Source organism: Mixophyes fleayi, chromosome 5 (genome assembly GCF_038048845.1).
Source record: "Mixophyes fleayi isolate aMixFle1 chromosome 5, aMixFle1.hap1, whole genome shotgun sequence".
Taxonomy (NCBI): domain Eukaryota; kingdom Metazoa; phylum Chordata; class Amphibia; order Anura; family Limnodynastidae; genus Mixophyes; species Mixophyes fleayi.
This window is the reverse complement of record NC_134406.1, coordinates 65,185,862-65,726,782: the sequence shown is the minus strand read 5'-3', so window position 1 is coordinate 65,726,782 and position 540,921 is coordinate 65,185,862. Positions and strand designations below refer to the sequence as shown.

The window sequence follows — 540,921 nt, the reverse complement described above, 5'->3', positions numbered from 1 at the left end:
AAAATAAAAGTTAACAGAATCTAATGCCAACCTTTATAGAAAGAGCAATAAACTGTATGGGTGAAGCAAAGTTAATGTATGCAACTTGTTTGTACTGCTTGCACTCACAGAAGAAGACCTGTGAATGCCTTATACTCTCTCCCTCCCTCCCTATCCCTCTCCCTCTCTCCACTAACAGATTAAGGGCCACATGGGTCTGGGACTGAAAATTATAAAGGACCTGTTGTGAGAAGTGCCCTTCCACCGGAGGTGTGGTCAGTGATGTGTGGGTGTGGCCAGCTGTGTGTGGGCATGACCATCACCATGGAGGGCATAGCTTGTACTTCCCTCCAACCACCTACATCTCCCTTCCATCTTCCCTTATATAAACAGTGCACCACTAACTAGCTCACACAACATGTATGTAAAGTGAAGAATGGAAACATGTCCCAGCTGTCCCTCATGTTGGGACAAGCTCCTGACTGATCAGGATAGACCCCTAAAATCAGGACTATCCTGATGTAATCGGAACAGTTGAGAGGTAAAGGTATGTTATTTTATTGATCATTAAAGACAAAAATACAAACAATGGTTGATTATTTTTTATTTCTAAAGTGCTTTAAAAATAAATATACATAAAAAGTACTCATTTTCAGGTTTTTAACATTGAACAAAGTACAAGGTGCTGAGAACTTAAGAAAAATAAATACAATAATAAAACTTGAATCTATGTATGAATATATATATATATATATATATATATATATATATATATATATATATATATATATAAATAAACTATTAAATGTATCTATATTGATCTCCTAATAAATAAATATATATATATATATATATATATATATATATATATATAAATATATATATGGATATAGTGATCACCACACAATACACAGCACCCTTGTGACCGCAACACAATACATAGCACCTTTGTGACCATCATACAATACATAGCACCCTTGTTACAGCCACACAATACAGAGGGCAGCCATGAGGACGCCACCCAATACAGGGAGCAAAATATGATTTTTATACATACTGTACAGTTAATGTGTGAGAATGTGTGTCACGGGCACTAGGAGTCTTTACCCAGGGATCACCAGGTGATAGGCTTACCAGAGCAGTATAGGTGGTAATATGGTACTCTGGTAGCAGGGTGATCACGGAACAGGAAATAGCAGATGATGAGATGCTCAGGAAAGTCTATGACTAGCCGCACTGGCAATATGGAAGTAGTAATACACGAGGAACTGTATGGACAAAGGACACGTGAAGGTAGTCAGTGGTCTGCGGTAGCAAGTTGTACCACTGCTATAGTGAGGAGGAATGTCCAACAGAAACGAGGGGGTGATGAGAGTCAGCGGTCTGCGGATAGCAAGTTGTACCGCTGTCTGAGTGAAGGAATGGAATCCAAGTGGAGGTATCCGGGGAGTCAGTGGTCTGCGTTAGCAAGTTGTACCACTGCTATGTGAGAGGATACTGGAACGGGTGAAACTGTAAACAGGAGTCAGTGGTCTGCCACTAGCAAGTTGTACCACTGAATATATATGTGAGGAGGTGCACGGGGAGAGACTGCAACACAATATATACACGGGCACCTTGACTTTGATCCACAGTAATATGCACAATATAAATGTATAAATGACTGAACAACACTGCCAATATAGAAAGTCTCTTGAAGTAATCCAGCATGAGATAACACAGTCAATGATGGCAATAGAGTCAGCAGATAGTACACTCCAGAGGAGAACCAACACAGTCCAGCAAGGTATGCAATACACAGCACAGTCAATGGGAAGTATGCATACCGTGGTTCAGGAGAAGCAGTCAGACAGGAGTGCAGAGATACCTGAAGGGCAGGAGGCCGGCAGGATCCAAAGTCCCTGGATGGGTGAAGCGGTGGTCTAGCAGGTGCAGAGCACAGGTAGGTAGACCAGCAGGGAACACAGGAAGGCGTGGAGAGCGGATCAGCAGTAGATGGATGAGTAGCGCTGAGATGTAACAGCAGCGGGTCTCTGCGGGAACACGGAGGTAGCCAATAGCAACCAGCAGGTGCAGTAACGATGGGACACCGGAGCAGAGTTGAACTGGAACAGTTGGTCACGGAGAGTAGCGGGTAGCAATAGTGGCAGCAGACTCAAGGAAACACGGGAGAGTTGACAAGGGCTGAAGACTGAAGCGCACAGGGGCAGCGGATAGGAATCAGCCAAACAGTCACGAAGAAACACAGACGGGTTGCAGGTTGAAGACTGTAGTGCACGGAGGCAGCGGATAGGAATCAGCTAGCAGTCACGATGATGAAACACAGACGAGTTGCAGGTTGCAGACTGTAGTGCACGGAGGCAGCGGATAGGAATCAGCCAAACAGTCACGATGATGAAACACAGACGAGTTGCAGGTTGAAGCCTGTAGTGCACGGAGGCAGCGGATAGGAATCAGCTGGCAGTCACAATCATGAACAGGTGAGTGGATGTGAATGAAAGACTGTAGTGCACGGAGGCAGCGGATAGGCATCAGCTAACAGTCCCAATGATGCATGGTAGAGTTGAAGTGATTAGAAGACTGTAGTGCACGGAGGCAGCGGATAGGGATCAGCTCACAGTCACGATGAAACAGTAGATGGTAGAAGTGGTATGGGAACCACAGTAGTAGAAGTGGTTTGGAAACCACAGAGGTAGAAGTGGTTTGGAAACCACAGGAATCAGCTGGGCTGAATAAACGAGGAAACACAGGAACACCTTCAGAGACTCATGGGGAATGAGACTCCAAGATCAGGCAACGTGGTGTTGACCACAGGTGCTTAATATAGGGAGGTTGCCTGATCTGCCAATTTAGTTAAAGGAACATACACTGGAGGTATGGAAAGGGCTGCGCATGCGCAGTCCCTCAGGATGGAGGACGGCCACGGTTCCTAAATGTCCGGGAAGAAGCACTCACAGTCCGGTGAGTGACAGTACCCCCCCTTTTAAAGGTGGGCACAGAACGCCTGGAACCGGGCTTGTCCGGATTTTTGGCATAAAACTTCTTCAGAAGGGCAGGAGCATTAAGATCTTCAGCTTTGATCCATGAACGCTCTTCAGGACCAAAGCCCTTCCAATGAACGAGGAAACGGAGGACTCCTCGCGAAATTTTTGCATCCAATACCTCAGTAATCTCGAAATCCTCCTCCTGATGAACTTGAACTGGCTGCGGTGCTGAGGGAGGAGTCGAGAAACGGTTGATGATGAGAGGTTTGAGCAAGGACACATGGAAGGCATTGGAGATCCGAAGATTCTTAGGAAGAAGAAGTTTAACACATACTGGATTGATAACTTGAATGATCCTATATGGACCAATAAAACGAGGGGCGAATTTCATAGATGGAACCTTCAAACGAATATTTTTGGTAGATAACCAGACACGATCTCCAATTTTTAGTGGTGGAATAGCCCGCCTCTTCTTATCTGCGAAAGACTTATATTTGTTAGATGTCTTCTTTAAACAGGTTTTGACCTGAGACCAGATATTTTTGAAGGTCTGACAAGCAGTCTCCACAGCAGGAACTTGGGTGGGCGGGAGGGCAGGAAATTCCGGAAAAGACGGATGGTGACCGTAGACCACAAAGAATGGAGTTTTGGATGATGACTCATGGTACATGTTGTTATGGGCGAATTCAGCCCAAGGGAGCAATTCTACCCAGTTGTCTTGGTTGGCTGAAGAGAACATCCTAATAAAGGTCTCAAGATCTTGATTGACTCGTTCCGTTTGTCCGTTAGATTGCGGATGGTAAGAAGATGAGAGTGCTAATCGTATGCCCAAGGTTTTACAAAGGGCCCGCCAGAATCTGGAAACGAATTGTACTCCTCTATCCGACACAATCTCAGACGGACATCCATGGATGCGGAAGATTTCTTTAATGAAATGTTCAGCCAGAGTAGACGAGGAAGGTAAACCGGACAGAGGGACGAAATGGGCCATCTTCGAAAATCTGTCTACCACTACCCAAATAGTATTGTGATTCTTACTTGGTGGCAAATCAGTAACGAAATCCATACTAATATGGGTCCAAGGCTTGGACGGAATGGGTAGTGGTCGCAGCAACCCTGCTGGAGTTCTGCGGGAGGATTTGAACTGAGAACATAAATCACAGGAAGCAACAAACTCTTTGACGTCTCTCCTCATTGAAGGCCACCAGTAACTACGAGAGAGAATCTCAAAGGTCTTGTGTTCACCGGCGTGTCCAGAAAAACGAGAGGCATGGAACCACGAAAGGATTTTCCTCCTCAGAGTAGGAGGCACAAGGGTCTTCCCAAATGGTAGCATTTTGGTGGATGAAGCAGCCAGAGAAATACATTTGGGGTCTAGAATAGCATGGTTGGGAACCTCTTCTACATCAGAGGACGTCACAAAAGCTCGAGATAGAGCGTCAGCTTTCTTGTTCTTAGCGGCTGGTTTGAAGGTTATAATTAATTCAAAACGGGAAAAGAAAAGAGACCATCTTGCTTGACGAGGGTTCAAGCATTGAGCAGATTGCAAATATGACAAGTTCTTATGATCCGTGAAGATCGTCACCGGATGGCGAGCTCCTTCCAACAAGTATCTCCATTCCTCTAATGCAGCTTTGATGGCCAGCAACTCCTTGTCCCCGATAGTATAATTTTTCTCTGCGGGCAGAAGACCCCGAGAGTAGAAGGCACAAGGATGTAATTTTTGTTGCTCCGAGCGTTGGGAGAGAATAGCTCCTAAGCCCACATTAGAGGCATCTACTTCTAGGAAGAAGGGGAGTGTCACATCAGGCTGTCGCAGAATGGGAGCAGACGAGAAGGACTCTTTGAGGATTTGAAAGGCTTGGAGAGCCTCAGATGACCATTGCTTAGTATTAGCCCCTTTCCGAGTTAGGGCCACAATGGGAGATGCAATGGATGAAAAGTCTTGAATGAAGCGTCTATAGTAATTGGCAAAACCTAAAAAACGCTGGATGGCACGAAGAGTAGTTGGCTGAGGCCAATGTAGTACAGCATTTACTTTGTCTGGATCCATCTTCAGGCCAACTCCGGAAACTATATACCCCAAGAATGGAATCTGGGGTAACTCGAATGAACATTTCTCCAATTTACAGAACAACGAGTTTTTCCGTAGTCTGGAGAGGACCTCTGCCACATGTTGGTGATGAGAAGGCAGGTCCTGTGAGAAGATCAATATGTCGTCCAAGTAGACAACGACACATACATATAATAAGTCCCGAAAGATCTCATTGATGAAACCCTGGAAAACCGCGGGGGCATTACACAGCCCGAAGGGCATTACTAAATATTCGTAATGCCCATCTCTGGTGTTAAACGCGGTCTTCCATTCGTCACCGGAACGGATTCTAATTAAATTGTAGGCACCACGAAGATCCAACTTAGTAAATATCCGAGCTCCCTTGATGCGATCAAATAGCTCAGTGATCAGCGGAATGGGATACCGATTCTTGATAGTAATGGCATTGAGTCCACGAAAATCTATACAAGGGCGTAATGATCCATCCTTCTTTTTGACGAAGAAGAACCCAGCTCCAGCGGGAGAGGTGGAAGGTCGAATGAACCCACGCTGGAGATTCTCCTGTATGTACTCAGATGTGGCTTGAGTTTCAGGTAACGAGAGAGGATAGACCCGACCCCTGGGAGGAGTCTTGCCAGGTAGAAGGTCGATCGGACAATCCCAAGAACGATGAGGAGGGAGACGTTCAGACTGAGCTTTATCAAACACATCGGCATATGAAGCATACTGAGGAGGGAGTCCCGGGGAGGAAGATGAGATGGAAGATTGCTGTACTTTAAGAGGAACAACTTGAGAGAGGCAACGATGGTGACATTCAGACCCCCAAGACGTAACTTGAGGGGTGCGCCAGTCAATCTGGGGAGAGTGACACTGAAGCCATGGAAGGCCTAACACAATCGGACTTGTCGTAACTGGAAGAATTAAAAACGAAATTTCTTCATGGTGTAGTACACCAATCTGAAGGGTTACTGGAGACGTACTCTGGGTGATGAGACCATTGATGAGGCGTGATCCATCTATAGCCGTCACAGTAATGGGTGTTTTTAAAGTGATCACTGGTAGGGACCATTGATTCACTAGTGATTTAGAAATGAAATTTCCTGCTGCTCCGGAATCAATCAATGCCTGTGACTCAAAGGATTTGGTAGCAAAGGAAATCGTAACATCGAAAGCGCAGACTTTAGATTTCATAGACAATGGAGAGGACTCCAGGGACCCTAACTTCACCTCTCCAGAACTAGTTAGGGCCTGGCATTTCCCGATCTCTTAGGGCAAGAGCTGAGCATATGCGTGGAATCAGCACAATAGATACAGAGTCTATTCTTTACTCTTCGTTTCCTCTCCTCTGAAGATAATTTGGAACGTCCTATCTCCATGGGAATCGCAGAGGATGGAGCTGGACGAAATTGAGGGTTAGAACGAAGAGGTGCTTTGACAGCCGTTGTTTTCTCAGACTCTCTTTCACGAAATCTCATATCTACACGATGGCAAAGAGAGATCAAATCTTCTAGTGACGAAGGAAGTTCTTGGGTAGTCAGTACATCCTTAATTTTATCGGAAAGCCCCTGCCAGAAGGCGGCAACTAATGCTTCAGAGTTCCACTGAAGTTCAGAGGCTAAGATCCTAAATTGAATGACATACTGTCCTACTGTATGGGAGCCTTGTCGCAAACGAAGAATGCTGGAAGCAGCGGAGGTCACACGACCTGGTTCATCGAACACACTTCGGAACGTGGAAATGAATTTGGCACTATCTTGTAGAATTGGATCGTTTCTCTCCCACAGAGGGGAGGCCCAAGCCAGGGCTTGTCCAGAAAACAATGAGATAAGATAGGCCACTCTGGAACGATGGGTAGAAAAATTTTGAGGTTGAAGTTCAAAATGGACTGAACATTGGTTAAGGAAACCTCTACAAGTTTTGGGGTCCCCGTCATATTTTGACGGAGTAGGCAGGTGTAGCGTAGGAACTGTAGACACCTGGGATGGCACTGGGGAAACGGAGGAAAGCACAGGAGCTTCAACATTAGCTGTAACAGTCTGTCCAGATGTTCCTTGGGAGGTTAAAGATTGGTAACATTGAAGTAACAGCTGTTGGCGAGCATCCTGTTGCTCCACACGGTTGACCAGATGCTGCAGCATCTCTTTAGCGGTAGGTTCCGTATCTGGGTCTGTCATGGCCTGATCTTACTGTCACGGGCACTAGGAGTCTTTACCCAGGGATCACCAGGTGATAGGCTTACCAGAGCAGTATAGGTGGTAATATGGTACTCTGGTAGCAGGGTGATCACGGAACAGGAAATAGCAGATGATGAGATGCTCAGGAAAGTCTATGACTAGCCGCACTGGCAATATGGAAGTAGTAATACACGAGGAACTGTATGGACAAAGGACACGTGAAGGTAGTCAGTGGTCTGCGGTAGCAAGTTGTACCACTGCTATAGTGAGGAGGAATGTCCAACAGAAACGAGGGGGTGATGAGAGTCAGCGGTCTGCGGATAGCAAGTTGTACCGCTGTCTGAGTGAAGGAATGGAATCCAAGTGGAGGTATCCGGGGAGTCAGTGGTCTGCGTTAGCAAGTTGTACCACTGCTATGTGAGAGGATACTGGAACGGGTGAAACTGTAAACAGGAGTCAGTGGTCTGCCACTAGCAAGTTGTACCACTGAATATATATGTGAGGAGGTGCACGGGGAGAGACTGCAACACAATATATACACGGGCACCTTGACTTTGATCCACAGTAATATGCACAATATAAATGTATAAATGACTGAACAACACTGCCAATATAGAAAGTCTCTTGAAGTAATCCAGCATGAGATAACACAGTCAATGATGGCAATAGAGTCAGCAGATAGTACACTCCAGAGGAGAACCAACACAGTCCAGCAAGGTATGCAATACACAGCACAGTCAATGGGAAGTATGCATACCGTGGTTCAGGAGAAGCAGTCAGACAGGAGTGCAGAGATACCTGAAGGGCAGGAGGCCGGCAGGATGCAAAGTCCCTGGATGGGTGAAGCGGTGGTCTAGCAGGTGCAGAGCACAGGTAGGTAGACCAGCAGGGAACACAGGAAGGCGTGGAGAGCGGATCAGCAGTAGATGGATGAGTAGCGCTGAGATGTAACAGCAGCGGGTCTCTGCGGGAACACGGAGGTAGCCAATAGCAACCAGCAGGTGCAGTAACGATGGGACACCGGAGCAGAGTTGAACTGGAACAGTTGGTCACGGAGAGTAGCGGGTAGCAATAGTGGCAGCAGACTCAAGGAAACACGGGAGAGTTGACAAGGGCTGAAGACTGAAGCGCACAGGGGCAGCGGATAGGAATCAGCCAAACAGTCACGAAGAAACACAGACGGGTTGCAGGTTGAAGACTGTAGTGCACGGAGGCAGCGGATAGGAATCAGCTAGCAGTCACGATGATGAAACACAGACGAGTTGCAGGTTGCAGACTGTAGTGCACGGAGGCAGCGGATAGGAATCAGCCAAACAGTCACGATGATGAAACACAGACGAGTTGCAGGTTGAAGCCTGTAGTGCACGGAGGCAGCGGATAGGAATCAGCTGGCAGTCACAATCATGAACAGGTGAGTGGATGTGAATGAAAGACTGTAGTGCACGGAGGCAGCGGATAGGCATCAGCTAACAGTCCCAATGATGCATGGTAGAGTTGAAGTGATTAGAAGACTGTAGTGCACGGAGGCAGCGGATAGGGATCAGCTCACAGTCACGATGAAACAGTAGATGGTAGAAGTGGTATGGGAACCACAGTAGTAGAAGTGGTTTGGAAACCACAGAGGTAGAAGTGGTTTGGAAACCACAGGAATCAGCTGGGCTGAATAAACGAGGAAACACAGGAACACCTTCAGAGACTCATGGGGAATGAGACTCCAAGATCAGGCAACGTGGTGTTGACCACAGGTGCTTAATATAGGGAGGTTGCCTGATCTGCCAATTTAGTTAAAGGAACATACACTGGAGGTATGGAAAGGGCTGCGCATGCGCAGTCCCTCAAGATGGAGGACGGCCACGGTTCCTAAATGTCCGGGAAGAAGCACTCACAGTCCGGTGAGTGACAATGTGATTATCAGCTGTTGGTTATTTTCATACCTCCTGACACCTCAAATGGCCAAAGGGGAATGTATAAAATTTGTTATATATAAATATTCTTTCTTCAAGTATTCATACATCTGAGCAGACTTCAAATTGTCAAACACAGTTACCTGTAACTGGCACCAGTGTATAATCTCCATTGAAAAAGTTGTAAGAAAAGGAACTGATCTCTATGATAATACACACGGGCCATTCACACATGCATATTATATTTTTAAATATTTACACATTCCCTTGTTGGGCCTGTCTTCACACATTCCCTGTTGGGCCTGTTGTCACATATCCTCTATTGCCACATATCTCCTGTTGTCACATATCCCCTGTTGGGCTTGTATTCACATATCCCCTGTTGACACATATGCCCTGTTGGGCCTGTTGTCACATATCCCCCATAAAATGAAATTGTTCCTACCTGTTTTGTTGAAAGCCACTGACCTCTGACTGATACTGGGTGAAAGTTGGTACAGCACGAATCGCACAGCACAAATCACACACAGCCTCTGTAGGCGCAGCCCCCACCCCACTCAACAACAGGCAACCTTGTGATTGGCTGTTGCTCTCTAACGACAGGACCACCCCCTGGCAACCAGGTCCGCATCATCACCCCGCTCATTGCCCCAAACCCCCCTCCCTGTGCCAGGTGCCCTCCCAAAAAAAAATAAAAATGTTTTTACCTCTTGGCTGGCCTGGGCCTATTTCTGTGGAGAGGCCGGGGGCTGCAGCCCTATCAGGCCCATTGTTAATCCAGCCCTGCCTCTTTCTCTACTTCTCTCTCTCCCTCCCTCTTCCATGTTTGCATTCCATGTTCTATATGTATGTATATTTTATAATATTAACATTTATAAACTAAACAAAGACTATGATTGTAGTATGTATAAATATTGGCCCTGCAAAAGTCTTCAGATTATATTACTTTGCAGAGGCGCCATTGGAAGGGTTAGAAATGCTTGTGTGACAAATTTTCCTCTTATTCTTTAAATGGTCCATTCAGTATTTACGGTCTGGAGAAGGGACTCCAGACACACAGCTCCCCTGCATGCAGGCCCGGCGCTCCCATTAGGCAAGGTTAGGCACTTGCCTAGGGCGCCGGGCTCTGAAGGGCGCCTGGAGGGCGCTACAGAATAATAAAATACTTTAAAACTGTGCGGTGACCGCTGACCATACCTGTCACGGCCGCCGCACAGCATCAGATGCACGGGGAGGGGGGGAAGAGGCTATTTTGTCACCACCGCCGCCTCTCTGCTCTGTCTCCTCCTCTCCACTTACTAGTGTCAGTGAGTGGAGGGGAGGAGATGGAGCAGAGAGGCGGCGGTTTTAAAAATGCCTAGGGCGCCGTGGACCCTAGCACCGGCCCTGCCTGCATGGGGCTATAACTACTGCAATAGCAGTCCATCCTCCCTGGAGCACTCCTCTGTGGGGGTTTCTGAAGCTGTAAGTAGATATATATTATCGACAACCATCCCCAGGATATTGCTATGAGGCTCAATGATTGGTTTTTATGCCTCTGCCCCCTGTACTTGCTTTCAAAAAGAAAATTATACTTCCTTTACCTAGTTCTTTTGGGTTTTTTAGGTTTTTACTATTTTATATTTTATTTTTATTATTTTTCAAGGTACCCTTCAATTTATGCTGGCCAGCTATACAGTTTTACAATTGATGTAATACTTATGATTTATTTATTAGATCATACTGTTTGTGATTAAACATATATTCATGTGATACTAATCAATTGTTTCCTTATTGCTATGGGAGGATCCTCTAGGTCTTTTTATTGAGCTATACCAACATACATTCTCCGCAGCGCAATCTGTCTTGTCTGTTCTGGTGAATATACTAGCAAGAACCAGTATTTTACTCTCAGGTCAAGTACCAACAAAATTATTTTGTATTTCCCCATAATATCTGCCTTTGAAGTGTGCAGAATTTATAGAGTTTGCTATTTTTGTTACATCTGTGTCTTATAAGAGTGAAATCTGTTTGTTTGCTGTTTGGCATTTCTTTGAGAATAATACACCACTCAGTCACTGACAGCTGTTACATTAACGCTTCCCATAATCTTCATGGAGAGCAAACCTAGGGTGTAAACCATGCAAGATAAATTGGTATTGGTTTTTTTCAAAATGTTTATACATCAAGAGGAAAACAAATATGAGCAACACTTTTCTATTTTGTCGTTTTGATTTTGTATACTGCTGTTTATAATTGTGTGAAGCTTATTCCTCAGTACGCATATTGGCACATTCATTTATTTTCCTTCAGCCAAAATTTTCTACCCAATTCCACTGCTGGGAAAAATAACATTGTTCAGACAGCTTTGTCTGCAAAATCAAAATGAGGACTAAATAAAAAAAAGCTTCATTCCTATTGCCAGTTTGTTATTGCTGAGTGAATAGAAGTTCCCCGTTGAAGTCAGATTTGAAGTGAACTTGAATCAATGCTTCTCCAGCCTTTTCATCTTTCAAAAAACCCATTATTGGGAAGTCTCAGAACAGGCTATTGAATTCTGTCTTGCGTTGACTCACAATGTGCACTAAACAGTTCTGTAAAATGCAATCACTCAGACACACAGATAAGAGAGCATTGTTGAAATTTAACAGACTTTCTGAAATGGAAGCACTGTAAGAATAACGGAATAAATGATAAATGCATAAAAATTAGAGCTCTGAACTAATTTGCTATAAGCCGTATGCCCTCTGTTTTCAAAACTAGGCAAATTGTCTGTCATCAGGAAACTCAGAAGACTGGATTGGTGCTTTTCAAATTCTGGAGCAAAGTTGTTAAATTCAGCAATATTTCAATATTATAACTAACCTTAAAAACAAATAGAAAAAATTGGTATATAAAAAAAAATCTTAAATTATTTATATGCTGTATCAATTGTTGATCAACTATGCCCTGCCTTTTTTCCTTTTTCTTTCTTAGTCTTTGAGTAACATTGTAGCTGTCAGATTTATTTAAAGGTATACCTAAATAAAAACATGGGTACTCTTATGTCTGAGATGTTCTTTACTAACAAGAAAAAATTCTTGATAATGAATTCTGCCATGATACTTCCACCATTTTGAACATTAAAGTCTGTGGGTGATGTTTCTTTGTACTCTAGCAGATCTACATTAATAAAAGTTAGATTATGAACTGTGTAGCCCCTGGTACCTGCACGTAACAGGGTTGGGTTATGTTCCAGTTTTGTATAGATGTCATCCCTTCTGTGATGCAGGGCCTTCATTCAAGTCAGAATCTTGCTCACTGGGATTGTAGTTATTGGCAATGTCTACCAGGGATTGATATGAAACCCCTACCCAACTCGCTAAAAAAATCGGTGGTAATTACATACCAGGTGAAAGAGACACGAGGCCAGTTGGAGGGCCACATGGGCCTGAGGCTGAAAAATATAAAGAGCCGATTGCGAGAAGTGCCGTCCCACTGGAGGTGTGGCCAGTGAAGTGTGGGTTGTGCTAGATATGTGTGGGTGTGGCCAGCACCATAGAGGGCATAGCTTGCACTTCCCTCAAGCCACCTACTTTTCCCTCCCATCCTCCCTTATATAAAGAGTGCAGCACCAACTGGTTCACACAGCATGTATGTAAAGTAAAGAGTGGAAATACATCCCAACTGCTCCTCATGCTGAGACAAGCTCTAAAATCAGGACTATCCTGTTGGAATCAGGACAGTTGAGAGGTAAAGGTATGTTATTTTTTTGACCATTTTAGACAAAACTACAATGGTTGATTATTTTATTTTTTTATTTATGAAGTGCTTTTTTTGTTTCATCAATAATTTTTATTAACGTTTTGGCAAAATATTTGGGGTACAGAAAAAAAGGGGGGGAAACAACAAGGGGGGAATATAGGGTGGAACCCCTCACAGAGGGGGGTCTGGTTGCTTAATGAGTATTACATCAAATATAAATCCACACATTCTAAGTATAGAAAAGACACAACAAAACAAAAAAACATTGCAATGCGCATTACAGTAACATAGAACGTCCAAAAGATGCAGTGGGGGGAACCACTAATCCTCCTGGGGGAATCAGGTAAAGCCAGGAGCGAGTGGGTGTGAGAGGAGGAAGATGTCCCTCTATTTGTACCTGCTCCCTCTGTAAAATGTACATGCCACTTGAACCACTTAATGATAGGGGCCAAAGCAGAAGTGGAGTTTGGCATGTCTATCATCTCCATTTCAAAGCTGTACTGTATTTTAGAAATAATTCAAGCCAGCGTAGGGTATTTATAAAGTTCTTAAACAGAAAAATACACAAAAAATGCTCATTTTTTAACATTGAACAAAGTACAGGGTGCTGAAGAAAACGTAAGAAAATTAATAAAACAACTCAACTTGAATCTAAGTATAAATATATATATAAAAACCCTGTATGTACCTATATTGATCACATGCTTTCTTTCTGCAAACAACCTGTTGGATCCTCTTCAGTCAGGCTTTTGCTTTCAACATTCCACAGAGACTGCCAAGGTTGCCAATGATTTGATCACAGCTAAAATTAAAGACCATTACTATCTTATAATTCTCCTGGATCTCTCTGCTGCATGTGACCACTATCTCCTCATACAAACGCTACAATCACTGGGTCTTCAAGACACTGATAATTTCTCTGGATCCACCACCGTTCCGCTTCCTTTATCAGTTGGACTACCACAAGGCTCAGATCTAGGTCTTCTGCTATTCTCTATCTACACAGCTTCTCTTGGAAAACTAATACGCACCTTTGGATTTCAGTATCATCTCTTTGCAGATGATAAACAAATTTTTCTATCCTCACCTGACCTCTCACCATCTGTGTCTTGCGTTACTGACTTGCCTTTTTGCCATTTCATCTTGGATGTCCTCTCGCCAACCCAAACTAAGTTTTTTAAAAACAGAATTAATAATATTCCCACCCACCAACAAAAGTGTCTTGCCTGACATTTATATTTTTGTTGATAACACAACCCTAAATGCCACCCTGCAAGCTCGCTGCCTAGGTGTAATCCTTGACTCGCAACTATCCTTTGTTCCCCATATCAACTCTATTTTTACATCATGCAGCATACATCTAAAAAACATTTCCAAAAAACATACATATCTCACACGGGACACTGCAAAAACTTTAATTCATGCACTTATTATCTCTTGCATCGACTATTGCAATTCCCTTCTTACTGATCTTCCCAAAATCAGACTCAAATCACTACAATCTATTTTGGACGCAGCGGCTAGATTGATTTTCCTTGCAAATCGTCCTTTCTCTGCTGAACCACTCTGTCAGTCTCTACATGAGTTGCCTGTATGCCAACGAATCCAGTATAAAATTCTTCTACTAACATACAAGACCATCAGCAAAATTGCACCAACATACATCTCCTCACTTGTCTCAAAATGTCTCCAAACTCGACACCTCCATTCTGCACAATATCTGCATCTCTCTTCCACTCTCATCACATCCTCCCATTCAATAGTTGTGAAGAAGGCTTCAGGGCGCCCAAGTACATCCAGCAAGCGCCAGGACTGTCTCCTAAAGTTGATTCCGCTGTGAGATCGGGGCACCAACAGTGCAGAGCTTGCTCAGGAATGGCAGCAGGCAGATATGAGTGCATCTGCACCCACAGTGGGGCAAAAATTTTTTGAGGATGGCTTGGTGTCAAGAAGGCCAGCAAAGAAGCCACTTATCTCCAGGAAAAACATCAGGGACAGACTAATATTCTGCAAAAGGTACAGGGATTGGACTGCTGAGGACTGGGGTAAAGTCATTTTCTCTGATGAAGCTCCTTTCAGATTGTTTGGGGCATCTGGAAAACGCTTGTAAGGAGAAGGAAAGGTGAGTGCTTTCATCAGTCCTGTATCATGCCAATAGTAACACATTGACACATGCATATTATATTTTCACATATCCCTTGTTGGGTCTGTTTTCACATATCTCCTCTTGTCACATATCGCCTGTTGGGCCTGATGTCACATATCCTCTGTTGTCATATATCCCCTGTTAAAAATAAATTGTTCCTACCTGTTGTGTTGAATGCCGCTGACCTCTGTCTGGGATTGGGTGGAAGTTGGTACAGCATGAGTCACACAGCACGAGTCACACAAAGCCTCTGTAGATGTAGCCCCCACCCTACTCAGCAACAGGCAGCCTCGCGATTCACTGCCTGTTGCTTTCCAATGACAGGACTGTCCCCTGCTACCCTCCCAATGCCAGGTGTCATTACTAGAATTTTTTTTTTTTCCTCCTGGCTGGTTTTGGGCTATTTCTGTGGAGAGGCCTGGGGCTGTAGCCCCATCAGGCCCATTGTTAATCCAGCCCTGAACAGATTAGACACTTGGTGTCAGGTGCCGTCTCCACATCTCCGCTGGGTGCCGGAGACGGACACCCTCTGCCCGGAAGAGATCACGTGATTGCGGCGCTCGCGCATGCGCGATGCGCCACTTCGGTTGCTAGACAACCCAGACGCTTCCCGGCGATCAGCTGAGAACTTCCTCCCTAGGGCTTCCTGTCTGCCCCTATTTAAACTTCACTCTGGCACCATTAGGGGGTATTGGTTCCATCCAGCTCCAGCATTTATATTACTATTACTGTTCCTGATCTCCTGTGTATAGATTCCTTGGCTTGTTTGACCTCTCTCCCGGATCTCCTTTGTACTTCGCTGCCCGCACTGGAATTGACCTTTGGACCATCCCTGACTACTCTTGTCTTCTCTCCGTGGTACCTCGCTTCCTTGGTTTCGACTCGGCCTGTCTGACTACCCTCCATTCGCTGCACTGGTGACTTCCTGGGAGAACCGCGACCTGCACATCACACGCAGCAAAGCCAAACCTCCTTGCGGGGGTCCCTGGTGAACACCGGTGGTGTGTTAGACTCCGCGCCTCTCAGGTTAGTAGCACAAATACCAGTCAGTGATATTCCTAGTGAAAAGTGTGACACTTGGTACATTTATTAAATCTATGGATAATAGTTAAAAAAAAAAAAAGAGTTAACCCTCATGTTTTAAAGTGGTTTAGGTTACTGTTTCAGACTAATATAAGGACTAGACTGGACTTATATGAAGATGAAAACATTTGCATGATGATCAAGTGACATGGTACATATATGAGCATAAATCTTGAAGGTGAAAAGACCACAACTCACAGAAACAATGATAACTAGATGTTAGCATATGATATCATAACAGGCATCAATAAAAAAAGACCCCACTTTTAGCATGCAATCACTGAGATTTAGGGGTGGCTCTAACACTGGCAGTATTCACATTATGACCTACAAACATACCCTAAAGTGACTAATATAATGTGAATACAAACAATAACTGAAATATGAAACTGAGGACAATGTTGAAATTATACAATGACTATGAGCTTGTGGTCTGACAAATGGAGATGAGGTAGCAGCGGGTAGTATTTAATACCACTAGAACAGTTGTTGTATAAAGTTGATTGGTTACACTAAATATCTCCCTTAATGTGGTTATTATTATTATTATCGTTTATTTGTAGGGCGCCACAAGGTTTCCGCAGCGCCGCACACAGTACAAACAGTAGACTATACAGTAGACTATACAGGGTAGAACAGTACAGAACAATAAACACACAGTACCAGTACTTCAGAAACTCCGGGAGGGCAGATACGGTAGAGACGGAGCAGAAGAACAGGTATGGAGACTGGAGGGAAGAGGGCCCTGCTCATTCGAGCTTACATCCTAAGGGAGGGTAAACAAAGTCAGGCACAAAAGGGAGCCAGTGAATCAAAGGGGAGAGAGAAGAGGGGCCAAGGGAGGATGAGCAGAATGGTTGGTTGAGCAGGACGGTTAAGAAGAATAATCTGATATAAAAGATGACGATGATTGGAGTAGTTCCAACAATGATAAATTTATTCCAGCTTTATTAAAGCACTCCAAGGCCAGACCTCTAGTTCAGATGGGTTGTGCAAGATATTAAGGGTTACTCACACATGTAGTGGACATGGACCAGTTCTTGACACCTGGTGGGTACTTGAAGTAGGACTCAAAGACTTTGGTAGGTCCCTAATGGCTCTTCTGACTGGGTCTAAGAGTAGATGTAGTAACAAAGGCAAATACCTGGGCACCCTAAAACAGGTCTGTGTTCCCTGAGGACATCTGAAACGGATTTGGACACCTAGGGCCTGATTCATCTTCGAATGCAATGTGAATGCAACTTACACCCAAAAAATTCACCTAAGAGATGCCCAGCGCTTGAAACGAACAAATGTGCGCATCCTTACTGTACATTGCCTACAAGTGTCTTCCCCTCTCCACCCCATTCTGCCCTTCAAGTCATAAGCAGTCGAATGAGTCATTTGCTTTTGGACATGAATTGGCTGCAATTGCGTTCACTGGCTTAAAGTCTGTATCTGAGCATGCGCAGAGCATTTTCACGCAAGACAAAGCACACAATGGGACTTACATCCAAAGATGAATCAGGTCCCTGGACTGCATCTGGACTCCCTCTGGGCACCTGGATCACATCTAGGGCTAGATTTACTAAACTGCGGGTTTGAAAAAGTGGAGACGTTGCCTTTAGCAACCAATCAGATTCTAGCTGTCATTTATTTAGTATTGTTTATTGATGTTTATATGTTGTTTATTTATTAATGTATTGTTAAAATCTGGGCCTTGCAACATTGATGAACAAGTATGTGCAGATTTGAGCTTTGCAGATGCCTTTGTATAACTTTCTGTTTGTCAGATCTGGCCTGTCAGGTTTTATAGTTCTATAATATGGAATATATTTTGTTTATTACCCAGCAGATCCTAAACATGACATAATCCGGCAGACGGTATGTATTACATGAGGATGCCCAGGGGCTGCTAAATGTTATTATTTCTTGGGTCACATTGTAAAGTTACTTGCCTGAAGGGTGGCTGGTCCCAGTGTCCACAGGATATATGGGTAAAGTGTTTTTTACTGGCTTTGCTGTAAAACTACCTTAGTTAGGGAAAGAACATCATATAATTGAGTTGTCTGCTTCGGGGACAGTTGGTCATTATTTGGATATCTGCCAATTATTCCTGGCATTACCTACCAAGTCCAGCAGTCTGGTCCCTTCTCTGGTAAGCTACATAACATCAGTATAGAGGATTATAGGGTGTGATAAGCTTTTAACATATTAATGTAATATGTTTTCTGCAATTTACCAGCTACATGTTGAGCTACCACTTAAGCAAAGGTTTCCCAAACACAGTCCTCAGGGCTCCCCAACAGTGCAGGTTTTCCATATCTCCTTGCTGGAGCACAGGTGTATTCATTACTGACCGACACATTGTAACAGATCCACAGGTGGTCCTAATTATGTCACATGTGATCCGGAAAACCTGCACTGTTGGGGAGCCCTGAGGACTGGGTTTGGGAAACCCTGACTTAAGCTATTCTATCTAGAGCAGTGTTTCTCAACTCCAGTCCTCACGACCCCTATCAGTACATGTTTTCCATAGCTCCTTGCTGGAGCACAGGTGTATTCATTACTAATACTAATAATTATTTCACTGGTCACCTGGCAATCCTGCACTGTTAGTGGGTCCTGAGGACTGGAGTTGAGAAACACTGATCTAGAGGCTTGAGAAAGCAGAAGGGAAGTACCCAAAAGGACTGCAGGTTATTCTGCAAAATGTAAAAATGAAAACCTTTTGTGTCACATCATTACCACAGTCCCTGACATACTAATACTTCTGTTTAGCCTGGTGTTTACCAAACCCAGTCCTCAAGGCCCCCTAACAGTGCAGGTTTTACATACTTCTCTACTGGAGCATAGTTGTATTCATTACTGATTGACACATTGTGACAGAACCACAGATGGGACTAATCATTTAACATGTGACCTGGAAAACCAGCACTGTTAGGAGACCCTGAGGACTGGGTTTTGGAAACTCTGGACTAGAGCCTGATCTACCTTCATCTTATCATTTTTCAGCCCCATCACTGTAATTTTCATGGTTAATCAATGCCCCCTGGTGCAAAATATCAGTTTTGACATTTACATACAGGATGTAAATTATATGTTTACAAGACAGAAATAAATTGGGGTTAAAACAAAATAACCCTACGAAAACATGCTAATTGGCCTTCTGGAAGTCCTGACAATTAAATCTGGAGTTTTAAAACAAGGAATGTTGCCTTATTACCTCCAAACAGAAATATTTATTTAAAACAGAAATATTTCTATATAATAATATGTATGTCCCAGTTAAAAACCTCTCTTTATTGCAGGGCATTGGGACGGAGCTGAAGTATTTTTTATTTATTTGCTATTTTTTTTTAAAAATTACACATTAAACCACCAGTCATCATCATGAAGTTGATGAAGCACTTAAAGTGCATTTCTTGATGTTTTTTTTAGACATATGTAGATGCATTTGACACACTATGCTATGAACTATGCATTTAATATACTATATATTTTAAGTGCAAATCAGTATATACACCTAATTGTGTCTTTTTTGCAACACACATTGTTACGTGTATATTTTCAATGCTAATACATCCAACTATAGACTGATTATTAGTTAACTATAACTCCTTCATGTAATTTGAGTTTATTACTACAATTTGCAAATACAGCAGTGTTATAAGCTTCTTGCAACTACAAAGTAATATTTGAAAATAGATTTGACAGAAACACCCACAAAAGTACAAAAATGAATCACAACATTTTACAGAAACTAAAAGAGGAAGAAAATGGTAAAGATGTTCCTTGCTTTCTTACTTCCTTGTTTTGAACTGTGTCCTTACGTTAAACAGAGTATTTCCTATGGGAATTCCTCTGGAGTCGGCCCAGCCCTCCAATAGCAAGCTTCCCATTTCTGTACCAAGACCACAAAGTAGAGAATGGTCCACAGTCTCCAGATCTACTAATCACCAGGGTCCTCTTGACAGCCCTCTTTATTACAATATCCACTGTAACTTTCTATATTTGGTCCTCTAACTACTGTGACTGAGACCCACAGTGGGGCCACTCCTCCTCTAAAGTGTGCTTAATTGCTGTTTCTTATGTTGTTACTCATAGATCTCAATGGATCATGTCAGACTTGGAACTGATGACATGAGAGATCCTCTCTTACAGCCAAACCTGAGATTCTACCGAATTTTAATTTGAATGTATCGTTGTGTTAATATTTTGCTGTTGTCCCTTTTTTTATTTTAAAAAACTAGGCAACTTTCTGTTGTAGGTTAGGCAGAAAATGTTTATTATGAGAGGTGATGTCAATGTCATCCTTACCCCTAGCTTAGACAGAGTTACCCACCCCTAGGCACATTGCCCGACTGGAGAGATACCGTAAATGATAAGGCCTTCAGCATTTTTTTTAAAACATCAGAAACTGCATGATGCATGGAGGATCTCTAATCACCTTGCCAGAGACTACTACTTCTATTCTCCCATCCAGAATATCTACCTTAGAATAAACATGCTCAGTCAACTCCCAAATTTATTTCATCACATGGTCAGATTATGCCCCGATTTCACCTGACCTTTCTTCTTTAGCACTTTGACATTGTAAAATAACCTGTAGACTATATAAATCCCTACTCCACGACCGTAACACAGTTGCTCAACTTAAATCCCTCCTGCCTGAATTTTTCAAATCAAATGATACCTCTGATATCTCTCCAATGACCCTCTGGGACACTCATAATGCAGTCATCAGAAGATACCTAATAGCAGTAGCTTCCAAATCCAAAAAGGAGAGAATTGTCAAAACACTTTGAATAACAGATTCCCTACAGAAGCTAGAATTGCAACACAAATTAAAACCAGACCCTAACATTCTCCAGAAATAATCTCAGTTAGGGGTGAGCTTTACCTCCTTCTATCACTCCAAGAGGCCCAAAAGTTGAAATGGCTGAATCAGTGTTATCATGAAAAGGGCAATAAGGCCAAAAAGTTAAAGTTGTCACTAAACTCCAGGCTAAAATCTTAGCTGTAATCTTCTGGCTAGTAGGTCCTCAACTGTAGTGCTTGTTAACGACACTTAAACAATTTGCTCTAAATTTCTTAAGTATTATCTAAAACTCTACAACCTCCCTCAACCGTTAGGTGAGAGAAATAGAGGAGTATCTGGCAGCTGATCGTCTTCACAAATTAAGCTCAAAAGGATTATTGACACAGTACTGACTCCAGATGAGGTCGAGCAGGTGGTGAAAAATCAGTAAGCTGGCAAGGTCCAGGCCCAAATGGCTTCTCAGGTGCTTATTGTAAAACATTTATGGTTATTCTTGTCCCTCATCTCTGCACCTTTTTTAATTCTATTCTTAAAGGACACCCATGGTCTAGAGATTCCCTGAAGGCTAGGATTACCCTTATTCACAAAGAAAGGAAAGACATTCACAGCTGCGCAAGCTACCGAACAGTTTCCCTACTCAACAACTACATTAAAACTATGGTAAAATCCTTGCAAACAGACTCAACTCATTTCTCCGTTCCCTGACCCACTATGACCAGGTGGGCTTTATCTCTGGTAGACAAGCAATATAGCACAAGGAAAACTATTGACCTTATTCATATCGTAAATACAAGGAAAACCTACCCAATTATTTTATCTCTACACTATCTAGGATATTTCTAGGATATCATGCCAATTTATCTCTCACACCTTAATGAATTATTATCTCTCTGGAAACTTTTTAACAGTCATAGATGTACTATAGTCTCACTCCTCAGCAAGGATTATGGTCAATGGTTCTCTTGCTTATTCCATATCAATCAGAAACAGCACTCACCAAGGTTGACGCAGTACGATCATGGCCACCCCAAATATACAAAGTGTATAAGAGTTAAGTGGAAAGCAAACTATTCATTTTTGCAGATGACATTTTGCTAACTCACTTCTTAAAACTTTAGTATCATGGAATGCTATAGCACCCTCTCAGGCTACAAAATGAATATTGCAAAACCAGAAGGAGCTCTACTCCCCCCCCCCCCCCCCCGATGAAAGTCAAAACATTAAGTCTCCATTAAATTTTACATAGCAAAAAAGAGGATAAATTATCTAGGGGTTTTATATCCACAGCTCATATGAGTCCCTATACCAGGAGAAACACCCTGGCCTTTTTGCTAAAATCAAATAAGATCTATTCTGGACATGCACAGAGAGATTTTATGCAAAACACAGCACGTATCGGAATTTACGTTCCTTTATGAATCAGGCCCTATATGTGATGATCGCCCACCCTTCATCCCCTCCATCCTTCACCCTTGTGACATATTAAATCTGTATTATATTTGGTTCTGTTTACTCGTTACCTTTCATCTGCTTTTTATTGTGATTATGACTGATAGTTTTTGTTATTCTATTTTCAATTCCTGTTTGTAAACCACTATTGCTAAGTAAAAATAGAAAGTAAAAAAAAAATAAAGAACAAAAACAACAAATGAATACTAATGATATAAAAGTAATTGTCTACATAATTTGCATGCTTTTTATCGACTTTATAAAATGTGCAATTCACTTTATATTATTAATACTCATTTTAACCGTTTATTTAAAAAGAAAATGAAATGAGAGGGGTAGGGTTGAGGCACTGCTTGTTTAGATATTTTACTATGTCCACTGTCCTTCACAGTTGTAGATGTCCTCTCTTTGTGATACTGTGCTGCAACCTCTCATAATTTCCTGCTTTTGTATCTTAGACTTCATTGTATCCCATTTTTCCCTCATTTGTGCCCATTTTCCCTAAATGTACCTGTGTTATACCCATGTGTTCTTTTGTCCATCCTCATTGAGCCTATTATTTTCCCCTTGAGGTTGTTTTGTTTTACCAATTATCATAGAAATATCACACAGAACATAATTTGGGTTCTGGGTTTTCAAATTTTTTTTGTTTTTTGTTTTTAACACAACTGATGCATCAGTAAGAGAAACATATACTGACATGGAGATTTGACAGTAAGGAAATGCTCTCTGACATTATCACATAGTCTTATTATAATATAATTTGGCAGAAGTGATACATCCATATAAACACATATGTAAGCAAAGTCACAATTTATATAATCTAGTTTGTTATTTTTTTAAAAAAATTTACTAATCCATAAACTAAAAGCTAAGCAAAATTGTAAATCATATGACTGTCAATCATCAATCTTAAAATCATAATTAGATCACAGGCCTATAAAATGATTTCTACAATCCCCTAGTCTTGTACAATTTGAAGGACATTTTCTTTTAGTAATTATTTTTTCTATACATCATCTGCTACACTTTAGTTTTCTATCCTCTTTTTCATTTAGAGGGCAACATAAATGCATGCAATCATATTCTCTATTCTCTAACTGGTTACATATCTTAGCATTATAGCATTTCATGAACATTACATTTAAGCTCATTTGGTTAGGGCCATCATTACCTTCTGTTTCATGCCATTGTATGTAATTTGTTTTTATCTTGATTCTCTCAATATAAAATACTGCATATTGTGTTGGCTTTCATAGTCACAACATAATCAAGGATCAAAATAAAAAAGATGCATTGCTGTAACGCACTGTGGCCAAGTGCAGAAGGGGTTAATATAGTGTTAATCATCTTCAAAACCTGGGGACTGTTTAGTGACAGTACCCTGCCATAGCAGAGGGTGTCATAATCAGCCGGATGAGTTGTCTCTGGTATAATATTAACTCAGCATGGAAGATAATGTATGGTACAGCAAATGTGTCCCTGAAGTCTTTATGTTTCATATAGGAAAGGAAAATACATAAAAAAGTAATGTTCATAATTCATACTGGCATCAATGTCTGCGTGTGTGTATAATCAGTGGAATTAGTCCTAAGACGTATGTCAAACTTAAATACTACAGTCATAAGGAAACTATAGTAATCACACATCTTCCTGAATATTGGACCTAATAATGTCATATTTCATATGCAATTGCGTGGGAAGCTATGACTTGTGGAGAGAGGAGATATGGCAGTTCTAAGAAAGTTTGGTTATTTCTGAATATGCTGCGATTCACACCAAGGTGGGAATTCCCTCCCCATATTGGCTCCATAATGACACTCAAGCAAGAATCAACCAGGATGTTAGGCATTGCCTGGCCATGTCTGAGGTATGCCAATGTTTTGGGGGTCCGCCTCGCCGCGTACCCCTTCAGGCTATACCTATTATCGGTGAGCCATTCCATATATACATGGATATCATTGACTCATTGAAGAAACCCAGCAGGACTGGGAAGCGGTGTGTACTTACTGTTGTGGACTTTGTAACTATGTATTTGTAGGCTGTGGCATTGTCATCCATAGATGCCGAGCATGTTGCTCAAGCACTCATGGATAACTTTAGTCATGTAGGCTTCCCATGGCAGGTGGTAACAGATCAAGGGACTTAGTTTCGGGGGAGGTACTCCAAATTATGTTGGAAAAGAGTTGGGGTAAATCCCATCCGAACTACTCCATCCCATCCTCAGACTAATGGGCTTTGTGAGCTACAGGCAAGAAAAAAATTTCTTGCGCAAAAAAAAAATGACACTCTGCAAGTCCTACACTAACACCTATGCTCTAGCACTGAAAATGATCAAATGCACTCATCTCTCAAGTATGGAGGCATACATGAAACAAAGGACTGGTTTATAATCCACACTCAAATAGCCTTAAATAGGCTGGATGGACAGCAGCTAAAACAGCATTAGGCAATATTTGGAAGCAAAATGGAAAAGAAATAAGCCTGCGCTCTGTTAATCCCATACTGCTCAGGGTACCATCTGCATGGCAACATAAATGCCTTACATGATACAAAAGAACACAGTTGTTGTCAGGGCTTATCCTTAGTATTGCAAATCTGTCTAGCAAAATGAAAGTATGAGAAATTAAAGGCCAACTATAGAGTGGCTGTACAACTTTAGAACACATTTATATTTGTCGCTGAGTCACGACATAGTGAAGCTTACGTGTATATATATTTATATTTCTTATAGGAAATTATGTGCTACCTAATCACATCTGGCAAGTTTTTTTAGAAACAGCTTGAAACTGCAGTAAGCCTTGACGATTTATTACTCAACTGTGCAGCCGGTTAGCTTTCTCTTGTTTCAAAGCAATATCTCAGGCCAATTTAAGTTAATGAATGGAAGTTGTTAAATGGTTCAGTGAATATATATAACTATGTGTCCTACGCTTGCATAAATGCAGTGTGTCATGGTTTCCGATTGATGCATTATGTTCATATAATCTTCAATAAAGTAACTGTCTGTAAATTGGATATTATTCCAAGATAGTTTTATACTCATTCTCAAATTCCCTCCTCATTCTTCCTCATACTTCAACTCTATCATCTTGATTCCCATTATTTTATCCTTATTACTTATGTCACATCTTAGGGATATTAGAAGGTGGAGAGTGTTTTATATTTTAGACATAGCTCTGAACCTTTTTTTCATGCTATTAAAACATCATCAGAATATACTCAGCTACTTCTTATAGCCATAACAAATATGCTTACTCAAGGCTTGATCCAATTGTAGGGTCCAAGAACATATATTCATCATCATTATCGTCATCAACATTTATTTATATAGTGCAAGCAGATTCTGTAGTGCTTTACAATTGAGAACAAACAGTAATAAAATAATACTGGGTAATACATACAGAAAGGTAAGAGGGCACTGTTTGCAAGCTTACAATCTATTCAAGTTTTCACTTTTCCACCTCATATGTAGACACATTTTGAGTGGCTAAAGAGCTTTCAGGGTGTACTTGAATGTCCTACATTTGTTTGTGAGTGCATGACTCTCGTTATCCGACCAAACTTTTCGAGGCTACAATTAAGCTACCTAATTGTACGACAAAATATCATTAAATGAATCATAAAAACACTTTGAAAACTTCATAAACCATATCCCGGGGTGCCAAGAGGGGGGGAGCAGGTACAAATTACCGGGGCCCGGACTGCTTGGGGGGCCCGGGCCCGGCAGTCTCGTAATTTTTATAAAAAGAAAAAAATCACCAGCAGGTGGCGCTAGCTCGCATTTGCGGATTGGATGTGTGGGTAATGTTAAGGGGGAGGGAGGGAGCAAGCTGACAGGAGTCAACAGCTTTCAGTCCCTGAACAGCGCGTGACATCACACACTGTCCCAGCAGCAGGGAGGACAAGGAGGGGGAGTTCTGGCTCAAGTTAGGTAAGTGAGCTGGGCTGGGGTTGTAGGGGTTTTATGATGTGTCTGCTGTGGGGGCTTATGATGTGTCTACTGGGGGGGCTTATTATGTGTCTGGGGGGACTTATGTGTCTGGGGGACTTATGGTGTGCCTGTGGGGGTAGGATGTGTCTGGGGGGGTTGTAATGTGGCTGTGGTGGTGGTTGTATTGACATTATTAGTGAACACTTTATAAGATCTTCCCCACTAATTAGATCTCATTACATTGCAAGTAAAAGAGATGACTTGCATTTGAATAGAGGCATCAATCTACGTTATGAAAATAGATGATTGGTTGTTAAAACATTGTTACCTATATATTAAATAAAATCTATAACAACCAACACAATATTCACTGACTTTTAAGATTGTAACCCTAAAAATGGCACAGTCTAGCATTTTGTTGCTAGTTTTAACAGTATGTGTACATTACTTCCAGTACATTCATAATTTCATTTTGTGTTTTTGTTTTAATATTTCGCTAATTGTCTTGATATCTAATAAAGATTGAAAGTTTTATGAATAGTTGTTCCCTTTGCTCTCTGAGTGCCCCAGTTCACATATTCTCTCTCTTCCCAACTGTATTGTTTAAGTTATTTATGTGAGGGTGCACCTATCCCAATGCAAGAGAATGTATTTCTACCATTTTGTCCGTTGGTTTAGTTATTAGACTAATTGTGACTATAAAAAATGTAATACTTACACTAGGATACTGGGCTTACCCAGTGCGGTTTACTTTCATTTGAATTTACTGCCGTCACACCACTAACTCAATTGGCTATTCAAAATTTGCACTCAGTAAATGACTATTCCCTGAAAAATAAGACTGCTGGGGGTTTTGCATGAAAAGCAGCTAGCATTCCATAAGCACCTGCAATCATTACAAAAAAACCATAAAGTAGTCCTGTTAAAATTATTGTAATATATGAGACAATGCACTTAGCTCTCTATGTTGATAAATGTTTCCTGTGTAAATGTGTTTAACCTGGGAATGTGAAACTCTACAAATTCCCCAGAAGGGGGCACCAGAGGATCATCATGATTAAGTATAAAAATATAAAACATACATAAATGTACTATGGTAAAACTGAAACAGTTTACTAATGAATTACAAAATCAAACACTAACATTGTACCAACTGTATTAAATTGAGAAACTGTTCTTTCCTGAAATGTTGATTAATGTATTCTTTTTTGCTTTCTAGAAAGAGCTAAATTTAAGGAAAACATTGAACCATATTTATTTGTTCAGAAAATGTTCCAAAAAGAATCAATAGAAAACCCTTGTTACACTAACTTTGATTTAGATTTAAACTTTGAACTACATTTTCTTTTTTCCTCTTGTCAATGCTAAACAAATATACACAGTTATTGAACCTTATCTGTAAAAAACCCCATAATATATTTATTCATGGCTTGTTCATTTATACTTTATAAAAAGGCAGGTGCTTCTGTCCTGCCAGCTGTCTCATCTTGGTCAGTTAGTCATCATTAACATGTAACTTATCCAGTTAAGTGTTGCTAGTTAGCTGTAAAAAGAGAATAGCGTTTTTGTTTTAAAATAAAACATAGGAATATAAAAAAAGAATAAAAAGCAGTATACAAGGTTAGTGAAGTTTAATTTCCAACTTGATACAAATAATAGGATTTGCTGTTAAAAAAATACACTTCCTGACTTTGCTTAGTTTCGTATTTTATTTAAAAAGCAGCAAAGTCACATAACCTTTAAGGTAATGTATAATACATTGGATAGAAATAAATTATTTAATTAATTCTTAAAAGCAAGTTAGTAGAAATAAGTTTGCAAATATGTATCACACCTGAGTGGATGGATTAACCGTGTTTTACTGTTTCTTAATGCTTTGTGTGAAGCTTTAATGCACATTTCCGCGGTACGGGTTAACACATAAATATGCAGTACAGCACATGGGATTTATGCGACCTATATATGAGGATAATTTGTGGCTCAGTGCATTGGGCTGAATATATTGCATGAGATATAGCCATTAGATTATTTCTTTTGTTTTCATTTTATTTAGCTTCCAGAATATTTTACTTATTTTAGTTTAAACATTTCATTAGAAAATACTTATAACTGTTTTTCACAATAAAGATAACTTTCTTATAGAAAAAGATACTGTATATCTGTATCTCTGTACACAAAAAAATTGGAGGTTCAAAATACCAAGATTCTATCTATCTATCTATCTATCTATCTATCTATCTATCTATCTATCTATTTATCAATTATTAAAGTATTTCGATCGTTTTCCAATAAGCATTGTCTAAGCGATTTGTGTTTTCAAAGCACAAAATGATTTATTTTAGCAGATGCAAAATTTAGCAGTTCAATACATAATTATAATACAGTACAGCCAATACCAAAAGATACATACATACCGCGCTCGCTAAGCTGCACTCCACTGGTACCATCTTACAGTACTTCACTCCAGAATACTGTGGTCAGAGAATGACTGACTTGGTACCAGCTAGAACTGTATTATCTACACTCAGAGTTACAGAGAAAACAATGCAGATGATGTGGCTTGCTTCTATTGGTCCAGGTTTCAGGAAGGTCCAGTGTACTGCAGGTCATAGGCCAGTTCAAACCAAAATATCCAAAGGTGGGGGGTCATCTCTCCAGGGGATGTGCTCCGACTTTCCTGCCAAGAATCCAGTTTCAACTAGTCTATTAGCATATTACAGTTGGTTTCATTTTAAACATTTATTCCCTAACATCAATAACTAGAGTATGCAATGAGCGATCTCTTCGACGAATGAACCGCACAGCTGCTGATGAATAGGGGATTAAAATGATACTAAACATGACACAGTTCCTGCAACCTGAACCTCAAATAACACTAAAGTGTATATATAATCATAATATATAAACTAAATAAAGTAAATACTATGTGCTCATAAATTACAGTAGAATGGAACCAATATAAATATGAAATATATAAATAACTAAATGTTCGAGTGCGAGTGTGTACGTGCGTATTTTACAGCGTGATCGTGGCATGCACAGTGTTACGTGGCATACTGATCGCAATCGCACGGTAAATCAATACTAAGAAATATACTTTTGTTCATCCAATTATACGACTTCGACACTATCTATCTATCATACACAGAATTGCACATAGTGGGTCTGAGTCATTAAGGAGAGTAAAGCATAAAAAAGGAGTAACTTTGCAAATGGGCAAAACCATGTGGCATTGGATGGGGAGGTAAATTTAAAATGTGGGGAGAGATTTATAGTTGGACTAGGGCAAATCCTTGATCAACTTTAAAGTTCAGTGTAAAAATAACGCTATCAAGTATTTGTGTGCTACATGAAAAAACATCCAGTATTTAACTTATTTAACTTATGTGCAAAATAATAAACTAATTTGCACCCCGTGCATTGTAGCATGGTTTGTCCAGGAGCAAACCTACTTCTTTTTTTTGCTTCGTTCTCCTTAATGATTCAGGGCCATTAAACATGGCCATGTTGCTGGGAATCTACTGAAGGTTGATTTTCACACCTTTTATAAATTGATCAAAATCACTGGGAATAACCCAAAAAAAGCAATTCATTATCCCAAATTTTTAAACAATAATTTTCTTTCAAATTTGTTTGTTAAAAAACAAAACAAAACATAAATTCACTCGTGTTTTTTTTTAAAAAACCCCACAGTCTTGGAGCTTTTCCCATTTATTTCAATAGCCAATTCAATAATAATAATAGAGTTTCCAGCATATGCCCTACATGTAGAAATATCCCCTCCAAATCCTCAACCAGCGCTAGCTGTTTCTGGTAAAATAGGAAGACCCCAAGCTATAGTAATAACCACCCCTGGCTGATCAGCACAGGTTTGGTGAATCTATGTGGAGGGAAGAGCTGCAGAAAACAGTATGCCCTCTTCACAGACATTACCAGCCCTGCACTGAAATACTGGGATTCTTCCTGAACCACTGTGCTGTGGGGCCTGGGTATTCAACAAGGTTGGGACCAGTGGTGGGATTCAAATAAATAAATAACCGGTTCTCTGCCCTAATGACCGTTTTAAGTATAAACACTGTGCCCTGCTGCCTTTGCTGCCTCTCAAAACCCTGTGACATGCTGCCTTTGCTGCCCCTCAAAACACTGTGATATGCTGCCATTACACCCACTCAAAACACTGTGCCATGCTGCCTTTGCTGCCCCTCAAAACACTGTGATATGCTGCCATTACACCAACTCAAAACACTGTGACATGCTGCCATTACACCCACTCAAAACACTGTGCCATGCTGCCTTTGCTGCCCCTCAAAACACTGTGATATGCTGCCATTACACCCACTCAAAACACTGTGCCATGCTGCCTTTGCTGCCCCTCAAAACACTGTGATATGCTGCCATTACACCCACTCAAAACACTGTGACATGCTGCCATTACACCACCTCAAAACACTGTGCCATGCTGCCTTTGCTGCCCCTTCACATTCTACCATGCTGCCATTGCTTCCGTTCCTTCACTTACCTTTTCTATTGGCTTCTTTCTTCTCTTTTCTTCTCTTCTTGTCTTCTAGCTTGCTGCCGACTACTCTCTGCGCCGCTTCACACTGAATGTCGGGTGTGACGTAAATTGTGAAAAATGGTAAAATATTGCCATTTTGAGCTGTTTTTTCTCCTACAGTATATTACTATTTATAGCATTAACATTAATTTCCAGTCATTTTCAGTCTATTTTCTAATGATCCCTTCACAATGGTCCCAATTTTCACCAAATTTGGCCAAAGTCTGCAGCAAGCTCTCTTAATGAAGGATTTTGAAACTTTGCCATCATTGCATTTGCTTTCTCTGATTTAATAAAAAAATAAATAAACTGCATAGTGTTGATATCTCCCTTTCATTGCACCCAAACCTTCTTTGTATGTTCAGAAATACTATTAATGTAATTGAATAAAAAGTAACCACTCGGACACCAATCTAAATTTGGCAAAAATTGTGGCGGAGAGAGCAGTGTGAGTCAGTAAACAACTAATAGCAAAACCAAACAGTGGAAGGTCAGATTGCTATTACACCACTAGTCCCAGGACATAATCCTTTACTATATTACAGCTTCCTAGTAACTGTCATAAGCTTTTAGAACCAGCAGCACCTTTCCCGTAGCATTGGACACACTCACAGGTACTCTGTGCCCCCTGGGGGTATATTTACTAAATTGCGGGGTTTGAAAATGTGTAGATGTTATTTATATAAACCAATCAATTTCTAGCTGTCATTTTGTAGAATGCACTCAATAAATGAAAGCTAGATTGGTTGCTTTAGGCAACATTTCCACCTTTTCAAACCTGCAGTTTAGTAAATATACCCCCTGGTCTTAATTCAAGTTAATAAAAGTTTATGAGCGTGAACTGGTAGCATGGAGATAGGAGAAATGAGGCCAAGAGCACACTCCCCACATCCGCTCAGGAGGCAGCAATAATTTAATTACAGCCGCGCATCCCAGCTGCATGTCACTAGCCGGGACGCAGTGGCAGTGTGAGGCATCTGCTGCAAGTATCAGGTATTCCCAGTTACCCCGTGATTGGCCAAATCTTACCATGGGGCAAAGATTTTTCCATTCTCCCTCCCAAATAAATATTTATGAGTCCTCTGGTTTGATGCAGAAGGGCAGTATGACGGCACAGAGCATGTAATGAATACAAGGTATTAAAAGCCATGCTCTTGGCTACCAATGAAAATATTGTGTGCCTAATCTTTGAATTTTTGTAGTATGGGTGCAGGCCACCTTTGCCTATTTACTTTCCAAAATGTGTAACTCGTTTCATTCATACCACTGTCCATCCAATAACCTCTGCCTGTCACTATCCGGGACGCAGTGGCAGTGTGAGGTGTCCCCGTTGCCCTGGCACCAGAGTGAGTACACCCCTTCTTGGGGCCTGCCTCTGCTGCAAGTCTCAGGCAGTCACATTTATCCCAGGATTGGGCGAATCTTACCTTGGGGCAGTAATTTTTCCGCCCTCCCTCCCGCATAAATATTTACAAGTCTCCTGTCTTGATTAAGAAGGACAGCATTATGACACAGATCTACCTCACTCCAAGGACAATGCCATCTTGAATTCCAACATTTAGTATTCTGCCCTCTCATCATTGTTTAAATGTTTACTAATGCCGTTGTCTGTAGTTTTCCACTGCTGTCTTAAGGATATTGTAAATCTGCCACTGGTGCATGCTTTACAGTTCTCTTACTTCATCACATAGCAGAAATCATCATCCATCATATCTCCATCTATACAAGTGTTCTTTGCTAAAATTTGTCCTGTTAATTTCTCAGATTGTGGACTTTCATTTGCAGTGTCAAAATATGTTTTGGGCAACCAAATTTGCATCATTGTAAGTATTATACATACTTACATGTGTGGGAAGGGCAACTATGGGCCTATCTGAACTGTCTCTTTTACAGATTTCTTGCATGTCACTAAAAGAACATATAAATATTATTTATATACATTCCATATTTATATACATGAGTCTCGGACAGTCCCCTTTACCTCAGGGTTGGATGAAATTTCCACTGGGGGGAATGATTTTCTAGCCCTCCCTCCCCATAATTATATACTAGTCTTGGTTTGATTCAGAAGGGCAGCATTATGGCACAGAGCATATAAGAAAAAACAAGGAAATGAAAGCCGATGAATACTCTGGTAATGTATAGTGACAGTAAGTCTGGGTCAAGCACAGGGAGACAGGTAACCAAGGGAAGAAGCGAGCAGGTAGGTCAATAAACCTAGCCGTGTCATACACATGGAGCACAGAAAGGCAGACAGGTAGGTCAGTAAATGTAGCCGGGTCATACACGTGGAGCACAGAAAGGCAGGCAACAAGGAATGCTGGAGCAGGGGGGACCCAATAATCTGGCACCTGTTTGGTGCCAGAGTCCGATATAAATAGGAGAAAGGCCGTCCTAATTATCGTCAGTGGTGACGCAGAACACCACCACCGGGACCTGACAGTAGCACCCCATTGCTAGGCAACAGGACGCGCAGGTGCTGAACTAGTCGGGGCAACTGGTCTGGTTGCTTGGCAACCAGATGCCCGAGACCCTGAAGTAGGCATCTGTCCCTGTGCAGGGAACGTGGCATGGGGACGGCGCCTGACAGACATCCAAGACGTTATGGCAGAAAGACCGTCAGTAATGCGAGACAACACAGATGGTGAAAAATCCGGAGAGGATAGATAAATGTGTTTATCATCTGCATAGAAATGATACTGAAATTCAAAGAAGCTTATTAGTTTTCTAAGAGAAGTGGTGTAGTTAGAGAATAGAAGAGGACCTAGGACTGAGCCTAGTTGTACTCCAACTGATAAAGGAAGCAGGTTGAAAGTTGCACCAGAGAAATTAACACTGAAAGAGTGAATAGATAGGTAGATGAGAACCAGGATAGGACAGTGTCTTGAAGCCCTAGGGATTGTTGCATTTGTATGGGGAAAGAGCTGTCAACAGTGTTGAATGAAGCAGAGAGACAGGAGAATTAGAAGAGAGTAATGGCCTTTAGTTTTAGCTATGAGGAAATCATTGACAACCTTGGTCAGCACAGTCTCTGTGGAATGTTGAGAGCGAAAGCCTGACTGAAGAGGATCCAATAGGTTGTTTGCAGAAAGAAAGCGTGTGAGGCAAGTGTAGGCAATTCTCTCAAGAAGTTTGGAGGAGCATTGGAGCTGAGAGATGAGGGGTAATTTTAGAGAGAGTTTGGGTCAAAATTTTGTATTTTCAGAATAGGAGTAATCACTGTGTGCTTGAATAGTGATGGAAAGATACCAGTAGAGAGAGAAAGAGAGAGAGATTACAGATTTTAGTTAAAGGTGGAATGAGCACAGGACACATGGACCTACCAATTCATGAGGGTATGGGAGAAGACAATATGTAGAGTAGGAAGATAAGAAGAGAGTAGAAATTTCCTCATCATTTGTGGGATCAAATGAAGAGAGGTGTCAGAGGATGCAGGGAAACAATTGAGCTGATTGCTAGCCGAGGGAGATTATACCATTTCAAGTTGAATCTTATCAATCTTGTCCTTGAAATAGTAAGCAAGTTCCTGGGCACAGATGGTAATTGGAGGGTTTGGGTTGGGAGGCTTTAGAAGTGATTTAAATGAGTTAAAAAGGCATTTGGGGTTAGAATCCTGAGCATAGATGAGAGATTGGAAGTATGTTTTTTTTAGCAGTGTCCACTTGATCCTTCTCTTGTTCTTTGATATGTTCTACTAGATGTTCCAGAAGATCTTGCGGCGATGGATTGTCTGATCCCTCCATAGTAGGTCAAAGCAAACTGCTACGCTTGAGGATATGTTCTCTCAGTCAGTGTTGACACTGGCTTCGTCAGGCGCAGAGTCTAACGGACTCCCAGGTTTTCACCAAGAACCGCCACAAGGTGGGATGAACTTAGCTGCTGGGAGCCCGCAGGTAATGGCCCTTGGTTCAGCCCACTAACGTGAAAGACCATGAAGAAGGGAGCAACTGTTAGTGACCTGTGATTAGTAGGGGTTGTACCTGTAAGAAGTATAGGAAAAATTAGACAAAATGCAATGGTAGCCAAGGTCTGGTACACGTATCTGTTAGGTGCAGTGCACAGGGAGAATCCAGAGACAAGGTCAGGATGTAAGCCTTGGTCCGGTACACGTATCAGAGGGAGAATTCGGGAGCAAGGTCAGAGGATAAGTTGAGGTCTGGTACACGTATTAGGTAGAGTTGTACTCAAGGATAATCCAGAGTCAAGGTCAAAACTGGCTGGGTCAGAACACAGGAGAAATACAAGCAGGCAAGGAATCATCCACAGTGAGAGAAGACATTAAAGGGTAGGGACACAGAAGTCAGAAGCTGGGAAAACTTGCTGCTCTGACACTATGAAAGTGTCAGAGTGAGTCTTATATAGAAAAGGGGCAGGAGCGTGGATCAGGTAAGTTTCTTTCACGTAGGAACTTTAAAACACTTGTTAATGTGCTTATCAGTGGGGTTGAGCTAGAACTTCAAGATGTTGCAGTGTGACTGAATCGCAGTCTTGGTGCTATTGCTTTCAGAACTCATTAATATCCAATTGCTGTTGCCTCTGGTCCTACTCAATGGCTAACTGCTGCATCCCGGTGGCTGCCTGCTAAGCCGTGGTAGCTTCCTGCTGAGTCCTAATAGCCTCCTACTGAGTTGTAATAGCCGTCTGCTGAGTCGTAGCAGCTTGTCCAATGCCTTAATTTTCATTGCCGGCAATCACATTGTCTGCATTTTCTTGTGTCGGCATTTCTTAGTAATAAGTATTTCGGATGTCAGGACTTTTCAAAGTTTTAGGTACTTCCTACATGTTAGTATTTCATGTATATTGGATAATCCTCTGTATTTGTACATAGCAGAAATGCAAGGATGGAGGAAGGCCTGCTTTCTCACTCAGGACCAAGAATGTTTGTGGAGCGAATTTTCCTGCTATTTGGGTAAACTGGGTGATGCCTGCCCTTTGCCAAGGTGTTGCAAATGAGGTATAGTTCCCTACTGGAAATGCCAGATGGTGCCAGAGTGGCATGAGATGGGAGGGTAATATAATAAATTCCTTTGATTTTAGTAGACTATCCCATATGTCCAGTATAAACTGAAAGGCTGGGGGACAGTAGACTGAAGCTGGTCTTTGGTTGCAAGGCAGCCTGAGGAGATATTTCAGAATGTGAGCAGGTGTCAGATCTACCAATCGTTTGATCCAATGTGCTGTTTGCCAGAAGATGATGTGACTAAGATTAACCACCTGATATTAATGTTCAAATAGTGGGAGTCCATAGCTCCCAGACATAGTGGATTTAGCAAGACAAGAACATATATCTCTACTCCTCATCCACTGTCTCAATCTGTAAGTCACTTCTATGACTCCCCATAGCTTCCAGAATTCATTTCAAACTGCTCACCTACAAGGGCCTAAGTAACGCTTTCCCTCTATACATCTCTGACCACCTTGCCTCACAGTACCAGGCTCTCTCCAAACTTACAATACTTCAAATGCTCCCATGAAACTCACCTCTTCATGCTTCCCTACAATACCCCCTCCTAGACGCTCATGTCCAATCCCTCCACTTGTGTCCTATTTGCACCTTCTGTCTCTCTTTACCCCCTTCCTCTAGAAGTTTCCCTTTACAAGGCATCGCCGCTTTAAATTTAAGCTGCGAAGACACCGATCTCCCGTGAGTTGCAAAAACCGGGGTATGATACATTTACCCCCAGGTGTTCTTTTCCATTCCAGATCCACAGCAGGATTCTAGCACTCATCGGTTGAAGCCAGGGGACTGGGTGGCCATAAAAAAAGCATGCAAGAAATGCTCTTGAAACCAAGTTCGAAGGTCCATATCAGATCCTACTGACAACTCCCACAGCTGTGAAAATACAGTGAAGAGATTCCTGGATACACGCCTCTCACTGCAAGATCTTCAGATAAGGGGAGTCTGAGTAAAATGCATAAACACAAATTAAATGCTCAATAATTATGTTTAATTGCATTTGAAGTGAGCCTTGCAATTGTTGGATACTTGCTTTTGCTTTGGACTATTGGTGCCTACAGTTTCTCCGACAATAGAAAAGAGGAGAACAATTTTACATACCCTTACACTCACACAAACTACAGCACTGCTAGGATAGTAAACAAGGATAGAAAAAGAAGGGAATTACACAAAGTTTTTCATGAATCTTGGGATAATAGGCTAATTCCCAAGCACTATGCATATGCTAAAGCATTGGGAAGTGTTAACATCTCGTCACAAACCATGCCTATAGTAGCAGTCCCTGTATCATGGAAGGTGATGGCCCACTGGGACGATATCATGCAAAAGAAATCTTATAAGTTGACCAGTGCTTGGTTTCGGGATAAACCTTATAGTTTGATGGTTATGGGGTGGGTCACCACCTCTTGGTGGACAGCACATAGAAATAAGACCACAATCCCTTGCCGAAATAAGGTGGAACAAATATGTCATAATAATATATGTTTAAATGTCAAACCCTACAAAGGAGATGTGGGGTATTTGACTGAAAGGGCTAATCTTACCTTTTATGGGACAGCAAGTTATAGACAATTACTAGAAAGTTTTGTATACCCACCACGAGAATTAGACTCCAAGGAAAGTGGAGTAAATAGCTACATTTCTCTGCTGAAGGTATTGAGATGGGGAAATCAGGGAGAAATGTATCTGCTCTTATATGGTATGCCAAACAAATTGTAAAAGGAGGTAAAAATCTGCAGCCAGAGGGCCTATACTATGACAGCCCACTGGGTTGGTGATTTGCCTTCACCAGCAGGAACAGCAGCAGCATGTACCCAAGTACATCACATGTGTCAGAGGCAGGCTACTCTGTATATCACCGGCTTCACTAAGAGGCATGCAGCTGACAATCTGTTACAAAAAATTGATGTCATTGCAACATGGCTTATCCCACTTGGACTCTCCTCAGGATATGTCATTTCTGATAACGCCACCAATATTGTGAGAGCATTACAGCTAAGTGAATTCTATGACATTCCCTGTTTTGCTCACACAACGAACTTGGTGGTGCAGTGCTTTTTAAAAAAAATGTCAGGAGCGTGCAGGAGATGCTGTCTGTGGCCCGTAAAAAATATCTGGACATTTATGACATTCGGCAACAGCGTGTAGGGAATTGCAGCAGCTGCAAGAGCAACTTAATTTGCCCTGCCACCAATTGAAGCAAGAGGTGGTGACAAGGTGGAATTCCACCCTGTATATGCTTCTGAGGATGGAGAAACAGCAAAAAGCCATCCACGCTTACTCCACAAGCCATGACATTGGGAAAGGAGGGGGGATATATTTTAGCTAAGCGCAGTGGAGAATACTTTCCGTGTTGTGCAAGGTGCTGAAACCGTTTGAAGTAGTCACCTGTGAATTGAGTTCAGACACTGCGAGCTTGAGTCAAGTGATTCCCTTAATTAGACTTGGAAAAGCAGCTAGAGAAATTGAAGGAGGAGATTAAACAAAGCAATTACACTAAGTATGTCAGACTTGTAGATCAAGTACTTTGTTCGCTTCACCAGGATCCAAGAGTTAGCAAAATCTTGAAATCGGATCACTACTTGGCGACTGTGCTTGATCCTCAGTTTAAGAGCTATGTATTCTCTTTGTTTCCAACTGACCCAGATCTGAAGAGATGCAAGGAGCTCCTGGTGAGGAAGTTGACAGCTCAAGTATTACATGACAGGACGGCGTCTCCTCCTTCAGTTTCTCACTCAACTGCTGCTAGAAAAAACTTAGCTACTAGAAACCTCTGCTGTAACTTCACCTAATCCTACTATCAACATCCAAAGGATGGTGGAGGATTTTTTTCATGACAGCATAGAAATAGACACATCAGACAGTGCCTTTACATACTGTGAGGAAAAAAAGGGAATTTGGAGACCCATGTACCAACTCGCTTTGCACTGCCTAAGCTGCCCACCCTCCAGTGTGTACTCGGAGAGAGTTTTTAGCACAGTTGGGAACCTTGTCAGCGATCGGCGTAGGAGGCTAATGTTTTGTGTTTGATAAAAGCACGCATCCCGGGGGGGATCAGCGGTTCTTGCCATGTATTAGCTGTAGAATTACCTCACTTATCCAAGAAACAGGTGGAGCGATCAAATGAACCATAACTGGTTTCATGATCCAAGGACAATTCCATCTTGCCCCTAATTTTACTTTTCTGCCACTGCTGTGTGCCAATGTGTCCTAGATGTGGTAGGAACTGCCGTGTGTTTGAGTCATTGCTCTGTCGCTTACCATTCAGCCAGACTGCTGCAGTATTTGTCCAAAAGTGTATGAAAGTAATATTGTGACCTGTGAGGTGGTCAAAATTGACTGCAAATGACTTGAAATTAGTGTTATTGAAGTTAATACTAATGTAGGATCGAAAAAAGAGCAAAATTATGTGATTTTAGCATATTTTAGTAATGATTAAAAAACAAACAAACAAAAAAACCAGATCCAAAACCAAAACCAAAACCACTTCACGGGGGTCAGTGAGCATCTCTAGTTACAACGTCCTTGTCCTGGTACGGTAAATGCTGCAGCGTTACAAGATGATATTTACTTCTGCCCACTAGCCACCAATGTTAAATTGATCACTTTGTTCTAAACCACATGTGGTTTAGGATTTTGCATACTGTTACACATCAGATGCAATTTCATACAGGTAATTATATACTGCAGTTTGTGTTTAAAAATGCATCAAATATATGACAACTTTCAAACGCATACAAAGCTGCTGCTTTGTAAATCTACCCCATAGTCTGGTCCTAACACATTTGTTTCCCCCAAAGTACAAAGAACTTGTCCTGCAAGATTTTGACATTTGAAATAATTAATACTACTTCTCTAGAGATATTGTTTGTTAAAATAAACATAAAAAGCTTGTGTATAGATCTGTTACAAGAGGTCCATGGTACCATACAGTGTCTGTCACTTGTCTCTTTATCAAGTTGTTAGTTCACTATGTGCAGATGGATTTTTTCTTAAATTCAATTGCACCCTAAGAATCTGACATTTAGCGAGTTTTAATATTTTCCTTTCAGACATAATAAAATAGAACTTGAAGAAGAAATAAAATCAGACAAAGAAGTATTTTGTATCCTCAGTTAGCTTTTAGCTATACAATAGTGTCAACAATTTAATGCTTCTTTTGGCTTTATAAATAATTGTATCTATATATATATATAAAAGAAGAAGTTTGTTTGTTTATTTCTTTGTTTGCTTGTTTGAGGGTTAAAATCTTCGACACCCCTGCACTATTTCGGATGAAACAAACGCAAAGTGGTCCAGTTAGATCCCAGCCAGATTTTAATGGCTTTAGGGACCCAGTTGGACCTCCCATTGGTGTACATTGGCCAGAACTTTGACCCATGGAGCCTGTTCTGACCTTCCAATGGATGAATTTTGACGAAAATTTCAAAAGACTTTTAAATTGGATACCAGAAGACATACTAGTGGGTGTAAGTCTCAGTCGGAACTACCGTTGTTGTACACTGGCCAGAACTTTGGGAAGCCTGTTCTGGACCCTCCACTGGATGGATTTGGTTTGTTTGCATTCGGACACCGCTGTACAGATTGGGATGCAACCAAAGCAAGGTGGTCCAGTGGGATTCTGACCAAGTTTTAAGGGGGTTAAGGATCATGTCAGATCTCCCGTTGGTGTACGCTGGGAACAACTTTGACCCGGGGAACCTGTTCTGAGTCTTTCACTGGATGGATTTGGAGTAAAACTTCACAGAATGGTAACACTGGATCCCAGTAGACATACTAGGGGTTTGAAGTTCTATTTGGACCTCCTGTTGGTGTACGCTGGCCAGAGCTTTGACCTGGGGAGCCTGTTCTGGGCCTTCCATTGGTTTGTCGAAGTCGTATAATTGGATGAACGAAAGTATATTGGTTGATATTGTCTTATTGGGCGATTGCCCTCAGTATGCCACGCTACGTGGCATATTGCGATCGCTCGGTAAAATACGCACGCACACACTCGCATGACAACATTTAGTTATTTATGTAATTCATATTCATTTGGTTCCGTCACACTGTAATTTATGAGCAGATAGTATGTGGTTTATTATTAGTCTATATATATATATATTATGATTATATGTACATTTTAGTGTTATTAAAGGTTTAGGTTATAGGAAAGGTGTCATGCCTGATATCATATTGATCCCCTAATCATCAGCAGCTGTCCGGTGCAGTCGGCGAAGAGATCGCACATTGCATACTTTAGTTATTGATATTAGAGAATAAACCTTTGTATGATGCTGGCTATGAAAGGAGCAGACCCCTTGGAGAGACGACCCCCACCTTTGGATTCCTTAGATTGAATCAGCCTATGACCTGTTTACCCTGGAGCCACCCAATGTCTGGACCTATAGAAACAAACTACGTCATCTCTATTGTTCTCTGTAACACTGAATGTGTATATATGATCATAGCTGCACACCCAGCCTCAGTCAACTCTGACACAGTATTCTAAGCAGATATACTGTCCATTGGGTCCCGTGGTTAGCGCAGCGAGCGCATGCGATAGTAGTGGTATGTAGGTATCTTTTGGTATTGGCTGTGCTGTACTGTACTGTATTATATTACAATCTTGTATTGAACTGTTAACTTTTTACATCTGCTAAAATAAATCACTTTGTGCGTTAGAAACACAATACAATCGCTTGGGCAATGCTTATTTGAAAACGATAAAATTACTTTAATAGGTTGGATTTGGAAAACAATGGCGGCTTAGTGGTTAGCACTTCTGCCTTACAGCACTGGGGTCATGATATGGCGGTTGTGTAAGTATGATGATCCTTTTATTCCTGGGCTCAGGTCTTTTGCCCAATCAAGTTACAGGAGGGGAGGGGAGTTGAAAGGGGCGGGAGTTGGGATTGGACTGGCACTTATGTATGGATTTTGGGAATGCTGTATACGGATAATAGAGGATTTATGTAGTGCTGTGTGTGGTAGATTATGATTCAGGGATGTTCAGTGAATCATAGAGTTGTGAGCTTAATGATAATCGCTTTGAATGTGTGGGGAGTGCGTGGGGGGTGGATATTCTGTCACCACCACATACAAACTTAGAATACTAATTCTTTTTATTTTACTATCTTCACTATTATTTTATTTTCTCCATCTCATTTTTTTCATTTTGTTCATTTTTAATTTTTACTCCTGCATTTATATTTCCAGGTTTTTATTTTGTCATTTTCTTCATATTTTTTCCTTTTTGTTTTCCCCTATTTCTTCCACTGCCCTCTGACCTTAATTATACTGTTAATGGCTGGTTTAGAATTATCAGCACTGATTAATAGTAGACTACATGGAGAGATACCACCATTCATTGTTTAGCTACTACTTGAGCTTATTCTAGTTTTATGGCAATTTTTACCTTTTTAGACTTTGCACTGTATTTATACACAGTAGTGCCTATGGAATGCCATTATTTTATATTTTACATGGCAAAACTGGAACGTGATTCCGATTAATGTTTAACAGTTTTATTCAGACAGTGACATTGTTATATTGACCAGCATGCTTCCACTACTTTAACTTAATGTTTTATGAGAATATTTGTCTTCAACAAGACTTACCCTTATTCCTAGTCATATATATATTATTTCTGCTTCATGTCTATGTTGTGTAAGAGCTATGACGGTATTTGGTTTTGGCTCTGTTACGCATGACAGCAATATGAGTTAGCCATACAGCCCGTGGTTGCTATGGCAAACATAACAACGCATTTTCCTAGGTGGCTTACTACACGCTGCACATGACATGTTGTTTAAGTCATATGTTTTCACTGCATTTTGTCTTAAAAATGGACCTGGAATGGTTCCAAAATATTGAAGTAATAAGTTTCACCTTTTTTCACTATTTTCCAATTCCTTCTGGTGATGCACACACAACCAACTTCTTGTTTTGTATTTTGCTTTTTATTGTCAGGATAGCAAAGTAATTTATAACATAAAGCTCAACATACTTTCTTGTGACCCTAATGCTAAATTAACAGAGACCAGCTTCCTAGACGCTGGACAACTTGTTTTGGCATCGGTCATACTAGCAATGAAAAGAGCCAGGTTTAAATTCTTTACACTCCTCCCACAGCCCAAGCTTGATGGACAGATTACACTACCATCTTGCTTTTTGAAATTAGTTCTATGCTGGTGTTCTGCTTGATTACTTTCACTGCAGACACACACTATCAGTTTGCTGTGGAAAACGATGCTTCAAAATATATAAGCAAAATCACACTCTATACTATTATATTATCACACATTTGACTTCTACTGGTTATCTTTGAACTAGGTGCACCGCTGTTTCTAATTCCTTTCTTAAAGGCCTTTGTCACACGTTTGCATTTATTTATTTATTCCTATAATTAGCATAACTAAGCACAAGGGCGTGTTCTATTTGATTTTTAAAGTGCCAAAATTCTACTCTAGCAAGTTTGAATGTTAAAATGAAAAAAACTGTGTGCAATTAAGTGTATGGAAATAGCAAGAAATGGTATCAACAGTTACTGTAATAATTTACAGCATGCAATTACACTCCTGCCTCTGAGACTTTTCATGTGCTGCTCCACAACTGTGGAACTTGCTCCCTCACCCAATTAGACTATCCACCAGCCTCCAATAAAAACCCATCTTTTCATCAAACTCTACCAACCCTACTCCTAACTCATTCCCGAAAGCCTCCTCCTCCTCACTCCTACACCCATAGTCCATGTCACCCTCTCTTGTGTCAGACCCTCTTTTGATTGTAAGCTCTCATGAGCAGGGTCATCCATTTTCTTCTGTTCCTGCCTACCCTCATCCTGTCCATATACAGACACCATTATCTTCTGCCTGGAATCTATGTCAGCTATAGTGCACAAATTTGTGTCACACCAGTTTGCTTCTAGCATGCGCTTTGTCCCCTATTCTGTATATTGTATTTTGTTGTTGTTTTGTTCTACTCCCTGTATGCAATCGTTGTAGTTTTTTTCTACTCCTCATTATAGGGAGCTATGGACCTTAGTGGCACAATAAAAATAAATAAATAATAATAATTAAAGAAATAGATATCACAAATTAGGCATATTACAAAAATACAACCAAAATATTAAAAGTTACATTAAAACCAATGTCTTCTTTACATATTTAAAAAAAAAAATAAACACGATTATGCATATATTCATAAATCATCAACATAAACTCACATAAACATACATTTGAAATATACAGCAAGTAAACTAGGTCATGGAGGTTAAGTAACTTGTATGAGGACAAATTTATAAGGATATTGCAGGCAAAACACCAGCTGAATCAGAAATCATAATAGAATATTAATGTTAGATATTCCAAGTTAAATCTCTACACAAAAATTAAACTTCACATAAGCAATCACAAAAATGATCTAATTAACATATCACCATTACAAATATCCTAAGTGACACATAGGAGTTCCTATATGTTTAAAATGATAAGACTTACATATTTATATAGCATTGTTATGCAGCAACTATATGTAGAGGCTTAGATAGATGTGGGCTACTTGTTATGTTTGCCTTTCATGCCAAAATATCTTAAACCCTCATGCCAACTTTAATTTTTTGCATTTAAAAAAATGCTACTTAAAAAATGCATTTCAAATGTAAACATGTTTAAACATGAGTTTGAAACTAACATTTTTGCCAGCATTTGCACCCCCTAATGTAGGTGTGTATCTGTAGTAAAAAAAAATAGAACAAAATGTATTCCAAAACCAGAACACAAATGGGAATACATTGCAACTCTAGTGAAAATGGCAGTGTGTGTCACGGTCAAGGGATTTCTGTAGGACCCATAGAGCCTGCTAGGTTTTGTGCCACTTACAGGGAGGTGCAGAGTCTAATGGGACATAAGGTATTCACCAGTGGCCCTCGCAAGGAAGTTTGGGCTTTACGACTTCTGCCTCAAAGGTCACGGTTCTCCAGGTAGGCACCTAGCGAGAGTCAGTGGAGAATGCTAGATGGAAGTGAATACAGAGGAGCAGATTTTCTGTAAGCAAGACTACACTGAGGTCCAGGTAAGCTTGGAAGCAGAGGTCTGAATCCACAAGGGTGTAGTAGTCTGTGAGAGGTATACACAGAGGTCCACAAAGCCTGGAAACAGGAGACTGGATCAGCAAGGGTGTAGTAGTCTGCGGCAGGTATATGCAAAAGTCCAGGTAGCTAGAAACAGGAGACTGGAACAGCAAATGTAATAGTCTGTGGCAAGTATACACGAAAGTCTAGTTAGCTTTGAAGCTGGTAACTGGATCAGCCGAGATGAAAGACACTGCAGCAGATATACACAGAGGTCCAGGAAGTTCCTTGGAAGTAGGAAAACGGAAACAGGAGCCAGGAAAAGTCATGTCCAAACATGGTGAAAAAGACACAAGATCTGGCAAAGAATGGAGACATGTGTTTTATATATCTTGCCCTTTAGAGAGTACTGTCTGATGAGAAGCAATGGGATTTTATAAAAGATGATTCGGCACATCCCTAGTCCCAAATAAAAGGTGGCGGTTACGAGCAGTCGCGGAGTTCGAACGGAAAGCAGGAAGAAGTCGGGTCCGGTCCATAATAGTGGGCATGGTTTCTAGTGTCAGACCTGTTTAGGTTCATTCCCTGACCTTGTTACATCAGTTACTAAACCAAATCCTGAATTTTTAAATATATGAAATTATTATGATAATAATTTTTAACACTATAAAGGGACTATTATTTCATACTGAACACAAGGTTACAATTATTTGAAGTTCAGAAAAAAATTCATGTGACATAATTTGGAAAAAGAATAGTGATATTTTTTGTTGCATCAGTTACAGTTCTTTATAATTTTTCTCATTTAAATGTCAACTTTTTCTAATTTCATATTTGCTAAGCTTTCCTTTTGATCACCCATAGTTAAATTAAATGTAGTAAGACCTATATCACATTATAATTCTACAAATGTGGCACCAGTTACATCCCTTTACATGTGTTTTACAAGCCTAAAAAAAACTAATACAATGCATGTACAAACATAAGTAGATTTGAGTTCTAAGTCTCATTTACAGTTCTCTTTTATGTTATAACATGCTGACCTTTGTACAAATGTGCATGATTTTATGGAAATCTTGTGGTACAAAACTCTGCACACTATTTGGAGGAATTGAGTGGATTGGGGAATGGAAGTAGGTTGGACTTTTAATGAGACATTCTTACCATTTTCACCATGAGCTGTTTTCAGTGTAAATGAATAGAAATAACCTTATTAAAATAAATATAATAACATACTGTAAAATAAACAAAAATTAAATGTGCATATCTTCTTCGACAGATGGGTCGCAATGTTGTTCTTCGAGAATGTATATTACTGTTTCCAGTATATTGCACAATAAAGTCAGCAATTAAATCAAATTAATGCTGTAGATGTATTACTTTCAAAACAATGACCCCTCCAAAAAAATGTGGCAAATGAACTCTCCATCAGTTAAGTGGCTATTCCCCAGAATTAGAAGACCAAATTACTTGGGTGAACTCGATGTGAAAAGTCCACTCAATAGTCACATTTATAACGATCTGTAAACTCTGCACATCAAAATAATTGGTGTCTAAGTTGTGACTAATGAAAGACTACTCTATAATCTCGCTATTAAGGTGAAAGTCAGTAGGCGGCTTGATAGTAACAAATAAAGTCTATTCTTTATTCATGCTATTAGTGTGAAAGTCAATGGAAGCCTCACACAACAATGAATAACTTTGTTTCATTGATGGTTCTTTTCATCCATGATATGAAATAGAGAGTCACATAAATGGTTACCAAAGCATTATTATATATATATACTCTTTAGTGTCATAAATGATTTACTTCTTAAAAATTTAACAATATAAAAGATGTTATAAAAATACAAGTTAACCCGTGCATGATACTCATGCATTCTAGTCAAATCAAGCTACTTAAGGTGTTAAAAATGTTCTTGTCATGCATTTGGGGCTAGGCCAGGCCTCCTCAGGGGAAGAGCGTTACTTCCCGACATAAGCGCCCTTTTTTAACGTGGTTTTGTCCACATGTCACCACCTCATCATTTTTCTCCATCACCTCATCGTTCATCTTTATCGCCACATCTATCCAGATGTCTATCCAGACAGAGGGATCTCTCTCAGCGGTCCTGAGTATCACACTCCTCTCACTCTGTCACCCCCGGCAACCACTCCCCACTGTCACCCCCGGCAACCACCAACCACTCCCAACTGTCACCCCCGGCAACCACCAACCACTCCCAACTGTCACTTCTCCTTCAAGAAATATATATATATATTTTTAAAATCTTTTTAAACACTTTTAACAATTAACAAATTAAATTAACAAATTAAAAACATCTTAGTATACCAAATTTCAGCCCTTTCTGAGTTTTTTTCCCACACACACTAAGAATTTAGTAGGTCAGTGTATAACTTCGCCCAGCAGGTGGCGCTGCAGCTTGGTTTTTTTTTTCCCACATACAGACACACGCCACTAGGCTTTTATATAGTAGATAATATAAATAGTAGAGATAAGTGGTTTTGGATTATGGGAAATCCGATGAAATCCGACATTGGGGATCTGAATTAAACCGAATTGTGACTAGGTTTCTCATGCCAAAGTTGGATCGAAAAACGAGGTGAAACATCATTTCCGGGAATATTTTTTTTGCATAACAAGTTTTGGATCGCAATCTTTTGTATATAAAGTGCACCATCATTTTCTCAAATGCCATTTTAGAACAGACAGCCAGATACTGGCTGTTTTTTCATGTAGCACACAAATAATTGATAGCTTATTTGTGTACTGAAATTAACAGTTGATATTTGTGTTCTACATGAAAAAAACAGACAGTATTTAACTTATGTGCAAAATAGAAAACTAATTTTCACCCCTTGCATTGTAACATGGTTGTGTCCAGGAGACTTAAGTAAGAAATTTCTTGCCTAGGTTCCTTAATGAATCAGGCCCATGGTGAGCAATCCTGCTGGAAGTAGCCAACAGAAGATGGGTTGATTGAAAATCTTCATCCTCATCAAAAGAATTCCCCTTTTCTCTCAGAATAATGCTCTGGAGATTAAAGTTTTAGATTTCACATTATTTTATATTTATTTATTACTTTACAACATCACTTTTTCAATTTTCCAGAACATAATATTTGAGTGTTTTTAGCAGTGGACCATCACTTAAAACATAGATTATGGGGTACATTTACTAAACTGTGGTTTTGAAAAAAATGGAGATGTTGCCTATAGTACCCAATGAGATTCCAGCTGTCAGTTTGTAGAATGTACTAAATAACTGATAACTAGAATTTGATTGGCTGCTATAGGCAGCATCTCCACTTTTTCAAACCCGCAGTTTAGTATATATACCCCTATATGTCCTTTCCAATCCTTTGGGTCACATATTCTTGTGATACTTCAAAGCAACGAATAACCCAGAAGATGGTGCTGATGCATATAAATAAGTCATACAGCTGCAAACATTTTGCATGAACTAAATGATTTCCTTGATAAAAAAATGTGGCTTCATATTAAGTAACAATGGATTCAACATCTTGAAAGTAGTACAAAATGGTGGATTTATGCATGCTTCTTGCTTTACCCATCGATTTAATGGTCACAGGATTTCTTAACAATGAGCACAAGTGGATATTTGCAGATAAATTGTGACTTACCTTTGACATAAACCAAGTATATACGGAAGTCGTCTGAGATGCAAACATATATAAGCCGCCCCGGCTAAAGTTGTTTCAATATGTTTTTGCTCATTTTAACTCAACGATTTATATGAGGCAGAGCCTCAATTTGTAGGTTCCTCTTGATGAAGGAATAGAAAACTTGAAATGTATCCATAACTGTTACTTCTTCAACTCCCCCACCCCTCCAAAAAGCACACTTGGGGCTAGATTCACTAAGCTGCGGGTTTGAAAAAGTGGGGATGTTGCCTATAGCAACCAATCAGATTCTAGCTGTCATTTTGTAGAAAGTACTAAATAAATGAAAGCTAGAATCTGATTGGTTGCTATAGGCAACATCCCCACTTTTTCAAACCCGCAGCTTAGTAAATCTAGCTCTTGGTATTATATCACATCTTCTCTATATTTGCAGTGGTTGCCCCTAGCAGCACATGAACATCTGCATGAAAAAATGTCATACCCTGTTTCGTAAATATACTGATGATCAGTAAATAATATATTAATCTTCAACTCGTGTTTTGAATGTGTGTATACAAATATCGTTAGACGCTAAATATATAAATAAGAAAGAAGGTTAGGATTTACATTCGGATCTCAGACATGAAATCATTTTCCATTATCTGTAGAACACATTTTCGCTCTGCATAGTGTATTTTAACACTATTTTCTATAAATAGCTTCCTAATTTAATACACAGTTTGAAGTCTTCCTTGCCTCCTAAAATCTTCCCATTAGTGATTGCACAAGGTAGAAAACTGGTAGGTTGTTGAATTCAGAAAATATATTCTAATGCATTCACTCTTTATTTATTCCTAAAAATATCATGAGACAGTAGTCCACTGCAGCAAAACTGACAAATTATAATAATGTCCTAACAAGTAGAAACACACTTTTCCTAAACTTAATAATGGATTTCTTATACATTTATGCATAGGCATTCAGTTTGGCATTATACACAGTATGTTTTTTTTTTTTTAATAATTAAAGATACACCAGTTAGTGAGTAAGAATATGTTACATTATTTTCTGGCACATTTCCTTCCATATCGAAGAAATTTTTAAAGAAAGAATAGTTTATTTGTGATACAAATAGCTTATTTGTATCAATGCATTGAGAAGACTTAAAGGGAGTATATAATTATTTTTTGCCTCATATATTTTAGGGCTATTTTATCAATATTATGAAAGATGGACTAATATCCCTATAGAAAATTCCTCTGACCCAGCTGCCCCCAAATTTGTCTTACTCTCCTCTTCCCACAGTCTCTCTCAGTTTTGGGTATGAATTTTCAACTGTAGAAATACTGATGGAGATGATACCGACATTAAATGCAGATAGGCAAAATCCCATTATGCAAATTTCACAGATAAAATACCGACATTGTGATTGCAGACAGCGAAAATGCTGACAGTCACAAAGCTGGCATTAAAACGCCAATGTGCCGGACCCACTGGCAGTAAACAGTGATGATAATAAATAATTGTTTTTTTTAAAAAAAGCTTGACCCCCTCCCCAGTCATATTAACCCCTGTGGTGCCAGCAAATAGTTATCACTGTTTATTGCCGGCGGGTCCGTATGCCGTTTTACTGCCAGCATTGTGACTGTTGTCATTTTTACTGTTGGCAATCACAATGTCCTCATTTTATGCCTGTCAGTGAAATTTAAATCACCGGATTTTGCCTGTTGACACATTATGTGTCAGTTATATTTCCGTTTAAATTTCTACCATCGGAAATATCCACTCTCTCAATGGATTTCCTCTACCTACCTGTTCTCACTCCTCTCCCCCATCAACGTCCTTTCATATACTGATCAGGCTGTTTATTTCTGTAATCACACCCTTTAAACTGCAGTTCACGCTGTCCCAGGTGTCACTTTCAATCTTCATCGGTCCCTGTCCCAGCCTTGAAATGCCAAACATACCTGCTATCTTCAAATATGCACCCACAGTACGGAATGGATCTGGAGGAAGACATGCACTCATGCTGACTACCTTCTCTTCAATTGTTAATTTTTTTTCTCTTACAGTTGTGCACTGTCACTCTCTAAACAGTGCTACTTCAAGGCTCTTATTTCCAACCCAATCTTCCAACCCCTGATTTGTCATCTTCAACTCCCTCCTCTTTCCTCTCCAGCCCCCTCCCATTCCCCTCCTCGCTCTCTGCTCTCCAGTTTGCTACTCTCTTCAGCTCCAAACTTGAGTCCATATATCACGACATGTTCTTCAATCAACTTCTTTTTCCCATCCTCTATCCCTTCCCTACCCACCTTGACCCCCTCCCACCTTCCTTTGTGGATGCTACCTCTAACACTGTCCCCAACTGTCACCTCATCTCGGTAGTCCAGCCACCTTTTCTTCCTTCAGTCCGGTACCTGTAGATGAAGTCAACACCCTTCTATCCTTGTCACCCCGCTCCACATGCCCTTGTACCCATTACCTCGATCCTCCTCCTCTCCCTCTCTTTCTCTCAAGGTCTGTATCCACCTTGCCCCTTCATCAATCTCTCCCTCTCCTCCAGTATATTATTCCCCTCCTTGAAACATGCTCTTGTCTCCCCTAAACTCAACAAACTGGCCATTGACCCTGCCTCTCTCTCTAATTATTGTCCTTCCTTTTGACTCCAAACTTCTCAGATGGGTTGTTTACAACTGTCTCAATGCCTGCCTCCTCCACCTCTATAATATATCCAAGTTCCATCCATTTCTCACCAAGAAAGCCACTAAAACTGTTATTCACTCCCTTGTAATCTTAATTACTGTAATTTTCTTCTATCTGGCCTACACAACCCCCCTTGCCCTCTTAAATCTATCCTCAATGTTGCTGCCGCTCTCATTTTTCTCTCCCACCAATCTATCTCTGTTGTCCCTCTTTGCCAATCACTACATTCACTTCCTTTGGCCTACAAAATTAAATTTAAGAAGAACAAAAAGTACAGTGCTGAGGGTTGTTCCAATTCCTATCACAAATATCACTGACACAGATATCTACAAAATGTATACATTTATTTAATGAAAAAAATAGCACCAAAATAATAGAAATAACCACAATTATACTATTATAGTAAAATAAGATGGAATCGTGCTCTCGTCCTAATGGTTGCAAGAGCTACACTAACTAAGGGTTTCCCTTCCTTATAGTGAAAGTCAACAATATAGTTGTTAGGCGCTCATTGACTTCTGATAATATAATATATTTATACGTGTTGGTTAGTGTACATAAACGTAGGTGCCTGTTAGGGTTCTGTACAAAACCAATTCCTTAATTACAGCCATGGAGCCAGACACGTGATGTAAACGTTTTAAACTGTTTATTGCAGAAAAGTATAGTCCAGGATAGGCAAAATAAACAGTAAACAGTTCAGGCTGAATGGAACAATGGATTTCCAGATCTTGGCAAACAATCAGGTAAATAATAATGAAATGCAGCAAAACTTAACTGAAACCAGGGACAGAGACACATGCAGGTAATCCAGGAACAGACACATGAGCAGGCTAGAAACTTCAATGACCAGCAAAGGGTTTCAAGAAAAGACAGGCATATATAGGCCATAGACAGGTGTGGGTAATTAACTAGCAGTACTAGTTAACACCTGATATAGGAACGGCCAGACAGCAGCTCCTCTGGAGAATCAGAGATACTGCAGGGTAATGTGCACACAGGGTAACAAGGCAAATCATAACACAAGGTAAAATGCACACAAAGAAACAAGGCAGATCATAACAGTGCCTTTCACAATTATACTGTCTAATTTATTGTTATCATGGCTATCTGTGTCAGTGGTATTTGTGATAGGAATTGGAACAAACCTGAGTGTCATAATTTTTGTTCTCTTTCTACTGTGTGTTGTTGGGGAGTCTATTTCATTTTTGGTGAGACATACTGTGCACCAGGAGGAGAGTTGTGAATTGTTAGAATTAAATGTAAACTCTTCACCCTCACCTACAAAGCTCTCAACCAGTCCTCCCCCTACATCTCAAACCTTATCTCTCCCCACACTCCTTGTCACCCTCATCTACTCTGCTGAATGCCGCCTCAATACCACACTGATTAATTCTCCCCACTCCCTCCTCTAGTTCTTTGTTCCGGCTGCTCCCCACCTGTGGAACGATCTCCCATGCCCTATCAGGTAAGCCTCTACTCTCCAAGGCTTCAAGCATTCCCTTTAGTCTAATTTATTTACTCAAGACTATAAGCCCTCCTCCTAACTCCTTTGATATATTTAATGAAGGCAGCCATGTAACTCCTTACCCATGTTAGTAATTGTTTCTGCAGCTACTCTGGGGCAAATTATTACTAGTATTATTGCTGGATATTGACCTTTGATGGTTTGCTACCAGCAAGACCTCTGCTTAGAAACTGGGCCATGTGACTACCTGCACTTCTTTGCTTCTTTTAATCCTCTGTATGGTTTTGAGTACTGTCTCCAATAGATAGATAAATCACTAATACAGCACTCTATGATACTAGATGCAGCCAAAATCCTGAAATAGGGGTATACACCTGAGAGTCTGAGATAACAATATAATATCAGGACATTTAGCGCTCACTAGTTCTCACGGAAAACAAGCCAAGATTACATTCACGAAAATATATATACACTTGATGTTGAAATCAGTTCATATGTCAATCTTCATCTTGAAATGGTGAAAGATAATTATTGTTCCGTAGTGCAGATGGTTTACTTCAACATTTAGTGCAACTCCCCATCACCTTCGTGATATTAATACAAGATGGACTCCTACCAGATCACTTGATAATATAGGCTTGAAGAATATTTCAGGAATTTCTTCCAACTGCTAGACTTTCAAGGCAAAAGATACACTTTTCTCTTCCTCTCCGGCATCAATGTCTACATGTATCAGTATTTAAAAAAGAAATAAACAGAATCTAGCGTGATATAGTTTCAAATTCCAAACATTTATTAAAATATTGCATATAATATTCAAAAAGTAGTGTGTAAATACTCCTATTAGAGCTCAAGTACTCAGCGCATTAAGTGTAAGGGTCAGATGATAAAAATCCCGGGATGACTCTTTCCACTTCTATGTCCTGGACTGATATCTAGCAAGGCTCTCCACACACTCTCAGGGATCAGTCTTATCGCTCTAAAGCGTTTCAACCATCTGGCGGTCTTTGTCAAGGAGATAAGACTGATCCTGAAGACCGTGGCTATTTAAATCAGATGTAGCCAATCCAAAACTATTACCTATAAAATACATCATATCGTATGTACATAGATCGCAAAAATAATACATAAGAACAAAAGCACATATAATACTTACAGAAGGATAAAATAGATACATATTCGCTAGTTGTCTTTACTTCACGTAACATACAGTTTAGAAACCATACTAACCATACCGGATGTATCCACATAGTAGATGAGTTTTAGGTATCACCCACATTGAACTGTAGAATCGTGGGCAGACCGGAAATGTCGTATCGGCAAAAGCACTAATATATTGAATGTGTGAAATCACACATCATACCGTATACACATCCATCGCAAAACATATAAATAAAAATGAATACATAAAAACAAAAACACATATAATACTTGCAGGTGAATAAAATGAGTAAGTATTCGCTGGTTGCCTTTACTTCACGTGACATATGGCTTAAAACCCTTAGTAACCACACCGAATGTATCGTATCTTCATACAAGAAGTAACATAGTAAATGCGTTTTAGGTATCACCCCCATTGGATCGCAAAATCGTGGGCGAACCGGAAATGACGTATCAGCAAGAGCGCTCCTATATTAAATGTGTAATATCTTGGAATATATAAAAACATGTCTGCTTTATCATAAAATAATTATTTATACTGAGACACAGTGTGTCAGTATAAAATCAAACATATACTAAATGAGACTATTCTGCCATACATCGCTATTCTACCAGAATACAATGTATCGATATAGAATCTTAAAGAAAACATTTTATTTCAAAGTCCTTATTGAGTCCATAAGGCATTAAACTGTTTACCTGAAAAATCCACTTCATCTCCATCTGGGACAATTTTGTGTCTATAGACCTATATCTCCAAGTGGGTTTGATAGTATCAATACCTAAAAAGTAAATTATATCCTTTTCACTACAAGAATGGTGTGTTTTAAAGTGAGCAGACAGTGAGTGGGTTTCCAAACCTTTTTTGATATTATAGAGATGTTCATTCATCCTTGTTTTTAACATTCTGAAAGTCTTGCCTACATAGGTTAAGCCACATTTACATGCAATTAAATATATGACATTGGTTGAATTACATGTAATAAATTCCCGTATGGCATAAGTCTGATCGTTAGCTATAAATTCTGTGGTTTTACTTTTGGGGTTATTACCAAATGTAGAGCTACACATCTGGCAACTCCCACATCTATAAAATCCTTTATTTTTAATAGTACCAACTTGTGATGTCTCATTAGGAAGAACACCTCTAACTAAATGGTCCTTCAGATTGGAGGATCTTTTATATACAAATTTAGGCTTTGTTGGAAGAATGTCTGTCAGAATATTGTCCTTTAACAAGACATTCCAATGCTTACAGAATATATGTTCTATTTGTTTATAGTCCTTTTTACTGTGCTAGCACCAATCTCTGAATAAACTTTTACTACTGAATGCACAAGACCTGAAGGCAATAGAGTACTGTAAAGATTGTTCAGCACTAACAAAGAGGTGGCTATTTAATGTGAATACCATGGCTAGCTGGTTTCAAAGACTTATTCTGGGAATTCAGTGTCTGGCATCACAATATCATTGCTTCCATTTTATAACTTCATAAAATATTTAGACCATCATTTCATATTCTTGCTAACATTTAGGTTGATTTCTTATTGTTGGAAAATGTAACAATTATGAGTGAAGAATAGAAGGTGGAGTACAAGAGTGATGATATCCCCTTAGTATTCAGATGGAAGAAACAAATATAAAACTCTACAGGGTGGGGTAGTCTGTAATCACTGATTTATCAATATGTATTATCTGTAGGATAATAAGACTCTGAGGCTGGGTTTGTGTATGTTTGTTAGTGTACCTCTATAGAATAGAGTTTATTGGCCATAGTATCACCCATAATATGCCTGCACATATTCACAAATTTGAGAAATTATGTTCCACGGGAAATAATGAATTTAAGAAAATTTGAGATAATTCATGAATAAGAAAATACTAATTTTTATTTGTAATGAATCACTTGCCATAGACTACAGTGATACAGAACACATTTTATTTATTACTAGGTGAAGTACCTGGCATTGCCCATGTTTAAATCTTCAAGTTATTAAGTTAACAATAAGTTGGATGTAACCCTCAACATTTTAATAATAATTAGCAGCTTAGAATCTCTTCCAGCACACCCATTAGGTGGCTTCTCATTGTCATTTTTGTTTTTATAAAATGTTATCCAAATCTATCCAGTAGAAAGCTCAGAACAGGCATTCCAAGTCAAAGCTCTGCCCTGCATACATCAACATGAGGTCCAATCAAGACCCTTACCCCCTTAACACCTGGACCACCTCGCGTTGGTTTCATCGGTGCAGGGGAGTCTGAATGTATAACTGGACAGACAAACAAACCAAATGCATCCAGTAGAAGACTTAGAATAGGCTTCCCAGGTCAAAGTTCTGACCAGTGTACACCAACAGCGGGAGGTCCGACTAAAACCTCAACCCCCTGGTATGTTTTCTGGGACACAATGTTGCCAGTCTGTGAAATTTTCATTCAAATCCATTCAGTGGAAGGCTCAGCGCAGGCTCCGTGGGTCAAAGTTCTGGCTAATGTACACCATCGGGAGGTCCAACCAGGTCCATAAACCCCTTAAAATTTGTCCAGGATCCAACTGGACCACCTTGCATTTGTTTCATCCTAATCAGTGCAGGGGTGTCGAAGATATCCATCTACAAACAAACAAGCAAACAAACAAACTTCTTCTTTTATATATATATAGATTTAAGCAACATTTTCAAAGATTAATCCTACAATCCTTAATCTATGTTTCTCAAGCACAGATACAAAATGGAGTGTGTTAGCTATTTTTTAAAGTACCTTGGACTTTTAAATAATATTTATATTGTGGATAAACATTATGGGCCTGATGCTGAGCTGTACGCAAAATTAACAGAATTTACACACAAAAAATGCATTAACAAAAATAATGAATTTATACCTATATGCTGAGTCGGACTCATCTCAAGATGCACATTACTGTGCATCTTTAAAAAATATTAATTAAATTAAAAATGTATTATAAATTCTTAATTAATTAATAAAACCAAAACATTATAAAGCATGTCCAAAGATGGCGATAATTGCCTTGGCCCCAGCTGGCTGCCCACAAAAAAGCGCTAGTACAACTTCATGTGCGGATGTGGTGGAGAAGCTATAACACACCCCCAGGCAGCTGGGACCATGCTTCACATATGTAAGGAGATGGCCGCAGGTCAACATGAGGGGCCTTATGTCTCAAGTTAGTTACCCATCATTTTGAAAACATTTTAATTCTAATGTTATTTCTCCTAAATCAGTTATCATGCTATTCTTGCTGTTCTTTAAGAAGGCCAGATTGGCTTTAATGTAGATGTACTCTTTATCCATTGCAAGTATGTTGAGCGTGTGAGTGGTAATCAGTCTTTGATTCTAGAGTATCTGTTATGTTGCTTAGAGCTGTAGTTTCACATTTAAAGTTGTCTACAGCTGTTTTTTTTTAAGAATGATACACATAGAATTATGTGAGGTAGAGCATTTCACTTAATTGTTGGTCTCATTAGTGTTAGGCCCTTATAATGTCCTCCTAATCTTAGATATGCTAAATTTGCAGGAGAAATTTCAGGGTACTTTGCTTTAAATGTGAAGATCAATCTCAGTTAGCAGGTTATTAGTCTCATGAAGATACCATTCTCTAGTGTTGTGAATAAGTGATCTTACTTAGCGCAGCCTTAGTAGGGTAGGGTAACAGCACACTGGTGGTTTCAATGCTTAGCATTTACAATGCAATTTACAATACAGTCTTTCATGCAGTCCCTGTGAAGTATCAGGATTTATGATACCCAGCGTAATGATTAATAATTATTTTTGAGTGGCAATATCATTTAAGGACATAGGGCCTGATTTATTAAGGAAAGTTAAGTAAAAAAAATGAGTAAGTAGTCTCCTGGACAAAACCATGTTACAATGCCAGGGGTGCAAATTAGTTTTCTGTTTAGCACATAAGTTAAATACTGTCTGTTTTTCATGTAGCACACAAATATCAACTTTAAATTTCAGTGTACAAATAAGCTATCAAGTATTTGTGTGCTACATAAAAAAACAGACAGTATTTAACTTATGTGCAAAATTGAAAACTAATTTGCACCCTTTGCATTGTAACATGGTTTTATCCAGGAGACTACTTACTCAATTTTTTTTACTTAACTTTCCTTAATGAATCAGGCCCATAGACATGAGATCTAAAATTCCTTTGAGGAAACAATTCTTCTTTAGTTCAGCTTCTGTATCCAACAATGCTGTACCTCATTTTAGGAAGCAACCTTTTTATACAAATGAGGTGAAGGTCTATTTGAAGCACTGTCAGTAACTTAAACCATGTTGGAGGAAGTATCATTCATTTTTTTAGGCTTGAAGGGGAAATCAATTAAATGAGGAAGTAAGTTGCAATTTATCAAGCAGTTGCATGTCAGACATTTTAGAGTTTTTAAAAGTGATGATTATGCAAATAATAGGATTTCAGATTGCCTCAAGTTCTTCACAGGAGGTATGAAGAAAAATAAAATGTCTAGGTAAACTATTCGGGCAGTATGATGACAGTTTGAGTAGAATGAAAGCTAAAATGGTCAGTAACACACAAAATGACTATTGGAACAGAACACAGGATGCGTTTCTTATCTGTTTAGCTTCTGCTTATACCAGCACATTCCAGTGAAGTTTCTATGATGTTTACTTAGAAATCTGTGCTTAGTGAAAAAGGTCAAGCCGACATAGTGTTCCAAGAGGGCTTGTCTCACATTCCCATCTTTTCCAATCGGAGGGGCTAATCAATTGTATGATATGCTTATAACCAATTATAATTGTTGACTAATGTCTTGTAATGTAAAATAAGCAGGGGCGGGCTGCCCCGGGAGGCAGGGGGGCAGCGGCCCCCCGTTCCGCTCAGTCTGACCGCTATTAGGGCCGGCCGGCCACCCCCCTGATGTAATATACAACATTTTCCCATGACAGGGGATGACGCGGCGCATCCCTTTTCATGAGATGCGGCCGTCTGTGTGCCCCCTGGGCTTCCTTCTTCCAGCCCGCGCCTGAAAACAAGGCATAGAGAAGTGTGCCTTTGTAGTTTTGTGTGTGCCTGCTCATGGTTTTTACATCCTTGCATGCATGTTTGTGAACAAAAGACCTTTGATTTAATTTCATCTCAGTCCATTTTCTGTGATACTTAATAGACTGTGGTCATTTTAGAACTGGTACAAATATTTGGTCTCCAAACAAGCCCATTGTACCATGCCTATTGTCACTATGATGGTCTCCAATCACTTAAAAATAATCAGATCACACTTGAACATTCTTGAATCTCCTATATATCAGACAGGACCAACTCATGTCATAAATTCGACCAGTAGTATGCCATGGGTGAGCTACACCCAGCGTTAGGCCAAGTAGGAATTAAGCAAATTAGCAGGCTTTGAAGTTTGGCTCACATGTGCTATAAAAACAATAATAGAAATAGTAGTGGCTGAGCAAACTTAATTCACATGGGTGTCACAGTTTTTCATTAAAAAACCGAAGCTGTAATCCCATATCTACCCATTTGTTTGTTGCAGATTATAATCATTATCTATTTGGTGCTACAACATGATTTGCTAGAGAGTAATCAAAAATATCTGCAGGTCTTAAGATCTGCCGACAAATGTTATATTCATCTACAACCTAGTTATGGAGAAGGCAAGCAAGAATACTTATCCAGGCTTTTTTTTCTGCAGTTTCAGCATACTTTTCACATCATAATTTCAACAATTATAAGGAAAGTCAAGTTTTATGGGTTTTTTTAAGTCATTTATTTTAACTGATTACTAGGTTTAATAAAATGACTGTTTTCCTTCCTAGTTTTCAAGTCAGAGATTTATTTATAGATAAACTGCTGGGATATCCAGGGAAAAAAATGGTCATTAAATCCTTCGTGATGAAAATCAGCACTGCAGATTTTAATGGTCATATTGCCTTTGAAAGTACTGATCTACAGTATTTGATCTTGTGAGGGGAATAGCTCAGAGAGATCATTACTACTGCCCTATTAAGGAAAGGAATGAAGCTGTAACATTTTCTTTGCAGGTTTCATGGCATTTATTTAGAGAACATTGTTGTAGCAATAGAAAGGTGTTTTTACATAGGATAAAGGAAACAACACAAGAAAATAAATATCTGTATGTCCTTGCTTTAAACTCTCTCTGGTACTTTCTGGACTATGGCCAGTTCCCTACTAGAATCTCAATCCACAAAACACACAAGATCATTAATAATCACAAAGACAAATCTCCAAGTTGCTGTATGACCATCAGAGCATTCACTGTTGAGAAATGTGATTTTGCTAAGCTGACGCCATCTTGTTGCCTTATAGCCATTTTATTCTCTTATAGCTCAAAGACAGCTTAGATACAGCTAGTTTGTAGGAGTTATTCATTATTATCTCACTGTTTGCAAGAAACAGACCATGACCATGACCTTGGATATGGCAGACAGGAGATAAACCAACCCCCCACTGGGGGGAATTCCTGTGTGAGAATGTAGCAAGATCTATGTAAAGGAAGCATGAGTCTTTAAAACCTTCTGGGGCGTAGTTTTCTGAAATAAGGGATTTTGTGCTATATAACTATGAACTTGTAACTAATAAATCAGAGCTAATTGCACATGCACACGCAGAACTTGCAGTGTCTTTTATTCTCTCCGGCTGATGAGCTCATAAACTGATAAACTGACACTTACAGGTGAACAGACTGTTTAGATCCAACACTGTCTATCATCAATGTTGATTATCCCCAGACTGATTCTGAGTCCTTATAGAGAGTTGAAGATTGCACTAATCATTTGCTATCAGAAACAGGTTTTCAGATGTTTAGAATCAGCATTAGATGATTGGAGACACAAATGAAAAGGTTAATGATCCTTGGTATTGGAACAACACTCCCACCCAATGCTTTTCAAATTTAAGCATAACTCTAGTAGTATTTCTCCTTTAAAATCCAATACATAGAAGTTGTCCCCCTAAACAAGTATTGGTGTGTACCTTCATATTATGCCCTTTACAACCATAACACATTGGTCTGTTCTTGTTTTTATTTTGGAAGAAAAACAAATGGAAAAAGTAATGGGTTTACACAGCACTCCTATCCCATTCAAAAAGTTATATTAAAATATATTGGTTAATACCTTTATTGATTATATTGCATTTATTAAGTATTATACCCCAAGCACATGAATACCCTTGGTCTGTAGTAGTAAAATATTAAAATGTAAAGATAATGTGAACAGAGAGAAACTAGTGTTTAAAAAAATCAACCACAGAATATGGGGCCAATGGATAGAATCTATGGATCAAATAATCGCCAGAGTATTAACACTCATCAGTCCATATTTCTATTGTCCCTCCTTCATAATTCTATAAGTTCCCAAAATGTCAGTGGGATTTAATGATGGTGAAAAATATTAAGTCATATAGTTATTATGGTAGAGACATATAGGTACCATCAGTTACAGTAACAAGGGGGACTCCCACATCATCTGCTCCCCAGTATATTTTATATAAACCTAGGATCTAAGGGATACAGATTGCTTAGTTCCCTAATAAAGACCACTAGAAAATACCTAACGGTATAATTTTCAAAGAGAACTCCATTTGTACTACCATATTCCATATATCATATAATAATTATGGATTTACCAAGAAAAGTCTCTGAGATAATATTACACAGCGCTGCAGGAAATACGTGACCTATTATAATGGATAAATTGTGGCTCTATGGATACCAGTCCCCCCATCGCTGGCTTCATCATAGAGAATATTTTATGCAACCATTCACTCTATACTAGCAATACATCCGATGTCTACCATGCATCCGTAGCATATGTAATGGGAATATGAATGTTATAAACCTATAAACAATCTAAAGCGCTTTTGTAACAAGCTGTTACATGAAATATTCCCTGGGGAGCATTAAGGGCGCTGCCGCTTACTGGCTCCACTTCCGAATTGTGACATCATACGTGATGTCGTTACCCAAAGTACGTTTCACTTCATTTAGCTTTGTCATTTGAACCGATTTTAAACATAGGCAGTATCTTTATACTGAGAACAACCAATTAGGTGGCTTCATTTAGATTGACATGTCCCTGAACAATCCAATTTACTGAAATAGTCTTATTGTTTATACGAATAAACAAAGCACCAAATATATATATAATTTGATGGATTATTCTAACAGGAAACTTTTCCTAATGTGGCATATGTTACACCTTATTTAGAATCATCAAATGCAAATAAGTATCAACTAAGACAATATCCATATACTAATAATAGCAATCTGATGGTTAGATCTTGATGGACATATACTTGAACCAACCAAATTTGCTAAAAGAAGTTTTGTTGATTATTTATTCATATGAGTGCAATTTAATGAAATATCTTAGAGGAAGTCTTCCTGGTGTTTATCCTCATAATCATATAAAAATAATTTTGCATCTGAATGGGGAATCATGTAGATCTAATATAAATATGTCTATAAATATGTCATTCACATAAATTGTTATATATGATATGTGATTGAATTAAAGATAGTAAAAATAAGATAAAGAATTGTTATTAGCTAAAGTGAATACTGAATGTTAGAATCAACCCAGAAAACATGCATAACTAGTATTTTCATTAAGACCAGTGGGTATGAGGGAGTCAAATAAAAATATCCACCTGATTTCTCTCTGAAGCAGTTCTCTATTTCCATCACCCCCTCTAATTCCCAAATTAATTTTTTCTATAGCGAAAACTTCCAATCCACTGGCTGTACCTCCATGTTCTGTAAGAAAATGTCTTATAGAACATGTAAGTGGTCTCAATTTTTCTTTATAAGGTTTCTTTATCAGTTCTCGCATTCCGTATTGTTTCTACATGTTAAAGAATTTGCAGTTTCATAGCTCTACTGGTCATGCCCACATAGTATTTATTGCATGGGCATCTGAGAACGTAGATGATTCCCTTAAAGTTGCAATTGAGAAATTGGTCAATTTTATGATTGTCCCCAAATTTATCATGTAACTCCATTGTATTGGTCATATAGTCACAGGCTTTACAGCCTCCACATTTATATGACCCTTTAGTTTCGAAGTCTGTCTTTCAAGTTTTTGGCTCTTCGCCATGTTAAATTCACCCTTTTATCTAAAATGCATCCTAGATTATTGTCATTAAGCAAGATGGGCCAATGTTTCCGTAAAATCTTATGAATCTCTTTCCACTCATAACCAAAGTCACCAATAAAGTGAATTTTATTGGAAACTGTCTTCTGTTTTGTTGGATATAAAAGATGGTCTTGATCATTCATTTTAGCTTTATTGAAAGCTTTCTTTATCGTCTGCTTGCTATACCACCTTTCCAATAAACTATCTTTAAGTTCTTCAGACCTAGTTAGAAAATCTTGCATATTTGTGCAATTCCGTCTAATTCTTAAAAATTGACCACTGGAGGAAAATGAAAGCTCTCATTATGCATAATACTATTTGTAGCTGTTTCTTTACAAAATAGGTCTGTCTCAATAACACCTCCAATTCCTTTCTTTATTATAATATCCAGAAAATTAACCTTCTTCAGACTCATCTCGTAGGTCAATTTCAAATTGTTCTCATTGGTATTCAAGATCTCAATATATTCTTCAAATTCCAGTGCACTCATCCTTCACAATATAAAGATGTCATCTATATAGTGGGCCCAAGTTATTATATAGTCTCTTTCTCCCATTGACCCAGATAAAGATTGGCGTAGGTTGGCGCACATGCCGCCCCATCACGTCCCTCGAACTTGGAAGTAAAATTGATCATCAAATACAAAGAAATTCCTTGTTAAAATGAATTTCAACAGTTCGACAAGGAAATTGCCAAATGAGACCTCTTGACTAGTCTGTAAAAAATATTTCACAGCCTCAATTCCTATGCTATGGCTAATACTCGTGTATAAACCTTCCACATAACATGTAATAAGCCATACATCTGGGTCTATTGTAACTCCATCAAGCATTTTCAAAATCTCCATTGTTTCCTTCACATATGAGGGTAATGAAATAGCATATTTCCTCAAATGTACATCAAGGAATATGCTTGCCTGTTCAGTCAGGCTACCTATCCCGGACACAATTGGTCTGCCTGGTGGAATTTTACCATTTTTATGGATTTTCGGCAAAAGATATATAGTCGGGATTTTAGGGTCAGTCACTTGTAGGAATTGGTATTCAGCTTTATTAATGATCTGCAATTCAAAAGCATTTTTGATGATAATATTATATGATATTTTGAATTCTTCCAGAGGATTGGAAAAGAAACGATAACATTTTGTATCCTTTAATTGACAATACATTTCTTATTTATACATGATTGTAGGCCAGAGGACTACATTCCCACCTTTATCAGATGGTTTAAAGACCACATCATTCCAAGTCTCCATTTCTCTCAAACACATTTGTTCCTCTCTAGTTAGATTGTTATTGTTAATCTTAAAACGCTTGATTTTCAAATTATCAAGATCCCTTGATATCAATCTCTCGAAAACCATGATTTCTGGGCAATTAACATCCTTAGGAAAATTGAGGACACCAATTAACGTTGGAATAAGAATATAAATTTATTAAATTGAATGTATTAACTTAACCTCCTAAGGACTGGATGGCGGACGAGAGCATGGCAGTTAGCAACAGCAAAACCAATATCTATGGAAAGGTTATCTATTGGCCGATGCTAAAAACTGTCTAAACTGCAAAACTACACCCCCCTTATTAACTTCCGGTATTAACCTGTAGATACCGGACAAGGGTCCTCCTCACAGGTGGACTAACCATCTGTTGACACCAACACCATATGCAAACCTACTGACTACAATGCTCTCCTACCGCATAAAAAACTAAATTCAAAGTTCTATTATAAGCACCCATAAACTACCATTTGCCGGGTGGGAGGATGGAATCCGGATGCAGAAACAGGAAGAGAAGTGCATAAGCAAGCATTTATAAAGATCAACAAAACCCTCCTTTCTGTCCCTATTGGCTGATATTCTTTCTTCTGCAAGCAACATTGAATGGTGAGTTCTCATGTCACTCACTTGCATGATTTTAACTGCGTTCTGGCTAAATGCCTCACTTCAACTAGAGATGTTCACTGACCCCCATGTTTTGGTTTTGGTTTTAGATCTGTATTAAGTTCATGTTTTGGTTTTGGTTTTGTCAAAACCGCCCTCGCGTTTTGATTTTGGTTTTAGTTTTGGATCTGTATTTTTTTTTAGAAAAATTAATAAAATTTTCTAAAATCACATAATTTTGCTCTTTTTTTCCCTACATTATTATTAACCTTAATAACACTAATTTCCAATCATTTCCAGTAAATTTTTACCACCTCACAGGTCACAATATTATTTTCATACACTTTCGGACAAAGACTGCAGCAAGAAGGCTGGATGCTAAGTGACAGAGCAACGACACAAATGCATGGTAGTTCATAGCACATCTAGGAATCATTGCCCCACAGCAGTGGCAGAAAAGAAAAGTGGTGCAAATGGAATTGTCCTTGGGCTCTCCCACTCACTCTTATGTAAGTTATTGAATAGGACCAGTACAGTTTAACAAGCCAAGCATTCCAGCAAAAAACAGTGCCACCTTTGTAGCTGAAGTGCTTGGTTTGTTTGGGCCCCCACAAAACAAGCTACCAATAGCTTAGCTGCCTTAAGCCCAACAGTGCGGTCAATGAACTCTACCTTATTAAACCATGTCTGCTCATGCTCCATCTTTAATCTCCTTCTCCTCTGTGGATACCTCCCTCTCATCCCTAAATAACTGCCAAACTTATGTAGACACTGGAGTGGCATTAGATCTTCTTCAGACAGACTGTGACGCGGAACATGTGGGCAGCGTGAAATCCGTCTTGTTGGAATATGCTGCATTGACCAGAGATTTAAGCCAATATATAAATGCGGTTGAGAAGATCGTACTTAAGTTCAAATGTGAGCCACCAGATGAGATTCCGGATTAAAGAGAGCTTGTACATGAAAGATACACTGTGCTTCAGAAGAATAATACAGAGGAGGCCCTGAGGCAGGACCATAAATATGTCCAGTTTAAAGAACAGGTAAGAGCCCTGAGAAAACAAATTGGTGTGTCACCGGCCCCTGCAGATGAAGCTTTGGCAGATGAAGAAGAGGAGATCGCTGTCACCCAGAGCACTGCAAATTTCACTTGTCCTATAACAAAGTTGGAGACGGTGTACCCAGTGAAAAACAAAGTATGTGGTCCCACCTACGAGAGAGAAGCAGTTGAAAGGATGTCTGAAAACAAACTTCAGCAGGGTAATTCCGCCAGGTGTCGAGTAATTGGCTGTGATTACTCCGACATGAGTATATCGGATCTTGTTCCAGACAATGCCGTAAAAAGAGCCATTGATATTCACAGCAAAAGTAAGGTCATCACTGAGCTTCAAATCGGCCCCAATCGCAAAATAATTAAAATATAGCTAGGTACCTTGATGTAAAGTGCAGATTACAAACACTTTGTGCAATACTGATGAAACAGCAGCAAAGTGGAAGGTTTAAATATTACATATACACGTAAATTTAGACATCTATGCTTACATTGCTTCTGCAAGCAATGTTGTTCTGTGTTAATACAACCCTCCACCATCCTTTGGATGTTGATAGTAGGATCAGGTGTCATCAGTGTGTACATCCTCCTCACACAATATTAAATCATTCCCGCGTGAATACACCGTTACAGAAATCTCTCTACTTTGATGTTATTGCCAGCAAAGGCCTTCCTCGTGGAATTTGTAGTTTACTTTGATGAATATAATCTTTACCACATTTTTAGGAAGTAGCTGCCTACACCGATCGCTTTTAAGGTTTCCTTCTGTTGTGAAAACTCTTTCTGAGAACACACTGGAGGGTGGACAGCTTAGGTATTGCAAAGCGAGTTTGTACATGGGTCTCCAAATTGCATTTTGTCCTCTCAGTATGTAAAGGAACTGTCTGATGTGTCTATTTCAATGCTGTCATTAAAATAATCCTCCACCATCCTTTGGATGTTAATAGTAGGATCGGGTGGAGTAATGGCAGAGGTGTCATGATTTTTGGTCGCTTCTTTTAGACCAGACCTGTGTCAAAATGTTGTGCTGAGTCATCTGCATCATCCCTGCATCTTTTGGGAAAGCTAAGTTTTACCTAGCAGCAGTTTCCTGAGAAACTAAAGGAGGAGATGCCGTCGTTCCACATATCACTTGCGATGTCAATTTTCTCACCAGGAGCTCCTTTCAATTCTTGAGATTTAGGTCAGTTGGAAACAAAGAGAAGATATAGCTCTTAAACCTAGGATCAAGCACAGTTGCCAAAATGTAGTGATCCGATTTCAAGATTCTGATAACTCTTGGATCCTGGCGAAGCAACTAATGTACTTGATCTACAAGTACAACATACTTTGCGTAATTGATTTGTTTCATCTCCTTCTTCAGTTTCTCAAGCTGCTTTTCCAAAAGTCTAATTAAGGGAATCACTTGGCTCAAGCTAACAGTATCTGAACTCACTTCATATGTGACTACTTCGAAAGGTTCTAGCACCTTGCACAACACGGAAAGTATTCTCCACTGCTCTGGACTAAAATACATTCCCACTCCTTTCCCAATGTCATGGCTTGTAAAGTAAGCTTGGATGACTTTTCGCTGTTCCTCCATCCTCAGAAGCATATAAAGGGTGGAATTCCACCTTGTCACCACCTCTTGCTTCAGTTGGTGGCAAGGCAAATTAAATTGTTCTTGTAGCTGCTGCAATCTCCTACATGCTGTTGCAGAATGTCAGAAATGTCCTGACATTTTATGGGCAACAGAAAGCATCTCCTGCACGCCCCTGTCATTTTTCAAAAAGCTCTGCACCACTAAGTTCATTGTGTGAGCAAAACAAGGAATGTGATGGAATTCAACCAGCTGTAATGCTCTCAAAATATTGGTGGAGAGTTCAAGTGGGATAAGCCATGTATCAATGACATCCCTTAGTTGTTATAACAGATTGTCAGCTGTATGCCTCTTAGTGAATCCGATGATACACAGAGTAGACTGCCTCTGAAAAATTGGGTACATGCTGCTGCTGTTCCAGCTTGTGAAGGTGAATCATCAACCCAATGGGCTCTCGCAGTCATATAGTCTTTAGTTTGCCCAGTTCCGCTTGTCCACATATCTGTGGTTAAATGTACAGTGCTGTAGACTGGCAAGAACACTGCCACCTTTCCTGTTTCTGTGTGAGCCATGGCACAGTACAATGTCACTGGAGACTTTTAAGAACACTTATTATTTCTGTTTCAGCGCTGAACACTGCCACCTCTCCTTTTTCTGTGTGAGCTATGGCACAGTACAATGTCACTGGAGACTTTTAAGAACATTGCCAGCACTCCTCTTTCTCTTTCTTTAATTACTGCAGTGGAGACTGACAAGAATCATGCTACCCCTTTTGTGTGCCTCTGTGAATTGGCGCCAGATCTCCGTGAACGGCGATGCTTATAGATTCCAAAACTCGCGAGATCTGATGATGCAACAATGACGTCTTGCCTTATTTTCAGTTTTGAGAGCGCGCAAAAGTACAGAGCCAGCTGGGATCTTCAATGCTCAGGTGGGCTTGGTTTGCATCTCTGTTTATTGTTAAGAAAGTCATAGTATTCAGACTACTACTGTTACTGTTAGTGTTTTTCTAGCACCAACTGTCATTTTACAAATGTATCGACAACTACTTAGTTCTGTTAGCAAAAATAAAGACTAAATAAGTAGTTTTAATCTCAACATTAAATCATTTTTATTTTTTCTAAGATGTCCCATCAGTAAGGTGACATTAAAATATTCATGGGTAAACAAATAGCAATGTTATCTTCTTTTCTATAATGTAGATATGCTAGTTATTTGACTGATGAACTGTCCATGTACAGTATTTAAATCTTGATAAAGTAATTTGAATTGCCAGTCAAAAACATTGGACAAAATACCACAGAATTCCTCACTTTACCAATTTATTTCAATAAATTGATATTTAGAAGAAGAGATAGTAGCTTCTACTTTGTCAAAATTATCTTATTGAGTTGATGACTATTAAAAGAAGTGTCCCCTTCATGAAAAACAGCACCGGTATGGGTATTAGTAGAAAAAAAAATAATTGAGCTCATCGTTTAGCTAAAATTACAGCTACACATTGGTGTTCTAGAACAACTGTTACAACAATTACAGCAAAATTAGGGTTTTCATTGAAGTTATGATTCTGTGGACACAATAGAATTCAATTCTTTAAAACATATCCTCCCTTAATTGCCATTGGCACCTGTTGTATCTTTTCTTATTTTTTATCCAGCTTAGAGCAATTGAAAAACGTCTGATATGTGGACATTTTCTATTCACTTTTCCTCTGGAGGAAATTTAAGTGTACAAGAGGATTGTTTCCACTTAACATAATTGAGACTTTCATGCAAAAAAGATGTTAATCTATGGGTTGTGGTCAGGGCCGGATTAACCATAGGGCTAACTGGGCTACAGCCCAGGGGCCTATGGCATCCAGGGGGCCCTTGAAAGAGCTCAGCAGCAGTATTGATCGGTCGGGGGCAGGGGCGCCCCAGCCCGATCAGTGCTGCTGAGCACTTTCCCTGCAGTACTTCCCCGGCGCACTGTATTCTCCTTACTGAGGAAATCTCATGAGTCTCACTTTCACGAGATCTCCTCAGTAAAGAGTGTACAGTGAGCCGGGGAAGGAGGAGAAGGAGGTAAGTGCCGGGGGGGGGGGGGGGGGGGGGCGGGGGAGGCCTCCATTCCCTTAATCCGTCCCTGGTTGTGGTACATGTTAGAAGGTGCTGCGTTTATTCAGCAATGCATTGTATTTTAATGTGAAGTTTGTGTTGACTGTTTGCATGTTTTTATATTACTAAACCACATTATAACAGTTACACGGTGTTTACATCTGTTGTGGCCTAGGTACACTATTGTATATACATTTTTTTCCAGATTAATGGTTCATATGTCTACTTAAATGCACTCCATAATTAGAAAATAGATTAAAATATACAAAGTTGATCCTTTCTTAACCCAAGGGTTGTAGCAGGTATGTCACTATGGGTGACACCAAAAAGTTGCTCCTCCTTTCCCCTTTCAGGTGTGGATTAAAATATTTCAGTATTTTCTTTAAAAATGTTACAATATGTTATAATATTCCAAATAATGGGGCAATGCAGAGTTGGTCGGAGATACACCCCAAATAGCAGGTGTTAACAATGCAAAGTTGCAACTATCTTAAGATGCATGCAGGTCAGCAAGAGTAGTACACCTTGTATATGCCTGACACATGACACAGACACTTATGTCCCATTTACACCCATGTTTTAAACCATTTATTTTATGTGTACCAAATGCATTTGTTGCTAGCCATCAATAAAACTTAAAATTCCTCTCTAATACATCAAAAACAACTCCTCATCGCTTACACATGCACATATAAGAATATTATACGTTCAAATGACAAAGAAAGCACCAGTCCGTGCCAACAGAGCATTTGCAAACAACCAATCACAAGCAGTTCGCAAGTGTTGAAGACTGTCATCATCATAATCTTCTTAAATCTTCTTAATCGGATTTGCACATGCCCCTGACCCAGGGCCGAAATGAGGGTTGTGTGACCCCCAGAGCCCAGCAGCCGCTCACTATTTGCCCATGCTGCATGTCCCAGATATATATGAAAGCAGTGCTAGAACAGGGCAGCACCGCATTTCAACACCTTCCCGGTGATAGATGAAAAGGCGCCAGCTTCATACAACGTTGTGACGTCACAATGCTGTCAGTGGAGTTTATTAAATGGGAATGTTATTCATTTAATGTTGGGCTAGTTGGGAGGAAGGAGGCTTATTTCTTAAACATAATCACTATTAATTTAATGTCGACCTGCTTAGGGTGAAGGAAGTATAATTATTAAACATTTGAGCTATTCATTTAATGTCAGGGCTGTCTTGGGGGAAACTGGGAATGATATCAATATAAATTCTGTGGCAGAAGGAGGCCTGTTTATTAAGAAAAAAAGCTATGGATTAGGGCCTGATTCATAAGGCATACACCCTGAATATACGTCTCTTGCCATATTGAGACTGACACAACACAGTGCAGGGTACATAAAATACATATGTGTTGTCCCAGCAGAATGCTGGGAAAAAAGACAAGAAAAGTCTTCACTTGTTGTCACCTATTAACAATATACTTATAAATGAAAAAATATTAAAAAGTGTTTTTCATCGCCCCCTCCCCCCCATAAAATACATTTATCAGGATGTTATTAATGTCTATTGTATAAAATGCATTTTGACAGTTGCTCTTGATCGCAAATAACATGTTCTTGTATGCATATGTAACCGTCATCACTATCACTCAGCACTTAGACCTGACCTGTAGCTGGTGCAAGTGATACGACTGAAAAACACAAACCTTGCTGAAAGGTCTCTGCTGCCTGCACTTGAGCTTTGCGTGTCATTATTGTACATTGGCTACAGACATACGCCGCTTCCCCTCCCCATTCCACACATGAAATCTAGATTTGTCACTCTAACTCACTGCTCAACATTTTAGGAGGTGAATGATAACTGTCTCTTTTCCAAACAGGACTCCAACATTCCAGGATTCGGCCATGCATCAATCAGCAGCACCAGGTAGACAAAACTACAAGAACAGGTAGGAGTGCATAGCACAGTGTTGGAGAATAGTAGAAGGCTACCACTGAATCTACTGAGGCGAGGGGGGGGGGTGGAGGTGCCAGTTTTCTCTTTTGCCTAAATATTTAGCTATGACTGTGCTCTGACCACCTGAAGGTAATAGGCTTTCACTGCTGTAAATGTGTCTTTTTCCCAGTCTGCATCTTTTCACAACTGCGTGAACAAGCCTTTACTGTACCTGGCCTATGTAATAAGCCCCCCCGTCCCAGCTATCCAGGTGCAGGATGGTGTAAGTGTCAGAAACATGCAAATCTGCATGGGCATATGTGTGTACAGTACACCCATTATTCTGGGCATGGGCTTTGTGAGGTCATGTAAGATTTGCTTGCAGATATGCCAACTGGCATAGTACACACTCTGCATCAGCACCAGTGTAAATAGTAAGCTTATTTTGTATTCTGAATTAATGATTTATAAGAGAAGAAATACACGAATCACAGCAGTGACTAAAGTAACTTACATGCCAGATTTATTAAAAAAAGCTTTTGTTCATGTTGGAAATTGGTCTGTTCAGTACATTGCCTTCTGGCACAGTAAGTTACATATTGAATCTTGCTTGTCATATAAGATTGATTGAACAGTCTCTTAGGTTGGAAAATTAGTAGTCCAAAGTACATCAGTATATATTCTCCTCTACCATGTTTCCACTTGAATGGGCTAAATTTAGAAACAGAAACTACAAAACCAAGGAAGCAGCCATAAATCATGCTCAGTCACATATCTCTCCTTCAGTACTTATCTAATGTTCAATGATTTTATATAAACAATTAGGGACACCTGTACATCGGCTCCATTTTACTGCAGATATCTACTCAGCCAATCATGTGGCAGCAACTTAATGCATAAAAACATGCCGATTTGATAAAAAAGTTCACTTGTTCTGACAAAACAACAGACTGGGGAAGAATTTGGATCTATGAAGTGACTTTGACCATGGAATGGTTGTAGGGGCCAGATAGGGTGACTTTTATTATCTCAAAAACTGCCCATCTTCTAGGATTATCACATACAACAAGCTCTACAGTTTACAGAGAATGGTGCACAAAATAAAAAATATCCAGTGGGCGGTAAATCTGTGGGTGAAAACACCTTGAAAACATCTTATTAATGAACAGCACGTCAAACATTGACATTCATTGGCTATAACTGTATGCTGTGCTAAACTGAATCCATTTGTCTGAATAAAATATGGTTTTGGTGAATTAGTCTCAAGTCTTTTGATTTAGATACAAGTGTGAATCTCTCTATAATATTGCAACTTCTTAGCTTGTGTGTACTTGTGCATGTACCAAATTTCTGTTAACTTTACAGTACAGTTATTAAGACATAGTTTTGGTTAATTACATGGCTACATGGGTCTCTGATAGGACCATTAGGTGACAGCAAAGGAAACTCATTAGTATGAAATTTTTATTCTAAAAAAGAATTAATTTGACTTAAATTGTCTCTCAGATTGTCGTCCCATGTCTCAACTACTATGCCCCTCCAGGCCTCTTGCTTACACTTACCTCACACCATTCTTTTTCTCACACAGACTATTGCATTCTCTGCAGTCAGGTTTTTGTTCCCAACACCTCTCAGAGCCTGCACTAACTAAGATAGTTATTGATTTGATCGATATTAAGTTTACTAATTGCTTCTAATTCTCCTAGTTCTTCTAAAGTGGAATTTAGTTATATGTAACTTGCACTTGTGGCCTCCAACGCCTGGAATAGGATCAGGCACACATAATTGTAGCATGCCTCAGGAGATGTGGCCTACTGAGAGATAACCACATCTTCAGATACACCCTTTATGTATAAGTACAATGAAAAGCGCTGTCTCCTTGTTTCCTTTGCAGTTTTTTGTCATTAAGGAGCATTCAGTCAGATCCTAGGGTCCTTCTTATGCTATGTATTTTGGATTTCTCCTTCTACAGGCATCTTGGAGGCACTTTAGACCATTTTAGGATATCTAAGTGATTTCCCAAAACGTTGACTACAGTTTCACTTTTGTTCACAGACGTGTACAGTTTTTGGTGTTTTTCGCTATTTTTAATGGTAAGTGTGCCCAGGCAGCAGTCACAGTTGACTTTGGAGTGCCCTATATACATTAATTTATTATATAATATATTAAATATAACACTTCACTTAACAAAATATTGAGTGCTGTGTGACATGCATGAAATGGAGATTTTCGACTATATATTGAGTTAGTGTGTATGTGTATATATGAACAAAATAGCTAATTGACTATTTTACTGAAAATGAGTACGCTTTTGGTATATTTTTAATATACGCACTATTTTAAGTGTAAGTATCACTTTGCACGGATAGGTCATGTCTCTAAAAGGGACGCCCATGCCCTCTTCAGCAGCACATCACCTATTAGTGGCAGGGCAAGATGTTATCTGGGCCCTTCATGCCCCAGTCAGACACTGATTAACAGATTCTGTGGCTGGCTGATTGGGACAAAGGGAGATGATAAAATGTAGCTTTGAGGAGATCAAAACACCTGGTTGCATGCAGTCTGATTGATTCTCTTCTAGTGTACGCCAGCAGCCATTCAGATTTCACTGAGCTTAATAACCAGAGTACGTGCAATGCCAGTGCTCTTCTTGCGCAGTGTGAGTAAAGGTGAATATTGTAGAGAATGTCCAACCAAAACTAATGTAACAACATGGTGTGAGCATTCCTGGGACCATTCAGATATTAGTAACGACCTGAGAAATTGCAACCTTTAAGATAACTATAGGGGAAATTCACAGGGGCATATTCAATTAGGTTTCTGGTCCGCGATAATGCGCGTTACTGCGGAACCTGCGCAGTATTGACGGTAATATGGTACCGATTTTCCTACGTAACCCTATGGGGTGCGCATGGAAATCTACGTTATTGCAGTACCGTGGATTCATTTTGCGGCACGTTCCGGTGCGTTCCGGTACGTTCCGGCGGACCGGAAACCTAATTGAATATGCCCCACAGAGTGGTACAGGTTAGTAGAATTTATTTTCATGTTAAATATAGTTATGTTACAATGTTAATCCATAATGAAATCCAGCCACTTTTCTTTTTCAAGCTAATTATTACATAATACAATGCAGCCAATAAAAAAACATAAAAATAAAAAGCATATAGTTTATATTGCATTGTAAGTAGAATTTTATAAAAGCCAGACCGATACAGTTACAGATAAAACATTTTTTATTGGATGCGTTCTAGGCAAAGCACATTGCCAATTATGTGATATAAATGTATTCTCAGTAACAAATACCAGTGCAGAATATACTTGAATTTTGTAACATACATATTTATACTTGACCTAGAACAACAAGTAAATAAATTATATATATAAATCTCCCAATGCAAAGGGATAGTATTATATATACACATACATGTATAGTAGCTTTTGCTTCCAGTTAATGAGAAAAATGATGGGAAATTAAAATTTAAATTGCCTTTAGGTCTTGGCAGGTCTGAAACGCCTTTAGTGTAACCCCCAGCGAAACTTCAGCAAGGCAGTGACAGCTGTACATTTTCAAGGTATAATGAATATATATTTTCTCCCCAGAGCATTTAGCCAAGTTGGCTTTTGGCTATCTAGAAAAAACAGATATTATTCTAGACTATATATGTCCATTATTTTGTTAATAAAATAAAATGTTATAGCTAAGGATTTTAATTTCCTAAAATGATTATACCCATTATTCCTGTATGTCATATATCAATAATCAATTTCCTTATGGAATATTCCTGGATTTTTATCTAGATAGGTAAATTACAATTTTGCAATCAATCTTTCCATTTTTCAGCCAGTACCATAAGGGATTAGGATATCTGATTTATTTTTTATTTTTTACTGTTTTAAGACGTATAAAAATGCCTAGTATTTATTGATCTGCCACTTTAGGGAACTATTTTTATCTGGACTTTCAAAATACTATCGTTCTAATATTTTCAGATTTAATCACATGGCTAAGAAAGTTATATTTAACTTTCTAATAAATAATTTATATGTGATGGTTTCTATTAAAATAACCATGTTTTCTTCAGAAATATTCTTGTCATCTGGCAAAATAAATATAAATAAAACAATAGTGAGATAGCAAAGCAGAGGTCAGAAGTTTCAGCTAGATTTACCAACATGACTATTTTACATATGTAACAAGAAAAATAGACAACTTTTTTCTCTGATAATAATACAGAATTTAACCTCTGCTCTGGAGAACAATACAATTTTTTTATGGTAGTTGAATTATAGGAGTGTACCACAATAAATACAAATGTGCACTCTTCATATATGGGTCTTAGTGTTCTAATGTCTATATGGCTGCAGTGGAGCAGAGCAGCACAATATGTAATATCTGGTTATTACATTCAAAAAGTAGAGCAGAGCTGATTTCCATCACCTCTTAGGCGGTGGAAGATTTCAGGGCATGGAGGAGGTGAGGGAGTGCCACACAATGATTAATCTCATTTCCATGTACATGCACCTTAGCTCCCCGCCTCTTGGACAGTGACAGAGAAGTGGTAATTATGAAACAAAGAGTGCACCACTTATTCCTCCTAGTACATAGACCCTATGAATGCAGCTAATCCCCAAAAGGGATTATTCAGATACTAGAGTTTGCTCCTACAATTTTACAAGTGAAACATAACAGGGAGAGCTCTGAATATACTAGCATTGATCCTGGTACTTGCACGCCTCTGCTGCTCTCATTAGCTAGTTTATACTACAGGTCAGACCCGAGGGATGCACTGCTGCTTGTTTGAAAAGACGTGTGCAGATGCCAGGATCAAGATCCCAGTACCACATTGCTGTAAACATGTCATCTATGCTTGTAAATGAAAGCAAGTCATTAAATACAATAGCTATTTCATAATGAGCTCAGCAGATTTACCAAGGATACCTGTTCAGTAAGGTCTTATCCACTAGTCTTATAAGCAGACATTCTTATGAATCACTCTTCATAATGAACTGAAGGGACACTAAACACAAAAAATAAATACTTGTTTAATTTTGCAGAGCACTTTCTGTGCAAAGGGAATTGCTCTGCAAAGGGGGATCTCTGTGCCATTGGCAAAGGTTGTATACGTAATATATATGGAAAGAATCCAAAGTGCAAGCAGTCCTAGAAAAATTCTGTCCATGTTTTTTTTAATATGTATAACAAATAGGTTACTCTCAATTTAAGAGACAGTTCTCATGACCAGCATATTGTCTTGCATCAGAGAATGTGTAGAAAAATGGTAGAAAATGTTGGAAGCGTGGCCATAGTCTGGTCTGCAGCCATACCCAGTGAAGCCATCTGCAACAAGGGAGAGCATGTTATCTAGCCTCATACCTGCATTAGGGAGAGAAACACATAGCTAGATAACATGCAGCCTAATAAAATGCCCTGAAAGCAGCCAGAGAAGCAGAGAGTCTGCACAGCATGTTGTCACTGAAGTCTCTGAGAACAGACTACACAGACTGTGTGGGTATTGTGAATGTGAGAGTCTTGCTACCAGTCAGCGTAGTAGTGAGACTTTACCACTCATAGGGACAGAGAACAACGAAAAGAGCATCACACAATGCAGACAGAGAAACCAGTCACACAGTGTAAGCTGCAATAGCAACAGACAGAGCTTCTACACTGACAGACAAGGCTACAAGACTAGTGAAAAGGCTGTCAGTCTGTTAGAGAAGACTGCAAGATTGTTAGGGCTAATTGCAAGACAATGAGAAGGGAGTGACAGTTTCATAGAGGAGTCTAATATAACCAAAGATTAGCCTGCTGAGAATGCTATAGAAGCTGCAAAGGAAACTGAGGATCCAGGTTCTGCTCAAGGGGAAAGAAAGAGCTCAGCACAGAGAGAACACGGGTTCAAAACACAACCCAGAGATCCTGGGAGAGTCCAGGGGGTAAATGTATGAAACTGCGATTTGAGTTTTTCAGTGATTTTCTTGGGCGATTTTAAACTCTCTGATGTATGAAAGTTTGAGTTGATAGTAAATCGCCAGTAAAGTGATTTTTCCAAAATCGTCGAGCGAGTTTCTGTTTCTGTTGAATCTCTGGCGAGTTTGACTAAACTGCTGTCGGGATAGGAGTTTTAAAATTGACACACATCGCCGTAGACTGAATTTTGGAATGTCAATATCACAGGTTAATACATATGGTAACTTTCAACATAAAATCGCAGGTGATCTCGAGAGATTTTAAATCGCTGGAAAAATCGAAGCTTGATACATTTACCCCCAGGAGTATTGCAGTTGTCTCCTCCTTTTTCTATTTCTTTGTTGTTAGATCATGTGCCTGCTGTTGATGTTGCTTTTGCCAGTTTCACATGGCGATATGGTGAGGCAATGCCACTGGAGATCACTCCAGATCTTTGATTCATCTTTTCAGAGTTGGTCAGTGACTGTTGCATATGTAAGTAACTTGCCTAACACTGCACTGCACCACACCCAGAGCTATTTGCCTGTAAAATAGTCTGTTTGTAACAGAGGTACAGCCTTCAATTGCCCTACCCTGCTGGGCTGACTCCACCCCTTTTAGCTACATGTAACTACATTTAACATACCTGCAGAGGAACAGGGTATCAGAAAATCTAGAGACTATCATGCTTGCTATAATTCTGCATATTCTAAAGTATAATCTAAGCAGAGACATTCTCAAACATTGCATTGTTTGTGTTAGCCTAATACAGATTGTGAGTTACTATCATTACATTGCAATCATACCAGATTATTATTCTGTGCTAATGTCCATTTTAATAATCAATTGTATTCAATTGTAATTCTATTTTTAATACAATATTCCAGTACAATAGGAATGTTCTTACACTCTTTACTTTTTCAATACTACAAAGGATGTTGAAAGAATAAAATACAGCTCAGTGTTGAAACATTTTTAGTTGTGACTTTTTCCTTTTTTGCACTAAAAACCTTGTATTCACTGTTATGTTTTATCTTAACAACAGTATAAAGTAGGGATGTGCACCGGCGACTTTTGAGGTCTCGTGTTTTGTGTTTTGGATCCGGATTTTCGTTATTTTTGAGGTTCGGATTTGTCTCGCAAAACACTTGACGAAAGGTCTCGGTTCGGATTTAAGGTATTGGATTCGGATTTTTTTTGAAAAAAACATAAAAAGTTTAAAAATCAAGTTTTTGGGCTTATTTTCACTCCTAGGCTATTATTAACCTCAATAACATTCAATAACAAGCATTTCCACTAATTTACAGTGTATTCTGAACACCTCACAATATAGTTATTAGTCCAAAACGTTGCAACAAGGTATCTTTCTGGACTGCGTAGAGGAGTGGGTCACCACAATATCTATTAAAAACCCTGAACTTTTATGATTCGCACCAATAAATGTACCTGGACTGCGTAGAGGAGTGGGTCACCACAATATATATTAAAAACCCTGAACTTTTATGATTCGCACCAATAAATGTACCTGGACTGCGTAGAGGAGTGGGTCACCACAATATCTATTAAAAACCCTGAACTTTTATGATTCGCACCAATAAATGTACCTGGACTGCGTAGAGGAGTGGGTCACCACAATATATATTAAAAACCCTGAACTTTTATGATTCGCACCAATAAATGTATCTGGACTGCGTAGAGGAGTGGGTCACCACAATATCTATTAAAAACCCTGAACTTTTATGATTCGCACCAATAAATGTATCTGGACTGCGTAGAGGAGTGGGTCACCACAATATCTATTAAAAACCCTGAACTTTTATGATTCGCACCAATAAATGTACCTGGACTGCGTAGAGGAGTGGGTCACCACAATATATATTAAAAACCCTGAACTTTTATGATTCGCACCAATAAATGTATCTGGACTGCGTAGAGGAGTGGGCACTGGGCACCACAATAAAATATATAAAAAACCTTCAACAGATCTGCATTACACTACACATACGGCTGCTCCTCCATCCTCTCCATCATATACATGTTGGAGTTTTAGCGTGTGACAACCTCTTGTTTTTGATAATGTCAGTGCATTTGGAATATTTTTCAATTTACCCCACACCACTGAATGTACTTTATCTATGATACGCAATACGCATCTATCTATCTTGACTGCGTAGTGTGGTGGCCCCGGTACACAATTTGGTACCGGGGCCACAATACCTCCTCCAAACATGCTCCAGACAATTCGTCATTGACAGACCCCAGACAGACAGGGTCGTAGTGTTATTGTTTGACTTTGTAAACCCAAAAAAATGTCCCTGTTGCACATAGTCGTGCAATGAAGACTGACTTTTTCATTTAAAGGCACGATCTTTAAAGTGTAGTGTTTGTAAGTCTAAGTCATATTATACTTTTGGTAAAATTGGTTTTTTTTGTTCCTCTTTATGGTAATTAATTAGTAATAGAATTAAAGTAGGAAATAGAATTAAATAGAATTAAAGTAGGAAATAGAGTGGTATAGAGTTGTAGTGTGGTATAGATAGAGTGGTCCACACAATATAATAATAAAACCCTCAACTGGTCTGAATTCCACCAAACAAGTATCTTGACTGCGTAGTGTGGTGGCCCCGGTACACAATTTGGTACCGAGGCCACAATATAATTTAAAAACCCTCCACGTGTCGGAATTCCACCAAACAAGTATCTGGACTGCATAGTGGGGTGGCCCCGGTACCCAATTTGATACCGGGGCCACAATACCTCCTCCAAACATGCTCCAGACAATTCATCATTGACAGACCCCAGACAGACAGGGTCGTAGTGTTATTGTTTGACTTTGTAAACCCAAAAAAATGTCCCTGTTGCACATAGTCGTGCAATGAAGACTGACTTTTTCATTTAAAGGCACGATCTTTAAAGTGTAGTGTTTGTAAGTCTAAGTCATATTATACTTTTGGTAAAATTGGTTTTTTTTGTTCCTCTTTATGGTAATTAATTAGTAATAGAATTAAAGTAGGAAATAGAATTAAATAGAATTAAAGTAGGAAATAGAGTGGTATAGAGTTGTAGTGTGGTATAGATAGAGTGGTCCACACAATATAATAATAAAACCCTCAACTGGTCTGAATTCCACCAAACAAGTATCTTGACTGCGTAGTGTGGTGGCCCCGGTACACAATTTGGTACCGAGGCCACAATATAATTTAAAAACCCTCCACGTGTCGGAATTCCACCAAACAAGTATCTGGACTGCATAGTGGGGTGGCCCCGGTACCCAATTTGATACCGGGGCCACAATACCTCCTCCAAACATGCTCCAGACAATTCGTCATTGACAGACCCCAGACAGACAGGGTCGTAGTGTTATTGTTTGACTTTGTAAACCCAAAAAAATGTCCCTGTTGCACTTGCACATAGTCGTGCAATGAAGACTGACTTTTTCATTTAAAGGCACGATCTTTAAAGTGTCAGAAAGAGAGAGAAGACACAGGAGAGGAGAGTTGTAGCTGGGGACCTGGGGTGGAAGCTCCCAGGCTCCCCCAGCATTGCCTGGAAGTCTGAGCGTGGTGACTGAGCCAGGGCAAGGAATGTGTGCCCTGGATGAGGGGGAGAACTCCATGCCACTATAGTGAACCCAAGAGAGAGGGGGACACTGCACATGGAAGAGGCCCTGGAGTGAGGGCTGCTACAAGAGGCATGGTAGCTGTAGTGTCAGATCCTGAGGCTGAGAGTACACAGAGTGACGTGTCAGAGCACAGGAGACATTATCCCCGCAGAGGAGGGATGAGCTGCAGTTGAGAGGTCTGTTGTTGAAATAGGACATGCACACTTTAACAAACCAATCATTTCAGCGACAGGGCCTACCAAACAACTTTGACTGAAATGATTGGTTTGTTTGGGCCCCCACACCAAAAAAGCTATTCATCTCTCCCTGTACAGACTAAACAGGCTCTACTGAGGCAAGATGTCGTCCTCATCCTCAACCTCTGATTCCTCTCCCCCTACAGTGTGTACTTCCTCCTCATCACACATTATCAATTCGTCCCCGCTGGACTCCACAACCACAGGTCCCTCTGTAGTATCTGGAGGGCAGTGCTGTACTTCATTGAGGAATTGATTATTCATTTTTATAAACATCATTTTTTCAACGTTGTGAGGAAGCAACCTCCTTCGCCGCTCACTGACCAGGTTCCCCGCTGCACTAAAAACTCTTTCCGAGTACACACTGGAGGGGGGACAACTCAGGTAAAATAGAGCCAGTTTGTACAGGGGCTTCCAAACTGCCTTTTTTTCCTGCCAGTAACAATATGGACTGTCTGACATGTCTACTTGGATGGTGTCAGCAAAGTAATCATCCACAATTTTTTCTATTGTCACAGCATCCAATGCAGCGAGAGTAGACATGTCTGCAATGGTTGGCAGGTCCTTCAGTCCGGACCAGATGTTATCAGCATCCCCGCCAGTGCCTCTTTTGGGAAAACTGAGCTTTTTCCTCGCAGCCATAGATGTGGAAGAAAATGAGGGTGGAGCTGTTGGCATGTCACGGTCCTCTTCAGAGGACAATCTCCTGACCAGCAGGTCTTTGCACCGCTGTAGATTTGTGTCCGCCGGAAACAGAGACACAACATACGCTTTAAACCGAGGATCGAGCACGGTGGCCAGAATGTATTCCTCTGACTTTAAAAGAGTGACCACCCTCGGATCCTGGCAAAGCGTACGAAGGGCTACATCCACAAGAGCTACATGCTTGCTGTAATCGCAATGGCTTACCAGCTCCTCCCTCACTTTCTCCAGCTGCTTCTGCAACAGCCTGATCAGGGGAATGACCTGACTCAAGCTGGCAGTGTCGGAACTGACTTCTCGTGTGGCAAGTTCAAATGGCTGCAGAACCTTGCACAACACGGAAATCAGTCTCCACTGCGCTTGACTCAGGCGCATCCCCACTCCTTTGCCTATGTCGTAGGTGGCTGTGTAGGCCTGAATGGCCTTTTGCTGCTCCTCCATCCTCTGCAGCATATAGAGGGTGGAGTTCCAGCGCGTCACAACCTCTTGTTTGAGGTGATGGCAGGGCAGGTTCAAGCTTTTTTGATGTGCCTCTAGTCTGCGGTAGGCACTGGCTGAATGCCGAAAGTGTCCAGCAATTTTGCGGGCCACCGCAAGCATCTCCTGCACACCCCTGTCACTCTTGAGGTAATGCTGCACCACCAAATTAATGGTGTGGGCAAAACATGGGACGTGCTGGAAATTGCCCATATTTAATGCCCGCACAATGTTACTGGCATTGTCTGACACCACAAATCCCCATGAGAGTCTAAGTGGGGTAAGCCACTGGGAGATAATTTCCCTCATTTTCTCTAATATGTTGTCAGCGTTGTGCCTCTTATTAAAGCCTGTAATGCACAATGTTGCCTGCCTTTGCATGAGCAGCCATTTTGTAGATGCTGCTACTGATGCAGCTGTTGCTGTTGCTGCGGAAGGGGATGCATCTACCCAGTGGGCTGTCACAGTCATATAGTCCTTCGTTTGCCCAGAACCACTTGTCCACATGTCCGTGGTTAAGTGGACAGTGGGTACAACCGCATTTTTAAGAGCACTGAGGACACTTGATCGTACTTCTCTGTACATTTTTGGTATCGCCTGCCTAGTGAAGTGGAATCTCGAGGGGATTTGGTACCGGGGACACAATACCTCCATCAACCCTCTAAATCCCACTCCACTGATGGCGGACACCGGGCGCACGTCTAACACCAACATTGCAGTTACAGCCGCAGTTATACGCTTTGCAATAGGGTGACTACTATCGTATTTGGTGGTCATGGCAAACGACTGTTGGACGGTCAATTGTTTGGTGAAAGACTTAGCGGTCTTACGACTTCCCCTCTGGGAAGATGACCGACTAACAGCAGCAACAGCAGCAGTGGCAGTAGTAGGCGTACCGCTGCAGGATTCCTCGGATGAATCCCGTATTGAGGAGGACTCAGTCTGGCTGCTGACTTGGGCTGCAGGACTGAATCTGATGGAGATTGTGGAGGAAGTTGACGAGGAGGGTGTTGCTGGTGTGTATCCAACTGGACCACGGGATTTAGGTGTCCCTGTACCGATGAGGGTCCTAGCCCCAGTTCCTGAACTAACCACTGAACTATGAAGGTTATTCAGGTGACGTATAAGGGAGGATGTTCCTAGGTGGGCAAGATCCTTACCCCTGCTTATTTGAGCTTTACATAAGCTACATATTGCCATACATTGGTTGTCTGGATTTGGATAAAAATAACTCCAGACCGAAGAGGTGCATTTTTTGGTCTTCTGACCAGGCATGACGATGGGCTTTTTCATCCCATGGACATCAGCTGTTTCCCCCCCTGGTGCCTCATTTACAATAACCACATCACCATCCTCATCATCAAGTTCCTCCACAGCACCAGCTACATCATCAATAGCCTCCTCCCGAGCCACCTCTTCCCGTACAGTGATGGGAAGGTCAGGCTTGACAACCACCAACACCCTTGGACTCGCCTTGGGGATTTGTGATAATTTCTCTTTAGAAGGCAGAGTTGTTTGCTGTTTTGTTGCTGACAGCATAACTCTCTTCAATTTTTTGTAGGGGGGGGGAGGAGGAGGAGGGCTAAGATCCGTGGGTGAAGCTGAACCACTAGTCATGAACACGGGCCAGGGCCTAAGCCGTTCCTTGCCACTCCGTGTCGTAAATGGCATATTGGCAACTTTACGTTTCTCCTCAGATGATTTTAAGTTTCTCTTTTTGCTACTTTTTCTTAACTTGGGCTTTTTGGATTTTACATGCCCGGTACTAGGAGATTGGGCATCGGGCTTGGAAGACGACGTTGATGGCATTTCATCGTCTATGTCATGACTAGTGGCAGCAGCTTCAGCATTAGGAGGAAGTGGGTCTTGATCTTTCCCTACTTTATCCTCCAAATTTTTGGTCTCCATTATATGTAGCACAAGATACTGCAGAATGTGTGAACTTGGTAATATTGCAGTACCAATGGACTTATACTGCTGGATTGGTTTTGCAAATTTGGTTATAATTATTATATATTTTTTTTTTTTTTAATTTTTTTTTTTTTTTTACTTTTTTTTTATTTTTAAAAAACTTGGGAATAGTGGGGAAATAACTATGCCCTTAGAAGCACAGAGCACAGGACACAGCACCACTGGACTGAACAGGACACGGCACAGGACCCAGCAGCACTACGGAACTCAGCAGGACAGAGCACAGGACACAGCACCACTGGACTGATACTGCAGAATGTGTGAACTTGGTAATATTGCAGTACCAATGGACTTATAATGCTGGATTGGTTTTGCAAATTTGGTTATAATTATTATATATTTTTTTTTTTTTTTAATTTTTTATTTTTTTTTACTTTTTTTTTATTTTTAAAAAACTTGGGAATAGTGGGGAAATAACTATGCCCTTAGAAGCACAGAGCACAGGACACAGCACCACTGGACTGAACAGGACACGGCACAGGACCCAGCAGCACTACGGAACTCAGCAGGACAGAGCACAGGACACAGCACCACTGGACTTTTACTGCTGAATGTGTGAACTTGGTAATATTGCAGTACCAATGGGCTTATACTGCAGGATTGGTTGTGAAAATTTTGTGGTAATTAAAAAATATTAAAGTAGTTTTTGGTATTTTTTAAAAAAACTTTTTTTTATTTTTTTAAACACAGGGGAATATTGGGGAAATAACTATGCCCTTAGAAGCACAGAGCACAGGACACAGCACCACTGGACTGAACAGGACACAGCACAGGACCCAGCAGCACCACTGACCTCAGAAGGACAGAGCACAGCACACAGCACCACTGGACTGATACTGCAGAACACAGCACAGCACAGCACAGCACAGCACAGCACAGCACAGCACTAAACAGCACAGCACAGCACAGCACTAAACAGCACAGCACAGCACAGCACAGAACTAAACAGCACAGAACTAAACAGCACAGAGGACCACCTAACACACCCTCCCTCTACCCTGATCAATGCCCGAGTGAAGATGGCGGCGACTAGCGGGGAATTTATAGGATCCGAGTATCGCGAGATCCGACAACGGGATTATGAGTCAGAGCCTCAGTTTCACTTTTGAATTTGGCGCCAATACCCGGATCTGTCTCGGATCCGACTCGGATCCGCAACGTTCGGGTGGGCTCGGATTTCAGAAATCCGAGTGCGCTCATCCCTAGTATAAAGGGGAAAGATCATTCATATTTGGTTTTCTCACAAACTCTTTTATGAGAATTTGTAAATGCTCTAAATAATTAGATGTTTTGTGTATTTATTTGCTTATTTTGATGCTGTCTGTAATGAAGCAAATGTAACTAGGATAGCATAAACACTGCCAAATATGTATGCTGTATTTTTTTTATTTTGAAAGTCAACATTAATAAATACATATTTCTGGTATGCGCAAAGCTGTCCCCCAGACACTGTTTATAAATATCTCTTATGTACAACTATTTTTGTTGTATGTGAGTTGCGCTTTTGTGTCATGTATTGTTGAGCATTGCTTAATACCCTTTTCCTTCCCTGAAATAATGCCTGGTTAACACACTACATCCACCCTCATGACTGGCGCTTGTGTAGACTCCTCCTGCCCACATAGGTGTCGATTTAGTGTGATGTATCACAAAGGAGACAGACATAGACAACTGCTTTTGTAATTATGAATTAGACAAGCCATTGTCCAAACACACGGATGAGGGACTATTAGAGACGATAAAGTGCTGGTGTATATCAACCATAGATAAATGTAGTTATTAGATGGAGCATCTCTGTCAATTGCGTAAGTGAACAGTCAAAGCAATGTTTTGCATTGCAAATACACTGCTACAACTGCAACACCTCCAAAGATGCACTTGAACGAGCATGTACATATATTTTTATTTCCAAGGAATTTGAGACATATAAACATCACGAAAACAATTCAGTTGTGCATAATTTTGAGTTAAGCGTTAGCAATATTTTGAATTTCAACAGTTCTTCTAATCTCTAGTTAACTTTTTTGCTTCAGTGTAACTAAATTTGATTTTCACAACTTTTTTGTATGCGTTGTCTCTTTTTTTGCACATCAATGTGGAATATGGGATTTGACACTTAATGCATAATTGATAACAGCAGACACATATTTTAAAAAAGACTATATTTCAATATTTGCATTTCATGTGAAAATGTCTGTAAGGAACAAAAACAGTTATAAAAATATAGATATCATTTTATTGCATTTCCATTTTTGTTCTCCCTATCATTGTGTTATTCTGTACTTCAATCACTGCTGATGGGAAATATCCTGCACCTTTTTCCCATGGCAACGGTAGTTTATGGTTGCACATTGTGGCATTTTCAGGGAATAAATTACATCTGCATGGAATCTGCTTAATTTATGCATCTGCAATGCATATATACAATGTGGCATTGTTATCACAATTAAGATTCTGCTATACATTTTGCAGTTTCTTCTAAAACATGTTTTATGAGTAATGAGAACTTATAAAAAAAAATAATAAAGTGAACATTATTGCATTTAAATCACAGCCATATAACAACTTGTTAACAATTAAAGAAGAGAGAAAGCACAGTATAAACTAGGAGGGAAAACATAAAGCCATGACCTTAGGAATAGTACAAATATCATGTATAGTATATGTCGATCACATAAATCTAATACAGAAGATGCGTCCAATGACAGCGGTTAGTCTTTTAATTTCAATGTCAACTAGTGGTAGAAATGGAAATTTAAAAGTGGTATGTTGATAGTTCAATAGTTTTATAATCAAATCAATATAAGTAGTAACAGTATGATATACCACTCACTTCGACCACTGCTGGCAACTAATATACCTGCAGGTGCGCAAGCTTTCTAATTATCAACCCATGGACCCCATACCTTAGAAAATTTGTTTGAGCAGCCTTCAGTGCCTTAATTTTAAACTTTTGTAGGGAGTTATTAATTACATTTATCTCTAGTAGATATCCTAAGCTGCATCCCAATATGTAGTATCATCTTTCTAGCATAAAAATTTGGAAGATTGGGAATTGAGTAACCACAGTGATTAAATCACCAGTGACAGCGAACACATTTTAGGTTTGAGAATTGTAGGCAGTCTCAAATCTTTTTCCATAGGTTCCAACAACTCTCTAGTGAAATGACCAGAGCATATATACATAATATGGACAAAAGTATTTGGACACTTGACCATTACACCATCGGACTGTAATGACATTGTATTCAAATACATACACTTTAATATGAAATTGGTTCCCTTTTGCAGTGATAACAGCTTCCACTTTTCTTGGAAGGCTTTCCACCAGATGTTGGATTGTTTCTGTGGGAATTTCTGTAGAGCATTTATGAGGTCAGGTACTGATGTTGGACGAGAAGGCCTGGCTCGCAATCTCCGTTCCAGTTGATCCCAAAGGTGTCCGATGGGGTTGAGGTCAGGGCTCTGTGTGGGCCAGTCATGTTCTTCCACACCTAACTCATCAGACCATGTCTTTGTAGTCCTTGCTTTGTGCAAGTGTGTTGAAATAGAAAAGGGCCTTCCCCAAACTGTTGCCACAAATTTGGGAGCATAGCATTGTCCAAAATGACTTGGTATGCTGAAGCCCTTCACTGGAGATAAGGAGCCTAGCCCAAACCCTGAAAAGAGCCCCATACCATTATCCCTCCTCCAACAAATTTCACAGTTGGCATAATGCAGTCAGACTGGTAAGTTTCTTGCGGCATCTGCCAAACCCAAACTCGCCCATCTAACCGCCAAACACAGATTAGAGTGATTCGTCACTCCACAGAACATTTCCACTGCTCCACAGTCCAGTGTCGGTGTGCCTAACACCACTCCATCTGAAGCTTGGCATTGGTTTTGGTGCTGTGGAGCTTGCATACAGCTGCTCGGCCATGGAAACTCATTCCATTAAGCACAGTTTTTGTGCTTACATTAATGCCAGTGGAGGTCCAGAACTCTTCAGCTATGGAATCAGCAGAGCATTGGCGACTTTATCGCATCATAGCAGTTGTTGACCCTGCTCTGTGAGTTTACGTGATGTTCAGCTTCGTGGCTGAGTAGCTATTGTTCCTAAACGCTTCCACTTTCTAAGAATATCACTTACAGTTGACCGTGGAATGTCCAGCAGGGATGAAATTTCATGAACTGTATTATTACAAATGTGTCATCCTATCACAAACAGTACCACGCTTGAAGTCACTCAGCTCTTCAGAATGCCCCATTTTGTATCACAAATGTTTGCAAATGGAGACTGTGGCTAGGTGCTTGATTTTATACACATCTGGCAACGAGTCTGATTGAAACACCTCAATTCAATAATTAACAGGTTTGGCTAAATACTTTTGTCCATGTCGTGTATATAAAGTGGAGAGTTTATGATCCGAAAATTGAAGAGGTGATTGTGTCGAAAAATGTGTCTCTTGAATAGCAACAACATGCACTTTGTGAGAGACAAAATAATGTAAGGACAGTCTAGACTTGAGGGGAGTTTTAGTCTTTGGCATTATTTGAGAAAAAAATAAACCATCAGGTAAATACACTGTAGGATGCAAAAATGTCACTGTGTCTCAAGGTTAAATAAACACATATAGGATCCTGTGTATCAAGATACATATATTGGGGGGAAACTGTAATAGAGGAAAGAAAGGGAAAGAGAAGAACAAGGGGGAGAATAGATATAGTTCCAATGACAAGATTTTTCTACAAATAGAGTGTAGTAAAAAAGTGTGTAACAAGAGGGAGCATGGGCCTGGTCAAGGGCAACCCAACAACTATGGCCTAAAATAAGGATATATGTGGATAGATAAATGTAGTGAAAACCAATAGTATCAGATAAACATATGCAGCGCAAGGTAATATAACAAGTAATGGCAGATAAAAACTTTATCTAAGCAGCTAACAAAACATACTGTATAACAAGTATAAACATACATTACTAAGGATACAACTTGAGCAACTACATAACAATATTGCAACGTTGTGATGCAGGAAAGAAACTGGATAAAATGTATATAGAAATGATATGTGTTAGTCTGGGTATACCACAAAAAACAGCACAAGAAAAGTCCATCACTAAGGCATGCCAACCAGTGAACTCACATATTCAATCAACGGAGGAGCAGAGGATACTGTAGAACATGGCTATCATTGAAAATATCCCTGAAAAAAAGAAATTTGAGGAGAAACAAGAATGACTAGAACATCTTCCTGGAGTGAGTTATGAGCAGAGATGAGATCACTATAGGAAGAGACAAGTACTTCCATCTTAGTTTCCTGAGGATCCGCGCTGAAGCTCAGTTCCATAACCTCAGATCATATTTCCTTCACCGTGGCCCGAAATTCAGATGTGATATCGGCCTTCAGAGATGTTAAAACTAGCTGGATGAGCAACAGGGCCACTTACTAATAGGGGGAGATTTCAACACTTAGGTTAGGTTCAAGGCACACCTTGCCCCTTATAGTGAACTCTAGAGCGCTTCTTAAACACATGAGTGGGTCTGCTTTGTCTGAATATTACGTCTTTAATCACTTACATATTAAATTAGTCATGTTTACCCTTCATCAATTAAAATAAAAATGGTGGTAACAGAGTATAAGAATAAACCATTAGGTTGTAAAAATTACTAAAAAGAGTATTCATTTTGACAGTATTACTATGTGAAAAAAACACACAAACGTCCCTCTCTTAGTTGCTAAGGGTAACAGCATATTATTTAAGATCACCATCACTAATACCAATTTAATGGTACCATATTCATGCTCATTGAGATATTCCTTATATTTTAACATCATTTCAATCAGCAAAACAACCACCTTAGGGAACAAATATCCAAAAAGTACTTTTCAAATAGATATAAATGTGTATACATATATGCACATAAAGATATATACATATATATATATATACATATATATATATATATATATATATATATATATATATATATATATATAGACATATCTACACAATTCTGTAGAAACACAAATTTCTTAAAGAGTATATATTTTGCAAATGTATACTCATAAACCATGTATAAAATTTACAATATTTACAAGTCCCTATTTCAACAGAAATAATGATAATAATAATAATAATAATAGGAACATGGGTAAGCTATTTAGACTGTAAGCTCCAATGGGGCAGGGACTGATGTGAATGAGTTCTCTGTACAGCGCTGCGGAATCAGTAGCGCTATATAAGTAAATGGTGATGATGATGATGATGAAGCTCTCTCCAAACTAAGTACATAATCCAAAGAATGTCTCAAAAATACCAGTCATTAAATTCAATAGACTCATTTAGGCTCTCTGGATGCAAAGTTTGGAGATTAAACATCCAATACACTTCTCCCCTTTTGTTATCTATCACCCTTTCTAACAACTAGACCCTGAGGGTCACGGTTATGCTTCTCAAAAAGTGTCTAGAAACACTGTGGGTTTGTAGGCTCTTTTTTAGCCTATGCTCTCTGAACTGTATTTTAAGAGAGCCTGTGCGTCTACCTACATACTGGAGACCACAAGGGCACTCCAGCATGTAGATTACATTTGTGGTCTCACGATTTATGAACTGGGTAACGGGAAATTCTGACCCATTTGTAGTAGATTTAATTGTAGATGTTTCATCTGCAATGAAGTTACATGTCAAACACACCTTTTTATTGCATTTCTAGCATCCCAGTGGCTTAGATGGTAACCATGACCCATTATCAATCAAGCCCTTCTTTGGGGCAAGTAAATTCTTTAGATTCTATTATTCTTGTTTACTATTGTAGGGTGTGTATCCAAAATACAACTAAGTATCAGATTTTGCTGGAGAACTCTATAGTTGTTCAAAACAATCTTTAATAGTATGGGAATCATTATTAAACTTGGAAAACAAAAGAGGACACCCCTTTGATCTTAGAGCTTGTCACAGTTCTGTAGGTTTTGATCTGGGTTCTGCCTAAATCAGCACTACTTCCTGCAAGGCGCAGAGTCTAATGGGCAGAAGGTATTCACCAGGGACCGCCACAAGGTGGGTTGGTCTTAGCTGCGTCTGCACCGCAGTTCGCGGCCCTTACAAGAGGTATCAGGCAAGACCTATAGGGAAATGTAGAGAGGTGAATCCGTTAAGCTCGACAAGCTTACTATTAGATAGATGGTGATATAACATGATGGAGTGTCAGCTCTGCTGACAACAGGTTACAGCAGGAGTGAAGAAGTGTCAGCTCAGCAGACAACTGATTATCACTGGGATAGTGGCGAAGTACACAATGAAGTGTCAGCTCTGCGGACAGCAGGTTACAGCAGGAGTGAAGAAGTTTCAGCTCAGCGGACAACTGATTACCACTGGGATAGTGGTGAAGTTCACGATGAAGTGTTAGCTCTGCGGACAACAGGTTACAGCAGGAGTGAAGAAGTGTCAGCTTTGCGGACAGCTGGTATAGCAGGATATAATCCACAGGAGGGAGAACAACAAGCAGGAGCAATGGAGCCACGTCTAGTACCTAGCAAGTAACTTGAACAATAGGCACTGAGCTGCAGGGGGAAGTGCATTTTAAATTTGGAGTTGAGTAACCAATGGGTGAGGAGCAGAAGATATAAAAGGATCGAGTCTGCGCATGCGCAGACCCAAAAGATGGCAGACGGGGCAGAGCACGGCGGTCATCGTGGAGCAGGTAAATGTGCCGGGCTTCGGTTATAGAAACCGAATTCCCGACGCGTGACACAGCTTCTGCATCTCTCTTCTTGGGAACTAGCATATTACCCCTCTCTGGTTTCATTGCAAAATATGTAGCTCCTTCTACTAAATCATTAGGACAACCTCTCTCGCGAAAATTCTCTTGCATGATTATAGCCTGCAAGATAAAATCTTTTTCCAAGGTACAGTTGCGCCCAATTCTGCACAACTTTTATCATGCTCCATGACTTCATCAAAGGCATATAGCGATACGATTGCCACCGAGCTTTTAAACACTATTTCAATCATGTACATCATTAATTAAGTTGCAGCTGGTCAGAAGCACATTTATTTAACAAGAAGACAATTCTTATAAAACAAATAAATAAAATAGAATTAAAACGTTTTCACAAAACTATATTATATTATATATTATATTGGAGACAGTAATACATATTCGATACTCTTCAACTGTCTATTTATAGCAAAGCTGCATATCTATTTATGACAAAATTATATATCTGTTAGACATTTCACTTTGGTGAAAATTGAAAACAATAAAAATAGTAATAACAATAAAACAAAGAAGGTAGAGATTCTTATAAAACTATTTTAACATCCCAGAGATCTAAATTGCAATTTACATTATATATATATATATATATACAGTGCTTTTTTTCCCATTGAACGCTGGGAACGGCGTTCCGGCACCTTTTTTTTGAAACTTTTTTTTTACTTTTTTTTTCTCTGCGGTGCTGCTACAGTGCAGCACCGCATCTGTGTGTGTGTGTGTGTGTGTTTGTGTCCTGCTTCCGTCGGCCGGGAGCAGGGCAGCGGGAGGAGCAGCGATCAAACTAAGGAGAGTGAAAAGAAGGTAAGTAATACTGACTACAGAAAGGGGGAAGGGGCGAAAGTAGAAGAGGGCTACAGAAAAACAAAGGGCGAGCAGAAAGAAGGCTACAGAATAGAGGGGGAGCAGAAAGAAGGCTACAGAATAAAAGGGGAGCAGAAAGAAGGCTACAGAATAGAGGGGGAGCAGAAAGAAGGCTACAGAATAGAGGGGGAGCAGAAAGAAGGCTACAGAATAGAGGGGGAGCAGAAAGAAGGCTACAGAATAAAGGGGGAGCAGAAAGAGGGCTACAGAATAAAGGGGGAGCAGAAAGAGGGCTACAGAATAAAGGGGGAGCAGAAAGAGGGCTACAGAATAAAGAAAGGGAGCAGAAAGAGGGCTACAGAAAAAGGAGGGAGGTGGAAAGAGAGGGCCACAAAAAAACCAGGTTCCAGAATAGGGGTGAGAATAGCTAGCGGCCATATGTGAGAAAAGTTGGTAGGCAGCCGCAGCAGGGGACATGTCAGTGTGTAACAGGTGAGTGATGTCCAGTTGTTATGTTTGTTTTATTAAATTAACATATGGGGCCTCCCCTCTAGATATCCTGCGTTTACTCCATCAGTCATCTGGACTGCAGCCTTGCCAGCCAACCAGGAGGAGGTAGGAGTTATTATTTTTATTTTACAATTGTCAAGTGTGTGAGGGGCAAGGAAGGGAGTAAATGTATGTGTGTATATATATATATATATAATTTTTTATTTTTTTTCATAAAAGATTATTAAGACGTGAGTTCCGGCACCTTTTTTTTTTACAAAAAAAGCACTGTATATATATATATATATATATATATATATATATATATACAAGTTAACCCGTGCATGATACTCATGCATTCTAGTCAAATCAAGCTACTTAAGGTGTTAAAAAGGTTCTTGTCATGCATTTGGGCCTAGCCCAGGCCTCCTCAGGGGAAGAGAGTTACTTCCCGACGTAAGCGCCCTTTTTTAACGTGGTTTTGTCCACATGTCACCACCTCATCATTCTTCTCCATCACCTCATCCTTCATTTTCATCGCCACATCTATCCAGATGTCTATCCAGACACAGGGATCTCTCTCAGCGGTCCTGAGTATCACACTCCTCTCACTCTGTCACCCCCGGCAACCACCAACCACTCCCCACTGTCACCCCCGGCAACCACCAACCACTCCCAACTGTCACTTCTCCTTCAAGAAATATATATATATTTTTTTAAAATCTTTATAAACACTTTTAACAATTAACAAATTAAATTAACAAATTAAAAACATCTTAGTATACCAAATTTCAGCCCTTTCTGAATTTTTTCCCCACACACACTAAGAATTTAGTAGGTCAGTGTATAACTCCGCCCAGCAGGTGGCGCTGCAGCTTGGTTTTATTTTTTCCACACACACACACACACACAGACAGACTAACACACGCCACTAAGCATTTATATTAAAGATATATATATATATATATATGTATCTATATATATATATATATATATATATATATATATATATATATTATCACATTTTCAATGCTATATGTATGTAGAAGCAATTTGAGTATGATATGAAATTGCTTTCAATCTTGTATAAATCAAGCACTTGCATATCACGTGGTTGAAACTTATGTTCTGAAAGTTACATACAGCTAAATATAAATAAAGTAGAATTAATAGCTGCAGTATAAAAGAATACTGCAGAACAGTAGGTATTCAATATCTTAAAAACACAATCTATTCTCATAAGAGTTGGACTGACATTCAGGAATAGCATATAGTAAAATCAAAGCTGGCTAACCTAGTGTGACTAGGCATCAACACTAAATGCCCTAACTATGCCTGAACTCAAAGGGCTGCATATACTTAACTAAATTCCCAAAGTCTGTGTAGCTCCCTGACCACATATACAAATATCAAATATTGATAAATTAAGCAACATTAGGATATATTATACACCTAATGTGTAAATAAAACTTCCATTATTGTTTATTTGTACTTTTGTGTGCTATTTTTTTCTTTTTCTAAAAATGTTCAAGTTGCTCTTCACTATACCTATTTAAATCTCACCAAGAGATTTAGAGAAAACAACTAATTGGCTGAACTAATAAGCACTACAACATTTTGGTCCCTGACATATCATCCGGTTGGCTTGTTATGGTGACAGTGATGTGGTACATGCAAGACTTTAGGTATGTGTATTTTTCACAAGATGATATAATTTATTGCTCAGTATGTTGCTCCAAAACCAACATCTATTTTTAGCCTACACTATTGTCAAGAGAGGGGGAATGACTTACAATTATTTTTTTCAACTCAACAGTTATAAGAAACAAACTTTTAAGATGTGGCATTTGAGCAATGAACATGCCTGTCATTGACTTTAGGAATAAATCTTTAAACAGGATGAAATGTTTGTCTTGTCAAGCAAAGTCATTGTGGCATCTTAGAGATGGAGTCATGCCTTTACTTTAATGGGTAGACGTTTTTATGATCATTGCTCAATGCACAGGACTGTAGTTCAAAGAGATTGCAATGCAGTTGTTGCAGCAATAAAAAAATTCAAAAACATTGGTGGATAGATAGATAGGTAGATAGATACATTGCTATATAACTCTCTATTTTAGAGATAAACAACATTTTCAAAACGGTCCTTTATAATAGTCACCTTATTCTGTATTTAGCAATAAAATTTAGCATGTTGCATCAACAGAATTTGACCATGTTACAGACTTACTCGTCCTCGTTCCAGCGCTGTCCTCCGCTCGTGCTGAAGCTGGTGCTTCCGGGTGGCGGGGTCACAAGACTCGCCTTTGTATGTTAACGCCAATCAAAATGAACGCATGCTCTCTTCTTCCTGGTACAGTTGTAATAGACCGTTAGGGGCATATTCAATTCTTCCGTTCACGCAACGCATAAAAACTTTTACCGATATTACGGTAATAGTTAGCTGGATTTCAGCTCGCGGCTCAGGGAGCTGCGAGCTGAAATCCAACGAGAAAATTACCGTATTAATGGTTTTTACGCACAGTATTACTGTAGTAACGGTAATAGTGCGACAAGCGCAAGATTTTCGGCATTTCCGCCGACAATTGAATACGCCCCTTAGTGTTCCCAGTCATATCCCAACAGCACCACACCAATATCATCTCAGCTCTGTTAATAGACCAAAAATTGAGCCAAATGCTAATTTACAAATACAGTGTGGAATAGCCATTTAAGAAAAGTGAAATTAGAACTGAAAAACTGTATTGCCAGTTACTATTGTTGATGTGGCTATTGTTGATTGTAAGCATTTAAAAGTTGGTCATCTGTCAGTGCCTCTTGGGTCTCATTTTTTATTTCTCTGTGATGTCTGTTTATATATTTGAAGTGGACTCACTGTGGCATTTTCTCTGTTACTCCTGCTCTTCTCTGTTGATGCCTTAGTTTCATTGTTCTGTTCTCTGTATTTTTGACTGACCACTTAAAATAAAGAACTATAAAAAAAGAAAAAAACCTGTATTGCCAAATCTTTGCACCTCTTTAAAATGGCTTGTACCACCACAAATTTCTATTTGCATGACTTTTTGCAGAATATTTGCTCATCTGTATTCTAAGTAATTTTTCATATTTATTGGTGTTTTTAATATCCTAGTTTTGGGATTGTTTATCAATCTATTTATTGATACTGTGTTTCTTTTATGAAATGTAGATGCTTATACCAGTTTTGTGATGTTGAATTAATGGGCTGGATATTGGTTGTGGCAGCCACAACTGTATGAGGGTGATTTGTACACTTTTAAATTTCAGAGAGCATTTTAGTTGGTGGTAAGTAGAATATATAGGCTACAAACTAGCAGGTAATTCACACATATATATTTTTTGTAGGTCTCTTAGCTCCAGGTACAGTCTATAAGGGATGTATAGCCCTCATAAAAAACCCTCTCCAGGACCGGGCTTGTTTACAGTAGCACAAACAGTTCATGACTAGTAAACAAATCAAATCAAATATCAATTTTGTCATTGAGCGCTTTGCTTTTAACACCTTTTGGGTGTCTAGTCTGACTTTTCTGCATCTCTCAGACACCAGAGGCCAAAATATGGTTAGACATCATTAAATAGTTATACCCAGTGCAGCCCAACCTAAAATTAGCTCATTCTAACACCTGCTTTGTATAGTATGCTGTAGCCTAACACCTTGTCTATGTTATGTTTCACACACACACATTCTATCTCTACTACAAAGGCAATCAATCACATGGTCCTTAGAAAATATTAGCTTGCTTTTGTTTGTTTTTGGAGCATTCCCTTGTGAAATGGTGAGATGTTTCTCGCATTCCTAAACCACTTCATATTTCATATTCATAATGTGTTTCTAACTGATTATATTACCTGTAGTCTTGTTATAAGAAGTATTCAGATGTGCATAATTTCTCTCTGTGGTGGGTTGCACATCTTTATAGGAATACAGTTTTAAATTCAGGGTTGTAGTTTTCAGTATCAGAAGAGACTGATGCTCAGAAGAGACTGTTGCTAAACGTTTAGAAGGAAACAGGGATGCTTCCGCTGCAGAAAATGCTCCACTACAGCAGAAATTCACAGGGTTTACCAGGATGTTGCCCCTGTACAAAGGCAGTCTCTGATGACATGTGGGGAGGTCTAAGGTGCTTGTAAGGGGCATGTGGGGAGGTCTGGGGGAAATAATGTTGCTTCTATTGGACCCAGGGGGTCAAGAAGAAGGGGGTGGAGTACTGGGCCCCACAATTTCTGATGGCAGCCTTGCTTGAAGTGTTTTTACTTATGACCTTGTATTGAAAGTTTCTAAACCCATATGAAGCCGGACAGAGAAAATAAAACATAAAAGGAAGGTACCTTTTTGGGTTATGCATATATTTTACCATGAACAATTTTCAAAAATTGCCAAATTAAATATTATTTTAAAAGTAGGCATGCAAAATCGTTACAGATAATTATGTATGTGTGTATGTTAGACATATTCAAAATTAATATCTGTATCGCTGCTATGTTTTTAATCCAGTGGTTCCATTTGTTAATAAACCAAAATGTGTGTAGCCTAATTGTTGATAATGTTGGCAAAATACAAAATATCTATTTCGTATGACCCTTTCTGATTCCCATATTCTTCTACAGTGAAGTCCAAACCATCCACTTGCCTTTTTCTGGCAGAGATAAAAACCAAGACTAGCCATGGCAATACTTCATCTCTCTAAAGAATTTGCTAGAACCTCTGACTCACACCAAGAGAGCTACCACAAGGTTTGCATATTAGATCAATTTCAACATTGAGCAGAAAAGTTCATAGCGCTGGAAAATACACCATCACTATCATAATGTTCGATATGAAAAAGAGCTTGTGGATTGTTGCAAAAATGAACACACTTATTGATTGTGGACACTAAAAACATTAAAAACAAAGTAAAAACGAACAATAACATACATAAAAAAGAACTGATCAGTGCACTGATCTAGAATTATATAAACTGTATACAAATTGTACATATGTAAATAAATCTCAAATTATTATGATCATGTAGTTGTATAGGAGTCATACAACTGCAAATTATTCAATCAGCCTAAGGGGGCGGATAGAGGTTTAAAAAGGCGCCCAGCATTGCACATAGATTTTCTGATCGCTCCTCTGAAGTAATAACCTAATGTGATGAAGCGCATCAGAAAGAATAGGAGTACTCCGGGTTCTTGATATCCTGCTATTTACCTGCACAATTGTCAACTACACGAGTTGTTTACTTACGGGTTCAATCTTCTGGCTATTAGTGTGATTGAATTTTACCTAGCAGGAGGAGAGAGTGAGACAGTGGACACATGAAGAAAAATTACACGAAAAGGAGTCGGGTCACAGACTAATGCATTGTGTGCATTCTTTCCATACCAGTGAATTTATCACTATCTCTACTCGTTTGCATTTGATTTTCATCTGCTATTATACTGGATGCTGTCATTCGCTGCAGAATTATTCTAACTCTCCATGTCCGCTATTCATAAAAGCTAAATCCAAAGAGCCACGCCGACACCGTTACTCAGTCTTCCTTTTCCACTCAGAGTTATTTGTTTACTAAGTCTGCTGGCGGACTGAATTAAACCTCCATTTCTGAGTAGTTAAGGTGTCAGGATCATTTAAGGATCTTTAAGGATCATTTAAAGAGACTCCTATACAACTACCCGATTATAATAATTTGAGATTTATTTACATATGTACAATTTGTATACAGTTTATATAATTATAGGTCAGTGCAGATTTTTATGTATGTTATTGTTAGTTTTTACTTTGTTTTTAATGTTTTTAGTGTCCACAATCAATAAATGTGTTCATTTTTGCAACAATCCACAAGCTCTTTTTCATATCCAACATTATGATAGTGATGGTGTATTTTCCAACGCTGTGAACTTTTCTGCTTAGTATTTTCTTTCAGAATGCACATGTTCTTCTCAGCTGCAGGAATTTTTACTTTAATTTCATTCATTATTCCTACTTCTTGGTCAATCCAGCGCTAGGGATTTTATGGTTTGTGTTTTTCAATTTCAGCATTGGATGGAAAATGATTCAGATAAAGTATGGGTCCATATGGAGAAAGGGAACCTTGAGGGTAAATTATTAAAACAAACACTTTGGTTCAATATCACTCTCTTAGTTCGGAGCATCACATACTCATTAACTGTTTGTAACTCACTTAACAAACAAGTAGACCTTTGTCGTTTTCCATCCATGTCAGTCTCAATACCAATCATACAAAATTGCGTCCCTGGCATATCCCAATTGAACTGACCTATATTAGCTGTTCCCCATATTAAGAAACTGAGTAAACCTTACAATTAAAATGTCAATCTGTTCTTGATGTAAATTACTAGCCAGCCCGAATTCCTTTCACAAACCCCACTTTATTAAAAGTTGGAAAGTAAAACTTCAGTGTAGCTTTAGCTCAGAATTTTTTTCCAGCCTATTTTCTCATATGTGGTTCTTCTCCAACTATACTACACATGTTGAGTTACTCTACGGATTGTCAACTATGACATACTGTACTCCAGCTAGGCTCCATAGAATTTCCTCCGAATTTCTCCCTTGTGCTGGAGAAGTTGCAGATCTATAGAAAACCACCTTATATTTTTTAGATATGCCCTAAGTCTCTCACAATTTGGTCAGCAGTTTTCCAATTATGTTCCAAACCAGTAAAATTCCAAGTGTCCCCCAGACCTCACTATAACCATATTACTTAAGTACCCATTTAGTTGAGATGGTCACGTGAAGCACTTAGCAGGCCATTTACTGCTTTCAACAAAGCACTGAGAGCACAAGCTTGGAAATTGAGCAACCTGTCCCCTTTAAAGAAAATTATATCAAGCATACAATACTGCCATGGAAAAATATTGACTGTCTGCTGGTCCGACACACATAAATATATATTAGAAGACTTTGGCAAACATGATGTTCTATGATAATGTTTAATCTAATGTCAGTTCTTATAACTTTTACTTTGTGAACTTCGTATTGCAATGTCTTCACTTTGTAAATTGTCTGCACCCCCTTTTCACCTCCTCCACTCTCTCTTTTTTTCTGCACCCATTCCTTTATATTAAAATTCAATAAAAACTAATGATTAAAAATATCCATAAAGTAGTACTGTTTTTAGTGTACTGCCGGTGCGATACAGTGTGTGTATAAGATAAAATCTGTTATTGAGAATTATATCTCCTAATTAGTTAAACTAATTATCTAAGGCTGGCTACACATGGGTTGATGTTGCTGTTTGGCATGAGTATTGGGTGATAGGACCATGGTCCAATTTGCTTACCTACACAGTGGCCATAATGACCGCGATCCAGCCATAATTGCCTCTAATCCAAATAAACACAAATTAGTTGTTTGACCATGTTTGAGTGGGTTTGCACATGAGCGAGCCAGTTTCCACATGTTTGAACAGGTTCAAACACGTTCAAGCTAACATTGATATACGTTAAAGATTTTTGCAAATGGCGAACCTCGAACGTGAACGGCGAACTTTGAACAATGTAGTGTTCACGGTTCGCATTCAAAAAATGTTAACATACTTTTTTACTATTTAACAATGTATTTTAAAAATATATAAAACAGTAATTTATATTCCCGTCTTCCCTGTCCGCTTCTGACTTTGCCACCTTTTTCTCTTCCAAAATTGAGGCCATCAGACTGAACATATCCTCCTCCCCTTCTCCCGCCTCCCTCTTCGCTTCACCTCCCACCAACACCCAACTCCTTCGGCCCTACAACAGGTGAAGAAGTTCGCTCTCTCATTCTTTCCTCTCCACCCTCTACCTGCCCTCTCGATCCCATCCCCTCTCACCTCCTTCGCTCTCTTTCTCCCACTGCCTGCTCTTACCTCGCACACCTTTTCAACCTATCACTCTCCTCTGGTGTAGTACCCCTCTCATTTAAACATGCTCTCATCTCTCCTATCCTCAAGAAACCCAATCTCGACCCCACATCTCTTGCCAACTATCGCCCTATCTCTCTTCTCCCCTATGCCTCTAAATTACTTGAGCGAATTGTCTGCAGCCGCCTAACCAGGCACCTCTCGGACAATTCCCTCTTTGACCCTCTCCAATCCAGCTACCGCCTCCTCCACTCTACCGAAACTGCCCTGGCCAAGGTTACTAATGATCTCCTATCGGCCAAATCCAAGGGTCATTTCTCCCTACTCATCCTCCTTAACCTTTCCGCAGCCTTTGACACCGTGGATCACCCCCTCCTGCTGCAAACTCTTCTCTCTCTTGGCCTCTCTGGTTCTGTCCACGCCTGGTTCACCTCATACCTCGCTTACCGCTCCTTCTCTGTATCCATGTCTGGTTCTTCCTCCTCCCCCTGCCCTCTCGCTGTAGGAGTCCCACAGGGCTCCGTTCTCGGCCCTCTACTCTTTTCGCTCTATACTTCCTCTCTTGGTGCTCTCATCTCCTCCTTTGGCCTTCAGTATCACCTTTATGCTGATACCTCTCTATTGTCGTTAACAACACCACCATCTCCTCTGTCACCCAACTCCGCTGCTTGGGTGTCACCCTTGACTCCTCTCTCTATTTTGCCCCCCACATTTATTCTCTTGCCAAAGCCTGTCGCTTCCAACTAGGCAACATCGCCCGCATCCGTCCCTTTCTCTCTCAGGAGGCCACCAAAACCATAATACATGCACTCATCATCTCCCGCCTGGATTACTGCAACCTCCTCCTCACCAGCCTCCCCCACTCCCGTCTCTCCCCCCTCCGCTCTATACTCAATGTGGCCGCAAAACTCATCTACATCCCACGCCGCTCCTCCTCTGCCTCCCCTCTCTGCCTTGCCCTACACTGGCTCCCCTTCCCCTACAGAATTATTTTCAAACTCCTCACCACCACTTACAAGGCTCTCTCCCACTCTACTGCCCCTTATATCTCTAACCTCCTCTCCATTCACACTCCCATCCGCTCCCTGCGCTCGGCCAATGACCGCCGCCTCTCCTCCACTCTGATCACCTCTTCCCATTCCAGAATCCAGGACTTTTCCCGTGCAGCCCCCCTTCACTGGAATGACCTCCCTCGCTCCATCCGCCTCTCTCCTACTCTGTGCTCCTTCAAACGTGCACTCAAAACTCACCTCTTTCTCAAAGCCTACCAACCATCCACTTAACCCCCATCTCCTCCACTCATTCTCCCCTCTCTCCCATTCCCTCAATTGGCTCCTCTTGTGCCTGGTGTGTTTAACCCTCCCTTAGGATGTAAGCTCGCTTGAGCAGGGCCCTCTTCCCTCCTGTCTCCTTACCCATTCTTCTGCTCCGTGTCTATTGCATCTGCCTGCCTGGAGTTTCTGAAGTATTGGTACTTTTGTTTATTGTTCTGTACTGTTATACCCTGTATAGTCTACTGTTTGTACTATGTGCGGCGCTGCGGAAACCTTGTGGCGCCTAACAAATAAATGATAATAATAATAATAATAATTTTAACAAGAATGACAAAAACTTGAAAGCAAACGGTGAACAGCGATCTGTGAAAACAAACAAGTGAACTGTAAATGGCAAATACAAGCTACAAATTTCGAACAAAAAATTCCAATCTGGGTTAATTGGAGAGTGTACCACAAGCATGTTTGTGGCCATCAAAGCAATTTGATTAAATTGTCAACTGGTTCAAAATTTTCGACCATCTCCAAGAGGCGAAATCAGAATGAGTGGATATGGTATTTGTGCACTCTTCAATTCTAGTTCGGTAATTCAGTAAATAACAATACATTACTGCAAATACACAAAGTTATTTTTACAAATTATGCCAAGAGAACAGCATATGATTTAGAGGTAAACTATTTTAACAATGAACTAATACAGTATATATTTTTTTTACTAAAAATAGCATTTTATTCAAGAAAACAAACAATTTAAAGTACATTCATTTATATTGTGAGAAACTACATTTTAGACACATTAATGGAGCAGTCAGCTAGTAAATTGAAATCCATGCTTATTAACCCCAATAATAAGAAACAATATTTGCCATGGAACATTAAGTGGATTAACAAGTACTGTAATAAGATTTGATATTATATATCGATGTTTACATACATATTCCTTTACCAGAATGATACTTCAATTAATGCAAATATTTTGTTAATAAAATAGATAATTTAGTGTGGGTGGAACAAGCACTTTATTTCATAATTGCACAAAGAATATCAAAGACAAAACAAATTGCTATTATTTAAACATGATTTTGGTATTATGCTAAAACATTTTTTGAAATCTGTATATGGTCCAAAATGCAAGTTACATATTCAAGGCCAGGCCCAGATTTAGATTTTTTGCCTAATAAGCCTTATTTGTGTTTTCCTCTTCCCTAACAGCCTGCAAGCTTTTTCATCTGTACAATGAAAAAAGAAGGGGAAAGAAAAATGTGTATCACTGAGGCACTCGTTGGTTAACTAAATTATGAATTAAAAAATATCAATCTTTATTGGTATGCATTAAATATTTTTGAATATAAACTCTTTATTAATTTTCAGACTTATAGCGAAGTATTTAAAAATTGTTGAGTGGAAATAAACTGGAATTAAATTATACTAACAGTTAAAATGGCAGAAAAAAAACTGCCAACTACGCCACTGTCGCAGATTATTGCTATATCTCATTTGATTCATGAACCAGATAATCATCTGCTAATTTGTGATAATGCTATAGCTTAATTGACAACCACCACTGAAATATATATTTGTATGTCTTAAATTAGTATATATAAATTTATAGTATTTATTTTATTGTATGTTGTAAAAGGTTAACTAAACAGATTCAAGTAGTAGGTCAGACAGAGTAATATCTATATAGGTAAATCATTGATAACATTCCATTTGTACTTCTACTCTTATCACAGTAGCCCTATGAAATATCAAAAACACTCCTATATTAGAAAGATATATTTTCTCTATAAACTCAGTGGCCCTTTATTCCACTACTCCTGTTTAATAGAAAACATAGGGTCACCCCCATTAAATGTGTCTTGCACTGGCAAAATCTTAAACTTAGAAAGAAATCGGTTTCTCTATATATATATATGTTTCCCTTAAAGAGAGGCGCACTGGTCCAGGAGCATATGACCCTGCCGTTGACTTAAAGCACATTATTATTATTGTTTTGATGCTATAGTATACATTAGAAATGCAGAGCGGCAGCGTGCGTGACTAAATGCTGACGCGTGTTCCGCTATAGGCTTAATCTTGGCAAGCCGAGGGCAGACTCTGACAGGACTTTAAAGTGGATACCCCGCCTTCTTCTCCGATGTCATTCGTAGCAACGTGTATTGGAAACCAGTCACGTGATAATTTGTTTAGAACATTCGTGGTCATGTGATAATTCAGTTAAGGCATCTATAACGCCTCTAGTCCCTATTACTGGGACGAATAGGAATACTAATGTGTAATGAATTAGATACTATTCAAAAATTCAAAACGTTACAAGCATTATCTATGTGCCTTCAATTTACTATTTAGAAAAATCCCAAGGATAGAAACACTACATAATTGATAACAAAGTTAAGTAATCCATTAAATTGACAATATTGGAATTGAATATAAATAAGATTATAATTATTATAGGGGAAATTACTAAGTAATTACTTAACTAAGAAATTAATTAACTAAGTACTAAGTGATGGTGAAAATAAATTATTATATTATTAAAGCAAATAAAAAAGATTAAGTGGAATGATAAGACAGAATATAAAAAAGAGGACCTGATATTATTAGTGAAAACAAGGAAAATAGAGGTGATGTAAATTGAGGGATGATAACATCCATAGAATAACAACTGTTAATAAACTAGAAAAAAAAATAATGAAATATATATATATATATATATATATATATATATATATATATAAGTGAAATTAAATAAATAAAATAAAAATAATTAACTTAACATATTATGTCTATTATGATTAGCTTATTATATATAAAGAAATATGTGAAACATTTTCATATGAATGAAAATTATACCCAACTAATTGTACAGTGATTCTTAAGGTGATTGAACATATCTTAATAATTACTATAATATAATTCCCACTGAGAAAATATAAGGATAATAATTATAGAAAACCCATATCATTATTATTGTCATTCAGACCATGTGGTGTTACACTACTTATTTGAAATATTGCTTTAGCTTCTTTCTTGAGGAGCTCTTTTTTGAGATGTTCTCACCTAAGGCCCATATTCACTTGCTCTATGGCAAATGCCTTGAGCATTTGGGAGTTGCTGTTGTGGAACTTCATAAAATGCCTCGCTACTGATGTCAATTGTTCAAAGTTCAATTTGTCCTTAGCTTGTCCCAAAGCTTCTGTTTCCTTGGTAATGGTCCTCCATGTTTCCAATTCTCAAACTTTCCTGTTTATACGTACATTTGTCAACAAGGAGGTGTCTTAGTCCGTATTAATTTGACCTTTAGCAGAAGCAATAAACATAATAGAATGAAGAGATGATAAACAACAGCGCAAGTCTGGACCTCAAGCTGCCCCTATGTAAACACTCTGATCCACAACAGAGTACAGCTAAAATACAAAAAATGCATAAAACATAGGTATGGCGCTGGTGGTCTGAATCAATCAATCATATATTACTTTTCGGTATATGTTTGCTAGTCCTTTGATTGGATACCATACACAAGAAGCAAGAGGTGGACTCCGTGGATATCATATGCCTATTGAAACTGGAAGTCCTGTAAGTGTGTTTCTTGAGGGGCCGTCTATAAAGGCAATCATTTGCTGCTAATATACAATGTGTGCACTTCTTTGCGTGTTCTATACATGTGGTTGTGCCAATGTTTGTTATGTGAACCTGCAACATGATCAGTTTCCATTTGTTTCATATCACACCGGTTCATTACGGAGGAAAAGGATCTTCCTCTTTAGCAGAAGTGCTGATGATGCAGATGAGGTCTCAGTCCTCATTGTCTTGATCATTAGTAGAAGTGCTGAGTATTAGAGTTAGCAATGTTGTTAGTGCACTGCCACCAAATGTCTGTAGCAGCTATTGTGGTGATGCCTTGCACAATAAACCAGCCCCACTGGCACTGACAACAGTCTAGATCACTCTAATGCCAGAGAACCACCTATAGGAACAGATCATCTTGCTATTGGGGTCCTAGATTGTAACGTGACACTTTGTATTCAAGGCTTAATGTTTTCCCACAGAGTGCCGGTAAAAAATCATAACAGTTTGTGCAGTTAATTTGTATATGACTTGGACTCACAGGGCCTGATTCATCAAGGCACACATTCTGCATGCTCCAGAATTCAACAAGGAATGGGTCTGCAGATACATGCTCTGATAGATTCAGGTGTAGGGCTGCTCTGCTATTTTACACAAGACTGCAGAATACGTCCAATGCCTATGTGGATTATAAATTCAGAAAAAGGCGCACAGAAAAAAAAAAGTTAAAAAAGGAATGTCACGTGTTAATAATATAGGCATTAGTGATAACACAGTTAAAAAACATAGGGCCTAAGTCTTTAAGGAAAGTAAGGCAAAAAAAAAGGAGTAAATGTTCTCCAGGACAAACCATGTTACAATGAAAGGGGTGCAAATTAGTTTTTTATTTTGCACATGAAGAAAATACTGGCTATCTTTTTCATGTAGCACACAAATAATTGATAGCTTTTTTTACACTGAAATTTAAAGTTAATCTAGCACATGTCCTACCCAAACTATAAATCTGTCCTCACATTATAAATGTACCTTCCCTCCAATGCAACATGGTTTTGCCCAGATACAAAGTTACTCCTTTTTTATGCTTTGCTCTCCTTAATGACTCAGACCCATATCGTTTATTTAATATTTTTTCTCCCCTTTAAATAAATTTATTAGTATGTTCTTAATTTCCACTGAATATAAAATACATTTTTACAGTTGCTCCTGATTGCAAACATATGTTCTAGCATGAATACGAGACTGTCATCATTACTGATCCGGATTTAGACTAGTCCTGTAGCTGGAGCAAGAGGAACAACAGAAAAGCAAGTACCGTTGAGATGTCCACAGGTTGATTTGGATGTGGCTGCGTGCCCTTGAGTGTGGTATGCCCTTACGTTACATCAACTATGACAAAATGCTCTTTCCCCGCCCCGTTCACTCCACAAAATCGTAGGCAGGACTGCATTTACTGGCGTATGACCCAGTTCTGGGCATGCGCAGTGTGATTGTGCATATGATATGCTCATAATCGGCAGATACGTGCCTTGATGAATCAGGCCCACAGAGTGAACAGTAATTGTCCAGTAGTAAGGGGGTATTGGCAGTCAACTTATGGGTAGCACCAGTCAACATTTGAGAAGCACTTGCAGTATAATGAAAATAAAATGAAGGACACATTGAATGGTATGCTCAGGATGCCCAAAACCACTCAATCATAACAAAGAAATTTCACTTTGTTTTTGTTTTTAAATTTTATACAATATGTATACCAATGATTAAAGAATGGTGAGTGGCAGTAGCTCTACCTGTGTGTAACCCGGTCTGCAACCTTTTCATGCAGCCTGTCAGCTGAATAGCTTGACAGACACAGTCAATGGGAGTACGACTTCTGAAGAAAGCAAAAAAAAAAATCATGTATGTTATGATCAATGGGGTATAAGAACGAGTGTAATCGGGGAAGAGGGGAGGGGTCAGAATCGGTATGGCTAGAACCGCTAATGATGAAAGCAAGAAAAGGACTTGAAGTTAAGTATAAGGAGAGTGAGTTTGGCAGAAGGACATCCAAGATCTCCAAACATTGTCAAAGGACTTAGAGGAGTTCTTTAGGATACTAGTCATAAATTCCATACATTAGATGTGCCAGACACTGCTAATGAGGGATTGGAGGGTAGGAGGGGTATATTGTTTCCAGTCAGCAGCAAGTTGACAGGTGGCAGCTGAAACAATGTGCCGTACAAGTTTATGGAGATGTGTGACAGGGTACAGCAAGAGGTAGGTGGATACCTTTAGGCTCTAGGGTAATGATGAGTTGGAGGACTGCAAAGATCATATTTATAATATCTAGTAAGAAACGGGTGAGTTTTGGATTTCCCCTGCTGTGACTTGTAGTGCCAAAACAATGGGGTCTACTAAAGCTGTAGAGTTAAGGCTTGAGTAAGGTGTACTGCATCCCCTGCTGCCGGTTGTGAGAGTTATGTTTTGGAAGTATGTCCCAGCATTTAGATGTAATAAAACTCACAAACATGGTAGATTAAGATAACAGAGGGCAGTTATTGGTCCAAGGGAATATAAGCACCCAGGTTGTAATCAGTGGTAGTCATATTTCCTATACTGAAAACATCGACATAGATATGAGTGACACAAAAATGCCAACAATGATAATCCTGACAAGGAGGAAATTCCTAACGTTATAAATACTGACAGTGAAGAAATCCTGACAGCCTAAATACCTATATGGAAGAAATCCTGACACATAAAATAACGTCAGTGTGATTTCCAACAGTGAAATGAATGGATGAGGCTCGGCTAAATATTCACTAGCATAAATTTTTGACTTAAAGCATATATTTTCTCACAGTTAATTTTTACTGTGCTATATTTATGTTTAAGTTTTTAAAGTAAATGTATTTTCATAAGAAATTTAAGGGCAGACAGTTAAATTAACCTGCAAGCAGTTTTGATTAACCATAGCTTCATGTTTAATAACTGCACCTATTTATCATGTTTTCTTAAATAATGTCACAGTTTCTCAGGATTTTCACAGTATGCCATAATCACATTATAATATACCTACCATTTAATCATTTTTGAAAGCATTATTAATCACATATCATAATTATGGATGTTGATGCTCAGAGAAAAAAATACAAGTATAAATCAGAAACTTAAAAAAAGAAAGCCAGTCTTTTTTATGCATAATACAATTATAAAATATGACATAAATACCATTTAATATGCTTTTTGTTACATACAAAAGGACCTTTATAACATTAGAATGTTAATGTGACATTTTAAACCACATGATCCAAATTTGACACATTTTATACAATGTTTAATCTCTAATGTCATCATTATTTATGTGTACATATGCAGTTATCTTGTATTTGTGCTCTTCAAGTAAGTAAAAAAAAACTGTGCTGGGTTCCATTTCCTTTTCAATAATGCAGAATGTGGTCTACTTTAAACCAAGGTTTAATACATCACATTTATTATTAAGCAATTACGTTCAATACATATGTGATATTTTGAGTGACAAAAGAACGCACAGAAAAAAAAGAAATATTCAATATTCAATTGTAATACCCTACAAACCACATGTATATTACTGCATGAACTCATTCAGTAAACTACAGTTCCCCAGAATGCCTCTGGAAAGTTAAATGCAAATTGCGTCTGACATTTTGGTGTGGACAAACTGCATACTAAAGCCTTAGGCTGCTCACTAGAGATCCATACTGCACTAGCGGCATGCAGTGGCAGTTAGGCACTGCAACAAGTTGCAAAAGACCAAGACAAATTGGCATTTTGGTGCCAAAATATACTAGAAGGCTTCAGGAGATTCTTGGTGAAAAGGGGAAGAGCCAAAAACATACTGGGTAAAGTGAGTTGTGTTGTGTAACTGCTGTCTTGGATAATAGGGGATCTTCCCACAAAGAGCCACTAAATGTTATTGCTGAACTGCTGTCCTTTGGGATGTTTGCAAGTATGTATTAGTGTATTAGTAAGGTGTAAAATCCAACCCAGAAGGAAGTATCTTTGCAGTACAGGAAAAGACCTAACTTGCCATTGCACATGAGATGTCAGCAGGACTCATATGAAGACAGATAAATTTATATTTTATTTTGTTTTGCTATGTTCAAGTTATTAAAACAATTGAGACAACAAACTGTGTTATTAAAATCTCTGACTGGGTTTGTAATATTGCTATTGAGAGGTTATGCTGTTGTCTAACGGAAGAGTTTATTTCAGCCAAATCTGCTATATTTAAAGTTATCTGCAAGCTGATGCAGTGTGCAAGGGACGTAGAGAGAAATCATAACTTCAAAGTGAGATATATTTATTTACTGACCTATGTGTTAAGGTAATTTATGTTTGCATATTGCCGATATTGTTGAACCCAAATTCCAATAATGTTATTTATTTTGTGTCATGTTGAATAACATTGCAGATTTGTGGTATCAACAAGAAAAGTACAAAAGTTTTTCAGCGCATTGGAACACTAACATAAAGATTATGACAATAGACATGTAATGAATGTGTTTTTGCTCTTCTATTGAAAATAGAAAGGTATTGAGCATTTCAATATAAAGATTATTACCCTGCTCTTTCCCTGGTTATAATAGCATATAGTCCTCCACGATATTTTCTGGTAAGTGTGCTTGTAATAAATTCCTCTTCAGGAGAGATCTCTTAGAGAGGTAGAGGGTAGTTCCAAACGGTATCTCCGCTTCTGCAGCGCCCTCGTCCTTCCGAAGTGGAACGGACATGGAACGCAAACCGCTGAGTACTTCCTGTTTTGACGGAAACCTCAAAAGCTCAAAATACCTAAGGGTAGTGCTAACCGACCCGTTAAGTCCTCAATAGGACTTTTTCAAGGATAGATGTTGTATTGTATGATGTCCTTATATAGTTAAAATTTCAATAAACTTTATTGTTCATGTAAAAATAGTACAAAATACATTTTTTGTTAAAAACATTGCAAGTTAAAAGATTTTGCAAGTTAAAAGAAGTCTTTAATAAAGAAAGTAAAAATTAGTGCAGCAATCCCAAAAGATATCAATATTTTTAGCCTAAAAGAACATAAGTCAAATTCCAGATTTAGTCCTAATGGTGTAAGAGTTTTCAATTTGTAAATATATTCGGTTTCTATCTTAGACATAGTGGAAATGTAATTGCCTCCTCTCCAATTTTTTGGGACATGTTTAATACCCATAAATTTCAATCCTGTAGGATCTTTATTATGTTCTGTTAGAAAGTGTTGATACACTATGCGTTGTGACGCCTTTTTTAATATTACGGATATGGTCCATAATCCGAATTTTTAACTTTCTTTTCGTCCAACCCACGTATTGAAGGCCACATGGGCACTCCAATAAATAGATGATCCCTTCAGAATTGCAGCTAATTTTTTTCTCTAGTAGAGTATTTCTCCTTAGAAACCATTGACATATATGATAATATTGGAGTAGTCGAGATCATTTTAGAATTTTTACAGCATAAGCAATTAGTGCAATAGTAGAATCCCAAGAGGCTATTGGATTGTGTCTGCTCTTGTATCGGTAAACAACTCCAAGTGAGCATATTTTTTAAATTATCAGCCTTTCTATATTCTATCTTAGGTTTCGGTTAAATTATCTGTTTCAAATCTTCATCATGCAGAAGAATATGCCAATTTTTCTCTATAATGTTTTTAATTATATAAAAATGGCTTCTAAATTTAGCAATGAACACAGTATCAAATCCTTTCTGGTTTTCTTTTTCTTTATCTTTATAGACCATAAGTGTGTCCCTATTTATCTTTTCCACATTTTGAAATGCCTCTTTCACAAGGTTTTCATCATAGATTTTTTCTGTGAATCTTTCCATCAGATTTTTCCCCTGTCGGACCTCCAGGTTCGAACAGTTCCTACGATTTCTTCTAAATTGTCCTTTGGGTATGTTTCTAATCCAAAACGGATGAGGATTGCTATTGGCTGGTAAAAAATTGTTGCAATCTACAGGCTTAATAAAGGTGCGTGACATAATATTGCCTTCTTTTATTTAGATTTACAAATCTAAAAATTGGACTTCATGTGTGCTAGTGTTAACTGTGAACTCTAAATTGACCTCACTTTGATTTTGAGGTAGAGGGTGTTTAAGGATTAGGGCCACCCTTTGGGGACCAAAATGTCTCTGGCCAGGTATCAAACAATGCCCTAGGCCGGCGGTTCCCAAAGTGTGCGCCACGGCTCCCAGGGGTGCCGCGGCGCTGTCACTGGGGTGCCGCGGGCCAGCCATAAAAAAAAAGAAGTAACACAGAAACTTACCAATCCGTGCAGCGCCGTGACCCAGCAGCCTCCTCGCTCTCGCAGCTGTCACTGAATATCGACGTCAGTGACAGCTGCGGGAGAGAGGATGCTGCTGGGTCCCGGCGCCGCGCGGATTGGTAAGTTTCTGTGTTCCTTCTTTTTTCTATGGCTGGCGCCTGGCGCGGGGCAGAGTGAGAGCGATCGTGGCAGAGGAGGGGGACAGAGGGCAGAGGGGGACAGAGGGCAGAGGAGGGGGACAGATGGTAGAGGAGGGGGACAGATGGCAGAGGAGGTGGACAGATGGCAGAGGAGGCGGACAGATGGCAGAGGAGGGGGACAGAGGGCACAGGAGGGGGACAGAGGGCACAGGAGGGGGACAGAGGGAACAGGAGGGGACAGCGTGACAGAGGGCAGAGGAGGGGGCAAAATGAGAGGGCAGTGTGCCTGGTTGCAGAGGGGGCAGTGTGCCTGGTTGCAGAGGGGGCAGAGGGGCATTTTTGCACACAACTAAATAAGTATTTCTGTCGTGACCTAAATACTTATTACAATTTTTTGACCCAACTACTTCTAAAACAGGACTGCTCAGTAATTATTTTGGAGGGGTGCCTTGAAAAAATTTGGAGACTCAAAGGGTGCCGCGAACTGCAAAAGTTTCGGAACCACTGCCCTAGGCATTTAACCTTGTTAGTGCATAACTGATTTTTCTCCCTGGATTCTTCATAGCCTGATTCTGCAAGGAAACACAATAGTTGTTTAGTATCTTCAAGAGAAGTCTAGAATGATTTGAAACACAGCAGAAGATCATCCCCATATTAAATCAGGACAGAATCACCTGTGGGTACAAAAGATTGCAAATTATTCCACAAACATTGTGAAAAATATTTTGGACTATCTATAAAATCTTGTGTAAGACGAGTCCAAGTATATTGAACCCCCCTGTAGGTAGAAGCAAAAAGATATTGTAAGTCAGGATGTATTGGCATTGAAAAGAAAGCACTGCACACACAAATCTATAACAGTAAAGTATTTTGTATCTGCAGGGATCTGCATGAAAATGGTTGCTGGATTAGGCACTACAAGAAAATGTGACTTTACCACTTTAATTAGGGCCCTTAGATCTTGTGCCACCCTCCAGGAAATTCGGGTTCTTTCGGGGTTCCCTTTTTTGGGTACAGTAAAAATGGGTGAATTTGCTAAACTCATACATTTCTTTAACATCCCTTGTTTTATTAGGGCTTGTACAGTATATCAGGATATATTCCTTGCTCAGCTTCTAATTTAAATTGGTATTGGGGTATGCGAGGTGGAGACATTCCTTGCTGTATTTCAGTATGAATGGGTGCTACATCACTCATTAAACCTATATCCTGTGACTCTTTAGTCCATATGTGATCAGGGACATCATTTACATGTCCTTAATGTTTGGTGAAATGAACACTGGATATTCAGACATTGGAATGTGAACTGTATCTAAGTGAGCCTGCACTTCCGCATTGTTAGGTTCTGGAACATGTAAAAATACTCCGGCGGGAGTACAGAAAATTTTACAATTTAACTTGCATAGTAGATCTTTTCTTGTACATGGGCAAAGGTGCCTATTTGGGAACAGATAACTGAGCAGGCAATGCTGTATCTTCCATAGTATGAAAAAAAAGTCAATTAAAATGTTTTTAAAAAATATGCTCATAATAATGGAGAAAATGGCCATCTTCCTTTAAATGTTAGCTAATGTATGTGATTTTTTAATATTGTCATAGGTTTTCTTCCGAAATAATAATCACAAAACAAAAATGACCTTATTGCGTGACTTTTAACCTATAAATAATGATATATAGCTATATGTATGTATGTATGTCTGCACCACTATTTTGAATATATTTGTCACTATTCATAGCAACTATCATGTTAGAGGCAAGACTTTTCTGATTCTTTGCAATCTGCATGGTTTAGTACTGCCTACCACAGAAAGCGGAACCTAACTGAGTGACAGTATTGACCATGGATCCCCGCAAGGAAGTTTGGTCTTGCTGCTACAGCCCTGCAGGTAACGATTGTCCGGGTGGGTTCCAGGCGAGACCGGTTGGAGATGGTGTAGGATTATTGCTGGTAGGGGTATCCGGATCGATGTAAATGTAAGTATGCGGCTAACAATGTACTTTGCTTAGCGTTGTACATTGTCTATGGCTGCATACTTGCATTTTCACCTTAACAGCAAGGAGAAGAGCGTTGCGGTCGGCAGTGACGTCATGCAGAGTGGCCGGATTCTTCATTAGTCGTCCTAGAGCCAGGTTGTGAAGTAGCCATTCAGGGTCGCTGTGTAAGTATTGTCGTGTTAGTCACAATCGATATGCTGACTACCACCGGTCTGGATTGCCAGATAAATCCGAGAAGCTGAAGAAGACTCTGGATTTGCAGGTTGACAGGTAACTGTAGGGAGCCAAGTAATCCTCAACTGAGCATGTTGAGGACAAGTAGATCTAGCAATTTGGGAGAGGCACAGGTGCCTTAAATATCTGAAAGAGGTGAGTGGGAGGAACAGCTAATCAGCCTATAGCTGAATGCCAGAGAAGAAAAGACAGGTCTGTGCATGTCGCAGACCTGAATCCAAGATGGCACATGTCCCTGTTTGAAGGGTCGCTCCATAGGCTATATTGCAATATTTAGTCAGTATATCTTGCCCCGCTAACTGGTGGGTACGGGCAACCAATACCAGAGGACCCCCCCGAATACACGGGTGATTGACACAGTCACATGTGGACAGACTTCAGTGCAGTGGTGTGGTGCAGCGCAATGAAATATTGGACACCAGACCATTTCAGTTCAAAACAGGAAAACACTTTATTGAACTCCTCTTCTCCTCCAGCACAAAAGAGCATAATGGTTGCAGGTAAAGGTTATATGACCAGTTTAACTCCTCCAGCACACACTTTGCAGCAGTAAAATATTTCTGAGAGTTAATGCTTCCAATATTGTAGGAACAGTAATTACACAGTATCAGCAGATCCAATCATATACACAGACAGACTGTAGGCATGGTCCAGAGGTTCTCGCACTACGCTTGTGTGTACCGTCCCCTACATCGGGGACCCCCCTTTTCAACTTGTTGCCACACTGCCTTCATGCAGTGACCTCCCCTCAAGTATGGGGACTCTTTCCAATACAAAAGGAATGTAATGGCCTGAAACATACACGATTTTAATGTTGCTCTGTGTGTAGATGTAAAATCGGAGTGAGGAGCACAGGGCAGCAAGGGTAAGCATTGCCTCCTTTGATGACAATTAGAAAAAAATAATATAATATTGAATGGAAATTGCAATAAATATATTCATTCCACCCGATGAGATAAGGTTATATGTATACTATCTACTGCCCCCATAATGTGTGGAAAGACAGCTAGGTAATATACAGCTAGTAAAATAAAAATAAAAAAACTATGCAAATGCTTAATAATGATCATAAAACATTTTTTAAAAACCCTAATGCTAATTTATGCAAGTGCATATTTTTTTTTTAAAAAAGCCTTCTTTTTGTTTGATGCTACTAAGACACATGTATTAAAGTTTCACCTACCTCTTTAAGAAGCACCGCAAGTGTCTCTGTTATGAAGCAAAATGACACAATAGGCGTCTCACTGCAATGGTCTTATATAGTGTTGTGTGATGAGATGAGTGATGTCAGGTATGCACAGGGGCGGATTGGGAACATAAAGTGGCCCTGGAAAAAATTCTGAAAATGGTCTCATGTAGCCGAGACCAAATAAATGGTAGGCAGAGCCAATACAACAGTAGGTGGAGATAACACAGCTTTAGCCCTAGCCACATCAGTATTAAACGAGGCAAATGCAAAACATAGTGGTAGCCAGAATCCGCCTGTCACAGCTGGCAAAGCTAATGCATACAGTCAAGTCCATAAATAATGGGACATCAACACAATTCTCATATTTTGGGCTCTATACACCGCCACAATGGATTTGAAGTGAAACTAATCCAAATCAGGTGAACGGTGTAGGAATTACAATGGTTTCTATATGTGCCTCCCACTTTTTAAGTGACCAAAAGTAATGGGACAATTGACTCAAAAGCTATTTTATAGACATGTGTGGGCTATTCCCTCGTTATTTCATCATCAATTAAGCAGGTTAAAGGTCTGGAGTTGAATCTAGGTGTGACATTTGCATTTGGAATCTGTTGCTGTCGACTCTCAATATGAGATCTGAAGAGCTGTCACTATCAGGGAAGCAAGCCATCATTAGTCTGAAAAGCGCAAACAAACCCATCAGAGAGATAGCAAAAACATTAGGTGTGGCCAAATCAACTGTTTGGGACATTCTTAAAAAGAAAAAATGCACCGGAGAGCTCAGAAACACCATAAAACCCGGAAGACCACAGAAAACAACTGTGGTGGATGACAGAAGAATTTCTTCCCTGGTGAAGACCCCTTCACAACAGTTGGCCAAATCAAGAACACTCTCCAGTAGGTAGGTGTATATGTGTCAAAGTCAACAATCAAGAGAAGACTTCAGAAGAGTGAATATAGTGGGTTCACCACAAGATGTAAATCATTTGTGAGCCACAAAAACAGGAAGACCAGATTAGAGTTTGGCAAACAACATCTAAAAAAGCCATTACAGTTCTGAAACAACATCCTATGGACAGATGAGACAAAGATCAACGTGTACCAGAGTGATTGGAAGGGAAGAGTATGGAGAAGGAAAAGAACTGCGCATGATCCAAAACATACCACCTCATCAGTGAAGCATGGTGGTGATAGTGTCATGGTGTGGGCATGTATGGCTGCCAATGGAACTGGTTCCCTTGTATTTATTGATGATGTGACTGCTGACAAAAGCAGCAGGATGAATTCTGAAGTGTTTCAGGCAATATTATCTGCTCATATTCAGTCAAATGCTTCAGAACTCATTGGACGGCGCTTCACAGTGCAGATGGACAATGACCCGAAGCATACTGCAAAAGCTACCAAAGAGTTTTTTAAGACTAACAAGTAGAATGTTAAGCAATGGCAGGGTCAATCACCTGACCGATTGAGCATGCATTTTTCTTGATGAAGACAAAACTGAAGGGAAAATACTCCAGGACAAACAGTAACTGAAGACATTTGCAGTAGAGGCCTGGCAGAGCATCAGCAGGGATGAAACCCAGTGTCTGGTGATGTCTATGCGTTCCAGACTTCAGGCTGTAATTGACTGCAAAGGATTTGCAACAAAGTGTTAAAGAGTGAAAGTTTGATGTAGGATTGTTTAGCTTGTCCCATTACTTTTGGTCCCTTAAAAAGTGGGATGCACATATAGAAACTGTTGTACTTCCTACACTGTTCACCTGATTTGGATGTAAATTCCCTCAAATTAAAGCTGAAAGTTTGCAGTTAAAGCATATCTTGTTTGTTTCATTTCAAATCCATCGTGGTGGTGTATAGAGCCCAAAATATGAGAATTGTGTCGATGTCCCAATATTTATGGACTTGACTGTAAGTAGGCAAAGCATTTCACTGGTTGGCGCAGCAAACACAAGTAGGCAGAGTCAGCACACCAGTGGTTATGTGAGAGGAGCAGCTTAATCCAACAAAAGGGAGATACCATGATTAGCATTAATTTAATAGTAGTTGGATCTCCCACCATTTCAAAAGTCTCCCTACATTGCCTCTGCCTACCTATATGCAAACCTTTAGGGTGTCCTAACCATGGTGGCAGTGTCGGACTGGGGCATGAAGGGCCCACCGGGGGACTGCAACACTAGTGGCCCACCAGAGGGGGTGTGGTCAGCCATCATAGAGGCGGGACCTGACACTAGAGGGGGAATGGTCAGTCCACGAAGGACAGCTAGCACCTTAGTGTAGTATATAAAGCATACAGTGTGTGTATAAAGAATATAGTCTTGACCTGCCCCTTAGATTAGGCAGAACAGTCACCAAAAAGCAGGATTGTCCTACTAGACCAGGCTTGGCTAACCTGTGGTACTCCAGGTGTTGTGAAACTACAAGCCCCAGCATTTTTTTTTTCCCAATATATAGCAGCTAATTGCTGTAAGGGTATGCTGGGACTTGTAGTTTCACAACACCTGGAGTACCACAGGTTAGCCAAGCCTGCACTAGACTCAGAACATTTGACAGACTGTCCTACCTGTTGTCACTTTTGTCACCTGTGGCTGCTGGTTTCTTTAGTTGCGGCTTGTCTGGATCCAGGAATGTTGAGGGCCCTATTTGGAAAAAATAATGGGTACATTTAGAAACGCCAACCAACCCTGCCATTAAATCAAGAGCACCCACATTCAATTATAGACCCAAACCACCTCAGCATTAAAGGTCGCATAACCCCCTCCCTATAGTGTTCTCTGTGCAGCCCCCCCTCACTATAGTTTAGTATAGTCAGCCCCCCTATAGTTTAGTATAGATAGGCAGCCCCCCTATACCACATAGTAGTGCCACCAAAACAATGTTATGCCACACAGTAATGCCCCAAATGTTATGCCACGCAAGTGACCACAATACACACACACACACACACTATAGTATGAATAAATGGTTAAAAAATATACTGAACTTACCTATATGTTGATATTGCTGCAGGGCAGGCTCTGCTCCTTCTCCCTTCTTCATACAGCGGGAAGATCAGCTGACAGGGGGAGGGGGAGGGGGCGGGTCACATGATCTCAGCTGTGATCGCAGTTGAGCAGCGGGGACGCCGGGTCCGTCCACTGGTAAAAGGGGGTGTGGCCGTACGGTATTTGGTGGTTTAACCGGTAGTCCGCTGGGCCAGTCCGACACTGCTAATAAGGATGCATGGAAACAATAACAGTTCCAAAATCAGGGGAGGGCCTCCTCCTGTTGCTGCAGCAAACCTTTTTTTCCATCAGATATTTTCCTTTCAGTCACCTGTTTATATCAGAATAATGTTTATTGCACTGTGCTTTAATGGGCCTACTGCATTACAGCATTGCGGACACCATTCCACTACTGGTGTTTGTGACTCAGCGGTGTCTGCTGCGTCACTACCAAAAATCTGTGTATAACAGGCTACTATACTATTTATGAGAGCACAAGTCTCATCATGGGAGAAATGAATATCGCAGCCAGACTTTATTATAACATGGCCATTGTTATCACCCTGCTTCCTCCAGCACCTTCTCTACGACATCCTCTTCTACTTTGCTTTCTTTGGTTCTCCACACTCTCATCGGGAGCACTCTGACTCCCCCAACTTGTCCTAGCCCCCACACTCCTTCCTCTCTCTATAGCCTCATTCCAACACAAAAAAAGATAAAACTAACTATAACACCAGTCACATAAAACACACAAATAACACAGACAGGACTTAAAGTTTTTTTTGTTTTTTTTTTTAAAAAGAAAACCCCAGTAAGGATAGCAAACAATCATGGGCTGGCAACATAAAACTTACATAATGGCGATGCTCCTCTGTGCGGCCGCGGGTACTGACAGCTCCTCCTCCCCTGCTGAAGTTCACAACACACTACCGCGCAGGCGCAGAGAGCCGTGTCTGGGCAGAGATCCGTGTCTCTGCGCCTGCGCGGTAGTGTGTTTCTTACACTGCCGCCGCAGACGATCGTCTACGAGGTGCTCCCTCTGGGCTGCCTCGTTAGGGTACCGGCCTGCCGGGAAACTTCCCGGTAAGGCCTATTACCCATCCGCCGCTGGGTATGCAAGTGAATTGGCAATCATCCCATTGTTAGAAGCAATGCCGTGTTTGGTCATCACTATCAGTTACACCTGCCCTCAAGCTGGTGCAACCCATACATCTTAAAATAAGAATACGGCAAAGCCATTATTTGAATCAGCCGCATCTGCATTAGAACGTCCTTACTGTATCTGGGCCATTTCTTTCCAAACATGTCCCACCTCTCAAGTCGTAGGGCATAGTAAGTCTTATTTGCATGAATTCATGAATTGCATGGAATTGCGTTCATTGCCATAACCTCCCTTTCTGGGCAAGCGCAGTGTGGAATCACACAGGATACGCTAGGCAAATGGATGAACATCTGATCATGAATAAGACCCCTCGTTATCCACCTTCATTCACTAGCAAGATTTCATTTTGAGCGACAATATTATTTAAATGCAATTCAAGGGGAGTAAAAGGTCCATTTAATGGGGACGTTCCCTGTGTAGCAGGAGGTCGGGGGCACCTGAAGTTTATGAGTAAATGGAAATGCTGGTAAACAGTAGTCATTCTATACATTCAATGGGTTGAATGTTGCCCCTTCCAAGTACACATTTTTTATGGCAATGAGGAGTAGTATTTTAGGAGAAAATCAGGAAAATGTAAATGTATGAATGGGGTGCTTATGAACCGGTAGTAGGCATGACTTTGCAATTATGTTTTCACACTTTTTACTATGCACATTTCCAGTCAGACCTATGATCTTGGAAATGAAGATTGATTTACTGGGGGCAGACCTGAAAACCAGGATGTGGGTGGACATCTACAAATGTACTCAGACAAATAGCACATTAGCTGAAATAGTAAAGTTTTCATAGAGGTCTTGCACTTTCAATAATGGCTGTTACTATGTTTACTTTTGTCATACCAGCCGAAACTAGTGTGATGGTATTAAGCAGAGAGAGTTAGTTCAGTTAACAAGGCAACTTCCAATACCTGGTGTAGCTGGATCACTGGTGACAGAAATAACTTATTATATGAACTTATTTCACTTAGTGGTTTATCATTGAAAATATACTGAGTTTTTTATTGGAAATGTACTGATGCCTTGTTAGTGGATATTTGTTATTGCAACTGTCTGAAGAAGGAATTCCCATGATAATTAAGCCTTTTTCATCTGTGAGTGACCAACAATTTTTTAGCCTGCATACACAGCAGAGGGTCATTACCTTTTATCATGTTTTGTTAAAAAGATAGAAGATTACATGAAGCCGGAATGGGTGGGCCCACCACCTGGATTACATTATACAGGCGGTGGGTCCACCCATTGCTGCTTTAAAAGAGCCGTTTTTATTCCGCCCATTAGAAGTGACGTGATATGTGACTGTAGATATTTGGGAAAGACGATTTTACATGTGGAGGTCATTGAAAGTGCCGGAAATACTGCCTGTCTCTTATATGGTAAGTATATATTTGGACCTTGTTGCTGTTGTAGTAATCGTTATTTTTTTCTTTGGCGTAAAGTGTGTTGTCAATGTAAGTGCCGATGAAATCATTACCGCCGGCCTGTAGACGCGGCAAAGGAGCCTAGTGGTGGCAGCGAGATTCTCCAACAGCTATTGCGCTGTTGGCATTCGCATTCAGAGAATGTTTGGTGGCAAGGTGACACCAGTAGGATTGGACAGTAATAGTCGGTTACTGATGGTGAGAAGGAGACCGAGATAAACTGTGCCGGAAGATCATCCTTTCATCTTCCTTCCCCCAACAGGCCGGGTGGTAAAGTAAGACCATCCAGTCACACCTAGCCAATAGTTATTTTTAAGAGTGCTAAGATCATATATACTATATTTAATAAAAGTTTTAAAAAAATAGATAAATTGAAACACTGGAATTCGTAGAAATGTACATTTTTTTGGGCATCATGATCATTTATTTATATAGCACCAGCATATTCTGTGACTGTTTACACTTGGGAATAAATGTAGTACTAAAGCAATACTGGCTACTGCACACGGACAGAGAGGTAAGAGGACAGTGCTCACAAACTTATAATCTATAGCACAGTGGGAGTTAAGTGCTGCATATTGCATATTGGTCCAGCAAGATTGCAAAGATAAAAGTGCTTAGTGTACTATATAATCCAGTAACACAGCATTGTTGGTCAGGGGGTCAGAGAGTAGTTGCGTTGTGTGAACTGTGTAAATGGTGGAAATAGGGTACCCTAGGAAGGTTAAGAGGGTGGTTAAGGAATTTTATAAGCTTATCTGAAGAGGTGGGCTTTCAGAAAACGCTTGAAGGTTTGAAGACTAGAGGAATGTCTTATTGTGCGAGGAAGGGCATGCCACAAAGTGGGTGCAGCCCAAAAACGAAATGGGATCAGGTAATGAATTTGGATGGGAGATGCAGATCTTGTGCAGAATGGAGTTGTCGAGATTGGAGAAATTTTGAAAGAAGTGAAGAGATGTATGTTGGCGCAGTTCTGTTGACAACCTTGTAAGTTACTTGAAGTATGTCATATTAGATTCGGTAGTAAACAGGCAATCAATGTTGAGACTGACAGAGCAGCTCAGCCGTGGAAGAATGGTTTGCAAGATAAATCAATCTAGTCTCCACATGCAAAATAGATTGTAGGTGTGAGAGTTTGATTTGAGTAAGAGCAGTAATGATGGTATTGCAATAGTTAATGAATGAGATGTATGAACTAAAGCTTTTGCAGTGTACTGTGTGATATGTGCGTATTCTCTAAATATTTTTAGATAGTGTGTAACAGGATGTATATATATTAGATTATATGTGGGGAACAAAGGATAGTTCTGAGTCAAGGATCACACCAATGCAGCAAGCTTGTTGGGTAGGATTTATTGACATGTTGTCAACAGAAACAGAAATGTCAAGTATATAAATAGTTTTGACTGATGGGAAAATAATTAGCTTTGCTTTTTAAAACATTAAGTTTGAGTTGGCGAGAGGACATCCAAGAAATGGCAGAACGACAGTCAGTAACATGGTCTAACATGGATGGTTAGAGGATAGATACATTTTATCTGCATAGATATAATAATGAAATGCAAAGTTTCTTTCATGGCTGTACAGCTTGATACAGCAGTGACTGCGAGCGCTCAAATTTGTCACACCCCTTTGGTACATTGAGTATGCCGAAATTCCCCTTCCCCGTCCACTTCACTCCCCGAAGTCGGACGCTGTAGTAAGTGCTCCTTACACTTGCTATTGCACGAACATTGCTGGGTACACGTCAGTGTCTCTCTTGCTCTTAGCCAGATTTGTCTGTTCTGGACATGCGCAGAGTACTATACGCTCAAAATCAGTAGATATATGCCCTAATGAATCAAGCCCATTGTGTTGATTTTAGAAATAGACTGGAGCTGGCAAGTAGCTTAGCTGAATAGGGACTAACATTTTATAATGCGATCCAGTAATGTCTAGCTTTTCCCTTGTGATCAAGCATGTAAATTGGTTATAAGAGGAGACCTAGTAATTATTTGAGCAAGGCAGTTTGATTATATTTTAATATACAGTATGTGAAGATATATGAAAAGGAGAGGTGATAAAGAGGACTTTATTTGTGAGACCTTTAAATTAAATTAGAAGTTAGAAATATTATTATGAATGACAAGTACAGAAGTGCCCCAGAAAGGATTAATTAGACTTAGGGGTATATTTACTAAGCTGCGGGTTTGAAAAAGTTGGGATGTTGCCTATAGCAACCAATCAGATTCTAGCTTTCATCTATTAAGTACTTTCTACAAAATGACAGCTAGAATCTGATTGGTTGCTATAGGCAACATCCCCACTTTTTCAAACCCGCAGCTTAGTAAATCTAGCCCTTAATGTCCAACCAATCAAAATGATGCACCAAAAACATCCGTATTATGATTTTTGCCTATCTCTGACTTGCGTCTCCTAAAGCCTGGTGAGGCAAAACATTGTTGGGAAGGACTTGCATGCATAGGCTCCATTTTTACGGCAACCATTTTACTTGTATTTTTTAGAACTCATATACATCCAATCCTAATTGACCCCCCAAATGTTCAATTATAGAAACAGAAAATAATTTGTTAATTTGTATATAAAGTATAAGCACATATAATAGTATATCTAGTGCTTCTGGCTGTTGGGGATGAAACATTTTGTGCTATTTGAAGTTACAAATTATGTTCAGTTACATTTACAATAGGGATGGAACAAATGTGAACATTTTAGTCTTATCTCACTGAATTCAGAAAATTGTCCATGAAATAAATAGGTTTTCTTTTGCAATGCTACCTCTAGTTTATAGCAATTAAGATCTACATTTTCCTTTCATTGCTTATTCTGTTAACTACTTTGCCCACCTTAAATGTGATTTGAAGGTCATCCAAACTGAGTCAGTCTGAAAATTGACTTTTTACATTAATGATGTGAGACACCATCTGTGCAGATTTGGAAAATAACTTTTTCATGCTGTTCCCATTTCATTTTAGTATATGATTGACAATTTATTTTGAACTCGGTCTAGTTGTCTCTCTTCTTTACAGTAGACTGGTACAGAGACACATACCTTGCTAAATAGTAAACATGTTATTGTCTTCATTTATCAAACTTGTGGTCAATTAATTATCCAGAAAGCTCGAGAGAACAGCTGGTATTTTACGATGATAATATCAATCGCAACTTACGGTCACACCTTGATCAGTCAATTTTTACAAGGGAAACATTAACCTGAATTCTGTATGAAGACATTGTTATTGAACTTTTTGAAACATCATTAGTTCCCTCTGGCAGCGGAATAGTAAATGTTTTATTTATCTAAGACAAACTTATTTATAATGGTATTTACTAATGATCTTCTGGCAGCAAATGTAAACTTTGTTCATCAAGTATAAATAATTATATGTTCAAGACAAAAGTTTACTAAAGACAATGTTACTATAACCATTTTATAGTAAGAAACCGATCAAACGCCAAACTTCTTCCTCCAGATGTGCTAAATATTTTCTATTCATAAAAGAGAGGATATTTTTAAGATGAATGGGACCAGAAATTGGAAGAATCTGACCATCTATAATTATTATTATCAATTAATTATGTAATAAAATTCTGGTGACACTTTACAAACCTCAGGTCTCAGGTGATATGGGCAAATCACTATGACTGTAGATAAAGGTCTGGTGCTTGGATGGTATTGTGTTGCATATGGGAGTTAATATTTAGATAAGAAAAGAGCGCAAATCACTTTGTTGCAGTTTTAAATACTTTCTTGAAATTTTATTAGTAAGAGTGCATTAAGTGCAGGGTCTTCAGGGTATAACAATTTAGATATTTAGAGAACCGCAGCTACTTAGGATCTTTGGAAAGGTAGATGCTTTAACCCCTTTGTCACTGAGGAATTTCTCAGCACTGTGCTGAGCCTTATTGGGCTGGTCACATTCCAACATCAATATCAGTTATTTGTTTATGCAGTACCTCCACGCTGGCTTGTGGCCGAGCAGCCGGGACCATTAAGGGCAAAAGGCAGGATTCCCAGTTCCATCGGGAAAGTCGTATCTATAGCTTGGTGAGAAAAATCATATCTTACAGTGCTGCAGAGAGAAGCGTATGCACAAGGAAAGCTTATTTAAAACTTAGCCAGTATAAAAGCGCGTTTATAGTTTGGCAGGGAGAAATGCATTCACAGCCTGGCCAGGAGCAGAGATGCTCGGGCTCTGTTCTCCAAAAATCAAGCCCACCCGAACTCCGCTGATGCGAGTACCGAGCCGAGCCGGCTCAGTACTTTCGCAAGCCCTTGGAAGTGAAAATGAGGCAAAAGTCATCATTGCGTCATCGGATCTCGTGAGTTCTATAAGTGACACCCTCCATGGAGATCCAACACAATCTCACAGAGAGACACAGAAGGGGTAGTAGGGTTGTTGGCAGTCTCCAGTGCAGTTGGGCAGCATCATTAATAAAAGAGAAAGAGGAGGGGTGGCAGTGCTCTTGGCAGTCTCCAGTGACATTGTACTGTGGCATAGCTCACACAGAAACAGAAGAGGTGGCAGTGTTCAGTGCTGAAAGACCCATTATAGGGCTGACAGTGTAATTAAAAGTCTCCATTGACATTGTACTGTGCCATAGCTCACTCAGAAACAGGAGAGGTGGCAGTGTTTAGTGCTGAAAGCAAAATTGTAACAATAGGGTTGGCAAAGTTAATAAAAGTCTCCAGTGACATTCTACTGTGCCATAATTCACCCAGAAACAGGAGAGGTGGCAGTGTTTAGTGCTGAAAGCAAAATTGTAATAATAGGGCTGGCAGTGTAATTAAAAGTCTCCAGTTACATTCTACTGTGTCATAGCTCACCCAGAAAAAGTAGAGGTGGCATTTTTCAGCGCTGAAACCAAAATTCTAATTATTGGGCTGGCAGTGTTTTTAAAAGTCTCCAGTGACATTCTACTCTACCATAGCTCATACAGAAACAGGTTGGATGGCAGCATCCTTGTCACTCTCCAGTCACATTGCTCTGTGCCATTGCTCATACAGAATTAGGGGGGGGAATGTTCTTGTCACGCTACAGTTTTCAGTCACATATTTCTTGGCACTCTCTAGGCTCAGTGCCGTTGGTCACACAGAAACAGGGGTAGCAGTGGTCTTGTCACTCTCCAGTCTCAGTCTTGATGATACTAATCCCTCTACGTCATGTGCTAAAGCCTATGTTCAAGTGTACAGTGGTTTTAAGTCAGGGAAACAAAAATGTAAAAAAAAGCTTGTACCTTTTTAAAGAAAAAAAACACTTCTCTAATACAGGTAAAAGTTTACTGTTGAAAAACATAAAATTGCCAACATGCCATTCTACCCAAAATATTAACACGTATACTAGCATCAGCTAGCTCCCTTCTCTCAGCTAGATCCCAGCACCTGTAATCTACACTGTCTTCATCCTCACCCTCATCAGTGTGTACATCATCCTCACACAATACTAATTCATCCCCGCTGGAATCCACCATTACAGAAGTCTCTGTACTTTGATGTCATTGCCAGTAATGGCCCTCCCCGTGTAAATTGTAGTTAATTTTACGACAGAAATGTCACGATTTTTGGGCAATTCTTTTAGACCAGACCAAATGTCAAAATGTTGTGCTGACTCATCTGCATCACCACTGGGTGTCTTGGGAAAGCTAGGTATTTTCCTAGCAGCAGTTGCCAAAGAAACTGAGGGAGGATGAGTCGTCGTGTCATGTACCACTTGAGCTGTCAGCTTGCTTACCAGGATCTCATTGCATCTCTTGAGATCTGGTTCGACTGGAAAGATGGAGAACCTAGGATCATGCACAGTTGCCAAAATGTAGTGATCTGATTTCAAGATGTTGATAATTCTCGGATCCTGGCGAAGCGTTTAAAGTACTTGATCTACTAGTCCTACATAGTTAGCGGAATTGCTTAGTTTCATCTCCTCCTTCAATTTCTCTAGCTGCTTTTCCAAAAGTCTAATTAGGGGAATCACTTGACTCAAGCTAACAATGTCTGAACTCACTTCACAGATGACTGCTTAGAGTAGTTTCAGCACCTTGCACAACACGGAAAGTATTCTCCAGTGTGCTGGACTAAAGTACATTCTCCCTCAAATTTGATTCTTCATGCAGCAGCTGCAATCTCCTACATGCTGTTGCAGAATACCGAAAATGACCCAAATTATTTTTGGACACAGACAGCATCTCCTGCATGTCACTGTTAATTTTTAAAAAACTCTATGCCACCAAGTTGATTGTGTGAGCAAAACAGCAAAACAGGGAATGTGAGGGAATTCTCCCGGCTGTAATGCATTAAATGCATTCTCCCTCCTTTCCCAATGTCATGGTTTGTGGAGTAAGCGTGGATGGCTATTCTCTGTTTCATCCATCCTCACAAGCATATAAAGTGTGGAATTCCACCTTGTTACCACTCTTGCAAAATAAATTGCTGTTGCAGATTGCTGAAAATGTCCGAAATTTTTCGGGCCACAGACAGCATCTTCTGTACGTCTCTGTCATTTTTTAAAAAGCTCTGTACCACCAAGTAGATTGTGTGAACAAAACAGGGAATGTGATGGATTTCACCCAGCTCTAATGCTTTCACAATATTGGTGGTGCTATCATAAATGACATATCCTCAGGAGAGTCTAAACGGGATAAGCCATGTTGCAATGATATTCCTTAGTTTTTCAAACAGGTTGTCATCGGTATACCTCTTAGTGAAGCCGCTGATATACAGAGTAGATAGCCTTTAAATAATATGGCGTTGTTGTGTACATGCTGCTGCTGTTCCTGCTGCTGAAGGCAATTCACCAACCCAGTGGGCTGTCAGAGCCATATAATCTTTAGTTTGCCCAGTTCCGCTTGTCCACATAACTGGACATATTTATCATCCTGCCTCTGTTGGGCTTAAGGCAGCTAAGCTATTGGTAGCTCATTTTGTGGGTTCCAGAACAAACCAAGCACTTCAGCCACAAAAGTGGCACTCCTTGTCGCTGGAGTGCTTGGGTTGTTAAAATGTACATGTCCTTTTCAATATCTTACAACATCATCATCATCATCATTTATTTATATAGCGCCACTATATTTCGTAGCGCTTTACATGAGGGTGGGTAGGAGGGCCTAAGGACAATTCCATCTTGCATCACTTTTCTTTTTTTTTCTGCCTATCACGCGCCGGGGGATCGGGCCATATACCTGATCCCCTGCTTACTTACCTTCTCCTGCCGTCCGCTCGGTCCGGGCTGGGCGCCGCCATCTGTCAATTCCTCTGTCCCTCTCCCTATTGGTTGGAGTTTTGGCTCCAAAGTTTAAAAAGCACCTCCTCCCTGTTCTCAGTGCCTGATCTTCATGTACCTTCCATGGTTTCCTGGCTCCTGTTCTTTTCCTCGTCCAAAGAGCTCACTATCTACTTGCTGCATTGCTTCTCCTCAATTCCAGTGAACCTGCTGACTGCTGAATTGTATTTCTGCCGCCATCCTAAGGGTGAACAGTCGTCTGCAGAGCTGACACTCTACAGCGCTTCTTCCCTGTTCCTGCATAACCTGCTGGCTATACTTTGCAACTTATCATCACTAGTCGTGAGTAACCTGCTGACTGCTGAATTGCATTCCTGCCGCCATCCTAGTGGTAACAGTCGTCCGCAGAGCTGACACTCTACAGCTCTTCTTCCCTGTTCCTGCATAACCTGCTGGCTATACCCTGCAACTTATCATCACTATTCGTGAGTAACCTGCTGACTGCTGAATTGTATTCATGCCACCATCCTAGTGGTAAACAGTCGTCCGCAGAGCTGACACTCTACAGTGCTTCTTCCCTGTTCCTGCATAACCTGCTGGCTATACCCTGCAACTTATCATAACCATTCGTGAGTAACCTGCTGACTACTGAACTGTATTTCTGCTGCCATCCTAGTGGTAACCAGTTGTCCGCAGAACTGACACTCTACAGCCTTCTCTGTTCCTGCATAACCTGCTGGCTAAATGCTGCAACATATCGCTGCTATTCGTGAGTAACCTACATACTCTTGTGGCTTGTCTCCTTATTATCTCGACTGGTCACTTCCAGTAAGGGCCGCGACCTGCAAGGAGGTGCAGCTAAGTCCAAACCGCCTTGCGGCTGATCCCTGGTGAATACTTCCTCCTTGTTAGACTCTGCGCCTTACTGGGAGTTGTATTAGTTTCAGGCTGGTTCCCATTTCTTACCACTCCTGTGCAGAATTGTGACGCGGACCCGTGACACTGCCACTGTTGTGTGGCAATGTTTCCAAGATGTCCTGTGAAGTGCCATGTGTTTGTGGTCGCTGCAGTCTTTGTCCAAAAGTGTATGAAAATAATATTGTGACCTATGAGGTGTTCAAAATTGACTGGAAATGACTGTAAATTAGTGTTATTGAGGTTAATAATAATGTAGGAACAAAAAAAGAACAAAATTATGTGATTTTAGCATATTTTATAATTAAAAAAAAAAAATACAGATCCAAAACCAAAACCAAAACAGGCAAGGGCGGTTTTGCCAAAACCAAAACCAAAACAGGAAGTTAATCCAGATCCAAAACCAAAACCAAACCCAAAACATTGGGGTCAGTGAGCAGCTCTAGCCAGGAGTCATTTTGCTGTAGGTCACCAGCAACCCCATTTAAAATATAGGAACTAGGACTTGGCTTGGGAACTGTATAACAAGATTGGGTTAGGTAATTTCTATTGAACTTTATAGCAGGTGCTATATTATGAAATCTGGGATGCTGTGGGGACTTTTGTGAGATCTGGTGATATTCTGGGTGCTGTTTTAAACATATTTTATTTGTGTTCTAGCTAATGGTTTTACAATATGTGTGATCTAAAAACTCCTAGAAACCAGGGTCACTTAGTGGGCTTAAGTCCTAATACCACGGTATCATAACACCTCCTGACACAGCAGAAAATATACCCATAAGAGTGAAAAAGGTGATTTTTTATTGAAATTGCATATATTTATTTTTTTGCTACTTTACATGGACTCAAATGACAAGCATAAAATGTTATAATAATAATAATAATAATAATAATAATAATAATAATGATTAATATGGGTAGAACAATTAAAAAAAATACAACCTACCACATCAAATGAGGGTACCACTGAGTTTACTGAAGTCAGAATAAGAGATATCTGGGCATTATAAACCCTTCCCCCATCACTGAACTATTTAAAACTTTCTCTAGTCTAGGGCAGTAGTTCCCAAACTGTGTGCCTAGGCTCCCTGGGGTGCCTCGGTGATCTCACAGGGGTGCCTCGGCCAGGGCCAATGATAAGCAAGGTGGGGGGCTACTTGGTAATTATTTTGGCTTAGGGGTGCCTTGAAAAAATTATGGAGGCCCTTAAGGGTGCCTTGAACTGAAAAAGTTTGGAATCCACTGGTCTAGGGTGTGATTGTCTGGTGATCAACAGACAATAACTACTAAGGAGTGCAGATTATTTAAAAGGGGAAGATAGTCTTTCAAATGAGGGGTCCTCATAGAATGGGGTAGATCTGGGTTTTTCAAAATCCTCCCTCATTATGAGCTCTTTAATGTTTTCTGTAGTATAGGGTATTTTTGACTGGTGGTCACATGATCACCTAACAGTAAGTATTAAGGGGCCATATCAATTGAAAGGGGGTGTTCCTCTCTTTCAAATGAGGGTGCCCTCGAGTTTATTGAGGGGAAACAATAAAAGTGCTGTTTTCAGCAAAAAGTTGTCTGTGACTGATGTCTGCTGCTGTCAATGCCACAAGGGGTGTCAGAAGCCGGAACACAGCTGTCCAGCCAACCAACCAGATGCAATGTTGGTGAGTGAAATGTTTTGAATGCCTCTCTCACACTCCAAACTATTAAAGCTGTCAGTTGCAGTGGGGAGGTTGCTATGTTGCAGAGAAAGCAAAACATGTTGTCTGTGGAGAGACAGGAAAATGGAGCAATATTACTGTGAACTGTTCAGCACCTTGTTTTGTTTTGCAAAGAAAGCAAAAGGTTTAAATATTGTTGTTCATTGCAGCACCACAACTTGGTTATTCCCTGAGCTGTGAGTTGGGTTTGGTCCACAGAATAAACCCTGTGCACAGAATGTGGTGTTTGCCTTTAGAAAGCACTTGTTTGTTTTGCTAATTGTCTGTGGAAATTGCTGGATATATGTAAAGATCAAGCTTTTTATTTAAATGTTGCAATAGAACAAAAAGTAATTGCTTCATTCTTACTCTTTCCAAGATGGGCAAGAAAAAAAATTGTATATGTCAAAAAGAAAGGTTATAAACAGGTGGGCCTGAAATTCAGTCCCAGCAGGAAAATTTGGAAAAACTGCACATAAGTTTGCAGAGTGGAGATGTAGTTGGAAAATCTCATGCTCTCTGCACAAACTTGATGTTATCTGGGTCAGATTATGTGGCCAGGGAAGAGTATGATTGCTTGGAGTATGGAATTTAAAGCAACAGTGTGATAATAAAAAAAATTTCATCACACAGTTTCTAAATTCATGAAAAATGACTTGTGGCATGTGTGGAAAAGTAAAACAGTGGAGGCTCTAAAAGAAACTACAGAAAGAATTCAGCAGAGAGCGCATGTGTTGTAAGAATTGTATGAAGAAAGGGGAAAAGCAGTGGGAGCTCTAAAAGAGATAACAGTAGACAAAGACCAAGAAAGTTTTATTTTAAAACAAAAGCTTATCATGGTACAGCAAGAGGTGCACACATCAAGAAAGTCTGTAAAAGAACAGAATGCAAGAATGCAATGTGGAATGCAAGTTAGAGATGCTTTGTCTGGCTGTAAAGCATGAAGAGCTTGAATGATTGCTGCCTGAAGAAAAGTCTCATTCTTCTAGATGCGCTGAGGAACGTGAGCAAGTTGTGGCCTCTACATCATCTCAGAGGGGTTTGGTGAACACCAAAGATGAAAGTGCACAAGTGTGTAAACCAAAGTTAAGAGTCTAAAAGGGAACACTGCTGCTAATCGAGGTACAACTGTAAAGGTGTCTGACCGGAGGTATTTTATATACAGAGAGTTTGGACACTTTAAAACCAAGTGTGCTAGACTCTGGTAACCAATGGGCTGTTCACTTGCCCAAGATGGGTTTCTCTTCCTAAGTTTCTGTTCTGGGAGTTTCACAACCAGGGATTCACCTATAATCAAAGTGACTGTGCGGGAGAACAAGAAGGTTGTTCAGGCAGTCGTGGGAGTGATCATAAGCTGGTTTCCAGCTCTTTCCTGGCTGGAGCCAAGGTCTCACGGTTGCCCATATTTAAAGAGCACTACACACACATTGGGTAACCAGGATATTAAAAAGGATTCTTTTGGCAGTTAGTCTGATCAAAACTGTGAAGGTAGTTGTTGCCACAGCCCCTAAACTGCAGCATCCGATTGTTCTGTGGTGAGACTTCCCACTATTTAAAGAGATCCTCGGTGAATAAATCTGTCCGGACGTGCTGACAACTCCTACACTAGTCAGAAGCCCGGTCTTAAAGGATCTGCCAAAAAAAACACAAGATCTGGACCTCAATCTTTGGGAGCGGCCAAACCAGAAAGCTTTCCTGGGAGTCACGGTAGGACTTTCATTGAAGCCTAGAGAGAGGTGCCAATCCCGTCTGTTGGTGAGGGTGTGGACAGGTCTGACTATCCCAAACTGTGTTGTGCTACCCTGTATTGTGCTACCATTGCTTTGCAGCCAATGTCAAACAGTGCCTGTGTCTAGACAGCAGGTTTATGTCTAGCCAGTGGTAGGTTGCCTGGTGTCATCCTGACGGAAATGTATACTGTCTTACAGTGATGGAACGATAAAAGCCCTGTTTTCAGCAAGAAGTTGTATGTGACTGATGTCTGACAAGTGTCAGTGCCACAAGGGGTGTCAGTATATATACCCTCTGCAGGCAGTACCTTCGCCTTACCAGAGGTACTGCTGTTGTGGAGTTTGGAAACTTTGCACCTCACCTGCAGGAGTTAACGTTTCCTGATCATCATTTGTACCTGACCCTCTGCCTTTTACACCAATCCCCCAAACATGGAATGTTGCTGGTCAATAATTGTTTTTATCTTGATCCTGTGTGTTGACTGTCTGTTTTCAGTCTCTGTTCCTGTGCATCCCTGGCTCTACCGACTATCACCATCCCTGCATTTTCCCAGAATCAGTCATTGTGAGTGTCTTTGGTTCCTACATAACCAGTATTAGTTTAGAGACTATTTCCTGTCTCCCAGCCACATCAAGATTGTGTTTTTTGTTACTTGGACTGAGTGTTGTTTATTTCCTGCATCCTTAGATTCTATTTTGTTTTGCTACTAGTGTTTGTCCTCTAATAAGTGAGTCAGCTACTGACTCATTTTGCTATCTTTGCAAACACTGAGATAATCATCACAGTATGGGTGCTTCCTCCTATCCCCATCACTGACACACGACACATGGAATGCACACTACATGATAGGCGACGTCCCATGTGTGCAGTACAGGCTGCAAGAAAAGCAGACAGAAGGAGGGGGCATTAATGTAATGTAAGCTATTCATTTTATGGTGGGGTTCTTAGTATTATATAGGTGGGAGGGGAGTTATTCATTTAATGGTGGAGTGTGGGTGGGGGCTAATTATCTAGTGGGGTGATAGTGGGGATAATTTTATGTAATAGTGGGGACCATTAATTTAAGATGGGATTATGGGACCTTTAATTTAATGTTGGAGTGGTTATGAATGTGGGGCTGAGTTTCGGGAGAATGAGGTCTATTTATTAAATGTGAATGTGAATTATTTAATGTTGGAGATGGTTGTGGAAAATAGGTACATTTATTAAATGTAAATACTATTAATTTATTGCCTGTTGGGGTGGTGTGTTCATATAATGTTGGTCTGAGACGAGTTATGAATTTAATGCTGGAGTGTGGGTGAGAGCTAATAATTTAATGGTGGGTGCTATGATATTGTTTTTTGGGTGATTGTAAAGTGATTGCGGGTATTTAATTTAGTAGTGGGCCTATTAATTTAAGATGAGTTGATTAAATATGTTAATTAAATGTAAATGCTATTAATTTATTGCTGTTTGGAGGTGGGATATGTTTAAATGGGAAAACTATTAATTTAATGTCGAGGCTGGTTGGAGGGAAATAGGTCTGTTTATCAAATGTGAATATCATTCATTTAATGTTTAGGCTGGTTGCAGAGAGGGAGATAGGCCTTCTTATTTAATGTGGGTGCTATTGATTTAACGTCGAGGCTGGTTGGAGCTTTCTAAATTTCACATACCTGTCTTTTTTGCAAATAGGGCCCCCAACATTTCAGGACCCAGACAAGCAGCAACTGATCTAAATATGCCAGTAGCCACAGGTAGTGAATGCTGCAAGAACAGGTATGAGAGATCAGGACAGTCTGCCAACTATTCTGAATCTGGTGGGGCAGTCACGAAATTTGGGTGACTGTCATGCTTGGTTTGCTTGGAGGTATGCCACGCTTCAAACTGCTCTGCTCATTAAGGGAGAGCTGTGTGCAGGCCCGGCGCTCCCATTAGGCAAGGTTAGGCAGTTGCCTAGGGCGCCGGGCTCTGGAGGGCACCACAGAATGAAAATTACTTTAAAACTGTGCGGCGACCATACCTTTCACGGCCGCCGCACCGCTTCAGATAAATCCACGGGGAGGGGGAAGGGGCTATTGATCACCACCGCCACCTCTCTGCACCGTCTCCTCCCCTCCACTCACTGACTGTCGGGCGTGACATCATCATCACGGCCCGACAGTGTCAGTGAGTGGAGGGGAGGAGACGGAACAGAGAGGAGCAGCTTTATGAAGGTAAGTTAAGGTAAGAAAAGACATGGGGAGGGGGGGGGTCACTGATTTTGACAGTGTGCCGGGTGGGGGCACCGATTTTGTAAGTGTGCTGGGTAGGGGGGAGGGTGCCGATTTTTTACAGTGTGCCGGGTGGGGGCGCCGATTTTGTAAGTGTGCCGGGTGGGGGCGCTGATCTTGAAAACGTGCCGGGGGAAGCGCCGATTTTGAAAGTGTGCCTAGGGCGCCAAGGACCCTAGCACCGACCCTGGCTGTGTGCACATAATAATAGTGCACACAGTATTGCCCATGTATTTGTCTAAAATGAGAGCCATATTAGACCATAGGGATTCCCCTGTTTTAAGTTCACTGGGCCTTCCAGAGCCATCAACTAACTCTGATCAACTCGCACTGGTGCATTGTCATCATCATTCTTCCGCCTCCTCGCCAGGCCTTCACCTTCAAGAAATGTCAGTGGGGGAATTGTAAAAATTATTTTCACTTATTTTAACTGGTATTTGTGCAGGGCGAGGGGTAAAGGCACAGCTATCTATAGTTTATTTCTTATTTCATGACAATAAAAGCCATAAGCACAAACACACTTAAATGAATGTGTTTGTGCAAGTGTCATTGTGCTTATAGGGGGTTAAGTTCCACTATATCTTCCAGCCAATGATATCCATGGGAAGGAGCTTTTGGCTTCTTTATATATACACTTCCCAGTGGTTGCTGGGTCTCTTTTTTGCTGCAGGCAATCTTTCCCTCCCTCCCTTCATCTGTATCTGTGGTATTTACATGTGTATGTTTGTTTTTAACAATTTTCTCTCCCTCCATACAGAACAGGCACAGTTGGGTGAGAAGACATTTGCAATCAGTGACTAAATCATATGGTGCTAACACTGATTGGCCGCAGGTAACTGCCCCCTTCAAAGCAACCTGGCCCTTGACCTGCTTTGTGTGGGCACATCATTGTGAGTCTAGAAGGTGTGAATACACTATGACATCAGATTTAACACTGACAATTGTAAAGGATTATATCCTGGGACCAGTGGTTAGTGCCTGTTGGCCAGACAACTGACTCACAATTTGCCTTCTCTGTCACCATGTCTTGTTTTAATAAACTGTTACTTTATTGCCAAAAATGACTGGTGTCCGTGTTTTTATTTATTTACTTTCGGTAATAAGTCTTAACATGTAAATAGAGGTTTAGAGCAATTAAAAAGAGGCATCAACACTATGCAGTTTCATAATCAAAAGGCACTTTTCATACAAGTAGCCATTATTTCTAAGTGAAGGAAATTGTTCACACTACAGTTACAATAATGATATTTCTGATATTTCTTACATTTACTCTTACATATTGATATTGTTCACATATTAAATAGATATAAATTGCTTGATTAAATAAAATAATATCTTCTGAACGTCATAATTTATTAAATTATCTATCTCCTCCATCTGTGCTGCTGTCTCAAGCTGTCCTCCCATTCTATTTCAGTGGGTTCCAGTCTCATAATTCATTGTAGACATGGCAAAGTGCTGCATTTGTCAGTGTCTGTTTAAAGCCTAATTTGCATGGGAGCTTGCCTTTGGTCTGCATTTTCTCACCTTAACTTGTCAGTGCTTCATTTCTATTTCCATGAATCCCAGTCCTCCTTTTCTGCCACATTTCTAAATTCCTTTCTTTCAGATTCTGAAATTAATTTAAATTGGATGTGTTTTTTTCCATTAAATAATTATATTAATTGGCAAATAGAAACTAATCTAAAAACCAAATGGTTTTTAATTTAGTGATTTTATTTTAAAGTAAAATATCTTCATATTTTTTGTAAAATTAAATCCCCATATTTAAGCTTGCAGGAACCTAAAACCAAATTTAGAAATTAGTGAAGTTCTATTCTGTAAATTAATTAAATAACATTTTCAGCTAATAAAATCTGTTGATTCATTAGAGATATCTATAAAGTTTGTATCAGAACTTCAACTATTTAACATCAACTTATTTTCCTTGCTGTATTAGACTTGCAGAGATGACTAAGATATGCACAGGGGCGGGCTGGCGGCGGGGGGGCAGGGGGGCAACGCCCCCCCCAAGGCCGCTGGGTCAGACGGCTATTAGGGCCGGGGGGTAGGCCGGCCGCCCCCGATGCAAAATACATAATTTTCCCCCGCGGCCGCATCTGATGATATCAGATGCGACCGCGTCAGCGCACAGACGGCCTCTTCACATGACGCGGCCGCATCCCCTGTCATGTGATGCGGCCACCTGTCTGCCCCCTCGGACTTCCATCTCCCAGCCCGTGCCTGGATATGCAGGTACTTATATCAGAGTTGGTAAGCAAAAAACATAGGTCTAAAATTGCATAGTTACATGTTTTTGGAATTTAAAGTAAAATAGAAATCCATCAAACTCAACATTTTATAAATTCTAGCTTCTTTAGTTAATAACAAAAATAGATTCAACATTTGGGAAACATCCCAGGAGTCTGGAATACCCTTACCTAGATTACCATGCCCCAGAAGACCAGTAATTTGTTCATCATTGATAGCTCTCTTCAATTCCTTTTGAATTACCTTTACCAGTTTTGTCAAGGTAAAGTTCCAGATTGCTAACTATTGCTGCTCACTTTGAGATTACATAACATTGACAAAAAGAAGTAGAAATTTGATACAATGGAATCTCAGCAGAAGGTTCCACTGTCCTCACTTCTACACATTGGCACTCTTCTGCAGCACCATTTTTTCTCAAGGATCCCCTCTGACTCAGAAAGTTATCATAGGGTATAAAGTTTCAATTTAAAGGAAGAAGAATTTTAAAAAGATAAAAGTATCTTTACTTACATCTGCATGGCTTTAGTTTTTCTCATTTTTTCATGCTAAAATCTTGTCTAGGTCAGGATAAAAATATGTTCCAAAAAATACAAATGTACATAGTTTTCAGAGCAGAAAACTAGAACAGCACATGAAAACATTTGTTTATTTGTTTGCTTTGATATATCTACCCTCCTCCCCCAAGGCACTCATCAATTTTCCTTGCTATCAGAGAAGCATGATTTAATTGAAAGTAATGGTATTTTTCTCTTTGATAAATATAATCCAATATCTTGCAATTGGAGATTTAGAAAACAGTGATAAATAACCCTTTAAGTTGTATAAAATATTAATCATTTTGAGTTTAAAGTTCTTGTTTTACATGTAAAAGGAAATAGTGTACAGTATTTTTATTCTGCCATTCAATGAGCTTTAAGTCTTACATACACTATTAGTGTTATAAGAACATACAGTTAGCGGCCTGCTAGAGCTATAAGTTAAGTTGCTTTACGTGACAATAATATTTACCAGTATATATGGCAAAGTAGGAGGAACTTGTTAGAACAAGGAATGTTTAAGATACAATTCTCATCTTGTGAGGACCAAGAATCCTACTATGAGCCAATTAAAATACAATAAATAAAATAGCAATGTGCAAAAGGCAATAAAGAACAGGCAACTGTGAAGAAAATGTGTTGTAATTTATATCATCCAAACAGTTTATAGCTGTAATTTTTCTTCCTTTATTTTAAACAATCTTTTTATTTGTAACAGCTGAGATAAAACATAACAAACATAAAATATGCAATATTAAAGTCATATACAAGGCATAAAATCAAAGGGAACAAGAGAAATACTGTAGGGTCTGCTCTACAGTTGAATGCATTTTCTCTATTTAATCTAAAATGCAGATGGAAATTGTAAAAAAAAGTTTACACTGGTATGTTGAGCCAGATGCACCTTAGATGATCGTCATCACTATCAGCTCGTAACTTACACTAGTGATCGAGCAACGCAATTTCCCCATCTCCTGGCAGATGCATATGTGTCTGAGATAAAACAAAAAGTAATTTGCTGACAGGCGCCAATCAAGCCACACTAAACTATCAAAAATGTACTGAACACAAGGACAGTATTCTATCCAAAAAGTAAATAATACAAAGACAGAGAGACAATAATAATAACGTATTCAAAGGAAAAAATATAAATAAATACAAAGTTCATGAAGTTCATCAGTGTCCCTCAATTCTGAAATGTGGACAAATCTTCAGTAAAATTCCAAATCCTTCATAATCTTCTCATATGCATGTAGAGGAAAAAGCAGAAAGACAAAAAAAAACATAGTGCAACCTGCAGATAGGATAAGATGCTATAGAATATCCTTTAGTGCCCGTGCACTGATAATGATAACATAGACACCACCTGATGTGCAGAGTATAATTAACCCCTCAAGGGTATGCACTCACCAGATGGCATATGAAATCAAGCATCTATATCAAACAAACTGGTCCCGTAGATTCGATCCTCCAAAACGAGATTCCACTCAAGCAAGGTTAATCCCAAAAAAGAAAAGGTGCTCGATAGTGTAAAAACATAAAACACTTTATTAAAAAGGTATCAAAAACTTCCTAACATAAAACCAAAAAGACACCGCCAGATTAAACCCGACAACAGGGAAAGATGGACTCTTATCGTTCAGCAACTTGCGACAAGCGTGACAAATGATGGTATTCAGCGTGCTATATCCCGGGCAGACACTTGTATATGCTCCACTCTGCAAAACAGAAGCAGGTCGGCTAGAGGACATCGGTAAATCTTTCTCTCTTGTGTTCTTGTCTCACTCTTATCTGTATAAATGAGTTATTTCTAGGGGTTCCCCCCCCCAACTTCTTTAGCTATGAAGTTCTGTGCCTTAATAATTTTTAACTAATTGGCTTCTATATTAACTATTTCTTTGCAATCTATACATTCCTTAAATAAAAAGATCATAACTTCTTTTACAATACACAAAGTATATTAATTAGCGGGCAAAATGACACCGTATGCAGGGCAAACCTGGCAGTGTGCCGGATAGATGCAGTCATACACCTCATATTGCACCCACTTGCAGAAATTATTTTCAAGTGTGAAAAGGAGGCATTTAGGTAGCATTCCTGGTTCAGCTGGTAGCCACAGATTCTTTTCCCGTGCAAAAGGATTTTGTGGTGTTTTGGAGATGATGGTATCCAAGATTCATCCTATACTTTCAATGGCCTATCAATTGCAAAATGTAGCTGCTTTTTCTGCTGGAAAGCACATTTATAGGGACAAATGATAGAAAAATAAAAAAATTGTAAAAATAGTTAGGTGTAGATTGAAGGGACTATTAGTAAAATGGAAGTAATTACAATAAAATAGTTGAAATGATAACTAGAATTAATAGATGCATGTGCAAATAAGTAGTTCTAGTAATGATCTGGCTGGAGTGGAGCTAGCATTGCTAATGTTCTCACTGTATTGTAGGCAATATACTGTGCAATAAAAATAGTTTTGTGAAGTTTTGTGTCCTATGTGCCATAACCCAACCCTGCATCTGCAGTGACACAATCTGGTCATCATATTATCCTAAAACATCATACACTTTCTTGGCAATACCAACTAACACTTTCTGAGCTAGATAATTTGCACCTTTGTTCTCCTCTCAGATGAGAAGAGAACAAATATATATATCGGAAATATATGAAGTATTATTTTGCGCAATGCACCTATTGTCAGTGTAATTGTCTATTGTCAGTGTAATAGAATATGGTGGATGTGGTTTGCAGATCCAAGCAGCAGGATTTACTATCCCGTGGTTTGATGGCTGCAAAACTAAAACTGCAGCATGTATTGAGGTTTGCAAAACCCTAAACTGTATGGTAGAACTGGATATAAAACCTTTCCATTTTCTACAAGCCATTTTTACACTGCTACTCATTATCAGGCTGGGTCCTCTAAATGGTGGGCAGACAAAATATTTGGGCCCCAGCACCTAGAAAGTACTAGCCCCCCTTGGCCTGTGGGTACCAAGATAATGCTTTCAAAATATAATGCACACTTTTGTGGACCTACAAGTGCCAGCATGCATATGTGCACCAGTGTCTACTTGCACTTGTACAAGAGCATGCACTACAAGTGTTCCATCTGTCCTAAAGTAAATAGCTAGTAGTGCCCCCAAAAGTAGTTAAATAACTAGTAGTACCTCAATAAGTATTTCAAATAAATAGTATTGCACCCATAAGTAGTTAAAATAAATAGTAGTACTCACCTAAGTTGGTAAAATAAATAGTAGTGTCCACCATAATTTGGTAAAGTAATTATTATTGCCCCCATCGTAGGAAGTATTTTATTAATATTGCGCCTTTAATCAATAAAATATTTTCATCCCCACAATTTATAAATAAATATTGTCTCCCTTCTAGATACTTACCTAAAAGCGTCTTCTTTTCTAGTTCCGACGTAACACAAAGTGAAGATATATAATCCATATGGAATATAAAACCTCCATGGATCAAATGGACCACTCATCAGGAGCATTGAATGGATAATCTCTGATGAGACTGACTACTTAATACCTGGCTAGCAAATTAGGAGCAGTCTCTTACACCACTCAGAAAATCACAGATAAAAGTCGTTTCCTGATTGGCTGACCGAAATGGTTTGTATACCTTCCATGTATTAAAATCAGGGTTGCTATTTGTTTCTTCTTTAACTGCAACATGAAGGTAAAAAATCTGCTGCTAACAAAATGGCAACCTTGACCTTTATTGTAATTCTGTTGATGCACACACATTGCCTCCCATTATGTGTGCCTCCCCAAAACTGACTAACCTAATTCAGAAGGCTAATATTAGTGACAGAGCAGTGGCACAAATACATGTCAAGATAATAAAAGATGCAATCCCTAAGAAACATAGTGGCATAACAATGTGCATAAAGTGTGGAATTTTACCTTGTTACTATTTCTTGCTTTAGTTGGTGGCATGACAGGCCTTTACTTTGAAGTTGCTTCAATGATCTACATTCGGTCACTAAATGCTGAAGATACCCAGAAATTTTATGGACTACAGGCAGCATCTCTTGCACCGACAGTTTTGTGTGTAAAGCATTTTACAATCCATATGAAACATAGTGGCAGAGTACTTGCTGATAGGATGGTAAATTTAGACAAGTAGATAGAAGAAGGTGGGCTGCACCCAGAAGAAAAATTGTGAGAGAGTGACCACACACACTATATTTTTAATATTAGACAGCATGCACCATGAAAAGTGAAGAGACAGTATGAATCAGAGGTCATTAGACGGACAATAGACATTTAGGGCTAGATTTACTAATCTGCGGGTTTGAAAAAGTGGGGATGTTGCCTATAGCAACCAATCAGATTCTAGCTGTCATTTTGTAGAGGGTACTAAATAAATGAAAGCTAGAATCTGATTGGTTGCTATAGGCAACATCCCCTCTTTTTCAAACCCGCAGCTTAGTAAATATAGCCCTTAGACTTGAGTCCTGGCAAAGTGAATAAAGAACTTGATCTACAAGGCCTACAAGGCAGGATCACTAATTTTCATCTACTCCTTTAGCTTCTCCAGCTGCTTGTACAGTATTTTGATTAGGTATGTGATGTGACTCAGGCTGCAGCTTATGAACTCACTTAATTTGTTACAATTTCAAATGGCTTCAGTAGCTTGCATAAAACAGTAAGGATTCTCCAGCGTGCTGGAGTAAGGTAACATATCTCCCCTCTCCCTATCTCATGGTTTCATGTGTAGGTCTTGGTGGCTTGTTGCTGTTCCTCGAATCGCTGAAGCATATAAAGTGTGGAATTCACCTTGTTACTACTTCTTGCTTCAATTGGTGGTATGACAGATGATATTTTCTTTTGCAGCTGCTGCGATGATCCATATGAAGTCACTAAATGTCGAAAATGCCCAGAAAGATTATTTGGTTCAACTTTCAAATGCTTGCTTAACAGACAATTGTGTCAAACTATGAATGATCTTTTGGTCCCTTCTGTATAGATGTATCACTCCCATCAGCAGCAGCTGTAGCATGCAACAATGTTTTTGGGGAATCATGGATTAGGAGAGTCAGCTTGAATTGGAAAATTGGATCCTTTACTACGTAATAAGGAGATTGAGGATGAAGGTGTTGACTGTGAAGATTGCATGAGGTGTTAATCCAATCGGCTGCTAGTTGATGCTGGGCTGCTTGATACTGTACACAATTTTCTACCTTTTGAAAAACAACTTGAATGAACTTGCAGCAAATGATGTAACAGGAGGTGGTGCCACATAGGCTACAACTGCCTTGACAATGCGTTTATTATTTATACTGGTGACTGTCTTACTTTAACACAATCATCATTTTCCTCCTCATTATCTTGTTCAAGTATAACACATTCATTTTCAGATCCACAATTATCCCCCTCATCCTATTGCACATTTGCAAGTTCCAAAGTAGCATCCTCAATTTCTATGTCTAAATCATCATCATTACTACTTATCCTCACATTTCCAAATGGTTGAGAAATTTGTCAAACAGGCTGCTCTGAGTCTGAAACTTCAGACTCACTCTCCTCAGGATTCTGTGACTTGTTTTTCAGCTTCAGTGTTCTTTCCATGCACTGATGGGGCTGTTTTGAAGGTGACAGACCTGCACTCTGAGCGAGAAGGTGGTGCATGGGAAGTTAAGGAAGATTCATGACACTCTTTTTTGCAATGGGCATTCTAGTACGTGTACCAAAAGTATTGCGACCCCCTACTAGCAGAAAGTGAGCATGGTCTGAGCATTTTCTGGCAACTGCAAGTGGTGTAGTGGATTTTTTTTTTTTTTAAAACATATTTTATTAGGGAAATTTTTTTAATTTTTAAAAAACAGTGTAAAGGTTAAGTTACATTGGTCAAACTACAAGTACATTGCGAATTAGAAAAACAATGTGAACTTTGTCAATAAAAATAAAAAACCAAGAAAGGGAAAGAAAAGAAAGAGAGCAGGGGACAGGGGGAGGGAGGGAAAAAGGTAAAAGGAAAGGGCAGGAAAAAAAAGTTAGTATGGTAAGAGGGGGAGGGAGAAGGAACACCTGACTTGGCATCTAAATGTGTTACAGGTACATACCGTAAGTTGAGCGTCTACTGACGCTGTGGTCATTAGTCTCCATTCTGAACCGGTCTTGGCTGTTCTGCCCCATAGGAGGCGAGCCACGGATCCCAAATCACACTGAATTTATAGGGACGGTCATTGAGAATGCTTGTAATGTGTTCACAACTATAGGTCTGCCAAATTCTGTTGATAATTTCAGGCGGTGTAATGGATTTTAGCTATTTTCATTTTTTTGGCCAAAGAGCTTTTATTTTCTTTGAGATTGACTATCAGTGTTTGGATTTTGAGCATGCCTTCTTACACTTTGTTCCTGCATGACCTTTCTTACTAGCAGAGGTCAAAAAAGTACCAGTACAGTACTACCAGTACTAGTACTGTGATACTCCTGATCTGTAGACTGATCCATGGTTGACAAGAGGAGTGATGCTAGTTGAAGCTGGAGCTACTTGTAGCTGTCATCCCATCAGATGATAGAGATATAAAAAAGAAGGGAATGTTACCTCACAATTCTTCTGACACTGCTCCACAATATAACTCAAACTTAGACAATTGTTTCTTTCAGCTTGAAACACTAGAGATTTTAATAGCAAGAAATATATTTGTCTTTTTTAGTGGTGTGCTGTTCATAGTCAAAGAACACTTATTAAAGATGTCATTGATACTGCCCCTCATATAATTGCATTCAGCTTGAAACACTTGGGATTTAAAAAGCAATAAATCTGTTTTTTTGGAGTGTGCTGCTCAGAGACAAACAGCACCCTTCTTTTTCATTATATACTATTACAACAACCATTAGCCACTGCTTGTCTACTTTTCACTCGTCGTTGATACCCAATTGATTTAAATAAACTGCAATAAAATCACTAATATTGTAATATAAATTGCCTCTTTCACCCTGTCCAGCAATCTGCAAGCGATTTTCTTAGCACAGAATTGCCATCAACATCCTGCCCACCTGATATCACTTCTAAAATGGCAGATTAGAACAGGGTGGAGGGCTACATATAGAAGATGTTGATCTAAAACTCACAAGATCCAACATTTTAGTGTAAATTAAATTCGTTTTCAGGTCCGAATTTGGTGCGGGAAGCATGTAATGACTCCAAATTTCGTGTCAAATTTCTTTAACTCTGCTCATCTCTAGGTTAAAGCCCTGGCAATCATGTTTTTGTAACATATAATACTGCATTTACCAAGGAAGAGAATGTTAAAAATACTTTTAGGCCCCTAACTTTGATTGTTATATCCTGGCACATTTTTTTTGCCTTATACTCTCTGGTATAACTACATGCTAATTTGTTTCAAAGAACATGTTCCATTTCTTCCAACCCCCTAATTGTCTCTTTTTAAGCCGTATTCAATTAAACATGCTTTATAATAGTAAAATAACATTTCAAGATATTAATTTCATCACTGAATTAAGATCTGTTTTTGAAGGATACAAATTTACTTTCTTAAGTTAATGGTGTCTGTCACAGTATTCTTTTCCTCCAAATCTGAAAGCTTGTTGCTCATCACTGATTCGATGTCATCTTGTGAGCTTCTGATACTGTATCTGTTCTGTTTAATCTAGGATTACCTCATGTTGACAGCCTGTTCCTTTGTGACAAGTCATTATTATCTTGCTGTTCTTTTAGCTATGGGTATGTCTCTGAATGTGAGTCTAATAAGATACTATTGTATGTATCCTGGAGCCTCCTTAAAAGAGACTACTGTAGATCAAAAGTGTTGTCATGTGATGTGTGCTTCTGTCACAACATACTTTTCTGTTAATTGTACATTAAATATTGATCTTTGTGTTTATGGGTAATTTATAAAAGAGCAAAAATGCTGCTTTGTTATTTCATGTACACATGTAGCAGTTTACACAGATTAGAAATTGTTTAAACATGGAATCTTCACTAAAAATCACATTATTATTGCACTACTACGTCTAATCTGGACCATCCAATGCACTTTAAGGATATATCTCCTAAAGACAGAGGAATACCTAGTTTTGCAGGCAGGCTGAAAAATTTGAAGACGCGCTGGGCGTTTGTTTTAAAACACATGTAAATCGTCTATACGTACGCCATAATTTAACAATGAGCGGAACTGAATATAGGTATAGGTCTGCTCTACTTTACTAGACAAGACACTGCAGGATACATTCAATACATATGTGAAATATAAACTCACAAAAGAACGTACAGAAAAAAATTCACTTAATGTCAACTGTTAATAATATAGGCATTAATGATAAAACATCAAAAATTAAAAAGTTTTTTTTTTTTAAAAAAAGATTCCAATGAAATACATTTATTAGTATGTTAAGAATGTCTACTGTACATACAATAAATGTTTACGATTGCTCCTGATTGCAAAAAAAATATAATAGCATGTATACAAAACTGTTATCACTAGCAATCAGCACTTAGGGTTATATTTACTAAAGTGCGGGTTTCAAAAAGTGGAGATGTTGCCTATAGCAACCAATCAGATTCTAGCTTTCATTTATTTGTTGCATTCTACAAAATGACAGCTAAAATCAGATTGGTTGCTATAGGCAACATCACCACTTTTTCAAACCTTCAGTTTAGTAAATCTAGCCCTCAGACTAGACCTGTAGCTGGAGCAAGATTCTGAGAAACAAGAACCTGACAGATGCCCCGAGCTTGAATCGGATCCTCAGTTCGAGATTGACTTGCCCTTACTGTACATTGACTACAGTGAAATGCTTCTTCCCCACCCTGTTAACTCCCTGAAATTGTTGGCTGTAGTTAGTGTCCTGTGCGCTTGAAGAAGAATTGAACGTTGCTGCGTTCTAACGTATGGTCCAGTTCTCGGCATGCACAGAATAATTGTGATGATTACATGCACAAAATTGCCTTAATGAATCTGGGCCTCTCTCTGTAAAGTGTAAACGTCCAACATTTTATCACTTTAGAAATACTGCTCGGATTAGCCTTAAATTTTTCATGAGAGGGGGAGACATTGGCACTATCTGTATTACATATGGCATTTTGTGTGCTTCAAGCTTTTTATTACATTGGGCACTCTAAAAATTAAGCCAGGCAGTGGGAGATTTGAAAACAGCAGTTTAAGCAGAAGAAGCGGTGTGACACTTGTGAGCTACAGTGGTCCTTATAACTTTCTATTATATAAATAATATAACATTTTTTATACAGAACTTCATTAAAAATAGGACTTATTCCAAGAATAAAGCATTTGTCTAATGTTTCTGATGGAATTCTTCTCCCCACTAAAGCCAGTTTTGGCCAGAGTGGACAACCCTGATGATCTGGGCACATTTATTCAACTATAGATTCGATTTAGACAAGTGGATTCCAAGGAGTCCAGTCACTTAAATACCATCTTACAACTACTAAATCTCCTGGCTCAATAAAAGATAAACCTCAGCCTCAACAATCCCAGTTTGTTCTCACAATAACATTTTCTTCTGGGTTTCTCCTAATTGCCAGTTTGGCCAAGCTCGATTCTGGTTCTGGTGGAAATTTCATGGCTATCACCTTTGCACAGGAAAACCCTATTGAATCAAGGAGTAAACAATCTCCTGTAAACTTGGAGACTGTAGATGAATCTCCTTTGACTTCTGTGCAATTAACCATCCAGCTCCAAATGGCTATAAAGCCAGGATATTATGAAACTAAGTTTTTATTTGATTGCTTTACCTAAATTTCCCATAATTTTGGGAATCCCCTGTCTACTCATAATCATTCTGTCAACTGGGAAACTCACACGTTATCCTTATCCTCTGAGAATTGAAAATTATACTGTCTTTCTGGAACTTATCAGATATCTGAAGTCAAGCAGGTCACCAAACTTTTTTCTAAAGACTTGAAAACATTGTCACCACAATACAGAAAATTTTGGGATGACTATGATATAAAGAATACAGATTTATTGCCTCCACATGGCCTCTCTGACTGTCACATTGAGCTGTTAGGGGGATCAATACCTTTTGGGAGACTTTATTCTCTTTCCGAAGCCGAGTTAAAAGTCTTGAGGGATTTTCATAGATGGAAACTTAAAAAAAGGCTTAATTCACTATTCTACATCTCCTTCTGGTGCAGCTTTATTCTTTGTTGAAGAGAAAGACTCTACACTTATCCACCCCTTAAATCCTGAATTGTTTGAAAGACTACAGAAGGCAATCATTTTTACAAAGCTTTATTTATGTGGGACATGTAATCTTGTTTGCAATCGACCTGGGGATGAGTGGAAAACCACCTTCAGGACAGGATAAAGATATTTTGAGTCTTTGATCATGCCTTTCATTTTATGTAATGCCCCTTCAACTTTTCAGAATTTCATCAGTGACATCTTAAGAGATTTATTAGATCAATTTGTTGTTGCCTATATGGTTGATTATCTTATATTTTCTGATAATCTGGAGGAACATCGCAAACATATCAATATTGTGTTTGAAAGACTTAGGAAGAACCAACTGTATATTAATTTGGAAAAGTGTGAATCTGAACAAACCAAATTCCAATTCTTAGGATATATAATTTAAATGGATGGTTTGAGAATGGATCCAAGTAAGATTGATGCAGTTGCTAATTCACCTGTACCTAAGAATAAAAAGGAAGAGCAGCGGGTTTTTCGGCTTTGCAAATTTCTACCTGAAATTCATAACAAACTTTTCTGGAATAATTGCTCCAATTATGCAACTCACCAAAAAGGGCATTGCTTTTGAATGGTCATCTGAAGCACAAGAAGCCTTTACGGTATTTGAGACTCTTTTCACATTATCATTAATTTTGTTGCATCTTAATCCTAAATTACCTCTTATTTTTGAAGTTGATGTCTCTGATTCCGCAGTGGGAGCAATCCTTTCTCAATGTATAGGTGAGAAGATGTTCTTGCATCCCTGTTACTATTTTTCGCGCCAGATAACATCAGCGGAGTAGAATAATGATATTGTAAACAAGGAATTACAGGCCACCAAGTGTGCTTTTTTAGAATGGAGACACGTTCTTGAGAGTTCTGTCCATCCTGTCAAAGATGTTACCAATCACAAAAATCTGAGTAAAAAATGTATTGGATCATTTAAGATTCTTTCACAAATTAACCAAGTTGATTTCTGCTTAGAACTCCCAGCGCCTACGAAAATACATTGGGTATTCCATGTTGCTTTACTTAAACCATTTCATGACAACCCATTTTCTGGTTGGATTTTGGCCCCACCACCACCAGTCATTGTGGAAGGAGAAGAAAAATGTATTGTTGAAAAGATCCTGGACTCTACAATCCACATGCAATATCTGGTGAAATGGAGAGCATATGATCCACAAGAAAATTCTTGGGAGCCGGCAGAAAATGTTCATGCATCTAGATTAACTAGACAGTTTCATCTAAGGCATCCCAGCAAGTCTGCTTCTGGGACATCCAGAGGATGTTCTGGTAGGAGAGGAGCCCTGCCAATATTCAAACCCAGAGCTTTAGACTGCTGCTCTGCTGACTGAGTTACTCTGGCGGCTGGACAGCTACCTGTCTTTAATCCGTGTTCTAGCTCAGTTTAACTGCTCGTATATATATTAGGGCATTTCTAGAGATCTTTGTCAGGACATTTCAAGAAATGGGATGAACTGTCTTTAATCCTCCGAAAGAATAGTATGTGCATTGATGTAGTACTGTCAGAAAAAATCACCTTATTAGTAAATAGATTAAACATACATTATAAAAAGAAAACAGAGCTTATTTGGATCAATAAAAGAGTCCTCAGTAATTAGTCTCACAGCACTGGGGTCATGGATTTAATGTCTACTATAGCCCTATCTGTGTGGTGTTTGTATGTTCACGCTGTTTATGCATGGGCTTCCTCTGTGTACTCTGGTTTCCTCTCACAGTCCAAAAACATACTGGTATGTTAATTGGCTTTCAACAAAAATGGAACTTATTGTGCGTATGGTACGACATTTAGATTGTAAGCCCCAATAATGCAGGGACTAAGCCATAGAATTTCATAGATTAACAGCTGGTTACAAGCAAGATGGCTGCCTTAACCTCTGCAGCAATGTAAATGGATTTTAGTCCTATTTTGAGAATGACACTATGACAAAGAGATGAGGGTTGTCGATAAGTGATCAACCCATTTAGGGGTTTGAAGACTCATTTGCTAGAGTGGAAATCATCAGTGAAAATGCTCTTTATGTACAATGCAATTTGCAACTTCCAGTTTCAGTTTTGCAGTTTTCTAGGATCAGTTGCCCTAGAGTAATAGAAACATTCAAACCCACAAAATTAACAAATGTATTAGAGGCAGTCCCAATGTCCTCTCATTCTAATGGTTAACAAATGAAGCTAAACCAAGCAGTATTTTAGGAGGAAAAAACTGAAAGGTTTAAATGAATATAGAAGGTGCTACTTGGTTGTGTAATGAAACTTACTGTTCATGTTTCCATGTTGGCATTACAATTCAGATACCTGTGTTAATCCTGATTAGCACAGGCAGACCAGAGCCACCAAGAACCAAGCAAGGTGGGATGGGCTTAGCTGCCAGGAATCCACAGGTCGTAGCCCTTCGGGTTGCCTAACACTAGATCTGAACTTGAGAATGTCTGTAGAGAGCAACGGATCCGGAAAGACGCAGTGAAGGGATCAAAGTAGTCAGACACGCTGGGTATAGGCACACAGAGATCAGGCAGGGAGTAGTAGACACGCCAGGAACAGGTACACTGGAATCAGGTAAAGAGTAGTCAGACATGCCGGGAACTGGTACATGGATATCAGATGAAGAGTAGTCAGCCACGCCAGGAACTGGTACACTAGAATCTTGATAAAGCTGTTTTAAGTGAAACGTACGTTGGGGGTTATGGGTAATTGACGTCAACACTGACGTCATACCCGGAAGTGGAGCCGGTGAGCGGCGGTGCCGCGAGCGCTCTCTTACCACTGAATATGTGGTTAGTACTCTAGCATTACTTGAGCAACAGCGCTTTTCATATAATTAGTTAGGGAATGCAGGGCAATTGCTATATTTCAGTTGGGGCATTTATTATTGAGGAGAACTTAAGCATGATTATATTCTATTCTATCAATAGTTATGGACATTCAGAAGAGGCATAATGGCATATATCTGTTTGGGATAATACCGTCCTAATTAAATGCTGTCTAGGTATCATAGAACAATAAATACCAAACATTTGCACTGTGACAGCATTTATTACTATTTCTGTTTTTTGGATCAGTACTAGATTCTATTCCTTTCAGTTTTCATATGCCATACATACTCCTAGTAATGTGAAGTAAATTGGTCATTGTTTACTACATTATTTCAAGGAGATTTGGTTATATATACCACTCATTGTAGTTTCTATGTCTACTCTCTAGAGTTTTTGGGACCTGTTTCACAATATCAGTATATGATTATTTGCATGCTCCTATTATTATCTTAAGTTCTATACAATGGTATGCATTTCCTCTTTTATGCTCTCCCAACAATAAGGGATACCAATATTAGTTTTTTCACCTGCCCAAATATATTATAAAATTGTGGATTACAAGGGTGACAATCAAATTGGTTTATAGTGGATTCACTATTTGACCCTACATTCCTCATCTGGCTCCACTGTCCTAGGTTTTTAATACACCTTTATATGTATTTTTTTATTTTTTACATGTATTTCCTTTTTCTTTTAATATTTCACTTTTTACCAATGAGGTTAAAACAACATCATTTGGATAGATATGTTTTTATAATTATCAATAAAGGCATTTGCCCAGAACAATTAATAGTAATAATTGAGTTACTTTCTCAGTGTGGATAGGAGTGCTCTTACAATCCATCTTTCTCTTTTGTTTTCTCTTATATCTTAATATGGAAGGAGCACCCCCTCATTTGTACGGACAATGATTCCTATATATCAATGAGGTATATCCTGGCTCTGTGCGGACAATATATGTTCTTCTTTACACTAGAATCAGGCCAAGAGTAGTCAGACACACCAGAAACTGGTGCACGGTACAGACAGTGAAGTACACAAGGATGTTCCACAGACTTGGTCAGAAAGACAATACTGATACACAGTTCAGTCAGCGAAGTACACAAGGATGCAGATAAGTGCTGAGAGAGGCACAAAGAGGTCACCATGGAGGCAAAAACAGTAAGTTTTGTTACACTATTCCCGGCCTAAGGGTGGACTCTGAACACCCTAAAATGGTTTGTTGGGAAACTTCTTATGGAACTGTTTGAGTAGACGAGGAGCGTGAATATCCGAAGCCTTCACCCTTGAACGCTTCTCAGGATCATAACCCTTCCATTTAACCAGAAATGGAACTGAACCTCTAGATCTACGAGAATACAACAATTGTTTAACTTCATGTTCAGCTTGATTTTGTAAAAGAACCGGGATAGGAGGCCTCTTGTTGGTAGAGAACTGGTTCAGAACCACTGGTTTCAACAGGGAAATATGGAGAACATTAGGAATCCGAAGGGAGGATGGAAGTTTAAGCCTGAAGGCTACTGGATTGATGACTACAGCAATGGTAAAGGGTCTAATAAATCTAGGTGCTAGCTTCATGCTAGGAACTTTTCAATTTATATTTTTGGTAGATAACCAAACTTGCCCTGTACCTTTGTATATTAAATCTATAAATTTAGTAAGTGGCATCCTTGATACTCTAACGAATCCATTAGCCTGTTAAGAAGAGTATAGCTTGATCAAGTTAACCCTTTGAATGCCAGTGTGTGATTTGTTGATACATTTCACTAACAAACCTAGTGTGTGCTTGCATTTACATCTGTGTATAAGTCTGGAGGTGTGAAGAGATAACCCTTTATTTTCTGGTGTGGGCCTTGCTAGCCTGTGGGTAGCCAGAAGCCTTGTGTGTCAGTGTGGAACAGTATATTGGGGTCCTATTGCCCGTATTCAATAGGTGGTGGCAATACTGAAGTGTGTGGAGGTGTGAGAGCGCGGTGTGGGGGGCGATTCAGTAGGTTTTAAAACCTGTGTGATAGGTAGAGAGAGACTGTGGGCTGGAATCATGTGTAACCTCATACAGCAAACACCCCAAAGTCACGAAAGCTGGGAGCGTGTTCATGACATCCAGGTTCAAAATATCTCAATAAATGTAGGCCAATGATGTGTTGTAAAAGGGGGAAGGATTTAAAAAATTGGCTAGTTCACCCCTTTTTTATCCCACTAATGGTGCATTTCCTTCATTTCCTTCAAATGGATCCAATATTTTTTAGAAGGGGTGTTTAAGATGTGCCAATTGTATCTCATGCAAACAACTATTGTCTGGGGATAGTTTTACACATGCCAGTTATCGTAAGAAATACCATCTTAGTCATTTTGTATCATGTATTTCCACTTTCATCATTTATGTTATCATTTGTCATTACAAGAAGATCTAGAAAGATCTAGACTGAAAGGTCGTTCAGAGAGAGGATGGATTGGTCATGGGAAGGCAATGTGACTAGCACATTGTCGGGATATGATAAATCAGCCAACAAAAAAAGAGCTTCAACCTTGCTCAAAAACAAGTCTAACATAGAAGGTATTCTGACACACTTGGAATTTTGCTAGGGGATGTTTGGAATACCCTCTATCTTACATCAGTCAGACATCAAAAACACTTGTGTTTAAGGGCTGAGTGACCAGCCCATAGCTGACATTTGTGCTAAGAAATCATATACAGTAGATAGGAAAAAGACATTGCTTTGTTGTTAGGCCAAATGCATACATTGAGGCCAAATGGATTAATTAAGTTTAGCTTATTTTTACTCTGAATGAGCAGTAATTCTTACCCTGGTTTTGTAATCTATGTGTCATACCTTGGTACATGAGGCAACAATTCTTGCCGGTAGACATCATGGGTTCTGGAACTACACTACCCATAATGCAGTAGATCAGGCTAATGACAGTTAAATGGTCAAAAGAAGAGGTTTTTGTAGGAACCTTTGGGTGAAGTAAACTATTGAAAGGAAGGTGTACTGTGAAATACAAGTAAATATAAATAAAAGATACAGCAAGAGGATTGAAAGGATTGCATAAATGCTCACTGCCATTGAACTGACCAAAATCAAACAGCTATGAGGAGATACTGAATGCATAAGGACACCATTGACAAATGTGCTTATGCTGTATGGGAGACAGAAAATTAACTTATAGTTTACGTTCAATCATTTACCTTACTAGGATAATGAAGAGTGAGTTTAGATTAAAAACCTTTCCCCATGGAAACTTTTTCTGTCCATACAGAATACAGTCATGGCTAAAAGTTTTGAGAATGACACAAATATTATTTTTCACAAAGTCTGCTGCCTCAGTTATATGATAGCAATTGCATATACTCCAGAATGTCATGAAGAGTGATCAGACGAATTGCAATTAATTTCAAAGTCCCTCTTTGCCATGACAATGATCTCTATCCCAAAAACAACATTTCCACTGCATTTCAGCCCTGCCACAAAAGAATCTGCTGACATCAGGTCAGTGATTCTCTCGTTAACAAAAGTGGGAGTGTTGACAAGGACAAGGTTGGAGAGCACTCTGTTATGCTGCTTGCGTTAAAATAAAAGACTTGAAGCTTTAAAAGGAGGGTGGTGCATGAAATCATTGTTATTTCTCTGTTAACCAGTGTTATCTGCAAGGAAACACGTGCAGTCATCATTGCTTTGCACAAAAAGGGCTTCACAGGTAAGGATATGCTGTTAGTAGATCAACCATTTATTGGATCATCAAGGACTTCAAGGAGAGAGGTTCAATAGTTGTGAAGACGGCTTTAGGGCACCCAAGAATGTCAAGCAAGCATCAGGACCAGCCCCTAAAGTTGATTCAGCTGCGGGATCTGGGCACCACCAGTGCATAGCTTACTCAGGAATGGCAGCAGGCAGGTGTGAGTGCATCTGCACGCACAGTGAGGCGAACACTTTTGGAGGATGGCCTGGTGTCAAGAAGGCCAGCAATGAAGCCACTTCTCTCCAGGAAAAACATTAGGGACAGACTGATATTCTGCAAATGGTACAGGGATTGGACTGCTGAGGACTGGGGTAAAGTCATTTTCTCTGATAAATCCCATTTCAGATTGTTTGGGGCATCTGTAAAAACGCTTGTCCGGAGAAGGAAAGGTGAGCGCTACCATCAGTCCCGTGTCATGCCAACAGTAAAGCATCCTGAGACCTTTCATGTGTGGGGTTGCTTCTCAGCCAAGGGAGTGGGCTCACTCACAATTTTGCCTAAGAACACAGCCATGAATAAAGAATAATAATGAAACATCCTCTAAGAGCAACTTCTCCCAACCATCCAAGAACAGTTTGATGATGAACATTGCCTTTTCCAGCATGGTGGAGCACCTTGCCATAAGGCAAAAGAGATAACTAAGTGGCTCGAGGATCAAAACATCGAAATTTTGGGTCCCCACACCTTATTCCCATTGAGAACATGTGGTCAATCCTCAAGAGGCGGGTGGACAAACAAAAACCCACAAATTCTGACAAACTCCAAGCATTGATTAGACAAGAATGGGAGGCTATCAGTTAGTATGTGGCCCAGAAGTTGATTGACAGCATGCCAGAGCGAATTACAGAGGTCTTCAAAAAGAAGGGTCAGCACTGCAAATATTGACTCTTTGCATAAACTTAATGTAATTGTCAATAAAAGCCTTTGACACTTATGAAATGCTTGTTGTTTTACCTCAGTATAACATAGCACCATCTGACAAAAAGGTCTAAAAACACTGAAGCAGCAACCTTTGTGAAAACTAATACTTGTGTCATTCTCAAAACTTTTGGTTATGACTGTATTAAAACCAGTGACCCACTTTAAAAATAAGGCAATAGAGTGTTTTTCCTTAGCTGACAGTATCAGTTTCACTACCAGTAGCTATTAGGGTAATGGAAAGCCTAGAAGTATCAATTATTTTATCTTATAAACTAAACTTAGCTGATTTTAACTACATGAGATACATCAAAATTGTCAAGAAGAGATACAAAATAAAGGACTATTTACATACACTCAAGCCTCTTAGAGACAGATGGAATATCTTGGATTGAATTTGCTATAATTTAGCTAGGAGTGCAAACCTGCAGGTAAATTTAATACTCTAGTCTCCAATTTTGTTAACCCTCAGTAAAATTTTCTCAATCCAGTTAGGAAAACATCCCAAGTTAACCACCTTATTTGTCTTAGAATATTTTCCATTTCTCACTGAAATTCAAACACTTGTTATTAACGGATGCTTAAACAATTAGTAAATATTTATATGTGTTTAACAAATGTCTTATATTAGTCTACATGTTCCACAGTTGCTATGTGTACATAAGATTATAACTCATATCCACTTTCTGACCCCTACCCCTACCTTTCTTTTTTCAGGCTATTATAGATAAGGTACCTATTGGTATTTAACAGATGTTTGATGAGCATTTTTTCTTTTTGAGGCTGTCTATGGTGGTAGGACATAGATCTATTGATTGGTCATATTTCATTTATGTGTGTTGAGTATTTTGGCTAGCTTTATGGTATCTGTTGTTTTAGTTATGTTTTTATGTGGCCTGACTGGGTTTTTGGAATAGTATTATTGTCAATATGTTATCTAAAGTCTCTATATAGGGTTTTTATGTATGGCTTAAGTTGCAAGGGCAGATTTTTCAGTGTAGGTGTTACGACCTGCCTCGCTACACACAATGGCTTGCACTGATTGTTCCATCCTTGCTGGTTGCTAGGCACACCAAACTACATCAGGAAGTCTCATTGCTAATGGAGCATTGGTCTAGCACTTAGCTTCCCTTCCGGTAATAACGTTCTGCTGTGTGGATTTTGTAAAGTCTTCCTTTGTATTGTATCTATTGCTCTCCCTGTTGCCTGACCTTTTTGACTAGTCTCTGTAATTCCCTGTATGCTGCTTATCTTGATCATTGGCTACATTACTGGACCTCCCATTCTGCTGACTGTCTTCACTCTTGGCTTGTTTCTATGGATTTTCCTGGTCACTAATGGCCAATTGCAACCATTCTGGTGAGTGCCCACTATTTTTAGCCTACATAAATCCTTGCTAGTCAGCATTCAGATAAGTCCCTACAACCCTGAGATCAAGTCCTGGAGGCATTTGAGTACCTGTGAATATATTGCACTCTATGAGAAAATGCAGCTTGCAATATATGCAGCCCTCAATATGTACTGGTTCAGATTCTAGGGATTTATCTGCTTTGTCACAGTAGGAAGGGATTAACACTGATTAGATGCAAGTTATTAACATTTCTGCACATCCTGACCCTGGTGACATTTGCTATGTGATTAATTTCAGCGGTGTTGACTACATCTTATAAGCAGCGTGACAGTTTTTTACTTTACTGTAGCTTAAGGTATTAAATTTTTCATTAGATCTATTCCAAATCATGCATTTGATTTGTTATCATGTGTATTTTATATAACTTTTGACAGCTTTTATTTTATGATTGGTGCTTACTAATGCTAGTGGTGGGTCAAAAATGTAGCTTGGTAAAGGAACTGTTATGTGATCTCTGAAAAGTTGCAATACATTGTTTGCTGCTGAGTCTCAGCAAAAATTCTGCAAGTTTATGGAATTCTGTCCTGGCTCTCATCTAGCCTGACTAAGAGCAATATGTTTTTTTCTATTAATAAATGATCAATTAGCACAGATGCAGCTAACTTTAATTTAATCCAACTATATCTAAGATTGTTAAGATAACTGGATAGTTGTAAAGATAGCCATGGAGTCAGGAGTATGGTGAAATATAAATTGTTTTATCAAAACAAAAACACAGTCCAGATATAGCAGGGTATAAACTTAAAAAAATCCGGGTGTGGCTCTATAGCAGGTACACAGAGTAAGCCAAAATATTGAAAAGCAGTCTGTACCAGGCAGCTGGAAAAATGTAAACACAGGTAAACTGAACTCTGGGAAATGCTAACAAACTGTGAGCTGGTAATGATGGTAATCAGCCAGGTCCAAGGACACATGAAAACAGAACACTGGTTATCAGGATATCCCAGGCACAGGAACATAGGATCAGAATGGCTGGAACAAAGTAGAATACTATTCAGGGAAAAAAATCAATGACCAGCAAGGTGCATGGTGAGGGCAGGAATACATAGTCAATCATGCAAATGTAGGTGATTAAATAGGGGAGTGAGGTGAGAAAAAAATGTCATAACAGCAGCACCCATGGTAGCACAAAGGTACTGCAGACCTGATTCAAAATAATGACAGAGTCCTACACATTCACTCTAAGGGAGATGTGTTGGGGTGTGACTTGTTGGGGTTTTTCTACTCTAAGTGTTTTCTCTCACAAAGTTTATGGAAATGCACAGTTAAATGACACCATTGAACAAACAGGGAACAATCTCAGATACCTGCCAATAACTAACTTCACCTTCTGCAGCTTTCTTCTACACTTCTCATTTTATTGTTCTGGACATTGTAACTTGGTAATTATATTTTTATTTTCTCTCTTTATATTTGCCTCCTTTGCTGTCACCATTCAGCTGATCAGCTCTCTCACTCTCTCTCTCATTTGGTACTTTTGCTTTCCACAAACTATTTCACCCCTACTAACCCATTACTTCACTGCTGCCCCTGTCTCTTCACTTCTTACCTGCCACTAATTCCCCCTCTTACACTGTTTTCCCACTGTCTTTGTATTTACTGCTCTTACACCTATCATTATTGTACTGCATTGACTTTGCCTGTGTACTGCTCTACTATAAAAGTGTTTTGTCATAGTGTTGACTTGCTGTCGGTTTACCACTTATTGCGTTGCTGATTGCTGACTATATGGCAATTGTCATGCCTAACTTGCCACCATTCAGGATTCTGCATTACCTATGCCCAGCCACCATCACAGCCTCAGCACCCTCTATTCCCTGCACCACCCTGGATATTGTCTGAACAGGTTTCTGCACCATCTGGGCACTCAAGGACTCTGTACCACAATGGTGTCCTCCAGTCCTCGCTACATCATGGCCTCAGTATATTGCAGACCCCTGCACCTCAGTGAACTCAACCTAATATGGCTATTGTTCCCACTAGCTCCTTGTGTCTCTCATTATTCCCTACCTTTAGAATGTAAGCTCTTAGAGGCACTATAAAAAGGAATGGGATCACATGGACCTATTTGTCTGCCATGCACATACATAGGTGTACGCCATCATTCTAATTTTAGGAAATCCCAGAAAATAAATATGCATCTACTTTTGGAAGTTGTTTATGGGGTTATTGCAGATTTGCAGTCTTGTGTCTTTTGCATTTCTCAAGCAACTGTGCTTGGTCTGTAGCTCCACTTATGACTGTTCCGTTTATCAGTTGGTGTTTCCTATACCTTTTGACACAATGCATATAGGGTATTTGGTTACTACGCTAAATTAAAGTGTTGCATAGTGTACCCTGTGCCATCTGCACTTTTTTTCCCTATTTTTGTCAGCCTTTGCCCATCTGTTTTGGCTGCTGCTACACATCGTGGCTCCACTTAAGTATTTACTAATTGTTAACATTGGGAATTAAGTGATGAATAACTAGTATATACTCGAGTATAAGTCGACCCGAATATAAGCCGAGGCACCTAATTTTACCACATAAAACTGGGAAAACTTATTGACTTGAGTATAAGCATATGCGTTCCAATGCAGAAGTTAACAATCGAGGGACCAGACACCAGGTAAGTTCACCCGTGTATAAGCCGAGTGGCTTTTTTTAGCATACAAAAATGTGCTGAAAAACTCGGCTTATACACGAGTATATACGGTTTGCATGCTAAATCACAGGAATGGTACATATTGGGGCTCAATTAGAGGTGGACACATTTGTATGTATGTAGGAAAAGACACATGCAAGAAATTTGCTTATGTTCAGCTGTAAAACTGTAGCATTTGTGCCAGAATATGTCAGTACAAGTGTGTATAATTACACCCCACGATAGCGTAGGGATAGCATAAAGAAAGCCTAATGCAATGAAGTGCTATATACTGTCACGAGCCACGGCGGTACGCCGCATCCTGGCGTGAGGTAGTTGCCGAGCATGTGCATTAGTTACAATGCACTGTTATCTTTGTGGCATAGAGTAGGAGGGTGTAGGGACATCCTCCAACTCCAGTGGGAGCTCTCGCATGATTCTAATTGTCATTTATATTTTCATACATGTTCCTGGTTTGTGACATGACCTATGCTAGTTCTAAGCTAGTAATTAATTAGCAGCCTCCTGAGGCTGATTGTCAGCCCTGTCCTCCTCCTTTCTGATTTGTCCATCAAAGTATTTAAGGCAGTGAGGACTGGGCCTCACTGCCGGTTATAGTCCCTGTTTGCTAGCATACTTCTCCTGCTGTTGTTGTACTTGCTGTCTTATGTGTTACCGTTGCTGACCCCTGGCCTGGATTCTGACATTGCTGATTTGCCTGTGACCCTGACCCCTTGTTTGGATATTGACGCTGCTGATTTGCCTGTGACCCTGAAACATTTGCCTGGACACCTGATTTCTCCTCTTTGTAATACCTGCGCTATGATCTCAGGTCATCAGCTCCTACTACTAGAGAACAAGACCTGGGGGCATCCGAGTACCTGTCTAGCTCTACGGGAAAGGTGGCTGCTATAGACGAAGACCTCTGAAGCAGTTCTAGGAGTTGATACCTGGGGCATGAGCTGTAACACATACACAAGAAAAAACATTGTCTGGACAGTTATTAATAAATGCAAAGTTGCATTTTTCATAAAAAATTTAATTAAATATGAGCATCTTCACATCTTTTGTTTTCCCTTTTAAAAATCCAATGGAAATCTTCTTTCCTGCAGTAGTTCAAATGGATATGTCAATTAAGTAATGCAACTTCACTTAACATAGTTGCAAAGCTAATAAAATATTAGCTGGAGGCGTCAATATGCACTCAGCCATTCAGAAGCAGCTAGATAGTGCTGCATAAACACAACTTACTGTACTCACCCGATGTTTGTCCGTCCCCATTCTGCCTTTCCCAGTATAAATCTACACAACTAAAAGATACACAAAACGTAAATATGGACATATGGGTATGCATTTTGGTGCACATGCAGAGTACAGTCGTCCACTTCTAAATGAGCCTCTTTATGTGAAGTTTTGTAGTGTAATTTAACGTAATATGCAGTGTAATATATTCTAATGAGACATGTTTTCTTGACTTCTGAGCACAGTTTTGACTTATTTACTTACTGACAGTGAAGACATTTAAGATTGTTGGTCAGTAACCACGTTTTCATCCAGCAGGGATGGGGCAAATCAGGAGCACTTCAGAAAAGTCAAATCACACGGAATACAATTGGCATCTTCATGGTAAAAAAACAGTTAATAGTGGTTCATTAATACTAAGCTTCAATTGAAATTTAGTTCTGCAAATTATAATTTTCATTCCAATACATAATGGAGAAAATTTAGTTTAATTAACATTAATAGCATCGGGGCCACCTTGATATTCTTTAAACTATTGAACTGGCAGAGCAGATGTCAGAAAATATGGCAGTAATAACGTATCTCTCTCCCTGGTGAATCATTGCTATTTAAGTATCTTTTTACATTAAAAAATCATCACATCAAGTTCAGAGACTTTTAGAGTACAGCAGGCTTCATCAATGTCAAGAAGAATGCTGATATTAGAACTAATTACATTTCTTGTCTCAGCAGCATCACAAAATATGTTTGCCTTGAATTTAAGGGAAGGTGCCATGAATTATCCTTTGCCAGCAAGGGCATAGGGCTATTTATCAAACCAATGGATAGAAAGCACAAGTGAACAGTTAGCTTCCTCTAGCGGGCACACATTTATAGCAAGAAAGTTAAATATACTGCATGTTGTTGTTCATGTTATGCTTTAATCATTATTAACTGACCATACCTAGTAGGGGTATGAGGCTAGGGGATGAATTACATTGTGGAGCTAATGCAAATGAATAATGATCCATCATGCAGAACATCCCATTTTTATTTGTATGTATTATATTCTGCTATTTCTGGTTTGCAAAAAAAAAACTTTCTCATACCATAAATTATTGACTTCTCAAGCCTTCTCCACCTCTGGTTTGCTTCAATGCTGAGCTAATTAGGAAGAAAGCTCATACACTGTATATCTACACATAGCACACAACCTCTACAATTCATTCCAACTGGAGCTTTTGCTCTTTGGGACACAAACGGATAGGAAGATTGTATTCTCTAGTTTGCAGAGATATAAAATAGGCTGTTTACAAGACTTTAGAAAGAAATTTAAGTCTGGTAAATCTTCACTAAGCCATATATGTCAATCCGGTCCTTTGTGGCTTATTTTGCAGCAAGTCCACATTCAACTGAGCAGAAAGCAGTAAACTATTGATACTCCACATATGGATCGAGAGAATCAAATTCATAAATGGTGTATTACATTATACTGGATTTAGACCCAAACTGATGTGATATTCTCAATGTGAGACATGTTTCTACAAGGAACAAAATAATGGGCCCAATTAATGAGTCATGCTACCCACTATCCCACAAACTTAAAGAGCAAGTAAATCCATCTTTAGCATAATATATATCAAAGGCTGTGTTTTTCTCAGCTGGAAGTGTGTATCTACAGTATGGACTGTTTAAACTTAAATAAATAAGTTCATCTTACAGGCAGTTGATCTATTAGGTAGGAATTGCTTCTCTAACTACGTAAGCAGAAAGCATCAAGATTAAATGAGGAAAATCCAAAAACAGCTCGCTAAAAGGATTAAATATTTGAATAACATCCATCAGAACCAACTGCATATGTGTACTACTTTTGAACTGTCAGGATCTGCCTCTAGCTGCACTGCAGTATCTTTCATGGGGATGCTAATGCCTCTGCAGCTCTTGTCTGCTAGGAATATGTTTTGGACTGTTTTTATTTTATACCAGCCTTGCAGTACCTCTATCTCACCAGAAGTGCTGCTCTTGTATCTTTGTTGTTTTCCCCTCACCAGCAGGAGTTAATCTGTTTCCCTGGTTAATTATAGAGATGCTCAGGCTCGGTTCCTCTGGAACCGAACACACCCAAACTTAGGGGATCCGACTCGACTCGGCTCGGTGCTTTCGCACTTTTTCGGAAATGAAAATGAGGCAAAATGTCATTGTTATGTCGTTGGATCTCGAATCTCGCGAGTTTTGGAATCTATAAATACCGCCCTCCACGGCAATCTAGCGCCATTTGAGAGAGGGACACAGAAGGGGTAGTACAGAGTGTAAAGCAGTTGGGCAGGCAAAATTATAGAATTGAAAGAGGAGGGTGGTAGCAGTGTTCAACAAAGTAATCAGTGACATTCAGTAGGGCTCCATTACTCCATTACTAAATCTCATTGCAGAATAATACAAATACTAGTGCTGTCAGGGTTGGTGTAATTCTGCAGTCAAATTCTACTGTGTTATATAAGTAACACACAAAAAAGAGAGCTGCGTTGGTAATTCTCATTGCAGAAAAATACAAATACTAGTGCTGTCAGGGTTGGTGTCATTCTGTAGTCAAATTCTACTGTGTTATATAGGTAACACACAAAAAGGAGAGCTGCGTTGGTAATTCTCATTGCAGAAAAATACAAATACTAGTGCTGTCAGGGTTGGTGTAATTCTGCAGTCAAATTCTACTGTGTTATATAGGTAACAGACAAAGAGGAGAGCTTCATTGCTAAGAGTCGTTGTAATAATAGGGCTGGCTGTCTTGGTCAAAATTTGCAGTTACAATTTACTGTACCATAGCTTACTCAGAAACAGGAGAGGTGACAGGGTTCTGTGCTGAAACAGAAATTGTAATAATAGGGCTGTCAGTGTTCTTAAAAATCTCCAGTGACATTCTACTGTGCCATAGCTCATACAGAAACAGGAGGGGTGACAATATTGTTGTCACTCTCCAGTCTCAGTCATGATGATACTAATCCATCTACCTCATGTCCTAAAGCCTATCTTCAAGTGCATACTGGTTTTAAGTCAGGGAAACAAAAATTTAAATAAACAGCTTGTACCTTTTAAAAAAAAAAAACCTCTCTAAAAAAGGTGAATGTTTACTGTAGAAAAACATAAAATTGGCAAGATGCCATTCTACCCAAAATATTACCAGGCATACCAGCATCAGGTAGCTCCCTTCTCTTAGCTAGATTTCAGCATCTGCAATCTACATTGTCATCATATTCACCCTCATCATTGTGTACATCTTGCTCAAACAATACTAATTCATCCCGGATGGAATCCACCATCACAGAAGTCTGTGTATTTAATGCAATTGCAGATAATGGACTTTCTCATGGAATTTGTAGTTCATTTTATGGCAGAGCTATCATGATTATTGGGCAATTCTTTTAGAGCAGACCAAATGTCAAAATGTTGTGCTGACTCATCTGCATCACCACTGGGTGTCTAGGGAAAGCTAAGTTTTTTCCTAGAAGCAGTTGCCAGAGAAACTGAAGGAGGAGACATCATTACAAGATGTTGATAGCTCTTTGATCCTGGCGAAGCGAATTAATTACTTAATCTGCAATTGCAATATAGTTAGCGGATTTGCTTAGTTTAATTTCCTCCTTCAGTTTCTCTAGCTGCTTCTCCAAAAGTATAATTAAGGTAATCACTTGACTCAAGCTAACCGTGTCTGCACTCTCTTCACAGGTGACTAATTTGCTAGACTAAAGTATATTCCCCCTCAAATTCTAGTCCTCTTGCAGCTGCTGCATTCTTCTACATGCTGTTGCACAATTCCGAAAATGACCCTAAATTTTTCGGGACACAGACAGCATCTCCTGCATCTCATTGTAATTTTTTTAAAAAGTTCTGTACCTCCAAGTTGATTGTGTAAGCAAAACGGGAAATGTGATTAAATTCCCCCCGCTGCAATGCTCTAACAATATTGGTGGCGTTATCAGAAATCACATATCCTCAGGATAGTCCAAGCAGGATTAGTCATGTTGCAATGACATCCCTTAATTTTTAAAACAGGTTGTCAGCGGTATTACCTCTGGCCTGCACCTTGTCTCGTGTCTGATAACCACCTCTAACTCCCGCCTTCAAGACTTTTCTTGTCCAGATCTTGAGGGGAAGCCGTGGAATGGGCATACCCCTTTATTGAGACTACATTAGTGTGCATACACCAAAGACTGATTTTATAGCTAATCTCAAAAGCTGCATTGTTATTCTGGCGATATAGAGGCAATTTGTAAAATCACAGCTTCATAGATATGACAACTTGTATTCTTAGAATGGCAAAAGGAGGGGCGATTTTGGTTACATCCGTTTACTGGCAATTTCTTTTCAGGTTGCACTTACATACATTCGCGGTTGTAAAATTGCTAAAAACAAACTTGAAATAACGTGCATTTTGCAAAATTGCACCTTGATACATTTTGCCCCTACAGTTCTCCAATAATTGAGTCCCGTTCACTTTGGGACTAATGCTGAGTTGGATGCATAAATATAAAAAAAACTGTATGAATGGAAAGAGCAAAAAAAAATCAGGTTTAATTATGCTCCCAAAATCATATAAAATAGATAGCATCAATGACGAAAGCACCTATAAACTTCAGAGATCAATCTGTAATCAGCGGCTAACTAATACTGACAACTGTCATAATCACCAATGCACCAGCCTTCTGGCACCGGTTTGTGATATGGCCACTGACAGGCATATTTAAGTATCTGTGCAGGTCTGCAGCAGTTCACAAATATGCAAAAATGCCCTTACTGTACTTGGACACTGTTTGCACACCCATCATCCCTGTCCTGCATCTACAAGCATAAGAAGGTGCAAGTGTCAGATCTGTATACAGAAGTAGGTGTACTTTTTTCCATTGGTATGTACAGAACATTTGCATATTTTGCGCAAAGCAGGAACTCAGAATGAGCACCTTTGCATTTTATTATTAAATTTGTCTACACTTCAGACAAACATGTTACAATATTTAGTTTCTACATCCATATATCCGTATTAAAATACATTATGCTAGGTTCAAGGTTTCAAATGAGCACTGCTTTGATTTTTATGCCACCTCCATAAAGACTGTCAAAATTTCCAGCTGCCCTTTTCCACCATTAAGTAGATGATTTGAAAGGAAGCATTTGCAGAGAAGCCATTTAAATATGCTTTATATTCACATAACATGGTTAATATAAGTTATACACAGAGACTACATTGCATTTATTTTCAAAATGTTCTTTAAAATGTATTTTATAGATCAGCCATTAACATTTTATACCATATTTATTTTTTTCCATTTCTTTGTTATGAGGCAAACAAAAGAAAACAAACAATGCAAATGATCCAAATGTACATGGTACATAAGAACAAATAATAGGTATTACAAAATTATTTGGAAGCAATATACATGAAGAAAAAGATATAAACTATTTACAATAGTGATTTTTTTAGGACATTTAGGTGTTTTTTAAAATAGATCTCTATTACACATCCATTAAGTAAAGAGCTTATTTGGCTCAATTGCTCCCTATACCAGAGTGCTCATTATGAGCCTGATGCTGAGTTAGGATCAACGCCAAAAAAAAGAGCAAATTTGCACCTTGACAAAGCCATGTTGCATTGAAGGGGGAGGTAAATTTAAAATGTGAGGACAAATTTATAGTAGGGATATGGCATGTCTTAGATCAACTTTAAATATTAGTGTAAAATAAAAATAAAGCAATCAAGTATCTGTGTGCTACATGAAAAAGCAGCTAGTTTTTTCCGTGTATAAAATAATAAATTAATTTGCATCCCTTGCATTGTAATATGGTTTGTCCAGGAGCAAACTTACTCCTTAATTTGCTTTGTTCCTAACTCAGCATCTGGTCCTATGTGTTTTGCAGGGGTGTCATACAAGCCATTTTTGGATTCTTCTATGTATAAGCAACATGACAATAATGAAGAGTCAGAAGTTAGGCTTACCATTAACAGATTCAAAAATTTCTGTGCCTAGAAAGACCAGGGGAAATAGGGAGACCGAACCTTAATTGGGAAGACCCTACTATGAAAGAAAATACAATTTATGATATTCTCTCACTCACTACCTCTCTGCCTCTCTTTCTTTATGTTTCTCTGTCTCTATTCCCCTCTCTCTCTCTCTCTCTCAATCTCTCTCTCTCGCTCTCTCTCTCTCTGAGTCTGGCTCTATTCTTACTAGACATTCTCATACGTTATTTGCTTTGTTTTACAAATAAAATAATCATTTGGTGCAATGATTGAATAAAACGTGCTTCAGTAAGAGGAAAATAGAGCAACACATTTATTGGCATTGCTGCTGCTTTCAGGAATGATCTGCTGCTGAGTGCAGATTACTAAAACAGGCGGCAGCAGTTGGGGGTATCAGAGCCACTGAGACTTTTATGTCCCATTAGTAAAATAGGCATATATTACAACCATATGGGACCAGTCAACAGTGCTGAAGTCAAAATGCAAGAACTGCTTGGGCATTCATCATGAACGAAACTATTATTGTTTTATATGTTCTTGCTTACTGAACTACTAATTTACTACAATATTATTTAACCTGTTAAAATGAAAATCTCATCCTCTAAAAATTGCACAGTGAGACTAGCTTAAAATCCATTTTTCTTGTAACATTTACCATAGGATACTCTTATGTTTATATATTTATGTTATTTTTCTAGCTATTAACTGAATATATTTTATTATAATAAGTTTATCAATGGAATCATTTGTGTATACTTTTATATTAAATAAAGTTGACTTTAGGAATTAACATGTGTAGAATTATTTTATAAAGCCTAATGTCTATTAACTTTATGTCCTACCACTTTTTATCTAGCTTTAGCATGTTTCCATTTTACTGAGGTTTCCTGTTATTTTTATGTCCTCTGAAAGCACTCAGATGAGCTCAAACTACTCATCACTGCCACAGAAGTAGTAGTCTGTGCCAGGACCCTTAGCTTGGCATAACTACCAGGGGAACAGATGAGGGAGGACACTGCAGCACTCAAAGGGAAAAGTTGCGATCAGCTGGGAGCTTAATGTACTCCCTATTGTATGACACTGTAGGTCATTTTAAGCCAGAATACAAACTGGCACACTAAATTTCAGATAGCAAGAGGAGGCGGATGCACGGCAAGGTAAGTGATGTGAGTGGAGTGTGTCCTTCCCTAGAAATATTGAGGAGCCCATCAAAATGTTGCTATAGTGCCAGCAAATTTCTAGTGATGCCCCTGGATTAATAGCTACTATAGCAATACATAATTGTACAAGTAGTTTATTGCGTGAAAGCAGTCTCTCTCACTGATTAAACACACCTACTATATTTAGATTTTATTTTTAAAAACGAGGAAAAAAGATCTGCCATATGTGGAAAATAGACACATAGGGCCTCATTTAGAGTCAATCCAGCTAGGAGGTTGAAATTTGCACCTTAACAAAACCAAGTTTGGTGACAGGGGTGCAAATTTTAAGATGAGCGGACAGAATCAGAGTTAGATGGAGTGAATCCTAGCTCGACTCTATATCACAGTGTTTTCACATTCCTATCCAAAACAACAACAACACATATCAGAATTAATTGACTGTCCCATCCTGAGATTTATTCACAGACTATAAATTCAGTGAAACACGCACTTACTAATAGAGTGCGAAATGGCAAAGCAAAAGTGGAATCCGAAGATTGTAGCACTGGAGCTTTGAGACTCGATTTGTGTGAAATTTAAAGTGATTTTGCTAATCTCTAATAGGAACATAGTATACTGAGTTCAGAACTCAGAAACTGAGCTGTGGGAGCAAGTGATAAACAGTAGAGTGACATAAGAAAAGAAAAGATCAAGCACTGAAGTAAGTTACATAGATAATGCATAAAATATAAACACATGGGGCCTTAGTCATTAAGAAGAGCAAAGCATAAAAAGGAGTAACTTTTTCACTTGGGCAAAACCATGTTCAATTAGAGGGGAAGGTAAATTTAAAATGTGGGGACAGATTTATATTTGGGCAGGGCATGTCCTAGATCAACTTAAAATGTTAGTGTAAAATAAAGCTATCAAGTATTTGTGTGCTAGATGAAAAAACAGCCAATATTTAACTTATGTGCAAAACAATAAATTAATTTGCACTCCTTGCAATGTAACATGGTTTGTCCTGGAGAACATTTACTCACTTTTTTGCCTTACTTTCCTTAATGACTCAGGCCCATGAAGTGTTTGATGCAGAGTTAGCCGCAAAATGGGCATAATTTGCACTAAAAAAGAGTACACATCTTAAGATCCATGCAGGTTGGCACCACTAGCATATGAGCCCAGGCACACGTCACATACACTTATGTCCCACTTGTGCCCATTTTTTTTATCCATTTAGTTTATGTGAAATTAATAATACAACAAAAACAATTCACTGTATCATGTGCAAAAAATAAATAGCTTAAACATGCACACTAAAGCATTATATATGCCCGAGCCACGAATAAATCACCAATCAGTGTTGCAATTAAAAACAGTCAATCACAAGCGATTCGACTGAGACTGTTATCATCATTATCATCCTCTACTATTTGCATCTTCCCCTGACCACCTGCCAATAATACATTTTTCTCAGGCATAAATGCATCTTCTTCCTGGTCTGCATCCATTCACAAATACATGAAAATGCCCTTACTGTACTTAGCCTATGTTACAACGCTCTCATCCCACCTACAAAATTCTATGGTGCATAAAAGAGTGCAAGCACATACTTTCTGGGCATGCCCAGAAGGTTTTTACACAAGATATGGCAAGAAAACTGTAGCCAGGCTAGTCTATCCAATACTTGCTTAAGCTAGCTACACACACTACTATACTGAGCAGTTACCCGACATTGCAATGTATGCAGCGCTAGTACCCAGTAATAATGCATTCAAAAGCGATCAGATAATCATTTGGCATGTCGGTACATGGTCGGAAGATTGCCATTATCGGCCTGTGTGTGCAGTGTTTTTTCAAGCACACAAGGTGGGAATAATGTGTTCCTATGTATGTAGCCAAATTAGACATTAATTTCGGTGCTCACCCAGTGTGTTGAAGGCTTTAAACTGGTTTCAAACATGTTATTCAATTGAAACTATAAAGTAGACAATGACAGAATACATTGCTCGCAAAATGTGTGTTCTTGGAAATTGGATTCTAACATTGAAAACTATGTTTTGAAAACACATTCTTAGTGATTTCTAATAAACTCACTAAGTGTTCATATCCCTAGAGCTCTATCATTACAGCCGGAGAGACTAAACCTGCATGCAAATAGGGTGTCTATTCAGAGGCAATGGATTTGCAGAGTCTGCAGTGTGTCAAACAAAATTGTCAATCCATTGTTTCTACTAATAAGAACTGTCAGTAAGTTTGTTATTTATGCCGGTGCACTATATTTTGTTTAGACCGTGATGCATGTTTAAAATCTTGTTTGTTATCTTGCATGTGTTTGTTGCTTGAAAAGAATACATAGGAGAAATGGCAGTTTAGTGATATCCATTTTATAAAAACATTGATTATCAGATGAGGAGGGGAGGGGAGGGTCCAATGAGTTGACTGACATGGTGGGCAGAATTCCCAGCAGTAGAGGGCAGTGTAACAGCCTTGGGTGCAAAAGACTACAATTCCCAGGAACCCTGAGCTGTGAGGAGCCACAAAATGACATCAGATCCCATCCATAAATTGGTACTTTGGCACCAGAATCAGAGGAAGAGAAGAAGGATGTGGGCACGGTATTAGTGCTTGGGAGTCCAAGAGCCAATCAGAGAACAAGAGATCTTGCACAACACTTGGTTACTGGAGCTACTGGGAAAGAATCAGTCTGTTTGAGCTCTGTGAATGTGAGAGTCCTGCCACCAGTCAGCATAAATAGAGAGGCTTTACCACTCATAGAGACAGTGAGAGATGAAATGGACATCACACCCTATACACTGAGTCACTTGTCTCACAGAGCAAGCTGCCATACTAATAGAGAGAGCTGCCACACTAACAGACAAGACTACAAGTTCGGTAAAGAAGTCTACCAATATGTCAAGCAAAGCTATAAGACTATTTTTAGAGCTATTTGGAAGCATATCAGAGGGGAGTGCCAATCCCATACAGGAGACTAACATAGCCAAAGAATAGCCTACCAGGGATCCTGCATAAACTATAAGAGTGGCAAAGGAAATGGGTGTAGTACGAGTTATTGGTGCTGTAAACACTGACACTGTTTACTCCTACCTAATTATTCCGATAATGAACAGAGCGACATAGAAAAAAAAACTATTTACCAGAAAAAAGACACAGAGAAAATCTGATGAGAGAACATTGCGACACTTCCAAATGATGTCAGTTATGTGAGCGAATTTTTTTTTGTTTAAAGCGGCAACGCACGGACTATGGTAATATTAATTTCATTCCTAACCCTAACCCCTCACCCTTACCCTAACCCCTAACCCTAACCCCTAACGTAAATGTAATACTTACCTGGATCCGTGCGTTGCCGCTTTAAAAGCCGAAATTTACAAGTTGCTCATGCAACTGACATCATTTGGAAGTGTAGCGATGTCCTCTCATCCGATTTTCTCTGTGTCTCTTTACTGGTTAGTAGTTATTTTTTGTATGTCGCTCTGTTCCCTATCGAAATAATTATTTAGGAGTAAACAGTGTCGGTGTTTACAGTACCGATAACTCGATTACCACCGAAGGAAATCCAGGTCCTGCACAAGTCGAGAGAGAGACACTGTGTTTGTGTCCAGAAGAAAACTCGGAAAAGGTGATACGATTCTATAAGTGAAGTTTAACATCCCACACCTTTCCAGGTGCAGGTTGACCCCCATAGGCACAGGAACTACATTACATTATTTGGAAAAGAGATAATAATGTATGCAGAAGTAATTAAAATAGATTATTTTTTAATAAAGCAGCACCACAGCCCAGTGGTACCAAGAACAGAAGCAAAATATTTACAAAATATTCTTTCACTCCCTTGTAACAAAAGCATTTGAATTTCAAATCTAAATTGTATCTTAGGAATGTGTTAACATGTGTAATATCATATGATATTTTTGTAAATGCATTCATTGTTACTGGAATGTCATACATCAGTGTGCCAAGATGGATGGGTATATGGAAGTGCATATATTTTGCATACCTTGATGGGCGGAGGTGGGTGGTTCAGTGAGTTTCTTGCTGTGTGTGAGTTCCTTGGAACTGAAATATAATAAATAACATGTTATCAAGGAAATAAATACACAGAAACTACACTGGGCCTGATTCATCAAGGTCCCCATTTACATTCCTGCACAGTATATGAAATGTTTTCCCGATGCACTACAGCTGCTTACGTATATATACTTTTTTTTATTTCTATTTTTGAAAATTTCTTTTTAATAACTTGTTTTAAGTTTCATGATAGGAAATCATTATCATTATCCAGCATGTATGAAGGATTGGTACCTCAACCTTTAAGATGATCATTTCATGTCCCTAACTAAATGAAGTTGAACTCCACCTTCTACTTAGTTTACACAAACAAGTCATGAAACATGACACTAAGCCATTGTTAGTGCAAAGTGCAAAGTTAGTGCAAACTTGCTGCCGGACTCTGACCAGGACAGACGTGTCCTGCCAGCTCTCCGCTGTAGCCCTGCTTGAAAAGGTTTTCAAGCACAGCTTGAAGACCTCTGGGCTCTGCACACCTCGGAGATGCCTGCTGAATTGCTACCTTCATCGCTCTTACCTGATGCCCGATGCCGGACCCTCACGCTGCTGACTCCCCTGGTTGCGTCGCCCGCTGCCTGCCGCCTGACCTCCATGGCTGTTGCGTTCCGCCGTCTGACCTCCATCACTGCTGCCTCCCGCCTCCACGTCGGCACCACTGAACACTACCTCCACGCCGCCGGCCAGGATCGAGAGGCGCCGGTAGTCTGAAGGTGCAGCTGATCGCCTGGATGCTTCATCCTCCGTCTGGTGCTCCACGACTGCTGCTTTCCGCCTCTGATTGCCTGGATGCCTCACCTTCCGTCTGGTCTTCCACGACTGCTGCTTTCCGCCTCCACGCTGATGACCCTCGTTGCTGCTCCGCCACCAGTCCTCCAGCTGCTGTTTCCTCCTGTTCCCGTGACTGATGCGCTCCTGCTTCTCCGGACTGACGCTGCACTCATCTGGTCCTGCTGATCCCTCCGATGGTTACTGAGATCTCCCACCGCCCTGACTAAAGGTTAGCCCGCTATCCTCGGCATACTTTGCACTGCCCACCACAGACCGCGGTGTCGGCCTGCTCCTTTCCACCGGACCCCTGCCTTCTGCGGGTATTCTAGTGACCAATTATTATGCCCTGGCCCATGCGCTATCATTACAATGGGGGTCATCCACATTTATTATCCCCAATCATGTGCATCCGGCCATAGTTTCCTCGGTCCACACTGGCCCTCTTTCCCTGACTCTCCTCAGACCGCTACCTGGACCCACCTGCTTATTTGCCTTCCGGGACTGATTTCTGAACTAGCCGTATCGTCCCTCTGGAACTCTGCTCCCTCCTTTCCACTGGAGCCCTCGGTCTATTCCGTCTCCTGCGCCTACCTCCTAATCGCTGGACCCCTTTGATCTGCTCCTGCAACTACCTAGATTCCTCAGACTTGATTGGTACCTGTTACTATTCTACCGGATTTTATCTTCACCTGTTATTATTTTTACCTGATATTTTTTATATTATTATTTTTACCTGATATTATTTTACCTGCCATTATTTTGTTTTGTTTTTTGTCCTGATTTTACACTTACCTGTTACTATTTTTACCTGTTTTATTCTTACCTGCTTCATTGTCCTTATTATTTCTCTGGCCTGTTGTTCAATACCTTCCACGCCCTAACTTTGTTACTGTCTTCCACATTGCTATTGTATTCCACATTGCTATTGTATTCCACATTGCTTTTGTCTCCCTGTTATTTTTCTTCCTGTTATTCTCTGTCCTCTTTATCTCAGTGTTCTGTTACACCTTGCCTCCCTTGCCCTATTTTCTGTTTTTGTCTCCCTAGCCCTCCTTGCCTTTTCTCTGCTCCGTCATACTAGGCCTCTCTAACCGACTTCATCCCTTTCGCCCCTGCTCTCCCTTCCTCCTCTCTCCACTCGCTTTTACACCCTCCCTTCTCTCACCCTACTATGCCTCCCTGCTCTCGATCCATACCCATACTCTCCCCCCGCCCTACCTCTCCCGCTCCTCCCCACCCTCCCCCGCGCACTGCCCATCTTGCTAACCTCATCCCCATCTGCCCCCTTTCCTCTCCCCCTTTCTCATGTGCCCTCTGGAATACTAGATCAGTCCGTAAAACAAACTGACTGCTATCCACGACCTCTTTTTATCCAACTCCCTTAACCTTCTTGCCATTACTGAAACCTGGCTCTCCGATTCTGACACCACCTCCCCCGCTGCCCTCTCCTATGGTGGCCCCTCCTTCACCCACTCCGCCAGGCCTGGTGCCCGCACAGGTGGTGGAGTTGGCCTCCTCCTCTCCTCCACCTGTACTTTTCGTGTCATTCCCCCTGAACCCTCCCTCTCCTTCTCCTCCTTTGAAGCACACTCCATCCGCCTCTTCTACCCCATCCATCTCCGTGTCACTGTCATCTACCACCCTCCTGGCCCCACCTCCCTCTTCCTTGACAACTTTGCTGCCTGGCTTCCTCACCACCTCTCCTCCAACCTCCCCTCCATCATCCTCGGCGACTTTAACTTCCCCATGGACAATCCCACCGACCCTGCTTCCAGCAAATTACTCACCCTTTCTTCCTCCCTTGGTCTTACCCAATGGACCTCCTCCTCTACCCACTGCCTTGGTCACTCCCTTGATCTGGTCTTCTCCTACCTATGTAGTCTCTCTGACTTCTCCATCTCTCCCTTTCCTCTATTCGATCACCATCTCCTCTCCTTCTCTCTCTCCTCCTCTCCTGCTCCCCTCTCCCTGCCCAAACCTACTCTGTCCAGATGCAACCTTGACGCCCTTAACCCCGCATCTCTGTCCTCCTCTCTCAATACCCTTCTTTCTCCCTTTTCCTCCCTGGCCTGCCCCAACCAGGCGGTCTCCCTCTATAATCACACCCTCACCTCTGCTCTGGACGCGGTCACCCCTGCCTACTCCGTCCACCCTCGCTGCTCCAAACCCCAACCCTGGCACTCCAAATTTACCCGCTTCCTCCAAAAATGCTCCCGTACCGCTGAACGCCACTGGAGAAAATCCCGCTCCCTGGCTGACTTCCTCCACTTTAAATTCATCCTTGCATCCTACAGCTCTGCCCTCTCACTTGCTAAACAATCTTTCTTTAAGTCCCTCATCTCTTCCCAATCCTCTAACCCCCGCCGTCTCTTCGCCATCTTCAGCACTCTCCTGGCCCCACCCCCTCCTCCCTGACCTCCTCTGACTTCGCCTCCTTTTTCTCCTCTAAAATTGAGGCCATCCGACTTGAACTCTCCTCCTCCATTCTCTCATCCACCCCCCCACTTTTCCGTCCTCCCCCCTAGCCACCTTCCCCTCCACTCCTTCCGCCCCACCACGGGCGAGGAAGTCCACACTCTCATTTCATCCTCCCCCCCTCTACCTGTCCCCTGGATCCCATCCACTCCCACCTTCTTCGCTCCCTTTCCCCCACCACCTGCTCCCACCTCGCTCACCTCTTTAATCTTTACCACTCCACCGGCATCTTCCCCTCCTCCTTCAAACATGCTCTCGTATCCCCCATTCTAAAGAAACCTAATCTTGACCCCACTTCTCCCTCTAACTATCGCCCCATATCTCTTCTCCCCTTTGCCTCCAAAATTCTCGAGAGGCTCTTCTGCAGCCGTCTCTTCTCCTACCTTTCTGAACACTCCCTCCTTGATCCTCTTCAGTCTGGTTTCCGCCCCCTTCACTCCACTGAAACTGCCCTGGCTAAAGTCACCAATGATCTCCTCTCTGCTAAAGCCAGGGGCCACTTCTCCCTTCTTATCCTCCTCGATCTCTCAGCAGCCTTCGACACCGTGGACCACCCCCTCCTCTTCCACACCCTCCAGTCCTTTGGCCTCTCCAGGCCTGTCCTGTCCTGGTTCACCTCTTACCTTTCGGACCGTTCCTTCTCTGTCACCACCTCTGGGTCTCTCTCCCCCCCATCCACCCTTCCAGTCAGGGTCCCTCAGGGCTCTGTTTTAGGACCCTTACTCTTCTCTCTATACACCTCTTCCCTGGGTGAACTAATCAGCTCCTACGGCCTCAATTACCACCTCTACGCTGATGACTCTCAACTTTACCTCTCCTCTCCTGATCTCTCTCCCTCCCTCCTCTCTAGGGTGTCCGCCTGCCTCTCTGCCATCTCCTCCTGGATGTCCTCTCGATTCCTCAAACTTAACCTCGCCAAAACTGAACTCATAGTCTTTCCTCCCCCTCACACCTCGCCCCCTTCTGACCTCTCTATCACTGTTGACAACACCTCTATCTCCCCTGTCCCCCAACTTCGCTGCCTCTGTGTCATCCTCGACTCCTCTCTCTCCTTTGGCCCCCATATTCTCTCTCTTGCTAAATCCTGCCGCTTCCAGCTGCGCAACATCGCTCGCATCCGGCCCTTCCTCTCCCAAGATGCCACCAAATGTCTTATTCACTCTCTGATCATCTCCCGCTTGGACTACTGCAACCTCCTCCTTACTGGCCTCCCCCACTCTCGTCTCGCTCCCCTTCGATCTGTACTTAACGCAGCCGCTAGGCTCATCTTCCTTTCTCGCCGCTCCTCTTTTGTCTCCCCCCTCTACCAATCCCTTCACTGGCTCCCCTTCCCCTACAGAATCCTGTTCAAGCTCCTCACTCTTACATACAAGGCCCTCGCCAACTCTACTGCACCCTACATCTCCACCCTCCTCTCTATTCATGCTCCATCCGTTCTGCCAATGACCGTCGCCTCTCTTCCCCCCTGATCACCTCCTCCCACGCGCGTATCCAAGACTTCGCCCGTGCTGCCCCCCTCCACTGGAATAAGCTCCCTCCCTCCATCAGAACTTCCCCTAATCTGTCCAGTTTCAAACGGGCTTTAAAAACCCACCTTTTTCTTAAAGCCTTCCAGTCTCCCACTTAACTTCCTACCTTTTCTTCTGCCTCTCCCTCCCCCTTATCCTTATCCTCCGTTCCTCCATCTCTCCCCCGTGTCTCTCTGTCTGTCTACCCCACCCCTTAGATTGTATGCTCCTTTGAGCAGGGTATTCTCTCCTCCTGTCTTCACCACTGTTAACTCTGCTCTCCAGCTACTTAGCCCTCCTCCTTGAGGACCCTCTTTCCCGCGTCCCCTCTCGCTCCCTCCTCTCCCCTCTAGGGGTCTCTCTGTCATCCGTGCCTTCCCTCTTGGACTCCGTTGTTGGCGGACCTTCCCCTCTCCCCTCCTCCGCCCCTCTAGCGGTGCTTTGAGCTCACTGAGTTACTATGATTATTGTTTACTGTACTGTGCTGTCTCATCTCGTATTGTAATCTCGTTTGTCCCTGTACGGTGCTACGGACACCTAGTGGCGCCCTATAAATAAAAATTAATAATAATAATAAAAATAATCTGGAAGTAGAAGCCCAATTAGGCAAACCAGCTTATGCGTGCACAGAATTAGCCTTACTGCCCTGGCAAGCGGTAAAACTTACTTTTACTGCTGCTAGCTAGTATTGTCAGGGAGCTAAGAATTTCTGCAGGGCAATAGGCAGCAATAGGACATCTTTCATAATTCAGGGTCTTAATAAATAGACCTCTATATTGCTTGATAGAGTCCTGTAGACTGTAAGCTCTCAAGAGCAAGGCCATGTCTACCCTATGTCTCTTGTGCCTGTAATTGGTGCCTAGGGGAACAAGGCCACATAAACCGCAATCCCCTTCCCGACACCCCAGGTACTCACCCAATCCTGAGGGATCACTATGAGAATCACTGTGCTCTTCTGCACAGCAATCCGGGAACCACACCTTGCGTCTGCTGTTGCTGGAGCCAGACATTTGGTTCCTACAGATGGATACTGATAAGTCACAGGTTACATAAAAACAACACTAACAGTTCAGTGTGTTGCCTGTCATTGACCACCTTACCAATGGTCACTTCTACTCTGGGAGTGGACCTAGCCTGCTGCTGTTCACCCTTCCTGTACCACCCATGTCCACCAGTACTTAGCCACTCTGCAGACATCCGCCATGGCCTGAACCCCGGCTTCTAAGCCCGCCTCTCTTGGGGCTCAGTACTTTTGATGCCCTTCCAGACCTACTTAAGGGGGAATAGTACTCCACCCTCGACAGCCTACAATTAACTGCTCACAGAGGATCAAACCCCCTAAGTTAAGGGCCTAACACCCTTCTAACTATATAGGGCCTAGTGCCCTTCTACCACATGGGCCTAAGACACCCTAATCAAGTATCAAGGGCCTCACCCTGCTAACATAGTTAGTGGGCTTGGTGCCCACTAGCACCATAGGCTTACAGCCCAAATTATTCTTGCTATCCCTAATGAGGCTAGGCCTTGTGCCCACTACTTGTCCCTGGGCCTAATGCCCATCTTGCCATACGGGCCTTGCGTCCAACAAGAGTATTTTATACTTTCCTGCTCCGCTCAGGATATTCAGCTTGCCCTAGTGTTTTCAGGTCTTCCATAACCTTCAGCGAGCGGCGTCTCTTCTCTCGTTCAGCACGCTGTGCCGTGGCCATATTCTTGTGGCAGGATAGCTCCTAGCCCTTACAAGGACTTTCTGCCACTTCCACCACCGCCATCTTCTTTCCTTAAAACAGAGTCTTTCCTGTAGTCTTCTTGTGGCAGGGTAGCATTGCTGACAGGGGAAGCTGAGCCCTGATTAGCTCAGCTGCCCATTGTTACCGGCACCTGCAAGGAAAGAAGAGGGGAATTCACTGCTGCATTCCAGGACCGGTGAATTTTCTTCTTCTTCTTTCTTCTCTTCTCTTCCATCCTTGCCCTCTTCACGGGACACATCTCCACATGTACATCATTGTCCACCAAAAATGTACCTGTTATGTTTTAAGTAAAATAGTTTGTGAGTGTTTGGGTTTTATGTTTAACTTACTTGGATAACTTAATCTTGTATTTGTTCTTAAATGCTTTATTATGTTTAATTAGTATTCATGTGACTTTTAACTGTTCAACGCTACAGAATTTTTGGCACTCTACAAGTAAATGAGGGTGATGATGGCTGAAGTACTGATGTGTATAGGAACTTACAGTGATACTTAAAACCCTGGTCTTATTTGCGCATACCCAAATCTATACATTTTTTGGTGTTGTTTTTCTAATATTGTGCTACATGGTGCAGTATTACATGTTGCAATGTTAGCTGGTTAAAACTCATCAAACCTGTTACTAAACACAACTTCTCCATAGCTCATGACCTTAGATTAAGCTCACAATCTGCACACTAAGCTATTCCTGCAAACTAAGCTAATTCTTAATGCCTGTAGTTTTCCCAACAACTGTTATATGAAACATATGGCTGTGTTTGTTCATTAAAATCATTATAATATAGTGGCTTGAAAATAGCATGTAGCATCTTAAAAATAGCATGTCAAAAACAGGTTGAAAGAAACACCCTTTACATATTATTTTGTTGGTATCAAACCATAATTGTATGTGGTAATGCATTATTAAATATTTGTAGTCAGTTGTGGAAGATTCAGTAGAGAGTGCTGCAGTGAGTAGCAGAGCAGCAATAGTGGAATGTTCTAAACATTTTTGGATCATAATAAACCATAAGTCTTAAAAGCTGACATCTATCTATGTGTGCTCTCTACAACTTATATGTTTTCATTGCTAATGTGAGGATATTACTGCTGAACAGTAATGGTTGATTTACATGGACATACTGCTATAGTGTGATTTAAGAATAAAAATGTTGGTACTTTGTGTCAAAATGTCACATAAAAAATCTTGAAAACTGACATCTATCTATGTGTGCTCTTTTCAACTTTCTACCACAGTTTCCGGACCCTTCAGATGCTGATTGGAAACTAGTACCATTAAGTAATCATTGCAATAGAGCGGGCTAGCTGCCCTCGTATGCCCAGTGGTCAAAGTGGGCCCATATATGATGGTATGCCATACCATCACTTCTCCTACTGCTTTGATTGTAAAACGATTAAATTCCACATAAATTTTGCATACCAGAGAAACGGAGACAACTACTCATCTTGATTTGACGGTGAACAACTTCACACAAATGACAGCATTTAACAGCTTCCACAACTTATCAAAGACGTTGGCCATCAAGTCTTCACTCATCCCACTTTATTGCATCAGGTGACTGATTTGATTGCATTATATTGAATTGTAATTTTTACACTAATTCAATATATAATTCAATTTTAATAATCAGTATTATAAAGAGATGCATGGTGCACATCTCATTGAAAAGGTTGTGTGTTTATATAGTTTTCATAGTAAAACTCCAGCACTTAATAAAATGTAATGAAACAAAAACACTATAAAGTACTAATATGTTTGTAAAGGATGAGAATATAAAAATATTCTCGCTGTAGGACTTTACTTATTTTCAAGGGTGATGCCACTAAATCAGCTTTCAGAGTACACCATTCACTACAAAAAACTACAAATAATCATCTCCTAATACTATAGTTAGAGAGTGGGCCATAGTGGCCTTTTTAAACATTATTTAGTATATTTTATAGGCATGATGCGCTATCGGATAAACCCTTTATGCAAAATACCCCAAGTCTTCTGGATAATAGATACCATTCATACATTTTTAAATAATACTGTATTGGTCACAAATTCTTGAGAAGTGGTATGATCACGTCTCTCTATCAATTACTATTTCTACGTTGAAGAAGTAAATAGGGTACACAACTTTCTAAAAACATTACCCATTACATCATAAATGCTTAAATTAGTTTTTGTGTTTGTGCTGATACTTGAACATATAATAATTGTTGTTTTTTTTTCTGGTCTTAGAACTCTGTCTTGAACTGGGAGCATCCATCCATTTTTCTCACATTCTCATAAAAAAAATATGAAAGATGCTTATTCATCCAGAAACAGAAATGCATGCGTTATGTATCTCTGTGTTTCCAGTGCTGTTATCTAAAAATGCATTTGAAAATACTCCTAAATGAATAATAGATATAAAAGATATTATTAACATGCATATTTGGAAATATTTTATCAGCGGGTTTTAACATTTTTTCCATTTAAAAAAAATATTTGCACTACATAATTTTATTTATATTGCCTTTACTATTGGATGATTGCTAAACACATTAAAGTTAAATATATTTTTTATATTAGTAGATTACATTATTCTGGTTGGTCTACTAAATCTGCTAAACTAAAATGATAAAGAATACATCAGATAAAACAGTTAGGACCATTCATAACCTGTGCTCTGCCTGAGGCTTCCCGTTCTGTGTTGCCACAATGTTGTATGTTTCCTTTAGCTGTTTGTATGTGGACTTTGCCGCCCTCCCTAATTCACTCCTAAACTGCCTGTCATCGCAGCTTCTGCCAGGAGGAACAGTGCATTCATTTTTCCATGATTGACCCAAATGCCATTATCTTGTTCCTGTCTGCTTTTGAAAAGCTCAAAAAGAAAATTAGCTAAAGTAGGCCAGGTAATTCAGGAAGGTAAGATTTTTTTCTTGAAAAGGTGTGATGTAAAATCTAAGAAGGGTTGTGTTTGCCCAGAAATTTTATTTTTTACGAGAAAAGCCAAGCATTTAATCATTAATGAGAAATGGAATGAAGCGATTTTATTATTGAAAAGGTTATTATTGGGAAATTAGTGTGTTTGGCTATAATTAGCAACACTCCATTCAGTATATTTATGGTCTAGAATACACTAGGACTTTAGTTTGTAAAAAAGAAACAGAAGAAACCAAAAAAATATCTTTGTTAATACAAAAGACAGTAATACAAAACTGTTTTAAAAAACTGCTTTGGAGGTACCCCCTAATATGCATAATGCATAACATATTATTAGAAAACAAACAGCAGTAAATGAACTCTAATGCATCACACCCAGTGACTGTAGAAGCATTGTGGTTACCCTGGGTGGCACCCCGCCCCCTTCTGCTTCTTACCTTAGCAGATTGGAAGGAGGGGAGGTGATACCTCCTGCTCCCTTAAGATTGGTAGTATGGTCCTGGAATGTGATTTTGTAGTCCAGTGCCAGTCTCCCAGCACATCACTGACGTTGAGGAGCAGGTAAGAACTTTCCTCCTAAATGTCAACATCTGGCACCTGTGTAGGGTGCCTTGGGGACATCACCCATCATCTCAATAGACTACCACCTACATTTGTCTAATGGTTGCACCAGCCCTGATCGTACCTACTTTGACAATACTATATGTATATTGACAGAACTCACTCTCTAATAATAAAAAAAATCTGCTTATTGTAACAATTTAAATCAATGACATCTCTCTACTATTGCATTTGTGTTATAATTTGAATCAATTGGTGCGGCTATCCAGCTAATCAGCTACAGAGGAAATGGTAGGATCAGTTTGAACAATTTCCCATGCAACAGACTGTTTGGTAACTTCAACCAAGTAGAATGGAGTTCAACAGACTGTTGGTTTATTTAGTGATAGATTGTTCTACTATATTTTTTTCTACCTTTTTAGATCTCATCATTTGAATCAAAGTTTAAAATTGAGAAAAAAGGATTCTCTTTAAAGGGGGTTGAGTTGAATCACAATCAGTATTTCAACATTGTTGCTCAAGATGATGACCAGGAGCATTGCTTTCTTATTTGTAACAGACTTTTTTTTTTCTACCAAAGCCTCAACAGACCTTGCCACCACGCAATGTGATTACACTACTATACTGTTAAAAAGAAAATCCTCCTTGCTGCATGCAACCTGAAAACCATCTCTCACTTTGAACTAATACTCTTATTTTTTAATACTTCTCCCCCACCATTTTAAGGAAATGAAGAAATCTGTCAGAAGTAGTGAAATGTCTTTACTCCTTGGTTTCCATACCCACTTCTTTTCACTCACGCAAACTCGACTTTCTCAATCATAATACTCGATCGGGGCCATTACCTATTGCAGAGATTGAAGCTTATTGAGTTCATGTAGACCTCTACTTCTTTACTGCCCTTATCTAGGAAACATTCTACACTTGCTGATTGGTCCTCTACTTGATTACCTCTTCCAGCACTCACAGACCTTCACTGATCCCTAGATGTAAGAGACCTCTCACTATTTTGCTTGTGCGTCCACGGTTTGTCTATTTTGCATTTGTGTTTGGAGGCTGCTGTCCTGCGAGATTCCTGGGAAACAGGGCTATGTAGTTTTCTGTAATCATCTGTAATCTTACGGCCTCTCCATTCCCTTTGCTGAATTACAATTTAAAAGTTACTGTCTCCTACTAAAAGCACTGGGCTTATCCCTGTGTCCTTTTACCATGTCTTTCTGTGGTCTATTTGTGTGTGGGGGCTCTTCCAATTGCGGCACCTGAACAAGCCGGCAGCGGCCGATGATGTCACCTTGAAGAGACTGAATGTGACCCGAGTTCTTAAGGTAGTAATTTAAGGAGGCGCTGCCTGTACAAGGTTCATTACTAAAGCATGTACCTTGTACAGGCGGCGCCTCTTTAAATTACTACCTTAACAACTTGGATCACATAGTCTCTTCAAGGTGACGGTATCGCCCACTGCAGGCTTGTTCAGGTGCCGCAATTGAGGAAAGTCTGCGTTTGAGGTGTCAGTCTTTTCAGTCAGTCAGTGATGAGGTCTTCGGTTTCATCCTGCCGAGGTAAATACTGTCGGCTTTTACAGCTTCGGAAAAGTGATTACCACCGGATCGAGCAGACAGATTTCTAGCGCAAAAAAATTGAGGAATAAGTGCAATCATATCACATCAATGGATGCTGGCGACCTCACATACGATCCCAAGAATATAGCCAATGTCTTCAAGTGCTTTTATACCTCATTGTATAACTTTACACCCCAAATTAAAGGATTTCCTTGACTCGTTCCATTTTCTCAAACTCCCCTCGACTCAATCTGACTTTCTGATTAAAGATAGTTTCGACAAAGAAATCAAATAGACTATTAAGAACTTAAAAATGCCTTGGAACCTAGACCTGATAACTAAATTGCCATTTATTAGGAAAAAAAATAATGCACCCATCATGCCCATACTGCTGGGGCTCTTCACAGTTCCAAGTTTGATTCAGCCACCACTTGCGCTGAAATTATAGTGATACACAAACCTGGCTGGGACCCGCACTGCATCAGTAGTAATTACAGATCTATTTCCTTATTGAATGTAGATCTTAAATTGTTTGTCAAACTGTTGGCTAATACATTGAATCACGTGATTACTTCCTTTATGCATTCAGACCAGGTGGGTTTTATCCCTGGCTATCAGCCTTCGGGTAATACCAGGCGAGCCATAGATTTTATCCATATCTCTAATGTACACAAGCTCTCTAACTTGATGGCAGCCCTAGCCACGAAAAAAGGTGGGATGGCCCTATTTGTGACAGACCCCTGCGGTAATGGGCATGAGAGGTTTTTTTCTTAAAGGCATAGCATCTCTTTATTTTAACCCTAAGGCCTCTGTCTTGGTCAGTGGTTTTAAATGATCCTCTTTTAACATTAAAAATGGAACTCATCAGGGCTGCACGCTCTCCCCTCCAATCTCCGCATTTATGCTAGAACCCCTTGCTATCAAATTCTCTCAAAATCCTGACATCTTTAGTTTATGAGTAGGTCCTTTGAAGCACAATATATCTTTATATGTGGATATGTGGACAACATTCTTTTGTCTATCACCAACGTACTTGTCTCCCACCAAACCTACTTAATGACTTATCCCTATTCAGGGAACTGTCTAATTTACAAAATTTATGTCTCTAAGTCTGTAATCCTTGATCTGAATATTTCTCCTACTCATCTATAACTTCTTAACGCAAGTTTTGATTTTAAATGGCAGCCCCCCCCCCTCCCAAAGAAACAAATACTTGGGTATTTATCTCACCGGAACCAATAATCAACTTTATGCAGCTAATTTCTCCCATCTATTGGAATATATCAAGTCTACCTTACTAAGTGGGACTTTCTCACAGTCTCTTGGATGGGCAGAATACCATCACTTAAGATGAATTTTTTACCCAATCTTTTATATCTTTTTAAGACACCTCCCTTAAGGTGCCTGTGAACACTTTTAAGATGCTCCAACAAGTGACCACCAAAGTCATTTGGTCGGCACTGAAGACCAGAATCCACATGAGTATACTACATAAAAATATCCAAGATGGTTTTCCCCATTTTTTTAAAAATATTACTGAGCCACTCACCTAACTCAAGCAGTCCTACTACACTCGCTTCCTAATACAAGGGTTTGGGTTGACATTCATGTTGCTATCTTCAACATTTACTTGCCCATGTCACTTTTGTGTCTTAAAGCGCATCACAGGCAGCCTACATCTCACCTACCTTCCCCCTAAACATTTTCACTGGTTATTTGGAAACACACTGTTAACAGATATGACCTCAATCCTAATGCATAGCGTATGACTCCTCTATGGAATAACACCTGTTCTTGCTAGGGATCACCCTCACCCAGTTCAAGGAGTGGACGCGACATGACATTAAATTTCTCAATGACTTAGCCCCCACTGATCTATTCCAGACATTTGCTGATCTTCAAACAAGATTTCATATCCCCTCTTCTTGTTTTATCAGTACTTTCAACTTTGACACCTCTACAACACTGTTCGTCGTTCCCATCTATATATTCACCAATCCTCCTCAGTGGTATATTTCTGCACACAAAAGTCTTCATTCATCTCATATTAAAATATGTGCGACCCTCTCCAAAGGACCCACATGAACTCAAAATGGAGGAGGACATGGGGAACATGCTCGACCCTGATGATTGGTATAATATCAGATTACCTCTAACCAAAACCTCAATTTGCATTACAATGAGCAAAAATGCTCAAAAGATTTACTATTGTTGGTATCTTGCCCTCTATGCTGGCGTCTCTGTGGTGGTGTGGGTACTCTGTCTCAAATTTGGTGGCACTTGCCGAAATTAATCCCCCATTGGTGGGAAATGCACTGCTTGATTACCAATATCACCCGGGGTTGGCTTGCAGACTTTAGCCCGGGGCAAGCACACAGCACTGGTCCATAAGCAGCAGTACATTCTTAAAGGGTGGTTTTCGGTACAATATATATTTATCAATATAATAAAGAGGATAATTTAGTGTTGCTTATCCTTGCAAAACTTTATTATTTTAAATGCTAAATCTTAACTAATGAAGATAAACCAACAAAACACAGACCTTGCTTTGTTCTTTATGAGGGATTTTAATTTTGCTCCTGTTTCAAAATTGGATAGGTCTCCCACTTCCACTGCTCCCTGTCTTGATTCCTGTACCTCTTCAGTTTTTTTTTCAGATCCTTGCAGAACATGACTTATATGATGCATGGAGAGTGAAACTCCCTATTACTAGAGATTATGCATTTTTCTCTCATGTTCATGGCTTGTACTTTCGCATTGATCTGCTCTTGACAGAGAAGTGATCCTTGCACAATATAACCTCAATCATAATACTTCCTCATCATAAGCAGTCCGCTCATGATACTTGTATTAAAACTGAGCTGAGTGATATCTGCCATAAGTTACATAGCATTGCTATGAGTATGGGCAGCACAGTGGCCTAGTGGTTAGCACTTCTGCCTCGCAGCACTGGGGTCATGAGTTCGATTCCCGACTATGACCTTATCTGTGTGGAGTTTGTATGTTCTCCCTGTGTTTGCGTGGGTTTCCTCCGGGTGCTCCGGTTTCCTCCCACACTCCAAAAACATACTGGTAAGTTAATTGGCTGCTATCAAAATTGACCCTAGTCTCTCCCTCTCTGTCTGTCTGTGTGTGAGTGTGTCTCTATATTAGGGAATTTAGACTGTAAGCTCCAATGGGGCAGGGACTGATGTGAATGAGTTCTCTGTACAGCGCTGCGGAATTAGTGGCGCTATATAAATAAATGATGATGATGATAATATGAGTTAAGTACATAGTGCGGTATCCCATGTCAGCTAAAATTTTATTGCAAATTGTTGACTCACAAAAATGAGGGAAAAAATTCTACTAACTGTATTAAATCCCTATCTGACTATAGTGACCGTCATCTTTTGAATCCCTTAGATATAGAGAACAAATGTGCTAGTTATTATGAAAGCTTGTATAATTTACAAACTGTTAGTTCTGCCCCACAACCCACACAGGGGTCCATACATTGTTTTTTGGACTCTATAATGCCCCCTCGATTTCCTCAGATGTGGTTGCCCTATTGTTATCTCCATGATAATAACTCCGATTTCAAAATTGACAAAATCTTGACGAAATTATTGCAACACAATTAAACCTAGTTTTGGACCATAACAAAGTTGTGGTTCTACTATGTAGTGTTGTGGTTAGGTAGAATTGCAGAGGTTTAAATGATGCTTCTTCCAAAAGTTTTATATCTCTTCCGATCTATTCCTTACCTTTACCCCTGTCATTTTGCTAATACATTTTATAAAGTGTCTTTAGATTTTATCTGGAGGGGGAAACACCCTAAAGTAGCAAAGATTAAAATGACAAGGTCCAAATTGAAAGGGGGTATGGCCTCACCCAACTTGGAATTCTATCAGATGGCCTGTTTATTGGATCATCTCATTGATTGGTTAGCTTCATGCCCTGTTAAGCCCTGGGTCTCCATTGAACAGTATTCCCCTCATCCGTTCCCTCTGGCAGACTTGTTGTCATTAGATAGTAAGTCCAGACATGGTTCGACTCTTTTTCTGAAAAGCATTCGTGACTCACTCAGGGTATGGGATAAACTGATCCATTTACCCCTTAATTTATGCTTCTATAAACTAATCTGTCTGTTAGAGGTTAATCTAAATTGATCCCGAATTTGAATCTGCTAGCATGGCGTGCACAGTTATTGTTAAACTCCCTTTCTCTTATTATCAGGATGACGTCATGATACCTGCTAGAGATTTCTATAAATATATTTAAATCCGCCATTGACTGCATTCTCAACCCAACTTCCTTACTTTCCTAGTTCCTCCCCTTCCTTACGTAACTGTCACGGTTGGCTTACTGGAAATAAATCGCTAGGCTTTGCTGAACATAGCTAGGCCCACCCACGGGCACAGAGTCTAAAAGGCAGGTGGTTTTCACTAGGAACCCCTGCAAGGAGGTATGGTCTTAGCGGCACCAAACCTGCAGGTCGCGGTCCCGCGAGTGAGTGAACAGCAGAACGATGTGGAGGAGCCAGGTGAAGCAGGAAGAAACGATGGAACCCACAGGTAAGTGCTATAGATACAGGAACAACAATAATATATGCTGATGGTCAGCAGCGAATGAGTCACTAAAAGAATAGGTGCTCTGAATAGTAACAATGAGAGAACAGGAGCTGTCACAATGGAGTAGATAGTAGAGGTACTGGAACAGCGGTAGTTCAACACTGGGCATAAGCTGAGAGCACACTGAAAAAGCGGAGGTATCTCAGGACAACAGCTGATGAGTCACAGACATAATAGCGGCTCTGGGAGGCAGCAGTGAGAGAACAGAGGCTGTCACGATGAGGTACTCTGGAGATGGTAATAGAAGTACTGGAGCAGCGATAGTTCAACACGGCCACAGGCTGAGAGCAGACTGGGGTAGCGGAGGTAACTCGGGGCAACAGCTGGTAGTTACAGACGTAGTAGTGGCTCAGAGAGGCAGCAGTGAGAAAACCCAGGCTGTCATGATGAAGTACTCTGGAGATGGTAATAGAGGTACTGGAGTAGCGATAGTTTAACACGGCCACAGACTGTGAGTAGACTGGAGTAGCGGAGGTAACTCAGAGTAACAGCTGATGAGTCACAGATGTAGTAGCAGCTCTGAGTGTTAGCGATGTGAGAACCAGAGCTGTCACGATGAAGTACACTGGAAATGGTAAGGGAGGTACTGGAGCAGCGATAGTTCAACACAGGCCACGAACTGAGAGCAGGCTGGAATACATGCAAACCACAAGGAGAACAGGAACCAGAACCACAGGCTGCAGGAAGTGAGCTTGAAGAACAGGCATCAGAAAGGTGAATCCAGGAGGTTTAAATAGTGCTCCAATAATGCTTAGCCAATTAAAAGAGGGAGGAGGCCATGAAGTGCAATTGACTTGCACCTGCGCAGATCTGATAATAGCTGAATGAATGAATAGTGTCTGAAGCTGAAACATGGCAGTTTCAAGATCAATGAGATGCAGGTAACGAGACAGGTACCTGTTTGCGGGACCAGAGCGTTACAATAACATTGCGATTGTCCTCATCTAGTCAGACTAGGTATACACTTTTACTGTCCGCTATTGATGACTGTTAGCTTGCTGTTCAATCCCAATGGGAAGTTGATTTACAAATGACCATTTCAGATCATGATTCGGAATATATTTCCTTGAATGTGTTTAAAATGTTGAAATGTATTAACCATTCAGAAATGCTCTTGAAGTTAATCCACCAAATTTATTTGACTCCTGAGAGGCTTCATAGAATCATGCTAAGTTCTGTAGGAGGCACTGTGGCAGAGTTGGGGGCCTACTACATATTTTTTGGTCTTGCCTGAAATTGCAGACCTTATAGGGTGAAATTTTCGGCCTGATAAATGTGGTGGTGTCTGTTTAACTAATTTCTTCTCCAGAATTAGCACTGCTTCATTTAAAGCTCCCATACCTTCCACTTTGTAAGCAGTATGTGGTAGATCCTATTCTTCTAGCGACTAGGGCTTCTGTTGCCCAATTATGAAAATCGGCTTCTCCACCTGTCCATTTCAGTCATTGTGGCTAAAATTCAACAGAATTATGTCATGGAGACGAGTGGCTTACCCTTTTCGGTGTCTGCTTTATCTCAGTTTTCTAAGTTGTTAGATTGGAGTACATATTATTCTGAGCAATTGGTACCTTCATAGCTCCTTTTCTTAGTGCTATATTGAAAGTATATTTTGTTCTTTAAATATTTTTTGTTGCATGTATTTCATTAGATATATGGTTTTCACTCCCCCATTAAGTTTTCCCTCACCTCTTACTTCTTATGTTCTTATGTATGTCTGTTGGTTCTGTTTGAATTGCTTGTACATTTAAACTTAAAAATTCATTACTAAATTCATACTACAAGCTGTAGTACAATATTCTATCAATAGACGACGCGGCCATATCAAGTAGCATTCAATGCGACTGCCTATGCATGGACTGCATAGACAACCTGCACCACATTCCCACTGGACCACCAGGCAGCTCAAAATTTATTTTAACTATCCAGCCTGAGGGGCATATGCCCCTCTGCCCCCAGCCTGCCCCTGAATTTTACCAATGTTGCAATCCCAAATTCTTTATCTTATTATACTGCCCAGCCATATTCGAGATATCCCAAAACACACACAGAAACTGATCGCACATATACTCAGTGCCACAAGTTGCCAGATTGCCCTCTTCTGGAAGAATCCAGAACCACCCTTCATGCCATCCATCATTAATCGGATCTGACAGGTCTACCACATCAAATTTATTTCTAGTATCCTTCGTCATACTTCCTAATAAATTTTCTTGGATCTGGAGCTCCTGGACTGAGTATTAAAGGTCGCCCCTCGTTTAAGGGATTAACATATCATCTCCACTCTTTTGTTCTTTACGTCTTTTAAGGCAGTGACCTCTTCCCTTCCCCCTTCCCTTCTTGTCTTTACTATATGCCCCCTTCCCCCTCCCACTCCTTATATTTGATTTTGGACTTTTTACCCTTCTTCTGAATTGTATATTGCTAAGATGAAAATATACCATTTCTCTTTTTTTCTTTACCCTCTCTTGGTGTCTTTCTCTGTTTATACTACTTTTGAAAAATAAATAAAAACTTTTTAAAAATAAAGAGTTGGTGATATCTGATAGTGATTCTAGGGAATGGTTTATATTAAAAAAAAGTACACAGTACCACCAACTTGTCCAGTTCTGCCTAGGTGCCCTGGACTGGTTACGTGTTTGGTCTGGGTAAACACAAAGGAGGATTACTGTACAAAAAGTTCATCTGTGACTTTAACATTTTAATAAAAGTGATATTTTCAATAGTATTTTGTGTTTTTATATTAAAATTGTACAAATATTTTTATAAAGGACAGAAAGTCTGAAGTTAAAGTATATCATTACCCATGTTTTCACAAAACATAGCAAAACTAAAATTTGCCCTAACCAGACATGAAAAATTATTTGGATACCTTTCTCTGAGCTGTTTTACAAGCAAGCAGAATCAACTTTCTATATCTGTAAAATTTAAAAATAAAGTATTTTCTGAGATTAAGTTTTCGTCCACATCAAGATTAACATTAATTTACAGTTTATAAAAAAAAATGCAGAAATATAAAGAAAAAAATTGGGAAACTATTGTTTAAATATGTATTAAGTGCTTTTTCTGAACTTTTTAAATAAAATATGCTTCAATCTGTATACTTGTTTTATAATTGATATAATTTTGCTTACTTAAATATTTTGCTTACTTGAATATAATTTTGTTTTAGCGTGTTTAGGAGTGTTCTGCTATACTCTCTGTTGCTTGTGCATGTTCACACCTATTAATGATCTATAAAATATTGTACAATATTCTCAGCACAAACCTGGTCCCTTATACTATGTACCAGGAAGTAGTTATATGACTTGGGATAAATTCATAGTCTTAAGAAAATAACTTCTTTTCCATTTGAAAGGTTCAGATATATCCCTACTTATTTTCTTTATAATTTGAAATGACAAAAACAAATATCATAAAAGAACTTTTATTTTATTTAATAAAATACATCATGCACAACTTATATAGGTTTATTCTCTGAACATTCACAAGAAATATGTTTGCATTATCTTTATATATATATATATATATATATATATATATATATATATATATATTAGGTTGATTAACTGTTCAACAGGGTGCTATAAACTGTATGCATCCTTTAGCTTTTATTTTTCTAGTTTTAAACAGCAATTTTGTCAGGGTGACTCTTTGAGTATGGACAAGTGTCCTGGATATTCCAACAGCGGTCACATTCCATGAATAAGTAGTTAACATTAGTGTCTGTCATGTAGCTCAATATATGCCATTTAGTTATTCCATAAATGCAGTATGTTTTACAATTCTTGTTTTTATATTATTTGAACAATCTGCATTTTTGGTAAAGGGAACATAGTAAATACATAAAGCGTGTACATAATATGTACAGGAAGACAATTTTTTTTTTTCAATGTATGTAAACATTACCTGTTCATATAGAGTGAACAAATAGATCTCACGTTAAATAAGGAATATCAGTTTCCTCTTGATTGACAGAAGTCATCATAGTACTCTGCAGTAAGGGCAATGCCTACAGCATATATTATTGCAATGTGCTACTTACCCTTAAGGCAGCAAAATATGATAAAAACAATATAGTTACAAAACTTGTGCCTTCTGGACATATAGAATAAATATTTATAAAAATAAAATTGGAAAACATTTACTGTATTTAAATCATGGATATTGCCTTTTTCAAATCAAGCAAATTAATGTGAATTAATATAATCCTTTTTGTGACATAACAATGATTTAACAAAAGTGGCCTATATGTTGCTTTTTCACATTGCGGGCCTCATGTAGAGTTGGATGCAAGTCTAGTTACTTAGCGTAAAATCCAGGTTTCAATACTGTGGATCTGCACAAAAAAGACGATTTGTTGCGTATACGACTCTTTAAACGTAAAGAGGCGTATCGGGAAGGCAACAGGTGTGCAAGCATAGGCCAAGTATAGTAAGGGCATGTTCAAGTAAATGTGACCAATGTAGACTGGGTGCAGACGCAGATATACCTGTAGGTAACGTGTCTTTTGCAGCTTCTCTACCTCCGGTGAAAGATACAATCAGCTGAGATGTTTCCAACTCAGTATATTATATTGAATGTGTCTTTTTTTGACGCAAGTTACACCTGCATTTTAGACGGATATTGCGTCCAACTCTACATAAGGTCCTGTATGTATTATATTTCCTGCCAAAAACCTATGTGTATAAAATCACATTGTAATTACATACATATATATATAATATCTGCTAATAGCCTTAAAGTAACAATGACTTTTACATTATTAGATTCTCTGTCATTCACTTATTTCACACCGCTCCTTGCTAGACAGCATTCATGTACAAAATTGATGAGACAACATATTATTAATTGGTATACAAATTACAACCTGTATTTTCTGTGCTAATTTGGAACTGATTTTTTAATTAAAGTTAATTTATTACCATGTTTTATTACCTGTTTTTAAGTAAAAGGCAATTCAATCTTATATAATAGTTTAGACACTTTTGTGTGCCCATGTAAATGAAATCACACAAGTTTGCTCCCTCCCTACACAGTGCTTGAACTATTGTCTACTCACTGCCCTAAAACACACAAATGTCATCACCTCTACCAGGGTAATTTCCTCAATAGACCAGTCTTTTTTTTTTTAAAGACCTAGTAAAGCCACTACCTGACCTCAATATGCTATATCAAAGGCTGTACTGTAATGAAATACCTGAAGTGTTAATACTTAACTGAATATGTTCGCCGTACTCTGATTCTATAGCAGGTTGCTATGGTAGGAGGGACATGTTTTTCTAACAGAGTGCACAGAGTGACTAACTGTCTTGCAGTCTTGCTCTGCAGAAATCCATTGCATGGAGCACGGTCAGTATTGCCACAGAAGCTTAATAAACACCAATATCATTTGTGTTAGATCACATTAGGTCACTGTCCTAAAGGTGTGATAGGAGCATTAACTGTCTCTAATGGGACATGGAGGGAATACATTTTAACAAGCTCCTGGAATCTTGCATTAACAATAAACTCTGTATTTTACCTTTGTAAAGGTACCTTTAACTGTGCTTCATATCTGAACATTTTAATTTTTGTGGGGTTAAGTGATAAGTTTTACAAACACTCAATGAGTGCTACCACAGACTCAAGTTTTTTCTTTCCTGCAGAAGTGAGTGTATACAATTTACAATCATAGAAAGCTGGCAATTGACCAGCAAGCTACATTTAAAAAGACATATAGTAAATGCATGTAAAAAAAATATTGGTAATAGCAGATATGTTGACTAAGTGCTCACTTTTCCCTATTTTCTACAGTGGCCTTGAAATTATTGAGAGAGTTAAGTTATGATAAATTAGTTCACAAAATCCAGACATTAAACTTAACATGTCTTTGGTTAAAGTAATATTTATTTTAATTTTTGTATTTTTAATATTTAACAAAAATATAATAGATGACACTCTACACAGCCTGGTGACAATGAACTTCTAAAAGCTACATAAATAACCTAAAACAGAAATTACTGAAATATAAAGAAAATATCAACTATACTAATAAGAAAATGTTTAACTTAAAATACTGATATTATTAAAGTAACAAATATTTTTCAATTTTTTTTGTAATGAGTAAGATTTTTCCCCCTTTTTTAATATAGTTCAAATACTGTATATTTTTTTTTTCTCTATCTCTCTTTCTTTATCTTTCTCTCTTTTTCTCTTGCTCTCCATCTTTCTTTCTCTCGGTCTCCCTTTCCCCACCCTCCCTCTCCTTCTGTCCTCTATAAAGTTTTCACTTCACTCAATTTGGTGAAAACAGAACATATTATATGAATGTATGAAACAGATTTTTTTACTACTATGTTGTAATTCTGCGTCTCAATTCTTTTGACATTTGACATACACTTTAATATATCAGTTGCATACATTCATCCACCTTACATGCAAAATGAAATATTATATTAACTATGTACACATTTTTCTGAATAATAAATTGTTTAATTCAATATGCATAAGAATTGTGCATTTCGCTGGAAAACCGCAAGCTCTTACCAAAAAAAGACATTTAGTTATAAATATTTTAAATAGTTTAAATACATATTTCATACCAAGAATATAAAAATAGCATTTGTTTCTGATAAATAAATTAAGAGGTTTCATTAAAATGACAAATAACGTGCAACAACTAACCACCATCTACCAACTCTATTTGGTTGATTGTCTAGGAGATGACATGCAGAGATAATTGTCCTTAGGTCTTCTCTGAAATGACAAATAGACAGCAGGAGTCATAGTTACCTGAAGCAAGCATTGACAGTGCTATTGTTCGCGAATGACAGTCAAGCACTCAAGAAAGAGCGTTTGCTTTGTGATACAATAAATCCCTACGACATATGTGGTCATGTGTTCTTTTGTATATGACTTCCAGCTGTTCTGGCCCTCGGGGTTTTCAGTCTGTAGCAAAAGTCTGGCTCACACACCAATAGCTCACAAAAGCAACGAAAACACACCCATCACGCATCAAGATAAATATGGTAAGGTACTGTGCTTTTTTTTTTGCATTAAATTCTGAGTTCAACAATTTCCATCACAGTTTTATTTAAACCATATTTGAGTGTGTCTTTGCAGTCTCGTGCATTGATAGTGACAATGCAACTGCTTCTGCTGAATATTTCTTATCAGTTATCATTATACATTTATGGCTTTGTCATCTTTATAGTCTATTGTACTTTTAACAATGTCATGGGGGAAATCTTCTGTAGACTGTCCGGACATTCCAGTTGTCCCTTCTATATCCCAAGAACCTGGTAGGTTTTCAAGGCTTAGTGAACTAATTGCTCCTTGGCTGAAACCTTCCTCAGATCTACTGGGCAGCACAAGCTGCAAGGAAGTATCAGAGGATGAACACATAGATGGAGAAAGAGTTGCAGAAATAGACTGCAGAGGAGTTAATGTAGTGTCTGAATGAGGTGAAGTGCTCTTCAAAAATGGAAAATGCTCTGCCTGAATAACTTGATAATGTGAAGGAGAATATCCAAGGCCTGAAGTATAATAATATTCACCTTCTAATGAGTTTTCTACATTTGATCCGTTTCTTTGGGGACTGCTGCCTACACTAGAAGGATCCATGTTCCACAGGTCAGATACAACTGTACCTTGGCACAGTTGTGTTGGGGTTCCAACCAAAGTCTCCCCTTGTCTTTGCATGTAAGGTTGATTTGTTGTCCATGTCATTCTAGTTTGCAATTGCTCCATTGGAGAACCTATCGTAGTTCCCATTGCATCTAGGACTGTGCCATATGTTGAATAATAGCCAACTGGTCTTTGTGCTGCCAGTAAGTTTTCTAAAATATTCATGACAATCTTCATATCCTTGCCCATCTGGGATACTTCTTGGGTTAAAGTACCAACCTACAAAAATAAAATAATGCTGTCACATTAAGTTGTGAATATAGATATAGATTCTTTCTATATATATCTAGCTTAGTATTAAGAAGATATTTATATGAATATATGCATTCATAAATATGAAAAGATACATGGGTTGTTCTGTGAGATAAAAATAATATAATTTACCTATAGAACCTTATGTTCTATCATGTCGTAGCCTTTGAAATATTGCCTAGACATGGGAATACCCTGGTGTACACAGCAAGAACGTGACATATTCAATATTTTATTGTTCCTAAAATCCGAACCACTGATAATGTAATGATTTTGTCTGCTACACCTCAATTAACTCTTCAAAGTACCTGTAGAACTGGAGGTAGTCAGAGAGGCAAATAACCATATATATGTAACAAAAGAAAGTTAGCTATATAACAATATATTATAACAACTGGTATAGGGGGGATGCTGCCCATAGTAACCAATCGGATTCCTTCATATTTTCCTATTCCGTTTATAAATTGAAATGGTCAAAACTGCCTTATTTTTTCATAAATGTCCCTGAATATGTGGTATCTCTATTATCAGTTTCCTCTACCCACAACATTGGTGGTGACAATATTTTAAAACAATCCCTGCTTGTCCACCAATTCCCCTTGTCATGCACAAACACAAAATAGTAGTGGAGAGTAATAGGCTCAGAGATTTAGTCACAGCTTCCCTTTATTTATTTTTTATAGCCAGCCTGCTTTACAGAAACACCCACCAGCCATTCACACATTTTCCCATAGTCTATCCTTTCAAACAAAGTAATTATGGCCCATAGATGACTCTTATTTTTTTCCCATGGATAACTATTTTTCCATAATTTTTTTGCTAATGAAAATAATGAAATTGGAATACTCATTTTCCTTTGACTCCTAATATATCTACGGTAGCATAATTGGTGGTTACAGAATTATATTAAGTGTTATGCTGCATTTGACACTAGAAACAAGCGGTGTCATGTATAGAAACAGAAAACTTTATATAGTGAGAGTGTCCTTTGACAGCTGCAAAATGATATAAACAGATAAAATAAAAATCAATTACTTTCAGCCCCAGCCTCTAACACTCCAGTCACTGTCAACTGTCCCTCGTTCAGTTATGCAGCCACAATGCTACCAAAATTGATGTATAAAATATACCCAGGAATAAGAAATAAATAACATATTACTATAAGATTTCCATTAATATTTAAGCTGCCTCAATATCAAGAATGGCATCACCTGCCTATTGCCAAATAAATTGCATCTCTGATAAAAGAAGCCTTACCTTCCAATGTAACCAGATTTTTATTATCTTAACATCAAGGATGATTTCTGATTTTTATTAACAAAAAATGTTTGAGGTCACTTTAATGCCACTAGTCAGATGAAAATAAATAGAGCTATTTGTAAAGAATGATGTTACTCTGTTATGACAGCATTTCCTCATTATAAAAATAAACTCAGCTGTCAGATTCATAGATAATGTGACAGGTACATTATTTACTGACATCCAAAGTTACAAATGTCACCAATTAGTCTGAATAATATAATTGCTTAGTTATCTGATTTCTGATACACATTTGACAGTTGAGTAAACTGATATGATGTGGGCTTGTAAGAAATGTTTTAACTACAATTTCAGTGATCATTAAAATTGTAGTGCAGATTATATTTTAGCAATATGATGGCGCTAACCACTTATTTTCATACAGATTCTAGTGTTGTGTTTCTAGCATAACATCAGCCTCTTTCTGTGCATTGAGTATACCTCCTTAAGTGTAGTGGAGGATTTTAATGGAAGTAAGTAGGCCTAGAAGCACTTGCTGACACCAATATGTAGCTTAATGGTCTGTTTGGCACCTAGAATCAGAGAGTAAATATTGATGAATGTGGAAGTATTCTCACCATGCACATTCATAAGGGCAGATTCACTTGCACATTGATTCAATTCCCTGCGTTGTTCTTTAGAATAGCTTTAGAATAGCTGCACATTATTACCGTCACTACAGTCATTTTAACACTCTGTGAGCCGCGAGCAAACATCAGCATTGAATTTACCGTAATAACGGTAATAAATGTGCAGCTATTGTAAAGTTATTCTAAAGAACGACACGGGGAATTGAATCTGCCCCATACAGTCTTCTGCATAAAAATAAACTGAACAAATTAACCATTATAATTACCATTCACTATTCTCCCTAAAGCTACAGAGATTGTCATATATTAAACTATTATTTGAAACTATTATAAGTCTCCCTGAATCTGTCCCTCTTCTTTGCAAATAATTGCAGCCACATTGCAGCTACATTAGGAAGGTTATGCCAGCAAAGGTGATGCAAGAGACAAATAAAATAGTGTGTTTTCTTCTTCCCTTGTACTCCCTTCGAGATGGATATTAAGGAACTAGAGCATGCTCTTAAGTAGGCTTTAAGATACTAGATGTTGTGTCATAGTCTACATTGGACTCATATTGGCTACAAGTCTTCACCACATTAAGAGCAAGCACTCAGCCCCAAGGGTCATGTCAAAGGGAGCCAGTTGGTCTGTTACATAGTCAAACTTACACCTCTCCAGGTTAAGGGATAATGGGCATGACATTCTGCAAACATTTAGGGGCATATTCAATTAGGATTCCAGTCCGCGGTAATGTGCGTTACCGCGGAAAGTGCGCACTATTGCCGGTAATATGGTACCGCAATAACGTGGATTTTCGTATGCAACCCTATGGGCTGCGAACAAAAATCCACGTTATTGCGGTACCGTGGATTAAGTTCGCGGCCCGTTCTGGCGCAATCCCGGGGACCGGAATCGGAATTGAATATGCCCCTTAGTGACTAGCTGGAAAGGCCTTTGAAAAGGATAAGCCATGTCCATATAGGCGACGTTTGATATAATTTGCTAGCCTTTAAGATAGCCATGGTTGCAGGTTGGAAAATGGGAGCTCACTTACCACATGTATTCTCCCATTGAGCTCCAAGCTATGCCCATATAAATATGTTACATACATTTCTTAATGCCAGTTCCTACTGTAAGCAATAAAGTTTATTATTTAAAGGAGTATATGTAAAATACAATACCACTGTAGTATTAAATTGTCCACTGGTTCTATTGTCTGGTGTATTCCTTATATCGACACTTAATTTTAAAAAAAATCACGTCATCATGTGACATTTTAAATTAATGTCACATGATGTTTATTAAGTCAATAAAGGCACATCCTGCCTTATTTCATGTGCTAAATGCAGTAAAACAGTAATGTAATCTATTCACATGAATTCTGATAAATAGATGTATCAGGAACGTAAATTATAGAGACCACATGATAATAAATGCAAAAATAGGCATTATCCTGGCAAAATAGGGATAGTTGAAACTCAGCACATCTGATATATGAGCTGCCTTAACAACATTATATCATTAGAAATGGAATTCCCAAATGTCACCGCAGTTCAAACATCTAATTAAAATATGTAGTCCAAATACCATAATAGATAATGTGTTGCTGTCTATTGAATTATTACATATTTTTTACATAGCCAGAAAATAATCCTCTGTACTTTATAAGTGAGATGTACTTATTTTGCAGTTAAACTTTTATGCTGCATATGCATTTGATGAAATCCCCTGTGTGTTTTTTATTCTCGAGTCACAATTATCTTTCAGTAAAGTGAGCAATGCATGGCAGTTGTTTTGGATTAGTTCTAATGGATTAAACTTTTCAGATTCACGTTTTGTGCACTTTATGTAATGAATTAGATGTACAGTATTTCGGCTAATATATCTAATGCACCATTCATGTGTAACAAATATTATAAACAATGCAAACATACAAAAATAAAAGTTATTCTCTACAAATTACTAGCCACCAATGGTATCCTATCATCCTCTCTCCCTTTTGTGTTGAAAGGGGAATGAGCCTCTGCCTTATTGACTGATGTACAATCTTTGCTGGCTTCCTTCTATATATTTGACCCTGTTGTTAGCTGACCATGTGGTCCATATTAAACAGTCCTGTTATAATAAGAACAATGGGGTAGGTGGGACTATGGTTTATGTACAATGTTAGATCTACTGCATCTATTTACGCAGACATAATTAATAGATATACTTACTGGAGAGGACCACACTAATGTCACTTTGATTGTATGATTACAATATACACCACTTCAATAAACTTCAAATGTTTCATCTAACCCATGTTGGTTATTGGACAATTCAAAAATATATATTGAATGATTGGATTGTAAAGTGTGTATCCATCTTAAAAAAAATCCTTCAGTTCTATATTAATGTCTGGGTTGCTATTTAAGTATTGTTATCTCATGTGAATAATTTACTGTGACAGATTCCCCTCCGAGTCTACAGTGAAATAAATAATGTGTATATATTTTAATTAGAAAGTTGAGACACCACTTTAAAATATGGTCAGAAACTTTCTCACATACTGAATGTAACTGTTGCTTTTATTTTGCAAGTATTGAACTTGTATTACGTCGAGGTCAGCAGAACGTACAGGATATAGATTTTATATAGAAGACAATAAATAACATGTAAGTTTTACAATAAAGGCAGGAAGGAGATAAAGGCTACTCTGATGGACTATTGAACTAGGAAATGGTCCGTTCTTAGGTGATCTCATTAGAACACACCATTGTTTACGTGACATGTTTCATATCACTATTTGTAATATTTGGCTAAATATTTTTAAAACAGTCATAATAAATGCTTTGTGGATGAAATAAGAATTAGGAGACAATATACCTCGTGGTTAAGTCGAGTAATCTGTTGTTTGGTTTCTTCTGCTGTTATAAAAAGCATTGCTGGGTTAAATTCGGAATAGTCTGCAAAGTGTAAACAGATTTTTTTAAAAAGCTGGTTAGTAATCCAAGAAATAAATGCATCCAAGAACAGTATAGTTATCTAGATTTACCTAAAACAATCATTGACATGCACATTTGTCAATGTTTAGTCACATGGTAGTCAATGCACAAAGTGCTATGGATTAAGTATGTGAGTGGGAAACATGAAAGTAGAGTAAACAAGGGAATACAGTACTAGGAAGTAATTTGTTTCAGCACCATCGCTTAACTAATGTAGTAAAATACTCTGCTGAGAATGTTTAAATATTGTTTCAGTTTTTGGGTATCATAATGTAGCCCCCAAAAAAGCAATATTTCATTTTTTATGTTAATAATACTAACCCAAAAACGTTTTAAAACAATTATATTTATCCTTTACATGGCTTTTGCTGCCTACACCAAGTAACAAATATAATATACATTTACCAGCATTGCTAAATTGCACATGGCCAAGTTTCTCTGCAGTTTTCAGAAAAGTTGATTGACTTAGGGACCTATTTATCAATGGGAGATAACCTTTTTATCAATTGAAAATGGGTAGGACATCACCCAGTACTCTTAATGCTGTCAGCCAGTATTGCCGGGGATCTGAGCATCGGCCCTTAGACATGGCAATAAAAGATATGTAGACATAGATCATTTATTGTATGTACACAAGCTAGGTCGCAACTTTAGTACCACTGCAATTAAATGGAGAATACTGCAGCTTAAATCAGCACTGCTTACAAACAAAGGCATGTTTTTACATTTCAGCTTTGCAAGCTTAGATAAGACAGAACTACTAGTAAGGTTTGGTTCTACTTTAACATCTTCAATGGACGTGCAAAAAGCCCAAATTGTAATCAACTAACACTCCAAATAATTGTGATATGTTGTAGCTTAATTCATTAAATTATGTTTTAGGTGCAAAAAGAATGCAAAATATTCACTTCATAATTATTCTTTATTTATAGTACCAACCAGTGGTTGAAGTAGACATTTAGAAGTGGCGGTATACAAAATGTAATGGGAATGTAAGTGAATGAAATTTGATAGTATTACAATAAAGGCAGTAGGCGAAGTGGCGGTATGACATACCATTGTATACACCCCAACTTTGAACAGTGGTACCAATATATTTCACGTTGCTGTACATTCATATTATTGTTTTTGGTCACATCACTTCCTACCCCAATAGAGCTTATAATATATTTTTACTATTATAAAAAAATTTTAGGCAGAAGCCAGTTAATTTACCAATATGTTTTTGCACAGTGGAAGATAACCGTGCTCCAGGGGGAAACCCATGTGAACTCTGGGAGAACATGCAGACTCTATATCAATAGCACTCAGGTAAGGATTGAACTCAAGGCAATGTTAACAATGTTGTCACCAATCTTTTAGTTTTAATTTTGTTTAAAAAATGTGAAACCTTAGGGAGGCACATAGGTCTTCAATGGGCCTCATTTGTATGATGATTTTAATGTGTTCAAAATGGTAGTTACTATTAAATACAGTTTACAATGAATCTGTTAGTGTAGAAAAGTAAACTAAAGTAAGGAAGACCTACTCCATGTCTCCCTGGCATCAGTCAAAGGAAATAACTGATGATGTTAATTTTGTGGTCATACATGTGCAGAACCCTACAATGGGCAAATTTATGTAAAAGCTTATTTGGATATTGCAATCTCGTTGGGTAGTATTGGAATTATTAGAGGTGCTCCATGATCCTTACAGTATAGGTTGCACCCGGACCATAAGTGAAATCATCAACTGGTATAGAGACTTCTCTGTCCAAGTGAGGAATTCAGAACTCACTCGAAAATACGTATGGGAGGCCACCCTCAACCTTGGCTGGTTGGGGACTTATAAGAAGGAGTAGAGGTAGAGCACTGAGGATTTTACTTGCTATAACTGTTCTGGTTATTTATATGGATTTGCCCCATTGGTGTTGTTTAAATTTAAATGGTATATAGTTTACTTTTACTATGCTATAAGCGCAAATTACATATCATTAAAGGAGTTAAGCACTATTAGAAACCACATCTTTTTTCTGACATGTCCCTCTGTAGCAAAGTGCTCCATTCAGCTCTATTGAAGAGCGTTTGAGCATTTGAGTCCTCCTACCATGTGTGTTGCAGTCCAATATAGCTCCAAGCTTCTGGTAAAGGGGGAGATTTTTGGGGATGGACACCCCTTACATGGGGGTAACAATATATTTTAAGCTGCAAGCAGGGTCCTCTTACTTCTCTGTCAGTCTGCATTACCGAGTATTATTACTGTGTTTGTTTCCAAATGTAAAAATGGTTGCTATTTTCTTGCTTTTGAAGTTAGCATCAAATATTATTATTTTGTTGTTGTTTAATTATGTTGTTCTCTGGGTAAACATGTCTAAATTTCCTTACAGAGCTATTAGTACAATTTTCATATACCATCATGCACTTATATAAAAAATAAATGCACATATGTTGGTGGAGATGGGAAAATGAACATTATTAATGTAATATTGTTTACATTTAAATGAACAAATACAAAGTAATATTTGTATATTTTCTCATGCAAACGGTATATAAATGATTAAATAAATAAATGCTCCAATCCCTTTCAGATCAGTGAGAGAAGCAGACAACCTTACTGCAGCTATCCAATTACTAGAAGATATCAACAAATAAGAAAGACACAGCAGGAAGGTCACACAGCAGTAAAGAAGTTACTTGCCAGCAGTTGAGTTAATGAATATGTTGTTGAGAGGGATTTGACATAGCATTACATTGCTGCAATATATGTTTTATTGAGAAGCTCCCTTTAGCGCAACATAACTGTAAAATGTTTTCCCAACACACTGCGGCCTTAGTACTAGAGGAACAACACTGATTGACTTGCCTTCTCCCATTACCAGATCTATATTGTTACAGCCAATTTAAGAAACCCCCGTGAATTTTAGTTATGTAATAATTTACAGTGGCTCAGATGCCTACAGGCATTACAGTGTACAGCTTTTCTTTAAAAGGAGTCAGGATCCTTTAATAAGCTTTCACATTAGGCATTTGTTGTAAATTAATAGTCTAGAAATACAGCTTGGATGATGAATGTGTCAATTTATTCTGCCCTGTGGTGTGGTTTGAATTCCGGAAAGAACACAAATGAGAGGGGGGATTCTGCACAGGGCACTTATGGCAAAATTCTGCTGGAAAATGCGTGGAATTTTGCGTTCATATTTGCCGCAATTTAGTACCCAACCCGATGACTCATACAGCAAACCACTCAGCTGCATATTAGGAAATGTTTAGATAAATCTTTATATCAATGTCCTCATACATGTATCATGCATTTGTTGTGTCATGTTATATATGAAATATAGCACACTACATTTCATTAGAGAGCAAGGACAGCTGCATTCAAACGTTGATATACAGACCCAATAAAACACATTTGTAGAGACAGCCGCCACATAGTTCAGGTCCAGTGGAATATCCAGACACATAAGTGAAAATAAATAACAACACTTTTGAAGAGGGAATCTAAACACAATTTGGGAGAAGGATAATTATTTATTTAAGTGACAAAAAAACCTTTCATTTCCTTTATTAATTAATAAGCTTGGCCCGCATACTCATTTACAGATATTATCAATAAAAATATATGTTGTGTATAGACAGAGGTAGCTGTTTTTCAGTTTGTCATATATATGGAATATAATTTGCATTTGCTGACCTATTTATCTAATTGTGTAATTGCCTCTCAAGTATATCAGATATATAATATTTTATCAGCTGAAATTTCCCATGTGGGGAAAAATTATGCTATTTTATAAATTTGGGTCAATGAGCTGTCATGTTACTGTCACTCACCGGACTGTGAGTGCTTCTTCCCGGACATTTAGGAACCGTGGCCGTCCTCCATCCTGAGGGACTGCGCATGCGCAGCCCTTTCTATACCTCCAGTGTATGTTCCTTTAACTTAATTGGCAGATCAGGCAACCTCCCTATATTAAGCACCTGTGGTCAACACCACGTTGCCTGATCTTGGAGTCTCATTCCCCATGAGTCTCTGAAGGTGTTCCTGTGTTTCCTTGTTTATTCAGCCCTGCTGATTCCTGTGGTTTCCAAACCACTTCTACCTCTGTGGTTTCCAAACCACTTCTGCTACTGTGGTTCCCATACCACTTCTACCATCTACTGTATCATCGTGACTGTGAGCTGATTCCTATCCGCTGCCTCCGTGCACTACAGTCTTCTAATCACTTCAACTCTACCATGTATCATTGGGACTGTTAGCTGATGCCTATCCGCTGCCTCCGTGCATTACAGGCTTCAACCACATCCACTCACCTGTTCATGATTGTGACTGCCAGCTGATTCCTATCCGCTGCCTCCGTGCACTACAGGCTTCAACCTGCAACTCGTCTGTGTTTCATCATCGTGACTGTTTGGCTGATTCCTATCCGCTGCCTCCGTGCACTACAGTCTTCAACCTGCAACTCGTCTGTGTTTCATCATCGTGACTGCTAGCTGATTCCTACCCGCTGCCTCCGTGCACTACAGTCTTCAACCTGCAACCCGTCTGTGTTTCATCGTGACTGTTTAGCTGATTCCTATCCGCTGCCTCTGTGCGCTTCAGTCTTCAGTCCTTGTCTACTCTACCGTGTTTCCTTGAGTCTGCTGCCACTATTGCTACCCGCTACTCTCCGTGATCATCTGTTCCAGTTCAACTCTGCTCCGGTGTCCCATCGTTACTGCACCTGCTGGTTGCTATTGGTTACCTCCGTGTTCCCGCAGAGACCCGCTGCTGTTACTTCTCAGCGCTACTCATCCATCTACTGCTGATCCGCTCTCCACGCCTTCCTGTGTTCCCTGCTGGTCTACCTACCTGTGCGCTGCACCTGCTAGACCCCTGCTTCACCCATCCAGGGACTTGTATCCTGCTGGCCTCCTGCCCTTCAGGTATCTCTGCACTCCTGTCTGACTGCCTTCTCCTGAACCACGGTATGCATACTTCCCATTGACTGTGCTGTGTATTGCATACCTTGCTGGACTGTGTTGGTTCTCCTCTGGAGTGTACTATCCGCTGAGTCTATTGCCATCATTGACTGTGTTGGTTCTCCTCTGGAGTGTACTATCTGCTGACTCTACTGCCATCATTGACTGTGTTATCTCATGCCGGATTACTTCAAGAGACTTTCTATATTGGCAGTGTTGTTCAGTCATTTATACATTTATATTGTGCATATTACTGTGGATCAAAGTCAAGGTGCCCGTGTATATATTGTGTTGCAGTCTCTCCCCGTGCACCTCCTCACATATATATTCAGTAGTACAACTTGCTAGTGGCAGACCACTGACTCCTGTTTACAGTTTCACCTGTTCCAGTATCCTCTCACATAGCAGTGGTACAACTTGCTAACGCAGACCACTGACTCCCCGGATACCTCCACTTGGATTCCATTCCTTCACTCAGACAGCGGTACAACTTGCTATCCGCAGACCGCTGACTCTCATCACCTCCTCGTTTCTGTTGGACATTCCTCCTCACTATAGCAGTGGTACAACTTGCTACCGCAGACCACTGACTACCTTCACGTGTCCTTTGTCCATACAGTTCCTCGTGTATTACTACCTCCATATTGCCAGTGCTGCTAGTCATAGACTTTCCTGAGCATCTCATCATCTGCTATTTCCTGTTCCGTGATCACCCTGCTACCAGAGTACCATATTACCACCTATACTGCTCTGGTAAGCCTATCACCTGGTGATCCCTGGGTAAAGACTCCTAGTGCCCGTGACAGTAAGATCAGGCCATGACAGACCCAGATACGGAACCTACTGCTAAAGAGATGCTGCAGCATCTGGTCAGCCGTGTGGAGCAACAGGATGCTCGCCAACAGCTGTTACTTCAATGTTACCAATCGTTAACCTCCCAAGGAACATCTGGACAGACTGTTACAGCTAGTATTGAAGCTCCTGTGCTTTCCTCCGTTTCCCCAGTGCCATCCCAGGTGTCTACAGCTCCTACGCTTCACCTGCCTACTCCGTCAAAATATGACGGGGACCCCAAAACTTGTAGAGGTTTCCTTAACCAATGTTCAGTCCATTTTGAACTCCAACCTCAAAATTTTTCTACCCATCGTTCCAGAGTGGCCTATCTTATCTCATTGTTTTCTGGACAAGCCCTGGCTTGGGCCTCCCCTCTGTGGGAAAGAAACGATCCAATTCTACAAGATAGTGCCAAATTCATTTCCACGTTCCGAAGTGTGTTCGATGAACCAGGTCGTGTGACCTCCGCTGCTTCCAGCATTCTTCGTTTGCGACAAGGCTCCCATACAGTAGGACAGTATGTCATTCAATTTAGGATCTTAGCCTCTGAACTTCAGTGGAACACTGAAGCATTAGTTGCCGCCTTCTGGCAGGGGCTCTCCGATAAAATTAAAGATGCACTGACTACCCAAGAGCTTCCTTCGTCACTAGAAGATTTGATCTCTCTTTGCCATCGTGTAGACATGAGATTTCGTGAAAGAGAATCTGAGAAAACAACTTCTGCTAAAGCACCTCTTCGTTTAAACCCTCAATTTCGTCCAGTTTCACCTTCTGTGATTCCCATGGAGATAGGACGTTCCAAATTATCTTTAGAAGAGAGGAAACGAAGAGTAAAGAATAGACTCTGTATCTATTGTGCTGATTCCACACATATGCTCAGTTCTTGCCCTAAGAAATCGGGAAATGCCAGGCCCTAACTAGTTCTGGAGAGGTGAAGTTAGGGTCCCTGGAGTCCTCTCCATTGTCTATGAAATCTAAAGTCTGCGCTTTCGATGTTACGATTTCCTTTGCTACCAAATCCTTTGAGTCACAGGCATTGATTGATTCCGGAGCAGCAGGAAATTTCATTTCTAAATCACTAGTGAATCAATGGTCCCTACCAGTGATCACTTTAAAAACACCCATTACTGTGACGGCTATAGATGGATCACGTCTCATCAATGGTCTCATCACCCAGAGTACGTCTTCAGTAACCCTTCAGATTGGTGTACTACACCATGAAGAAATTTCGTTTTTAATTCTTCCTGTTACGACAAGTCCGATTGTCTTAGGCCTTCCATGGCTTCAATGTCACTCTCCCCAGATTGACTGGCGCACCCCTCAAGTTACGTCTTGGGGGCCTGAATGTCACCATCGTTGTCTCTCTCAAGTTATTCCTCTTAAAGTACAGCAATCTTCCATCTCATCTTCCTCCCCGGGACTCCCTCCTCAGTATGCTTCATTTGCCGATGTGTTTGATAAAGCTCAGTCTGAACGTCTTCCTCCTCATCGTTCTTGGGATTGTCCGATCGACCTTCTACCTGGCAAGACTCCTCCCAGGGGTCGGGTCTATCCTCTCTCGTTACCTGAAACTCAAGCCACATCTGAGTACATACAGGAGAATCTCCAGCGTGGGTTCATTCGACCTTCCACCTCTCCCGCTGGAGCTGGGTTCTTCTTCGTCAAAAAGAAGGATGGATCATTACGCCCTTGTATAGATTTTCGTGGACTCAACGCCATTACTATCAAGAATCGGTATCCCATTCCGCTGATCACTGAGCTATTTGATCGCATCAAGGGAGCTCGGATATTTACTAAGTTGGATCTTCGTGGTGCCTACAATTTAATTAGAATCCGTTCCGGTGACGAATGGAAGACCGCGTTTAACACCAGAGATGGGCATTACGAATATTTAGTAATGCCCTTCGGGCTGTGTAATGCCCCCGCGGTTTTCCAGGGTTTCATCAATGAGATCTTTCGGGACTTATTATATGTATGTGTCGTTGTCTACCTGGACGACATATTGATCTTCTCACAGGACCTGCCTTCTCATCACCAACATGTGGCAGAGGTCCTCTCCAGACTACGGAAAAACTCATTGTTCTGTAAATTGGAAAAATGTTCATTCGAGTTACCCCAGATTCCATTCTTGGGGTATATAGTTTCCGGAGTTGGCCTGAAGATGGATCCAGACAAAGTAAATGCTGTACTACATTGGCCTCAGCCAACTACTCTTCGTGCCATCCAGCGTTTTTTAGGTTTTGCCAATTACTATAGACGCTTCATTCAAGACTTCTCATCCATTGCATCTCCCATTGTGGCCTTAACTCGGAAAGGGGCTAATACTAAGCAATGGTCATCTGAGGCTCTCCAAGCCTTTCAAATCCTCAAAGAGTCCTTCTCGTCTGCTCCCATTCTGCGACAACCTGATGTGACACTCCCCTTCTTCCTAGAAGTAGATGCCTCTAATGTGGGCTTAGGAGCTATTCTCTCCCAACGCTCGGAGCAACAAAAATTACATCCTTGTGCCTTCTACTCTCGGGGTCTTCTGCCCGCAGAGAAAAACTATACTATCGGGGACAAGGAGTTGCTGGCCATCAAAGCTGCATTAGAGGAATGGAGATACTTGTTGGAAGGAGCTCGCCATCCGGTGACGATCTTCACGGATCATAAGAACTTGTCATATTTGCAATCTGCTCAATGCTTGAACCCTCGTCAAGCAAGATGGTCTCTTTTCTTTTCCCGTTTTGAATTAATTATAACCTTCAAACCAGCTGCTAAGAACAAGAAAGCTGACGCTCTATCTCGAGCTTTTGTGACGTCCTCTGATGTAGAAGAGGTTCCCAACCATGCTATTCTAGACCCCAAATGTATTTCTCTGGCTGCTTCATCCACCAAAATGCTACCATTTGGGAAGACCCTCGTGCCTCCTACTCTGAGGAGGAAAATCCTTTCGTGGTTCCATGCCTCTCGTTTTTCTGGACACGCCGGTGAACATAAGACCTTTGAGATTCTCTCTCGTAGTTACTGGTGGCCTTCAATGAGGAGAGACGTCAAAGAGTTTATTGCTTCCTGTGATTTATGTTCTCAGTTCAAATCCTCCCGCAGAACTCCAGCAGGGTTGCTGCGACCACTACCCATTCCGTCCAAGCCTTGGACCCATATTAGTATGGATTTCGTTACTGATTTGCCACCAAGTAAGAATCACAATACTATTTGGGTAGTGGTAGACAGATTTTCGAAGATGGCTCATTTCGTCCCTCTGTCCGGTTTACCTTCCTCGTCTACTCTGGCTGAACATTTCATTAAAGAAATCTTCCGCATCCATGGATGTCCGTCTGAGATTGTGTCAGATAGAGGAGTACAATTCGTTTCCAGATTCTGGCGGGCCCTTTGTAAAACCTTGGGCATACGATTAGCACTCTCATCGTCTTACCATCCGCAATCTAACGGACAAACGGAACGAGTCAATCAAGATCTTGAGACTTTTATTAGGATGTTCTCTTCAGCCAACCAAGACAACTGGGTAGAATTGCTCCCTTGGGCTGAATTCGCCCATAACAACATGTACCATGAGTCATCATCCAAAACTCCATTCTTTGTGGTCTACGGTCACCATCCGTCTTTTCCGGAATTTCCTGCCCTCCCGCCCACCCAAGTTCCTGCTGTGGAGACTGCTTGTCAGACCTTCAAAAATATCTGGTCTCAGGTCAAAACCTGTTTAAAGAAGACATCTAACAAATATAAGTCTTTCGCAGATAAGAAGAGGCGGGCTATTCCACCACTAAAAATTGGAGATCGTGTCTGGTTATCTACCAAAAATATTCGTTTGAAGGTTCCATCTATGAAATTCGCCCCTCGTTTTATTGGTCCATATAGGATCATTCAAGTTATCAATCCAGTATGTGTTAAACTTCTTCTTCCTAAGAATCTTCGGATCTCCAATGCCTTCCATGTGTCCTTGCTCAAACCTCTCATCATCAACCGTTTCTCGACTCCTTCCTCAGCACCGCAGCCAGTTCAAGTTCATCAGGAGGAGGATTTCGAGATTACTGAGGTATTGGATGCAAAAATTTCGCGAGGAGTCCTCCGTTTCCTCGTTCATTGGAAGGGCTTTGGTCCTGAAGAGCGTTCATGGATCAAAGCTGAAGATCTTAATGCTCCTGCCCTTCTGAAGAAGTTTTATTCCAAAAATCCGGACAAGCCCGGTTCCAGGCGTTCTGTGCCCACCTTTAAAAGGGGGGGTACTGTCACTCACCGGACTGTGAGTGCTTCTTCCCGGACATTTAGGAACCGTGGCCGTCCTCCATCCTGAGGGACTGCGCATGCGCAGCCCTTTCTATACCTCCAGTGTATGTTCCTTTAACTTAATTGGCAGATCAGGCAACCTCCCTATATTAAGCACCTGTGGTCAACACCACGTTGCCTGATCTTGGAGTCTCATTCCCCATGAGTCTCTGAAGGTGTTCCTGTGTTTCCTTGTTTATTCAGCCCTGCTGATTCCTGTGGTTTCCAAACCACTTCTACCTCTGTGGTTTCCAAACCACTTCTGCTACTGTGGTTCCCATACCACTTCTACCATCTACTGTATCATCGTGACTGTGAGCTGATTCCTATCCGCTGCCTCCGTGCACTACAGTCTTCTAATCACTTCAACTCTACCATGTATCATTGGGACTGTTAGCTGATGCCTATCCGCTGCCTCCGTGCATTACAGGCTTCAACCACATCCACTCACCTGTTCATGATTGTGACTGCCAGCTGATTCCTATCCGCTGCCTCCGTGCACTACAGGCTTCAACCTGCAACTCGTCTGTGTTTCATCATCGTGACTGTTTGGCTGATTCCTATCCGCTGCCTCCGTGCACTACAGTCTTCAACCTGCAACTCGTCTGTGTTTCATCATCGTGACTGCTAGCTGATTCCTACCCGCTGCCTCCGTGCACTACAGTCTTCAACCTGCAACCCGTCTGTGTTTCATCGTGACTGTTTAGCTGATTCCTATCCGCTGCCTCTGTGCGCTTCAGTCTTCAGTCCTTGTCTACTCTACCGTGTTTCCTTGAGTCTGCTGCCACTATTGCTACCCGCTACTCTCCGTGATCATCTGTTCCAGTTCAACTCTGCTCCGGTGTCCCATCGTTACTGCACCTGCTGGTTGCTATTGGTTACCTCCGTGTTCCCGCAGAGACCCGCTGCTGTTACTTCTCAGCGCTACTCATCCATCTACTGCTGATCCGCTCTCCACGCCTTCCTGTGTTCCCTGCTGGTCTACCTACCTGTGCGCTGCACCTGCTAGACCCCTGCTTCACCCATCCAGGGACTTGTATCCTGCTGGCCTCCTGCCCTTCAGGTATCTCTGCACTCCTGTCTGACTGCCTTCTCCTGAACCACGGTATGCATACTTCCCATTGACTGTGCTGTGTATTGCATACCTTGCTGGACTGTGTTGGTTCTCCTCTGGAGTGTACTATCCGCTGAGTCTATTGCCATCATTGACTGTGTTGGTTCTCCTCTGGAGTGTACTATCTGCTGACTCTACTGCCATCATTGACTGTGTTATCTCATGCCGGATTACTTCAAGAGACTTTCTATATTGGCAGTGTTGTTCAGTCATTTATACATTTATATTGTGCATATTACTGTGGATCAAAGTCAAGGTGCCCGTGTATATATTGTGTTGCAGTCTCTCCCCGTGCACCTCCTCACATATATATTCAGTAGTACAACTTGCTAGTGGCAGACCACTGACTCCTGTTTACAGTTTCACCTGTTCCAGTATCCTCTCACATAGCAGTGGTACAACTTGCTAACGCAGACCACTGACTCCCCGGATACCTCCACTTGGATTCCATTCCTTCACTCAGACAGCGGTACAACTTGCTATCCGCAGACCGCTGACTCTCATCACCTCCTCGTTTCTGTTGGACATTCCTCCTCACTATAGCAGTGGTACAACTTGCTACCGCAGACCACTGACTACCTTCACGTGTCCTTTGTCCATACAGTTCCTCGTGTATTACTACCTCCATATTGCCAGTGCTGCTAGTCATAGACTTTCCTGAGCATCTCATCATCTGCTATTTCCTGTTCCGTGATCACCCTGCTACCAGAGTACCATATTACCACCTATACTGCTCTGGTAAGCCTATCACCTGGTGATCCCTGGGTAAAGACTCCTAGTGCCCGTGACAGTTACCTACAAAATACACTATTAGAATTTATGTCAATGGGGATATTTCATTTTGTATGGAACATAAATAATTCTTTAGTGAAATGACTGTTTTAACATTCATATACAAAATTTACACAGCTGTCATATAAATAGCAACTTGAAATTTGCATTGTTTTAGTGAATTATAAAGAAATGTATTTTAATATCTTAATATTTTATTATTTAAAAACGATTTTAATTTTCACACCACACCAAATAGATCACAGTACTTTTATCTAGCACATTGATCTTTTATGTTACCTCTTTTCAGATGTGGCCAGGATCTTGTCCTCCCCTCTCCCTTCAAGTGCCCGATGACATGAATTACAGAATTGCACAGTAAGGGTGGGATCATGGTGATGCAATTTGTGGCATCACACTTTATGAAATAAAAGGATCTGTGCTTTGAGCTGTGTTTATAACATGCACTTATACTTAATATGTTGTTTTTAATGCTGGCCACACACTGTGTATTGAACCTGGGTATTTTTTTGTTTATCATTCTGTTCTGTCCGATTGGTAAGTCTGATTGACCAATGATCATGATCTTCATGTTTACAGATAGCTGCAGATCTGTACAATATGGTCCACCATGTGTGTGGCCAAGGTGGTCACAGATTAGACTGTTCCGTGAACCGGTGGAACAGCTAAATCTTCTTCTGTATTGGCAGCATAATTAGCCATCTTTTGCATTATGTGAACCAAGATAAACCTTGATGTTGGATTATACTGTAGCACAATGTAAGGGTTAAGCCATCTGTATTACCAAAAGAGAAATGGTTAAACAAACAGTACCTCCAACGGTTTGACATAATCTCGCTTGTTGTCTCATCTGATAAGCCTCAAAGTCAAATGCTTGACCTTCTTCATTACCGCTATTATCTTCAATCCCATCAACAACTCTGTTAAATGTAAAATATTATTATTGATTATCTCAGGTATGTAGTGGACAATATAAAGAATACTGCTAATAATACAAGATTTTAATGTAATGTCACAAGTGTATCGAATACTGTAAATAAACAATTTGACAGGTATACAGGTATGGGATCTATTGCACAGAAATTTCCAAATACAAGGCTACCTGTAATTTGCAACACCATAAATTACATTTAAAAATGCCTCTGTCATTCTCCTTCTAATTAAATTGTTTTGCAGTGCTCCTCACAGTGGCTGTCCAGAGACACTTGATGACTGTGTCTTTGTACATTACATTGTTATCGAACATCAGAAATCCAGATAAATTATCTCATCCTGTCCTATAAATATGTGTAATTTTTAGTCTTTGAAGTACCACACGTTATGTTTTAAAAATTATTATATAGCCACAAAATAGGAAGACATGTAATATGTTGGTCAATAAATAGAGATTCATCTGCAAATGAAAGATACACATTATGCTATTAATCGGCTAGTAGGGCTCCTGTTTATCATTCTTTATATAAGAAGGGTGCTAACACCATTCAACAATACATATGTGGGACTTTCAGGAGCGTACTAGAAGTAAAAGATATTTAAGATCACTTTAAATGCTGATTAAACATTTTTCTGTGCAGATATCCAATCTATAATATTATTGAAGCACATTGCATGATGCGAATACAATGGTTCTACCATGGTATGATAACTTTTACATGTACAGTACATTTTGAGAAGTCTATGATTCTTATTCCTACACATGGAGTAAAGTCTATTGCAGTGAAATGGTGGTTAGCACTTCTGCCTCACAGCACTGGGGTCATAGGTTTGATTCACAACCATGGCCTTATCTGTGTGGAGTTTGTATGTTCTCCTTGTGTTTGCGTGGGTTTCCACCAGGTGCTTCTGTTTCCTCCCACACTCCAAAAACATACTGGTAGGTTAATTGGCTGCTATCAAATTGACCTTAGTCTGTGTGTATGTATATTAGGGAATTTAGACTGTAAGCTCCAATGGGGCAGGGACTGATGTGAAAGAGTGGTGCTATATAAATAGCTAGAGATGATGATGATGATGATGATGATGATGACCTCTAAAACATTAAGCCCTTAATGACCAGATGTGTATATTTCTATATGAAGAGACCAATTTTTACATTTCCCCATGCATTGGTTTCCTGGGAATAATTTTGTAATTTTGTAGTCAACCTCTAGGTTATTTTTTTGACAAATTTAACGTTCTTTTGGCAGCATATTGGAATAAATACCCCTCTTCATTTGGACATTTTACGGAAAAAAAGACGAATAGTCATAGTTTCGGATCACACAAAAATATCTTAACGTATTATACTGTTTATAAAGATGCCAAAAATGTGTACTTTATCACATATTTGGGCTAGTAATGAGGGTTAATAAATTTTATATTCCCAGGGACTCTCCCTCCTCTATAGAAAACTAACTAATATGTCACCAAGATTTCCATAGAAAACCAAAGAAATATGATGCATCGCCTATGCAATGTTCTATATAGAATACTGTTTAGTGGTCATCTGTCAGCCAGATAATGGTTCTTATCTGGTACATAGTCTGTTTTTGGGATGTAAATGGAAGCACAGTACACCATGGCATACATTTACACCAGTGTGCTTGAACAGGTAACATTTTTCAAAATGAAAACATATTTTTTGTTATTCCCAGATGTGAATGCAAAAGCTCAGATACAATGAAACTAGCTGATACAAAAATTCTACTGTGGTGTCCCCAGCTGACTGTGTGATGAGTTCCAGTCACTGTGTTACCATATGGCATCATCCCCAAACCATGTGTCACACAGTGAAACCTAGTGAGTTGGCAGATCTCCAATTCTATATTTGGACATGAGCCCTCTTTGTTCCAAATTTCTGAACCATTATTTAATAACGCAAATAACATTATTAAATATGGAACTCAGTGATAGAAGTGTAATCTATCCTTTAATTATTAATTATTATTATTATTATTATTATTATTTTTAACACAGCCCAAAATTCTCTACTATAAGCAACCAAAATAAAAAGACACTGAATGACGGTAATTGCAAATATTGTCATCTTTCAATGAGCTGTCATCTCCAACTATGGGGAACTGAGCATATCATTTAACAAGCATGAGTGTACTCCATGATTTGCTGACAATGTCATTATTTTGAAGCCTGAGGCAGTGAATTAACGTGCGGCAGTTTGTACTATAGAATTTGCTTATTTGTCGTTATAAAGATATTTGGCTGTGCGTGCAGGTATAAAGTATATAACATAAAAGTGTTCATATGTTTAATTTGACTTCTATAGTGACTTCTATACAATCTATAATACTGTGTAAATGGAATAATTGCACATACAGTAAAATCCACATGTGGAAACCCAGCAAGGTTGTCTCACTATGATATATGGTATCGTATTTTATACGGAGACAAATGAATCTCCCTTGCTGATTCTATTTTAGTTTAGCTGACATTCTTGCATTGCCTTTTATTTGTGAAAGTTGTCAATCATTTGAGGACGATGAGTGCCTACAGCAGAAAATCCAGGTCAGTTTCTTATTAATTTAGTTATTAAAATGTATTTATATAGCACCAACATACTCCTCAGTGCTTGACAATTCAGAACAAGCACAGATATAAAACAATACTGGGCATTAACAAACAGACAAAGAGAAAAGACGGACCAGCTTGCAATCTATAGCTTCTCTGTTTTCTGCATCTTGACAAAATAAAGGGCAACACAGATAAAATGGCAATATTATTAGTTGTTTTTCCATGTTGGTTTTGATGTTAATGTGAGTTAAATTAAGCAAGATGTCAACTGTACAATTAAACATGGAAGAAAAAAAAGTTATACCTCCCAAATGTCCTACCAATAATAATGATGATTGCATTTAATTACATGATCTTTTAAAATATTTCTACAAACTTTATTAAATGTACTTGTGACAGGATGGACCTTCTATGCCACCCTGTCTGCGGTGTTGCTGGGGACCGGCCGGGTTTGCCTTGCCTCCGCCCCCTTTCTTTTGCTGCTGTCGCCACTGTCAGCTATTATTTAGAAGTGGTCCAGCCACAGTACCTAATTTTGAATATTGTTCCTTGCATATGTTTGGCACTGGTAGGTTTTGTAGGAAGATTGTGACAATCTATGTATATTAAAGGAGAAATGCAGTAACAATTTATTTTTTATTTTTACATTTCCTATCCAAATAGCATTATCGAGGCTCTGGCGTGACTAAACAGCCTTCCACCGCTCATCGGTGCCACTGATCGCTGTAGGACCCAGAGTCTGGAGAGTTTAAATAAAAGTTGTAATGTGCAAGTGAGTCAAAGAGAGTGGAATGTACAAAGCTCAGCACCTGTCCTATCAAGTGTTGTTTGAAACCTTCTTCAACATTTTAATGCAGTTTCTTGGGCAGAGAGAACAATTTCATCAGCTAATTTTTAAAGATATGGAATACTTTGAAGTAAATCTTACTATAGATAAGTGAATTGTAAGGATCCTGGTATGCCACATGTTTAATGAATTGTATCAAGCAGCTGTGCTATAATGATGAAAAATAATGTAATGTAATGTATAATGTATAATGTAATATAATGTATAATGTAATTGGTAATCATTTTATAGAAAGACACGTTATGTGCTGACTGAGGGGAAAGCTGACAAGCAGGAGCAGTTGGCCAATTGGCCTTTAATAATATAAATAGGGTTAGAATGGAGAGACAAGGCTTTCATAAATGCATAGTCATTGATCATAGTGTCACTGTTTCCCAGACCTTAACAAGCAGTAATGTAGCAGATTCCCTAAATTCCACAGATGAAAATACTCGTAGCAATTATTGTTGTGTAGGAAGATGCAACTTCCATCTCATCGTGGTATCTACTTCTGAAATACCTTCCTGCACTAGCATATTGCAGCAAACATGAATACTTGTATTTATCAACAGGCCAAATGTTGTCAACCATGCCCAGATTTTAATTAACTGCATTGGAGGCATTAAATTGAAACATAGAATTTGGTGGCAGTTCTGGCTCCCTAGTTTTTTTTTATCAATGTCATCCCTGATAACCTCACAACCGTAGGTTTTTTTCACAGATACAGGATAGATAATGCCCACTCTAGCAAAGTCTCATCCTCATCAAATCCAAACCCTCATTCTAAATTGTAAACCGGAGCACTTTTCTCATAAGAGCTGCATATTGGATGCTTAGAAAGAAGTCATTGATCTGGAACCTCATTTGAGAACCCAAGGAGGAAAACTCACAATAGAATGGAATCACCACTTCCAGGAAAGATGAGGGAGCATCATGCACATTGGGGTTTAGAGAGCAACAGGAAACTTAACCACAAGCAGTCTCTAGCCTTCTGTCTGGGCTGATGTGTTAAAAGACATTGTTATATGAACTATTCCTGCACCTTTTATATTTTAACTTTTAAATTAAAAATTATATCACATAAAGTAGTTACAATGCACAGTGGAAGTAAAAGTCTAAATATCCTTATTGAAATTGCAGGTGTTTGTGATGTAAAGCCTGAAATTATGTTAAGTCTTGTCAAATCAGTTACCACCTTTAGGGCTAGATTTACTAAGCTGCGGGTTTGAAAAAGTGGGGATGTTGCCTATAGCAACCAATCAAATTCTAGCTTTCATTTATTTAGTACCTTCTACAAAATGACAGCTAGAATCTGATTGGTTGCCATAGGCAACATCCCCACTTTCTCAAACCCGCAGCTTAGTAAATCTAGCCCTTAATGTGACCTTGGAATCAACAAGATCAAGTGAAAAAATGAAGAAGAAAAAGAAGTGAAACTAAAATACTTAAGTGTGCGCACCCTTTCATAATGGAGCTGTAAACTTAAAAAAATCACATTCAAAATCATCAAAGATAATTAACATACACCTGCCAGCATTGGCAAGATCAGGACATTCTTCCAAATTTGATGACAGGATAAGGAGAATACGCATCATGAAGGTAATAAGAGACTTATGGCATCACTAAAAAGGAGCTGCAGGAATTTCTGGCAAGAACTGTTTACTCCTTGCATGTGACAGCAATCTCTTGTATTCTGCATATGTCTATGCTATGGGGTAGGGAGGCAAGAAGGAATCAATTTCTCCCCAAAAAAAGGAACATTCAAGCCTGTCTACATTTTGCACAAAAGAAAACATTCAATTACCCCAAAGCATGTGTGGAAAATGTGTTACGGTCGAAGGTTGAACTTTTTTGCCTCAATTGTAAAAGATATGTTTTGTGCAAAGAGAACATACCTGCTGTGAAACAGTAGATAAAAATAGGTGCACTCTAGTATTTCTTATGAGTTAGTTAGTGTGTTCTTGACTTAAGAGGCTGCTAATCATGGACTGTCCGAGCTCCAATGGAACAAAAAGTAAAGGAAAAGAGCAGCGCAACACTTTTATATGAATAGACAGTGTAGTGAAAGATTAAACCGTGAGCCTGGTAGTGTCCCAATAAAGTCTTTGATCATTTAATGTAAAGTCCATAGTCCATAACTGATCCAGTGTAAGTATAATATGTTCCTCATTTTTTTTGGAGGTATATACTATTGGACAGAGTGGATATGTAAGTTTAAAAATTCTCAATCATTGTGGAAATATATCTGTGTTAGGAAGAACTACAGCAACAAGGAGAATGTTGGGCATTTAGATCTAAAAGAATACTTTTGAATATTAGGATATCATCAGTTTAATACTTCCAGCTTTCTATTGATAACATCAGGATATCCAATTGAACTTTATGTACTAAGGACTTTACTTTAAATTGATAATTGACATTACCAGGAGCACAATTCAATCTTTCACTACACTGTCTATTCATATAAATGTGTAGCATTGCTCTTTTCATTTACTAATACTTACTGTGAAGTATGGCATTTTTATCATCATTATTATTATTGTTCATTTAGGTAACACCAATCATATTGCGGAGCACTGTACAGATAATATGTAATCATTTACATCAGTTCCTGCCCCATTGGGGCTTACATTCTAAATTCCCTATCACACACATATTCACTAGGGTCTAAATATTCTAACCCATCCTACTCAAGAGATGAAAATAGATATTATACAATGGTTAACATACTTTCCACACCTTCAGATATCCACAATGATATTTGCACGTTTATATACCATACAAAGATCTCATATCTATGTATTAGCATCCTCTTGTAATATATGTTCTTACTAATAAATAGATTTTATTATCTGGGTAAGTTGATCTTTCTCAATTTATTTATTTAGTATTTAGAATTTCTGAATACACTTTGGCTTATAACACATTGGCTTGTCTTATTATATATTCACACACCAGGCAGATAACCTCTGTAGAAAAAGTTATATATCATTTCTCTATACATGTTTGCTGTAAATGGTGCTGCTCTGATCCTTGTGTTAATTTAGTAGTAGTACTTCTTATGACATTAGCAGCAGCCAGGTAGAACACTGTATGGATACATGAATAAATAACAACACACGCATCCTAACATTATTGACAGAAAAGCTTGGTTTTCCATATGGAAAACCAAGTTCAAAGGCTATATTTACTAAACTGCGGGTTTGAAAAAGTGGAGATGTTGCCTATAGCAACCAATCAGATTCTAGTTGTCATTTTGTAGAATGCACTAAATAAATGAAAGCTAGAATCTGATTGGTTGCTATAGGCCACATCATTTTTAAAACCCACAGTTTAGTAAATATACCCCCAAGGCTTCTTCAACATTTAGGAGTTTCAATGAAACAGTCATCCCTACTACAAACAGCAACTTGAAAATCACTTTTAATACAAAAATTGATGTGTGACTAGAATGCTTTATGATCACACACAAATAAACATAGAGATGAGATTTACACAAAACCACTCAACACAAAATGGGCAATGTTGAATGCTTTTATCTAACACTTTCTATCACTGCATGGAACCTTACAAAGACCCTGGGCAAGGGAGGGTTGGCAAATTTTTGCCAAGGGGGCAACTCTGCAGCTTATTAGTGACATTTTAAAGGAAAAAAATACAGGTGCCCAGTGACCCTGCCCAAAATAGCCCACTATGGGACTGGCCCGAGGGACAGATTCCCCCCTGCTCCCCAGTCCAGCCTGCCCCTGACCCTGGGCCTCAGTCATTAAGGAGAGCAAAGCAAAAAAAAATTAATTGATCCTGGACAAACCATGTTATAATATAAGTGGTGCAAATTAGTTTATATTTTTGCATATGAGGAAAAACTGGATGTTGTTTCATGTAGCACATAAATACTTGATAGCTTTAGTTTAACATTGAAATGTAAAGTTGATCTAGGACATGCTCTACCCCAGCTATAAATCTGTTCCCACATTTTAAATTGATCTCCCCCTCCATTGCAGCATGGTTTTGCCAAAGTGCATAGTTACTCCTTTATTTTGTTTTGATCTCCTTATTGACTCAGGCCCCTTATATCTATCTTTCCTTATATTGTCCCTGTCCCACCATTAACAAGAAAACTATGCTGATTATTCATAAAATATATGAATTCACATATTAGATCTTTGCAATAACATGAATATTTAACTTTGCTTCTCATTGTCATCCCTTTTTCCTATTAGTACCTTGCCATTAAGTTCAACACAAATAGTTTTTCAAAAAGTCTTCTAGAGGGAGATTTAGAGTTACTCTGCATACTTGCCCACCCTCTCTACCATGTCATTTGCCCAACATCAGCATTGATAAACTGCCGTTTTTATTTAACATGTTTACAAAATTTAGGGGTGAATTTAAATAAATGATACTACACACCTGGGACTTAAATCGGGTGGTCCAAGGCTCGTGACTGTTGGAAGGTGAAGCATTAAATTCTTTTCCCTTCTTCTGCTGTTAATGTGGGATTCGTTCTCCTGCCTCGTCTTTGCAGAGTTTAGATTAGAAGATTTCATTGGTGACTTAAATGGAGCATTTCCAGAGAATGGTTTCAAATTGATCCCCAGTGAGCTATTTGTAGATTTTTTGTATTTAGAGGTTGTATTCCTTGTACGTATTGGCGACGGAGACGAAGGCTCTTCTTCCCCTGTGTCATCATCATCATCTTCCACAATGAACGATAGTCTTTTATTTATGCTGCCATTTCCCCTGGGTTCTGTCTAAAACAACCCAAATTTAGCATGTTAAACTTGACTTAAATTAAATTTTTTCTGTGGTTTACAGTCATGTTAATATATAAAGGTTAATATCATAACATCTTAAGTTGACACGGCAGCTAAGTGAAACAGTATTGCCAATTAAATGTATGATTTGTTACATAAATTATATTAATATTGGAACACTGTTACAATTCAGGAAATATAAAGAATAACATATACATCATAAGTTTATTACTTTCCTGATACATTCCACTGATTACTAGCCAGCATTGTTTTTTAGAAGTTATTTCTTCAATTTTGTACACTTAGCCTTTAGCACACTACCTTTATTGTAGCATATATCAAATTCTGCTATCGGTATGAGGGACAAATGGGGTTAGAGTCATTAAGGGACAAAAAGCAGAAAGTTCTTCAGTCAGCTTGTACTGATATCTGAAGGAACTCAACTGCTTTACTTAACTAAAAAGGGTCAACATTGTGACAATGGTTCTCTTGGCTGTATTCCCAGAAATAAAATGAGAATCCATTAATAATTATTGGCTGATTATATCACTGTGTCTCACTTTGAGTAATGTATCCATATAAGTATAGAAGATGTGAGTTTCTTTAAGAGTAACCTTTGTGTAGGCTGATACTGCCATTTAATACATGATGAAACTCTATTTTATTTAACACATTTTTATTTAAAACAACTAAAAGAAAAATGAAGTTAATGTATCTGAAAGAGAATTTTGTTACATTTTCTAACATACATGTAAGAATTATGGTGTTCTAAAATATTTTATAATATTTGAAATTATATATGGTCTTCTCCACTGTTTGTATGACACACAAGTACATGAACAACACAACCATAATGAAAGATATTTACTAACTTTGCTCAAAGGTGCAAATCTGCACTACAACCAAATCAACAAATCAGATGTTTACTTTCATTCTCTAACTTGCCCTAGAGAGATGAATGCTAATAACTATGGTATAAATGTAGATTTGCCCTTTGAACAATGTTAGAAACTCCCCATGATAAAATGCACCAGTTACCTACAAACAATATTGACAGACATTTTGTGGGATGAACAAATATTCTTTAACATTCAGCCAATGATCTCACAAGAAATCAGTGACCTCACTGAGGCACTGCATGATCAGTATTCATGAGGTATTGGTTCAGAGTGAATTGAAAAGCTGCATTCAAATTAATATTGACTCGGACCACAAAATGGTGACCTCCACTGTATGTAAGTGGCGTGTTCTTTAGAAGCACATTATAATAATAGCATTTTGTGAAATATGTATATTTTTGTGAAATACATTGAAAGTAGTGGCAGCGTTTTAATTACCTCCACCTTTAAGGTGATGAAAAATAAGTCATTTTCATGTGGCTAAAAAGGTCTATAGCTGGCTTAGATAACCTGTGGCACTCCAGGTGTCGTGAAACTACAAGTCCCAGCATACCCTTCCAACAATAAGCTGCTATATATTGGCAAAGCATGCTGGGGCTTGTAGTTTCACAACACCTGGAGTGCCACAGGTTAGCCAAGCCTGGTCTATACTATCCCACCAAATATAAGTATTCTACATCCTACATTTTGTATGAACATGTATTGAGCAAAAATTTAATATGAAATCAACAGCTTTTTCCTACTAATGGGTTCCCTACTCCATAAAAAGGTGTATTATGGAAAAATGGGTGCATAATGTCGGAAAATGGACATACTTTAAATAACATTATTAACATAGTAAATATAGAATAGTTTTTATTTTCTCATCATGAGGCCTATTATTGTCTTTTCCATTAACTGTAATTTGGAAATGGATCATACTAATTCAAATAACATATCCAGAGTTCTATGAAAGTTTGTAATTATGCCCTCATTGCAATATTCTTGCCCACCCCCATCCTCCGCCATGTCATATCTTCTAAGTCAATGGTATAAATGTAAAATGTTTAAAAGCACTGAAGGACTATGACTGTTGAGTTGTCCATACAGACAGAAAACAAATACATACTTTTATTTTAGACAATAGCACCCCCATGATATAATGACATCCCTGCACCTCATCTGCCTTTTGGGTTCCTGGTAATTTAACGATATGCATAGCCTTGAATCACCTAGACACTCTTGACTTTGCAGAAGTGTTGGGAGATGCTATGCAAGTTCGAGTGAAGGGATTGGCAAAGGTTAGAGACTAAAAGTGTGGGCAGATGTCCCTGTGTAATACATGACCAGCAATTTGAGAAGATCTCTGTGTAACAATTGGGCAGTAATTTAGATGGATTCCTGTGCAACATATGTCTGTCAATTGGGGGATCTCTGTATATTATATATAGAGTGGAATTGGTGGATATTTCTGTGCAATATATCATCATCGTCACCATTTATTTATATAGCACCACTAATTCCGCAGCGCTGTACAGAGAACTCACTCCCATCAGTCCCTACCCCATTGGGGCTAACAGTCTAAATTCCCTAACTTATTCCCCTCTCAGTGGGGGTGTCTCTATGTAGTATATGACTTACAATACCATACCTCCCAACATTGAGACATGCAGAATTAAGACAAAACAAGCCTGCCCTGATCCTCCCAAACCCCACCCAGATCATCCCCCAAAAAGCTCGATTTTAGATAAAACTCCACCCATTTCACATAAACTCTGCTTTTTTTGAGGTCCACTATTTGAGACAGATAGGAGGTATGGTTGTTTTTGTGTAATATATAGTTGCCAATAGCTATATCACTGCCTTTGGCAGTAATTCGGCCAATAGAGTAAAAATATCACAGCCATAAGCAGACACATTACAACACTCTTGTGTATGTTCCTTTTATTTATGCCATATATTATATATCCACTTTGCTGATGATCTCATATATATTGTTCACGACTGATGTATCCTTGATACCTATTTTTCTTACCCAAAGCTCTGAACAGATCTATTGCATATTTTGTCACGTATTCTGTTGTATATTCTGCATTAGGCCAATGTTACAAGCTTTATTTTTGGTTCTTATTGTGACCTCCTTTTCTATCCTATGTAACTCTGTGCACAAAACCTTGTATGTAGTTATTCATGGTTTACATAAAAGCTCTGCACTTTCTAGTGGATGTTGGTGGCAAGTGCTAAAAACAGGTCCCCCATCTTCACATAAGTCCATTAGATTTGGCAACTATTCCTGTCACAAGACATATGCAGTTGTTAACATTTCTATTCTCCAAATGACAATATTGCTCACAGTGATCCTTTCAAGCTTGATGCATCAATTGCCATTCATAGATCTTTAGATTTTAGAAATCATAGCACTTAGAGATGGGCGATTCCCTGAATTATGGGCTGAAAAGTACCTCCATGTAATCCATGTACCCCATTGTGGTCCATGCACATTTAGATAATTAGCTGGGAACAATAGATGTCATTACTGCTGACATCTTTAGGCCCCCTAAAACCTCTCTTTAGTCAATAACTGATATGAAATCTGGGTAGCATTGTTTCAGCTAATAAAAAGTGAACAGTTGGATCTTGGGGACATAGGGAGAAATTTTGTGAAACTGCCTCTATTCTACCATATTTTTGGGGGGCAGTTTTTAAACTCCCAGATTTACTAAAGACAAAACTGATGGAAAATCGACAATTTATATAGCTCCACATTACAAATTGATATCCCTATTTTTAACGTGCTAAGAATATAAAGCATGAAACTTATCAAGCTGCAATTAGGCAAACCAGAAAATGCTGTTTGAGCTATCTTGCTTGTTATTACTTTAAAAAATAAAAATAATGTTAAAAAAGCCCTCCCTCGTATTCTGTAACAGCCAGTGCTACTCAGCGTCAGGACAGGTTCTCTGAAAGATGGGGAGAGGAACTGGCCAGTTCTTGATAGGGAACTACAAAATCATGTTAAAATGTCTACATGATCAAAAAATATAGTGGCCCCTTTCCTCAACTAGCGCACCCATTATAGACGGAAGAGATCATTTAGGCACTAAAAGTGCTCTATCTTCCCTTCCTAGGAAACAAAGAAACTCAGGGGCACCTTTGTTTTAAAGAGGGAAGTTTCACTTTCAAATTAGGTACCCCTTTAAGTTATTATCTGGTGATCACCAAACAATAACACCATACACTACAAAAAATATTAAGGAGCCCAGGATGAAAGAGGGGTATTGTAATGCACAAATGTCATCTTCCTGGCACCTAGAGACTCAGGGGCATTTACTAGAGGGTAGTTCCCTCTTTCAAATAAGGTGCCAGTTTAGTGGTTAATGACTTGTAATCACCAAACAATAAAACCCTACACTAAACTAAGTGTTATGAATTCAGAGACTGGTGTTATAATGACCACATGTCCTCATCCTAGCTTCAATAAACTCAGTGGTAACCTCATGTGATGTGATAGGTTGTCTAGTTTTTAAAACAGTATGCCTTTTTTGGCTACCCATATTGTTCCTACACATCTTCTAGGCATTTCATTCAAGACTATGCAAACTAGCAAAAACATGCTTTATCATTTTCAAGTGCAGTTTTATTATGAAAACTATGTGTATAATCCTGCCTTTTGCTTTTTTGGAAAGGTAGATTGATGCCAAAGCAAGAAAGACAAAGTATTACTTGGTGGTGTTTAGACAAAAATAGACACATTTGTTATTAGTTAACTTTCTTGCAATTTCAATTTAAAAAAAAAACACTTGTTTGGCCATTTTGGCTCGATGTTTTGCAATTACAGGAAGTATAGGCAAACTAATGGTATTTTCTAATATTAAAAAAACAAGGTATAATTTGTTTGTAAAAACAAAGTATTTGCTGATGGAATGTGACAAGCCCAAAAAGTGCCAACATGGGCTCAGTGGCAAAGGTGTTAATATCATTACACTACAAAGAAATGTGAGGGTCCATATTATTTATTTTACAGAATCATCATTTATTTAAGAATCAGGGGCACCATTTATTTATTTATTTAGGTAATGGGGGTATGATTTACTTATTTAAGAAACATGCATTACTTATTTAATAAACAAGGGCATTAACATGTTTTCATTGAATAATGGGGGCACTTGTACAGATTTATTGAGAAATTGAGCCACTATGCTTTATTTCATTGGTATTATTATGGACAGTGGTAAAAATGGAAATTTAGAAGTGACGGTATTAGAAATTTTAATGATGTAAAAGATGTGCATGTATATGGTTATGAGTATCCATTGTTTGTGTAGTGTATGTGTGATTTGTGTGCAAAGCATGTAAGGAGCATGTGGTAGTTATGGGTTGGTGCATACACTAGGTGGAAGTATACTAAACATGCATATGTATAGCAGGTAGTCATTTATTGTACACATGTGCATGGAAGATAAGTGGATTAAGGGTAAAGTTGATTTATATGAGTAGAATTTAAAAGATGAACTAGTAAGATTTATTATTATGTAGCTCAGTAGTCAAAGTGGAAATTTAGAAGTGGTGGTATGAAAAATGTTATGGGAATGTAAGTGAATGGAATTTGATAGTTTTACAATGAAGGCAGTAGGAGATGTGGCCTTATGGCACATCACCGTATACACCCCCACTTCAACCACTGATGTAGCTGCAATGCACTGATAGCACCAGGAAGCCGGAAAATTTACTGAAACAAGTGCATACTGAGTCTGTATTAAAGAAGAATACTAATGTGAGGATGAAGTACATACGCAGACTCCCAACACCATGCTCACCTCTCCCAAATAAGAGCTCAATATCAAGTGCTTCTAGGACAATGTGATAGATAAGCTTATTTTCCTCAATGTTCAACCCAGCTGGGGTCATGCCTCGCAGCCTCATGGGATGCCTCCCAACACTCCCAGCATGCTCCAGGGCCTTTCCCACAGCTGAGTGCTAGAGACAGCTAGAGGATAGCAGTGCACAGAGTATGATCTCCTCTCTCATATTGGAGTATATTTGTAATGCATGCTAGATACCATTTGTATAATATAAACACAGATTAAGGGTAAACAACCTTTTAGTAAAGTTGTCCTCAATGCAGAGCAGTGTATATGCATCAATCACATATGTGAGTTAATATAAATATTTATGCACAAGGATATGGAGAAGTGGGTGGGTGGGCTTTCTTTTTACCTTTCTTTAATTATTTATTTTTAACAAACAGGTAATGGATGCTTCCTCTAAACCGCCATCGGTTTAGGCCAAACCATATGCATTTTAATTAACTGTCCCTGTTTAACATTAATTAGATGGATCCTGATTTTGCATTTCAGTGTTTTCACTCATTTTCACTCATAGTTCCTACAACTCTACAATACCCATGCTCAATTCCATAGTGCCAGCATGCATGGGGGACGCCTTCCCTGGTTTACTTCAGACCTTATTAATTGATATCACTTTAGAGATTGTGGAAAGCAAAATTCTTGAAACTCATTAACAATTTATTTGTGCCCTTTTCTATTAGGAACCCTGACATCAGTCAATGTCCTACAGCTTAATATCTGGTCATTGCAAAACTGTCTTTTATCATTTGGTCAAATCCCCAAAGCATGGATGGCTAGAGCCATCCCAGTCTACAAAAGTGGTGACAACATATTATTTCATATAATAGACCTTTCTCCTTGATGCCTATATTATCCAAAGTCACAGAAATTGTTAATTGTCAAATCAGCATATTTAATAAAATGAAAAAACCTTAATCTGTTTCCATCTGGTCATTAAATAAACCAATGCACAGTAACAATAGCATTAAAAATATGCAATTAAATTCAGTGTGGATGGGTTTTGCAAAGCTTTTGACACTGCAGAACACACTGTTAGGCAAACGTTGGTGAACAGGTATTTGAAAACATGCACTAAAGCGGTTTTGCTCTTATTTATCATAAAAATCCCAATTTGTATCAATCTGTGGCTCCAACCTTATCCACCTAGATCTTGCTTGTGGGATCCTTCAAGGTTTTTGGACCACAATGTTTTCTGTAGTTATAAGTGACCAACCAGCACTCTGTAAATTAGTTGATATTTATTTATTTGAATGGTACAATCTTGTATGTACACTGTTTAAATAACTCTGACATTAAACATTTAGGACCTCATTTAGATTCGGATGCAAAGTCTATTTTAGGCGCAAGTGTACAAGATGCAGGCGGATTTGGTGCTCTCTACACATGCATGATAGTGTTTTTTTGTTGGATGCGCCTAAAACGGTCTTTGCGTCCAACTCTAAATGAGGTCCTTACTGCTATCTGAACACTGGCTAATTCATAACAAACTCTTCTTGTACACTGATAAGTAGAGATGTGTGCAGACCCCCATGGTTGACAAGAGGAGTAAAGCCACTTGAAGGTAGAGCTACTTGTATCTGAATAGCCAATGAGATAGGGAAAGGAGGGAATGTAACCTTACAATTTTTCTGACACTGCTCCACAATATAATTCAAATTTAGACAATTGGTTCTTATTCAGGGCAAGACATATTTTTGTTTTTTGGCGTGTGCTGCCGACAGTCAAACAGCCCCCTGTTTTTGTTTACTAAATAGTACAGATGTCACTGATACTGCCCCTCACACAATTGCTTGCAGATTGAAATACTTTTTAAGAGCAATATATCTATTTGCTTTTTGGGGTGTGCTGCTGACAGTCAAAGAGCACCCTGTTTTTTTGTCCACTAAATAGTACAGATGTCACTGATACTGCCCCTCACACAATTGCTTGCAGATTGAAACAAACTGGCTTTTAAAAACAAGAAATCTATTTGTTTTTTTAGGAGGGGTGCTGATCAGAGTTATACAGCACCCTGTTTTTGTCCACTAAATAGTTCAGAAGTCAGTGATACTGACCCTCATGCAACTGCTTGCAGATTGAAACAATAAGAAGTCTATTTGTTTTTTGGGTGTCCTGCTCAGAGTCGTAGAGCACACTGTTTTTTCTCCATTAAATAATTTGATGTCTATACTATATATAACAACCAGTAGCCACTACTCTTGACTCTCTGACACCCAATTGATCAGCACACAATTCTAGCAGACTGATAGCTAAATAAACTGAAGTAAAATCACAGCTTTTTCTATATAAATTGCCTCGTTCACCATGTCCTACCTTCTTCAAGCAATTTTCTTAGTACAGAATTGCAGCCACTCTCCTATTCACATGCTATCACTTAGGGCAGATGAGAACGAGAGAGAGAGTTGACATTTTACCAGGAATTATATTTTGCCTTGTTTTCAGAGCCATTTGGCACGAGAAACCGAGTCATGACTCTGATGGACTTGATAACCCAAAATTTGGATCTGTTGTATTTCTCAAAATCTGAACCACTCATCTCTACTGATAAGGTAGTAACCATGGGCCTGATTCATCAAGGTACGCAAACTCACGTTTCATACTTTGAGTGACGCAAACCCTTATATTTGCGTTGGAGTTTGAGATTGAGTAGACTTTGAGTGCCGCATCTGCTCTGTTTGCGCTGCGTATGTGGTGTTTTACGTAGCTCAAGTCCCGTTTAGCAGATGCGTATGAGTTTGCGTACCTTGATGAATCAGGCCCCATGTTACATGGGGCAAAGGCTTAACATGCAAAGTGTATTACACAACTTAAACTACTTATTAGAGCAAACTTCAACACTTATCTGGCAGCAATATTGAGATATAAATGCTTGGGTATATATCTTGACTCTGAGCTTTCTCTTGGTTTTCATATAATCACCATGACTTCCACAATGTATTCTAAATTTGGCTCGCTCTACAGAAGCAAATACTGCCTACACTCATGCCCCTAAAGTGCATTTCTACAACAAATACTAATTTGAAGTTATAGACTATGGGGATGTAGTTCATGGTACAGCCCCAAAAATTACACCTTAGCAAGATTGATACACTTTACAACTCAATCTGCTATTTTGTTTTGCTATGTAACTGCAAAACAAACCATTGTGATATGTAATCAGAGCTAGGTTGACACTAGGGTCTACACAGTGATATCAGTGGATATTCAGAAGAGGTCCTCCTCTTTGCTCTCTTCAGAGCAGAACGGGAGCCTGGGAGGCTACATTGGCATTGCTGAGCCTCTAACCAAATTTTCTATGGGACCCGGCGCAGCACTGTTCCAAATATGGGTCTAGACATATAGTTCACTCTGTCTCTTTGTTATTGAAATAGTTTGAGGACAAGTTAAAGAATTACCTGAACAGACTTCTTACCCCTACAGTTAAGAGCACCTGATACCTAAGATCTACTTCAGGAATCCTGACAATGTGTTACGTCTCACTGGAGACAACTTACAATACCCCCTCCCTCAGGGGTGGCCTCTGGACGCCCTATAGGGTTTAGAAGGAAATTTAGAGTGAAAATCCTTTAAAAGTCTAGGTGCATTTCCTGGTTAGAGCGGTGATGGGTGCTATTAAAGATGAGAAGCCCTTGATAAATTGTCTGTAGCAATTGGCGAAGCCTATGAACCTTTGCACCGCCTTAAGTCCAACTGGCTGAGGCTATTCCAACACTGCCTTCAGTTTCTCGGGATCCATGAGTAGACCAGTACCGGACATTTAAGAAGGGAAGGGAATTTTTTTCGAAGAGACAATTCTCTAGTTTACAGTATAATTGGTGTCGTCCAGGTAGATGACTATAAAGTGGTACAGAAAATCGTGAAAAATTTCATTGATAAAGTTTTGAAAAACGGCAGGGGCATTACTCAAGCCAAAAGGCATGACGAGGTATTCAAAGTGTCCATCATGGATATTGAATGCCATTTTCCACTCATCTCCTTGTTTAATACAAATGAGGTTATAAGCGCCTCTGAGGTCCAATTTGGAGAACACTGAAGATCCCTTGATCCTGTCAAATAACTCGGAGATCAAGGGTAGGGGAAATTTATTTTTCACCGTTATGGCATTTAGACCCCGGTAATCGATATAAGGACGAAGACCACCATCCTTTTTCTTTACGAAGAAGATCCCAGCCCCTGCTGGGGAGGTGTATTTCCTAATAAAACCTTGTTTCAGATTTTCTTCAATATACGTAGACATGGAGATAGATTCTGGCATGGATATAGGATAGACCCAGCCCCTGGGTGGCACTTTATCTGGTAGGAGTTCAATACTACAATTCCTGGGTCGGTGAGGAGGTAATTTAGAAGCCTCTTTCTCACTGAACACGTCAGAGAAGGAATGATATTGGGGAGGAATGCCCACAGAGATATGGGAGGAAGAAGCACCCTTGGATGGAGACCTCTTTACATTCGGGAGACAATGAGAATGACAGGCCAGGCCCCAAGCAAGAACTTCCGCTTTATGCCAATTCAGAGTGGGAGAATGAAGTTTGAGCAAGGGAAGACCCAACACTAAAGGATTGATGGCTTCGGGAATGACAAGGAAGGAAATGACTTCAGTGTGCAATGCTCCAATTTGCAGAGAAAGGTTCACAGTACGTTCCTTAGTAGATCCGCTTACAATACGACTGCCATCTATAGCAGTGAGGACCATGGGAGGATCCAGAGAAAGGGTAGGTACCCCTAATCTTCGAACAATGGCGGCACTTAAGAAATTCCCTGCAGCCCCGGAATCAATAAGAGCTGCAAGAGAACGTGGAATATCTTTGAAAAGTAGAAGGGCATGAATAGAAAAACAGGATTCAATGGGAGATGTAGAGGAAACACCTAACCTGGCATCTCCGGAACCAGTTAAGCTCTGTCGTTTCCCGGCCATTTGGCACAAGTACTCAGCAGATGCCCAGGTTCTCTACAGTATAAACATAGCCGGTTCTCTCTCCTCCTGAGAGAGACGTGCTCTGCCTAATTGCATAGGCTCTTCTACAGGAACTATAGGACTTTGAAAGCGCAGGGCCAAACGAAATCCCGAACGACGGGAAACCTCCTTCTCCTGGGTACGTACACGGAAACGAATGTCTATTTGATTGCAGAGCGTAACCAAAGCGTCCAAAGAGGTAGGAAGCTCACGAAGTGCTAATTCATCTTTAATCCATTCAGACAGGTCCTGCCAGAAGGTGGCCACCAACGCCTCTTCATTCCAACTGAGTTCAGCCGCTAGAGTGCGAAACTGGAGAGCGTACTGTCCAAGAGGGAGTGTACCCTGGTGAAGGCGTAGAAGGCCAGTAGCAGCACTGGACACCGGTCCGGGTTCATCGAAGATGCGCCAAAAGGTCTCCAAGAAAGTGGCACAATTGTGTAACAAAGGATTGTTATGTTCCCACATAGGAGATGCCCAGGCTAGCGCTGATCCAGATTATAATGATATAATGTAGGTCACTTTAGTTTTTCAAGTAGGAAAGGCGCCAGGCTGCATTTCAAAATGGATGGCACATTGATTTAAGAATCCACAGCATGCCTTGGGATCCACGTCAAACTTGGGAGGATTAGTAATACAAAGCTGCGAAGATGCAGGAGTAGGGGCCACAGCACCACTAGGAGGATGAGGGGCCTGTGGAGGCGAGGGAGGAAGCGGCGGTACTCCCACCTGGACCGAGAGGGTATTCTGGAGAGTATATAAACGGGTGGACATACTCTGAAGGAATTGCAGCAGCTGGGTTTGGTTCTTCTCTTGCTCTTCAACCCTAGCAGCCAGGTGCTCCAGCAGATCTCTAGCAGAAGGGTTCCCAGATCCATCCATAATGGGTCAGAGCAAACTGTTACATCTCACTGGAGACAATTACCAACCGGTATTAGCACTGGCCTTCCCAGGGTGCGGAGTCTAATGCACCCCCAGGTCTTCTCCAAGAACCGCCGCAAGGCGGGATGGTTTTAGCTGCCGGAGGCCCGCAGGTCGCGGCCCCTAGGTTAGCCCACCGGCATGGTAGAGACATAGTAGTAGGGTGAACGGTTCTGTGAACACAGTAAAAGGCCTCGTCTAGCTGGATATTAAACAGCTTAACTGTAAGAAGTAGGAAGCCAGACTTACCTTGCTGTATAGTAGAGAGGCACAAGGAGACAAATATGAGAGGAGTCAGGAACTGTAGCCGGTTCGGTACACAGAAGGTCAACCAGTGTGTGTTGCCAGGGATTCAGCAGATGCAGGGTTAATCAGACAAGCCGGGTCGGTACACAGAAGGACAGCCAGTTCGTGTTGCCAGGGATTCAGCAGATGCAGAGTTAAATAGACAAGCCAGGTCAGTACACAGAAAGTCAGCCAGTGTGTGTTGCCAGGGATTCCGCAGATGCAGGGTTAAATAGACAAGCCAGGTCGGTACACAGAAAGTCAGCCAATATTCACAGGGAGAAGTGCACAGGGAAAGCACAGGGATCAGCAGCAACCAGACGCTAAGTATACTTGTTGCTCTGACACAGGAGAGTGTCAGAGTGAAGACTAAATAGTGGGGAAGTTTGAATTCCCCGCCTCTGAGATTGCGTGATCAGACGGACCTAACACAATGGTCATAGATGCATAAGGATTCTGGAGACTCAGGCGTCTCTGATCAGGCTCCTCACTTCTTGAAGATCCTTTCCGAGTCACTTAAATCTGTCACCTGTCTGAGAGCTTTTAAAATTTCTGTCTTTTAGCTGCATAAACATATATGTACTTGTAATGCTTAACGAATTTTGTCTGCAATTAGGTTACATTCATTCATGATTTTCCCAGGACATACTTGATTATTTATTTTTGGTAAAATACTTTGTAAATAACTACATATATATGTATATTATTTGTATAAAATATATAATATGCTATATTTGCATTAACATCACTTAAATATGAGGCAAGGGCAAGCATATTCATATATACTCAATTGTTCACTATAATAAGTGATTCAACAATTCTGGGGTGCAGGGAAGTATCAGTCCCACACATCCAATACCTCTATAAAATAAAAAAAACCAAAATATTAAATCTAAAATTCGTTATCAGTGGCATTAATTCAATTAGTTTAGTGATACAAAATGTATGAATGTCATGTAGGCTTGTGGTCCCACATCCACACTGCCCTACTTTTCTCCCTACTTTTTTCCCTACTGTATGACACTGCTCCGCAGTGTCATACAGAAGGGAAAACAGGACATACATAAAACAAGGACATATATATAACAAGGACATACAAGGCTGACAAAATAAATGCAGACATGAAAACAAAGAGTAGAGGACACTGTCCATTTGAGAGCTTACATTCTAAGTGGAAGAGGGCGTAGATGAAACAAAAGGGAGCGAGTGTGGCTTATAGTGGAGACTGGGACAACTGTGATGGTATATTAGTGTGAATAGTATCATCAGGGATAAGATAAGCTTTAAAAAAAGAGTTGGGGTTTTAGAGAAGGCTGTGGGAAAGCCTGATTGGGCATGGTAGAGAATTCCGTAAGTGGGGAGCAGCATGAGAGAAGTCTTGAAGGTGCGAGTGAGAGGTGGTTACAATTACCCCAAATTAGTCCCCTTCCCCCACCTTGATCTTATCACCACTTACCTTCACCATAAAGATCTGTGCTTAGAATCTGTGTGTAGCTATGGTGCACAATTAAGGGAAATAAAAATCAAAGCTAAAATATAGATCTTCTTTGGAGAACTATCTGAACTATGAGAAGAAAAGCTGATTTGCTATTTTGGGACATTTTAGCTATATTAGCCCCATAAAATAAGAATATTATTACAATATGCTACCAAAGACAATCCTTATTTATCTTGAATTATTGCTTGGGCAAGAAGAAATAAAAAAATATTCCTGGTCAAATTAATAGGAAAATATGGGTCAGTTTCTACTCACATTTGCAGCAGAGCATAGCTAAACAGACCACAAAGAGTGGATTGTATTTATGTGCACCTGACTCATGTGACTTGCACTAATGGGAAAACAGAAACCTCAGCTGATAAACATTTGATGCACTTTATATCCTATGCACACCATAAATATAGTAACATTCATCATCCAAGGCACATGCCAAGTCACAGCCAGAGAGGTGGAGTGGCATTAGTTGCACTGTTCTTACTAAATATGTAGATCTCTTCATGCTTAGTAAATGTGGCCACTAAGGGTCCAAAGCATCTGGAGTAAATTTAATTTTGGTAGAGCTAGCTGTTTGGCAGCTCATTAATCATTGCAAATGTACAGAGAAATAAGGCCTTCTGCTCAGAATAACCTATGTATTTAATTGTACATTTATAGAAAATTAACTGTATGTGTTACATATATGACATATTTTCCCTTAAAAGGCTAACTACACTTTTCTGTAAACTAAATATAAGATTCCCCCTTAGCTAGCCCTCGATTAGTTATCACAGACAACAGGCGATGCTTGTGCACACTGGTATATGTGCGTCTACCCCACCAACATCGATGTCATGGAGGCCAAACTGCTAGTATGAACCTCTAGTTGAGCTATGGCAGTCAGCGCTAAAAAGATCTACTAATCTAGCAAATCCGCTGGCAGCAACACAAGACACTTTCTTTTCACCCAAACCATATATTTCTTGGGATTTTTGATGCAATGAATGCAATTCCTTAATCATATAGTCTAGTACTTAAGAGCCATTAGTCAGCTCCTTCCCCTTGACTTGAACAGTGTTAAACATTCTATTCCTCTCTTTGATTGACACTATGTTTACATGTACATTATTATACATTGTTATATTTTGTTTTCATCCTTTGTAAGTGTGCAAGTGTGCAATTTCTTTTAAAGCTTATGCTCTGAGGGTGCAAGGATTTATTTTCCAAAATATATGCAGCTGGAACATGTTCATTTGAGAAATGGGGTGTGTATAGGCATCCTGTGAACTTTAGATTGTGTTCTCTGCGTTACATGCCATACCTCCACTCCATTGTTTAGTTGTACACACTTGTCTGACATGCAGAGTGGTAACGCTTGATTGTGCTGTCTGTTTTGTATAAATGTGGGAGTCACTGTATTTTATTTTTTTCTCTTAGGATATTGCGGGGTTGACTATCATTAAATGTAATGACTTGGGTTTTTAATCTCTGTAGTTTTACTTCGGTGCATAATAAATATGAATTATATTTCAATTTTGACTTGGTTGCTATTTATAAATTGAAATGGTGTGTCCTGGGTTTTTCTTTTATTTGCCCCTTTATATGGTCTAGCCTGAAGTATCTGTAAGTTGAGAAAGAAGTGGCAGAGGTAGTGGTCAATTACTTAACTTCTTAGATTAGAGAAAATAGTATACTATAGGGAAAATAGTCAACTATAGTAAAAATAAGTTAATAGTGGAGATATGGGTCAATTTATTAAAAAGCATAAAGCCGTATGCTGATGTTATTGCAAGCAATCAAGCTTTTTATGCTGCATCCTGTACAACAAAGGGTTACTGCCTAATACTGTTAGCTGTAAAATTCACAGGCTTTTACCAATGGCAGCTTTCCCATGTCTATTTAACATATATAGCGGCAGTACTTGTTTTATGGCAAGCCTCTTCTGCTAGAGACACCCATAAGAGATGAAAATCATTAAAAGAAAGCTTCATTCTTTGACTAAGCATTTTTTAATGTTTAAATATTTTTATATAGTTTTTTACATTTTTTTTTAAAAAAAAAATAATACTTGTCTATCTTTTTTGTTTTATAGTAGCTAACCTACTTTTATAGTAGCTAACCTGTTTTATAGTAGCTAACCTACTCTCACCTCGCTCCCCTTCGATCTGTACTTAAAGCAGCCGCTAGGCTCATCTTCCTTTCTCGCCGCTCCTCTTCTGTCTCCCCCCTCTACCAATCCCTTCACTGGCTCCCCTTTCCCTTCAGAATCCTGTTCAAGCTCCTCACTCTTACATACAAGGCCCTCGCCAACTCCACAGAACCCTACATCTCCTCCCTCCTCTCTACTCATGCTCCATCCCGCCCTCTCCGATCGGCCAATGACCATCGCCTCTCTTCCCCTCTGATCACCTCCTCCCATGCGCGTATCCAAGACTTCGCCCGCGCGGCCCCCCTCCACTGGAACAAGCTCCCTTCCTCCATCAGAACTTCCCCTAATCTGTCCAGTTTCAAACGGGCTTTAAAAACCCACCTTTTTCTTAAATCTTTCCAGTCTCTCACTTAACTTCCTACCTTTTCTTCTGACTCTTCCCCTTCATTCCCTTTCCCTTATCCTTATCCTCCATTACTCCTTCTCTCCTTCTCTCCCCCGTGTCTCTCTGTCAGTCTACCCCACCCCTTAGATTGTACGCTCCTTTGAGCAGGGTCTTCTCTCCTCCTGTCTCCACCACTTTTAACTCTGCTCGCCAGCTACCTAGCCTTCCTCCTCGAGGACCCCCTTCCCCCATCCCCTCTCGCTCCCTCCTTTTCCCCCTGGGGGTCTCCCTCTCTTCCGTGCCCTCCTTCCTAGGTGCCGCTGTTGGCGGACCTACCCCTCTCCCCTCCCCCACCTATCTAGCTGTGCCCTGAGCTCACTGAGTTACTGTGATTATTGTTTACTGTTCTGTGCTGTCTCACCTCGTACTGTAATTTTGTTTGTCCCTGTAAGGCGCTACGGACACCTAGTGGTGCCCTATAAATAAAAATTAATAATAATAAAAACAATAATAGAAGCTCAAATCTGCTGCTGCAGGCTCACGCATGCTTATATCACCAGGGACTGGCCTGACAAAACGTTAACAGTTAACTCCAGGACAATAACGGGCTCACAGTGTATGTCCCCATAACCTTCACAACAACCTTAAAATTCTTAACCATTTATATCAAATAAAAACACAGAGTCATGTATAAGTTTGCGAAAAAATGGAGGACATATTTTATTATTTATATTACTCTTTTAACTAACCTATGGTGGCGGAGAAAGGGCACTGCGGGACAGTTCCCAAGCTGATATAACCAGATAACGTGGGAACTGGCAAAACCGCCATACATCCACTAACAAGGGGATCTCATCCCAAAACTATCATGTGCTGAATTGGCGTCAGAGTGACTGCCCCCCTTCTAAACTCATGCTGCCCTCCCTCACCGAGCCGGACAGGGGACCCTCCTCACCGAAGGACCGAGGAGTTAGTGGTGCCTCTAAGGGGACAGGGACCTGCGGCCAACTACCATTAGCGCCCACTAACCAGCCGCTGATCGCAGTGCCTTCCTACTGCAAACAGTATAACGTAAACTGCCGTAACTAAGGAGTGGGTGGGATCTCATGCTGAAGAGTGAGGAAAACCAGGAAATGCAATCAGCTATATCAAACCCAGGACCCTTCCACAGGAGCTACCATTGGTCGGGCCCACCCTGATGTTAACCCTTCAATGTAAGTGTTCAGTCTGTTACAAACCCTGTCGCCCTTTAAGTGCGTTCGACCTAAAAGCCTCACTTGTCATTTTAGTGCGAGTATTGCTCAGTTGCACAGGCAAATTTTTTTTTTTTTAGAAATTGTGATGATAAGTTATTGCATGAAAACTAATCAGCATTTTCGCCAGAGAAAGGGGTCTATTGAAAAATAGTCCACTTTGTCTATAAGTAATGCACAATTGTAATCTATATTAATATTTAAATTTTTCAGCATTTTAGATACGATCAGTATTAAGCTTTTATCTTAACCTTACATGTACAACATACAGGTTTTTATGTAACTGAAAACAGGATGGAAAACTGCCTGCAAGTAAATAGCCTTCACTCTTTCCTTTCCACTGAGCATTATATATTATTGCAGAATGATGGACGCAGAGATCAATCTGTAGATTTGAGTAAGTATTTTAAAATGTATAATTAATATTTAAGCATAACATTAAGAATGACATAACTATTATGTATTTTTTTATAGATATCATAAAAAATCATTTTATTTTAACTTTTCTACTGAAGTCTTAATGGATTGTTGCTTTTCACTGTGCTTTAAACAGCAAGTAATATTATTATTATTATTATTATTATTATTATTATTATTATTATTATTATCCTTTATTTATAAGGCAACACAAATGATCTGCAGCACAGTACAGACAGCATAGAACAGAATAGAACATAGCATTACAGGACATTATGATAAGCACACTGCAGTGAAAATTACAACACAGCTATGATCAGCCACACAGAGCAATATGGTATAATGGTATCTCAGAACAGAATAAAAGCAGAAAAGGGGAGGAGGAGTGGTCCTGAGAATGAACTAAAGCAAGCAGAACCTGTGCCCAGATGCGTGGGGGCAGGACTAACAGGATCAGAGTACGTAATTGAGGTGCGAAAACAATGGAGATGGAGAGACCAGGGAGGAGTTGCAAAATGAATCTGGCATGCAAAACACAAAGGTAATAAGAGGAAGAGGACATGAAGTAAGAGGGTCCTGCTTGCGAAAGCTTACAATCTGAGGGATAGGTAGATAAACAGGAGACACACAGTGGTGAGTCAGTGTAAGTGAACTAGAAAGCTGATGGGAGGAGTATAAACAAGAGTGGGTGGTACGAAAAGGATAAGATGAAATGACAAACAAGGTTGAGGAATACTATGACTTTGTGAAAACAAACTACATGAAGAAGCAAAATAAGGAGAGCAAGAGATAAAAGTTAGACAGTTGAATGGTAGGCTTTACTGAACAGGTGAGTCTTAAGGGAGCGTTTGAAGTTTTGCAGGCTAGGGTATAGCCTGATAGAATGAGTCAGATTGTTCCAGATTAAGGGGCAGCACAGGAGAAATCTTGGATGTGGGAGTCTGATGTGGTTACCAGAGGGAAGGTGAAGCGGTGATCATTGGCTGTTCGGAGAGGGGAAGAGGAAGCATGAAGGGTGATGCGGTTGGAGACATAGGAAGTTCTCTAGGTGGGGGTGAGAATACTGAAGAGTATTCTGTACCCGGAAAGGGAGCTGGTGTAAGGCTTGACACATAGGGTGGCAGAGGTGGACTTGCGAGAGAGGAAGTTTAGTCTTGCCAAGTGTTGGTATTGTAAACAGTGATGGAGAGGTGGTGAGGGGAAGAGAACAGGAGGGAAAACAATAAAATCAGTTTTGGCCATATTGAGTTTAAGTAAATATTGGGATATCCAGGAGGAGATGGCAGAGGGGCAGCAGTACACCTGAGAGAGGATGGACGGGAACAGGACAGTAGATTATAGGTAAATTTGGGTGTTGTCGGCATGTGGATGGCACTGGAGGCCGAAGGAGCTGATAAGTTCACCCAGAGAAGAGGTGTACATATACATAAAAAAGGAGATGGCCAATGATAAAGCCCTGAGGGTCTCCTATGAGAAGCCGGGAAGCGGTGGAGAAGGAGCCTGAGGTACAAACATAAAAAGAGTGGTTATAGAGGTAGGAGGTGACCCAAGAAAGAGCAGTGTCAGAAAGGCCAATGGAATGAAGGATGTGCAGCAGCAGAAGCCACAGAGAGGTCCAAGAGGATATGCAGGGAGAAGTGACCTTTGGATTTGTTAGATAGAAAATCATACATGACTTTGGTCAGGCAGTTTCTGTGGAGAGGAGGGGGAGGAAGCCAGATTGGAGAGGTTTAAGGCATTTGTAGACAAGCTATTCATGTTTTTTTGAGGCAAAAGGGAGGAGAGCGATGGTGCGGTAGTGGGCAGGGAGTTGGGATCAATATAATTTTTTGGGAGAATGGGTAACGTGTAAAGCATTAGGAAAAGATACCAGTGGAGAGGAATAAGTTAAAGAGATGGGCAAGGTGGGAGCAGGCAATGGGGAGAGGGAACTAAGGAGGTGTGAAGAGATGAGATCCGGTTGGTATGCTGAGAGGAGGAAAGGGCATTAGAAGAGAATGGACTTCCTTGCCTGTGGTAGGGCTGAAGTAGGACATAGAATGGTAGCTGGAGGGCATTTGGAGGAGGTTGTGACAAGGGGGGTAACCTGACACATTAGGTGAATAAAACAAAAATATCCTCAAGTGAGACCTTCCTGCTGCAAAATGATTTTGGAGAGACATGATGGACCCACTGGCAGATCTACCATATATGCAATGTACACAGGCCCTTTTTCAAAGGGGCACAGTGCTGTTCTCTTGACTTTTGTGCACCTATGACAGAGGTAGGTATAAAAATTACCAATGATTTATGGGTTTCCCATAGTCCAAATATCATGTCAGCCTTGTCAGCACAGCTTTGGCAACCCTGTCCCCTCTTGTACACAAGCCCTCCCTATTCATAAAGCGACCCTGTATGGACCTGCATACACAAAAAAAACTCCCAAACCAATAGAAAAAGAATATAAAACCTTAAGTAAATGTTTAATTTTATAACATAACAGGATACTACACTATGTAATATATGTAGTATGTAATAATGTCAAACAATGCAGTCAGTTAAAATGTACTGTACCTGTGATAAAGTTGATTTGCATGAGAGTCTTGACATTCTCTAAAATAAAAAAAAAATGAAAATATTACTCAAATGATCAAAAAGTAGTCAAATGTCAGCATATGTTAGATCTCTTATTACTATCTATCGATATGCACACTGTGGTCCAGAATTAGAGTTGATCGATTGTTGTATAGTGTAAATTGTGTGAATTTGCTCTGTGCGTGCCCATGAAAAAAACATTCAAGTACCTAAGCCTATACAGAGTTGCACGCAGTCACACTTGGACCTGCTTGCATGCCGTGAAAAGGCGTAACAGCAAGGAGGGAAGGGGAGTTCTAACGAAGGCCAAGTACTTTAAAGGCGTGTTCACGGAATCGCGAGCCGATGCAGACCTAAATGCAGACGCAGATACTCCTTTTACAAACATATAATTTTCACCACACTAGGGGCTGCTGCAAATACAGACTGATGACAATGAAGATCAATCACCAGCACTAACTACTGCTGATTCTGAAACTGCTGGGTGCTTTCCTCATTGGTTGTGCATATACTGCAGGATTTTGTGCATTTAAATTTTTTTTTTTGTTATTTTCATTCACATGTGAAGATTTATATCTGTTGTATTATATAAAGTCTAATAGAAAATGTATTTTTCCATATGAAAACATGTTTTATTATGCTTCATACCTGGTTCTGTGTATGTAGGTGTAGGTATGCCTGTTGTAAACCTTGCTCACATGCAACAGATGCAGAGCTGGACGCATCTTGAGATCTGCCCGACTCAGGTTATGGGCTGAAACATGTTTGTTTTTGTGTGCACATTTTTTGGGCCATAATTTACACACAAGTTGCATTCAACACTACATTAGGTCCAGTGTCTATATAAAGTTCTGTCATCTTTCACATTTTGTTTTCTTACAGTACATCAAGGAATGAAAATTGATTTATTAAGGGATACTTTGACTTATCAACACAATATATATTGTAGTATCAAACAAAAATCAATTTTCAATCTTTAGTTTTCCATAATTACAAATAAAAAACATATAATGATTGAATACATAAGTATTCACCCACTTGTTTTAATACTTGGTAGAAGCACCTTATAGCTGTAAATATATTTGGTACATCTCTACCAGCTTCACACGATTGAACACTATCATTTGTGCTCATTATTATTTGTAATACTGCAGGAGTTCCCTCAGGTCAGATGGAAACCATTGTTAGCCAGCAATTTTCAAATTGTACAGATTAATGGAATTAAGGTCTGGGCTTAGACTGGCACAGTCCAGGACATTGTTTTTTGAATTTGAACCACTCCAATTTTTTTTTTTAGCTGTATGATTTTGGTATTTTTTGCTGGAAAAGTATTCTTTGCCTAAGCCCTAGGTCTCTTGCAAGCTACACCAGGTTTTTCTCATGAATTTATCTATATCTTGCTCCATCCATTTTGGCCATCTATTTTGACAAGTTTTATGGTCCCACCACAAAGCTTCATAGTAAAGATGCTGTTCTCAGGTTAATGCACTGTGTTAGGCTTGCACCAAATGCAGTTGCTAGTTCATCACACTATAGAATCTTCCTCCACCTAGTGTGTGGGTTTCCTACATGCTATCTGATATACTCTGGTCATGTTTTCTTAAACAATGTGTTCCTTACTACCATCCTTCCATTAAGCATAAATTTATGATGACTGTAAATCTGTTATAGTTTCCCTAGACCTTTGGATGTCCTCCGGAACAAGTGCTCTTCTTACATTAATGATGAGTTTTGGATGACAGTCTGTTGTAGATAAATTCGCAGCTGGATTATATTTTATGAATTTTATTTATGAAGGACATGACAGTGCTCCGGGATATTTCAGATCTTTGATATCTTATATACTTTTCCTAATGATTACTTTGAATGTTATTTGATCTTCACGATGAAGCTCTTGTTTGGAATTACATTAACCATTCTCTTAGACAGTTGTATATTTATTTTTAAATCAATCTAATTGTACACATTGAGGCTCCAATTAAGTAATTATGTGACATCTGAAGACAACCGATTGCACAAGGCCTTATTTAGGAGTATGTTAGCAAAATGGGTAAATACTTATCGTCTTCTTTAAATTTGCAATTAATTAATAATTAACTTCACAATTGCTTTAGTTTTACATTACAGAATGTTTTGTGTTGGTCATTGCTGAGAATTCCTGAAATCCCTGAATAAATCAATTTTGATTCCACAATGCAATAGGAAATGAAAATGTTAATAATGCCAAAGGGGTTGAACACCTGTATTCATCTGTGGGGTGCTAATACCTTTCAATTGGTGCAGCAATATACTAAATAAATAATCAGCACTCACCAAGTTTTAAGGTGAATTTTTTTTCTCTTTAAAGTATTTTCAACACCTTTGCCAATTCTATAATGTTATATAATTATATATATATAAGATGATTATTAAAGTAGGTCAACAAGCATGGGGCCTGTAAAAGTGGAAACCAAAGCAAGCTAAGTCAAATTGGACTAATCAAAATTTCACAGGGAGACCGGTATGGAGCATGGAGTTCCTCTCACAATGTGATACCAGTCCCAGCCTGTTCAGCACAGAAGAATTGGGCTCACAAAAAGCATGTGGACTGCTCTTCAGGGCAAACCAGGGCTTCAGAAGCTGCACATAATACGCATCTTAGGAGGTCATTTTGGAGATGTAGCCTACTCTAAATAGGCTGCATCTTCAGGATGCATGCTAAAATAAAGTATGCATATCTCTATTTTAAATAACTTGCAAGCCTTGAATCAGCCTTTCTAAGTGCAAGGTACTTGTAACTCAAAATACTGATTTGTTTTGCAGCTCATATATTTGTAAATCAGGTCTGCAGTTTGTTAAGTTTTACATAATAAATAAATTTTTAGATGTTTCTCCCATCCTAAAATTCAAACAAATGAATTGCGTTATATTAAAAATGTTAGTTAACTGGTGGATTCCCTGTGATCCCTGCACTCCACACATGCCGCTACACTATTTAAGTATGCACACTTGTATCTTTCCTAAATCAGAGGTACGCATTTAGGGTCACAGAATATGTTTTAGGAGTCTCCTGTATGCCAAATGTTCAAAACATTCTTTCTTTTGGGAACCCAGAACAATGACGCATATGCATTTGTGGCGACAGAATAATAGCATACTGACACTTGTGGTTTCAGCTAAAAGAAAAGGATTGAGTACTGCTGCCGTAAACTATAACATATCCACAGGGCTGTCAAGAGGAATTCGGGCCCCGGTATAGCAACTTCTTGGAGCCCTTTCCATTGCCGCCAAAGGTGGCGAGATCACACCAGGTTGGTTGTTGAACCCACTACATAGACAAGCCAGGTTCCCCAGGCAGGCCCGGGTCCCAAGACTTTCTACCTGCCCAGCGACCCCCTCTTGGGGTCCATGCCTCTCAATAGAATGGAACGCTCACTACAATTATTTGATTTTAATTTTTCATTAGGATGTAATTAAGTTTGCACAATTCCTGGGCCACAGACTGCAACTGAGTTCAATTTTATGATGTCACTGAAGATATTTAAATGCAAGCCAATAGTGATGTTTGTTGATCTGTAGGCATTAGTTCATATCATGTTTATATCTGACATTTTGTCTGTTTACTCCCACTAAGCAAGTAGACAGCGTGTTTGCTTTTAACATGGTCCCTTTAACCATGTACAATATGATTTGCTCCCAAACTCCCACTTAAACTATAATTCCATCAAAAAATTGTGCAATTAGATGATTTACCAGGGGTCTTGCATTCAGATCCAGAGAGGCCAGCTTACAGTAAGTTCAACAAATGTACAGCCCAATAACAAGATTAAGAAAGGATGTTGCCCTTAGCTCAGGTACCATCCCTGTTGTACAGTAGACGGCAACCTGAAAAATCATTTCCACTCTTGTTATAAGCAATCTGTATTTTCTCTCATTCTAATTTCTCCTCCACTTAACTCCCTTGATCTCTCCTCCAACATGGGAAACACAAGTGCAGCAATTTCATGAGCAGTAAGTATTAGGTAGTAAACATATTGTCACGAGCTGTGGGCAAAGGCACGTACCACTAAATGTTACTTCCTGCTGGATGCTCAATATCTAGGGACACTTCCCAGCGTCTTAGCGGATTATTTAAGTAGTGATCATGTTATTGCTTATGTAGAATTTGGCAGCACAGATTCAGCTCCTCTTGAAGCATTCTGTTGGCTGTTTGTGTCTACATTATTGCAGAAAGATGTTCACTCCTTGACAATTATAAATGCAATGTACATGTATAGTGCAAATTCAGTTCTTGTTTCTCATATCTTTGGTGTTGTTTTTGACCTTCATGCTTTTTGGATGCTCTTACCTCTACTTGACCGAATCCTGCTGCTTGCCACTTTCCCTGACTTCTGCCTGGACCATGACTGTTGTTTGCTATCTGCCATCACCTCTCCCTGGATATTAAACCATTCTTGCAATCTGCTGGCCCTGACCTCTGCTTTGATAATGAAGAATTCTCGTCTGCCACCTGCCCTGCCCTGACCTCTGCCTGGATTTTGCCTAGCATTTATCAACTAGTACTTATTTATTACACTCTGTGCACAGCCCTTAAGTATGCATTATCAGGTACTGTATAGCGTCTCATTAAGTTCCTGCTCCAGCAACTTACTAGAATAAGCATCTACGACTGTATGCACAAGTCATGGGGGTAACTGAGTATTGGTGAACACCTTAGCTTAAAATATATCTAAACTAGCTACTTGTTTGCTGATTTCCTCTAATTAATTATCCGCATTAGTTTCTAAAACAGATTTCTTAAACAGAACTCAGTAGTAGTTTTTTGGAACATCTCTAAACTATACTGGTAAAAAAAAATTGGGTTATTATGCTGAACATCGAACTGTATATGGTAGGCATGTGGCTGTAAAATTAGCAGGACAAATAAGTTTCCATTACTGTTTTATCTTATTTGGGACTCAAGTATGGAGATAATTTTATGGCTGAGTTGAGCTCAAAAGGGTGATTCATTTCAAAATGGTAATAACCTGATTTCACCATACTGTACTATATAGAACAAGCTAAGCATATCCTTCTTGTGACACCCCACACTGTAAGCATTACTTTGTTGCCATCATGACATTGCCAGTGGAGAGAAGCCGAGAGGCTCCAGGAAGAATAGAAGAAGTAAGAAACAGGAAAGAAGAAGCGGAGATGCGGTCAATGAGAAAAGTAGAAAATGTAATTACATTAAATGGAGGAAAGGGTGCTGGAGCAAATGGGCGGAGAGGGGGCTACAGTAAATGTTGAGAGTGGGGGCTGGAGGAAATGGGGGAGAGGAGGCTACAGTAAATGTTGAAATAGGGGACTGAAGCAAATAGGGGGCAGTGGGGGCTACATTAAATATTGAGAGGGCTGGAGAAAATGGCGGGCAAGGGGGCTACAGAAAATGCGGAGAGAGAGGGCTGGAGAAATTTGGGGTAGAGGGGACCACAGAAAATGTGCAGAGAGAGTGCTACAAATAATGAGGGGTAGAGGAGTCTACAGAAACTAGCGGGAGAGGGTCATGTGCGAAAAAAGCTCTTATGCTGGCGAACATGTGTGAAAAAGCTATCTAGGGCATGGATGCATATAAAAGAAAAGCTACTGGGCAGGGGGGTATGAGAGAAAAGGTGGTATAATATAGGTGGCATGTGTGACGAGCTGATGGGTACGAGTGGGCTGGGGGCATGTGTTAGAAAAGTTGGTGGGCAGTGAGGGACATGTCAGTATGTAAGAGGTGAGTGATGTCAAGTTTTTTTTACTTTGTTCTGAAATGTAATGTTTGTAGCCTCTCCTCTAGGTAACCTGTGTTTGCTCCTGGGCAGCAGTAAAGCTGCCCAGGGTACATCTGAACATCATTGCATCTGGAACGCAGCCTTACCAGCCAGCCAGGAGGAGGTAAGAGTTACTATTTATTTTTTAAAAAAATGTTATGTCCCATATGAAGGTGTCTCCCTATTCACTCTGTACAGGTGTCTGCTTGCCCACTCCATTTAAGTGTCTGCTTGTCCCCTTTCCATATCTATATGTGTACCTTGTCTGTGTATTAGACATGTTTTCCATATTCTTACATGCATACTTTATTTTGGAATAAGCAGGGACAAATGCACTAATACATGGCAGTGGTTAAAATCTTTCCCGGTTTAATTCAAATGTAAATCTTGTGTTGTATAACTCTTCTAGTTAACTTTGCTTTCTTTCTGCCACATAGTATAGTGTGTGTGATATATAGACCATAATTAACTCCATGACATTAACTCCTAATGTACAGATTTGAAACCAGATATGGCAATTACTGTATAATGTTTAATTGTTTAATATAATAAATTAAAAAGCTGAAAGTTTAGAAATATATACATTACAGGTTTTGTTTTATCTCAAATTTCACCCTGAGATAGCTAATTATGGACCTCAGTTAGTGTTAGGAGCAAAGCAAATAAAAGGAACACATTTGCTTCTGGACAAATCCATGTTGTAATGTAAGGGGTGCAAATTTATTTATATTTTTGAATGAGGTGGAAATAGTGGCATCTTTTGCGTATTGTGCTGGAATACTGGATAGCTTCATTTTACACTGCAAGTTAGAGTTGAGCTAGGACATGCACCCTCCCAACTCTAAATCTATCTGAACATTTTAATTTTGCCCCACCTGCAATGCAACATGGTTTTGTCAATATGCTCCTTTATTTGCTTTGCTCCTAACTCTAAATTAAGCCCTCTCTGTTTATTGAGGCCGAAAAAATCTCTCTTGACTGTGATAGAATGTGATCTATTTCTATTACAAATGATTTGTGTTGAGAATGTTTTTACATTCCTTTCTTAAAAATGTCACAGTCATTGATACTTTATACAGACAATACATGGATTATACCCAACACCATTTTTCCCTTAAGACTTCATTAAGCTTTATGGATTGGCACATCTAAAATGTGTCTCTGAGCTGAAGACTAAAAAGATGTTTTTGGATATATTTTGGATATATTTTTACATGGAAAAAACAAATAATGAGATTTTTATTTCTCAACAGTTTAGCCCTGGCAAGTTTAATTAATTTGCTTAAAATATTTAAGTCGCACACCAGAGTAGTACATTATTTTACCTATTCCCTTTTTCATTTGCTCCCCAAAAAATTAGTTTTAAAACTGAAATTCATTTTGTTAAGCTTCAATATATGTTAGCAGAAAATGCATTTAGGCACATTAAGCATTCAAAACTAAATGTAACAACTGCAATAACAAGTGTAAAATTATATTTTATATGTAAATATAATATGTGTGTTTCTGTGGGTGTATAGAGTTGACAACAAGAGGGTTTATAGTAGCAGATAAAAACCAATTATTCCATCTATACTTCCATTTTTTTTAATTATTTCTATTTGTCCCTATAGGCGGGGATGGGAAAATATTTTAATTAGTCTTTTGAAGACACATAGACACATTTTCAAGTTTTCACTTTTCATCAGGGTTTTGACTCAATGTGACAACCACAATCACATGATATGTGATACGAGCAAAGAGGCTTTGGAATGTTCATTGCATAAGACCTCCATCCTCTACCATCACATTACCAGTGAGGAGCTTGGTGACCAAATGCATCCCAGATAGAGACACTTTGTTTTGCAGTGACAAACAAAAGGGTCTACTTACTATGTAATTTTGAAGATTTACTATCACAGAGTTTATCAATAAAGGTTGTCGGGAGAGAGGCTATATTAACTGGCAGCGATAAGATGAACTATGGCCAGTGAAGGGTGCCTCTGTGCATTCATGAGCAAGCTTTCTGGTTCATGCATAAGAACTGGAAATGGAAGCCCGGACTTGGGCTTCCAGTTCCATATCCATTAAAAATATAAGCTTATTAAAAAAATGGCACAATATAGAAGAAAAAATAGTTAAATTAAAAAGGAAAAATGCTTTATTTTAATATTATAGCATTTTTTTCATTACTGTCCATGGGCTACTGAGATACTTGGGGGAAGCTTCTCTTGAAGCCCCATTACTGGCCTGGGGTTTTTTAGTCCTTACCGGTCCGAATGATTTGATCATTAGGGAAACGCCAAAAAAATCTGTAAAAATTTGAGTTTTGGGCTTGCCACCCTTTGATAAATAAACCCCATAGATTGAGATTGCAAACAGAAAACAGCTCATGACTTACAGGAGAACATTCAGCTTCAAGGTAGTAAAGGACACCGGAATCACACATGGAATGGGCTACAAGGACCAGTTAACAAAGAACATATGATGGATAGAAAACAAGGAAACTGGCAAGAAAGGACACAAGTTATAGAACACATGATGACAGTCAGAGACACAAGGTTCAAATAAGAGTTATACATAGTGCAAGAAAGAGGGTTCAAATGAAATACAAGTTTGTGACACAGATTATGACATAGATTATAAAACGTTGATATATTTTCAATTACCAAAGGCCCTCTTTATCCCAATAAATGTACTTACATCACTTTCATGGCCCTCTCGAAGATTATATGTAAGATCTTGCTGTATATCATCTACAAATTTATGTGCATATTCTGGGTAAAAGTCCAAAACTTCATAAAGACCTTTGAGAATAATGCATTGAAGATCACAGTAAGTCAGAGCTTTGACATCTGCATTTGTTTTGATTACTTGATCTTTAATTGATAGATTTGCTCCAATTAAATCTCCTTTACCTGTAAAGAACAAATTGGATGTAAACAGAATTTTATGCATTTGAAACATTATGGCTTGATTTGCATTGTAGTTGTTCTTTGGCAAGTCAATTGTAGATCTTCTGGCCACTTTGGGAAAGTAATTAAAGTAGTAAATATTGCTATAAAAACAGGCGTTAACATTACAATTAACTTTGCAAATACATACCTACCAAATCCATTGTCCATGATAACATCAGACCAAAAAGAGAGACAGGGTGCAAGGAGGGATCTGTATGGAGAAATACCTCAGCTGACTTCTGAATTTAAATTAACATCAACATACTATATTAGTAGGTTTTATTGCTTTACATGGTTTGTAAATGTAATGCCAGGCTGTGTTTAATGAGTTTTGTTGCACAGTGCTTAGAACTGCTGCCCTGAGGACTTACCTTTGATTGAGACAAGGGCAAAACTATAGCTGTTGTGCAAGGTTTGCCTTGCCTATGGTGCCTGGTGGAGCCCAGCGATGCCAGTCCATCCACTACAGAAGCTACCATTCTATCCCAGAATTAAACAGGACTTTACAGAGCATGTGCTGGCACGTGCGATAAGCATAGCAGGAGCCTCAGGAGAGGATGGACATATATTGTTGGTCAGCCTCCCCATAATTTTCGTTACAGGGACTGGTGATTGCATGTTATGTTGTGGACAAGGGAGCTATCGGCATTAGTCAGTATGTCCTCCCTGTTTCTGTGTAGGACTTCTCCCAGTTTCCACAGTCTAAAGTCAAACAGTATTGGCAGGTTAATTCATCATTTCTAAATAGATTAGCTCTGGAGTGTGCATGTCTATGTATATATGGCTGGATAATTTGAATGTAAGCTCTGCTGGGGTAGGGACAGAAGGGGTTTTATAAAGTTCTCTTATTCTACAGCACTGGGGAATATGTTGGCACTATATAAATAAAGAATAATGATAATTTGTTTCCAAGAGTCTCCAGAAGACCTTGGACTTATCTATGAGAGCAAAAAGAGTGTATTTATTTTAATAAAGTGTCTTTCCTTGGAAGCATTAAATGTTGGGAGGTAAGCAAATGGGTGAAACTAGCCAAGACATGAGTGACAGTAGCATGAGTCAGACACCTTTGTTATACAGGCACATGTAGAATATCAAGTTTTAAAACTTAATTGGGGGATATGTCTTTGATATGAAGTCTAAATAAAACAGCATACAGCAATTTTATTAAATATATATATATATATATATATATATATATATATATATATATATATTATTTTTAAAGCACACAGTGACTAAAAGCTAGTAAAGAGTTAGTCTATCAAAATGTGTCAATGTTCCCTAACTTTCAGTGACAGATATCTAAATTTACAAGATTTGTCCCTGGAATTTTTTATCCTAGTGTTTTCCTTATTTTAATATTAACCAAATGACCCACACTGTTTCTCTTGTTTTCTGTGCTAGAGGCAGTTCCTACTATCTAATCTTATTAGGCATGATAGGAAATTATATTTATTATGGTCTAGTATTTCAAATGTAATCAAATTAAATCAGCGCTTTACACATTGATCAGGGGTGTGAAGCTTTCGTTGAATACTGTATGGGCATATCAGATCTAGGGCGCTTCAACAACACCAGCAGCCTTGAACAAACTGAATGGAATACCACTAAACTACTAAATCAATTCGAGCATACAATGGTTTTTACAATGAAGCTCAGTAAATTGTCATACAAGGTACAAACTAAATGTCAGAAAAACATATAGGAAAATTCCCCATAGACACACATGTAACATATATAATGAAGTGATACATAATAGTTCCATAACATCTTTAAAGCACTCCCGTGTCATATATCCTGAAAGGATAGATGTGTTATGATCCCCCTAGGTGTTATGCTTAGATCAATAGGCCAATTACAATCAACTTCAACAAAGGGTCTTTACGTTCCAACCTTCTATTAACAATTAATATAAGGTTGGATTGATTATGGATTTGTTATTTTTTATCCATGTTATCATATTTATTAGAAACATGGTTTAATTTGTATATTATTGAATTTTAATTTTTGGTCTTAGCGTATATGAAGGGAAAAGGAAATCGACTGTTACTCTCTATGTTGGGAAAAAAAACACAGGTTGTTTTCATTACTTCTGATAATGAAGCATTTACTGTTTCCGGCAATAGAGATCTAAATAAACTACCTTCTTTATTATATTTTGAAAGGATCTTCTGGCTATCAAGGATATAGCTTTTTAATGTAAAAAAAATATTAAATATCCAGCTTGTTTTGAATTAAGAAACACAGCAGTTAGCTTAAATGGTTGCTATGAGAACCACTTTAAGATTGTATAAGTATGATTCGAAGATTGTTTTTATTTTTGTAAATTATGTAATTCTTATAGATAGATCTGTATCCCTCCAATGAATATTAGCATTCGAGTGTTGATTATTTTTATTATTGTTTTGATATTTATGATAATTAATTGAAGGACTTTGATTGGAATACTATCGCTATAAATAGTAGTCCATATAAGACACATTCCAAACCTTGAAAAAGGTCTATGCTTAGATCAAAACGCGTTGGTTATTGTTTGGTGTATATTGAACTGCCTTCTGATCACCAATACACTGGAGCCACTATACAAACAAGATTAGATCTAGAAAATATTGGATTCTTTTGTTATATGTGGCTGAAAGGAGAGATTCTGATAGGAAGATTGGCTGTTATCAATAGTACCTTGTATGGGGATGTATTTTGCTTTAAACGTTTTTAATATTTTGCATTAGGTTTTCAAAAGGATAATCTGCCTAGATTTGGCCTTTGTTCTCTTTTGTCTCCTATTCCTTGAATGAATATTTGGGAGTAAGAAGAAAGAGTATACAAGAGAAAAAATGACGTAAAAACCCTTGGTTGAAGTTAGCCACATTACCCTGAATAAGCCTAATCTTGACTGATCTTGGAAGCTAAGCAGGATTGGGTCCAGTCAATACTTAGATGGAATACTATCTGGATATATGATATAGAGATGTGGTTGATTTATCAATATAAGAAGAAAGAGGATACAAGAGAAAAAATAATGTAAATACCCTTGATTGAAGGTAGCCACATTACCCTGAATAAGCCTAATCTTGACTGATCTTGGAAGCTAAGCAGGATTGGGTCCAGTCAATACTTGGATGGAAGACCATCTGAACATATGATATAGAGATGTGGTTGATTTATCAATATAAGAATAAAAAGGATACAAGAGAAGAAAGAACGTAAAGACCCTTGATTGAAGTTGATTGTCGTCTGCCTGTTGAAGTAAGCATACCACCTAGGGGGGATCATAAGACATCTATCCTTTCAGGATATATGACACAGGAATGCTTTAAAGATTTTATGGAACTATTCTGATTCACTTCATTATACATGTTACATAGGTCTATGGGGAATTTTCCTATATGTTTTTCTGACATTTAGTTTGCACCTTATATGACAAATTACTGAGGGCCACTGTACAAACCATTGCATGTCCGATGTTCCCATAAGTGTAGTAGCCCCCTGGAAAGGGACATAATTAGACATGAAACCTTCCCGAACTTTAGCAGGCACACGTCTATTGGTCAAGATCCCAAATCTGTTTTTGGGGCCTCTTGATTATCAGATATGCAATACATTGTATCAGAAACTGCTTTTTTGGGGGTCCTATAACACTGGGACACTGATACATGGAGTTCTTCTATTAGATTGTATTTCATGTAATGTTTATAGACCAGACAAGCCAATAAGTGTTACAATTAACATTAATTTTCCTTATACATATAACACTAACATATTAAGCACTATTATACAGAAAATCTTTATTCATTCACATCAGTCCATGCCCCAGTTGAACTTACAATCTCATCTTCCTATCACAGTTATACGCAAAAGGCAATTTAGGTAGAAGCCAATTTAACCTACAAGTACGTTCTTGGACCATGGGAAGAAAGCAGAGCACCTGGAGGAAACTTATGTAAGCACATGGAAAATACTTTCCACTCCAGGTTAGAAACGGAACAAGTGGAGGAAAACCACACAAACACTGGGAGAACATTCAAACTCCAAGCAGACAGCAGACGGGTTAATTTTGAAATATTGGGCTCCAGTACTGCGAGGCAGCAATGCTAACTACTGTGCCACCATACAATATTGGTTTCAGGTGTTGGAAACTACTCAATGTGCCATACTGGTAAAATAAGTAATACAGTGTATGCACACAGACTGTGCTGAATAGGCAAACTTAGCTTCGTTTCTAACATATTTTCTAAATACTAATGTAGTATAAACATAAATACAATATGCAACATTACCTAGTACAGATTAATGCTACTTAAAATAGAGAACACTAAAATGTCCTCTTTTTAAGATGCAAGACAGTGGATTCTGTCTGGCTGTAGTGCGTTATGGGGCCAGTTGTGCTGTTAGTTGGTTGGATAATAATGAATACTACCCTGCCCTAGGCAGTGTCTTATCATCTTCACTGCTGCAAGTGGGGGACATGCTAGAGCCTTACCTTTTTCCCCCTAAAAGTAATGAGGGATAATAAAATATTTATTTTACAAGTTATTGAGTTGATTAGTCAGTACGGTATATTTATTTTAATTATTTTCTAACTTTAACTTAAGCATTGGCGACTTGTGCTTCTCCAGCTGTTGTCATGATGGTACTTGGATTTCCATAACAATTGTAGAATCATGAATTGCTTTACCAACACACTGGGGGAGGGGGAGTTAGGCATACCAATCTTGGATAACTCTGCAACAGGGGTTTCTGCAATTGTAGCAGGAGTAATTTTATTATTCAAATTATTATTATTATTATTATTATTATTATTATTATTATTATTATTATTATTATTTTGTGTTGCTGTCCAACTGTAGCAGAAGTGAAGCAGGTTAGCCAGAGATTCGGCTTTGCTGGACTTCAATAACAACCACTTGTTTTCGGAATTTCTTATTTTAAATGCATCAGGCCACTTTCTAGCCTCCTGTGGATCAATATTGCTTACTTTCTGTACCAGACATTGCTATTCAGCCTTAGCATATCTCCCCAAGATTCAAACTTCTCGAATCCGGGCACTTCAAAAGGGGGCTTGGCGGTGTTATGATATGGGCCTGCAAAATGTCTTTCTGGGGTCACAATAAAAAAACAGAAAAGGAGCACCTTTCTTTGGCAAAGCTGTTTAATCCATATATTATCTAAGGATGGAATTAACTGTTTAATTAGCCTACTCTGTCAGTTATTTAGTTGGTAGATTGCTTCTTTGTAAGACATATTAGAATTTAAGGCTGCGAGCATTTGCAAAAATGGCTTAATAACATAATGACACTAACACATCACTGTGGTAATTTTTTTTAATAACTTACACAAATCCCTATCATCCACTAAAATTATAAAGGGCAAAATTCTTGTTTTAATAAAGGAATTTGTCTGAGCAGTTGAAATAGAATGACCTGCCTATCATTAAATGACAGCTGTCGATAATTGTGGTATGCTGGTACTTGTGGTTCATCAACAATGGAAAGCTAGATGTTGTCTTTCATTGCTTTAATCCCAGTTTTTTATGTCTGAGTGCAATGTTGATATTACCAAGGGCAGAAAAAGTTTGCCAGACTGCTATGATAAAAGCTTCATCAGGAAGCAATATAGAAAAGCTAAACAATTTCTAAGATACCTCTATTACATACTGTATTTTGCTAAAAAAACCAAAAACAAATTGCAAACTGCATGTTAAATGGGAAATGAATTGCCCAGTCCTTTAAGTCAATTAACCTCCAGCAGTGAATTTAGCAAGTTGAACTCACTCTAGTTTCTACATTTTTGCCTTTGGATTTTATTTTTTATTTTAGAATAAATTAGATTATTTCTTATGTCAAAGACAACATTGTTATTTTAATTGTTAAGCTGTTCAAATAGTGATCAGATCATTTACTCACTGTCTATGTGTATATATACACACTTTATATGTCAAAGATAACTGGATAATATTATTGTTGTTTATTTACATAGCACCAGCATAATCGGGAGAGCAATATCAATATTATACAGACATCTTTGGAATTCTGAAATGAATTAAACATTCTAATGCTTGGGCTATAATTTTCTTTTTCCCTGATTTTCTATAAGAATCATAAAACACACAAACATTAACTATGAATTATTTTGAAGTTCCATCCACCAACTTGCTGCCTGCCTTAACTCTAATACTTGCCCTGCTGTGGATTTCTTTTACTGAATATTTCAGAATTTGACACTATTTGAGTATCTCTAGGTATCTTTTAAGAGAGAAGGCAGAAACTATGTACAATTATAGTATGATATAAAAGGCGATTATTTGCAATTTTCCAATCCACATTAATTCAAATTTTCACTGTTAAGATATCCCCATATTGTACTGATTACGACTCATTTAAAAATAACCATAGTTCCTTAGCTGAAGAGCTAATGAGCAGCTGTCAAGTCAGTGCAGAACATACAATCATCACAAAATTATGCAGCATTATGATATTGTACCTTGTCTCTAGCTCATGAATAGGTCATTTGGGAAACCTCAGTGATTGCTTTGCATTTAAGTACTGCACATGCTATTTTGCTCTTCATTACAGGCACTGTACTCTCAAACTAATAATGTGCTTTTAAGCTTATGCAAGTAATTCAGTGTTCTTGGCTATAGTGGCATAAAGTGAGCGCTCCTTATTGTAATGTTTAAATGAATGCTGAGACTCCTTCATTGCAACCTTATTTGTTTTGAATTGAGGAAGCATGATGTCAATACCAGGAAATATTTATAATTCAATGTTCTGTAAGTACATCTAACTAGCAATTTATATTAGTAATTGGACATCTATGAAAACTGGTGCGCAGGAACAAATGTGCTGTAAGTCAGGTCAGGTGCCAATTTATATTACAGTTTGGAAAAAATGAATGTCAGCAGCTACTTGGTTACCCTGGGGCAAATCAACTGTATTCTGTGCAGCAACTTTTTATATAAATGTATAAATATCTGCAGACCAAAGAGTCTCATCTAAATCTAAACTGATAAAAAATTGGTCTGTATTCCTTGTTTCCTTAGAGGATGATTAGCTGGTTTTAGTATACACTAAAATGAAACAGTGAAAATAAGGATACAAAAGGAAATAGAAAAAAAGCATACGAAAAACAATATATTGTTTTGAAGTTTCCAGTGATGAATTTGGAGTAGACATTTAAAAGTCATAATAAAATAGAGCATGGGGACTTCATTCCACATTTACTGTTTGTCAAGTGCCATTTCAAACATTGGAAAAATGGATATTGTATATATAATATACATATAAGTATGGTATATATTAATCCTGGCCTACTATAGTTACAAACTATATTGTAAAATAAATATATAGTTTGATCTAAACTGTGTCAAGGTCATGCAAGGTATATCAGTTTTATGCAGGATTGTTAGTTTTACTAGCATCTGTAGGTCAGTATTTCTTGGCTTCTGGTGATTCTAGGTACTTAAAGATGACTCCCCCCAAACATACCAGTGTATTCTTTTCTACTATAAAACCATAACATGTAGTTGCTCTTTGCTAACAATATAAAGTATTTAAATGTTCTTGTATGCTATATCCCTATTGAAAAAGTTGTATGTAACCAAATAACCATAAGTGTGAAGTACAGTACATACCTAGTATAGCCAATACCATGCCATCCTTTAGAACCTCCATGGACCCTGAGCACACCAAATAAATCGCCTGCAATGCATCTCCCTGCCGAAGTAGGTACTCTCCAGGAGCACAAAAGGATGTTTTGATATGCAGAGACAGAGACCTGAGGCAACCACGGCTAGCGCTCTCAAAAAGGGATAGTTGTAGAATCTCCTTGTTCAAGTGCATGGTTATATCTGAACGTAGCTCATCTGGAAATTCTTTCAGGAGCTAAATAAATTCAGAGTTGAAATTAATGCAGCTCACCAAATGTCTCCTTGTAGGCTTTGAACGATATAAAGCTTTCCACCTTTTAGAGATGTAACAAATCTAGCTTTTCTAACTTGGATCTAACTAGTGTCATAATTTAAAAATAAATAATCTTGCAGCTACTCTTGTAATGAAATAGGAAATTGATTTCCAGGAAACGCAGACAAGACAGGTAATGTAATTCTGACTTACTAAAAATGTTATTGGGTATAGTAAGATACATTTAATACTTAACATTTGTAAGTACAAAAGATGCAGCTCTCAACAAGCTGAATCCAATTTAAAGTATGTGAACATTGGAATTTTTGTATATTAAAAAAAAGTTTTAATTTTAATTCTGTATTCATAAGAACATCTCTTCAGATTGACAAAACCACTCTAGAATACAAAATTCAGTAACACTTGCATGCAATAAAAAAAAGTTACCCAATAAAAAATACATATAATCACTAATACATACTTTTGTTTCCAATAAAATGAATGACCCTGTAATGCATTATATTTAACTTTACACAATTTTAAACTTGTTTTTCCATGACCAGAAGATTAAACCCCTTCATGCCCTATATTAATCTATTTGGAGTGTGCCTGTTTCATTGGAAATCCCTTTTTTGTCTTCTTTACCAAACATTTTTTTTTTCTAATCAGTAGATATCGAGATTTTAATTGATATTGGAATAAATATCTAGTCAATGCACTGTATAGGAAAAAAATAGCCAAGATTATGGAAAGATACACTATTGTATAACATTGTCCCAAATTGATCTCAATAGTAAGTTTGAGTCTTATGCTAAATTATGATACACAGCATATTTTTTTAGACCAACATATAATAATGCAGTTCGTTTCAGATTAGGACTCATCAAAAATCTAGTGATGATGGATCAATAAAAATGGACAGTAATGAGTAAAGAGGACATGTGTGCCTTATTCTGCAATGGGAATATAAATAATAGAAATGATAGAAAACATCTTCTGTGATCAATCCTCAGAATTGAGGTATACTGTACAAGCTATGGTGGTAATCAAAAGCTATTGGATTATTAGTAAAACATATGAAGCTGTGGTTTTATTGAACACAATGAAACTTCTAACACGTATTATGTGCTTGTCTCACAGAATGTTAAAGATTTAATTGATAGATAATGATTAATAATGATGAACATCTCTTAATTTAAATATCAAATGTATCTCTTTGTTGCACATATCTTTCTAGTGAGTTACTGTGGGTAGCTAGTTTTCTGATTTTTCAGCAAGTAGCTTGACCACACGTGATATTGGCTGAACAGACAGAATGTTTTGAAAGTGAATTCCATTGAATTGCTAACTACACGTGCTCCCTCTCTCCCCTGCGTCTCTCTGTCTGTCCACCCCTCCCCTTAGATTGTACGCTCCTCTGAGCAGGGCCATCTCTCCTCCTGTTTCCACCACTTCTAACTCTGCTCTCCAGCTACTTAGCCCTCCTCCTCGAGGGTCCTCCACCCCACGTCCACTCTCGCTCCCTCCTCCCCCCTGGGGGTCTCCCTGTCTTCCGCGCCCTCCTTCTTGGGCCCCGTCGTTTGCGGATCCTCCCTCCCCCTTCTTCGCCCTCTCTAGCTGTGCATTGAGCTTACTGAGTTGCTGTGTTTACTGTACTGTGCTGTCTCCCATTGTATTGTAATTTTGTTTGTCTCTGTACGGCGCTGCGGATGCCTTGTGGCGCCTTATAAATAAATATTAATAATAATAATAATAATAATAATAATAGTGAACGGATGGTCTATTGCATTGTACAACTACACGTTTTGCTTATGTAGACACATGCCCTGTAATATCTATTGAAAAGTCATGGCATGAGAATTATGTAAATAAATTTACTTATGCTATGAATGTGCAGAATTTACCTTTTTTACTAAAAGCTAATGTTTAATGTATACTATATCTTACGCCCTTAAGGCTAAATTACCAGCCTGTATAAGGTTCTGATACTGTATAATACAGAGAGCTGCTAGTTTGAGATCAGAAGTGACCAGCTTTATATTCAATGAGTGATACCCCTTAGGTTGTCCAATAACTTTTGGTGGTGATTCCAGGGCTCCAACATATTTACAGATAGAACACAGACCAATCTGTTCAAGCAATATTTTGTAATAATAAGCTCTCAATAAATGTATTGAGAGCTAGCACTGACAACTATTATAAAATATAAAGTAATTTGCATGAGAGCAGAATAGCAGTTGCATATACATATTCTCTCATGATCTCATATTATAAATGTGTTACATTCTTTTATCACACTATATAGTCGTCAAGTTTGCTTATACAAAGATAAGACAAAAACTTATTTATCCACTCTGAAATAAATGTCTTATTTGGAAAAAGCAACTATTTGTGTACATATTATCTACTATAATACAGTACTGATTTATTTTGTCAAGGCAGCATCCCCTGCTGTTAAAGTAAATATTTAAGCATGCATATTTCACACTGTGATCATTTAACAGCCTTTAGTTAATTTATTTAAATGGGCAATTAGTATTTGCATGATTATTATGAACTGATTTTTTAATAATTTTATTGCTGTTATTGCTAATGAAGAGCAACACAGTCTACACCTGAATTATCTTATTTGAAAACCAGAGGAAAGATATTTTTATCCATATTTTAATTTGGAATAGTGGAAATTACATGGAGTAAAAAAGGAGCCCTTTATTCACAAAATTATTATGCCTCACACAATCTTTAATGCTGGTGACAGTATTACCGATTCCTATTATAAATTTTTGGTGTGAGCTTAAGCGCAGTTTCCCTCTCTCTCTCTCTGAATGAATGAATGAATGAATGAAATTTGATAGTTACAATGAAAGCAGTTGGAGATGTGGCAGCATCACATCCACGTCACATCCACCATAAAAACCAGCCCATGTTAACCACTGTGTATATATATATATATATATATATATATATATATATATATATATAGTAATTCAAATTTAGTTATAAGTAAAGTGAAAGAAATAAACAATAATTTAAAAGAAGGATCATGTTGGTATAATGTGGTAGAAGGTGAATTCTTAATCCAAATCAATTCTTCTTGTAATCTACAGGAAATGTTTTTAATTAATTGCCTAATGGGATTCTTAATTTATCAATCCACATGAAAAAAACTTGCAATCCATGTAAATTTTTCTTGCAATCCACAGCAACTATTCTTATTAGTAATCCGAGGAATCTTTTTGTTATCCATGGGAAATGGTTTTAATTTGTATTCCTGTGTGGTCTTCTTGTAATCCACAGGAAAATCTTCAATTTGTGATCCACAGAAAATATTCCCTCCCCAAAAATGTCAACACGCACTGCTCTGCTAGGAGCCCCCCTAAATGACTCTTAAATGAATAGACTCGGGCTCCCGTTAGCAGCTCAGAAAAAATAAGCTTCCCATGTTAGCAGCTATGTAATTTGCTGACACTGCGGGATTCCAGGAAATTCTCTAGATTAACAGACAATAATTGAACATATTAGCAGTGCTGGGAAACCCTATTGACATCAGTAGCCATAGTAATTTCAATGAAGTTTCCACATGTATCGCACAACTCCACTGAAATGAATAGGCCATTGGAATGAATGAGCTATACAGTAAAATGAAGCTAAGTACATCCAAATAATATGCTATAATGCAAACACACACAGTTACATGTATGCTAATGGTTATGGACACATACATTAGGATGTTTTTACATGCTTCTGCATGTTTTGTATTTTTAGATAGCACCCCCACCCCATCAATGTAGCACTTCAGTACTGTACCTCACAGGAACATAATCATTATTGTTTGACAGCTAGCAAAGAGCTATCAGATCTGAACAGAAAACTGAGCAGTTGAATAAAACTGCTGGGACTGTAATGAAGTGACTTGAGACATGACTGGACAGGAACCGTAGTGATTTAGTAAGCTATTACATTCAATCTTTCCCATTCCAGTCTTTAGGATCTTTACAATTGGTTTAAGCATCATTTGTTGTCCTGCTGCTAAGGGTTCCAAGTGGTTATGCCAGGAGCATGTGTTACATGCCGTTAAGGATATCCTAAGGTGAACAACCCCATTAAAGTAAGCCACCTCATGACTGCTGTAATGGTAAGCTCAACAGATATTTTGCATGTAATGTAAATATTGACCATTACCTTGGTAACCAATAGTAATTATTGTTTTTCTTGCTGATTTGCTTACTCCCCGTTCTCTCTGTCATCTTAACTTCATTAGCATAACTAATATATTTATCAGTTATATATCATTTTTTTCACTGATTATTTGTTGTTGACTTATTAGAAGGACATGTTATATAAAAAGCAAAGCAGTGCTATTAATGTTTAGTGTAGTCTCTTTTATGTCATTGTGTAGTGTTGTGTATCAGGTGTTTATTAACCAGAGCGAGACAACTGAATTCCATGCATTGGTTTTAACCACTGTGTTTCTCCAATCTGTTAAAATGTTAAAAGTGTTATCTATATTCAATCACCACCTAGCATTCATTACCCAGAAAAAGATAACAAGATGTGGTTAATCTGATTGTTTGAAGTTGTGAAGCTGTTACCTCTCTATTTGCAGTTCTGTACTAAGTAAGGCTAGGTACAAATTGAAGAATTTTCCAAGCCACGTGTTATCTGCAATGACTTTACCTTTGACCGAAGGTCCGATCGCTCAGACGATTAATGCATACACACTAGTCACGCTTTAGACGATTAACGAAAGACCGACCGTCCGGGCAGCGACCATATTGTTGTGAGCGAAGATTAGAATTTTGTACACACTGAAACGAATTATGAGGTCCATGTAACAATATCCCCCAAAAATTTAACTAAAAGGCAGAGCATGTTCAATAGTAACCACCCCAAACCTCATAAAAAAGCTAAGGTAACACGTTTTCTTCATATATTCGTTGGCATGTGTACAGTGTACGTTCGTTCGCAAACGCACATAAAATTTTTTTTTTTTACTAATATGGATACTGTTGAGGAACAACAAGCAACTGCTCTTTTTCTGCTCGCTGTGGCAAGAAGACTGCAAGTACAGACCCAAAGGGAAAGAAGGAGAGAATAGATCTTGTTGGACAAATGAGTGACCTGCAAACACCGCACCACGTGGGACTGGTACAGGATCCAGAAATTAACATACACACGCCCCAAAGGAGTCGCAGCTTGAGGAATTATCGCCAGTTGCTCGTGGATCGATCGGATACTTATACACACTACATGATCGTTAGGTGGATTGGTCGGAAAATATTAAACAGTACGACCAACCAATTGAGCCAACAATAGACACTTTCGAACGACTTTCAACCATCATGTCAATATACACACTAACCCGACTTCCGACCAAATGGTTGTATGTCGGCTGACTTGCCCAATTGTTGGACGAAAATGCTCCACTGTGCACCCAGCATTAAATAAGACCTGTTTGTATTGCTCATTCATAAACACCCTCATTTTAAATAGATAGATCCACCACTATTCATGTACTCATGCTATTTGTATACTTAGTTCTCCCTCTGTTTACATACATAAGCTGCAGTTGTGAAAGGGGAAGTATCAAAACAACAGTAGCGTTTACTAGAGAGTCAATGAAATAACTTTAGAGTTAGCCTTATTTTACTTGAATTCGGTATACACATCTAGTTGGCCATGCTCAAGCTTTTTCGGTTATGAACAATCCACATTAACATAGAGTAGGATGGCTTATTTAAACAGTGGAATTCAGCAACAAGAAAACGTTTGGCCATCTAACATAGACAATATTTAAAGATAAAATGATAGGTACAATCATGTTACCTGTGCTAGGTAGATCCACTCATATCATATAAATGATTATTTCTTGAAATGTTTAAAAATTTTAAGATTTCTGTTTCTGTGTTAAACCTTGTCAGTATATTAAAAGCAAATGAAGCAATATTTGCATATTACAACATCAAAAAATGTCAATGCACATTACCTCATGAGAATCTATCCCATTATTGACAGACCAGTTGGTTTGGAAATATTCCAGCATTCTTTGTTTTAGTTGTTGTGGCAGGTGATGCACCCGTATAAAATCCTTTAGATCCTTGGTTCTTGTATGATAAAGGGACCATCTGGAGTACATTCGTTGGATTATAGCAGTCACGTTACCAAACACCAAGGCATGCATTAAAGCTATAAAAGAGAAAAAGCAAAACACAACAAAAACGTGTTACACATAATAATTATTGCAAGTTAATGGGGATTAAAATTGTGGTTTGCATTTTTTTTAATTTACAAAATATAACTGGTTTATATTTAAAAGACAACTTTATGTGTGACCGTACACTCTAGTGTTGTGCCACTCCCTGACCGTAATATAAATGTTGTTCTTCATCATCATCAATATCATTTATTTATATAGCGCCAGCAAATTTCATAGCGCTTTACAATTGAGGTCAATCACAGTAATTAAAAATACTAAGTAATACAGACAAAGAGGTAAGACAGCCTTTTTCGCAAGCTTACAATCTATGGGACAATGGGAGTTAGATACACGAGGTTAAATCTTAAATATTAATAAGTCACTCAAAAAGTCCTGCAAACTTTCCTGGTCCCTGCCGCTGTCCTCTTAGGCGGTGATAGCCGTGATTCCCAGTATTCCCTGCCATCTTGGTATTGGATCTGCACATGCATAGACCTGCATGGTCCTCATCCATTGATCTGCTAATTATCTGGGGCAGGATGTTTAATGCACCTGCTCCTGTTGCCCAGTGCCTGATCTTCAAGTCATTCCCTTGGTAGTACTTTGACCTGGCTCCCTACGCTCTCAAGCACTTACCTGTCCGCAGGCTGATCAGCATCCTGTATCATTGTCTGCAGTGTTTACTTACCTGTCCGCAGACTATCAGCATCCTGTTCCATTGGATGCAGTGGTAACTTATCTGTCTGCAGACTATCAGCATCCTGTTCCATTGGATGCAGTGGTAACTTATCTTTCTGCAGACTATCAGCATCCTGTTCCACTCTCTGCAGAGGTTACATACTTGTGTGCACGCTATCCTGTAATCTGCTCTGTTGCCCACTGAGGCCATAAGATACCCTACAAACGATCCTGCTTCATCTACCACCGTTAACATGTTTCTCTTTACGAGTCTCACCTAGTGCTCTCTCAGGGGGCTGCGACCTGCGGAGCAGAGACAGAAAAGTCCATACCTTCTTTCTGTGGTCCTGGCGAAGACCATCTGCTCCATTAGACTCCGTGCCTCTGGGTAGAGTCAAGTCAGGCAGACCTAAGATGTTCTTTGCCTTCATGACAAAAACTCTGATGCGATGCATCTTAACAGACTGTTCTGGAAGCACACTGCATCTCCTAGCATCCAATTGAATCTACCCTTTAGAGTTGTGTTTTTTTTGTTCAAAAACATAAAATGAATACTACAATCCACCTCTCCTACAGGAGCACAAAGTCAGAGGGATACAAGGGTGGGGAACACCCAGTCCAGTCCAGCAATGAAGTCAAAGAACAAAGAGCTGTACCTTTATCAATTCTAATACCGTCATAGAACAAGGAATCCCACCCAGCATTAAGTTGAGTTTTAAACACCAAGCTCTCTCTATACCTGTCAGCAGTTAAATAAGAAGATCATATTAAATTAGAGAAAAATAAAATTGCATCGTAGGGCATTTACAAATTTTTCTGGTTGTCCTTGCTTATTTTTTCCCAGTGCAAGAATAATTAGTCATATTTTATAAGGAAAGATAACAATGGTAACTGGGAAAATTATGTTTGTGGATGCTGACATATGTGTTTCTTGGCATATACCCCGTAATGCAGATAGGTTTTTTTATGAACTGCCTTGTGGTCAAGAGCCCAGTAACGTACCTCCAATGTTTTAATTGTATGCCATATGTTGAAATAATTATTATTGCTATTGATATTTTATATGAAAATAACATTGTGGTTCATGTAAAAAATACAATGTTTGTTAAAAATTCAGAGATTTCATTTCTGCTACTATAAATACATATGTGATGATAACTAATGAGTTACATTAGATATTTTCATAGTTTTATTAGAAAATATTAAATTAATGGAAGTATTTGTTTAACATAAAATACACTTTAGAATTGCAGGGAATAATGGGAAAAGGAACATATGCTCAAGAGACATGTACAACCAATCATTGGGTCCTTGTGAGAATGATCAGGAGGTAAATGTATCAAGCTGAGAGTTTGCCTGCGGGTTTGAAAAAATGGAGATGTTGCCTATAGCAACCAATCAGATTCTAGCTATCATTTTGTAGAATGTACTAAATAAATGATAGCTAGAATCTGTTTGGTTTTTCAATCCCGCCGGAAAACTCTCAGCTTGATATATTTACCCCCAGATCTTTCTCTGATTCCACTGTAATAGTGTGGGAGACCTGTCAAATGTAGTATTCTCGTTGTTGAATTATTAGTAAAGTACTAACAAGAACATTTTATATTGTTTTAATTATTAATTCTGAAGACCCTATTTTAAACAACAAAAGGAAAATAGGGTATCTAAAGGATGCAACAAAATTGCTTCTAGAAACCTGTAGGATGAGCAGTGTGTCCAAAAATACTGCTTAAGTTATAAGCAGTTGCAGCTCATTTTGTTTTTCACAGTGATAAGGATGGAATGATTATTAGATGACCAATTATTTGTTTGCTCCTAGGGTGATTCCATTGCCCAAATCTTTTGCAGGTCATGCCACACATGCTTGTAAAATACCCCATGCAAACTTGCAGCAGTGTTAGCATTTGGTCACCTACCACAAACTCAATGTCCCTTAGATTTATTGCAGCTTGACTTCATTTAGCTTCCTAAAGTAAAACATTTTTATTATGTATTGGTATGTATTTATTTATTTTATGGATTGGTTGAAGCATTAACATGTGCAGAGACCATTGCATAGGTAACTCTATATAAACCGTTAACTGACTTTGTTTGCAGATATGGACTACCTTTTGTTCTTTCCCCTACTGTTCAGGTCACATTAATCAAGTGTCAATCCTTAGGTATAAAACAACAAACTCATACTCCTTACCATCCACAAACTAGCGGTCAGGTGGAGAGATACAACGGAAGTATTAAAAACAAACTTGCTAAGGTCCAATAGCAAACAAGCTTGGATTGGCCTGGTGCCTTACCTATGGTGCAACTATCACCTTATGAAACCCTGTAGGAAGAGGGTAATATTGGACTGAATCCCATAGTCCCAGATCAAGTATCTCTTCAAGTTGGACAAGAGTTAAAAAAACACTCTTATCTTCAACCATAAACAGTTTGTTGACTCCCTCCCCAATGAACCAGATGTGTAGCGTCATACCATGCAGCCTGGAGATTTGGCTCTTGTTGAATAGTTCCTAAAGAAAGGAGCCCTCGACCTGAAGTGGAAAGGACCATACCAGGTACTACTGAAGAGGCATACTACCATAAAGGGTATCAGAATCAAATTGCAAAAAGATAGTGAAAGAACAAAAGGGAAATGCTGACAAGTCAGACCAAACCCCAAATCCCAGTGACTGCACAGTCACAATCACAAGTGGAACATATAAATGCCCTGGCATGTGTGTCACTACCTAAGATATCTGCCTGTAAAGATTAAACTTGTTATTTTAACTGCAACAATGGAGGTTGCTTCCACAGCATGAACTGAGAACTGTCAACATCTAATGTGAATAAAATAAACAACTTTATATTTACTTTACAAGACTTTGTAAGACATTGTGCCTTATCAGACTTTACAGTTAATGTCACAATTTTTTAGACATATATGGCATGTACACTTTAGGAAGAACAGTTCACTATATGCTTTCAAGGCTACATTTAGATGGAAAAAGACAAGTAGCTTAATATTGCAACCGCCCTGCGCTATTTCAAAATGTGGAGTGCACATAGTAGGCAATTTGGGGCAATTTAAGCTGTAGTAATTTGACCTTTTGGGCAGACTTGATTTCATGTTTTATCAAACGCTTGGATAATTTGAAAACACAATTTTTGCATAATTTATCAAGAAAGATTAGAAATCATCTTGCTTTGTCATACTAATAACCAATATAAACATATCAAAACATGTTTATTGTTGCTCTGCTAGTTAACCTTTAAAGGTTGTATATTCATGCACAAGAATAATTATGTTACATAATTTAGACCTGTAAATTCAAATAATGAAAATTGAAAATGGCTTAATTAGATATTTTACAGACTAGCATTGCTTACTTTTAAATTAATATTATTTAGAAAGTGTGCTGTTTTCTGTATTGATAATAAAATTATATATAGTCTGATGCATGACTCTTATTTATATTTGTTACTAATTGATTTTTCATGCTGATTTATGGAGCACTGGATAAATTGAAAATGTTCATGCATAAGTATTTATACTTAAACTTAATGGGGTAAACCATATAATTTCCTTTTAAGTATCCAGCCTGCTTGTTCTATTTATATACGCAACACATTCATGTTGAGTAAAATAGAGCAACTATCCAGTAATACATTATATTCTTTTCTGATAGTCTATGTAAATATGATATTACTTAGTAAATTAGACATTTACATTTTGAAAAACATAAATGTTAAAAATGTATTGCTAGAGTTGCACATTCATTATTTGGCAGCTCATGGGAAATTCAATTTCATACCTTGAAAAATATAGTATAATTATATAGGTTGTTGTGATTTTAATATCTTTGCCATATGAACAATTTACTGTATGCTATAAATGTATGATATGCTTTTGTAAGTATACATTGTAATTTTAGAAGAAAATGTATTACCTCCAATTAACATAATACATATAGAGAAGATCTTCTCTGCATCAGTGTTAGCAGAAACATTTCCAAATCCAACACTGGTTAGACTGCTGAGTGTAAAATATAGAGATGCAATATATGTGCTTCGGATGGTAGGACCACCTTGTGTATTATTGCTATAAAATGGTGATTCCAGTCTTTTTCCTAGTTCATGAAGCCAACCTGTTAATAGAAATAACAACACAATAATTAACATAATCAATATTTATATCAATAACGCAAACCTAGATATGTTTTATACATCATCAATAGAAATGTAACATTACAGACATGGGGCCTGATTCATTAAGGAAAGACAAAAACTGAGTACATTTTCTCCAGGACAAACCATGTTACAATTCAAGGGGTGCATGTTAGTTTATTATTTTTCACATAAGTTAAATACTGGCTGCATTTTCATGTAACACACAAATACTTGATAGCTTAATTTTTTCACTGATAAAGTTGATCTAGGTCATGCCCAACCCCAACTATAAATTTGTCATCACATTTTAAAATTTACCTCCCTTTCCAATGCAACCTGGTTTTACCAAAGTGCAATGTTACTCCTTTTTTTTGCTTTGCACTCCTTAATGAATCAGGCCAATGAAGTTTATGCTACAATTCTGACTCTAAATACTATGACACAACATTACAATATGAGCCACTAAACTAATCTGTAGAACTCATGGATTTTTTTATATGATTTAAATGGCAGCATAAATTTATGACAAAAGCAATGGTACATGAAAGTATAATTGAATGCATCATCTTTTTGACATGATGGAACTAAACAAGCTGTGTGTTTAATTAATTGTAAACAGTGTCATTTTCATCTAAAAGTTCTAAACAGAGTAATCAGTATGAACATACAAGTAGTATGATGGCTTCTTGAAAGGTGATTAGTGAAGAAGTTGCACTTTGAGTGATCACTTTAACCCCAAAATGAAAATGTTCACATATGAACCATGAAGTTAAAATACATTGTTCAGTGTTAACATGACATTCAATTACAGCTCTGTTAAAAAGTGCAAGGTTTACCTTACTCCCAATCACACTGCTAACAATGGCATATTAAGCTGGGTACACACTATTGCAATTTTACTCCAGATGTAAATTCTGTAACGATTTTACCAACGACTGAAAGTCCCGATAATTATGCAGATTCATGCGTATACATCTACATCATTTACATTCAAATCTGAGATCTGCAACTCTCTTTACGATCTGCTGAGAAGTTCGAGGCTCTGTACACTCTACAGATATCTCCCTGTGCTGCTGGCCATGAATGCATACAGACTTCCACATTTGCCTGACATCGTTCCATTGTGGATCGTGATTTTTAGAAAGTTTAGAAAATAAAATGTGATGTGTTTTGGTACAATAAAACAGGATCGTGCTCTTGCAATATCTGACCAAATGGTCATTTTTAATGTGATTTGCACAATAATTGCATTAGTGTGTACCCTGCTTTATACAGATCAAAAACTGACATTTTAACTGCTGTGAAATCACTTATGCTGTCCCGGTGTATAAATCAACGATACATATAGTGCATTTCTGCAGAACAGTTCTAACAGTCCTGTCATTGACACTGCTGACTCAGGGAAGCTAACTGCTAATATTGCAACTTGCTGCAGAGGAATAGAAAAGAGCGCTGAGGACATATTTGATTAACTATAAACACCAGTTGTTTCAGATAATTACCCAGCTAGTAAGAAACAGCCTTTGATTCACAATATATTAATGTCAAATGGTGGCTTTACTTGCTTGACATTTTTTACTATTCCCAATAACAAATATTACTGTACAATGTCAATATAATATGTATGACAAATTGGACTGAATCAATAAATACTGAATGTTAAAAACTCCTTAGGAATAAAAAGATGGGCCCTTACTTATTCCAATCCAACTTATATGATAGGGTATATTAACTCTCGTTCGGTAGCTAGCAGTATGATCTTAGTGCAGACCTTTTAAGAAATATATTCATTAAATATTAACATTTAAAATGCTAATTTGTTATAGACATTAACTTGGCCATTAAGCCTACGAAAGAACAGGTCATGAAAATTGTATACAGAATAAGAGAAATTAGTGACAAAGCGGCAAAGAATTGCAGGTACAAGTTCTTAAATCCTGTTCATGGAAGTTAAGGACAGTTGGCATCTATTAAATACTTGAGAGAATCAATATGATTAACTGTTTAGTAAGTACAAAACAATGGGTAGTACTAGAAAGATAATGTACAGTAACAAAAAACTATATTATCAAAGTCACCTTTGTTGCTTTAAAGTTTCAAATGTAGCTTTTATAAAGTATTTTAAGTCATTCAAATTTAGGTTTTAATGGGTTGATTTTTTATTACATTCTTTTATTCATGCATTAAAAATGCTCAGTTCAGCACTCTAAACCATAATTTTTGTTAGAGATGAGCGAAAAATAATATTTTTTCTTTTTGACACTAGAAACATTGTTTTGCATTTATCCACACCAATCGGATGTTTTTGGTTTAGCTTTTGATTTGGGATTTTACCCAAAAATGTATATTTGGTAAAATCAAGTAATTTTAAGATTAAGTTTTTGTTCTTACAATAGTATTTATATAATTTCCTTTCATTTACAGTCTTTATAATGACCACCTCACAAACGCAACATTATAAGCTACATAGAGCTGACTGTACTTACACCCGTATTAAATAGATGCGTGTAACATTTAAATTAAATAGATGCGTGTAACATTTAAATTAAATAGATGCGTGTAACATTTAACATTTGGGGTGCTAGGAACTTTGTGCTAGGCATTTGAGGGTTTTTCTATAACACATTGCCTTCAACTGAAAAGGCCCACTATCCAAAGTGATGCAGCTAATTTGACATGCAGCAGAACCAGAAGAATGAATTAAATTTGCCATCTAATGGAGGCTTTATTTTAAATTGGGCTACAGTCACCCAACAGCAATGTAAAACATTTCAACCTAGTGGGCAAAAGGTTTTACTTTTAAATTCCGTTAACAAAAATGCTGAAATTTGTAGTCTCATAAAGAATCTGTTTAAGTTTTTCAATCTAATACATAAGAATGGTAATTAGAACAACTAATGATTGTGTAAAAAAATCAGCAAGTTTATTTTTGAAAGACAGTTTGGTTTTTAGTTGCTTATGGTAAAGAGAGCTTTTGATTTTTAAGTTTAAAGCAGACTACATTATGGCTTGCTGGCTTGCTGAAACTATTCATTTTTCTAACATTGCAAGGTAGACAATATCAGTGCAGACCTGAAATCAAAGGGTAAGGTGAGTCATTTTCATGAATGAACTTACAATCTAGTGGAAAAAGGGCACAGTTGAGACAAGAACATATTTCAGAATGGATATTGGGATAGTTGTGAGGATGTACCAGAGTGAGTATGGTAACATCTAATAAAGAAGTGGGTGTTCAGTGAGAGTTGAAAGATTTGAAAACTGCAGGATAGCTTGAGTAGGTATTGAAGAGCATGAAAGGAAATCCCTTCCATAAAAGTACAATGTGAGGCAGAGTATTTGAAGATGAAGTTTGAGATATATAAAGGGGTGATTTTGAGGGCTTTTTATGTGAGGGTAAATAATTTCAATTGAATTCTGGAGAATATGGGAGACAGTTTAGAAGTTGGCAGAGTGTGCAGCATATATGGAGTGGAAAGATCATGCTTTTTGTGGCAATTAGAGCAGATTGAAATAGCGATAGATGAGTGAGGGGAAGGCTAGGTAGGAGTAGGGTACAGTATGTCAAGGCAGGAGATGATGAAAGATTGGAGAAGAGTTTTGCTTTCATCTTTGGTAACCAAAGAATGTATTCTAGCAATATGTCGAAGATGGAGGCAATATTGCTGGGAGAGAGATTGGATGCAATGAGTAAGTGGGTTTGGGTGAATGCATAAATTGTGGTGGTGGTGTTGTTGATGGTGAGGGAAAGTTGAGAGAAGGTGATGACTCTGAGAGGAGGGAAACTGGTTATCTCTGTTGAGGTTTAGGTAGCTACAAGATAGTAGAGAAGGAGGAGGTTATGGGATGAAAAGAAGATTTGGGTGTTGTCAGCAGGTGGTAGTGGACGCAGACTAAGATAATTCTCCAATAGAAGAGTTGTAGAGTGAGAAAAGCAGAGGGCTAGTAGAAATGGAGGGAAACATATGTCAAATGTAGAGATGCAGCAGGAGTGGTTGAATTGATAGAAAATGACCCAGGGAGGAACTGTGTCACAAAGGCCAATGGAGTGAAGGGTGTGAAAGAGGAGATGGTGAGAAACGGTGCTGAAAGGAGCAGAGAGGGGAATTTGGGTGCAGGTATAGCATGAGGTAAGGTGAGACTGAAGGAAAAAAGGTTGTAGTCAGACAAAATGGGAAAGCCAAGTTGGATAAACTAGAGATGACGCAGAAGCAGGAGAAGATGAGGTTCAGGAGCCAAAAAGATGGCAACACAAATCATAATTGTATTCAGTGAGTCCTTGCTGAATAGAGACAAGAAAATACTTTGGCAACTGAGATATCTGGGTCCAGCAGCTGAATTGAAATGGTAGTCCATTAGATCCTTGAAACAGCCTTGTTTTTGGTGTGATACCACTAAGCACTACTGTTTCATTTACCACCACTGGTTTCCACAAGTTTAAGTTGCCTTATATTTGTGAGAATGAGATAATGTGGGAGGTAGGCATTTGTGAACCATGGAGTATGCACTCGATCGTATCATAATTCACGCTCCAACTGTTGTTATTGTTAGCTCCTTTGTTTATCAAGGGTGCTGTTAACTGCAAATGGTTTGATTGATGTGCTCAATGACAGACACTCAGTCTTGCTGTTTATCAAAAACAAACATGCTCTATCTGTTATAGGGTCAAAATTCAGGAAAAAATAACGGGTCTGATTGGGGTCAAAGCAATGTATTCTACTAGGTGTTCAATGCCATACCATGACATACAGCAGTCTCCTTTATAGAAAAACAAAGAGAACATTATTGAATAACTAGCCACTGTTTTGCCACCATCATGTCAGAGAATCTGGTAGATTGGCTTAATCAGCTTCCCATGTTAAGTATTGCACTGGTCTCCAGACAAACACATTTCAAATTTAGAGGGTTTATTTTTGCAACCGTTCAAACTATAAGCTTTCCATAACCATTCATTAAGGGCTAAAAAGGCATCTTACAAATCAGTAAACCTATTAAAGCCAGAAGGTACAATGTTATTTTTTTAAAATTGTACACTCGTATCTTATCTAGCAAGCAAACTCCTTAATTTGGATAAATGGTCAAAATGTATTTCTATCTGTAGTTATTTTCACTGGGAAGTCTTGAATTTAGTTAGTGTATTATAACAAATAGGCAGAGCCAGATTAAGGGTGTGGGGCACAGGGGGCATGTGCACCTGCCCTCTGTCAGGGCCCTTTCCCTAGCCCCTACCACTGGAGACAGTTATAGCCTCATGCAACAGCGAAAGGTGAGTAAAATGTGATGAGACTGCTATATGGAGAGGGCTGTTAATGATATCTGTAGGGATGAGGCTATAAAGAAAATTATATGGAGAGGGCTGTAATAATATCTATATGGAAGGGGCTATAGTTTAATATAGAGAGGGATGTAATTAAATCTATATAGAAGGGACTGTGATTATAACTTTAGGGAGGGGGCTGTAATAATAACTATAGGAAGGGGGCTGTAATGATATCTATAAGGAGGGGGCTGCAATGATATCTATAAGGAGGGTGTTGTAATGATAACTATAGGGAGGGGGCTGTAATATTATCTGTATGGAAGGGGCTATAGTTTTATATAGAGTGGGCTGTAATGATATCTTTATAGAAAGGGCTGTAATGGTAACTTTAGGGAGGGGGCTGTAATGATAACTATAGGCAGGGTGCTGTAATGAGAGCTATATGGAGGGGGATGTAATGAAAACTATAGGGAAGGGGCTTTAATGAGAACTATAGGGATGGGGCTACAATGAGAACTATATGAAGTTGACAATAATGAGAACTATATGAAGTTGACAATAATGAGAACTATATGAAGTTGACAATAATGAGAACTATAGGGAGTTAGTGGTAATGAGAATTATAGGGAAGGTTCTGTAATGAGAACTATAGGGAAGAGCTGTAATGAGAACTATAGGGAGGGGTAGACAATGAAAACCATAGGGATAGAGCTGCAATGAGAACTATAGGGAGGAAGCAGAAATTAGAACTATAGGCAGAGGGCAGCAATGAGAACTATTGGGAGGGAGCTGCAATTACAGATATATGGAGTGAACAATTGGTGATATTTGGAGGGGGCAACGAGAGAGAGAATAGAGTAACACTAACAAAGTTTTTTTCTTTTTCATGAATGATGAAACTGCACTCTAAAAGTTAGACCATTAGGACACTCCTTGTTTTTAGCGCCCCTGGTCAACCAAAGCCTAAATCTAACTCTGCAGATAGCTGTCTCTTTGTTTAAAGATTTTGTTCTGACATACAGCTATGCAGAGAAAAATATATTTATGTATTTATTTACCATAAAATACTGTTTCCTGTGGGGACACATAATGTTGTGTCTGAGAAGCATGGAGAGAGCAGGAAACACAGAGCAACAGAACAGCGCAGACGGTCTCAAAAATTAAAGGTAAGTAAAATGTGAAGACAGCTATATGGAGGGAGGTATAATGATATCTATAGGGAGGATGCTGCAATGATAACCATAGAATGGGGGCTGTAATAATATCTATATGGAGAATGCTGCAATGCTAACTATATGATGGGGCAGTAAAGACATCTATTTGAGGATGGTAGAATGATATCTATAGGAGGCGGCTGCAATGATAACTATAGTAAGGGAGCTATAATAACATGTTATTGCAGGAAACTATAATGATTACTATATGAGGGGGTTGCAATGAGAACAATAGGGAGGAACTGTAATGTGAGATACAGGAAGGGTGCTATAATGAGAACTATTATTGGTAAGTAAAATGTGACAAGACAGCTATGTGAAGGGAGCTATGTGTAATTATATCTATAGGGAGGATGCTGCAATGAAAACTATAGGATGGGGGCTGTAATGATATCTCTCTGGAAGGGGCTGTAATGATAACTATAGGAAGGGTGCAGTAATGATAACTATAGAGAGGGGGTGTAATGATAACTATATGGAGGGAGCTATAATGATTACTATAGGGAGGGGCTGTAATGATTACTATAGGAGGGGTTGTAATGAGAACTATATGGAGGGGCTGTAATGTGGTCTATAGGGAGGGGGCTTTAATGTGAACTATAGGGAGGGGGCTGCAATGAGAACTAAAGGCAGTTGGCTGTAATGAGAACTATATAGAGGGATTGGCATTAATGAGAACTAGATGGAAGGGGAGACGATGAGAGCTATAGGGAGGGGGCAGTATTGCAAAGTATAGGGAGGGGCTGCAAAGAGAACTATAGGAATTTGGTGGTAATGAGAACTTTATAGAGGGAGGGGGCAATGAGAATTATAGGGAGTTGACCATAATGAGAGCTATATGGAGGGATCTGTAATGAGAGCTATGGGGGGGGAGAGGCAACGAGAACTATAGGGAGGTGGAGGCAATGAGAACTATAGGGAGATGGCGGTAATGCGTACTATAGGGATTTGTGTAAATGACAACTATATGGAGGGGAGGCAATAAGATTTATAGGGAGGAGCTCATAATGAAAACTATAGGGAGGGAGCTGTAATGAGAACTATATTGACTGGGAAGCAATGACAGCAACATGGAGGGGGCAATTGGTGAGATTTGAAGGGGGCAATGAGAGAGATGAGATAAACACAGTTTTTCTCCTTTTTCATGCATGATGGCAATGTGTCGTCAATGTTAAACCTTAAGTGCTCCCTGTCTTAAGTGCTCAGGTCCCAAAAGCCTTAACCCAGCTCTGCAGATAGGTGTCTATTTTTTTGAATAAATATTCTGACATAGAGCTATGAAGAGAAAAACATATTTGAGCCTGAGTCATTAAGGAAAGCAAGGCAAAAAAAAGGAGTAAATGTGATTATGGACAAAACCATGTTACAATACAAGGGGTGGAAATTAGTTTATTATTTTGCACATAAAGAAAATACTTACTTTTTGTCATGTGGCGGTATATAAATAAATAAATGATGATGATGATGTAGCACACAAATAATTGATAACTTTATTTTTACACTGAAAGTTAAAGTTGATCTAGGATATGCTCTACCTCAACTATAAATCTGTCCTCATATTTTAAATTTACTACCCCCCTCCAATGCAACATGGTTTTGCCCAGGTGCAATGTTTTTCCTTTTGTTTGCTTTGCTCTCCTTAATGACTCAGGTCCATTTATGTATTTATTTACCATAAAATACCTTTTTTTGTGGGGACACATAATGTTGGTACCATAAGTTCTAAACAGGTTTTTACCTACAAGTTGTTTTCTAACAATAATACATGCCTCATTGTGTTTATAATTTACTTAATCTCCTTCTCTTTGATCTTTTTGATTTTTAACAATTCCCTACTACAAACAACATAGACATCTGCACTAACATCACAGCCATATGAGAAAAGTTTTTTATTATAATTAACCATGTTTGGCAACTCTTCCGGAATGTCTGTGAGACTCCTGAATTCTGGGTAGGACTCCTGGGAGAGCTGGCAATTCTCCCGCATCTGCCCACTTCCTAGTGAAGTGGGCAGATTTCAAACCTCTATGATGCGATTCTCCGGGAATCGGATCATTTTGGCCCGTGTGGTAAAAGGATGCATTTGCGCCATTACATCACAGGGGGCGAGGCAATTTGCAGAGCACCGCCCCTCTCACGCCCACCTCCACAACAAGACTCCCAGAGGCCAATCTTCAAAGGTTGGCAACTATATAATTAACCATCTAATTTTATTGCCCGTGTAACGATTACTGTGCAATGCTTTTTGTAAGATATTCAAACTGTAGAAAGTATGCCAGTCTTTAGCCACAAAACGATCACATGGCTAAAAAGTAAGTGGCTTTTTTACCAAGAGCAAAAGCTAATTTAAATAATACCTAAGACATGTTAACAAGAATGACTACACAAAGAGAAAGGGGAACAAATTTTTCACAAGATTATTTTCTCAAGTATAGTATGCGTTAATAGCTTCACATTGCAATTAGGCTTTAACTTGTACTACACTATTAACAATATATTTTTCAAAACTGCATAGGATATGCCATTTAAATTTCCAACAGCAATAATATGCAATATGTTTTGTCACAATGGTGACGTTCGCTTAAAACGCATCACTTCAGCTACAATTTCCTTTATCAATCAATTCAGTTTAAAGGTCTCATTCACATCTAGCCACTTTCCTCTTAGTTCTAATGTACTTTGAATGCATATATGAAATGAAAAGAATGAAAAATTTGAATATGTTAATTTGTATGATACCATTCATATCAATGTGTTGAGAGCGTACTGCTTTGCATTGCCCTTTTTCTAATGCAGCATTATTCATCCATTAACATGTATTTTTCTATTCATCCAAATGAATAGAAATGAGGCAAGTTGCTCTCATATGCTTTTATGTTATATGTATGTGCTTTTTGGAATTGTATATTTATTGCATTCACTTGAAAGTGACAAATACAGACCCTGAGTGAAAGTTTGAGATAATAGTTACATGCAAATCCATATTATGTTTGTGCCCCACATATACTCCCAAAAGCAATATGCAAATAGGGAATGTAGTTTTGAAATCTCCTTAACTGTTATCATTGTTTTCACTGAGGTTGTCCTTATACTGTTTAACATGCTGATCAGAACAACCTATCCCTTCACTGAAACATGTGAAATTATTCACAAAGTCAAAATAAGCTATTCATAGGTGAATGTTTTGTGCCAGTATAAGTCTGTGTCATGGACCATTGATTCAAAGGCCTGATATAAACGACATTGCCCAGAAGTATATTTTCCTTTTACAGTGACTTATTTGCCAAATGTTTCAGTATTCCTGGAATATATTTTATTTTACTCTCCAGTTACATGTCTTTTCAGTAAACATTCAATTATCTGGTGGCTGGAGTATCTTAGATAGCTCAGTTACACATAATAAATTATTTTATATAACTGGCTAGACCGGCGGTTCCCAAAGTGTGTGTGCCGCGGCTCCCAGGGGCGCTGCCACTGGGGTGCCGCGAGCCAGCCATAGGAAAAAACAAAAAGAACATAAACTTACCAATCCGCGCGGCGCCGGGACCCAGCAGACTCCTCTCTCCCGCAGCTGTCACTGACGTCGATATTCAGTGACAGCTGCGGGAGAGAGGAGCCTGCTGGGTCCCGGCACTGCGCGGTATGGTAAGTTTATGTGCTCTTTGTTTTTTCCTATGGCTTACTCGCGGCAGAGGAGTGAGAGGGAGTGTGACAGCAGGGCAGAAAGCGGGCAGACAGCGGGGCAGAGGAGTGTGACAGCGGGGCAGACAGCGGGCAGACAGCGGGGCAGACAGAGGGGCAGAGGAGTGTGACAGCGGGGCAGACAGTGGGGCAGACAGAGGGGCAGACAGAGGGGCAGACAGAGGGGCAGAGGAGTGTGACAGCGGGGCAGACAGCGGGCAGACAGCGGGGCAGATAGAGGGTCAGAGGAGTGTGACAGCGGGGCAGACAGCGGGGCAGACAGAGGGGCAGACAGCGGGGCAGACAGCGGGCAGACAGAGGGGCAGAGGAGTGTGACAGCGGGGCAGACAGCGGGCAGACAGCGGGGCAGAGGAGTGTGACAGCGGGGCAGACAGCAGGCAGACAGCGGGGCAGACAGAGGGGCAGAGGAGCGTGACAGCGGGGCAGACAGTGGGCAGACAGCGGGGCAGACAGAGGGGCAGACAGAGGGGCAGACAGCAGGCAGACAGAGGGGCAGAGGAGTGTGACAGCGGGGCAGACAGCAGGCAGACAGCGGGGCAGACAGAGGGGCAGAGGAGCGTGACAGTGGGGCAGACAATGGGGCAGACAGCGGGGCAGACAGAGGGGCAGACAGAGGGGCAGACAGCAGGCAGACAGAGGGGCAGAGGAGTGTGACAGCGGGGCAGACAGAGGGGCAGAGGAGTGTGACAGCGGGGCAGACAGCGGGCAGATAGCGGGGCAGAGGAGTGTGACAGCAGGGCAGAGGAGGGTGACAGCGCAGCAGAGGAGTGTGACAGCGGGGCAGACAGAGGGGCAGAGGAGTGTGACAGCGGGGCAGACAGTGGGGCAGAGGAGTGTGACAGCAGGGCAGAGGAGGGTGACAGCGCAGCAGAGGAGTGTGACAGCGCAGCAGAGGAGGGTGACAGCGGGGCAGAGGAGGGTGACAGTGGGGAGGAGGAGGGGGACATCGTGAGAGGGGCAGTGCAAGGGGGGCATCATGAGAGGGGCAGTGGAGGGGGGACATCGTGAGAGGGGCAGTGGAGGGGGGACATCGGGAGAGGGGCAGTGGAGGGGGACACAGCGTGAAAGGGGCAGAGGAGGAGGACATCGTGAGAGGGGCAGTGGAGGGGGACACAGCGTGACGGGGCAGAGGAGGAGGACATTGTGAGAGTGGCAGTGGAGGGGGACGCAGCGTGACAGGGGCAGAGGAGGAGGACAGCGTGAGAGGGGCAGTGGAGGGGGACACAGAGTGAGAGGGGCAGTGGAGGGGGACACAGCGTGAGAGGGACAGTGGAGGGGGACACAGCGTGAGAGGGGCAGTGGAGGGGGACACAGCGTGAGAGGGGCAGTGGAGGGGGACACAGTGTGAGAGGGGCAGTGGAGGGGGACACAGCATGAGAGGGGCAGTGGAGGGGGACACAGCGTGAGAGGGGCAGTGGAGGGGGACACAGCGTGAGAGGGGCAGTGGAGGGGGACACAGTGTGAGAGGGGCAGTGGAGGGGGACACAGCATGAGAGGGACAGTGGAGGGAGACACAGCGTGAGAGGGGCAGAGGAGTGTGACAGCGGGGCAGAGGAGAGTGACAGCGGGGCAGAGGAGAGTGACAGCGGGGCAGAAGAGGGGGACATCGTGAGAGGGGCAGTGGAGGGGGGACATCGTGAGAGGGGCAGAGGAGGAGGACAGCGTGAGAGGGGCAGTGGAGGGGGACACAGCGTGATAGGGGCAGTGGAGGGGGGACAGCATGATAGAGAGCAGAGGAGGGGGGACAGCGTGACAGAGGGGGCAGTGTGAGAGAGGGCAGTGTGTCTGGATGCAGAGGGGGCAGTGTGTCTGGATGCAGAGGGGGCAGAGTGCCTGAAGGCAGTGTCTGGATGCAGAGGGGGCATTTTTGCATACAACTAAATAACTATTTCTGTCCTGACCTAAATACTTATTAATTTTTTTTGACCCAACTACTTCTAAAACAGGACTGCTCAATAATTATTTTGGAGGGGTGCCTTGAAAAAATTTGGAGACTCTAAGGGTGCCGCGAACTGCAAAAGTTTGGGAACCACTGGGCTAGACTGCACATTATCTTCCTAAATACTTGAACTGTTCAAATTATACTCCTGTCTACACTTAGGCACTTAACGTAAGTCAGTAATCTCTATTTTAGAATCTTACCTACTGCACAGCATTTCATCAGAATCCACTGTCACATGAATCTAATTTACTTTCCTCTACATATGGTCCAAATCAGGACAATGGTACTTGGAGTGAATATTCACAGATCATATTGGGGAACAATCATAAAAACTGTTTTACAGGTAACTTTAAAGAACAAGAGATGTAACCCATAGCAACCTGTCAGACATACGGTAAGGATTTCTGAACCTTACTAGAAAAAACAACAGAATGTGATTGGTCGCTATGGGAAGCACAACTTTTTTCTGAAGTTACTTATTTACATAAATATCCCAGATATGTCAATGCAACATAACCACAAGTATTTATTACAGGATATGCCTCAGATCTCTGTCATCATGGAATCCATTTTCACCAGGATTAGACAACATATAAACAAATAAAGTATATAACATAGCCTTAACAGTAAATTATATATATGCTCTGGAAGATTATTTACAAACTCAAAGCCACAAAAAAATGTCTGTGGTCAAATCATTTTTTTAGTCTTTATACTATGTTGTTTTGCAAATAACATATTTTTGCATATATAATATATGTTATGTTTTTCTTTAAATAGTAAAATATATAGGCAGAAGTTAATATTCAAAGAGGCTGTTATTTCCCTTCATTTTAAAACTGATATGTGTGAAAGCTGTTTTTAGGATCATAATGCATAGATGCAACATTATTTTAATGCATTACATTTATTTTTGTAATATCTACTAGTGATCACCACATTAAAACTTTGAATGCTTATTTTCTTAAAATGCAAAACAATATTGCTGGATAAATCTTAACTTTTGTAATGCTTCACATATCTATACAAAACTTAAATTTAATGAACAAAGTTTTATATCTACAGTTGGGCAAAATGATTTATCTCTGAAACGTGTACTTCAAAACAAATGCTTAAAGAAGTCATTTTATTGAAGTTATTTTAATGAACATACCTAATCTTATCAGATGTTTTACACAAGGATTCATTTGAATAGTAATGTTATATTCTCTGTCATATTCACACTAAAACTTTTGAAATACAAAACTGTAAAAAAATAAGAAGAAATAAAAAAAAAGTTTTTCCCCCAGTGTTTGACTTTCATTCTTTCTTTTTAAATTAAAAAAATATATATTAAATTATGTTTTATTTATAAAATGTGCTGCGTCAATCTTTACATGATCGAGTATTGTTTTAAAACCAAACAGTTTTTTAAAAATTAAGCACATTAAAACTTTTCTATTAAAATAAATATAACTTGGGTGTTTTTAGAAATTATGTTTAGTGAGTATGGACTAACAAATGACTATGGGATTGTACTATTGTATATTACTTTTAAAATATAAAATGTAAAACAAAATTCTAAACACAAAAAAATGTACTATGAATCTGTTTTCAGTTTTATCATAAAATCTAATTTGGCCAAATTGTTAATTAACTGTATATGCAAATATTAGGATAAAATAAGGCACTTACTTTTAGGGTGGATTTTTAGAGCCTTAGATTCAATGGTGTTTGACACAGTTACAATCCACTTCCCGGACTTATTTGTTTCTTCTTTGTGAATACACCCAGAGAAACAGGAAGGGAAAAAAGATGAAAGTAGTGTGATAAGGATCTAGTCTTTTTTTGTTCTGACATTTAATGGTTTATAATAAGCCAAATATTTATTTTTATTATTTGTTAGGGATTAAAATATATATTTTGCTTTAAAATAAAGTATTGATTCATTTGCTGATTTTATAAATACAATTCCAGGACAATGTTTTATAAATAAAGTTTTTGGTGATACAAAATATAGGGATCAGATATACAACTAAATATAGAAAATAATATAGGTGGAAGAAAATGAAAAATGTTGATGTTTGCATGAATCAATCTTGAAGATTTTCAGATTAGATTCACACAGATGTCAATGTTAGGCCTAAAAGCTCAGTTAATTTGGAATGAAGGAGAATGGAACTACGGGCCCTTTAAGCATTGATCACCTTGACACCATACTGCTTAAAGTAGCTATCCATTTTCAGATGTTTTCCTCCCCTGTTAGTGTCATCAAATAGAAGTTAGGTGGAGATTTCTTCTTAGCACAATTTATAGCTACTGTTGGTTTGTATAGAGAGTATATAGAGCCCTGGCAGCATGGGCGTAACGTGGAGCCAGAGCATTATGTCATCTCTCCAGTACTGAAGTGCACCAGTGGAGGGATAGGAGAAGTGGGGCAAGTTGGGGCAAGTTGAAGTTCAATGATGGACACTGGTATAATGGTGTTAGTACAATACAGATAAATAGATGTAACTCACAGACACTGGTGCTGGTATACTGCAGGGACACTGGTTCTGACCTAATGAAAACTATCTCAGTAACTAGATCCTCTATACAGAATAACTGTTTCTATCATACAGTTTGTGCACACTGTGCTCACTAATAATCTCTTCATATAAAGAGATATGTGTCCAGGCCCCACATACAGGTCTGTGAGTACTACAAGCTGACCTCTCATGTTACCACCACAGTAACACTACACAGAATAGGAGTGCCCTTTTATCTAGACTAAGAAGAAACCAGTATTGACCAGCAGCTGCTCCACTCCTTATAAGTAGCTATTAACTCTCCCAGAAACAGTAACAGACAAGGAAAGAAACCTACACGGTTCAGGATCCACATAGAGCGACACGCATGTTCTTGTGGGATGAGCCTCCCGACACAGAAACACTCACTCTCCAATCCCGATCATACTGGGGGCCCTTGACATAAGGGTCCCCTGGGGCAATTACCCAAGCCTTGGCAGCACACAGCGCATCTGGTACCCGAATAACATCTGCCCATGCTATGCCTCAGCAGTCATGGAGTATTTAATTTTTAATGTTTAGAAATCTAGAGTGACCATGAACATTTAAACAGCTAAAGAGAAGAGGTGTGTGTGTAAAGTTTGAACTTCTTTAGATTATTGTGGTACATGTCCATTCAGTTGCCACCTTCACTGCACAATTCTAACAGATATAGAATGTTGACAATGGGAATTCCAAGGCTACCTGCTACATAGATTGGACTATTAGTCAAGGGGTGGACATTAAAAGAGGCTCACAATTTGAATATTCCAGTACTCCATTTTAGCCTACCTGTTCAAAATTCTACCACTTCAACAAAATTACGTATATAATCTTACATACTTAGATAAAAGTAAAAAGAATGCATGCCTTACATTTATATACAGAGCAGGATTACAAGTGCAATGTGTAAGTGCTTTAAACGTACATATTTTTCGATGTACCTGATCACATGCATGGCTGGTAAATTACTGTTTTATTGACATAAACACTGTTGAATAATCTGGCGAGCAAAAATACTTTGTGTTTATCTGCCCTCTCTTCTATATATATATATATATATATATATATATATATATATATATATATACACACATATATATATATATATATATATATATATATATATATATGTATATATATATATATATATGTATATATGTATATATATATATATATATATATATATATATATATATATACATATTGTAAAGGGCACTTCATATGTATAAGTGGAGTTTCTATCATTAGTTCATGGGGGACCATGTCGGTTTTGCTCAGTTATCCTCATAAAGAGTATATAGACAATAGATGTTCTTTCTATCATTAGTAAATGAGGATTAGCCAGGAATCGGATGATTCATCCGCTGATTGACGTCAGGCCAACTCATTCACTAACTGATACAGCTGTTCCTGAAAACATGCAGTAATGAGAGGAGGAGAGGGTTTGAGAGAGCTCAACTAATGTAAGGTCACTTTTCAGAATTCTAGGAGTTCTAATCCTTATTGTAAATTGCATAGGATTGTCACTAAGACATCTACAAAATCATAGTCAAGTATTACTCAAATAATCAGCCTAACATAAATATACACACATAATAATTAACAAAATTACCAGCATTAGTTTTGTTTATCTTTTGACATAAGAATTATGTTTTATTGGGGCTTTCACTATTGTTTTATCACATATTATGGTTTGTCAGAATATGATTGTGATGATATATTGTATCAAACCAAAACTACAGTATTTGATAGTGAAATAAAGATAATAAGACAAATCAACCTGAAAATGTCAAATGGTTAATTAAAGAGAAACTTCAGTCAAAACATATTTTGCATAATTAAAATGACTATGCTTGGTTACTATAATTGAAAAAAAAAACATTAAATCTGGAATACTTTATATATAGCTCCTTCCTGAAATTTTCTGCTTAAAATGGTTATTTACCACTGGAAACAATGGCTGAGTTGGAAAAGAATTATTAGCATATTTCTTGCAATAGTACATTCCACAATAGAGTAAACAACTGATCATTGTGTCAACTATAGTAATGGAGCCAACCCTAGTCAGTGCCAATTTGACTATCTAGTTGGCGTAGGAGTACAGGTAATACATGTTTCTTTATATCTGCACCTGAGAACTCTTGCAGTTCACACGTACTTAACTTTAAAAACCTGCTAGAAAAGTCTACACACTTGCCCATGACAGAAAGAAGACTGTTCATGTATTACGGTAAACACGGAAGGGTTGGCAATTTGTAGCCCGGGGGCAAGACTCCACTCAGCTGCCTATTAGAAATATTTTAAATGAAAAAAAACAATTCAGGTGGCCCAGTGTCCCAGCCCAAGGTAGCCCACTATGCAACTGGCCCAGGGGCAGGTGCCCCCCTGCCCCCCCAGCCCAGCCTGCTTCTGAAGGTAAAGTCAGGAATGGTGGCTTTGCTTGTTATTGCTTTCTTCCTGGGCTTCCACAGCTGGTGACACACAGGGAAACAACACAAATTGTGTCAGTCAATGCCATATCCAAGAGTTATATAGTATAAGCTATTTCATTCCAATCACATACAGCTCAAGTCAAAGAATGAAAAACACAGATTTGACTAGTTTAAAAGTGGTCAGCTAATAAGTGTACACCATGATGCTTAAAATGCTAATTTGTAATTCCAGCATATATATTGAGGAAGGAAATATCTCCTGAGTAAGCTATACTTTAAATGTCGACTAATCAATTTTGATTTGTTTGTAACATTTGCAAATGATAATAAATATGGAGCAATTTCAAAAATAATTTTTTTGGTTTTTAAGTGACAATTAGCATTAATCACTACATTTACTGTTTTGAAAAAATAAGAAACAACACAAATCTATTTTACTGTGAACAAATAAACCAGGTAAGGCTTATACTAATGCATTGAGACACATTCTTAGGTTTTGAGAACTGTCTAAAAGGTATTTAGTTTAAACCGTGTAGAGTGCAGAAACTGACAGACATGTTGCAGACAGTTCCTGTCAAACCAGGCACGTTACTACAGGTACTGGTGGAAGTTGATGAAAAAATATTAAGACAACTGATAGGCTCTGGCGTTTGGAACTCCTTGGCATCAGTAATGTTGCTGCAGCCAAAAGAGGTGTCTAAAAAAGTTTGTTACACCCCACTGCACAGGTTGCCCCTCCCATACAGGAAATAACTGAAGTGGAAATATGACCATATATACCTACACCTGTGTTACTTAATAGGAAGAGATTTCACATATTTTTCTGCCCTATGCTCTATGGATGTCTTGCATATCCAGTCTAAGGGTTTAGAACTCTCAGGAAAGACATTCCCTTTTTCCTCTGATCTTCCCATCCCAAATGAAATCCACTAAAACTTGAAAAGTACTGGATCTAGTGAGAGGTTCTAGTAGGCCACCTTATGCTGATGCCAATACTTCAATAAATGCTAATGCTTGCATTAATGCTAATGCCAATTCTTGTACTAATACTGATCGTAATGCTAATACCAGTATTAATGGTACCTTGTCTGACATCTATGATAATGTATTGGCTCTTCCCCTACTACCTCTTACTGAAAAAGTGTTTAAAAAAATTGTTATTGTGAGCAGAAAACCACTGTTCAATGCTGAGGCCAGGTATCCTTTGTACATGGTCGCAAGCTAAGGTCACTTGCATACTACTCTGCATAATTAGACCCAGTTATATGAGCAGAACCTACTTGTGTTAAAAGCAATAGCTGCAGTTATTTTAGTGTGTGAAAAGAGTATAGATATTGTGCTAGGACACCCAGTTACCTTAATGGTACCGCATGTTGTGACAGAAATTTTAAACCAAGCACAACCAAATTGCACAACACATTTGTCACTGGCCAGACTTACTAAATCTGAAGTAGTATTATTTTTGCATGTTTCAAAAGATGGGAGGACACACGTCAGGGTTCCCCTAGTGGGAGAGCCTCAGTTTGAAGAAGAAGAAAAAATATACACACAAATTTTTTCTGAATTTAATGGAGTAGAACTAATGAGACAAGGATCTTTGGTTTTATTTGACATTAAAGGTACACCGCTACCAAATGCAGACATCTCACGCTACCACATAAATGGTGTTTCTTATGTAGGATGTGCTGTAACCACACACACAGAAACAGGGCCATCTTTTCCATTGGGCACGATGGGTAGGTGCCCGGGGGCCCCACGGGCAAGGGGGCCCCATAGGCAGGGCTCTTAATTAGAATAAATAATCCTGCAAAAGAAAAAACCTGCAAAAAAAACCTTCAAGGATCACTGAGCAAGTACATCTATCTATCTCTATCTCTATATATCTATATCTATATTTGTATCTCTATACATCTCTCTCTCTCTCTCTATCTATCTATATATATATATATATATATATATATATATATATATATATATATATATATATATATGTTTATATATATGTAGGGGCCCCGGTGCACTGCTTTGCCCGGGGGCCCATAATGTTGTTAAGATGGCCCTGCACAGAAATAGTGATTCAACAGACTCTACCGAGTCACATACTAGGCAAATGTGAACCGCACTGGCTGAGTCAAAAACATTTTTCCTTTTAATATATACAAATAAAGGTTATATTTAAATAATAATTTTGTGAGAGTCCCATGAGTGCCTCAGAACACAGTTTCTTTCTCTCTTTTTATTGTGCTCTCTACCGAGTCACATGTCAGCACAAGAAGTTGAACTGAAGGCCCTGACACTTGCATGCATATATGCAGAAGGACAAAGAGTAAACATTTACACTGATTCAAGTTATGCGTTTGTAAGTGCGCATGATTATGGCCCTATATAGAAAAGTAGGGACTTTATGGGTTCACCAAGCAAACCAGTCAATATGTTGAACATATCAGGGCACTGTTCCCCGCATTCCAGCTGTCTCCAAACTGTCAGTGATGAAAGTGAAGACACACACAGAGACACTACCCCGAGACTAAGGGAAATAGACTGGTAGACCAGGCCGCATGAGAAGCCGCCATAGCCCCAGTACCCCAAGGAAAGTCTATTTACATGGTGACCCTCTGACCCCAACTTGACCATACCCCACTCCAACTAATGCAGAGACAAGCAACAGATAATGAGAAAAAGACTTGGGCAAATTCCCATGTGAAAATGTGAGAATCTAGCAAGATCTGTGTAAAGGAAGCATGAGTGGTTAAAACCTATTGGGGCGTAGTTTTTTGTAATACGTGATTTTGTGCTATATAGGTTTGGACTTGTAACTAATAAATCAGAGCTAATTGTACACGCAGAACTTGCAGTGTATTTTATTCTCTCTGGCTGATGAGCTCATAAACTGATAAACTGACACTTACAGGTGAACAATCTGAATTAGATTCGACAATATGCACAAATGAGATGTCTTTTTGTATGGCAAAATTATTTAAATTAAATAAAGAAGTGTAGAAGGCATATTATACAGTGAGTTTCCTGCTTTTGGGAGGGTGCACAGTCTTTTTTATCTGCACAAGGACATTTTCTTTCCATCACCAAAGATTGTGTCTCATTCTTTACTTTTAATTGGATACATATGCTCCTTCCTGTTTCACTTGTGCAGAAAGGCGCATTGCGAGGCATACTTTGACTGATATAATAAAAACCATTTAAACACACAAACATTACACATAGTAAAGACAGTTTCTAATGTCCCTTGCAAGAGAGAAAGACTGTCCCATGTCCTTTTCACTTTGTATTTGTACAGCTGGATAGTTAATGGGATGGTGCTATTATGCCAATCTATTGTAAAAGCTATAATGGCACCTGCTCCTGTTTGTTAGCATTTTGTTGTGATACTGCATTTAGTAATGAAGATGTAAAAAGAAGGACAGTTATAGTCACAGCCATGTCTACATACTGCTTTTGTTTATTTTCCAGTAACATAAAAGCTATTTAATGGAGAAGGGGTGATGAGGTCCCCACTGTATGTTTTTTTGCAAAAATAACCCATGCAATGGGATGATGCACATGTGAACATATATAATATATATATTTATTTGTTAGCGTAAACTGTTGTACCACAGGCAAAACCTAAGAAGGAAGAAAATGTGTTTAATTACTGATAATTTTTCCTAATGAAAGTTGATTTTGTAAACCCTGAACAATTTCACTTGGAAATAATTAGATTAATTTGCATACAGTGGTATAACCATGTACACTATATTGATAATGGGAATAGCCATCATATTTAGTTCTGAACTTAGTTCTGTGAATTATTCTGAAGGTTTGGTCTCAGCCTTCCATGATATTATTATTTGATGTTTTTTTTCACACTTCTGGAAGCTGTAATTGGTAAGAGTCCTATAACTGATGTTTTCATGTACTAATGTAAGGGAAAAGAACAACCTTTTGACAATAATGCTAAAGGCGTGTTGGTGGGCATGTTCATAAAAACTCTAAGGCCTTCCCCGTTCCAGTTATGGGGCTGTTGAGTAAAAAGAGGTTGATTCTGACAGCAGGTTACACAGTGGAATACTTCCTACAGAGGGGGGAAATATTGTTTATAATTATGTGCCTGTGTCAGAAAATGATGTTTCAAGCAAAATGAAAGTTTGACAAGCCTAGACATAAAACTGGATGATCGTTTACAGTTCCTACTCTTTACAAAGCGAGCGAAATGTAAAAATAGTAGGAAAAAGCTTGTGAAATCTGATATCAGGTTTTCTATACCAATTCCTTTATTGGAATATTGTGCAGAAACCTGATGAAATGGTTTTAGAACTTGCCCATGGCCACACAATGGAGTGTATGGGAACATTTGGGAGTCAAGAAAACCACTGACCAAATTTTACAATGGTTTTTCTATTTCGGGTTACATAAAGGCATGGTGGAATATTGTATTTTCCTGCCCTAATTATCAATATGCTGCTTCTTTGATACACTAATGAAACCCTTTGCTTTATCTTGCAATGATAAAACTATACACTGTATGGACAAAAATATTTGCCCAAACCGGTTAATTATTGAATTAAGGTGTTTCAATCAGACCAATTGCCAGAAGTGAATAAAATCAAGCACCTAGCCATGCAATCTCCATTTGAAAACATTTCTGATACAAAAATGGGTCGTTCTGAAGAGCTCAGTGACTTCAAGTGTTGTTCAGGAAATTTCATCCCTGCTGGGTATTTCAAGGTCAACTGTAAGTGATATTATTAGAAAGTGGAAGCATTTAGGAACAAGCCTCACATTACCAAGACCAATGCCAAGAGTCGAATGGAGTGGTGTAAAGCACACCGACACTGGACTGTGGAGCAGTGGAAACGTGGTCTGTGGAGTGATGAATCACACCTCTCTGTTTGGCAGTCAGATGGGCAGGTCTGGGTTTGGCGGATGCCGAAAGAACATTACCTGTCTGACTACATTATGACAAAATGTGAAGTTTGTTGGAGAAGGAAAATTGTATGGGGCTCTTTTTTAGGGTCTGGGCTATGCCCCTTATCTCCAGTGAAAGGCAATCTTAATGCTTCAGCATACCAAGTCATTTTGGACAATGCTATACTTCCAACTTTGTAGCAACAGTTTGGGGAAGGCCCTTTTCTATTCCAACATAACTGTGCCCCAGTGCACAAAGCAAGGACTACAAATACATTGTTTGATGAGTTTTGGGGTTGGAGAACTTGACTGACCTGCACAGAGCCCTGACATTAAACCCAATCGAGCACCTTTGGGATGAACTGGAACGGAGATTGCGAGCCAGTTCTTCTCATCCAACATCAATGCCTGATCACATAAATGCTCTATAGAATGAATGGGCACAAATTCCCACATAAACACTCCAACATCTTGTGGAGGCCTTCCAAGAAGAGTGGAAGCTGTTATCGCTGCAAAAGGGGGACCAAATCCATATTAAATTATATGTATTTGAGTACAATGTCATCACAGTCCCTGTTGGTGTAATGGTCAAGCGTCTGAATACTTTTGTCCATATAGTGTACTTTCAGAGGATGGCTATAGATTTAGTAGGGCCTATGGTGAAATCTGCCTGGGGACACCTGTTTTATTCAGAATTGTCTATGCCACCCATTACTCAATGTACATTGATGATGTGTGGTACTGGAGGTTGGTAAACTATGAAGTGCTGGATATTAAATTATGAAATATACCACCAGGAAAAAGGAAGCCATGTTAGATTTATCATATAAATCTTATAAAATGAAATAATATGCTGTCTTTTGCTACCGATGATAGCAGAAGTAAAGAGAAGAGAATTTGAGTTTGTCATAAGAAATAAGGATGTTTTCTCACAGACACCTAGTCAATCTGGCTATTATCCAACATGACTTTATTACTTAAATGAGTTAGATTTAATCAAAAGTCTTATCAATAACAATGATTTATATAGTTTCTACATATTATGCAACACTCTACAGATAATATTTAATCTTTCACATCAGGCCCTGCCACAGTGAAGTTTACAATCTATATTTTATACCAAACTGACACACCCATACACACTAGGGTTAATTTTGTCAGAATCCAATTAGCCTACCAGTATGTATTTGAAGTGTTGGAGGAAACTGGAGGAAAAGGCACATAAATATGGGCAGAACGTATAAAAGTCACACACACATATTGTCGGAAATTGGACACATGACCACAGCTCTGTGAAATAATAATGCTAACCACTGTGCCACTGTGCTGTCCAGAGTACCTGAAGCTAGATAATATGCAATCTCTAAGAAGTCAAGAAGATGCTAAAACTACAAGTAATTAAAGAGTCCCATAGTAACTGATCAATCCTATTGTATTAAATTTGAAAATCTGTATTAAATTGTGCTGAAAATGTTATTCTGTCTCCAAATGTAATGAATACCCCACATCCTATGTTGATGAGGTGATTAAAAGACTTGGAACAATCAGATACATAACTGCACGATACTAGAATAAAAGACTAACAGCAAGTGCCATTAAATAGGAGGGCCAAAGAAAAGACAACCTTCACTACTCCAGATGGTTTTATTGAACATACTGCGCTGTTGCTTAAACAGAGAAACATAGAATTTGATGCAGATAAGAACCACTTGGCCCACACAGTCAGTCTGCCTATTTTTTAACCTATGGTAACCTCAAACGCTATTTGATCCTTAGTTCTTTGTAAGGATATCCTTATGCCTATCCCAAGCATGTTTAAATTGCTCTACTGTATTAGCCTCAACCACCTCTGATGGGAGGCTATTCCACTTAGCTACTACCTTTCTGTAAAGTATTTTTTCCCTGAATTTCCTCTGAACCTATTTCCCTCTAGTTTCAGAGCTTGTCCTCGTGTTCTAATACTTCTCTTCCTTTGAAGAATGTTTCCCTGCTGTACCTTTTTAAAACTCTTGATATATTTGAAAGTTTCTGTCTTAATATGTATGCTGGTCGACAACATTAGCATATACGCCTGGTTTATGTCCAACACACGTCACAGACACTTATGTCCCACTTGTGCCTATGTTTAAACCATTTCTTTTATATGTGCAACAAATGCATTTGCTATTATCCATCAATTAAACATAAACATTTTCTTTTAATACACCAAGAACAATGCACCATCTCTTCTACAGAAAAAAAAAAGTTTTGCTTAAACGCAAACAAAAACATATTATGTGCCCATGCAATTAAGAAATCACCAATCAGCGTCAGTGGAGCATTCACAAACAGCCAATCACAAGCAGTTCACAAGTGCTGGTGACTGCCATCATCTTCATCAGGTATTTTCATATGCCATTCACTACCCACAAATAATACAGCATTCCAAGACATAAATTCATCTTTTCCTGGTCTGCATCTGTTCGCAATAACACAAATACGCCCTTACTGTATTGGGCCTACATTTGATTTCCCCTTCCTGCCCACCCCACTTACCAAGGTACGGACTGAGGTAAGTCATAGAATCACGCAAATCTGTGTAGGCACATTTATATGCACCTGCTGTTCTGGCAATGCGCAGAGCAAAATCACACAAGATATGCTACACCAACTGGTGTAGTACTTCCTCTGTATCAGCTCTTGTGTTACCTTCATGTTTTTACTACTGCAAGTCATAGTATGGAGTATCACAATCTTAAACAAACTAAAGTGTGAAGAATCATAAAAGATTCATTTTAGAACAATGCCAAAAATTGCCATGATTTTGAGTGGTCTGTTGGAATAACAGTGCTTAATTCAGAATTTCTTGGTAACAAAACATGTGATTTTGCAATAAATTTGTTGTGGGCACTCAAAATGTCATTAAAGTCTTCACTTCCTTTTAGGCGAGAAATAAATTCAAATTCAGCTTAAACTTGCTTAAACAATATACTTTTTATTGCATAGTTCCCTTTCTGAAAGAATAAGGAAATCCATGTTAAATAAGTAACCAACTATTCAAAAGTCAAGAAAGGTCATTTGCAAAGTATTTTTGGCACACACATGCTTATTTGTCTGCCTAACACATTCATAGATATCTACATTTTGTGCTTGGAACTGACCCTGTAAAATCAATCTACAGCTTCCATTGCAGGATTGTAAGTCCGACTGGAAATATGCATGATCGAAAGAATAAAAATATCACTTCAAAATCATTCCCACTGATACTTTAGGATCACCCATTTCACTAACTTCCATTTTCTTCTACTACTCTATTTAGCCTATTTCTGAAATTAAAAATGATAAAGAAGACATCAGGGGTCAAATGTATCAAGTTCCAATTTCTACAAGTCGCTGGAATTTGTCGACTTTGCAGGGGAAATTTAAAGTGGCGATGACTTGTAAAGGCAAGGTTGCCTTTACAAGCCATCGCCGTTTTAAATTTCCCTGCAAAGTCGCCGATTTCCAGCGACTTGCACAAATTGGCAGACATTCCACTTGCGTCATTGTGAGAACATCCCCACAATCTTTGTTTTCCTGTGTCAATGGTGTGTTAACATGGTGTGCAATGCATTTAAATTATATAGTATAGCAATGTCCACCTAAGATCAGGGCCCAGTGCTGCATCCTTGCAGCCACAGTAACAGGAATACCCTTACGAGGGTTAAATATAGACAAAAGCGGTTGGTGATCAGTTATAAGAGTCAATTTCTATGCATATAAATAATGATTGAACTGTTTGATGCAATAAATCAGGCTTAAGGCTTCACTGTCAATCTGAGCATAGTTACGTTCCACCTTGGATAATGCCCGGGATGAGAAGGCAATTGGATGCTCATGTCCATCCAGCATAGCATGTGACATAACAGATCCAGTGGCGTAAGCTAAGGCATCACAGGCCACTCTAACAGGAAGCAAGGGTCATAGCGGGTTAATACAGTGTCCAACGTAATCAATTTATTGCCTATGTAAGCACATGTTCACAGTCCCTTGACCATAGCCACTGGAGAAAATGATGTAAAGGATGCAGAACTGTAGCTAAGTTATACAAGAATCTATGATAGTAATAAATGAACCCCCGAAGCTGGGACACGATTTTAGGCAGAGGAGCTTTTAACACAGCTTCCACTTTTTCCTGACATTTGTGGAGTCCCTTTACATCAATAGTGTGCCCACAGTATGTGACAGAGGCAGTGTAAGTGTCAGACAAGCCTGTCATAATATTGTCATCCAGATAGCATTGGAAACCAGGGACTCCTTGTAACACTTGGTCCATGGTTTGTTGCCAAAGGGCAGGGGCAGAAGTGATACTGAACAACAGACGATTGTACCTATAAAGTCCTTTGTGTTTGTTACTGGTAAGGAACACATTCAAATCATCCTCTATCTCTATCTGCAGGTACACATCAGCTAGGTCAATCTTATTAAACTTTTGCCCTCCTGCCAGATTCACAAATGCATCTTCAATTCTTGGTAATGGGTAGTGATCTGTTTGTTATACTGGATTTATGGTGACATTAAAGTCCCCGCATAATCGTACCGTGACATTTTGTTTTACTATTGGGATTACGGAAGTCGCCGAAGGGCTCCAATCTACCTTGGATAAGATATTTTCACCTGTCCAACTCCAGCTTCACCTTCCACCAGATATCATAAGGTACCGGGTGAGCTTTATTGAACCTGGGAACAGCTCCAGCCATTAACGCTAGCTTCCATTTTATGTGTTGGAAAGTCTCAATGCCTGTTTGAAAAAACAACTGCATCTTGGTTTGGACTGTTTTAAGGGACAAATGCAGAGCGTGTGTTTTGATGGCCGACCAGTCTAATTGTTTTTTTTGCAGTCATTCTTAGGAACAGTCACCAAAGTAGTCAACTGGCTACCTACTTGTGGAATCCAATACTGGGAGCACCAACCTATAACAAAGACTTTATTGTGCAGACTAATGTATTCCAGTATGAACTTGAAGCAAAACTCAGACAGAAGGGGCCTCATAGGCAGGAACACCATGTGCTAGTTTGAACAGAAAACTCCTAAACCAGAAGGGGAGATATAATACTATTGAGTAGGAGGGTCTGGCTCTAATTCAATGGCCTGCACTTCACAATAGTGACCAATCACAATAATTTAAAGTTGGTAATGTTCTAACATTGGCAGAGTATAGTAAAGACGGGATTACACAAATAAAGCTCATGAAGAGCAGCAGTCCTGTCGACTCCAACTTAAAAACATTGTCAGAATACTGCTTACCCAACATGCAACCAAAACTTATCCATTTTCTCATCCTCTCTCAACTTGATTACTGTAACCTCCTGCTATCCCACTTCAATGCTGTTGCAAAAATGATCTTCTCTTACTGCTCCACATCTTCTGTACCACTTTGTAAATCCCTATACAGGCTTCCTTTGTCCTTCAGAAACTAATTCAAATTACTCACCCTTACCTACAAAGCCCTCAACAACACCAATCCTTCTACATCTCAAATCTCATATGAAAATATTCTCCCTCCCACGCTCTTAGATCGTCCTCTGAACTGTGCCTTTTCTCTGGCAACCACCTCTCACTCCCACCTACAAGACATCTCCCGTGCTACTAGCCAGTTATGGAATTCCCTCCTATGCCCAATCAGGTTTTCTCACAAGCTTCAAACCTTTAGACGTTCTCCGAAAACTCATCTCTTTTTTTCGCGCTTACCTTATCCCTGATGATGCTATTCACACTAATGCACCCTCACAACTTTCCCAATCTTAACTCTGAGTCCCACTCGCTCCTCTTGTTTCAGCTGTGCCATAATCCGATTAGAATGTAAGCTTTCTAATGAGCAGGGTCCTCCATACCCTTTGAAGCCAATGAGGAAAGGGGTCTAAGCTTTCTTGTCTGTATGTGGATAAGGGGTGAATACAACTTCCTGCCAGTGAAGACAATATAAAAAGTGAACACATAAGCCCAATAGCTTCTCATGGCAGATAAGAGAATAAGTTATTACTGGTTAAAGAGACAGGGGCTCCCCCTTCAGATCTCCAGTCTCCTCACTACTCAAGTCCCCTTTCTACTCCCAATTCAGATTTCTATTCCCCTCACCCTGACTCCCTCTGGTGTATCCTGTCAGTCTTCCCCCTCCTCTAGGGTCTATGCTCCTACGAGCTAGGCCTCTACTCCTGTGTTCTCCTCTTCCTGTCACCTTCCTGTTGCTTCCGCACCCCAGCTTGACTTTGGGCTCCTGCCTCAATCTCCTCCTCTCCCTTCACACCAATCATTGGCTCTGGACCTGCTAGTTGTGCCCACACTCCTGGATCTAGGCTCATCCTACTTTAGTCAACTCCCCATGTCTTTTACTTCCTCTTCTTGGCTCTCAAGCGTTTCTTTATTCATTTATACTTCTCTGCCCGGTCCACCTGTCCTCAGCCGGATTGTCAATTCAATTGCACTTCATTTTGTCTTTGTACTTCCCTGTATGCTGTGTACTGTTTTCTCCTATGCACTATGTACAGTGCTGCTGACCCTGTGTGTTGTCATATAAATAAAAGATTATAATAATAATACTAATACTACTACTACTAATAATAATAGTAGCACATAGTGCAAAACAAAGTTAAATGCAACTGAAAGCCAATGTAAAGCCTGTACATGGTAACTACCCTTAAGTGGTGTTGTGTATGTAACAGATTTTCTAAGAGTTATTGAGAAAAAATCTTCAATGCTTTTTTCCTGTGAACAACAGATTAGGGTGAACACACTAGTCCATTTCCCAGTTGGTCTGCAATGAGTCCAGCATCCTGCCTCATCGCTCTGCCCACTATCCAGAAATTTGAATCTAAAGTAAGCAGTCAGGAGGAATTAACCTGTGTAATCAGCAACATGTAAAGTACTGGGTGTAAAAATGTTGTCAGATATAATTTTGTATTCTGCACAGTTAATAGTATTCAATTTTCTAAGCCTTTAATTTAATTTATTTAATATAAATACTCCATTCCTTTTATTAATAAAGAAGATCATCTCAAATCTTTCAAGTTCTCCTAAGTCAAGGGGGGCATGACCAGGTTGAGACAAGCTACATTTTTCTACAGGCACTCTATATGACCCTTAAAACTCTGCTTCTGCAATGCCTGACCCAACTTTGCTCCTGCAAATTAAGGTTCCCTCAGGGCACCCCACTGACCAGATGCAGACTGGATATCCTACGTATCGGACCTGAAGGCACCAAATACCCATCTGTGGCCTGCCATCCTGCGGTTAGCCACACCATATTGTCCCCACTCCTTGCCAAGATCAACTTGCCAGTTTGGGACCCTGGAGCAGACCCTCTCACTTGCATGAGGTACTCACCGGAGGCTACAGTAGACCTTCTCTTCTTACCCAACAGCTGTCACCTGACAGCAGCTCGGCGGGGATCCCTCTGTGGATGACCGCCTGAACACGCCAATGAGCATGCACTGCCATCTCACCCCCGGCTGGCGGGTCGCTGCTAGCTCAAATCCTGGCAGTTTCTCTCTGGGGCGGCTGGTGACTGGGAGCCTGCTCATATCTTGCACCGCTGTTCACATTCTATATCTGCCCCACCACCGTAGTTAAGCTTCAGGCTGCTTTATGCACCGTCCACATCTCTCTTCCTCACCCCTGCATCTGAGAGATTAAACCACACTGTCCGGCCCATGTGGTGTAGCTAGTACTGGGATATTACACTACTGGGACTGCCGGACTTTAGGACCCCTCCTGGTTGGTGCTCCTTCTTGGGCCTGAAGATTCTGTTCATGAAGTATTTCCCCATTTTTGCCCACTCTGTACTGTTGGGCCATATACAAGCCAGGATCGCTATCTGATCACTAAATTTGTATACTCACAGCTACAATAACCATGATGATTATTTCAGCTGCAACACTGGGCCTCCCACCCATTTGACATCTTCTATAATTTCTCTCATCTTTGAGACCGCTTCGTTCCTCCGGAACTTTTGCATACCTGCTTTTCCATGTATATACCTGTATACAATCATACCTCCTAAAAAGCAAAAACCAAGCTTTCTGGTCCCCCTAATTCGATTTCTACTAAGAGCCCTGACTAAGGAGAGTTCCTCCCCTAACAAGAAGGACCAATCTCAACCTGCTTTGGCTTCAGAGGCCACCACGACTTAAGATGCAACTCCTCACCCTGAGCTAGACGCTCCACTTACTGCCCGCACTTTGCACAAGATGTTAACTGCCTTGCAGTTAGACCTATCTAACGAACTCACACTTGGCAATCTGAAAATTGATATTGCCGAACTAGATCGTACAGACCATCTGGAGACTAAGATGGAGGACTTGGTTGCCTCTCACAATGACCTCTTTTTTCTCACGATCAACTCCAAAGTGAAGTTGCCTTCCTAAATCATAAAGTAGCAGACCTGGAGGACTGCTCCCATAGGAACAATATCTAAATTCGGAATCCCCAAATCAGTGACTAACTCTGATTTGATGGACTTTACCATTTCCTTGTTTTGGAAATTATTACTCTCTGTGGATGAAGAAGACCTACTCATCGACCATATCCATTGTCTACCATGCCGTCGGGGATCTACCCTAGGGACACTCTCCTCTGGTTTCGCTTATTCCATATTAAGGAGGTTATCCTTCAGGCTGTATGAAACTCTGATACTGTGGACGTTCTTGAAGATCTTCAACTCTTCCAGGACCTCTCTCTGACTACTATCAATAAGAGGCATTTCCTACAGGTGATCACAGCACTTGTTCTTGTTTCTGCTTATACTCATAAGTATATAAGTTCTCTGTTACCTGTAGTATAAGTCATCATATTTTACTGGTACTTAAACCAGGACGCAACTTAACTGAGTGGTACTCTATTCCTGTGCTGCCACACCCATGCCATTGCACCTATGGGTATGTTCTGCTTAGGTTCACAGGATTTGCCCTGTGTGGGGATCTGCCTCCTTCGTTGGTCAGCAAAGTACCAACAAACCTTCTCATGATGTGGTACAGTGTAGCAATAGGATGATCCAGTTGATTTATTGTTTTTGATGGTATTTTCATAACATGTGTGTTTAGATGTTCTCTTCCACATCACAACTATTTTGCCACATCCTTTTCTCTATGGCAAATGCTCTACCCTGATTTCTCAGGTTAGTTATGATCTACCTTCCTTTGTTTTTCTGTCCTTGCCTCCCCCTGCTTTAGCCCACCCCCTAGTTATTAATGTGACGTGTTTCATGAATATGTGCTTCAGATCTTTCCCCCTCTGGCACTTAGCTAATGGTTAAATTCTTCTTTCTGAAAGTTAGGGGTCTTAACTCACTTAACAAATGCTGGTTGACTCTCACAGCTTCCACAAGCGCAGATATGATTTTAACTGACAATTGAACCTTGCAATATACCAGCTCTGTAAATATCCTCCCCATCACATGGTCTGACCACGCTCCTATAGAATGGTTTTGGATCCTACATCAGACTAAGGTACCCCATAGGTACTGGATAATGGCAGCCTACCTTCTCTCCTCTTTGGAATTTAAGTCTGCTCTCTTGGAAGCTTAGATGCTTTACATCAAACTAATTGGCGAGAAGACATCTCTATCTTCACATATTGGTGTGCCTTAAAGACTGTTCTTTGAGGTAAGGCCATCCAAATTAGAGCACACCTGAAAAAACAATATCTTCTCCATCAAAAAGACCTTTAAAATCAGAGATGCCCTTCCAAGTCCTTTCAAAAAGAGTTAAATGTTTTTAGAAAACATCTCAATGCCCTTTTCATATCCAGTATGAAATCTGCCTTTACTAGATTACGCCAAAATTTTTACTTTACAGGTAACAGAGTCAGCTACCTGTTGGTCTTCAAACTTCGGAGCAGGCATGCTCGCGATAGTATAAAAGTGCTCCATGACTCCCGTGGCAATACTTTCCACAATCTAGCAAATATCGTAAACATTTTTGCGAAATACTATGCTGGCTTTTATTATCTGTGGGATGACAATGATACACCCCAACCAACTGCAGACTCAATATCCTCATACCTTATCCATTTGCACCAATCTTACCTAGATGGTGAGAGTTTAGCACCTCTCAATCTCCTCTGTTCTCAGTGGGAAATTGAGAAGTTATCGGGCACCTTCTGAAAGAGAAGGCCCTTGGTCTGGATGAATATTTTAATGCCTTTTATACCACGTTTCAGGAGGAACCGGCTCTGATTTCAAATAAATTGTACAATAGCATTAAGAGTGGAGACAGCTTTCCAAATGAAATGCTGGAGGTGCAAATTATCCTGATCCCTAAGCCTGGCAAAGATCACTCTGACAGTAAGAATGACAGGCCTATAGCCTTACTCAACACTGATTTAAAGATCATTGCAAAGTTAATTGCCAATGGCATGAATCTGCTTCTCCCGAACTTAATCCATCTGGCTCAGGTAGGCTTCATACCAGGACGTCAGGCATCTGATAGCACTCACTGCATTCAGAATGTAGTTGGTCTCCTACCTGGGACCTGGGAAGAGCTTATTTTGCTTTCCTTAGATACAGAAAGAACCTTTAACAGGCTCCACTGTCGATACATGCAAGAAGACTTGGTTAAATTTGGTATTCAAGGCAATATTCTACTCTGCATACTGGCAGGGACCCTCCACTAGGGTCTTCAGTAATGGCTTTTTCTCTTCCTCGTTTCTCATTGCTAATTGTACCAGACAGAGCTATACTCTTTCCCCCATTATGTTTGTGCTAGTTTTTTGAGCCATTGGCCCAAACGACCAGAGCATCGCCTGGTTTCACCGCTATTTCCTTTGACTTGAATCCCCATAAATTATGTTTGTTTGCATACTGTTTGTCACCAGCCCGGAGACCTCGTTGCCAGCCTTACAAGACATCTTCCACCACTATAGTGCAGCCTCTTTTTGCAAATTGAATGCTAACAAATCAGAGGCCATTCCCATTAATATCCCCCTCGACAGTCCCTTGCGAGCCAGCAGAAACATTTTTTTTTGTGGGGGTGCAGGACTCTCTGCTGTATTTGTGTATCCAAATACCCTCCACTCTTACTAGTATATTCAAAGCCAATTTTTCCCTGCTACCTCTCCATATCTCTATCTTGGCCAAGAATTAGATTAACTACAAGGTCTCCTACCTGGGTCATATAGCTGCTTTTAAGATAATGCTGTTATCTAAACTAAGGCACATTTTCCACACCATCCATTACATTGTTCCCAAACGGTATATGGATCAGTTCTAAAATTTTATGGTGTCCCATGTTTAAAAACAGAAACATCTTCTCTTAGCTTACAAATGTATGACTCTACCTAAACAAAGAGGTGGTTTAATGCTACCCAATCTGGTGCAATACCAGGAGGCTGACACACCTTCAAAACTGATCTCTCCCTCCCACCTACAAACCATAGGTGGACTTCAAAAGGAACTCATGCCCTGAATTCCCCTTAGGCTGCTTGGGCTATACAAAGATTGGGTGCTCCTCACTCAAAATCTGTCCCTCTATGCTCTGTCCAAGTATATACCAGATTTGAGCCTGTCCACGTGGCGTACTATGGGGCTGACCTATCCAAAGGATCTTTTTGCACCGGATCTGCTCCCTTTTGCTATCCTGCAGGAGTGCTTTGACATCCCACATAAAGATATGTATAAATATATTCAAATTAAACATCGGGTCGCGGCTACTTCTAAGACTTCCCAATCTAAGACTTAGAGGCTCATCTAGTAGTAGAAACATTTGCACTCTAAACGTACACAGGAAAAAAAAAAGTTTATTTAGATGCATATGTTCACTTGAACACATATGAAGATGCAGTTCAAAAACAGTACCATTATGGCGTAGAAATAGCATTGAGATTTGGCTTGACACTGTTAGTACTAAATGCTAAAGTTGGCACACAATATAATAATGTAATGAAGTGACATATACACAAGAGAGAATATAGTCTTGACAGTTAAATTAAACTAAATACATACATATGTTATTTTCTCATTTAAAAATCAACTGTTGATTTTCCTTTCCTGGAGTAGTACAAATGGAAATGTCAGTTAAGTGGTGTGACGACAACTTCGTAATATAGCTGTGACAGTAATTATTTAAGTACTATTAGCTGAAGTTATCAATACACAATCACTTGGCCTACTGTTGCCTGCCCCTGCCTGCCCTTATTCCACCTCTTGAGGTGTAAAAGACGTAAGTCAACATAATTAAAAAAAACTATATATGAATGTATGCCTACGCATATTTGGTGTGCATGCGCACTATGAAAGCGCATATCTGGTGCTGACATACGGCCACAACTAAATTAGCCTCTTATTATCCTGCTCTATGTTAATAACATTGCAAAGCTGTATTATCTGCAAATATGGATCTTCTACCGGATAATTTATAAAAACAATGAAAAGAACAGTGCCCAGCAATGATCCCCATGGCACCCACATAACTTTAGTCCAATCTGAATATGTGTAATGATCTTAGGTAAATAGTAGGCAGAATGGAATCCCAGTGCAGTTGCTAACATAAATGTAGTAGGTAGAGAGATATAGTAACCAAGAGAATGAGTCACAGCCAGAGAATAACAAGACAGGTTAAGGACTGGAGTGTAGAGTGGATAATCAAATTGCAAAGGGTCAAAACTAAACAGGTTGTCAGTCAGGCAGGAGTCAATAGGAGTAGCCAAATGAAAGCATAAACCAGACACAGACACAATCAAGGAAATCAGACAAGACTGATGCACAAATAACATAAGAATAACTATGAGAATAGGGAAGGTAAAAGATCTAACAGCAGAATCACTACTGTAGAACCAAGTTCCTGATCGTAGAGTGTTCTAAAGTAGTCACCTTTACATTTGGGACTATCTTCTGGTGCTTAGATGCCTTGGATAGCAAGAGCAGTTTTGGAACCACAAAAAAGCAAACTGAAAATGACAGAAAAGAACAGAGAGACAAGGAAGGTAATAATAACTGAACAGGGTATACCTTGTCTAAACATGATGGGGAAAACAGAATACAGATACACACACAAAAATTATGGCTTGAAGCCACAGTTTATGATAATAGACAATGACTATGACTATGACTAGGTCTAATACAGAGATGCAACAAACACCAATATAAAGTAGTCAGTGTATTAACAGGTCTTAAATACTTTGGAGATTGCTGAGAATTCACTATAGCTGGGCACTTTAGTGCAAAGAACAATACACAAAAAGAAAACATAGAGAAAGATATACCACACCCCCTGCTATAATAGCCTTCAGGTTAAGGAGCAAAAAGCACAGCGGTCCTGGTTTCCTTATAATATATTCCATTTACAACAACCCAATGCTTCCTTTTACTTACCAGGTTACTTACCCATGTACCAATATTTTCTCATAATCCTTTTGCCTATACCCAGGGGGTATATTTACTAAACTGCGGATTGAAAAAGTGGAGATGTTGCCTATAGCAACAAGTCAGATTCTAGCTGTCATTTTGTAGAATGCACTAAATGAATAAAAGCTAAAATCTGATTGGATGCTATAGGCAACATCTCCACTTTTTCAAACCCGCAGTTTAGTAAATATACCCTAAGGTTTTGACATCTGTGAACATCAGGACTTGGAGTTCAGACACACAAATTCAAGATAATAGTGCTGTATCACTTTCTCCCACCAGAAGGATTGCTGCAACACTATTATCTGCTTTCCATTCATGTAGCATTTAACTATACTGCTGTTAATTTCACAGCTGGTAATGCCATCCACCTGTGTCTGATGTTTAAATACCTGTCTCTATAAACAATCCTTGCTAGACTAATGAGTCTTAAACTGTCTTTGCAATTGTACCTACATTACAGGGATGTTGCTTCATCATGTGCTCTAGAATCCTGGCTAAATTTCTTGTTCCAGATACTGTACAGTTCCTCATTCCAGAGACTATGTTTAATACCTTGTTTCAGAGACAATGCTCAATTCCATGTCCATGTACCACATTAATTTCCCTGTTCCTTGTTCCAGAGATCATTCTCAAATCAGTATGCTGTTTATTCAGTCCTACAATAACCTTGCTTTCAGTTTACGTTCTGTGCACTGGTTACCTTGCTGTCACCTACACTCAAGAGGCTTCTACCAGTGTTTCATTCAGAGGTCAGGTAATATTGTCATCACTGAGCCATCGTGCACTCCAGAGACTAATACTACTGTTTCATCCAGTGTCTCAGTAACCCTGTCATCGCTGTGCTATTCTGTACTCCAGAGATTTACTACCAGTATTCCAGTAACCCTGTCAACACTGTGCTATATGGTATTCCAGAGATTTACTACCAGTGATCCAGTAACCCTGTCACTGCTGTGCTATTCTGTACTCCAGAGATTTACTACCAGGAAATCTCCATATAGCACCACTAATTCTGCAGCGCTATACAGTTAACTCACTCACATCAGTCCCTGCCCCATTGGAGCTTACAGTCTAAATTCCCTAAAACACACACACACACACACACACACACACACACACACACACTAAGGTCAATTTAATAGCAGCCAATTAATCTACCAGTATGCTTTTGGAGTGTGGGAGGAAAGCAGAGCACCCAAAGGAAACCCACGCAAACACAGGGAGAACATACAAACTACACACAGCTAAGGCCATGGTTAGGAATTTAACACATGACCCCAGCCACTAAGCCACCATGCTGCCCAGCATATCTCCTTAGTTCAGTGACAAATGAGACTATTATTTTATAATAAACACCACATTCATAAACCCTACAGATTATATACTGTATATATATATATATATATATATATATATATATATATATATATATATAAATATGCTAAACAAACTAAATTATTTAAGGTAGTAGAAACCATTTAGGCAGCACCTCCGGTATTAATTCAGTTTTACGTTGTGATGTTTTCAAAAATGTCAATGTTTGCAATTAGTAAGTAGCAAATATTTTCAACATTACCAGTGAACAATCTCATTTTGCAGGGAAAAGAATTGTGTCCTCCTGCTCAAGTTGGGGAATCTCTTTGTGGTGTTCTTCCTATCTTCACTTGTGTGGGTTTGTTCAGACATGTTCAAGCTAAAGTTTGAATAATTTTGCCAATTTTTTGCCAATTTTTATTGCAAACGGCTGACCATGGATGTGAAAACTGAATGACGAACTGTTAACATAGTAGTATTTGCAGTTCAATTTGAAAAAATAAATATTAAACTACTTTTAAATTACTTACACTATAAGTTTAATGGCTTTTAAACATTTTCAAATACACTAATTTTAACCTGAACACCGAACCTCGAATGCAATTGACAAGTGCGAACACAAACTTTAAATTTTAAACTTCAAGTTCAAATTGGTTTAATGGTACTGTGAATATATTCAGAGTCGTCATGAAACAGGGTAGACATTTTCAAGTATCTGTGCAGTACATCCATTTTTTGTTCTGAACCTTGGGCATTGCTGATCTTGGGGAGAGGTGATCTCAAATTGTTTGAGGAAGCCCCAACTCCAGTACAGCAACAGTCGACTATCCTAGTATATATATGTATCTTCTTGGCGGCAAGCACATGCATCTTAGTGGAGAAATGCAGGGTGCTATTGCTGTATGAATATGAGCAGCAGACCCAAAAAACAAATATATTTATTTATTTGAGAAAGTGTTTCTAGTGAAAGCAATCTTGTAAGCGGCAGTATCAGTGACATCTTTTTTGTGTTGCTGCCAGTGATAAACACATCCCAAAAAACAAATATATTTCTTGCTTTTAAAATACAAAGTGTTTCTAATGAAAGAAATTTTGTGAGGAGAAATATCAATTACATATTTAGTAAGCAGCCAAAAAATAGCATGTTGTTTACATCTGAGCATCACTCTCCAAAAATGCAAATATATTTATTGCTTTTAAAATCTAAAGTGTATGCTCTTTTCTAGTGAAATTAAATTTGTGAGGGGCTGTCTCAGACAGTGTAATCTTTTATAAGCGGCCCAAAAAACCAGAATGTTGTTTTATGAATGTGAGTAGCACCCTTAAAAAAAATAATAATAAAAATAAATAAATAAATAAATATAAATATATATATATATATATATATATATATATATATATATATATTTATTGCTCTTAAAATATAAGGTGCTTCCAGTGAAAGAAATGCTGTGAGGCGCATTCCCTGTCACTGAAGTGCTTTGTTTGTTAAACAGTGCTCATGTCCATTTCAACATATGGGTGAGTGGGTGGTCCCAAGGGCAATTTTATTTTGCACTATTTAACATTATGACCTTGGTCTATCATCACCTGTTAAATGTCTACTGATGCCGCTGTCCGCCTAATGACCTCTTAGTCTTACTGCCTCTTCACTTTCCAATCCATGATGAATGCTGTCTAATATTCAAAATATAGTGTGCGTGGTCTTTCACCATTTTTCTTCTGGGTGCATCTATCTACTTGTTTAAAATGGCCATGCTATTAGCCCGTGCTCTGTTACTTTGTTTCATAGGGATTGTAGCATGTTTTATAACTTGGTTGTTTATCATCCTCCTCCTTCTCATGTTTTCAGCATAGTAGTGCTAGCACACAATGTCAGGTCATTCACAGGCAATTGACTGTTTGTATCACTGCTTTCACTAAGAAACATACCGGTGTCATTCTGTTGGGAAAATCAGGAATGTCATTTTCGGCATTCAGTGGCTCCATATAGATACTTTATGCACACTTGTGTGCATTAGTTTTAAAGGGATTGTATATTTTATTAGACTGCCCTGTATTTATGCTGCCACTCTGTCACTAATTTTAGCCAACCAGTTTGCTGCGGCCTTTGGCCTACAATTGGTGAAAATTTTTATAGTTGTGAATAGATCATTAGAAAATAGACTGTATATGACTGTAAATGTTAGAGCTATAAATAGTAATGTAGGAACAAAAATAGCTCAAACTCGCATGATTTTACCTATTTTTCACAATTTTTAATTAAATCCAAAATCAAAACCAAAACCAAAACATGAAGATGGTTTTAAAACCAAAACACTGGGGTCTTCAAACATCTCTAGTTGTAACCATATATGTTATCAACCTACTTTGGACAGGTAATTGTATTAAAATGTAACAACCAATTGATCTTATTTGTTTTACAAACTGAACTTAAATTCATGAGAAAATGTAATTGTTTTCCCCTTAATTGAACTAGCCCCATAAAAATATATTTACATGTTGCTTGTAAATAGAAATGCAATCACAGAAATTAGTGCTAAACTGATGTAAGGAAAATCGGGAGAATCGGTCCAGCTATGTTTTACAGACATCTGGTTGTGAAAGGGTTAAAAGTTGATGTATTTCTTTAGCAAATACATGTAGCATCTGGACTTTATTTTTATATAAAATCACGACTGCTTTACAGCATATAACGTATGTTACCAGCAGGGCCTGATCAGCCAACAGGCTGGGCTGGGGGGCGGGGGGTGACGGGCGCAGCGCTGGTTAAGTGAGAAAGAAATATATATATATTTTTTGGGCTGATTCCCCCCCCCCATGCCTACCTTATGTGGTCCGCCCCTGTGTATGGAGTCCACCTATGACTCCATACACAGGTCACACAGTTCCAACTATCAGCATGCAGAAGACGGCAGCTAACAGCTAATCAGAAGCTGTCAGCTGCCGTCAGTGTGGGCATGGTGCACTGTTTAAAGTGGTCACGTGAGATGTTAACATCTCACGATACCACACTAAGCAGACAGACCGCGCCCGCACTGAAAGAAGTGTCACCGCCGGTCGCCGGAGTGAACAGAAGAGGAGATCACAGTTCGGCAGGTAAGTAAAAGATAGACTAAATGCACAGGGGGTGTTAAAAACCGAGGGGGGGGGGAATAGGCTGTATGGCCTCATTATTCTCTCCTGGGGGAGCGGGCAGTGGCACAGAGGGCCTCAGGGCCTGAGGCACAGATCATGACTGGGGGGGGGTGGGCAATGGCACAGAGGCACAGATCATGACTGTATTTTATTATAATCAGTGTTCACAGTGGAAATTTAGAAGTGGAGGTATGGAGAATGTAAGTGTCACACTTCAATGCAGAAATCCCAGCTAAGGAGCCCAGAATATGGTGAAACACACAATGTTTATTGCAGTATGGTACAAACCGGATGGTGTAGACATAAAATAAGGATTGCAGGGAGATGCAGAAAGCAAATACCAGGAACACGGCTGATGCAGGAGAACAGGTAATATGAAGAAATTCCAGGGAACAAGTGAACCAAAAGCATAGCAGGGAACAGCACAGCAGCATACCTGTCACGGGCACTAGGAGTCTTTACCCAGTATCACCCGCTGATGGTCTTATCAGAGCAGTAGAGTTGGTAGATGATACTCTGGTGGCAGGGTGATAATGGAACTGGAAACAGCAGATGGTTAGAGAATGCTCAGAAAGTCTATGCTAGCAGCACTGGTAAACAATAGGTAACTGAACACGAGGATCTGGATGGACAAGGACACGTGAGGGTAGTCAGTGGTCTGCGCACGGCAAGTTGTACCACTGCTATAGTGAGAAGAATGTCCAGGAGTAATAAGGAGGTGGAAGTCAGCGGTCTGCGTATAGCAAGTTGTACCGCTGTCTGTAGTGAAGGAATGGAATCCAGGTGAAGGTCACGGGGAAGTCAGTGGTCTGCGAGTAGCAAGTTGTACCACTGCTTATGTGAGAGGATATATGCAACTGGTGACACAGGGAAACAGGAATCAGTGGTCTGCCTCTAGCAAGTTGTACCACTGAATATATATGTGAGGAAGGACACGAGGAGATAAATGCTATGCAGAGTCTACACGGGTACACTGAACTTGATTCCATGTTGAACTGCACACAATGATAATAATGAATGAACAGCACTGCACAGATAAACAAAGTCACTCAAATAGTCCAGCAAAAGGAAACACAGTCAATAATAGCAATAGTCTCAGAGGATGGAAACTCCGGAGGAGAACAACTCAGTCCAGATGGATATGCAATACACCAGCACAGTCAATGAGAAGTATGCATACCGTGGTTCAGATGAGCAGGCTGTTAGAGATAGCTGCAGGGATACCTGAGCGGCCAGGAACAGACGAGATGCGAAGTCCTTGCAGAATGGCAAGTAGGTGCAGCGCACTGTAGGTAGGCCAGCAAGGATGACAAATACTCAGGAAGCAGTAGTATATTGAATAGAACAGCAGGAGACCACGGGAGAGTTGAAGCGATGTAGCAAAGCTGGAAGCCGAGGAGCGTAGACTCGATGCAACAGGCGAGTTGACACAAATGGACACACTGTAGAAGCAGTAGGCAGCGGGTCAGCTGACGGCAGGTAGAATGTAGACTGGAGCGCTGAGACGAGCAGACTCTGTAGACACGCTGAAGTAGCGAACAGGAATCAGCTGGAACAGTAGCGATGTAACTCAGGAGAGTTTGCAGTAATCTGTAACTGTAGATACACGGAGGCAGCGGATAGGAATCAGCTGCTGGAGTCACGATGAAACACAGGAGAGTTTGCAGTAATCTGTAGCTGTAGATACACGGAGGCAGCGGATAGGAATCAGCTGCTGGAGTCACGATGACACACAGGAGAGTTTGCAGTAATCTGTAGCTGTAGATACACGGAGGCAGCGGATAGGAATCAGCTGCTGGAGTCACGATGAAACACAGGAGAGTTTGCAGTAATCTGTAGCTGTAGATACACGGAGGCAGCGGATAGGAATCAGCTGCTGGAGTCACTAGGAACACGAGGAATAGAAGTGGTCTGGAAACCACAAACGGCAAACAGGAATCAGCATCAGCTGTACACACGAGCAGGCACTGGAACACCTTCAGAGACTCATGAGGAATGAGACTCCAAGATCAGGCAACGTGGTATTGACCACAGGTGCTTAATATAGGGAGTGTTGCCTGATCAGCCAATTAAGTTAAAGGAACAGAACTGAAGGTTAAAAGGGACTGCACATGCGCAGTACCTCATAATAATGGACGGACACGGTTCCTAGCTACCTTAGAAGTAGCACTCACAGTCCGGTGAGTGACAATACCACAGCAACAACAACAATGACCAGCAAGGTATACTGGGAGTGACAGGTATAAGTAGAGAGACACCCAGGTGAAGAGATAATTGGTGCAACAAGTTAACCCCCAATGATAAAAGGAAAGGCACAATAGTAGCACCTCTGGTGAACAGAGGCACTACAGATGATACATAAAAGTCCAAGGTCTAGGAGGCAGGAGCTGCCAATGCATGCAGCATGCAATGCAGAGGGTTGCAGGCAGGTCCTGGCAGTAAGAGAATGGTATTTGATAATTTTACAATCAAACAGTAGGAGAACTGGGGGTATGGCACCACTGTATACTTGCCAACTTTGACCACTGATTATAATAATATTGATTATTATTATTTACATCTTAGACTCTTTTATGACCTTTCTACTTAAAATTATGTAAATAACCCTATCTATGACAGTTACAGATATATGGGGTAATGCATCCCTACTGTGCACTTGTTAGAAGTCACCAAATAGGTGTACATATATGTACGTACGTCTACATATAAAAGCAGGAGGCCACCAGGGGAGGTCTAGTAACATTTCTCCAAAAGGAAAAATGACCATTATCCTTTTCCTCACTGCCCACACATAATTATATTGCTAGTGACCTGTGCCTAACTTCCCTTAAAATTTTACATCAGCAGTGCTTTTTGCTTTATTGCCGACACATAACGTGTTCAACACTGCTCACACATGATTATATAGGCAGCACCCTTTGCATCACTATCCAATTATGCTGGATTATATCAGCAGTGTTCTGTGCCTTGCTGCAAATATAAGATTATATCACCAGCTACCTGTGCCTCATCTCACTGCACAAATATGACTAACTTGGCAATGCCCTGTGTCCTACTGTCAACATATGAACATATTGACAGTGCCCAGTGTCCACAATAATTATATCAACACTGCCCTATGTGCTACACATTAACATTTCAGCGGTTCCTTGTGCCCCAAATCCAAAACAGACAGTAATATGTCATCAATTGAGTGCCCCAATCCCCCACAACATTGTTTACGACTGGTTGTGAATCTGGGCATCCTTGAAGGTCATACTATATATTACTGGCTGTTTGTCCCTGCAATTTAGGGAGGATAACACTGCTTCCTACATATACAACCTGTGCACTTTGATATAAGTACAACCACAACATCATTTGCACATGCAGGGGTCAGGAGCAGAGGTTTTGCCACCTTCATTGAGAAGTCTGATCAACAAAAAGGAAGGGAATTGGATATACAGCCTTTAAACTAAACATACTTTGCTGTTTTCCATCCGCCTTGCCCCTTTGCCAGCCTACCCCTGGAGTTTACATGTTGGATTGGAGATAAGTACATTGTTGGCAGTATCATTTCTGTGTGTGGTATAAAAGGGGTATAATATTCTGAACTGATAATGCTCAAATCTAAGCTCTATTACTTGTGAATGAGAATGTGAATAATATACAGTACATGTGTTATTTCCAGCTGCACATTCCATTAATTAATTAGTATTTGAATAGAAAACCTAAAGAATGTATAGTACAAGTATAACAGGAATAGTGGGACTGGTACTTTCAGAATTTAACTTAATTAATGTTACTGTAGTCTAGTGAGGCTACATCGTATTAAAATCTATTTATGGTTCATTGTACAATCCTACGGACTATCTCCCTAGACAGATCATACATCTAAAAACTAATTGATATCTACATAGAATAGGTAAGAAACATTTTGGTTTTAGCAGTTACAATTGCAAAATAAACTCTAAAAGTCTCTTTTGCTAATATAAGTCTTAGCCTTTCTATAACCATTTTCTAAATGCACTTTTGAACAGAGTGCCTGCTTTTACATGTCCTGACATTCCTGCCATCTTTTGGGCCTGGCCTCCTCAGCCATATAACCAATCCAGCAGCATTAAACCCATCAGTGTAGGGTGAGTGGGACTCCTCTTGAACATACACCTCCAAAGTGCCAAGAAAAAATCCCACTTGTCCTTAGTGGGGCAAAAAAAACTTGCTTACAAGTCACCTACCAGCAGTTACATTTAATCTGATCTGCTGGAGGAGATAGCAGAATAATGATCATCATTGCGTGTATGCAATGATGTCCCTGAGGGAGTGGCTCTTGGCCATTGCACTAGAACAACAATCTGTAGTGCAAGGGATGGGGGAGGGCACTTGTGCCCTATCTCTCCCATTCTGTCATCTACACACTCAAGTCACCCTTGTTTGAAAGAAGGGACTCCACCCTTTCAAACATTGTGCCCCATTAGAAGTTATTATGTAATGATTGGTGTGATCACCAGGCAATAACCCCCTACACAACAGAAATCATTAATTAATCCAAGACTATGGGAGGATCAATTATTTTGCACATAAGGAAAATACTATCTATTTTTTCATGTAGCACACAAATACTTGATAGCTTATTTGTACACTAATATTTAAAGTTGATCCAGGACATACCCTACCTCAAATATAAATCTGCCATCACATTTTAAATTTATCTCTCCCTCCAATGCAACATGGTTTTGCCTTACTTATCTTTGCCTAACTTTCCTTAATGAATCAGACCCATTATTTCTACACATTTTTTGCATTTCACTGGGGACAGTTCAAGCTAGCAAAAATAATGCATGATTATATTCAAGTGCAGATTTTATTTTGAAAACATATCTGTAAAATCCTGCTCTTTACTGTTTTGAAAAGGCAGATTGATGCTAAAACAAGAACTATGACGTATTTCTGCCTGGTGTTCAGAGAGAAAAAAACACATTTACTTTTAGTTCACTTTTTGGGCAATTTTTAGTAGATTTTTATTGCTGTGACTGTAAGCAGACTAATGGCATTTTCAGAAAATTCAAAATCGTCTGAAAAATGAAGATATAATTTGTATGGGTACTGCATAAACAAATTCATTATATTAATGTTGGAATGTGACCAGCCCAAAAAGTTCCGAAATAGGCTCAGCACAGGAGTGAGGAAAGCCTCACTGGCAAAGGGATTTTGTTTGAAATGAATAGCACAAATATACTTTTAACTAATGTGTTAAAAAAATATGAAATTAGGAAGATAACGCTCAGGAGAGACCAACTGTAGACATAAGACTCACTAATGCAGGCCCCCTGAAATTGGCAGGAGCATCAGAACAGGTAACTTCTATATACATTCTACTAGGAGACATGTAAACAAAGTCATTATAGAAAACATAACTACCCACGTTGGTGCTAATAAAAGCACATTACAAGAAACAAGAGACAACATTTTCTTCTATGATTTCAATACATGATTAATCAGAAATACATACACAGCACATCTTAATAGATTTGCAGGGCGCAAATGATTGCTCATGCATGTCATTTTGACAGGGCCCCTATAATTATGTTTATTAACATATAAATCATAAATTATGGACAATATTTTTGCATGTTTACAAAACCTATGTTTTAACGTGATAATGTAATACATGAATAATGTCTTACCTATATCCCAAGTGAGTGGATTGTTTTCTTCCATTTCCATCCTGCCAATAACGTACCAAATGCAAGCCATCCAATGAGCCAAGAGAGCAAACATAGACATAAGTAAAGTAAGGACTATAGTGCTATGCTGGGAATAGCGATCCAACTTCTGAAGAAGGCGTAAAAGCCGTAACAATCTGATGGTTTTCAAAAGATGAACAAGAGAAACCTATAGAATAATCACAGTAGTGATGTTAAAATATGATAGTGAGTTCTGTATAAATTGTTTATGGTCTAGAGTAATACAGTTAAGGATATAATGAAAGATCAGAGCGACAATTTAATTATTAATATGTGCTTTGTACTCTTTATTTCATACACAGAGAAACAATAATAAATTTGTCCTCATGAACTCTACTCTAGAAATTATAGCAAGGACACATACTTGACATTTTGGAGTGGAAAATAAAAACTTCCCAAAACAAATTGAAATGTTTAAAATGGTTTGTTTAAGTAAGAAAATAACAATGGAAACATAAGAACACTTGATCTGTATTAGTAATAGATTGCTTATAATTATTTTAACATTTATTTTAATTGAACTATTTCATTTATGTTCATACCATTAATTATAATATGGGCACTGTACATTATTTATATTAGTATGTATAGGGTATGGGAACATAGACCAAAGACAAGGGGCCTGATTCATCAGGGCACGTATCTGACGATTTTGAGCATATTGACACAAAATCACTCTGTGCATGCCCGGATCCGGGATATACGTCTGTTAATGCGCCATGTCTGCTGCGTCTTTAAGTACAAAGGGCATTTACTACAGCCTACGATTTCGGGGAAGGGGAGTTAGACACTGTACAGTAAGGACGTGCCAAACTCAAGCCCACGCAGCCAGTCTGAATTCATCTCTGGCCATCTCAAAGTTACTTGTTTTCCTGCCGTTTCTCCTGCTCCAGCTTCAGCGCTAGCCTAAGTCCTGATCGGCAGTGATGACAGTCTTCTATGCATGCTAGAACATATGTTTGAAATAACAAGCAACTGTTAAAATGTATTTTATCCTCTGTAGACATTAACAACATCCTAATAAATGTATTTCATGGGGGGGGACACTTTTTTATGACATTAATTAAATATTTTTTTTCCTGTGCGTTTGTCTTCCAATTTATAATTCACATAGGTATTGGATGTATCCTGCTGCATCTTAGGGTAGTAGAGCACAGCAGACCTGCCCACGGTTTCAGCAGAACACGTATCTTGAGATGGTATATATAATAAAATATGTGCGTTTAATACTGCTCTCAGAATGTGCCTTGATGAATCAGGCCCAAGGTGGCTTGGAAGCAATACTATGTAATGATATGATAAGTAAGTAACAATGGAATGAGAATGACAAAACAAGACATGGATGGAACTTTCTGTAGAGCCCTTATACATGCTAGTAAGTATTGTAATATATAGCATACATACAACACAATGCCTATTTACCTTAATTTAGCTGAGTTTAGAACATTTTTTAAGTACAATCTGACTTTGACTAGAATATTGAATCTGTTTTATACAGTCTAACATTTTTGTTTTATTTAGTGTAATTTGTTGTACATTTAAATTGTAACTCCATGTAAATAGCAATGCACCAACCAATTCTTTGGGATGTGTTCCCAGAATGTTTCTTGAAGTATGTATGTGCATGTGTCTGTTTGTGTGTGTATGAGTGTGTGTATGTGTATGTTTTATGGAAAGTTGTCCCCATTTTAATTCTCTACAGGGCCAAATTTCTATCAAGTTAGCAAATAAACATATCACTTAAGTAAAGTTACTATTAGTACCAAGGGTTCCCTTAGGGGGTTATTCAATTGGGCGCGTTACTGTTAAAAGTAACGCGGCCTACGCATTATTACTGTTATTATGGTAATAGTGCGCGCAATTACTGTTATTACGGTAGTTCTAACGCCGGCTTTTTGCTCGCAGCTCCCTGAGCTGCGAGCAGAAAGCCGGGTTAAAACTACCGTAATAACGGTAATAGTTTTAGCGCGGCGTTACTTCGGGGGGAATGGAATTCCCCCCTTAGCCCCTTAGTGCCAAATGATATAGACAATATTGTTTTAAGTGTTTTTGTAAAAAAATATTTTAAGCATGCCAAATTACTATAGGATTTTATTATAAAAAATTGTTAAATATAAAGAAGAGAATGAGTAATACATAAATACCATCACTCTGTCAAATATATTGTGATTTTATTCCTATCAGTTATTGTCAAACTTTTATTTTAAATAATCTTATTTGCAGATTTTTGCAAAGATATTAAATGGACAAAGCTTTCATTCCAGTGTAAATTTAAAATTGCAAAGATGACGAGTTTATATCGCACATAAATTGAGAGAATAAGTCAAACTAGTGTAAATAATTTTAAAAGAAAGACGATTGGACTTTAAAATACTTAATGCCAACCCTGGAAATTCAAAGAACAGGATGCAGCTGTTTAGTATTAATTGATAGGCCCTTCAGTTAAAAGTGGAGAGATAAAGACTAACATTTGGCATTCATTCCTTGGTGCATACCAGGTTGTCCTTTTGTGGGCATATACCAACGCCAGTGATAGAAGACAGCATGGGAAGCATTGTGAAAAAAAAAAAAAGAAAAGAAATAAACTATTTAAAAAATATATTGGTTTTGATTTTTTTAATGTTTATTTAAAATGTTTTACAAAACATGGCAAAATTTTTAATTGAAATAGTTTTGTACTTTCAGGGTATTCTGGCTTCATTGGTAAGATTACTCTCATAAAGAATTACATAAAAAATGTTTATTTACATTTTTTACATTTGGCTGAAACTTGACTGTTTGCATTAAATGTCTGATTCTTTCTCATTTAACTGTAGCAAGTTCATTATTTTAGAATTATAATTATTAATGAAGTCATGACTTTTTTTTAGAGATGTATAAATGTCTCACAACTCTTTCCTTACATTGAGAAGTTCTAAAAAAGGATGCACTATATTGCTCACATTTCTGTAGAACATGGGAATCCTTTCGATTTATATCCATCTATATAACAATAAATGGTCCATGTCTACCCTTTCTCCTCAAAATTGACGGTAACGCGTACCGTATTTTCTTATCATGAACACCCTTGTCAGACATGTTTTTTATTATAATCTTGTGTAATAGAACATATTGTTAATCATAAATGTTAATGGGACTATTTTCATATTAGTATCTCAAATATATATGTGAAATTAATTGAATGTTTTACCTACAATTAGTGGCCATTATCAAAGGTACAAGTTAGTTATACCTGAGAGTGAGTACCTTGCCTCATTCAGGGCCGTCTCTTCCATTGGGCACAATGAACAGGTGTCCAGGGGCCCTGCGGGCAAGGGGGCCCGTCCAAGGCAGCTCTGTAAAAAAAAAAATCCTGAAAAAAAAAAAATGAAAATACTTACCTTGCGGTCATGTCAGCAGCGATCCGGCTCCCCCCCTGGTCCCCTCTTCCGTGCTGTGCTCGCAGTGAATTCTGGGCGTGATGTCACACCCAGCATTCACTGCGAGCAGAAAAAAGGAGAAGGGGATCGGACTTAAGGTAAGTTAAGGGGGCCCCTATATATATATATATATATATATATATATATAATGTAAAAAAAAGTATTGATATATATATATACTTTTTTTTTACATACATATTTTTTTTTTACACACACACACTAACATTATATATATATATATATATATATATATATATTTTTTTTTATTATTATTTTTTTTCTTGGGCCCGATGCACTGCATTGCCCGGGGGCCCATAAAGTAGTTAAGGTGGCCCTGTCCCCATTTTCTCTCAGACAAGCTTGAGTTTATTATGGCAAGAAATCAAGTTGTCAAAGAGAAGAAGAGAAGAACAGGTGTTGTAGTATAATCAGGGGAATAGGTAATATCTTCTTGGTGAACAGCAGCAGTAACCACACAAGTCCAGAGGTCTCGGGATAACAGCCACAGCCAGTTTATCCACCAGCTTGTAAACAAAACAAAATATAAACAAAATCCTAGCCATCTGGCTACTAGCTTATACATTTATGGAGGCCCTCTCTCCTGTGCCGGACCTTATGTCCCACACACACCAAACCATATGTATATTGTTGCTCACCACAGCAGAGTGTATCAGGAGGCAACTCAGCTCCTCCCCAGGTCTGAGACACTGGTTGCATATCCCAGCTTCCTTATCACAGGCACCTCACAGGTGTATCTCTTGATCAGTCTGTTTTAAAGTACACAATGCAGGAAGCCTGGGACACATACATCTCCCATTTAGCCTCCTTCCAGTGACTCTGTCACATATCCCATTCCTCCTTTGTTTCAACCTATGGGTGGAACACTTGTAACCCTAAATGCTCCTTTAATTTTTTCCACAAATGTTTTAGCTTTATGCTGCAAACTGAGTGCAAGGATTTTGGTTACAGATCTTTTTCAAACCTAAAGGAACAACGGTTAGTGGGGAAACTGGGGTAGTTGCCAGCGGACTTTAACTGAGGCTTGGAAACATGGCATTGACACTCAGGGCAGGATGACCACCAATCAAAGACATCTTTTCGAACCCCTGGCTAGAAGAACTGCTGTAAAATTTAATCTAAGGTATTTCCTATCCCCTGATGCTTGGCAGTTGTGGAACCATGATCCCAGGCCAACACTGCTCTTCTATATAGTTTAGGAACTACCAACCACTCCAAAATGTCTTTTCCTCTTTTAAATAACTGACACAATAACCCCTGGGTTATTGCCATGTGGGGGTACGACAATCTATTTGCAGGTTCTACTGGCTTCCCATTAATAATTCTCACACTTTCTCTGGCCCTTACCAGGGTGGCCTCTTTTAACTGCTTTAAGAAAAAAAAATGTTCTTACTTTAACCCCCGGGCACACAGTCAACAGGTTCAACCATATTTCCCCCTTCAATAGGAGCTACAAAATCCTGTACTCTACTGCTGCCCTTGTCATTTCCTGACTCACCAACCATATTGGATAGAAGGAACACATTTGACTTGGGGAACCCTTCTGCTACCACTGTATCAGTAATATTATCACGCGGGGCTGGTCTATTTATTTTTGCAACCAACTAGGTCTCCCATAGCTTCCAGAAGTGGGAAAAGTCTCTCCCCAATATTGCGTCAAATTTCAAACCAGGAACTAGACCCACAGTGACTACCCCAAAACCATACTGTGTCTTTATGTTTACTTCCGTGGTAACAGAATGCTGCATATCCCCGTGTATGCAGGTTACCCCAACATTTCCCTTTTGACATTTTAAGGGGCTCACTAACTCTGCTTTTACAAGGAAAATCGTGCTGCCATAATCTAGCAGAGCCTTTACCTTTTTAACTTCTGTGGTGACTTCACACATCAATTTGTCAGCCTGTTTGTTTGCATTACAGGCTAGCTGGGCATATAAAGACCTTCTATGAGGTACATAAGCATTATTACATTGCTTAGATTCAAAAGTACGTGAACAGTTAGCAGCAATTTGGCCTAAGCCCCCACATCTAAAACAGGTAATCACTTTTCCTTCAGGCCAGAACCTTCTTGGCAAAACTGCCCAATCTCCAGGTTCTGAGCCTAAAGTCTCTTTACATTTCAGTTCATTCCACTGCTCAACACCCTTTTCCCCTGGAACAGTCTTACCAGAATCCACTGGAGATCGCCGTTTCTGAACTAGAGCCTGGCGGGGTGTATTCTTCACTTCTTTTGTTGCAACATACTTTGTCTGCACCACTTTCAGTGGAGCCACAGACGAGGAGAGGAACTCAGCTTCCTGGCGTGGCTGACTTTTCAGCCCACTTAACTGATGCAGATGCAAGTCGGTAATACTCGCGGTCAGCGGCACCTTTCGAAGCATATTATTAATTTCCTGAGTTTTTGTGACTTGAGGCTCCGGTAAAATCTTGGACAATCCTGGATCACTTAGCTGCTTTACTTTTCCTGAAATCTGAGTGGAAGGTACCTCAAAGCCATAGGCAAACCTCTCCCAGTTATCCTTAACAGTTTGTATTCTGCTGACATTGTCTTGAATAGTTTTAGTAGCGTACTGGAGCTCTTTTTGAACTGTGGACAACTTTGCTATAATTTATAGGGTTTGCTCTCTTTGACCTTTATCTTCATTTCCTTTTTCACTTATTGACTCTTGTTGGTTTGCCAGGGCAGATATGTCTGTTTCAGCCTGGACATGGGAATCTCTTAACTCTTGTACTTCTATTTAAGAAGCTCGCTCTGCTAATGGTGCTGTCTGAGCTAGGAAGGTTTCGGCAACCAGCTTATCATGCTGAATCTTTAATTCCTCATATTGAGTTTTAAATTGCTTTCCAACATTTCCAACCTGGGATATGATCTTAATTTTCTCTTGTATATCTGTGACTTTGGCATCAAGTTCTTTCTGCAGATTTTCCTTCTCATTCCTCAGACTTACTGCTTGTTCTTTTGTACTCTGACATTGACCTTTATTTGTATTCTGGGCTGCAATTACCCTTGCAATATCAGTTTTTAACTTTCCATTCTCTTCAGTGAGCTGCTGTATTTGGGCCCTCACACTTTTTACACCTTCCTCAAGAAACTTCTTTTCCGCCAGCAACGTTTCTCTTTTCTTGCCGAGTTTGGAGTTAGATTCTTGCAACAGTAACATATTTGCTTCAAGCTTCTGTATCTTAGCTTGAAGTTTTGGTGTTTCACCGTTCACTTTTTCACTCCCCAGTTGCTTCCTGATCACGGCTAGCTCAGCTTTAGCTTTCTCCATCTCTGTCGTCAGTGAGGCAGAAGCTTGCAAGTGTTTTGTCAGCGGTATGTGGTTTTCCCGCAGACTGGCATTTTTCTGATAGGAGAGAGCTTGCCCTGCTTGCCTCCTCTTCACATTTCTGTGACACATCTGCAAACTGCTTCTCCAGTTGTATGATCCTTAACTTCATATCCTTCATAACTTTTTCATGCTCCTGGCGAGGAGTGGAGGATGCTTGGAGAAGCATCATACCCTCCTTTAGTGTCTTTTCCTCCACCAGTAACTTGCCCTGCTCCATCTCAGCCTTCCTGTGATTTTGCTCCGGCTATTTTTGGCTTTGTTGAGCAATGGTCTCCTCGCAGACTCTCTTGGTTCTTGCGTGCAGCTGTGCTGGGACATGACTACTTCTCATCTGCCCCTTTACCTCCTCAATCTGCCGCTGCAGCAGGACTTTCTCCGCCTGCAGCTTCTCCTTTTCCCGAGTAAGAGCACTGCTCTTTACTTTCATTTCATCAAATTCCTTCTTAAGTGTGTCCCACTTTGCCTCTGACCCTTTCTTCTCCCGGTCTGCAGTTACCAGCTCTGTCTTCAGATTATCTTGTAGCTCATTTATTTCTCTTTCCATTTGCTCTATACACTGCTGGTATTTTAACATTCTACTTGTGCGGCTTCAAACCTTGTTTCCACCATTTCTTTTTCTTGTTTCAGCATTTCTATGGCTTGTTCCTGAGACTTTTCTTTCGCTTTAGTAGAGCTCACATTTTTACGGAGGGTTCCAATGTCTTGTTTGTGGGACTCCCATAGTTGCCTGCAGGACTCCTCAAAGACTAACTGTTGTTGTCTGAGGGCTGATTGCTGGACCACAGCAGTTTCTAGTAAGTTTTAAGCATGTCCTCCTTTTCAGGGCACTGCATCACAGCCTTTTCCCAGAGTTCAAACAAATGTGAATCTAGCCCTTTATCAGACATAACTGCAGCATCTTGTAATAGCAGTTGCCTAACGGCTGTCTGCTGGGCCGTAACAGTTTGTAGTAAGTTTTTATCAGAAACATCATCCTCTTTTAACCTAGCACAATGATGAGGATCATAAATTACCGCCACACAAACGTGATCCAAATTCTGATTTTTGTCTCTCTCCATATCGACACTTTGACACACCTGTATGCGCTCTTTTTGGGTTGAGACAACAGGCTTCTGCTTTTTCTTGCCCATTGTAGCTTGAGAAGCAGCCAATTTTATCTTTATATGGACAAAGCACTTTCTTTATAGAAGGAGCACCTCACTTGCCTTAAGATGTGCAGAACTACAACACCCAACATATGTCTCAAACTTTTCCTTTGCAGAGCAAAATGTTTTCTGTTTTTTTGTTTTTTTTTCCTTTTACTTCGCTCAATAGTTTTGCAAACACATTTGCATGCTTCTTGTTGCTTCAACACAGAAACATCCACTTTACACTGACAAAGATTCTCAATAAACGTTTCTCTTTAAAGTCTCTTGCTCTTTGCTTATGAAGAGAACCAGGCCCCACCCAACTTGTGCTTTGCATTAACACACATTTCCTAGCATATACTTGGGTTTTCTTCCCAGTCTTAATGAACACACCTGTTTTCCATCAATTAACAAAACTCAGTCTTTGCATTGCAGAAAACATATCCTTTATAATCTGTGCCAATAATGTGCTCATTTTCCTGAGACATCTTGCTGCTCTTTGTGGAAGCCCCTTGGACATTGAGATAAACCACATCAACTGTAATGCAATGGTTGCACTAATCCATCTTTGTAAACAGGGAGAATGGCTTACAAAATTTGTATTGACGAGCAGCAAATCTGTTTAAACAGTATTTCACAGTAGGATTTATTTACTCACATCCACGTGGTTCTCAGTTTCCCACTGTTGCTGTGCATAAACATTCCAATTTTTAGCTGCTTTTCTCTACATGACAAGACATGCATGTATTTCTGAACAGTGTCTGTCAGTTTTTAAGCTTCCAAGCGCACACACAGAGCTCGTTCCTGCAAGTATCTCCAAAACTGCTGTTATTCTTGATATGTGCAGATTTTTTGCAAGCCAATTCTCCACCATATGTAGTATAATCAGGGGAATTGGTAATATTTTCTTGGTGAACAGCAGCAGTAACCACACAAGTCCAGAGGTTTCAGGATAACAGCCACAGCCAGTTTATTCACCAGCTTGTAAACAATATAAAATATAAACAAAATCCTAGCCATCTGGCTAGTAGCTAATACATTTATGGTGGTCCTCTCTCCTGTGCCGGACCTTATGTCCCACACACACCAATCATGCGTGTATTGTTGCTCACCATAGCAGAGTGTCTCAGGAGGCAACTCACCTACTCCCCAGGTCTGAGACACTGGTTGCATATCCCAGCTTCCTTATCACAGGCCCCTCACAGGTGCATATCTTGATCAGTCTGTTTTAAAGTACACAATGCAGGAAGCCTGGGACACATACCTCTCCCATTTAGCCTCCTTCCAGTGACTCTATCACAGTGTTTTCAATAGTTATTGCAAATAAGCTGGTTATGGTACTTTACTCTAAATAGCTCCATCTTAGGCCACAAATGCTCATTTGGATTGAGGTCTATTTACAGGAGAGACCACTACATTTCAGAAGTATGCCACTCAACAGTTCAGTCTTGTATGGGCAGCATGGTGGCTTAGCAGTTAGCACTTCTGGCTCAGAGCACTGGGGTCATGAGTTCAACTCCCCACCACTGTGTGGAGTTTGCATGTTCTCCCTGTGTTTGTGTGGTTTCCTCCGGGTGCTCTAGTTTCCTCCCACACTCCTAAAACATACTGATAGGTTAATTGACTGCTATTAAATTGCCCTTAGTCTCTCTTGGTCTGTGTGTGTGTGTGTGTGTGTGTGTGTGTGTGTGTGTGTGTGTGTATGTTAGGGGATTTAGCTTGTAAGCTCCAATGGGGCAGGAACTGATGTGAGTGAGTTCTCTGTACGTTGTTGCAGATTTAGTGGCGCTATATAAATAAATAGATGATGATGAGTGCTATGTTAAGAATTCTTTTGGTGTCTTCATTACCTGCCAAACATTGTAGGCCCAATCTGCTTGATCCATAAAACCTTCAACTTAGATATTCTGTATACTAATCCTGCTCTCAGAGTCACACAACAGAGCTATTGTCAGTGAATCTACCTTACTTCAAGCTTTATTCATGTGCATTGGGGTGTACACAAAGGGGAGTAATTGGTAACTGTTCTGCTTGCTTGAAACTACAGCACAGGAGGACAGAGTGTGGTCTTGGAGACAAAGGGGAGTAGTTGACAACAGTTCTGCTTGTTTGGGTCTACTGTACAGGAGAGCATATTCTGGAATTGGAGGTTTTATAGAGCTGGTGGATCAGGTGAATTACATAGTCCAGGTAAGTAGAGTACCCTATTTAATCTTAACATAATAAATTTGACCCAGTGCTCCTTTGCTTTTAATGGAAGTTTGAAAGAGAGGGGGCATTCCATTCTACAGAGTGGGGCACATGATTGGTTATGAGCTGCCCTCTTCAGCACTGGACACTTCAGACAGCTGTTTCCATAGAAAGGAAGTTCATTTATTGTAATGTTCTTGCAATAATTACATACTTTAGTAACCTTGTGACATGAGACACTATCTTGCAAAAAAAAAAAAGAAACATTTCACAGACGCATTTACTGCTGGCATGAAGCTATGCACCAGATCAGAATCAATATTCAGATATTCTGTGGGATTCAAACTTTTGCTTCAGTCATATCAAGGGACCAAATGTGTGCCAATCTTCCCCCTAAACAATTATACATCCACCCCCAGCTTCCATTCTTGACATGCAGCAAGATATAACCATTTATTATACCCTTATCCTGACATCAGTGCACGGCCACTGCAAATTCTTGAACAGATGTAATACTTTTTTTCTTAGCGAACTGACTGTACCCTGTATGTAATTCTGCACATATTGTTTCAGTCTTCATCATCATTATCCAAAAGGCAGACTAGGCTGCAGCCTAAGGCGCAACGATTTTAAGGGGGTGCAAAATTGTTTCAGGCACAGCTATAAACAGAAATTAATTTGAAAAGACAAGAGAATTGTTTTTCTCCAAAGTAAAAAGGAAACATGAAAGAAAAATGTAGTAAGGTTTTGGTCTTGACCAATTCCCATGTTAAAGGCTGAAGACAATGATTTCTTTTTGGACAGGCACATGAGGATAAGTGAGAAGGAGAGAAAAGTATGGCGCAGGCATGATGGTCTCCTCCACCTTCACATCTTCACCTTCAGTAGTGCTCGTTTATGCCTCCGTAAACATTTTAGAATGTGTCCGTTTCTACCTACCGTGTATTAGCCTAGCATGGAAGGCAAAGGGGTGCTACCAACGTATTAGCCTTGGGCGGCCTGATCCCTTAATCTGCCCTAGTCTTCACTGTCTTCTCTACCGATACGATTGTTTTTGACTTAGTAGTGGTATTCCATTTTCAATACTGCCATACTTAAAACTCTAGTACTTGTGTGGGCACAAGTAGTGTCCACTAGTCTGCCATGTTCAAAGCAAAATGTTTTGTCTACACAGAGGAATCATCTGTGGATATGGCTCAAAGTTGCAAGGTGCTCCTTCTATATCACCATAAAACTACAGCAGTTTTGGAGGCAATTTGAGAAAAAAAATATCACTTCACAGAAATGGTAGTGGATAAGTGGAATAGACTCCCATCTGAGGTGGTAGAGACTAATACAGTAGAGCAATTTAAACATGCTTTGGGTAGACATAAAGATATCCTTGTAAAATAATAAAGGATCAAATAGGGTTTAAGGTTACCATAGGTTACAAAAATGGGCAGACTGGATGGGCCAAGTGGTTGTTATCTGCTGTGATTCTTGCTAAGCTGATTTAACCAACTTTGAATGCACATATAACAGTGTCACTGAATGAGCAATAAAGTGCATGGAAAGCGCAGCCGTAATTATAAACTAGCAACTCAATTTATCTTAATGTTTTTATTAAGAGTGGTGTTACTGACACTGTGCCTAGTTGTATGTGTGACTATGATCCTGTATCCGGTTACGGTAGTAAATTATGCAGCAACATCCATACATGGTATTTATGTTGGTGCAGTCACATCAATAAGCTCAGCTGTTGCTCTGTGTATGCTGTGTGTAAATTTACTAAGGCGGGGGGGGTTGCATCTCAGTTGTTTAAAGGAGTGCCAGGTTTGGTTGGGAAAACTTATATAAAGTTTAGTCACACATGCTACTCTGCCCCATGCTGCTGCTTTATAAATTACCCAAGTTGTTCTACCAATTCCAAATAATTATACAATTGTTTATGAAGTAAACATAGATATATTAGAATAAATTCTTACAATATAATATCCTATATTATATGTTATGTTCAATAATAAAAAAATAACAAGGACTTCATTTAGGAATATAAAACATATATTTTTTAATGAGAAATTGCAAAAGCAGTGTCAGTTGCCAGAAAAGCCCTACAAGGACAAAACTATATAGAAATATTCTAAAAGCACTTTAGTGCAGTAAAACACACATGCAATAAATATTTTGCAGTCAATACTTAAATGACCACTAAAGTGTAAAAATTAAAGAATAAATGGTAAACATTCTTTCTTAATTAGAGATGATCTACACAGAGAGCCACACCATATATATATATATATATATATATATATATATATATGTATAAATATATTATTTTGACATTATATCTTTGCCATGCGCTTTGAGTGTAATCATAGTAAAATGCATGAATAACGAAATATTGTTTTGTCTGTATATTTATTTTTCTGTCATTTACGTTTTTTTTTACTAGTTGATATCATAATAATTAAAGCTAAACAGGACTGTCACATCTAGACTTTATCTACATCTGTAAGTCAAATTGCCCTTAAAAAATGTATTAAAATATATGCTGCTTGAAGTGTGAGCAATAAAAAATATTGCTAAGCTAAAAAAATATGTTAAAGCTGAGCAATATATCACAGTAATGTGTATTGTATCTAGGATTTGTGGTTTGGAAGTTTAGAGAGCTGAATACAAAATACTGTGGAAACCACAAGCAGCAAATTTTAAATACTGCATGTATAAAATGTAGCTGAGCCATAGGCCACCTAAGGTAACAGGATACAAAAACACAAATGCATGGAATATGCATCTAAAGGTATGGTGAAAGGGAAAAGAGAAAGTGAAGAGTTGAACTTGATAAGTTTTAAATTGTATTTGGAAAAGGAAAATATTATTTTTGATAACAAGCATAGGCATTTTAGGGAACTTTTCTTTATATATAAAATATATTTATTTAAAACAAATCAATAAATAATATTATTTTTTCAAATATATATACTTAACTAGAGATTTTGGAATATGCACCATGTATATTGGTGTTTAATTCATACAGTTCTAAAAAGAAATGATGTAAACTACTTACCACAGTGACATTAAAAGCATAAAGGAGATCAAAGGGAAGAGCAGCAATTAAATCAATGACGAACCAAGTTGTTACATAGTGGATACAAATTGATCTTGCTTTAAATATAACTTGGCCAGACTTGCTGACATAGGTTGTTCGGAAATTTAAAATAATATCTGCTTGGCAAAGAAAGAAAACATGTATCACATATTTTATTATTATACAATATTATAAGTTAATGGGACCAAGAAATACAAAAAAAAACAGCAACAACAAAACAAACAAACAAAATATTTGATATTGCATAAGTTGAAGATTGAAATGTCCAAAATTCTACGTATTTAAACTCAAGCTTTATGGAACCTTGAAATAGTAGCTAATCATACATTGATACAATGATACAATAAATGTAAATTTATGGTACTACAAATTTTCTGATTCTACAGTGCATAAAAATTTCTTACGTAAGACATGACTATATAATACATTCTTTGCAAAGTGTTCACCCGTACTATGCTGCTCCCCTATTGCTGGCAGCCCCCATGCAGATGACGATGGCATTAGGGAACAATTGTAGTAAACAGCTAAAAGTCACGTCTGAAAATTTTACAAAGGACATTATTTTATTTTAGAGATGACATATAAACCAAAATGTTTTAGAGGCTTTTACAATCTTTTTCTTTTTCCTTTCACCATATTGTCATGGCGCCACACCCTAATGATACAGCTGTTCCCTAATGCCACTCACTAATACTATATCTTACAAAGGCAAATAGTGTACATAGCCTAATTTGAACACGGTTTACAGGTTTTCTGATTACGTCATGTGTCGTCATAAACACTAAACATGTTACAAAAAAACATTTAGCAGAAAAACATCCTACTGTTAGAGCATTGAAAATAAAGGTGTTTTTATATATATTTTAAATATACAGTCAAACATATTTATTTATGTTTTGTACTCCTCAATTTACTATTATATTTGTATAGGCTTGCTTTTATATCATCAAACAACATGTGATTTGTGCCCATCATTATGCATTACAGTAACATAGTTTGATTTGATTATTTAGGTTAGAGATCTGTATAATTTTAGAAGCTTGACTGAAGTGTAGTATTGTTTTATTTCTGTATTTTTTTTTATTCTGGATATGGGAAAACTTCATTACTTTGTAATTCCTACATATATATGTTTTACATTGTGTCTTGAAAACAACATGCTATAAAGTTTAAAATGACCATCTCTGGAGAAAAGGTAATGCTAAACCTATCAATCTACTCTACTGCCTGAATGCCAGATGGATATATACTGTAAAATAAGTATAAGAAATAAAAGAGTAGTGTGTTAAAATTTATGCATGCGCTATATTTCTACTTGACTTAAATAATAGTACTAGCAGATATTGACACGACTCTTTAAAAAGTTATTGTAACTAAACAATTACTATATTTAAGACATTATATTAATAAAATAGTGTTTTTTGTTTTAGTTTAGTGACATTTGTTCCTCATTTTCCATTATGTCATAATTTCTCTTGTTGAAATACCGTGGATACATATTTTCTGAGGCATCAATTAACATGTTTTCATAAAGTTCAGTCATCATGGGAAAATGTACTTTGTGTATGTATTTTAATAATATCTAGTCACTCAAATGATTAAGAAATTGCAGCTGAGTAAATAAGCCTTTCATCATGTCAATGTTAAGTTGCGTTGCAAGCTGTCATCTGTTAACTAAGTTATCATAAGGGACAATGATAATATGGCTCTTGTTTTTAACACATTGAAAGACAAATTTTGGTTGATCTCTCAATATCCTCATTTTTTGATGTTGCAATATAGTGGAAATACACAGTCTGGAAGAACAGAACTGTATATTAAAATGTTGCTGATACAATTATTACCTGTTGTATTATTTCTAATTTATTTTATTTAGTGACAGCCTGATTTAGATCGAGACATACACCCGTTTGTATATTGTATCTATACATTATTCCCACTGCGCATGCTCAAAAAGTGAGCGTACTAAACTGTGGCTGTTCAGACTTTTTTTTAAACTTGAGGCTTCTTATACCAAAAGAGGCATGACATGGGAGGGTTGGGGTGTTCTAATGTAGGCAATGATAATAAGGGCGTGTTTGAGCAATTGTGTATGGATTAAGACTGGGAAATAGTCGCACATACACCTGAAAAAGCGTTTTTTTCTGGTTTGTGAGGGGCAGGTGTAAGTAGCAGATGATGATGATGATGGAGAACATACACATAATCCACTTAATCCATACACATAATCCATACACATCTGAACTAGAAAACTGCTTGTAAATAACGGTTTGCAAATGATCTGCAGACGCTCAGCCATAGATTAGGGTTTGTACATATGGCGGGAAGTTGATATTGCTGTACTAGGTAGGATATTCAAGTTTAAATGATACTCCATAGCTGTTGCGTTTCCTAACATATAAATTAGTTAGGAAGGTTTTTGTATATATTCGCGAGTTAGATGTAAATGTGTGAGTGGTGTGTCTGTTGTTAAGCAGATTGCATCTGCTACTCATTCAGACCTGGATGCATCTTCAACTCCAATTATGTCATACATACATATACACTTTTTCAAACACAAGTTACACTTGTGCTTGCATTCCACTCTAAATCAGATCCACAGTGGTTAGCATGTCTGCCTCTCAACTCTAGGGTCATGGGTTTGATTCTAACCAGGGTGTGTAGTATGTATGATCACCTTGTGTGTGCGTGGGTTTCTTCCGGGTGCTCTGGTTTTCTCCCACACTCCTAAGACATACTAGTAGACTAATTGGTTTCTGACAATATTAACCCTAGAGTGTAGGTGTCCGTATGGCAGGGAGTTTGGTTTCTAAGCTCCACTGGGTGAGGGACTGATGTGAATAATTACATTTTCTCTATAAATCTCTATGTAATATGTAGGCGCTATAAAGAAAAAATCTGTTAATAAAAACTAATAAAACATTTCTTTTGAATGCATATTAGAATTAAAGAGTGGGTAGGACCAGATGAAACTGTTTCTGACTTTATTATTAGACTCATAAGCTGCAATAACATTTGGGGCCATAATAGAAACTGACAGATGCTATGATGATGATGAATAAAAACTTAAATTTGCAAAATAGAAACTTTAAGTAAGAATGTATAACTGCTGTATTGCAGTGGGTTTAAGAATAATTTTCTTAAAATAATGTGTTATGAGAGAGCTCAATTAAAGGTTTTATTACATTTGGATGCTACTTTAAGAAAAATAAAGCATAGAGAAAATTAATGTGATTTCATGTCAAGTTGAGAGTTATAGTTTGAGTCATATTTAATAAATTGAGAGGGACAAACTGTATTTTCATTTCATTTTTTAAACTTTGCTGTACTGTACAGCATTCTCTTCCACTTCCATTTATTAAACCAGATAGGTCTGTAGATTAAAGCAGAAAAGGTTATATGACCTTGGTACTGTACCTCACCCGGTAAAGCAATATGTGTGGCCTCAAAAAAGTAAATAGCTTCTATGTAACAGTTAAGATTGCACTATTATATCTAACTGGATTGTTTTCTTGGAAAATCCTGTACCATATCTACTCTTTTATTTATGGTATCATTAATGTGTAGCTATAGTGCAGAGCTATGAAGGTTTTAAGTACATCTGTAGTTTACAGGCTCTCTCAATGCTATCTAAAGAACTGTCTATCTATCTATCTATCTATCTCTCCTTACTACCATGTTTCCCTGATAATAAGACCTACCCCGATAATAAGACCTACCCTGATAATAAGACCTACCCTTATTTTCCCAGAACGGTCCAAAATAAGCCCTACCCTGAAAATAAGTCCTAGCTAAATCCTCATGTTGGCTGGTCCCTGCGCTACATTACAATGCACCCAGCTCCGCCCCTCCCCCGCCCCCGCATGAAATGGATGCCGCTGTTAACGATTTAACAGTGGCATCCAATCACAGCTGCAGCGTCTCACTGTCTCACAGTGAGTGCGCACCCTCCCCTAGTTTCCTGTGAATGACGCTGGCATGTGTGCCAGCTTCATTTACAGCAGCGCCGCGGAGGAGAGTACAGAAAAACGGTAAGTAAAGTATTGTAAACAGGACTGAGGGGCACTATGTGGGAAAGAAGCAGGACTGAGGGGCACTATGTGGGAAAGATGCAGGACTGAGGGGCACTATGTGGGAAATAAGCAGGACTGAGGGGCACTATGTGGGAAAGATGCAGGACTGAGGGGCACGATGTGGGAAAGAAGCAGGACTGAGGGGCATTATGTGGGAAAGAAGCAGGACTGAGGGGCACTATGTGGGAAAGAAGCAGGACTGAGGGGCACTATGTGGGAAAGACGCAGTACTGAGGGGCACTATGAGGGAAAGAAGCAGGACTGAGGGGCACGATGTGGGAAAGAAGCAGGACTGAGGGGCACGATGTGGGAAAAAGCAGTGAATGTTAATTAAAATAAGCCCTAACCTGAAAATAAGCCCTAAGGAGTTTTTTTGAAAAAATAAAAAATAAGACAGTGTCTTATTATCGGGGAAACACAGTAGTACAGATGAAGCAGGTTTTATTGTATAATTTTGCTCATCTTGTTTACCTATCAGCTCCAGTTAGAGGGATTGTTATTGTATCAAAACAAGTGATCCCAGGCACTTGCTGCAAAGACTAAGCCGATGAAACCCCATCTCCGTAACAGTCCTAGGTTCTCTACTTCCATTTGTTTTCTCTACATGGTACACAGTTTTCTTTACCTTGGACTAGCAGTAATGATTTTGATTATCTGTGTGAAATTAATGAACACATTATTAACTGTTTTAATCCTCTGTAATGTTTAGAACAGAAAGATATGATTTTAAAGACATGCTGGTATCAGTAGTGCATCAGGAATGCCTCTCCAGTGGAGGCGGGGGGCATTGTATTTTTTATTGTTCAGAGATTGCAAGTCTGGAGTAGTTGGTTATTTCTCCAGGAATTTTCTAAGAAGGGGACTGGATGGTAATTGTACTTGCCTTACTGTGTGATTCCAACAGAAGGAGAGAATGTGAAGGCCCCTGATAAATTCCAAGATGGCGCTAGTCACCAACATGGCTGGAATGCCTTTTTAAAGAGGGAAGTGCCTACAGGGAAGAGGCAGATGTGTCTAAAAAGTTACTGCAATCTGTGTTATATGACTGTAGGGGGTCTGCCCTTGTCCAACCACAGAGGACAAGATTTTCCAGGACCAGCAGCTGGTACTATGATACGCAGTATGCCTGCCTAAACAGAAAGATGCAGACACAGTCGCCACCTTGCTGTAGAAAGTAATCCAGAGGACAACGTTAAATTGCTACATCCAGCTTTCCCAGAAACGAGACTTGCCAAAGAAACTCATACAAGGCCTCTAGTTCTGGTAAGGCTCCTTCCTTTCATAATACTGGAGAAGCTCAAACAACTTGGAGTCAGACTCAGATGTTGTTGCTTTTCTATGTGATGTAGATAAATGTTAAATGAGTAGATGTGTTGTATAACTCATAAATACAAATAGTCTTTGCTTCCTGGCATACTTGCCTAGGTGTGAACCTTATTCTGAGTAAGCTAACAGCACTGTAGTAATACAGGTGTGTGGAGTCTTTGACTAAGAGTCTGTAATTGTGGAGGCCTTGCACTTAAATTAATCGGTGTATACTCTAGGTTGTGCGCGGATGGCGAGACAGAACTCTGCCCTGAGCCATGTCAGTTATCACACATTTTATATTGAAATGATCAGGATGTATCTGTGTAATCATGATAGGTACACTGTGGTGCAAAATTTGCAATATAATGTCTGCTATGTCTGTATATACAATAATAGGAAGCAGTTGTAAATAACTAGCAACTGATATCAGGCAGTGACATAGTATTCTGATATATAATAACACCTTCATCACCAAGGGTATTTTATATTTGTGACAGGAATACATTTTAAAGCTTTTCTATGCGTGTTTTAACAGCTTTGCGTGCCCTATTATTTTTCACATTGTTTTTAATTATTTTTGTGCATATAGCATTTTTTGGTGGCATTGTATAAAAATATATATTTTTATTTTAGGTGCAATACACAACTTAGAACATGTAAGTTTATATTTTATATAGCTACATAATTAATTTACCCAATTTGTGAACCCCTGGAATGTTACCCCCCAAATTCATTTGTTGATTCTCTGAAGTATAGGTATACCATATCCTTAAAACAAAACACACATTTTTTATGTTTTTTAATTTATTTGTTATTATATTTTTTTCTATTTGGTACATTTTTTCATTAACTATGGAAGCCTGCCTTGTGTCTTCTCCACTGCCAATACTTATGGATTCAATGTGTACTGTGCCTGACAGCATTTGACATATCATTGTTGCTCTGACATAGGGGAGATTTGAATCAGCTCTCCTTAGAATCTCCATGAAGTTCGATTCTCAGAAGGATATCCTTGATGAATTGTAATATTACAAGCTTTTATGTGATAAATAGGGATAACCATTCTTTCTCACTGAGCTATATATAGCATTCATTTTTAGCCCTGTGCACAGCATACAGTATGGTCCCTGACCTGTTTCCTAGAACCCTACATTGTCATTGATAGCCGGGCTCCATGTATGGGGCTGATATTTTAAAAATCTGCTTGGTCCAAGACTTGAATGACATGTGATATACTACTGAAAAGTGGGAATTATTAAGCTATTCCAGCTTAATATGTGGCCTAAACATGAGTAACAGCCAATGCAATTGCAATTGTAGATCACTCTCAGTGTTTTAAATGACATAAGATTTTATTTAAAATTATATGAACAAAAACTACAGACAGGTACTGGTCAGTCATGCCATCACATAATGATGATATTCTCTAAGTTTCTTGTGGTTCAACTAGATGGAAGAAGAGGAGGATTTGGATAAAATTTAAGGTGCTCTCCTTCAACTATATATTCTACTTATAACAGTTATTTCCATTTTTTTTATCTTTGTATCTGCATTGGTTGGAAACTCAGTGATAATTAGAGATGGGCGGGTCCGGTTCCCTGAGAACCGAACCCACCCGAACTTTGGGTATCCGAGTACCGAGCTGAGTAGCTCGGTACTCTCCCGCCCGCTCTGAATCCAAATTGAGGCCGAACGTCATCGTGACATTGTCGGATCTCGTGGCTCAGTACTCGCAATACTTCAAGATTATAAATACCTGCCTCCACAGCAATCCATCGCCATTTGACAGAGGGAGAGAGCAGGGTGTAGTCACAGGCTGATCAGAGCAGGGACAGAGAATACAATAGAATTCTGATTCCAATTGCTGTAACAAAAATCGCTAGAGAAGAGAGGAGGATAGAGGTTTATTTTATTTTTGTAATTTTTAGCACTCCTCAGTGCTTTTGGGGTGTCCCCCGTAATTGTGCATAAATATTTCTGGCTGTCAAAAGTCATATCTGTCAGCAGTATCTTACCAAATAATTTTTAGCACTCCTCAGTGCTTTTGGGGTGTCCCCCATAATTGTGCATAAATATTTCTGCTGTCAAAAGTCATATCTGTCAGCAGTATCTACCAAATAATTTTTAGCACTCCCCAGAGCTTTTTTAAGGGTGTCCCCCATAATTGTGCATAAATATTTCTGGCTGTCAAAAGTCATATCTGTCAGCAGTATCTTACCAAATAATTTTTAGCACTACAAGTGCTTGGCGCTCAGAATGGATTCAAAGCAGTCCACATATGATCAGAATGAACAACCAGGTTCTGTCACCAGTCCTGATGTTAGTGTTCCCAGTACGTCATCTGGGCAAGGCGATATCAAACTACAGAGTGTTTCAAAATCAGTCCAAAAAACAAAATACTTTTTTTTTTTACTGTGTTGAAGCGAAAAATAAGTGTTACTGAGCAAAAGTTAAGTGCCGATAAAAAAAAAATTGCCAACATGCCATTCTACACACGCAGTGGCAAAGAGAGAATGAGGCCTTCACCTTTGGCTATTAGTGGCAGATCCCAAAAAGTTACCGAGCCTACAATTGGTGCACAACTACTGTTACGCGTCAAAACCGAGCTGCAAGATAACAGTAAGGCATTAGAGGATAATGTTTGCTCTGAGTTACAAATGACACCAATCCTTGTGGAGAGTCCATCCAACAGTGGTATGTCTAATCGTGAGCATTCTGTTAGTGTACCCATAAAGAAGGGCCCTTTCAGCAGTTCTGCTGATGTGTACCTGAACAGCCCAAGTGTAGCCGGGGATACACAAATTGAGGATGCCACTTTGGAAATAGAAGAGGATGAGGGGGAAATTTATGGCGGTGACGAGGGCGCTAATGAGGATGTTGATGATTATGATGCAGACAGATACCAAATTGCCTTTCTCAATTTCTATTTATATTCTAGATTATATAACAGCTGAATTGTTTTCTATTTTACTCCTAGTGGAGAGGGGATCTGATGCAGACAGATACCAAACTGCCTTTGTCCATTTCTTTGTATATTCCAATTTCTAGTTCTACAGTTTATGCAGGCTGCTTTTTTTCTATTTTACTACACGTGGATGGGAGGGGGGGGGGGTCTGATGCAGACAGATACCAAACTGCCTTAGTCCATTTCTTTGTATATTTGAATTTCTAGTTCTACAGTCTATGCAGGCTGCTTTTTTTATATTCAACTACAAGTGGAGGGCGGGTGGGGCATAGATAGCCACCAAAGTATCGTGGTCGATTTAAATTTACTTTCTAGCTCCACGGTCTGTGCAGGCTGCTTTTTTTATATTCAACTACAAGTGGAGGGCGGGGGGGCATAGATAGCCACCAAACTACCGTGGTCCATTTAATTTTACTTTCTAGCTCCACAGTCTTTGCAGGCTGCTTTATTTATATTCAACTACAAGTGGAGGGCGGGGGAGGGGCCATAGATAGCCACCAAAGTACCGTGGTCCATTTAATTTTACTTTCTAGCTCCACAGTCTGTGCAGGCTGCTTTTTTAATATTCAACTACAAGTGGAGGGCAGGGGGGCATAGATAGCCACCAAAGTACCGTGGTCCATTTAATTTTACTTTCTAGCTCCACAGTCTGTGCAAGCTGCTTTTTTTATATTCAACTACAAGTGTAGGGTGTAATATACACCCAAAGACGATGGCTACATTGCCAATAATCAAAGATGGAGGAGGTAGACAACCAGGTTTGACTGTATAATTTGCAGACAAGTGTTTGCATTAAGGACGGCCTACCAGGGATTAAACTGTTTTTTTCATAATTTATTAGCTTTAGAATTACCTCACTTATCTAAGAAACGGGTGGAGCACTAAATTAGGTTATTTTAGACGCAAAAAATTGTATTTTTTTCAAAAATAGCAAAACAAAACCAAACAAAACCAAAACCAAAACACGCAACGGCGTTTTGCAAAACCAAAACCAAAACACGAAGGTAATCCAAATCCAAAACCAAAAACAAAACCAAAACACGGGGGTCAGTGACCATTTCTAGTGATAATAAACTTGTGTGGTAAGAAGTGATGTTCATTTGTACCCATAATAGTGACCGAACATGCAATCGTTTTTGTTTTCCATTCCTGAACCACCTTGTAACTATATTTCCATTTCATTTGCTTGTTGTATATGTTAATTAGGTTATATAAAGTTCTAGCAGCATGAATGGTATTTGGTCAGTAGCTTTTCTGGGTTGACAACTTAAAATGCAGATGTATATGTAGAAATGTGAACTTATTAACAGTCTAAGTCTAATTCAATTAGGAACAAGGTCCTATGGAAACCTTGCGTGAGGTATCTCCACAGGGTGGTTCGAAGATTTTTGTATCGTAATTGTCAGTACAGTACAGTAGCATCTTGTACGAACTATGGACACTTGCAGCTAATTGAATATGCCATAAGTGTATTATACTGATCCTGTGATGCTTACCTTGATTAAACTGGTAAACTAGTTTAACAACACAAACACCACAAGAGAATTTAATCAAGCGCCTATCAACCAAACTAATATCGGTATTCTGACTTCAATGGTATGCAAAAAGATATCAACAATTTATACATATAATAAAACTAAAGTTCTGTTATCAGCGCTCCAAGATGGTCTGTATACGTAAAACGTTGCTTATCAATTCTTCGTGCTGAAGGTGATCTTAATGGAGCAAAAAGATGTTGGCTACAATTATTTTTGTGACACGTTAAATTTCCATCACACTAGAAGAAGGATTATTAATTTCACACTCTCTGACCCTTCCAGACTCATTCATCCTATTAATTGGTGCCCGTGTTAAAATGTGCAAATCACTATTAGGTTTTTCAAAAACATTTCTACTCCAATTTCTAGTCCTATTTAGTTTATACTCCATTTTGTCACAATGAAATTTTCTCTGTTTAGTGACAATGACATCTTCCTCAATTTTTGTTAATCTCATCTTAATTATCCAGTTTATCCCATTCTTTTTCCATCTCTTTAATCTCCGTCTTTCTTTCTTGTACAATAACTCCCATTAAATGAGCTGAACATTCATCAAGTACCGTATACCAATTTTTTCAAAAATGTTCATCATCAGAGTTAAAGGTGGGCTCTTTTACCAACCGCAGCCTTCTTGGGATGCATCCCACTTCTAAATATTTTTTCAAAAAAGTTTACTTTCCAACAAAATGTAATCTCTCTAGTAGCCAATTTTTCTAATGACTCCAAAGTAGTAAATAAATCAGTATTATCAGACTGAGAATTATCTGAATGATCCATAAACAAAGTAGAGCATTGTTTAAGTCTTCTTTCACGATCTTTAAGAAAAGGCATAATTATATATACAATAAGGTATAGCTAGACAGAACAAAACAGGTTGTACAAGCAATAATAAAACAAAAGTTCTGTTATCAGTGCTCCAAGATTAAATATTTCTTAAATGTTTTTAGCAGCTACTCCAGCTCAACAAATCCTCAACCAGCAAAGGAGCACATCTAAAAATCATAGTGCAATAATCATTTAACACTTGATAAGTTTCATTCCAAATAACTCAATTTTATTGTTATAATGTACGTAATTTTTATTAGATCCATTTGTATCTAATCGGTGTTAAATGACCACTATGGCTCTATTAACTCTTTTATATATATATATATATATATATATATATATATATATATATATGTATATATATATATTCACCCTTGTGTCTCTGTCTGTCTACCCCTCCCTTTAGATTGTACGCTCCTTTGAGCAGAGCTTTCTCTCCTCCTGTTTCCACCACTTTTAACTCTGCTCTCCAGCTACTCAGCCCACCTCCTCTTGGACCTTCTGCCCTCCGACTCCTCTTGCTTCTCTCTGTTCCTCTCTGTGGCTCTTAACCTGTCATCCGCGCCCATCCTTTTGGGCTCAGGTTACCAGCTTGTGCTGATTATCCCTCACCCTTTCTCTTTAGCTGTGCTTTGAGCTCCCAGAGTTACAGTGCTTACTGTTAAATGTACTGTGCTGTTTTCACCTTGTACTGTGCTACTGTTTGTCCTTGTATGGCGCTACAGACACTTTGTGGCGTCCTATAAATAAAAATGAATAATAATAAAATGTATAAACAAAAATACCAATAATACAAGACAAATAGGCTTGCTGAAAGACATACTTCTGCAGTTGTGCCAGAAATAGTCCTATTAGAAGCAGGATTTATATCAGTTAATTTCTGCTTTTGCACATCATTTATCATACTTTTTTTAAACTTTTTTAATATTTTCAGATACATGTATTTACAGGTTTTACTTTGCTAGCATTATTAATAGGTATTTAATTCTACAAATGTTATTATTGTGTTTCTTAGCTGATGCTGATATAATTAAATAAATGTGTTCTGTTATTATTTTTAATGATAGTTTAATAAAACTACATTGCATCAATGGAGTTCATTGATAAAATCTTTCAATGAAATCCATTGAACAATGCAGCTCATTGCAGTTAGTGGTGAGTAATACTAACCAATACAGAGTGAAGCCGTTCTGCGCCGTTAAGAAGCTGACAGGTCAGATGGCCTGTCAGTTACATTGTGGCTCCACAAAGAACATGTCCTTATTGATCCACAGGTTCATTTAATTTTTTTCCCAATGGATTGCAAGGAAGCCCCCAGGATTTAGGTGAGCAATAAAGTGAGGAACGAGGGAGTGTTGGAGAGTTTAATATTTTTTAATGAAGTATTTTTTTCACAGTGTGTGCGTGTGTTTATTTTACAGTATTCATTTTATAGGTGCACTACAGGTCCCAGAAGGCCATGGGTGCCAGGACACGTAGTTCTACAAGTGACAACATACCCAAACAGTTAAGCTAAGCCAGGAAAAGCAGTGCACCAGCAAATAAATACTGATCTATCAATTTAAAGTTACTACCCCAAACCCACTACCACATGGGTGTTTGGGAAGAGCCCTAGTGCTTCAGCATTGGGTTTTTCTCTTTTTCTCTACTGGGGGGCAGGCAGTATTTTTTTCGGGCCCAATTTCTTTTGGAATTTCAGTCCTATTCTGAACAGGCTAGGGCTGAATCAAATTATGATAGGGGGACCCCACGCTCTAAGTTTCCCTGTTATAGTGCTGGCAGCGGCTTTGTCAGGGGACCCCATACTGTCTGTCCTTTCGATTTTGCTTCTACAAGCTCATTAGCATATTTTACTGTAAGCAAATGTGTGTATGACCAACTTACCATTAACTCCATAGCGTACATGAGCAAATGGACCCCCATCGTAAAATTTCCAGGATATTATAATTCACAGAGGTCATGGACAAGGAGCTTGAAGCTGACATCTATTATGCTCTAATTGTTCCTTATATTATATTATATTATATGAGCATCTTAGAGAGGGATCTGTGGCAGATTATTGCATGGGGTAACGATTGACATGACTTGGGTGCAGGGATGATGCAGAGTGCATTGTGAGCCATGCAATGCTAGACTTTAGTATATTTCATGGACAAAAAGCGGAATAAAGTAGAGAAGCAGGAGGTGTCATTTAAAAACAATTTATGAATAAATATGAAGTATTTTATGTTTGTCACTTTGTAGCATGAATGAGTTATGTCCTAAAATGTACACCAGTGAAATACACTAATGGTTATTTACAAATATATAAAACTGCACCAAACAATGCATATGTTGTTTTGTGATGTCATTTACCTAATTTTGCACTCGGTACACTCATAGAATATGGTATTGTCCCTACATGGGAAAATAAGATTTGCAGGACAACATTTAGGTGAGATTCAAGGAGTGGGATAATTTATGGTTCTTTTATTGGATAACAGCTAGGTGCAGAATTTGGAAGCATTCTACTCAATGGTACGGCTTTTCTACCATCCTGGTGGATTTGATTGAATATGCGTACAAATGCCCATGGATTCAAAATGTTCAAACACAAATATGTGACAGATGTAATACTTATGATGTCCACTTACTCTCACGTTAATGAAGCGGAAACAAGCAGTATTTTAGGAGAAAAGGTTAATGCCATGTTTCTCAAGTGATAGGTAACAGGAAATTTAATTTTTACACCATACATATTTCTAGCCAGATGTGCAATCCCCCAAAAGAAGGAAAGTCTTAATTTTTCAGTTATTTCCTTTAAGCAGAATATGAATATGCACCTATCTATGCATTTGGTGGTTTTGTAGTTTCTCAAATGAACTTTGTTTGTTACTCTGATGACTAGTGATGTCAGAAAGTAACAAAAGATTAGGATGTATTTCACAGCTGTATATTCATAGCACTCATATTGTAACATAGTTTTGATTAGGCAGCAACCCCTAAAATATTCTATGGTGGATCTACAGAACCCCGTCTAATACTGCTTTGCACTGTGAAATTATGGTTCCTGAACTGTTTAAGAGTCAGTATATGGTATAGAAATATCTTATAAAATTGGCTATTGCAAGGCTGTATAATCACATTCTTATTTGGGTGTACAGTAGAACATACAGACAACATACATACAGACATACAAAAAAAGCAGGCCATACCTATAATAAATAGAATTTCCACTGAAATATCACTAACAGTTGTGCTTCTTGTTGATGACAGATCATCGTTGTCCACAAAGGATACATTGTAAGGTACAGTAACAGCAACATAAAACGTTGCTAATAATATAAGCCAGTCCCAGGCTGCTTTGAAACTGCTAAAATGTAAAATGATGAACTTTGTTTTTTTTGCATCTGAAACTTTGTATTCAGGAATTGCTGGTTTATCTACAAACACATTCTGCAAAACAGAAGAGGAGAAGTAAAATAGCCCCATCAAAATATAGTCACACAGCTGAGGAAAGTATTTTACTATATAGAGTTCACTTTCAAAATGAGACATGTATAAAAAAGAAAGTACTTTTAATAACGGGAAACTGTATCCTGGTGCAAGGAAAATGTTATTTGCTATATAAATATTTCTGCATAAACCCCACTTACCACATAATAGTAAATTGCTGGGGGTTTCACCTCTTGGGCTTCCACTGATCGCACGGGTGTCAGTCCCAAGAGCTCATTTGTACTGAGGACCTCTGCTGAAGACCTGGTGCAATGATGTTACAGAGCCAGAGCACAGAAGGGATTCAATACATAGGGTTCAAATAATAGCCAGCTCCTGATGGCTGAATAACTGCAATTAATTTTGCTACAGCATTACAACAAGTCTATAGGACAAATTCTCAGTATAAATAGATATTGGAAAATGTTCCGTCTCATAATCATGTATTAGTCTGGTACAAGCAATTAGCTGTACCTAGTCATTCTGATGGTGGAAAACCCATATAATTTAATAAAGACTGCATACTACAGTCATTTGGCCTGCTAGTTTATCTTTAATGTCAGCTAGTGTTCAACTGACAAATATACATCTCTAGTACACGTTTACACATAATGTATAATATATCTATCTATCTATCTATCTATCTATCTATCTATCTATCTATCTATCTATCTATATATTGAACTTGTTATCTTATACAAGATATACAGCTGACAATGTATGAGTGTAACTCTGGACATATTTGCTAATTTTGTTTATTTCAAGGATGTATCAGAATGATAGCAGACCAGAATAATAGGATGTCCATTTTATAATTTACTGTAGAAGTTTTTCAAGTGTTTAAGTTTTTTATAGTATTGCTATTCTACCGCTACCGTTATTGTTTTCCCAATTCAAAAAAACACTCAGTTTTTGCATCCATAAAAGCTACACCATCTACACTTTCTTGGCACATTGCACTTACATTCATAGAGTATAAACAAGCAGAAAAGTAGTTATTGAGCTTGCCAGGGCTGTTCTACTTTAGGCAAAAAAATATATTTTGTTTACTCTGGTCATCAACAAATACTCCCCTTTTATTTCTTGCAATTTAACATGATCATCAGTCTGTGCATGCCAGCAAAGATACATAGGTTTTAATACAAAGGCATTGCACTGAAGTCTGCGGTGCTATGGAATGATTAAGTGGAGTCAAATGAGGATGGAGTCCTGCTAGTTCTTTCAATGAGTTCTTATCAGCTTGAAAGACACATTTAATAAAGAATCATGTAACAGTTTAAAAGAAAGAATATTTATTGGAGAACTTAAAAACCTCTTTAATATTATGTAATCGGAGATCATTGCCTGGGTATAATGTTGCTTAAACTCTAATATTCTACTATTGGGTTGCAACATGATTACCATATGGATAAAAATGGGAATTGTCTTAAAAAATAAGATTAATTGCAGGAGAATGATAGTAAAAAATGTGAACTAACCTGTTCCCCCAATTGGAAGAGGTCAATAACCACTGTTCAGGATCTAGAGCCCTCCCATTGGCCTGATTGTAACATATGATTCTTTAGGCATGTAAGCCTAGAGAAGTTCAAAAGTTCAGAAGCTGCAAACAAAGTTTCTCAATATATCTGATTGGACTGCTGTTGCGACTAGTGCAATCAGTTGTAATAACTGTCATCCAGCTTAGCATGTGTTATTTCAAATGTTTCCAGATTTTTATGCCTAGAGAACCAACTGTTGCCAGTGCAGGTGAATGTGAGTAGCTGTCAAACATAATGGGTCCTGAGCATCGGATACTCTCTCTAAAATTTGGGGGAGGGAGATTATTGACACAATGTATTTTATGCATTGTTTCCTTGGAGTTCTTTTGTAAGTGGAGATTTCAACACAATATTTTGAATAATACAGACTTTCATCCACACTAATAAGAGCATCCATTCCTAACTGACAGTAAATTTAGCACATTGAAAGGAATAGGAATGTATAAAATATATATTCCTAAATTTTAGAATATTGAGTGGATCAGTTACAATCCACACTGACATTTACAATCCATTTAGTAAACAATTCAGTGTCACAACATAGTCAGGGGGCCTCATTTACAAGTACACTGGATGTACATTGCAAAATATTTTGACTTTGGAAAAGGGCCCTAGATGGTCCATTCAGCATATTGTAAGAACCATGACTATTTTCAGGAAATGCCACTACAAACCTGAGGTGTCACTTGTTTTGCAAAAGGCAGAAATGTTTCAAGAGGCGTTCAGAGCAAAAGTTCATCTATCACAACAAAAGTCTACTGTCCAAACCCTTTAGAACCCCATTAGATTGAGGGGATACTAGAACTGCATTTAATACAAGTGGCACTTTTGTGTATTTAATTTTTTTTTAACATTGAGCAAAGTGTGCCTAGAAATCCACTTCTACAAGGCTCACTGCCATCTTGGTCCACCAACCTATGTGCTTTGATGGAAATCTAGGCACACCTGAGCAAAGTGCCACCAAAGATAATTTTGTGCTGAACTTTGGATGCTTGGTAAACGAGGCCCTGGGTTTTAACAAATAATACATAATTCATAAATATATTGTAAACATGAAACCAACATGAACAAGTTTTTCATTTTTATATTAGAAAATGATATATTGATGCAATATAAAACTTACGTAATGTAAGGTCTTTGCAACTAGATTTACTTTCTGAGGGAAAACAGCCATTAGCATTCATTTTTTCACTTCAATACCCGTCAAGAAGCAGAGAAAGTTAAGGAAGAGCAATGATAATATGCAAATGGAATTATATAGCTTAACAATTGTCTTGCACCTCAAACAAATGTATGCTAAAATACATATAATACTGTACTGCAGCAAACCTTGGGCATTCAGGTTACAGGTCTTAAAGCCAATTGTAAAGTGCTGCAGAGTATGCTGGCACCGTATAAATAAATGTTAATATTAATATGAACTGTATTGATGACTCAACATGCACAGATTACAAAAGGCTGTTCATGTAATAGGAAATATAAATATATATTCTTACTTTATTGAGCTTTAATTTGTTCTTTTCTCTCTTTTGCAGGTGACCGGAGATGTGATAAAGGACAGCCCTACTCCGTCTCCTCGCTGCCTCAAAATGTGACCCTGCTTTTCCTCTTCCTCTGTATTTTTCTGTAGAACAAATGTAACAAGCAATTAAATATCACCACATGCATCTTTAACCTTCTGGAGCTGAACTTCTGTGACACTCTTTAAAATGTAATAAAATATGACAGACTTCAGTATTTTTTCTGGCATGAAAAAAGATCCATGAATGCTAAAAATATACACCATTTTCCTAAGATGAATTTTGACACTGGAAATGTGAGTTTGCAACCTTTATATCAAACGATTAACAAATCTGTATAGGGTTTGGACTACCAACAGATGAGCACAACATTTATCATTTCTGACCAATGAGGGCAGCCTAGAATTGGATGTAAGCATCACATGATCACATCTAATCATGTGACTCCCTTTTAAGCCAAGAACACCCACTGGTTTAGTCTATCCTTGCCATTGTTGCTAAATGATGTGATCAGCTGGGAGTAGTCTATCTCCTCTAATAATCAAAATAATCATTACTATAAAATGACTATTGCAGTCCTACAGTGTAAATGCCCTTTTGTGATGTCATGCATATACTTTTGAATAAATGCACATAGCTTTGCAGGATAGCATATGAATTTGCAGGCCAAGATGGTGGCATCTGTGTCTATGCAAAAGTTTGGACTTGTCAACGGCAGGATTTGAGTAGATCCTTGCTGTGAATAGAGTAGATGCATAAGTCCACTTTTGCACCAAGATGCAACAATAAAATTTTGTTTTGTGGGGCAAGATTATTTAAATGAAGGGTGGAGAAGGCATATTTGCAAGGGCATTCAATGATATGCAGGAGGGTGTTTCTTGCAACAAAAAGTACATGGTCTTTCCACTACCTCAGGGATGGCAGATACTGGGTATCATGCTACCCTTCTAATGGGACTTATTTTGCATCTTGCTACTCATCCCTTATTACTCTTCAGTCACTGCTCATACATGGTCACACATTCTTCTAATTTGCCACTCATTCCTCATGCCTAGTTACTCATCACCTATCAATTATAATTTCCCATATTTACACCTCACACATCATACAATGGTTTAATTATAACAAGTAATGATGTTTGTGTCTGACAATTGATGTTTGGTCTTAACCCATGCTACGTTTGCATGCGGGAAAGTTGTAATTCTCTATTTGTAGCAATTTTTAGAATTATTATACAGAACCTCATTATTATAAGAACCTCATTAAGTCAAGAAAACATTAATTTGCTTACAACTGGTACGATACCAGCATTACAATGCAGAACTAGCAGAACACAGGAAATGTGAGTGGAAACGTGTAAATAGATGCATTTTGACCGTGGGCATGTACCCATTGTGTTTTTGTTATACATACAAAAGAGTGCATGACACAAAAAGAGTTAAGAGCCACTTCTCTAGCGGATCATTTTTAGAGTACACTTGACTAGGGTCAGAGCACCTTATTGTATACAATCTTTAACACTTGCTTGTCCAAATCAGATCATTTGTATATTCACGCTATCAGGAGATGAGTGTCTTGATTCTGGTCCACTTGTATGATTAGTTTAGTGATGGCAGGGCTGCATCTGACATGGGCAGTATCATGATGTGAGGCGATAATTGGAGGGAATCAGGAAGCCACAGACTAAGAGTTAGATATTAAGTTAAGGTCTCTAAATGCACAAATAGGGTCAAAGTATCATGAAAAATATAAACAAAGAGAAAAGACAAAACAAAACGAACATAATGCAACCAGTAGATACATTTTATGAAATATTCTAAGAATTCCTTATCTATTCAAATCTTACTAGAATTCCTTTTTCTCTTTTAGTTTTATATATATATTACAGGTAGTGATCGGTGAATTCACACAGGCTTCCCTTATGGTCAGACACTTACTGAACACAAGCTTGAAAAGGACTTATAAAGGTTTCTTTATTCCTGTGTCTTGCATCTTGGTGTATTTTTCTCTAAATTTTAATGTGCAATATTCCAAGATTATACAAAAATAGAGGAAAAAATTCTAGCGTGATATTGTTTAAAACCTAATTTATTGCACTTAAAATTAATTCAACACGCACAGATAAATAAAACATTAAGGTATTTAGATATACTCCTAGCAGATAGGAGAAATGGATGAGCATCAAACAATCAGTCATCATATGTTATGATCCCGTGTTTTGCCGATAGAAGAACCCATCTATATCTCCACAGTTTTAGATAGGTGTAAAAAACAAAATCACGTATCCTTTACACTCCAAACCAACACGTTTCTACTGTGAACAGTCTTTTTCAAGGTAAGTGAATTGGAGTGCTCCAGAACCACATTTAAATACAAAAGCACCAATAAACAAAAGGTGGGCGGAGTTCCCATAATTTACACAATCTCTTTTAATAAAAACGTCTAATCAGGGCCGGATTAAGGGAATGGAGGCCCCTGGACTAAGGGCGCCTCCATTCCCCCGTGAGGCCCCCAATGTGAGCCATCCGCCGTCCCCCGGGAGGGGGAGGCCCCCCCCCCTTCCCCAAGCGCTTACCTGTCACTGCAGTCCTCCGTCACCGGCGTGCTGTAAGCTCCTCACTGAGGAGATCTCGCGAGATCTCCTCAGTAAGCAGAGTACTAACCGCCGGGGACGGCCCCCGCCCCCGGACCAATCAATAATGCTGCTGAGTACTTTGAAGGGCCCCCTGGATGCCCGAGGCCCCTGGGCTATAGCCCAGTTAGACCTCGGGTTAATCCGGCCCTGCGTCTAATGATCAGAGATGTATAAGAGTATCTTCCTAAATTACATCACTCTTCTCAAAAAAATAAAATATGTCTATAATTCAAAAATTACTTCTGAATCGAAGACTGGAAGTGACATTACACTCCAGATTAGATGTATCAATAAAAAATTATTTGGAATAAAGTGCAACCATATATGTAGAGAAGGCTTTGGAGATATGGATAAAGGTAAGTAATCATAATAGTACAATAAGACTGATAAAATCAGCAAAGAATCCATTCTATTTACATTTCATAGTAACCGGAAGGGACGTGTCCTTATACACGTCACCTGCAGTTTTCACAATCATAATACAATACCAAATTTGACTACGTTACAAGATGACAAAATACCCTTCAAAAACAGGCATATCTTATTCGATGAGTATCTAAGTGCAAAGTTCCACATTACATGCACAATATTTAAACTCGATAACCAAAAACGGAAGTGACATATTGAAACTCTCACCTTTGCTTTCCAAGGAGACACAAGGATTACATTTATTATCCATTATTGGCATAATGTAAGAAGACCTCCCTTAATGGTCTTATCATTTATAAAGACAAAATCCCATATTAATACATGCGAAATTATTGAAATAAATTTAACATGCAAATTTAATAACAAAATTGGATGATGTCTTCATTTGAATCTTATTTCATTTGATATCATATCAGTCAGAATAATTTCAGTTTCTGTTCCACTGGTGTTTTAAGACATCTTCATGTCTAGTGGCTCATAAAAATGAAGAAAATCGAATAGAGCAATGTTAGCGTTACGATTCAGATACCTGTATTAATCCTGATTAGTACAGGCAGACCAGAGGCGTTGAGTCTAACGGACTCCCTGGTATTCACCAAGAACCGCCGCAATGGCTGGATGGGCTTAGCTGCCAGGAATCTGCACTGCATGTGAATACTTGAGAAAGTTACTAGAGAACAGCAGATCCGGAAAGATGCAGTGAAGGTATCAGAGTAGTCAAACAAGCTGGGTACTGGTACACAGAGATCAGGTAGTGATTGTTCAGACATCCCAGGAACTGGTACACTGGAATCAGGCCAAGAGTAGTCAGACATGCCAGGAACTGGTACACGGAGATCAGGTAGTGAGTAGTCAGACACGTCAGGAACTGGTACACTGGAATCAGCCCAAGAGTAGTCAGGCACGCCAGGAACTGCTAAACTGGAATCAGCCCAAGAGTAGTCAGACACGCCGGGAACTGGCACACAGGAATCAGGACAAGAGTAGTCAGACACGCCAGGAACTGGTACACGGAGATTAGGTAGCGAGGTACATAAGGAAATTCCACAGACTTGGTCAGGCAGGCGATTACTGGTACACAATTTAGGCAGCGAGGTACACAAGGATGTTCCACAGACTTGGTCAGGCAGGCGATTACTGGTGCACGGTTCAGGCAGCGAAGTACACAAGGATGTTCCACAGACATGGCCAGACAGGCGATTATTGGTGCACGGTTCAGGCAGCGAAGTACACAAGGATGTTCCACAGACTTGGTCAGACAGGCGATTATTGGTACATGGTTCAGGCAACGAAGTACACAAGGATGTTCCACAGACTTGGTCAGACAGGCGATACTGGTACACGGTGATCCATGGAATTAGTTAGCAGCTAGGTAGCGGCTGAGGAGAACTTGAAGTCAGAAGCACAGCAAATGAGTTGCACTGACACCGAGCAAGTGTCAGTGCATGTGATGCCGTTGTTTAAAAAAGGGACGAGATCACAACCAGGAAATTATAGACCTATAAGCCTGACATCAATAGTGGGGAAACTACTGGAAGGTATTTTAAGGGATAGTATTCAGGATTACTTGATGCGCAATAATATTATTAGTGGCAATAAACATGGATTTGTGAGGGATAGGTCATGTCAAACTAATCTAATTAGTTTCTACGAGGAAGTTAGTGGGAACTTAGACCAGGGCAGCACAGTAGATGTGGTCTACTTAGATTTTGCAAAGGCCTTTGATAAAGTGCCACACAAGAGGTTGATTTACAAAATAAGGGAACTGGGTCTAGGAAACAACATTTGTACTTGGATCGAAAACTGGTTAGAGAATAGGGAACAGAGAGCTGTGATAAATGGAACATTTTCTAATTGGTCAAAAGTTTTAAGTGGAGTACCTCAAGGTTCCGTGCTGGGGCCACTCCTTTTTAATATATTTATTAATGACCTTGGGGATGGTTTAGAGAGTAAAGTTTCTATTTTTGCAGATGACACTAAACTCTGTAAGGTAATAAAATCAGAGCAAGATGTAGCTTCTGTACAGAAGGACTTAAATAAACTGGAGGATTGGGCAGCCAAATGGAATATGAGGTTTAACATAGATGACTATAAGGTTATGCATTTAGGGATTAAAAACAAGAACATAATCTATAAAGTAAATGGAATTAATTTAGGAGAATCTATAATAGAAAAGCATTTGGGAGTGCTCGTAGACAGTAGACTTAGCAATAGTGCTCAATGTCAAGCAGCAGCTGCAAGGGCAAATAAAGTATTGGCATGCATAAAAAGGGGCACAGATGCAAGGGAAGACAGTGTAATTTTGCCACCTCTTTGTGGCTGAAGTTTGGCTGCCTTCGTTTACCAAGGGAGGACAACGATCTCTTCCTCCAAATGGAAAATTTTTCCAAAGCAATCTCTAGCATATAATGAAACTATACAGCCGGATTCACAAAATGGCAAGGAACAATCTTTGCCTCTCCAGCTTTATATAGTGTCTGCAGAGGTATATTTTCCAGCCATTTATTGTGTGTGAACGCCCAGGCATTTGGAACATCCCTTATTGCATTTGTACAGCCCACTATTGTGATTGAAGGGGATATTACAGGTATGCATTAGGGGCAAGTAAAAGACTATCTGCCATTTAAGATATGGTCTAGAAGTTATCCGCGACTTACGTACCTATGCCCATAAATGTTCTGCTAGCCAATCAATGAGGAGAATGTTTAAAAATCGAATTCACTTACAAACATGCGAGCAGCAAGCTTCTCGAGAATTGAGCTGCGGGACCTTACTAAAGTGATGGACCATTACTTAGGTTCCACAGCCCAATACCTGAGCAACACTGAAAAAAATGCAGCCTATAGGGCTGCAAAACAATATCTGTGGTGTAGAGTGAGCAGCAGGTGGTCGGCTGCTCAACTGCAATGTCACTTGAGTGACTTCCGCAGCAGGCAATCGCAGCTCCTTGTAAATATTAGGAGGGAACTTGCCAGGCACAACTGAAAATAAATACTTATGATTATAGATTTATCTGGTCCTTGTAGTTATGTTCCAGTGTAGAAGAGAAGGTATTGTAGGTAGTAATGTGGCTTCTAATAACCTTCATTACACAAGGCCTGCTATGCAATAGTGATGTGTCAGTACCAATATGTAATTACATTCAGTTTAGTATAATTTTTAATAAACCTCCTAGATCAAGTCCATGTGCAAGTGTTGTAGAGGTGTTTTCATTTGGGCAATGGTGCAGTAATGCTCCATGTGTGTTATTTAATAATTAAACTTGAAACCTAAGATTACATCGGTGTTTCTATCTATGTAGGCAAGATTTATAATAATTATTTAAATACTAATGTGTCATGTGTCATATTTATTCAAATAGTCTTCCGCCATCGTCACCGCTACCAACAGGATGTGCGGAAGGAGTCCAGGGAGGAGCCATAGGAGGAACCAAGGGAGAAGCCATATGAGGAGCTCCTGGAAGAACAGCCTGAAGAACCCCTGGAGCCACTGGAAAAACCACTTAAAGAACCCTGGAGCCAGTGAAGGAGCCCCTGGAGGAACAACTGGAAAAACCCCTGGAGGAAATTCAGCAGTCCCAGCAGATGGGCAACAGGGAACCACTTAAGTTTGTACCAGTTCACACAACTTTATAGCACATACAATGTGCATACAAATCTACCAGAGTCTGGACTACTTATTGTCACAGTGATAGTCAGAGAGTGCACCCACAGACATTTCCTCTACCGCAATCCAGAAGGCAAGAATGTTTGAGTGACAGTAAGCTCCTTTTATAAGCCTACAGACATTTTTCACTGTGATTATTATCACATCAGGATAGATAAGCTAATTCATTCACCAACAGAGCATCTCTAAAATACGGACAGATTTCAGAAACACCTCTCTGTAATTGCTGCCACTTAAATTTTTCAGAATTGGTTAAGGTTAGCAAAGTCCTGCATTAAAACATAATTTATACCAAATTTCATGGACAACTATTAGTTTCACTGTAGCAAAGTTTCTTTCCGGAGAAAAAAAATTCTAAAAACTCCCCTTCTATTTTTTTAAAATTTTTTACTATCTCCAGAATATTCACTTGAATATCAAGCAAAAAAAATGACAAATCTCAGCTTGCTGTACAGTGTGTGTCTGCATAGCAGACTTCATGTAACTCTGTTTCAATATTCCAGACTTATTAGCACCTGAAAATAGGGTGTCATAATGGAATGCTCAATTAAACATTATTTAAATTGATGGCTTTTGCCATCAGTATAATAATATATCATGTAAATATTTCTGCATTAAATTAAACTGAGAAAAAGACTGTACACAATATAGCTATAGTTAATACAATTACATTGTTTTATATTTGAACGTATATTTCATTGATATATATAGCAAAAATTTTTTGCATTATTTATACCTCTTATACATGATTATATCCCAGTCAGTAGAAAACACTGCTCTTACATTTATCCACTTGACCTAATTTCATCTGTCAATGCACTGGGTCAATCCGTTCAGTGAATCTCTTTGCAAATCAAATTAAAAATCCTTACTTTCACCCTCCCAAAATCCCTTAATGATTCCCCATCTCCCTTATAATGGAGTGGGTAATTTCAAACAGAGCCTATATACCGATGCCTTTTTGAACAAGTCTAATTAATATCAAGGTATTTGCTATTTATTTCCTATTCTACATTTACTTTTTTAAGGAATATATGATACGAACATGATAAAGGACAGATTAAGTTAATATTACAGAAATTAGAATATGAACAACTATATAGCTATCAACTGTGCATGGTCTATTTACTGCACATGATAAATGAAGGGACTGTAACCTCAAATATGGTCTTTAACTAATTATGCTTAGAATAGGGAAATGTGTATACACAGTTTCACTTTTCCACTTTGTATATGCTATGAGCAAACTTAGGGGACTGAGGGGTATATATTTACTAAGCTGCGGGTTTGAAAAAGTGAGGATGTTGCCTATAGCAACCAATCAGATTCTAGCTTTCATTTATTTAGTACTTTCTACAAAATGACAGCTAGAATCTGATTGGTTGCTATAGGCAACATCCCCACTTTTTCAAACCCGCAGCTTAGTAAATCTAGCCCTGAGTCTCTTTCCTCTTTATCTGCCCTTATTTTGGACCTTTCTGATACCTTGGCACTTACATCCTTACTGTGCATTGCCTATGTGCATATGCCCCTTTCATCCCCTGTTCCGCCCTTCAAATCGTATTCTGTTGGAAGTGTAATTTGTGTTTGAATTTGAATTGGATGAACTTGCATTCACTGGTGTAAAGTCCATTTGTCGGTAGACGCAGAGCATTTTCACGCACATTACGGCACACAACGGGACTTATTTCCGTAGGTGAATCATGTGTACAGCCTCAACCTGTCCCAAACAAATATAATCATGTATTTATAAACTTTTAATAGAAAATAGTTTCAGCACATTAACAAATTTCAGATTGAGAGAGGGACCTAGGTAATGAGGCCCAGGAAAGCAGCTGGAATAAGATCGTCCAGACAACCAGTCTCGTTAAAATATCTTGTTAAATGTGTCTGTATTCGAGACCCAATATTAGGTCCTATCGAAATGGTACAGGTGCCCTATCCTCCTCGCTAAAATGTACCTTGGTACCCCCAACTCCTGCTGTAGATAAAATCTGGCTATTGGGACACCATTACACATCTGATGGGAATGTCCAAGACTTTGGCCATTTTGGGAACAGGCGATCTCTATATCCAAATAATTTATGCAAAGTGAAATTCCAGAGAATCTCAGCTCTGATTACTAAATATTATTAATGTGGGCAGCACAGTGGCCTAGTGGTTAGCACATCTGCCTCACAGCACTGGGGTCATGAGTTCGATTCCCAACCATGGCCTTATCTGTGTGGAGTTTGTATGTTCTCCCTGTGTTTGCGTGGGTTTCCTCCAGGTGCTCTGGTTTCCTCCCACACTCCAAAAAAACATACTGGTAGGTTAATTGGCTGAAATCAAATTGACCCTAGTCTCTCCCTCTCTGTGTGTGAGTGTGTGTCTATAGTAGGGAATTTAGACTGTAAGCTCCAATGGGGCAGGGACTGATGTGAATGAGTTCTCTGTACAGCGCTGCGGAATTAGTGGCGCTATATAAATAAATGATGATGATGATGATGATGATTAATGCACCAGTCATTAGCTACAAATTTCGCTATTGAGGCACCAAAATAATGCTGCAAAAACAATGATCCCAGTCCATTGGAGATCCCCTCTCCTGAAACACTAAATGAGTGGTTTGGAAGACTTGAGATTTACAGGAATGTGAATGGCATTATCCTTTTTCTTCTAATAGATGTGAGGATTGTTGTTCTATTTTTATTAATTGCTTAGACTTTAAAGAACCTTGTACACAAGTCCAGCTTTCACAAAGTTTAACCTGTTTATCCAATGTCACTAAAGGATAGGCTCTTAACTCCTGATCCTGATATCCCTCTTGTCTCCATATACCCCATAATCATTCACTTCTCCTTTACGCCCATCCTCATATTATTGATTTTCTATTTTTCCTATTTTAATTAGATTTTTCAACTAACAGTATAATGCTCCTATGACTTAGAAGTAAATATATTTTCTCTGGTATTCTGGATATTTCCCCTTTTTACCACAGATGTTATCAGAACTTCATATTGTTTTCTGTATGAGCATAACACTTTTTGTTATTATGAAGTAATGTTGAATGCTTGATACAGGATTCTTCTTATGTTAGTATTTTATGACATGTTGCACCTTAATCATTTTCTTTTTTTTTAATAAAAAAATAAAATTACAAACATTAAAAAAAAAATGGCAGAAAAGTTCTGGGAAGAAAAATGTAACGTAGGGGGAAAAATAGTAAAAATGGAATCTCTACAGAATGGTGAGCGCAGCTACCATCGATACTAGATAATTTCCTATAGCAAGATTAGTTTTTAAACTGTAATGCCTTATCATTCTCATTGCAAGAAAAACAAAAAGAAAAAAAAGCAATACATGTTAAGAGTTCCTTTAAATGATCATTTTAGTGGAGTTAAAAAAAATCAGTATCTTAAACATTCATACTGATTATTGCTTACATGGGGTCCTAGGAATTCCTGGATTTAAAACTGATTGTCACTTTTCTACTCTATATTAACATTGTTAGTTCTTATCAGTTTTAGCAAAGCATACTCTTGTAGTCTATGATTTTGTTTAAAGAGCAAGTAAAGCTAACATTGAACATTATAAATATCAAAGGGTGTATTGCTGAGCTGAATAACATACACTATATGGACAAAAGTATTCGGACGCTTGACCATTACACCAACAAGGACTGTAATGACATTGTATTCAAGTACATATACTTTAATATGGAGTTGGTCCCCCCTTTGCTACGATAACAGCTTCCACTCTTCTTGGAAGGCCTCCACAAGATGTTGGAGTGTTTCTGTGGGAATTTGTGCCCATTCATTCTGCAGAGCATTTATGAGGTCAGGCACTGATGTTAGACGAGAAGGCCTGGCTCGCAATCTCCATTCCAGTTCATCCCAAAGATGTTCGATGGAATTGAGATCAGAGCTCTGTGAGTGCCAGTCAAGTTCTTCCACACTAAACTCATCAAGTCATGTCTTTGTAGTCCTTTGTGCACTAGGGTGCAGTCATGTTGCAATAGAAAATAGCTTTCCCCAAACTGTTGCCACAAAGTTGGAAGCATAGCATTGTCCAAAATGACTTGGTATGCTGAGGCATTAAGATTGCTCTTCATTGGAGATAAGTGGCCTAGCCCAAACCCTGAAAAGAAACCCCATACCATTATTTCTCCTCCACCAAACTTCACAGTTGGCATAATGCAGTCAGGCAGGTAATGCTATCCCAGGATTAGCCAAACACAGACTCGCCCATCTGATTGCCAAACAGAGAAACGTGACTCATCACTCCACAGAACACATTTCTACTGCTCCACAGTCTAGTGTTGGTGCGCTTTACGCCAATCCATCCGATGCTAGGCATTGGTCTTGGTGATGTGAGGCTTGCATTCAACTGTTCGGCCATGGAAACCCAGTTCGGAACTCTTCAGCTATGGAATCAGCAGAGCGTTGGCGTCTTTTACATACCATGTGCCTTAGCAGTCATTGACCCCGTTCTGTGAATTAACATGGTCTTACATTTTGTGGCTGAGTTGCTGTTGTTCTTAAACACTTCCACTTTCTAATAATATCACTTACAGTTTACCGTGGAATTTCCAGCAAGGATGAAATTTCACAAACCGTCTTATTGCAAATGTGGCATCCTATCACAGTGCCACCTTTGAAGTTATTGAGCTCTTCAGAATGACCCATTTCATATCCCAAATGTTTGCAAATAGAGACAGCATGTCTAGATGCTTGATTTTATACATCTCTGGCAACAGGTCTGATTGAAACAACTCCATTCAATAATTAACCAGTGTGGCCAAATACTTTGTTCATATAGTGTATATTACATGAAAAAAATTGTGTTTAACTGAGTCCAGAATACTATCTTACCTTCTCTGCAGCAACTTACCATGTTAGAATGTACTGCTTAAACACAGGCTGAGAGTTACTGAGAGCTTTGAGAGAGAGTTCTACAGAAATCAATTGAATGGTTTGTTGTTATATTTTTTTCCGTTTAACCCCCCGAATTTCCTCCAACCAGCCTTAGGCTTGCAGCATTAGTGTTATCATTAACCTTTCATTGCTGTCAGCATGGGGCTAGAGGGCCCACATTTTTTTTGCAGACCCCACTAGGGAATCCAGCCTCTTGATGACCAGCCTGGGGCTAGTTGGATGGCAGGGGCACCACCTGCTGTGGGTTCATCTGCTATAGTGCTACTTGCCCCGGCTAGCAAAGCCTAGGGCTGGTTGAAGGAAAATCAGGGGGACTCCACGCTATTTGTATCCTCCATTTTCCTCTCACCAGAACTAGGCGGGCAGCACAAGGGTTATTAAGACTGGGGAGGGGGAGCACACTTTATTTTTTTTTTACATTTAGTAACATTTATTTAATTTTTGCTGTTTACTGCCAGCTTGTCCCGCTGGCATTGCTGGTTTAATGCTGAGAGTGTGAATGTCTGTATTTTCACTGCCGGCAATCACAATGTCTGTATTTTGTCTATGTTGGGATTTTATACGTCAGCATTTAGCCTGTCGCATTTTCGTGTCGGTCATATTTCTATTGATATTTCTACTGTTGGAAATATGGCTACCACCGCTCTGCGCTTAAGAAGTGGCAGAGAAGCACTTAACATGTTTTCACCTTAAAGCTTTCAAAATACAATGAAACTTCTAGTGTGAATGAGCCCTTAGTGAGTGTATTTTATTTTCAAACAATTAAATGGAGTCATGCTGAATGTACCCATCGAAAATACTTGTGTTTTTTAGTTGTTTTTTTAAAAGTGTTGGTGAGAACATAGCCTTAAGATTTGATAATCAATGACACTGTAAGTGTACATAATATTAGAGTAATAGAAATATAGTGAAAAAAATCATCAGACAAGAGCAGAGCACACAGTATGCAATGCTAGTGGATAGTAGACTTTTCAACAAGACTTTAATTTGCTTTATAACAAAATATCTTACCAAGCCTCCGCTGATGAATTTCTCTAAAAAAATTAAATGTACAGATATGTACAGATATGCTAGTGTTACATAAGGCATATGACTCAATAATTTCTAATGTTTGCTAATTTATTTCTTTAAGTTTTAGCTAATAGACTTTTTTGCTATGTCACTGTTGCTTCATACACTACGTACAGCATTTCTTTACTGGAAATAAATGGCTGGTCTTACAAAATAGGTGGTAATCGTTTTTATGATTACCACTATTCCGACATGGAGAAGGCCCTCAAAGAAAATCCAAAACTATGAAAAATCGATTGGAAAATAAACAGACTTCAACCCGACGCTGGAGATCTCCGATGGGAGCACTATGCTGACAGCAAGTGATTCCGATTGGAGAAGTGTTCGGCACTACAGGCTGACGTCTTCGCCACATCTGTCAATAGAATTGTAAAGCGGTAATTTGGGGAATCCTAAGGTTAAGTGTTTGAAGACTTAACCTGACATTGCCGCTTTAAATTTCTTTTGACAGACGTTGCGATGACGTCAGCCTGCAGTGCCGAACACTTCTCCATTCGGAATCACTTGCTGTCAGCATGGTGCTCTCATTGGAGATCTCCAGCGTTGGGTTGAAGGTAAGTCTGTTTCTTTTCCAATTGGTTTTCATAATTTCAGATTTTCTTTGTAGGCCTTCTCCATGTCTCCATTTCGGAGTAGTGGACATTGGTGAGCGTACCCAACCCTTACAAAATGATCAACAAGCAATAGATTATCTTGTTCAAAGTAACAATAACTATGGCTTAATTGTGTTTGTCACATTCTAAAAAACATTATATCTAGTACTATACGAGGGACATTTACTCTTATTTATTCTTATTTTTTTATTTTTACAATCATTAGGCTACTGATTTAGCTTAATCTAGGAGCATGACCCTCTAGGGCATAACATCTATAAAATTAGATAACTGACTACTGTAACTAACACACGTGGTCATTTCAACTATCAGTAGAGGTCATTTTACTTTTGATAACCACTTAATGCTATAGGATATGAATGGTGCAAATTATTACAAAACAACGGTTGAAATAAACATAAACTATATCCCTACAACAATTAATATATGAAAAATGAAATATGAACTTCACTGTACCAGTCCAATGAATCCGAAAATAAAAAGGCAGACACAAATAAAGGTGTGTATATATATATATATATATATATATATATATATATACATATATATATATATATATATACAAGTTAACCCGTGCATGACACTCATGCATTCTAGTCAAATCAAGCTACTTAAGGTGTCATGCATTTGGGGCTAAGCCACGCCTCCTCAAGGGAAGAGCGTTACTTCCCGACGCAAGCGCCCTTTTTTAACGTGGTTTTGTCCACATGTCACCACCTCATCATTTTTCTCCATCACCTCATCCTTTATCTTTATCGCCACATCTAACCAGATGTCTATCCAGACACAGGGATCTCTCTCAGCGGTCCTGAGTATCACACTCCTCTCGCTCTGTCACCCCCGGCAACCACCAACCACTCCCCACTGTCACCCACGGCAACCATCAACCACTCCCAACTGTCCCTTCTCCTTCAAGAAATATATATATTTTTAAAATCTTTATAAACACTTTTAACAATTAACAAATTAAATTAACAAATTAAAAACATCTTAGTATACCAAATTTCAGCCCTTTCTGAGTTTTTTTCCCCCACACACACTACGAGTTTAGTAGGTCAGTGTGTAACTCCGCCCAGCAGGTGGCGCTGCAGCTTGGTTTTTTTTTCACACACACAGACTAACACACGCCACTAGGCTTTTATATTTTATATATATATATATATATATATATATATATATATATATATATAAATATTTATATAGAAATTTATTAAGTTATTGCATGTGAAAACAGGGTCAATACAGTTGATCTGCCATTTTAATTTCACATTTATCTCACATCCCCTTTGTTTAAATATTTTGCTGGCTTTCTCACCATCAGGACAACACGTTATTTTACATTTACCTAATAAAGATTATATTAACTTACATCCAAGAGTGCCCCTATATTCACTCATCTTTCTACTCTTTTGTTTTTTGAATTTTATTTAGGTGACAGGGTGCACCTGTCAGGTAACAATATAGATGATATATCCTGAGTAGCAAATTCTATGTGGAATAATTGATTTAGGGACGTTTAATTACCTATTTACTTAGTGTAGAGAGTTCTTCTACATACAAATATTCGTCCAATGTAGAACTTTGTTATTTCTTGGCAGTCAATCTGCTACTGAAGATCCATCCAGCCTCCTCTCCCCAGTTACATGAAACAATGTGAATATTCAGTATCTATTTTTACACGTTTATTCATGGAACTGTTTTGAAATAATATTATATTATGTCCTTTTGTGATCTTTTTTATATGCTCTAAGCTTTGTGACTTTATTTGTTATATTTGACTCTAATAATATTCTGTCTTTGTGTTCTTAAATAATTCATGTGCCAGGTTAGCTTTTTTGTTTATAAATGCTGCATTTAATGCAGATACATGCTTGGGTTACATTAACTATGATTAAAGTTGTGAGTATATTTGGAGATAAGTCAGGAAGTAACTGAAGACTTCCTTATAGTGTCAGCTATGGAATAAAATCTAAGTGGTTGTAGAACTGGATAGATAATAGTGAGTGTATTAAATAATTTTACACAGATCAAGTGGTTTTGTTTTGATTAAGCCTAACATGGCCAAACATTATGCATGCTCAAATTACTCTTTTGTGCCACATATCTATGCACATCATCTGGGACAGTAAAAACTTCACACCATAGATGCATCACTGCAACCAGACTTCTTTGATGCAAAAAGAAAAGTTTTATTAAATATTTTAAGGGCACACAAATATTCTTTCTTTACACCACATTCCACAAAAATCTACAATCACAGTTGTTCTCATGTGCTGAAAATCATTGTAAGTGCAATCAGACTAGCTTATACTGAGCAGCCAAGTGCTGAGGTTTCTATGGAAACACAGGGTAAAGCAGAGGTCAGCCATACCAGAGGGTCAGCCATAGCAGAGAGTCTGCGAGGAGAGAGACAGGAAGGAAAAAACTGACAGGAAGAGGTGCTGGGGGTCTGAGAGTGGTGCCAGCAACAGGAGAAGCAGTGAGGTGTGTGTGTGGAAAGCAGAGTCTGCTGAAATGACCGAGTGTACAGAGGAAGAAAGGCATACCCAAGCTATTAAAAGAGAAGCTGTGTGTAGATTTGCATAGAGAGGTCTTGTAGCTGGATCACTACAGAAAATCCACTATTAGGCAAACTAAGCAGCCTGAGGGAGATAACACAGCAAAGCGAGCCTATGAGCAGAGAGGGAGACTCCCAATATTACCAAATTGCGTGTGAGCAGAGAGGGACAGCTAGCCTGATCAGGCTTGCAGTTAGACCATGACCCAACAGTGACTTCCACCCTCATCTTCAGTCAAAGGGAGAGAGATAAGTAAAAACACACCAAACACTATGACACTATTAATGCTGTACATATATCAGAGAATGTGTTACCTGTCAGAGATATAATGAAAGTTACCAGCGTTTCAGCAATTGCACCAACGTTAGTTAACCTCCCAAACTATTTAATAATGGCAGGATTGTGATTATTGTTTATTTATATTTTCACAATGTTTGTGGGTCCATTGTGGGAGAGTTTGGGTGCCAGTGAATGTATGTGTGGTTGCCATCTTGTTGATTAGCTATTACTAAACTGTTGCCTTTGATTAATATCTTACCTGATGTCTAAGTGTCCCATTTATCCTGTTCATAACTTCCCTATATTTAAATGCGCAACTCCCATTTATTGTCCCCAAAATAAACACCCAGTTGATTGTTTGCAACCACAGTGTGCGGAACATTATTATTTAGAGGGTTAGTGTGGTCAGATACAAGGGGCTTCCCAAGTCAACCCCTGGTGGATTCAGTCACAGTTCGCATCCCACCATACTGTGTAGAAGACTCGGGTGGTGGCACTGAAGAGAGAGATAAAGGGGTGCTACATATACATATTTTATTTTATGATTATTTTATCAGGTTTATAATTATATGGATTGTTGTTCACCCTTTAATACTGGGTATTATATGCTTTACTTACTTGACCTTTGCCATATGACAGCTGTCTGCAATGAAGAGGAACTCACTAATTACAGTGGATGGTTTTGGTGTTTATATATTGCGGATCTTTGTGCTATGTCTTCTTGAGAAAGCAGCAGATCATTACTTAAAAAGAATGGTGAGTCCAAATTAATAAGTTAAAATGTAATCACACAATATTGTCTACCATGATAGGACTTTCACTAAACCTTAATTTTATAAATCCTGCTGTCCTGCCCTATAGTTTCACTCATGAAGGTATGAGAAGATGAGATCTTTCTTTAAGTTATGTATATTATCAGTGACACTGAACTCAGATGTTATTATAAAAGTGGTTTGAAAACAGGAACTACATAGTAGATTCCATTAATTATTCAGTGACATTAAATGGCATGAGCAGGAAAACCGGTATACACATGGATTTTGGAAAAAAAAAGGTACAAAATTTAAAATGAGTGAATTGAAATACAAATTATTTTCTCACATAAGTGTCCTTGTAAATTAAAGCAATGATTTTAAGTGGAGAAGAAGCTCTTGGAATCTGCTATCCTCATTTCTTTTTGACAATTGTTCATTCCCCTAATGAGTTCAGTCAGAACATCTTACTGTGTTACAAAAAAAATGTATTTATAATTTTAGTACTAGTTTAGTACAATACAATAGAGCGGAAACAATTTAGAGATAGCACCCTTGGATGTATGAAGAACTAAATTGCAGGAGAGAGAGATACTACAGTTTTCATCTTCACTTCCGTTCAAACCGTTGTTAGAACAAAATTATGCTGACTGACCTTACACTGACAATGTAACTAAAGAGAAAGTGTAAAATGTCTTCCTGGGATACTAAAAATGAAATAAAACTATTAATCTACACTATTTTAACATGTTTCCACTTTTGCTTGTTAGTGAAATCAAATTTCTATAACACAAACCGTTCATATGGGAAAGTTTGTTTCAATCCTCAAAATATATCTAAAAGTTTCCATTTTCTTTTCCCTTTCTAACTGCTTCCAGTTTTGTAACACACAGCATTCACTATACACAGAACTCAAAGGAATATTACACCCACTCAACTAATTAATGACACATATTGTTATAAGTTCTGTCAGTGTTGGTAAACATTCATGTACATGCTTATACATACGTGGAAATATAGCCATATATGTTTTAACAAGTTAACCCGTGCATGATACTCATGCATTCTAGTCAAATTAAGCTACTTAAGGTGTTAAAAAGGTTCTTGTCATGCATTTGAGCCTAGCCCAGGCCTCCTTAGGGGAAGAGCGTTACTTCCCGACGCAAGCGTCCTTTTTTAACGTGGTTTTGTCCACATGTTACCACCTCATAATTTTTCTCCATCACTTAATCCTTCATCTTTATCGCCACATCTATCCAGATGTCTAACCAGACACAGGGATCTCTCTCAGCGGTCCTGAGTATCACACTCCTCTCGCTCTGTCACCCCCGGCAACCACCAACCACTCCCCACTGTCACCCCTGGCAACCACCAACCACTCCCAACTGTCACCCCCGGCAACCACCAACCACTCCCCACTGTCACCCCCGGCAACCACCAACCACTCCCAACTGTCACTTCTCCTTCAAGAAATATATATATATTTTTAAAATCTTTATAAACACTTTTAACAATTAACAAATTAAATTAACAAATTAAAAACATCTTAGTATACCAAATTTCAGCCCTTTCTGAGTTTTTTTTCCCACACACACACACTAAGAATTTAGTAGGGCAGTGTATAACTCCGCCCAGCAGGTGGCGCTGCAGCTTGGTTTTTTTTTCCACACACACACAGACTAACACACGCCACTAGGCTAATATATATTAGATATACTATATGAGAATGCTCTATATATTGCTATAAATGTGCAATTTACAGTTTTACACTAATCAACAGAAAAGGTAATATTTCTAGTCTTGTAGGATATAGGTTGTATGTATGTTAAAAAGCATATACAGATGTAGCTAAATATAAAAATATATCCTATAAAGAAGATCAAAAGAGTGTAAATTGCTTTTAAATAATATATTGGTGGTAAAGATTTAGTGTGACTTCTCATGTTCTATATTATTTAATAGTATAGTTTATTTAAAATACATAGTACTAATGCCTAAAGAGTTATACTTACAGTAGTTGTTGTAGATGTAAGAGTATAACATTACAGTCAACCTGAAAGGCAATCTTGAGTAAGATTCAAACTTTATATTGCAACCATAGAACTATTATCCTGTTGTGAGAAAATATGTCAGGTAGGTGGACTGCTGCAGATTCGCCAGATGCTCAAGAATCGACTACGGTGGTGTCCAAGATTAGTAGACTTGAAAAGCTATATAAACACTGAAGCTATCCTATGAAGTTTCAAATTTGGGGGCGTGGAAGGCGGCTCACTCACCAGACAAAGGAGGGATCTGCCAAAGATCTGCATATTCATCTGAGCACAAATTCTATGGAGTATATTTACTAAACTGCGGGTTTGACAAAGTGGAGATGTTGCCCATAGCAACCAATCAGATGCTAGTTATCATTTATTTAGTACATTCTACAAAATGACAACTAGAACCTGATTGGTTGCTATAGGCAACATCTCCACTTTGACAAACACGCAGTTTAGTAAATATACCCCTATATCTTTCACACTGGCTGATGTGTGTGTATGCATGCTTTATGTCATTATTGTTTCAACTCTGTTATTTATCATACTGCAAACAAAATCTTGTGCATTATAAAAAGCCACCTTAATATATAACATTCATTTTGCACAAACCTTCTTTTTTATCTTCCTGGGCAATCTTCACTTTTGTATCTGTAATGTCTTTAAATGAAGCCAAAAAAAGGACCACGTCACCTTTTTCATTCTTTATTGGAACTATGTCCAGTAGGCACCAGAATGAAGTACCTAAAAGTATAGAAAAACAGACAGTACATTTAATGCAAGCAAAAAAAAGTACAAATCTAGAGCTGCAACTAATGTAATTTTAACCAAATCTTATTGGAAAGGTCAGTAGTCGAGAAACCACAGCTGTTCAGTAAATGTAAATCTGCTTGTCTCATCCGATGGAGCTTAGCAGTGCTCCTCTTTGTGGAAGTAAGGCAGTGATTTAAATGCAAAATTTATCTACTGGGATCATTAAAATGCCTTAATGAAGCTTCTTATTACTTCTAAATTACACTTTTACTTTGAACCTCTTATTGATCATAACTTTCTTATTTTAATGGAATATTTCTCAGTGAGTTTCAATGTGACATCTACAGTTTGTTATTTACAGTGTATGTGTCTTTCTCTGAATTAATTAGAAAGTTGTCTCCCGCTCATCATCCTGCTGCAGAAGACCTAATGTGCAGTATAGCCGTGTAACTAAATCAGAAAGCAGAAACAAATGTGTCTCTTACTTTAAATAGAACTGCACTAAATGACATGATTTTCAAATACTCAAATAAAATACATTCCTATTATTAAAATTTGAACAGTAACTTTAATATCATAAGAACTTTGCCATATGCCATGTTGGTGCATTACGTTAAATGTACCAAATTCACACCAAAAACCTTATTTTTTTTATAATACTCATTATACTAAAGTGATGAAAATGAAACAATAACAATAATGTTCCAAAAATTAGAGGAAGCCTCATTAAAACAAATCACACAACACTTATTGTATAATTCAACATGCCCAACTTTTTTATTATTTAACATTTTTCTTTCATCAAATCTTAATTCACAGTATTTAGCAGAGATGTGCATTTTGTAGGTTGCTTGATATTATTATTTGGCTTCTGTATTTTGCTCACTTTAATTTAGAATACTTTTTGCTCCAGTTATTTTTCTTTATATGTCTTTGTGACACATCTTTTGTGTGCTTTTCACCTGTGGTTTCCATTTGTTTAACTCGGTAGCTAAGCAACAACACCTGTTGCAAAAGCTTGGTTTTTAGGTCAACTAGTAAATGTGAAAATCTCTCTAGGTATGTTCTTGTTTCAGCTGGGGGGTTTGTGACATTGATCTATTCTTGTGACCTGAGAGTGCCAATCATTCCTACGAATGATATGGTGATTGCATAAAATACAGATACATAGTGCATTTTTTTTCAGACAGAAAATGCATATTTTACTGTCTTGCATACATACTATGTAGCTGCACAAGATACACCACATTATTTTATTCCACTTCGTAATACCATTTACACTACACTTGTCACTTCCCATTATGGATTTTTATAGTCAATGTCAGAAAACTATTTGCACTACATATTATGGACTTTTAGACTATGACTGAAATTTCCACATCTGCAAAAAAAAACCCCATCAACTCAAAACACAGTCACTCAACTGGACCCTCTTTTAAGTCTTTGAACTTTCCTTTTTATCCCTAAAATGTTGTTTTTTTATTCCTCACTTAGGCATTATATAACTAATGAAAGCATGGTAAAATTTATCACATACAGCCATGTCATGATCATTCATTTTGAATTCCTAATGGCATTGGTCCATGTGCTTGTATAAATGTGCTTCCTCTATAAAATACACATAGATAAGAAAATGTCAAGTAGTAAGCAGGGTCTGATGGCCACCACCTTCATTAGAGTAAAAAAATCTAATCTTTATAAGCACCTAAAAGACACTGAAAACTCTGATTAATACACCTTCAAATTAAGACACCTTCAAATACATAGAAAGTCTACTTCTTTTAGCTGACTTACATATAACATTCTCTAAGAAAATAAATCACTTTTTTGCATTTGTGTTTTAAAATCAAGTGTCTTTGTTAATTGGTTATGGAATGTAAGGTCTGTCCAACACATTAAGCAGAAAGTCAAACTAGTTTTTTTAAAAGGAAAGGTGGGGAATGAGGGGAATAGCTTCAATAGCTTCTGGCTAACTGCCAATGACATTCTAATATTAGCATTTCTTAACCTAGGCCCAGCATATTCCACAGTTCTCAGCTTGAACAAAAGTATATCTAATATACAATTCAGTGAGTCAGCTCCTTCAATATCCATCTTTATATGCATAGTTTCAAAAGACAATTGTTTTTGTACAGTAGAAAGATCTTTCTGTAGTCGAGTGGAATTGATCTTGTCCATTTTTTCTTTATAATTTTAAACTGTACAACACTAAAAAAAATGAATTAATGTTAACATTTAGTCATTTATAAGAGATGGGTCACTACTATACAATTTTACTAAGTCAATTCATGTGATTTTTTTATTGCGTAGCAATCAGTATCTTTTTTAAAATGCTTTCCTAACATTCTCTTGAACAAAACAGACATGTTGCTTGATAGATCGATATGCTGAGTGGTCTGTGGAGACTAATACACTTTCTAGTACAAACAGTACATCTTTGTAGCTAAAATATGTTACACCTTTAGAAACTGACTATCATCAATCTTTTTCATTACTATGTCTTGCTGAACCATGACACATCAGTGTGTACTTGCAGAAGTGTAATGTTTAAAGCTATTTTACCAAGTACACAAGAATAATGGAGTAATCCAATTGCAAACTATATACTGCAGATAGGTTGCTAGATTTATGATGCTGATAAACTAGTCACAGAGGAACATTCTGAAAAAAATCTTATTTTTCAGTAGAGTCATACAGTATGTGTGTACTGCTTTAACAGATTCTATGTACTGTACAGAGAATGAGTCTTAAAGAAATATTTGCTCAGTTTATAAGTTAGTCTTTTCTGCTTCACTGTATTTTTCAGTAAATATATGCATATAGTTATGCTGCATATACCGTATTTCCCCATGTATAAGACGCACCTTTTCCCCCAAAATTTTGGGTCTAAAAACTGGGTGCGTCTTATACAGTGGTATTGCTAATTCTGCCTTACCCTGTCAGATGCTTCCTCTGTCCGGTAAAGTCTTCATTTTTCTGTCCATTCTGATCCCGATGCTGAAAAGTTGCTTACCATCCACTTCCTGATGACCGGATGTGGATGGTTTCACTTCCGGTTTCTGCATTTGGCGCTTTGTCCAATTCAGGACTTTGTCAATGTCCTGATTGGACATCCGGTCATCGCTAAGAGGACGGTAAGTGACTTTCCAGCATCGGGATCAGAACGGTCAGAAGAAAGAAGACTTTACCGGGCAGAGGAAGCATCTGACAGGGTAATGCAGAATTAGCAATAGGGTTAGAACTCCGTCTCTCCTCTCTGTAGTATCCACTGCACAATTACTCTGCAAAAAACATATCCTCAATTTTTTCACATTTTACACAGGTGCATCTTATACATGGGGAAATACGGTATATCTTTATTTTTTGGCATACAACTTTTTAAGGTGAACTGACATCAAAATGCCCCAAGCTTTGCATAAAATGTAGACATAATTGAACGTTTTAATGAGTGTTTCCCAAACCTAGTCCTCAGGGACCTCTAACAGTGCATGTTTTCCATATCTCCTTGCTGGAGCACAGGTGTATTCATTACTTACTGACATATTTTGAAAGATCCACAGATTGTACTAATCATTTTACTTGTAACCTGGAAACTGTTAGAGGTCCCTGAGAACTGGCTTTGGGAAGCAATGTTTTAATGTATATATATTAAAAATCTATACATAACACTCTTTGTGAATATGGAAAAAATACAGAGACAGTAATGTAGTGTGACAGCAAGTGACTACAAAGAACTTCCCATCGTGCTGTCTTCCCTCAACTTATTCAGATCACGTGGATATAGTTATGTTTTAATAGTGAGATTAAAAATTTGTGAATTCTTAGGATGTAAGCTCGTATGAGCAGGGCCCCTCTCCCCTCCTGTCTTCATACCGACTCTTCTGCTCCGCCCTCACTCCATATGTCTGGCCGGGGTTTCCGAAGCATTGGTACTTAGTGTTTATTGTTCTGTGATGTTTTACCCTGTATGGTCTACTGTTCTTATTATATAAGGCGCTGTGAAAACCCTGTGGCGCCCAACAAATAAATGATAATAAATAATAATAAATTCCCGATTTCCTGGTCTCCAACCCCCTTTCGTCACATCCACAGGAAGTCAGCTGCTCCTTAAGCTCCTGCAAAATCACAAATGCTTGCAAGGGGTTAAAATTAGGAGTTGTTCTTCATCAGCTGGGATGAGGAATCTCATTATCCAGTGTTAACCAACATTGCTCTCCCCTGGTAGACCTGATAATACCAGCTCAGCAGGGAGAACCACATGTGGGGAGGATCCTAATCCCTGTCCATTACCAACCCATCTTTCACTAATCCTGACCAAAGCTTACCAGAGACTACCCCTGCAGGTGTGCACTTAGGGGGCATTTCTGGTTTCCCGGTACCCCCCTTTCTCCAGCCAAAACTGCTTGACAGGCTGGTCCCCTTCCTACAGATCTGTTCCAGGAGGTATGCCATAGTAAAGGAAATAGGAGTGGCCCAGTCCTCAGCAGTCCAATCCCTGTACCTTTTGCAGACTATCAGTCTGTCCCTGATGTTTTTCCTGGAGAGAAGTGGCTTCTTGCTGGCCTTCTTGACACCAGGCCATCCTCCAAAAGTCTTCTCCTCACTGTGAATGCAGATGCACTTACACCTGCCTGCTGCCGTTCCTGAGCAAGCTGTACACTGGTGGTGCCCTGATCCCGCAGCTGAATCATCTTTAGGAGACGGTCCTGGCGCTTGCTGGATGTTCATGGGCACCCTAAAGCCTTCTTCACAATTATTGAACCTGTCTCCTTTAAGTTTTTGCTGATCAGATAAATGGTTGATTTAGATGCAATATTACTAGCAGCAATACCTGTGAAGCCCTTTTTGTGCAAAGCAATGATGACTGCACGTGTTTCCTTGCAGGTAACCATGGTTAAAAGAGGAAAAACAATGATTTCAAGCAACACCCTCCTTTTAAAGCTTCCAGTCTGTTATTCTAACTCAATCAACATGACAGAGTGATCTCCAGCCTTGTCCTCATCAACACTCTCACCTGTGTTAACGATAGAATCACTGACCTGATGTCAGCTAGTCCTTTTGTGCCAGGGCTGAAATGCAGTGGAAATGTTGTTTTTGGGATAAATTTCATTGTCATGGCAAATAGGAACTTTGAAATTAATTGCAATTCATCTGATCACTCTTTATGACATTCTGGGGTATATGCAAATTGCCATCATAAAAACTGAGGCAGCAGACTTTGTGAAAAATAACATTTGTGTCATTCTCAAAACTTTTGGCCACAACTGTACTATGTTCCAGCCATTCTGATCTTATGTTCCTGTGCCTTGGATATCCTGCTAACAAGTGTTCTTTTTCCATATGTCCCTGAACGTGGTTGATTATCATCATTACCAGCTCACAGTTATTATGCATTTCCCAGAATTAAGTTTACTTGTGTCTACATTTTTCCTGCATTGCCTGGAACAGTCTGCTGTTTCCTCAGTTTACCTGCTATAGAGCCACACCCAGATTTTTTTTTGCTTATACCCTGCATTATCTGGACTGTGTTTTTTGCTTTAGTAAAACAGTTTAATATTTCACCATACTCCTGACTCCATTGCTAACAGTACAAGTATCCAGTAGGGATGTGCACCGGCCACTTTTGGTGTCTCGTGTTTTGTGTTTTGGATTCGGATTCGGATTTGCTTGAGGTTTTTGGGTTCGGATTTGTTTCGCAAAACACCTGACGAAAGGTTTTGGTTCGGATTTAAGGTTTTGGATTCGGATTTATTTTGAAAAAAACATAAAAAGTGTTAAAATCAAGTTTTTTGGTTTATTTTCACTCCTACGCTATTATTAACTTCAATAACATTCAATAACAATCATTTCCACTAATTCCCAGTCTATTCTGAACACCTCACACCTCACAATATTGTTTTTAGTCCAACTGGACTTATACTGCTGAATCAGTGAACTTTGTAATATAGCAGTACCAATGGACTTATACTGCAGAATCAGTGAACTTTGTAATATTGCAGTACCAATGGACTTATACTGCAGGATTGTTTTTGTATATTTTTTTTTAATTACTTTTTTTTATAATTATTTTTTTTTTTATAACTTTTTTTTAAATTTTTTATAACTTGGGAATAATGGGGAAATAACAATGCCCTTAGAAGGACAGAGCACAGGACACAGCACCACTGAACTGAACAGGACACAGCACAGGACCCAGCAGCACCACTGAACTCAGAAGGACAGAGCACCACTGGACTGAGCAGAACACAGCACAGCACAGCACAGCACAGCACAGCACAGCACGAGATATAGCAGGACAGAGGACCACCTAACACAACCTCCCTCTACCCTGATCAATGCCCGAGTGAAGATGGCGGCGGCTAGCGGGGAATTTATAGAATACGAGTATCGCGAGATCCGACAGCGGGATTATGACTCAGAGCCTCGGTTTCAGTTTTCCAATTGGCGGGAATACCCGGATCTGTCTCGGATCCGGCTCGGATCGGTAACGTTCGGGTGGGCTCGGATTTCAGATATCCGAGCCCGCTCATCTCTAGTATCCAGTATCTTAACATTCTGTTTATAAAAGTGCTCTCTATATGCACAATATATGCTCCTTGTTTTAAAAGGATGTGAATGACTCCTTATGCAGCCTACTACGAGCCGTCGATAATTTTGGAAAGTATTTCGACCTAAGGATCAATTTCGTCCAAATCCAATATATTCCCTGTGTGTGGCAACATACCTCTGGTTGCGGCAGCACAACACCCACTGCAATGGACATATAAATATAAATACTTTTTGGACTTCGAATAATGTGCATGATTATGTTGGTCTCAACATAGATCTTGTCAATGACTTAATTAAAGCTAAACTCTGCACATGGAAAAAGCTCCTACTACAACACATGCCAATTTACATCCTTTGCCATATTTTCCTTAAAATTAATAGGTGATTTGCCTCTCTGGTCTGTGGGGACAAGAGGACTTGTATAAAGCTTGACAGGCTCTGCCTATCCAAAGCTGCAAGGAGCTTGGCTTACCCCAATTTCAAGGCCTATTGTGTTGCTGCCCAATTGGCACATCTAAAAGAATGGATGGGAACTGTCCAGACTTCTACCCTCTGTGGCTTTGTACGTGGGCAGATGGGTTCCTCCATTTCTCCTTTACAGGTCTTGCTGGGATCCAGGATTTCCAGGGGTACAGCCCCCCTTCTACGCCAAGCCATTTTTAAATGGAACATGATGCACAAGTTTATGGATACTATGGGTTGGGACCCTGAAGCCCCTATCTGGGGCAATCACAATCACGCTGAGGTAATTCAGCTGGGAGCTGATGCCACTTGGTGTGCTTATGGCATCATCTCAATTGGCCAGCTTTACTCTGGTACCTAACTGAGCAATTGAAGGTAGTGTTTGTGGTCCCAAACCAATTGTTCTGTAGCTATTTACAGTTGATGACATGCATTACAGACACAATTTTGTATTAATAATCCCCTCCTGCAGCTCCTATTAAAGCTATTCTAAAAGAGATGGGTCCCTGTAAAATTATCTCCATTTTATATGCCACCATCCTCCTGCACTATTGTTGGAGACCTGATCTTTCTTAAGACAAATTGGGAATCTGAACTGGGTCCATTAAATGAGGAGGATTGGAATTTCGTACTTGGTTGTGTTCGCATGACCGCGTCCTGCACCAAATTTCGTCAAATTCAGCTAATTATATTGCACAGAGTTTATCACAACTTTATACATCTCAAATCTCATATTAAAATACTCTCCCTCCCACACTCTTAGATATACCGCTGACCTACGCCTTGTCTCGTTTCTGGTAACCACCTCTCACTTGTACCTACAAGACTTCTCCCGTGCTGCACCCCACTTATGGAATGCCATACCACGCCCAATCAGGCTTTTCGACTGCCTTCAAATCTTTAGATGTGCTCTAAAAACCCATTTCTTTTTTAAAGCTTACCTTCTTCCTGATGACAGCTGTCCCAATCTCCACTCTAAGCCACAATCTCTCCTCTTGTTTCAGCTGTGTCTTGTTTCCCGAAATATTTACACAGTATTACTACTTTTTTCGGGCTCTCTAATGAGCAGGGTCCTCCATACCCTTTGTTTTCATGTTTGCTTTCATTTATTTTGGTTGCATTGTATGTTCTTGTTTTATGTATTTCATGTTTTAATAATAATAATAATAATAATAATAATAATAATAATAATAATAATAATGAAAAAAAATAATAATAATAATGATTACACCCCTATTGAATTACAGAGTTTGTGTAGGCGACCTACTGCCAACTGCCCTAAATGTGGGGTGCCTCTTTCTGTCTATCTGCATCTTCTCTTGTCCTACCTGGAGATCATTAATTTTTGGACCATGTTGGTGGCAAGCATTCAGATGACTGGGATTCAAATTCCTTTATTGTATCCTAAAACCTGTATTTTGGACCCTCTCTCACTTTCAAAATGATAAGAATTCAGCATGATGTTATATGTATCTCCTAGCCATGGCTAAGGTTGTTATAGGTAGAATATGGGTGGCTAATGAGAAACCTTCTGTTGCCAGTTGGATTGCTTTAGTGAATGACTCTGTTAGGCATGAAAGATATGTCTATATGAGCAGAAATTCATTGCCTAAGTATTACAAGATCTGTGGGTAAATGTATCAAGCTGAGAGTTTTCCGGCGGGTTTGAAAAGTGGAGATGTTGCCCATAGCAACCAATCAGATTCTAGCTATCATTTTGTAGAATGTACTAAATAAATGATAGCTAGAATCTGATTGGTTTTTCAAACCCGCCGGAAAACTCTCAGCTTGATACATTTACTCCCTGGTCTCTGTTGACTAATTCCAGTTTTGCTATATCATCATTGTCTGAAGACTTAGAGGATTATTCGTTTTAGGCACCCGGTACATGGCTTTATCTGACTCTCTCTCTCTCTTTTTTTCTTGTTGTCCTTTTTTCTGGGATTCTTTCTGCTCTTTTTACATAGTACACTTTGATGCTGGTAGAATTTATTTATATTTTGATTCATCAGCAAGTATTTTCCACATTGTTTTGTTTCCCTAAATATTTACACAGTATAACTGTTTTTTTCGGTCTATTTGCTCTATACAGTGTACTGTTCTTTTGGACGTTGTCATATTGTACCTTGGGTTAGTTTTTTATTTGCGGTGTGTTGGGGTTTTTAACAAATCCTGTGTTTGCCCCTGCCCTGCAGGGTGCGATTCAAACTATGAGAACTTCGCAAACATTACAAGATCCTGCAGGTGGAACTAGAGGGCATTCAAGGATTTCCACAGCTCGGTGTAATATCATCTATCACCAGCTCCATTGCGATTCCTGCATCTGATCCTGCAACTACTTCATCTATCTTGCTTGACCAGGAACTCTGCTCCATCTGAAGTTTTTTCGCAGATCTGTTCACATGATGAGCCTGCTGGTGCAGGAAGACTGGGGCTCAGATCCCTATCACACTGATAGAGAGCAATGGCCGAGCAGCCGGGAACATCATGATATCAAGAAGTACCATAGAGATATTTACTAAAGCTTAGATGGGAGTTCTGTTTTTATTGCAGTGAGATTGCAAGGATCGCTTGGACAGAAGTTTTGACTTTACTGCCACTGTATTGTAAAGACAACTTGGGGCTAGATTTACCAAACTGCGGGTTTGAAACAGTGGAGATGTTGCCTATAATAGCCAATCAAATTCTAACTGTCATTTTGTAGAATGTACTAAATAAATGACACCTAGAATCTGATTGGTTGCTATAGGCAACATCTTCACTTTTTCAAACCCGCAGCTTAGTAAATATACCCCTTGGACTAGAGTTTATTGTTTGGAGGCATCTGCACAGTCCAAAGGGTCCGTTACTCAGGTAATTGCCTCATAACCACTCCTTATGACTACTTACTACATGTTTGGAATTCAAGAACTATATTCAAACCACTCATGTCTCATGGAACTGTATTAATCCTTTCTGGCTGTTAAGAGCAGAGTAGCGTGAGATCCTCAACTGCTAGAAACGCTTTGTGAGATTTTCACTTTTAGCAGCCCATGTTTCAAAGTACTGGGTTTTCCAGGCTTGGGTAGTAAAAGTTGTTTATCTGACAACTGCCTGGTGGAGAGGGTAGAGCACAGTAGGAAGTAATGAGCAACCAGGATATATTAGCAAAACTCTGAGCCAGGCAGGTAAGGGTTATTGTGGAGTAGTCTGTCACTTGTCTGATGAGGTGGACAGCACACGGCAGCAAGTAGTGAGTAACCAGATGGGTAACAAGACTGTAAATAGCAGAACTCTCAGCCAGACAGGCAAGGGTTAATGTAGAGTAGTCTGGCACTTGTTTGATGGAATGGACAGCACACGGCAGCAGCTAGTGAGCAACCAGATTGTAAATAGCAAATCTCTGAACCAGACAGGCAAGGGTAATTGTAGAGTAGTCCCACACTTGTCTGATGAAGCATACAGCACAGGGTAGCAAGTAGTGAGCAACCAGTCTGTAAATAGCAGAAATCTGAGCTAGATAAACAAGGGTTAATGCAGAGTAGTTTGACACTTATTTGATGGAGTGGACAGCTCATGGTAACAGGTATTGAGCAACCAGAATGTATTTGGCAGAACTCAGAGTCAGACATGCAGGAAAGGCAGTGAGAGCTTGACCCCTAGTTACCAGGACTTCTTTCTTAACGTCCTGGTATCATCACCTGTTGAATCATGGGTCACAGATGTTGCACTTGTGTGATGTTTTAACATTTGGTGAAATGTTCAATTCTAACACAATTACATAATTAGGTGCACAAAGCTCACCCTGTATGTGAGGGGCACGGATCTGTGTATGTGTAGCTGCAGAATAGTTTTATTTGTTCAAAATTGATGTGCTGCATATTTGGTTTATAAATGACCCTTATAGTTTCTATATTTCAGGTTGTGCTCAGTTGCTTGTGATTGCTGACCCACATATTACCCAGAAATGAGTATATTTTCCAGTGGATAGGAGAATATTGATTGAGGGCTCACTTATAGGAATGTATATGGCACATATCTCTAGCATCATTCAAAAGTTTCAGTATTAGTTCAAATATTAAGTGCAAAAAAATAAAGAGTAGTGGAGTAGACATGGCTGCATGTCAAACACGGGACTCTTCTAAAAATGCACCCTCTCGCCTCTCCATCATGACCATTTTGTGCTTCTTAAATGAGGCTAAGATTGTATGCTGGATAGTCATTTAGTAATAAAGACACTTATTTTGAGAATTATCAATTTGTGGCTGCATTAAACTTTATCAGGATAACAAATTGACAAAACGTTGATTATGAATCTAATAATTTTCTCCTATATGTGCATACTAATTGCTTCACCTTCAGAACCTTTAATCCACTGTGTGGCTCTTGTTTTCAGAAATCAATCCCAGTTAGTGGATTCACTCTCCTCATTGGAAGTATTTGCTGACAAAAAGAAAAAATGTATTGTATAATTGGATGACAGTGATACCCCTGAGGACTGTGGACAGTGAACCTAATTTTAATGTATAAAATGATAGCAATACATTGATGTCTATTATTAAACATTGTTTTAAACATCATTGGAAATGTGAAAGTACTGTACTTTGCTGTGTCATTTTCTGAGCATTTACTCTATAAAGATCCTTTAGAGGCCCCGTGGCTATTAGATATAATCTTGTCATTGAACAGATGGTTCTCTATCTACTGGAGAAAACAATGAATGTTGTAAATGTAAAAGATGTATCCAGTGCCAAGAAAACGTCATAGAAAGAATGGAAAGCATTGTTCAGGTGCAGACGCTGTATGTGGGATGCTTTGGAGTCATGTTTGTTTTTTCTCACAGATCCTCCATGTTAAGGTTACATGAGGATGTTCAGTCTTTTAAAGTGATAGATAACACTGGATGTCCATTTAATATCATGATATCATGAACGTAGTGTTTGTACAACACTAAATTAAAACCCCCAATGAACAATAATTAGCTAGTCTAGTCCCTTACTTGACAGTCACTCAAAATCCTTTGATCATATGATGATTGGTGCAAATTCGTTGCAAGGGAATTCCCTCTGTTATAACTATTACAATTTTGAATCCTATATTCACAAGCTAGCAATGAAAATGGTATTCAATTAAATGTATAAAATAACTGTATTATTATTGTATTTAACTTATGCAAGTATAAACGTTACTATACCATATAAAAAAAAAGTAAGATTTGTGTTATTTTATTTATACCTTATTATATCTTTATATTATATAATTTGGAAGACATATACTGGTCCGTTTAGATCCAAACTTAAATATGAATTAGGGGGGGGGGGGCTAGGGCTCACGGAATATTTCCCACTGTCGGTTGAAATTTAATGGCTGCAATAATTTGCAACAATATCATACAATAGAAAAAAACCATTTCAAACTGAATAATAACAGCAGATGGAAATTGTTATATATTTCACCAGCAGTGCTTATTCATCATTTTACTACATTACACTACATGCTGAGACAATATGTTCTGTCTCACTTTGAAAAGAGTGCACAGATCCCTACGGGAGAAACTGCTGCTTGACTGAGATGTCAATTACGAAATTCAGGCCATATTCTGAATTTCACATGTTCATTTGCAATAAATCTTTGTTGAAAGTGACATTCCTGACATGTGGCCACTGGCCATTCTCACAAAACTAGCCTCTGGTCTTATGTGAGTGACATTAACCATATAACATATATATAGTATGTGTATTATATAAAAGCATAGAATCTACAGGTCCATCTAGTCTGTCCTTTTTGTCTGTTTTTTTTGGTGCAATGTGTTTTTCATATTAAAATAATAGCAACTTGTTTGTCCCATAGATTCCTGAATTCTTTTGCTGTATTAGTTTCCGCCATAACTCCTGTGAGAAGAGTTAATAGATCTGTCACCATTTCTTTTAAAGTTTGGGTATGGGTTAACTGTGCATATTAAAATATTAATGTTAGAATACTTTATTGCAATTCATTTTTATTAAAATACAAGTGAAAACATTGGTCAATGCATTAATAGCAGAACAAAACAATTTGTATACATTTTTACATGTTAGCAGTAGGAAAAGCTACAGACTGTGCAAATATTCAAGGGGAGCTAAGACTAATCGTTAATTTAAAATTGTTGCATTTTATCTCAAAATAGTATCTCAAAATAGTACTTATTTACTTAGTAGGGGTAGCTAGTCTTGTATCTGAATCGCCTTTCCCACCTTAATATCTTCCTAAGAGGTGGTCTTGTCCACTTGCCATAATATCAGAACGCTGTGGAGTATGTAATTCAGCAAAAGAGCTGCTTACTTTATTTCACAACATTAAGGGCTAGATTTACTAAGCTGTGGGTTTGAAAAAGTGGGGATGTTGCCTATAGCAACCAATCAGATTCTAGCTGTCATTTTGTAGAAAGCACTAAATAAATGAAAGCTAGAATCTGATTGGTTGCTATAGGCAACATCCCCACTTTTTCAAACCCACAGCTTAGTAAATCTAGCCCTAAGTGTCATTTACATACCTCAAAAGTGTAAATATTTGTTTGTTTGTTTTAATTTGAGAGGAAAAATACTTAATTTTCCTATCTCCTCTGAGATGCTTCCATCTTTCACCACCACCTTATGTCACCACGCTCACTTGCCCTCCTGATCATTTGCTCCCACAAATTGCATCAAAATGTATTCATTCTATTGTACGTCAGCCTCTTTATATTGCAATTCTGAATCCTCAGGTGGTGCTATAAAGAGTGAGCAGTGTATTTAGCACATATTATGAGTTGCTAAGTGCTTAGCACAGTCTTTGTCCTCAATATATGTGACATACAGTATAATACTGTTGAGTTTATACCAAGTGGACAATAAAATGCCAAATGTCACCAATAAAAGCTGGCAAAATGTCAATAGCTGCAAAGTCCCCCAGTGATACTACTATTATGAATCTCACTTTTTTGTACAAAGAAAACATTTATCAAGCAACTGTGATGTTCTTGGTTAAATGAAGTATATTTAATATCTCCTTAACAATATCATCGCATACCATGTCGTGTGGTATCTCAATCATTTCTTCATTAAATTCATCTTCATTTGTAAAAGCTCCATCTCCCAACTTCAACAACCAATCACTGTATTCAGGATCTTCCGATCGCTGATTAATCTTCAATTCAAGTCTTTTAAATTGCCTCGAAAACGTAATGCTTCCTTGCACAATGGCAGCTCTCATTGCATGCGGTAGAACCGGCAAGCATTGTCTGAAGTCACCTCCCAGTAAAATAACTTTCCCCCCAAAGGGTATATTATTCTTCATAACTTCTCTCAAAAGACGATCTATTGTATTGAGTGTATGGTTAGAAACCATTGTGCACTCATCAATTATAAATAATTTTGCGAGCTGAAGGCTCTTAGCCTGATCGGATGTTGGCTTAATTCTGGATACAGATGTTTCATTAATTGGAATTGGAAGTCCATATAAGAAATGGACTGTCCTTCCTCCATTTCAAAGATTAGCTGCAATGCCTGTCGAGGCAGCAGTAATCACTTTTTCTCCTATCCCATTCATAAAATGGATCATATTAGCATAAAGGTACGTTTCTCTACTTCCTCCAGGGCCATCAATAAAGAACAAATTCTCACTTAGAGGTTTATTCGAAATTGCTTTCGTTATTTTGTCATATGCATTTCTCTGCTCTTCATTCAAAGTAAGGCTCATTTCTTCTGCTTGCTGCCTTTCTTTTTATTGATCAATTTCTTGATCAATCTCTGGCAAATAAACTGGAGGACTCGGAAGTCCGTAATGTGCGCAACTCATTCGATGGGAAGCAAACACATCATTAATATCTCTAAGGGCATAGCCCTCTCATTCATTGCAAGTAGGGTCTTGCGAATGAAGTCTGTGACAGTAATCTTCCATCATATCTTGTTTAAATTCTTCATACAATTTGCGTGGATCAGTCGGAGAGCCAAACACGCAAATGTATGCAAATAAATCTCGTAGTTGCCGAGGCATACTACACACAACTGCATCTTCCATAGTCGACTTCCACACCGTATCATCAAGCAAAAATCCTCTTGCTTTTGCCGCTTCACGAAAAGTCAAATATTCCACTTCACCAACAGTTCTCAAATCTTGGAAGCTTGTAGCTCCCTTGATGTGTAACAAATTTAATCTCAAATAATATCTCTCCCCTTCTTTTAACCCCACCAAGTACATTCTTCCAATCACCTTGTGTCCTCCTCTCTGTCTCTTTTTCCAAACTCCCTTTTCAAAAACAAAATGCTCAGGAATTTCTCTATAAAAAAATTGGCGAGCATTTTCATTGGTTTCATTCAGCTTGAACCAAGCCATCAGAGCTGAATTCTTATTCAATCTCTGTACAAAGTCTTCCATATTTTCTGTGTCGAAGAATATGCTCTGTTGTCCAGGCATATGCACCGCCAATCGTATGATGGCATGTGTCTGCATGTGCATTGGAAATGCAAATATTCTCCACATTGCTTCGGGAGCACTCACATATCTCGAATCTACATGCTTCGCAGGCTCATCATGTTTATCTACTTTAATTTCAACATTGGCACGATCATGTCCTTTATATACGTATTTAAAACAAATACTTCACACTTTGTATTGATGCACACACCTCAACATTGATGTGGCAATTATATTTCAGTAACAAATATGCGTTGTAAGGTACAACCCATGAATTGTCGAATATTTTTCCATTCACGTCAACCACTTTTCCTCTCATATATTTTGGATAACCGTTTACTGTTGCATTACAAAAATCTTTTGGAAAATTCTTCATGCATTTTCCGTTGTCCATGCATGGGGACTGGGGGTTTCTCAAGCCACATGGCGTATGAATCATATTTTTGGTGACGATTTCATACAGTCGTGGAAATTTTTCTTTATCAGGTATCTCAGCTGACACCATGTTATCAATATCTTCCACTGTCTTTAACTTTGACTCTGAATCCATAATTAATAAAATATGTGCATGTGGAAGTCCACGCTTTTGAAATTCAATAGAGTGAACTCTTGCCACTTGCATTCCAAATAATCCTTCATTCAATTCTTCAAGTAAAGTTTTAAGTTTTAAATTAAAAACCCTTCCTACCATATCAGGTCTATGTTCTACCTGTTGCCAAGGCTCCAGGTTTTCGACATTTTCTTGCCATTTTGGATTGCATGTCATAGTTATGAATATATCTGGTTTCCCAAATTTAGTCACAATAGCCATTGCATCCTGGTATCTTTGTTGCATATTTCTCGGGCTTCCCTCAAAACAAGATGGTAAAATGACCATTCTCCCTGGAGGAATTCCTGTCTCTTCAGCTCTTTCATTAATGTGGTCCATCAAGCCACTGTACTGTTCTACTCGCAAATATTTTTGATGGGTTTTCATCCAATTTAATCTATTTGCTTCAACTTTGACATAAGCATCAACAATATATTGCTGAGTCAATTTTCCACCATTGAGTAGAGGATTGAACTCATCTCTTACGGACAGATTATAGCTGTAAAACATTATCATAGTCAAGCGATCATTCTTATTCGCTCCAATCAATTTCATTTCAGTGCTCCAGTTTTGTTCCGCACGCGGAAAGAATAGTGGATACACCATAGCATCAAGATTGGGATCAAGAATGCTCAGTCTTTTCAAAGGAGGAACTCCTGGTTTTGGTCTTAAATGAACCAAAATATCTCTATTAAACGCAGGTTCCCCATCCGTATTTTCAAATACCACAGCTACTTCACTCACTCTTGCTACGTTGTAACGTCGAGGATCTTGTTTTCGGTCTTGTTTAATTGCCATCATAATATTAGGCATCTCCGTATAATTCCTCATTGCTTCCCTTTTAGCATCTATTTCAACCTCATGTAACATTCTGTACGCCTCCACAAACTTATTAATTTCTCTTAGTAATTTCTCAATTTTTTCCATAATATGTTCATCGCAATCTTTATTTTCTGGCATATCTGCTCTCTCCTTTGAAGCATCGTCAGTATCAAGTATGTAAAGTTGAGCAAACTTTCGTTGCCTATCTTCTGGATGTAAAGTTCCAGTTCTATGATAAATCTGACCTTGAATGCGAAAGCAATAAGGTCCATTACCTTTTGGTGTAGTTATAGCAGCTCCCATTGATGCAAAAGCAAAAGAATTGTTATAATTTCTTGTTTTCCATAAATAGTTTGCTATACTTATCCATTTTTTTCTCTGTCATCAATTTTTTTAGAATGTCAGGAAAATCCTGCTGTTGTAATCTAACTTTTCCTTTCTGGCAGCATTGAGTAAATTTTTCATCTTGTGGCCTTTCGGCCAAAAAATTCTTTGAGTTACAAAACTCGCATCTTACATTCATGTTTCCACAGTAGTGCTGGTCTACTGCGTTTTCATCTTTGTTAGCTTTTAAAGGTAACGCATCCGTCATAAACTTTTTCTTTTTAGCGTCAGCTAATCGTCTCCTTCCATCGCTTTTTGACTGCCTTTTACTTCTCTCGCATCTCTTCAGTCTGACTTTCCCTTAACTGTCTCATTCCAACTTAATTTGCCTCTCTTTCCTGCTCTCGCGTCTCGTCACTCTTACTCTCTCTTAATTGTGTCATTCCAACTCTACTTGTCTGCCTTTCCTGTTCTCGCATCTGGTCATTCTGACTGTCTCTTAACTGTCTCATTGCAATTCTATTTGCCTTTCTTTCCTGCTCTCGCATCTGGTCATTCTGACTCTCTCTTAAGTGTCTCATTGCAATTCTATTTGCCTCTCTTTCCTGCTCTCACATCTGGTCATTCTGACTCCTCTTAACTGTCTCATTGCAATTTTATTTGCCTCTCTAACCTGCTCTCGCATATCTTCACTCTGACTCTGTCTTGATTTGCACATTTGGGCAGTTTTCGCCCTTCGCCTCACTTCTTCATTTGCGTATTTTTTTGACCTCCCCATTTAAATAAGAATAAAAAAAATAAAAATAAGATAATGAATTTGTTTCCTATTGTTTGATAGTGAGGGCTATAGAAGTTGGATTGTGGTTTATATTTCGCGGACTTATTAGTACAGCATGAGTAGTAATTTTTGCTGACTTGTTAGGAAAGCGTCAGTAGTAGTTTTTTGCGGACTTGTCAGTAGAGCGTGAATAGTAATTTTTGCCGACTTGTTAGGAAGGCGTGAGTAGTAATAGTAGGTGTTTGGCAAGTTGTTAGGAAGGCGGGTAGCACAGTAATGACGTCCATGCATATGGTGCTTTCATCAGGTTTCTTCACTGTGTTAAGTATACTACGCATGTGTGTTCATGAGGTAAAATTACCTCACGAAAAAGAGTTTGAGCCCTCAACTCGTAAATTTAGCCTTTACTACCCCTCCCACGGGGGAAAGGGGGGATGATGGAAGTTAACTGACTTCACTATTAGAATTTTTTTGTCAAATAATGTCAGTATACCAAATTTCAGGTCAATTGGATGAGCCCTTTCTGAGAAAATAGTTTTTTACACACACACACACACACACACTAACACACGCCGCTAGGCTTATATATATTAGATATATATATATATATATATATATATATATATATACATTTATATATATATATATATATATATATATATATTTATTTATTTATTTATTTATATATATATAGATTCCAGGTGAGGCGGCACTCAAGGATTTAAGACAGATTGTAGTTTGTATCAAAAGGGTGTGTTTAATCCATTCCAACGTTTCAGTATAGTACTTTCCTCAGGGGCATCATGTATATATATATATATATATATATATATATATATATATATATATATATATATATATATATGTGTGTATTTACTTCGAATAAATATACTGTATCACTATATCCTGCTTGGATTACATAAGGAAAACTAATCAAATAATAACAATAGAAAATTAGTGTATCCATGAATCTGTTCGAAATTTTATCCCATGTTTAATGTAACCCTAAAATGATACCATAAATATGGATTAGCCTGCTTTTTCTGTTCATATAGGGACAACATGTGTCCAATACTTTATGAAAGTTTAGGACAAGTTATATTAAAAGAGTTTTATCTTTGAAGTAGTAGGTATTATTCATGTAACAGTGTTCTTTTTATCTTTCTTTTTTTTATTATCTTTTTTATTTGTGCATCCCTCAATGAAAACATAACTCAAGGAACGCTAGTTCAAATTATACATTTGTTCTTAATGAAGCTGGAGTCTAAGCCAGTTATATCATATGAATAAAGGAACATCCGTTTGTCAAATGCTAATACCTGATGGACCCAGGTGACGACATCACTAGGCATTACATGGTTACAAGTCCAGCTGCTGGCATACAGTCTAAGCTATTCTACTGAGAGTTGTGTAGCTTCAGTAGGGATCTGTGAACTGAGTGAAATTGCTGTAATCAACCTGCCCTACAGTATAATGACCCAAAAAATTGTTAAGCAAGTGAGGTGCCAATTACTTATGTATCATTAGTGCCATATTCCACGCTGAGGACCTCATTTAGAGTTGGACACAAAGTCCGTATTAGGCGCATTGAACAAAAAAACACTATCACGCATGTGCAGCAAGCACCAAATCCGCCTGCAACTTGGATGCAATTAACACTTGCAGCAGCTTGCGACTCACTACGAGAGAATGGGAGGAACGAACGCGGAATTGTGAAGGCGTGACCATGTAAATAAATCCCAGTCGCAGTGAGGCGCAGATGTAACACACGTCAAAAAAGAGCTAAAGCTGTGCGGCAGGAATTAGGTGGCGCAAGCGGTTAGCTAGTTGCAGGAACTGCTCGCAGCTCGGTAGGTTATTACGAGTGGGCCGCGACCAAGCCCTACCAAGCTGCGGCACACTCCCACTCCTACACTTCTTAAACGGACTTTGTGTTCGACTCTAAATGAGGTCCTGAAAGTGCACAGCCCGTTCATGCTAAGCAGCAACGATGGCAGGTGTTTGAAGTGAAACACTCTATCATTGCATTGCAGGTATACCATCATTTCATAAATTATTATGTTTCCATGCCTAGCAGTGATTCACAAAGGAGGGAACTAGCCACTCTAAGTCTTATTTTTTAGGTGTATGCCCGATCCTAAAATCTGAGGGAACTCATCCATCTTGTACAAGATGGATGAGTTCCCTCAGAGATAAATGCACCTTCTTTTAAATGTTGTTGCTGTATGCCAGGACTGGTCTCACATAGTAGAAGAACCCTTTAAATAAGATTAAAAGCTGCCAGCAAACCCCTAAACTTATCAGCCTGCTGTCATGATGTTAAATCTTGGTCTACTCAATTGTTTTTTAAGCAAATCATTATAAATTTTGTGTTTAACTTTTAAGCAACTGCATGTATTCTAATTATTCTCTAGGCAAACTGGTTCAATTAATAGTTCAATTCTTTATAGTTACTGCTAAATGTAGTCTATTGGAAGAAATTATAAGCTTAAAATGTAAATGGCAGGTTGACTTTAAACATATTATTAGTTAAATAGCTTTACTTCCATTACTTCAGACCCACAAGGGGACTTTTCATATTATAGGGATAATTGAAGATTTACATATATTACCTACTAACCCACACATCATGTGATTGATAGTTAGCAGAGAAATTAATGGTTCCATTTTGATGCAATATAATGCCCTTGTGTAATACACTAGATGAAATGCCACACATATTACTTTTTATGTATTTCTTCATCTAATATTATGTAACTTACAATTTCACGTAAGCATTGCCTAATAAATATTAAAGGTTATGTTTGCAATTAAATCAGTGTTTATAGCTTGCCTATTTATAAAGGTACATGTTTTAGCATTGACCTTTATATTTATTTTGTTATTTTGGTTACTAAATTGTGACTGCTTAAAACACTGAGAATAGGGGAGGATGCAGACTATTTATATCAACCTCACAACTATGCAAAACACTTAAGAATAAAAATAAAGCAGCCCCTTGAGGATATAAAATCACTTACCATTCTTCTTGTAAAACATGATTTCCCCCTTGAATTCACTCTTTTCCTCTAGTGACATTTCAATTTCAAGTGTTGTCTGTTCATTTGTTTCAGCACCAAATAAAAATTTACAGCTGCAACTCTTCTGCATGACCTCGGTTCGTGCAAATCCGGCAAGTTCACAGAAGCCATCTGAACAGTAAACTATGGGGAATCCCTTGGCCACCTGAGCATTTGCAAGAATGAAGTTACTGTCTGTAAAACAAATTGTACAAAATAAAATAAATAAATAACATGTATCACAAACTACAATTATAGGCAACATATGTAGTGGTGGTGGAAATATAATCCCCCTAGCTACATTTGTTTATGCATGCATTACCATCAGTATGTTATTTCACATGCATGCACATTAATATAATTACTGGTGTATACAAAATATTCTCTAGAGAAACAGTGAGAATGCAGTTTAAGTTTGAAAACAGTATCTAATATTCTATTGAGCACTAAAAGAAAACAAAGAAATACAGTAATTCTTTTTAGCAAAAGACATGGGAGGAATAAGTCAACCTCGCTATTTATCAAGGGTATAAAGCTGTTAGGGAGACTAGGTAAACTACATATTTAGAAATTATGCATACTGTGCATGATTTATCAAGGGTTGTAAACTGCGATTAGGTGTATATAATCTGCAAAATCACTCTGCGAATGCCCAGGATTGGACCATATGCTACAGAACACAGGCACGTTCAATTCCTCTTCAAGCACAAAGTACATTTACTACAGCCTACGATTTCAGGGAGGGTACAGGATGGGGTAGGAGCGCTTGCCCATAGTCAATGTGCAATAAGGGAGTGCCAATCACGAGCGCTCACAGCAGAGTCTGATTCAAGCTCTGGGCATCTCTCAGGTACTTGTTTTTCAGTCGTATCTCTTATTTCAGCTACAGGGATAGTCTAACTCCTGATTACTAGTGATGACAGTCACGTATGCATGCTATAACATGTGTTTGCAATCAGGACCAACTGTAAAAATGTATCTTATGTTCAGTTGACATTAAGAACATACTAAAAAAATGTATTTCAAGGCAAAAATGAAATAAATAAATAAACTATTTTAACTGTTTTAGCATTAATGCCTATATTAACAGGTGACATTAATTGTTTTTTTGTCTGTGTTTTCTTTTGCAAACTTATATCCCACATAGGTATTGGACGTATCCTATAATGTCTTGTGTAGTAGAGCTGAGCAGACCTACACCCGAATTAATCAGTGCACGTATCTTCAGACCCACTCCTAGTTGAATTTTGGAGTAATAAACGCACATTGCAATCAGTATGCCTGTCTTGATGAATCGTGTCCACTGAATAAATGTTTCTATACTTCCACTCACAGCACTAATGCACTGTGAAGATTTGCCATTTTTGCCTGGCATCCACCTGTGAGACAGACTCTTACTTAACATACTGTATGCACCCTAACTCCTTCAGGTGCTGCACAACTCACTCCAAGCTTCCTGCGTTTGGATGAGGGAGGCACCCTCAGTGCTCCCAGATTTTTGTTGCTCCTCTGTGTCAGACTGGGAGTGTAGCAATGCTGTAACATCACCATGTAGCACCATGCTCTCAGCCTATCACAGACAATGAGGAGCATCAGTGTGATATTTCATCCCTCTCCTCTTCCCACATGCTCTACAAGTTGAGAAATGGTACGGGAGAGGGCCAGACAAATCATTTTAACATAACTGAATGCCCCCTTATTCCCCATTGACACATTTTTCAGGTGTTCAGTCCTGTGCAGTGAGGCATAAGACCATTTCCACTCTGCAAAAAGACTTGTCCTATACTTTTTTAGTACCTATTTTTGCCTTCATGTTGCACTTTGAAGGAAAATTGCCTTTCCATTTGTACTAAAAAAATGTAGTAAAACATTTTACAGACACAAAATTGGCAGATGTAAAAAAGGACAGTCCCATTATCCCCTCACTCTCCTAATGAATTTAGGCCATAAATGAGGCTTACACTAATCAGTATTTTAATAAAAACATTGAAAAGTTTACACTTTTGAACAGAGCACTTCTAAAAGTTCATCTATCTATCCTCACACTGAGTTTTACTCTTACATTGCAGAGTTGTCTTAAGAGAGAATTGAGTAGACATACAACTTGAAATGCACTGAGCCAGCCATCCAGGTGCATTGGTGAAAAACCAAGGTGCTTTTTAAGGCTCTTCGATTTGCACTTCATAATTGACCTCCATTACAGAGCTTTGGATTGGTGTGCCATACAGCTAACACAGACTTGTCAGTAAGAGTATGTAGACCTTCCAGACATAACACGGAAGTGAATTGTGGTTCACAAATCATTTTTTTTTTTTAAACTAAGGATGATAAATCCATGAAGTAGACTTTCAGCAGTTGTGTTGGGGCCACATACAGTAAAGTAATTCAACAATACTTGGAACAAACATATTGCTATTGTTAAGACTGAGACAGAAAATATTAACTCAAAGCAAACAATGCCCCAAAACTTCTACACCCCAAAAAATGCACCCCCAAAAAACAACAACCACCCCCCAAAAAACAAACACACAAAAAATTCATACTAAATGGACCTGTTATTTTCTGCAGTCAAATTCTATGTCTATGTATTATGGTTCCTATATGGATCATTGGTGTGATTTGGGGTGAGTAAAATCAAGCAAGTAATAACTTTGTAGTTCAGCAGACATTTGACTTGACACCTCTTCTCCAAATTATTAAAAAACAAGTTGTACTGGATGTAGATTTAGTGCATTTAGGTTAGGGATATAAGTGATATTGAATAACAAACATGTTTTAGAGTCTTGTGGGTAGATTTTTAACACTGGTATATCAAGATGCAGTCGTAAATTTACCATATAGTTGCAAAGTAGAAAAAAAAAAGAAAACCATACCTCTTGGTTTTATTACCATTATTATTATTGTCCTTAATTTCTAGGACACCACCGTAGGCTGCAAATCCAAACAGTGGGAAGCTATACAAAGTAGACAAAATAAATGCAGACATGAAAACATAAGAGAGCTAAAATCAACAGTAGGCTCACAGTGGACATTGGGGGGCCTATTTATGAAACTAAAAAGTGTGTTCAATCCCCGAAAATTGACGTTTTTGGGGATTAACCTCAAAATTCTTATTTACTATCACTGCATCGCAGCAGATATCATAGATATCTGCTGCTTTACATATCTCTTTGTTTTACTGAGCAGTCCCCATAACAGTGTAGGGGACTGCTCAGTATCGCTATTTACTAAAGTTTGATAAAAAAAAATGTATAATTTTTTTAGTATGTTAATGTGCGCATGTGTGGAGGGCATGTGATTCCTCCCTGTCACACACCGCTCTCTCTCTGCAACTGTATAGTGCAGGAATATTCGTGCGCATGCCCAAGGTTTTCAGTCAGCGCATGCGCACTGGAGTGAGAAGAGGACTCCCGTGGATCGCATACTTTTTCGGAAGTGAAGAGGCAGTGGTAAGCAAGTTTTGCACTTCATAGGAAGAGCAGATTTTCGGAACTGCTGTTTCTTGTTGCTTTTTTCATAAATATGAGAAATAGTTCAATCCTTATCAATGCGATAAGGAGTGAAAACTATTTTTCATTTTATGCGTGTTTGATAAAAGTGCCCCTGGGACAGTTGTAAGGGGGTACCACTTTTGAGAAGTATAGGTTGGAATAGAGTAAGCAATAATAAAGAAATAGGTTTTCAGAAAGTGTTTAAAGATATGAAAGCTGTGGGAGTCTGATTGGGCATGATAGGGAATTCAATAAGTGGGCAGTGGCTCAGGAGGAGTTTTATAGTGAGAGGTGATTATCAAGCACGAGATGTGATGCAGGTCACAGTTAGATGTAATAGGGCATGAGGGAGAGTATTTCAAGATGAGTTTTGAGATAAATGAAAGAGTGGTATTTTTGAGGCTTTGTAGGTGAGGGTAAGTAATTTGAATTTGGATTCTGAAGGACACAGGTATACAGTATAGAGATTTGCAAAGTGGTAATGTGGAGCAGCGAGAGAGGTAGATTAGTGTTGTTGCAGCATTTAAGATGCATTGGACATGTTGAGCTTTAGGTAGCATTGGGACACCATATGGAAATAGTAGAGAGACAGTTTGCTACACAGGATAGTACAGAAGGAAAGTGGTCAATGAGGAGCTGTAGATTTGGGTGTTATTACATAATGGTGGCAGTGGACGCCGAATGATTTCATTAGTTCACCAAGAGATGAAGTGTAGAATAAGAAAACAGAAGTCCGAGAACAAAGCTTTGGGGGATCCCCAACAGATAGTGTAAGTGGATGGAAGCATGTGTAAAAAGTAGAGAAACTGAAGGCACAGTTCAAAATGTAGGAAGTAAACCAGGAAATCACTGTATCACAAAGGCTAATATAGTGAAAGGTGTGCAGAAGAACAGGGTGATGAACTGTGTGGAAAGCAGCATAGAGGTTCTGGAAGATGAGTATGGAGAAGTGACCCTTAGACATTGCTGTAAGTAGACCATTGGTCGGTTTGTGAGGTCAGTCTCAGTGGAATGTTGGAGACGAGAAGGGAGTGATATGAAATAAAGTAAGATAGGCAGGGTTTTGCAAGTCCCTCAAGTAGTTTAGAGGCACAAGGGAGGAGAGAAATATTGAGGTAGTTGGAAAGATAGGCTGGGATGAGAGATTATTTCTTTAAGATGAGCGCATCCGTAAAGGAGGATTTAAATGGCCACTAGAAAGAGACAGGTTGAAGAGGTGGACTTGCTGTATAGGTGAGGAAGCTGAAAATTTTGGAGTCAATAATATAGAGAGGGCAGATTGTAGTGTGAGATGATGAGATGAGTGCAGTTACTGGGAAGAATGAACTGAGGCTAGATTGTGAAGTATATCATCATCATCATCATCATCATCATTTATTTATACAGCGCCACTAATGCCACAGCGCTGTACAGAGAACTTATTCACATCAGTCCCTTTCCCATTGGAACTTACAGTCTAAATTCCCTAATATAGACACACACTCACACACAGACAGACAGAGAGGGAGACAGACAGACAGAGTAGGGAGAGACTAGGGTCAATTTTTGATATCAGCCAATTAACCTACTAGTATGTTTGAAGTGTGGGAGGAAACCGGAGCACCCAGAGGAAACCCACGCAAACACAGGGAGAACATACAAACTCCACACAGATAAGGCCATGGTTGGGAATCAAACTCATGACCCCAGTGCTGTAAGGCAGAAGTGCTAACCACTAGGCCACTGTGCTGCCCTATAGTATAGAAGTATAGGAGATAGTGGGAGGAGTAGGTGGGATCTGTCATGAGGAAATATATTGCCTAATGGTTTTGATTTTCCCTTTGAAGTGGGTGGAAAAATCATGGGCAGTAAGGGGTGCATATGGGCTGAGAAAAAGTGGCATGATGGCACCAGGCGCTAGAAGAATATGTAGGTATTAGAGAACTGGAATATGTTTGCTTTGCAAGTGAAAGGGCAATGTTGTATGATGAAAAGATGAATTTATAGTGGAGAAAGTCAGTTTGAAATGAAATTATGTACAGTGGTGCTCAGCAGTACAGGAGCAGTATTGCAGGAGGAAGGTCTGTTTGGTATGCCATGATTGAGGCCTGTATCACTGGAGACTGTATGTGATAGCTGGAGTTGTCAAGAAATTAGAATAGTTTGTGTAGTTGTAGAAATAGATTGCCAGGTTATTTAAGAACAGGGTAATTATACGAGAGAGTAGTTTTTTAGTGAGCACGACAAACCTTAGGTGTCCATGTGGCTTTTGGTGCAGGTGTGGGGGCTATTAGCATGAAGTAAGGTTAGACTGAAGGAAACGAGAGCAAAATAGAGCAGGAAGGCCACATTGGAGAAAATAGAGATAGAGTGGAAATGGGAGAAGTCAAAGCCAAGGGAGTATCCATCACAGTGGAAAAGCAAAAATAAGTGGAGGAAGTTTTGTGACAGCACAGACAGCGGTGTTTTCAATGGGAAAGTTAAATTCACTTAATGTGAGAATAGGTAGGTTAAAGGAAAAGAGGAGTAATAGCATCATTAAAAGTAGAATGCTGGAATTTTGGTTTGGGGGAACAAATTACAATCAGGAGAAAAATATATATTTAAAGATATTAAGGCAATATATTATTGATTATATAAATGTATGCATAAATGTATGCAGAATATGAATAACTCAGTATAGTGGCTGAAAATTATCACCATATTGGGTAAAATAGTCTGTTTTCTGTTGTGGTTGTATTGAAACTTCAGGGCGGACATGATTAGTTTTGCTGGAATAGATTCTAGAGGAGTCTAAGACAGACTATTAGTACAGCTTGGTAGCACTTCCACTTGGTTTATATGATTATTCATGCTGTGTCTTTAATATAAGGGTTGCAACAAGTTTTAGTTTTAATAGTTTATGTTGCAGGAACAACATATTTATTCTGTTTTTCTGGAGTCTCTGCATCGTTCAATATGCTGATGTATAGTCTAAATTATTATTACTATTGTTGCTGGTCTTACTTGTGTTTATAATTTATAATTGTCGATCTATAACGGAACTTATGTATATAAAGAATTTGCTTTTCTGGGAAAGCAAAACAAAAAATCTTGAAACTCTATATGAATTTCAATACAATCAAATTACTGCCACAACCTGAGTTCAACATTGAAGTTTCCTCTTGATAATAGCATTAGCCCAGATGATTGATTAGAACATTTTTAAGGAGGCATGCGTTTATAAAAGCAATAACAGTAGTTGTTCAGATGATGACTTGGACCAATGCAGGGGTACCTGACCACAGTCTGAGGGGCTTATGACCAGAGATGCTCAGACTCGGTTTTCTGAAAACCGAACCCACCCGAACATAGGGGATCCGAGTAGGCTCGCGAGCCGGCTCGTTACTTTCGTGCTTCCTCTTATCTGAATCGAGGCAAAACGTCACCGTTGAGTTGTCAGATCTCACGGGTTTTGGATTCCATAAGTACCTCTCCAGGAGATCCAGCGTCATTGCTCACACAGAAACAGGCGTAGCAGTGTTTTTGTCACTCTCCGGTCTCCAGTGACATTGCTCAGTGCCATTGCTCACACAGAAACAGGCATAGCAGTGTTTTTGTCACTCTCCGGTCTCCAGTGACATTGCTCAGTGCCATTGCTCACACAGAAACAGGCGTAGCAGTGTTTTTGTCACTCTCCAGTCTCCAGTGACATTGCTCAGTGCCATTGCTCACACAGAAACAGGCGTAGCAGTGTTTTTGTCACTCTCCATTCTCCAGTGACATTGCTCAGTGCCATTGCTCAAACAGAAACAGGCATAGCAGTGTTTTTGTCACTCTCCAGTCTCCAGTGACATTGCTCAATGCCATTGCTTACACAGAAACAGGCGTAGCAGTGTTTTTGTCACTCTCCAGGCTCCAGTGCCATTGCTCAGTCACTTGACTAAAATTGACTGGAAATGATTGGAAATTAATGTTATTGAGGTTACTAATAATGTATGGATAAAAAAAGAGCCACATTATGTGATTTTCTAGTTAAAGGTTATAGTGTGTGAATTACATTAACAAAAGGGAGGGATTTTAGAAACAAAATGGGATCCAAAACCAAAACACACGAGAGCGGTTTTACCAAAACCAAAACCAAACACAAAGTTAATCAAGATCCAAAACCAAAATACGGGGGTCAGTGAACATCTCTATTTATGATACTAAATTTGCAGTATTTTTCTTTGTAACTTGAGCTGGTCCAACTTCCACACGAAATAATGAATCTCATAATTTTACAGATGGCTATTTTCTCTCTGAAAGCATCTCTTTACTAGGGAATACAACATAGTAAACAGCAGTTTAAATGCGCCACATTGCAAGACATCACCAGGGCAGTTCCATGCAAGGTAATCTACACTAGGATATTTTTTTCAATCACTGCCAGTCCTGGCACCACTGGGATCAATGCAGTTTATACTGAAATGGAGTAGTGATATACTGTATCACAGTTTGGTAAGAGAAAACTTTAGCCTGATACATACTATATAGTGTATAATTATAAAAAATAAGTCGTGGCATCTCAGCATTATACCATAATCCAACAGCCTCAGTATTAGCCAATGGCTTCACCTCTACTCCTTTTACTATACACAATGGCACCAGACAGGAATGCCCTCTTTCCCCCCTTATATTTGCCCTCATTATAGAACCCCTTGCAGCGCGCATACGAAACAACCCTGATATTACGGGTATACCAACCTCCACTAGGGACCATAAAATTGCTTTGTACGCTGATGATGTCATCTTATCACTGACTAACCCTCATATCACGCTCCCAAATCTTATTAAAGAAATTGACACATACAGCTCCCTTTCCAACTATAAGATTAACGCTGACAAATACGAGATTTTGAGTTTAAATATTGCGCCCGCAGAAACTCAGACACTAAAAATTAACTTTAAATTTAGGTGGCAATCTAAGCAACTCAAATATCTAGGTGTATACCTAACTAAATCTTACTCCCAACTTTATGCTGCTAATTTCCCAAAGCTCATTAACACAATAAAAGCTGACCTTACACAGTGGTCTAAACTTACGGTCTCCTGGTTTGGTCGTATAGCCACTATAAAAATGAATATATTACTCCGCCTCCTCTATTTATGGCAGACCCTCCCCATACATGTCCCCATGCATGTACTTAAAAACTTACAGCAATCCCTGTCAAAATTCATATGGGCCGGTCGTAAACCAAGAATCCGACTTCGGCTTTCATTCAAACACCAAAGCATAGGAGGCCTGGGTGTACCCAATTTAATAAAATACTATCAAGCCACTCATTTAGTGCAATGCGTCCTTTGGCACTCTCCCCCAGGTCGGCGTGTCTGGACACATGTAGAAGCTGATTTACTTAACCTATACTCACCCTCCTCGTTGCTTTGGACCAAGCCTCAGCACATAACCAAACTCTTAAACCATATCCCCACAGCTAAATTCTCACTAGCTATCTGGGACCGAGTGACACGTATATATGAACTTCGTTCCCAACATCCGCTGCTCGTCCCATTATGGAACTCTCCTGATTTCCCCCCAGGGATAAATCATAAAGCCTTCCATTACTGGACTCGCCACCATCTTCTATTTCCATGGGACATTGCTCGCATGAATATCTTCCCTACATTTACGGAGCTAAAAAAAAGATACAATTTTCCCAATTCAATTTTTTATCAGTACCTACAAATTAGACATTTTTACAACTCCCTACCTAAACCAGCCCTCACTGATCAGTGCTCTCCCCTAGAATCATTCTGCAAGCACCCAAACTCCACGAGAGGCCTCATATCCTCATTATACCAACTATTAAACAATTATGGCCTTCCATCTAAAGAACCACATGAACTCGCGTGGGGAAAAAGACACAGGAGAGATTATAGATCCTAAAGAGTGGACCAAGATTAGAACCAATCTGGCTAAAACCTCTATCTCTGTTCGAATCAAAGAAAATTCATTCAAAATATATAGTAGATGGTACTTGGTCCCATCGCGTCTTCATTCTATATTCCCAGCCTCTTCGGACAGATGTTAGAGGGAGTGTGGTTGTAGGGGCTCCCTGCTGCACGTTTGGTGGTCATGCCCCAAGATAGTCTCATACTGGCAACAAGTCCTTAAGTTGATATCCTCCATTACTCACATTCAAATTCCTGACACACCGCTCTTTTCATTACTCCCTAGACCTCTCCCTAATATATCCCGCCCAACCCAAAAACGAATTAGACATATTCACAATGCAGCTAACTGCCTGGTTGCTTCGCACTGGAAGAACTCGATCCCACCCTCACTTACTGCGACCATAAATTTTGTATGGTCAACATATCGATTGGAAAGTATAACCGCCTCCCTCAACGATACTCCAATTCAATTCAAAGCTGTGTGGAACCCCTGGACATCCTTTTATGAAGCAGAACCGCCCCTTTCTACCGTTTGACATTCTCTTAGTTTAACTTACTATCTAATTACTTCTTCCTGATTGGAGATGACTGACTAAATATACCAATCTCTTGCTCTAGTTACCATAGTCATACTCACTCATCTTTATTTTTCTCTCTCCCTTATCAGATACCTTCCTACTTGTAGGTGAGGGGAGACATACAGGGGGTTAACCCTGTATGTCTCCCCTCACCTACAAACTTTTTCTCTTTGAATTATATACACCAAATCTACATTTGGATTTTACATCACTTTATTTATCATACGTCCTGCAGATGTTTTAATTTTATCCACATGTATTTATGTTCTTCTCCATTTATACAACTCATTGCTGATGTTTTATACGTGTAAACCTGTTTAAATAAACAATAAAAAAAATTGTTTCAAAAAAATAATAAAAAATTAACTGTTTCAGTAAAATGTATCCATATGGAAATTACAGTATATATTCTTAAAAAAATATAATTAAGCAAGAACACCAAAGAGTGGAGTGTATTATGGCATCTGCAGTAATGTTGTTAGCAAGTTAAGCATCATAACTTTGGCATCCGTTTTTCCAGATAATTAAGCTGATTGTGGGATTTGCACTGCTTTCACTGCAGTGGAAATCGCTGCTTCCCACAATCTGAAGTGGGTAAATGCAATGTGGCAGTTTCACAGCCAAAGGGAACTCTTTGCCTCTTTCAACCTCAATGGCAGAATGCTTTACTTAGAGATACAGCAGAGTTAGAAAATTATAGAATTAGCTTATTTAAAACCTGAAATGAGACATAAAATGTGGCATTATCAGGAGTAATGAAACACTGCACACCTAAACATGCTTGCATATTATCAGTCTGAGGGAAAGAAATAATAATAGGTGATACATGCTACTGAAAAGTCATACAAGGCTGGATTTAAAGGATTCTTCCTTCTATGTCACATTTACAGTGGCACTGCCGCAAACCATCTCCACAGTGGAATAATTCAAACTATAACAAACCTTGTATAAAATAATGCATTTTACCAATAATAATCATTATGCATTTTAAATGCATATGTAAATAAATAAAACAGAGCATTATATCGTGGGTTAAAACCCCAAAGAAACATTAAATCATGTGGCAGAATAAAGATCATGATGAATAATGGACAGCCTGCTATCTAAGAGCCATTTAGACTTTAGCACAAATCTTAGGCTTGCAAATCACTTTAATTTGGAGAAGTGCTTGAGTATATTTAAGGGTGTATTTATGTGCTTGTTTTAATAAGTATATCTTATTTAACTCATAAACATCAGTAAATAATATAATTGCTACAGTGGAGCTCTATTCAAACCATTGGAGTTATGAAAACACGTGTGCTCTCGAAGTACATAAAACAGGACTAAATAAAAACAAAATACACTCAAAAAGCTCTTCAAAACTGCCAATGCATTCTTAGGGCTAGATTTACTACTGTGGGGTTGAAAAAGTGGACATGTTGCCTATATCAACCGATCAGATTCTAGTTATCATTTATTTAGTACATTCTACAAAATGACAGCTAGAATCTGATTGGTTGCTATAAGCAACATCTCCCCTTTTTCAAACCCGCAGTTTAGTAAATATACCTCTTAATGTTTTTGAAGCAATTTTAACTGTTTTGTCTGGAGTCTATTCAAAATGTTTGCACAAGCTTAGATTCATACAATAGTTATGAGTATGAAACAAAGTTCATACAACCAACTTGTTTTTTCAATTTATGCAATTAAATATTTGCAGTGAAACCAAACACACTTTAGTAATAAAAATAAATGCTTTTTGTCTAATTACATTCAAAGAAGATGTTCATGGACTTTAATACACATTTGGCCTTTTAAGGACAATAAGCATAGCCAATGTGATCTCTCATATTTTATTAATAACTCAGATATCATTGTAGAGGCTGCTCCATTGTTACATATTCTAAATTAAATTCTTATTCTGCATTTATGGATTTCAAAGCAGACAACTGAAATTGCCAGAGGATATTTTGAAAGTTATTTTACCAGGTTAGCTGGATTGTGTATGGCACTGTAATGCTAATCCAACAGGCCAAATAGATGAAAGATAATGTTGTTAAATATACAAAGTGAATAATTATTCAAGGTCAATTTTTTTTATCCCAACTGAACATTAGGACTTGATTTATTAAGGCAAAAACGAACTTTAATTGCGCTATTTTTAAAACATGCAGAAATTGGGCATACACATGTCCGTATTCAACTAGGAGGAGATCTGAAGATACGTCTGTTGCTGAATACAGATGTATTTTTTCTTTTTCATAAAATACATTTATGTGGATGTTATTAATATCTACTATACATAAAATGCATTTTTTCCTGACTGCAAACACATTTTCTAGCATGCGTACGAGACCGTCATCACAAGTAATTGGCACTTACACCCTACCTGTAGCCAGAGCCGGATTAACCCGAGGTCTAACTGGGCATCCAGGGGGCCCCTGACAGTGCTCAGCGGCATTATTGATTGGTGCGTGGGCGCCCCCGGCCCGATCAATGCCGCTGAGCCTGTCACTGTAGTCCTTCAGCGGCGCTCAGTAATCTCCTTACTGTAGAGATCTTGTGAATCTCACTATCAGTAAGGAGTTTACAGCGTGCCGCGGAAGGACTAGAGTGACAGGACAACAGAAATAGGTAAGCACTTGGGGTGGGGGGCAGCTCAGGGGGGGAGGGGGGTGGCTCACAGGGGAATGGAAGCCCGCTTAGCCCAGGGGCCTCCATTCCTTTAATCCGGCCCTGCCTGTAGCTTGTGCAAGTGATACAACCATTTCACTATGTAGTGTAACTCACCTTCTAACATCCTCCATCTCTCCCACTCTGCTTCTTGCCCTCATATCCCCTTACATTGGCTCACCCCCATATGTCAACTGTTTGTCTGCCCCCTTCCCCTTTAGATTGTAAGCTCTAGTGAGCAGGGACCTCTCCCCTCCTGTTTTCATTACTTATAACTTTTGCTCACCAACTACACAGTGCACCTCCGCCTTTGGCTCTCTGCCAATTAACTCCACTCCACCACTGTTTTTGCACCTCTTTCGGTGGCTTTAAACTGTTAGTTGCACCCATACTAATGAGCACAGATTTTAACTTGCGATGAATATACCCCTAACACCCCAGTAGCTGTCCCCAGTAGCTGTGTTGAGCATTGTAGTGTTATTTGTTTACTGTATTGTACTGTTATATCATGTACTGTTGTTGTTTTCCTTCTGTACGGTTCTGCGGACCTCATGTGGCACCCTATAAATAAAGGTTAATAATAATAATAATAATAATAATATTGTTACTATCCCTAAATTATGTAACCACATTTTTCACTGTAACATGTCATTAGTGTTTTGTTTTGTGACTATTTGTTCTGAGAAGAATTAAAGGATTTTTACACCTGCTAGCCCTTTCCTTTTTCAAGATTCAGTGGTGGTGGTTTAGGACAGCATTATATCTTCATGCATCAGGGGCGGATCTAGGAAAATGCTGTACCCGGGGCGATTTAGGGGGGGGGGGATTTAGGCCCCGCCCCTTTCTAACATCTTAGGCTGCCGACGGCTGCACACTATGTGCAGGTCCGTCCAGCCGTGACAGGCAGGGACAGTGTGCTGCCCGGCTGCTCTGATTGTGTTTTAAACACAGTCATAGCAGCCGGGCAGCACACTGTCCCTGCCTGTCACGGCTGGACGGACCTGCACATACTGTGCAGCCGTCGGCAGCAAGTGTCTGCTAGGGGGGGGCGATCACCCCGACCTCCCCCCCTGGATCCGCCACTGTCATGCATACATTGACAGTGTACTGTAGAGATGGCTTTGACTAGTCAAACCATGTGTAGCAATGAAGTTGTTCTTTAGTTACATTACTGTGGATCTATTATTACTACATGTTTATATAAAAAACATGTTGTGAGCCACATATGTTGTAACTATATACTAGCAGGTCAGATCCTAATGAAATTGTGATATCATTATTATAACTTATTTCTGTGAAACCTAAAGTAATTTGAAAGAAATCAATCCAGAAAGACACTGATTATGTACAGTAAGACATATTTTTAAATCAGAGTAAGCAGTGCGTTGGTTACATGGTAATACATAGAATCTAATCTAGTAGGAAGTTATACAGGAAACTAGCAGCGTTTATTTACTCAGAAATCAGTGTAATATTAAATTACTTCTGGGTACCCTGTTGTTTACATTACAATTATCTGAAGTGAAGTCATTAATCTTGTGCACCTAATCTGATATAAGTTCTTTGAAGAAAGGGCACATGTCAAATGGGGATATAATATATTGTAATCCATGTTTCAATAATATTGTTCTATGAAGATCTTCTCAATTTAATCTATCTAAAGTACATTTAGAAAAATTGAGAATCAAAGTTAACTAAATATCTTAAATTCCTGCACTTATTAACAGAATTGTTTAAGTAAGTTTTGACTGCCTGAAATAAAATGTTATTTATCATACTGCTACAAAATATTTGATGTTCATAAAATATATCCCATTGCAATTCACAGTGATAAACACTATTTTAATGAATGGACTATTAATTTACATTTACTAGTAGCACAATAAATATCTAAAATAGTGCATATCGTATGTTATGTGTGAATACATTATTGCAAGAACAACGACATGATTTTTTCCTGAGATGGGTTATGGTTATTATTGTGCAGTTTGTTCAAACTGAATGTTTGGAATGGCTTATAGCATCATAGCAGACTAAATTATATATATACATATATATATATATATATATATATATATATATATATATATATATATATATGTGTGTGTGTATATATATATATATATATATATATATATATACACATATATATATATATATATATATATATATATATATATATAAAAATATATATATATATATATATATATATATATATATATATTTTTTTTTTTTTGTTCTGTGATATGTGATTTGTTTCAAATTACTTTAGGTTTCACAGAAATAAGTTATAATAATGATATCACAATTTCATTAGGATCTGACCTGCTAGTATATAGTTACAACATATGTGGCTCACAACATGTTTTTTATATAAACATATATATATATATGATTTTTATATTTCTAGACTTAGTTAATCCCTTTTTAGTTTCACTTTTTGTAAAATTGTCCTAGACAATAACAAAGAAAGATCAAAGAAAGATTGATGGTATAAGGCATACCTTAACAATTTGTCCTGGCAGATGCAAGAATGCCTTGTGTACAAAATTACAATGGACCAGTTTGCAGTAGAGTTGAGCAATTCAATCTATCCGAAATTGAAATTTGTTTCCCACTCATTGCCCTTGGTTGTGTGAAAGGAGAAAAGTCTCTCATTGTCTTTTAAACGAATCTCGATTGCTGCACAACTGTGTCTATTAAACAGTCTAACTGATCCTTATATACATTGCTGGTCTACACTGCTCAGATTATTTACATATAGTCGGTTCACATCTTATAATATATATATATATATATATATATATATATATATATATATCCCCTATATATCTTTAATAGGTATACTGTAGTGAATAACTTGGTAGATGTATGTTTTGTACATTTAGATTTACCTTTCATCAACTGTCTGTTTTCATGTAATTAATAACTGCAACAGGTGTGGTTCTTGATTATCAAAATACACTTTATCTTTATAAAGCTGCAATATTGCCTTTCTATGTTTCCATTTATTTGCTGGCCAAATACAACAGTATATTTGGGTATACTTTAATCTTGCACTGCTTTCTTCAAATACATAAATTCTCTCATGGTGAAAAGAACAGCAATGATGATGATCATAATGAGAATAATGATAATGATGATAAAGTTGGAAAGATGTGTATTGATGATGGTGTTTTGTCTTTCAGTTTACCCACCTTTGAAAAATATGTATTCACTTAAATAAATATTGAATTAGATGTGGTCTAAATTATTATTCTAAACTGCTCTTTAACATTGTCCGATATATACCTCTTTTTTGCTTAATAAATAAGACAATAAGTGTCATTGTTTTAATATACCAACTGCATGTAAAGATTGTCTGACTTTTTTCCACCAACTCTTCTCTACTTAACTTAACATCTTAGTAGGTGTGGTTAAATTATTTTAAGGCAGCGAGAAAGTAAGGCTAGGTATGACCTTATCTATGTGGAGTTTGTATGTTCTCCTCGTGTTTGCGTGGGTTTCCTCCGGGTTCTCCGGTTTCCTCCCACACTCCAAAAACATACTAGTAGGTTAATTGGCTGCTATCAAAATTGACCCTAGTCTGTCTCTCTGTCTCTCTGTCTGTGTGTGTGTGTATGTTAGGGAATTTAGAATGTAAGCTCCAATGGGGCAGGGACTGATGTGAATGAGTTCTCTGTACAGCGCTGCGGAATCAGTGGCGCTATATAAATAAATGGTGATGATGATGATAGGTACACAATGGCCTGATTATTGCACGAAAAACCTCCAATCAGCCGACAGTTTAGTCAGATATCTTGTGAGTGTATAGTAACACGATCATTTAAAGTCATCCCAAAGTGCCGATCATCCTTTCATTTGGTTGGTTCTACTGTTTCATATTTTCTGATCAATCACCGACCGATCATATAGAGTATATGCACTCATGCTCACGATCTCCATAGAGTCGTGTTCTTTTCAGCTGATGCTAGCAATGGATGTCCCTGTGAATAAATGTAGAAAGTGCTGTAGAAGGAATAATTCATTTGTTTGTTCTAAAACAGAATGTTTAGTTTCTGAGTAACAGAAGCTAAAGGAATTTGTTAGGACGTGTGTAGCTATAACAAGGCATTTTAATCAGTGTGACAATGTGACAAGAATGAATGAATGAATATTGTGCTGTCATTCTCTGAAAACTAGAGGACATGATGAAGAGCACAGATCTGAAGGTAAATTGTGTCAGTGTGCATACATGAATCTCCAGAATGATCAGACCTTCAGTCGTAGGTACAATCGTTTGAGATAACAGGTCAGTCGGAAAATTCTTCAGTGTGTACCTAGCCTAAGATTGTAACAGGCAGATGGGAAGATAGATTGTGAGTGTTGCTGTGAGTTAATCGCAAGTCCCACAACCGCATCGCATGGCCTCACCTTAGGTATAACCTATGTAAGTACTGGAAGCCTGGTGTAAAGATAGGTGATAATGACGGTGACTACTCAAACAGAAGTATCTAGACTCCTCTAAATGACTATTTGTATATAGTACTTTATTCATTTTTGGCTATATTATGTTAAGTTGTTGATGTCCATTTGTATTTCTTATTGGCTAATTGGACTACTGCAAGAAAGGAGATTCCTAATGAATGTATAAAGTGGTAAAAAAAAAGGAGTGGGTCTATTTATATCTAATGACAGTTTCATGTTCTAATAACACTAAAAACACTATTCTCTATTGTATATTTGACACTTCATACATTATATTTTATAAATATAGGATAATGCAACTTTCTCATTTAAAACTAACATTGCAAGCCACATATCTACACTATATTAGGCGTAATGACAGTGCTACTCAACATACACATGCACGTCTGCAGTCTTTGTAACAGAGATTTTACTCGTAAGTTTGGGACACAAAATGTGTCAATGCCTTAATCATTTAAAAGATATGCAAATTGTTTTAGTTATATAAAGCAAACAAAAAAAGATGACAGTAATGAACACATTGATGGGTATCCAGTTAGTCCTTATTAACACTGTGGGCCTGATTCATTAAGGAAAGTGAAACAAAAAAAAATAGTAACTTTGCACCTTGGCAAAACCATGTTGCATTTGAGGGGGAGGTAAATTTAAAATGTTAGGACAGATTTATAGTTAGGGTAGGGCATGTCCTAGATAAACTTTAAATGTTAGTTTAAAAATAAAAGTAGTTGCATCCTACATGAAAAAACAACCAGTATTTTCCTTATGTGCAAAATAATAAACTAATTTGCACCCCTTGCATTGTAACATGGTTTGCCAAGGTGAAAAGTTACTTATTTTATTGGTTTACTTTCCTTATTGAATCAGGCCCTGTATGTCAGACGAGAATGCACGCAGACAGAGAAAACTTGAGCTTTCAGCCTATAGAGTTTAAATTTTGACCCAGGCTGTAATTGAACATTGCCAGTGATAGCTGTTTAAAAAAAATATACAACGTTTCCATGTTAGTAAAGTACTCATGATATCGAAAGAAAGCGGAGTTATTGAAATTGAAGTCCTTGTGATTAATATATTTCTGATTCTGTTTAATCCATTTTTGAAAAAGTGTTTTCATTTTTAGGGTTTCCTTTAAGAGGTACACTTGATAGAAATGGACTATAAAATCTATGGTTTGTTACAGAAAGCACTTTTTATGGGCAGCCCATGGAAACAAAACAAGCTATGTTATCTTAATGTAAATCAGAACTGTTGTCTTATGACTCACAACAATCTAATAGCCACCTAAAGTGCTTTATATTTGATTATCGTGTAAAACATATCTTTCCTGGAGAAAGCAACACTCACAGACCAAGCACATTAGATTCTTTATCTTGTACTGTTATTAGATATCTGCCATTGCATCTATAAATTCCATCATGATGATAAAAACACATGATTACCACTATGCTTCCGTTCTGATATTCACATTCAGCAATTATTCAATATTAAACCAAAGTAATAGAATTTAACAATAGTAGAAATAATTTCTTGCGGATAGGTTCATAGAATCAGAAATGCACAACAGCAATGAGCCCTAAAGCCGTGACTGTAAGAATTTATCTTGCTCGAGTTGTTGATATTAAACTAATGACAACACTACTAGCATAAGGCACACTGGTTGGCAGACCTAGATAATACTTTGCTTTAACATAAAGTAGAGATGAGCAGGCTCGGATTGCGCTAATCTGAGCCCACCCGAACAGTGCGGATCCGACAGGATCCGAGCACTGTTCGGGTATTTCCGGCGGCCAAAAAAATTGAAACCAAGGCTATGACGTCCAAGTCTCACGTCGGATCTCGCGAGACTCGGATTGCCTAAATTCCCCCAATCAAGGACGTGTACAGGATAGAGCTGATTGTAATGATTGGTAGAGCATGCAGACTCCGGTGGAGGGATCTCACACTGTGACTGGAGGAGAGGGCCAGGCTTCCAGCGAAGTGTACACTGCAGCCGAGGCAAAGCACAGAGTCAGCACAGTGACAGAGCTCGGGAAGTCTGCGCTTGATTTATACAAGTCTGCACAAAATCTGCTTCAACTTAATCCTGAGACATAAAAGGAAACCTAACTCGCTCCAAACTATTTTCTGTAAGGATCTTTTCATTCCAGAATTTGTGTCTGCTGTGCCTGACACAAGAGGAACATGTGTCACAAGTTGTCCCAATACAGCTAAACTATACTCAGGATACCCCGTAAAACAAAGACTCCGGATAAAGGTGCTTTCCATGGTGTTTTGGGAAAAGAGTGGAATGGATTAACTATACACACTTAATAATACCTGTAGCACATGATGTTCCAGGATCCTACTGTAGACTAGACTTCCTGAGACTGGAATACAGAACAATGGATAATTTCTTTAGCGAGGTAAGCTCAGATTTGGTGGTTTGATTTGATATGTTTATTGTTATCATTTACTCATCATATATGAAATACACTTTATAACACTCAGTGTGATTAGCTCTGTTTTCAAGTAGTTTCTCTGTTTCCATAGAGGAAATATTGTTATCATAGTTTTTAGTAGTGAATAGTATCATAGAGGTAGTGTTTAATACATCAATGGTAGGTAATGATGCTATTGCAAACTTTTATGAATGAAGTGACCATATGATCACTTTGTGTCCACAAATGTTTGTAGGTGAGTTTATCCCTTGTAGATAGTGTGGGCAGACTAGTAGGATACAGTCCCTCCTGAAAGGTGTGTGTATGTGTCTGTGTGTGTGTGTCTTGTGGTGATGGTGTGGGGGGGGGGGGAGGGGGGTGTTGCATTCTGTTTTATAACAAATCATACCTGAAACCTATTGTGCACAAATATTCTCAACTTTTCCTGAATTCTAGGAAGTCTCCTAAAAATTGTAGTCTATTCCTGTTGCCTTTGACTTTCCTGTTTTTCCCTCATGCAACAGGAATGAAGTGTAGTGACATTGTTTATCCATAAAGTATGTGTTCCATATTTTACTGGCCATGCCCCTGTGTGCATATTTGTACAGATTATTTGCGTTAGGAGACTGCAAGCAAGGCACTGATCCTGCCGTATAAGTCCAGTGGTACTGCTGTTTAAGTCCACTGATCCTGCCACGTGTTGGGCCACGTGTTTGTGCCTCCCACTTGTGCCGCTTAGCTTAGTCATCCAGCTACCTCGGTGCAACCTTTTGGCCTAAAAACAATATTGTGAGGTGTGAGGTGTTCAGAATAGACTGGAAAGGAGTGGAAATGAATGTTATTGAGGTTAATAATAGGGTAGGAGTGAAAAAAAACCAAAAATATGGATTTTAACACTTTTTATGCTTTTTTAAAAAAAAATCAGAACACAAAACCCAAAATCAGAACCAAAACCGTTCGTGGGGTGTTTTGGCAAAACAAATCAGAATCCAAAACCTCAACCTAATCAGAACCCAAAACCCAAAACACCAAAAGTGGCCGCTGCACCCCCCTAACATAAAGTAGTTATACATGATAGGCTTGCAAATGGGAATGCAAGTGAATCGGAGGCTGGCATTGAGCTAATCTATTACTATTATTCTCATCGATGTGTAAGGAGCTATAGTACTACGCAACACCAGGCATTGGGGAAAGAGAACATAAATTAAACAAGGGCATACAAAGTAGACAAAAAACAAAGATACAAAACCATAAGCTATGAAAGACCCTGCTCATGAGAGAGATTATAATCTAGTAGAGTGTGCAAGTGTATAATTGTGCTATGCATTGTACATTATCCCCTTGGTGTTCTTATTTACTGCACATTGTATCTCTTTACTTCTCCTTCACTAATTAATACAGTTGAGAGGTCACCTTTGGGTAGAACATGGTTAGAAGGCTGGAGGAGATTTTAAACTAGGAATTGAGGTAGAGGGTAGAAGCAAAGCGGAAGATAGTGTAGACAGGAACAGAACTCAGAAAAGCGAATTTGGGGAGAAGTGGGGCCCGGGATTGGAAAAGACAATATTTAAGCAGGTAGCAGGAAAAAATAGAATAAAAAAGTATAACATTTATGGAAACAAATACTAAAAGTCTGTCAAATAAAAACTATATATATAAATAATAAAGTTGGAAGAATGAGGATAAAATGAAACATGGGTAGACGAGACTCATGAATGGACAGTAAATATGGAAGGGTAGAGCACATTTAGTAAGAATTTCACACAAATAAACTTGAGCTGAATAAATTCCTTACCTCATTTGCCACTTAACTAAATAAAATAAAATATCTTCTTTTCTTCTTCTTGAGCCATTGTAATCCAAAGGTGAAAAAATGTAGGAAATATAAAAGTGAAAATGCAAAGCTGGAACTTCCTGGATTCCTCTTCACTGTCAGTTAATCACAAGCAGCCAGTGTGGAAAAATGCTTCTGATTCATTGGCAGTGAAGCAAAATTCTGGAGACCTGCATTTTTTTTGCTTGTTTGCATTGTGCATGTGGGTAATTTTATTAATGCTTTATTTGGACTTATTTTTGTTTTTCTTTGCTGCACTGGGGACTCTGGGTGCACCATAAATGATAAGGGAGTTCCCAATTGGGACACTGGAGGCCACATTTCATTGACAGTATTAATGTATTGGTAAGGGGTCATTTAGGCAAATGAACATAACATGATAACTTTGATATGTATTTTTGTAAGGCAAAGCAGAGCATCCCTGAACAAATTATATATTTGCACTGAATCTCTATGTGAAAAGTAGTTAGCAAAACCTCTGAAGGATACAATCTTAAACATGACATCTTTTAATGTACAATTATCTTAATTTAACAGATAGGAAAAAAAATAAAAGTGTGAATGTGACAGTACTTAGTAACACATCCTTGGCAGCAATGACAGCTTTGAATTGTTTCTTGTAGTTAGTCAGTATTTTTATTCTTGCTTAGAAAATTTTCCCATTCTCTTACAGAACACTTGTTGCTCAGAAATATTATTAGGTCTTGTGTGCACTGTATTTTTTAGATCTACCTGAGATTTTCAAAAATACTGAAATCTGGGGGCTATAAACACTGCTTTTCATTAAATTTCTCTACTGACACTGACACATTTACTGTCTACAATTTACTGATATTTATATAACTCCATTCTTTGTTCTACCTGGACAATATTTCCTGCTTTACTGACTGCTACACAACCCCAATAGATCCATCTCCATGTTAACAGTTGGCAAGATGTTCTTTTCTTCAAATGGTTCACCATTTTTTTCTCCCAAACTATCTTTTGCAGCTGTAATATTTTAGTTTAGTCACAGAGCATTGTTCCAGAAAGTTTTTAGCTTATCTAAATATTGTTTTGCATACTTCAGACTTTGTGTAGATATTGGTGTACAGTGGACCAGTAGTCTGATATTAACTAAACATTTACACACAGGTCTGTTGTAGTAATATAAGGGTACTGCTCTGCATATATGAGCAATTTATGAGCAGTGACAATCAGATATTTTCTAGGTCTTTCAAGTCTTGCCTTGTCCAGTTCTGCTGAACGTTTATATTTTCGTGATGTTTCTCACACTAAATATTCTAAGCTGGAAGTACTCAGATTTATTTTTACAGCCTGCATCCTTTCTTTTTAGAAGTATTTTTTTATATTAATTATGAGGATCCGCTGCAATATAGGCTATGGTGGCAGGACAACATCAACACTGACAACTGAAAAATGCTTCATCATCACCTTACACAACAAAAACATACTGGATGATGCAACACTTATAACACTTACTGCACACTCAACACTGCTAAAGGTCAAACAGAGCAGGATCAATGCTTTGAGTGGCCCGGGGCACATAATACAGGAGGCCCCTATGCTGTAGTACGGTTATCATTTTAGACACATTTTAAACAAATACACAGGCAATAGTATGTGCACTACTGTTAGGTACACGCAGCTCTGCCTTCACAAGCAGTACAGTGTGAAGCAGGACATACCTCCCAACTGTTCTTCAAGTCACCGAATCCTGACTAAGTGAGACAGTTACTCAAATTTGGTATTGCTCCACTAGATTCAGGACAGTTGGCAGACTGTCCTGCTCTCTCCTACCTGTTATTGTCACTTTCACCACCTGTGGCTGCTGGTGTCTTTAGTTTCTGGATCCTGGAATGTTGGGTGTCCGATTTGGAAAAAAATGGGTACATGTAATTTAGAAAGCTCCAACCAGCACCAGCGTTAAATCAATAACACCCACATTTAATAATTAGACCTTCCTCCAGCCTCAACATTAAAATAATGGTATTTACATTTAATAAATAGGCCTAATTCATTCCATCCAGCCCCAACATTAAATTAATATTATTCCCATCTATTAAATAAACATATTTACCTCCCTGCAAACAACCCCAGCAATAAATTAATAGCATTTACGTTTAAAAAATGTATCCATTTCCTACAATCATCCTCAGCAGTAAATAATTCATATTCATTTAATAAATAGCCTTCCTTCACAAACTCAGCCCCACATTCAATTAAAAGTCCCAAAACCACCCCAGCATTAAATTAAAAGGTCCTATCACCCTACCTTAATGTAATAGGCCTCACTATTAAATTAATTAGCCCCTCCATCACCCCACAAATAATTATCCCTCACCTACACCCCACCATTAAATTAATAGTCTGCCTCCCACCCACATTATGTTAAGAACCCCCATCCCTTCCTTCACATATTATATTAACCTACTCCCCTCCCTTCTCTCACATGCTATATTAATGTACCCCCTTCCTTCCCTCATACATTATATTAACACCCCCCTCCCCTCACACTTACCTTGTTACATCCGTACTGTATAGGAGCCTCTCTTACTGTAGGGCACATATGGAACAACACCTGTCACGTGGTGCCATCCCATGTGACCTATGTCAGTGAATGGGATAGGAGGAGAGATGAGGCAGGCACACATAGGGAGTTGGATGGATCATTAGATCTGCAGCCACTAAAAAGAAGAGTATTATACTGACCCACCGCTGGCACCCTTTTACAGTCCCTGGTCCAGGGGGCCATCTGATAGAGGGGGGCCCAGGGCACATGCTCTTGGTGCGCCCCCCCCCCCTCTTAATCCAGCTCTGATGTCAAGACAAAAAGAGATCTTACCTAATGCAAGCTTTAATCTTGCATGGTGTTGTGTGTTCGGAAACTTAGGACTTATCCTTTACTGATTTACTTTTATGAATGTGAGTATTTACATATATTTGGTAAATAATTGGCCTTTTCTGTTTTCCACAAGCAGCACTGTAAACACTAGAATGTGGTCAAGTAAAAGTTATTATAGGGCTCTATGTGTATTCTTCCACCATTTTCTGTCTATAATTTCCTTTTACCTACTGATGAATAAAAACTACTGCATCATTCCAATCAAAATAGATTTTTTGGCATTGGTATTTTTATAGATTTTCCCTTTCCTTGTGAAGCAGTTTTTGTCATTAGTGCATTCATAACCATGTGGTTGCTGTGAACAAACTAGTTTAATTATCATTTGAACTGCCTACATGTCCTAGCCAGTCCTTCATTTCATGCATTTGGCTCAAATCTATAAAACCACTGCTATACTTAAAGAGGTGCTTTTATTTTTTCTGCACAAGATGTAATACTCCATAAAGTAATTGTCAGACAATACAATTAACTTGATATTTTGGTTTCCCAATACAAATTGGCATTTAATTAGTGGGAATATACAGAATGACTAGTGAGAGTGACAAGGACAGATATTTTAGTTTCAGTGGGTACGCTAATGTAATGCTTGGGTGTTTGCACACTTCATATGACACTCATGACACAGTGGTAGCCGTAGTGGATACACATCCTAAATTGTATTAGTCATTTACAACCTGCAAAAGTGCAAACAATGCTTCTTGTCTGCATAGCATATTTCAAGGTATGAACTAACTTCACAGTTCTTGAAACTTCCACCTGAAAATCATTCGGCAGCTGCACCCCTTTTTATCAAATCTCTTCATTTTTCCTCCTAAAATTGTATATAGCTTCGCTTTATGTTTTAAATGAATCAAATAATGTGGGGACTTCTGAACTCTCTTTATTAGGTGTCACTTTAGTGAGTTTGAAGCTTTTTATCATGTTGAACCTAGAAATGTGCTTTTCCTACAAATCTGGGGCTACCACTGTTAATGCCGTTACTGAACCCCTTCATTTCATTGAAATAAACATGTAGTGTCTGATTCCTCCAGGCACGCATACTGAGTGCAATGTGCGTTTGTTTCAGAACTCACGTAATTCAGGATCTGAAGATATGCACACTAGCAAATATGGGTTTAGATCTGCTGTGCTCTACTACACAGGACACCACAGGTTACGGCCAATACCTATGTGGGATATAAATTCTCAAAAGAAAGCACAGAAAAAGAAATTGAATGAAAATCTCCTGGTAATAATATAGTCATTAATGACAAAACATTTAAAAAGTAACAAAAATAGTGGGGGACGGGGGTCATGAAGCACATTTATTAGGATGTTATTAATGTTTACTATACATAAAATATTTTTTTACAGTTGCAACTGATTGTAAACACATGTTAAAGCATGTATACACAGCCGTCATCATTAGCAAGTGGCAGGTTGACTGGCCTTGTAGCTGGAGCAAAGCTGAGAAACAAGTACTTTTGAGATGCCCAGAGCTTGGATTGGATATTGCTGCGTGCGCTTGTGATTGGTACACCCTTACTGTACATTAACTAAGACCAAATGTCCCTTCCCGCCCTGTTCCCTCCCTGAAACCGTAAAATGTCCATTGTGCTCTACGATGAACTGAACGGGGCTGTGTTCTGTGGCCTATGTGGCATAGTGATTTTGCAAATTGTACACACAAAATCGATGTTTACATATCTTGATTAATCAGACCCATAGGTGTAGTAGGGTGGAATGAAGGTTACTTATATCATAATTGTATTTTGTTTAACATTTATTTTTTGCAGAATTTGATTGTAGATTTTCAGATGAAATTTGAGTTATGTGGGCTGAGTGTAATAATTTCCTTTTTGGTAAATAGAATGTGGGAGGGGGGGGTCAAAGATTGTAAATTCAGCAGTGCTTGCAAATACACAATAAGTGGAGCTTAACCAGGGGAGGGCTGGCAAATTTCAGCCCAGGGGGCAAGACTCGACTAAGCAGCCTATTTTAATGGAGATGCCCCCCTGCCCCCCAGCCCAGCCCAGCCTGAGCTTAACCAATCAGAGGTTAGCACCCCATTGCTCTTGCTTTGAAATATATTTATTGGATTGTTGCTATTATATTATTTCAGTTTTCCTGTGTGACTTTTTATGATAACCTGTACAATATGAATACTGTTATTCGCTTCAATTAGTTAGATGAGGAGGAGGTGTGCACATGTCTAAATAATTTTCTATATTCTTCATAAATTTTCATGTGAAAGCATGTTAAAGCTTTGCTATAATATTTCCTTGTTTTATTATCCTTTCAATAGCGCCATTTGAGCTTCAAAAAAGTATAATTTATCTTAATAAGACGAACTGTTATAAATTCATTGAAGTAGATTGAGTAGTAAGATACAAATTGTCACTAATTATCTAAAAAATTATCTAAAAAAAAGGCAGCAGAAAACCAGCTTCATGAAATGAACAGAACACAACTATATAGTAATTATAAAGATGTTGCTAAACTTTGAAAATCCCTTAGATGTTATATTTATGATTGTATTACATATGCACTTTTTACATTATATTCCTTAGTGACCAAATGTATATGTTTAAATATATAAAGTCTCTCATATCTCATATCTGACTGGCAGGTATTTGCAGGGAACAGTTCTTCTATAAAATAGCAATGTATTCAAAATCAAAACCAGCTCACACACATTAATTATGTGTAAACATAGGTTTGAGATTATCTTTGTCCTAAATGTTAATGTGAATCAGGATTTGGAACACTAGCCAAACAAATGCTTTTTTAATATTAAATAACATTTTATATGAAATTGAAAGCACTTCTGAATGTATAGCTAATATCTGAAATTTAAATTGGTATATAATATTACATATTATACCTGTCTTTGCTTTTAAAACATAACTTGATGCTACTTTATTTTTGTGACTTGACCAAAAACAGTTTTTGACACATTATAATATATGCTATTCTAGTGACTGTTTGTGATAGAAACTTATCATTAGCCATTTTTAACAGAGTCATACAAAAGACCATTTCTGCTTGTAATGTGACCTTGCAACCAACAAAATCCAAGTGAAAAACTATTTTTAAGAAAATAAAAAATACATAATACCCTGGATGCATAAGTGTGCATACCCTAACATAATGGGCTGTAGCTGTGCTCAACCTGCCATCAATGGAACAATTGTGATTACCCCAAATAAAGATCAGTTCTTCCTGTAGGATTTCCTTGCAGTTTTCTTGTTTGCACCCTAGTGGGATAGCTTTCAAAACATCCACAGGATCTCATTGTTGAAATGTACAACCCACTAGAGGGGCAAAGTAGCGGATCCAGGGGGGGGGGGGGGGCGATCGAGGCGATCGCCCCCCCCTAGCAGACACTTGCTGCCGACGGCTGCACAGTATGTGCAGGTCCGTGCAGCCGTGACAGGCAGGGACTGTGTGTTGCCCGGCTGCTCTGATTGTGTTTAAAACACAATCAGAGCAGCCGGGCAGCACACTGTCCCTGCCTGTCACGGCTGGATGGACCTGCACATACTGTGCAGCCGTCGGCAGCCTAAACTGTTAGAAAGGGGCGGGGCCTAAATCGCCCCCCCCTAAATCGCCCCGGGTACAGTATTTTTCTAGATCCGCCCCTGGAGGGGTATAATAGAATAATAAAGGCACTGCATGTACAAAGGAATGCTATGAAGACTAAATCCGTAAGTGGAAAAAATGTAGCCAAAGATAAATACATAACACCAATGTTGATGATAGGACAGGAGAAAGTCAGGGAGGCTACAGAGAGCCCTATGGCAACATTAAAGAAGCTGGAGGAATTTCTGTCAGGAACTGGTTACTACCTGCATGTGACAACAATCTCCTGTATTATGCACATGTCTGAGCTATGAGGTACGGTGGCAATACGGAACCGATTTGTAACAAAAAGGAGCATCCATCCCATTTATTTCACCTTCTTGCTGAGTTTTTGATAGACAACCTTGTCTAAGCAGTGCCTGTGTGATATAATGCAGCTTCCATTTCCATACAATTCATCCAACATTGGTCACTGGGACATCCAAGCACTTGGATATTGTTTTGTAACCTTTTGCCTATCTTGTGCAACTTTATCTTTCATTTTCTTAGAATGCTCTTTGTTCTTCATTTTCACAGTATGACCCATGTTATTTGTATTAAGAGGTCTTTTATCCATAAAAGCTGACCTTTTTAATGATTTACAGAGGATGATTGAAAGCCAATTGTTAGGACAATATCTTTTATCGGTGTAAACTTGGAGCTTCTACAGCACTGGGGTTGAATACTTGCGAAATCAACATTTTTCAGTTTTTGTTTTTTAAAAAAATGAGTTTAAAAACTTACTTTTAGAATCTTCCAGTTCACAATAAAAATACTGTCTGGAACAATCTGTGTAAGAGTCATTTGTAATACAGACACATCTATTGACTTTTTAGTGGGTTGAATACTTTTCCAAGCCATTGTATCTAGATATATGGTCAGTACAATCTAATCTAAGGGGTAGGTTTACGGTTAGGGCTAGGACTAATGTTAGGATCCGTGCATTGCCGCTTTAAAACCGGAAATGTCACAGTCGCGTTTTGAACGTCAGTTTCAACTGTCACCCTTTGGTGCAGTAACAATTTATTGTTGCCGGGTAGGAAATGTGGTGTGTCTGTGTGATGATAAGTCTGTATTCCTCCCATGTCACCCTGCTTGTCTTCGGATTTTTTATGTTGCGCTAAACAGTGTCGGGGATTTGACTATCGAAAAATCCTACCACACCCGATCCATGCATTAGGTGATCAGGACAATACACTAATATTCCATGAACACTTGGCTACTGTGACACATGTATTGAATTGAATCAGTCTCTCTTATAACTTTGGGTAGGTTTTTAAATTTTAATATAGTAAATATAAGAGTTATTTTAATCAATACCAATAAAGGTTATGTTTTAGTGTGCTAGGAGCTTTTCCTTATTTGCCTTATGTCTACAGTTTATGTGGTATACACAGTTATGTTCAGCCCCTATACAAGGAAGCACTTTATGTTAAATTATATCACCAAGTAAATCAGTGAATGATGTTCTTTTTCTTTGGACTGGGCCTAAATCACAACACTGTTCTCAACATTTCACTTGAGTAGGGCAAACAAACTGTATGCTACACTGATATGCTAAATAGTAAGTAGAATAACATATTGAAGATGTACTTCTGTTTTAAATTGACATGCAGAAGCAACATGTTACATTGCTCCAGCTTCCATGTCCACAGATATTTTCTGGTCTACTCAAACGCCAACTGAATTTCTTCATCTGATGAGACTACACTGGTTCTGACATCTTTTGATAGTGACCACAATTACTTTGAAACTGTGCAAGCAAATAGAAAAGTATACAAGATTGATATCATGTCCTTATTGCAAAGATTATTCAGAAGAAAATACAGCGTCCACTTTTATCAGATTGATTGATCTGTTCAAATTACATGACATACCATTAAAAAGTATTGGGCCATTCTTCAATTTTGTTTCGAAACCTCATTATTTTCCTGTTGAATGCCTTAGCTGGCAGAAGTGTGATAGTATCATGAAAAGCGACAATCTCACATATAAATACAATCAGTAAAGGTTGTCATATGGTAAGACATATGCAGGATAAACACACAATTAAATTTAAAAAAAAGCACCAAACATTTATTGCGCATCAGGATATTTATTGTGAAAATGAAATAAGTTTGGCTATCGAAGCAAAGAGAGAAGAGAAGAAACAGTTTAAAGGCACATTGATCTTTGATAGATAGCATTTCAGCAACATGACAACAGCCTGACAAGCACAAAGGTAAAAAGAAGACTGTTACAAAGAGATGCATAATGGGCTTACATCCTTAAATAGGAAACAAGCACAACAAATCTAAATGTACCAATTTAATAATTATAACTAAAATAAGTCAAATGTTATACTTGTCCATTTTTAAGAATTCTCAATGTTTGGTTTCAAACCCCAGATTCTAAAATGATGTCACTGTCAGTTTCCCCTTATCCCACTAGTATAATCAGTGACTATGCTACAACAACAGTATAGGAAACTATTTTCTTTTGGAAAAGTTCACCTAGGTATTTTTCAACCTATGGCCTAATGCCACTGACAAATTACATTAAAAGATCTCTGTTTTCATTGAAGCTAATTTTGTTGTATGTCAACTGAAATGTTTATTTGCTTTTACTCAGTTGCAATCAATTCAAAGTCACAGTAAGAAAGTGCAATGAAACTGAAAGTTCACAAAATAGCATGTGGTATTTTCATCTGTGTCAAACTAAGAGCTTCCAAATGTATTCTATAAGAAAAAAAATGTTATTTGGAACTAGCTAATTGTATGAGTTGTATATGATATGATAAACTGGCCACTAATTATTTTTTTTATAATTATCATAATTTAATGATAGATGGGATTATAATAAGAACGGCTACTTTGTTATATTACAGGAACAGAGGTTATATAATAAAATCAACAGTCCAAGTGTTAACAGGGTGGCCATGTAATCTGGAATCATATTACATATAATTGCATAATTATATATGCCCTGCAAATATTTTACCTGCAGGCCAGTGCATATAGTTCTTGCTATGGAAGCATGAAACATGCATCCTCATCTTCATCATCATCATCATCATCAACATTTATTTATATAGTGCCAGCAGATTTCATAGCGCTTTACAATTGGGAATAAACAGTAATAAAACAATACTGGGTAATACATACAGACAGGGCCGCCATCAGGGGGGTACGGCCAGTACTGCTGTGAGGGGCCCGGACAGACTAGGGGGCCCGGACAGACCTCTCCGTCTGTCCAGACTCCCTGGAGTGTCCGGTCCCCGCAGTCACCAACAGTGTCTCTCCCCTTTTTTTTTTACTTGCCTTCTCCGCAATGCTGCAGCTTTGCCTCCCAGACTCTGATAGGTTGGGAGCACGGGGCGCGGTGATGACATCACCGCGTGCTGCACTCCCAGTGTATCACTGACCGGGTGGCAGAGCTGCAGCCTCGCGGAGGAGAAGGTAAGTAAATAAGCTATTATTTTTTTGAGGGGGGGTAGAGGGAGAGCCTGGTGGACCATAACTGTGGAGGGAGGGGGGAGAGGGAAAGCCTGGGAGACCATAACTGTGGAGGGAGGGGGGACAGGGAGAGCCTGGGGAACCTGATCTGTGGAGAGAGAGGGGGACCTTACCTGTGGAAAGGGGGGAGAGGAGGACCTTAATTGTGGAAGGGGGGAGAGAGAGGGGGACCTTAATTGTGGAAGGGGGGAGGGAGAGGGGGACCTTAATTGTGGAAGGGGGGTTGAGGGATACCTTAATTGTGGAAGGGGGGAGGGAGAGGGGACCTTAATTGTGGAAGGGGGGGACCTTAATTGTGGAAGGGGGGTTGAGGGGGACCTTAATTGTGGAGGGGGAAGGGAGAGGGGGACCTTAACTGTGATTGGGGGGAGGGGGACCTTAACTGTGATTGGGGGGGAGAGGGGGACATTAACTGTGATTGGTGGGCAGAGGGGGACCTTAACTGTGATTGGGGGGCAGAGGGGGGCCTTAACTGTGGGGGGAGAGGGAGACCTTAACTGTGATTGGAGGGGAGAGGGGGACATTAACTGTGGGGGGGAGGGGGACATTAACTGTGGGGTGGAGAGGGGGACATTAACTGTGATTGCGGGGAGGGGAAAGGGTGACATTTACTTTGGGGGGAGGGGAACATTTACTGTGATGAGGGAGTGGTGAGGAATGTACTGTGATGAGGGATAGGGGGCGCATGTATGGCGAAGATGGAGGGGTGCATATTAATGGGGAGGGAGGCACATGTATGGGGAGGGGGGGAAAGCATCGACAATCTATGAATAAGGTACAGACCTTATACAATTCTTAGGACTAGAATACAATTATACATCTTGTTAAATTCCAAACAAAATATTTTAATTCCACTTCAACATTTTGCAATTGACTGATGATAACAAGGACTGTCACTTTTTATACTATGTATACTATTTATACTAATTATAATCCCCCTGTGTCAAATTAAGCACATGTAAATGACTGTGAAACTAAAAATCATTGTCCATAATAAGACAATACATATTTTCATTGTTTCATGCATGTAGCAAGCAAGGTACTACAGTGGTTTTGTCAGGCGCCATCCTGCTGCTTCCTCGGGACTGTCACCTGTCTCCGCCTTCGGTGCGTCTGGTTGCCGGGCAACCAGACGTAGGACTTCCGGCCAGACCGCTGGTGCTTCTACACATGCGTGTCCCGTTGCTAGGCATCGGGACGCTATTCTATCTTCCGGCGGAAGCCAATGACGGTGTCACCGCCTCTCTTCCTCTCATTGGCTTCCCATTCTATTTAAGGCAGTTCCTGTCCTCCCATCTGTGCCAGAGTATTAGGTCTTCCTCCCTGCTACAGTGTTCCTATGATTTGGCTTGCTGACTACCTCTGGTATTCCTGTGCCTCTACTACCCGGATTGTTTGACTTCTGTTTTATATTGTCCCTTGTGCATTGTTGCTCCAGACTGTTACCGACCCAGCTTGTTTGACCTCTCTGGATGCTGGTCAGGTTCTAGGGTGGTTAGGGTCCAGGCTGGACCTCACATTGGTGTATGCTGGGCAGGGAACCAGTTCTGATTCCTGCATTCAGACACCCCAGCACAGATTGGTATAAAACCAATGCAAGTTGGTCCAGTTGGATCCTGGCCAGGGTTCAGGGGGGTTATTGTCCCGGTCGGGCCTTCCATTGGTGTGTGCTGGGCAACACCCCTGCACTGATTGAGATGAAACCAACGTGATGTGGTCCAGTTGGATCCTGGCTAGATTTTAGGGATGTTAGATTGTCGGTCAGACCTCACATTGGTGTACGCTGGGCAGAACTTTGACCTGGGTGCCTGTTCTGAGCCTGCATTCAGACACCCCTGTACTGATTTGGATGAATCCAACGCGAGTTGGTCTAGTTGGATCCTGGCCAGGTTTTAGGTGGGTTAGCGTCCCTGTCGGACCGACCGTTGGGGTACGCTGGCCAGAACTTTGACTCAGGGAGCCTATTCTGAGGCTTCCATTGGATGGAAATGGACAAAAACTTCACAGACTGGTACCATTGGATCCCAGACGACATAATAGGGAATAAAGTTTCGGTTGGGCCTTCCGTTGGTGTGCGCTGGGCAACACCCCTGCACTGATTGGCATGAAACCAATGTGAGGTGGTCCAGTTGGATCCTGGCTAGATTTTAGTGGGGTTAGGGTCCCGGTTGGACCTCATGTTGGTGTACGCTGGGTAGAACTTTGACCTGGGAGCCTGTTCTGAGCCTGCATTCAGACACCCCTGTACTGATTGGGATGAATCCAACTTGAGTTGGTCAGTGGGATCCTGGCCAGGCTTCAGGGGGTTATTGTCCCAGTAGGGCCTTCCGTTGGTGTGCGCTGGGCAACACCCCTGCATTGATTGGGATGAAACCAATGTGAGGTGGTCCAGTTGGATCCTGGCTAGATTTTAGGGGGGTTAGTTTGTCATCGGACCTCACATTGGTGTACGCTGGGCAGAACTTTGACCTGGGTGCCTGTTCTGAGCCTGCATTCAGACACCCCTGTACTGATTGGGATGAATACAACGCGAGTTAGTCCAGTTGGATCCTGGCCAGGTTTTAGGTGGGTTATCGTAGCGGTCGGACCCCCCGTTGGGGTACGCTGGCCAGGACTTTGACTCAGGGGCCTATTCTGAGGCTTCCATTGGATGGAAATGGACAAAAACTTCACAGACTGGTACCATTGGATCCCAGAAGACATAATAGGGATTAAAGTTCCAGTTGGGCCTTCCGTTGGTGTGAGCTGGGCAACACCCCTGCATTGCTTGGGATGAAACCAATGTGAGGTGGTCCAGTTGGATCCTGGCTAGATTTTAGTGGGGTTAGGGTCCCGGTCGGACCTCATGTTGGTGTACGCTGGGCAGGATTTTGACCCGGGTGCCTGTTCTGGGCCTTCCACTGGATGGGTTTGTATGACATTTAATATAAAAACAAAAAAAACACTGGACAGTCACCCCATGGATGTGTTGGAAGAGCTGCTAAGCTGCTAATTGTTTTTAAAAGGTTGACAATAACATCCATCTCATTCATAACTTAATAACTTGAAGATTTAAACCCGGGCAACGCCGGGTACCTCAGCTAGTAGAACATATATCATCATCATCATCATTTATTTATATAGCGCCACTAATTCTGCAGCGCTGTACAGAGAACTCATTCACATCAGTCCCTGCCCCATTGGAGCTTACAGTCTAAATTCCCTAATATAGACACACACTATAGACACATATATTTAAGGCAATGCAATTTATTTGCATTTTAGTTGCATTTTCACATGAATTAAAAATGCACTGCAAAAAACTGTGTATATGTAATTATATCTATTTAAATTGATCCAGGACTGTTATTTCATTACAGGAGTTTGTCTGTCTTGCCCATTGCATTAATTGCATATGAAACTGATGATCTCCTGACATGATTTTATCTATTATTGGTTATGATGTTATTCAGCATCAGTGGTATCTTTAAAATGTTCAGTATGTATAACATTTTTATTATTTTCTATCTTTTTTATTTCAACTTGAATGCCCTGGTCTCAGATTTAGTCTAGTTAAAATAAAACAAATACCTTATTCCCAATCCATCTCTCCAGTTTCAAAAATGTAAGCTGTATTATGGTATGGAACCATTTCTATTGTTATTTAATTTATTTTACTGTATGGTAGAGTAGTACTGGTAACACTTAAGGACAAATTCTGCCAATGATTTGTGTGAAATAGCTAAATAAGGAATGAAGCAAACATTCTACAGAACAGTTTTGAAAACTTTGATCATCTCTACATTTTAGTTAAAACATCCTTACATCATGGTTTACTTGCATTCTTTCTGATCATATTGGTGATGAATATAACAATATAATTGCATCTTGTCTGTCCCATATCTTGTTTCTCTGAAAGCCAATCCAGTAATTTGCTAGGAGGGGGTCATTTTCAAACATAATAATTTAAAAAGTATTTACTCTAAAATGAAAATCCTATGCTAACCTTTGAAAAGGTTGCTTGGTCATAAATCAGACATTCATTAAGAGCTTCAGATATTACCATTTACAGTTCTTTCCTGTAATATGAAACCATTCTTTCTTTTAATTAGCCTAAAACTGTCAGTTTAAAAATAGGCTCTTCCTGCTTTTTCACGAATTAAGCAGAGATTACAGTAGATAAAACTGTTAGAACTGCAGTGAAATATCATTGTCCCAGCAAACCTTTGCATTCAATCTCATGGATAGATGTAACCATCACACTATGAACATTCATTTACACCTAATTATCTTAAGAAAAGAAATGTATACTACTTCTTAATACATCACTTATACAGATTTCTTCACTCAATTTTATCTTTAAAAAAGGTCTGTCCTCACTATTTTATTGGATTTAAATTTCTTGGAATCAGTCCAGTTAAAATATATCTCATCATACTGTAAACTAAGTTCATTCTGTGCTCATCTGTTGCACATTTCCCAACAGGCATTAGTAATAAACCAATAAGCATTTTCCAATTATTTATCCATTCATGAAGAGGATGTGACAGCACAATTGCAATTTCCATAAAGAAAAAATATATAAATAACATGTATTTGTAATTACATAATAGTAAACATGCATAGTTTATGTAACAAATTTGCATTTGTATGTATGAATGAGATTTGCCACATTGGTTACTTTGTTAGAAATTAGACATTTGTTTGAGAAAAGCATTTTTAAGTATTAAAACAACTGATTTTAATTGAGGAATAACACTATGGTTTAATATAACTATTTTTGTACTTTGTCTGGTCTGGAGTCAATTGTCTTTTCTGGAGTAACTATATTAAATAATTGTGTTATTGCTAAAATCTGTTGTTATTGCTGAAAAATGCTTTGCTAAAATTTTATTATTGCTGTTGTTGTTTGATTAAACAACCAATAGGGCAAGTCTCATTCATGCATAGAAATACACATTTGCCAAATAAACTACACAAATTTACTTACTATGTAATTACAAATGAATTTTATTTGTAGATATTTTAATGGAAATTGTGCCCTGACACCATCTTCCTGTAGTGATAAAGTGTTTGGTAAATGCTTATTGGTTCATTAATAATGCTTGCTGGCAATTGGAACAAATGAAAACAGAATGAACTGTGATGACAATATGATGAGGTTTGTTGTAACTGGACTGATTCCAATACATTTAAATTAAATTAATAAAAATCAGGACAGACATTTTCGACAAGTAAGGTTAAGTAAAAAAAATCAATTTATGTGATACAGTACGATATAATATACATTTATTTTAATCAGACAATTAGGTGTAAATAAATGTTCATAGAGTTATGGTTACATCTGTCCATGGGATTGAACATAAAGGTTTGCTGGGGCAATGATATTTCACTGCAGTGTTTTAACAAAAGTAATCTCTGCTAGATTTGTGAATATGCAGGAAGGAGCGTTTTTATTATAAGTGTGTAAAGTATGTGTTTGTCATTGAATATGGTAAAAATTGGGTGATGGGTAAATGCACTAAATGCACATGGTGGAGATATAAATGGTATGCAGTCATATGGAGCACTTCAACCACACAGAGCCACCCCTTTAGGCACACCAAACTCACATCGCATGCACCCAGTTTGTATATCCATTATCCTTTAGCCCAGTGCATATACTAGCCCCTCCTGTACAGTAACACCAGAAAGAATTTACCCTGCATCACAACAATTTAGTACATCATATATGAGGTCCACTGAATGGCAAACTACCGTAGACTGAGGTTAATGCTGGCTTTAACATTCTCATTTCTTTTTTCAATCTAGTAACTTTGAGAGGAGATAATTAATAGATTAAAAGGTTAATAGTAGTAATATCACTTATCTTCATAATCATCAATAACATTGTCATCATCTATGTCTTCATCATGTCATGCTATGCAACAGTTTATAAAATATGCACTTCAAAAGTAAACTCAAAATGCACAACAGAATACAACAATAAAAAACTGCCCAATTAACAAACATATCAAAGAAGAGCAGATTCTAGTTCTTGTGATATTAGCAATTGTTGGTCTGGCAAATCATCAAAGTAATGTTAAACAAATGTTAAATAAATATATAGACAAGAGAAAAAAAAAGAAGATAAACCATTGTAGCTAGTGTATGTTAAATAGTGAAAAGGTTATAATTTCATTATATTTGTATTGTGCTCATAGGAACAAATTCAGAACAACGCAGGCTGTGCACAATTAATGTTACTACGGGAATTTCAACACTGATTTTTGCTCGTAACTGTGTGAGCCGCTAGCAAAAATGTTTGTTAAAATTACCATAGTAACGGTATTATTACGCGCCCCACGTTGTTCTAAGGAACAACACAGGGAATTGATTCTGCCCCATACAATGAGTTCTATGTGTGTCCAATCATGTTTTTTTAAATTTTTAAATTATTTTACAATTATTATTTTCCACAAGCTTGTATATATCCTCTCTGCATTGTTTCTTTCATATTGCAAATATGAAATGCAAATAAGAAAAGGTGGGAAAATCAGTGGTATATAATAGCAGACTTTTGAGCAACTCAGTTTTTTCATCTCTAGGTTTATATATTAATCTTTGCCATACTGTGATATTTGGCAAAGTTATCTCTTTGTTCTGCACACCAATAACGCCATAACGCTATTAGAAACCTCTATGGTATTAATGCTTAGACTGCCATTTTGCTAGTATCATCATGACGTTTTCTGTAAAAGTATTGCGTGCTACCACCTAAGTAACTATTAGTACTGTTTTAGTAATGATGAACAAAATAATTTGATGTAGATAATATTTTTTATAGCATTTCCGGTATTGAACCAAGATGCAAAATGAAACTAAAATGTGTTTAAAATGCCATTTTGAACAGCACATTCTATGACAAACAAAAAACATGAAAACATTTAGCAGATTTTCATTGTAATTTATTTTTTTACAATGAAAATGACTGTTCCAGATCTGCTATTTCTACTTGCCACTGATTCCCACTGTTCACTGGGGTAGTTTGCTAAATTGCAAGGTCCTTGAGGTCAGCAGTTTAAAAGTGGTGCCAATTAGAGATGACTGAGGTTGCAAATAAATATGCGCTAGTAATCATTGAAAGACAAAATAAATAATGAATTGCAAATTAGCCACTGGACTTGTGCTGGTAGCCATGTCATGATGTAAGACTAGTTAGGAAATAATTTGCTCCCGTGGTTCTTTGGGGAGAAGCACAGCCGCTCCTGTAGTGCTATGGGGATGGGCACAATAAAATAAATAGTCCTAACCATATGTTGGAGGCTCTAATCTCAAGCCCAATAAATGGAAATTGTGCCTTTAAAATGTTCAATTCATTAGGCCCCTTAATCATTGGGTCAAAAATCTTATGTAAGTAGCACTTTCTAAAGCTAATTAAAGTATGTAATCAGTTATGGGGACTGAACCTGTGGGTTCTTAGGACCCATTACCCATTGTTGCTTTTACCTGTGATCAGGAGGGTGGGTAGTATATTTTGGATGCTGCCTGCTCTACTTACTCTTGTTCAGTCACCAACTTTACACTGCCTGAACCAGCTGAAACCCTCTACATGGAAAATACATCAGCACTCACTATACAGCCGAATGTATAACCACAATGAAGAAAATATCACACAACCCTGCAGATACATCCCCACAAACTGAACAAATATACTCAAGAAAGTACCACACATTTAAGATATTTGCATACTTACAAGGACAACTGATATTACATAATAACACACAAAGCTGCAGGATCAGGTAGGTTACCACAGGTAGGTTACCACAAGACCAACATACAAGAGTTTTAACTAAACAACTATTTTTTCCACAATACATTTACTATATACTTTTTCAGTAGTTAGTATCAGGACCTAAACTCTAAGATGAAACTATATAAGTGCTAAACCCGATGGGTCAAATAAACACAGCATCCTAGATCATCATCATCATCATCACCATGTATTTATATAGCACCACTAAATCTGCAGCGCTGCGCAGAGAACTCATTCACATCAGTCCCTGCCCCATTGGAGCTTACAGTCTAAATTCCCTAAAACACACACAGACACACACAGACTAGGGTCAATATTGTTAGCAGCCAATTAACCTACCAGTATGTTTTTGGAGTGTGGGATGAAACCGGAGCACCCGGAGGAAACCCACGCAAAAACAGGGAGAACATACAAACTCCTCACAGATAAGGCCATGGTCGGGAATTGAACTCATGACCCCAGTGCTGTGAAGCAGAAGTGCTAAACACTGAGCCACCGTGCTGCCCATCACTAACAAAATTGAATGCGCCTTGGTACCTCCCATAGGATACATATAGTAGAAGCATTTGGAGACATTTTCTAAATTTTTCCCACCACTCTTTCATTGCATAAAGATGTCAAAAGGCAATTCATAAGAAAGTGTGATAAAAGAGGCTCTTTTCTGAGATTGCCACTCTATATTTGCTGGTGAGGTGAGCAATTCGGTCCCAGCAAAGTTAAAGAGGCACTGTGGTACTTTGCAGCTGGTTCTGTAGCTAGATACAAATTTAGGCCATGAAAGCCTAATCTTTTCAAGGACAAAAGTTTACAGACGATAATAGCTGTAGAATGTAAGCTCTCATGGGCACGGTCCTCTCTACCTATTGTCCCATGTCTGTCCACTGTCTGACTACCATGTACGTCCTGTCATGAATTTTGCTGCACTCTGTGTGAGTCCACATAACATTACTCACACTCATCTGTGCTACTTATGTGTATTACCTCATTTATTTGTTACTTGCTTCTGTACCCGGTGTATGGAACCTGTGGCGCCTTGTAAATATATAAATAATAATAATAATATAAATAATAACTGTCACTGCAGTCTTCAACTGGTGCTAACAATTATACTTCTAGCAACACTTGGACATAAATTTATTGTGGATATTTGCTCTTGAGCGGCCAATAAGATGAGGTCAAATATGTTCACCCCATCTCGTACCTGGCATTAATATATGGATGAGTGGCAGGATCATCATTTGGATGCTGCCTGCTCTATTTACTTGGGTTGACAGCTCCAACTAGATTTAAAAATGACCTAATTAGTCATTAAAATCAAAAATTGTATGAGCACCCAATGGAAAAATCTTGAGAAATGAAAAAAAAAAAAATATTCTACCACTGTTCATTTATCTGATTGAGTGTCTCAATCAATTAAAACCATCACTAGGTTGTGGATATAGAAATAGTACAAGCATAGACTCCCTATTCAATTATGATAGATAATTAATTTGCCAATAATGAATTGTAACAATTCAAATGATCTTTTGATATGTAGTTATTAGAATATTTTAGAATAAACATGATAGGTCAGGTTCATTAAGAGACGTAAACTGTGATTGCGTATGTATAATCTGCAAAATCACTCTGCATGCCCAGAACCAGACCATATGCCACAGAACACAGCCACGTTCAATTCATCTTTCAGTGCAAAGGACACTTATAACAGCCTACAATTTCAGGGAGGGAACAGGGTATGGAAGGGGCCTTTGCCCGTTGCCAATGTACCATAAGGGCATGTCAATCTCAAATGTACACAGCAGCATCCGATTCAAGTTCTGGGCATCTTCCAGGTACTTGATTTTCAGCCGTATCTCTTGCTCCAACTACAGGTCTAAGTGGGGATTACTAGTGATGAAGGCTGTGTATGCATGATATTACATGTGTTTGTGATCAGGAGCAACAGTAAAAATGTATTTTACGTACAGAGAACATTCATAACATACTAATAAATGTATTTCATGGGGAAAAAAATAATAAAAAACACTTTTATTTTTTAATGTTTTATCAGTAATGCCTATATTATTAACATGTGACATTAGTTGAATAGTTTTTTTTCTCTGTGTTCTTTTGCGATTTTATATTCCACATATGTATTGGACGTATCCTGTAGTGTCTTGTCTAGTAGAGCAGAGCAGACCTACACCCGCATTCATCACCAAGTATCTTCGCATCTGTTCCTTGTTGAACGCGGGCGTATGTATACCCAATTTACATGCAATTTACACATTGCACTCAGTATGTGTGCCTTAATATATCAGACCTGATATTTCTATTGTTATATGATGAATTCAAATTAATTGTAGATGATGACTTTTGAATTAATCATATAATACCATCAACACATTTACATTACAAAATGTAAAATAGGTAAGGGTAAAAGATTAGTTTCATAGTATATATCTTGATGAGATGACTATATTATCCCAAAAAATATGGCAGGCTCTTTAACTTTTTTAGAAAGCTGAATCGGTCGAATTTATTTTCTATCTCCTTCTAAATTAGGCCGCAATTTAGACGGAATGGCTCAGTAAAATTACTTTGATCACATACTGTATGTGTTTGCAGCTATCATGGACTGAAAAATGGAACTGTAGGAGTGCTGTATTTTTGTATATAGAATGCTGGGTCAGTATTGATAAGCACAATATAAATTTGAAGCATTCTAGAATCCAGTCACATCCAAATACAACCTTACCAACAGGGCCATCTTAACAACATTATGGGCCCCCGGGCAAAGCAGTGCACCGGGGCCCCTACATATATAGATATATAGATATAGATAAAGATGTATAGAGATACAGATATAGATATAGATATAGATATATAGAGATAGAGATAGATAGATGTACTTGCTCAGTGACCCTTGAAGGTTTTTTTTGCAGGTTTTTTCTTTTGCAGGATTATTTATTCTTATTAAGAGCCCTGCCTATTGGGCCCCCTTGCCCGTGGGGCCCCCGGGCACCTGCCCATCGTGCCCAATGGAAAAGATGGCCCTGCTTACCAACAGCAATATGGAATGTGTGAGAGTCTAGTGGCAAAGCATTCATCTGTTTGCATGCCAACAATGCATTTGCAAGAACTGTGCTTTTTTATTCAAATTCCCCTGTCCCATTTTTTCTTCTTAAGTAGTCCCTCTTCTCATGTTTACATTTGTAAAGAATAAACTCTTCCATTGTCAGTTTTTAAACAGCATTTGTAAAAATATCTGCTCTTATGTGTGTTAGAGCTTTGTGGTGCTTGAAGTTTTCTATGACATTTGTTCCACAATGACCATCTAAAAGTCTGCCAAAGTAAGTTTACTCGGGGTGTTTATGATCATGTGAAAATTTCCAAGTTGAAATATTGAATTTATATTATTCAGCACGAGAAAGTCTGTATTGCTAACATTTCTGATGGCTAAGTTAACAAAAAAGAAAATTGTGTAATACAGCATCTATAGAAGCAGGATACACATATGTAACTGCAGAAAACACATGTAACTCACTGCTGCTGCTATCTAGTGAAAGGATCACCTCAAGGAGTGAATGAATTTACAAGGCGAATCCCAAGCCACGGGGCACATTGTGTTTCCGAACTTCCTGGAAAAACTCTCCCATAGGAGTTTATACCACATCTCCCAATCTGGCCTGTGATTCATCTTGCATACATTAATCTGTGACATCCTCCATCCTTGATTCTATTGAACCAGGGAACTACTTATCCTATACAGCTGTGCCTGTTCTGGCTGATACTGTGCTTGTTCAGATGCATATCTGTGATATTATGAAACAGTCAATATTAAGTTCTCGACAGTGCTTTTATCTCCGTTTAGCTATAATAATGAGCCAACATAGTATTTAACAACTGGAATTAAACCTGAGAAGCACAATCAACTAAGTACTGCACATCCCTTTTAATGAAATTGCATGAGAAAAATGGAATTGAGCCAACGTTCACATTGCGTATAATTTCAGTAAGTACGCATGTGTAAGCTCTTGGTGAGAAATGAATAATTTATAACATCAACTGTATATATTCCAACTGCCTTATTTATTGTGGAAAATTAAAAAGGAAAACACGAGGTATACAATAATTATACGTTAAAAATCAGGCTTGTAACATTATGAATTATGTGCACAAAGATGTTTAAGCCAAGACTTTTTCTATTTGCATTTCAAACTCTGTAAAATAATTTTAAAACATGGCTTATAAAAACACTGCATATATCATGAATATGATCAGATGCTTGACAATAAAAACCCTAACATACAGTAGCTGGTGAATAAAGAGAATTTTGTGAAACTTAAGAGGACTATGTTGGCTTTAAAAAGTGGTTGTGAGATGCGAGATTACTCAGACAGCCTAGCGGTTTGGAGCACTTAACCGCCGGTGATGTGCAGTGAATTAAAACCCTCGCCAAACATGTTTTTTTAGCAAATCTAGCACTAACCCTTGCTCCATGGGAGTTTGGCAGGACAGGTAAGTGTGTGTATTGGATTGTATTGCTACAGGAGAGTTGAAATTTACTATTATACTTAGGGCATCAATTGTTATTGGGGTTTTTTTAAACAGTGAATAAATGACATGACGTGACCAGTGTTTTAAATGCTTCTGTGGTTCTCCCACAAGCAGCACTGGGGAGAAGCAGCTGGCACATCAGTGTTAGCTGGGAGTGTGGTGCTTGGCTATGATGCACAGCCCTGTGCCCCTCTCCCAGTCCAAAGAGCAGAGGATGCCTGCCCCACCTCCCATCTGCTAAGGTAAGAAGCAGCCAGGTGTGGGCAACACCCAAGTGGGAGGGGGGTGCCACATCCGAGGGGGAAAGTAGTACTGCCATGGTGCCCACAGAGTTCACACTCAGCTCTGGAGAAGAGGAATGTGTTACTACAGAGGTGAGGGATGTAAATATAATACAACAGAGATGAGAGGGGCAAGGAATGTGCTATTATAGGGGGGTGCGAAAATATGTCCCTATCAAGATGAGATGTGGGAAATGTGTTACTACAGAGGTGAGACGGGGGAAGGTTTTACAGTAGAGTTAATAAAAGAATATGTGTTATTACAGAGGTGATGGGGTGATGTTATTACAGTGGTATGTGATGGGAGGATGTGTTACTACAGGGATGAGGGGGAAATTGTGTTTCTATAATGGTGAAAGGTGGGACATGTGTTGCTGCAGAGATTAAAGGGGGGAAATGTATTAAAGAGGAGGAAAAAATATGAGGTGACCTCATCCAATACATGGGATGGTCACTCACAACCCCATCTGGGGCACCATTTCTCATCCTTATTTCTGTCCAACATAACTTGATGTAAGCTAAGTTTTATTGCTTTCCTTACAAATGAGTACTATTACCAGATGCAGCCCTTGTGCACACCTGATCTGAGGCAAGAGGAATGAATGGTGCCGAGACTGGAGATTGGCACAGTAAACGATAATACCCAATGAGAGTTGTATCAGGTGTTAAAGAATTAGGTTTTGAGGCAGAATTTGAAAGTTTGAAGGTTGAGCGAGACTGGTCAGACAAGCTAGGACATTCGATAACATTCCATACATGACTGATACATACATGAAAATATTAACATAATGTCACAGAAAAACAGTACAGAAAACATCCACATTTCTATTCTGGTTTCTTGGTCCTAGTGTACACGCTACACTCATGTCACTGCTAGTAGATTCCAGGGAAGATAAATTGACAGTTCACAGGAAACAATATTTTTTTGTATTACATAGCCTCAGCAAAACAACATAAAGACAATCATTTCAGATGTGGGTATACTTATCAAAAGTATTATCCCAAAATGTTTTTAAAGTACATAAATATCATGAAATATAAAACTTATAATACTTGGCCACTAAGCGATAAGGTAGGACAAATAATTGTAGAAGATGAAAAAAAGGCTGGTGCCTTAAATATATTTTTCTCATCTGTATTCACAAAAGAAAAAATAAACCAGGAATAAGTTGTGTAGCAACACCCTATGCCAGTGGTTCACAAACATTTGCAGTTCACGGCACCATTAGAGTATCCATAATTTTTTCAAGGCACCCCTCCAAAATAATTACCAAGCAGTCCCGTTTTATAAGTAGTTGGGTGAAAAAAGCGTAATAAGTATTTAGGTCAGGACAGAAATACTTATTTAGTTGTATGCAAAAATAATACACATAAATTCAAGGGAAAAAAATTTTTTTATATATTTTTTTCAATTATATTTCTGTTAAAGAATAATTTACATCTAACTCACACTCTGTGCTCTCCTTCATCTCCACACATTCTGTGCCCTCCTTCATCTCCACACACTCTGTGCCCTCCTTCATCTCAGCACACTCTGTGCCCTCCTTCATCTCAGCACACTATGTGCCCTCCATCTCCAACACTCTGTGCCCTTCTTCATATCCACACACTCTGTGCCCCTGCATCCACACACTCTGTGCCCATGCATTCCCACACTCTGTGCCCCTGCATCCACACACTCTGTGCCGCTGCATCCACAAACTCTGTGCCTCTGCATTCCCTCACTCTGCCCTCTGTGCATTCCCTCACTCTGCCCCCTCTGCATTCCTTCACTCTGTCCCCTCAGCATTCCCACACTCTGCGCCCCCTGTGCATCCTTACTCTGCCCCCTCTGCATCCCGGGGGCCAGGAAGAGAAAAAAAACAAATTAAAAAAAACCTACCAATCCGGTGGCACCCGGGACCCAGCATCCAGTTTTTTTTTGTTTTGTTTTTGTTTTTTCTTCCTGGCCACGGCACCCCTGTGACACCGCTACAGCACACCATTAAATGTTATATATCTAAAACAGGAGAAGATACAGTACACCTAAACAAAAGTTAGACAGATAAACTACATTGATCAGATAGGCTATATAAGCAAAGTTCAGTATGGATGGACCATATTTTTTATATTTATGGTCTCCCTCAGAACCGAGTATGTGCCAAGAATACTGAGAAGGAGATGTGGCTGCAATGTTTAAAGAGAGAACAACGTCTCAACCAGGAAATTATAAACCTGTGAGCCTGATTCTCTTTTGAGTAAATTGTAGAGATTCTGATGGATGGGATTCTGAAATATATTATAGAAAGTAAATTTATAATTCAGTGTTAGAATGGTTTCATAAAATACATATCTATGATATATGATTCATTTTTATGGTAAAGTAAGTTTTAAACTGTCTCTTGATAGTGCAATTCATTTGATACATTGAGATTTTGAGAAAGTTACACTGTTCTAAATAACAGACTAATACATAGGATGAGAGTACTAAATCTAGTGGAATGGGTAGACAACTATTTAACTCCTTCAGTGGTAAGGACTAATGGGACTCGTCCTACACATATACATAAAAAGTGCTAAGGATAAGTTCCTCTAGTCCTTACCACTGAAGGGGTTTAGTGAGGCAAAAGACAAACTTACAAGTCCAGTAAATGCTGGCAGGGTCTGGGGGAGAAGGCATCAGAATGATGATATCACTTCCAGGTAAGCAGTGCTGTTACTGAGGGACAGAGCTAGACCATTGCATTACAGAAAAAGAATATGTAGTGCAGGGGATGGGGAGATGGCACTGAAAATTCCCTACCCCCCATCCTAACACTTGCAAACTTAAGTCCACCCCTGTTTGAAAATCGAAAGTCCCTTCATTTAAACAGTGTGCCCCATTAGAAGTTATTGCCTGGTGATTTAATATGATCATCAGACAATAACACCAATACACTATAGAAATCATTGAGAATTTCAAGAATGGGAAAGGTCTGTTATATTCTTGCTTCAATAATTAATTTCACTCAAGAGTGGAATCCCCTATTTCAGATTATGTAGCTCCTTAGTTTTTGTTTGATGACATTTAATCACCAGACAATAACCACCTACACTACAAAAAACATTAAGGAGGCTGCCCAGATCTACTTCATCTTGGCTCCAAGAAACTATGGGAGCACTTTGTTTGAAAAAGGATAGTCCATTCTTTCAGCTACCCCCTTAGTAGTTATGTTCTGTTGATCACCAGACAATAACAACCTAAACTACAGAAAGTGTTAAGCAGTCCAGAGATAGGGGCATTTTAATGTCCAGATCTCCACCATTCTGGCTTCAGTAAACACAAGGATTCCCACATTTGATGTGGTTAGCTGTCTAATTTTTAAAAAGTTCTACCCATATTGTTCATACACATTTATACATTTCATTAAAGAAACTGCAAACTACCAAATAAAAATGCATTATACTCTTCTAGAGTTTTGGTCACTTCACTGTAGGGATGACTTCTCAACAGAATTCAGAGAAAGGTGGCCTCATTAACAAAGGGTGAGGTTTTACAAACTAGAAGAAAATGTGCCTTTGTGGTGAATTAATATGTGTAAATATATTCAAGGTAAATATAAAGATTTATTCCACAAACTGCTCTTACCAAGGTGTATAAAAAGGACAATGGGTCATCATTTTGAATGGTTGTAAGATAGTTTTGCCATCAGCATAAAAAGAGTAATTTACTGTAAGGATGGATAAGCTCTGAAATTCCTTACATTAGTTGGTGATGGAAAAATTACTATCAGGATTTAAAATTGAATTGGATGTCTTTCTTACAAGAGATGGTATCTGTAGTTATAATTATTATAAGACATTTTGGGGATTATTGAGCTAGGGAATTTATTCAAATCCCATTGTTATGGACAGAAAGCTATTTTCCACAATGTGAAGCTAAATTGGCAACTGTCACATTGGGGTGTTGTTCTACCTTCCTCTGTCTCAACACAATTAGAATTTATGAAAAGTTTAAATTCATGTACCTGTGTCATTTTTCAACATTACTAACTACGTAATATTTAGCTTTACATGGGGCAATGTCACAGTGGGGCAAATTTATGAAAACATTTTCAGCAGCTAACTGTATAAAAACAGATTCTAAAAGGGATTTTTTCGAGAATTCTTAAGAAAATGCCACCACAGTTTGATTGGTTAGTATGAGTTACAGCATCTTGGTTATATATTTCCACGATTTCTCTTGTCAGGTCTGAACTTTGCAAATATCTATTGTGCCCATAGCCAGTGGCGCACGCAGGGGGGGTTTCTGAGTCTCTAGAAACCCCTCCCCTGCGCTAACTAAGTCGCCACTGTCCTATACAGCAGCCGCGGCGCTGTCAAAGAAGCGTCCGCGGCGGTGCTGTATTGTATACAGCACCACCGCAGATGCTTCTTAGACAGCGCCGCGGCTGCTGTATAGGACAGCGCTGGCGAAACGGAGCTGCTGCGCATGCACAGCAGCTCTCTCTCGGTTTTTTTGGTTTTTTTGGGTCGGCGGGGGGAAACCCCCCCCCCCGACAATCCTCCGTGCGCCGCTGCATAGCAACCAATAGATAAGTGTACCAGTCTGATACTCTCACCTCAGTCCCAGTCTCCAGTTCTCACTGTTCTCCCCCTTTCTCTGTTATCTCTCCCTTTGGTTCAGTTTCCTCTACAACACCCTCCACTCCGCCCTCTTCCTTCTCTCACCAGCAGTTTTCTTTTCTTATGCAATAGAACCCATTTAAATACATTTTATTAAGCTATGTACTGTAAATATTGTGCTAATTTTAAAGCTAGCAGTAAAGGAGAAAACTACAGAATAGATCAATGGCATGTTCACAGCAAGATAGATTTGCTTGGTTCTATAGTGAAATGTTTGCAATGGCATGGTCAATGTGAGTGAGTAATTTATTTCTATAGTGGAATGGTAGTAATGTTAGATGTATATGTGCTATGGAGGTATAAGGAAAATCCTTTGTTTACAAATCAAAAAGAGGTAATCACTTTATTTACACCGAGCAGAATAAACGTGATACTGAATGTAATTAAATGGAACATTAGGAGTTTAGGGATTAAAAAGATCATCTGCTGATATAGTTCAGCACAATGTAAAAATAGGTAGACTGGCACATTAATGAATGACAATAAACAATAAAGGATAAACAAAATAACAAGGCTAGATACACTGGGCCTGATGCTGACTTGAACTTACATTAGTTTGATTCCCATAAATAAATAAATATAAGTTGCACTGTGCTTGTATGCCCACAAAGAGAGTGCACTCCTTATGGCTGAATAGGCAGAACGGGGAGAGAAGGGTCAAGGTAGGGTGACTACAATAAGGTTGTACACGCTGAAGATTATGATGGTCACCAGCACGAGCTAGCTGCTTCTGGTTGAATAATTGCAAACTCATATCTGAAGGTTCTAAGTGTTTTCTGCATTGATTGTGCATATATTATAGGAACTTGTTAAAGAACTTAAAAAATATGGTTTTGCTAGTTTCATTTATGCATAAGAAGGACTATTATATCTATTATAGCGATTATATTTGTGTTTTCACAATCAAATAAAATGTAACAAACTTTTCATAAATACATATGTCAGTGTGTTTATGCCTGACATAACCCAGGCCTATATTATGCAGAGCTGGGCGTATCTTGAGATACCTCCGACTCAGCACATGGGAGTAAATAAGCTATTTTTACAGAGGTTTTTTTTATGTGTAAATTACACCCACAATTCGTCCAACTCAGCATCAGGCCCACAATGAGTAAACACAAGGCCGTAAGCAGACTAGACAATTTTTATATGAATAGTATTTAAAAGTATGAACATAATTAAAATGCATGAAACAGGTTGAGATGCACAAAATGACCGGAAAGCAATTATTTTCAAATTATGTTGCTTGCATGAAAGGCAAGGGAGCACAGGTCTTACTATAGTTCTCTAGAAGTTTTTGTATCTGCTCTGCTCTCCTTCATCCCAGACTGCAATTATCTGCTCTCTATGCAAATGTAACTTGAAAGGGATACATTTGAATGCAAAAGGAGAAAACCAGTCACATACAGCAATGTAGATCAGCATACTTTTCTCATGCAGAGGTCCCTGAGAGACTCATACAGTATAATTAAAAGAAACTGATCTTGATTGATCAAGCTAGACACCTTCATTCAAATCTACTCACCATTGAATTCTTGTGTATGTATGAAGCAGGATGATATGCTATTATTATCATCATGCTGTTCATACACCAGTCATCAAGACTTCTTGTAAATGTTTTTTGTCTCAAAAATATTTTTTTTAAAATGTCATAATCCCCTCCACAAACTGTTATCAGCTTCGGTGCTCATGAACTTGTTGTACTCTGATTGGTCAAAAAGTGGTAAGGCCACTCTGTATTGGTTAGTAGTGGTGAGACAGCACTTGCTAAATTGTATCAATAAACTGCATTGATATAATTTAGTCAATTGTAGTTAGTGGTGAAAATCCTGGGGGTTACCAAAGAACTGTAAAATGTTCTACCTGATCAACCAACAGTAGCTGCAGCTTGCAGTTGTGATGCCAGATAAACAATCTCATTGTGGCACCTTAAAGTTCCTTTGTAAGCTTCTGTGGTATGCATATTGAGCAGGAGGATGTATATTAAATCACTGTAATTCCATTTACTACAAGAGACAGCATTATAAGCAATTGGAGATTAGTACTGGCAACTTTGTAGCCATAACTGAATTAATTCATACAAGCGTATATAACTGTAAATTACAACACTGAAACTGGAGGAACCAAATTCTTGTAGTTCTTTATAGCTCATAATTAGCCTCCTAAAGTGAACTTATACAGTCTTTTTGACTGTAATATTGACCATCATTTAATATATTATTAATCTGATCCTGATATTGAAATAAATAACCCTTCTTCTTTTTTTATATAGATCTATGTGATTATGAGGCAGAGTTATCTTATAATGTTTTAGCTATATAACTATACATTTATAGTATGTCTACACAATTTTACTATATATTTGTTTTAAGCCAATCCCTTTTTTAGTGATACAAATCCACCATATGACATACTGATATTAATACAGCGCTATTCAACTCTGTGTCTGCCTATGTTCCAACAATAACATTAAGGGTAAAATGATATTTCTTACTTGTTTAATAGCTGCTTCTACTTATAATTATTGAGGACATTCCTTTATATTTATTTTTATTGAAATATGATTCCTAGTGCCCGAACTTTGTATTTTATTTTATTGTTTGTTTTAGTATAAATAATGGTAAAATCCATGATCACATAGATCTTTTGCTTTAACGGCTGCTTTTTTGTCAGTGGAATGTGAAAAAATATTGCATTCTCACTGTTATTCATGCAATGCCCACCATTGAATGAAACCTCCATATTTTTTATAATTATTTTAATTTTTGCTAAGACTGCCTTTTGCTGTCCACTAACCACCAATGTTTTTGATCGCTTACCTTCCCCCCCACCCGTAGCACCCCATCCCATCAAGGCCTTTTTGTGGAATGTAATGGAAATTGCTCTTCCATCACAGTCATTCACTTATGTTGCTTCTTCTTGTTAACAACTAATGTGCTATGCACCAACGGTACCCAGCATTAATGCAGTTGATATATATCATTTACATTTTCTAGCCAGTGTGACACAGTTCCCTGGTATGATTGTTAATTTGGATTATAGGTTAATATTGTCATAGTGTTCCATAGACAGAGGGGTTTATCTGCCAATGTTTCCTGAGTTAGCTGTGCTGATCAGCCCTATCCGTTAACCTGAGTTGGAAAGATTGTGGGCTTGATTCATCAAGGGATGTAAACTAGTGAACTACAATGCCTAAAATTATACATTGCCCACTGAATGCTGCCATATTTCTGAGAAAGATTTTCCCACTGTCCAACTGAATCATCATAATCGATAAATTAGTGTGTGCCAATAATGTATATTGCATATAATCTTTTTATTTTTATTATGTTTATCTGAAAAATGTAACATATTGAACCAAGAGCAAAAACCTTTCCATTTCTTTGTTTTCAGCTTATGAACCATAATACTAGCCCATTATGAGAGAAATCAACAAGGCAGCTCCCACTCACTTAATAAACACACCGGCCACACACTGATCTAAGTGTTCCATTATTACCCGCTATTGTCAGATGGTAATAGCTTTGGAATAATATAGCAGATCTGTATGGAAAGTGGCATGCAGAGAAATATGGGCAGATTGGGAACTTAAAGTAGCCCTGGAAAAAATTCTGAAAGTGGCCCCATGAAGGCAGGACCAAATAAATGGTAGGCGGGGCCAATACAAAATTAGGCATGGTTAGCAAACCATTATCCCTAGTCACATCGGTGGTAGACAAGGTCAATGCAACATGCAATGGTAGGCAGAGTCACAACAATGGCATGCATTTTAGGGACTTCTATACAAGGCAGGCATTTTAGGAACTTATATACAATACATGAAGCATTTCATTGAATGATTTACAATACAGAGTGCATCCCAATTACCCATATACAATACAGAGATCATCCCAGAGACCGATATACAATATGTCGTGCATCCCAGTGACCACCATACAATACAGATAACATCCTAGAAACCAGCATACAATACAGAGAGCAAAAAATAAATGTTAATAACTCGAAGTGACCACCATAGAATGCAAATAGCATCCCATTTACTGATATATCATACAGAGAGCATTCAAGTGACCTACATAAAATACACTTTACTTATACACCAGGTAAAGGGTCAGGGACTAAGATGTCATTTTTTTCATTTATACAATGTGAGGGTGCCATTGAGATGTCTATTATCTTCAGTTACTCAGCTCGGTAAACATACTGATCAGCATGTTGTAGGAATACATCACCCTTCACTCAAATAATTACTTGAAGCCGTTCAGATGCTGACGTCTATCTTGGCCTGTCCCAGCCTCTTCTTCTTGAGCCCTAATTACACAGTAGCAATGGCAGAAACCCCATTTTTGCTGAGGGTCAGACTTTAATTTAGCAACCTATTGGACTGAGTTAGTTTTCCTCTGGAGAATTTCCCTTCTTGGATGCCGGACAGGAGGAGGAAGAGGGGAATCTGCAGTTTGGAGCTTCTTCTGTGGGGGAATGGATGCTCTTATGGTGCAGGAGTTTGGAGAAAGTGTAAGCCAGGGAGTGACGGGCATGGGAAGGGTTGGGGCAGTGCTCCTTGGGATATCTTCAGCAGAGCCAAGAAGGGGTCTCTCTCTCAGTTCTCAGACTGTCTCTCAACACTCATAACTGCATCTCACGGCTGCCTCTCTCTCTAACAGCTCTGAGCACATCTCTCTCTCAGTTTTTATGTCTCTCAGCCTGTTTCTCTTACAGGGTTCTCCTTCTCTCTCAGTCTTTCTCAGCCTCTCCGTCTATCTCAACATGTATTTCTCACAGCTGTCTCTCTAAGCTCTCAATCTGTCTCTCTCAGCTTGCTTCTCTTATAGCTGTCTCTCTCAGCCTGTCTCTATCTAAGCTCTCAATCTGTCTATTTTACCTCTCGGTCTGTCTCTCTCAAAGAGGCTTTTCTCATCATATCTCTATCAAACTGTTTTTCACAGCTGTCTGTCTAAGGTCTCAATATGTCTCTCTTTTATCTCTCAGCCTGTCTCTCTTAGCCAGTCTTTCTCATAGCTGCCTCTATCAGCTGTCTCTTTTACCTCTCAGCTTGTCTCTCTAATAGCTGCCCCTTTCTCTCACAGTTGTCTCTTTCTAAGCTCTCAACCTGTCTCTCTCTCTCTCTCTCTCTCTCTGCAGGTTTCTCTTTTACCGCTCAGCCTGTCTAATAGCTGCCTCTTTCTCCCAGCCTGTCTCTCTCTCAGTCTTTCTCCCACATCTGTGTCTCTCTAAGCTCTCAACCTGTCTCTCTCTGAGCCTGACTCTCTTATACCTCTAACCCTGTCTTTCTCATAGTTGCCTATCAGCCTCCCTCTCCCTCTCTCACTCAGCCTGCCTCTGCCTAAGCTATCAGCCTATGTCTCACTCAGCCTGTGTCTCTCTCTTTTACCTGTTAGTCTGTGTTCCTCTCGTCTCTCAGCCCATGTCTCACTCAGCCTGTGTCTCTCTCTTTCACCTGTTAGTCTGTGTTCCTCTCATCTCTCAGCCCATGTCTCATTCAGCCCATGTCTCTCTCTTTTACCTCTCACCCTGTGTCCCTCTCATATATCAGCCTCTGTCTCTCTCTTTTACCTTTTAGTCTGTGTCCCTCTCATCTCTCAGCCCATGTCTCATTCAGCCCGTGTCTCTCTCTTTTACCTCTCACCTTGTGTCCCTCTCATATATCAGCCTCTATCTCTCTCTCTCTCTCTCTTTTACCTGTCAGCCTGTGTCCCTCTCATATATCAGCCTCTATCTCTCTCTTTTACCTGTCAGCCTGTGTCCCTCTCATATATCAGCCTCTATCTCTCTCTCTCTCTCTCTTTTACCTGTCAGTCTGTGTCCCTCTCATCTCACAGCCCATGTCTCACTCAGTCTGTGTCTCTCTCTTTTACCTGTCAGCCTGTGTCCCTCTCATCTCACAGCCCATGGAAGCCATCGGCCTACCGGGAAAAGTGCCACTAAGGTCTATGGCCAATCCGCCTCTGGGTACATGAGACCATTAAAGAGGATTTTGGGCTTTGTGTCTGACCTCTACTGATTCTGTAAAACTTAGTCTGAAGCACTACAAGTAGGGTAGCACTAATAATTAGAGTGGGTTAAACTAGACTTTATTCTAAGGGTAAAAACTTCTATAAAGTCCTTTCACTTGATGCATTGTATCCTGTAATTATCAACAACTATGTTAGCCTAGCCCTTAAACATTATAAAACTAGGTTTTAAGAATTAATCTAGCAATATTACATTACATTTAATTGATAATTTTTCATAGATGTAAAACTGTCCCAATTATACAACAATTCTATTTAAGAAAAACATAGGTACAAATTCAATAAATGGAAAAGATCCCAAATAGTGGCACACAATTTAGCAAAAATGTATGACAGCAATGTACAGTGCACATACAAAAATGCATCATCACTCTATTATATCACCCACAAATAACAAATTATAACTATTAAAAAATGAAAAAAACAATAAAATAAAAATTAGAAGAATGTTTTTGCCACTCTATATCTTGGCCTATGTGACCTCCAACTGGCTGATGGTATTGTAGGTATTCAAGACCTGAGCACTATTTTCTGAGTTGTATCAGTTGATAGAACAGCGCTTACATCCCTGTGCGACTTTATTGGGTAATGTCACACCCATATTGATGTGTCTTCATGCTTAGTAGGCCCTATTATTGTGAACTTTTGAAATATATTTACCTTTATTTTAAAAATAAGAATAATAATAATATGTCCATTTTTCGTTTTATATTAGCTATTAGCTACTTATAAAAACTTGGTGTCCAAATATTAAGATAGCATTTAGACACCACCTCCCCACCTTTCAACAAGTAGTAGTAATTGTTCTTCTGTGATTTTGACTGTAAATAGGCTACCACAAATATTATACCTAGTATTACCAATATTCTCAATAACTGGTTTAACAGGAATTTAAAGGACAACGCAAATCTAAAAATGTATTTTAGGTGGTTAGGTAAAGTAAATAAAGTAGCAAAAGATCCTTTACCTGTGCTCCAATTGTCATACAATCCATCTAGTCCTGTAATGTCAATGTCTTTAATGGACTAATGCAGGCGGATAGAGGGAAAGAGAAATAACAAAAGATAGGGGAGAGAAGAAAAAGAGAGTGCCTGCGCACTTGTTCACAAGTACGCGGGAAGCATTTAGTGATGCTAAAAATGATTTATAACTTTCTCAAAAAAATTGTGAAAAGTAGATTTGGTAATAAAAATGTTTCATGGTTTCATGTAGTTCCTTTTAGGGCTCAGCTTTATTATGCAATCTTCTTTGCAAAATATAAATGAATTGAATTAGCTTTTTATGGGTTAACAAAGAAAATGTTGCATATTAAGTGTGGAAATAAGATCTATACTTAAGAAATTGTATATGTATATTGATGTTATTTAGTTTAACTTTAGCCTTTTATGTTCCAACCAGCCTTCAATATAGTCCTAACTCCATTGTTTAAAAATAAGTTTTGGCTTTGATTAATGAATTTTTAAGTAACTTTTTGCATCTGAGTTGCTGACAATTTATAGTGCACATTCGTGGCACTGCAAGTGCCAACATGCACATGGGCATCTTAAAACAATAAAGGTTAATACCATTGTAAATAAATTATTATTGCCATAGTTAGCAGTCAAATAGGAATTATACTATAATATATATTATATTTATTACATTTTAATATATAATAATAAAATAATATTGCCCCAGGTATTTCTATAGCATCACTAATTCCGCAGTGCTGAAGAGAGAACTCACTCACATCAGTCCCTGCCCAATTGGAGCTTACAGTCTAAATTCGCTAACATACAGACACACACACAGACCAAGAGAGACTAAGGTCAATTTAATAGCATGCAGTTAACCTACTGTGTGGGAAGAAACCCACGCAAACACATCAAGAATATTCAAACAGATAAGTCCTTGGTCAGGAATCGAACACATAACCCCAGTGCTGTGAGGCAGAAGTGCTAACCACTAAGCCACTGTGCTGCCATATAATCATGCAACAATTTTGCCCTCATGGAATACTTAATAATTATATTTGCCCCCTTATTCAATAAATAATGATTGCCTTTTTTCTGCCAGGTTTGTGTAAACCGCATGTGGTTTGGGACTTTTCAAATCACCACATTTGGTCAGCAGTTTGATTTTGCACCCTCCAAACCACTGGATAGTAAATACTGTAGTTTGGCAATGTGTGGTGCAATGTGTGGTGGTTTTAAAACCACTAAAGAAAACAGCTGTTTATTAAAATTACCCCCTAAAGTAAATTTAGTGGAAATAGCTCGAAACAAATTCTTAACAATAGTTTTTACTTTTGTTTCTCACGTTTAAAAAGTAATATTTACTTTTTAAATGATAAGGCAATAATCATCCAAGTTGCTTTTTTTAAATTGTAAATTATTCTCACAGCTCATAGAAACAGAAATGACAGCAAAGTGACTTGTGCTCAACTAAATGATATCAGTATATGTACATTATTGAATATATTGTTGTATTTTTCCAAAATGGATCGTCTGGTAATTAAATATCATCCCTGAATGCAACTACTCTTTGGCTTCTTTTCAATTTAATTATTCAAGGGTGCCAATATAATTAGTATAATAATTACATATGTGTGTTTTCTGCAAACCCAGTTTCACATTTTAAAGCATACAGTATGTCATCGAGTTTTTTTCTATTTAATTTGAAAAAGTAATCATTCACAAGTTATATTAAGTGATATTTCAAACAACTGAACAGATTTTGTTTACAGTGAAATATTAATAAATATCTGGTATCACTGAAAGGAATATCATATTAAATATTAGTAGCTACACTGAGAGTTGTAGTGTTATTTGTTTACTGTAGTGTATTGCTATACCATGTACTATCTTGATGTTTTCCCTCTGTACGGTGCTGTGGATCTCACGTGGCACCTTATAAATAGGTTAATAATAATAATAATAATAATAATAATATTAAAGATTTAGATTGGAGATATATCTGAAAACAAAAAAAAAACAGCGCTGGAAACTGAAAACAAAAAATCCCCTAGGGGATTACCCCGGCGCTAATAGTCAATGAATTCTAGTATCCCAAGGTGAGGGTAGATATGTAAAGGTAGCCCTGCAGCTCGCTCCCGGTTCACCAAACCACAAAAGCAAAAAAACATATACAATGTAGCAAGCGCTGGGACAACCAAAACTCCATTTAACGGTTATCTCCACATGAGAATAAATTGCTTCCGATATTTATCCACAGTTAGATTTTATTAAGCAACGTGTAGTACATCTAATATCATCATCATAAATATGGTGTTAGATGAATTCATAAAACATCATTTGGAAAATCTTTAAATTACATACAATTCTAGTATTCCCCGGTATAGACAGTTGCACATAACAAAAACATTCCTCCTTCAGTAGAGGATGAGATCTTTAAAAATAATAATAATCATAACAGATTCAGCCAAGTGAAATAGTTCCCTATAAGTATAAAGGGTTTACCATATCACATTGGTATATCCGGATATATATAAAAAAAACCAGAGTGGGTATCAGACCAACATATGGACGTTTCTTCAAAAAACGAATACATGCATGTTTCCAAAAATATAATGGATCACTCAAATGAAGTGACTTGTAAAAATATATAAAAATAATAAAAATACGTGATGTTTAAAATATATCAAGTCTCATCCACAATCATAGATATATGCCTATTGGAAAAACCACGGTTATGTCCAGAAAGTGTATTTGATAATCCCCAGATGATTAGGTATAAGGAGGGACTTCTTCTGTATACTTATATTCTGTTATCACACCTCCTTAATGCCATACATTCATTGCCATCAAAAATCCCACAATGATCTCATGTTTCCATATTGTTGTATTCAGTGGGTTTCTAAAAAGGCATATATTTAAAGGGGTATCTGATCCGGATTTATATTATAAACACAATAAGAGCATTAGAATATAGTCCCATTTAGGAATATGAGTATCCTTTATCCCTTTTCCTTCTGATTTCCCGAGGATTAATGGTCAAGCCACACGTTAAATATTTCCATGCATGGAAAGTTCTTACCTCATCCCGAGGAGTTTTGAGAGTAGGTGGTAGATACAATTACCCGATCTAGAGCAATAGACCCTATGTTCCGGGTATCTCTGAATATTTACACAGCGCTGTGTTGGAAAATATCAGGGTAAGGTCACTAGCGCGTTTCGTCCTACAACAACTAGGACTTTTTCAAAAAGTACCCGGAACATAGGGTCTATTGCCGATCACGGCCGCAATAAGAAGTGGAACTAACATTTTTGGGAGATCGTTTTCCGGACAACAGAAAGGTGTGCACTGCTTCAATTGCCGATGAAAGAACGCCCATGTGTTGTGTCCACGCTTCCGAGCACGGCTCTAGATCAGGTAATTGTATCTACCACCTACTCTCAAAACTCCTCGGGATGAGGTAAGAACTTTCCATGCATGGAAATATTTAACGTGTGGCTTGACCATTAATCCTCTGGAAATCAGAAGGAAAAGGGATAAAGGATACTCATATTCCTAAATGGGACTATATTCTAACGCTCTTATTGTGTTTATAATATAAATCCAGAACAGATACCCCTTTAAATATATGCCTTTTTAGAAACCCACTGAATACAACAATATGGAAACATGAGATCATTGTGGGATTTTTGATGGCAATGAATGTATGGCATTAAGGAGGTGTGATAACAGAATATAAGTATACGGAAGAAGTCCCTCCTTATACCTAATCATCTGGGGATTATCAAATACACTTTCTGGACATAACCGTGGTTTTTCCAATAGGAATTTATCTATGATTGCGGATGAGACTTGATATATTTTAAACATCACGTACATTTGAGTGATCCATTATATTTTTGGAAACATGCATGTATTCGTTTTTTGAAGAAACGTCCATATGTTGGTCTGATACCCACTCTGGTTCTTTTTATATATATCCGGATATACCAATGTGATATGGTAAACCCTTTATACTTATAGGGAACTATTTCACTTGGCTGAAGCTGTTATGATTATTATTATTTTTAAAGATCTCATCCTCTACTGAAGGAGGAATGTTTTTGTTATGTGCAACTGTCTACACCGGGGAATACTAGAATTGTATGTAATTTAAAGATTTTCCAAATGATGTTTTATGAATTCATCTAACACCATATTTATGATGATGATATTAGATATACTACATGTTGCTTAATAAAATCTAACTGTGGATAAATATCGGAAGCAATTTAATCTCATGTGGAGATAACCGTTATATAGAGTTTTGGTTGTCCCAGCGCTTGCTACATTGTATATGCTGGAAACTGAAAACACTAAGTTCCCAATAATAAAACCGTGAGGTTATATATGTGGTTGTTCATAAATTTATTAAATAAAGCAGCAATTATGAATCGTGAAATAAAAACACACATCAGTGTGAATCAAGTATAGAACAGATAATCACACACTGTATCAAGCCTGTATCAAGATAAATCAAACAATCTATGATGACTAAATATAGTAGCAAGTTCCAATGGTACTCCTATAGTAGAATAGTATATAGCAGTTCCTCCAATCACTCATCAAAGAATTAGAAAGTGTATTTCCAATGAATTTCTGTGAGTCTACGTTGTAAATGACCACCAGAATGTCAGCTTGGTTTTATGAAGGACCAATCGTGCCTAGTATGGGTACTATTTATGAGAAAGTAAAAATCAAACTTGATCATTGTAATGAAATGGATGGGATCTATTTGGATTTTGCTAAAGCTTTACAGACTGTTCCATGTAATAGTCTGGTATGTAAAGCGAGAGTGCTTGGTCTAGGGGGAAAAGTGTGTTCATGGGTAGAGAACTGGTTGAAGCATAGAAGACAAAAGATAGTTACAAATTGAAAATATTGAGACAGCTAACATTATTTGTGGTTTTTTCCACAGGGATCAGTATTGGGCCCTGAACTTTTCAATCTTTTTATTAATGACCTTGTAGATGGTCTAATAGTAAGGTGTCCATATTTGCTCATGACACCATGATATGTATGGGTAAAAACACAGAGCAAGATAGTAGCTTGCTACACAAAGATTTAAACAAAATGCCAGACTTGGAAGATGAAATCTAGTGTAGATAAATGTCAATATCTACACATGGGTCATAGTTATAACTATGCTACTTACACATTAAGTGGAATATCTGGTTGTAAAACCTGGTTTTACCAGGACTTTGTTTAACTTTGCAGTGGTTGCCTGACACTGTGTGTGGTTGCTCAGTTTACTATCAACTAGTAATCCCAAGTCCCTTTCTATTTTAGTTTTCAAATTGTATTATTGTAATTGCATTTGTTATAAGTTAGACCATAGAGTATTGTTTTGAAGACTTCACTGTTAGAAGAACATCTGAGAGGGTTCAGAGGCAGACAAACTCATTGTTAAAGAGAATGAAAAGGTTAAATTAGAAAGAGAGGTTAGAAACACAAGTTTTGTTTACTTTGGAAAAATGTGATTTAGAGGTTATCTAATTAATACATATACATATAAGCAAATTCAACACAAAGATTTTTAGTAGTAAAAATTTTACAACTTGACTGTAAAGGGGGAATTCAATTCCCCCTGAATTTGCGCAGCGTTAAAACTATTACCAGTATTACGGTAGTTTTAACCCGGCTTTCTGCTTGCAGCTCAGGCAGCTGCGAGCAAAAAATCGTCATTGAAACTACCATAATAACGGTATTAAAGCGCATTATTACCGTAATAACGATAATAATGCGCAGGCCGCATTACTGTTACCTGTAACACGGCCAATTGAATTTCCCCCTAAGTGTGGTTTAAATTTGGAACTCCTTACCAAATGAGGGGGTGATTTAAATTCAACAGAATTTAAACATTAATTGGATTTTAAGGTTAGAATATTTTTCCTTTTGTGAATATGTGAATAGGCAACTATCACTCAGTGGGTGGGAGTGGAGTTGCCTTCATCTGGGTCAACACACTTTTAATGTATGAAAGGTTACATTGATGGATATTTTTGTTCAGCCTTACTATATTCATTTCTTTAGACCAATTATAGATTGTATGGTCTAGGACTGGAGATCTTTTTTTATTGTCCCTCTTTCAGAGGGGGATTTGGGCTTCCTCATCTGAACTGGCTAACTAGTAACATGGTACCATAAAATACACTGATCCTCGGGTATACTGCGCATTTGTTTTTCTCACTGGTCCCTTAACTACATATTGCATGTCCTTCCAGTGAGTCTCCCTCCCCATGTCAAAGACAATGTACATCTAGTACAGTTAGGGAATGTGGACTGTTCCAAAAAGATTTTGGCATAAGGGTCATGAAATGTCCCTTCCTTTCTATATGCAATAATTCCTCTTTTGAGCCCTGGATGAACACTAGTCCATTCTCTATACATTAAGTGCAATGAATCACTAATTCATTTTTAGTGCCTTAAAGATACATTTCAGATACCTAACAGTAATCTCTTCATATATCTGCATATCAACCCATATATTACCAAATTGACTTTCTACTGTGGGTACTAAAACAGGCACTCCGTCCCCAGGAGCAAAGGTACGCAATTGGGCATTATGGTTATACACCCTTTGTTGTGCCTGTCTGGACTGTTCCATGTGCTCTTTCACTAACGACACTACTGCAGCTATTCTGTCCTACATTTTAAAAACATGTTAAATCAACGTTTTATACGGACTGGGTTGCCCCTTCCATGTCTTCTTTGCAATATCCAACAAACTCCAAGTGTCTCCCATACAACAAATCAAAAAGTGAAAATCCTCTGGAGGACTGGGAAACCTCTCTAATGGCCATTAAAAAAAAGGCTAACAAATCATCCCAATTTTTCCTATCTTTATTTACTAGCTTCTTTTAGCATATGGTTTAAAGTTTTCTTAAACCTCTCCAGCAAACCATCAATCAGATGGTGATACACAGAGGTCCTAAGCTGCATAACCTTAAACATATGACACAATTCTTTCATAATTCTGGGTATAAATGGGGTAAACTGGTCAATGAGGATCTCTTTAGGTATCCTTATTTTGCTAAAGACATGTACCAATGTAGCAATAGCCTTTGTTGATGTTTCGCGTAATGGTGTTGCTTCCGGGTATCTGGTAGAGTAATCCAGTATGACCAGAATATACTGATGACCCCCAGGCAGACGTTGTTAGAGGTCCGACCAAAACCATAGCCTTCCTTTTGAATGGAGCCTCAATAATAGGTCAAGCAGGGCAGGGTGTACAGTAGCCAGATACATCTTTATGGACCCCAGTACAGAAAAAATGCTGCAAAACTCATTTCTGAGGTTTTTTTCTACCCCTAGATGTCCTGCATTATGTGACTGTAAACTTGCTCTAACACCGTTCTTCTATATCATCATCACCATTTATTTATATAGCGCCACTGATTCCGCAGCGCTGTACAGAGAACTCATTCACATCTGTCCCTGCCCCACTGGAGCTCACAGTCTAAATTCCCTAACACACACTCACACACAGACAGAGAGGGAGACAGACAGACAGGTAGAGACTAGGGTTAATTTTTTTTATAGTAGCCAATTAACCTACTAGTATGTTTTTGGAGTGTGGGAGGAAACTGGAGCACCTGGAGGAAACCCATGCAAACACAGGGAGAACATACAAACTCCACACAGATAAGGCCATGGTCGGGAATTGAACTCATGACCCCAGTGCTGTGAGGCAGAAGTGCCACCGTACGTCACAGTTTTTTTCGCCCCTTTCTTTGTGTTGTTCTTACAAGAGTAACCATACTACTAGAATATAGCAGAGCTCTTAACCGTTTGCATTCTACAGTAATTTCACACATTTGTTTGGCTCAGCCTGTTGGTCTGCAGCGCAGGCTAGCTGAGCAAATAAAAATAGTCTGCAATGTACATAAGCATTATTACATTGCATAGGTTCAGAGGTAAATGGACAATAAGCAGCAATATGGCCTAAGCCACCACATCTAAAACATCTAATCACATTTTTATCAAGTCTTATAGGGAACCTTCTTGCATAACTGGCCAATCACCAGTAACAGAGCCTACAGTCTATATATGATTCAGTTCATTCCACCAACCAGCACTCTTCCTCTGGAACAGTCTTACCAGAAGTCACTGGCCAGTGGTGTATACTCATCAATTCCTCGACTGCCACATACCTCTCTACCATCTAGGGGCAGTGGTGTATACTCATCAATTCCTTGGCTGCCACATACCTCTCCACCATCTCCACAAGCTGGTCTGCATTTTTAGAATCCCTGTGGCTTTCTCACAGACGCAAAACAGCAGGAAGCGACTAATCTATAACAACACTTTCCACAATCTATGGCCCTGTCAAAGTCTCGGGTTGTAGTCAATTCTTGGTAAGATGGATGATGTCATTCATTTGAGAGTGGGGAGGTTTATCCACCTTGTATCCCCAGCATTATATTCATTGCAATCGGACAAACATTGTGTCACCCAAAAGAGTCAGGATACTGGCTTTTAGTTTGTCATAGTCCTTGGCATCAGTCAGGCTTAGATCAAAATATGCTTTCCAGACAAGAAAGGAGCTAATAGCCCTGTCTATTGACTTATGTCTCTGCGGTTCCCGAAAAACCGTACCCACCCGAACATAGCCGATTTGAGAACTGAGCCGAGCGCGCCCTCGGAACTGAAAACGAGGCAAAATGTTATTGTCGCGTTGTCAGATCTCGCGAGTTTTGGATTCTATAAATACACCCTTCACAGAGATCTTGTGCTATTTTACAGAGAGACAAAGAAGGGGTAGCAGGGTTGTTGGCAGTCTCCAGTTCAGTTGGGCAGCGTCATGGCTAGAACAGAAAGTAGAGGGGTGGAAGTGTTCTTCAAAGTCTCCAGTGACATTCTACTGTGCCATTGCTCACCCACAAACAGGAGAGGTGGCAGTGTTTAGTGGTGAAACAGAAATTCCAATAATAGGGCTGGAAGTGTTCTTAAAAATCTACAGTTACATTCTACTGTGCCATAGCTCATCTAGAAACAGGACAGGTGGCAGGGTTCAGTGCTGAAACAGAAATTGTAATAATAGGACTGTCAGTGTTCTTAAGAGTCTCCAGTGAAATTCTATTGTGCCATAGCTCATACAGAAACAGGAGTCGTGGCAGTGTCCTTATCACTCTTCAGTCTCCAGTCACAATGTTCTTGTCACTCTCTAGTCTTCACTCTCAAGTCTCAGTGCCGTTGTCCTCACAGAAACATGTAGGAGTGTTCTTGTTGCTCTCCAGTCTTCAGTCACATTGTTCTTGTCACTCTCCAGTCTCAGTTATGATGATACTAATCCATCTACGTCATGTGCTAAAGCCTATGTTCAAGTGCAAAAATGTAAAAAAAAGCTTGTACCTTTTTAAAGAAAAAAACACCTCTCTAATAAAGGTGAAAGTTTACTGTAGAAAAACATAAACTTGCCAACATGCCATTTTACCCAAAATATTAAGGATACTAGCATCAGCTAGCTCTCTTCTCTCAGCTAGATCCCAGCACATTCAACTACACTGTCATCATCCTCACCATCATCAGTGTGTACATCATCCTCACACAACACTAATTAATCCCCGCTGGAATCCACCATTACAGAAGTCTCTGTACTTTGATCTAAATGCCAGTAAAGGCCTTCCCCATGGAATTTGTAGTTCATTTTACGACAGAGCTGTCATGATTTTTGGGCAAGTCTTTTAGACCAGACTAAATGTCAAAATGTTCTGCTGAATCATCTGTATCATCCTTGGGTCTCTTAGAAATCTTAGCTCTGTACCACCAAGTAGATTGTGTGAACAAAACAGGGAATGTGATGGATTTCACCCAGTTCTAATGTTCTCACAATATTGGTGACGTTAATTAATTACATATCCTCAGGAGAGTCCATGCGGGATAAGCCATGTTGCAATGATATCCCTTAGTTTTTTCAAACAGGTTGTCATCGGTATGCCTCTTAGTGAAGCCACTGATACACAGAGTAGCCTGCCTCTGAATAATCTGGCATTGTTGGGGACATGCTGCTGTTTTTTCTGCTGCTGAAGGCAATTCACCATGCCAGTGGGCTGTCACAGTCATATAATCTTTAGTTTGACCAGTTCCGCTTGTCCACATATCTGTGGTTCAGTGTGCAGTGGGTAGAATGGCATTTTGTATCCCAATAATTACATTTTATGGAACCTTCTGGTAGAGGTAGGAAATTGCTTTTCTAGTAAAATGGTGTTGTGATGAAATTTGGTGAGGATGATGACAGTGTAGATTGCAGGTGCTGGAATCTAGCTGAGAGAAGGAAGCTATCTGATGCTTATTAAAATTTGGGTAAAATGACATGTTGGCAATTTTATGTTTTTCTACAGTAAAGTTTCACCTATTAAAGATGTGTTTTTTTCTTTAAAAAGGTAAAAAAAAAAATGTAATTTTTGTTTTTGACATTTATGTTACAGAAACTTCTGTTATGGTGGTTTCCTGTGGGGATGAATTAATATTGTGTTGGGATGATGTACAAACTGATGAGGGAGGGTGAGGATGAGACTGAAGATGATGACAACAACATCTTACCACTGTAGAGTTCATTGACAGCACTGTTACCTTAGCTGTCTTAAGCCCATTGTTAGCTTGTTCTGTGGGGGCCCAAACAAACCAAGCACTTCAGCCACAAAAGTGGCACTCCTTGTCGCTGAAGTGCTTGGTTTGTTAAAGTGTGCATGCCCAATTTAAGATCCATTATAAGGGTGGGTGGGAGGTTCTAAAGACAATTCCATCTTGCACCACTTTTCCTTTCAGCTACCACTGTGTGCCAATGTTATACCTACATGTGCTATAAGTGCTGAAGTTTATTTTCAATCATCCTTTCAATTGTTTCTCTCTTGTACGTGTGGTCACATACTTTGTTTTTCACTGGGTTCACTATCTCCAACTGTGTTATAGGAGTGCTCTGGGTGACAGCGATCTCCTCGTCTTCATCTTCCAAATCTTCGTGTGCAGGGGCCGGTGACACACCCATTTGTTTTCTCAGGTCTCTTAGCTGTTCTTTAAACTGGATAAATTTATCATCCTGCCTCTGGGCCTCCTCTGTATTAATCTTCTGGAGTTCAGTCTATTGCTCATGTACAAGCTCTCTTAAATCCGGGACCTCATCCAGTGGGTTACGTTTTAATTTAAGTACGGTCTCTTCCACTGCATCTATATATTGGTTTAAAACTCTGTTCAATGCAACGTATTCCATGCTGCCCACATGTTCCGTGTCACAGTCTATCTGAAGCAGATGTACTGCCACTCCAGTTGTAATATCCATTCCTGTGTCTACATAAGTTTGGCAGTTCTTCAGGGATGAGAGGGAGGTATCCAAAGAGGAGAAGGAGATTAATGATGCAGAACGACATGGTTTAAAAATGTAGAGTTATTGACAGCACTGTTGGGCTTAAGGCAGCTAAGCTAGTGGTAGCTTGTTTTGTGGGGGCTCACACAAACCAAGCACTTCAGCCACAAAAGTGGCACTCCTTATCGCTGGAGTGCTTGCTATGTTAAACTGTATATGTCCATTTCAATATCTTACATAAGGGTGGGTGGGAGAGCCCAAAGACAATTCCATCTTGCACCAATTTTTTTTTTCTGCTACTGCTGTGTGCAAATGTTTCTTAGATGTGCTATGAATTGTCGTGTGTTTGTGTCATTGCTCTGTCGCTTAGCATCCAACCAGCTCATTGCTGTCTTTGTCTGAAAGTATATGAAAATAATATTGTGACCTGTGAGGTGGTCAAAATTGACTGCACATGACTGGAAATTAGTGTTACTGAGGTTAATAATAATGTAGGAACAAAAAAAGTGTAAAACTATGTGATTTTAGCATATGTTAGCTATTTTTCTAAAATATACAGATCCAAAACCAAAACCAAAATACGCAAGGGTTGTTTTGCCAAAACCAAAACCAAAACACAAACTTAATCATGATCCAAAACCAAAACACGGGGCTCAGTGAACATCTCTACTAAATATGCTTCCACATCATCACCCATGGTCATCTTTGCAGAAAATGATTGTCTCCTATAGAGCTGTAGTTAGTCGTGTCCTCCGGGCAAACATTTTTCGACAAGGCAGAGAGAGACTGTAATACCTCTTTTAGGGTTTCGCGGTCCTGGTGCTGTTGTCTCCGAGCTTCCTGAATGACTAATTGATACACTCTGGTAGCTTCCTGCTGGGGAGCTGTAGCATGTAGTAAGGATTTAATTATATCCTTTGTCTTAGGCCACTGTAACACAGTCTTTTCCCAAATTCAAATAAATGGGTATCTGGCCTTTTAAATTTTTCATGAAATTTTTATGGACGCAATTTAAATGCAGTTGTATTCTCCATGATGTGTCACAAGATCAGCTCAGGGGTGCCATATACTATGGTAAAACAGCAGCACTTCATGTTCATCAGCCAAACAAAATCCTAGCCTGTCCAACTTCCAACTAATACATAAAAAATAACCTCTCTAAAGTGAAAGACCTGATGTCCTATACATACAAAATAACAGCACTTACTGGTAACAAAATCACAACGTCTCCTAACAGGCATCTGACCTGTTCCCCAGGTGGTGAGAGACAGGGGAAACAAACTCATGGCTTTTTATCCGCACCTTACAGGTGCAACTCCTGATACCAGTAGAGTGTCTGGTATGTTGGAAGACACAGACTAGTCCTGATAATTGCAGTCCACCCTTTTTTCTCCATTCATAACTCCAGGGACCCTTACAAGGATTTTCCTACAGCCGAAAACATTCTTTGGAAAGCTTTTTCCTTCACACGAACAATATCCCTTGGGTTTTAAAACACATATGACAGAAATTCAGGACATATATATCTGCCATTTAACACTTTCCCAGTGCTTCTGTCACAAAATATACACTATTAAGGGTACTACTAATTTCATTAATGTGATTGCATTACTTGATGTTGCAACTGGTGTTCTGTTACATGAAAATGTTAATGGGTTTGGTCATGGGTTGTCGTTTCAACAATAATTAAGTGGGCAAAAAATAATGTGTATACAATGAGGGTTCTCTCCACAGAATAACTTATAGTAAATATGTGACTATTTATAAATAGATACAATGGAAATAAACCATTCATTCGGATGAGCAAAACTCTTTAACATCTTATACATAAACATTAACGGATGGATTTACTAATGTGTGGATTGAGAATTCAAGCAGAAATGCATTCAGGAATCTGTGCACTTCAGGTGCATATAAGCATAAATAAGAGAGTTTATTATAATGTGTGCAGACATCATGCTGAGTGCATTATAGAATGAAAAGCAGTGTGTACACAAATTTACTAGGCAAAAATATGCAGATACAAACAGAATAAGTTCAGATTCAGACTCATAAATAAAGTTATGTGAATTTACCATAGTCCCAATTGGCAAGTATTAAATAATGAGTGTTTACAATTTCATAATGTAATCATTTTTATTTAAATTACTAAAAATAAATAAATGCACAACAAGAAATGTGTAATATAGGAAACTCACATTTATGGCTAAGGATTGACTTTTTCTTTGATGTTGCTCAGCCCTTCAGGCAAATAAACTTTCACCCTAATTTGTTTCTCCAATTTAGCAGTAAATATTCCCTTGTGAGGTCAAATCTTCTATGATGCATCCACAATGATTGTAGATCGAGGCTAAATGATCCTAAATACTGCAAGTATACTATTGATCTCTGTTTGCCACATTTACATCCATTATGAGCCTCATACTTACGCTCTGAACGTATGTGGAGATATTTTGTTGAGGTACGGGCATTTCAACATACATTCAACTAAAAAAACAGCAGTATTTCTGTATCAGGCTGTAAACATGTGTAAACCTATAAAGAGATGCACCTTGACAGTGTTAGTAGTAAATGCAAATGTTGCAATACTCCATTTATACACAATATAATCATTTACTAAAGTGTAATATGCAGAAGAGTGAAATGGTGTATTGGTAATGTTATTAATAAATGCAAAAGTACAATTGTCCAAATAAAATGTAATAAAATACATATTCTCCACATCTGTTGCTCACCCATTTGAAAATCCAATGGGAGTCTTGTTTCCTGCTATAGTCCAAACGGAAATGACAAATAAGTAAATAGACTAGATGGACACAACTTGATATAATAGAGCTGCATTGCTAATGAAGTAAGTATTACTAGGTGGGGTGGTCATATTGCAACTGGCCAATCAGAAGTACTAATATCAAATACTAATAAAAACATAAGTGCATTGCTTAACATTACAGGTACAAAAAAATATGTTCTAGTTTATTTTCTTTAGTTTAAAAGGCAAGTCTGCACATTTTTTATAATTTGTAGCCCAAATCGATAATTTGCAATTTAGTGTTTATAGGTTTTCTACTTTTTTCTGATAAAAAATATGAGCATTTATTTAAGTGGTTTCAAATATAAATCTACTTGCAGATTTCAGAGGAAAAGTGAATATAGTTTGAAAAAGGTAGTAGTCTCATGCTACTACTATTATCCTAAATAAGGGGAAATTGTGGATCAGACATAGCAATCATATACAGTGTATGTCATACATACCATATTAAACAAAAACATTCATAACACTAATACAGTATTTAAAATAAGCAATGGAGTGACTCAACTCACTCAACAAAATATAATTAAAATCAAAGAGATTAATCTGAAAACATTACACACAGTAAAATAGTATTTCCGAACACACCCGAAGTTAGCAGATCCGAGTACTGAGCCGAGCCGGTGCTTTCACGCGCCCTCGGAATTAAAAGCGAAACAAAACGTCATTGTTGCCTTGTCAGATCTCAGATCTTGCGAGTTTTGAATTCTATAAGTACAGCTCTCCACGGTGATCCAGCGCCATTTCACAGAGGGACACAGAAGGGGTAGCACAGTATTTGGCAGTCTCTAGTGCAGTTGGGCAGCGTCATAGGTAGAAAAGAAAGAGGAGGGGAAGCAGTGTTCTTCAAAGTCTACAGTGACATTCAGGAGAGCTCCATTGCTAATTGTCATTGCTGAAATAGAAACAAATAATAGGTCTAGCAGGCTTGGTCTTCTAAATCTGCAGTCATATTGTACTGTGTTATATAGGTAAAACACAAGGAGGAGAGCTCCATTGCTAATTGCCATTGCAGAAATAGAAATAATAGGGCTGGCAGGCTTGGTCTTCTAAAACTGCAGTCACATTGTACTGTGTTATATAGGTAAAACACACAAAGAGGAGAGCTCCATTGCTCCATTGATAATTGCCATTGCTGAAATAGTAATAATAGGGCTGGCAGGTTTGGTCTTCTAAATCTGCAGTCACATTGTACTGTGTTATATAGGTAACATACAAAGAGGAGAGCTCCATTGCTTCATAGCTAATTGTCATTGCTGAAATAGAAACAATAGGGCTGGCAGGCTTGGTCCTCTAAATCTGCAGTCAAATTGTACTGTGTTATATAGGTAAAACACAAAGAGGAGAGCTCCTTTGCTAATAGTCATTGCTGAAATAGAAATAATAGGGCTGGTAGGCTTGTTGTTAACCTGCAGTCACATTGTACTGTGTTATCAAAATGCATTCACAGCAGTACACAGAAGACCAGGAACACCAAGCAACTGCTGACACCAGTCATGATGATAGGAATCCCTCTACGTCATCTGCTAAAGCCTATGTTAAAGTGCATAGTGCTTTTAAGTCAGGGAAACAAAAATGTAAAAAAGCACCTTTTACATTGGTCAAGAAAAAAGACCTGCAATCCAGGCAAAGTTATCTGCAGAAAAAAATAAAATTGCTAACATGCCATTCTACACACGCACTGGCAAGGAAAGAATGAGGTTATCACCTTTCTCTATGAGTGCTAGCTCTGCAACTGTTACTGGGGCATCTTCTTGTAAGGTCAGTCATGACCAAGCAAGACCTTGCCATTCGGATTCCAAAAGTGGTGTACATTTCGGCTTTTACGTGTAAAAGCCGAGCTGGAAGAAAACAGTAAAGCATTAGATGAAAATGTATGTTCAGGTTCAGAAATGACACAAATCCCTGAGGAGAGTCTATCTATGAGTGCTATGTGTAATCCTGGCCTGTCTGATTGTGTACCCATAAAGAAGGTCCCTTTCAGCATTTGTGCAGATTTGTGCATGAACAGCCCCAGTGTAGCCAGAGATACACAAATTGAGGATGTCCCTATGGAATTGCAACAGGATGATGGGGATATTTGTATAGCTGACGAGGGCGCTAATGAGGATGTTGATGAGGATGATGTTGTTTGTGTAAGCCCTGCACCAGTGGAAGCAGTTATTGCTCGTGATGAGAAGAAAGCCATTGTCATGCCTGGGCATAAGACCAAAAAATCCACCTGTTATGTGTGGAATTATTTTTACCCAAATCCTGACAACAGTTATCTAACCATTTGTACCATTTTTAAAGCCACAGTCTTTAGAGGAACTTTAACCATCTAGGAACCTCATCCATGTTAAGCCATTTGAAGCGAGTTCATGGCAAGCTATAGAGAAAATCAGAAGCTTATGCTAAAAAAATAACAACAAGCAGCCCATCATCAGCTAAGTCCCTTCTCTCAGCTAGATCCTGACATCTGTAATCTACACCCACAACACCATCCTCATCAATATCCTCAGTAGCGAACGAAGTTAGTTCTGCATCCAAGTTGCGGAGGCTAGATGACTCCTCCACTATCCTGGAATCCTCATAAGAATTTTTGAGCGTTAGTCCCACTGCTGCTGCTGCTGGGGGTGAATCTTTATCTCAGAAGCAGACCAAGAAGAAGACTACTAGTACTTTACAACAATTGACTGTTAAAGAATCCTTCGCAGGAGGAAGCAAGTATGAAAGCTGTCACCCAGTCGCAAAGCGTATCACAGACGCGCTGGCGACTATGCTATTGTTAGATTTGCATCCAATATCCACTATTAATGCAACTGGTTTTAGACAGTTAATTTAGGTCTTGTGTCCCCGTTTCCAAATTCCATCACAACACCATTTTACTAGAAAAGCTATTCCTCACCTCTATCAGAAGGTACACAAAAAATTTAATTATTGGGCTACAAAATGCCTTTCTACCCACTGTACACTTAACCACAGATATGTGGACAAGCGGAACTGGGCAAACTAAAGATTATATGACTGTGACAGCCCACTGGATTCACCTTCATCAGCAGGAACAGTGCCAGTATGTACCCATGTACGTCACATTTTCCAGGGGCAACCATTCAAAATAGTCACCTGTGAAGTGAGATCAGACACTGCTAGCTTGAGTCAAGTAATTCCCTTAATTAGACTTTCGGAGAAGCAGCTTGAGATAGGAGGAGATTAAACAAAGCAATTACGCTAAGTATGTCAGACTTGTAGATCAAGTACTTTACTCACTTCGCCGGGATCCAAGAATTGTCAAAAGCTTGAAATCGGATCACTACATTTTGGCGATTGTGTTTGATCCTAGGTTAAAGAGCTATTTCTTCTCTTTGTTTCCAACTGACCCAGATCTAAAGAGATGCAAGGAGCTCCTGGTGAGCAAGATGACAGCTCAAGTGTTATGTGACAGGACGGCGTCTCCTCCTTCAGTTTCTCAGTCAACTGCTGCTAGGAAAAAACTTAGTTTTTCCAAGAGACCCAGGAATGATGCAGATGACTCAGCACAACATTTTGACATCTGGTCTGTTCTAAAAGAATTGACCAAAAAAGTGACACCTCTGCCGTAACTCCACCTGATCCTACTATCAATGGTGGAGGATTATTTTAACGACACCTTAGAAATAAACACATCAGACAGTCCCTTTACATACTGGGAGGAAAAAAAATGAAATTTGGAGACCCATGTACCAACTCGCTTTGCATTTCCTAAGCTGTCCACCCTCCACTGTGTACTCGGAAACAGTTTTCAGCACAGCCGGAACCCTTGTCAGCGATCAGAGTAGGCGGCTACTTCCTCAAAATGTGGAAAAGATGATGTTCATAAAAATGAACTTCAATCTCCAAAAGGAAGGCCTTTTCCGCCAATTACATCAAAATACTGAGACTTCTGTAATAGTGGATTCTAGCGGTGATAAATTAATAATGTGTGAGGATGATGTATAATCTGATAAGGTAAAGGATGAGGCTGAGGATGATGACAAGAACATCTTGCCACAGTAGAGTACATTAACAGCACTGTTACCTTAGGTGCCTTAAGGCCATTGTTAGCTTGTTTTGTGGGAGCCAAAACAAACCAAGCACATCAGCTTGGTTTGTTAAAGTGTGCATGTCCTTTTTAAGATCCAACATAAGGGTGGGTCGGTGTTCCCAAGGACAATTCCATCTTGCACTACTTTTCCTTTCAGCTACTGCTGTGTGCCATTGTTACTTACATGTGCTATATATTGGTGTGTGCTTTGCAAAAATCTTAGACACCCATTGATGATGCAGATGGCTGAGCACAACATTTTGACATTTGGGGGTAAATGTATCATAGTGCAGGTTGTACAAGTCGCCGGAAATCGGCGAGATGACAGCTTAAATTTAAAGCAGCGCTGCCTTGTAAAGGGAAACTTCCACCAGTATTTAATTAATGGTTTTCAATTGATCTAAAAATAAATATTCACCATGAAGTTCAAAGACTTTTTCAAAAGAAATAGATAGATTATGCCTCAACTGTGACTTTGTCTAGAACTAGCTGTCCAAACAAAACTGAACATCAAAATTTAAATCTTGTCTACAGTTTCTTTAATAGTATGTGAGAGACTCACATACCAAGAGGAGGAAAGTTCTAGGAGTATATTTACTAAACTGCGAGGTTTTAAAAACAAGTGGAGATGTTGCCTATAGCAACCAATCAGATTCTAGCTGTCATTTTGTAGAATGTTCTAAATAAATAAATAGAATCTGATAGGTTGCTATAGGCAACATCTTTACTTTTTCAAACCTGCAGTTTTTTGAATATACCCCCTAGAGTCTGATGAGACCAAGATTAAACATTTTGGCCTCAACTCTAGGAGCTATGTTTGTCACAATCCTAACAATATACATAATTGCAAGAATACAATCCCTATTATGAAGTATGATGATTGGAACATTACGTCATGGGGATGCCACGGTGCTTCACGGAATAGAACGCTTTGCAAAGTAGATGGCAGAAAATCTGTTGTTATCTGCAAGAGACCTTGGATTTAGGGAAGATTTATATTCCAGCAGGACAATGACATACAGGAAAAACCACAAATCGGAATGACAGTATCAACATTTTGGAGTGGTCCACTCAAAGGTCAGGTTTCAATGTAATGTAGGATTTATGTAATTGGTCTCCAACATGATGTAACTAAAGCAATATTGCAAATAAGAAGGGGAAAGATTGTAATGTCCAGATGTGCAAAGCTGGTAGAGACTTACTGTATCAGATCAAGTGTTTCTACCAAATATAAATAAGAAAAATCTGTGTCTCTTACATAGCCCTCTTTTACTTTGCAAAAATAATCTGGAACAGCAAAAACTGCTGTTCATTTTTTTACATTATTGCAACAGCTACAGTTCTCTGCAATGTTGTTAATGCTGCAGAGAAGCTAGTAGTCTAATCATTGTTTTCATTCATATATCAACAGAAAATAAATAGCAATCTTTGTGAATTATTTTATCAATTGGGTAATTTATAACTGAATTACATATCTGTTAGTCACTGCATTTGCATTTCAGAACACACACCCCTGTGCTACACTTACTGTATCAGATTACTAGTTATTAGTATATAATGTAATACACAAGTTAGACAAAACCCTCTCACACATCCAAGATTGTTCTTAATCCTCAATGAAGATTAATCCTCAATCATTTTGCTTAATTTTCATTCAATTTCAGTGGTGTCTGATTTACAAATGTTCACTATCACTGTCTGACTCTGCCCAGTAATATTAAAAGGCACCTATGTGCACTGGTAATAGAAAACACAGAAGTAGAAAAACTTCTGAATTTGAAATGGTCACCAATATTATTATTATAATTGTTTTTATATGTGTGTATATATCTCTTTTTTTTCCAAAAATTCTTAAAATTGAAGCATATTTTGGTATCCACATATGTATTTATTTGGTTTGCAGTGGGATAAAACAGAAAAGGCAGAAAAGTCTTAGCTTGTACCAAATATACATTCTTAAATAACCTGAACAAAATTATTGCCACTTTTTAGAAGTAGTTAGAAATAATTGAATTTCAAGCAAGTGATTTTCTTTCATTTTGGAACTGAACTCACCTGTGAGGTGTCTGCAATATATAAGTCACACATTAAATGAGCTTGAATAGAGAAAAGGACTCATTCTCTTGTTTTGTGTCACTGTGTGTCCTGCAATGAGCATGGAGAAAAGAAAGCCAGATAATTGTCAGTTTGTAGCCACATATGGACGATATCAAGGCTATGAATAAATCTCTGGACCCCTTGTTGATCCTGTTTCCACCATACATAATGTTATTATGAATTTAAAACCAACCTCCCAGGAAATAGAAGACTGCAGCACAAGTTTGTTTAAATGGTGGAGAAACCACCTCAATTAACTTACAAACAATTTCAAGCTGACCTTCAGACCCAAGGCACAACAGTTTCAACTCGCACCAATTTCCAACTCAATGAAACAAGGTTATATGGTAGAACACCTTGGAGATCCCCAGTGCTGATGAAAGTCCTAAGAAAACCCAACTGGAGCTTTCCAAAACACATCTGAACAAGCTATATTCCTCCTGAGAGAATGTCCTGTGGGCAGATGGGACCAAGTTAGAGCTTTTTCGTAAATGTTTACAAAAAGCAAAATGAAAAGAACACCTTGCCTACAGTCAAACTTGGAGTAAATAGGCTGCTGTGCTGCATCTGGCACTGGGTGTCTTGAATGCGTGCATGGCATCATGATATCTGGAGATTACCAAGCCACTTTGTAGCGCAATATTGAACCCAGTGTCAGAAATCTGGGCCTCCATCGAAGGGCAAGACAATGACCCCAAATACACTTTAAAAAGCACCCAGGAATGGTTCAAAAAAAGACACTGGACTGTTTTGAAGTGGACAGCAAAGAGTCCAGATAAATAAATCCCAACAGCAGTTGGGAGAAGGTTCCTTCAGATCTGGGATAACTGGAGCAGTTTGCACAAGAAGAGTGGACCAAACTGCCAGCAGAGACTTGCAAGACAGATCCTCCATGGCTATACAAAAAAGTTGACTGCATTTGGATCAAATGCTATGCTACCAAGTATTAAGTCTATGGTGTCAACAATTTTGTCAATGACATTTCTTTTCGTTTTCAGATTTAAAAGGAAATACCACATTAAATTCAGAAAAAAACCAAGGTTTCTTTATATTAACAGACCTAATTAATTAAACTTAATTAATACGGTTGTTAATTTCACCTAATGCTAAGAAGATATTATAGGTTGTTTCAAAAACGTGGAAGGGTACTAATATTTTTCAGCCATGATTGTATAGTGTGTGTGTTTGTATGTATTTATGTATGCATTTCCCAACAAAAAATAAACATTGTAACACTACTCCTGTAAATTGTACAAGAACCTGCACACATAAAATTATCCTATTACCCCCAACCACCATTTCTCTATTATGTCATGATGAGAACCAACATACAAAACTATATTTGTGGGATGATATGCAGATTGGTAAAATATCTTACCACCAGCTCTATAGTTAGTGTTATCCCTCTTTTCCTCAGCAGAGAAATTACCCTTTAGCTAGATTGTTTTTACCGTAAGATTGTACAGCGGAGGAATAGTAACAGAAAAATTACATCTACCTTAAGATATACGCACCACACGTATTACCAGTGCTTATAATAAAGGTAAAATTGACTGCCCCTTATTGGTTGTGCTGTTTTCATTAGGGGTTATAAAAGCAAAGCACAATACACACCAGGTTATCTATAGGTTTTACTGCAGCTATACGTTTTATTGCAGATGTAAACATAAACTAGAGCCTAAAAACAAAACAGAAAATTGGATATTGATCTCCCACAATGCTAATAAAACAGCCTATCGCTTCATGGGCATTCAGTCTTACATTTAAAGAGATAGCTAAAAATAGTAGACTGGGTGTGTACTTTATGTAACTTTATGCAATCTATATAACTAAGGTTGCTAAATATACAAAACTAACAACATACATTGGTTGTGTGAATGGTGTAGCTTAATCCAGCAACAGGGATTTCCCAGGATTAGTAGTTAAATTATGGTAATTGAGTCTGCTAAATCCTTGCTGTGAAGACCAGTAACCATAAGATAGATCGTTGTTACTGTGGTCTCATCCACTGACAATCTCCAATTTGTTCTACCTTTTCCCTAGCAGTGTTAAACATAAATGAAATAATATTGCCTCTGCCTATTTGTACCCAAAACTTTAGGTTATCCCAGCATGACCTTACATCCGATCATATGCTCCACCAACCCAATGCCCTCTGTACCTCTTCTTGGGGAAAGGGTGGCTTTCAAATATACAAAAAAAAATCACATACTTTTACATATAACTATGAACATTTTTAAACAATTACATCAACAACAACAATTCAACAGATGCTTTTGTAATTTGAATTAAATGAAAATACTCCAATAAATGTGACTTGCACAAGGCAAGTATTACACACAGATGCCCAGATATACAAAATGGAGAACATCCTTTTAACAAAAATAAGAGAACATTCTAGTGACTGCCATACACTATAGAGAGCATCAAAAGGAACAATAAAAAATAGAGAGAGCATTCCAGAGACAGATATTCAAGACAGAGTCCATCTTAAATAATAATGTAAGATACAGAGAGCATCCTAGTGTCAGATATTCAATACAGAGAGCATCCTAGTGATATATATTTAAAAGAAAGAGCATCCTAGTGATGGTCATACTATACAGAGATCATCCTGACTGTGAGGAAACAGAGTGCTACTGGACTGAGAACTTTGTATTCATCACCTGTTTCTCACAATTTAATGTACTTTTTAATCTTTGGCCCAGTCTACGTATATACACCAGAACATCGGTGTATTATATGTTTTATTATTTCATGTTATTAGGTACATTTTGCCCTTGCCATTACCTGCAATATTGTATGTAGTATAAATATAAAGAATATTGCCATACTGTGTGAAAATAACAGGACAGCAGCAGTGATTTTGCTTGTGTTAGCTAATGTAATTACCATTTGTCTCAAATGTCCACTGTTATGAGGTGCAGCTTAGATTTGGTTTGTAATCAGAACAATGTCTGAGTTAACTAGCTGCCAGCCCATCTTAATTATCTAGGTCAACAGGTAATCTGAGAGGTAATGAGGTTAGAACTTCTAAATGACATGCAATGTGCCTCCACAGTAATATATTGGCTGAAACAGCATTAGGAAATGTATCAATGTGTAACAATATACATGTTATTGTATCAAAATGTATCACAGATTCAGATGGTGTAACACTGCTGATACAATGTGTCAAAAGTCTTATTGTTTCATGTAAGCGTGCAGTGTCATTCCCTGCTGTAATATTGTAACCCCATGTTTAGTGTATCCAGCCAAATTAGCTAATTGAGTCATGCCATTCCATTATATAATCAAGGTAGCAGAGACTGTATGTTTAACAGCTAAAGTGTCCACTGGGAGACCCCTGCTGTAACGGGGAGATTTGAGACATCTGACCCTACTTCCTGTGTATACAGCGAAGAATCTAGGGAGAGGAGAATACCAGGAAAGCTATTGTAGCTTGGAGGATCCTGGTGTACAGGAGATCAGCGAAAAGGACACTGTGGTGCCGCTGGAGGAAACCTTACCAGGACAGGGTCTGTGTAAGCCAGTAACCCAAGCTGGGCGACACGTAACTGTTTTGCTAATAGGTAGTGGTAATATTGCGGGAGGATAAGGCTCTGAAAGAGACTGAGATTATTACTTTGGAGTGGTGACTGTAAGATGCTGCTGGAGGATACATGCTACCATTTACCCTGTAACTTGTGAACGTCTTTTGGTGTTGTGCTGTCATAATAAAGTCTTATTTTGGATATTATCTAGTCTACCCGAGTGAGTTCAATCCCACAAAGGGTAACTGCCATCCCAGCTAAGGGTGGAATCCTCACACTGACTATTATAAAATATAGATAGAATCCTAGTTACCTCCATATAATACAAAGAGCATCCAAGTGATGGCCATACATTACAGGGAGTATCAAAGTGAGGGCCATATAATGCAGAAAGCATCCTAGTCTCCATGATACAACACAGAGAACAACCTGAAGATTGAAATACAACACAGAGAGTATGCTTGTGATCAATATAAAATACAGAAAGCATCTTATGAGTGCCATACAATTCAGAGAGCATCCTTATGTGTGCTGTATAAAAAGAAAGCATCTAAGCGTCCCTATGCAATGCAAAGAGGTTACCGATACTGAACAGATATATTTCTTAATCGCTCAGCCTAAGTCCCGAAGAGTGTGACTGAGCCTCAGAAGAGTGTGTGCTAAGCCCTGATTGGAGGAGCCAAAGACATGTAGTAACTGAAGTGCTGGGGCAGTGCAGTGCACTTACCACCCCAGCTGCATTATAAGCCCAGTAACATACAGAGACGGTGGTCTAGCAGTAAGTTAGCCTCTGCTGCTGACATGAGAGTGGTACACATATTGCTAGTGGCAGCGAGTAGGTGGATGGGGAAGAGAGACAAATCAACCCTGGGCTGATCCAGCTGGCATATGTAACAAGATGGCTGGTCCTGGGGGAGGGCCAACCACCGAGAAGCAGACCACCAGGGCAGGTGTGGTCCCGATGAGACCTAGGTTATATATATATATATATATATATATATATATATATATATATCAGATAAAAGACTAAAAAAATAATTAATGAGCCACCAGACTGCTGTTACGAGTTGCGGTAGCTCCTTGTTTACACCTAGGCTGCGTCCCGGCCTGTTGACTGGGCCGTCACTTCCTCCTCATCCCAGCCATCACCAGGGCAATGGCCAGGACACTCTGTCAGTGAGTGCAGCTTCCTGGCATGAGAGGCAGCCTGGCATGTGCGCAGATGTAAGAAATTCATTATCCTGAGGCAATAGGAGGCACACCATAAATTATTAGCCTCCTGGAATTATAGGAGGAGAGACCACCCTGACCCTCTCATTGACTACCATTAGTATATAAGGGAGGGAGGACTTAGACTCCCCAATGGTTATAGCGTCATGTTGTGCATTACTGACCTGCTGTGTGGATACTCTGCTAAAAAACTGATTGACCTCTGTTGTAACCCCTGGCTTGTTTCTGGACTCTGCTTATATTCTGATTACCCTGACCTTTGGCTTTATTTGTATATTCCTGCTCGTAGCCAGCCCTGACCCTTTTGGTCTGTCCCTGATTAAGCTACTAGCTACGGACCCCTGACCCTGGACTGCTCTTGACCATCCATTCCTCTCTTGACTACCACCTCCTACCTACCTGCTGTGGTATTTCATATAAGCTTTTACTACGCTAAGAGTTAAGACCTGGGTGCATCCAAGTACCTGTGAGTGTGACAAGTTCTACGGGAAAGGCGGCTGCTATAGGTAAAGACCTCTGTCTCCTGCTGTGAAAGCTCATGTCAATAGCCGTGAGCCATTCTGCAAAATTAATTTTTGATTTTGCATGTGTGAGTAAAACTAGGCACATTCATTAGCCCAGCTCAGACTCAACAAAGATCATCGCCTATCCGCCCACGTCCTCCCATTGTAAGATGCAAATTGTATTTGTATTGTCTTGTCCTCTAAATGCATGCTAATGGCATTGAGTGGAACATGTTTTACACATTTTAAATTTTGAAATAGAATACAAGCCAATGCTCTATAGTTTACCATCTGTTGCCTTACCGGTAGATAACTCTTTCTATCTATCAGTCAAATGTTTATAACATCTAATCTCTTTCATTATTCCACAGCTCAAATACATTATTCCTTCATGATTAATTTGTAGAAACTTGACTGTGTTCAACAATGCAGTGAAATAGGGACACTTTAACAGCTAGCATTGGCTACAAGGAAGCGTGTGCAGCTGCAAAAAAGATTATTAAACCATACTAGGAAGAACTCAAATGAATGGCATGGTGTTGGTGGAGGTGGTGGGACCTTTAGCACTAAGAAGTAATCTATCCTATTTCTAAAATAAAAATACAAATCGTTCTCCCACTGGAAATATTAAGATGTCTGGAACCTTTTAGAGAAGGGGATTAAAATATTTGTTTACACAGCTTCTGGACACTGACATAGGAAGTCTTAAGCATGCCATTGGAAAGTAGTGGATTAATGGACTAAGCTCACTTCAGGAATTAGAAGCTTTTCCCCCCTCTTTACAACTCCATTCAGTTTGCTTTCATCTTTTTGGAAATTTTGAATCCAATCACATTGCATATGATGTGCTTCTTAATGATACTTATCCCATATATTTTTGCTAAATTACAATTTGGAAACACTTATGATATAAACAACACTACCTTCTCTAAAGACTAGAAAGATATACCATTCATAATACAAGCATCATTCACAGTGGGAGTAAATGTCTAGCTATTTCAAATGCATTTGGAAGTTGTATTGACGCATAATACAAAAAACAAATATAAAGCAGCTATGTATACATTTTAAGGTATTATATGAATCACATTTCTTAACAGGCTAACTTATAAACAATCACATTTTGTTTTCAAAGCTTTCATAGTTACCAATTATATATTTAACTGAGCTGCCCATTTGGTGAGGTTTCCTAATTCTATTTATGTGCAACCCTCAGTCCCTACTGTAAATGAGCCATATTTCTAAACTATTCCACAAAGTATTGTGTAAGCATAGATTTGTTGCAAAATTAATAATGACCTTTTACATGTTTAGATGGCAGAATTTTGCTCTATGTATTTTGTCCTACTCCAACTATGCTGCAACTGCTATAGCTCTACTAATAACTTTGAATACTTAATGTATTCTATTATATTCCCTGAATGTTTTCACTTTATGTGAAATTTTTCATTGCCATCAAGGGGGATTTTCACTGCTGGCTAAAGGATTTGTAGCTTATTCCCCCTTATACTGTGAGCTTAGAGACACAGCACATCTAGTCATGTGATTTAAAATATATGTTTATAATGGAGTCAGTTTTCTTTTTCTCATAAAGATTATCCAATGTGTTGTTGTGTGCACACATTTGATAGATTAAACATTAAAACAACGATGGTGCTTTATATGCATAAACTTACAGAATGGTAATATAGAATGAAATTCCACTTTTTAAAAGAACTGCTTTAGATCCCTGCATAAAAGATCTTGTTAGAATTATTTACTAGTAAATTACATAGTTAAGTTAACACAAACAATAAATCAATGAAGGCATCATTCATAAAATATATAAATGGCAAATGTAATGTATTAAAGATGTTGGATTATTTGATATATATCCTAATTTCTCATTTTGTCATATGAGATGGATTATATCTCATGATCCATGTAATGCTGTTGCGTACCAGTGCTATTTTATCCAGTCGCTGCAATTAAATTCTAAAGAAGTGGGTCATGTTATGAAAGTGCTGATAAATTACATATATATTTACAGAGCAATTTTTGAAACAATCTCCCTGCAGTCCAACCATCATTTTCAAATAAGTGACTGAGATTTCAGTAAGAAATGGCTTTGTTTTAATTAGAAGCATGTATCCAAAGAATACATGTATATGCTGTAGCATATGCATCTGAATTATTAATTGTACTTTGCACTTGCAATGGCACATCAACAATGTAAAATTAAATATGTGCAATAAAATTAAAAATGAAAATAGTTAAATATTTATAGGCCATTGATAATATGCAGTGTGTGGTGATTTAAAGTTGAACATAAACGTGTGTAAATACACGCTTGTACACACATATCCTTGTCTGAGTTGCACACATCTTCAACACTTGCAATTATTGCTAGAAAATATCTCACAATCATCATCATCAACTTCGTGAGCCTCTCTTGTGCAGAAATTACGCTTGGTAATTTCGTAATTTCAGTTCAGAGTTACATGTAACCTAAAATAAGACGCATCTCAAAGGGATATCTTTAACTTGGGTCTGCATGCCCCGTTATGTGATATTATCTTATAAAAGAAAGTGTATTACTAAGCTGAACAGTATATCTGAAATAACCAAACTGTACTTAAATATGCCCATCATACTCTTTTTCATCCCTTCATAGCAGGTTGTCATGGTAAAAGGGAAGTGCTTCTTTATCTTATATCATTCTGGACCAGCAGGCTTGCTTTATAGAAATTCACCATGTGGATTGGAGTATTTCTACACAGAGACAGAGCAGGTGGTGTCATAGCAACTTATCAAATTGTTTGTGTCGATATCAGATTACTGTTAAGAAATAAGGATCTCTCCTGTTTGTCTGATCTGTCAACTGTGCAATTACTGCTGCTACCATGAGTAGGATCATTCCTGCAGTTCACTGATTCAGCTGGTTGCTAGGTAAATAGTTACAAGCTTCCTTCAATTTTCAGTCTGCCAGCTTCAGTTACGCCATCACTTACCACATCCATGCAGCTAATCATCCTGCAGTCTGTCTTCTAACCAATAATGGTGATATGTCCTGCCTGACTTAGTGTGCCATGTTTCCTGACCTGTTCTGTTGTCAGTGTTTGACCCGGAATGTTTAAAGCATCCCATTGTATTCTCCACTCCTGACCCTTGGTTTTTTAACTGATCTGCATATATATATATATATATATATATATATATATATATACATACACCTGCCCTGACATCTTCCTTGGAATAAATTCTGCTGTGTTATTCAATCCTGACTCTTGGTTTGTTAAAGGGGTCTGCATATATATCTCTACCTGCCCCGACTTGACTTCTGGCTTGTTAAAATGATTGTGCTGTCTTCTCCAGTACTGATCATTGGCCTGTCAAGCGGATCTGCAAAAACATTTCTACCTGCCCTGAACTCTGGCTTGTTTATTGGAACTGCTGTCTTCTGTACTCCAGTGCGTGGCCTGTCTGTTATGTGCATGAACCCCTGTCTATCTTATTGTCAGTTTGTAACACTATGCAATATCAAAATAAGTAACATAAAAAGAGCTGTATCATTCCTGTATTTCAAAATATTTTCATAATTAGTTTGACTAATGTGTAAATGCTAATGTTCACATGCCAAATGCTGTCAAAGTTGTCAATGTTACTAAAACATTAGTAATTTAATTTATTAAAAGAGGTGTACCCGAAATCCAAAAATACAGAAAGTGTTTATTTATACAAAATAGAAAAATAAAATGTTTTTCCAGCTTATGAAATTAGCAAATCTAACTTTAACAAATGACATAATCCTATTAGTTACCACATGGTTCAACTTTCAGTAGTTAGTCCCCTGCTATGTTCTTATTTAGTATTTGGTTAAGAGCTTCATTTGTGGTCCTGCTTTGGGTTGTAAGTGGCAATGGTCTAGCAAGGATAATACAATATTTGGTATGCCAGTTTGCTTATTCATCTGCTCTGGTATAATGTAGGACACCAGAACAATTATGAAATAGGGCATGCACATTTCTAAATGCATTATCTGAAGCTGCAAAAACACTATGGGTTGACTTCAAAAGTAACTCCTAGAAAATGTCATTAACAACCAGCACAGGTGTTCTTTTCTGATGTCACATTGCCTCCTTTTGTTCAAATACACACTGATTTATGGGGAAACATGAATTTGTGGGCCAAAATGGTGACATCTGAATGGGTACAAAAGTGTACACTGTTTGATGGGAAGAGTTAGGCATATCAAGCTCATTCCTTGCAAAGATGCAGAAGTCATCATAGTCAACATGGAAAATGACACCAGTATTATAGGATTTGCAGAGACTTGAAAAGATATGTATTCTAAAACATGTACCATGAGGATAGTTGTAAGTCAAAATCTCCACACTGTTACTTTACTTAACTTACATGCAAAAGCCCCTAACGTGTCACTCCAAGCACAATAGGCTGCAAGTCTAGAATGCACTTAATTCAAAATATGTCCATAAATTGCAGTGCAATTTTATGTGAGTCACAATTTTATGTGGCACAAATGGACGTATGTCCAACTGTATATCAGACACATGATGCACCCAAGGCTAGTCTTAATACTTTTGCTGAAGAGGGTGATTATAACCCATTTACACACATATATACATTAAATACAAAAAGAGAAGTGATTTGTGTTGTTTAAACATATGAACTAACGTCAGACCTGATTTTTGAGTGAAGCGCCGTATTTTATCTGCTCTCTTTTTTGCATTCATTGTATATTGGTATTAGTGATTAATATAGGCTGCATACTCTTACTGGTTTAATCAAATTGATTGATTAATATGTGGAAATTAGTGAATAGAGTTAATCAGAGGAGCGAGTTTTGCCAATTTTTTTTTATGAGCATCCAGTCCAAGTAGATCGAAATAATGAGCTGTATAATCTTTTTACACATATATACATAGTTAAATCTCAAGTCCAAATTTGATATATTACCAGGGAAATTCCACAATTAGGGAAATTAGTTTTCTAGGACCTACCAGAATTAGCTAATAGCTTAAGGATTGGTTCAAGAGAGAACTGAATTTCCAACAAACTTAATAATACACCTATTGCACAACTTTCTGATCATTGTATAGATCCACAATGTAGCAAGTAAGACTATAATTTCTAATTGTAAGTAGATTAACTGTGCAAATGGTTAAACTCCAGCAGTAAAAGTAGACACCTCTCAGTTGCCCACCACTCGGAGAAATGGTGACTTTCACCTTGACACACAGATGTTTCCACAAGCTCCCTTAGGCATGAGCGGTGTGTGTCAGATCTGGCGTCATAGCCAGATTTACGGTGCTATGCTAGTCTTGCAATTGGGAGCAGCACTGATATAGGAATGGGAAGTTTATTTTTGCAGTGTGTAGTGAAACATGCCAGCCATGCACATTGCGCCATTGTTTGCAGATAATAGACAATCTAAGATTACAAACTAATATGCTTCTCCTCTGTTGAGAGAATTGAGGAAACTAGGACTTTAGGTCAGTAGATGACAGATGAGATTCATTTTTGAAAGATACAAGGTCATATAGCTCCTGAGGAAATAGGTTAGAATGCTATAAAGCACATCAAGCTAAAGGAATACTATTTCCATGAAAAATATTATGTGGATAGAAACTGTTAGTTTTATTCCTAAAGGATTTGGCTATTTGTGGAGAACCAGAGTTTTGTATGACAGCTCAATGCTACGGTCTCTTGTCCAGCATGAGATTGGTGATGTAATCTATTTGATTGTTAGAGCAGTATAGTAAAGCGGCATTTCAGACCCTAAAAATATATTTGTCAAGCCATTAAGTAAATAGTGAACATCCTTAAATGACAAAAGTATCTTGGAATTTTAAACCAACATCCAATAATTATAAGTATTTAACTTTGTTATAAGTATGGACTATACATGGACTTTGTTATTTTTGATTTACTTTGCTATTATGTGTATTTTTAAGGTAAGAGACAAGATGCAACTTTTGCATTTTCTTTTTCTGTGCATATTTGCACTTTAAGATAGCAATGCTCAAAACTGAGTTTTTTTAACATAGGCAAGTTAAGTCAGTTGGGGTCCATCCATTTAGATTCAATACCTTACCTTACAATCACAGGAGGAACAGGAGCAGTAGCACTGATCTTCTAAACCTGGAATGCATGTGAGGTAAAGCCATCATGAAATTCAAACAGTTGTCATTATGGAGAGTACAATGAAATCTGGCGACTCAAAGGTGCAGGTTTTAGTGTACATTCACAACTGACATCTGTTAGAATCTCAGCCAAATGCTCTCAGGACAGTTAGGAGATATTTAAACAGATGTCAACTGTGACTCATTCAGTGTTTTTATATTTCCTGCAGTGCTCCCATCACTGGCATGGACCAGCAGTGGACAACTTTTTACCTGTGAAGTTGTAGGCTGCTGCTCCACCTCAATGTTATTGATAGGCTGGGAATGTAGCACTGGGCTGCAATGTCACAACTATCATTAACCAATACTTTCAGTGGAGGGGGAGGCATATTCTTAGGTCCTTGTGTTTCAAGCACTGAATGTACAGACATATTCCTAATAGCATACAGGTATCTAGGGGTATTAAGGTTCATGCAAGCTCTGAAAGCCTTAAAAGACCACTGAACCCCAAAATAGTAAATTTTCCAATATCAGAATTTAATGTAATGCACAAGAATGCTAATAATTGTGTATTTCCGTCATTCCCATGCAGCTCTATTGAAAAGGAAAGTGTCACCTCCCCAATCCATTTTCAGAAAAATCAAACTAATCCAACCTCTGTAAGATATTGTCCTAATGTCATCTAATGCAGGTCAAAAGTTGAGAATACAGTAAGTTGAGCTGATGTGACACCGCTCTCCTACCTCTCTGTGTATAAATCCACAATTGCACACAGTGCATTTCTACAAATCAAGTCTTTATATATACCTTATATGTTCTTAAAAAGCAAATATTGGTTTCAGAAATAATTTACGGATTAAAGCTAACTGCTTAATATGGAGCGCTACACTCCATCTCCCATCTTGGTAGTAGTGTCCCCTGTGATTTAGTGAAGACAGGAAGTGGGGCAGCCTCGAGCCATCCACATCCCTCTACTGAGCATGCACAGAGAGGCATTAAATTGTGTTTTAAGAATCTACCATCAACTCTGCTGATACCTATTACATATAACAGCACAAGTGCCATGATAATAGGTTTCTGCCAATAGGTTATAGTGCCCAGGACCCTATGTTGAATAAAACACTTAGATATAAAGAACAGTAACATAAATATGCAAAAACAAATGGATGCTGTTTTACAGAGAAGTCCTTTATTTTAATAGACAGTAAAATGCAGAGCCAGGATGAGCCTCGCAAAACTGACAGGCTTAGAGAATCACGCAACATGGAAATTCGCAATGGAAATGCAGATTCAAATTTATGGAGAGTCACAATAAACCCAGGAGGGAGTCTGATGAAGTAGATAGAGCCATGGGTACCATGGGTACCAAAGGCTTAGCTCTAGAGCAGCATGTATATTCTATCAACAGAAGGGTGTCAGCACGAGACATGTGGACTGCCCTGCAAGTAGCATATGAGGAGGTCTAATGAGAAGAATTAACTTGAGGCATACATTATATAGGACAAAATTAAGTGCCTGTGAGTATATCAACGAATATATAGACAAAATCTTGTCAATAGCTCAGCATCTGTGGGAGCACAGGTGGAAGATGATGAGGTTGCAATAGAAATGCTGCAGAATTTAACGTCAGAATTTGATTTCATGGTGGTAGCTTCGGAGTCAATGATACTAAGCTGGCTACAGAAATTGTAAGGACTAAACTGCTGCAATTCCAACAACGAATTCTCGTTGACACTAATGCTGAAACTTCTCACTCCCTAAAGGTGCAAAGTCCAAAAGGTCCAAGTACAAATGCTTTATATGTCACAAAATGGGACACAAAGCACCAGAGTGCAGGTTAAGAGGTGCAAATAGTGCCATAAAAAGCTTAAGAAGCCAACTGAAACAGCATTAAACATTGCAGACAGTCACAAAAAGCACTGCTGGTATATGGACTTAGGGTCTAATAGGGCACTTCAACTGCAACCAATAGTGTTTCACTTTAATAAAATCATGTAAACCCATATCTATAAAAGGATTTGGAGACAAAATCCTTACTGCCACAAAAGTGGGGGAAATCATTATGCGCCTAAGTATAAAAGTATAAAAGGTGAAACTGTCAACACAAACATCCAAGTTGTTCTATTTGTACGAGATTTGGGAACCAACCGTATCGACATAATTATTCTTGAGAGAAAAGGTTACAAATTCAAATTTGCAGAGGGCAAATGTGTGGTGCAAAACCAAAGAAGGAATGTAATTGCAAAAGCAACCCGGTGCAACCAACTATATGTCCTAGACAATGAACGGTATTGCGCAATGGCTGTTTCAGATAACAACCAATCCATGGAACTGTGGCATAAGAAACTGGGTCATCTAGGATATGATGATATACAGAAACTATCTGATGGGATGGTGACAGGGATCACTCTGAATAATCTTGAAAGACTGGCATGTGAGAGTTGTGTATAGGGTAAACAAGCCTGTAGTCCCTTTCCAAAATCAGCAACTAGTGCTGAAGTACCACTAGTCTTAGTACATACAAATATGCGTTGTCCAATGGAAGTAAAATCTGTTAGTGGCTATTGGTATTTCATGACACTTATTAATGCTGCCACAAGGATGACACATGTGGACTTCATTAAAACTAAAAGTGAAGTTGCAAATAAAGCTGAGGAATATAAGAACATAGTAGAGACTCAGACAGGTCTAAAATTAAAAGTCTTAAGATCTGACAATGGTGGTGAATATGGCAATAAGACCTTAGCTGAATTCTTTAATAAATATGGCATACAACACTAATTAATAATTGCTTACATGCCAGAACAAAATGGTGTGTGTGAGAGTGCGAACCACACAATAGTTGAAAAAGCAAGATTACGCTAAGTGATGCAGGCTTAGATAAAAGTTTTTGGGCAGAAGCAGTGTCCACTGCAGTGTACCTAATAAACTGTTCTCCCACAGTAGCTGTAAAAGGCAAAACGCCACTAGAGGCGTGCTCTGGGAGAAATTTAAGTATCAGTCATCTCCGTGTCTACGACTGTAAAGTGTATGCATATATTCCCAAAGACTAAAGATAGAGGCAAAGTCATAGAATGTATCATGCTTGGATACTGTAAAGAAAGCAAAGGATATATACTTTGGGACATTACAAACAAACGGCTCATAAAGTCAAGGGATGTGGTGTTTCATGAAAAGACACCTTCTAGTAAAATGGTGGAAAATCAACAAAGATATGTAACACTGGATGTACAGGCAATGGAAAGTGTGTCTGAACCTAAAAGTGTTATTACAGATATTCAATCAGAAATCAGGAGTTCTGTAAGAAGCAACAAAGGTATTCCCCCTAGAAGATATTGCGAGGAATTCTCCAATATAGCCTTCTAGGACCCACAGAAGATCTAGAAAACAAAATATTATATGTCTGACGCGAAACCAGTGAGTACTCTTAAACAAAAGCTTAAAAATGACAAAATAAATATCACCAACAAGCAGCGAGGAGATGGAGGAAATGAAACAGTTCCCCTACCATAGCGCTGTTGGAAGCTTGATATATGCTATATATGTGTTGCAACATCCCCTGACATAGCACATGCAGTAACCTGTATAAGTCAGTTTGTCATAAATCCTGGGAGACTACACTGTATTGCTATTAAAAGAATCCTGAGATAACTGAAAGGTACAAGCAATTTAAAGTTGAAATTTACAAAATCTAAAAATTAAACTTTAAAGACATTATGTGATGCATATTGGGGATCAGATTAGGATTACTGTCATTCATACATGGGATATATAGTTGTACTAGCAGGTGCAGCCATCAGCTGGTCAAGTAGAACGCAACCCACTGGTGCCCTATCAACCACCAAGACGGAATACACGGCATTAACAGAAACAGCAAAGGAGGCTTTATGACTGAAAGAGATTTTTTTCGAATTAGATCTTCTTTGGCAAGGTGAGATTATTAACATCAGTGTGAGTCACTTGACAAACGAGGATAATGCCCCTGACATATTAACGAAAGGACTGGCATCACACTTGTTAAACATATTCTTGTCGAGATGCGGACTGGAATTAATTAAATTAATATTGATATATCTAATTTGGTAATATGGTTTTGTTTGACTAACCCATTTTGATGTAACAGGAAAGAGACTTTATCACAAGATATGTTTGGCAAATTATATATGTTTTTTTCTTATAACAGGAGATATCGCTAAGCGAGGGGAGTGTTAATTTGGAGCACTACACTTTGTCTCTCATCTTGGTAGTGGTGTCCCCTGTGATTTAGTGAAGACAGGAAATGGGGCAGCCTCCAGCCATCCGTATCGCTCCATTGAGCATGCACAGACAGAAAGTTTGGCTCTCAGCAGATTCTTCCAGTGACAGTTAAACTGTAAAGAGTTGATATCTTGAGCTGCATCCTTTTTGTGTAAACTTACCTCTATATAGATATATAAAGTGAGCAGAGGCAACAAAATATATATATATAAGCAACCTGTTATCTGACATTACCCACAATATAAGCTTACTACCATCTGCATATATTAATGTACTATAATAGTGTTAAGTACATTAACTGCATAAGTATATTAACTGCGACAGTCAGTATCAACGGTGAGCAACTGTATATATAATCTGTTACAACAAGTTCTGAAAATTAAACCAACAAATTGGTTAAGTCTAAAAGCTTCTTATGGTTTAACATTTACCACCAATGCTGCCAACACCTATCACATATAACAGTAGAAGTGCCCCGTTAATAGGTTTCTGCTTATACATGCATCCCATAAGCAGAAATGCTTGGGCTCAGTTCTTCGAGCCCACCCAAACTTCATCGATCCGAGTTGGCTCAGTATTTTCACCTGCCCTCGGAAGTGAAAACGAGGCAAAACTTTATTGTTGCGTCATCCAATCTTGCGAGTTATCAATTCTATAAGTACCGCCCTACATGGAGAGCGGCGCCATTTCACAGAGAGACACAGAAGGGGTAGTGTGGTTCTTGGCTATCTCTAGTGCAGTTGGGCAGCATCATATCTAAAACAGGAAGATGAGGGGTGGCAGTTTTCTTAAAAGTCTCCAGTGACATTCTACTGAGTTATAGCTTACACAGAAACAGGAGAGGTCCCAGTGTTGTTGCCAGTGTACAGTCTACGTGCCATTGCTCCAATGCTAATTGTCATTGCTGAAATAGAAATAATAGATCTGTCAGTGTTCTTCAAAATCTGCAGTCGCATTGTACTGTGTTATTATAGCTTACATAGATACAGAAGAGGTCCCAGTGTTGTTGCCAGTCTACAGTCTACCTGCCATTGTTACATTGCTAATTGTGATTACTGAAATAGAAATAGTAGGACTATTAGTGTTATTCAAAATCTGCATTCACATTGTACTGTGTTATCAAAATGGATTCAAAGCAGTACACAGAAGACCAGGAGCACCAAGCAGCTGCTGGCATCAGTCATGATGATAGTAATCCCTCTACATCATCTGTTAAAGCCTATGTTAAAGTGCATAGTGTTTTTAATTCAGGGAAATAAAACTGTAAAAAAGCACCTTCTACCTTTGTAAAGAAAAAAAGACCTATAATCCAGGCAAAGTCAACCACAGAAAAAAATAAACTTGCCAACAACCCATTTTACGCATGCAGTGGCAAGGAAAGAATCAAGCCTTCACCATTCTCTATGAGTGCTAGTTCTGCAACTGTCACTGAAGCATCTTCTTGTAAGGTCAGTCATGACCAAGTAAGATCTTGTCATTCTGACTCCAAAAATGGTGTCCAAATACTTTTACATATAAAAGCTGACCTGGAAGAAAACAGTAAGGTGTTAGAGGAAAATGTATGTACAGATTCAGAAATGACACCTTTCCCTGAGGAGAGTATATCCATGAGTGCTGTGTGTAAGCCTGACCTTTCTGATACTTTACCCATAAAGAAGCTTTGTTTCAGCATTTCTGCAGATTTGTGGATGAGCAGCCCCAGTGTAGCCGGTGATACACACATTGAGGATGCCACTTTGGAATTGCAACAGGATGATGGGGATATTTTTGTAGCTGACAATGGCCCTAATGAGGATGTTAATGAGAATGATGTTGTTGTGTAAGTCCTTCACCAGTGGAAGCAGTTCTCGCATGTGATACAAAGAAGGCCATTGTCATGCCTGGGCATAAGACCAAAAAATCCACCTCTTATGTGTGTAATTATTTTTATCCAAATCCTGACAACAGTTGTCTAGCCATTTGTAGCGTTTGTAAAGCCACAGTCAGTAGAAGTAGGGACCTTAACCATCTAGGAACCTCATCAATATCAATGTTACACCATTTGAAGCGAGTTCATAGCAAGCTGTTGGGAAATTCTGAAACCTATGCTAAGAAAATAACAACAAGCAGTCCAACATCAGCTAGGTCCCTTCTCTTAGCTAGATCCTGACACCTGCAACCTACACAGAAAACACCTTCCTCATCAATATCCTCAGTAGCGATCGGATTTAGTACTGAGCGTTAGTCCCACTGCTGCTGCTGCTGCTGCTGGGGGTGGATCTTCATCCCAGAAGAAGACCAAGAAGAAGACTACTAGTAGTTTCCAATAATTGACTGTTTAAACAATCTTTTGCAAGAGGAAGCAAGTATAAAAGCTGTCACCCAGTCGCAAAGCGGAGCACAGATTCCATGGCGACTATGCTAGTATTAGATCTGCGTCCAATATCCACTATTAATGCAGCTAGTTTTAGACAGCTAATTGAGGTTTTGTGTCCCCGTTACCAAATTCCATAATAACACCATTTTACTAGAAAAGCTATTCCTCACTTCTACCAGAAGGATTGTAAAAATGTAATTATTGGGCTATGTGAACAAGCAGAAACTTGGCAAACTGAAGATTATATGACTGTGACAGACCATTGGGTTGGTGATTCTCCTTCACCAGCAGTAACAGTAGCAGCATGTACCCAAGTACGTCACATTTTTCAGAAGCTGGTTTCTTTGTGAATCACTGACTTCACTAAGAGGCATACAGCTGACAATCTGTTACAAAAACTAAGGGATGTCATTGCAACATGGCTTATCTCGCTTGAACTCTCCTCAACATATGTCATTTCTGATAACACCACCAATATTGTGAGAGCATTACAGCTGGGTTAATTCCATCACATTCCCTATTTTGCTCACACAATAAACTTGGTGGTGTAGAGCTTTATAAAAATTGACAAAGACGTCCAGGAGATGCTGTCTGTGGCCCAAAAAATATCTGGACATTGCCGGCATTCGGCAACAGCATGTAGGAGATTGTAGCATATACAAGAGCAATTTAATTTGCCCTGCCACCAACTGAAGTAAGAGCTGGTAACTAGGTGGAATTTCACCCTGTATATGTTTCTGAGGATGGAGGAACAGCGAAAAGCCATCCACGCTTACTCCTCAAGTCATGACATTGGTAAAGGAGGGGGGATGTATTTTACTCAAGCTCAGTGGAGAATACTTTTCGTGTTGTGTAAGGTGATTAAACTATTCAAAGTAGTCACCTGTGAAGTGAGTTCAGACACTGCTAGCTTGAGCCAAGTGATTTTCTTAATTAGACTTTTGGAAAAGCAGTTTGAGAAACTGAAAGAGGAGATGGAACAAAGCAATTATGCTAAGTATGTCAGACTTGTAGATCAAGAACTTTATTCACTTCACCAAGATCCAAGAGTTATCAAAATCTTGAAATCGGTTCACTACATTTTGGCGACTGTGCTTGATCCTAGGTTTAAGAGCTATGTCTTCTCTTTCTTTTCAACTGACCCAGATCTCAAGAGATGCAAGGCGCTTCTGGTGAGCAAGATGACAGCTCTAGTGTGACTTGACAGTGCGGCATCTCCGCCTTCAATTTCTCAGTCAACTGCTGCTAGGACAAAGCCGAGCTTTCCCAAGAGACCCAGGTATGATGCATATGACTCAGTACAACACTTTAAAGTCTGGTACTAGCCCAAAAAACATGACACTTCTGCCGTAACTCCACCTGATCCTGCTATAAACATCCAAAGGATCGTGGAGGATTATTTTAACAGCAGCATAGAAATAAACACTCAGACAGTCCCTTTACATACTGGGTTGAAAAAAGGGAATTTGGAGACCAGTGTACCAACTCGCTTTGCACTACCTAAGCTGCCCACCCTCCAGTGTGTACTCGGAAAGAGTTTTCGGCACAGCCAGGAACCTTGTCAGCGATCGGTGTAGGAGGGTACTTCCTCAAAATGTGGAAAAGATCACCAAAATGAACTACAATTTTCATGAGGAAGGCCTTTCCCATCAACTACATCAAAGTACTGAGACTTCTGTAATGGTGGATTTCAGCGGGGACGAATTAATAATGTGTGAGGACGATGTACACACTGATGAGGGTGAGGATGAGGCTGAGGATGATGACAACAACATCTTGCCACAGTAGAGTTCATTAACAGCACTGTATGCTTACTTGCCTAAAGCCCATTGTTAGCTTGTTTTGTGAGGGCCCAAACAAACCAAGCACTTCAGCAACAAAAGTGCCACTTCTTGTTGCTGAAGCGCTTGGTTTGTTAAAGTGTGCATGTCCTTTCTAAGATCCAACATAAGGGTGGGCCCAAGGACAATTCCATCTTGCACCACCTTTACTTTCAGCTACCACAGTGTGCCAATGTTACCTAGATGTTTTAGTAACAAAGAACAACGTTGCTTGCAGAAGTAATGTAAGCATGAATGTCTAAATAGACGTGTATATCTATTATTCAAACCTTCCACTTTGCTGCTGTTTCATCAGTATGGCACAAAGTGTTTGTAATCTGCACTTTATGCCAAAGGTACCTAGCTATATATACAATTCAGTGATGACCCTGCCTTTTGCTGTTAATGTCAATGGCTCTTTTTAGTGTATTGTCTGGAACAATATCTGATATACTTATGTCAGAGTGATTAAGCCAATTTTTGGACAACTGGTGGATTTACCCTTCTGAAGTTTGCTATCAATCATACTTTCAATTGCTTCTCTCATGTACATGTGACCACAGACTTTGTTTTTCACTGGGTTCACCATCTCCAACTGTGTTATAGGAGTGCTCTAGGTGACGGCGATCTCCTCGTCTTTATCTTCCAAAGCTTTGTCTGCAGGGGCACGAGACACACCCATGTTGTTCTCTCAGGTCTCTTAGCTGATTTTTAAACTGAACATATTTATTGTCCTGCCTCAGGGCCTCCTCTGTATTATTCTTCTGAAGCTCTTTTAAATCCGGGATCTCATCTGGTATGTCACGTTTATCCAAGTACGGTCTCCTCAACCGTTTGTATATAGTGGTTTAAATCTCTGTTCAATGCAGTGTATTCCAAGATGACAGTTTCCATGCTGCCCACATGTTCCGTGTCACAGTCTATCTGAAGCAGATGTAATGCCACTTCAGTTGTATTATCTATTCCTATGTCTTCATAAGTTTGGCTGTTCTTCAGGGATTAGAGGGAGGTATCCAGAGAGGAGCAGGAGATTAAAGATGCAGCACGAGAAAACATGCTTTAATAGTGTAGAGTTCATTGACAGCACTGTTGGGCTTAAGGCAGCTAAGCTATTGGTAACTTGTTTTGTTGGGGTCCCCACAAACCAAGCACTTCAGCCACAAAAGTGGCACTCCTTGTCGCTGGAGTGCTTGGTTTGTTAAACTGTACATGTCCTTTTCAATATCTTACATAAGGGTGGGTGGAAGGTCCCAAGGACAATTCCATCTTGCACCACTTTTTCTTTTCTGCAACTGCTGTGTGGCAATGTTTCCTAGATGTGCTATTATTATTATTATTACCATTTATTTATATAGCGCCACTAATTCCGCAGCACTGTACAGAGAACTCACTCACATCAGTCCCTGCCCCATTTTAGGACTTACAGTCTAAATTCCCTAACACACACACACAGAGACAGACAGAGAGACAGACTAGGGTCAATTTCCTAGCAGCCAATTAATTTTTTGGAGTATGGGAAGAAACCGAAGTACCCGGAGGAAACCCACACAAACATGGGGAGAACATACAAACTCCACACAGATAAGGCCATGGTCGGGAATTGAACTCATGACCCCAGTGCTGTAAAGCAGAAGTGCTAACCACTTAGCCACCGTGCTGCAACATCGTGCTGCTATGATCTGCCATGTGTTTGTGTTGCTGCTCTGTTTCTTAGCATCCAGCAAGGTTGCTGCAGTCTTTGTCCGAAAATGGATGAAAATAATATTGTGACCTGTGAGATGGTCAAAATTGACTGGAAATGACTGGAAATTAGTGTTGTTAAAGTTAATACTAATGTAGGGAAAAAAAGAGCAAAATTATATGATTTTAGCATATTTTAACTATTTTTCTAATAATATAAAGATCCAAAACCAAAACACGCGAGGGCGGTTTTGCCAAAACCAAAACACAAACTTAATCCAGATCCAAAACCAAAACAACGGGGGTCAGTGAACATAAGCCTCCACTTACATTATGCATATCTTACAAAAACACAGTAATTTTTTTTTTCTTCATACTTTGCTTGCTCTACTCGCTCATCCTCTCAGGCACTTTTATACAGATTAAACATATCTTGCTGCATTTCAGAAGCATAACAAAATATGGTGAAACTGTCTATACATATAAAATAATGATGAACACTGAGTAGGTCTTTTTTCATTTGAAATATCAATTCACTTATGAGTTATTTTTATAACCTGGAACATTGTATTGGATTTTGCAACAAATGACTTGCAGTTTGTTAATAACAAACTTTGGCTTATGACCAATTTGGCCTGTTCTTGCCTGCTTTTCACAAAATAATTGCCTATTCTGCTATACATGTACACAAAATAAAGGTCACATTTTACTCGGCCTCACTTTTACCAGCAGTGTATGGTAAGAATGGAAAACTTGAAAGCTTAGAAATATGCTGACAATGTTACATTCTTAAATGGAAAACATATAGCCATTTGTCTGCCCAAAAATAGTAACACTATAACCTTCTGTCGCTTTTAGATACAACACTCTAGTAACTGTAGAATGAACATTGACATTTTAAAAACACTAATAATGCTTTAAAAACAGTTGTCTATAACTTTTTAAATGATTTTGTTGTTGAATAATTTACTTTTATTGATTATGTGTAATATTTTTACAAAATATTACACATAGGTGAGACATTCTGAACAGACTAACACATGTTTTATTACTGGTTTAAATAAAAAAAAGTATGTAATTGAAAGATATTTTTTATTTGCTTGATTTGATGTTATTTTATTACAATTGCTGAATTGGCAAATTTCCATAACTTAGGGTTACCACTCATTCATGTTTAAGATAATTTTTAGGTTTAGGCTGTTTTGACGAAGCTAGCTTTATTTTTACAAATAAGTCTGTCACAAAGATGATAACATCACCATCATCAACACAGAAATTTGCACCCTCTTAAGACAATGTTGGGATCAAAATAAACTCTGTTAATAGATTTGAAAGTGTAAATGTTACTATCATATCACCTCTGTCCTTTTTTCCTCTAAGATGTACATGTTCAAGTCTCTCCTGACAAATTTTGCTATGTAGCCCATACACCATTTTCGAAGACCTCTAATTGTTTTCTATTTTATTAAAGTCTTTTAGGAGATAGGGCTTCACAAACTGTACACAATAATAAGTTGTTTGGTAAAGTGGTAATATAACCTCCCTGATCCTGCTTTAAAAGACTTAATTCACTCTTTCCACCATGATATCTCCTCTCACAAGATCCACCCTCTCTGCCTATCTGCCTGCCACTCTCTCCAGCTTCCACCCTGCCCACCCTGTCTGCCTCCACCCTTTTGCCCTCAGTTTTATTCCCTACGATAACTGACTCCAAGATCCTCATTCTGCTTTCTGTCATCACTTTCCTCTCTTCCTCTTCACCCACAACCTGCCCCCTCAGTCCAGTTTTCACCAAGCTCCTCCGCTCCCTCTCCCGAATTGCTAACCTGCACAATAGTCACCTTTTAATATTTTCCTCTCCATGGCTGCCTCTTATTTTCCCTGTGCTGTAAAAACACCCTCTTGAGATCTTTGCTTCCAAAATTCTTGAGCAACTTATCTTCAATCATATGACCCACTTTCCCTCCTCACACTCTCTCTTGAGATTCTTCAGTCAGGCTTCTGTCCACTTAAATCTACTGAAATTGCTATGCATATAATTGACCAATGACACTTTTAGCTAAGTCAAAGATCCACTTGTCTCTTCTCATATTCCTTGATATTTCCACTACTGAAACTGTCAATCATTCTTTGACGCTAGTAACACTGTCCTCTCCTGGTTCACCTACCATCTCTTAGGTTGCTCCGTCAGTGTCTCTGTTTCTGACTCTTCCTCTCTTGGTGTTTTCCAAGGCTCTTTTCTTGGCCCTCTACTCTTCTCTTCCTACATCTCCTATCTCATATCCTCCTCCACCCACCACCATCTTATACAGATGACATCCAAATCTACCTTACCTCTCTCTGCCATCTCCACTTGGATGACCAAACACTTCCTCAAATTTAGCATTTCCATATCTAAGCTTATGATCTTTCCCCCTGCTAATATATTTACCCCTCCTCAAATGTCCCTCACAGTTGACAACTTCACTCTCTCCCTTGTTCCACACACTTCTTCACTGCTTCAGTGTCATTCTTAATTACTGTTTGTTCACTTGCCAAATTTGTGCCGGTAACCATGTTAGTTGTAATTGCTTTCTCATGACTATACATATATGTGTTATTATGGTTATTTGTATTCATGTATGTCGTATAAGATGTATGTCACCTATAAAATGTCTGTCTGTTGCTATGGAATCTGTAGCACCCTTTAAGTAAACGATGAGGAGGAAGAGGATTAACTGACTGCTGAAATTTTAGGGTAAGATAGTTTAATTGTGTGTGTGGAGACTCACAAAATGTTTCTGCATTGTTGTTAAAATTCATATGCTCTCTTTAACCACATTTTCCTACAATTTGTCACGCACTGGTTATCTGAGCTTTTGAAATTTAATAACATTAGGTGCTCAGATCCTAGAGAACCTAGAAAAGTCAAATACTATAGGAGGTATGAAAATCTGAAAACCCAACTCCTCAGGCAAGCTTACGGTATTCCTCAACCACCCTCTTAACCTCACTAGGTTGCCCTATTACCACCTTTCACACAGTTCACACAAAACAATCCTCTGACCCCCGGCCAACATTGCTCTGTGACTTGAACATATAGCCTATTAAGCATTTTATTTTGCATTCTGGCTGGATCAAGATGCAACATGCAGCACTTAACCTCATATATCAAACTCCCATTGTCCCATAGATTCTAAAATTGCGAGCAGTGCCTTCTTACCTCTCTGTGTGTATTTCTCAGTATTGTTTAATTACTGTGTTTATTCCCAATTGTAAAGTGCTACGGAATTTACTGGCGCTATATAAATAAATGTTGATGATGGTGATGATGAAGTATTATAAAACACAAGTTTGCTTACAAAATAGACTGTGTGTCTACTGTTATAACAGATTACGCAATTAGTTTGTTGCATAAATATGTATAGCATAGAATTAATTAAATTCCAAAGTTTGCCAATTTACTTCAAATATTAAAATGTGTATTCTGCCTACAAGTTTAATACAAGGGACAATTGCATTCTGAATGTTCTTTTATAAAATTATTTGTAGACATAGTGTGCCTGGAGAACATTAAAAAACTTTACCAGAAAAAGTGGTTCTTATAATCAGAATTTTACTAAATGAATAAATACATGGCTTCTTTATTCTTTTGCAAGATTACCCCAGTGACTGTTTACTTCTAGTACCAATTTCTAACTCATTAGGCATCTGCAAACATACTATGCCCAGAAGAAATAATTTCACTTATTTACTTTGCTGTACAGTTTATATTATGTTTAACACAGCTTAGCAATCATCAGCATAATAAACATTTTAGCAAGCTTTACCCAATTAACAGATATATGCAAAGTTGTATGCATACTTAAATAAATAAGCTAAACAGATGCAGAATTTATTAAATACTGCTTATTATGACTAAACACATCACCGGAAAACAACAAACGTGACAACAATTATTTTTTTAACCAAATTTAAAAAGACTTTCATATTGAGAAAACAACAATTGAGACAGCCTTCTTGTATCCCTTATTTTATATAACCAATATATAAATTGCATAATATAAAATCTGGCACTACGCACTATATCAGGGGTCTTCAACCTTTTAATACCTTCCGTGCAGGATACACTTCTTGTTGTGGTAGACAGGCTTTCTTATACTTATATTAAATATATGTATTATGTAATATAAACTTATTAGGTGCCTCCAGTCTGTACCTATGACTATCACTGGTTAAGGGGAAATCCTCCCCAAATTGTAAATTAAGTTAAACTCAGTCCTAAGGAATATGTATGCAGCAGTTACTAGATGTGTCTGTTCAGTGCAAGCACTAATGCAAGACTTGGCGCAAAAGCCTGGTTTCAAGAGCATGCGCAGTAACATATTTCAGACACTGGAGTCCTGCCCTACTTCCTCCTCCTAATAGACCACTGCCATGGAAACAGAGCATAGCCCTCCTGTTTCTGACACTTAGCAATGTGAAACATTGCTAAAATCCCCACCTCAACCCATGAACGCTGAATCGCCCACTAGTGGGCGGTAGGGACCAGGTTGACTACCATTGCACTAATAGTCAATTAAAATGTGTGCATTGAGTGTAGTTTATAGCAAAGTCTGAGATATAACTTTGTTTCATCTGTATTATTAAATAATAATCACATTTTTATTTTACTATGATACATATGTAGCTATATTTTTACATTTTGTGACAGCTCTTCAGCATCAGAAACATATTAAATAGAAACATATAAGTACAGTGCTGCTGTACTAGGACAATAAGTAGTGCTAACCCCTTGTATTGTAGTTCAGTCAATATATAGCACTTGGAACTTGTAAAAAAGCGATAACTGGAGCTGCTGTATGTTGAAGCACCAAATCCAATGAGATCTGGACCCAAATATATAAAACATATGCAGGTGTGGTCTCAGTAAGAATGTGTAGTGTTAGCAGATTGTAAGGAACTCCACTGTGCACTTAGAACTAAATGTATATAATAATATATATATTACTTTAGATTTACTGCTAACATATTGTGAATATTGTTATTGCATTGTTTGGTAACTACTACTCAACTGACCACTAGAGATAAACAGTGGCTCTTATCCAATGAATCCTGACCTATGATTTACAACTGTGCCTAAAGTAGGTGTCCCTCTACTCCTGTTCTTCTAGCACTGAATCCATTCTATCAGTGACAGTCTTTTTAGATTTAGTTCTGCGTACCTGATTACTTGTTATATTGCATTAATATTGAAGTTGTCCAATGCAGAAGTGGATATCCCACATTGAGGTTGATATGAAAGATTGGTAATATCATATTTACATCCACAGGAACTTCAGGAACTTCCTCCAACAGGGAGTGGAGGCAACTAAAGCTAAAGGAACCCAATTCAGCTTAGTCTTGTATCATTACATTACTAGATCATTAATAATAGTGACCTACTACTAGTTGGCATATCAAACAATCTTAGATTACCATTATAAGTAAATAATTTGGAATATGGATCAGATCTCCCCTGCACAGGAAAAAAGTAAAAAATTCTGCATTTACTTATGTCAACACAACAAACAAAAACTACATAAATGGATCCCTTGCAACCCCCTATGTTTGCACTAATTACATAAACGTAATTTTTGGAAGAATCATGGAAAAATAATTTTTTTGACAATTGTCTCTTTATAAAGCCTTTAAAATAAACATATATTTATTACAATATGTTACCATAAAATAGTCCTGTATGTTCTAAAAAAAATCCCTGAATATAATATCTGTTTTGATAGACTTAAAAAAAAAGTTATTTATAATGAAACTATCACGTGTTTAAATCATAATAATTTGGACTTGTCATGAGTGGGTGAAAACTCTCTGGTCATTAGGCAGTTAAATTTAATCATTCACTAACCTACTTGTGTGGGGCAGTGTGAATCTACAAGTTTGTTGACTTACTTCACTATTACTAATGGCACTAGGACTCACACCTGAGTGTACTACATTGGCATTATTGATGAATCATCATCATCATCATCACCATTTATTTATATAGCGCCACTGACTCCGCAGCGCTGTACAGAGAGCTCATTCACTCAGTCCCTGCCCCATTGGAGCTTACAGTCTAAATTCCCTAACATACACACACGCAGACAGATAGAGACTAGGGTCAATTTTGATAGCAGCCAATTAACCTACTACTATGTTTTTGGAGTGTGGGAGGAAACCGGAGCACCCGTAGGACACCCACGCAAACACAGGGAGAACATACAAACTCCACACAGATAAGGCCATGGTTGGGAATTGAACTTACCTCCGTGTGGCCCAATGAATGATATAAGATTATTATCTAGAATGGAAAATTGTCCTAAATCTATCCTAAAATATGCTGCACACATGCCAATGTGATAATTTGTGCCTACAAAATTGACTACACTCTCAACACTCACTCTGGGACTTCTGAAAGTCAACTATACATTTGTTTTGAAAGCCAATAAAATATTTGGGATCCTTTCAATCCTATAATAATAAATCCCTCTATAAAGAAAACTACACCCAAATTATTGCAGCCATAAAGATGTCTTACGATGAACAGTGGTCAGGGCTTTTCAGACATAAATCTTTACTACCTAACCTCCCACTTTAGTCACGTAGTGTTTTGGTTATCCCTAAGCACACCCTGAGGTGGATCAGCCTGGAAACATGTGCGAGCGGAGTGATCTCAGTGCTCTCTCGATTGGGAGTTCCCCCAAAACCCAAGTCATAATCAGACCAAGAGCATCATTTCATTAAGTTCTCTTGGCAGATATAGGACTACTATGTACAACACTTCAAACTGGTCTCACTAGTCCCCCTTTTACCCTGATTTGAGACAACCCTAAATTTCCTCAGAAATATCCTCTTCAGTTTACTCCTTGGCTTAATATGAGTGTAAAGTTGTTGATGAATGTTTTGGAGAAAGGCTCCTGTATATAACTAAATGACCATCAATACAATTTTGCATTTCTAGAGGTGAACCCTTAATGTACCTCCAGCTTAAACATTTTATTACCTCCTTAATAAGACCAGATATTACTAACAATTTGACTCAACGAGAGTCAATATGCTATCATTGTCCCATAATAAAAGAAATAATCTCTGTCATTTATAAACTTTTGTTATCCTTAAAACAAACTGTTAATCCAAAAATTGAGTTTCAATGGGAGACAGATCTGGGCAGTTCTCCAGAGGAGTTAGCTTGTGCCACTATAAAGGGTCTCAGAGTTATCTATATCTACTCATGTTAAGGAGAACTCTTATAAAGTATATTATATATGGTCATTACTAGGTTACACAAAATGTATGACCTGCCTCCCCATAATGTTGGAGGGGCTGCACTGGCATAGATCATACTTGCCAACACTCCCGAAATTCGGGTCGGTCTCACTGACTCCCGGGAGAGCAGGCAAGTCTCCCGCATCCCGCAACTGCCTAGCCTAAATTACACGATTTGCGGTGAATCGCCTCATTTTGGCCCCACACCTGCTACAAAATGGCATTTTTGCCACGGGGGTGGGGCCAAATGGCGCATTTGGCTGTGCCCCGCCCCCTCCCACCCTCTAGTCACGCCCCTCTCCTGGACTACACTTGTGGCGCCTAACAAATAAATGATAATAATAAAAATACACTCGCCAAAAGTAGGCAATTATGGCATAGATACCTTTCTCCACATATTGTGGTCCTGTCCTAATATCGTAGCATTTTGGGCTGGAATTTCAGATTTAAGCAAATAGCCAGCCTGGACAAGCACTCAAGTAAACTAGCCATTCAAATTTTTAATGCAGCCAAATGCCTGATAGGCTCCCATTAGAAATTATTTATTAAAGTGACTCCCTTAATGCTCTCATAGTTTTAGTATTTTTCTTTTCTATAGGATAACACACAAATACTATTTGCAGAGCTCTTCTATCCACCATCATCATCATCATTTATTTATATAGCGCCACTAATTCCGCAGCGCTGTACAGAGAACTCATTCACATCAGTCCCTGCCCCATTGGAGCTTACAGTCTAAATTCCCTACTATAGACACACACTCACACACAGAGACAGACAGACAGAGAGGGAGAGACTAGGGTCAATTTTTTTGATTGCAGCCAATTACCCTACCAGTATGTTTTTGGAGTGTGGGAGGAAACCGGAGCACCCGGAGGAAACCCACGCAAACACAGGGAGAACATACAAACTCCACACAGATAAGGCCATGGTCGGGAATCGAACTCATGACCCCAGTGCTGTGAGGCAGACGTGCTAACCACTAGGCCACTGTGCTGCCCAGTAGCTTCAACTGTCATGTTGTATTCGTAATGTTATCTTATTTTCTGATTTAATAAACAATGTGCTGGTACTTAGAATGTGTTTATCACTTAAAAATTCAAAAATATAAAAATATAAAGATATTTTAAAAAATTATTTTTTCTAATGAAAGGTGAAAAATCATTGAAAAATTATGCTATGCTACTAATACTATTTTAATGGGTATGAACTACTAATCACTGTTTCTGCAGGTTTTCTACTACTTAACATAAGTAGTAGTATGTGTAATGAGCTGCTGTACCTAGCGGGAAAAAATAAGTGAAGTTAAAAATTCACAGTTCATTGATCAGTTTGTATAACAATGTACATTATGCATAATGATGTCATGAAAATAAAACCTTTGGCCCAATTGCTATAATTATATTGCTGCAAGAAACTTGGAGGAATATAGCTAAATTCAATGCATTCAATGCATTCTATAGATGAATCTATCAAAATATTATATTTCAATCATTTAAACTTATACAGATTGGACATGTTTGTTTCGATGGGGTAAATTTTTCCAATACTGTAAATGTCAGCACTTAATCTGCCGACATGAAAATGTTGGCAAGCAAAATGCCGACACTTGCATTGTGTAGACAGGTGGACAATGCTGTCAGTGTGCTTGGCGGCATTCACAATGTTGCCAATCACAATGCTGACATTAATAGACCAATGCCGCCACAGGCTACACCACAGACCCAGCGGCATTACTCTTTTAATGTCTGCATTGTCAATGGCAGATTTGTGAATGTCGCCAATAACACTTTATTGTTTAGTTCATAATGTGCGGCTTATGTTCGACACTCACATTATTGTATGCAAATCGCATTAGATCTAGTGCTTTCATTTGATTTTCTTTCACTTTTGCAATATTTTTTTTAATTAGTAGAAAAGTATCTGTATTTTTTTAAATCAAATGCAGAACATTACTGTGTTCAAAGTTCACTCCACAGAGTTTAACTTTTGAATTCAAGATTCACTATTTGCCATTAAAAGTCACCAAAATGTATCAATTTTAGTTTCGAGCATGAATGAGCCAGCTCAACCATATGCAAACTGGCTCAAAAATGATTGAACTTGTTTGGCTTTCTTGAATTTACCTAGCTTTTTAAATCAATATGGAATTTAAGAAATTCCATTGAATATTAGAACTGATTGTTCATATCGGTTAAATAATTGATGTCCAGCCGTTTTGAGTATCTCTAATGTCTACCAATCTGGCATAGTTGCTTGATGCAGACATTGCAATCCCAATTTGGGGTATTGTGAACTATCTGCATCTAGCTACACCTAGTACTGCAGCTTGGCAAATTATTTCAGGGAAGACTAAACAGCATAGTTTGAGAAATCCCTGGCTTCACCTGTATACAGTATGTGTATGCATTTATTTATCATCACTAACTGCTGAATTGAATTGATGTTGGGATAAATGTGTTCCCATGCAGTCTTACATTCATATTTTCCTATGGGTCCTTAGGCCAGACTTAAGGCATTAAATGCATAATTTTGCCATTATTGATCAACATCTTAAAATTATCCTCGATCTTTCAAATGCCTAAGTAATAAGCCCACTGGTAATGGCATTGAATTAATTGTTACATACACATTACTGTTAATACATACACTTATTACTTGTAGGTTAATTCTCTGAGACTCAATATTTGTTTTCCAATAATAAGTTAAGTGGTAAAGTAATAAAATATAGCACAGTTCATTACGTTAAATATATGTTATTGCTCTGAAATATGGTATAATGCCAAGATAATAGTGTATGTGCTGAAAATATCTAGAGACTCATATATTCAATTAAACTACTAACATTATTTAACAGGCTATCTATTTAATTACATTTATAAAAAATGTAAGGAACCTTTTTGTGTAAGTATTGGGGACAGTGATTAAATATAGCTGTGGCCTTCCCTACATGCTGAATAATTAATGATTCTTTCACTGTGCAATGAAAAAATAATGTTGTAAACATGCAATGTACCTGTTTTCAGCAATGAGTGACAAAGCTGACAGCGTTGCAAAAAATGCTTTATGAAATTGTATATATGAAAATGTATATTGTTCATCTGCAAATTCCCAATAAACCATCCTGCAAATTATCATAGGGTAGGAATAATTTAGAAATGATAAACTATAATCCCATGACTATGTTTAATTAAAATAAAAATAAAATGACACTTAAAGAGCAAATCAAGCTTTTATTTGACATTAATATATATCAGACTGTGCATTACAAAGTTGAATAATATACATGAAATAACTATAGCGTTTATAACTACGTAACTACATATGCACCCATGCTGTCTGTCACTTCTCTGCAGGCGGATGCTTACAAACAATCTCTGTAGAAATACATTTTGTAAATAGGTGAATTTCTGCACAGGGATAGAGGCATTTCAAAATCATTAGAACCCCAGTTGTAGGTGTCCCTTGGCAAAGCACAATTTCAATGCTCCCACTTATGGAAGTGAAGCTGGTATAATATTAAAAGTTATGTACTAATGTAGAAATAGCGCATGTGATTTGTGCTTCTTCTTTACTAATAAAAAAGAGTTAAATTATTATACAGCTTTTCCCACTCTCTCCCATTCCATATATTATGCACAGTTAGCTTCAAAAAGACTTTCTTATATTATGATTAAATAGGCATTATTCATTTGTATCTTATGATAACATGAAAAAATCTTTATGCAATGAAATGTAGTACCTTATAAATAGAGCACACATAATTTAATAGATTAACCTACTTAATAAAAATGAAATACATACATTTGTGTTCTGAAATTTTCCAAACATAGCCTTTAGGAGTTTAATTGGACTGGAAAGATAAGTTCATCATCCTTGGTTCAGGAAACCAGCACTTAGAACTGCCATAGAACTCCTGATAGAATTATTCAACTGTAGAGAACTTTAAGAAAGTTCAAACTTAGATTATATAATTAGTAAAACATTTTTTTAAGGATACAGAATTGTGAAAAACAATTATAATGATTCTCACATGTATGTACATTGAGACTACAATGTCATGGTCTGTACTGCAGCAGAATTACATTTGTCACAATTTTAATTTTCACCATCAACATAATTAAGCTGTTGTGTTAGTCATGTAATGACCTATGCCATAGCCTGCAATGTTATCATAACACCACAATATAATTGCACATGCAAGGCATTCAGAGAATAATCAGTGCTAATCTTTTCTAGCTCCTGCAATGATTCAAGATACATGTCATCAAGTAAATAAAAAATTCTTTTACTGAATAATAAATGGTTAATAAAAATTAAATTGCTAAAACATAAATTATTATTTTTACACTTTTATCATATAACATTAACAAATATTAGTCAGTTAATAAAGGCTGAGTTGCCATTTATCCAGTTGATGTGATTTTTAGCTCCAGCCTCTACAGGTGCACCACAGTTCTATCAACTACCTGTTATGATTCCTAGTGCATTCATGAAGCAGCAACGGAAGTATAAAGCAAAATGTCTTTATTCAGGCAAATACATATACAAGGATAACTCAAATCCACGAAAAAGAACAGGTTCCAAATAGTGACTGTACAGTTAAATGGCAGGAACAGGTAATCTAAGTTACCCCAGTCCAGGAGGCACGAGGCTGTCCAGGGAAGCAGACAGAGTCCAGTGAGCAAGCAGAGATCAGGTTAACAGAATCCAAATAGCCAGGCAGAGATCAGGGTCACAAGCAAATAAGCAAAGTCCAAAAGTCAAACCGAAGGTCAGGGCAACAGACAAACAAGCAGGATCCAGGAATCAAGCCGAGGGTCACAACAGAAGATCAAGCAGCAATGGATCAAACACAGGAACTGGGGAAACTAGCAGCAGCCAGGAATAGATGGATGAACTGCACATAGCACAGCTTGAGTCAAGTATTTGAAGCAGTGTGGCAGGTGTGGTTCTAATTAGGCATCAGGCAATGAGTTTAACTCCTTCAGGCATGTTTAAGAGTTCAGGAACAGAACAGCAGCACCTCTGGTGGTATGAGGTACTGCTGCTAGATACAAAGAATAGGCAGAGTCGTAACACTACCCCAGTCTGTTACATGTGCCTCTCCTATTTGTATTGAATTTTTTTTGTTACTTAACCATTTAAATGTTTTATCTTTTTTTACTATCCTGTATATTAATTATGTTATTTCTATGTTTCATTTTAGACTTTATTAACTCCAATAAAAATCTTGAGATTACTTTGACTTCCTGCTGTACAACTAATTTTGAAGTATTGATTTATAGAAAAATCTTATTATGTATTTTCTAAGGTTATTAAAGTTATTTTACGAAGTTGCAAAAATGTGGGCTTGCAGCGTAAATTACATTTTATGTGAATACGCCTGTTAATACAAAAGTACTTTGTATACATCATTGGAGATGGCAGAGATCAGGGTTTGGCCTATACTTCCAGGCACACTTTTTGCCTTTTGTGTATGTCCAAGTGGGCCTACAATCCCACAAAAGTAGGAACAGAGTTTTTTTATGGGGCAGTTCCCAAATTCAGAATACTTGTGCCTTTATGAATGTGTTAGGTAGACAAAAAGGCCCATTTGTGTATAATTATATGCTGGTTGCATTTTTCAAGTTTGTAAACTACTTAAAATGTGTGTGCATTATTTTATCTGTAGCTGTATTAATGTGGGTCCACATTTTCTACAATCTCATTTAACTACCACATACCATTTAAATTAAAGAAATCAACTCATGCTTGTCTCCCTTGTTTTTGTATATATTTACCCATTAAAATTCCATACACATCTTGCCATCTGTCTATATAATCTATGCATATACAGCTTAAGTAGGCTAAATTACTTGATCGTTTATTGTCAAAATACAAAGCTAGATAAGCTAAGTAATTTGAAACATTTTGAAATGCTGTGTATTATGGAATATAAAATATACCATGGATTATTTCCTCTACTAAATACAGACAGAATAATGAAATTGGGCTCTTTATATATTGAAAAAAATTGAAGTAGGTAATTTATGCAAATTTAGACTCTGATTTTTGGTGAAACAAAAAATGGGCAAAATTGCATAAAACTACTCTTGTGAATTAGATGAAACTTTGGGTCTGATTCTAATCCGTTTAAAAAAGAGCACAGAACTTGAGCGTAGTTCTGACTGTATTCAAATCCAAGCGGATCTTAAAAGCATATGTGTAATATAAGGTCACATTAGAATGCATACCAAAAACTTTATATTATAAAATGAACAGTATAGTTATTAATAAAAAATATGGTTAGTGTAAAAAAAATATATAATTTTTTTTACATTAAAAACATATATTAAGATGTTCTTAATACGTATTGTACATGCAATAAGTTTTTATCTAACTTGCACATACATGTTTTGGGCTAGCTAGTGGTACTCACATGTACTTTTTCAAACAAAGATTATGCCATGCCAGTCATCATTATCTGTCACCACTTGCCTTGTAGCTGGTGCAAATGATACGGCTGAATTAAGCATACATAGGAGAAACCCATAACTTGAATCAGCAGCAACTGTGTCAGCACACCCTAGGCACGTCCTGACTGTACAATGCTTACGTCTGTCTGCCCTTTTTCCCCACAACTTCACCATAGTTTTGTTTGTTCTTTACCACCTAACAGTAATTTAAATCAGATTAAACTAGTCAATGAAACAATCCACTAGCTGCACCGTTCAGTGAGGTTATTGGATGTCTATGCTATTTGTAAAAACCCCAATCAGAACTAAGAAACAATACAGTGAAAAAAATGCATCACACTATTTTTACATTTTATCAATATGTTATTAGCCAAAAGTAAGATAATACAGTAAATGTAAGTGTCAAATTTACTGTAATTTTCTGTATAAAATTTCCCTCATTCATTTCTTTTTCTAAAATATAAGGAAATTACTATCATATTAATGTAACAAAGTGATTTGTTTCTAAATCTTAATGATGTCTATCCTGTCTCTACAAGAGCTTTGCACAACAATCAGCTCACTTGGCAATATCCCTATTTATTAACCTGTCTCAGGCTACCAAGGCTACATTTACCTGTTCAAAAAGATACCTATTATTCCCTGCTGCCTCCATTGGGAGGAGCATATGTGATTAGAGAAGCAGTGTGTAAAGGATTGAGGGGAGCTGTACTTATGTCACTGACTCGGGAGGTTGTGTGTCTGAGTGTATGTGAGTAATTAGGGGCATCTGAGTATATGATTATGACACTGTGTGTCTGATTGGATGGTGTGTTTATGGTACTGGAAGAGATGCGTGTAATAGATTTATAATTTGTGACAATGTGACTTTACACAGCAAAGTCGTTTTAGACCCCAGAATCACCCACAATGAAATGAATTACTCAAAGGAATACATCATTTATTAATCTCTAACTATGAGGAAAACAAGTAAGAATGTCTAAGGTATTTCATGCCATATTTGCAGAGTTTATGCTTGCTTTCCAGACAGAAATTATTTTTGCACACTGGCCTTAGTCAGATACAGAAGTATTTCTGGTGCATGTTTATTATTATTTTTTTTTGTTACCCTGTAAAAAAAAAAATTCTGCAAAATTTTGCTTTTCTAAAATAGATTTCAGGAAATTTTGTCAGGTCTAATGAATGCAGAGTGATGACACAATACTTACTCCTATAAATTACTATAGGTGACAGCACTATATAATGTAATAAAGGGCGTAGAAGCATTTAAACCTGGCAATAGAATTTCACCAAGTCGGTGCCCACAAACATGTTCTGGATACAATCATCAGTAGACCCTAATTTGTATTTGTTGTTCAAAATTTGCAGCAATCGTTCCTTATTCACAGTTTGCACTCGTTAGAGGCTCAGTTTGTATTCATGTTTCATGTCTGTGATCCACATTATCATAAGTGTTTTAATTTTTTAGCAATACGTAAATCTTTTTAATTAATAAAAGTATTTTATTTATTTTTTAAATCAAACCATGAACACTGTGCACAGTTCACCATTTGCAATTAAAAGCACAGTTCGCCGTTTGCAATTAAAAGCCAACAAAATGTATAATCTTTAGCTCAATCATGAGTAAACCAGTTCAAACATGGTCGATCCTATTCAACTTTCTTGAATTTAGCTCAGTTTTTTTAATCTAAAATTTGAAAAAACATGGTGAACTTTTGAATGTTACAAGCAATTAGTCTAACCCGTTAAAGAATCAATATGTGTCTGGTTCAAGCATTGCTCCTAATGAGCACAAGAATAGCAACAGAGTGGAAAGATTAAGGTAATGCATTTACTTTGTGTTGCATTGCCAATCTACACTTAATTATTCCTATACCATTGTTGAATAACTGTCTCATTTATGCTTAGATAAGTTATTACTGATAAGTCCACTTTTAACAAAGAGCAAAACATATTGTTAATCAATGATTTCTATTGATAGCTCCCCTTTAAATTATGTTACTGAAAATTACAAATTAAAATCATAGACTTTGAAATATGGAGTATTTATATAATGTCATAAGCTACGATACCCTCGGAAGAGCTGATCATGATATTTAAAAAGTTTTTCTAAGCTTCCATATAATGTCTCTTATTAAAGATAAATCCAACCTAGCTTTTATGACCAGATGTTGTTTAGCGCTAGCAATTTTAATGCCCACCATTGACTGTCTCCCTGATCCTCATCATAGATAGGATTAATAGTAGTTTACCACTGGGTTATATAGAATGTTGACATTAAAATGTCTGCTTTAATACTGAATCATGTAAAATGAACTTTTGGCTTGCAATGCATTTTAATATCTTATAGCTGATGAAGTACATACCTATTTGACTTAACTCCCCTTTGTGTCCATCTGTTTATATGAATTAAAAGTGTGTGTGTGTGTGTGTGTGTGTGTGTGTGTGTGTGTGTGTGTCTGTGTGTGTGTCTGTGTGTGTGTGTGTATGGGTTCTGACCAAATCTAAAAAAAGCACAGGAAATTGAGCTGTAGCAGTTTTAGAATTCTTTGGTTACATCATTTAGGATGTTACTGAAGATATTTCAAACCTTATTGCATCACTGATCACTGACATTACACAAAGTCTACTATGACATCAACAATTACATCAGCAATCAAAAAGATTATGGAACTAAATGAAAGATCATAGATAATTACAGAACTAAACCTTAATTTCTCATTTAGGGTGATGTGATAGATAGATAGATAGATAGATAGATAGATTAAAATAATTGTCAATTTACAATTTTTCTTTGTTATTTTATTTGTGCTTGGATATTTCATTTAATGCTGGGGTGGTTTGGGAGCTATTAATTGAATGTGGGGAAAATGGTTATATTTATTAAATGTAAATGCTATTTAATTTCTTGCTGGGGTTGTTTGGAGGAAGGGAAATAAGTTTACTTATTAAATGGGAATACTATTAATTTAAGGTCAGGGCTAGTTGGAGGGAAATAGATGTATTTATCAAATGTGAATACTATTATTTTAATGCTGGGCTGGAGGGAGGCCTAATTTTAAAACCTGGGTGCTATATTGATTTAACACCTGGGCTGGTTGGAGTTTTCTAAATTTCATGTACTAATTTTTTTTTTCCAGATAGGGCCCCCAACATTCCGGGATCCAGACAAGCAGCAAGTGATCTATAGACACCAGCAGCCACAAGTGGTGAAAGTGACAAGACAGGTTGAAGAGACCAGGACAGTCTGCCAACTGTCCTGAATTTCGTGGTTGACTGTTTCGCTTAGACAGGATTTGGTCTGACTGCAAGGACTGTTGGGAGATATGTCCTGCTTCATACTGTACTGCTTGTGCACCTAGCAGTAGTGCACACAGTATTGCCTGTGTATTTGTCGTAAATGTGTCTAATAACCAAATTACATCATAGAAGCCCCCCTATCTTAAGTGCCCTGGGCCCCCGAGCCTTAATCCAGCTCTGGTTTGCAGGAGGAATCTGATAGTTGCTCCCAGTCCCGGACAGGACACAGCCTGCAGAGCAAGCCGAGGAGCTCTAAGTCTGATGAGATTTCGTAAGACTAAGAGCTTCCCTGCTCATTCTACAGGAAGTTCCCACCCTGACAGATGTCAGCAGCATCAGAAGCATAGATGAGTACAGTGGACTGGGGGTGTTGTAATGTGTCTTGGGGGGGCGTGATGTGGATGGGGAGGGCCTGATAAATGTAATGTTTTATTATAATGTATGTATCAATGCCTCATGTTGACCACGCCCCCAACATAATGTGGCCACGCCCTTGGCAGCACACATGTTTTTTCCTGCTCATCCACAGAGGTGAGCCCATATGCTTTAAATGCCAGGGATGATTTTTAGTCCCAGTCCAGCCCTCCGTCAGACATATGTAAAACATACTTGGGTGCACCTGTGCATAGGATGCCATTGCAAGATACAGCTGTGTGAAGATCATCATCATCATCAACATTTAGATTGAGAGCGTATGCCGTATTTTTTTCAATAAAGATAGCTTACGTAAGTCAGCTCACAGCTTAAATCACTGTGGGCATGCACAGAAACAATCCATATGCCAGAGAATGCAGCAACATCCAATACATCTTGAGCGCAAAGGACCCTTACTGCAGCCTACAATTTCAGGGGCGGAAAGAGGAGGGGTGTGGGCCTATGCACACAGACAATGTACAGAAAGGGCGTGCCAAGCTCAAGAGCACGCAGCAGCATTTGATTCAAGCTTTGGGCATCTCAAATGAACGTTTTTCTGTCATATCACTTGTACCAGCCACAGGTCTGGTGTAAGTGCTGATTCCTAGTGATGATGGCCACGTATGCATGCTAAAACATGTGTTTGCGATCAGGAGCAACTGTAAGATGCATTTTATGTCCAGTAGACATTAGCACATCCTAATAAATGTATTTTAACATTTTTTATTTTTTAGTGTTTTGTCATTAATGACTATATTATTAACAGGTGACATTAATTAAATAGTTATTTTCTGTGCATTCCTTTTGGACTTTATGCTCCACATCTGCATTGGACGTATCCTGCAGTGTATTGTCCGCAAAGTGGACCTAGACCCATATTCTCATCAAGAGACATATCTTTACATACACTTATTGTATAATACAGATGTGTGTATACCCAATTTATGAGTGTTTTAAGGAAAACACACAATACGTTTGTTTTGCATGCCTTCATGAAACAGGTCCTTAGGCTGGAGTACATAGGTTTAGCAGAGCAAGATAGCAACAGTTTGCACAGGCGGAGTACAGAAGCTAGTCAGAGTGAAGACATTCCTAACGAAGTATAGAGTAGGCACGCCAGTTTTGTGAACAGTGTTAAAACTATATTTCATTTTGTGGAGTGATACTGTTGTAGTGAGATTAATGGGTGTACAGTGTGAATTCTCTGGAGCATTCCTTGCTGTACACAGCCATTCCCACTCCACAGAAGGTCTCCTCAAAGCTGGTGGAGATGAGTCTTCTATACTTTTAATGAGACAAAACAGTTCTAATTTTTAACATAAAATCAAAAATACCCAAAAATGAAATAAAATAACAGCTTGTCACCGAAGCTAAATTAACAGCCAGCTCCAGCTATAGACACCATGGGTTGATTTCTACTAATTATTTATTTATTGTTAACACTTATTTATATAGTGCAGACATATTATGCAGCATTTTACAGAGAATATTTAATCATTTACATCAGTTCCTGCCCCAGTAAAGTTTATATTTTATATTACTTAACAGAGGAAAACACACACTGGCGTTAATTTTGTCAGGAACCAATTAACCTACCAGTTTGTCTTTGTAGTATAGGAGGAAACTGGAGCACCTGGAGAAAACCTATGCAAACACAGAGATGACATGCAAACACCACATAGGGAGGGCCTTGTTTGGAATCAGCCCCATGACACCATCAATATAAGTCAGCAATGCTAACCTTTGTGCCACTGTACTATATCAGGGAGACCGTGTGTGGCGTTCCCCTACAATAGTAAAAATCAGACCCAGGTAGGTCAGGACAAGGCTGACACATCTAGTAAGGAGGGGCACAAAAAATCTATCTGCCCTTCTCCTACAGGCTACCAGTCTCATGCTGAAAAGCTCCTGTTTTATGTGATCCAGGGTATTTAACAAGATTGAGATACCAAATGGTCACCCTTGTGGTGACAGTATAGTGATCAAGGGTCCTATCCCTTAAACCACAGTAAAATGGTCAGGGGTGCTGCAAAAAGTTAATTTCTAAGTGTACTCCAAACAATGAAACAAATAGCTTCACACACACAAATGTGGCATGTAAATACAACAGTCTCCATGTTACCTGACACTCTTGAATTGTTTAAACCATAAACAGGCCTAAACCTAGCAATGTTTTAGGAGAAAACCAAGGAGTATTGTCATGCAGCTCGTGCACGCTTTGTAAATAACCACCATGATGTCCATATATGTCCCAAACTCACTACAGATAAAGTGGATTCCTAAGTTTAGTCAAAATTTGCACTAGCCAACCAGAGGTACGGAGTCTAGCGAGCCACCCGTTTTTCACCAGGATCCACCACAAGGTGGTATGAGCTTCATTGCCGAGAACTCACATGCTGCGGTCCTCTAAACTGACTTTTATCACAACACGATGGTATAGGTGGGAACAGCAAAACATAGAATATAATAATGGTAAGATGAGCCGGGGACTGGTGAACAGGGGAGTTAGAAAATGTACTGAATTAAAATGCAAAAGAATAGTCACAGCCAAGCCAATGTCAGTGATGCCAGCAAATTGCAATGGATGAGAGTTAATATTAAGCCAGATGCTAATGAGGAAAGTTGTTGCTTTGACACTGACAAATTTTGAAAAGTTCGCCTCTAAAGGCGATCATGTGACCTTGGACAACCCAGATGAACTGTGCACAAGCTCTGTACAATGAGTGTGATCAGGGAGAAAGCCGCTGGGCCTCGGAGAGGTAAGTCCTGTGGCTGTGACACCATATAACCATATTCCTATTGTACAACAGCTTCTTTACATGTACAATACTTCACATTCACATGCCATCAATTATTCATTGCACTATGTACATCAGTAGGTTTACCCAGAACAGTCATATTGTGGTGCATACACAATATCCGAATGAGAAACTCTCAAATCCTGAGAAAAACAAGTCTTCAATTTTTAAGTATGTTTCTCTTTTAAAATACTTTATAGAATACTATTATACTAACATATCTATACATTAGTGAGGCTAGACTGAGATGTATCAGTGCAAGCTTGTCCTGGAGATAAAGATATATGTCTAACGTTAATCATAAATATATTGGAGTATCATTGAATAGTAATGTGGAAATTCATAAATATTTTAATTGTTTAGAGTCACTAATTAAGGCCAAAATTCGCCATTGATGGGATCAGGTATATTGTAAACATACTTTGATAACAAAAAAGATATCACAAAGCCTGAATTTTTTTAAAGCTTCATCCTTTACAGATGACTCTTAATTATAGAGAACAATAGAACACAGTGTTGGATAATTGTTCTTTTTCTTTAAATGCAACTTTTAATTGAGTATCGAGCAGTACAAGACAGTAGATTATAAAATAAACCCAAATAATACTCCCAAAGCCAGTGTCAATAAATAGAAAATGTCACTAGAACCACTGGGGTGCCATTACAAGGGTCCAAATAGTTATATTTACTCTGCCCACAACAGCACAGGGGAGTCAGTAAGAGCCCCAACACTTTCAGCCTCTGGGATGGGGGACACACTATTTTACCCTACCTAGTATTGGAGTGGTTTTTACTATAGCAGAAGAGCCCATGGTGGCTTCTGTGAAGGGGGCACACTCTTTTTGTGGTTTGTGGTCATTTGTTATAGTAGAAACAAGCCCATGCTGTCTAGCCCAATAGTGAAAATTTGAGGAAGAACGCTGTCTTTTTTTAAAATTATTTAATAAAGACACATACAATTTTGTTGAAAAATCTTGTATGATTGTTTACAGTGCACCGTATATGGGAATTGTTTTATTACAGTTTGCGAGATCGTCTGCAAATATATTTTCATTTTCCTTATTTTTAAATCGGAGCGAATTTCACCATGATTTGTAGCTTTTAAGTCGAGATTTGCCTAATTATATGCTAAGAAATACCTAAAAACACAACAGCATAGTGCAAAGAAAAACAGGATAGGGAGTATTAATATGCAACTCTAAGTAGGAAAATAGTATTCATTAGGAGGCATGGCATTATGGCCAGTACAAATTGCAAACACAATAAAAACTTATCCTGGCAGCAAGTTGGAATAGTGATTATAATAAAGATCCAGGACTAAAGAAGAAACATATCAGACACGATAATGTACATCCACAGCAGGAGCAGTGCTGCCTGTGAAAAAATAATAATTCCACAGAAAAAATATTCCTTGTGGCATACTGGACTTTAGAGAAAAATACCATTATTAAAATGCCATCTTATTTCTTCTCAAGCTTTCAAAAATACCAATCGTCATGCTGAACATCCAAGTAAACCTGTGCATTAGCTTTTATTTTATGTTCCCATACCCACTGTGATTTTGATGACCAATTAGGCTGCTTTATATCTGATTTGTCGCAAGTGTATGTAGGCACAAAATGACTTCTGTTTCCAATCAATATCTGATCAAGAATGTTCAGACATCAATCAGGACTGGTGTAAAAGCTGGTCAGGTTACGATTGCTATTTCACCAGGTATGTTATCATTTTCTAATTGCACTCTTTTCGACCCTGGTGTGGTACTGCTGGATCTATCCAATTTGACCAAATATGTGTGTGGCCAAATTAGATATAGATCCTGCCATTTGGCTCTCGGGTCCAGTTTGCCCATGTATGGGCACTTTAAAGTATGCTAATATTTACTTAAATGGACATGCATTTGCAGTAAACTGCAGATGAGTGAAGTTCTGGAAACTTCTGCTTCGCCATTCCAAGGAATTATTATTATTATTATTATTATTACCATTTATTTATATAGCGCCACTGATTCCGCAGAGAACTCACTCACATCAGTCCCTGCCCCATTGGGGTTTACAGTCTAAATTACCTAACACACACACACACACACACACACACACACACAGACAAACAGACACATAGACAGAGAGAGACTAGGGTCAATTTGTTAGCAGCCAATTAACCTATTTCTATGTTTTTGGAGTGTGGGAGGAAACCGGAGCACCCGGAGGAAACTCACGCAAACACGGGGAGAACATACAAACTCCTCACAGATAAGGCCATGGTCAGGAATTGAACTCATGACCCCAGTGCTGTAAGGCAGAAGTGCTAACCACTAAGCCACTGCATTGCCCCAATAGTCATTTAGCATTGTATTTGTATTTTGGAGAATTCATAGTCTATGAGCACAGCTGAAAAGGTGTGGTCAATTCATTCTGCTTTGTTTTATGGTTGGGGTAAACCTGAAAACACTTCTGGGAAACAAATACCAGCATTGAAACAGCAACATTTCATGTCCCAATCTCAGATGAGGTGAATAATTTGCAGAACAGTTTTTAAAATTTTGCTCATCTCTACTGTAAGTCACAGCGCCATAAATATTATGTAAAACTGAAGGAAATCAAGCCTACACAACAGATAACACTAAAGAAGTTCCATTTCCATGACAATCCAATATTTATTTAAACACAAATCATTTAGCACACATTGCTTTAATATTTATTACCAAGGAACGTAATGTTAGAAAACATACAACAAGCTGTGTAATTATAATTACCTGACAAAAAATGCCCTAATTACATTTGACAGCTTTAATCCGCTTTGTACCACAACAGTCAAAAAGGAAAACAATGTCACCAATAACTGTAAACATGCCACAGTATGTTTATTCCTAAGTGACAAGATTTCAAAAACAATTTTATTTTGGTAAATGAATCAATGATACTGAATGTGTTATTGAAATCAGTGAACTACAAGTACATCATATTGAGTAGAGAATAGTTACTTGCAGGTGCAAACTTCATTACACAATTCAAAGAAAAGAGGAAAACATGAGAGTCATGCACCCCCAAAGAGGTAACAACAGTGACAGGTGACATTGCTATATCTTTCTCCATTTATTCAAACTAAGGATCCACATAGATTTGTGCCCAGACTTCAGCTGCATGTTGTTGATAAGGGAATGATCAAGCTTTGTTAGTTTTTGCAATGCCTTTCTAAATAGGAAATCTATATATAGAATGCATAGTATACAGAGATATATCATGTTTTATTGATTTGAGGAAGTGGATATTTTAGCATATGAACAACAAAGAACTATGAGTATCCAGAAATTTAGTACTGCAAAAGAAAAAAAAGCCCCTTTACTAGTAAAGTGGTTAATGAGATTTTGGGGAGTCTGGAGATTTTCATTCAAATAGTTTATTTCAAAATTGTCATCTCCTGTAGTTCTAACCTACAGGAGATGTCTTGACGTTGGCAGGTGATCTTATCCCAATATAAATATATCATGCACAAAATTCTCCTTTATGTATATGCTGGCACATAGTGATTTATATATTGTGTGTTTTAGAGCGCAGGACAACATTTTTCTTTTGTTTGCACATACACTTTGCTCAACTCTACCTGGTTTATAGCAAGTGTTTTCACAGTTTTGCAAAAGAGACAACAGATTGGAAGCACATATAAGTGTTGTTTATTAATGTGCACCCATCACCTACAGACAGTGTAAGCATCCATTCTATCATTTCACTAAAAACTAGTAACTGAGGCATGACGCATAATGTTATTAATTCACTAAAAACTAGTGGTATTACATAGAGATTATAGGCTTAATTCTCACGAATCATTGATGTATCACACAGTATTGCTGCCTCCAATGTATGTAGGTAAACAGTAAAATTATGACTGTGAAATATAAAGAATATTGCCATACTGTGTGAAAATAACAGGACAGCAGCAGTTATTTTGCTTGTGTTAGCTAATGTAATTACCATTTGTCTCAAATGTCCATTGTTATGAGGTGTAGCTTAGATTTGGTTTATAATCAGAACAATGTCTGAGTTAACTAGCTGCCAGCCCATGTTAATTAGCTAGGGCAACAGGTAATCTGAGAGGTAATTAGGTCAGAACTTCTAGATGTTAATACAATGTGCCTCCACAGTAATATACTGACTGAAATAGCTTTGGGAAATGTATCAATATGTATCAATATAAATGTTATTGTATCAAAATGTACCCCAGGCTCAGATGGCGTAACACTGCTGATACAATGTGTCTAAAGTCTTGTTTCATGTAAGCGTGCAGTGTCATTCCCTGATGTAATATTGTAACCCCATGTTTAGTGTATCCAGCCAAAATAGCTAATTGAGTCAAGCCATTCAATTTTATACTCAAGGTAATAGGGACAGTATGTCCAGCAGCTAAAGTGTCCACTGAGAGGAGAATGTCAAGGGAGCTAATTTAGCTTGGAGGATCCTGGTAAACAAGACATCAGCAAAAAGGACTCTGGGCCAGGCATCGTGGTGCCGCTGGAGGAAACTCTACCAGGACAGGGTCTGTGTGAGCCAGTAACTGTTTTGCTAATCAGTACTGGTAATATTGCAGTTAGATAAGACTCTGAAAGAGACTGAGATTATTACTGTGGAGTGCTGACTGCAAGAGGCTGCTGGAGGATACATGCTACCATTTACCCTGTAACTTGTGAACGTCTTATGGTGTTGTGCTGTGGTAATAAAGTCTTATTTTGTATATATTCTGGTCTACCCGAGTGAGTTGAATCCCACAAAGGGTAACAGCCATTTCAGCTAAGGGTTGTATCCTCACAACATCACTTAAACAACCACTTTCAGCATAGTCATTTTTTTAAAAAAAATGTGTGCATAAGCCATAATTCTGTAGAATACCTAATTTGCTGTTTTCATGTATTCATGTATTCTGTTGATCAATTTTTCAATTTGAGATTAAGTTGGCTCAGATCTCTAAATTCTGAGGTGGTAACAGGATAGGTGGCTCTAGTTAACCACCTGTTCGTGCCTTGGAATACAGGACGCTCTTTGGAGAGACATGAGGAGACAGCCAAAGTGAGAAGGTGTGGAGCAGCTTGGAGAGCTTAGAGAGGAGCTGAGAAGAGGGTCCAGGGTGAGTCCAGTGTGTGACCTGCAGGCAGCAGGTGAGAGTGCCTTCAGGCAAGACATGAACCAAAACAAGTATCTCTCCTACTTACACTGTTAATCTAAGACAAGTGCATCCTGACTCTGAAGTATATAATTATTGTACAGTCAGGGGAGTTCTTTCCATGAGGCAATATGACCACTTTGCCTTAGGTGGCAAAATGTTGGGGGAAGGGAGAGGGAGGTTATTTTATTTAGTTTATTTGTTTAAAAAGGAAATAGTACCAAGCTCTAATATTATTAACAGGAAGGCATGCTTTGCCTGTTACCTTACGACTGTTCATTCAGTACTGTCAAGTGTGACCTTAAATTTTTTTAGCATTCCCCTCTAAAACAGTGATAATTTTTGCAGGACAATCTCAAATTACCACACACAAAACGGCAGTTATGTAATAGATGGGGGGCAGAAAAGTGGAATAGGGGATCTCCGTAATAATGCCCCTTATTATGCATTGTTATCAATAAAATAATACATGCTTGAGGATTAAACAAGGAGTATATTAGGAGAACAATTCGTAAGTTCAATTTAATTAAGTGGGTGGTCTATGTTACCTCTGCATTGACAGTACAAATCCTGAGCATCTGCTCAGGTTGGTTCATAAAAATGTGAAGAGGAGGATGGACCTATGTATATATGAATAGTGCGGTAAGAAATATGCATCAAAATATGTTTGTAGCTCAATAAATTACCTTTTGTGACTACTGACTAACCAGTTGTTCTTTTTTCTTTAACCAAAGGACCACAAGGTGTTAGAATACATTCCAGGCTATGCCGGTGTCTCCCAACTTAGGTCTGTTCTAAGACTATTTGCCAAAACATTATTATTATTTAAAAAAGCATTGTTTTTAAAATATCATATTGTCTCAATGAAAAGACTAACTTTCCACAAAAACTCTATTGCCTGGAGGATGAAGATTCCACTTCTATGCTCATTTAGGACCTTATTTAAAGTTAGCGAAAAAGCTAGCCAAAGGGTGCAAACTTGTACAAACCATGTTGAGATACATGTTGCGATACAAGGGGTGTAAATACAATTTTTATTTGCATGCAGGGAAAAAGCTGTTTGCCTTTGATTGTAGCACACATATACTGGACAAATGTTCATACTGTGATTTAGAATTGAACTAGGATGAGGGTAGGCAGAGGGGCAAATGAGAGAAAAGCTGGTGAGCTGCAGGGGGCATGTCTGTTTACCGGGTGTGTGATATCAATGTGACATGTGTATAATGATCATTGTGTACCAGTTTGTGTGATGTCAGTGTGTCTCAGTGAGTAACAGGTGTGCTATATCAATGTAACTGGTGTATAATGATCAGGATGTATAAGGTAAGCAAATAGAGTGGTATGGACTGATTGGAGGAAGGGGCTCCAATCTTGTATTTGGACTAGGGCCATATGGGGTTTTAGTCAAGCTCTGACTATGAAACACCTCTTTTCCAATGCTAAATTTGTCCACACATTTTAAATCCCTGCTCCCCCTACAGCCCAACATGATTTTGCCAAGGTGTAAAACTGTGCCTCCTACCTGGATTTATTCCTAACTCTTAATGAGGTCCTTTAAGTCTGCAGATGGCATATAAGCGTATATCTTGTAGGGAAAATGTATACAATGCCAAGACTCAACTTATACAAAACACTACTCTTTCAAGTTCCATAGTTTCATTTCTAAATGCCTTGTTTTGATTTTGTTCTCATTAGAATTGCTACAGGATTAGTAAGTGTTATCTACAGTATAGGAAACCAATCTGGAATCACAAATAGCACTGAGCGACATAAATATTTCCATTGTTAGGCCTTTTAGACTATTCAAGCAAACTGTAAAACTAAGGTATGGGGACTATGGTTTTTTACCTTAGCAGATTATAGAGTTACCATTCATGATGCAGTCAAATACACCTTATAATGCAATTAAAATTGATGTTCTGGTCACTAAATTGGTAGTATATTCTTTACTGTCCTATTGTAATGTCAGACTTCTCTAAACTCTTTTTGCAAACACCAATAACCCAGACTACTTATGATTTTTACTTCAAGCAGCCGCTGTTCATTAGCATTATATATGTTCATCAGTACACTTTTGCCTCCAGGACTTCTGCATAGAGTTATTGTTGTTTACACGCAGGGTAAGAGTGTGGACAATGGAGGAGGAAGGAAAAAAATCATACCATCCAGGGTTAGGAACCGGATCAGCAATGGAGGTACAAAAGCAGCAGACCATAAGAGGTCAAACAAACCAAAAATTGGCAGGCCAAGGTTAGTGAGATGAAGTAAGAGTCATTTGGATGAGATCATTCAGGTTTAAAGTTTCAATTTGGTATACTGATAAATGGTAATAATATGAACACCCACATAACAGCAGCCTGACCTATAAACGGTAATGGATATATGTGAGAGCAAATATTAAATATGAAGTATTCGCCTATCAAAGTGGACATATGATTTATGTTACTGGGCATTGAGATAGACACAACCACCCAGCAACTCATGCGAGCCCACAAATCCAATGCTCAATGAGTAATGGTAAAATAGACGTAGGCATGCCTAATGCATTGTACAGGTAACTACCTAAGGCCAATAATCCAAACCTACAAATTATATTTTGGAATTCTTACCCCATATGACAAAAAACGCACATAAATATAACTAGTACCAGGGTGCTTTATTATTTCAATGTTAAACGTGAAAATATGTACAGGTTCTACTTTAAATCACTCTCTACAGCTGTATATAAGTATACTTGATCCCAAATGGTTACTATCTCCTAGTCCAAAAACAGAATTTGAACACGGAAAGGGCATTCAGTAGCACCTTCACAATGCCCAGGAAATTAAAAAGTTTGTAGGAAAACACAAAAACAGAGAAGTATGCACTAAAAAGTTGATATAATATGTATTGTGGATCACATATAGAAGAGCATATATATAACAATCTCAGACTGCTGCAGTGGACTACAGATTTTAAGTCCACATATTTTTATCATACTTGTATTATTGACAGCAAGGTAGAATAAGACTTGTGCTGCTAATTTGCCCAGTTGGGTTGATACATGCTGTATCTCAAATATTTTATACGGTACAGTTTAAAACTATGGGTCTCAGTCAAATTCTCTTTATAATTTAATGTTTCTTTAGGAGGAAGAAACATTAGCATATGTTTACCTAATAACTCCAAATCCAAATTTCATTTGTGGTTTAAGGACTGTGCCTGATTAAATTACATGAAAGGTGGAATTGAATGTAACATATGTCTCATCAGGATGGGCATGTACATACAGGAAGCAATAGGTGCATCATGAAAGAAGATGTGCTCAATAATTCATGCAGTACCATGGTAACAACTAGACAATAAGTGTGGCAGGTGCAATTATGAGTTAAGGTTTAAGGTAGATTCAAATATATTCACGCTTCAAACTACTTTTTGAGCAACACTAATTAGCTGATTATTACAATTCCTCCAATTTTGAAGCATGTGCACTATGTGGTTTTCCCTTCTCTCTATTGTGTTTTCTGAAAATATAGTGGCACCAGGGGAAAGATAAGTGGGTAAATGCACAAAATTAATACTAGCAGCATCAAACAGTGTAGTCAGATTTATGAAACCTTATAACTTTAGAACATCTATAAGCAGTTTATTGCCATATAACCAGATCCTTAGCCACAAAATACAAATAATTTGAAGTATAGGAGCTCCTGTGGGGAATGCAAGCAGTAAATCAGCCATATAATACATGCCACAATATTTTTTTATTGGTCAAGTGCACATATTGTGACACACAACTGTAGCAGTACCTATTAGCGTCTACGGATCAGTGAAAATATAATTACTTACCAAATAAAAAAGTAAAGCTTCACAACATACCGTAAGTTCTTGGTACAAGTAAAAACAAAGACAACAAACACTTAAATGCTAAGAAATAACCCCCAAACAAGTGCACATTGACGTCTGTTCCTGCACAGCAATTAAGAACAATTCCTCGTAATACTCTTACTTTGGACAATGTAACAATAAAAAGTAAAAAGGGCAGCTGCAAAATAGAAAAGAACATTATTATACACAGAAGACACTTGGATCCTGAAGAATCGGAATGGGCAGGAGAAGAAGGTTAATCTCAAGATGGAGAGGGTGCACGAGTTGGTCATGAATCTACCCATCTAAGGATCCAGTGGTAGAGAAGAGTATTACATGGGTAAAGCTCTATTCACTAGAAGCTGATATAGGCTAGCTACATTAAGTAATTTTTTGAAGCCAATAAAACAATTGAACATTCACAATTTTAACCTATAAAATGTACACTGCCACTACTATGGGTGCATCTGTTTTACATAGTATGCAAAGCATAAAGTCTATGGTTTCCAGCCCCCGCTACTGGATAATGCGCTTGGCATGAGTATCATTCCCTACTGACGACTGCACAAAGACCTCTCCTTAAATGGTGTGTGTGGGAGGGTGATTTTGTTTTCAAATAATAATAATAAATGAATGATACTACTCCCTATTCCCTCGCATTCATAATCCCTCGTATTATCCTTTACACATATGGATCATGCAGAATTCAAAGTTGTATATTGCTGCAGTAACAGACTATATATGTCTACATAGATGTCTCTTTTAGTTGCTGTGCTTGTTTTAAAGTTATATAATATATATATATATATATATATATATATATATATATATATATATATATATATATATATATATATATATATATATCTTCACAATATATCATTGTTATAAACACACAAGAATTCACAGACAATGCACTACATATTTTCTTATTTAATGTTATTTAATAGTCATTTGTCTATACATATATGTAATATTATAGAAAATATACAGGATTAAATGTAATGCAAGGACAGCATGGAAAATAAATACTTGCTCACTGGTGTAGAGTAATCTGATTGATACATGAGTTCATGTGAATTTTCTCCCTTGTAGACTTTATTCTTGCATCAATGGATGAGAGAAATGCCTATTCCAGTTAAGCATAACCTCCTTATTATTATGCCTTGATACTTTTTCATGTTTAAATATTTTATTTTGCTCTGTTTGGTAGCTGCATTTCAGATCTGGGCCACTTGAGTAATAAGCATATGCCATGTTCAAATATATTATAGTATTGTCTATTCAGTAGTGAACATTTACTTTTATTTTGACATTCAGATTAAAGCAAGTATACAGTTTTGGCATTGCCTTCAGTTTCAGAATAACAGCATATATAGATATAAGCTACTGTCTGTAAGATTTTATCATAATGTTTAATAATTATTAACCCAGTTGCTGTTTATGCTAGATATTATTTCATTTCTAAACCTTTCACATAATAAATGCATTAAGAAATTCCTAAAGTAATTATTTTGCAAGGCTATGAGTATTATGTTACATAGAAATGAAACCTAATATGAGAAATGCATTGGATGTGCAGACAGTTTGCTTGTCATAAAGAACTCAAAATGATTGGTTGTTTCATTGAATGGCATAATGAATAGCAATAGTTATGAATGGATTGCTGAAACATATTACATTCATTCTTTAATTGATATACTTTACTGTTACAACTAGTTGCAATTATATGTCGGATAAGTAACACTTTTGAAAAGATTACTTGGAAATAAAGTGGGTTATGCTAATCCTCATACTTACAAATAAAAGAAGATGATGATAATGATGATGACAATGATGATTTATATAAGTACTCTACAGTGATAAATGTTGGACACTGTATCAATTTTAAATATAACTATAATGCATTAAAAACAAACAAAGTGTGTATCTACCATGTTATTGCTGTGTAAAATGACTAGAGGAAGTACTGTAGTTATCACTGAGCAAAGTAACTAATTGCATGTTGTTTTAATATTAAGAATGTGAAATATGAAAGAGATCAAGTTTTTTCATTGCAAATGCATTATTTTTTACAGCCATGTAACCTTGAGTTTGATATAAGAATATGATTTTGTTAATAAATAAAACTGTGTCGAGTCAATATGTGATGTGTTATATATGTTTTAAGAAAGGAGTTAAGTCTTAAGTGCAGCATATTTGTAGATGAAATCTGGATTCCCTTTCTGCATGGTTGGTCAGAATTATAATTAATTCTCCCTTGGATTAGAGATTCAGTACTGGATTAGTCTATCATTGATGACAGCATACTGCATCCTTCCAATGTGATATGCTTAAATTAAAAGAGTGCATTAACTTCAGTCATCTGTGTATGATCTAGTCCACAATGAGTAATCTAGTAAAAATAATTTAAATAAAAAAAAACCTGTTATTAACAGTTTTACTTTGCACAGATTGCTCAATATGATCCAAATCCATTAGAGATACTGAAATAATGTGTTCAATATTCATCAACAAGATTAGAGATGTTTACATAAGAGGTATAGGGTGTCACCATTGCCATTTCATTAACTGGCCAATACGGTGATATATTTGTTGTTTTCCAAAACTTCCCCTGATATATTTCAATATTATTTGCATTTGCTATTTGTATTTAGAATATAACATCAAAGATTACTGAGCAGAGCTCATGAGTCTACCATTACTTAAATGGATTATATTACTTTGTTTTATAAAGTCCCCCAAAAGCACACTACTGAACATTTACTAACTAGTCTGATTCTTGCAAATACATTTTCCTAATAGCAGACATGATTGGTTATTTCTTTTTCTTCCTTCAAAACATTAGTCTTGAGATTATCTTTATTAAATATGTTTACCCTTCAATCTGCTTTACAGAATCGTTAAGCTTATTCCTAGAGAACTGGGGATTTATTTACATGGACTGAATGTACATCCCCATAAATATAAAATATTACCATGGCAGATAGCATTTTTACTCTAATTTGCATATGCAGAGTTATTAATATATCCACATTCCTGAAAACATTATGACTATTTCTCCATCCAGCCTATTGTTCATTCATTCTCAAGGCTATTAGTACATAATTGAGAGCTTGAAGAGAGGCAAAAGGAGTTACAGTGAGACTTTTCCCTGTACAGAGAAAGCGATATACAGTAGCAGGATATCTGATTATTTTATCAAATTAAAGAAAGCCTTATGGTTTAATATGCAGAGGAAGTCCATTTTTTTTTAAATTAAACTACATAATTGCATTGTATCAAAGTTTCGCACTATAAACTGATATAACATATGGAAATAAAAATAACTCCAACAACATAAAACAAAATTATATACCTATTATAATGTTGAACATAATCTTAGTATTTACTCTAAATGAAATATAATCATTTATAAATATGTTTACCTATTAATAAGAGCTTGGTGGACTTCTCTCGCTCGCTCTCTCTAAGTTTATTTCACATAATCTAATACAACCAAGTTACTAAACTTGAACTGTCTGCCTCAAATGCAATAATTAGAAGCTAGTTACTTGTCACACTCACAACTCATTCCTTCAAAGGGTTAACCTGACTGTGTTGCTCACATCAAAAAAAACTTATTTGGACAAGCAAGCTTTCAAAAAAACAGTCTAATGGTCAATTTATGTATTGGTTGTACTCCAGCAGCAGTGCTAGAATATGGTCATAAATTATCATAATCCCATTGAAAGTCACATTTTCTCCGAAAATAAGACAAGTGATATAGACCATGTAACAGAGGTTTCAGTATAGAAATGCCTAGAGAACTGCATAACTTGACAGAGCTGTCCACAGTTCTGAAATGCACAGACTCTATCTCCCATAACAACTTGAAAATAAGTATATTGCTGTCACTGGCTGAGACAACACATCATTAAAAAAAACAATCAGTACAGTAAGTGATCAGTATGAAATAGATAAAAAAAAGAAGGTATTGTAATGTAATTGATACTGCACAAGTATACTGTTAAACATGTTTACTTAATGGATAAATCTAAGCAATTTGAAAGCTATAAGAAACATTAAATCATAATTTGTCTGAATAGTGTCATTTCAATGGAGACAGAGATGAGCTGAAACAAAGTAAAGACTTACGTGTTCCGTCGAATCTAGTCGCTATAGTATCTAAGAAGGTGTTCTGAGGTGCTAATAATCCTTTCATAACAGGCATTTTTCCAGCCCGGTGTGTAATTCTCCATCAAAGTTTATAAACAAGGATGTTTTGGAAGAAAGAGCAGTGGGGGAGGGATGGAATGAGAAAGAGGAGGTGGTTGGTGAGGTGGTAGTGGTGAAAAGAGGAGGGGTGCATTCACTGGTGACTCCTGATTATCCCTGGGAGCGTTCAGTCCACCAGAAGTCTGTTTTATCCTGAATGCTGCAGCAGTGCACAGCTGTGACCTTCCCCAGCCAGCTCTCCAACCAAAGAATGGATTAATGTAATCTCCGCAAAATGCCTCTGTATATGTATTACCCAAACCAAAGTTACCAGACTGTAGTTCCCTTAGTAGAACAAAAAAACAGAAAACCAAAGCTAGTTAACCCCTTTGCTAACAAGAGTAAGAGTGAAATAATCAATACTAGGTGACAGTCTCGCTCTTTTCAAGTCTTCAGCTACTGATTGTTCACTCTTACTGTGTGTTTAAATTGCACCATGGTATTCCACAAAACTGTAACCTTCCAAAGGGCTAAATTTAGAATCATGCAAAAGAAAAGGAAGATTCCTGCAAGCGCTGACTTTAGCCTGCAACACAAAAGCAGTGGAGCTGATAGAGAGAGCAAGGCTAGCCAGGAGAGCAGCTGGGACGTATGATAGCAGAACATGCAGACATTTCTCTATTTAATTTAGCAATTTCTCGTTTGGAAAGACGTTCTCTCCACGCATTTTCTATAAGCACTAGACAATGCCTAGCAGACCTCCAAAGAAAGAGGCAGATCTTTTGTGCCTATCTACAGTGAGCTATCTAGGGCAACTTTGCAAACGCTACAGCAACTTCCCCACCTAATTATTAGGAATAAGCTTCAGTTAACATCCAACCTTTGGTACATATAATGTAAATTATTGTTAGGTAATATATGCAATCTTTTTTAATTGAAAAAGAAAATTACCATACTAATTAAGCACATAAAATTATGACACAAGTTTTAAAGTTGAATAATCACAGCAGAAGCATGACTATCACCATATAATGTACTATTTATTTCAAGTTATTAGTTTTAATTATTAGTGTAATTTTGGAAATATGCACTATGTTTTGCTTTTTATACTTGATTTTGCATAAATAACCTGATTTTTCATAGTATAATCTGAAATATTTTTGGTCAGTTGAAGAAGACATTAGGAAATGCAAAAATACAATACAATTTAATGTAGATTAGTATTATTAGATGCAAGTTAGTTAAACAATTTGTATTTTTTTTGCTATACTTTCAATTTTAATTTATTAGTTACCGTAAGTGTGGCTCCCACTTAATTATCCTTCTGGCTCACATAGTACAGTATGTTGCCTCTTACTAGACAAAGGAAGAAGTTACAGTGTTATGAGAAGGAAGACAAAATTACACCCAGAGGACTGGCAATGGAGATCTCTGGGTAAAAATAGCAACACCCTTTATCAGCATTTGAGAAGTTCTTATCTTTTTGATGAAGCTGTCTGATTTCCAGGAGAGAGATTTACGGTGCACAGTATAGGGAGCAGCCTAATATAAGTGAAGTAACTGTAAGAGAGTCTTATTTGGTAGGTATAACATAAATCATTTCCTAGGAGAGACCAGTAGCTCAGAGGCAGTTGGTTCTCTGCGGAATCAATTGTTTATCCAATGTTGAACATGAAGCTTCTACCAGAGCTGTATTTGGCTGTGTTTTCTGTCAGGTGGAGGAGATTCCCAGCTACACTGTCAACAGGATCTTTCAGCTAATGAGAACTCATATAAGCCAATGACGATTGAATGCTCTATAATTTTATGTAAAGATTAAACCTTTGCAAAAGGCACATACTGCAATGTAACATATAATTCAAATAATAATAATATCATTATCTGTGAGGCTGTGTTTGTTACCAAAGAAGTGCCAGTGTAACCTTTCCACATTTTTACATTTAATTCATATTCAGTTATCAGTATAGTATAACAATTATATGAGTGTCTGTAGTTACTCAGGTGTCTGTAGTTTTTCAAGTATCTGTAATGTCAGTAGGATACTGCATTAAGCTTTTCTTTACATACTGCAGGATAGCAAATTTCTGCACACTTGACTATACTGCTGCACATCTATCAGAAAAATAGCAGCACTCTGTAGAAAAGAATAGAGCATAGTTGCCTACTCTCCCGCAATATCAGGGAGACTCCCGGACTCCTGAGAAAGCAGAGCAACCTCCTTTCCACTTAGTTATATGTTAGGGCGGGGCTTAGGACGCGATTCATGCATCATTGTTAATGACACTGTATGTGGGTGGGGCCAAATGACACAGTTCACAGAGCCCCGCCGACACATAACCTGGTGTCCCCCGGAAGACAAATTGCCAAAGTTGACAACTATGCAGTAGATGGTAGGGTAATTAATAAAGCAGAAAATGTTGACTGTGGAGTGCTAAACCGGTTGTTGTGCCTAGATTTCTACAGAAGTATATGGGCTTCAGAGCTGGATAAAGGCTATGGAGGCACTTGAGACAGGAGGTCCTATGGTCTATCATTTTAGACAAATACATGGGGGTGCCCTATTTAGAAAAGACAGGTGCACAAACTTTAGAAAGCACCAACCAGCCCTGACATTAAATCAATTGCCCACACAATTAATAATTACGCCTCCCTCTCTGCAACAAGCCCCAACTATTAAATAAAATTAATAGTATTCACATTAATAGCCCTCAAACCATCCAAGCATTAAAGAAAAAATCCCATCTGTTCACCTTAAATGAATAGGCACCACTTATAAATTAAATAGCCCACCATTACCCCACAAATAAATAGCAAATGCCATTAAATAAAGGGCCCACACTGCGTCATTCAATTAAGAGCCCACTTATCACCCTCTTTACATTGAGATCACTGCCTTCCCTCACACCTACCTTCCTTCTGCCACGCTGTGATGGAGAGGCAGACTCTTCTGTCTGCCTCTCTTTCAGCCTGGACACAACAGTGCGGACACACACAGGGGAAGGGAGATTGTATGAACTGCGGCTACATGACGGTGGCTGGTCCTGGAGGAGAGGCCAGCAAAAGCAATATTGTACTTGGTCCTGCCCCCCCCCCACCCTTAATCCAGCTCATGTTTGCAATAGTGAAATACAATCTTCTCCTTGGTAGTTATTGATGTCAGAGAGAGGTAAAGATGATAACTTTGAGAGTTTTTAATACAGTGTGATTCCTACTACGCCTCTGCTTCATAGTTACTACAGCCACAGATTACACTGTGCACAATACAAACTAAGAAGTATAATTGCCATCTCTGCACACAGCCCTGGTTCATGCTTGACGTAAGTTGTCCTAGTGTAACACAAATCTTTCTACAACACAGCTCTGGCACAAAAGTCATTTAATTATCTTTATTTTAAACAAACACACAAATAAATAAAATAAATACATAATGTGTTGCACGTCCATTTAAACCTCAGCTTGAACTATTCTCCAATAAGACAGCTTCCCAATCAACTAGTTGTGTGTTGACTTCTGCAGTATGAAATTTTGTTTTATGTATCCCAATACACTGTGAATTACCTTTCTCATCCAAGGTTAACTAATGCTGCAGCTTTAAATGAAGGTGGAGAGATTTACCATTTGTCTATGTACTTTAGTGGATATAATGATATACGAACTATAAATATCTGTTTGTGCAAAAGGTTTCCAGGTAAATATACTTTGTTATATATGCTTCATATCTCTGTGTGTCTAGCAAAATGAAAACATGAGGTATTAGTTCATATATTGATCAAAAGATTTAAGCCTGCATCCCAACGTCAAGGGTACCTTATTATATGCAGGTCCTACAATGACCTATATGCTTTAAACACCATTAAAATGCAGTTAAAATCAGATGCACTCACCTCCCTGGTATAGGGATTTACATCTAGCAAGGGCTGGCTTGTGAGCCACACCCAAATGTGCCTTAAATAGGCTTGATGGACAGCTGCTATGACAAAAAGGCAATATTTTAAAACAAAACCAGAGAAAAATAAGCCCGCGCTCGGTATATCCCACAAGACAACTTGTCTTTTTGTTTTGTATACATATATGGGCATTTATATTGCCACGCAGCTGGTACCACATACAATATGGGATATACCGAGCTTATTTTTCTCTGGTTTTGTTATATATGCTGATATTTCACTTTATACAGAATGTCCCTTTACATAGTATTATTTATTGTTTGCAATTTCCTTTTTTTGCAATATGAATCCTTGGCTCTCTATGCTTCTCTAAGAGTGTCATGACCCTTCTATATTATTATGCTGCTTTCAAAACCTTTATTTTGTTTTTATTCCTATATTTGTTTATTTTTTTTGTTTAAATTTGTAATTTGTTTTTATATGTTTACAGAAATCCCTAAGCCTGCAACTACACTTTTAAAAGGCATTCACTCTCTTACATACACAGAAGGATACTCTTCTTGCCTTTAGACCTGCCATCTTTATTTTCTCCTCCACTTAACCAAGGTACTACAGGTCTTCAGAAATAAGATCTACCCCACATCACACTGCGAGAGGAAAGCTGGGTTTTACAATCCCATGATGGCTTTAGTCTGGAATGGTTTAGGTGACCTAGATTTTCATAAAAACTGTCATGCTGCCATTACAAAAAGTATAGAACTGGATTTGTCACTCAGTAAATAAGGGGTAGCTCAAATGTTTAAATAGCCCTTATAGACATGCAACCCCACACATCCAAGATTGACAACTTTCGCATTAAAGGTTTGTGATGCGGTGTAAGACCACTCTGTCTCATCCTGCATATACTCATTTACCCATCACTGGTTTTACACATTGCCTGCATGGGCTATATACAGGGCAGTATTACCCCAGGTCTAACTGGGCTACAGCCTAGGGGCCTCAGGCATTCAGAGGGCCCTTGACAGTTCTCAGCGGCATTATTGATCGGGGTTGGGGGAGGGGGCGCCCCCGGCCCGATCAATGCTGCTGAGCCTGTCACTGTAGTCCTTCCCCGGCGCTCTGTATTCTCCTTACTGAGGAGCAGTGGCATAACTAGACATTTTAGTGCCCTGGGCGAGACAGGGCACCGGTGCCCCCCATCTATGTGGGAGTGACCTTTGACAAGTGAGTGTGGCCAACCTAATGTGTGGGCGTGGCTAGCACTTTACTGAAAGAATTCTGCTACACATATTTGCAAATGCAAATATATATACATATATATATATATATATATATATATATATATATATATATATATATATATATATATATATATATATATATATACAGTGGTGGAATTGAAATAAATTAACTGCCCTAATGACCATTTAAAGTATGCAATAAATGTATAGCAAAAGGTATTCTAATATCTCATGCACTGAAGAGGCTGAAGTGCCTCAAAGTCCCAATAAACACCAGTTAGTTTTGAAGGTCACCAATGTCCGGTGAAAAATCTCAAACAAAAAAAGAACACGCACAAAACAGCAATTGCACGTGCATATGGAGTGCAAGTTTGTAGACTGAGTTTAAATCTTTCTAAAAAGTGCCTACTTTGCAAAATTAATTGAACTGAAAAAACCCCAAAAGTGAACATTTCAACAAAGTGTGATCGTATGAGACCGAACCAATCAGAACAAACGTTTCTAGTGGAAAAATGATCAGCTTAGGTACATGTGTTGGGTGATAGGCCAATCCAGACAACAGACACAAAAACAGGAAACTGTTATTTGGTTAACAAACATAAGATCGATTTTTTATAACAGGAGTACTGTCAACAAAGTGTGTAGCTTTTATGCTGAATTCATGTTTTCTCACCAAACACTTTTAATTTAGCACATATAATGTTCTAGAGATGTGCACACTGTCCTGGTGTGTTAATGAATTCCACCATTTACTGTTTTTGTTTTGTTTTTCTATATTTAAAGGATGAAAAATATGCTCACATTGTGGGGAGAGAGAGGGGGAGAGAGAGAGAGAGAGAAAGAGAGAGATCAAAACACAATGTTATTTACCTCCATATGAGGACCTGCAGACACGGGAGGGAACAAACAGCAGAACTAGAGGAGAGTGCAGACACGACGCAGCAGTGTATGGCAGCGGAGCCTTTCAATCAAGATGTGCCTTTAACTTCTGCAGTGGAACGCCCTGGGCGACGGCACCGCCCGCACCACCCTAGTTACGGCTCTGCTGAGGAGATCTGTGAGTCTCACTCTCACGAGATCTCCTCAGTAAGGAGCATACAGCACGCCGGGGAAGGACTACAGTGACAGGAGAGCAGAAAAAGGTTAGTGCTTGGGGAAGGGCAGCTGGCGGCGGCTCACAGGGGGGGGCGCAGCTCACAAGGGGGGGGCGGCCCTCAGGAGGGCAGGGGCCTCACGGGGGAATGGTGGCAACCTTAGCCCAGGGGCCTACATTCCTTTAATCCTGCCCTGGCTATATAGCAACTTTCAGAGGGCATCAATGAGGTCACTGTGTAAGTAAAATGTCAAAAGAATTGTCGAGGTAGAATCCAGATAGTTGTCCTTCACATTTTTCATAATATTTTTAGGACTTTCTTCCCCAACCCATCTTTATCAGGCGATATTGAATATCTTCTGGTCACAAAACTCAAGGCAAGAGACACATACTGCTTATGGAAGGGTATATGGTACAAACACTAATTACATTAGAACTGCATTTTTAAAACAAGGATGCACCAAATAAGATGCTGGGAATTTAAATTTGCATACATTGGACCCACAAAAACTATAAGAAAATAATAATAATAAAATACGGTATATGGTGGAATGTAACATTTGTGTGACACCTGCCCCTATTGACACTGTTTTTTAAACGACCAATATTGACTTTCACTGGGGCACTAGATTTAATCATGGGAGCTGTCAATTATTGATCATTTTCCTTAAATGCAAGTTCATAGAGAAGGAAAATATTGCTGGTCTGTATGAAAGTACATTGTATGATGATGGTATATACATGTAAGCACTGTGCTTTTTATAAGCAGCATATTATAATAGCTGGCAATAGGGCACAAGGTTGTTACTGCCCCCCCCCACGTTATATTAGATAACAGCCCGGATGTAACATGCTTGCTGAGCCTTGTAGTGCCCCTCCTCACGTGACATGTCAGAGAGGACCTTCCCCCAGCGCAGCCGGCTCTCTCCGCCCGGGGTATGCTGGGAGATATCATGTCCTGACACCCCCAGGCCAGAGTGGAAGATATTTCCTTCGAAATCCTCACTGATGATAAGAGGGAACACGAGCCCAGGGCGAGCACCCACTCCAGTGGCGGATCCAGAGGGGGCGATCGGGGCAATCGCCCCCCCTAGCAGAGACTTGCTGCCGACGGCTGCACAGTATGTGCAGGTCCGTTCGGCAGTGACAGGCAGGGAAAGCGTGCTGCCCGGCTGCTCTGATTTGTGTTTTAAACACAATCAGAGATGCCGGACAGCACACTGTCACTGCCGAGCGGACCTGCACATAGTGTGCAGCCGCCGGCAGCCTTAGGTGTCAGAAAGGGGGTGGGGCCTAAATTGCCCCCCCCTAAATCGCCCGGGGTACAGCAGTTTTCTAGATCCGCCCCTGACCCGCCCCCATCTTCCCCTCGCACGCAGTACGGGTCCCGGGCTCTGGCCGCAGCTGTGTCTCCGTTACCTGCTCCAGGGAGCCGCTTCCTCCTGTCCCCAGCCGTCCACATGGTCCTCTCACCGTCTCTGTGTCCACAAGTAAAGGGCACAAGGCACTTGGCACATTTACTACCTGGTTAGAGATGGGCAGTCATTTTTTATTTTCTTAACTCTGAAATAGTAGTAATGGAAAAAGTGCAGAGTGACATAACCACAAGAATTAAATTAGGTGGTAGTAATAAAATGCACAACATTTGCAAAATGATATTAGTTGAACACTGTAGTACAATGTCAATAGTAGAATTCAATTCAATAATATAAGGGGATATGTCTGAATCTAAATAACAAAATTGTGAACAATACCATTGAAGATAACTGCGAATGTAGTGCAGTTAAGATGCTAACTCTGTCTTTAAAGGGCCTATTTATTAAACTAAAAACTGTGTTCACAGGTATTTACTATGATCCATTGCGTGATATCTGCTGCTTTGCATATCCTGCATCGTGTGATATCTGCTGCTTTGCATATCTCTTAGTTGTACTGATCAGTCCCCATAACAGTGTATGGGGACTGACACTGCCACGGACACGGACACTGCAGGCACGTATGTACCTGTCAGCGCCTGCTGAGCCGGTGGATCGGACAGCATTATAGCTGCCTATCCCGCTGACTCTATACTTTGTAAAAAATAGATTTAAAAAAGAAAGCGTGGGGTCCCCTCCTTCCTAATGCTATTAACCCTAGTGCGTACTTTCCAAGTTTTTGATGTTCCCCTCAGGGAAGTTTGGGAAAGATGTTCCCCTCTGACAGCGGAGGAAAACCCCCTACAGTATAAATAGACGTTGCGTCTGTTTATTTTTCCATTCTGCGGTGTATGGTCTCCCATAGAAGACCATAGTGCAGTCGTTGTAAAGGGTTTCTTGTTTTGCTGAGCCAGATCCTGCTGGAATATTTTAGGATTGTTGTGACTGAAAAAAGTGGTATAAATTTAATAATATAATAAAGTCAACAATGGCAAGGTTTAAAACATTTAAAAAATAATAAATAATCAATTTATCACTATAATCACTATATAACAATCGCCTACAGATTTTGTGGATATGTTCCAGAGACACAAGGTCTTATTACAATGATATAACTCCCCAATTTCCTCTTCTGCAGCTTCTTATGCATCTATATTCAAAAACTCCAATTTCAGTGATAAAAGTCTCCAGTCTGTCATATAAGCACTTTAAGATTTGCACTTATATGTAATAATGAAGAAGGCTTTTCAGATTTATTTATGCCACTTTACTCTCCCCTGCATCTCAGCTAACAGGTCAGCAGTGTTGGTTTCTGGAAACAATGATATCACCACTATCATTGGTGCTATTAAAGCGCTCATTTAAGGAGGCGCTGGCTGTACAATGTTTTTTGTTTTTTTACAAACCATCCTACATTGTACAGCTGGCGCTCATTGATACCAAATCATGGTATCAATGATCCATTAGTGTCACTAATTTGTTTATCAATCATATCTACCTTATAATCAACCTTTTGTTTGACTCACATCTAATATTTACACCTATATTCAAATTATCTACATGTTTCTGTTCATTATTTATATAAAGCTGATCATTAAGTAGTATGTGTCCAGGCTAGCATTCTGAAAACTAGTTCATTATAATCATTGCTTACTTCTGTTACTTAATTTTAGCTGATATATGACCTTTCTTAAACTAGAGAAATTAGGAGACCGGCAACAAAGGAAAAGAGTATATGCAATTATGATTATTATAAACTGCCTGTACTCAACGCACTGGATATTAGGAAGCCCTAACCTTGGGTCACTTAAAACAGACTTTCACTGCTGATTGTAGATAAAATAAAACTTCATTTAAAGTCAATGCACGTTATTCTTTCAAAAGACTATTGCAGTATAAACAGGTGTGCAGTCAGTCCAGAATGGAGTTTCTGCCATAAGTCCTATAATTGTATCAGGGTTCACTGATTTGTTCTTGAAAGAACAACACTTTGTTGTTAGCAAGCACTTTATCAAATAGATCCCCAACTTCACTGCAATGAATCACACAAGGATTATTATTATTAACACATAAGTCAATGATTGCAGAATACCTGAGAACCATCCTCTAATGTATTTAAACCAATTGGCAGGTTTCTTTCTAAATTCTTCTTTAAGTTCTTTTACATTTTTAAAATGTTTACATATTGGTTTGGAAAAATTATTTTCCAAACGTTTTCCAAACCGTTCACCTGGTTGGAGGTTGTGAGTTTCATCAGATAGGTTAGGATCTGGAATAGAAACATAAACAATTCTGCTGTACAGTGTTTTCCCCTAAAAATGTTGACAGTCGAGTGGCATTAAGAAGTAGCCGGATGGGTACAGTTGTAATACTTTGCAATAATATTGAAAAATGTTGGTGATTATTGCCCACACATGGCGGGACTGGTCAAACTGGTGGTCAGTGGTCTAAACACACTGCTGGCTGTAGTGCTCACATAGTGCCTTCTATAATAGGAGAAACAATGGTTTAATGTATTATAATAGAACTCTGTTGGGATCCAAGAGCCGGGTGGCAAGTAAAAACAGCCGGGTGTAGCACCCGGGAAATAAGTGCTCGGGGAGAACACTGGTGTATTTCAATTAGATCTTGTTGCATTCGTATCACGTATTGAGTTAAGTCTGCATTTTCATGATGTAATTGCTGAGGAAAATAACATCCTGTCCTAGCAGGGGTTCCGAACTAAATTTCATACAGAGTTAAAACATGCTTTTTACTAGGACTATTCCTTATTAAGAAAAGTGCTAATAGAAGACATTCTAACCAATTTTTCTGAGTCTCAGCCATTAACTTCTGCAATTTCAGTTTGATAGTACCATTTAATCTTTATAACTTGTCACTACTTTGTGGGTAATAGCGGGTGTGTAGAGCCTGGGAAATGACTAAATCTGGCAATATGTGTCCTAATACTTCTCCAGTAAAATAAGTTCCCCAAATACCTTCTATTACCTCTGGGACACCATATCTGCAAACTACTTCTAATTTCTTTCCCACGGTTCTGGTATTTGCCTTCCTGCAGGCCCAAGCCTTAGGCCATCCTGAGAAGAGGCCCACATACACCAGATTATTCTCATATTTACAAAACAATAGTCACATACATTAGACGCTTTCTTTAACACTCAATCGGTATATACAAGGTTTCACCTTATATGGGGAAACGTATCAATCCATACGATGTATATTCTTTCTTCAGTATATCTCAAACATGTAAAGAAAACATACAAACAAACATTGTGCGGATAGTAGACACAAAATGTACAATTCTCAACCGTCACCCACAATAAATAAAATGTACACGGTGATATGTATTCATAATGAAAATCCAATAGGTGTCATTGATCTTCAGAGAAAAACCCCTTAAGGGTATATGCTTACGAGACAAAACTCGAACATGCGCTTCAAACAGCTGTCTTTAATCCGATTAATCCCTTCACAGAAACAAACGGTAACCACCCTTCACGTTCCCTCAGCACATGTAATGTAGAGTTGAAACCAAAAAGGACATCTCGTGTGATACAGTTTAAAATTTATTGCAACAAAATAATAAAAGTTCATTCCACAACCAGGAATGGTTAAAACAAATAAAAACTCGTACCAGAGACTAAGCTCCCACAATCACATAACAGGTTCTTTGATAAAGATGATACATTAAAAGTTTACACAACATCCGTCACCTGTGACTGTGTGATCACGCTCCGGTTTCTTCCAATATACCCAACGCGTTTCGACCCTTTAACGGGGGTCTTTATCAAGGTACAAATGTATCCATAATACAAACAACTTTATATACTCCATGCGTAGAGATCATGCCGATCTTCAAGTATCCCGATTGGTCCTTCTTCTATGACTCTTTACATCGATCCTCCTTCTAACCTCACTTCGAGGCTTGGCTGTCAATAACTTTATCGTTCCATTCCAATATAATGTCTTAGCGTTCATAGGGATATTCCGTTATACTCCGGATATCATTAAGTTCCAAAACGAATATGTAATAACAGAAATATTTCAATGAATGAAACCAGACTAAAACAAATTGACCCATCCACCAATGTCTTATCAGTCACATCTAGATGAAATCTTAAAATTACCTTTATCCTTACATAATATAGACATTCAGGACAACCTCATTTAACTATACTATAAAACCTTATTGATACAATCATGTATATCTACTCATTTTCCACAATGTCATAATATACATATTGCAGTGATGTTCAACATCCGTGAATCAACTGAACCCAATGTGAATATGAATCACAATACCCCTTGCAAGATTATTCTCACACCCTGCAACCTTAGGTAGTAGCATAAAATCAAGTTGTAGTGTTTGAAATGGGTAATGAGCTTCGGGCATGGTTTTAGCAGACACTGGGACAGTTCTATCAGGGTTATGCAGAGCACATGTGGTACAGCTTATAGTATAAGCTTGTGCTGCCTGTGTGAAGCCAGGTGCTATCCAGTACTTGCCCAAGGTATTTACTATCACATCCCTTGAAATGTGCACTTTTCCATGCAAAATTTGGGCCATTACCAGGTAGAGTGAACAAGGCAAGCAATAGCGATGAGCCATTGCTTATACGCCATCTTTTTTTCTCTTCTCCCAGTTTCTCCCAGTCTGTCTTTTCTTTTGCAAACGCTTTTTTCTGCATTTGTTTTAGTATGTCAAAGTTGAATGTGTCAACTGTTACAGTCAGTACATTAATTGCACAGGGCTTCAGAGCAGCCTCCTCAGCTGCCTGGTCTGCAAGTGCATTTCCTTCTGCTTCTAGAGTATCGTCTCAAGTGTGTGCTTTCACCTTCACTACAGCCACCTGTTTAGGTAACTGCAGAGCAGAAAATAAAGACAATGCAATGTGCATGCCTAATTGGCTTCCCTCAGGAACCCAGGAAATCCCTATTTTTCCATATGGGTCCATAATCGTGTGCCAAAAGTGTACTTGGAATCAGTAAACATGTTAACTGTCTGTCTTCAGGATATATGCAGGCTGCTTCCAAAGCTTGCAGCTCTGCCTCTTGCACTGAGCTGGAAGCTTGTAATGCTTCCTGTATTAAAATGTCAGTTTCTGTGGTCATTGAGTAACCTTGTGTGTGTGTGTGGTACTCCTTTCACATAATAGCGAGAACCACCTACAAAAAGCTGCAAATCCGCAGTCTGAAAAGGGACATCAGCGATTTTAGGGAGAGCTCGTGTTTCAGATTACATTAGTTAAAGATGATCATGAGGACAGTCAGGAAATAAATGAGTCTCATTTATATCCTCCTCTTTAATCTCTCCCTGTTCAACAGCACCTCGCCCTCCAATATTTCCCTTTTCTGGACCCAGTCGCAGCAATGTCGCTGGGTTTAGAACTGAATCTTTTGATGGGGATGTTGGAAGGTGTAAGTAAGGCATATTTTGTAAGCCATGCAGCTGACAGGTGTCTGGTTTTGGTTTGATTTAGGATCTCTGTGACAGCATGAGGAACCTGAATGGTTAACAGGTATCCTAGTACAATAAAAAAAGAAAAAAAAAAGGAAACTCCAGGCGCTAAGACAACACGAAATAAAAATAAAACCACAACGTGTAATATATCATATAATGCAATACATATATAAAGTGCTTCTGGCCAGATAGCAAAATAAAATCAGATCTGAAGGAGCTGGGAAGAAAAAAATATAGAACAAAAATATATTAAACATAAGTTGAAGCGATGAAAGTCAAGAATGACTGAACAAATTCTGTGGCGGATAGTGCAGTTCAAATCCTGAACATCATCCAGTTGGAAACCTCAATCTACTCACTAGTCTAAATCCAAAACGGAGAGAGAGAGTCCACTACCACAGCCTTTCAACAGTAAACCAAAGAAGGTAGTCAAAAAATCGGCACTTACTCTGTGGTCGATATAGCGGTAAATATACCATCCGATGGAAGTCCTCAAACCACTCGTAAAAAATGACAAGGAAGGAAAGAAAAGTCCACTGCCGGAACCTCTAAAGATGCAAGTGAAAAACTGTAACCGGAATTTTTTTTTATAGATCCAGCATTCACGTCTGTGGCTGTAATGTAGTTCTGCATCCGGCTTCCACCAGTCATGTGATCCCGTACAGCTGATTCCGCTAGTATCAGTAAATTGATTAAAAGTGTATGAATAAAAGTTCTGAGCGATCAAAACAGGTTAAAACCTACGCGTTTCGCCTGTAAATAGCAAAGGCTTTGTCAGGGATTGTGATATGGATTGTGGACGTGCACTTTTATAGTTTCCTCCCTTCAACAGCGGTCTGAAATTAATAATTAGACCAGCAAGGATATATTCCTTTAAAGATGAATCTCAGCAGAAAAAAGGGACAAATATGTATAGAATGGACAAAAAAACACAAAAGCAATTCAACAAAATCAGTAAATATACTATAAATGTAAAAAATGCAGACAAAAACTAAAATAAAAAATAATAATAAATAATGATAAAAAAGAAAATAAAACATAAAAATTAAAAAATAAAATAAATAAAAAATAAATAAAAAGAAATATAAAAGTAAGAATAAAAATAAAATAAAAAGGCTAATTTCCCCCAGACAGATAAGTCCCCAAATAAAAATCCATATTAAGACCTTTAGGTGTCACAGTGCCCATATCGTAAATCCAACGAGCCTCCTCTCTAGATATTCTCTCTAAAAAATTCCCACCCCTCCAGTCCTTGGGGACCTTTCTGATTCCCACGAATTTCAATAATGAAGGATAATGAGCATGAAACTTAGAAAAGTGTTGTGGGAAACTATGTGTTTGTAATTGATTCTTAATATTCCGAACATGTTCGAAATTCTAATATGGAGGGTCCTAATAGTACGCCCTATATATTGAAAGCCACAGGGGCATTCAATAAAGTATATCACCCCAGTGGTATTACAAGTGATCTTTTCTTTCATTTTAAATTCTTTACCAGTAGTATGTGATTTGAAACACTATAGAAGTAGTACTTTTCTGCCTGGTTATTCTACAGGCCATGCAGCAATTACAAAAATAGAAACCCCCCTTATTTTCTCCTAACCATGTTCCTGGGGTAGTACCAGCAATGGATGGAAGGAAACTAGAGACTAACTTGTTCCTAAGGTGGCTGGCCTTCTTGTAGACAGCAACTGTTTTTTTCGGTAAAAATGTAGAGAGTTTCTCATCCTTCAAAAGGATATACCAGTGTTTATTCAAAATGTTTTCAAATTTCCTAGAGTCACTACTGAACTGTAATGAACAAAGGGCAAGTGAGGTTTTCAATTTTACTTTTCTCTTTTGAAACAAGCAGTGTATCTCTCTCTAGTTCAATAATCTCTTGATAGGCTTTATTTATGGTAACTGCATCATAATTTCTCTCCAGAAACCTATTTTTGAGAGCAGCAGCTTGGTCCATCAAGACTTCCTTGTCAGTGCAATTTCGCTTAATTCGTCTGAATTGGCTCTTAGGGATGTTATTCAGCCAATTCCTATGGTGGTTACTAGCAGCTGGTATAAACATATTGCAGTCTACTTTTTTAATATAGGTCCTGGTCTTCAGAGATTCTTCAGTCACATATATTTCCAAGTCAAGGAATTGAACTGCTTCTTGACTCATACAGGTCGTGAAACATAAATTTAGTTCGTTAGTATTGATATATTTGATGAAGGCAACAAGTTTGCACCTAGGACCCTTCCAGATACATATGACGTCGTCTATATATCTGTGCCAAAGGATGATATCTTTAAGGAAGAGATTGTTGTTCCAAATCTGGTATTCTTCCCATTCTGCCATAAAGAGATTGGCATAACTCGGATTTGGGGTTTCCTTTGCTCTCCTATTTGGCAGCTTGGCTTTTGTTTTTATTTTTATTTTTCTTAGGGAGCGCAGATAAGGATTTTGTTTGTATTTATCCTAGTACAATGTCTGCAACGTCACCTATAAGTATAGCAGCAGCAACTACAGCTCGCACACAGGAAGGGGCTCCTCTAAATTACAGAGTCCAGATGTAATGAGTAGTATCCTAATGGCTTTTATTTGTTAAGATGTTCCTGCTTTAGTACCCCTTGGGCATGCCCTGAATTTTCATGACAAAATAATGTAAATTCTGGAAGTGCTAAGGCAGGGGCACGGATGATATGATTTTGAAGATCAATGAAAACTCTTTATTGCTCATCTGGTAGGTCCAAACGACCCTGTTTGTGATCACCCTTTAGGGCATCATACAGTATTTGTAATTTCTGAGAGGCATTTGGAATCCACTCTCGACAGTATGTGACAAATCCCAAGAAAGCTCTGAGCTGTATTAAGGTGATAGGTATTGGTACTTTTGAGATAGCAGCTTTTCTCTCTTGTGTAATATGTTTTGTCCTTGCAGACATACAGAGGAGAATTCAATTCCCCCATAAGTAGCGCCGCAAAAACTCTATTACTGTTAATACGGTAAATTTAACCCGGCTTTCTGCTCACAGTTCAGGGAGCTGCGAGCGAAAAGCCGGCATTGAAATTACCGTAATAATGGTATTTACGCGCACTATTACCATAAGGGTCTCAAAAATTGAACTCGGGCTGTATTAATTGTAGTTGGTCTTTGGACGCTTTGCACCCTTTTTCTGCAAAAATTTTTTTGTAAAAATACTGTTGAAGACACTTTTCCTTGGTTTTGGAACAAATTAGGAGATCATCCACATACTGAATCAGTACAGTGTCAGGATTCAAAGGATGCCGGGCATTCAATACTAGTGCCATGGCTTCTGAAAAGTTGCGCCCCCCTGTGACAGTCTTGTCCAACAATACTGCTTGTATAAATAAGTGAAAGCCAACATGAGTTGGCTTGTTTCGAATAATGGGACAGAGAAAAAGGCATTTGCAAGATCTATAACTGAATCATTCAGAGGTAGTTAGAATTTGGTTCGGAAGAGTGTGAGGATTTGGTACAATAGGGCTGTCTATTATCATTCTTTCATTGACTTCCCTAAGGTTATGTACCATTCGGTAGGAAACTGATTCACCTGGTTTAGCCTGCTTTTGAACTGGGAACAAGGTATGTTTTAGGGGAATCTACAGGGTTTTAAGACAACGGCCTGTATGTAGTACTGTATTTGTTTGCCTATTATCTTATTCTGGTCTGTACTGTTTCATTCGTATAGGCTGGACAATAGGTTTAAGATGGATTGAGACTTGGGTGACATGTAGGACACCAACATTCACCTTGCTAGTTATTACTGTCCTGGCTGCCACAGTATCCACTAAACAGGGCACAGTTACTTCATGTTCTATTTTAATAGGTATGGTGCACTGGGGCCCTGGATTATTGGATGAAACCACATGCAGAGTGAGTACCTTGGGGCTGTTTTCCTATTGTACACTGGGTCTGCACTGGGACCTGTAGTTTCCACCGGTGTGAGTGAAGGACAATTTCTCTTTATGTCACCATGTTGGTGAAAGCAAAGGTCTTTGCCCTTCTCTTCCTCTGAGCTTGGTTTCCATTGGCCTTGTCTGCCCCTCCCCTTATTGGGTAAGTCCCGATTGCCCCACTTGTCTATGTTTTATAAAACAAACTGGCTGAGGGGCTGGTTTGTTACATTTCTCTACCTTACTCTTCTTATTTTATTCAATTGCTCTCAAGAGCGTGAGCAGAGTGGTAGATTCTAGAGAGCCTTCTTCAGAGCGACTCTTGTATAGTTCCTCCTTAATCTTTGAGTCTAATCCATTAAGTAAGGTACTTTTGAAAATCTGGCTTCTCGGGCCGCATCTAGGGTGAAACCCTGATCTGTGTGTCTGTGGAGTACTGAGTCATAATAATTTCGCACTGACTCGCCTCTTTCCTGTCTTCTTTCTATGTTTGTTGGAGCATGTTCCACTAAACCTTCATAGTAAACCTGACATCTCTGTAGCCATAGGTTACCGGATGCCAACATTTTTTATGCATCCCCTTCAGCTGGAGCATTCTGGGCATTATTATCATTGTTTATCACTACACTTGATATGTCTAGGGCTATGGAGTGTCCTGCTGCTAGTCGGGTGACCTCATCCAAATCAATCCAGGTAGCACCATAGATATTGGTTGGTTTCTTATATCTGTGATATCTTTAGCTATAGTCATTAATTCAGTTTTACTCCATGGTTTGAACCAGGTGGTGTTAACTGCCTGGTTTCTCTCCCCTGGTTTGTGTCATTACAGGAAATATCCCAGTGGGCAATACATCCCATTATGAAGTGGGTGGTGCTGGGGCACTTCTTCCGGGGTTTTTTTCTTACCTTTCTTACCTGTGCATCAATACTGGGTACAATGTTTATCAGTCTAATAGTGGGTATTCTGACACCCACATCACAAGAGACAAATTCTTGGGATTAGTAGCCCTTGATTTTTCTAGATTTCTGGCAATATCCTGTCAGGGTCGATTAGTTTTTGAACAGGAGGGACAGGATGGGGTCAATTTTGCCTGACAATGGAGACATATTGTGGGTCCTGGTTCATTACAATATCAACAATTTAAACATCGCCAATTAGTATATCCAAATGTTCCCTGTGCTCTATTTCTTAAAGTTGGGTTTGGTTAATCTGACTATGGTTTCCCGACTATGAGATCCATGCAGCACATTTGTTCTTCCTTCTTGTCTAATTCTAATTCATATACTAATCTTTCTGCAGTTTTATGTCACTGATCTACCTGTTTTTCCAGGTTTGTGTTCATATATATTTTAGTTGACTCATTCTCACATCTGTTTATTTATCTTGGTCTAATGTCCCTTGTAAAGGGAGTCCTGCCTGTTTAAATTATTTGTCCATTCCCTTCAGAACCCACTCGCCATATAGTGCACACAATATATCCATCGCAGTCTGGGGGTTCTTATCTGAGGGATGACTATCTGTATTCCCCATAGTCAATAACCTTTGAATATAATTAAAATCCGGGGTCTAAGAAGTCACCTGAAATTATACTGTGAGGTAGGGAATTGGTTTCTTCTAATATATCTTCCCACCTGCTGTCCAAATCTGTCTCTAGTGGCAAGAAATGACAACAGACTGTTATAAAAGTTTTTGTCCCTAATCTATATGATCTACCCACCAAAAGTTTTGGAATATTATCATATAAAGAGATCTCTGAGTTTGAGTCTTGTAGTAGTATTACAGTGCAAATACAATTCTCTGTCATGGAACAAACACTGTTTTCTGTACGAAGAAGTATGCAGAAGTATTATCTATAATGAAAGGACTAGATTTACTCTACTACAATAATACACTGCATCCTGGGTAACCCCTCTTTGCTCTGACCCCTATTCGATATGCTATGGCCACTGCAAGTAGTCCTATAAGTGCAGGTCTGTTGTCTGGTGGCCGACACAGCCATTGTCAGTGCCGACAGAAGATCTGGGTACCTTGCTGGGACCTTCAAGTTGTCAATGGTAAGTGTCAAGTGACCTGCAAAGTTCAGATTCATACGGCCAAAGAGGTAGTAAACACACACACACGCAGGGTGTTGCAAAGTCTCTGAGTCGATTAACACAAAGCAGTAGTTTTAATAATAGCAATGTTGCATAGACATATTATCACTGCGCAAGCATATAAGTTATGCAGCTCATAGGGCACTGAGCAAGTGAGAAAAATAGTGTATGTTTCAAGGTTGAACAAGCAAGTCTTCAAGGCTAAATAAGCAAAAACAGGATATAACAGCTTTGAATGTAGTTTTACTTCAACATTCCTTTGTACAAAAAAAATCTGGCCATTAAGTCTTTCATTGGCTATGATAGAAAACTGTCAAAACACACAATGCATCACAGCCTGCTGCATATGGGTTTGCATCGACGGAGACCCGTCAGAGTGCCCATGCTGACCCTTGTCCACTGCCGAAAGTGCCTACAATGGGTATGTGAGTGGCAGAACCTGACCATGCAGCAATGAAGAAGGTGGTCTGGTCTAAACAATCACATTTTCTTTTGGATCATGTGGATGACTAGGTGCGTGTTGCAGTTGTCTTTCCATATTACTCAGTTGACCTTTCCATTTACACTATTGTAGGAAAGAATATTACCATTTGATTTCTAAAGGAGAAAACAACAGATGCTATAATTCATTTCATTTTTAGTGGTGTGTATTAAGTGAAAATAAACTTAATTCTTCATCATGTATTTATATCTTTTACTAGAGAACCATAAAAAGAAAATAATAGTGCACACTGTGAAAACAATACCAATTAAATATTTGCAAGGTATATTTCATTATACTCGCCTTTCATTAGGTAAAATAATGATCATAATTAAATTCAATCTTCCTTAGCCAGAAACCTACTGCCCAGGAGGGTCTGAAATAGCCCCAAGGCTATTCAATGCAGTGTATGTAACCTCTGGGTAGGGTAAACCTTGTTTTATCCAGCACTGCACTCACAAGCCTTGTATCTGGTTATCTGGTCACAATTAGCACTCAATCACATCCCGCACTCCTACCCTCGATGTCACTTCTAGTTTCGTCATTCAACTTCCTTCCCCCACAAAGAGGCTCGATTTCATATAACTTTATGAACAATGAATCCATCAGTATATCTGATGTTACGAAAAGAAATCTCACCTTTTTAGGACATATCCATTCTCAATAAGCAATACATAGTATCCATATACATGATATAAACATATTAATGTACATGAGAATATTTGCATTTATGATGAATTTTCACACATGTGACCATAATGAACTTGAATAATAGATATGTGGTCACACATTTATTAAGAGTCCATAGAATGCAATTTTAAGGTATTGTTAGAGTCACCTGCAGTGTGGACTTATATAGTTATGGGGATGCATAATGTAAGTAATAGTGATTTCACAAAAGGGTTCCTATATCAACAGTGTAATACAATATGACGGACTTTCTTAGAATTATGTGTGTAACAGTGTTTAACCAGTTTCTTTTCCTTTCTTTTTGGAAAAATTATGCTGATGGATATTGGAGTTATTATCACCATCTACAAAAAAGGAACTGGACAATTTTAGGACATTAATATGTTTTTATGATGTATATGGACACTATGCATATATAATATAAGTACAAAAGTGATACAATTAAACAAATTTTCATATTTATCACCTGCAAAAAAATAACATACCGTATTTCCCCATACCGCACCTTTTTCCCAAACATTTTGGGTCTAAAAACTGGGTGCGTCTTATACAGTAGTAGTAGCGCTCTAGAACATATTGATGTGCTCCTATAAAAAAGATCAAGATTACTGTGGCTCATGAAGCGCAAATCAATATTGGTGACTGTGGAAAAATTGAGGAAAATGTTTTTTGCAGAGTAATTGTGCAGCGAGTACTACAGAGAGTAGAGACGGAGTTCTAACCCTATTGCTAATTCTGCCTTACCCTGTCATATGCTTCTGCTGTCCGGTAAAGTCTTCTTTCTTCTGTCCGTTCTGATCCTGATGTTGGAAAGTCATTTACCGTCCTCTTCTCGATGACCGGATGTGGTGCATGAACCGCAGTTGTAACGCACACTTCCGGTTTCTGCATTTGGCGTTTTGTCGTCCTGATTGGACATCCGGTCATCGGGAAGAGTCGAAATGATGAATGAGTGGACCAGGATTTTGATTGCTTTCTTGATATAATGGTATTCAGGTTTTTAGGATATCTTACTATTTCAGATCTGTGAAGCATATATCATCTGAAAAGGTGGCAGGCTAATCACTGATATGTACAGAAAACATATGACAACCAACAGTATATTATTACGTATCACTAGTGGCCATTTTCCTCCTGTATTAAAAAGAGTCCCAAAGAGCGAATTTATAAGGACCAAACACAATTGTTCTAAGGAGGATATTTTTAGAAGAAGATCTGGTGAAATAGGAGAATTTTTTTTCGGGCTGCACCCACTTTGTGGAATGCCTCGCACAGTAAGACTTTCCTCTAGTCTTCAAACCTTCAAGCGGCTTCTGAAAATCCACCTCTTCAGGCAAGCTTATGATATTCCTCATCCACCATCTTAATCTCCCTAGTTACCCTATTACCACTCTCTACACAGCTAGCACAAGACAACAACCCTCTGACCAACATTTGCATTGTAGCTGGTCCAGTGTGCAATTTGATGTAGCACGTGTCCTTGTGTTTCAAACTCCCATTGCCCCATAGATTGTAGGCTTGTGAGCAGGGTTCTCTTACCTCTCTGTCTGTATGTATTACCCAGTATTGTTTTATTAATGTTTGTTCCCAGTTGTAAAGTGCTACGGAATTTGCTGACGCTATATAAATAAATGATTATGATGATGATGAATGTTTACGCCAAAGGTGATATAGTAAAATAACTATTAAACAAGCTTATAAATTGACTATAAAAAAAGATAGAGATTCCCTTCTTTTTTCTACACAAAGGTTTAGCAAATGTAAGACGAAATTATAATGGTTGTTTTTTTTATTTTTGCTGTGTTTCTCCCTGCGGTATTTCTACCTTCCATCTTATTTGGCTCCCTCCTCCTAGCCTCATTTGGAATGGTAAAACCTCCAACATGGTGTTTCCATTCCCCTTCAAAGGCTTGCCAGTGCTTCACTGATCATCTATGGAGGGCACTTCAATAAGTTGTTGTTCTGCCCTGATGGTGGGACAAGGTAAATTGTTGTTAATACTAATGCAGTCACAAAGCTGCCAATTGCGCCATCTCTATAATATCTCCATATATAGTATATACTTAGTTTCACTAATCTCACCAGTTCAGCTCCGTGTGGTTCATTGTGTGCTTTGGTTTCCCTTGGTTACCGCTATCTGCTGTTCATCCTGGTGTTCCTCTATCATCGGACACCATCTTGCTTAGAGGTCTGCGCATGCGCTACCCCGGGAACCTTCAAAACCTACTCCGCAGTGATTGGATCATCTGTAGCCATTTCTCTTTATAAGGGTCCTCCTCCGTTTAATGGGTGTCACATCATCAGGTCTCTCTACCTGATAGGAAGCATTCCCTCTGACTCCTGTTGTTCCTGATATTGTGGATGGTGCAGCTCATCGCTACTCAGCCTTACCTGTGCAGCTCATCGCTACTCAGCAACACCTGTGCAGTTCACCATTTCTCAGTATTACCTGTGCAGCTCATCGCTTCTTAGCATTTACCTGTGCAGCTCATCACTTCTCAGCATTTACTTTTGCATCTCATTGCTTCCCAGTATTATCAGTGCAGAGCATTGCTCATCATTGATCCTGTTCCAGTGCTTTTGCTCCTGTGTGGATCTCAGTGCTTTTGCTCTCTGCAGCTCATAGCTTCACCACCTTATTGACTCAGCTTATTTCACAGTCAAGACCTGTGACTTCACTGCAGAGCATCGCCCATCATTGGTCCTATTCCAGAGTCATACACCTGTGTGGATTTCAGTGCTCCAGCGCTCTGTAGTTCATCTCTTCACTACTACTTTTCTTCTGCCTAACAGCTACTTGATGGTTCTGCACATTATCTGCTCTGCACCCCCTAGAGGACCGCGACCTACGGTTGAGACCAGCTAAGACCATATTCCTTTGCGGGAATCCCTGGTGAATACTTCTCCTCAGTTAGACTTCGCACCTCTCTGGGGGTAAGCTGTCACTCGAGCAGAGATCAAGACCATTCCCATTATCTGGCTTTCGTGACACTTAGTTTTAGACTTACAATTGGCTTGATAAAGGGTTCAGGCCACTCTAGACTAATAAGATCACTCTACACTAATACGCTCATAGCACCCCCTCGCCTTCCACGCAAGGAGATAAAAACATCCTTGTCCTTTATTAAAATCTGGCTTCCTTCACCACCAATGTTTATGTTCCTATGTTTTCAAAACTGAACTGAACTTGACTTTTTAAAGGGGTCATGGCAATCACACA

The 540,921-nt window shown here is 38.7% G+C and overlaps 1 protein-coding gene and 1 pseudogene across 1 annotated transcript; one reads left to right on the top strand and one right to left on the bottom strand.

The window, feature by feature from the left end:
- The first annotated feature begins 65,461 nt into the window (after positions 1-65,461).
- Positions 65,462-66,202, top strand: LOC142157935 (E3 SUMO-protein ligase NSE2-like; annotated as a pseudogene).
- Positions 66,203-191,880: 125,678 nt separating this feature from the next.
- On the bottom strand, positions 191,881-517,696 carry KCNH8 (potassium voltage-gated channel subfamily H member 8). The gene is made up of 16 exons (XM_075212321.1): positions 517,385-517,696; positions 386,611-386,844; positions 365,514-365,645; positions 345,922-346,049; positions 342,608-342,848; positions 328,660-328,817; positions 315,468-315,675; positions 269,795-269,992; positions 264,981-265,180; positions 258,727-258,976; positions 250,843-251,057; positions 242,366-242,404; positions 221,885-222,225; positions 213,952-214,058; positions 201,077-201,156; positions 191,881-196,310 (listed from the first exon to the last, which is right to left on the bottom strand). Exons 1-16 carry the CDS (start codon positions 517,458-517,460, stop codon positions 195,588-195,590), a joined length of 3,330 nt encoding a protein of 1,109 aa, XP_075068422.1. The 5' UTR covers positions 517,461-517,696; the 3' UTR covers positions 191,881-195,587.
- Between the last annotated feature and the right edge of the window lie 23,225 nt (positions 517,697-540,921).

Coding starts and splice junctions, on each gene's coding strand:
- KCNH8 (XM_075212321.1), bottom strand. CDS start 517,460: ATGCCTGTTATGAAAGGATTATTAGCACCTCAGAACACCTTCTTAGAT. Junction 328,818..342,607: donor GGAAATTCTATTTATTATAG/GTATGGCCTGCT, acceptor TTTGCCAAGCAG/ATATTATTTTAAATTTCCGA. Junction 214,059..221,884: donor CCACCCGATTTAAGTCCCAG/GTGTGTAGTATC, acceptor TACATTTAACAG/AGTTGTTGATGGGATTGAAG.